Source organism: Balaenoptera ricei, chromosome 4, assembly GCF_028023285.1.
Source record: "Balaenoptera ricei isolate mBalRic1 chromosome 4, mBalRic1.hap2, whole genome shotgun sequence".
Taxonomy (NCBI): domain Eukaryota; kingdom Metazoa; phylum Chordata; class Mammalia; order Artiodactyla; family Balaenopteridae; genus Balaenoptera; species Balaenoptera ricei.
In genome coordinates, this window is record NC_082642.1 from 8,237,609 (window position 1) to 8,814,324 (window position 576,716).

The following is a 576,716-nucleotide window of genomic DNA, read 5'->3' on the forward strand; positions in this document are numbered from 1 at the left end:
ATTCTTAGAAAGTTATAACCTTCCAAGACTGAACCAGGAAGAAATATAAAATATGAACAGACCATTCACAAGTAATGAAATTGAAACTCTGATTAAAAATCTTCCAACAAACAAAACTCCAGGACCAGATGGCTTCATAGGTGAATTCTATCAAACATTTAGAGAAGAGCTAACACCCATCCTTCTCAAACTCTTCCAAAAAATTGCAGAGGAAGGAACACTCCCAAACTCATTCTATGAGGCCACCATCACCCTGATACCAAAACCAGACAAAGATACTACAAAAAAAGAAAATTACAGACCAATATCACTGATGAATATAGATGCAAATATCCTCAACAAAATACTAGCTAACAGAATCCAACAACACATTAAAAGGATCATACACCATGATCAAGTCGGATTTATCCCAGGGATGCAAGGATTCTTCAATATATGCAAATCAATCAATGTGATACACCATGTTAACAAACTGAAGAAGAAAAACCATATGATCATCTCAATAGATGCAGAAAAAGGTTTTGACAAAATTCAACACATATTTATGATAAAAACTCTCCAGAAAGTGGGCATAGAGGGAAACTACCTCAATATAATAAAGGCCATATACGACAAGTCCACAGCAAATGGCATTCTCAATGGTGAAAAACTGAAAGCATTTCCTCTAAGATCAGGAACAAGATAAGGATGCCCACTCTCGCCACTATTATTCAACATAGCTTTGAAAGTCCTAGCCACAACAATCAGAGAAGAAAAAGAAATAAAAGGAATCCAAATTGGAAAAGAAGAAGTAAAACTGTCACTGTTTGCAGATGACATGATACTATACATAGAGAATCCTAAAGATGCCACCAGAAAACTACTAGAGCTAATGAATGAATCTGGTAAAGTTGCAGGATACAAAATTAATACACAGAAATATCTTGCATTCCTATACACTAATGATGAAAAATCTGAAAGAGAAATAAAGGAAACACTCCCATTTACCATTGCAACAAAAAGAATAAAATACCTAGGAATAAACCTACCTAAGGAGAAAAAAGACCTGTATGCAGAAAACTATAAGACACTGTTGAAAGAAATTAAAGATGATACCAACAGATGGAGAGATATACCATGTTCTTGGATTGGAAGAATCAATATTGTGAAAATGACTATACTACCCAAAGCAATCTACAGATTCAATGCAATCCCTATCAAATTACCAACTGCATGTTTTACAGAACTAGAACAAAAAATTTTTAAATTTGTATGGAGACACAAAAGACCTCGAATAGCCAAAGCAGTTTTGAGAGAAGAAAAATGGAGCTGGAGGAATCAGACTCCCTGACTTCAGACTATACTACAAAGCTACAGTAATTAAGGCAATATGGTACTGGCACAAAAACAGAAATATAGATCAATGGAACAAGATAGAAAGCCCAGAGATAAACCCACGCACCTATGGTCAACTAATCTATAACAAAGGAGGCAAGGATATACAATGGAGAAAAGATAGTCTCTTCAATAAGTGGTGCTGGGAAAACTGGACAGCTACATGTAAAAGAATAAAATTAGAACTCTCACTAACACCATACACAAAAATAAACTCAAAATGGATTCAAGACCTAAATGTAAGACTGGACACTATAAAAGAGGAAAGCATAGGAAGAACACTCTTTGACATAAATCACAGCAAGATCTTTTTTGATCCACCTCCTAGAGTAATGGAAATAAAAACAAAAATAAATAAATGGGATCTAATGAAACTTAAAAGCTTTTGCACAGCAAAGGAAACCATAAACAAGATGAAAAGACAACCCTCAGAATGGGAGAAAATATTTGCAAACGAATCAACGGACAAAGGATTAATCTCCAAAATATATAAACAGCTCATGCAGCTCAATATTAAAAAAACAAACAACCCAATCCTAAAATGGGCAGAAGATCTAAATAGACATTTCTCCAAAAAGGACATATAGATAGCCAAGAAGCACATGAAAAGCTGCTCAACACCACTAATTATTAGAGAAATGCAAATCAAAACTACAATGAGGTATCACCTCCCACCAGTTAGAATGGGCATCATCAGAAAATCTACAAACAGCAAATTCTGGAGAGGGTGTGGAGAAAAGGGAACCCTCTTGCACTGTTGGTGGGAATGTCAATTGATACAGCCACTATGGAGAACAGTATGGAGGTTCCTTAAAAAACTAAAAATAGAATTACCACATGACCCAGCAATCCCACTACTGGGCCTATACCCAGAGAAAACCATAATTCAAAAAGACACATGCACCCCAATGTTCACTGCAGCACTATTTACAATAGCCAGGTCATGGAAGCAACCTAAATGCCCATCGACAGACGAATGGATAAAGAAGATGTGGTACATATATACAATGGAATATTACTCAGCCATAAAAAGTGACGAAATTGGGTCATTTGTAGAGATGTGGATGAATCTAGAGACTGTCATACAAAGTGAAGTAAGTCAGAAAGAGAAAAACAAATATCGTATATTAACACATATATGTGGAATCGTACAGATGAACAGGTTTGCAGGACAGAAATTGAGACACAGATGTAGAGAACAAACGTCTGGACACCAAGGGGTGAAAGTGGCAGGGTGGTGGTGGTGGTGGTGTGATGAATTGGGAGATTGGGATTGACCTGTATACACTGATGTGTATAAAATGGATGACTAATAAGAACCTGCTGCATAAAAAAATTAAATAAAATTCAAAAATTCAGGGGCTTCCCTGGTGGCGCAGTGGTTGAGAGTCTGCCTGCCGATGCAGGGGACGCGGGTTCGAGCCCTGGTCTGGGAGGATCCCACATGCCGCGGAGCGGCTGGGCCCGTGAGCCACAGCTGCTGAGCCTGCGCGTCTGGAGCCTGTGCTCCGCAACGGGAGGGGCTGCGACGGTGGGAGGCCCGCGCACCGCGATGAAGAGTGGCCCCCACTTGCCGCAACTAGAGAAAGCTCTCGCACAGAAACGAAGACCCAACACAGCCAAAATAAATAAATAAATAGCGTTCCCTTTAAAAAAAAAAAAAAATTCAAAAATTCAAAAAAAAATTTTTTTTGATGTATAGTTGATTTATAATATTGTATTAGTTTCAGGTGTACAGCAAAGTGATTCAGTTATACACACACACACACACTTATATATATATTCTTTCAGATTCATATATATATATTCACATATGTATATATTCTTTTTCAGATTCTGCTCCATTATAGGTTGTTACAAGGTATTGAATAATAGTTCCCTGTGCTGTACAGTAGCTCCTTGTTGTTTATTTTATATATAGTAGTATGTATTTGTTAATCCCGAACTCCTAATTTATCCCCTCCATATTTTACTATTCACTTTAAAAGTTACTTTTAAATGCAATGCATCATTGTTCAGTTTACACTTTTAGTTCTCTACTCTTCGGTATGTTTGGAGACCCAGAAACATTTCCCCTAGAAGTGAAATCTGAGCTTTATTAGAGAAAAGCAACACCAACAAAAATTTAAAGCCTCCTTTTAAAACTTTTTTGGAAGACTTTAATTAAATTAAATTTCATTGCTTGCCTTCTGGGACTGAGATCAAGAAAAATTAGATGTGTTATCTCTTTGGGGAGTGTTGTGCTAGAGTGGCTGCATTTCTCTCATATATCAGCTAATGAGATGGCCAGTGCTTTTACAGGCTGTGTCCTCTTCCTTCCCCTGGGAATTCTACAACAAACCCCTCAACTTCAAGCACAACTTTCTTGGAATGAAATGTTACACCTATGATTCAAGAATCCTCTTTGTGCATGTGGTAAATCAGAGAAAATGAGTCAAAACTCATAGGGAATTCTCTATCAGCTGGTGTGACATTTAGGAAGGGACATGAAATCCTTGAAGCCTCTAGGGCACTATTTAATGTATTACTGCAACAAAATTGGAAGAGCAATTTTCCATGATATGGTCAATTCAGTCGTTGTTACAATAGGGATGCAATAACTGTTAAAGCATTTCCTCAAGTGCTTAACTCATTATGGAAAAACAACACTGGATAAAAACCTTAGGGACCTGAGGTGCGGTAGGAAAATGGATGTTCTGGTTAGTACAGGGTTTGGTTGCACTTAACAAGGGCTGATTGTATTAGCTTAACCAACTAAGGAGTTTACGTAACAAGAGTCTGGGGTAGGCTGTGCAAAGCTGGTGAAGCACTTGAGAAAGCAGGTCCCTTCTCCCTTCCTGCTCTACCATCCTCAGCATAGGCACAAATGGCTGCCCTATCTCAACAGTGCATCATCACAGTCTGGACAAGGGGGAGGAGGACAGGTTAAAGGCAGAAAGCTTACACTGGCCGTCTTTTTTTTTTTTTTTTGATATATCAGGGGGAAAGTAGCTTGCCATGAAGTAACTTTTGGCCACCGGAGGACTAGATGCTCACCCTAGCTTTTGGAAGTATTTTAACTTCAATTGTTACACGCCCCCCTCCAAGTGCATTTATGATTCTGTTAGCAAGAAAAAACAGTTGCAACTGGTAATGTCTAGCCCATTTGATTAACTGAGTTAAGTGCCATACTTTAAATTTTGCTGTTAGACATTTTTCTAAAAATATGTTTATATTTCTATGCCTTTGAAAGCTTACCACCACACAAATCACAACTAAATTTTCTTTTATTATTTCTCAACTTACTTGATTTTTCAAAAAGAAAGGACAACTTAAGATACACCCACTTGATGAACTGCTGCACTGTCACAAAAAAGTGTCCAAATGACTAACAAACATGAAAAAGATGCTCACCGATAAAGATTTGCCATTGGAGATATACAAATTAAAGCCACAATAAATTGCCATTACATTCCCAGCAAAATGTTTAAAATTAAAAAGAGATAATACCAAATGTTGGTGAAAATGTGGAGTAACTGAAACTTTCATACATTGCCAGCACCTGGGTAAAATCTCTTCAGAAGTTTGTTTCATAGTTATCTACTGACCCTAAACCTATGAGCAATCCCGTTCCTAGGAATGTGCTCACCTCTGCTTACCAAAACACATGCACTGAAGTGTTTATATTCATAATGGCAAAAACCTAGGAACTCACCAAATATGCACCACCAGTGGAAGGAATAAACTCTGCTTTAGTCACATAATGGAATTCTATACAGCAACGAGAATGAGCAAACTACAATTACATGCAAAAATATGTATGACTCTCACAAATATTTGAGGGAAAGAAGCCAGAAAGCATCACAAAAAAGGAACTACTGTGTGAGGAGAAATTTATATAGAGTTCAAAAATAGGCAAAATTATCCTATGAATTCTAAGAAGTCAGAAAAGTAGTTAAAACCCTGAGAAGAGTAGTTGACTTAACATGGGCAAGAAGAGAACTCTTGGGCTCCTGATATCATCCTGTTTCTTGATCTGGGTGTTGGTTAACCGGGTGAGTTCACTTTGTGAAATTCATCATGGTATATATTTATGATTGGTACTCTTTTCTGTATATATCTTATACTGCAGTAAAAAAGGTGAAAAAGCGACAATTATATATACTGCTGTTAAAATGAAGTCCCATCTTTTGTCTAAGGCCAATTCTATCCAACTGCACTTTTTTTTTTTTTTTAAGACCTTAAGGCATTTATTTCATCCATGGATTTTGGGATGTAATTTATGAAGTTGAGAATCATTACAGTACAGTGTATTGGGTTGGCCAAAAAGTTTGTTCGGTTTTAAGTAAAAATAAGACATTTTTCATTTTCACGAAGAACTTTTGACTTTATTCATTAACCAAACGAACTTTTTGGCCAACCCCATACTTCTTTTATTTTTTACATTAAAAAAATTGAAGTATAATTGATTTATCATGTTGTGATATTTTCAGGTATACAGCAAAGTGATTCTGTTAGACATATATATATCTATTCTTTTCCAGATTCTTTTCCATTATAGGTTATTACACGATATTGAATATAGTTCCCTGTGCTATACAGTAGGACCTTGTTTATCTATTTTATATATAATGGTGTGTATCTGTTAATCCCAAATTCCCAATTTATCCTTCCCCTCTTCCCCCTTTGGTAACCATAAGTTTGTTTTCTATGTCTGTGTCTATTTGTCTTGTAAATAAGTCCGTTTGTATCTTTTTTTTTTTTTTTAGATTCCATATATAAGTGGTCTCATATGATATTTGAGCACCTTTCAATCCTCCTCTTATTTGACTTCTCAGCATTATTTGCTACTCTTGTCCATTCCTACCATTTAGAGAAACTCTCTTCCTTGTGCATTTATGATTTACTGGCTCCTGATTTCCCACCTGACTTCTCTGGCCACTCATTCTGTTTTCATGGTGAATGTCTCTTCCTTTACTCATTTTTGAAATGTTATCTTGAGTCCAGACCTCTCTTCTGAACTACAGAGTTCTATATCTAACTGCCAAGCAACATTTTCACTAGACATCTCACAAGTACAGAAAAGTCAACTAAGCTTAATATCTCCCTCCTTAGTGTTGTTCATCTTTCCAAATTCCTTGTCTCAGTAAATAGCACCAACCAGTACCCAACCCAGAAACCTATGTTCAATTTATAGTTATTGAATGAAACACAGAAGATGCAAAATTGTGGGTATGACTTTTGCTTCTCATCACAGTGGACTAGATACAGTGAAGGAATCATCCTGCTACAAAACTAGATCTGAATCAAAAACAGTTTTTGATGTTTTGTTTGGCTCTCAGAAATTAGAAGAATCTTCAAAGACCCTTCTTCCTACCAAATAAAGAGAAATAAGTCCTGAGCAGATATTAGAGCAGGGTTCTTCATGCATGCTGGAGAGATGGAGTTGGTCTGAGTGCAAATGCCAATAGCAGTTCTGTGTGAGGAGGTAAATCTGATACTCCTGCATTTAGGGCAGGTGTCCCCAACACCTGGGCCACAGACGGGTACTGGTCCACAGCCCGTTAGGAACTGGGCCGCACAGCAGGAGGTGAGAGGAGGGTGAGTGAGCAAAGCTTCATCTGCCGCTCCCCATCTCTCGCATTACCGCCTGAACACCACCCCCACCCCCGTCTGTGGAAAAATTGTCTTCCACGAAACCCGTCCCTAATGCCAAAAAGGTTGGGGACCGCTGATTTAGGGAACACCTGCTTTAGGGGACACCATAGAGAGGTTAAAAGTGGCCCCAGGTTGCTGGCACTCCTAGACATGCAGCAGCAGCAGATGAAAATCATCTTTGAAAGGAAGTGTCCTCAATTTAAGCCATTTGAATTCCCACTTACTTAAGATCAAGGAAATATAAATTCATAATCTAAGATCACCAAGTACACAAGGAGGCAAGACACCATGCGTGAGAGAAAAAAAACACAACTTATTTAGATATTGGGATTGTCATATACAGAGTATAGAATAACTACGTAAGAAATGTTTAAAGAAATATAGTATGGAACCACAAAGTTGGGCAAACAATGAGACTATCAGGAACAATGAAAAAGATCTATGTAACAATAAAATGGAATTTCTAAAAATAAAAAATAGATTTTTTAGGAATTAATAAAACTCAATGTAGGGGTTTACCAACAGATGAAACATAGTCAAAGAATGAACTGGAACATGTGGCTGAAGAAATTTCCCAAAATGCAGCACAGAGAGGTAAGAAGATGGAAAATATAAAACAAGCTAAGAGATATGGAGAACAGAAGAGGAAAAGGAAACATTTATTTGAACCCTAAAAGAACAGAGTAGAGAGAACTGAGGAAAAGGAATAATTGAGGAGGTGATGACTGAGAATTTTCCAGGAGTGATCATAGATATAAATCTATTTTTCCAAGTAGAAGAAAAGAAACCCAGGTATAGATACATCATAGTGGAACTGTGGAACAGCAAAGACAAAAAGATTCCAAAAGTAGAGAAAAAGAACAGATCATAAAGTACAGCAGCAATGATGAACACCAGAATGAATGAAATAATGCCATCTTCAAGGTGTCAGTCTTGCATTGTAGATCCAACCTATTTTTTTTTTTAAGAATGAAAGTGATAAAAGGACATTTTCAGATCAACAAAAAGAGAGTTTACCATCGAGAGACCTCCACTAAAAGAACTTCTAAATATTTACTTTAGGAAGAAGAAAAGGATCATAAAGTAATGGTCTGAGATATGAGAAGGAATGGTAAGTAAATAAAATAGGAAACATGTAAATACATGTATATAAATACCTGTGTAAAAAGTCTGGAGAGGCGTGACCAGACTTAAAGTGTTCTAAGGTTCTTGGATTGTCTGGTTGGAGGGTTTAAGATATTATTTAATTTAAAGCTTTGTTCTATTAAATATGCATGGTAAAATTTCCAGGGTAACACTAAAAGAATAGAAATTGAACATACAAGTTCCACATGAATAAAAAATTAAAGGAAAAACGCTACTCCCGAGCCCTCTATTTAGGAGCCAAGGCCATCCAGCTGAACAGTAATAGTGTTCAAGCTTTGCTACTTAAGGGAGCAGCACTTAGAAACATGGGCAGAGTCCAAGAAGCGATAATCCACTTTCGGGAGGCTATACGTCTTGCACCTTGTCGCTTAGATTGTTTTGAAGGTCTCATCGAATGTTACTTAGCCTCCAACAGTATTCGTGAAGCAACGGCAATGGCTAACTATGTTTACAAAACTCTAGGAGCAAACGCACAGACCCTTACCCTTTTAGCCACCATTTGTCTTGAAGACCCAGTTACACAGGAGAAAGCAAAACTTTATTAGATAAAGCCCTGACCCAAAGGCCGAACTACATTAAGGCTGTGGTGAAAAAAGCAGAGCTACTTACCAGAGAACAGAAATATGAAGATGGAATTGCTTTGCTGTGGAACACGCTAGCTAATCAGCGTGACTGTGTCCTGCCTTGGATCCTAGATTTCCTTGTAGCTGTCAGTGAGTATCAGGAAGCAATGGACCAGTATAGTACAGCACTAAGTGGTGGACTCCCTCCATCCTGCCTATGGAACTGGAGTTGGTTGGAGAGGCCAGGCATTAGCAGTTTCTCTGTGACTGGGTGGTCATTTCACTGCTGTGCCAGGGAGATGACGCATTAAGCCAGGAAGAAGCAAGGCAGAGATTCAGGCCTTTCCTTTGTTTTTTTGTCCCCTAGTTTGGACTCCAATGACCAGAAGTCTCTAGAGGGGATGCAGAAGGTGGAGAAGGAGAAGAGTCCCACGGATGCCACTCAGGAGGAAGACGTGGACGACATGGAAGGGAGTGGGGCAGAAGGGGACCTGGAGGGCTGCAACAGCGAGGCGGCCCCATGGGCTGGCCCGGAGCAGTGCTTCGGCATGCGGTGAGGCAGGCACAGCTCCGTGGCCACCCTGGCCTGCCCTGCTCCGAGCACTTCTATGGACGGAAGGAACCTGTAGGGGCCCCTCTCTGGGAGGACGATGATTCAGCATGTGACTGCAGCAGGGGTCTCTGCCCCTTGCTCAGTATTTCTAGCAGTGACTTCATTTTAAAAAACTGAACCTGACCAACCTTCCATATATCTCCATCCTCCTCTGCTCCAGCCAGGGAGGACAAAGTGAGCGCTCTGAGAGGCCCGTGGACGTGTCGGGGCTTCTGGGCCAGAGTGCTTTTTATAGAACTAACTTGCAAGCTTGAGGAACAGACAGCGTTTGGTCTGTGATGTTGTGGATGGGTTTAAAGGAGCGACCTGTTCCCCAGAGCAAGAGTGTCATCTCCCAGCAGCAGCATGGACTGGCCCTTTCAGAGGGTTTCCTGTCCCAGAAATTATTATCCTGGGTTGTCCACACTTCCCTAGTAACCTTGCTTCCTTCTGCAATGTTAGTAATGCCTTAAGCTGACAGTCGCTGTTTTGCAGAACAGTTCTCCTATTTGCTAATCTGGTAACTTGCCTGTGAGCCTGGGTCGAATCTGAGAAACAAGTGTGACCTAGAGCATGAACAGAGATGCAGTTGGGGTAATTAATAAAACTGTTTTTTGTACAGTAAAAAAAAAAAAAAATTAAAGGATAGACTGCATATTAGACAGAAAGCCAAAATCCAGCTAAGTTAAGAGACATGTAAAGTTTAAGGACAGGGAAAGTGAGAGTGAGAGAGAGACAGAGAGAGATGGAAGAGAAGGGAGGAGGGGGGAAGGAGGAGGAGGAGGGGAGGGGAAGGAGGAGGAGAAAGGGAGGGGGAAGGGGAGGGAGATGGGAAAGATATATCAGATAGATATCAACAAAAAGAGAGCTGGGATAATTACCTTAATATTTGACAAAATAGATTTTAAGACACACACACACAAAAACAACAACAACAACAAAAAACAGTACTAGTGATACAGAGGGCCACTACTTAAAAGTTAAATTTATCAGAAAGAAAAATATGACAATTTTAACTTGTTTAACTTAAATAACCTTAGGCTATAAAAATCAAAAATTCATAGTTTCAGGGTAAAATTGACAAATCCAGAATTGTAGGTACTCCTTGTTCTTTACTGTGAAAATCACAAAACAATGAGTAAATACATTTAAAAGATAACATGTTTATTGCTTGTGGCATTAAGTGTGATTTTGCTCCATTTTCTAAACTTTCTTGATTGTTGTGACAATTGCTTTTATGATTAAAACACCGTTTTTTTTTTTAAAAAAAAAATGAAGTGTGGAAGTCAAACTTTTAGTTAATTGAGGACTTGAGGTGGGCTTAGTTAAGGGTTTTACTATTTTGGGGCTAATTATATAGTTTTAGTTCTTACCCCAATGTTTATAAGGTTGAGTACATCTTAATTACAACTTCTTGTTTCTTTGTATTTTGCTAGAATGTCAAATGATTTACACACGGACTTAAATTGCTCAGGTAATCCTTGACTGATACATTAAAGAATCTAATTTACCACAGTTACTGTTTTCCTAAATAAGAATAAAAGATTTTGCAAAGAATGCATAATAATGCATTCCACATTTAAATATGCTACCACTGATTGTTATTAGCTACATCTGGATATCTGTATCAACAACAGAGCTTTGATTTTTCTCTGCTTCTGCCCAGACATCACTATTATCACTGTAGGGGATCAGTTACTCTGAAAAAAAGGAGAGAAAGATACAAATTGGTATTTTTTCTCATATTGATACTCTCTTAGACTTAACTTTCCAGTTCCTAAAACTCAGTGTTCTACTTCTACATATGCCTTTTGAAACACTTTGTGGTAAGCAATAGTTACAGGAAATAGGAACAGATCACTGTAGACAAATAGAAAATAAGGCAGCATGCTCTGAGTCTGGTTCTAAAGAAAACAGGCACAGGATTTTTTTTTTTTTTATTACAGTACTGAAAAGAGCCAGTAAATAGACTCTCTTTGAATGTATCATCTCAAAATCTAAACGGTAAAACCTAGTTAGTCTATTATACAGATTTTTTTTCATAGTTGATTAAATTTTACTGTGCAATTCTGGGAAAGAAATAACACGATGTTGGAAAAGTATAACAGTAATTTTAAAATATTGTTATATTTTGAAAGATATTTTAAAAATAGTGATAGGAATTCTAAATTCTTATGTTTTACCCAATCAACGTGCTTTAGAATCTTTTGAGATTTGAATATCCAGAATATTCAGTTAATGTAATCCTTTTGCTGTTTGAAGACAACAATAAAAAAATAAGAATGGAATGCATTATTTGCATCTCTTTGCTATTGAAGATAATAGTGTAAAAATTGAATCTTAAAAACTTCAGAGTAGATTAATAAGTCAATTTCAAACTATCATTATTTTTCTTTTTTACTGTTTATTGAATTATAACGTGTACAAACAGCACAAATCAAGAAGTGTACAGCTTGATGAATTCCTACAATGACACTTCGTGCTATCAGCACATTGTATCATTAACTTTTAAGTTGATAAACTGGTAAGAATGAAGGATTAAAACCATCAACAACTACCACAAAAAAGCAGAGTAGTAAACAAGAACCAGTAAGTGTGACTAAACCAGGTGGGAGGCACACTTGCAAAAATGAAACAAGTTTTGTCACATTTTATACCACACAGGTTTTCTGTATCATCAGAACATGAGAGAATACATTGTCTCAATCTGATAGGAGCCGGACTTCGAGTTTCTCTTACTGTGCTTTTCCTCCCTTGCCTGCAGGAGTTGTACATTTCAAAGCAAACTGCAGAAAAAACAGAAAACTTCAGAACCAATTAGATTGCTTAGCAACGTTTTTTTCTTTCCTGAGCTACTTCTGTGTAATCCTCCTATCACAAATTGTGACCTTACACAGTAACTTTAAACCTGAAAATCAACTTTTCAACGTTTTGAGACGCTCTCTTCCCTTGATTGACAGATCGTTTTGTTCACTTGAAAGTCTTGGACGTCTCCTAATTCCCGGTCTAGTCATAACGCCCAGAGGTTACTAAAGAACACTCAAGATTCACAGGGACTCTGCCCATGGTTTACCTTGTAAATACAAGCCATTCTGAGATCTGGGTCCTGAAATTATTTTACCCTTCGAGAGCAGAAATATTACCATGATCATACAGTGAACCCCTAGATTTTCAAATTCTTTATACATTCAGCGACTTCTTCGACCCACCAGTAACTTTCCCAGTTAGCAACCAATAGTTTTACATAGGTTGCTATCTGTTTTGTTCGCAATTTACGAGCAATTTAGCCACACGTAAGCAACCTTAAGGAAGGGGAAGAGGGGTTCTTCCTGTCAATGAATCCGCACAATGAGAGGCCCGTGGTACCCAAATGAAACAATAATGAAAGATCGGCAAAGCTCAGAAATGTTCCTGAAAGCCACGAACGCCAGCTCTGATTTCAGGTTGCCGGAGTGCGCCCGCTCGGTAGCCTTTATGGCCAAGAGGCAGAGGGGTCCAGGGCAGAGGGTCCCACTGGGGACGCTTAGGATGAGAGTGGGCGACCCTGCTACCAGCCCGCCCCCACCACAAAGAGGAGTAAACGCTCCGCATCCCCGTCACCAGGGCAACTCTGCAATCCGACACCTAGGCGCAAGATTCCGCATTCCGAGCCACCGGACGCAGAACACACGCGTTTCACAACCCGGACGCAGGGACTCCGAGGCTTCCCACAAGGCCGTCCCTGGGGTGCTGAGTGCGACGAGGGAGACGCCCTCTCTGCAGGCCCCGGGTCCGAAACTCAGCCACCCCCAACGACCCCGCCGCTCCCGGGTCTCGCTTCCCGCACGTGGCGGCCGTGATTGCCCCGGCCGGTATCCCTCCGCGTCCGTACCGTTCAGTCTCCCCCTCCCTCGCCGGGACCCTCCGACCCGGCGCGCCGCGGAAGGATCGCACGCACGCGCTCGCGCACGCCCCGCGGGAACGGCGGAGAGCTGAGGGAAGCGCGGTAAGGAGCAGTCGCCGCTGCAGTCGCTGGCAGAGCAGCTCCGCAGCCTCCCGCTGCTGGTTAGTCAGTCCCGCGGTTGCGGGCGGAAGGGCGGCCAGTCCGGGCGCGCTCCGCAGCTCGTCCCTCACCGCCGTCCCCACGTCCTCCCTCCGCAGCTCCTCGGGGAAGGGGGCGGTCGGTGCCTGCGCAGAGCCGCCTCCTCCCCGCCCCCGCCCCGCCTCCCCCTGCGCCGCCGCCGCCGCCGCCGCCCGCGACCGCCGCCGCCGCTGCGCCTGCTGCCTCTCGCCGTCCCCGCTGCAGTGCGAAGGGCTCGAAGATGGCCGGTTGGCAGAGCTACGTGGATAACCTGATGTGCGATGGCTGCTGCCAGGAGGCCGCCATTGTCGGCTACTGCGACGCCAAATACGTCTGGGCAGCCACAGCCGGGGGCGTCTTCCAGAGCATTACGGTGAGGACCGGCGGTGGCCTGGGGACGCGGACCCGAGCGGGGCCGGCCGTGGGGGCGCCGCCGCGCGGAGCCGGGCCACCGGGAGGGCCGCGCCGGCAGGTGTGCGGGGCGGCCGGCGCCGAGGATGCGGCTGCCGGGCGGGCGGAGAGCCGGAGGCCCGGGGACTCCCCCTCGGCGGGGCTGCGCTGACTGGCGGGGGCGGCGGCCCGGCTCCCCGGCGTTCCCAGTGCCTGTCCGGGTGAGGCTGTGGGAGGGGGTACGCGCCGGCTCAGAGGTGGGGGGCCTTTTCCCCTTGTTCGGTCCTCCTGGGTCCCCTGGAAGCCCCGAGGCTCGCTTTGTATGTCTCGGGGTGGAAGCGGAAACCGGAGGGGCCGGGCCGGGGCGCGCTGGGCCCGGGCGGGGGTCCTCCGGCGGCCGGGCCGCCCCTCGCTCCGGGGACAGCGCGCCGCCCGCGCCGCGGGCTGTGAGAGGCGGCGGCTGCCCGGCCCCCGGGATCCTCGCGGCCACTTGCCGGAGGTTTGCCGGTGTCCAGGCCTCCGAGGCTTGCGAGAAATGTACCACCGACAACGTAGGTGGATTCGTGAATCTCGACTACAGCTCAGGCTCCATAGGATTTTTTTTTTTTAATTCTCCAAGATGGCGAACTGCCATTGATTTCTCTCTTTCTCCTATGGAGATTCATCGATACACCGTTATCCCCAGTTACGCAACATAGCTCTAAAAAAGGGGGTGCTTGAAGGGGCTTTCAGTAATCTGCGAAGACCAAGGGGACACTTCAGTTCTCCAAGTCCCTCCCTCTATAGTGGTGGTAGTAAAGGCACTAATGCAGATTTATGCTTCACGCTGCCTGATTTTTCTGTGACTTGGTGGTTTGGCTCGGTTGCCGCATGTCTGGGGGATAATTGTCACTAAGCCTCCAGTGCTGCTTTATTGTTTTGCCTCTTTCTGCGCAAGGCTCATTCTAAAATTGTGACGATTATATCAAATACAGGACCATTCTCTTAATTTCTTAAGCTTCACGCCCCCTTCCTATCAGACGCCCAAATCCAGGCCTCCTATTATGGGTGCTACTAATTATTCTTGTACTGCTTAACATGGTTTAAGATCTAGCGGTGTAGAACTCAGTCCTTGATACAAGTACTTTCAGGTTTCCTGTTACCGCAGTGGACTACAGTTCTTACAGAGAATTGGCATCTGGTGATCAACTTTTTTTTCTGCGGTCCTCTTGTCTTTGTGTGTGAGTTCCCGCTGTCTGGCCGGGAAGATTGCAGGAGTGTGCTTGGAAATGGCTGGGGCCTGCTATGACTCTGCAGTTCTGATGGGGGCGACGCCTTCCTTCTTATTCATGGAATGTTAGAATGCACGTTTTCTCCTTTCCGGTTCTGGTCGCTACCTCAGTTTCTTTCCCAGTCTCCCTCCATTTTCTCTGTTCTTTACCGTTGCCTACTGCAGTGCTGCGGACAGAATCCTCTTTGCGTTTGCCCAGAAAGAAAACATTACTGAGGTGGTAGGGGAAGGGAAGTTGCAGAGAAAAAGGAGTAAGCGGCTAGAATAATAGAGAGGAGGGAAATATGAATTTGGGGACGCGCTGAAGTCTAGGGCTTGAAGTTCATACTAATACTGTGGGGGATATTTCAAGCTGTTTGAAGTGAGTAGAAGTGAACAGGTCTGCCAAGCATGGGTGTTATTTTAGGAGACTTTCAAACAACTTTAAATTTGATGCCACATGACTGTAACGTGACTGATTATGATAGATAAGCTTTTGTTGAAAGTTTTTAGGTGAATCTTTACCATTATGTAAGTACTTCAGGTACCACCTGACTTGAAACAGTTTATAAATAACTCTTAAGTTTGCAGTTTATCTAGTGTCAACTAGCAACTAGAGATTCTTTGCGTAGACTGGTCTTGGTTACCAGACTACACTCTGAACTGTGAAATCTAATTAACTGACTGATATAAAACATGTCACCATGTAGGATTAAGTAATTTTTTAGAAAAGACTGAAACTTGATTTTACATTGTTGAAACGTGGATGTCTTGTAGTGGTAGTACAAACTTGGCAGTCTTTGCTGTTATACCAAGGCAAGGAATTAACTATAACTTTTTTCTTTTCTCTCTTTTTCTTTTCTTTTTTTTTTTTGGTTGGGGGCTGCGGGGGTGGGTGGCGGGGGGACAGCCAGTAGAAATAGATATGATCGTAGGAAAAGACCGGGAAGGTTTCTTTACCAATGGTTTGACTCTTGGCGCAAAGAAGTGCTCGGTGATCAGAGATAGCCTATACGTGGATGGTGACTGCACAATGGACATCCGGACAAAGAGTCAAGGTGGAGAGCCAACATACAACGTTGCCGTCGGCAGAGCTGGGAGAGGTAAGCAAGGCACCCTTTTGGTTGAAAGTTGCATGCCACGTTACAAGTGATTAAGCAATCTCTTTAACATTTTGAATAAAGTGTTAAAAGAGTCCGTAAAGGCTCTTAAGGTGGTTTTTGTGAACTGCCCAGCACTGAAGGAGGCACTGCTGAAGATTTACTTCCTCTACAGCAGCTGCATACACAGCCTGACCTCTGAGATCCTGACTTTATTCTCAAATAGAATATTCATATCATCTTTTCAGTTTCAACTTTAGTAAACTGAACATCTAAATTTGCCTCTAATATATGGATAGCTGAATCACTTTGCTGTACAGCTGAAACTAACACAACATTGTTAATCAACTATACTACTCCAATATAAAATAAAAAGTTTAAAAAAATCAATTTGTCTCTTCAACTGTTAGTTATTCAGATTGTTAAATCATTCAAATTGGTTACTTTAGTCCCTTTGGGTCTTTGACCTTTGGATCTCTTTTCTTTTTTGCTTACATTTTAGTCATTCACTATTCAGCATAAAAAAGGAAGAGTTAATATTGGCTCATATTTCTATTAGAAACATTGCTAGGGAAGAGAGAAATAATTAGAATGAGGGTTTTGAAGTAAGTTTTCCACTTACTAAAATATTTTCAAAGACTAAGTGTGTCTGATTTATTCGAAAACTAGGAAATTATGTTTCATTTATATACTGGTCCAGAAATTCTGGTGTTTCCTGACTGTTGTCAACACTGCAGAAATTCTTACTGTACTAAATAAATCTCACTACTTTTTTGAAAGAAACTTTTAAAACTGAGGTTTATTATGACATCTAGTTGATTTACAGATACATTTAAATGTGTTAACCTGTGTAAATGTTTTGTAAATAAAGAGGGCTTGTGTAGCCTCATATAGCAGACTTGGCACATCTAATTTTGAGACCACATCTACCATGGGAAGAAACTTGAAGCTACTCTGAGCCGTAATTTACTGCAGTGGCCCTACCAACTCCCTGTGACTGTCCTAAAGGTTACTCTTGTTCTGATGTGAGTTGATGCTTATGAGTATTTCTCTATAGGAAAATTAGATGACTGTGAAATAGTAGACAAATCTCTAAAACATTACCTGAGCTCAGATAAATATATTAAAAAGAAGCATCAACCATGTGACGTAAAAATGAGAATGTTTTCATACCATACAGCACTACTGACATCTAGTGGCAGTGAATATAACATCTGACATATGTACATATGTTAATATTTTCACAATAGACCTTTGAACTGCATCATAGAAGAACCTGTTGTTGGAAATAGTAAATCTATTTTAGGATTTTAGACTCAATTAAAAACAAAGCTAACACAGAGAGGATATAGTAAGCACAGGCCTTTGGTACTTTTAATTTGTCCTTTTCTGAATGGCACTGAAAATGCTGTTTAAAATTCGGTCTTGGTTTTCCTCTGGAAATAATAGATACAGTTAGCCCCACTGGTAATACTTAATAGTTTGTACTTAATCAAGCAGTTAAATTTGGGGAGAATTTTATAAGTAAATAATTACCTAATCTTTTTTTTTAAGTTTATTTTTTGGGGACCAGTTTAATATGTATTTGTCAGACTAATCAGAAGTTTTTTGCTCTATATAAAAGATAAATGTCCATTAAAAGGAATGAAATAATGCCATTTGCAGCAACATGGATGGACCTAAAGATTATCATACTAAATGGAGTAAGAGAAAGAAAAATATATGATATCACCTATATGTGGAATCTAAAAAATATATAAAGGACTTATTTACAAAACAAGCAGACTCACAGACTTAGAAAACAAACTTATGGTTACCAAAGGGGAAAGGTGGCGGGGGCAGGGATAAATTAGGAGTTTGGGATTGAGAGATACACAATACTATATAGAAAATAAATAATCAACAAGGACTTACTGTATAGCACAAGGAACTCTACTCAGTATAATAACCTAAAAGGGAAAAGAATCTGCAAAAGAATAGGTGTAGGTATATGTATAACTGAATCATTTGCTGTACACCTGAAACTAAAAAACACTAAGTCATCTATACTCCAGTATAAAATAAAAATTAAAAAAGATAAATGATCACACTTCTTTTTCCCTAGCTCGTGTAAAGATATTTTTATAGAGCATTGCAGCTGCACTGATTGGACTTCTAAGATACAGTTAACAGTCAAAATGTTTTCAGCACATTACTAGTTTGAAAGTTCTCCTTTTTGGAGACCTGGCTGACTTCAGTGCTTCGTTGTTCATGGAAAACTAACTTAATGTTAACTTACTAATGGGGTTCTGTCTGCTAAAACTTATGGGACTCTCTTGATTAACACTTCTTTTGAAACACTTTTCTTCTTTCTCTTTCAGTCTTGGTCTTTGTAATGGGAAAAGAAGGGGTCCATGGAGGCGGATTGAATAAGAAGGCATACTCAATGGCAAAATACTTGAGAGACTCTGGGTTCTAGCTGCTAGGCAGACTGTTAAGTATTAGGGAAAAATTGCTCTTAAACTTTCCTAGCTGTAAGCTTGAGTCTTAATTCTGGAAATTTTATTAGCAATGCAGGGTGATGGGGTATGAACCTGTGTCTCCTTTGTATCCCTCTGTTGGTGGGGAAAGGTGTCTTTCTTTCTGCCCTCACCCCCCTTAAATAATTCTGTTCACTTTTGTTTTGTTTCCTTGTGTACTCCAGCATTGGTTATAGTCATGGGAAAGGAAGGTGTCCACGGAGGCACACTTAACAAGAAAGCATATGAACTCGCTTTATACCTGAGGAGGTCTGATGTGTAAGCAGCCTCTCCCCATCTACCTAGCAACTGTCTTCATCACCACCCCGATTACGGTCACAGTGCTACCAGACTATAGATGGTAGCTAATTTTTCTTTACCTATTTTCTAATGTCACGATTCCTGTTTGCCCAATGGATCATTTGTATGTTAACCACTGTATGTAACCAACCTTATCTGGCAACATAATTGCAGCACAGTAATGATTTGCATGATACCTTGAAATTTGGGGGGAGGGGGCATGCCAAGTTGGGCATCACTTTGTCTTAGCAATTAATGGGATATTGATTACTAAAATAAGTTAATATTAAGCAAGGTGCCGGTTGTACAATCTCTAATTTGATCAGTGTCTTTCAGCACTTTGAGCATTTACTTAGCTCATTTAGTCTTCCTTTTGTAGCGCATGGTTGGGAGGAAAAAGTGCATGCGTCTTTCCTTCACTCCTCTTTTCCCACCCCCTCCCTTCGCACATAGGTATTTGGTTTGCTTCCATCTTCTTTTATGCAGTGCCTGGTTTATTTAACCAATTAATATTCCTTTTGTAGATGAGCTATTGAGAGCTGCAGTAGTTTGCTTTTAGTATTGCTGTTGCACTTGAGTAAAGACAAATCTTTTTTCATAGTGTCTACAGGACATATGACAAGTGCAACTGCAAAACAAGAGCAAAGGCACTTCCTCCCATGACCTTATAGTAACCATACTGATTGAATCCCCAGGGACATTCCATCATTGCAATAGCTCACATTTTTGTTACTCTTTTTCTTTGCACACCAGCTCTACTCTTTAGTAAAATTGTAAAAGGCTGCCATTATGGACATTTGGTATCCCAACATAACCATCTGGAGTGTGTCCAGTTTGTTCTTCATAGGACCAATTTTTATTTGCAGCTTGAGTTTTTATATGAAGTTGCATTATTGTGGACTTGGCTGTCTTGTGATGAATTTTTTTCATATGTATTCTGTGCCATACAACTGTTAAAATGAACTGTTGCTATTGTGAGATGGATTTTAACCGACCTCTTAAAGGTTTCTTTCGAATGGCACTACTTTAGGGACATTCTAGTATTTGCTTCTATTGTTTGGGCCTTGTGGATAATGTACAGATTTAAGAACAAATCTTGTTGCTGATTTGTCCATTTCTTTCCCTGCACTTTGTTACATCTGGGATACAGTCTAACTCATCTGATTTAATATGCATTTAAAAAAATGCCATAACTATTAAACACCTTGTTTACAGACAGATGAAATAAATTTATTCCAACCAAATATCCTAGACTCCTGTTGTTTATATAAATTGTTAGCTTACTGTTACAGTTGATTTTTGATACAATGGGAATATACTCTGCTACAAGCATAAAATTAAAAAAAAAAATCAGCTGATGGCCTATTCCATTTCCTTTAGTATTTATCATAAAATGAGTGCCTGGGAATTTATTTTCAATAGGCTTTGCTCTATTAAAAATGGCTTGTAGTCATTTCAGGCTCATTTTCAGGCTTATGAGGCAAAAATTGACTTATCCACTAGAAATTAAATATTTTTGTCTTGTTGCTGGTCTCTTGATGTGAAATCTAATGAGCAGTAAGGGGCCCAATACCAAGAAGGGTTTCTGCATTGTGGATTCTTCTGTGTTGAACTGTCATATGACTTCTTTCAATTTGGAGGCTATGTTGGCAGGCTGAAGTCAGCCAGCTGGGACTCTCACATAAGGGAGTTCCTTAAAAAGCATAAAAGATAATTGGGATGTCTTGCAGTTTCTGGCTTTGGAGTGACATGTTAACTATGACTAGGTAATAGTTTAATCCCAGATGTCATAAGGTCCCTGAGATGTACTGAAGTTTAGTAAATATGTTTAATACTATTCAGATAAATGATTATCACGAACTGTCAAGCGGAAGCTCCAAGTTCAAAAGTTGGTGGGTCTAAGCAAAACTGGGGAGCTGGTTATAATGCAGACTCTGGGCTCTGGATTTCTACCCTGGAGATGAAGATTCCAGAAGTCCCTTTAGAAACAGTAGGTCGGTCTTGATTCATTTTAAGTGAACTGTATGCTACCCCTTTGAGAAAGGGTGGGTTTAGGGAATGGGAGTTAATCTCTTTGCCTTACTTAAAATATACTGTGCATAATTAAATTTTTTTTCTTTGACGTTGTCAATTCTGAATTTGATTGTCCATACAGGGATGTAAAGACATGGAGGATATGGATTTGGGGCTACTTTGATAGCTGGGCATACCTTAGAATTGTAAAACAACAGTAAAACTTCTTGACCTGTTAAGATCCTTGTTAGGAACAGGTGGGTCAAATGAAAATCTGGTGGTTGGGTTGTGATGATTCATGATTTTATGGTTATATATATTTATACTTTAGTTGTAAAGAACTGTTAGGGTAACTAATTAGAAAGCAGTAACCAGACTTGTGAAACCCTTACTGAATGAACCTATAGTAAGTAGGTGAGGGGACTGTGTATATGCTGGAGGTGTGGGTAGGGGAGTAGAGGATGGCAGAGGGCAACTGTATCATTAATGAATGAAACTAGTCATTGGCCCCCTTCCCACAGTCTCACTTGAAGGACACTTATGAAAATATATACATGTGTCTTTGCTTTGTGTACTTAGTTCTTAGGAATTTAACCTAAGGAAGTGGAGCTATATAAATTCGTATAGCAGAATGTCGCTACCACAGCATTACTTAGAATAACTAAACTTGGAAAACTACAAAATTTAACTTGCAGGGTTATGGGTCGAATAAATGACTATGTCCAAAAGATAAAACAGTCATTGAAGAATTACGTAAGAAAATGCTCACCAATGAATTTTATATACTAGGATAAATATATGCAGTATATAATGTATTTTACATATGTATTTCTGAAGGCAAAATATAAATTTTTCTCTCAGGTAAGTTTCCAGGTGACTATACTTCTAAAATCAGAAAAATTTTAAATTAGGAATATATATTTTAATAGAAGTGGGATTTTAATTTTATTCAACGTCTTATTAAAAAAACTGTATAGTTATACCATAGAGAAATTATAAGAGATTTCAAATGACTATTAAGAGAACTAGTAACAGTCCTAGACAGTGCTGTTAAGTATATATATTTTTAACAACTAAGAGTTTGGAGTTTCAAAAAAAAAATTTATTTTTGCCTCCGAAAAACTCGTAACTTAAATTTGAAGGAACCAAGTCCTTGATTTGAACTGTGGATTAAAGACTGAGGGAATAGAACATCTGATACACGTTACACTGACTTTTAACTTTTTCCCTCTTAAAAAAAAAATAGTATGTTTTTATTATTTAACTTCAATAATTATAAAAACTATTACTTATTTTATATTTATGTGCCGGGCACTGAGCTCAGTGTTTTGTCCTCACACCCTACTTTACTTTAGGATAAATGAAATTAACACAAATGACCAAACAGGTTTAGAAAAGTTAGGATCACACAAGTGTGTCAAATTCCATAGCTTTGGCTTAACTACCATAGTAAACTAATACTCTGTTGTTTCTCAGGCGTGTTATTTCTGTGGGGCAGGGTGGGTGTGGGAGTATGATGAAGAATTCAACTTTTGATTTTCCTAAGTGGAAATAACTCATTTTTTGTTGTTGCTTATAAGAATTAAAAAAAAAAAAAAAAGTTCAAAAAAGTGAAATTTCCCCAAATAGTGTTACATTTTTAAAAAATGTATTAAAATTTTTCTTTTTACAACAAAAGGCTAATATAACTAGTATACTTAACTATTCTCTAATATGCTTTTGTTCACAATCAATCAATCAATTTCCCATGTCAATACAGATACATCTAGATGTTTACCTTTTCGAGGCTATACAGCAGTCTACTGTAAGGGATGTATCATAATTGCAAGAAGGTACCATAATACACACTATTGTTGGAATGATTTTGGCTGCAGTTTTAACTTTTGGGGGGATTACCTAATTGCTTGTGAGCAGTTCCTTTGTAGAAAATTCTAAGGTGATGTGCATTTATCTAACCTAAATTACCTTAATCATTATACTGTTAAAAAGTGCTGTGCATATAAATACGGTTAATGTAGGTAATACTATAGCAGAACAAGTATTTGCCAGTTTTTAAAGTGGAAAACGTGTTTATTAACATTCAAACTCCCTTCATACAAGGCCATATAAAAATTCTTAACATTTTGATTATACATAAGTCTATTTTCTACATAGTTACAATAATGTATAATTTAGCTTTTCATAATACATTGTTTAAATACATCATTAGTTCTGTTAAACATAAGCAATATTTGCAAATCCAATACTTGAACAATTTCCCCTGTACATAGTTTAGCAGGGCTAATTAGCATAAGATGCTCTTTATTAAGAGGTATATGATCTGAGTATTAACAATTACTGAAGTCTGGTATTTTTATACAGCACTTTCTTTTTCCTTTGATCACAACAACACAAAATCCTTAAGGATACTGAAATTCAGTAAGTAAAGTCCAGAGACATTAGCCAATAAGTCAAGTTCATACATAACACTGTATATAGTATTAAAAACCTTAAAAAAAAAAAAAAAACCTTTTGCAATCTGCCCTAGTACAGACTGTTCCTATCAGGATAAGACTACTTGGCAATAGAAAGGAAAAGGACAGCTTTGAGTCTCTGTGGTGCTGATAGGAAGAAAAATGCTAACTTACCTTGTCGCCTCTCACTAATGATGGCAGAAATACCAGAACAAGCATATTCCAGCTCAACAACTCTAGGTAACTTTATGGAGATGGGAGTTGGCTTAGCTCATGCTAGGTGGCCACAGCACTGACCTTGTGTGTAAAAACATGAAACATTTGCATACTGTGATCTAGGTTTTAATTGTAAGCTATACCGAGGAATTTTTTTAAAAATGTTTTGGCTATATTTCATTCCAAAAGAAGAGTTGATTTGATGCTTGAGTTACAGCACCAGTCTATATTAGTTATTAGTGAAATGAAGTACACCTGCAGATAAATACCAGATCAAAAAAACCTGTTTCAGTAATCTGATTAACCTGTAGAATACTAAAAAATAAGTTATTTCTACAGAAATCTCTGAAGGGAGCAAAAAAGCTATATGCCTAAATAAACATTTTAAAGGGAAATAACCCAGTACCCTCTGGAGGTCAAACAGTGTTTGCTATGTTGTAATCCTGTTCACCATCAGGCTGCGGTTGGACCACAACACTATGTTCATTAATTTCGTTTTCTGCATCACTGCTGTCAGTATCTTCATTGTCCTCTTCCTCATAGTCTGAAGATTCTGTCATGTTCTGATGTGAGCGGGATTCCGACAAAGCCCCAAATGACTGGGTGCTGACAGAAGCCAAAGGTCTGAGTAAAGGGGTATGTTCTGACACTTCATTTTCTTCTTGACTACTATCTGTGTCAGAGTCTGAATCGCCTTGAGAAGGAACAACTTTCTGCTTGCAGACTGGACAGGTTTTTTTGGTTTTAGTTAGCCAAGGATCTACACACTTGCAATGATAAGCTGTTGAAGCAAAATATACATCTTTTAGGTAGTATACTGTAGTTGAGAACATTATTTTTAATGTTTATTCATGTTCTGATCTATATGTATCATATAGGAACAAGAGAAGAAAAGCTTGTAAATTTTTATAAACACAGCTCCATCCCTTAATGAGATCACTGATTAGTACAGGGCCTGGCTTATGGTGTGCTAATAACTATCTTCTGTCTCTCTAATACTGAACCTAAGTATAAATTACTCTCTACAGAAATTCAAAGCAGTATGTAATTATTCATACCATGGGAACACGGAAGGATTCTGAGCTTGTCTCCATCTTCATATTCATCCAAACAAATGGCACATACATCATACTCATCTCCTATGACAGAAAATAGTAAAACTAATTAAAACACGTAGAGGAGTATTCTTAACTTTTTAAACTTTTCAAGTTCTTCCTCAGTCAGTTATTTTAAATGCCTTCTGGTTTATCTTTTAAATGATACCTCTTTGTTTTCTCTAAGATCAGGGAGCTGCTTCAAGTTGAAGTTCAGGAACCTGAAGTTTTAAATAATTAACCTTTTACCTACAATAAGAAATTTAAAATGGATGTCAAATTTGTTTACCTTGATTACCTTTGCAAAAGATTTTAATGTAATAATTCATTACTGTTTTACATAACTATTCAAATGCTAGTTTTGAAATATTTTATGCCAAAGATGACAAAATTTCACTATTTAGATATCTTAAGGTCTCTGAGTCGTTTAAGTAAAAATGGAAACATGTTAGAACATACTCAAATTTTAAAAAATATATTAGTGAATAAAAATGTTTAGAATGAGATATACTGAGCTTCAAATCTCTTCCAACATTTATTAGTTTTGTGGTGCTTGGCAAGTTACTTAGCCTCTAACATACAGTTCTTTTATTGGTAGAAAGATTCCATCTACCTCGCAGAATTGTGAGGATAAAATGAGATAAAGGGCCAAGCACAGAGGTATTCACTAAATGGTGTTTGTTATTAATATCACTGCCTTTTTAATTCCTTATTGTTGAGCTGATCACCTTTATAAACAAAAGACAGTTAAAGTCATTGCCTATCCCACACTCAGGGCAACCACACTGGGAGGCTTGTCAGAAATAAAGCCATTGTCTGGATAGATAGGCTGGATGAACATAACGCAAAAAAAGAAAAGAATCGGGACTTCCCTGGTGGTGCAGTGGTTAAGAATGTGCCTGCCAATGCAGGGGACACAGGTTCCAACCCTGGTCCAAGAAGATCCCACATGCCGCGGAGCAACTAAGCCCATGCGCCACAACTACTGAGCCTGCGCTCTAGATCCTGTGAGCCACAACTACTGAGCCCACGTGCCACAACTACTGAAGCCTGTGCGCTTAGAGCCCGTGCTCTGCAACAAGAGAAGCCACCGCTAGGAGAAGCCTGCACAGCTGCTCGCCACACCTAGAGAAAGCCCATGCACGGCAACGAAGACCCAACGCAGCCAAAAATAAAATAAATAATTTTTTAAAAGAGAAAAGAATAATAGTTCTAATTGAAACAATCCCTTTAACATCCATAGTCATTTAAAATAGCACATTCAGGAGAAGTCCTAAATAGAAAGCTTTAATGAAGATTACTAATTTTTGTTCAGTATCTTGAATTTGGTTACTGTAGTATCACCTATCAAATACATTCTATAACAAATGCAGGGTTCTCTTAGAACCTCCTGTGTGGGATTTGGTGAGACTGATTATACCCATCTCAAACTATTAAAATACTAAAGGACTCCCACATATCTATAATTATCTGTAATTACACAGTTGATCCATTTACCTGGGCTTTGAGGACAGTTTTAATATATTAAGCAATTCAATCATGTTGATTTCTCACACAAATCAAACTTTCAGTCTCAGACTTTGTGAAAATGCCCATTCAAAACAGATTCTGTTAAAGTAACTGATCAGGACCAAACTCGTCCAAAGCTGTGCCACAGCTCTAAGCCTCATTTTATTAAGGTAAGAGAGGTTATCCTGCATTATCCAAGTGGGCCCAGTGTAACCACAAGGTCCTTAAAACTGTGAGGAGGAGGCAGAAAAGTTCAGAGTCGGAGATGTGGAAGGTGTCAGGAAGATACAGTGTTACTGGCTTTGAAGACAGAAGTGGGGAGTCACAAGCCAAGGAACATGGTGGCCTCTAGAAGCTGGAAAAGGCAAAGAAATGGATTATTTCCCCTAGAGCCTCCAGAAAAGAATGTTTGATTTTAGCTCAGTGAGACCTGTCGGACTTCTAACCTACAGAACTGTAAGATAAACTTGTGTTGTTTTAAGCTTCTAAGTTTGTGGTAATCAGTCACCACAGCAATAGGAAATGAATACAAGTAGTATTTGGGTTAGCCTACACATATGGAATTGATGCTTTACTATCAATCCTTTGAATTGTTTCAAGTGATAGATTTATATTGACCTCCCGCATTTTCTAGCCACAGCACTTACTTTGAAGATTTAAAGGTGTGATGTGTGATCACGGACCAGACTGGAGCCTAGTGCTCTGTAGAGAATTAACGCCCATGGCCTTGGACTTGTGATGAAACGGTAAAGCATATGTTAGAATGCCTGATCATTTTATTTATTAGCTGTGTAACCTTGTGCAAGACACCATCTTTATGTTTCAGTATTCTCAAAGGCAAAACAAAAATATTAACATATCTATGTTTTAGGAATGTTGTGGATCAAAAGAGAATCGAGTAGAGTACTTTGCATAGTGTTTGGCACATACAGTACCTCTTAGCCAGTCTCCACCTGATCAAACTGGCTCTGTAGGCATACTGGCTTATGAAGGCTGTGGCTAGGAGGCTGCTCTCTAATACCTCACGTGCTTGTTAGTGGCAAAGATCTAGTGGCAATGGTCAGTGAACCTGTTGGCTGCACTTAGGGTAATTAAGTATTCAGCAGCCCTTGAACTGTGAGTGTAAAAGACTTTCGCTTTTATCTGAAAGGTTGACAGACACTTAATAAAGCTAGTTCCCCCAACCCCTCTCCAGCCAAAATGTGATTAAATGAGGTATGGGTGAGAAATCTAAAAGACCAGACAAACTTATGTATCAATAAAAAGAATGAAAGCAGAATCAAATTTTTGTCCCATTTTAAAATACACAAAACTCAGAATGGTAGAAAGTGCATCATGTAACATGACAACTTGGAAATCCAGTCAATAGATTCATATTCAAGACAGTGGCCTAACATCAAACAATTGTAAAGTGGTTTTATATTTAAGTTAAAAACAAATTTAAGGCATTTATATATCTTTAAAAATAATTTTCAAATTTAGCAGATATTTTAAATTAACCAATTTGTCCAGTGGTTCTGGTAGCATAAGATAAAGCGGCTATAACAAGTGCTAATAGATGTTAGTTTTGTTATGATCAGCACCATGCTAGAAAGTTCTGTTGCTTATTATAAACCAGTGGTTCTCAAATGGGGAGGATTTTGCCCCCCCAGGGACATTTGGTGATATCTGGAGACATTTTTGGTTTTCACAACTGGGAGTTGGTACTGCTGGCATCTAGTAAGCCAGGGATGCTATTAAATATCTTATAATGCTCTAGACAGCCCCTCAAACAAAGAATTTTCCCATATAAAATGCCAATAGTGATTAGCTTGAGATAACCTGATATAAAAACCCCTTCCAGGCTTTCTCAAACAAAGACTTAGCTAATTCACTAGTGGACAGATGTTCAGAAGCTGCAGGAAGGGTGAGATTCATGTCTGTTATGTGCAACAATATGGAATGCTTCTATCTGGAATGTTATTCATATTATTGTTATTTGAATACTGTTTCAGAAAATTTTCATCCAGACACTTAAGTCTCATCAATCTAGGAATGTTATAATATGTAAGTGGGCAGAACTCTGATATTCCCCTGTAAACCTGCTCCTCCCTAGTTTTCCCCCCAAACCTTGGGTCATCAGACACAGCAAAGGCACTGACCCATCAGAATAGGAAGCACACAAGACTTAAGGCGGCCACTAGAGTAGCGTGAACTGATTATCAGGCCTGGGCATGTCCTTGATGCTTCTTTCACTTAGAGCTTACATTCAGCGTCACCAAGTCCTGTAAACTTTTATCTGTAAAACATCCTCAATCTGTCCCCTTTTCTCTTGTTTCCTCAATTACGCTGGTCCAGTAGCCTGGATTACTGTTAAGAGCCTCTTCTGTTCCTACCCTTCTATTCCTGCCCCATATGGTTTTTCTCCATAGCAGCCAGGGTGATTTTTTTAAAACTTCAATCACATCACATCAGTCCTACTTAAATGGTCCCCCATCTCACTTAGAATAAAATCTGAGCTCCTTGTCATGGCCTTCATATAGCTGAATATGATCTGCTACACAGATCACCCATCTCATCTCACAACACTCTTACCCCCCCCTTCACTCATGCTTCAGCCACACTGGCCTTCTTTCAGTCTTGAACAAACTAATACGAAAGTCAGGTGTGCACCTGCATTTAGCCATGTTATGACAAAAAATTTGCACATAAAAATAGGTATAGAAAGAGAAATCACTATTTCTAAAGATGACTTAAAAAAAGAACTAGACTTCAAAAATGAACAAAATGAAAAGACAACTACTGAATGGGAGAAAATATGTGCAAATGTTATGAGTGATAAGGGGTTGATATCCAAAATATATAAACAGCTCATATAACTCAGCATCAAAAAAATAAACAACACGATTAAAAAAAAATGGGCAGAAGACCTGAATAGACGTTTTTCCAAAGAAGACATACAGATGACCAACAGGCACGTGAAAAGATGCTCAATATCGCTAATCATCAGAGAAATGCAAATGAAAACCACAATTAGCTATCACTTCACACCTGTCAGCGTGGCTATCATCAAAAAGTACACAAATAACAAATGTTGGCAAGGATGTGGAGAAAAAACCCTCCTACACTGTTGGTGGGAATTTAAGTTGGTGCAGCCACTGTGAAAAACAGTACGAAAGTTTCTCAAAAAACTAAAAATAGAACTACCAAATGATCTAGCAGTTCCAGTCCTGGGTATATATCCAAAGAAAACAAAAACATTAACTCAAGAAGATATATGCACCCCAATGCTCACAGCAGCATTATTTACAATAGCCAGGATATGGAAGCAACCTAACTGTTCATCAAGAGATGAATGGATTAAGAAGATGCAGTACATATATACAATGGAATACTACTCAGTCATAAAGAATGAAATTTTGCCATTTGCAACAACACGGATGGACTTGGAGGATATTATACTTAGTGAACTAAGTCAGAGAAAGGCAAATACTGTGTGATATCACTTATATGTAGAATCTAAAAAATTAAAACAAACTAATAAATATAACAAAAAAGGAAACAGACTCATGGATATAGAGAACAAACGAGTGGTTACCAGTGGGGAGAGGGAAGGAGAGAGGGGAAGATAGGGGTAGAGGATTAAGAGGTACACACTACTAGGTATAAAATAAATAAGCTACAAGGATATATTGTACAGCACAGGGAATATAGCCAATATTTTATAGTAACTTAAATGGAGTATAACCTTTAAAAAGTGTGAGTCACTGTATTGTACACCTGAAAATTATATAATATTGTAAATCAAATATACCTCAATTAAAAAAATAAGCTAGTTCGAAATAATCTAGTAATCGTGTAAACAAATTGATGTAAAGCTTAATTGTTCCATTTTATAACAAACTAGTCTGCCTTAAGTCAACCAGAATAGGTTTCCTCAAAGTAAAAGAGAATGAACATTCAATTCAGGACTAAACACATACCATTTTCATGAGAGAAAAGGACTTAATATACATTTTAAATAATGTGCCCAGGGAAGATACAGTATTGGATTCATGAGCTTCAAATCACAAATAATTGTTCTTGTAGAGACAATGCCTTGCCACTCATTCCCCGCTTTGCCAGTAAAGAAAACAATGGCAACTCTTTCTAGCAAATTAAAATAAATCTTATCTTTTGTTTTCCCCTCCTCCATACCAGTTCCCAAGAAATCTGAACAAAAGACAACAGGATAAAATATTTTGTAAGCCAGATTTGCTTGAGAATTATTCCTGATTATTTTTAAGCCCCGAGCAAAGGAACTAATATTTACTTTTAAGGTTAAAGGCAGTTAAATGCAGTAATAAAAATTAGGCATGTCTTCATAGATAGATTTAAGAAATAAAAAATTAAATATTGCCCCATTTTTCTGCAATCTGCTGTAAAATGTTGTATTCCTTTTTTTCAGTCTCTGAAATAAAAATCTTTCTCCTTCTACACATATTATCTTGGAAAACCTCAATGATTAAGCTTTAAAAGAAAAAAGCTGGTAACTTAAAACTTCAAATATAAAACCCACTTTTTTATCATTTACATCTCAGGGATCTGGCTCCTTCACATACTAATGGGGTAGGGAGACAGCTCTCACAGAGACTACCTTAAATACTTAGTTGGGGGGACTATTAAGTGAAAACATAAGGATTTTTCATCTGCTATGAAACATGGTATGTGGTAACCAGTCCTAACGGTTATAGACTTGGAGAAATGCGTTAGCTGGTACAGGAAACTCAGGAAACCACAATTTCAACTGAAGAGCTATTTTTGAGGACCATAACGAGTAATGAAGAAATTTATAAGGAAGCTGGTGGCTTCAAAAGCAAGAAAATAACTAAAAGGCTATTACTATTTTATATGTGCTAGAAATGGCTAAATCAGTATTTAAAACATTTAAATGTTAATCAGCACAAACATTTCTGAACAAGTTGCAAAGAGGAAGATCACTAAGACGGGAAGATTTAAGATGATCATGTTCCCACAGTACGGTAAATGAGTAAGAGCGCCAGCTAACCTTTACAGATATTTCACTTGTGCCAGGGCCTCAAGTTGCTGATTTCTGTGGGTCTGATTACAGACTATGCCTATGAAAGACTTCCAAATGCCAAATTCTTTTTGGTTTGTTGGTAAATATTTCCAAAATGTTACAGATTCCCCTAACATAAACATTAACATTTCCACTATATTCTAAACCTGTAAGAATTCTTTTAGGACTTCACGGTTTGGTGCTATGACTCACTGGGAGTGATGAGTACCCACAGAAATATTCTACACTTCCCTTCATGTTTTCAATCATAGTTGTGTCTACAACTATGAAAAACTGCAATAATTAATTGGGATTTTTTTTTCTTTCTAGCATCTATGCATACTTTGTCAAAACCATTAGAGTACACTAAAATGCATAACAAATATACCTCTTTCTTTTTACTTTAGATGTCAAGTCTCACGATAACCAAAGTACTCTAAAACAAAAATACAAGTGGCTCAAATTTATGGTTACTGGGAAGAAATTTCAAGAGTAATATTTATAAAGTTACATACTTTTAAGCTGCTTCATGATTTTGGCAATCTTCTATTTTTTCGTCATAAAGAAATGTTTATGGACTAAATATTGATGGCACTAATATTTAATTTTTGATTGTTACTTAAGGGGTGGTTTTGTTTTGTATAATAATTGCTACCATTTGTCGAGCTGTTGCTATGTGCCAGGCACTATTATAAGCATATTTCACATATTGTTTCAATCTCCCCACCCACCTTATGAAGTAAGTTTTTAGTCACATTTACACGTGAAGGGATGTATGGAGAGGTTAAGTAACTTGTACTAGGTCACGCAGCCAATAAAATGGATGATCTAGAATTCCAGCCCAGGTCTGTCAGACTCTACTGCTGGTAGACCTGAACCTTTAGGAAATTAGTTTTTTCTCAAAAATGTTCTTTCTCTTTGACATAGTGAATTGAGGAGGAGAGGGTAAGTGCAGGTGGCGGTGGGGAGAGGAGGATTAGAGAAGGGGAATGGTAAGGATTAAATCTAGGAGGCAACTGATTTCATTTTGAAATGGTAGTGACTGAAGAGGAAAGACAGGGTTGGGTAGTATTTACAAGCCCAATGTTTGGAGTCAAGAGCCCTGCTACTTACCTAGCTATGCACCCTCAGGTAATTTACTTGACTTTTTTTTTTTTTTTGGTCGTGCCCCATGCATGGGATCTCAGTTCCCAAACCAGTGATCGAACCCACACCCCCTGCATTGGAAGCGCAGAGTCTTAACCAATGGACCACCAGGGAAGTCCCTACTTGACATTTCTGAGTCTCATTTTCTTTTTCTATAAAATGGTCATGACAATACTTTTCTAATTGTGCTGCTCTGAGAACTAAATGAGATCATTTATGCAAGGTGCATGGTTTGCTTTTATACTAAATAATAGGTGTGTTATATGCTTATAAGATTATCAATTTTTTTAGTTGGGTGCAATGTCCATTCCAATCCAATATAATACCGATTAATTCATTTAGTATAAATTACACTGACTTCTTCAGTGAGAAGTTAGTTAGGAGACTGAAGGTACAGTTCTCTATAGAAATCACAGCTACAGGCATATGATAAAGGTCAAGAGTGCCATGATACAAACCAACCTAAAGATCAACTCTCTCAATCCCCTTCAGTCCATCTCAAGACTACAGTGCAGACCTTGGGCATGAAATAATAAAATAGTTCATCTTCAAGTAACTCAGGAATACAGTGATATCACAGGAGCCACAGCCATAACAGTAACTTCTACCCAACTTGGACCCTCATTTTACTGCTTTGTGGCCATTATAAAAAAGTATTCCTTTAGAGGAACTGAGGATATTCCCTTTTCTGATTTGCTTTTTAAGAGTAAACTCAGAACATTTTCCCTTGAAATAGTTCAACAAAGAACAAATATCAACTACCACTGGTTGGACTGAACTCTGGTTATAGATTCTTAGTGTATGAGGAGATGGACGATGTCTTTTACTCACCATTATGTCCCCAGTATTTAATACTGTGCCCGGTACAGAGTAGGTTCCCAATAAATATAAGCGGAATAACAAATGCCGCAAAGCATCTGTTCATTTCCTGATGGAGAGTTAACAAGCAAGCACCTCTCACATGGAACCTGCCCCATGGACTCTCCCTGCTTCACTGTCAACCCCTAGTCTGCTCCCCATTCACCAGCATGAGGGATCCGTTTCCACAGTAATCTTAGCATGTCATTCTTCTGCTCAAAACCCATGCAAGTTTTACCATGGCACGATCTAGCTCCCCATGTGTCTCTCTGATCTCATCTCTAACCACTCTCCCTCTAGACCACTACATATATTCTAGTTACGTGCTCTTTTTACTGTTCCCTGAATAAATCAAACACACTGTTGCCTTCAGGCCTCTGTACTTGCGGTTCCCTTCTCTGCCTGCAGTGTTCTCCCCTCCCCCTTCCCCCCACTGTTTAGTCTCTCACTTCATTTGGATCTCTGTTCAGAGTGTCCTTCTCAGAGAGGTCTTCTTCCCGGTCTTATCTAAAACAGCATCCTGCCCCTCCCCCGTCACTCATCATTTGTTTTCCTCGTTGCACTTACTGCTGTGTGACGTTACTGCTTTCCTTGTCTGTCTGCCCCCCCAAAGCTCCACAAAGGCACGAGATCTTTTTCCGTTTTATTTACTGCTGTTTCCCTACCACCTAGAACAGTGCCTAGCACATAGTAAAAGTACTCAGTAAATATTTGTTGAAGTAATGTATGAATAACTACATAAGTTATTCCCAGGAAATCCTGACTTCTGCCTCCAACTGCTAATCAGAGGACCTAATCAGGCAGATCTAAGTACAAAAAGCTAATAATGTAGATAAAGTCTATATAGATCCTGACTGATTGAGTTAAACTGGCCTCAGTCTTCCTACTTCAATGCTGAATATTCTGACCAACTCTCAGGACAACAGAAGACCATATACAACAAAGTACTATAAGGAATATAATGTTTGCATAGTGGCAATATTCGATACTGTGTCTATTGATAATCAGAAGATATCCAAGAAGAGAAGAGTTCACTGTACCAGGAGATATTGGAGCAGAGTGCTTAGAGAAGAACTAGGATCAAGTCTTAAACTGAATTTAGAAAAACTAAGGAGGAAAAGACACTATTGGGAAAGTAAACGGTTGAAAGACTTTTGCAAAGGGGAAATAAACATGACAAAGTCAAAGTTACACAAAGCTAGAAATACAGAGCAGTGGAAAGTAAGGGAGGATGAGTTTGGTGGAGCCAAATTATGAAAAGCTTTGAATACCAAGATGCAGACTCTGATCTTGGAATAACTGATGTATGAAAACAACATCTTAGAAATTCTTCATCAGGTGCTGAAGGGACCCAGGCCTGTGATGTAGAGGTGAGCCTAGAGATGGTTAAACTGACCTAATGTTTAGCACTCCCAAAAATCAAGTAATACACTGATGTTGGCTTGCATGATAAAGTGACCACAAGAATGGAAAGAAATGATTAGATCCAATAATCATTTTGAAAGAACAACTCACTGCATTTGGAGACTAGACACTGGTAATAAAAGAGAAAGGGTGAATCAAAGATAATGCATGTAATCTTAAGTGATGGCTATTTTCATTTAACAAAAGTTTAAAAACTTTTAAGTGTTTTGCTTGACATTAAGATACAACATGTAAAAGGAGCAGGAGAGGGACTGGGAGCAAATTAACTGTATACAAGCTGCGGATTTTTTTTTTAAACTAAGAATTGGTAAGCTAATTCTAAATGTTAAAGAGATGGTTAGTGTTTTGTGACTATATTTTATCCTGAAATAATGTAACTATTACCAAAGACTGATTATAGTCTGAACAATATGTGCAGTTTATTTAGACTACAGTGTGTCAGAATGTAATATCTCTGCAAAGATGGAGTACTCTTTCTGGACCACACACTTTATTGTAATACAAGAAATACAGTACAGGTTTCCCCTGCTACCTGAAAGTAGAGTTTTATGAAAACTTTCATAAGCCAAAATGGCACAAAGAAGCAGTTACCTTAGGACACATTTTGCTAACGGATGCACGTAAGCTGAGATAAAGCGCAGAGGCTCACAGCGACAGTTCACACTGGTTTGATGCTGAGACGCTGAGTGTAGTTCCCGGGGAAGGAGCTGGGGTGCCACTCTCAGTGCTCGGAGTGCGTGCTGCCTTCTACAACAGCTCGTTGCAAAACAGAGGCTGAACACTAGTTTTGCTTTTCACCCTTTTTTTATAAAAGCGAAAATCCTCTTTGGATTTCTTTCAGTTAGCAAAAACAGGTACTAACACAGGTCTTTCAAAAAAGCAAAGTGGCATTAAGCAAACTTTCAAAAAGCGGGGTATACCTGTTTTGTGGTAGAAAGTCATACTTTCTATGGAAATACATATAAATTACATTTGCCCTATCTCCACTGGATTGGAAATTCCTTGAGAATGAGGGTCACATTTCTTTGTAAGTTTTATAAAATGTCCATTACAACAACAGGTACATATTGACATTTACTTGGCAAATACCATGAACTATACTAAGGCAGAGCTTAGAGGAAGAACTGGGACTTCAAGGTTAACAAAGCAGGGAAAGGAATTAAAACTCCAAAAAAGCTACACAGAAGTATGTGGGTGGGGGAACAGGAGGCAGCTCCTCAGGCTAGAATGTAAGACGCAAGGAAGCGAACAGAGGGTGAGGCTGGGGGTGGAAGCAGGGGCCAGACCATGAGGTCCCTAGGCCGTGCTAAAGTGTAAGTCTGACTTTATTCTTACATATAAATGAGGCTCAGAATAAACCACAGAAGTTCTCTTACTGTATATAATTATGGACAGTAAGCTGCTATCTCTTAACGCCAAGCACAATGGCTGGTCAAATACATGTTGACGAAATGCGAAAGGAAAAGCAGTTCTGGACATACTGAATTTGAAGACTGTGTATCCGGGCAGAGATGTCTATTAGTTAACTGGATATGTGGAACTGGAGCTTAGGAGAAAGGTCTAGGTGGGAGATAGGCGAGTATGCAAGCCGCCAGGAAATAGCTCACTAGGAAAAGGCAAGGGTTAAGGAGATAATAACCTGAGATAAAACCCACAGATCTGTGCCTGACACACAGAAAGCTCTCAAAAGTGTGCTATCATTTTAAGCAAGCAGTGACCCAAAGGGTAAACGGCAGCAAAGGAGATTCCTACTTCACAGAAGAAGAGGACTGAGAAGACTGGTGACTGACTGCAGCAGCGCTCCTGAGTGCCTACCCCACCCACAGGCATCCGGGGTTGGAAACACGGCGCAGAAGAAGAGGGGTTACTGAGGGCAGTGAGTTGCACGTGTCAGTTCCAGGGAGGCAGAAAGCAGAAAAAAGCTGAGACTATCTGAACCACAAAAAAGTTGAGACTATCTGAACCACAACATACCTTTTCTTTTGAGGGCAGAGACTGTAACCCAACTTTATAAAATAATTCTTTACTGCTTCTTTCAGAGCGTAGCCACCACGAAACCGTTTAATAAACATTTCTAACTTAGTAAAATAAGTCTTAGAGGATGATCAGCCTACGAAAATTTGCTAATATAATACCATTTGGGAGAAAACATCTTTAAATAAAAAATCATACAACAGGTCATGGATAAAGAAGCCAAATGAGGCAATATATGTGAAAACATTTCCCATAACACGGAGTATTAAAAAAATGTAATTTTACAGTTAGAAAAAGTATAATTCAGAGTAACTGTAAGAAATAATCCAGTAGGACACAAAGGAGACACTTATCTAACAACTTCAGATTTCTTTTTCTTCAGAAGTTAAGGCATCCTGAACATCTAAGCTGGCCGGTGAAATTGCATAGATTTTATGGCTAGCATGAGACTAAACTTGCTTAGTTTGGGTCCATAATAATTTGTATTTGAAAAGACATGATTTTGCATTACTTTCTTCTCAGATCTTAGTGAGGTACTTTCAGCAGGTATTATCAGAGAGGTAGTTTAAGTGCTCAAGTCACACATTTAATCACTAATAGAACCAGGTCTTTTGGTTCCATATCCTGTATTCTTTGCACTGTATCATTTTGCTGATCCTCTAAAAGTTAACTGCTAACTTCCTCACTGCTATGGGGTTCATAAGAACTACTTACATTACTTACATAAACCCACCCCTCCAACTAGTATAGCTTTGATACAAATTGCTAAAGTTTACCTGTGGTAGAAGGAAGCCTAGGAACCAGCTATAGGAAAGGAAATGACTTGTGATTCTAGTGGAGTTTTAGAGCTGTCTATAATTCCTAAAATGGAATGACTTCTACCGGGAGAAGAGGTAAAATAATTAACATTCCTCACTGACTTCTACTGGATTTCCCTTTGGACATAAGATCCAGTGAGAGTAAGTAGTTTCTTTCTTTCTTTACTTTTTTTAAATTAGAAAAGTTTCAAACATACACAAAAGTATAATGACATATACCATTATACCACCTCATGTACCATCACTGAGTTTCAACAGTTTTCAATATTCTACTATTTTTGTTAGATCTGATAACTTCCTCTACTTTTTTCCCTGAAGTATCAATATTTAAAGCAAATTCTGAGACATATCATTTTACCAACACATGCTTTAGTATATATCTCTAAAAGATAAGGATTTTTAGAATTTGTAATCACAATACTATTACACACCTAACAAAATGAACAGTAATTTCTTAATATCATCCAATACCCAAGGCATATTCAAATGTCCTCAGTTGTCTTAAAACTGTCCTTTTGCAGATAATTTATTCAAACTAGGATCCAAACAGGGTCCAAACATTGCATCTGGCTGATGACTTTCAGTCTCTTTTAATCTAAAACTGCCCTGCCCTCTTTGTACACCTTATTTGTTAAAGAAATGGATCATTTGTCCTGTAAATGTGTCTGCATTTGGGATTTGGGTGATTGCGTAGCAGATTGTTAAGATGGCTACAGCACTACATCAATCATCCTATGTTCACACCAAAAATTCTACTGGCTCAATGACACCCTGAAGCAAATCAGAAAAAAAGCAACACTTCCTCAAGGTACTTTATTGCTCTTTGCCCCCCAAATAATTGTTATCACAAATATAGAAATCTCTGATAACGAAGAACGAATGAAAATCTCCCAGAGTTGTGCAATGTACAACCTGTACAATCGTATGTTGCAGCCTGGATTGAGAGTTCTTGGTGAGATAACTTCCCACAAGTAAGAAAAAGTGGGTGGGATTTCTTTTGGATAAACTGGATTATTTCAGTCTTTACACTTGAAAGGCATAGAGAACATCAGTTTTCAACACTATCATTATCCTTTGACAGTGATGAACTTGACAGGCTTTTCATACTTTCAAACTGTGTATGTAGCACCAAGCATCTGGACTAAGAAAAAAAATTCAAGGTTAAGGCTTTTGGCAAAGGATTAACTTTTTAAAAAAATTTAAATGGTCTCCAATGCTATGTTCATGTGGAAACCATCTTGATTTTATACTTTTCATAATTATGACAAAACAGTTTGACTTTTTCACAGACAATAACGACTACCAAAATGTGTTTAGTCTGCCACTTCTAAAAAATTCATCCAGTGATTGGTTCTAAATTTCTCATAATTTGGCTTACAATGAAATGATCATAGGTATGCTGAGAACAAAGTTTTACACTGTCAAATCTTTTGTGCAAATTGAAAACTACTGTCAGTGGATACAAAAGAGGGCATATTAGCAAAGGTTTGGAACTCTACCAGCTGCTGGAAAGTTTAATATTTTTAGGACTAGGATAACTGAATTTAAATGGTTTGTGACTTAATTATAATTTGGAGCAAGTAGCAAATATCTGAATTCCTACTAAGTAAGTGCCGTGCTAGGTATGAATGTTTCTTAAAAGTTAAAAAATAATACAACCTATGCAAAGAAAAATATCTTCAAGATGTAGACTAATAACAAATAATTTAAAAATGTGCGACCCAACTCATTTATGTATTAGGAATTCACAAAAAGATGCATTAAGTCAAAATGTTTTCTAAACTATTAATTCAATAGTTAAAGAAACCAGTGTGAGATCTTTTGTTAAAACTTGGAATGACAGTTCCTTTTTGACTTATACTCACTACTGCATCCCCAATGTTTAGGTAGAACAGTGTGTCCAGAGCACAGCAAGTGCCCAGTATATATTTATTGAATGCATGAATAGATATTTAAATCTGGAATTTACCATACAAGTTAAGGTATAAGTTACTTAAGGGCAGTATTTCTTAAAATACTTAAAATGTATTAATACTTTAATACTTAAAAGTATTTCTTAAAAGCAGCTTTATATATCAAAAATAATATTAACAAATAATTTTGTTGGCACTAAACTAAAGGAAGACCTCATGAAAGACAGGTAGATCTCATCACGCCTAAACCTTTCTAAGAATACTGGACTGACCTGGAAATGTGTAAAGTAACAGGAATTCTCATTTACCTCTTGTAGGATGGCAAATTGGTAAAAACACTTTGGAGATTAACTTGGCACTATGCAGTAAATTTGATGATATACATACTCTATGACTCAGCTGTTTCACTCCTAGGTAAATAAATGATCTAGAAAAACACCTACAACCAAGGTGGTATGAAGCAGAAGTAGTAGTAGAACTAGAAGGGCAAAGGGGAGACTTCCAGTTTCTGGTGTCGCACCTAAGGATCTTGGAAAAAGCTCACAACAAGGAAAAAGCTAAAAAAAACTGAAAATCAACAACTCTTTTTAGATCTATTGAAGGACTAAGGTCACAGAGAAAACTGCCTCCCCCCGAATTGGACAGACAGATTAGCAGATATAGAGAATCACAACCTACTAGAGCAGAAGCCCAGGAGCAAAAGACTGTGGAAAACAGCACCAGGTAGAAAATCATAAACTGTAACTGATAAATTGCTGGAGGCTCAGTGTAGATGAGTTTGAGAGTTTAAAACTCTAGGGGAAGTTTTCTGGTCTCGCACGCACGTAAGAAGCAGAAGTCACGATTCTGCCATAACAAGTAAAAAACTGAGCAAACTGAAAAATCAATAATTCTTCTTAGCTCCATCAGAGAAATGAACTCACAGAGCAAACTGCTGCCCCCCACAATGGAGATACAGACAGGTAGATACAGAGAATCACAACTTATCAGAGCAGAAACCCCTGAGCAGAAACTTCCCCAGGAACCAGTACCAGGGTAGGAAAAACTGAACTGTAATTGATGAACTGCTAGAGGCTCAGTGTGTACAAGTCAGAGTTTAAAACTCCAGCGGAGCCTGAGCATTTTTTGTGAGTTTTATCTTGTGGCGCTCTACCAGGTTCTCACAGTGAATGGTGGAGAAAAATCCCCTTGGGCTTCTGGAAGGGGAGGGGAAAAGCAGCCACTTTAAATTATGCCAGGGCATTCTGTTCTTAACAAGCCTGCCCTCAAGGATAAACTGTCCTAACCTATTAGGGTTTTTATCAGAGTCTAACCAACATGGAGGAAGGGAAAAACCCAACTCCAACCTCTCCAGCCATCAGGTCACACTAAAGGCTGGGAAAAAACCAAGAGGCACTTGTGAAGTTCACAGCCCAAAGCCGACAGGCTCACAAAAAGATTGAGACCTACTCATAGGATTATAGAATGCTTCCTGTCCCCCACATCTCACCATCACACCACCAATGGCCTACTTAATGGAATTCCTTTCACTCAGAATATCATGTCCCACTTTTCCAACAAAAAATTACAAGGGATACTAAAAGGCAAAAAACACAGTTTGGAGAGAAAGAGCAAGCATCAGAACCAACCTCAGATTCGGCAGGGATGTCAGGATTATCAGATCATAAATTTAAAACAACTCTGATTAATACGATAAGGACTTGAATGAATAAAGCAGACAATATGCAAGAACAGATGTAGGTAATATAAACAGAGAGATGGAAAATCTAAGACAGAATTAAAAAGAAATGCTACAGATCAAAAACATAAACAGAAATGAAACATGCCTTTGATGGGCTCATTAGTAGACTGGACACAGCTGAGTAAAGAATCACTGAGCTTGAAGATATGTCAATAGAAACCTCCAAAACTGAAAAGCAAAAGACTGGAACAAAACAAAACCCAATATACCCAAGAACTGTAGAACAACTAAAAAAGAAAGGTGTAGCATGTGTGTAATGGGAATACCAGAAGGAGAAGAAAGAGAGAAAGGAACAGAAGCAATATTTGAAGAAATGATTGAGAATTTCCCCCTGTTAATGTAGGACAAAAAACCACAAATCCAGGAAGATGAGAGAGCACCAAGCAGGAAAATGCCAAAAAACACGAAACCTAAGCATATCATATTTAAACTGTAGAAAATCAAAGATTAAAAAAAAATTATCTTGAAAGAAGCCAGAGGGAAAAAAATACCTTACCTTTACAGGAACAAAGATAAGAATTACACCTGACTCTCCTCAGAAACCAGGCAAGCAAGAAGAGAGTGAAGTAAAATATTTAATGTATTGAGGGAAAAAAACCCCACCAACCTAGAATCCTGTACCCTGCAAAATTATCCTTCAAAAGTGAAGGAGAGGAGTGATGTCAGCAAGATGGCAGAACAGGAAGCCTGCCCTGGGTCTGCCTGCCACCATGGAGGCTTAACATTAACAAACAGACCAAATGCCTCTCTGAGAAATCCAGAAAACAGTTAAAAGGTTCCTGCAACAAAGGCAAGGGTGAAGCCAACAACATCAAAGCCCGCTAAGAAAATTCATTATACTGTCCACTCTCTTGCACCAGAACCTCTCTCCCCTGGGAGGAAACCCCCAACTCCTGTGTTCTACCTGGGAAGGGAAAGGTATAGAATGTATGCCCAATGTCAGAATTTTAGAAGGGCTGCCCAAGGGAGCAGTTTCTATCTTGATGTATCCAAGTACTGACAAGAATGGGGTGCCAGACTGGGGATCTCTGAGAACAAAGATGATAAACTATGCACTAGGATCTGCAGTACCACAGAAACACACTAGATAGAAGCTCCAGTATCACAATTTACTACAGCTCCAGAGAGGCTGCAGTCTTACATGCAGACACCGGGGGAGCTCCTGAGTAGACCCTATCCTCACTTGAAGACTTAACTATAAGGTTACCACAATCACAATATGGAATTGGTGAAAAACATACATATAAATGGGGCAGAATAAAAAGCCCAGAAATAGAGCCACATAAATATAGTCAACTGCTCTTTGACAACAGAGCAAGAGAGAAACGATAATCTTTTTAAAAATGGTGCCAGAACAACGAGGCATACCAAAAAATTCATCTAGATAAAAGAGAACTTTATCAGGGACTTCCCTGGTGGTGCAGTGGTTCAGAATCCACCTGCCAATGCAGGGGACACAGGTTCGATCCCTGGTCTGGGAAGATCCCACATGCTGTGGAACAACTAAGCCCATGTGCCACAACTACTGAGCCTGAGCTCTAGAGCCCATGAGCCACAACTACTAAAGCCTGTGCACCTAGAGCCCATGCTCTGCAACTAGAGAAGCCACGGCAATGAGAAGTCCGTGCACCGCAACGAAGAGTAGCCTCTGCTCGCCGCAACTAGAGAAAGCCTGCACGCAGCAACAAGGACCCAACACAGCCAAAAAAAATAAACAAACAAAATTTTAAAAATTCACCTTTAAAAAAAAAAGAGAGAACTTTATCATTGTGATAAATGGCATTTTTTTCATTTTTCTGATACTGAATATAGTTCCCTATGTTATACAGTAAATCCTTGTTGCTTATCTATTTTATGTACAGTAGTTTGTATCCAATAATCCCATACTCCTAATTCCCTCCCTCCTCTCCCTTTGGTAACCATAAGTATGCTTTTTATGTCTGTGACTCTGTTTTGTATATAGATTCATTTGTATTATTTTTTAGGTTCCACATATAAGTGATATCATATGATATTTGTCTTTCTCTGCCTTACTTCACTTAGTATGATATTCTCTAGGTCCATACATGTTGCTGCAAATGGCAATAGTTCATTGTATTTTCATGGCTGAGTAATATTCCATTGTATACATACACCACATCTTCTTTATCCATTCATCTGCTGAAGGACACTTAAGTTACTTCCATATCTTGGTTATTGTAACTAGTGCTGCTATGAACACTGAGGTACATGTACCTTTTTGAATTAGAGTCTTCGTCTTTTCTAGATGTATGCCCAGGAGTGGGATTGCTGGATCATATGGTAGCTCTATTTTTAGTTTTTTAAAGAACCTCCATACTGTTCTCCGTAGTGGCTGCACCAATTTACATTCCCACCAACAGTGTAGGAGGGTTCCTTTTTCTCCCCTGCCAGCATTTATTATTTGTAGACTTTTTGATGATAGCCATTCTGACTGGTATGAGGTGATACTCATTGTGGTTTTGATTTGCATTTCTCTAATAATCAGCGATGTTGAGCATCTTTTCATGTGCCTGTTGGTCATCTGTTATACCTTCTTTGGAGAAATGTCTATTTAGGTCTTCTGCCCATTTTTTCATTGGATAAATGGCATTTTTGAAAATCATACAACTAACATCATACTCAATGGTGAAAAACTGAAAGCTTTCCTCCTAAGATCTGGAACAAGATAAGGGTGCATGATTTCACCACTGCTATTCAACATTGCACTGGAGGTTCTACCCAGAGCAATTCACAATGAAACGAAATAAAAGGAATCCAAAATTGGAAAGGAAAAAATAAAACTATGTATATTCGCAGATGACATGATCCTATGTATAGAAAATCCCAATGAATCCACAAGAAACCTACTAGAGCTAATAAATTCAGCTAAGTTGCAGGTTACAAAATCAACATATCAGTTGGGTTTCTATACACCAGTAATATACAATCCAAAAAGAAAATTAAGAAATTAATTCCATTTGCAATAGCATCTAAAACAATAAAATATGTAGGAAAAAAATCTAATAACAAAGGAGGTGATAAGACCTGTATACTGAAAACTGTAAGACATTGATGGAAGACACTAAAGAAGACCTAAATAAATAGAAAGACATCCCATTTTCATGGATTGGAAGATGTAATATTGTTAAAGTTTCAATGCTACCCTAAGCAATCTACAAGTTCAACACAATCCCTGTCAAAATTCCTACAGCCTTTTTTGCAGAAATGGAAAACTCAAACCTCAAATTCAGATGGAATTCGCAAGGGATCCTAAATACCTAAAACAATCTTGGAAAATAAAGAACAAAGTTGGAAAACTCATACTTCCCAATTTCAAAATGTAGTGCAAATCCAGAGTAATCAAAACAGTGTGGTACTGGCATAAGGACAGACATAGAGATCAATGGAATAGACTTGAGAGTCTAGAAATAAACCCCTTCATCTATGGCCAATATCTCTGACAAGGGTAAAAGACCATTCAATGAAGAAAGAATAGTCATTTCAACAAATGGTGCTCGGACAATTGCATTTCCACATGCAAAAGAATAAAGTTGGAGCCCTACCTCACACTATATATAAAAATTAACTCAAAACTGATCAAAGACCTAGTATGGGCTACAACCATAAAACTCTTAAAAGAAAACATAGGGGTAAATCTTCATGAGCTTGGAATTGGCAATGTATTCTTTTTTTTTTTTTTTTTTTACAGCAGGTTCTTATTAGTTATTTTACGGCAATGTCTTTTTTTTTTAAACAGATCTTTACTGGAGTATAATTGCTTCACAATACTGTGTTAGTTTCTGTTGCACAACAAAGTGAATCAGCCATATGCATACACATGTCCCCATATCACCTCGCTCTTGAACCTCCCTCCCATTCTCCCTATCCCACCCCTCTAGGTCATCACACAGCACCGAGTGATCTCCCTGTGCTATGCTGCTGCTTCCCACCAGCCAACTATTTTACATTCAGTAGTGTATATATGTCGATGCTACTCTCACTTTGCCCCAGCTTTCCCCTCCCACCCCGTGTCAGGTCCATTTTCTATGTCTATCTCTTTATTCCTGCCCTGCAACTAGGTTCATCAGTACCATGTTTTTTGTTTTGTTTTTAGATTCCATGTATATGTGTTAGCATACGCTATTTGTTTTCTCTTTCTGACTTACTTCACTCTGTATGACAGACTCTAGGTCCATCCACCTCACTACAAATAACTCAATTTCGTTTCTTTTTATGGCTGAGTAATATTCCATTGTATATATGTGCCACATCTTCTTTATCCATTCATCTGCTGATGGACACTTAGGTTGCTTCCATGTCCTGGCTACTGTAAACAGTGCTGCAATGAACATTGTGGTACATGTCACTTTTTGAATTATGGTTTTCTCAGGGTATATGCCCAGTAGTGGGATTGCTGGGTCATAAGGTAGTTCTATTTTTATTTTTTTAAGGAACCTCCATACTGTTTTCCACTGTTCACAGCCACTGCACTGTTTTACATTCCCAGCAACAATGCACAAGGGTTCTTATTCTTCCACATCGTTGTCAATGTTCTTTGAAGCACAAAACCTTTTAATTATGATGAAGTCCAAATTCTCTATTCTTTTTTTTTGTTCATGCTCTTGGTGTCATAATTAAGAATACACTGTGGAACAGTATGGCAGTTTCTCAAAAAGTTAAACACAGAATTGCCATATGATCCAGCAATACCTCTCTTAGATACTTACTCAAAAACTGAATGCAGGAACTCAAATATACTTTTACACCAATTTTCAGTGTTATTCACAATGGCCAAAAGGTGGAAGTAACTCAAGTGTCCATCAGCAGATAAATGGATATACAAAATGTGGTAAATTCATACAATGGAATATTATTCAGTCATAAAAAGCAATGAAGTTCTGATACATGCTACAACATGGGTAATCCTTGAAAACATTATGCTAAATGATATAAACTAGACACAAAAGGACAAATATTGTATGATTCCACTTACAAGAAATATCTAGAATAGGCAAATTTGTAGTGACAGAAAGTAGACTAGAGGTTATCAGAGACTGGTGGGAGGTGGGAATAGGAAGTAATTGTTTCAGAGGTACAGAGTTTCCAGAATGATGAAAAAGTTTTAGAAATAGATAGTCGTGATATCTGCAAAAACATTGTGAATGTAATTAATACCATTGAATTGTACCCTTAAGATGGTTAAAATGACAAATTTTATGTTACATACATACTTTACCAGAATAACAAGAAATATTAAAAAAAAGAATCTGGGCATAGATGTTACACCATTCCCAAAAATTAACTCAAAATGGATCATAGACCTAAACGGAAAAGGCAAAACTCTAAAACTTCTAGAAGATAACATAGAAAATCTAGGTGACCTTGAATTTGACAGTGAGTTTTTAGGTACAACACCAGAAGAATGAACCATGAAAGAAAAAAGCCGATAGGAGGGACTTCATTAAAACTAAAAACTTCTTCTTTGAGAAAGACATTGTTAGAGAATGAAAAGACAAGCCACACACTGGGAAAAAATGTTTGCAAAATACATATCGGATAAAGGCTTGGTATCCAAAATATACAAATAATTCTTAAAACCCAAATAAGAAAACAACCTGTCTTAGTCCACTTGGGCTGCCATAACAGACACCATAGACTGGGTGGTTCAAACAACAAACATTTACTCCCCACAGTTCTGAAGGCTAGGAAGTCCAAGACTAAGGGGTTGGCCAATTTGGTTCCTGGTGATTGCTCTCTTCCTGATTTGCAGATGTCTGCCTTCTTGCTGTATCCTCACATGAGAGAGAGATCATCTCTCTTGTGTTTCTTCAAGTATGAAGGCACTTAATCCCATGCATGAGGGCCTCATCCTCATGACCTAATCACTTCCCAAAGGCCCTACCTCCAAATATCATCACATTGGGGATTATGGCTCTAACATATGAATCTTGGAAGAATACAAACATTCAGTCAAGTGTACAACCCAATTAAAACATGAGTAAAAGATCTCATCAAAGAAGATATACAGATGGCAAATGCAAATAAGCATATAAAAAGCTGCACAACATCATATGTATGAGATACCACTACACACCTACTAGAATGGCTACAATACAAAACACTGACCACACCATACGCTGGAGAGGGTGTGCAGCAACAGAACTCTCAGTTATTTCTGGTGGGAAAGCAAAATGGTACAGCTGCTTCGGAAGACAGTTGAGCGTTTTCTTACAAAGCCACACAGTGTCTTACCTCATGATCCAGCTATCATGTTCCTTGTTGTTGACCCAAATGTGTTGAAAACTGATGTCCACACAAAAACATGCACACAAAAGTTTATTGCAGCTTGATTCTTAACAGCCAAAACTTGGAACCAACTAAGATGTTCTTCAATAGACAATATGGATAAACATACTTTGGTACAGACATACAATGGAGTATTATTCAGCAACAGAAAGAAATAACCTATCAAGCTACAAAAAGTCATGGAGGAACCTTAAATGCATATTTGCTATTCCAACTATATGACAGTCTGCAACAGGTAAAACTATAGAGACAGTAAAAGATCAGCAGTTGCCAGTGGTTTGTGGGAAGGAAAGAGAAAGGGATGACTAGATGGAGCACAGGGGATTTTTAGAGCAGTGAAACTATTCTATATGATATGGTAGATACATGACATTACACATTTGTCAAAATGCACAGAATTGTACAATGCAAAGAGTGAACTCTCACACAAACTATGTACTTTAGTTAATAATATTTCAATATTTATTCATCATTTGTAACAAATGTACCACACAAATGAAAGATGATAATATTAGGAGTATTTTAAGAGGGGAGGGGCATATAAGAGCTCTCTATACTTTCTGCTCAATATTTCTGTAAACCTAAAACTGCTCTAAAAATAAAATCTATTAAAAAACAAAAATGTTTTTTAACAAAAGGCAGGGGTGGGGCTTCCCTGGTGGTGCAGTGGTTGAGAATCTGCCTGCCAATGCAGGGGACACAGGTTCGAGCCCTGGTCTGGGAAGATCCCACATGCCACGGAGCAACTGGGCCCGTGAGCCACAATTACTGAGCCTGTGCATCTGGAGCCTGTGCTCCGCAACAAGAGAGGCCGCGACAGTGAGAGGCCCGTGCACCGCGATGAAGAGTGGTCCCCACTTGCCACAGCTAGAGAAAAGCCCTTGCACAGAAACGAAGACCCAACACAACCAAAAAATGATAATAATAATAATAAATAAATAAATAAAATTTATTTAAAAAAAAAAAAAAAAAAAACAAAAGGCAGGGGTACTGTGTTATTCTAAATGTCAATGTCACAAAAGACAAAGGCTGAATAACAAGTCCAGATTAAAGAAACCCAAAGAAATATGATAACTACATGCAATAAGTGATACTAGATTGGATACTATACTGGAAGAAAAATTATTATAAAGGAAGGAACCTATTGGAACAAATGACAAAACTAGAAAAAGGAATGAATTAGATTAAAATAGTCCATCAACAAATTTCTTGAAGTTGGTGACTTAAATGCAGTACCACAAAAGAATCTCCTTATTCTTAAGAAATACACATGAAAATATTTAGACATAAAGGATCATGATGCATATAACTTACTCTCAAATTATTTAGATGAAAAATTTTATATACATACATACACACGTAAAGAAGGAGAGCAAAAATGATAAAGCGATAGGTTGCCTCCAAAAACTCATGTCCACTTGGAACCTGTGAATGTACCTTATTTGGATATAGGTTCCTTCCAGATGTAATCAAGTTAAGATAGGTTACAATGGATTTGGGTGTTCTTATAAGAAATGGAAATTTAGACACACATACACACACAGGGAAAAAAGCCATGTGAAGATGGAGGCAGAGATTGGAGTTATGCTGCCACAAGTCAAGGAAAGCCAAGGATTGCCAGCAACCACCAGAAACAAGGAAGAGGCAAGGAAGACTCCTTCCCTAGATTAAGAACAAAACAACCCTGCCAACACCTTGAGTTTGGAATTCTAGCTTCTAGAACTATGAGAAAATAAATTTCTATTGTCTTAAGCCACCTAGTTTGTGGTACTTTGTTACAGCAACCCTATGGAAGCTAATATAGTAAGTAATAGGTAAATCTGGGTAAAGGGTATATGGGTGTTTTTGGACAATTCATGAAAAGTTTTTTTGTCCTCTTAACAGACTCTTTCTCAGAACAAAAGCTTTTTAACTTTGAAGCAAAGTTTTTCTAAGTTTGAAATTATTTCCCAAAAGGTTAAAGACGAATACAACCAAGGACTTGAACAGACATTTCTACAAAGATAGACAAATGGCCAATAAGCACATGAAAACATGCTTAACATCACTAATCATTAGGGAGATTCAAAGCAAAACCACAATGAGATACCATGTCACATCCATTAGGGGATGACTATTATCAAAAAAAACCCGGAAAATGACAGCATTGGCAAGGATGTAGAAAAACTGGAACTCTTGTGCAGTGCTGGTGGGAACGTAAAATGATGCAGCCACTATGGAAAATGGTATGGTGTTCCTCAAAAAATTAAACAGAGAATTACCATTTAATCCAGCAATTCCACTTCTGGATATACACCCAAAAGAACTGAAAGCAGAGACTCAGACAGACATTTGTACCTCTATGTTTATAGCAGCATTATTCACAATAGCACCCAGGTATCTAGCAACACATGAATGGATAAACAGTATGTGGTATATACATAGAATATTATGAATATTACTCAGCCTTAAGGAAAGAAATTCTGACGCATACTACAACATGGATAAATTTTGAGGACACTATGCTAAGTGAAATAAGCCAATCACTTATTATTTTACTTATATGACGTACCTATAAAAGACAAATTCACAGAGATAGAAAGCAGAATGATAGTTGCCATGGGCTGGTGGGAGGGGAAAATGGAGAGTTATTGTTTACTGGGTGCAGAGTTTCAGTTTGGGAGGATGGAAAAGTTCTGGAGATGGGTGGTGGTGATGACTGCACAACGATGTGAATACAGTTAATGTCACTGAACTTTACACTTAAAGATGGTTACAGTAGTAACTTTTATGTTATGTCTATTTTACTACAACAAATACAATAGTTGTATGTATATGTTTAGAGGTAGGGTGGCCTTGACAAGCTGATTTTAAATTTACATGGAAATTCAAAGTGTCAAAAATAACTAAAAGTTGTTGAAGAGCAAGGTGGGAGGACTAACTCGATCAGATATCAAGACTTACCATAAACCTATAGTAACTGAGATAGTGTGGTATTGGTATAAGGACAAACAGTAAGACCAACAGAAGTCCAGAAACAAACTCACACACACGGACACTTGATTGTGTCAGAGGTGACCAACACTGTGAACAGTGTATTTTTCATACTTAGCTCTGGGACAACTGGATATCCTTATACAAAATATCGAATTGGAAATCACTTAAATTGGGCCCCCATTTTACATAATCAATTTAGGTAGACTAAATACCCAAACATGAAAGGCAAAACTATAAAGCTTTCAGAAGATAACATAATATCTATATGACCTTAGAGTATGGAAGAAGTTCTTTTAAAACATGCAAAAACACTACCATAAAAGAACTTCAGGGGACTTCCCTGCTCGTGCAGTGGTTAAGAATCTGCCTGCCAATGCAGGGGACACGGGTTCGATCCCTGGTCCAGGAATATCCCACATGCTGCAGAGCAACTAAGTCTGTGTGCCGTAACTACTGAGCCTACGAGCCCACGTGCCACAACTACTGAAGCCCGCACACCTAGAGCCCGTGCTCCGCAACAAGAGAAGCCACCGCAACGAGAAGCCCGCGCACAGGACGAAGAGTAGCCCCCGCTCGCCGCAGCTAGAGAAAGCCTGCACACAGCAACAAAGACCCAACACAGCCAAAAATAAATAAATAAATAAATAAATTAATTAATTAAAAAAGAACTTTAGTCCTGTGAAAACATAAGCGACAAACCAGAAGACAGTTAAGACACAAAAAATCAGTGAAGAACTGATTCACCACACACCACAACTCCAGGGTGGGGTTGTGAGAACATCTGAAGAATTCCTCCTACATGTAAAAAGCAGTGGAGGGCTTCCCTGGTGGCGCAGTGGTTGAGAATCTGCCTGCCAATGCAGGGGACACGGGTTCGAGTCCTGGTCTGGGAAGATCCCACATGCCGCGGAGCAACTAGGCCCGTGAGCCACAATTGCTGAGCCTGCATGTCTGGAGTCTGTGCTCCGCAACAAGAGAGCCCGCGATAGTGAGAGGCCCGCACACCGCGATGAAGAGTGGCCCCCACTTGCCGCAACTAGAGAAAGCCCTCGCACAGAAATGAAGACCCAACACAGCAATAAATAAATTAATTAATTAATTAATTAATTAATTAATTAATTTAAAAAAAAAAGAAGTGGAGGATAACCCAACAGAAAACGACATGAAAGGTGCTTCACAGAAGTGAAAATCTAACTAGTAAATAAAAATATAAACAGGCACTTAACCTCACTGACGAGTAGGGAAATGTAAATTAAAACCACTATGAGCTATCTTTATAAACCCATTGGATTGGCTAAAATTTAAAGGGCTGTCAGTACAAAATATTGGTACATATGTGGGACAACAGGAACTCCTATACACTATTGAGGGGAATATAAACTGGTACCATCATCACTTTGAAAAAAACTTGGTATTATCAAATAAAATTGAAGATATGTATATCCTAAGCCAGCTAATCTACTTCTAGGTATATACTCTAAAGAAATTCATGCTCATACACACCAGGATATATGTACAAGAATGTTCTTAAAAGTATGGTCTGTAATGGCCCCAAACTGGGGAAACAAAACAGAACAATGAATATCAACTATACTTCAATAAAAAATAAATAAAAAACCCAAATGTCTATTAATAGTAAAATGGATAAATAATATATTTATACAAAGAAATAAAAGTGAATGAACTACATATACATGTAATAAAGTGGGTTAATTTCACGAAAAAAATTGTTAATAAAAGAGGTAAGACCAAAAACGCAATTCAAAACTAGGAAAAATTAAATCATATTGTTTTGGAATCCATACATAGGTGACAAAACTTAAGATAAAGGCAATGAAATGACTGTCATAAGCCAGCATAGTGATTACTTCCAGTGAGGAGGAAAGGATTACAATCTAGAAGGGGCCACAGTAGTTTCTGCAATGCTAGTAATGTTCTGTTTGTTGAACTGGATGGTTCCAGAAAAATGTCTGATATACTTTTCTGTATACATGTTATACTTCACATTTTTTAAAAGATGTGACGGTATGGTAAGGATAAACACCACTCCATACAGATGAACATGGCTAGAGAAAAACACACAGTTATGCTGATTGGTTCATAACTATGAACCTGAAAGGGAGGTTCAGGCTCCCAGGCAATGTTTTATATTTCCCTAGCCCATCTTCCCATCTACTTTCCCAGAATAACATTTTATACCTTTCTGTTCTTAAACCTCCAAAATCTCCTTCCCCATCCTCATTTTTCAGTTGATGATTGTGTTTCCTACTTCATTGACAACAATGGAGGTAAAGAATATTTCCACAGCCTGACCACCATAAACACTACCAGGATTTTGCACCCACATATTCTACTTTCCCTAAGCTCAACTCTCCATGCTCCTATCTAAGGTCAATCCACCTATTTGTACACCAGATCCCATGCCTTCTTGCCTTCACAAAGACATTATTATAGCAATTCTCCCATCTATCACCTACGTCATCAATTTCCTTCAGCAATACGCTATTATTTCTTAACGAAACTTCCCCTACCAGCTACTACACTATTTCTTTGCTCCCCTTTGTAGTTAAGTTTCTTGAAAAAGTTGTCTATAGTTACTTTTCCTCTCCTTCCATTCTCAAACCCACCACAATCAGGTTTATGGACGGACCACTCTGTCAAAACTGTACATCACGATAATAACTTCTAATGGTCAATTAGTTCTCATCTTACTTATCTATCAGGAACATTTGACACAGGTTATCTATCGCTCCTTGCTCCTTAGAGATTTGCATCACTTGGTTTCTGGTAAACCACTCCTTCTGATTTTCCTCTGTATAACTCAGTCACCCCTTCTCAGTCTCCACTGCTGATTCCTCTTCTTCCTTACTCAATGTTGGGATGCCCCAATATGTCTTTAGTATTCTGTCCATCCATACTCATTCTCTTGGTAATCTCATCCAGTCTTATGATTTAAATATATCTTTTTATATCAATACTTCCAGTTCAGACCCCTCTCTTAAACTCCAGACTCATTTAAATGTCTAGTGAACATGTGAAATTCCACATGTCCAACACTGATTTCCCAAATTTCCTCCCCAAACCTGCTCCACCATCTTTATTTCTATTTAAGGCAATGCCATCCTTCCAGTCACTGAGACCAAAAAATCTGGAGTCATCCTTGTTTCCCCTCCCCATAACTAGTCCATCAATAAATCCAGTACATTCCACCTTACAAATGTATCTAGAATCTAAGATTTCTTCACCCCCTCTACTGTTGCCACTCCAGTCCAAGCCACATGCGTCTTTCACTTGGATTACTGTGACGGCCCCCATCTGGTCTCTGCTTACACCCCGACCCTCTGCATCTTATTCTTAACATAGCAGCAAGAAAGGCCCACTCAACTTTTAATTTAGATCTTTTCTCTGCTCAAAATCCTACAATGGCTACTTATCTTACTCAGAAGAAAAGCCAACTATGCATGCCCATTTTTAGCCTAGGACAATATCAACATCATTTTTTTTACTCTTTTTTCCCCCCTGGTTTTAGGAAACATAAAAATAAACACACAAAATGGAGTCTAAAAAAGTGATTCCTAAAGCCAGCCCTCAAATTGGTTTATGAATAACTTTTACTTAATCCACACTGTATGATGACAGCACACTGCATTTTTATGAATGTCATTATTTATTTTTTAACATGTGATTTTCCTATTTATTTGTTGTTACATTTTATATTTTTCATAAACTATGGTTATTATAAATGGTAGGTTTTTTAAACATTTTGTTACCTGGAAAAATAAAAAATTTGCAGAACTAATTTTTTTTTATTGAAGTATAGTTGACAGAATTAAGTTTTAATGCCTTCTCTATTTCTCCTTTCCACTCTCTATGCATTTTCTTTGCTGAATTAAAAAACAGAACATTTTTACTGGTACAGAAATTGAAAATTCTGGGGACTACTGGCCAAAAAGATTTAATAAGCATGGACCTACACTAAAAGCTCACCAAGCATAAGCAGGAGAAACTACATTGGCTAGAGTATTAGACCCATGCCCCTCCCCAGCTCTCTTAGTGCTGGCTGTGAGACATTAAATTTTTTGCCTTTCTGACCCTCTATTTCCTCATCTATAATGCCCATTACAGTACCCATTTCATAGAAATATGAAAATTAAATGAGATGATACATTTACAATATATTGACACATAATAGCTATCTACTGTGTTTAGTTAACACAACACTATAAACTATGTGTTTAGTTACTGCAATGTTAATACAGTGGTGGTGTAGGGTGGGAGAGAGAGTGGGAGGCAGACCAGTGGGAGCAGACCACCCAGGTGGAGGGAAGTATTTTACCTACTGATGTTTAGAACTTCTGGCACATGGGGATAATAAAAAGCATTTTGGTCAGTTTCATTATTGTTTTTAAATTCTCTGAAGACCATGTATCCCCTTCTTGCCTTCACCAGGAAAACCACAGCAAAAGACCATCTTCCACATTCACTCATTCATTACCAACTGAGTGTTAGGCATAGGGTATGGCAAGGACTCAGAAGATTGCATTAGAGTATAATCACCATGTATTATTAAATAAACTAAGGGTTTTTATTTAGAAAATAAAAATATTCACTTACCTTTTTTGAATTTATGTATAGGGAGTTTCTTAAGTTGATCTTTACGAAGTCTGTTTCTTCTAGCTCTATGTCTATCCTGGACAAATTTTGTGATCTAAAAATAAAAGAGAAAAAAAAAGGGAGTCAGATATTAAACATGCAAATAGAAAATGACCATTAAAATAACAAATGTCTTTTATGTTTCTAGATAGCTGCTACAAATCAATTCAATTTATTTAAACCCTAGTCATGAGACTATTAATTAAAATATCCATGATTAGTTATCATTAGTGATTAGTTAGCCCATAAATTATCCTTTGAATTTTTATTCAATGACCTAAATTATCTTTAATTTACTCTGACAAAAACATTATAAATAACATGTAACTATTTGTTTGCAAAAATATAAATGGTAGATTCCAGGTTACAAAGACTCCACTGGATCAAAAATGGGGGGGGGTTTGGACTTTCTGTAAGTTACAAACTAATAAAATTTTCAAACATAACATGCATTAAACTGCACTTTCAGTGGTTCTAGCAGCAATATGGACAGAACTAATACAGAACACCTATACTATAAATATTCAGAAATATCAGATAAAATATACAAAATATTTTAAAATATAAATTGCTATGCTTGCAAGAATAAAAAAGAAGTCCATGGGACCAGAACCAAATGCCAAAAACAAAGTCCGTAAAAGAAAATTTTGACAAATTTGACTACATCAATGTTAAGGACTTCTGTCCCCAAAAGATACTGTTTAAAGATAAAAGACAGTTCACAGACTGGCAGAAAATATCTGCAAATTGCACATCTCATAAGGGATTTCTATCCAGAATACATAAAGAATTCAAAATTCAATAATAAGAAAACAAGCAACCCAAGAGAAAAAAATGGGCAGAATATCTGAATATACACTTTGCTACTGAAGATATACAGGTGGCAAATAAGCACTTGAAGAGATGTTCAACATAATTAGCCAAGAGAAAAATGAAAATTCAAATCACAAATACCACTATATACCTATTAAAATGATTAAAATGAAAAAGACTGACTATACCAAGTGTTGGCAGGGAAGTAGAAGAACTGGCGCTCTGATACACTACTGAAAGGATTGTAAAATGGTACAACCACTTTGGAAAATAGTTTGGTGGTTTCTTATAAATTTAAACACATATTTACCAAATGACCTAATCATCCCACTCTTACTTATATCTAGCCAATAGAAATGAAAGTGTATATCCATATAACAACTTGTATACAAATGTACAAAAAAGTCTATGTCAACTTTATTTGTAATAGCCAAAAACGAGACACAACCCAAATGTTCATCAGCAGGTACGTGGATAAACAAAACTGTGGTATAGTCATACAACGGAATACAACTTGGCAATAAAAAGTAATGAATATCAATATATTCAATAATATATATGAATCTCAAAATAATTATTCTGAGAGAAAGAAGGCAGACACAAAAGAGTATGTAATTTATGATTCCCTGTATATAAAGTGGTAGAAAATGCACACTAATCTACAGTGACCAAAACCAGACCTGTGGTTGCCCAGGAATGGTGTGGGGGGAGACATGAAGGAAAAATTTGGAAGAGGTGAAAGGGAGTGATTATCACAGAGTATGAGGAAACTTTTCAAGCTGATCTGATATTTTATTGTCTTAATTGCGCCGGTGGTTTCTCAGGTATACATATGTATGTCAAAACTTACCAAACTGTACAATCTAAATGTGCAGTTTATTAATGTATTAATCAGTAGATGTTTGTTTTAAAATTTTAATAGTAACCACTAGAAAAAAACAATATAAGCTTTCAAACTAGTAGGAAAAAGGGAGAAAGGGAGAGAGAAAGAGGAAAAAAGTTGAGTAATCCAAATCTGTATAGTAGAAAAAAAAAACAGAATAAAAAGTAAACAATAGAAATTAGTCCAAATCACAAAAATGCAAATGGGGTAAATTCACCAGTTTTTTTTTAAAAGAGTATATCATATTGGATAAAGAAAAAATTCCAACCATTCACAAGACACAAGATTAAAACTTAATGACACATTAAGACAAAAGTAAAGGTAAAAAATACAGGGATAGCTAAAATTATATCATGACAATACTAAGTAAAAGTTGGCATATAAAGTAAAACAGGATATAAGACAAAAATCATCATTAGGAAATAGTTATCACAATGATAAAAAGGACACTTCACCTAAAAATTGACAAAATTATGGGAGAAATACACAAATTCACAAGCTCAGTAATTTCTAGATCAAGCAGACCAAAAAAAAAAAAAGTAAAGACCACAGACCTATGATGCCCAATATGGTAGCCATTATATACATGTAGCTACTGAGCACTTGAAATGCGGCTGGTCTCAATTGAGATTTGCTGTAAAAGTATAAAATACACACCAGTTTGCAAAGATTAGTACAAAAAGAATGTAAAACATATTTTTTAATTATTTATATTAACTGAATGTTGAAATACATTTTAGATTAAGTTAAATAAATACAGTATTTAAGTTAATCTCACCAAAATAGTTCCTTTTACCTTTTTTAATTTGGCTACCAGAAAATCTTAAATTACAATAAATGTGGCTCACAACATCGTTCTATTGCATAGCACTGCTTTAGAGAACAGAGGAGTGCAAAAAACCACAGACAACTGCAATGACTGAACAGTTCTGTGAATATACTAAAAACCACTGAACTATATGATTTAAATGGGTCAATTTTATATTATGTGAATTATATCTCAATAAAACTGTCTTTAAAATAATACAAAAGAAAGAAAGAAAGAAAGAAAAAAAGACTGGACAAGACAAATACCCAAGCTCAAACTAACGGACATATATAAAACTTTGGACTCCACAATTCTTTTCACACATATGGTGGGGAATGTTTACAAAATTTAACCACAATTACCATGTCTCTTCACCACCTGAATTCTGAATAACTTGAAAATAAGATCATGAACTGGCAGATGGAAGCAGGTGGAGCACCTAACTCGGTGAAGAAACAAATAGAACCTTCTCCTTCACCACTGAATTAGACTGCCTTACCCACCCAGATATAGACAAAGACAATCAGGAATGGAGTAGGCCTTTCCCTCACCCTCCCCTAGAACTGCAGAACCAGTCCTGGAGGAGCTGAAGGCAGGTTCACCTCAAGAGAAAGATGAAGCTGAGCCAAGCATGCCCTAATTTATTGTTCCCAAATGTACCACACAGATAAGGTACTTCATCTCTCCGAAGACCAAATGAGTAGAAGAGTAGGGAAGGACTAGGAGTATTAGTAACTGAGTTTCCCATTCACATGGATGGATACATCAAAAGTGGTAAAGAAATATCCCACATAACAGTGAAAAAAATTTTCTCAATTTAAACCAAATTAAAATAAAAATATTCCTTATCAAAAGTAATGAGTTACATACAGCAAAAGTGATTGTTAAAGAGAAATTTATAACCTAAAGGCATATACTATAAAGAAAAATGAATAAGTATTTAGCTGATCAAGCTAGAAAAAGAAAAGCAACGTATCCAAAACAAGTAGACGAAAGAAAATAATACTGCCAAGAGCAGAAATTCATGAGATAAATTAAAAAGGAGAGTAAATACATAAGTCCCACTGGAATGTAAAATACTTGACATCAGGGATTTTTACCTATTTTGTTCACTGAGGAAACTTCACACCCTAGAGCAGTGCCGAGGTTCAGAGGTGCAAAATAAATATTTGTTGAATGAAAGAAAAAAAAGAAAATCTCAAAGTCCACTTCTCTGAAAGACAAACTTTTTTTTTGAATTTTTGAATTTTATTTTATTTTATTTTTATACAGCAGTTTATTAGTCATCAATTTTATTCACATCAGTGTATACATGTCAATCCCAATTGTCCAATTCATCACACCACCATCCCCACCCCCCGGTGGCTTTCCCCCCTTGGTGTCCATACATTTGTTCTCTACATCTGTGGCTCAACCTCTACCCTGCAAACCGGTTCATCTGTACCATTTCTCTAGGTTCCACATACATGCGTTAATATACGATATTTGTTTTTCTCTTTCTGACTTTATGACAGTCTCTAGATCCACCCACATCTCTACAAATGACTCAATTTCATTACTTTTTATGGCTGAGTAATATTCCATTGTATATATGTACCACATCTTCTTTACCCATTCGTCTGTCAATGTGCATTTAGGTTGCTTCCATGACCCGGCTATTGTAAATAGTGCTGCAATAACAATTGGGGTGCATGTGTCTTTTTGAATTATGGTTTTCTCTGGGTATATGCCCAGTAGTGGGACTGCTGGATCATATGGTAATTCTATTTTCAGTTTTTTAAGAAACCTCCATACCGTTCTCCATAGTGGCTGTATCAATTTACATTCCCACCAACAGTGCAAGAGGGTTCCCTTTTCACCACACCCTCTCCAGCATTTCTTGTTTGTAGATTTTCTGATGATGCCCACTCTAACTGGTGTGAGGTGATACCTCATTGTAGTTTTGATTTGCATTTCTCTAATAATTAGTGATGTTGAGCATCTTTTCATGTGCTTCTTGGCCATCTGTATGTCTTCTTTGGAGAAATGTCTACTTAGCTCTTCTGCCCATTGTTGGATTGGGTTGTTTGCTTCTTGAATATTGAGCTGCATGAGCTGTTTAAATATTTTGGAGATTAATCCTTTGTCCGTTGATTCGTTTGCAAATATTTTCTCCCATTCTGAGGGTTGTCTTTTCGTATTGTTTATGGTTTCCTTTGCTGTGCAAAAGCTTTGAAGTTTCATTAGGTCCCATTTGTTTATCTTTGTTTTTATTTCCATTACTCTAGGAGGTGGATCAAAAAAGATCTTGCTGTGATTTATGTCAAAGAGTGTTCTTCCTATGTTTTCCTCTAAGAGTTTTAGAGTGTCTGGTCTTACATTTAGGTCTCGAATCCATTTTGAGTTTATTTTTGTGTATGGTGTTAGGGAGTGTTCTAATTTCATGCTTTTACATGTAGCTGTCCAGTTTTCCCAGCACCACTTATTGAAGAGACTGTCTTTTCTCCATTGTATACCCTTGTCTCCTCTGTCACAGATTAGTTGACCATAGGTGCGTAGGTTTATCTCTGGGCTTTCTATCTTGTTCCATTGCTCTATGTTTCTGTTTTTGTGCCAGTACCATATTGTCTTGATTACTGCAGCTTTGTAGTATAGTCTGAAGTCAGGGAGTCTGATTCCTCCAGCTCCGTTTTTTCCCTCAAGACTGCTTTGGCTATTCGGGGTCTTTTGTGTCTCCATACAAATTTTAAGATTTTTTGTTCTAGTTCGGTAAAAAATGCCATTGGTAATTTGATAGGGATTGCATTGAATCTGTAGATTGCTTTGGGTAGTATAGTCACTTTCACAATATTGATTCCTCCAATCCAAGAACATGGTATATCTCTCCATCTGTTGGTATCATCTTTAATTTCTTTCATCAGTGCCTTATAGTTTTCTGCACACAGGTCTTTTGTCTCCCTAGGTAGGTTTATCCCTAGGTATTTTATTCTTTTTGTTGCAATGGTAAATAGGAGTGTTTCCTTAATTTCTCTTTCAGATTTTTCATCATTAGGGTATAGGAATGCAAGAGATTTCTGTGCATTACTTTTGTAGCCTGCAACTTTACCAAATTCATTGATTAGCTCTAATAGTTTTCTGGTGGCATCTTTAGGATTCTCTATGTATAGTATCATGTCATCTGCAAAAAGTGACAGTTTTACTTCTTCTTTTCCAATTTGTATTCCTTTTATTTCTTTTTCTTCTCTGATTGCCGTGGCTAGGACTTCCAAAACTATGTTGAATAATAGCGGTGAGAGTGGACATCCTTGTCTTGTTCCTGATCTTACAGGAAATGATTTCAGTTTTTCACCACTGAGAATGATGTTTGCTGTGGGTTTGTCATATAAGGCCTTCATTATGTTGAGGTAGGTTCCCTCTATGCCCACTTTCTGGAGAGCTTTTATCATAAATGGGTGTTGAATTTTGTCAAAAGCTTTTTCTGCATCGATTGAGATGATCATATGGTTTTTATTCTTCAATTTGTTAATATGGTGTATCACATTGATTGATTTGCGTATATTGAAGAATCCTTGCATCCCTGGGATAAATCCCACTTGATCGTGGTGTATGATCCTTTTAATGTGCTGTTGGATTCTGATAGCTAGTATTTTGTTGGGGATTTTTGCATCTATATTCATCAGTGATATTGGTCTGTAATTTTCTTTTTTTGTAGTATCTTTGTCTGGTTTTGGTATCAGGGTGATGGTGGACTCATAGAATGAGTTTGGGAGTGTTTCTTCCTCTGCAATTTTTTGGAAGAGTTTGAGAAGGATGGGTGTTAGCTCTTCTCTAAATGTTTGATAGAATTCACCTGTGAAGCCATCTGGTCCTGGACTTTTGTTTGTTGGAAGATTTTTAATCACAGTTTCAATTTCATTACTTGTGATTGGTCTGTTCATATTTTCTATTTCTTCCTGGTTCAGTCTTGGAAGGTTATACCTTTCTAAGAATTTGTCCATTTCTTCCAGGTTGTCCATTTTACTGGCATAGAATTGCTTGTAGTAGTCTCTTAGGACGCTCTGTATTTCTGCCGTGTCTGTTGTAACTTCTCCTTTTTCATCTCTAATTTTATTGATTTAAGTCCTCTCCCTCTTGTTCTTGAGGCATCTGGCTAATGGTTTATTAACTTTATCGTCTCAAAGAACCAGCTTTTAGTTTTATTGATCTTTGCTATGGTTTTCTTTGTTTCTATTTCATTTATTTCTGCTCTGATCTTTATGATTTCTTTCCTTCTGCTAACTTTGGGTTTTGTTTGTTCTTCTTTCTCTAGTTCCTTTAGGTGTAAGGTTAGATTGTTTGAGACTTTTCTTGTTTCCTGAGGTAGGCTTGTATAGCTGTACACTTCCCTCTTAGAACTGCTTTTGCTGTGTCCCATAGGTTTTGGACTGTCGTGTTTTCACTGTCATTTGTCCCTAGGTATTTTTTCATTTCCTATTTGATTTCCTCAGTGATCTCTTGGTTATTCAGTAACATATTGTTTAGCCTCCATGTCCTTGTGTTTTTTACATTTTTTTCCCTGTAATTCATTTCTAATCTCATAGCGTTGTGGTCAGAAAAGATGCTTGATATGATTTCAATTTTCTTAAATTTACTGAGGCTTGATTTGTGACCCAACATGTGATCTATCCTGGAGAATGTTCCGTGAGCACTTGAGAAGAACGAGTAACCTGCTGTTTTTGGATGGAATGTCCTATAAATATCAATTAAATCTATCTGGTCTATTGTGTCATTTAAAGCTTCTGTTTCCTTATTTATTTTCATTTTGGATGATCTGTCCGCTGGTGTAAGTGAGGTGTTAAAGTCCCCCACTATTTTTTTTTTTTAATTTTTATTGGATTATAGTTGATTTACAATGTTGTGCTAGTTTCAGGTGTACAGCAAAGTGACTCAGTTATACAAATACACAGATCCACTCTTTATTTATTTATTGATTGATTGATTACTATGTTGGGTCTTCATTTCTGTGCGAGGGCTTTCTCTAGTTGCTGCAAGTGGGGGCCACTCTTCATCGCGGTGCGCGGGCCTCTCACTATCGCGGCCTCTCTTGTTGCGGAGCACAGGCTCCAGACGCGCAGGCTCAGTAGTTGTGGCTCACGGGCCTACTTGCTCCGCGGCATGTGGGATCTTCCCAGACCAGGGCTCGAACCCGTGTCCCCTGCATTGGCAGGCAGATTCTCAACCACTGCGCCACCAGGGAAGCCCCAAGTCCCCCACTATTACTGTGTTACTGTCGATTTCCTCTTTTAGAGCTGCTAGCAGTTGCCTTACGTATTGAGGTCCTCCTATGTTGGGTGCATATATATTTATAATTGTTATATCTTCTTCTTGGATTGATCCCTTGATCATTATGTAGTGTCCTTCCTTGTCTCTTGTAACATTCTTTAAAGTCTATTTTATCTGATATGAGTATTGCTACTCAAGCTTTCTTTTGATTTCCATTTGCATGGAATATCTTTTTCCATCCCCTCACTTTCAGTCTGTATGTGTCCCTAGGTGTGAAGTGGGTCTCTTGTAGACAGCATACAGGTGGGTCTTGTTTTTGTATCCAGTCAGCAAGCCTGTGTCTTTTGGTTGGAGCATTTAATCCATTCACGTTTAAGGTAATTATCGATATGTATGTTCCTATGACCATTTTCTTAATTATTTTTGGTTTGTTTTTGTAGGTCCTTTTCTTCTCTTGTGTTTCCCACTTAGAGAAGTTCCTTTAGCATTTGTTGTAGAGCTGGTTTGGTGGTGCTGAATTCTCTTAGCTTTTGCTTGTCTGTAATGCTTTTGAATTCTCCATCGAATCTGAATGAGACCCTTGCCGGGTAGAGTAATCTTGGTTGTAGGTTCTTCCCTTTCATCACTTTAAGTATATCATGCCACTCCCTTCTGGCTTGTAGAGTTTCTGCTGAGAAATCAGCTGTTAACCTTATGGGAGTTCCCTTGTATGTTATTTGTCATTTTTCCCTTGCTGCTTTCAATAATTTTTCTTTGCCTTTACTTTTTGCCAATTTGATTACTGTGTGTCTCAGTGTGTTTCTCCTTGGGTTTATCCTGTATGGGACTCACTGCGCTCCCTGGACTTGGGTGGCTATTTCCTTTCCCATGTTAGGGAAGTTTTCGACTATAATCTCTTCAGATATTTTCTCTGGTCCTTTCTCTCTCTCTTCTCCTTCTGGGACCCCTATAATGCGAATGTTGTTGCGTTTAATGTTGTCCCAGAGGTCTCTTAGGCTGTCTTCATTTCTTTTCATTCTTTTTTCTTTAGTCTGTTCCGCAGCAGTGAATTCCACCATTCTGTCTTCCAGGTTACTTATCTGTTCTTCTGCCTCAGTTATTCTGCTATTGATTCCTTCTAGTGTAGTTTTCATTTCAGTTATTGTACTGGTCATCTCTGTTTGTTTGTTCTTTAATTCTTCTAGGTCTTTGTTAAACATTTCTTGCATCTTCTCGATCTTTGCCTCCATTCTTTTTCCGAGGTCCTGGATCATCTTCCCTATCATTATTCTGAATTCTTTTTCTGGAAGGTTGCCTATCTCCACTTCATTTAGTTGTTTTTGTGGGGTTTTATCTTGTTCCTTCATCTGGTACATAGCCCTCTGCCTTTTCATCTTGTCTATCTTTCTGTGAATGTGGTTTTTGTTCCACAGACTGCAGGATTGTATTTCTTCTTGCTTCTGCTGTCTGCCCTCTGGTGGATGAGGTTATCTAAGAGAGAGGCTTGTGTAAGTTTACTGATGGGAGGGACTGGTGGTACATAGAGCTGAGGTTTGCTCTGGTGGGCAGAGCTCAGTAAAACTTTAATCTGCTTGACTGCTGATGGGTGGGGATGGCTTCCCTCCCTGTTGGTTGTTTGGCCTGAGGCAACCCAACACTGGAGCCTACCTGGACTCTTTAGTGGGGCTAATGACAGACTCTGGGTGGGCTCACGCCAAGGAGTACTTCCCAGAACTTCTGCTGCCAATGTCCTTGTCCCCACGGTGAGCCACAGCCACCGCCCACCTCTGCAGGCGACCCTCCAACACTAGCAGGTAGGTCTGGTTCAGTCTCCCCTGGGGTCACTGCTCCTTCCCCTGGGTCCCGATGCGCACACTACTTTGTATGTGCCCTCCAAGAGTGGATTTTCTGTTTCCCCCAGTCCTGTCGAAGTCCTGCAATCAAATCCTACTAGGCTTCAAAGTCTGATTCTCTAGGAATTCCTCCTCCCGTTGCCAGACCCCCAGGTTGGGAAGACTGACGTGGGGCTCAGAACCTTCACTCCAGTGGGTGGACTTCTGTGGTATAAGTGTTCTGCAGTCTGTGAGTCACCCACCCAGCAGTTACAGGATTTGATTTTACTGTGATTGCGCCCCTCCTACCGTCTTATTGTGGCTTCCCCTTGTCTTTGGATGTGGGGTATCTTTTCTAGTGAGTTCCAGTGTCTTCCTGTCGATGACTGTCCAGCACCTAGTTGTGATTCTGGTGTTCTCGCAAGAGGGAGAACACGTCGTTTTAGTCTGCCATCTTGGTTCCTCAAGATAAACTTCTGACCACATTGTGCAAGGCATGGATGGATATGAATAAATAAAACTCATCCCACATATAGTAGGAATTCTCTTTGTTATTTGAGTATATAAATGTTATAAATCACTTTATACAATTCTTGAAAACAGACAAAATAGACAATTCCTTAGAAATATAATTTAGTATGATGAAGTAGACAAGCATTTATACGTCCAAGTAATTATGAAAAAGATCAGCAGATCTAGATGATTTTACAGGCAACCTTCACCAAAAATTCAAGTAAACGATAATCCCAATTTTATTTTAAAAAAACCATTTTCGATAGTAGAAAATAAAAGAAAGCTTTAGTTTTTTTGTGGGGCTAGCTTTATCTTGTCTAATTATTTTAAACTGTGGTAAAATATACATAACATAAAATTTACTATTTAACCATTTTTAAGTACACAGGTATGTGTCAGTAAGGACATTCACGTCGTTGTGCTACCATCACCACCATCCATCTACCAAACTCTTTCCATGTCCCAAAACTGAAACTCTGTATGCATTAAACAGTAATTCCCCATTCTCCCCTCTCCACAGCCCCTGGCAACCACCATTCTACTTTCTGTCTCAATCTGACTACTCTAGGTACCACATATAAATAGACTCATACAGTATTTGTCCTTTTGTGACTGGTTTATTTCACTTAGCATAATGTCTTCAAGATTCATCCATGTTGTAGCATCTGTCAGAATTCCCTTCCTTTTTAAGGCTGAATAATATTCCATTGCATGTATATGCCACATTTTGTTTATCTACTCATCCATCAATGGACAATTGGGTTGCTTCTACCTTTGGCTTATTGAAAATAATGCTGTTATGAACATAAGCGTACAAATATCTGACTCCCTGCTTTCAATTCTTTTGGGTATATACCCAGAAGTGGAATTGTCAGATCATATGATAAATTTATGTTTAACTTTTTTGAAGAGTTGCTCTACTGTTTTCTATAGTGACTGCTCCATTTAACATTCCTACCAACAGTGCTCAAGGGATTGTCTAGTTTTGATGTCAAGATTATTCTAGCCCCATAAAACTAAAATTTTCCCCTTACCTGGACATTCAGATTGCTAATATTTTATTTAGGATTTTTGCACCTATGTCCAAGTGTAAAACTGGCAGATCATATTAGCAAAATTTGAATAACCCAAAATGCAAAGACAAAATTTATATATCATAATCAAAGAGAGTTTATACCCAAAATACAAGGATTTTTAGAATTTACGAAACAAATTCATGTAATCCAACATAACAATAGAGTAAAAGAAAAAACAATGATTATTACAACAGATAGAAAAAAAAGACATATAATGCAGCACCCATTCATTATTTTAAAAGAAAAAAGGCAAATAAAAATTTAGTTTATTTCTAATTCTTATAACATTTTTTCTTGTTTTACCAGAAAATATAGCACAACGTTAAACAGGAGGTACAACAGGCATCCTTTGTTGTTTGTTCCTGACTTTCATGGGAAGGCTTCTAATAATTCACTATTTAATGATGTTCATTTTAAGTTTTTAGTCATTAATCTTTATTGGTTTAAGGGTATTTACTTCTAATTTGCCAAGGGTACTTTTTGTTTGTTGTTTGTTGTTCTAACTTTCCATCCTTGCTTCTACACTGAAAACCCAGGAGAATCAACAAATTCAAATTACCAGAATAGGAGAATTCAGTAAGTTTGCAGAGATAAGATTAATATATAAAAATCAATAATGTCCAGTGTCCAAATGTTGGTCTCTAAATACTACTCTTCAATTAAAAAAAGCAGAGCTCCTTGGAGAAATATCTGATTCCAGGGCTGGGGCAGAAAAATAAACAATGAGCCTGGAGTTTCTTATAGTACCAGACACTAAAGAAGTACTTACAAGACAAAAGGATGGGTCGAATCAAAGGGACCCAAGACCCAGCCTGCAGAGCTCCCAATCGCCAAAGCTCAAACAATTCAAACAGCAAAAATAATGTAGTATTGGATTATTACCCAAAGTATAAAATAAATATACAGAGTACAAACTAATATAAATAAATGATTGAACAAATAAATGCCAAGAAGAGACAAATGTTCCTTACAAAAAATTCTAAATAATAAATGTAGATACTTCCCTACTTCCAGGAAGTGGAGCTTAATTCCTGCCCCTCCCCACTTTTAGGACAGGCTATACTTAGTGCCTCACTTCCAAAGGAAGAATAGAATAGAGAAAGAGAAAAAATATTAACTTTATAGTGGAAAAACCTGGCAAACATTACCTAAACCAAGGGATGAAGGTTATCATCATCGGTGATGTCATGCAAATATCATGTACCCCCCTGGCATGTTAGGATGAGAAGGGCACTTGACTTTGCTGATACTCTTTTTAAAAACCTATAACCAACCCAGTCTAATCATAAGAAAAATATCAGATTAAGGGACATTCTACAGGATACCTGGCCAAGACTCTTCAAGGCTGTCAAGGTCATGAAAAACAAGGATAGATTAAGAAACTGTTCAGAGATCAGAGGAGACTGGGAATACATGATAATTTAAAACAATGTGGTAACCTGGACTGGGTCCTGGAACAGAAAGAAAACATTAATGGAAAAACATAAAATCTATCCAGTCTGGAATTTAGTAATAGTAATGTTACCACTGTCAGTTTCTTAGTTTTGACAAATGTATCATGGTAAAGTAAAATGTTAACAATGGGGGCAACTAGGTAAGGAATGTAGAGGAACTCTCTTCTTTGCAATTTTTCTGTAAATCTTAACATTATTCCAAAATTAAAAGTTTATTTAAAAAAATCAACAATGTTCTTATACCCTAGTAATAACCAATTAGAAAATTAAATTCCAAAAAGGTCTAACAAAATACATGCAAAATGTTTACAGAAAAAAATTATTAAACTGATGTATATGAAAGACCAAAATAAATTAAAAGAAAGACCACAACATCATAGGAAGACTGAATATTTCAAAGACAGTGTTTAATCTTTAATCTATGAATTCAATACAATAATAAACTCACTGGATGTTAATATAAATACTCTTTATGAAAAATAAAAAGGTTAGAGACAATAATGGGATTGTTTTATATCTTTGTAAATCTCTTTTAATATCTATCTTAATAGAATACAGAGGGATTCTCATATCTGCTTCTGCATTCAATTTGTTTTGATATCACACACCATGTAGCCTCTAGAAACCTCTTCTATAAACCCTAAGAGAATCCCACTATCTACCCATCAATACATTTTTTTCTCTTTATTTTTTACAATGCATTTCAAAGTAAGCTGCAGATATCAGTATAATTCTCCTCAAATACTTCAGCATATAAACTCATTACTTAGAGTTTAGCATTTTTTTATTAGTTCCTTTTTTCTCTTTATGTAAAATTTACATACAATGATATGCACAAACTTTAAGTATGAATTTGGTGATTCAGACATTGCGCAACCCAAATGTCTCTCAAGATGCAGAACGTGACTCTCACTCCCCAGGAAATTCCCTTATACCCTTCTGAGTAAATTCCCCATTCCTCTCTAGCCCCCCAGAAGCAAACACTGTTTTGATTTTTTTTCTACCCAGATTATCTTTGCCTTTTCCAGAACCGGTCATATAAATGGACTCATACAATACGTACTCTTATGTAAGGCTTCTCTCACTCAATACAGTGTGTTTTAGAGCCATTCATACTATTTTTTAAAAAGTATTTAAAATTATTTTACCTACCATGAAAATGACTATCAAGATGAGACAGATGCCCACTATGATAAGGAAGGGGATTAAGTAGTATTCCAGAGGAAGGCTAAATTCTGGAACTAAGATAATGTGGCCCCTGGAAGAAAAGAAAAATTAATAGTTGGGAAGTATTAAAAGTTGCCAAATTATGATATTAATTGAAAACAAAAATATTTTTAAAAGGCATTTAGACATTACAATTCAATCCACTAGACGCATCTCATTTTCTAACATATGATTTCTAATAATTTAAGGGATGCGTTTTCCAATGTTAAGTCAATTTTACATACCGGCCAAAATAATTTGCCTATATAATTAAAAGAAACTTTTAGACTGGGTAGAGGAAATCAGCCAATCAATACTTACTGTGTCCATCCTGGAATCACGCATTTACTGAATTTAGTAACCTGGGTAAAAGTTAGCATATTTTACATGCAAAATCAGCATTTAAAAAATGGCAGTGCCTCGGGCAGCATGTCAACAAGAACCCCCTCCCCAAGCAAATCACTGTTCATAAATTCCTCCCATGAAAAAAATCTCTGGAGCCACTGTTGATGAAAATATACTCCCCGTTCCCTTTATGCTTCACATGAGCTTGTTGTACCAAGTACAACAGATATAACCCCTGTACTCCACATTCATCTGTGAGATATGGAATGAAAGAACCGGCAACAGAATTCACAGGAGTTGTAGCTTCTCTCTTCTCAACCTTCTCCACAGCTTGAATGAAAAAAAAAAACGCTACAAAAAAGTGTATGTTGCGCGTGGGGACAGGGGGGTAGAGAGTACCACAGGATTTATTCTCCTCTGTTACTAACCATGGTTAATACGTTATATGGTTATTAACCATACAATACTGCTATTATAAAAATTCACTGGGACTCATGAAACGGAACAGAATAAGCACACTACCTGTGTTGCGTGAGCAAATTTTACATGGCAGCAAAATCCTGCAATAGAAAATACCCTCAGTCTAGGGAAGGGTCTGTATAATGGTCAGTGAGATGACTGATTTCTCCATAATATTCCTGTGCTACTCAACTAGTATGGTGCCAGCAACACTACTTTGTTACGCACTGCTGGCTGGTTTTTTAAGTAGTGACTCCAGGTACTTCATAACACAAGGGTTAAATGCAAAACAAAAATTCTCAACATAAAAGGAAATGAAAACAGGTTGACTCCTTCCCCCACGTAGAAATGCTTAGGATGCCCTAGTACTCAAGAAAAATAACATGAAAACAAATTATTTCTATTCCCAAGCGATTTTTAAGTCTTTATGCTATTAACAATTTTATTCACATCCAAAGAGCTCTATCAGTCTTTAACAAAAAGAAGAACAAAAAAGATAATACCAGGAATTTCCCCCAATAATTTAAATATTTTCCAAAAACTGCTAAGATTGCTAAAAGTAGCTTTTTACTTCACTTTCCAGCAGAATGACAAAAGATTTATATGCATTTTTGTAACTTAATATAAAATACTGAAGTGACTGATACATCATCAGTATAAAAAAGAGAAAAGCAAGCCTGGGCTCCTCTATTTGATACCATCTCTTCCAGCATGAGGCCAGCTCTGTAAACAATGTCCCTGTTCTTGGTACAAACCCTCTGAAACTGCTCCAGGGCCACGGCTGAAATACAGTAGCAAATGGTGCCACTTTTAAGTAGAAGAGCCTTTCAATGAGATGCTGATCCTCTGCAACCTCCCTAACTACTTCCACCAAACTGCTATAAATTAACACTGTTAGGGTTTAGAAGCCAGATTAAACTATATATAGATAGCGATACGGACACTGAGCTTTTAAGATACTTAGAGCCGTCTATCAACTGTAGACCCTTTAAAGATCTTCACAATATATCTTGACAGTAAACTAAAATGGTTTGAGATATAGCAGGCTATATAAATGAGATAGCTTATAGTTTACTGCGTTTTCTTAACCAAATTGCTAATGGTGAAGGTGGTGATGGCGATGATATAGGGTGGACAACTACAACAGAGTATCAGTCCCCCAGCTTTATTTCTATTCCCTCTGCCCAGGTTCCCACAACTGAGGCTGCAGACTCATCCCTGTCCTAACCCCAGATCAATCTGTATTTGAAGGAGGAGATATTTAAACAGCTTTTAGTAAGAATCTTCCCATACTACCTCCATGTCGACCCCTCAATATAGTACTTTCCATGTGCTCTGCAGCTAAGACTCCATCATTGAAGCAGAGTCTTAAGCAACCTAGGAAATAGTGTCTCATTCTCCTTTGCATGAGTTCCCAGGCTACTTTCAAACCAGGTGTTAGGCCTAAACTCTAACTTCAATAATAATCTAACAGTAACAGTAATCTCTAATTTCCCCACCCCTCTGTTGACACAGGAAGTCTTGCCTTGTCTGTTTTGTTATCCAACCCCCATCATGAATTGGGAGATTGGGATTGACATATATACACTAATATGTATAAAATGGATAACTAATAAGAACCTGCTGTATAAAAACATAAATAAAATTCAAAAATTCAAAAAAATACTTTAAACATATATGTTCAATTATCTTTGGCAGATGCTAGAAAACCAAATCATTTTAAAAACAGTAAATAAAGGGAAAGAATCAAATGTTTATCCTATCTTTCCTAAACAGACTGTACATCAAGGTAATCAAATAATTGGTAAGGGGTGAGTCCTCTTTACAGAAGTATTTCAGCTAATAAATGAAGAAGGAATTATAAAATTAGATTACTTGCAAATCCTAAAGAACTAATGGATCTAGACAATGATCATTAATGATTGCTGCCCTCGCAAAGAGAGAACCAAATATTATGTCTCCTGATGGAAATACATAATAACACACATAAATTACTCTTGCCTCACCTATCCTCCTGGCCCTCCAAGCACACTTGAATTTGAACAAACCTCTAGGTCTAATGAGCAATTTACAGGGAAAATAAGAAACAAAGGAATACTCTAGGCAATACACCAAGGATGCAGTCAGGAAAGTCTGGACTGTGGTAAAAACTGTACAGGACAAATGACCCTGTTGCTTCAATAAATAAATGACTAGGAAAAAAAAAAGAGGCATAGCAAGTGTATGGATTAAAAATAGGGTGATCACATGCCCTGATTTGCTCAGAAACAAATCTAAAGACTGAAATATGGGTTGATATTGAATTAATGTTTACTTTAAAAAAAAAAAAAGGTAAAATAATGATAATATCATTATATTTTTTATATATAACCTATCTTCTAGTGAAATATTCTGAGATATTTACAGTTGAGATGATAGGATATATAGTACTTGCTTTAAAATAATCATGGTGTGGGGAAGAAAAGTGGCGGGTGGCGCTTCAGAGCGGACAGTCCAAACAAAATTGGCCATGAGTTGATAATTCTGAAACTGAAGGATCAGATTCATTATACTCACCTCCCTACTTTTAAACAGTAGAATAAATTAATGGGTAGGTAGGTAGGCAGGCAGGCAGACCGACCAGCCAGCCAGCCAGCAGATGGATGAGGCAAATCAGTATGTACAGGTCCACAATCCCTTAAGCACAATTCTGAAACCTAAAAAGCTTTAAAAAGTAATGTTTGCAATTCATTTGCTAGTCAACCTGAACCTAACTGACATGATAAGATACTCATACATTTATTGCAGATATATATGTAATGTGGTTATGGGATGCTGCCTCAAATCCTATTTGGATGTTACGTAACTTTTAAAAATCTGAAAATGTTACAATTCCATGTTACATCTGTCCCCAAGAGTTGGGATAAGGGATTTTGTGGCCTTGCATTAACATGGGAAGGGTCTAAATATTAAGTAAATAAAGTATGTTACAAAATACTAAGTATTGTATGGTACTATTTTACGAGCACATTATCCCTAATTAATGTCAGCATTCAAACATGTGGAAAAAAATTAAAAGCTTTTTAAAAAACAGTAGCTGTTGTTAGAGAACAGCATCATAGGGACTTTTGTTTAAATGCTTTATATTTCTGAATTTTTCCACATTTTACCAGCAGGTATGTATTACTTTTTTAATGTAAAAAGATATGACTTTACCATTAAAAACAAAAAAAGACTCTTTAAAATACATGTTAAAATATACAGACTTTTTCTAAATGAAGCAATAATACTGAGGTAAAAGCAAGTAGTAGTTCTCCACCCCCCATTAACTACATAAATATGGCTGACAAAATAGCATCTTGCCTAACTATTTTTAATACAACATCCAAAATTATATTCCCTAACTTAATAAAAATGTTCTGAGCACAGAATATGTGAACAGTATTTTAAATATCAAAACTGTATAGGGAAAATGACAAAAGTAATAAACAAAAAATCCTTCCCTCTCTTTTTTTTATTCATATCCAAACTCAAATATTCCTGGATTTTTTTCCCCCCTAAATAATTAGAATTGCATTTCACTGTGCCAGTTTCCTCTTTTGGCAAATGTAGATAGTAAGAGATAATAATAACCTCTAGAGGGTTGTTTGAGAATTATAAATGTAAAGGCCTTGTTTCATGAGTGCCTGGCACTTGCTAATTCCTCAATAAATACTACTGCTTTTATTATTAATACTGTTGTTATTGTTCCTCTTAGTTAAAAGGCTGTTCCCTGTCCACTATGTTTTGGGGAGCTGTTTCATGGAAGAAGCTCTGAAGTGTTAATTTAATTGCACTATTTCTATATAAGATAAGACAGCTGTGCCTTAAGTTAGTTTCAGTCTATTTGTTACCATGGTAATGAGATTTTGGGGAGAAATTCCATAAGAAGTTTCTAATTCCAAATCAAACTTTTTATACTTGAAAACAAACTTTCTGTGTTTGTAAAAGTTAGTCACTTAACACAGTGTTTTGGATTCTTTGTTTATAAAATAACATTTCTTTTTAATAAAATACAAACATGTCTTAATGAAAAGTATCATATAAATGTAAATCAGGGACTTCCCTGGTGGTCCAGTGGTTAACAATCTGCCTTCCAATGCAGGGGACAGACGCAGGTTCGATCCCTGGTCGGGAACTAAGATCCCACATGCTGCGGGGCAAATAAGGCCACGCGCCGCAACTACAGAGCCCACACGCCCCAATGAAAGGTCCTGCATGCTGCAGCTAAGACCCAACACAGCCGGGAAAAAAAAAAAAAAAGTAAATCACATTGCTTCTAAATACCAATGGTTTGATTAAACTATAAAAGGGAAAGTTTTTTTTATCTTTTTAGCAACATGGGTGGCTTAATCTCTCTAGCATAAATGTATTTGCAATATGCAATCATACACAGAACAAACAGTACAATACAGTAAGTCTTAAAATCATGACTTAAGAAGATATCATTTAGCCCGATAGAGTACATTCTAAAACAGAACTTTGATTACAACTAATCTTATATAATTCTACCCTAATAAAGAGAATAATTTTAAGTTACGTGATTATTTCTTACATCCATTACTTACCCTTTTTCATATGTGAATTCATCTTTCAGGGAATTAGCTGATGATTCGCCAATAAAGACAGATGGAATGTCAATTTTCTTTAGTACCTCAACTGTATAAAACAATAATAAAATTATTCTTCAAAGGCCATACTTAGTGTAAAATCAACTTAACCTTCTTCATAATAACAGCAAATACAACTGGAAATAATTACAATCAACTTGAATTGTCTATTATTTGATTTTCCATATTGCATATTTATACCACCATCAAAATGGCTGAGAAACATTATTACATTTACAATAACAAAAGCTAACATTTTGCATATAACATTACCGCACTACCTCAATAGTCCTGAGATTGAAATATAATTCTTATTTTGATTATTTCCATTTGATTTATTTGATTTATTCCTCTACAAACATAATTAACTATTAGAAAAGGAAGAAGAGGAAGAAATGTAAAGTGTTTTTTCCATTCATAACTTAATTCCTAAATGAAAAAGTGAAAAAAGCTTTTTTTTACATACCCATTCCCACGAGAGGTGTAAGCCAAAGAATGTAGGAAAAGACCACTTTACAACAGTCTGAAAAATGACACCACACATCTAAGGCTTTACAGAGTGAAGGGCTGACAGTTCAGAAAGGGCACAGGATAGGGAAGCTGGGTAAATTTCTACTTCCTCCTAAGCCTGGAGTTCATGATAAAGCACTGTGTTTTGATTCGTGTCTTACGAAAGTTTACTTTTATATCTATGCTAAAAAACCAAAATCAAATGCCAACAAAAAAAGAACTTTGCAAAAATTACCCAGTACTCAAGATGAGAAATAAAAAAAATCATCTTACTCTTCCTATAGAAAAAGCAGCCATATTTTTAACTGCGAGTTATTTTAACAGATTTGGCTTTAGAGAAAGTCCATTTGTTTTCTTTTGTTACATTTTTCACAACAACTTTGTTCTACATTTCTTTTAAAAATGTATATTTATTATTTATTTAAAAGAGGGGGGTGGATACAAGTAAAGAAGAACAGAACACAGCCATAATCCTTCCCACCCAAAGACAAGGCTTTCACTTGAAGCAGTATAAACAGTTCTTTAAGTTTCGACAAATGCATACAATTATGTGAGCACCACCACAATCAAGATAAAAAATGTTTTATCATCCCTCCAAATTCCCTCATGCCCCTTTACAGTCAACCCTCACCACAACCTCGGCAACCACTGATGTATTTTTCTTTAATTCTTATAAAGACAAGTTTTAAAATCTTGGTATCCTTAGTAGAGTACATTTTTCTTTTCGTTTTCAGATTGTTTGGATATATGCAAATAAAATCATTCATTCCGTACGTTCTCTCTCTTTCTGTCTCTCTCTCACACACACACATACACACATGCCCATATCATATAAACCCTAAGAGGGAAGAAACCAAAATGGTTAGCAGAGGAACACTTAATCACTATCTTTATATTACTAAGATCAATAAATATTTAAATTTTTGTATTAATGGGATCGTATAATAATGGGAAAAAGTATAGGCTTTTTCCACTTAATGGTATACCTCAGATATCCTGTCATGTCAATAAATAAATATCTACCTCATAATTTTTAATAGCTACAGAGGTACTGTTATATAACCATATATATTTTAGGGAGATATTTTCTGTCATGCTAAGAGATCTTTCTCTTTCACATAACAGTTTAAATTTTAATTTATTTGATAATTAAAACTTGGAATTGTATACCCTTTGTAAAATGCTTTACTCTTTCATGAAGATACTCTGATAAACTTGAGGAGGAATTTTTGGCTTGTAATTACTGGCTTAGAATTATTGGGAGCAACATAACTTCCCTGAGTTATGATATCTAATGACATGGTAAAAGTTCCTCACTTTAGTCAGAAGATTAAGAAGGGGGAAATGACGTACACAAATTTGAACAGCCATCCTGGAGACTTTGCAACATCATTTATCTACTGAAAACAAAACCAAATGTTTTAGTTCACAAAATACTTTAAAAACACGAAATCTTAATCTGATCCACAAAACAACTCTGTGAAGTATCGTGCCAAATAGTATTATCGTATCACAGACATTATAATTTAAGCAGCCAGCCCTAACCTCTCCAGACGCATACGTCCAACTGCCGGTTCAGTTTCTCCATTTGACTGCCTAGCAGATGTTTCAGCCTTAATGTTTCTCAAACGGAATCCTCAATATCTCTTTTGCCTTAATCAGTTCTACTTCTACTCTTTCTCATCTCTGTAACTAACTATTCACCTGGTTTCTCAAGTTAAACATCTTGGAGTTCTCCTTGTCTCCTCCCCTTCTTTTATTCCTTATATCAAACCCTATCAACCTCAAAACAGATCCACAATTCTATCACTTCCCATCACAGTCACCGCTAATACTCCAAACTGCCATCACCTCTTGCCTGGCTGCTGCACCGATGTTCTAACTGGCCTCTCAGTTGGCACTCTTGCCCATCTCTCACCTTCAGTCTATTCTCCAAAGAACAACCAAAGTGATCCTTTTAAAACCTGTCAGATCACCTCACGCCTCTGCTTAAAACCCATGTAAAACAAATTCCAAAGTCCTACAAGACCCAACATGATCTAGCCCCTGGCTCCCTCTCCAACTTCATCCCCTGCAGCTCTCTCTCTCCCTTGTTCACTCTACTCCAGCCACTGTGATTTTCTGCCACACCTTGAAAACACCAAGTATGCTTTATCTTTGAGCATTTGCATTTGCCTGATGTTCCCTTTCCTCGGAATATCCTCCTCCAGAAATCTGCATGGCTCAGCCTCTCACTTTAGACCTATGCTCAAATGTCAAAGCCTCATAGCAACCTTCTCTGATCACCCTATCTAAAATAGCCATCCTCCTCTCATCCCTGTCACTACGTATCCCTTTAACCTGGCATGTTTTTCTTCATAGCGCTTACCACTACTTGACATATACCATACCTCTTTGATTATGTGTTCATTTCCTCTCTCCCACCCTAGAATGCAATAATAACAATAATAATAACTGCAGCAATAATAATAGCAGCTAAATAACCATTAAATGATTACTAAGAACCAGGCAGTCTTCTAGATGTTTTATATGTCATAAGCAACAAACCAGTGAATTGAGTACTATTATCATCCCCATTTAACATATCAGAAAAGTGAGGCATAGAGATGTTAGGTAATGTTCCCAAGGTCACATAGCTGGTAAGTGGTGGAGCTGGGATTCAAACCTTGTAAGGCAATACTCAGAAACCATACTCTTTAACTACTGCATTCTGCTACCTCAATGAAAAGTATGAGCAAAGCCTTAAAACTGTATCATTTCCTGCTGTAGTCATGATGCCTAAGAGAGTGCCTGATGCAGAGTAGGCTGACAAAAAAATATTTGTTGAAGGCAGAAAGCAAGGAAAAAAGGAGAAGAAACAAACCCATACTGGTAACTTGCCCTATTTATACAGCTAGAAATTTGCACAGCCTAGACCCAAACTTGAGGCTCAGACTCCTAATGTAGGCTCTTTCCACTCTGCTATGGCATGGGTTTTCTCATATACCTTCTTTCATATGATCTTCAAAACCCTGTCAGGTCAAATAAAAATTAAAATTATTCACACTTTTACAGACGAAAATAAAGGGCCTGGAAAGGTTAGTAACTTTTCCAGCAGCACAGGTCAGTTCATATATCAACTAACTTGGAATAAACCCACATTTCCTGGTCTTGAAGTTCGTATTCTTCCCCACCACATTCTGCTGCCTCCTGAAGATGACAAATGTGATTGACTCACTGAGCTAGTCTATCATTCTATGTCCTAGATGAAATAAGAAACAGATACATTCCTGTGTGAAATGTTGGCAAGAGGCCTTTAAAACTTCCTTTTGGGTCCAGATATTAGAACCTCTGCTCTTAGGAGAACACATGTGGCTATGATCTAAGCCTAAAAAGAGCGATAGATACATGCTTCTTTTAATAAATCTGTGCTTCCTTTTCCTCTACCAAGTAACAGCAAAGATGAAAATGGTAAAGATCTTTACAACGTGTTGGATACATGAAATGTTCAAACACATACACACTCAAGGACAGAGCAAAATGTCATGGAAAGTAATCTAAGCAATGAAGTCAAGAACCAAAATTCTGAACAATCTCTGAAATATAATAACTCAGTCGGAACATTTCCATAGCAACAACAGGATTATACGGTTATGTGCTACTTCTAATATTTAGCACACTTTCCTTAGGAACTGATATGATAATCACAAAAAGGTTTTAGTACAAAGACAAAACAGGTGTTAAGGGGAACTGACACTTTCATCTTGCAAATTTTTTATTAAAAGCATGTCAAAAGAGTAAATAGTTTACAAATACTAATCATTTTATTCAACCCAGAACCCTTGAGAAGGTCTTGAGGGTTGCTAAAACCTAGGCCCAGGCCTTCAGCAAAACACACAAAGAGTAGGTAACTTGCTCAAAATTATACATTCAAAACAAGTAGGAGCACACATTTGAATTCAGGCCTATTTTTAGAGTGTGTACACTTTCCGTTTTGCCAGTAATGTATACAGGTCACAAAAGTGACTAGCCTGGGAGGTACTGTGTAGGATAATAATTTTTTTTTAATGCGAGGTGATTAAAGGAAGAGAAGACAACTGTGTCAAATCTGTAGTAAAACAGTACTAGTTTATTTGATAAGTAAAATCCCTTCATCAATTCCTCTAATTCCTAAACAGTGGTTATCAAACCTTTTGTGAAATGCTAGAACCTCTTAAGGGTACTTCATGCATTCTACAGTTATGATTTAATCAGCTAGAAGATTAAAATAATAATTTAAAATATAAAGAAATTAATTAATGAACTTATTGCTAAGTTTTACTTTTTATATATTGTAATTTTGCCCCAGATTATATTAGGGGTAAGAAGGAAAAGAGTTCAACTCACCAACAACAAAAAATACTGTCTCATGTTATAAAAAGATTTTTTTGGTCAAGGAATCCAAAATATTTCCTACTGAGGATGCAGTTATTTAAAGTCCTAAATACATTCCAATGGAGTATATCAGTCCATAGCTTTAGGTCTGCTCTTTGCTGAAAACTCTTTCTTGCATATATGACTCAATCCAACTTAATAACAAGAGGTATTATTGTTATATACTAAAAGAAAAACAAAAACAAAATATTTAATCCTGAATGTTGGCAGTGTATTTATTTAGTGTATTCTGGGTTCTGAACCCAATTGCCAATGTGTGTGGGGATCTTCCCACACCATCAAACAACTCAACTCAATTCTGACATTGTCTACCTGGAGATATAGCATCAGATTCCACAGGGTTAGGGTTCGGTCTCACAAGAATCCCCATCCCCCACTTCAGACACCAGCCGCAAGTCCAAGCTGTTACCTGTGCTTCTGACCCACCCACCAGCTACGGACTGGAGGTTCCAACAACCCTTACTCCATGGGTTCAATTAATTTGTGAGAGCAGCTCACAGAACTCAAAGAAACATTTTATCTACTAGACTACCAGTTTGTTATAAAAGGATATAATTCAGGAACAACCAGATGAAAGAGATGTATAGGGCAAGGTATATGGGAAGGGGTGCAGAGGTTCCATGGTCTCTCCAGGAGTGCAACTTTCCCAGCATCTCCACGCTTCCACCAACCCAAAAGCTCCCTGAACCTGTCCTTTCAGGTTTTTACAGAGGCTTCATTACATAGGCATGACTGATTAAAACCACTGGCCCCTGAGGTCAGGGGGTGTGACTGAAAGTTCCAACCTTCTAATCACCTGGTTAGTTCTCCTAGCAACCAGCCCCATCCTTTGGTGGAGTCCAAAAGTAGTCTCATTAACATAAAAAAGACACCTTTAACACTCTCACTAAATTAAGTGAAAGGATACAGCTTAAAAATCAGTCTGATTAAAGCCAGTTATTTCATTAAAATTGGCTCATTTTCTCTAGTAACGAATAAGGAAAGACATTCCCATTTTGAATGGAAAGCTATAGGCATGCCAATATACGTTACGGGGCTAATAATAACCAACTGGCATAAGAGAGCACAAGTACGTGGCTTTGAAATTCCACAAGAATACAGTAGCTACTTAGTATTTCTGCATATCCTAAAATTTAACGTTGTGAATCTCTAAATAAATCACAAAAATTCTCCTATGGCATCCTTAACTCAATATGCTTATCTCTATTTAAAGCTTTGGCTTTCCTTTGGTTTTTTACCATAATATCAATACATCCTCTAAAATGAAACACATAGGTTAAAAAAGCAACAGCAACAACGACAAACTGTTCAGAAAAGAACAAGTCAATTCCACTTATATTGTGAACAAAATTATCCCAAGAGGATTAAAAATTGGAAATTATCTTTCTGATGGAGAAGAAATTTTGCTTTTTGAACAGAAAATGAAAGAAAAGAAATTCTGGTAAGTTTTAGTTTCGAATGATTGGTCAAACAGGAGAGAAGAAAAGTGATACCTGTACTTACTGTCGTTGGATCCCATGCTAATGAGGTCATCAGAATCAACATTGTGAACTATGGCTGCTTTGTATCCTGCCCTCTGTGCATTTAAAACCTGCAAGTCAGAAAACAGTCATGATAGGAGGAAGAAAGTGCTTTGTCATAAGGCCCCTCAACTTCAGCAAACATAAATCAACGAGCCCATAACATACAACTAGAACTAGATTATGTATATATACAAGAACAGATCTCAAGTGTGTTCTTGAAACATAATGTGTTTTATTAATTGATTATCAAGGACTTCTTTAGATATCTTGATTTCACTCATGGTACTAAATGAAATGAGAGGCAAATAAAGGACAGAGATACAAGCTACCAAACCAAAAGGATCCAAAGCAATAAACCTGTCTGGCTCTAAAGAGGTAGAGGCTTGTGATCAAGCTCTTGAGTCATGAGCCCTTGAGAAGTCAAATCTACCTCTGCTACTGACGAGTGCATTAAACTTGGGCAAATTCTTTTTCTTCCTTAATCCTCAGTTTCCCCAACTTTAAAATGAGAATGGCAACAATATTTTTCACATATGTAAAATAATTTTTTAAATGCTTAATACCATGCCTGATACCTAGAAATGAATCAAATAAAAGCTATTCTCATTATTAGCTTGATCATCAACGATTTTCTTTAAAAATCCCTTCTAAAGCTTTGAAAAAATTAAAAATAACTCCAGCCTGAAGTTGCTTACTTTGGTTCTACTAGCTATATAATCTTTCCTAAAACTAGTCTCCAAAATAGTAAGCTTTGCACCATAAGAATATGGCTAGATGTGTGGAAGAATTTTCGTACATGAAAGATCTGAAAAGTATCCACACATGTTACCACACCTCACTTTTAAAATAACAATCTGTTTTAAATAAAAATAAACCCAGACCTAACTCCTTTGGACTGTTTGGTAAAAATGAAGGATCAGACCATTATTTGCATACTGGTTAAATAAAATGAAAATTGGGTATGCAAACATATATATATAAAATAGTTTTGAATACTTGAAATACTTTTGAATACTCTGGATATAATTCTGGATACTTAATATGGTAAGAAACTCTTGAAACACTGTTTTAGTTATCAGCATAATAATGATTCAAAATTCTACCATAATTCAATAAAGATAAGACCTGAGTCAAGCTCCAAAGAGTAAGGGAAAGCCCAAAAAGTCGGGTTCCTGAGAGTAAAAGGAATGCCCAAGTGTTCAGCAGACTGGATTTGAATGCTAAGTAAGAAAAATGAGGTTCATGTATTTAACCCCAATCAGGTAAGAGTAAAATTCTCTTCTGCATTACCACTGACTTCTCTACAACTACCTCATAAATGAAAGCTGGAATTCTGAAAGAGACAATAATGTGCATTAATCAGGATATTTTTATCCTATCATCAAAAAACCCCTGAATCTGCAGTGCCTCAAAGAGTTAATATTTTATTCATCTTTATAGTCTCTACAGAACCTACGAAATAATATCCAGACAGAACAGGCACTCATTACATATTACTAGAATGAGAAAATGTATAAAATATGTGCTTAAATTAATAGCTCATATTATAACATTACAAACACAAGAGAGAAAATAAGGCAGTTTTTTTTTTTAATGAATTAAAATAGCATAAATAGTTCACCAACATAGGACCTACTGCTCTAATGTTGGGAATAACGGCAAGAAAACCAACCAGCCAACAAAATTGTTACAAGGAATGTTTTGCAGTCATGCAAAGAAAAGTCAATAATCAAAAAAGTAAGTTTACTATTTTTTGCCTATGTGTGCATGTTTTATTTTTAGGTGGATTTTGTTTGTTATACAACTAAAATTTAAGAAAATGCCAGCCTCCACAGCCTCTTCTCCGTAGATTTTACTGCTTTCCAAGGGTAGGGGAAAAAAAAATCTCTCAAGAAGAATATAATAGCTTCTAAACTTTATTTCTTATTTATTACTTATATATTAACCTATTATTTATTCATTATATTATCATAGCAGAACAGACTTCACTTAGCTTTTACTGAAACAAAAGTATACTTGGTTGGGGTTGCTATTAGTTTATCTGATGCTTTAATGACCATTTAACTGTTCCCCAAAAAAGCTAACCAAGTAACTAAGGAGAAATGTTTCTTTCACAAATCCAGAAAACAACTGTTTCCAGAGATACAATTTAAGAAATGTAGGGCTTCCCTGGTGGCGCAGTGGTTGAGAATCTGCCTGCCAATGCAGGGGACACGGGTTCGAGCCCTGGTCTGGGAAGATCCCACATGCCGCGGAGCAACTAAGCCCGTGAGCCACAACTACTGAGCCTGTGCGTCTGGAACCTGTGCTCCGCAACAAGAGAGGCCGCGACAGTGAGAGGCCCGCGCACCGCGATGAAGAGTGGCCCCCGCTTGCCACAACTAGAGAAAGCCCTCGCACAGAAACGAAGACCCAACACAGCCATAAATAAATTAATTAATTAATTAAAAAAATATATATATATAAAAAAAAAGAAATGTAGAATTTATATCAAAAGTTGTTCTCTCCTAATATAAAACTTAAGTTTTACATTTCTTTTTAAAGCCAACTAATACACAAAGTCATTGAAATTACATGATTTAACTTGTTTCCCTGAAAAATATATATTTGTGAGCAAAGATACAACATGTTAAGATACACAGAAGGTGGTCTCAGGAGCCATGATAAAGTGTATGTAAAGAAACATAGTTCAATTCAGTAAGTGTTTGCTGAATTTACATAACAAGTAAGGTACAGTGTGCTGGGCACCATGCAGAACTCAAACGTGAATCAGAAACAATCACTATCCTCAGAGATCTGGATACTCACGAATATCCAAACAGATCGGGTGCTTTCTAGCCTATCTGCTCACGCTATCATCTCTGCTTGGAATAGGCTTTGTCTTCTGAACGCCTAATCAGCCCTTTAAATTCCATTACCTCCATGAAGCCTGCCTGTCCTGTTCCATGCCCTGTTCCACATGCTGTCCCAAGCACCCATATAACTGCTTCCTGCTTAGTATTTATATCAGTTTGTTATCTTATATAGTGCCTTATAGTTGTTAGGGGAAGCACCGACAGAAACCGCCCGCCCTGGCCAGGCAAGGTAATAGCCACTTGCATGAGTTATCTCACAACAGGAGATCCTGGTAAGGAACATGGAACTAACAAGCTACCACCAACCGGAAGAATTCGGGAAGGGTCAGAAGGAGAGAAGAGACGCCAGTCCACATGTCCTACCAACCTCCCAGAATCCTTCTTGATGGAATCCACCTTGGCTGAGTGATGCGTGTGCCACCAGGAAGGACCCTGAGTCAGAATGACTGGCCGGAGACAACCCAGAAACTAACCCCATTAACCATAAAACCCGAGACTGTGAGCCATGTGGCAGAGCAGTTCTCCTGGGTCCCCTGACCCTGCTGCTCTCCACCCAGGCGCTCCCCCCGCGAAAAAGTCTCTTGCTTTGTCAGCACGTGTCTCTTCAGACAATTCATTTCCAAGTGTTAGACAAGAGCCCACTCTTGGTCCCTGGAAGGGGTCCCCCTTCCTACAACATACTTACGCATTATATGTACCATCCCATTTACAAAACAAGCCTTCGTGGGGTCCTTAAATCTTCTTCAGTTGTCTATGTGTGAATTTTTCCGGTAAGAAGGGACAAAATAATCATCAATTTTACAAGAGGCTTTCTGAACTGCAAATTGTTAAGAATGTAAATTAATGGATTTACAACAATCTGCTATGTGTGTAACTAAATCTAGGCATTAGATTCTTAAAACTGCATTGAGCAACTGAGGAGAACGGTTTCTTTCACACATCCAAAATGCAATTGGTTCCATAAATACAATATAAAATTATATCAATCTCAAAGGCTGTTCTCTAATAAAATAATAAAATTCCTTATATAGAAAATGACTAAAATAGGAAGGAATTCTGTAAGCACAAATGTGAATTACAAAAAATAGAAACATGTTTTCAAAATTTTAAAAAGAAGGCTTCCCCAAGGTTTTTGTTGTTGTTATTGATTTTTAAAATAATGAAATTAAATCAAAGAAACACATTAACATATGGCTCAACAGGCTTATGAATACAAACAAGGAAAATATATCCATGTTATGAACTATAAAAATCATGTGTCAGTCAAATTAAATTACATTTTTAACTAAGCAGCAGCTGGTATTTTCAAAAACACATGAGGCAGAAATAAGACCTAAATCATTCAGTGTGCATGTGCAAGGTTTCACATTCATAAAATGCAACTTCAAACATGTTGTCAGATGGAGGCAAAGAACTCAAAGATACATAAATAAAAAGTGGGCACAGTTAACAAACCTAAATTCTTAAACAGCCATCAACACTGAAAATTGCATGAAAAGGCCTTCTGAATTGAACTACAAATCTGCCTTTTTAAGGAAACTGATTAGGGAGCCATTAGCTCAAATTGTGGTAAATGTACTAGTTTACATCTAATCAACAAATTAGCTGCAATTAAATTACGTAGACCAGGTAGCACCTAACCAAGAGTTTTAAAGAAATATGGGACTGCTGGCTTGTTATTATAAATAGCCAGTATGCCAGAAGATGGCAGACTGCTAATGGAAGAGGCTTCAATAAGACATGTTCTAAAAGGAACCCTGGGAATGACACAATAATTCATCTTATTTCCAGACTGGATGAATTGGTAAAACACTAATAAAAGAGGCATTGTAAGAAGAAAAAACTGATTGCACTGTCAAGATGTCCATAGTTCATTAATGACATAAATGTATACTAATCTATCCTTCTTCTCAAAAAGATAATAAAACCAAAATCCTGCTGCCTTAATGGAAATCACAATACTAGAAATCTAAATTTATGATATTTATATTTTAAAGTATTACCTTAAAAATTAACCAAAGATAATTTTTTCATGCATCTTAGTAAAAACATTAAATTATCAGAAAACTAAGCCTGACATCATTGTGAAAAAAGAGATCTGAAAAATAACATTTAGAGCATTTTGAATGCCAGACTTTATGTTCCTTAAGGAACTACCTTGTTTACTGGTATATATCTCAAGCCTAGAAGAATCTCTCTCATGTAAATACTTGTTTAATCAAACTAAATTACAACTACGATAACTATTACCCAGTCTTACCCAGAAAGATATATGCCACAAAAATGAAATTTCCTTATATTTATTGCTTAGTTCCCCCTTAAAAACATGCCAAAAATTTTACTTCAGTCATTGTGGATAAAAATTTTTCTAAAACATTTTCCATTTTCCTAGCTGTCTCAATTAAAACACACCAAATGTGATTTGACTTTTTCCAGTGACTTGGGGATTATCATGCACATGCTTTACTGGACCCTAGCGGGTTTTTCTCCTTCATGTTAAGTGTCAATGTTACTTCCTCTCTCTCTGTGCTTAGACTACCAGTAGTCATTCTAACCTTGCTCCACCCTTATATTCTTTTCTATAATAGAGAAACAAAGAAGTAAACCTGATAAGAATTCTATGCTTTAAAAAAAAAATTAAGTACATAAAAAGTTCCAAGAAAAATCATCGGGAAAAGTATATGGTTTCAAAGCTGAAATTTTGTGACATTTATTATGGTGGTACAAAGGCATGTTTCCGTCTCTTATTTTAGGTTATGTTCTGAGAGCGTTGACCTTTTGATAAACGGCATATTACAAATGTACATGTTTATTTATTATTTAGGCTTAAAGATAAGTTGTATTTATTTCATTAGAAAATTCTTGTGGTAGGGCTGGTAAAATCTGTTTGTATGCAAAGCCATACTTACCTGTTTCAAGTAGAACAGAAAACAGAAGCCAGAATCCTTGGAACTTTAAAAATTAATTAAAGATTTTATGTTATGTCCCAGTGGCAGCATTTTAAAGTCAATCTTAGTACATGGGAAAGCAATTTTTAAATATCGAGGGTATTGAAAACTGTAGGTAATAAAACAATTTAGTGGACCTGGGCGAACTTTTTTAATAAAAGGAAATTTCATTACCAGAGTATCATAGCTAATACAGGTAAGTACTGTTTCATGAAACTTCATTACAGGTCTTTGAATGTGGCTGTTTCTAATGAAGTTTTAATATTATATCTAGCACATGGTTAGTACTAAAGATTAAAACCAAAAATGATCCTTTTTTCTTAGTGACATTAAGAAAACCCAAATAAACCTTTATGTGTAGCTATTTCGAATGCTTGCTATTGATTTAAAGATGTTTTTCTTTAAAAAAAAAAAAAACTTTTACTTTTATATAATGAACTATACCAGTTAAAATAAACTATATCAGTTAAAAGCTGTCTAGAATTTTACTTCTGAGAATTGCAATTTAAATTTAACAAAGGTATCCATAAAATATTCTCTAGTTACCTATGTATTGACTATATTAAAGTGCAAATTAAAATGAAGGATCCAACCTAAGTTCATATTTTTGGATACTGATAGGATTCATATTCCAATCAAATCTTAATTATTTCTCATCCTAACACAGCAGAAGCTTCATTTTAACCCACCCACCACTGTTAATAAAGCTTTTTGGAAGAAACTGTTGTGCAACAAAAGGATACATCTAAACTTGCTATCAGCCTACTAAGAATTTCCAAGTAATGACAAGGATTCATACTGCACTTGAAAAACAACTGATGGGGCAATGAGAATGTGATGGTCAGCGCCACCCAGTGACAGATCTCTGACCATACTCCTCCCTTCGCTGCCTACTCATTTTGATGTTCTAAGCACTATACTGTAAGCTCAGCACACAGAACTGCATAAAACATAAGTCCTACTCCCAAGAAGCTGAAGTGAGAAAAGATATACCCATGGTGTTTTTTTAGGCTAGAATCAAGCGAGAGAAAGAAAATATTACAGGGCAAAAAGAAAGAATCTATAGTAAAGAAATAGGAAATGCATAGTACTGCTGGCTGGGGTTTGCCCTGGCCTCAGCAAAAAATCTTTCCTATCACAAGGTTTTCAAACACAAGACAGAAAATGAGCAGCTTTAGTTAGCGATCACTTTGTGGTACACTTAACATCACTTCATTAAAACATTTGAAATTATTGTAAAAATATTCCAAATAGGAAGCTCCTTCATGAAAATAAGATATTAATACTAGTTTAACACAATCTGTAAATGAAATAAAATCTAAAAGATTTACCTAACAAAGTCTTCAATGAAGTCTGGTTAAAGTAATTAACAACATTAACTAACATTAGTAACAGGTCTCTCTTAAGCTGAAGAGTACTCAGATATTTACTTTACTATTTAAATTGTACATACATACATTATGAATACTTTTTCTGTGAATGCTATGTTTTAAAACACAGAAGGTAAAAAGCCAAAACAAAAAAGCATAACACAGATACTGATGGTTTTGGAGCCTGGCCTCTTCTGTCCATCTTGGCTATACAGTGGGTTTCTGCACTCCCAGCAATCTGAAAACTGGAGGTTCACTTTACTGTCCAACCTCTATGGATCCTCTGCAAAAAATGTAGTATAGCTCTGCTTCTAAATCTTTCCAAATGCCAACTGAAAAAAATTCTCTGGAAAACTAATTTTCTTTTCTTTCAGAACTGGCAACAGAAAGCAACCGTAACTCAACCATCAGCCTGGGCACAAACTACCCTTTTTCCCAACTTGGATATCTAACACAGAAAAAAAGTTGTTTTCCCTATAAGGGAAAGAGATGAAGTAAAGAAATTAATGGAGGACTTAGAGAATAGAGATAATTTTCAAAACCTAGCTATGATCTTCTTTCATCTGAAGAACTAAGAAGAAATTAAGAAGTAAAATCTCTTTCTCAAATGATCAAAGCAAGGCAGATGAGAATGGAATAGTAGAGAATTCAGAGTGTGAATATAAAAACTGTTAATTCTATCTATAGGATAAAAATTCCTGGAAACATTACAGCACAGTAGGGAATAATCAGTTGTTGAAATAAGATCCAGAACTGTGGCAAGCAATCCTGCCAAGATTAAATCCAACATAATTCTTTCCTGCACGTTATTTTAGGATCACTACAGGCCATGTTGAGAAGAGCTACTCTATGGAAGACAGTATTAGACCCTAATGACGTTTTCACTCTCATTAATAGGAGTTCAATGACATAAGCCATCTTTCCCTCTTTAGATCCCATCTTTCTTCCTTAACTAGACATTCTTCATTTAATGTGTATCTGAGTAATATGAATAAATTGATTTTGAAGCAAAACAATGTGTGTGGAATCTATGACAAAGGAGGTAAGAATATACAATGGAGAAAGGACAGTCTCATAAATAAATGGTGCTGGGAAAACTGGACAGCTACATGTAAAACAATGAGATTAGAACATTCCCTCATACCATATACTAAAATAAACTCAAAACGTATTTGAGACCTAAATTTAAGAACTGAAACCATAGAACTCCTAGAAGAGCACACAAGCAGAACACTCTTTGACATAAATCAGATCAATATTTTTTGGCTCTGTCTCCTAAGGCAAAAGAAATAAAAGCAAAAATAAACAAATGGGACTGAATTAAACTTAAGGCTTTTGTACAGCAAAGGAAATCACTGATAAAACAAAACGACAACTCACTGAGAGAAAATATTTGCAAATGATATGACTGATAAGGGGTTAATATCCAAAACATATGAACAGCTCATACAACTCAATATCAAAAACAAACAACCCAATTTAAAGTGGGCAGAAGACATGAATAGACATTTTTCAAAGAAGACATACAGATGGCTAACAGGTACATGAAAAGATGCTCAACATTGCTAATTATCAGGGAAATGCAAATGAAAACCACAATGAGATATCACCGAACACCTGTCAGAATGGCTATCATCAAAAAGCCTACAAATAACAAATGTTGACAAGGATGTGGAGAAAAGGGAACCCTCCTGCACTGTTGGTGGGAATGTAAATTGGTGCAGCCACTATGGAAAACACTATTGAGGTTCCTCAAAAAACTAAAAACAGAACTACCATATGATCCAGCAATTCCACTCCTGGGAATATACCCGAAGAAAACGAAAACACTAATTTGAAAAGATACATGCATCCCGATGTTCACAGCAGCATTATTTATAATAGCCAAGGTATAGAAGCAACCTAAACATCCGTCAATAGATGAATGGTTAAAGAAGATGCGGTATATAACTGAATATTATTCAGCCATAAAAAAGGATGAAATTCTGCCATTTGCAACAACATGGATGGACCAAGAAAGTATAAAGCTTAGTGAAATAAGTCAGACAGAGAAAGACAAATACTCTATGTTATCACTTATGCATGGAATCTAAGAAAATAAAACAAATGTATATAACAAAACAGACACAGATTCACAAATATAGAGAACAAACTAGTGGTTACCACTGGGGAGAGAGAAGGGGCAAGATAGGGGTATAGGATTAAAATAGGTAAGCAACAAAGATATATTGTACAGCACAGGGAAACAAAGCCAATGTTTTATAATAACATTAAATGAAGTATAATCCTTAAAAATTTTGAATCACTATGTTGTACACCTGAAACTAATGTAATATTGTAAATCAATTATACTTCAAAAAAAAAAAAAAGAATGTGTGTTGAAGAGCTATGTAAATAAAGTTACTGGCATTACATTCTTTCATTAGGTTAGGGTAAAGTACATGTAATTTACTATTTTTCATCTTTATTATTCATTGAATGTTACTTTCTTAGTAAAAGAAGAGAATTTGCTTTGTTGTTTTAATACTGAATAAATCTGTATATAAAGGAATCTAATTATTAAAACACAGATATTTTTATCAAAGGGTGGACGAAAGGAATAAATGAATAAATTAAAGAACTAGTAGCAGAAAGCTGTTTGAACCATATACGGGTAGAAATGTTTCCATCCACCGAGTGTCATTTAATTAGTGAAAACTTTGATACAGGATTCTGAAGTAGATTAGTAAAACAAATGCTATAAGTTACTTTGTAGAAATATAGAGAAGAGTAAGAAAATTTAAACAATGATATTAGATGACTTTGAGATATTTGAGAGTTTAATTTCTACTCAAGCTCACATCTACTTGCTTAATACCACTGAAGTAAAAGTGCAATTCTGAGAATACCATGTAATGTATCAGCCTGGAGGCCTGAGACAGAATAATGAAAGGTAAGCCTAGAAAGAAAAGCTGGATGCCTATTTTGTAGGATGATAAAATTTCACTCCAAAAATTTTATTCCTTGTTATTATGATAATAAAGTCACACAAATAATCCAAAAAATGTTTATGTTAACTTTTTAATTCTCATAAAAATTGGGACCTAGAGAAAAATGTTTGTGGGATAAATGAATATCTATATTTAGAAATACTTCCAAGAGCATGAAGTGAAATGAACGTGAAGCCAATAAAAGGTTCCAATAATACTGTTTATTCCCTAATCCAGTTAAATTTAATTGTAAGCCCTTAGGATTTTCTAAATTAGTTCATTCAGCAAATATTTATTAATCATCTACCAAGGGCCATACAATGTATTAAGCATTTGAGTTGTAGAATCTAAAACACTATCTTTTCCCTCACAGAGACTGACATGGGATTAAATAAGTAATATATAAAAGAAGAAGTGATCTATTCTGCCTTGAAGAAAATCAGGGAAGGTTTCAGATAGGAGATGAAACTTCATCTTAGGCCTAAAACAAAGTCAGATTTCCCAGACAGACAAGCAGAGGGAAGATATTCCAGATGAAGGACATGGTAGAAACCAAGACAGACGGGGAGAGACTGCTCAGCACATATGGGGATTTGTAAAGTCTTGACGATTAAGGTAAGGGGGCAGGCAAAGTACAGATGTGACTTTAGACAGAGACAGAAGTCAGGTCAAGTAGGGGTGTGTACCCCAGCTAAGTTTTGTAAAAGTCACATTCCAACAGAAAATGAGTACCAACATATTCCTTATCATCTTTAATCCAAATGTAACTCCATCTAAGCACCCCCCACCCAAAAATGCAGAGGGAACAATATCTAAGTCCTTTCAGCCTCCTGCAGCTATATTTTTCAAAAATAATCACTAGAAAATGGTAACATAGAAGTAAAGAGGTCAGTTTGAAATGTTAGTGAGTCACATTGATTAAAGAAAAGGGTCAATTTGCAGATAGTCATACAAAGAGATTATAGAAATGATTACTCAACAGCACATTTACTCTAAAAAGTAATCTCACATGGGTTGAATTTTTAAGATCAGAGTATCATAATTTTGATCAAAATTTTATACCTTCGGTAACTTAGAGCCAGATTTAACATCATGTGGCTTTGTCTCTACTACCAACATGTGGAACTGTAACCAAATATATCGCTCTTTAAAAAATAACTTTCACTTGTTGATTGCAAAATACAGTTCTATAAATAAAACCCATATACATATATATATATAAATGTTAATTTTATTGCAGAAGTTTGGAGATTATAATGATAGCATTTAATTTAAGTTTGAGTCTGTGTTGGACAAATATGCACTATGCTTTTCAAATGATTGGAAAATCAGTTTTATTTGCCTCCTTTTTTGACAGTGGTTTGATTTTTTTGTTTAAGCAAAAATCACTAAACTTGTGCAATGGTAGCATGGAAATTACCTGAGGTGTCTTGTATGATTGTGCTTTGGCCAGGGTGGACGTAGCTTAAATTATAAAAACTAAAGATTAAAGAAAAAGGAAGTATAAGTTCATGTTGCCTATTTAGAAGAGAACTTTCATTCTTCATAACTATATAACATTATAATGCCACTGATTCATAAGGGGTTTAAATTAATTCTGTGGTGTAGGACACCAGCATTATTAGTGTTCATTTTATATCTCTAACGTTCTTGGTCCTATTGAAACATTTCAGTATACAAAAATACTGCAGTATTAATACCCAAGAGAAAAACTATCATAACGTGTATGCTGGTCATTACGATCAGTGTGGTACAATTTTTAAAAATAAACTATCATGCCCTTCAAAAAAAAAATCACTAGAGCATAAAGTGGTAATAAAACTCAGAAGAAGTACATGCATTGCACCATTTCTGTTTACCAAGCTTCCCTTGAGTTCAGTTAAAATAAAGTAAATTGACTATTTGAAGAAGTTGTTGACTTAGCATTAAAACCATAAGGTAGAAATATCTCGCACTGCAATGACAGATTTCTGATAACTAATGTTTATTTCGCTATAAACACAGAACTCTGTATAGTTTAGAAAAGTTCTATTTTAAGTGATTATTTTAATGTTCTTGAAATAACCAGGTATTTTTACAAAATTTTTAAAAATTTTATTTCCCACTGGGATGCCAATTCAAGTCTTCTGAGAACTCTCTGCCTCAGAATGCTATGAAGTCATTTTTCTAACTAAAAGATTTAATGAAGCCTTGATTTATTTACCAAAGATCCAGCAATGTTTTAATTTCAAATACTCACCAAACACTAACATTTCCAAACAATTATATTTTGTCACAGTGAAGAACAACTGTACAAAGATAAACAAGATAACATTGTTTTGTTTTTCCTCTAAAGCCAGAGGTCCCCAACCTTTTTGGCACCAGGGACCAGTTTCGTGGAAGACAATTTTTCCATGGCTGGGGAAAGGGCAGGTGGAGGGGGTTCAGGCGGTAATGCCAGCGATGGGGAGCGGCAGATGAAGCTTCACTCCCTCGCCCTCTCATCACCTCTTGCTGTGCGGCCCAGTTCCTAACAGGCCTCAGACCCTGTCCACGGCCCACGGGTTGGGGACCCCTGCTCTAAAGAGCTGTATTTTTCAGAAGATACAGTTTTTGTCAGTATGAGTAAAAGTAACTGTTTTCAGATTAAGCAGCTGGCATGTAATCAACAGGTTTTTTTACTGGCCTTCTGGACATTCCACATATCCAAATACTGACTCTGAGTATGAGTTTTGCTGTTATCTCTCCAAGGCAAGACAGATTAAAAGGCTCAAATGTGCTTCTCCTGACAAAAGATAAAAAAATTAAACAGTACTCTATCTTAAAATGTTACAAATGATTCAATTTCCTATCCTCCAAAAACTGTTAATTGCATTTCAGCTGTATTATTGGCTACCTTAAGTCACAAACCACTTGGGATAGTTTGTATATAGAAAATCCGCCATTTCCTTTATTGTAACACACAACTTTGACTTCATCATTTACTTCTAAGAAAGAATAAGAGGAGAAGTCTAGGTTTCTTTAATTACAGCATAATATTCGTCTTCAAAAAAATCAAAAGAATTATGAAAAGTAAACCCTGAAATGTCCATCACTATTAATCATTTGAAATATCTTGATACAATTTTATTTCTTACTTCTTTTCTCTTCTGCTATCTACAATGGAAAGAGTTCCCTTCTCCAAGGAAAGCTCTGTAAAATAGAGCCAATTCTCATTTGTCTGAGATAATCTGGGTATCACTTTGGATAGCAGGCATGACAAAAAAACAACCTTGCAACTACTCTCAACTGTAGCACACAGTATGGTGCTGAATTAAGCTTTTCTCAGTACTCAGTCCCAGGATGCTACATCAGGAATAAGAAAATGAGCTGTTTTCTTAAGTCAGTGTATTCACATAAAATTGTGGCTAAATACATGAATGAATCACTACTGATTATCTACAAAGAGCTATTTATTTGCAATTCAGAAGAGAAGTACCATACATAAATTGTAAACAATTAGGTTCTGTAACATACTTAATACAAAACTTAATCATCAATTTAGAAGCCCAAAAAATACAGTCATAGATTTCTGATCTGAAGATTATAGCTAATAAAGCTAAGAGCCAATCCACCAGTGACCACCCTTAGAAAGGAAATCTTCTTTGGGATGAGACTCCAGATGTTTCTCCAGTAATCATGATGAATTTATCCTTATCCATTCACCCTACCTTGACAGGTGATCCATAATTCTTATCCTTGTATATTTATGAAACTTATTTTTTATACATTACACACTGGCATGATTAAACTGTCCTTTATAAGCTAAATTAAAAATTTTACACCTCATCTGACATGAGTTACTATATCACAGGGTGACTTATCAGCCAATGATTTAGTTTCTGAAAGGTTAGAACTAAATTTATATGTCAATTTGACTGGGCTAAGAGATGTCCAGATAGCTGGTAAAATACTATTTGGGGGTGTGTCTGTGAGGGGGTTTTTGGAAGGGACTGGCATTTCATTCAGTAGACTGAGTAAAGAAGATCCACCCTCACCAACGTGAGTGGGCATCATCAAATTCCTTGAGGTTCCAAACAGAACAAAACGTGAAGGGAGGGCAAATTCCCTCTCTCTCTTCTTGACATCCACCTTCTCCCGCCCTTGGACATCAGAGCTCTTGGTTCTTGGGCCTCAGGACTCCAGGACTTAACACCATCAGATACCCCGGTTCTCAGGCCTTCAGACTCTAACTGAATCATACCACTGGCTTTCCTGATTCTCCAGCTTGCAGACAGTAGATTATGGGACTTCCCAGCCTAATACAGTCAGCATCTTTGCCATCTTTACCCTTATTCTATTTTACACCAGTAATGAAAAAAATCAATAAAACATTAATGGCTAATACCTACTGCCTACTTACTGTGTGCAAGGCATTGTTTGATAAGCATTTAACAGTGATAATTTCATTTGATCCTCATAACAATCCTCTGATGTAGGGAACATTTAAAATTCTATTTTACAGATAAAGAAATTGAGGCACACAGAGATAGAACAACTTGCCTAAGATCACACTGCTAATAAATGATAAAGATGGGATTCAAATGTATGCAGCCTGTTTCCAGACCTTGATTAAAACCAATATGTCTCCCTTGTAAATTAATGTCTCGTAAACGTAATATAACTGAGACAAAGACAGAAATCATTAGGAACAACATGAGTATGAAATCTTTAGCCTTAAATGGCTATAACAGACCGTGTTGTATATTTGTGAAGGAAAAATAACAAAGTTAAAGAATATGTACAGAATAGAACTTTATCCATTAAGACTACGTCTACGTGGTGAGTTATAATAAGAAAAATTTTAACATTTTCCCTTCTAAGATGAGAATCCTCAATCTAAACATTTTTACATATTTTTTACATGTACATACTTTTAAAGAATGCAATATACATGTAAGTAGAAGGCTTACTACACTACACAGTTTGATTTAACAAACCTTTATTGCTCTCCTACTATGCACTATGATACAAATTAGATATTTAAATATAATTCAAACATGAACTCTAAACACAATAAGCTTGCATATAAGTGAAATATATATAATAAAAAATAATACTGTGATAAAGAGATATAAAGGAGGTATTTACAAAGTGGAGGGTGGCACATTGAACTGGAATCATTCATTCTGCCAGAGAGAGGGTAGAAAGAAAAGTAAGGCTTCCAGAAGAGGTAACTTTCTCAGCTAGCACTTAAATGATGAAACAGTCAGAAATATAGGTGATAAAAGTCATCTTGGACAGAGGTCTTGGACAGAGAAAATAATGTGTGTAAAGGCACAAAGACACAGCAAGTTGAGAGATTTCAGTAGGTGCTACGGCTACAGCATAAAATGCAAGGCAGGAAGTGGAAAGAGATGAGCTGGAGTAATAGCTAAATCAGGAAATTCCATTAGAAGTACTCAGACTCATGATGAGGATCCACTAAAGGGATAAGAGGACAAATAAACCCTCCTATTCATTCCTGGGTTGGGTTTTCACCCTCAAAAATAAATATTCAATGACAGTATTTCCCTAAATTTTACAGTGAACCACCTCCCTTCCCCACCTAAAAGAAGAAAGTTATTATAAAAAAAAAGAGATATATTCTAGTTTCTAGTTACCGAAGACTGGACTGAGACAAAAATTACATACCTTAATGATGCAATAAACCTTGAAATCAGCAGAATTAGCTTACTTTTAGTTTCTCAGTGGCATGAAATTAATGAAATATTACAATAATATTTCATTTTTGTTGGAACAACCTGTAATTATCATAGTTTAGTTCTGGATCAAATCTTAAAATGGTTTAAATTCAAAAGACATAACAACCCTGAAGAGAAGGAAATCTAATACATTTGACTTCAAGCCCTATTTTCCCATTTAAAGGCAATTGAGAGTTTAAATTTGGAATTAATATACAATAGTAACAATACTTATTATTTACAAAGTGCTCTACATTTTCAAACCCGTTCACAGTGATTACTTTATTCATTTAATAAGTTTATTATGGAGGTGTCATTTCTTTCATGAAATGAAAGGAGCAGAGACAAAACTTCAGGCACAGCAGGAGTCAGGGCAGCCTTACTTACTTAATAGACAAATCATCTAAGATCAAGCATGGAAGGTACATGAAATAATATCCCACATCTGTTCTCTAAGATACATGAGAGACACTCAGGTTTGAGATAGTCAGGTAAAAGTAACAGGCCTCAATCTGGCTCTCTTAACAAGGCCAATCCGAAAACAGAATTGTAAAGACAGTACTAAAAGTAACAACAACAAAAAAAAACCCCAAAACTAAAACTCCATACCTTTAGAGCAGCACTGATGATAGTGAGGGAAGTTCTATGGAAAACTTTGTTCTACTATCTGAAATGCCAGCTTAACCCACTCCATGGAGACAAACTTTATACAAGTGACAGAGTCAGCTTATTACAAGAGAGAAATCCCAATATCAACAAAGATACAGATACAGATGTAGTAGTTATACTGGAAGGGTGAAGGCATGAAACTATAGATTAACATTTCCATTCCTAGGTTAGATCAAGCAAGACCACTATTAAACCACAGTTCAAGATGCCCAACCACCACATGAAAATTCTTAGAACCAATAGTAATTATTCATGTCCTAGTCAATTTATTTATTTTCAGTCTTACTAAAACTGCGAATCATAAAACTGATGGTGTCTTCCTCTTTGTACTGGCAGCTAAAAGCTTAGAGTAAATTTTATAGCAAATGAATAAGAATTAAGTAAACTCACTGCTGCCTTTCTTGCCTTCACCATCTCCTCATTTTCTTTTTGTCCTTACTGTTTATTTTTTTTAATCTGAATGAATTGTGTAAACTTTCTTAAAGGCCTTCTGAAACAAGGGAGTATTTCAACTAGCTAACAAAACAAACAGTAACAGAAAAATGAAAAAAGAAACATTACCTTTTCATCAAAATTACAATCAAGTCTTCTAATTAACACGATGAAAGTGCCAGATGAATTGTCTCTTAGTGGCGGAGGCACTATGGGTTCACAGGCATTCTCTGGTTTTGAGTTAATCAAAAAGCCCTAAAAAAAGAATGAGCAATAAGTTTTCTCTCTGTTAAACTCAAAAAAATGAATTCAACTTACTTCTATAAACACCTTTTGAATCTGTTCCATGTGTTTTGCATTATGCTAGATGAATTATCTGGCAACTACAACAGTTCCTACCCTCCAACTGCTCACAATCCCAGAACTTCTAAAGCAGTATTTGGCTTCCTAAGCATTTTGCTTTTTTTTTTTTAAGTAAGTTCCATTTTTACTATTAAAGTTAAAAAAAAAAATCACACATAAGCCCATCACCCCAGAGACAACCACTGTTAGCATGTTGGTATATTTTCCAACAATGACTGACATTTCTAAACCAAGCAAACACTTCTTAAAAATTAACTTTTAAATTTCTTTCCTCAAATAATGAAAATGCACAGCATTTCTAGGAATTTATTATATAGAAACACTAGCCTGGGTATATAAAGGTATATGTAGAAAGATGTCCCCTGCTACATCATTTTTAATAGCAAAAACTGGAAATCATGCACATCAATAAGACAGCTATTTAAAAAATTATAGTATATTCATACAATAGAAAAATAATAGAATCATTAAAAAGAATAAGATAAATCCTTACATACTAAACTGAAAAGACATCCACAAGATAACTACTAATTTAAAATGAAATAGCAAGCTGCTTTCCCAGAAATATAGGATGGTTTGACATCTGAAAATGTATTAATAGTTTAAAACAGAAAAACCAAATGACTATCTCAATAGGTGTAAAACACTGAATAAACACATAAAAAGATGATCAAAATCATTAAATTCATTTATAAGGAGGAGTGAGCAATTAAAGTTATGACCCAGTGCCCAACAATAGTCCTGTATGGCACATGAATTGGTCACACCAACCGTCTATTCCACAGGATTTGGCAATTTTGGCAAGTTGCACTGCTTGGCTTGTGATAGGGAATGCTTTTGCACATGTTTCAGGAATAAAATGCAGCATACCTTCACTTACTCAAAGAATAGCTCCCATTCTTGATTCCATAAAGTGCTTGGTTTTTACTTTGCAAGGAAATAGAACTGTGGTTATCCTTCCAATACTGAATATTTGCTTCACTCATATTAAATTTACTCCCTGCTGCCTTTTCTGTGCCTTTCTGCACACAAACTAACTTTTTGCCTTAAAGCCAAGTCACATAGTGCAGTTCTTTTCAAGACACTTATAACAGCAATTAAACTCAAGCCATGTAGTACCAACAAGGTATATAACTCAACTGAAGTGAAGACAATACGAACAGCTATGACCAAATTTCCCACGTCCGGGAGATGACAGCTCCATCGTGACTGCCACCTAGCGGATAGCTAGGGAAAGACACATCCCAATTTCAGATATGTTAAAATATGGGATAATAAAATGCATCTTAGAATCAATAAATTTATGGTATGTATAGACACAAAAAAGGGTCTACAAGTGGAACTAGAAAAAGCTTTTTGTTTTTTAATCATTTCTATATTGATGAATCTGTTATGACAAGCATGTATTATTTTTAGACATAAGAAAATTCATGAAAATTAAACACACATAAGCTAAAAGTTAAAAAAAAAAAACCAATTTGCATTAATGGAAATTGAAGCCTTAAAAAAACAGGTCTTTTTTTTTTTTTTTCCCGGCCACGCCGCACAGCTTATAGGATCTCAGTTCCCCGAGCAGGGATCAAACCCGCACCCTTGGCAGTTGAAAGCGCAGAGTCCTAACCACTGGACCGCCAGGGAATTCCCAAAAACAGGTCTTAAATTCTTAAATATTATCTTTCCTGTGGACTATGCTAAAAAGAATAACTTGATAAAACAGCCTACTAATTCCTATCCTTCCCCCAGATGTAAGTCACTTAAAACTGCAAATTTACTTTGTTTCATCCACAAAGTCTACAGGGTAGTGTAATGGGTTTTGCCAATTAATTTGGCAGAACTCTCTGGTCCCTTAAATAAGAGTGACCAAGAAGGTGCTGCCTTAAGCCAGGTCCACATGCCTCATGCCACCCTCCAGGGCCAATCCTTTTTATTAAAAAGGATTTAAAAAGGATTTTTATTAATCCTTTTTATTAAAAGGATGCTTGCTCTGCGATCACGGATCCTCCTCATCCCTATTTACTGACAGGGGCGATTTATGCCAATATGTAGGAAGCCCAAGAAAACTACCAATGTCCAGGAGACTCAGAAAGGATGCCCATCATTCTGCCCTTTGTTGTTATAATTCTCTGATGATTAAACAAGGATGCTGGGGACTTCCCTGGCGGTCCAGTGGCTCAGGCTCTGTGCTCCCAATGCAGGGGGCCTGGGTTCGACCCCTGGTCAGGGAACTAGCTCCCACATGCTGCAACTAAAGTTCCCGCTTGCTGCAACTAAGACCCGGAGTAGCCAAATAAATAAAAAAATATTAAAGTGTTTAAAAAAATAATAAATAAAATAAACATAACAGATAAATAGGGGTACTGGGAAATTAAGAAAAAAAACCAGCTCATCTAAATTAAGAATTCATCTGTGACTATTAGATTTCCACAACTGTATTCAATTATGTTCAAATCAAACTTACTAAAAACAAAACAAAACAAGGATGCTGGACAAAAATAGTGTATGCAGACTGGCACCTCAATATCATCGAATGTATAATGCAATAGGTTTGTGGTATATATATTTGGGGATTTTTTTAAAACTTTTATGACTATACATGAAGCAAAGTACACAAAATATAATTTTTCAGCTTGATGAGTTTTCCCAAACTGAACACACCTGTATCAGGAAACAGAATATTAACAGCACTGCAGGAGTTCCCTTCATCCTCCCTGCCAGTCACTACTCCCCCACCCTATCAGCAATGTCACTACATGGACTTCTAACAGCTTAAATTAGATTTTGCCTAATTTTATAACTGACATAAACAGAACCAGACATACAGCAAATTCTCTTTTAGACTTCTTTCTCTCAATACTGCATTTGTGAGAATCATTCCTACTATTCAGCAACCATACTGTGGAGATATATTTGGCAGATCTGTCATTTTCATTTTTCTATAGTATTACATTGTGTGAATATACCAAAATTTATTCTACTGTTGGTGAGCATTTGGGTAATTTCTAGTAGGCATTATTACAAATAATGCTGTTATAAACTTTCCAGTACAAGTCTTTTCATGAACATATGCACGATGTTTATGTACACAGAAGGAGACCCATAGGATATCAAGCTGGATCATAGAGTATCAAGCTTTAGTAAATACCACCAAGCAGTTTTCCAAAGTGGTCTGGGTTACCACTTTTTAACTGGAATATTCAAATAATCTAAACTTAAAAATCATACTGAATATAATTTTGCTTTAATGCTTCCAATGTATTTAGAACTGCAAAACTGCAGGGTAAACGTTATGAAAAAAATTACTCTTGTTGAAAAATTACACTAGTTAATGCAGTCATAAAGAGATAGATCATTCAATAAAGTTGGCTTTATTTAAAAGACTGTTTCAGGCTGAAAAGCCTTAGACTTTCGTCCCTTCAGTTTGAACTGAATGGCAAACTATACAATGAATAAACTTAAGAAGAGTATATGCAGTGATAATGTCAACAAAAATGCTGAAAGCAAGGCAGCAGTGCCTTTTTCCCTTTGTAAGAATATAAAAGTAAAGGCAGGGAGAGAAAAGTGGTAAGTTGTTTTGTTAGTGGATACCTGAAGTTATTAATAATTAATAACTGCAGCAACAGCAAGCAGTTAACATTTGTTGAGCCATAGCACTTAGCACTGTGTGTCAGGCACTATGCCCTTTAGATGCTCTAATTCAGTTAATCTTTGCAATCATCCTATGAGGTAACTACTATTGTTATCATCCCTATTTTAAAGAGGAGGAAACTAAATCTCAAAAGAGTTAGGTAACTTGCCTAAAGTTATATATAGCAGGCATGTAATCCCAGGAAGTCTAACTCCAGACCCTACACTCCCAACCACTATGCTACACTGCCTCTGCCAGACCAAAACACACAGGTGAAGAACAAAATGGGCAACAAGAAGAGAAATGGACATTTACAAAAATGAACAAACCAAAATGTTAGCCTAAAAGGCAGTTAAGGTTGATTCCAAAATTTGATACAAATGTTTCAGATGATAAGTTGTCAATGGAACCTGTCATAATTTTTACATTCAAACATAGACCAAAAAGAGTTACACTGATCCATCAGACTTTATCAGCTAACATTCTCCTAATGTGTGACAGATTAATTTGTTTATATCAACAACTTTCCAGGATGTTAAAAAATAGCCACTGCCCTTTTCTCTAATGCTTCGTTAGATCATTCTTCTAAAATCTACCAGTAACTTTCACATACAGGCCACATTTAATTCTTTTTTCACAAATAGTTGGAGATTACTCTCCTCTTATGCAATAAAACATCCTTACCATTCATTACTCATTATTTTAAGCTCCTTTAACATTCTGCTCTGAATACACTTGTCTCATTTCATGTGGGATCTGTTTAAGTACTAGGATGGATAGATAAGAACTGAGTCCCCACTCAAGTAATTAATATCTGGAAAGAACTAACAGATCCAATTAAGACAAGAGAAAACAAAGTAAAAACAACATGCAGTACAAATGCACAGAACAGAGAAAATTATTCTGTGTGAGGCAGTAACAGAAAAGGTGATGTTTGACTTGGTTCTTAAACTTTACTATACTTCACTATGGTGCCAAAAACTAAATATAAGTGATGTGACCAATATAACAACACAGAGAAACTATCACACTTTAACTGTTCTAGATATTTATTATATGTCTATTGATGCATGGTAAAACTAAATTAGGGGCTTCCCTGGTGGCGCAGTGGTTGAGAATCTGCCTGCCAATGCAGGGGACACGGGTTCGAGCCCTGGTCTGGGAAGATCCCACATGCCGCGGAGCAACTTGGCCCGTGAGCCACAACTACTGAGCCTGTGCGTCTGGAGCCTGTGCTCCGCAACGAGAGAGGCCGCGACAGTGAGAGGCCCGCGCACCGCGATGAAGAGTGGCCCCCGTTCGCCGCAACTAGAGGAAGCCCTCGCATAGAAAACGAAGACCCAACACAGCCAAAAATAAATAAATTAATTAATTTTTTAAAAAACCAAAAAAAAAACTAAATTAGGTTTCTAGTGAACACATTACAGTCATTTCAACAAATTTTTGACATGTTGCTACTAAGCTATATTTCTCCTCTTTCCAGTACTTATCTTTTAAGACTCGAGGACAAGGGACTTCCCTGGTGGCTCAGTGGTTAAGAATCCGCCTGCCAATGCAGGGGACACGGGTTCGAGCCCTGGTCCGGGAAGATCCCACATGCCGTGGAGCAACTAAGCCCGTGCACCAGAACTAGAGCCCGCGCACCACAGAACCCGTGCTCCGCAACAAAAGAAGCCACCGCAATGAGAAGCCTGTGTACCGCAACGAAGAGTAGCCTCCACTCGCCGCAACTAGAGAAAGCCCGCTCCCAGCAACGAAGACCCGACACAGCCAAAAATTAATTAATTAATTAATTAAAATAAAAAACAAAAAGACTCGAGGACAAAACATTAGTATATTAATCATTCCAAGCTTCAGGACATCTGCCAATTTGATAGTCAAACCTTGCATGTTTTTCTGTACATGTCTTTCTGTACATCACTGAAAGTTATATACTAATTAAAAGTTAAGGCTTTAACTGGATTAAAAGGAAACGTTTTTAAAATCCTCCTCACAAATTAGATATTACATCTATAGCATTATTCAGAGCAGTAACTAAATATCCTTCATCTCAAAGTTACATCTCACTTTGTACACTCTGCTAGAATTCTCCCCAATAACCTTTTCTGGTTATATATTTTATCAGTGACTTAGATTTTAGATTTAGTAAAATCTGATTAAAAGATGTCATAAAAATATAATAACTAAAAATGTTAAAAGAATACTTAAAAGTGCTAAGTCAGCAATGTAGTAGTTCAGACCAACTTTTTTTTTTTTTTTTTTTTGGCTGCCTTGGGTCTTAGTTGCTCCGCGCGGGCTTTCTCTAGTTGCGGTGAGCGGGGGCTACACTTCGTTGCTATGCACGGGCTTCTCATTGCGGTGGCTTTTCTCTAGGCATGCGGGCTACAGTAGTTGTGGCTCGCGGGCTACAGTAGTTGTGGTTCGCGGGCTCTAGAGCGCGGGCTCAGTAGTTGTGGTGCACGGGCTTAGTTGCTCCGCGGCATGTGGGATCTTCCCAGACCAGGGCTCGAACCCATGTCCCCTGCATTGGCAGGCAGATTCTTAACCACTGCACCACCAGGGAAGTCCCGAGACCAACTATTTTTAAAACACTATTTCTGAAAAAGCTCACAAGCATTAGAAACAAAATTTAACTCATTTTAATATTCTAAAACTGTCAAAGTTTTAATTAAAAAAAGTCCCAGACTACTATACTTGTTTATTAATTGCACTGAGATTAAAAGTGAACAAAAAAAAGAAAGCATATTTACACAATGTTGATACGTAGTTCTAAAATCACTCATCTTAATAATTTCCTCAAATGAGAAATTTTGAGTGATTTGTTTTAATGGATTTGATAATTAACCTTTATCAATTACCTACTGGATGCTAAGCTGAACTTCCACTTCCCAGCCATGATGGAATAACAAGGGCTAGTTTTAACCTCTTCCTTTAATTAACTAGAGAACCAAAAAAAAAAGATATGAAACATCAGCTTTCAAACACTGGACAACAAATAGCACAAAACAGTGATTCCTGAGAAAAGGAAACAAATGAGATGAGCCCTATAAAAACCTTAGCTCACTGCCTGGAGAGATTCCAGGCCTCAGAACAGGGCAGGGGAACCCAACAGAGTCTGGTAGTCTCAATAAGTTGAGGAGACAATTCATAACTTGGGGAGGGCAATGCAGCTAGATTCTGCGGGACACAACACTGGGGAGGAGCGAACTGCAAAGAGAGCTCCAGAGATACGTAGAGGCATCCACTCAAGTCGCTGGCTGAGTAATAATCTGCATACGTATGTGAGGGAACTACCAAAACTAAGAAAGAACCATGAGAAAGGAGCAAACAGAACAATCCCTGGAGTTCACACAGGGCTGGGAATAGTTTTACACATAGCATGAAATAGAGTCCTCAGAAGACTCCTGCCTCAGAAGTAAGCCACATTAGCCCTAAGCATTTGAAGCAAATGAAAATAAAGTTACAACTTACCAAAATTTGTGGGACACAGCTAAAATAATATTTAGAGAAAAATTTATAGATCTAAATACCTATATTAGAAAAGAGGAAAGGTTTCAAATTAATGACCTCAATGTTCATCTAAAGAAACTGGAGGGGGCTTCCCTGGTGGCGCAGTGGTTGAGAATCTGCCTGCCAATGCAGGGGACACAGGTTCGAGCCCTGGTCTGGGAAGATCCCACATGCCGCGGGGCAACTAGGCCCATGAGCCACAATTACTGAGCCTGCACGTCTGGAGCCTGTGCTCCGCAACAAGAGAGGCTGCGATAGTGAGAGGTCCGCGCACTGCAATGAAGAGTGGCCCCCGCTCGCCGCAACTAGAGAAAGTCCTCGCACAGAAACGAAGATCCAACACAACTAAAAATACATAAATAAATAAATAAATTTATTTAAAAAAAAAAAAAAGAAAGAAACTGGAAAAAATAAGAGCAAATTAAACCCAAAATAAGGAAGGAAATAATAAATAGCCACTTTCCTCACACTAGTCTACTGGATATGTACTATTACAGACAAATAGGTAGACCTAAAGAAGCTGAATAACTTGCCCAGTGATAGAACCAGAATTTGAAGTCCAGTAACTCTGACCCAAAAGTCCAGCTTCTTCCCATTTTAGTACACTGCTCATCTTCACAAAGATATGAATTAAACCAAAACTAAGTTCAAAGCTTCCCTATTCTCAGCCCAGCACTCTAATAATTTTGGCATTGTGCTAATATTATCACCACTTCTATGACAGAACTTATGTGCTTATTAAAATCATTAGCATTCTGTTTATATTTTTTTCTTCTTTTTCTTATACCTTCCTATTTTCTCCTATAATCCCAGCATCTTTTATGAGATAGTATAAAAGTCCACAAGGTGGTTTATAGACAACTGGTGTTCCAAGTTATTTGTTGCTGTTGTTAACTATCATTACTAAACTGAAGTCCCAGAATACACAGATAGCTTTATAGTTACAACTGAGGATCACAGATCACAAAGGCATTATCATTCCCATTTCAGAGAAGACACTTAAGCGTCAAAGAAGATAACATGCCCAATTAACATTCCACTGTTAATCTGAGTCAAACCTAGAGCTGACTCAAATGATGGTCCTTTTCTTCAAAACATTGTCTTTCAAATTTAATATAAACACAAAAAGAAAATGATTTTGGTGAGATTAGTGGGACTACAGATTATTCCTTAAAGTTATTATTTCCATTATGATATTTGTGCTAAACAAATACACTTGGAAAAGAAAAAAAGCTCAAACTATTTAAAGAGGAAAATACCAGGTGCCAAGAAGGGAAATGGTAGCATCGAACCATTTCGATATAACTAAAGTACTTGTTACTCTCGAGTACATCCTAGTGTAACATTCCCCTTCCTGGTTTTATATTTATCAACTTTTCAGTTTATAAATACTGAATATAACTCTTATATCTACTCATATTGGTAAAATTGTTCAGACAGGACTGAGAAAAAATACTCTCACAAAACTGCAATGATTTTGAGTGCACATACTTCCACAATATTTGATATGGTTGGTAATCACTCAATTTTTATAAGGTGAATCACATAAAGAAGGCTCAAATTAGAAATCCTCTTAACTAATGAGACCTAATCAAACTTAAAAGCTTTTGCACAGCAAAGGAAACCATAAACAAAACACAAAAACAACCTACAGAATGGGAGAAAATATTTGCAAATGATGCAACTGACAAAGGATTAATCTCCAAAATATGCAAACAGCTCATACAGCTCAATATCAAAAACAAACAACCCAATCAAAAAATGGGCAGAAGACCTATCCTAAACAGACATTTCTCCAAAGAACACATACAGATGGCCAAAAGGCACATGAAAAGATGTTCAACATTGCTAGTTATTAGAGAAATGCAAATGAAAACTACAATGAGGTATCACCTCATACCGGTCAGAATGGCCATCATCAAAAAGTCTACAAATAATAAATGCTGGAGAGGGTGTGGAGAAGAGGGAATCCTCCTACACTGTTGGTGGGAATGTAAATTGGTACAGTCAGTATGTAAACTGAAAAACAGTATGGAGGTCCCTTAAAAAACTAAAAATAGAACTACCACATGACCCAGTAATCCCACTCCTGAGCATATACCCGGAGAAAACCATAATTCGAAAAGAATTATGCATGCACCCCAATGTTCATTGTAGCACTATTTACAATAGCCAAGACATGGAAGCAACCTAAATGTCCATCAACAGAGGAATGGATAAAGAAGATGTGGTACATATATAATATACAATGGAATATTACTCAGCCATAAAAAAGAACAAAATAATGCCACTTGCAGCAAATGGATGGACCTAGAGATTGTCATACTAAGTGAAGTTAGACAGAGAAAGACAAATATCATACGATATCACTTATATGTGGAATCTAAAAAGAAGGGTACAAATGAAACTTACAAAAACAGAAACAGACTCATAGACATAGAAAACAAACATGGTTACCAAAGGGGAAAGAGGGGGAGGGATAAATTAGGAGTTTGGAATTAACAGATACACACTACTTTCTACAAAACAGATAAACAACAAGGTCCTACTGTATAGCACAGGGAACTATATTCAATATCTTGTAATAACCTATAATGGAAAAGAATCTAGAAAAGAATACACACATACATATGTATGTATCTATGTGTAACTGAATCACTTTGCTGTACACCAGAAACTAACATAACATTGTAAATCAACTATATACCTCAATTAAAAAAAAGTAAAAATACAAAATAAATTTTAAAAATAAAAAACAAAAATGTACTGGCAGTTCTTTTCAGGGCAGTGAGGGGGAAAAAAAGAAAAGGCATCCAAATTGGAAAGGAAGGAGTAAAATTATCTCTATTTGCAGATGGTATGATCTTGCACATAGAAAATCCTAAGAAATCCACTTAAGAATAATTAGAACTAATAATCAAGTTCAGCAAGGTTGCAGAATACAAGATCAATATAAAAAATCCATTTATTTGTATTTCTATATACTTACAATGAGCCATCTGAAAAGGAAACCAGGAACACAATATCATTTATAATAGTAAAAATAATAAAATATATAGTAATAAATTTAATAAAAGAAATGCAAGACCTGTATACTAAAAGCTACAAACCTTGTTAAAAGATATTAAAGAAGATCCAAATAAATGGAAAGGGTTCACAGATCAGAAGACAATATTGTTAGGATGACAATACTCCATAAATGTAGAATTTCGATACAATCTGTATCAAAATCCCAGCTGGATTTTTTTTTGCAGAAATTGACAAGGTGATCCTAAAGTTCAAGCGGAAATCCAGGGTACCCAGAAAGGCCAAAATAATCTTGAAAAGGAGAACAAATTGGAGGATCCACACTTTCCAGTTTCAAACTTACTAGTATATAGCCATGTAATCAAAACAGTATGGTGCTGGCATATAGACAGACATATAGATGAATGGAGTAGAATACAGATTCCAGAAATAAACCTTCGTATTTATGATCAACTGACTTGTTTTTTACCAGGGTGTCATGATAATTCAATGGAAAAAAATAGTTTTTTAAACAAGTGGTGGCGAGGCAACTGGATATACACATGCAAAAGAATTACATTGGGTCCCTACCCAATACTATATATAAAAATTAAATCAAAATGAATTAAAGATCTAAATCTGAGAACTAAGACAATAAAAGTCCTGGAAGAAAACATGCATAAATCTTCATGACTTTGGATTAGGCACTGGTTTTTTAGACATGATACTACCAAAAGCATAAACAGTAAGAGAAACAACAGACAAACTGAATTTAATCAAAATTTAAAACTTTTGTACTTCAAAGGACACCATCAAAAGCCACTGAAACAAACTAAATGGATGAATTTATGGTATGTGAACTATATCTCAATAAAATCGTTACTTAACAAAACATGAGGACGTGAGGCTGGTCACTGAATCAGACGGTTTTTAGCATGACTTATGATTGTACCTTAACTACTCCTGTTTTTACTATTAATGTTGTTTGTTAAATTCTTACCCAAAAAAGTAATATCTGTTGAATATATATATCACCTAATACAAGGTCATCTAGAAACACATGTCTCATGAATGCTCTTGAAGTGGACAGTTCCTTTGCACAGGCTCCAGTCCACTGTCACCAGGGATAACTACTGTTTTTGCAGATAACAAGACATTTTTATCTGATGGAGATGCATTCCTCCTTTTTCTTTTTTGTTTCCTAGATCACACTGGGTAGGTAGAAATATATTCCAAACGCTTAATTGATCACCTCTTGGTTTTAGAGTATTGGCCATCCTATCTAAATATAATTTATCTTGCTGAACATCTACTATATCTTTCCTTATATCATCAAAATAACATTAACTTGATTGCAAATAGAATTTCACATTTAATGTAAATTAACAAATATCTTCTCCCAAAGTTTACTACTTCAAACTAATCTGTAGACATAAATAATTTGCTAGTGATCTTATCGTTAAAAAGAAAAAAAGGAGACGAGGGGCAATAAATCATGGTGTCTAGGATAAAGCTAGGAACTAAGATCAACAATTCCTTTTTCACTCAAATTGATGTTGAAAGATTTAAATAAAGAGAAATCATAAGAGATCTGGTTGACAATCCTTTGGTTTTTCTATTGTCAAATTTAAATCTTAAAAATTACAACATAATTGACAAAAATTTAAAGACTGTAGCCTTGAGTTTTACTTAACATAGAAGTAGTTGTCAGGATTTTGATTTTACGATAGTCAAGCTCTATGAAGAAAAGTCCATCTGGTACATGCTTCTCGTTCAGCATATACAGATATTGCTTCACTCAGTGGATATTACCTTGACATTTTAGAAAACAAAATGCGCCCTCTGGTGGACAATACCTTTTAGTTAATATGTTACATACCGCTCCACCAGCATACCCACGGCACACCATTATCATTCTTAAGAAAAAAAAAAACAATCAAGAATTCTCACTTCAGTCTGAACCAAAAGAGTCGAAATTTAGAAGATCAAAACACTGGTATACTTGTGGGACTTGCTACATCCAACAAGATAGTATCTTTAAAAACAAGAGGAATTTTAAGTGGATTGAGCTTACGCTGTAATTACATGTCCTGTAAGATGGTCTTCTAAACTGCCATATAATCAGTACACGCCAGTAAGGAATATTTATTAGTATTTTGTATTCTGTAGTGCTTGGCAGATCCTCTAAGAACATAAAAGCTTTAAATGTGTTAATCAGTTACAGAATTCTTAACAAAACCTTTGATAACAAAAAAGTTCAGAAACAAATACAGAAAGTAAATCTGTGAAAACTTAAGAGACAGCAAAGAAATTCTCCTTCAGTTTTGCAAACAAAAGTGAAACCTGAGTAAAAGGAATTGTTTTGTAATGAAGCCAAAAACACACTGTTTTCTAAAAAAAGAAACAAAGACCTTCGATCATTCATTACTCACTATATCATCTGCTGTTTGCAATGTTATCATCATAACTCAGTCATAGTTGAGCACAATCTATTGATAGTTAACTAAAGTTGAATATAATCTGGTTATCAATCTGATTAGGGGTGTCAGGACTTAAAATTACTGATGGAAATGGTCAGATCCTAACTACAGAAATTATTTCAATATTCAGTATTCAAAGAGAATGGCAAATAGCACGAAGGAGTAGTGCAGGTAAACAGATAAAAGTAGGGAGAACAATACAAAATAATAAGTGTTGGTACTGGTATTAGTTTTTCTGTTAATTTCAAAGGTGATGATCACTGACTTATTTATTAAATGAAATAAGAAATATACTAAATGTGGGAAAAATAAATTATTTCATCACGGCAAACTCTCACTTACAGAAGAAGGAATATACTATCAAAATCTCCAAATTGGTCAGAAACTCATATACCAGCCATACACAAGTTTCCCATTTCCTTGCTAGCCACTGAAAGACTTTTTTTTTCACTAACCCGATGAGTGTGAAATGGCATTTAGTTATACTGTACACAAGGAGACATTTTTAAGGACGTTCACTGCAACACTATATAGCAAAAAACTGACATCTTACATATCTACCAACAAAAGAATAAAAAAATAAATTGTGGCATATTTATAAAATGGAGTACTATTCTTTAAAATGAATTAAGACTATATAATAACATAAATTTCAAATATAGTGTTAGATGAAAAAAGCAAGTTTAAAAGCCTGACCAAACAAAGTTTAAAAGCAGGCACAATAGTGTTTATAGATGTTTATATAAGGTAACATGTTTTATAACATTAAATGGAAAATATATACATAAATTTCAGGGTAATGATTATCTATAAGGGGGAAGATAAGGGAATGGAATTGGAAGAATAAAAATAATGTTCCAATGGAATTGGTGGCATTTTATTTCCTCTTTAAAAAATGGTAAAATATTAACATCTAAGTATCAATAGTAGGTATATTGGATGTTCTATTATTCCCTTACTCTATTCTATGTTTGCAATATTTCATAATTTTTAAAAGTTAAAAGCAATCTAAATGTCCAATGACACAGGGAATTGGTTACATTATGGTATAATTCAAGTGTTACAATAAATTGCAGAATTTCTACTGATGATATGAATACATATATTTTTACACGAAAAGATATCCATGATATTGGATATGTCATGATATTGCCAAATTTTAAGAAGTTGCAAAATAACATATATAAATGCATAAAATAAAGGCATAAATGTATCTATGAAAACTCACATAGTTGGACTATGATCTCTTGGTTGTGGAATTATTTATGATTTTCATATTCTTCTTTATACATGTCCTATATCATCTTAATTTTTATAGTGACCATATATTACTTTTATAATCAGAAAAATATTTTTTCATGGGCAAAAGAATTAAAAAATTACCTTTTTACCATATCAGATTGAGAAAGCCAGCAAGAAAATCTAATGAAAACTACGAAGTGAACAAACAACAAAAATGCCCAGTAATGAAACAGGGATGTATGCAGGGGAGCTGTGTTGATTTATGGTATCAGATACCTAAGCCTCCGCTGACTTCCAAGGTGGTAGGAGAGTAAACAGAACAAAGCGGGTAGGTCCAAGGAGGGTGGAAGAGACTAGGGACCAAACTGTGGAACAAAGGAAAAGAACCAAGGTTGGATTTGGGGAATTCCACATAAGATGGGTGGGATACGTGTAGATTTTCCCATGCATGCTTTTCAGGCCCTCCACTTTATGATCTCTCCCTGCCTCCCCACTTCTAAGTGATAAACTGTCATAATGAAATAATTCTTCATTATTTTCTACATCTCTCATAATAAATGAATGAGCAATCATCACTTTTGAAATTAACAGGAAAAGGTTTATTTTATAAGTTCAAAAGTCACTGAAGAAGCATTCTTTGAATATGATCTAAGTTTGTACATTTGAAAATGTCTTTATATTTTAGAATTCTCATTTTATGTACAGCCAGGTGGTTTTACTCCTTATTTTGATGGTGCTATTTCCTTATTTTTCCTTTGAAAAGGAGACTCTGACCTCTGACCTTCCTCTTCTACAAATAGAAGGTGACACTGCAATAGTTAATAGTTCCTAGGAGTGAGGAAGCCAAGCACATTCACCCTTAACCCAGACTTCTTCCTATCACAAAACTGTCAAGCGTTCTGGGAGGGAAAATACAGTAGCTGGTATTGAACATCTTCCCTACAAAGAACGCAAAGGAAGTCTCACAAATAAGGCATCCAAACAACCACTTTTCCTTGCAATATTTGCATTTTCCTTCATAGCAAAAAAAAAATCTCTCTTCTAATCTCAAGCCTTTGCATTAAACAAAATCATTTCTTATAAAATAATCCTAAAACTAACTAGTAAATTAACTTTCAAAGAATAATATAGTTTGTGAAAAATTAACTGGTCATGATATAGGGTATTAATTTAAGAATAATGATGAGGAAAAATGAATCATTTATCATATAAGGAAACTTTTATTTGTGCCTTTGTTCTATATATTAGGAATGATAGTCAAGGACAAATCTGCATGTCATGACCTTTATCCTCTATGCCTTCTCATCCACATGAAGAACTTAGGCTGAGTACCAGATTACAAAAACACTGTATACAATGATCATGGTAAATCTAGCCCAAAAGGTATTTTGCTGAAAACAAGATTTACCATTGATAGGAATACTCAGGAAATCTGATACTAGGCTTACTTATCAGAGATAAACTTTGGTTTGAATTTTTAATAATCATTATTATTCCCTCTACCTATCAAGGCACTTCTTAAAAGTACAGAAACAAGAAACCTAGAAAAGCTTGATCTTCCTGAGACTGGCCTTCAATGTATAACTGAATTATTCCATGATACTGATAATAAACAGAGTCTAGCAAGAAACCTTGCTAGCATTACAAATCCACATAGTAAAATCTTGACTATGCAATAATGATGCTTTAGTAGTTGGTTATTCATTTCAAAAAGGTAAAAATAGAGGCCTATTTTACACTATACCATAAAATAATTCTGGGTACATTAAAGACCTCCTAAGCATGGAGTTGGGAGCATGGGAAAAATTTACAAATTTTGGACTGAACAGAGGAAAGTATTTCAAGACCTCAGGGTAGGGAAGGATTACTTAAGATACAGAGAATGCAAAACATCAAAAAGATGTCCACATTAAAATTTAAACTTACGCATAATTTTAAAAGGCAATTTAAAGTTAAAAGGCATAGGGTTTCCCTGGTGGCGCAGTGGTTAAAAATCCGCCTAGCCAATGCAGGGGACACGGGCTCGATCCCTGGTCCGGGAAGATCCCACATGCCGCGGAGCAATGAAGCCTGTGCACCACAACTACTGAGCCTGTGCTCTAGAGCCCGTGAGCCACAACTACTGAAGCCCACGTGCCTAGAGCCCGTGCTCTGCAACAAGAGAAGCCACTGCAATGAGAAGCCTGCGCACCGTAACGAAGAGTAGCCCTGCTCGCCACAACTAAAGCCCGTGCACAGCAACGAAGACCCGACGCAGCCAAAAATAAATAAATAAATAAATAAATAAATTTATTTTTTAAAAAATACATTAACCAATTAAAAAAAAATGTGAGCTGTTATTAAAAAAAAAAAGTTAAAAGGCCCAAAGAAGAAAATATAAGGCAATATAAATAAAGGATTGGTGTCTGGTTTCCTACAAATCAGTACTTTAAAAATTAACAAACCAATACAAAAATGAGTTAACAAAAAAAAAGATAATTTAAACTAAAAGAAACCTGATTGGCCAATAATACTATAAAAAGATGCTTGATCTCACTAATAATTCAGGAAATCCCAAGTAAAAGCAGTAAGATACCACTTCATATCCATCAAGTTGGCAAACATTTAATTTTGACAATACCAAGTCTTGACAAGGGTGTGGCAAAAGAGTAACACTTACATGTAGGTTTTTCCTTTAGTGAAGGAGGAGAGGGAATGGGGTTACAACACCAAACCTAGAGGTTAAAGACCTTCTGAAGTGGACTCTCAGTAATGAACTCCTTGTGAGTATCTAACTCTGGACAATGACCACACCATACGATCATGCGACATTTCATTGCCAGGTCTCTCATAAGGTATTTAGATTTAAAGGAACATACTGATGCCATACATCTTCCCTTTTGATCTGAGCCATTCTCAAAAAAAAAAAGAAGAAAAAAGAAAAAGAAGTTTTTCTGGAAAAGGTACCTGCCAAAACAGCCAATTAAAATGTATAACTGAAAACAAAGAGCTTCCCTCAGGTAAAAATATCAAATCTTTCTTTTAAAACTTCTACAACACTAACATGCCGTATTTTAATCCTTGCAAGATTCACATTTTTACATTAAAGCTCAAATAGCTAAAATTTTCTTTGGTTACTATTAGCTTAATATTGGGGCATATGTAAATGGAATGTAAACACAGAATTTCAACTGATATGTGTTATACTATATATATCTGATCTCTGATAAATGGTGGAATCCAGTGATCCTATAAAATCTACAGAATACAGAACATAAGCCTACAAAAACTATCCCAACTAAACACTCTGGCCAAAGTTTAAAAGTTAAAATATTTCTCAGCTATATCTCTTATAACCATACAATATTTTTAAATTTACTTGGTTATATTTTTAACACAGTCATTTAATTAGTTTTATAGACATTACACTACAGTAAGGCATCCCCACTTTATCATCAAGTCCTCCTTGTAAACAATAACAAGTAGGCTAGCATTTGTGAATTCTGATTCTGGGCAATGGCAAGCCAGTCACAAAAAATATAAAAGCTACCCATAATGATCCAACAGTTTATTAGAATACTCTCTTTACTATCACTGTATTTTACCTCCTGGGCTCGCCCTATATTGTCACAGTACAAAAGCAGGCAGACATTTAACACTATTTTTTCTCAGGCAGTGAATAAATACAGTTGTCAAAATTTCTTTTAAATGTAAACTAAATTTACAATAACATAGAGGAGCAACAATAAGAATATGGTTATAAGGAGTTTATGGAACTCTTTAAAACAAGCTTACTAAGCAGAAAGGTTCTTCAGTGAAAAGGGATTGTCTGACTCCTTACGCAGAATAGAAGAAAGGATGCCAGCTCAAAATCACTGGTAATCAGAGAAATGCAAATTAAAAGAAGATAATCCTTTTTGCCCATCAGATTGGCAAAAGTTAAAAAGACTGATAATATCCAGTGTTGGCAAGGGTGTAGGGAAATGGGTATTCTCATACCCATTAGTACAGCTTTCTGGAAAAGTAATTTAGTGTATCTAAGAAAATTTTAGAAATACATACCCATGGAATCATCAATTAACACTTCCAAACCTCTATCCTAGAGAAATAACTGGACTTTGGATAAGAAACCGAAATATCTGTTAATAGAAAATGACTAATAAACTATGGTCATGCATATTACAGAATACCATGCAGTGCTCAACAGGAACATTCTTGATTTCCACAGCTGTGGAAAACTCCCTAAGACACAATGCTAATGTGGGGGGGGGGTGTCAGATACAAAGTAACGCTTGTAGTGGATACCTTCCATTCACAGCGCCCACATCTTTCCCCATGCTAGGAACCCCATCTCCCCAAAGCAGACTAAAACAACAAAAACAACAACAACAACAACAACAACTACTATGTATTGCCCACCCTCCCTCATAGCCAGGTATTTCACTAAAGTATATGGCTAACTATGGAGAACAGTATGGAGGTTCCTTAAAAAAAAAAACACCTAAAAATAGAACTACCATATGACCCAGCAACCCTACTACTGGCATATACCCTGAGAAAACCATAATTCAAAAACAGACATGTACCACAATGTTCACTGCAGCAGTATTTACAATAGCCAGGATATGGAACCAACCTAAATGTCCATGGACAGAAGAATGGATGAAAATGTGGCACATATATACAATGGAATATTACTCAGCCATAAAAAGGAACGAAATTGAGTTATTTGTAGTGAGGTGGATGGACCTAGAGTCTGTCATACAGAGTGAAGTAAGTCAGAGAAAAACAAATACTGTACGTTAACACATATATATGGAATCTAAAAAAAAAAAAAAAAAAAATTGGTTCTGAAGAACCTAGGGGCAGAAGAGGAATAAAGACCCCGAGATAGAGAATGGACTTGAGGACATGGGGAGGGGGAAGGGTAGGCTGGGACGAAGTGAGAGAGTAGCACTGACATATATACACTACCAAATGTAAAAGAGATAACTAGTGGGAAGCAGCTGCATTGCACGGGAAAATCAGCTTGGTGCTTTGTGACCTCCTAGAGGGGTGGGATGGGGAGGGTGGGAGGGAGGCTGAAGAAGGAGGGAATATGGTGATATATGTATACATATAACTGATTCACTCTGTTGTAGAACAGAAACTAACACAACATTGTAAAGAAATTATACTCCAATAAAGATATTTTAAAAAAAATGGAAGAAAGGAAGGAAGGAAGGAAGGAAGGAAGGAAGGAAGGAAGGAAGGAAGGAAGGAAGGAAGAATATGGCTAGTAACTATGTGGTCTAGAGTCTGTCAATTAGAAAAATCCAGGTGTTAGATCTGAGGAAAACAGTTTGGCAAAGGGTACCTCTTTGATTAGCTTGGGTAGCAATAGAGGCAGATTGTCTTAAGACCACAGAGGCTTCCTGATCAGAGACAAGGTGATGTGTTTTTCTCTGGGGGTCAGTGGCTGCCATCAATCTTTCATCAAGCCAGTTCTACAAGGTGCTTCTGGGTTTTATTCCTGAAACAGTTTGGAAAATGCTTCTCCAGGCTATGACACTCTGAACATCTTTATCCCTTCATAAATCCCTTTCTAGATAAATTAGCTAGAATGGGTTTCCTTATAAAAATTAAGACACCTTTCTTATTCACAAATGATAACCATTTATGAGCTTTACAAGTTCATAAATTTATGAACTAAAAAGCACTACATATTTAGAAAAGGATCTAAGAGCACATTAACACCCTGATGCTGAACTCTGAAGAGGAAGTGGCATTAATATGTATAGATGAGGAAGGGGTACAGGAAGGTTTTTTCCTTTTTCCTCTGTATACTTCTTTTCTGTTTAAATTTTTTTTTTAAATTTACTTATTTATTTATTTATTTTTGGCTGTATTGGGTCTTCGTTTCTGTGCAAGGGCTTTCTCTAGCTGTGGCAAGCGGGGGCCACTCTTCATCGCGGTGCACGGGCCTCTCACTATCGCGGCCTCTCTTGTTGCGGAGCACAGGCTCCAGACGCGCAAGCTCAGTAGTTGTGGCTCATGGGCCTAGTTGCTCCGCAGCATGTGGGATCTTCCCAGACCAGGGCTCGAACCCGTGTCCCCTGCATTAGCAGGCAGATTCTCAACCACTGCGTCACCAGGGAAGCCCCTGTTTAAATATTTTTACAGGGGACTTCCCTGGTGATCCAGTGGTTAGGGGTCTGCCTTCCAATGCAGGGGACGTGGGTTCGATCCCTGATCAGGGAACTAAGATCCCACATGCCACGGGGCAACTAAGCCCACATGCCACAACTAGAGAGAAGCCCACGCACTGCAACGAAAGATCCCACGTGCTGCATCAACTAAGACCCGACACAGCCATAAATAAATAAATAAATATTTTTAAAAACTTTACAATGACAAATAGTTATACAACGTTGGGAATTTTTTTAATAATTTAAAATGTTTAAAAAATTAAAAACTGATATGTCCCTCTTGGAGATACCTGCTATCCTGAGAGTAACACTTTTATGGTACTTAAACAAGGAATTTTAAGAAAGTTAGAACAGGAATCCATCTTGGCTGAGAGATACATGTGCCACCATGAAGGACCCTGAGTCAGACCAAATATGGGCCAAGCAAGATAATTGGCCAGAGACAACCCGAAAACTAACCCCGTTACCATAAAACCTGAGACCTCGAGCCAAGTGGCTGAGCAGTTCTCCTGGGTTCCCTTACCCTGCTACTCTCTAACTGGGCTCCCCTTCCCAATAAAGTCTTTTGCTTTGTCAGTTAAAAAAGAAAGAAAGAAAGAAAGAACAAACTGAAAACTTTCTGTGGTATATATATACACAATTTCATGTATTCTAACTTACATGACATAAAAATCTTATATTATCTTGGAATAGGGAAGGAACTTCTAAGCATGACTCCAGAGGTAGAAGGGAAAGATAACAATATTTAACTACATAAACAAAACTTCTGACACTTTAAAATTAAAAGATGAAGGACAAACTGAGAAAAACGATCTGAGGCATATATGGCAAACAACAGATTGGCACTTTTAATATATAAAGTATTGTTACAAATCAATAAGAATGGACATCTTAATTTAAAAATGGGCAAAGTGTATTAGCAAAAACTGGACAAGCTAAATATCCACTGTAAAAAAAAGTTAAACAAACCAATGTTCAAAAATACACAGTATTTCATGATATGGCAAAACCATGCAGCCACAGCAAATAAAAATGCAGATCCTTGTCTATTAGCATGAAAAGATGTTCTAGATTTACAATAAAGTAAAAAAGGCAAGTAACTAAGTGGCATATTTCTATTAGCATTAAATATAGATTCATTATATATGTATATAAATACATATGCAAATATATTTGTACCTATATATGCACACGTATATCTACAAACACACACATGGCACATATTCTAGAAAACAGGTCTGAAATATATACCAAATGTTAACAGCAGCTAGTTCAGAATAATACAATCATAGGTGATTTTTACTTTCTTCTTCATACCTTTTGAATAATCTTTACGAATGAACATGTATAAGTTTTATGATAAGTAATAGAAATATTTTCATTCTTTAAACAAAGAAAGAGAAATAAAGATCACTTTATTAAATATCCTGTACCTTTAATTATATATTACTATTTTCTTACCTTTAAACCTTCAGCTGGAAGTCTATAACCAAATCTTGCTGGAAGGTCATCAAATGTCTGAGACGCGTTTTCAAAATTATACTAAATACAAAATTAAAAACAATCAGGTTACAACCAATGTACACATAACATTAAAAACAAAAAGTCTGTCAAATCATTTAAGTTGTCACTTCCACGACTCTGATTTACTATCACAGCTTATCACAATAAAATCAACTTTGTACATGCACATCCACTAAAATAGAAAGGAATGTATACAATTTACTACATAAACAACTGCTTAAATTGGATTCTGATTTCATGTAATTATTATTAAACAGAAGCAATAATTGTATAACATTAAACCACCTACTGTTTTTCTGAGTTTTTCCCCACAGACAATTCCCTAACAAGAAATTTTCTAGACAGATTATTTTCCAGCAAGAGTTCCATTTTATTTTCTCTATAAGGGTCTGATTTAATAGAAGAGATTTACAGGATTTCTGACAATAGCTTTGAAAGATGCCTTTCCCCCAGAGAAAGAAGGAGTATCAAATCATACTTTTAAGATACTGCCATTTTTTAAGTAATCTGAACACTTTTATCCAGGGCTGAACAATGAAAGGACTAAACTCAATGAAATACATATATAGAGAGAGCTGAAGGTATTCAAGCTCTTTAACAACTTTCCCCTTCCTTATAGATACAGGTTCCTATGCTATAATATTTATCAGTCCTCTACCTGTACTGTGATTTTAGAAGATAATAATAATAATCGTGAAGTGAGCTTGCTGTATTGTTTAAGATGCTATATTCAATGTGTTTTAAAGAAAACAAGAGAAACAAGGAAGATAGATGACGAAGCAAAGAGAGTAAACAAGTAACTTTTGAAACAGGTGAAATTTGTATGATATATCAGAAGTTAAGATACTTGTCAGTAAACTATAGGCCAAAGACAGAAAAACTAGAACTCATTTGTTTTGAATATAGATTAAAAGGATGGAACAAAGCAAGAATGTTATGTATAGACAGCAAAAGATGGAAGGATGTAGCAAACCTTAAATATTCACAAAGCATGGATTAGGTCACACATCCAGATTGATAGCTATGTGGCCCTTAAATCAAACACCCACTGGTGATCCTCATTCTAGCCTCATGTGCCATCTGCCTGAGACACCCGGATAAATAGCCCTGTAGGTTAACAGGCAACTACAGCTGTGTTCAGATGTAAATACCTCAAGTCTCTCCAACAGAGCAAACAAACACTGGATCCAGACACCTCCCATCTGTCAAGTCCCCTTGCTCATCCTCAACTCAGGTCCTGGTAACCACACTGTCACCAGGGAAAACTGATGCAGCATAGAGACTAGACAAACTAAAAACAGAAAACACAGGATTCAGGTAGTGTGGCTCTTGCCTCCCATTCGCATCCTAACCTGAGTGTATTAACATACCCATCTTTTACCTATGCTTCTCACTGTATGTTTGTAATTAATTCAATAAATCGTGTGATTCCAGCATCTGAATTTGATTGCTGAAACTATCCATTCTTTTACCTCTGGGATAATCAGCCTGGTAGTATACCTGGAGGCCAGCAAATGCTTCAGAGTAATTTCCTACTTTAAAAATAATTCATATTTGCAGAGTGCTCTATGGTTTACAAAATGCTTTGGAGTCAAAAAGTGCTTTCATATTCATTATCACAATGTATCATTTAATCTCTTAATTAAAACATCTTTCTTTAATTGATTCAATTAAATTATGATCAGCTTTGAACTTGAAAAAGTCATTTAACTCCTCCAAGGCCAAAGACACCACTGTAAAATAGGTAAATAGATCTAGATCAACACAGACAAACCAAAACAAAAATACATATGTGTACAGGCAGTACTTTTTTAAAAATGTACTTTTAAAATTTGGAAATGGAGAGGACCTGCGGGTGGAAGGGGAGAGGCAGCACATCCGAAGGGGGTCCTCTGGGGTGTGGAGTTCCAGACTTTGGAAGCTGATAAAGAATTCGTATGGTCTTTGCGGAAACTTCTCCAGGTGACAAACCCAGATTGCACACAAGCAGTCAGTTTGGCTGTGGAAAACTGTGTGGCTGACAGGGTCTTGGTGCTCTGGCTGGGTGTCAGGCCTGAGCCTCTGAGGTAGGAGAGCCGAGTTCAGGACTTTGGACCGCCAGAGACCTCCCGGCCCCATGTAACATCAATCGGTGAGAGCTCTCCCAGAGATCTCTGTCTCAATGCTAAGACCCAGCTCTATGCAACGGCCAGCAAGCTCCAGTGCTGGACACCCCATGCCAAACAACTAGCAAGACAGGAACACAGCCCCATGCATTAGCAGAGAGGCTGCCTAAAATCATAATAAGTTCACAGACACCTCAAAACACACCACCAGATGCGGTCCTGCCCACCAGAAAGACAAGATCCAGCCTCATCCACCAGAACACAGGCACCAGTCCCCTCCACCAGGAAGCCTACACAACCCACTGAACCAGCCTTACCCAATGGGGGCAGACACCGAAAACAACGAGAACTGGGAACCTGCAGCTTGTGAAAAGGAAAAGGAGACCCCAAACATAGTAAGTTAAGCAAAACGAGAAGACAGAGAAATACACAGCACATGAAGGAGCAAGGTAAAAACCAACCAGACCAAACAAATGAAGAGGAAGTAGGCAGTCTACCTGAAAAAGAATTCAGAGTAATGATAGTAAATATGATCCAAAATCTTGGAAATAGAATGGAGAAAATGCAAGAAACGTTTAACAAGGACCTAGAAGAACTAAAGAGCAAACAAACCATGATGAACAAAACAATAAATGAAATTTAAAATTCTCTAGAAGGAATCAATAGCAGAATAACTGAGGCAGAAGAATGGATAACTGACCTGGAAGATAAAATAGTGGAAATAACTACTGCAGAGCAGAATAAAGAAAAAAGAATGAAAAGAATTAAGGACAGTCTCAGAGACCTCTGGGACAACATTAAATGCACCAACATTCAAATTATAGGGGTCCCAGAAGAAGAAGAGAAGAAGAAAGGGACTGAGAAAATATGTGAAGAGATTATAGTTGAAAACTTCCCTAATATGGGAAACGAAATAATCAAGTCCAGGAAGTGCAGAGAGTCCCGTACAGGATAAATCCAAGAAGAAACATGCCAAGACACATATTGATCAAAATATCAAAAATTAAATACAAAGAAAAAATATTAAAAGCAGCAAGGGAAAAGCAGCAAAAAACATATAAGGGAATCCCCATATGGTTAACAGGCGATCTTTCAGCAGAAACTCTGCAAGCCAGAAGGGAGTGGCAGGACATATTTAAAGTGATGAAAAGGAAAAACCTACAACCAAGATTACTCTACCCAGCAAGGATCTCATCCAGATTTGACGGAGAAAGTAAAACCTTTACAGACAAGCAAAAGCTAAGAGAATTAAGTACCACCAAACCAGCTTTACAACAAATGCTAAAGAAATTTCTCTAGGCAGGAAACACAAGAGAAGGAAAAGACCTACAATAACAAACCCAAAACAATTAAGAAAATGGTTACCTTAAATGTGAATGCATTAAATGCTCCAACCAAAAGACACAAACTGGCTGAATGGATACAAAAACAAGACCCGTATATATGCTGTCTACAAGAGATCCACTTCAGACCTAGGGATACATAGAAACTGAAAGTGAGTGGATAGAAAAAGATATTCCATGCAAATGGAAATCAAAAGAAAGCTGGAGTAGTAATTCTCATATCAAACAAAATAGACTTTAAAATAAAGACTATTACAAGAGACAAAGAAGGACACTACATAATGATCAAGGGATCAATACAAGAAGAAGATATAACAATTGGAAATATTTATGCACTCAACATAGGAGTACCTCAATACATAAGGCAAGTGCTAACAGCCATAAAAGGGGAAATCGACAGTAACACAATAATAGTAGGGGACTTTAACACCCCACTTTCACCAATGGACAGATCATCCAAAATGTAAATCAATAAGGAAACACAAGCTTTAAATGTCACATTAAACAAGATGGAGTTAATTGATATCTACAGAACATACCATCCCAAAACAACAGAATACACTTTCTTCTCAAGTGCTCATGGAACATTCTCCAGGATAGATCATATCCTGGGTCACATATCAAGCCTTGGTAAATTTAAGATAATTGAAATCATATTAAGTATCTTTTCCGACCACAATGCTATAAGACTAGGTATCAATTACAGGGAAAAAAACTGTAAAAAATACAAACACATGGAAGCTAAACAATATACTACTAAATAACCAAGAGATCACAGAAGAAAACAAAGAGGAAACTTAAAAAGCCCTAGAAACAAATGACAATGAAAACACGACTACCCAAAACCTATGGGATGCAGCAAAAGCAGTTCTAAGAGGGACGTTTATAGCAATACAATCCTATCTCAAGAAACAAGAAACATCTCAAAAAAACAACCTAACCTTACACCTAAAGCAATTAGAGAAAGAAGAACAAAAAAAACCCAACGTTAGCAAAAGGAAAGAAATCATAAAGATCAGATCAGAAATAAATGAAAAAGAAATGAAGGAAACAACAGCAAAGATCAATAAAACTAAAAGCTGGTTCTTTGAGAAGATAAACAAAATTGATAAACCACTAGCCAGATTCATCAAGAAAAAAAGGGAAAAGACTCAAATCAATAGAATTACAAATGAAAAAGGAGAAGTAACAACTGACACTGCAGAAATACAAACGATCATGAGAGATTACTACAAGCAACTATATGCCAATCAAATGGACAACCTGCAAGAAATGGACAAATTGTTAGAAAAACAAAACCTTCCGAGATTGAACCAGGAAGAAATAAAAAATATAAACAGACCAATCACAAGCACTGAAATAGAAACTGTGATTAAAAATCGTCCAACAAACAAAAGCCCAGGACCAGATGGCTTCATAAGCAAATTCTATCAAACATTTACAGAAGAGCTAACACCTATCCTTCTCAAGCTCTTCCAAAATATAGCAGAAGGAGGAACACTCCCAAACTCACTCTACGAGGCCACCATCACCCTGATACCAAAACCAGACAAAGATGTCACAAAAAGGGAGTTCCCTGGTGACACAGTGGTTAAGAATCCACCTGCCAATGCCGGGGACACGGATTCAAGCCTTGGTCCGAGGATCCTACATGCCGTGGAGCAACTAAGCCTGTGCGCCACAACTACTGAAGCCCGCGCACCTAGAGCCCATGCTTCGCAACAAGAGAAGCCACTGCAGTGAGAAGCCAGCGTACCACAACAAAGAGTAACCCTGCTCGCCGCAACTAGAGGAAGCCCATGCGCAGTAACAGAGACCCACTGCAGTCAAAAATAAAATATAAATAAATTAATTAATTTAAAAAAAAAGAAAACTACAGGCCAGTATCACTGATGAACATAGATGCAAAAATCCTCAACAAAATACTAGCAAACAGAATCCAACAGCACATTAAAAGGATCATACACCATTACCAAGTGGGGTTTATCCCAGGAATGCAAGTATTCTTCAATATATGCAAATCAATCAATGTGATACATGGTGTTAACAAGTTGAAGAATAAAAACCATATGATCATCTCAATAGATGCAGAAAAAGCTTTTAACAAAATTCAACACCCATTTATGATAAAAGCTCTCCAGAAAGTGGGCATAGAGGGAACCTACCTCAACATAATAAAGGCCATATATGACAAACCCACAGCCAACATCGTTCTCAGTGGTGAAAAACTGAAACCATTTCCACTAAGATCAGGAGCAAGACAATGTTGCCCACTCTCACCACTATTATTCAACATAGTTCTGGAAGTTTTAGCCACAGTAATCAGAGAAGAAAAAGAAATAAAAGGAATCCAAATCGGAAAAGAAGAAGTAAAACTGTCACTGTTTGCAGATGACATGATACTATACATAGAGAATCCTAAAGATGCTACCAGAAAACTACTAGAGTTACTCAATGAATTTGGTAAAGTAGCAGGATACAAAATTAATGCACAGAAATCTCTTGCATTCCTATACACTAATGATGCAAAATCTGAAAGAGAAATTAAGGAAACACTCTCATTTACCACTGCAACAAAAAGAACTAAATACCTAGGAATAAACCTACCTAAGGAGACAAAAGACCTGTATGCTGAAAACTATAAGACGCTGATGAAAGAAATTAAAGATGATACAAACAGATGGAGAGATATACCATGTTCTGGGATTGGAAGAATCAACATTGTGAAAATGACTATACTACCCAAAGCAATCTACAGATTCAGTGCAATCCGTATCAAACTACCAATGGCATTTTTCACAGAACTAGAACAAAATATTTCACAATTTGTACAGAAACATAAAAGACCCCAAAGAGCCAAAGCAATCTTGAGAAAGAAAAACGGAGCTGGAGGAATCAGGCTCACAGACTTCAGACTATACTACAAAGCTACAGTAATCAAGACAGTATGGTACTGGCACAAAAACAGATATATAGATCAATGGAACAGGATAGAAAGCCCAGAGATAAACCCACACACACATGGTCACCTTATCTTTGAGAAAGGAGGCAAGAATATACAATGGAGGAAAGACAGCCTCTTCAATAAGTGGTGCTGGGAAAACTGGACAGCTACACGTAAAAGAATGAAATTAGAACACTCCCTAATACCATACACAAAAATAAACTCAAAATGGATTAAAGACCAAAATGTAAGGCCAGACACTATAAAACTCTTAGAGGAAAACATAGGCAGCACACTCTATGACATAAATCACAGCAAGATCCTTTTTTGACCTACCTCCTAGAAAAATGGAAATAAAAACAAAAATAAACAAATGGGACCTAATGAAACTTAAAAGCTTTTACACATCAAAGGAAACCATAAACAAGACGAAAAGACAACCCTCAGAATGGGAGAAAATATTTGCAAACGAAGCAACTGACAAAGCATTAATCTCCAAAATATACAAGCAATTCATGTAGCTCAATATCAGAAAAACAAACAACCCAATCCAAAAATGGGGAGAAGACCTAAACAGACATCCAAAGAAGATATACAGATTGCCAACAAACACATGAAAGGATGCTCCACATCACTAATCATTCGAGAAATGCAAATCAAAACTACAATGAGGTTATCACCTCACACCAGTCATACCCAGCAATGCCACTACTGGGCATATACCCGGAGAAAACCATAATTCAAAAAGGGTCGTGTACCACAACATTCACTGCAGCACTATTTACAATAGCAAGGACATGGAAGCAACCTAAGTGTCCATCGACAGATGAATTGATAAAGAAGATGTGGCACATATCTACAATGGAATATTACTCAGCCATAAAAAGAAACAAAGTTGAGTTATTTGTAGTGAGGTGGATGGACCTAGAGTCTGTCATACAGAGTGAAGTAAGTCAGAGAAAAACAAATACTGTACGTTAACACATATATATGGAATCTAAAAAAAAAAAAAAAAAAAATTGGTTCTGAAGAACCTAGGGGCAGAAGAGGAATAAAGACCCCGAGATAGAGAATGGACTTGAGGACACAGGGAGGGGGAAGGGTAGGCTGGGACGAAGTGAGAGAGTAGCACTGACATATATACACTACCAAATGTAAAAGAGATAACTAGTGGGAAGCAGCTGCATTGCACAGGAAAATCAGCTTGGTGCTTTGTGACTTCCTAGAGGGGTGGGATAGGGAGGGTGGAAGGGAGCCGCAAGAGGGAGGGGATATGGGGATATATGTATACATATAGCTGATTCACTTTGTTATACAGCAGAAACTAACACAACATTGTAAAGAAATTATACTCCAATAAAGATGTTAAAAAAAAAGGTGTACATAATATTTTTTTTTTAATTTAAGTTTTGGTAATAAAAACTAAGAAAACTAAAAAGAGTTCTTCCCACTTTCCTTGCTTTATTGATAGAGAAAAAATTTATGGGTGCGTTTTATAAACTTATGAGCTTTAGGTCTCTTTTTGGTGATGTAACTAACTCCTTTTCCACATCGATGTTTCCCTGAGTTGCTGAATTTGACTGACTTTTTACTGCACCTGAGGATGGATCAAGGGAGGTTGTTCGGTGGGAAGGACAGCCTGTAGATCACAGGACATAGAGCAATGGTTTTAAGTGAGTCTACTAGAAACATTTCTAATTGTGTGGGGTAAAGTTATTTTTTTCATTTTGGTTTCAATGGGTTGAACGACTTTTCACACTTATTATTGATTTGAAATTAGGTCTGAGAATGTTAACTAGATTCTTATGTAGATTGCTGGTTTGGATTATATCTCGAGAATTAGTACTAACGCATTTGTTTGATTATCATGATAATTATACTCTCTTTCTCCCCATTTTCAGAAATTATTCCAGAGATGAGAGCATAATAAATTATGTTTAAGTTGAAAAGCAAAAAAATTAGGAAATGGAAAATCTACAACTGTACTAAAGTACTCTTTTATCACTTCCTATTACTTTTATTATTTCTTATTACTGAGTTCACTTTTTTGGTTAGAATTTCAGAAATAAAATATCTAGCTTGAACTACAGTACTTGTAACACTGACTTGGAATAAGTTTTGTTATTGAGTGAGACTCATTTTGAAACTGCTTTGTCTTTCCTCAGGAAAGCAATTGTTAACTTTGCTCACACTGCTTTTTACAATCACATTGTTTAAATTAAAAAAAACAAAGTTTCTATCATGAACAAGACAAACAGAAACATCTTTAATACAAAAGTGCTTTCTTTTTTAGTATGGTGGGGGGCAGGGGGAACGCTGCTGCTCATGAAATTAAAGCACACTCACTGTTAAAATTTTTGAAACAGAAAAAAAAATCATTCCTCTCTGGAATCCCACTCTCAGTGATTACCACGTTGCGACTTTACTTATTTTGAAGAGGTCTTTTCTTAACCAGTTCTCTTCTTTGACAGCAGCCTTAACAGAAGGTTTAATTCAATTCAGAAAGTAACAAATAGCTAACAATTATGGAGCATTTATGACATCATGCTAAACACCTGACAGGTATTCACTTATTTAATCCTTATGACAATCCTATAAAGTCAGCCACTATTATCATCATCCTCATTTTACAGACTGACTGACTACAGAATAAAAATACTCCGCTTGAAAATAACTTGCTCTAGTAAGTAAGAACCAGGATTCTAATCCAGGCAGTCTGGCCTCAGATCCCTGGCTCTTAACCCATTGCCCTACACTGTCTCTCCTCCAATCCCATTTTCATAAGTAAACTGAAATTTAAGAGATGTTAGGTAATTTGCCCAAGGTCATGGAGCTACGGAGTGGTAGAACTGGAATTCAACCCAGACTGTAACACCGATTTCTGGGGCTCTTAACTACCTTGCTATATAATCCAATCCATTCACACCACCAACCACTGGGTGTTTCTCTCCTAACTCTGCCCACTGACCCCCACAAACACCTACCAAGCAACGAAATCTCTAACAAATCCCTACAAGCAACGAAATCTCTAACAAATCTCTACAACAGAATCAAAAGGCAGATTGGGAGTAAACAAAAATTGGATTGTTTGACTCTAAAACTACATAAGACGGATACTACTTCTCAATAAGATCATGGCTCAGCTCAAAGCTAACAAGTCATTGTAGCCTATGGACCTCAGAATATTCAACACTGACCTGGTTATTTCTAAAGTATCATGCCCCTGCCAATTCTAAAGCTCCACGTTTCTAGATATGAACTTATATAATTAATAACTTCATATTTCCTTTAAGCGTTAAAGAAAAGAGAAACGATGAGATAAGAGATGAAAAGAGAATGAACTGCTAATTAAAAAACCCCAATAATCTAAAGTTCCAAGGAATAAATGCTATTAAAAGAAAATACGAAGGACTTCCCTGGTGGTCCAGTGGTTAAGACTCTGCACTTCCACTGCAGGGTGCACAGGTTCGATCCCTGGTCAAGGAATTAAGATCCTGCATGCCGCGAGGTGCAGCCAAAAAAAATTAAAATAAAAAAAAAAAAAAAAGAAAGAAAAAATATGAAAGAACTAAATCTCCAAGGAAAAGCTATTAATCAACTCAAATATTTATTGAATTCCTACTGTGTAACTCTTACTAGGTACCAAAAACATAAAGTTTAGTAAGACACAGTCCTGCCTCCCAGGTACCCATGATCTAAGGGGCTTACTGACTAGTCAGCAACACACTATACAGCAGCATCTCCATATCCTCTTAAAACTCACCAACCAGTTGGACAAATACCGTTGTCAGGGAATTAACAGTCAAGTGGGAGAATTCAACTGCCAAAAATAAAATCATCTGGCATACCAATAGCCTGACTGAAACTGACTTTACCTTTTCAAAAGCAACATCCTAATGCTTGTCCAAAATAGAACTAGAATCAATCTGATATCCAACATACTTAAATTTTATTATTACAAACCCAGATTTCAGGGATGTTCTTATTCAGCTAAAAGAGCTAATATTTTCTACCTCTTGAATCACTTCCTTTGAATGATTGTGTTACCACATCTAGTTCCTCTGCCTCAGTTTTTGGTTCCCCTTTTTCCCAGTTACATGACTCCACAGCCCACTTGCCACCACCTATCTCTGCATTCCTGTCAGCCTCTATTTTTAGTGTCAACATAAAGACCAGATTTAAGCAGCTCTCAGGGATAGTTCCTTCACTAGACAACAACATACATTCCACACCTACCTGCCTGAGGCACAGGGAACACTGCTGGCAGGGACTGATTGTTCTTCTATATCTTTTTGTTTTGTATCTACGTTAAAAAATACAACTTAGGCAGTCACATACACTGCTCAAGGGAGTGAGTGAAAGATGATGAGAATGTTAATTATAAAGAAGATAACAAAGATAAAACATTTACTATGTGTCAGGTACTGTTCTAAGCAGTTTACCTTATTTAATCATCACTACAACACTCCAGTTTACAAATTAAAAAACGGAGGTACTTATAGTGACTAAGAAATTTGATCCATATCACATAGCTAGTCAAGTTCCCAGAGCAGTTCACTGAAAATCATTTAACCCATTACATAGCTGAACCATAGAATAACAGTTCACTTCAGGTGAAAAAGAAAGAAGACAAGGAGTGGCAGATGTTAGCATCAACAGAGGAAAAAAGAGAGAATGAAAGAAAACAAAGGAGAAAAGAGAGGCAAGGAGAACTCCATTCCCTGTTCAGTCTATAAATCCTCTACCTCATTTCAAAAGTCATCCTAAGACTATTCCAAGGACTTCGGGGACCAATTTAGAGAAGAGGTTTGAATAGCAATGGACTCAGTCCTTTCAAGGTTCTACTTCCACTCCATCTCAAAAAGATCCAGACTATTCTAGAAAAATCTAATCAACCAGTTTCCTACTAAAGAGGGTAAGAGAGGGTGAGAAATCTCATAGGGATTAGATTTGCTATGCCTTCAAAAAGCTATGGTTTAGAAACCAGCCTGGGTCTCTCAAGTTCTACAATGATTCTAGGCCCTTCCACAAGTGCTACAGTATGAAAAAGCATGGCTGAGGACCACATTAAGCTTTGGTCAGCAACAATTCTGGCCCTTCTATTTCTCACCTAATGTCATTAAGCAAATAGCTTGCACCCAGAAAGAAAAACCAGTAAATCCTTTGCATAGTACCTCGAGTATAGGCGTACACACACACACATCACACGTACAGATACAGTTAATTCTTCTTTTCTAGCTTCACATAAATGAGAAATAGGAAATATATACACTTCCTAGTGTAGAGGACAGTAAGACAGTAGCCCAGAAAGGACTACAAAGGTTTTGAGGAGCAACCTTCTTCTCTAAAAACTCTGCTGTCCACCATCAAACATAAGGCCATTATGCTGCCTGCATCTGCCTCACAAGATCGGGTGTTGCTCCAGGACCTTGCTTCAGACATACATCATGGGAGACTTACAGAGGAATACCCGAGCCCCAACTCTCCCATCCTTTCCCCAAGTTCAGAGGACTTGGCTTAAGTACCTACTGTTAAGGATTGAATGCTTGTGTCCCCCCAAAATTCATATATTGAAGCCCTAAGGAAATGTGATCGTCCTAGGAAGTGAGGTCTTTGGGAGGTAATTAGGTTTAGGTGAGGTTCTGAGGGTGGAGTCACCATGATGGGATTTATGTCCTTATAAGAAGAGGAAGATAGACTAGAGCTTCCTGCTTCTGTCACCACGTGAGGACACAGCAGCAAGGTGGCCATCTGTAAGCCAGGAAGAGGGCTTCCACCAAGAACCAAATCTGCTGGCACCTGGATCTCAGACTTCCCAGGCTCCAGAACTGACCATATGGAGGAAATGTCTGAGAAAATGGTGAAATGAAAGAGATAATTTGTTAACTTGGCTGAAAGGCTACACAGTTGGTCTGCAAGTTTTTTCAAACTGTCACAAATCTAAAAAAAAAAAAAAATTCCAATATATCACTGGAAAAAATTTTCATGTAAGTGGACCCACGCAGTTCAAACCTGTGTTGTTCAAGGGTCGACTGTATAAAGAAAACTCCAGGCTCAAAGTGGATCGATGGCAGAAAACCAGAGTGAACAGTCTGGATGGAAGCCACGCTCTCAAGATTAAAAAGTCAAAAAAAAAAAAAAACAGTCAAGATGGAAGGAAAAACTCATCAGGTTTTTGGTGACCCTCAGCAGAATTCATCCAAATGGAAGCCTGTCCAATAAGAAGAGCAAATCCACGGGTCTGTGAGGAACCATTATACCAATTTCCATAGTGGCTGCACCATTTTATATTCACACCAACAATGCCAAGGGTTCCAGTTTCTCCACATTTGTCAATACTTATTTTCTGGTTTTTGATAACAGCCATCCTAATGGCTATGAAATGATATCTCATTGTGGTTTTGATGTGCATTTCTCTAATGATTAGTGATTTGAACATTTTTTCTTGTGCTAACTGGCCATTTGTACATCTTCTTTGGAGAACTGTCTATTCAATTTTTTTGTCCGTGTTTAAATCTAGTTGTTTATTTTTTGTTGTTGTTAAATAGTAGGAGTTCTTGGGCTTCCCTGCTGGCGCAGTGGTTGAGAATCTGCCTGCCGATGCAGGGGACACGGGTTTGAGCCCTGGTCTGGGAAGATCCCAAATGCTGCGGAGCAACTAAGCCCGTGCGCCACAACTACTGAGCCTGCGCGTCTGGAGCCTGTGCTCCGCAACAAGAGAGGCTGCGATAGTGAGAGGCCCGCGCACCGCGATGAAGAGTGGCCCCCACTCGCCGCAACTGGAGAAAGCCCTCGCACAGAAACGAAGACCCAACACAGCCAGAAATAAATAAATAAATAAATAATTTGGGGAAAAAAACAACTGCTAAAAAAAAAAAAAATAGTAGGAGTTCTTTATATATTCTAGATGTTACCCCCTAATTAGATATATGATTTGCAAATATTTTCTCCCATTCCATGGGTTTCCTCTTCACTCTCTTGATATGTTCTTTGAATGCACAAACGTTTTAAATTTTGATGTAGTCTAATTTATCTATTTTTTTCTTTTTTTCCTGTGCTTTTGGTGTTATATCCAAGAAATCATTGCCAAATCCAAACTCATAAAGCTTTTCCCATATGTTTTCTCCTAAGTGTTTTTTTAGTATTAGCTCTTATGTTTAGGTCTTTGATTTACTTTAAGTTAATCTTTTGTATATGGTGTAAGGTAAGAGCTCAACTTCATTCTTTTGCATGTGAATATTCAATTTTCCTGGCACCATTTGCTGAAAAAATATGGAACACTTTACAAATTTCCATGTCATACTTGTGCAGGGGCCATGCTCATCTTCTCTATATCATTCCAATTTTAGTTTATGTGCTGCCAAAATGAGCATTAGGTGTCTTTCAAAATTAAAATTATCTTTGGGATTTCTCAAAGAGCCCCTGGAAAATCACAATGATTTATACATTTATCTTATAAAAAGAGAGATGCCAGAAATATTTTAGGTTACTTTGATATACTTCATATTCATGAACTAGCTCATCACTATATAAGGAATTCATGAGAATTATCCAATGAAAAGATAATTTTGTACAGATTAAATGTTATTCATATAAAATTTTCTGAGATTGTACATCATGCAAAATAAACTGACAGGGTCAAGAGACCTGTTAATGTCTTCGTTGTCCATGATGTAATCTAAACCAAGGAAAAGTATTAATAAAACTCTTAAGAAAGGAAAAGAAAAGAGATAAGACCATTATGTTTCTCTCCTGACTCATTAATGTTAACTTTAGGTTGAAATTTTCTATGGACATCTTGTACAATTTTTTAAAATATCACTATCAGAGTCATTACAGATATACCAATTACCAAGAAAAACAGTAAGATTCTACATAAAACACACAGCATTTAAATATATGTGCTCATCAGCACTCAAGACAGCACACACTCTCAAGAGCAACATTTATCACACACTTATTGTACATGAGATCTTATTAAACATCAAGCAATAAAATAACGAGCAAGGTCTCCCGCTCTCAAGTAACAGCTATGCACGTGCACCTGTATGTTTGTAAACACTTTGTAAGATTCCATTATTTTGTCATTGTATAACACTCCATCATTTAGGTCTTTTTAAAAACTTTTCTTTTAAGGGATGTTTTTAGACATGAATAAATTTTACTGTTTAGATTTACTTACTGCTAAAATGTCCGCTTCTACAGGCAGTAGGTTTAGGAATGCAAAGAGCTGGACAGTCAAGATGGTATAGACTTGTGTGGCCGACAGCATGAGCATCCCGATGGAGAGCAGCATCTCGCTGTAAAATCACCTGGAAGACAAGTAGATGAGTAACAATAAGTTCTGGGGCACTGTCCCTGAAAATAAGTTATTTGATATGTTAGTTCCTGATGTCCAAAAATATCTCTTACATGCTCTTACAAAAATACCTCTTACAAACATGGATTAAGATTAAAATGAAACTTGTACTTCAAAAGCGTAATTGTTTACACAGATTTGGACATTTAGGTAAACACCCAGTGTGAGTCAATACCTACACAACTCATGGTGACTAAGTTCTATGTTTTAGTCACAAAATAAAGATCCTCCCACAGTTCTCAGTTTATAGTACAGCTTGTCTACCAACTCAATTATGGGACAAGCAAGATTTCAATCAAAATAATGATTTAAAAATGCACAAGCACCTTTGATTTAAAATTTTTTACAAAGAATTTTATAATTTGTAAATTTACTTTTTATTTATTCTTGAATATTGTACCCACATTGGAGAATACTTTTTAAAAATGGCCATTTATTACAAAGTAATACTTTTTGCCCTTTTCCTCCTAGCAATATATACACACCTTTTTGCCTCTCTACATCCCAATGGCAATAGTGCAGCTCCCTCTCCCAAGCTCATCCAATTCTCTACGTGAATCCCTATCTATCTTACAGAAAAAAGATACCATGAAAGAACTCAATGTTAACCAAATAAGTAACAAAATTCTCATTGGTAAGCCTCAACCAATTGTATAACATACTTCTTAAATGGTGAGAATGAAGTTTACAAAGACAAGGGCCTTTATAATGAATTATTTCATTAAATACCACAAATTCATGTAATAGCAATTTGGATGATGATTGCTGTTGGTAAAGCTCTGGACTTAAGAGACTACCAGAGAGACTCACACTGACTCTCTGACACACACTGAAAGAGAAATACCCTTGAATAATTTCTGAACTACCATCTTACAAAGCCATTAATAACAGAGATGAAATAAAGGTGAAAATACATTAAAAATAGATTTATTCCAGAGACAGAAAGTAAATTAGTGGTTGCCTGGGGATGGGAGTAAGAATCAGGGAGAGAGGGGGGACAAATAGAAATGGGAATGACTACTCATGGAAATGGGGTTTCTTTTCGGGATGATGAAAATGTTCTAAAATTAGATTGTGCCAATGATTGCACAACTCTATAAATAAACTAAAAATCACTACACTTTTTACTTTAAATGGGTAAATTTTATGGTGTATATCTCAATAAAGCTGTTTTTAAAATGCACAGATTTGTTGGTATTAGTTTCTTAGGTAAAATACATTTTATAATATAGCTCTGTTGAGAAAAGAGTTAACACAGAAGGCCTGAGACTGCTATCCTTAGAAAGGCCTGCTTGCAAGGTTGGCCCTTCACTGGCATCTGAGAACTTAGATTTCAGGAGGGTTCCCATCATTCTCTGATAAGAAAAGCTCATTGTGCCTAAATTCTGCAAACAATGTGGTTTATGTTGAATACCTACTTTCTTTCTGGGAGTCTGAAACTTTGGTATATGCTAGGTGGAGGGCGCCTACCTGAATAGCCCCCAATATAAACCCTGGGCACTGAATCTCTAATGAGCTCCCCTGCTAGACATTCCACATGTGTCATCATAACTCACTGCTGAGAAATTAAGCATATCCCCTGTGACTCCACTGAGAGAGACTCTTAAAAGCTCACACCTGGTTTTCTCTGGATTTTACCCCATGTGCCTTTTCCCTTTGCCGACTCTGCTTTGTATCTTTTCACTGTAATAAATCATAGTCATGAGTACAATCATATGCTGAGTCCTGTAAGTCCTTCTAGTGAATCACTGAACTTGGGGGTGGTCTTGGGGACCCCCATCATAACCACATCATACAATTTCTAGGTAGAAATCATACCATAAAAACATATAAATCCTTATAAAATAAGGTATAGTTGCTACTAAATTTTGTTAGAAAAAATAAATACACAGTATATTGACCACTGACCTGTTTGGGAAACTTAACCTGAATAAGAACTATGACTTCCCTTGTAAAGTTTTGGAATTCCCAGCTAACTCTAGGGGAGGGAGATGAACTGAGAGTTTAGAGGTGAAATAACTCTTAAGGATAGGAATGATAATAATCACAACAACTATAATTGACCACTTACTAACCAGGCATTGCTCTAAGCATGTTATTGAATTTAAGTCATCTAATCCTAACAACACCCTATAAGGTATCATTTCATAGTTGGGGAAAACTTAGGTCCTATTAAGTAACTTGTCCAAGATCAAATAATGAATAATAGCAGAGCCAGTATTCAAACCCAGGCAATCTGCCTCTGAAGTCTACATGCTAAAGCCCAAATGAAAATAGCATCAATATCCAAGGTTGATGTCTAAAAGGTAGAGTAATGGACCTATGCTTACACGGGTACTCAAGGGCTTCAAACCAATGTTCATGGCACAGCAGCCACTGGAGTATTTACTTCTTTTGCTGTGTGTGTGTGTGTGTGTGTGTGTGTGTGTGTGTGTGTGTGTACTTAATAATATGCAGTGGGTTTTGATTATGCTTTTTATTGCCTTTTTTAAAATAGCACATTCAGGACTTTTTAAAGTCTCTATTTACAAAACTAATTCTTGTTCACTGTAGAAAATGTGTGAAAAATTAAAATCACTCATAATCACCAAATAAAAGAATAACCAGTGTCCATATTTTGATGTATATAACCTCCCATTCTTTTAGTTATGTGTAAATTCAAATATATATTTAGCAAAATTGGGATACACTATACATGTTGTTTTGTTAACTATTCTCTTCACTTACTGTATTATGAATATTTTTCTAATTTATTACCAAATTTGAAAAAATTAAAACTTTAAAACCCTGTACCATAATATCCCCTCAAGAACCCTTACAGACAGCAGTCCATGAGACCCGCTAGGGCTTTCACCTCTTTCAAACACTATTTTTTAAAAAAATCTATCTCATATACTGGGTTCCCATATATGACTTTGATATACAAAATGAAAACTACTGGTCTAAAACAGGATGTATAATGACCACATGATATTTTGTATAAATGTTCTATAATGGATTTAATGGAATCCCTATTGTTGGAGATTGAATTTGCTTCTTCTTATAAACTCTGTAATAAATACTCTTATAGTTAAACCTTACAGGTACAGCCTTAATTTTTTTTAGATTAAAGTCACAGAAGTGAGTGGTAGTAGTATAACTGTGGTAAGAATTATGAGATCTAGGGCTTCTCTGGTGGCGCAGTGGTTGAGAGTCCGCCTGCCAATGCAGGGGACACGGGTTCGAGCCCTGGTCTGGGAGGATCCCACATGCCGCGGAGCAACTGGGCCCGTGAGCCACAACTACTGAGCCTGAGCGTCTGGAGCCTCTGCTCCGCAACAAGAGAGGCTGCGATAGTGAGAGGCCCGTGCACCGCGATGAAGGGTGGCCCCCACTCGCCGCAACTGGAGAAAGCTCTCACACAGAAACGAAGACCCAACACAGCCAAAAATAAAAATAATAAATAAATAATACATAAAAAATAAAAAAAAAAAAAGAATTATGAGATCTAGTATTAGACACACCTAAGTTTATATCTCAGCACTGCCACATCTAACAGTGTGATTTTGAGGCAAAATTATTAAATTGCTTCATCTGTAAAAGCAGATTATTTAGGATTTAAAAGACAACTGTGGTGAATAAATACAAAAATGCATATAAGGACTTAACACAACAGTGAAATACAGGAGGAAAAGAGTTTGGGTGGTGATGCCAGTAGATGAGAGAAAATACAGAAGGAGAACTACAGTTAGTGGAAGTGAGAGCAATTTGGGAATTTTTTCACTTAATGTTTGTAAAACATTCTAGTGGACATGTAAACAGTGATAAACAGAAGTCAGGAGCTCTACCAAGGCATAAGAGAGATTTAGGAATCATCAACAAATAGGTGATAACTAAAGTGATCTTAATGTAAAAGTAAAAATTAAAAAGAGAAGAGGGCTAAAGAAAACTCTGATTATCTAAATTTAAGTAGAAAGGGAAAGCAGAGAAAAGAGAGAAAGATTGATTTCACAAAAGCCAAGAAAAAAAAAGAACTTTAAAATGAATGTGGGGGAAGGAAGGCAGTTAGTCAACAGAAGTAAATGTTGGAGAAGATGCAAAAAGGTCTACAATTTTCACATTTTAAGAGTCTGTCCAGGGAATTCTCTCACGGTCCAGTGGTCAGGACTCCGTGCTTTCACTGCTGAGGGCCCGGGTTTGACCACTGGTCGGGGAACTAAGATCCCACATGCCGCGCAGTGTGGCAAAAAAGAAAAATTGTTTAAAAAAAGAAAAAGAGTCTGTCCAAACTAAACAATTTGAATTTCCAGTAATCGAACAGGTGCCCTTGCTCTTGCTCTGATCAACTCACTGTTTCAAGAATGCACCCTGCTGTTGCCAGCACTAAATCTTCATTCGTGTATTATCCAGAAAATAAAATATACTCTACCTACAAAGAAAAATTTAGGGAAAAACTATGAATCTTATAAAATTGCATGCAAAATTTTATGTATGTATAGATACATGCAGTTTCTTGAAAAAGGTCCATGGTTGTTAATGCAGTCTCCAAAAAAAGCACAATAGGGTTTTTTTTTGTTGTTAAATCTTCCCTCCTCCAAGAAGTTTTCTGGAAGGAAAGGTTAACAAGCTTAAATCCTTTGTTACTTTCTCCCAGCACTTAAACTACTGGGTTGGGATAAATATAGACTGTCAACTGTATCACTAGGCAACATTATTTATTGTAAAAATGACTTTCTAATTGGTGAAAACTGTAAAAATCCTTGAGAGACACCAAGCAGGTTTCTAGAGATGTATCCATTGCCACCATCTCTGATCATATCTAATTTTGCCTTCTATTTGACAAAATTCTACTACTAATTATAAACAAACATTTTATATGAAATTAGCTACTTGACTCTGTCTAAAGGGTTTTCCAACTGGCAAATTCTCATTCTACTTTCCATCATTCTATATCACCTAAGATGTATTCTTGCCAAAATTATTTTAACCCAGTTCTAACAAGCCTTTAGCTCTAACTTCAAGTTTACAAGAAATACATGGAATAGAATTAAATAAGTAAAATAAGGTGGATGTGTTACTTGAGGGCATTGCACCAATTTCTATAAAATTAAATGGAATAAACAAAACAGTATAGGGGGACAGAATGGGAGAACAGCATGAGACTGTTGTACATTAAAAGAGATAAAAAACATTACATCCAAATGCCAAACACAGGTTCAAGCAAACCAACAATAAAAATACAATTTAGGAACAAGAGGGACAATGTGAATGTAGTCTAGATATTACATAAATTTTTTTAAATAATTGTTGATTTTCTTAGGTATGATGACAGTTTTGTGGTCATACGAGAAAGTCCCTATTTCTAGAGCTGCCTACTGAAATGCTTAGGAATGAAATGTCATGATATCTGTAATTTACTTTAAAATTCTCCAGCCAAAAAAAATAAATAAACCAAAACACTAATCAACGTTAAATCTAGGAGAAGATTATATTGAGGTTCATTATACTATTTCTCTACTTTTCTAGATGTTTGATAATTTGTATAATAAGTTTTATTAATTCAGTGAAGAAATAACTGTTTTAACTCTTCAGTGACCTTTTTTTAGAAGGCCTTCAGCCTCATTTTTTTTAATATGGTATAATACACACAACATAAAATTTACCATTTTAAACATTTTTAAGTGTAAAGTTTAGGTTAGTGACATTAACTACATTCAAATTGTTGTGCAACCATCACCACCATCCATCTGCAGAACTTTCTCCTCTTCCCAAAGTGAAACTCTGTACCCATTAAATACTAATGTCCCATTCCCCCTCCCCCTAGCCTCCAAGCAACCACTATTCTACTTTCTATCTCTATGAATTTGACTACTCTATATCAGGTGACTGATATAAGTGGAATCACTTTATGTCTATTTATGTCTGGCTTATTTCACTTAGCATGTCTTTAAGATTCACCCACATTGTAGAATATGTCAGAATTTCCTTCTTTTTTCAGGCTGAATAATATTCCATTATATGTACTTACCACATTTTGTTTATCCACTTATCCATCAATGGATGCTTTGGTTGCTGCCACCTTTTGGCTACTGTGAACAATGCTGCTTTGAACATGAGTGTACAAATATCTGAGTCCCTGCTTCTTTTGGGTATATATCCAGAAGTGAAATTGCTGGATTATATGGTAATTCTATATTCAATTTATTTGAGGAATCACATACCATTTTCCACAACAGCTGCACCTTTGACATTCCCACCAGCAATACACAAGGGTTCCAATTTCTTCATATCCTCAACAGCACTTCTTATTTTCTGTTTGATAACAGCCATAGTAATGGATATAAAGTGGTATCTCATTGTGCCTTTGATTTGCACTTCTCTAATGATTAGTGATGCTGACCTCTTTTCATATGCTTATTAGCCTTTTGTATATCTTCAATGGAGAAATAATTATTCAAATCCATTGCCCATTTTTTAAATTGAAGTATAGTTGATTTACAGTGTTGTGTTAGTTTCTAGTACAGCAAAGTGATTTGGATGTGTGTGTGTGTGTGTGTATGTATATTCTTTTTTCAGATTATTTTCCATTATAGGTTATTACAAGATAGTGAATATAGTTTGCTGTATAGCCCTATACCGTATGACCTTGTTGTTTATCTATTTTATATACAGTAGTGTGTATATGTTAATCCCAAACTCTTAAGTTATCCCTCCCCCCTCTACCTTTCCCTTTTGGTAACCATAAGTTTGTTTTCTATGTCTTTGAGTCTATTTCTGTTTTGTAAATAAGTTCATTTGTATCATTTTTTTTTTAGATTCCACATATAAGTGATATCATATGATATCTGTCTTTCTCTGACTTACTTCACTTAGTATGATAATCTCTAGGTCCATCCATGTTGCTGCAAATGGCATTAATTCATTCTTTTTCTGGCTGAGTAATATTCCATTTGTGTGTGTGTGTGTATACATATACATATATATATATATATATATATATATATATACACACACACACACACACACACACACACACACACACCACATCTTCATTATCCATTCATCTGTCGATGACACTCAGGTTGCTTCCATGTCTTGTCCTTTGCCCATTTTTAATCGGGTAGTGGTTATTGTTGAGTTTTGAAAGTTCTTTATATATTCTGCATATATTTCCCTTATGATATATATGATTAAAAAATATTTTCACCAATTCCATGGGTTGTCTTTTCACTCTGCATAGTGTCCTTCGATACCCAAGTTTTTAATTTTGAGGAACCAACTCTTGATTTTGTTAATTTTCTACTGGCCTTGTGAATTTGAGAACCTTTAAACTGGGGCTGGTACATGTGGTTATCCATATGGCTTAAAGGCACAGATGCCAGTTACTCATCTAATGCTGTTCTGGTAATTGCAAAATTTAAAAACTTCCCCAAGCAGCAGAGTAAATCCTAACCTCACATTTAAGTTTGTGACAATACCATGCAACTCATCTACACAAAACTACATTTTAAACTTCATTTTACAGATGCGGATGCATTTAGTAAGTGTTTAAGACCAACATTACTTTCAGGAATTTGCCTTCCAAATAATCTTTAATTCTGAAGGTGACTCACATTCTGACATCAGCTAGTTCAGTACCAAATAACACTCATAAAACAGCTAACCATCGCCATAAGAAAGCCTCTGAATAAGCTCATATTCCATTGGTTCTCAAGCTACTTTTGTGTATCACTGGGATTTCAAAAACTTGACCAAAATGCCCCACTGCTAAAATAATGGTAATCTTTTCCTAATTTGAAAAAAGATTTAATAGGTAGTAATTTCAATTTATTTTTCTCCATAAATGTATCTTATACTACAAAACACATCAAAAAAATATGTACTATAGAAAGAAAGCATTAACAGAAAAAATACCTGAACAGCTAGTTAACTATTTTAGTGTAAAATTTATAATAGCCAAATCATATTGCATTTAATAGATGGTTTTTTTTTTTTACAAATGTGCTCATGGTCATGTATGTTTATTACATATATAGGGTACTATAAAATTTCCTCCAAAACAGTGTTCTCAATTCATACAAGTGAATATATCAATAACTTCATAGTACTCCTTAAAAAGCATCATGATTTCCAAGAGTTCAACTGAGAACTACTAATATATACTACACTTAAGTTTCCATAAAGCATAGTTTTTTTTGGTTTTTTTTTGCTTTTAAGTATTTGTTTATTTATTTATTTATGACTGTGTTGGGTCTTCGCTTCTATGTGAGGGCTTTCCCTAATTGTGGCAAGCAGGGGCCACTCTTCATCGTGGTGCGCGGGCCTCTCACTATCGCAGCCTCTCTTGTTGTGGAGCACAGGCTCCAGACGTGCAGGCTCAGTAATTGTGGCTCACGGGCCCAGCTGCTCCGCGGCACGTGGGATCTTCCCAGACCAGGGCTCGAACCCGTGTCCCCTGCATTGGCAGGCAGATTCTCAACCACTGCGCCACCAGGGAAGCCCAAGCATAGTTTTTAATGCTTTTAAAGAAACGGTTGAGAGACTGTCATGAGGAAAAGTGAAAAAAAAAAACGACAACAGGGCTTAACTTTTTAAGCAAAAATAAGATACCCAACAGTTCTTTGCAAGGAAACTGAAGGTTGCCCAGCTAATTTCTCTAACATGAAGCCATCTAAACTAAAAAAAAGCCTCATCTAAGATGTTTTACTTTTACTGTCAACCAATTTTTTTCAGATTCCACAACAATTTGATTCTTCCAACAAATGAAATAGGCAAAATTTTAATTTTACAAGGTTAGCAAACAAGTTTCTCCAAAACATCAATTCTTTCCAACCTCTGAGACTCATACAAACTATTCCCAATGTTTAGTGTGTACCCTGATCCCAAAACCAGACAAGGACAACACACACGCAAAAAAAATTATAGGCCAGTATCTCTGATGAACATAGATGCAAAATCCTCAACAAAATACTAGCAAACTGAATACAACAACACTTTAAAGGATAATCATAATCAAGTAGAATTTATTTCAGGGATGCAAGGACAGTTCAACATTCACAAATCAATGTGATACATGACATTAACAAATGAAGATAAAAACCATTTGATCATTTCAACAGATGCAGAAAAAGCATTTGACAAGATTGAACACCCATTTATGTAAAAACTCTCAATAAAATGGGTATAGAAGCAATGTACCTCAACATAATAAAGGCCATATACAACAAACCCACAACTAACATCACACTCAACAGTGAAAAACTGAAAGCTATCCCTCTAAATTGTGGAATAAGACAAGGATGCCCACTCTTGCCACTCTTATTCAACATAGTACTGGAAGTCCTAGCCAGAGCAATTAGGCAAGAAAAAGAAATAAAAGGCATCCAAATTGAAAGAAGTAAAACTGTCGCTAATTGCAGATGACATGATTTTATATATAAAAAACCCTAGGGGACTTCCCTGGCAGTCCAGTGGTTAAGACTTCACCTTCCAATGCAGGGGGTGCAGGTTCGATCCTGGTTGGGGAGCTAAGATCCCACATGCCTCGCGGCCAAAAAACCAAACCATAAAACAGAAGCCATATTGTAACAAATTCAATAAAGACTTAAACAATGGTCCACATCAAAAAAAAAAAAAATCTTAAAAAAATACCCTAAAGACTCCACCAAAAAACTATTAAAAATAATGAACTAATACATTAAAGTTGCAGAGTACAAAATCAATATGTGAAAATCTACTGCACTTCTATACACTAAAAACAAATTAGCAGAAAGAGAAATTAAGAGAACAATGCAATTTACAAACATAACAAAAAGAATAAAATACCTAGGAATAAATTTAACCAAGAAAGCGAAAGACCTGTACACTGAAAAACACTGTTGAATGAAACTGTAGACACAAAGAAATGAAAATATATTCCATGCTCATGGAGTGAAAGAATTAACACTGTTAAAAGGTTCATATTATCTAAAGCAGTCTACAGATTCAATGCAATCTCTATCAAATCCCAAGGATATTTTTCACAGAAATAGAACAAAAAAATCCTAAAATTATATGGAACCACAAAAGACTGCAAATAGCCAAAGCAATTCTGAGTAAAAGAACAAAGCTGGAGACATCACGCTCCCTAATTTCAAATTATAATACAAAGCTATAGTAACCAAACAGCATAGTACTGACAGAAAAACAGACATAGATTAATGGAACAGAGCTGAGAGCCCAAGAACAACTCCATACCTACATGGACAATTAATTTATGACAAAGGATCAGAGAACCACAATGGAGAAAAGATAGTCTCTTCAATAAATGTTGGGAAAACCAGACAGCCATATGGAAAAAAATGAAACTAGACCACTATCTCATAGCATACACAAAAATCATCTCAAAATAGATTAAAGACTTAATGTAAGACCTAAAACCATAAAACTCAACAGAAGAAAACATAGGCACTGCACTGTTTAATATCACCCTTAGCAATATCTTTCTGAGTATGTCTCCTCAGGCAAACGAAACAAACAAAAACAAATGGTACTACATCAAACTAAAAAGCTTCTGCACAGCAAAGGAAATCACCTATAAAATGAAAAGACAACCTAGTGAATGGGAAAATATATTTGCAAATCATACGTCAGATAAGGGGTTAATATATAAAATATATAAAGAACTCATAAAACTCAAAAGCAAAAAACCAAACAACCCAATGTAAAAATGAGCACAGGATCTGAAACGTCAATTTTCCAAAGAAGACACACAGATGGCCAAAAGGCACTGAAAAGATAATCAACGTCACTATTAGGGAAGTGCAAATCAAAACCACAATGAGGAGACTACGAACCAAGATGGCGGAGTAGAAGGACGTGCTCTCACTCCCTCTTGCAAGAATATCAGAATCACAACTAGCTGCTGGACAATCATCGACAGGAAGACACTGGAACTCACCAAAAAAGATACCCCACATCCAAAGACAAAGGAGAAGCCACAAGAAGAAGGTAGGAAGGGCGCAATCACAGTAAAATCAAATCCCGTAACTGCTGGGTGGGTGACTCACAGACTGCAGAACACTTATACCACAGAAGTCCACCCACTGGAGTGAAGGTTCTGAGCCCCACGTCAGGCTTCCCAACCTGGGGGTCCGGCAAAGGGAGGAGGAATTTCTAGAGAATCAGATTTTGAAGCCTAGTGGGATTTGATTGCAGGACTTCGACAGGACTGGGGGAAATAGAGACTCCACTCTTGGAGAGCACACACAAAGTAGTGTGCGCATCGGGACCCAGGGGAAGGAGCAGTGACTCCAGGGGAGACTGAACCAGACCTACCTGCTAGTGTTGGAGGGTCGCCTGCAGAGGGGGGCGGCGGCTGTGGCTCACCATGGCGACAAGGACACTGGCAGCAGAAGTTTGGGAAGTACTCCTTGGTGTGAGCCCCCCCAGAGTCTGTCATTAGCCCCACCAAAGAGCCCAGGTAGGCTCCAGTGTTGGGTTGCCTCAGGCCAAACAACCAACAGGGAAGGAAGCCAGTCCCACCCATCAGCAGTCAAGCGAATTAAAGTTTTACTGAGCTCTGCCCACCAGAGCAACAGTAAGCTCTACCCACCACCAGTCTCTCCCATCAGGAAACTGACACAAGCCTCTTAGATAGCCTCATCCACCAGAGGGAAGACAGCAGAAGAAAGAAGAACTAAAATCCTGCAGCCTGTGGAACAAAAACCACATTCACAGAAAGATAGACAAGATGAAAAGACAGAGGGTTATGTACCAGATGAAGGAACAAGATAAAACCCCACAAAAACAACTAAATGAACTGGAGATAGGCAACTTTCCAGAAAAAGAATTCAAAATAATGATGGTGAAGATGATCCAGGACCTCGAAAAAAGAATAGAGGCAAAGATCAAGAAGACGCAAGAAACGTTTAACAAAGACCTAGAAGAATTAAAGAACAAACAAACAGAGATGAACAATACAATAACTGAAATGAAAACTACACTAGAAGGAATCAATAGCAGAATAACTGAGGCAGAAAAACGGATAAGTGACCTGGAAGACAGAATGGTGGAATTCACTGCTGTGGAACAGACTAAAGAAAAAAGAATGAAAAGAAATGAAGACAACCTAAGAGACCTCTGGGACAACATTAAACGCAACAACATTCTCATTAGGGGTCCCAGAAGAAGAAGAGAGAGAGAAAGCACCCGAGAAAATATCTGAAGAGATTATAGTTGATAACTTCCCTAACATGGGAAAGGAAATAGTCACCCAAGTCCAGGAAGTGCAGCGAGTCCCATACAGGATAAACCCAAGGAGAAACACACCGAGACACACAGTAATGAAATTGGCAAAAGTTAAAGACAAAGGAAAATTATTGAAAGCAGCAAGGGAAAAATGACAAATAACACACAAGGGAATTCCCATAAGGTAAACAGCTGATTTCTCAGCAGAAACACTACAAGCCAGAAGGGAGTGGCATGATATACTTAAAGTGATGAAAGGGAAGAAACTACAACCAAGATTACTCTACCCAGCAAGGATCTCATTCAGATTCGATGGAAAAATCAGCTTTACAGACAAGCAAAAGCTAAGAAAATTCAGCACCACCAAACCAGCTCTACAACAAATGCTAATGGAACTTCTCTAAGTGGGAAACACAAGAGAAGAAAAGGACCTACAAAAACAAACCCAAAACAATTAAGAAAATGGTCATAGGAACATACATATCGATAATTACCTTAAACGTGAATGCATTAAATGCTCCAACCAAAAGACAAAGGCTCACCCAATGGATACAAAAACAAGACCCGTCTATGTACTATCTACAAGAGACCCACTTCACATCTAGGGACACATACAGACTTAAAGTGAGGGGATGGAAAAAGATATTCCATGCAAATGGAAACCAAAAGAAAGCTGGAGTAGCAACACTCATATCAGATAAAATAGACTTGAAACTAAAGAATGTTACAAGAAACAAGGAAGGACACTACATAATGATCAAGGGATCAATCCAAGAAGAAGATATAACATTTATAAATATATATGCACCCAACATAGGAGCACCTCAATACATAAGGCAACTGCTAACAGCTCTAAAAGAGGAAATCGACAGTAACACAATAATACTGGGGGACTTTCACACCTCACTTACAGCAATGGACAGATAATCCAAAATGAAAATAAATAAGGAAACAGAAGCTTTAAATGACACTATAGACCAGATAGATTTAATTGATATTTATAGGATATTCCATTCAAAAACAGCAGATTACACTTTCTTCTCAAGTGCGCATGGACCATTCTCCAGGATAGATCACATCTTGGGTCATAAATCAAGCCTCAGTAAATTTAAGAAAATTGAAATCATATCAAGCATCTTTTCTGACCACAACGCTATGAGATCAGAAATGAAATACAGGGGAAAAAAGTAAAAAACACAAACACAAGGAGGCTAAACAATACGTTACTAAATACCCAAGAGATCACTGAAGAAATCAGAGAGGAAATCAATATATACCTAGAAACAAATGGCAATGAAAACGACGATCCAAAACCTATGGGATGCAGCAAAAGCAGTTCTAAGAGGGAAGTTTACAGCAACACAAGCCTACCTCAAGAAACAAGAAAAGTCTCAAATAAACAATCTAACCTTACACCTAAAGGAACTAGAGAAAGAAGAACAAGCAAAACCCAAAGTTAGCAGAAGGAAAGAAATCATAAAGATCAGAGCAGAAATAAATGAAATAGAAACAAAGAAAACAATAGCAAAGATCAATAAAACTAAAAGCTGGTTCTTTGAGAAGATAAACAAACTTGATAAACCATTACCAGACTCATCAAGAAAAAGAGGGAGAGGACTCAAGTCAATAAAATCAGAAATGAAAAAGGAGAAGTTACAACAGACACTGCAGAAATACAAAGCATCCTAAGAGACTACTACAAGCAATTCTATGACAATAAAATGGACAACCTGGAGGAAATGGTCAAATTCTTAGAAAGGTATAACTTTCCAAGACTGAACCAGGAAGCAATAGAAAATATGAACAGACCAATCACAAGTAATGAAATTGAAACTGTGATTAAAAATCTTCCAACAAACAAAAGTCCATTACCAGATGGCTTCACAGGTGAATTCTATCAAACATTTAGAGAAGAGCTGACACCCATCCTTCTCAAACTCTTCCAAAAAATTGCAGAGGAAGGAACACTCCCAAACTCATTCTATGAGGCCACCATCACCCTGATACCAAAACCAGACAAAGACACTACAAAAAAAGAAAATTATAGACCAGTATCACTGATGACTATAGATGCAAAAATCCTCAACAAAATACTAGCAAACAGAATCCAACAACACATTAAAAGGATGATACACCATGATCAAGTGGGATTTATCCCAGGGATGCAAGGATTCTTCAATATACATAAATCAATGCGATACATCATATTAACAATTTGAAGAATAAAAACCATATGATCATCTCAATAGATGCAGAAAAAGCTTTTGACAAAATTCAACACCTACTTATGATAAAAACTCTCCAGAAAGTGGGCATAGAGGGAACCTACCTCAACATAATAAAGGCCATATACCACAAACACACAGCACACATCATTCTCAATGGTGAAAAATTGAAAGCATTTCCTCTAAGATCAGGAACAAGACAAGGATGTCCACTCTCACCGCTATTATTCAACATAGTTCTGGAAGTCCTAGCCACGGCAATCAGAGCAGAAAAAGAAATAAAAGGAATGCAAATTGGAAAAGAAGAAGTAAAACTGTCACTGTTTGCAGATGACATCATACTATACATAGAGAATCCTAAAGATACCACCAGAAAACTACTAGAGCTAATCAATGAATTTGGTAAAGTTGCAGGATACAAAATTAATGCACAGAAATCTCTTGCATTCCTATACACTAATGATGAAAAATCTGAAAGAGAAATAAAGGAAACACTCTCATTTACCATTGCAACCAAAAGAATAGAATACCTAGGAATAATCCTACTTAGGGAGACAAAAGACCTGTATGCAGAAAACTATAAGACACTGATGAAAGAAATTAAAGATGATACCAACAGATGGAGAGATATACCATGTTCTTGGATTGGAAGAATCAATATTGTGAAAATGACTATACTACCCAAAGCAATCTACAGATTCAATGCAATCCCTATCAAACTACCAATGGCATTTTTTACAGAACTAGAACAAAAAATCTTAGAACTTGTATGGAGACACAAAAGACCCCAAATAGCCAAAGCAGTCTTGAGGGAAAAAAACAGAGCTGGAGGAAACAGATGTCCTGACTTCAGACTATACTACAAAGCTGCAGTAATCAAGACAATATGGTTCTGGCACAAAAACAGAAATATAGATCAATGGAACAAGATAGAAAGCCCAGAGATAAACCAATGCACCTATGGTCAACTAATCTATGACAGAGGAGGCAAGGATATACAATGGAGAAAAGACAGTCTCTTCAATAAGTGGTGCTGGGAAAACTGGACAGCTACATGTTAAAGAATGAAATTAGCACACTCCCTAACACCATACACAAAAATAAACTTAAAATGGATTCGAGATCTAAATGTAAGACCGGACACTATAAAACTCTTAGAGGAAAACATAGGAAGAACACTCTTTGACATAAATCTCAGCAAGATCTTTTTTGATCCACCTCCTAGAGTAATGCAAATAAAAACAAAAATAAACAAATGGGACCTAAAGAAACTTCAAAGCTTTTGCACAGCAAAGGAAACCATAAACAAGACGAAAAGACAACCCTCAGAATGGGAGAAAATATTTGCAAACGAATCAATAGACAAAGGATTAATCTCCAAAATATTTAAACAGCTCATGCAGCTCAATATTAAAGAAACAAACAACCCAATCCAAAAATGGGCAGAACACCTAAATAGACATTTCTCCAAAGAAGATGTACAGATGGCCAAGAAGCACATGAAAAGCTGCTCAACATCACTAATTATTAGAGAAATGCAAATCAAAACTACAATGAGGTATCACCTCACACCAGTTAGAATGGGCATCATCAGAAAATCTACAAACAACAAATGCTGGAGAGGGTATGGAGAAAAGGGAACCCTCTTGCACTGTTGGTGGGAATGTAACTTGATATAGCCACTATGGAGAACAGTACGGAGGTTCCTTAAATAACTAAAAATAGAATTACCATATGATCCAGCAATCCCACTACTGGGCATATACCCAGAGAAAACCATAATTCAAAAAGACACATGCACCCCAATGTTCACTGCAGCACTATTTACAATAGCCAGGTCATGGAAACAACCTAAATGCACATCGACAGACAAATGGATAAAGAAGATGTGGTACATATATACAATGGAATATTACTCAGTCATAAAAAGAAACGAAATTGGGTCATTTGTTGAGACGTGGATGAATGTAGAGACTGTCATACAGAGTGAAGTAAGTCAGAAAAAGAAAAACAAATATCATATATTAACGCATGTATGTGGAACCTAGAAAAATGGTACAGATGAACCGGTATGCAGGGCAGAAGTTGAGACACAGATGTAGAGAACAAACGTATGGACACCAAGGAGGGAAAGCCGCGGGGGGTTGGGGATGGTGGCGTGATGAATTGGGCGATTGGGATTGACATGTAAACACTGATATGTATAAAATTGATGACTAATAAGAACCTGCTGTATAAAAAAATAAATAAAATTAAATTAAAAAATTAAAAAAAAACTAATACTAAACTTTCTTTGGGTTATTTGTATGGAAATATGTTAATATAAATGTTTCAGACATTACACGAAATTCCTAAAAGTCTTATATGTTCTGGTATAATGTTATAAGTCATAATTTTAGTTATTTTTTTTAAATGTATATCTCAGAAATAACTAAGTTTCCTTGTCAATTGCATTACTATGAACTTCTATCAAATCTTTAACCGTGGTCATTCTTAAGTCTTTTGTCATTTACAGACAGTTCTGGGTGTACTCTGATGCTTTTGCAAAAATGCTCCTATAAAAGGTTTTCATCTTCAAGAAGGAATTCATGGAAAAGACTCCGACAAGCACAGGTTTCTGGTAACTGACTATACTGCTGAACTGAATGAATAAGCATTTTCAGAACTCTAATGCAAAACTGATGAATTCATAAAAGTGCCAGCAAAAGATCAAGATGAAAAAAAAATTAATTACACGGGACTGAGTGAACTGATGAGGATGATTATAATTTTTGTGACTTTCTGTTTGAATAGAAAAAAAAAAAAAAAAGACTATGCAGTAGCTGGAAACCATAAAAATAGAATGCCCTGCATAAATATTTTTGCTTTACCTTAATACTGAATAAAGTATCATAAAGCATTTCATTCAGAAAAAAAAAAAAAAAACCACAATGAGGTAACAACTCACACCCATTAGAATGGCTATTATCAAAAAGGCAAGAAATACTAAGTGTTGGTGAGGATGTGGAGAAAAGTGAACCCTCAAACACTGTTACTGGGAATGTAAATTGATGCAGCCACTATGGAAAACAGTATGGAGAGGCCTCAAAAAATTAAGAAGAGAACTACCACATGATCCAGCTACTCCACTTCTGGATGTTTATCCAAAGAATATGAAAACACTAACTCAAAAAGATATATGCACCTCTATGTTCATTGCAGCATTATTTACAATAACCAAGCTATGAAACAACCTAAATGTCTATCAACAGATGGATAAAAAAGATGCGGTAAACACACAGAATGTTGCTTGGCCATAAAAAAACGATGAAATCTTGCCATTTACATGACACACATAGACTCTGAGGGTATTATGCTAAGTGAAATAAGTCAGAGAGAAAAAGACAAATACCATATGATTTCATTCATATGTGGATTATAAAAAAACTAAATAAATAAATAAAGGAACAAACCAAACCAAACAAAAACACGTAGATATGGAGAACAGATTAGTGGTTACCAGAGTGGAAGGGGGTTGAGGGAGGGCAAAATGGGTAAAGAGGTCAAATACACGGTGACAGATGGAAACCAAACTTTCAGTGGTGAGCACGCTGTAGTGTATACAGAGATCGAAACATAATGTATACATGAAACTTAAATGTTATAAACCAATGTTACCTCAATTTAAAAATACATATATCAAACATAATTGAATCAAGGATATTTCTACCGTTAAGTGGCAAAGGTCATGCCCTGTTCTTCCCCAAAATATAGCCTCCCTCGTCCTTATGCAGACATAGGCAATGAGTTACCCTTTTTGATATTAAACTTTATTGAGCATTATGCATTAAAGTAGAATTAATATATTTTTGCATGTGCATATAATGTAATTCTCTACAACAATGAAAACAAATGACAGCTATATGACCAATATAGATGAATTTCCCAAGAATAACCCTAAGCAAAAGAAGCAAGTCACAAAGAATGCAAATACTACGATTCCACACACATAAAGCTCTTTAAAAGGCAAAACAGATATTATGTAGAGATTCACAATTAAGAGGTAAAAATGTAAAGAAAAATGAGGAAGTTATCATCATAAAAATCAAGATAGTGATTACCTTGAGGGTAAGAAAGGTAAGGAAGGGGAGTGTGACCAGAGAAAAGGTGCTTCTGGGATGCCAGCAATATTCCACATCTTGACCTGAGCTGTGATGAGATGGGAGTTTGCATTATAATTGTTCTTTAAACCATACACAAATGTTTTATGCATTTTCTCCATCTATGATAGTTAACTATTTTCAAAAGGAAAAAAAAATAAGAATAAAGCAGCCTGTCACTCAAAACAAGATTTTTTTGTTTTGTTTTTCTGACTACATGGAGATATGAAAGCTAGCAAGCAGGAGCCTGCCAAGATCACACACAACACACTAAGCGAGTCAACAAATAAGCAACTGTTAAAAACCAGACTCATGTTCAACGCCAGAGTTCTATCTTCTCATTCAATGGACATGAGATGGGATCTAGCAATAGGTATTAAGTATATAGCACATACCCAGGGGCTTGCGGTAAAAATAAATGTTCCCACGTCCCTCCCCTGGAGATTCAGACAGGAAGCCTATAACTTTACTTTTTAAAAATGTCCCCTAGTCACTATGATAAAGCCAAATTTGGAAAACACTGCTCTCGACCACAGATTGGCAAATGGTATACCAAGTCATTATTCATAAACTTCTGATAAGTCAAAGAGGGGTGGGGTAGAGGGTCAAATTAGAGCAAGGAAAAAAAGAGAGGGAGAGAAATAGGAACGTTAACAAAAATACACATCATAATTCTCTCAAATACCACTGCTGTCACCAGTGCCATAGGTTGTCAACCCCAGCAAGAAGCCATGCAGCAAATAAGGAAAAGACAATTGACAATGAATTGCTTTCATAATATTAGAATCTTAAGCATCATTTAAGGAAACATGCCAGAAAATTCTGGTTTTCTAGGTTATCAAAAATATCATGCCCAGTGTACTTCAAAGTATCAATCTCCTGAACCACAATTTTTTTTATGATGCTTCACACAAAACTCAGTACCACCATCAGTACCACTATAAATAAATTGGTACAGAACTTATCAATTTGGAGCCAGGCACTCTGTTAAGCATCTGATGTGAATGTTCCTCCGTCTAATCCTCAGAACAACCTTGTCAAGTAAAACAAAAACAAACAAACAAAAAACAATGCAGGGAAAAAGTAACTTTTTCCCATGTCATTCCAGTTTTCCTATTTTAGGGGACTCAAGTTCTACATGTAAGTACCAGAATAAATGAACCAATTCCCTTACCCATTATCCCCACCCCCATCTCTTTTTCTTTAAGTTATGCATAATTTCTGAACAAAAAGCTGAGCATGCCCAATGCCCCATACACAGTTTGGGTGTTAAGCATGACATTTAGCCTACTATATTAATGGTGGAACAGTATGGGGTGCTAGATCAAGTTATGCCATTCCCACTGATGATTACAACTGTTTCTTTAAAGTATCACCCCAAGACTCTGTTCCTGGCCTCTTTTCTGTATATTAACATTAAAAATATTTCACGTATACATTAAAAAGATGCATAAATACTATGAAACAAAGCAATTTGTTAACATGTACATGTAAACTCTGGGTGGTGGACTCTCTATTTTTTTTTATATTTTCTGCATATTTCAGAATAAACAATTAAAACTTCCTAAAGTCTATTTCATTTTATATAACATATAGCAAACAAAAACCTAGAAGAAAACACACAGAAATCTTAACAGAAATCTGTTCCACCTACTCAAGTTCTCTAAGCATGCATTACTCTCATACAAAAACAAAAAACAAAAAAACAATGTTTTCTTAATGAGCAAGCCACAAGGTTTTATAATTCACAAGTCTATTCACAATCTGGAGAAGATGAAATTATTTCTTCTTAAGTGAAGTGTGCAATAAAAAACTGGTGAAAAAAAGGGCAGATCTTCAGCTATGAGTTAAATCCAAGCCAACATTTTCTCTCTTTAAGCACTCAATTACACTCAAAAGATTCCATCCTACACTACAGTCCTCATAGTTATCATTATTGCTGTAAAGGTCAGATGCAGCAGCCATGTGGGCTCCCAGGCATTTGGGTCAATTGGCAAGATATCACAATCTGTCAGAGATGATACCTTTATTAATTATGATGCCATGGATTACTAGCATCCCCCTTCCGTTGGTAAAGAACTCAGCACTGCGCTCAGGTTCAAAGGCATGACCAAAGCAATACCAAAACCTCAAATTTTTAGGTCTATTTCCTGGAACCACTCTAGGCACCAACTCTATATCAACAGTTCAATCAGGAAAGAGAAACTATAGTAAATTAAACAGAGTGTTTAACACAAACAATAATTAAACTATGATAGGATAGTAACTATAAAGATATAATGAGGGGTGGCAAGAGGCAAGAGAGAGGGATTCCAAAGGGGCATGAGGAAACCTCTGGGAGCAATAGATATGTTCATTAACTTCATTATGGTGACGGTTTCAGAGTTATATAAATATGTCAAAGCTAATAAGCATAAACTTTAAATATGTACAGTCTGGGACTTCTCTGGTGGTCCAGTGGTAAAAAATCCGCCTTCCAATGCAGGGGACACGGGTTCGAACCCTGGTCAGGGAACTAAGACCCCACACGCCACGGGGCAACTAAGCCCGCACACCACAACTACAGAGCCCACAAGCGCTGGAGCCCGCACGCCACAACCAGAGAGAGAAAACCCGTATGCCACAACTAGAGAGAAGCCCGCGTGCCTCAACGAACAGCCCACGCGCTGTAACTAAGACCCGATGCAGCCAAAAATAAATAAATATGTACAGTTTATTATATGCCAATTGTAAGTCAATAAACCTGTTTTGAATTTTTTGAAGATAAATAATTATTAAACTCTGATGGGAAAAATAAGGCTGAGGGAGAGTACCCAAAAAGGATAAACTTGGAGGAAGGGTTCCCTCCTCAAGGCTGGAGTTTCTCATTGGAGAAGCTATGGTTGCAGCACACTAGATAACAGAGAATTTCACTGGATTGTCCAAACCAGAGCAGGTCCACCGTTGCCAGACTAGCAGGAAACAATTCTCTGGAGTGCAGCTGTTGAGGCTGGTGAGCAGGTGTGCAGAGGTAGTCAGGAGACTGCTGCAGGCACAAGGCCTAGAATGCACAGTACCCACGTCAGGAGAACTGCAGGAAACAACTCCCCGGGGTACAGGCAAGCCGAGCTTGGCGGGCAGGCACGCAGAGGTCCAGTCAGGCACTGGAGGCATGAGGCCTGAGGAGCATGGTGTCCACTTCAGAAGGCCCGTGGCAAGGTGGTCACCAGGTCTAGACTGGGACTGCAGGAGCAGTGAGGGCCTGTTTACTCTGGGCACATAGCTGAGGTAGAGCACCACCAGATGTCCCCAATGTCCCTGGAAGGTGGGGGAGGGGGGAGGGGAGTGTGTGGAGGAGGGGGGACAGGACAGACACAGCTCAAGGGAACTAGAAAGGAAAAAACCCCTTCTCCTCCAGCATCCTGACCCCTTCAGCACTTAGTAAAGCTTAACATCATGCTCTTTATAAAGGAGAAATGCTTCGAGTCCAGTCCATTACTGCAGAGCAGGTATTGAAGGGTTAGTTTGGAGCAGAAAGAAAATAAATTGATAATTTACACAGTCATCTTTCTGTTCTCAACAGTATTTAAATAAGACAGTGTTTCTCTCACTTAACAATAGGGGAAAAAGGAAAGTGAATATATGGCCATCAGTGTTTATCACAACCATTAGTGCAGAATCTGAAAGAGCACCCACAGTCTCTTTAAAGTATCATTTATTTTTAATAGTCACACAAATTTCTTATTCTAGTCTAGGCTATTATCCATGTATGCTTTAAAATAAAATGTTTTAAATTAGACAATAATTGGGCTTCCCTGGTGGCGCAGTGGTCGAGAGTCTGCCTGCCAATGCAGGGGACACGGGCTCGAGCCCTGGTCTGGGAAGATCCCACATGCCGCGGAGCAACTAGGCCCGTGAGCCACAACTACTGAGCCTGCGCGTCTGGAGCCCGTGCTCCGCAACAAGAGAGGCCGCGATAGTGAGAGGCCCGCGCACCGCGATGAAGAGTGGCCCCCGCTCGCCGCAACTGGAGAAAGCCCTCGCACAGAAACGAAGACCCAACACAGCCAAAAATAAATAAATTAATTAATTAATTAATTTTTAAAAAATTAGACAATTGATTGTTATGCTTATCAGCTTCTAGGGGCTGCCCACATTCACTGGCTCACAGGCCCTTTGCTCCCTCTTCAAAGCCAGCAATGGTACATTGATTCCTTCTCACATCACATCATTCCCAACTCCTCTTCTTCCACTTTTAGGAAATCTAGTGATTACATTGGGCCTATCTGAATAACCCAGGATAATCTTCCCACTCCAAAGACCTTAACTTCATCTGCAAAGTTACTTTCGAATATAAGGAAATATATTCACAGGTTCCAGGCATTAGGATGTGGACATCTTCGGGGGTCATTATTCTGTCTACCACAGGAATTATCCCATTTCTCATCAAATTTTCAATTTATTCATTTATATTAGTATGGAATCATGGATTACTGTTTTAATCAATGGGTTATACATATTACAGTAATTATTACTTTGATGTCCAACTGTCTCTAATTTAGCTGGTCGAGGCTCACTCAAATGGGTTTCTGTGTCTTTCTGACGTGGCCCCATCATTCTTGAGCACTTCTTTGTTTCCTGGCACAAGATTTTCTAGTCCCATGCTGTACTTTTTTTGCTGTAGCCCGCAAATCAGCCATTTCTCCAAGGAGAATATCCTTGTTTGTAGGAATCTTACACTAAAGTATTTGCTGAGTACAGAACATCAGGTCAACAACTTACTCTGAAATAATTAAGGGGGGAAAAAAAGGTCCCTGTACTGTTCTGGAACCTTGTGATCATTTCAAAATTTAAAAAATTATTTTACATTAATCAATACGTCTTCCAAAGCTCAAAATAAATTATTTGAGGCTTGTCTAAATATTAGTAGTGCAGATAACTGAAAATTTACCAGCTATAAAAATCACTGGTTTCTCTCAGAACCTGACAAACTGAACTTAGCTTTTAAAGTGTAATTGCAAAGACTATAAGGAGAGCTGTAATACATGGATCAAAGTTCTAAGCCTGGTAAATCCATCATTTACTGATTTAAGTTAATGCCATTGTAATCAGGCTCTAACCCTTATACATTATTCACTATATTGTTATCTAATAAAATGTTTGATTTTTTTTCTAATATTAAAATTAATGCTCATTAGAAGGTATAAAGAAAACACTAATTACCCATAATGTTAACATTCATAGATAACATGAGTGTTTGTCCTCATGTGTTGTAGTTCGTTCTCAGAGGTTCTAACATATCCTAGCTCTCCCAACCTCACTTTCAGCTCTCCTTCCTCACTGCCACCCAGCTGACCCATAATGGCCCAGCTCACCCAACATACAAGACACAACGGCAACAGCATTGTAATATACTTCTTAACCAGCTTCCAGAACTTCTTAAAGTCTAATCCCTTATTCCATATCACCCATATCATTCAAACTGATTCTGCTTCTCTGATCCAACCACTAGTAGCAGTCTTTTTTCCGGCCATATTTTACATCATTTGTATATTTACTGTATTATGATTTGTATGCTGTTTTACTTAAAGATGTACCATTTTCCCTTGTTATTAAAACTCTTCATAAACATTTTGTTAATAGCTGCTTAATGTCACATTATATGGCTAAATCATGACTTTGTCTAACTATTCCCCTACTGTTTAATACTAAGTTGAATCCAACTATTGCAATTACAAATAATTCTATGATAAATATAAATCTCTTTCCACATTTCTGATTATTTCCTTAGTATAGATTCCTACATGTGGAAGCTCTACACCAAAGAAACAATTTAAAACTTTATACATATTGCCAAATTGCTTTCCAGAGAGAATATTCCTATTTATACTTCCAAATAAATGTGCATTTCAAGCACTGATTATCCGTTTCTCATCTTTGTTGGCGTGAGGTTAGAAGTTACATATGCTATAAATGATAAAAATAGCTAATGTTCATTGAGTGCTTACTACATTTCTGGCTAAGTACTTAATATGCATTATTTCTTTTAATCCTCACAACAGTATCCACTATCTTTCCATAAATATAGAAAACTGAGGCTTAGATCAATAGCATAAAGTGCTTATAACAGTGCCTAGGATATAGCAAGCACTTTAAAAGTATTCGCCCCTTCAAGTAACTTGCTCAATGGCACTTACCTCTTAAATAATGGAGCTAGGATTCAAATACAGGTGTATGTCATGAAATCCCAGCCCTTTCAGACCATCTGATTACTGTATAAATTTGCACTTATTTAACTACGTGTTAGATTGAAATTTTTAGTATGTCTATTCATAATGAAATTTTAAGGCTAAATATTTGAAAACTTCTTTCAAGGAAAACTAAGAAAGGTAAACTAATGTATATAAATGATAGTTTATATATTCAAATCAGCTTTCATTCCAATCTTATTTTTATTATTCATGGATCTTTGAATCAGATTGAGTGATAAATATGGTTTATCCCTAAGATTTCTCCATAACATCAGAATTAAGTTGCAAAAAAATTAACTTTTAAAGTAAATTATATATTCTCACCTTTCTTCAAGCTTAAAGAAAATGAAATATTCTATCTATATTATAATGGCCAAGTGTATGTAATATGATACCAGGAATGCAGTAGTATAAGTAGATAATCATTCAACACTATACTAAAAGGACATACCATACTATTAATATTCAGAATAATCATACATCATAGAGATCAAAATTCTTTAGTGCTCCACCTCCCACTTTCTTATTTACCTATATAATCCAGCTCATAAAGGTAAAAAAGAAAGTAAATGACCATTAAAAGTAATTAATGTTACACACAAAAATCAGTTGTGCTTCTATATGCCAGCAATGAACAGTCCAAAAATGAAATTAAGAAAATTCCATTTATACAAGTATCTGAAAGAATAAAATACCCAGGAACAAATTTAATAAGTGAAAGATCTGTACAAAGAAAACTACAAAACATTGCTGAATGAAATCAAAGACCTAAACAAATGGAAAGATATCCCATGCATTTTAAGACTAAATATTGTTGGGGAGTTCCCTGGTGGCCTAGTGGTTAGGATTCCGTGCTTTCACTGCTGTGGCCTGGGTTCAATCCCTGGTCAAGGAACTGAGATCCCACAAGCCACACAGCACAGCCAAAAAGAAAACTAAATATTGTTAAGATGGCAATACTACCCAAAGTAATCTACAGATTCAATACATTCCCTATCAAAATTTCAATAGCCTTTTATGCAGAAATGGTGAAGTCAATCCTCAAATTCATATGGAATTGCAAGGGGCCCTGAATAGTCAACACAATTTTAAAAAAGAAGAACAAAGCTGGAGGACTCACACTTCCCAATTTCAAAATCTTACTATAAAGCTACAGTAATCAAAACAATGTGGTATGGGCATAAGGACAGACATATAGGCCAAAGGAACAGAACTGAGAGTCCAAAAATAAACTTATACTTCTATGGCCAACTAATTTTCAATAAAGGTGCCAAAATCATTCAATGAGGAAATAATATTATACTTTCTTCAACAAGTGGTAATGGAACAACTGTATACCACATGCAGAACAATGAAGTTGTACCCCTAAACTCACACTATATGCAAAAATTAACTCAAAATAGTTCAATGACCTAAATATAAGAGCTAAAATGATAAAACTCTTAGAAGAAAACATAGGAATAAATCCCCATGACCTTGGATTCCACAATGGATTCTTAGATATGATACCAAAAGCATGAGCAACGAAAATAAATAAATAAATTTTTCCTTCATAATGGCAAAAGGGGAAACTACATATTAGGTTATATTTTGCTTTATTTTTTAAAATTACAACGTAGTCTTATTAGTAAATAACATCAAATAGATAACATTAATTTTGTAGACATTTTTTAAACATCTAGTTTGTTAACTAAAAGCATAAATTTAGTCTGATTATTATTCAATGGAAGCTCATGATCAGCTCTGTTTTGTCTACATTAGTAAAGTGAAACTGCAATAGACATTTTGTAAGTCTTAAAAGATATTTTTAACAGGAAAATTCCTCATTTTACAAATGAGGAAATGAACCGAGAGGTCGAGTTATTCATGCAAAGTCACACAGCTAATTATTGGGCAAGCTGGGGAACACCCAGATACCCAGATTCCCTTAATGGTGATGCTTTCAGCTTTCAGCTACAATATAACCTTATTTCCACTTCAACCTCATAGGCAAGCCACGTACTGCAATTCATAGCACACTTCTCTTTCTTCCTACCCTCAATCTAGTGAGTACATGAGCCCTTAATACTTGTTACATTTAACTGATTTCTTTATCTTTAAGATCTGGCCCTTGCCTTAACACAACGTTCTTCTCTCCATTATAAATATTTAATGAGTACCTACATTTGCTGAATACTAAATACATCTAAGTCATTTCACTGGGAAAAGGGGAAATGGGGAGACATACATGAGTCAGAATGATATACTCCCTTCCTTTAAAGTGCTCTACAAAATTAGTTACAATCTGGTATAGTACTCTTATTGTTACCTGTTTAGAACTGTGATTTTATAAATACATAGTATAAGAAAAATCTAATTACTTTCCACTATTAAAATAAACCTTGGGCTTCCCTGGTGGCGCAGTGGTTAAGAATCCGCCTGCCAATGCAGGGGACACGGGTTCAAGCCCTGGTCCGGGAAGATTCCACATGCCTTAGAGCAACTAAGCCCGTGTGCTACAACTACTGAGCCTGCGCTCTAGAACCCATGAGCCACAACCACTGAGCCCACATGCCACAACTACTGAAGCCCGCGCTCCTAGAGCCCGTGCTCCGCAACAAGAGAAGCCACCGCAGTGAGACGCCCACGCACCACAACGAAGAGTAGCTCCCACTCACCGCAACTAGAGAAAGCCCTGCGTGCAGCAACGAAGACCTAACGAAGCCAAAATTAAACAAATAAATAAATTTATTAAAAAATAAAATAAAATAAACCTTATTTCTCTCACTAGAAAATAACTCCATGAGGGCAAGGATTTTTTGTTGTTGTTCACTAATGTAGTCCGCATGCCTAGAACAGTGCCTGACATAGAAAATACTTAATAAATATTTGTTGAGTGAAGAATGCTATAGAAAAATGTGTAAGTAGTAGAACCCAAGTAACGTTTCCAACAATGGTGTGACAGATGAGAGAATATGTAAACCTTCCTTGTCCTAATGCTTGTGCCTAATGTCCAATTTTTTATTTGATTGGTCAGTTACTCGGAACTTGCATTACAGGAAACTAAAAACAGTTCGGAGATGGATAAATTACTATACTGCTAATTTAACATCATGCCCTACCCAACTGAACCAAACTCTAGAAAATCTGCCAAGAAAGGAAACCACAGGCCCTTCTCCTACTTAGACCTGAGCCCTTTTTCAAGTATAAAGGGGCTCTAGATGTTTCTCTTGCTTACAACACACCAGAACTGGTTTTAGCATCATCATCATTTCACAGAATGAGGAAACAAGCCAGAGAATGGGTGGCACAAGGATTCAGTCATAGAATCTCTATTCTTCCTACCACACTATGCAGCCTTCTCCTCTCATCCTTTGAGGTTCTTCTCCCACAGTCTCAGCTATAAGTAAAATAAAATCTATCTAGGTCGCCTCTTCATTGCTGCCCCATAACAAGCACACAGACTCCCTGATTTTAAAGGTTATCCTATTAATCAATTCAGGGTAACAAAGGGGATGACACAAATAAAAAATCTGGAGACGTTCCAACAATTCAACGTTCAACATGTGTGTTTAAATGTCTGGTACTGTATAAAAATCACAGCGTCTTTCCAAGTTCTTAATGTGAGAATCCCTAGGCTCCAATTTACTGGCTCTCTTTTGAAATAATAAATGGGAGGTTTGCTAGGTTTCCAAAATTTTCCCTCCCCACTACCTTATTCCTGTCCTCCCAGGAATATGTTACAGGGAAAAATAGTGGATATAACCTTATCAAGTAAGAAATCTGCATTTCTGAGGACTTTCTGGAGTCACATCCTTCCTGTGAAACTTTGACCCACAGAGGGATGATTGCTTTAGACCATTTCCTCACCATGTGAGTAATTGGTCTCTTACCTTTTTATGGAATACACAGAGCTCTCAGCTTCCATCTTACATTTCCAAACATCTGAACAAACTCTCTGCTCCAAAACCAAAGACTGTATCATAAATCCTTCTCCTAAATCCCCTTCCACCAACATCTGTTCTTCATCATAATATCCTCCCCAAAATAGGGCCCATACTTATGTCGGTTCGCAATGTCAATGTTAACATTTCTCAATTCTATACCCTTTACAACAATCCCACCGTCATTACTTCCTGCCTCAACCAACCTCAACTGTAATTAAACTCCACGACATTCCTACCTCCAGGCTTCCACTCCTTCACTGGACTTAGTTCCAGATTAATATCTATAAGGAGGGGTTCTTCTCAAGTAAGAATCATGTACAAAATTCTTAACCTGGTTCCTTTAAGTATTCCCGTAATCTGTATCCATCTACCTTTACCAGCCTGTTCCTTAAACATACTACCTTAGCAAATGTCCTCTGCTTTCCTATTTCTATACCTTTGCTTCGGCAGTGTCCTGAGGTTAAAATCTTCTCCCATCCTCCTCTAGTTGCTAACAAATTTTTCAAATGGCCACATCCTCGGTATGAAAGGAAAAAGGCTGAGGCATATGATTTATTGAACACATATTCTGTCTAGGGCTTTACAAATTATCCTTATCCCCACAAAAATATAATGGCTTAATACTATATTTTTGAGGAAGGAGTTGAGGAAACCAAGGGCCAAAGGAGCTTACCCAAGGTCATCCACATCAGCAAGTAAAGAATCCAAAATAACCCCACAGTATTCTGTATTTTTAAATACAACATGATACAAGACAGGCTTTATAGTCAAGATGCCTAGGTTCAAATTCCAGTTGCTCCACTAACCACCTGTGTGAACTGAAAAAGTTATGTATTTTCGATGCCTTCATTTCCCCATCTATAAAAAGAGGATTACAAGACAATATTAAGTGCTTAGAATTGTTTGGCCTATAGTAAACAATCAATGTTAGTTATTATGACTGTTATTGTTATCTATGTACTATGATATGTAAACTGACAATACCAATTATATGTTCTCATTGTTCCTAAATTAACTTTTGTGTAAAAGGATTATAAAAACTTCGTATTTTTTTATATATGCTTAGTAAATATTTGCAGAATACATGAATTTTTAAACAATGATTATCCACCATGCTCTAATTAAAAAGAAATATCTATTAATTCTGTTTTTTCTTTTGAGAAAACTAACAATGCTTACTTTCTTCCCTTTTTTATGTCATGTGAAACTACTATGTGCAATGCCAGATGGCAGTAATATGTCAAACAGTACAAAATACTATTTTGATCTGAACTCATTTTAACTTCTGCCAAATATTCCCAGATTTTAAAATGTCCAAAATCATACTTTTTACTTAAACACCAACCGTTTTCAGGTCATACCAACATGAAGTAAGCATACCACGATATTTGACCAAGCCATTTCATTTCATACATCTTTATGGCAAAAACTATAAAACATAAAATGCCTTCCTATCCAATTTAGTTCGAAAAGATAAATCTATCATACCCTTAGTCCTGCCCTTACTTAGCTAAAATTGTGCCTGAAAAACTTCTGATAAATCTACGTTATTCTGGGACGCAGAAAAATATCAAACGAAGGGTGCTGAATGCTAATAACAGTTTAGGCCCCTGCAAAATGCGTGAGAGAAATGAGCTTTAAACAAGGATAAATGAGAACTTACTCCAAATCCTTCAATATTAAACCCTGTTAATTAACATTTTTGTCCACATGATTTACTATTATACATGGAGACATGAAGCTGCTGGCTTCAAATAAAGGGAAAGGTAAAAAATATATTATTAAACCAGTTGTCATTCCTGACACAGAGAGAAATAACTGGGCTCCTAGCCAAACATTTCCAAAAATCAACAACAAAAACAACAACTACTTTGAGGCTTAACTATTTAACAGACATATTTTATTTCAATTAATTCTTACAATTCTTCCCTTATTTACAGATAATCTCACAGAATTAGTAAGTGGCAGAGCTGAAGGGTGAACCCAGCCTGACTGCCAAATTCAGGATCCAGTGTTTTGCCATAATCCACAATAATATGGTATACATTTACATCTTCCTCTTCACACCCATATATTCTTTTTAAAAACCTGAAACAAAAGCTTCATGAAATAATATTTACTCTTACTCCATAGGATATTCTCTGATATTTTTTTCTTTCTTTCTTTCTCATGTGAATGCCAATGCACTAAATTGATTCCCAAATCCCCACGGGCCCTGCACGACACTTCTTACCTCCTGTTTAAAGTTCTTTTAAACTGCTACCACAGTCCAGTTTTGCTACTCTGAAGTGGAGCTAATCTCCTCGACCCATTAAAATTTGTCCTTAAATAGATGAAATCCTTGAAAGCCCTTCCTTAAACCTTGAATTGATGTTTCTCTAACTAGAACTCTTCGGCGGCACACCCATCTTAGCTATTTATATTGTATCAAAAACTGCAGATGTTCTCCTTGGAGAACAACAGATCATTGTTGAAAGGAATGCATTAGTTTTCACTGTTCCTGCTGCATCACTGACAAGAGTTGACAAGTGTGGGGCAGCAACACAGGACCTGAGCAGCTGCCCACGGTGCTGAAACTGAAGATGAAACGATAGTTTTGGAGATATACTATTGCCAGATTAGGACAAAGTAGAGGAATTTACCAAAACGCTGGCAGAGAACACTCAGTGGCTGCCACCAAATACGCGTGAGTGCTTCTGGGATCGCTTGGCTTCGGTGTCGACCCACTCCCTCTCTGGGACAGAGTTCTTTTATCGGTGCGGGTCAACTCAATACGGGAGAGCTTCCAGCTTTAAGGGGGCAGGGACGCGGTATCTGTCCCTAAGAGAGTCACGTCCCACCTTCTATCTAGCTTCCGGGGTGGGGGTGGGGGAAGGTTAGAAAGAAAGGAGGCGCCTGCCCTCTTTTTTCCAGAAACTAAAGAGTTCCCCCAACTAAAGTCAAGCGACTTCGCCCGGGGACGCCGCGGCAAGTGCTGGACCAAGAGAAGCCCGCCGAACATCTTCCCAGGTTCCAGCCACCTCAAGAGGGGAATGTAAGAAGCAAAACGAATAACCCAACAACTTCAGATACACACAAACTCATGGGGTGGGAATGTGAGGGGAACTCGGCCCTCCGAGAGCAGGGCTTTTTATTTTACCTTTTGCAAAAAAAAAAACCTAGTTTCTTCCGCGCCCAGCCTGGAGGGGAGCAGCCAAGAGCTCAGCGGCGGAGCCGCGGCGGAGCCGCCTCGGAGCTCCAGGGCCGGAGAGGGGGTGTGTTCTCTCGGCCAGGCCCCACAGGGAACAACCCGCCGCCCGGCCGCCGCGACGCGGGAGAGCCTCTTACCTGGAAGCCTCACCCCGCAACACAAATAGGCTCGCCAGCCGCGTCGCTGCGGGAGAAGTCCCTACCGCGACTTCATGACTGAATCTCCGCACCGACCCCCACTGCCTGGAGTCGGAGCACAGACGACAACACCGAGGCGAGGCGGAAGTCCCGCCCCGCGCGCCTCATTGGTCCGCACCCGAAGGTAGAGGAAAGCCATTGGGCCACAGAGCTGCTCGCTAAGGCTCCTTCCCAGTCTCACGCCGGGTCTAGCTGCTTGCTCAGGTCCAGTTCGGAGAGATGCCCAGTCCGCGGAGTCGCGTTATTGGCCTCGTGACCGGTCCTCTCTGGAAGGGAAGGGCAGGGCAGGGCAGGGCAGGGTGGGGCGGGCTTCTGGAGCGAGGCTGAAGGATCTGCTTTTGGCGGGGAAAGGGGTATGATGGCTGAGGGGATTGGCTGTGGAATACTGCCGCCTGCCGTGTGCCCCACAGGACTGGAGGCCGTGGGGTCAGAAGGGGATCGGACCTAGCGGCTAGAGCTAGCTGGCCTAGCCCGTTCTGGCTGTTGGGCCGAAGCATCCCGAGACCCAGCTGGCGGGCTACCCCTGGGCGGGCCTGGCTTTGGCGTCGTCGCGCCTCTGTCCTGCACCGCACTCACCCGACCCTCAGAAGAGGTGAGGACGAGGCCCCATCCCTTCTGCACCGTGTCTAGGTGGAGATCGAGATGGATGGGGCCAAGGCCAACGCCTTAAAGTCCGAGTCGCGTTGTTAGAGGTGCGAGCAGCCCGAGCGCTTAACACTAGTCCCCCGACGCCTGAGTGGGAGCCGTGCTGACGTCAGCACTCTGGGCCTGACACGCGCGCGCCATCCCCTAGACTCAGCAAAAGTCAAACCGTGTGATTAAACCCTAGGTCAGCTTTTAAAACCCTTGCCTCCTTTAATGAACCAAAAAAAATCTCGTTCCCTACCGCCTTTCTGATAAGACCTCCGCACCCCAGGTATTCCAATTTCAAACCAAGCTACTTTTAAACTTAAATTACCCGGACTGGAACATCCCTACTGATTAACCAGTTACCAACTAGAAATTTTAAAGAGGTAATGTGGCTTACTGCAAAGATTACGAAGAGTTATGAACTAGAATGTCAGGAAACCTAGATTCAGGCCCTGCTTCTGCTTCAAAATAAGGCGCCTTTAAGAGCCCATTACAGGCTTCACATCCTTCAACCTCATCTTCTAGACAAAGGAGGGGCGACAGGAAGCTATCACTTAGAACACCTGTAGAACACCCTTGGCTGTAACTTGTAACCTTGATTGATCTGGGGAGACCTGAGAAATAGGAAGAAGACTCCCTATTGTGTATCTTTTTGTGCCTTTAGAATTTTAAACCTTTTGAATATTACCTACTCAAATAAAATTTAAATACAAAAAAACTTTAAATCAAATTACAATAAAATAAGTAAAGGCCATCAAAGGTACCTTCCTATTCTGTGTATCCTTTGACTATATATTCTATATATCCTTAGACTTTCATCAGTTGTAAAGACAGTCAATACTTAATACAGTCCTGCCTTTAAGAAAGTCATAAGTAAAAGTTAGAATTGGGAATATTACTATGAAGGCTAGTGTAAGCATAGTTAGAATATCTCTATAAGCATTTCTTCATTAAATTATCTCAAATTGGCTTTATATTAAATCAGAGATTTCTTGCATGACATTGAAAAAAGTAAAAAATAACATCCACATTTTACAGGTTAAAAAAAAAGTTTTGTTCATTCCTTAAATAAAGACATGTTGAGTACAGAACATTTTAATCTGACTTTATTCTGCTCTTCAGATCACAATAGGTATAGTTCTTTCAGTTACAAACAAGGTAATGTGTTATTTGTACTGCATTTAGGCAGAAGAATTGTGCTACACCCTGCAGAAGCATTTATTCTCCCCACTGTGATGAATGAAGTCAAACTGAAAGAAAACAGATTGGGAAAATGTACTAATTTTTTTTAAGTAGGTTAGACAGTAAGGTTGATAGACATCTTAATTATGGTTTTCAAGAGCATGAAGGGTTAATATGGCACATGATACTAATAGCCACTAATTATCTCCTTGGAAAGACAAAAGAAAATTAGGACTTTGTGTCTGACAGTTTTTTATTTTTTATATCCTCCTAAAAGTACAAATAGCATATAAAATTGTAGAATTTCCTACCTCCAATATATTGTAAGACAGCAACAACAACTAAAAAGACAAGATACCCAATTACCTAATTGTCTAAAATGGTTTAGAAGTAGTTTTCCCTGAATAATGAAAAGAATGCAGGCAGTTTCTTTAATCACTGAGATCAACTAGAGACATTAAAATTACTCTAGGCATTATTATATTTAGAATCAGAAAAAAGTAATTCTAGACTCAGATAAAAAGATACTTTCATTTTGAAAGGAAAAAAGTAAAATTATTACTGTGATAAAAGAAGGAATAGAATCCATAAAGAATCCATAGGAATCCATATATGTATGGAATATACACATTTGAAAAAGTACTAAACAGAACTTCTAAAAATTGTCTCAGGGAATTTTTGGCTGAAGATTAGAAAGTCTCCCATTTCTTTACCAAATTCTAAGCTAATGAATAAATTCATCTTGTAAGAAAATAAGTGAAAAGTTCAGAACACACAAAAAAAGATATCAAAAGGATTTTTCAACTAAGTTTAAGGAATTGAGAAAGGTCAGACCAAAAAAACAAACAAAAAAAAAGTTCTCTTTAAGTCTAAATGCCTTAAAAAATGACCTGGTCATTGTTTCCCTTGAGATGAGTTGCTTCCCGGTCTTATATATAAAATGACTGACATACGATTTCAACTTTTCCTTTCTTATTTGGTTCACTGAGAAGCAGTCTTACTCTATTTGCTGACAAAGTTATTACAAAATAAGCTGCAAAAATTCAGATGACATATGTAATATAAAGATGTAAGAACTCAGGAATGTGGATCAAGACAGTCATTTTGGGAAACAATTTGGCATTATCTGAAAAGGCTGGAAAATAACATTTTCTATGACATAGCAATTCCAATCCAGGAATATACCCTAAAGAAACAAAAAATAAATTTATAACTAGGTACATTGTAGTGAAATTTAAAGAAGATCAAAGAAAAACAGAAGTTCTTAAATAAACAAAGAAAAATAAAATACAAAGGCATGGCAGCTGACTTCTCAATAGCCACAAAAGAAACTAGGAGTCAATGAAATATCTTCAAATACTAAAATAAAATAATTGCAATTGTCAACCTAGAATTTGTGCCAAGTTAAGCTATCATTTAAAAGTGAAGGCAAAATGAAGACATTTTCAGAGGAAAAACAGCATTTATTCCTAAGACACTTTTATTGAAAGAACGATGTTTCTTCATTTAAAGGATGTCTTCAACAAGTTGAAAATTGAACCCAGGAATAAGGGGTGAGATGCAAGAAAGTATGGAGAGCAAAGAAGTAGAATATAATTTTCAAACAAGTAGATGTAAAAAGGGGAATGAAGAAAACATAATTATTCAATAGAAAACAGGGGAGTAAGGGTGGGAAAGGAGCAAATTAAAGGTATTGTAAATGGCAAATACAAAATGAGATAGAAGAAATCATCAATAATCTCTAAAAGAGGTAAATGGGGTAAACTTGCCAATTAAAAGATTGTCCGTTGTATTCTTTTTAACGAGACAATATAAAAACTTAAAGGACACCAAAAAGTGGTAGTAAAATGAGGGGGAAAGATATGCAAAGGGAATAACAACCAAAAGAACACTAGTGTCGCTGTATTACTATCAAGGGGGGAAAAAAAACAGACCTAAAGTCAAAAGCATTGTTAATCAGGATAAATAGAACTATAAAAGAATGATAAGTGGAAAAATTTGCAAAGAAGTTATAACCAGCTTGAACCAGTATGCATCTAGAAACATAGCCTCAAAATATTTAAAGCAAGAATTGACTAGCTTACAAAGAAAAGTTGGCAAATCACAATCAAAGTAGAATTTTATACACCATTTTAAGTACCTAATAAATCCAGCAGACAAAACATTAGTAAGAATATAGACTATTTAGACAACACACAGAACACAGAGAGAACCCTGTAAATATTCTTTTCAAGCACACATGGAATCTTTCCCAAAATAGCAGCATATTATGCTGTAATGCAAATCTCAACAAATGTAAAAGAATACATGGCATACAGCCCATGTTATACGACCAAAATATAATATTAGGTATCAACTTTTGATAGAGTATTTTTTAAAATTCTAAGAAAATACTATGAACAACTTTAAGTAATAAATATGAAAAAAAATACCCCCCCAAAATACCAAATAAACAATTTCCTAGGAAAAAAGTTTTAATTTACCTAAACACCCGAGAAGATATAAGAAACCTAGGCAGGCTAGGGAAATTGAAATAGCACTCAAAAAAAATCTACAACCCTTCCCCCCAAAAATCAACTCCAGAACGTTTTAAAGATAAGTTCACCATACCTTCAAGGAATAGATAATAAAATTTTTACAAACCATTTCACAGAATAAAAAGTGAAAACTATTCAACTAATTCCATGAGGGCAGTATACTCTTGATACTAAAGCTGAACAAAGACAATACAGGTAAGAAAAATCATAGGCCAATCTCAACTTTGAATGAATATGCAAAAATCCCAAATAAAACATTGGTAAACTAAAACTAGCAAAGCTTTAAAAAACAAACAAAAAAAACTATGACCAAACAATGCTGAATTTAAGATAACATTATAAAATTTATTAATATGATTCACCATATTTAAACTAAAAGCTTATCTTAATATATGTAGAAAAATCATTTGAGAATTAAAGGAGGGACCTATATTATACATATTGTCAAAGAAACCTTTCTGAAAAGCTGACATAAGTTGAGGCTTAAAGAAGAAGGCTTCCTGGGTTGTGAGCCACAGGAACCAACTCTAGTCAATTTAGGTTAAAAAAGGCAATTTACTTGAAGAATATGACGATACTCCCAGCATTAAAAGGATGCCAGTAGGGCTTCCCTGGTGGCGCAGTGGTTGAGAATCTGCCTGCCAATGCAGGGGACACAGGTTCGAGCCCTGGTCTGGGAGGATCCCACATGCTGCGGAGCAACTAAGCCCGTGAGCCACAATTGCTGAGCCTGCGCGTCTGGAGCCTGTGCTCCGCAACGGGAGAGGCCGCGACAGAGAGAGGCCCGCGCACCGCGATGAAGAGTGGCCCCCACTTGCCACAGCTAGAGAAAGCCCTCGCACGGAAACGAAGACCCAACACAGCCATAAATAAATAAATAAATAATTTAAAAAAAAAAAAAAAAAAAAAAAAGGATGCCAGTAGTACAGTCTTGTAAAGATCAACAGGCTCTAATTGTCCCACAGAATCAGTATTCTTATCCTGGCAGCACTACTCTGGCCATTGTCATCACTCTGCTCACAGCTCAAGTTCCAGGGAGGGAGTCTTCCACTGGCTTATCTTCTGACACATGTTCATCCCTTGATGCCTTAATTAACTGTTTCATCAGATCACACACCAAAGGAGAGAAGTAAGGAAATCAGGATGACGTCATCAAAAGAAGATAGAATAAATGCTAGTAAGGGCACCCAGAATGAATTGAACAGCATGTTCAAAGGCCCTGAGACCATAACAAGCCTAGCATAATTGAGGATAAGGAAACCAGTGGGGCTGGAATGTAGTGAGGTAAGGGAAGGGTGGTAAGAGATGAGGTTTAATTGGGCATTACTATCCAAGGTGTGGTCCTTGACTAGCCTGACCAGCCTCATCTGGGAGCTTGTTAGAAATCTCTATTCTCAGCCCAGGCAGAGAATCAGATTTTCTGGGGGTCAGGCCTAGGAGTCTGCATTTTAACTCCAAGTGATTCTTAAAAATGCATAAGTTTGGGCTTCCCTGGTGGCGCAGTGGTTGAGGGTCTGCCTGCCGGTGCAGGGGACGCGGGTTCGAGCCCTGGTCTGGGAGGGTCCTGCATGCCGCGGAGCAGCTGGGCCCGTGAGCCTCGGCTGCGCGTCTGGAGCCTGTGCTCCGCAACGGGGGAGGCCGCGATGAGGAGTGGCCCCCGCTTGCCGCAGCTGGAGGGAGCCCTCGCACGGAGACGAAGACCCAGCACAGCAAAAATAAATAAATAAATAAATTTTTTAAAAAAAGGAAAAGGTGGACTGCTAGGGACTTTGGGACGGTGATGAGGGATGAGCTTAAAAAAAAAAATGCGTAAGTTTGAGAATCACAGATGTAGAGGTTTGTAGAGCATAGTAAAGGTTCCAGTTCTTTTGCTGTTGTTTTGTTTGTTTGTGGCCACACCACATGGCTTGTGGGATCCTAGCTCCCCAACCAGGGATTGAACCCAGGCCCACGGCAGTGAAAGCGCGTAGTCCTAAACACTGGACCGCCAGAGAATTCCCGAAAGGTTCTAGTTCTATCCTATGGGCAATTAGGAATTTCAAGCTGGAAGTGACATTATCTAATTTGCACTTTAAGAGAACCATCCTGCAATTATGTAGGAAATAGACTGAAGAAAGACAGTGAAAACAAGAAAGCCAGTCAGGAGATTGTTGCGATAATCCAAGAAGAAAATAATGGCCAGGACCAAAGCCATGGCAGTAGTGATGGAAAGAAATGGTCAGAATGAAGATATATTTTGGAGTTCAAATAATGAGGATTTGATGATGGATGTGAAGGATGAGGGAAAAAGAAAGAACGATGACTGCCAGATTTCTGGTTTGAGCAGCTGGGTGACTGGTGGTATCATTTATGATGCAGAGAAAACTGGGTGATGAAGAAAGAGAAAAATCTGGAGAGGAAAAAGCACAAGTTCATTTTTGTATATGTTATGATTGAGATATCTAAATGGAGATGTCCAGGAGGCATCTGGATATAAAGAGGAGTGGTTATAACACGAGATATAAATTTAGGAATCTTTATTGTGAAAGTAGCATTAAATACACAGGAATATATGAGATCACTTACAAGCAGCCTCCTTTGTAGTATTTTAATTAAACAACTAAACTAATATTTAGAGCTAATATTTAGCATAAATCAAGCAGGTGGCCATCTACATATTATGTTCTGAGGAATCCTTAGCTCCTGCCCCCCCAGTTTTTTCCATATGGAACCCTTACAATGGTATCTTAAATTCCCACACTAATTATTTTCCTTACATTCAAAAAGAAGGGCAGATATTAGAGATTTAATTGTCAGCCACTGACACCTCATATTTCATAAATTCTCCCCTCCCCTGCCACTCTCTTGCAAATTGCAAGATCAAATACATTTTTCAGGCAGAGAAGGAAACTCTACAGAACGGAAAATACAACAGAAAAGATGAGAACCCAGAAGATCTGAGAGGGCACTGTCCTAATCTGTGGGGCTTGAATGAAAATGTAAAAGTTTTCTCCACAATTTAGACACAATACAGGAGAAAAAACAACAGCATGTGCTAGCAGAAGGGAAGAGACAAGCATGATACGTTTGATTTTACTAAATGGGGCAGCGGTTAAAGTTAGAATTTAATTTAAAAGATCCATATTCATATAAAACTTTCCAATCAACACAATGGTACTTAAACAGTACTTTAATTAGCCTACTGTTTGTTCTGTTTCAGTTAAGTTGACAATAAGCTGTGTTTTATAACTGCTATTTCCCCCACTATTGCTTGTTTTCCTAATTGTAGATTTCTTTTCTGTTCACTGCGTGTTATTTCCTGTTTCATGCATGAATTTATTCCAGCCATCAATCGCACAATTTCACTTCCTTGAAAAAGGCTTCGCATCTGGTGACGAGCTCTATAGTCTGGAAATTCTCCCGGCTTCCGACCTGATTATGGTAAAGTCTTATCTATCTTGGCAATTTAATGAAATGCCTCTGCCACTTGTTTGTTCATTTCCAAAAATAAAGATGTGGGGAAACTGCTGAATTACACTTGCATGTGTTCAGATGATAAAATTAAAGCACTAGGTTTGTCAGATAGTAATAATAACCAGTTAATGGAATAAAAGAATTGCTAGAATTGATTGCTATTTTTAGACTTTCCCATTTTTACTTACAGTCTTACTTCTCTGTCTTATCTCTCTGCTACTTCATAATTTTACTTTTTATCATTGATCTCTTTATATTCAGTGCTAAGTAAAATGTTTAATTAGGCACACTTTACTCTCAAACCTTTCCAATCTTTCCTTTCAACATTGTTATTTCCCATATCAGACTCTCTATCCCCAGGAGACCAGTGTTCTCAAAATATTCTCAGACTTTTCCTGGGTCCCCCCTGCTCTCCTCACTACTAATAATATCAATTGCAGTAGCAGCAACAACACTGTACTAAGCTCTTTTATACATTATTTTATTAATCTTCATGACAACCTTAGGTCCTACTATTGTGTTTATTTTCACAGATCAGGAAACTATGGTTCCAAGAAATTAAATAACTCATCCAAACTCACGCAGCTGGTGGGAAATGAAATAGACCTCTTGGGCTCTGGAATTGGGATTTGAATGCAAGTCCATCCATATCCAGAGCCTGAGCTTTGAACTGAGATGACAAACAATGAGTAGCCAGTATAACTAAAGAGAGGGCTCAAGTCGGAGCCAAATGACTCTCTCCTGTATTATCTGGGGCAAGTAATGCAATCTCTTGTTCCTAGATTTCACCACATTCTCTCTATGCCTGGTTGTCCTGCCTGAATTGTACCCTTTATCTGAGCCTACCCTTCGCTCTCCAACACCTAAAATTTACCTGTCTTAGATCTCCAAAGCTCTGCTTCCAGCTAACTGTCATTTAGAAAACTTTTAAGTAAATGAATACAGGAGTATTAGCCATGTAAAAGATACATGTTTTACAGAGTAGCTTTCAAAACTACAAAACCTTAAATGAAAATGAAATTTTAGATACTGAAATGAATGAGTGAAAAACTTGGTGGTCAAGAGAAGTCTTCCTAGTATCCCTCAACTATGACATCATGTAGACCAGTGCTTCTTAAACTATTATACATAGGAACACCTGGGCATTTGTTAGAGTGTAGATTCTGATTCAGTAGGCTGCGATGGAGCCTGAGATTCTATAGTTCCAGCAAGTGCCCAGGTGATACCGATGCTGCTGATCACCAGACCAAACTTCTAAATCATCCATTCCTTTTAGAGTTAAGTCCATCTTCTTTAGTCTTTGATTCTGTTCCTATTTTTCTTTGCTAAATAGCAAATATGGGAAACTGTAAGATCTGATTTTTAGTTTCCTCTTTGTTTGACCCAAGAGGATATCCCTTACTGTTTTGCAAGCTCTGCACTTATGAAGATGTATTATATTTAACTAAATATCTCTGGGTGTTTTAGGATTGCCCAAACCTGCATAATAGTTTTTCCAGTTAAAATAAAAATAGTAATAAATTACTTTCTTAAAAAAACTAAAACTGTACTTTAAAAGAATCAGGAATAATATAAGGACAGAAAGAATATTGAGAATTAAGAACTCTACTTCCTTTTTTCAAACTTGTTTTTATTCTCAAAAGGCTAGCCTATTGCAACATAAGGTCCAACCTGGCACTGCAGACAAATGCTTTCTATGAAAGCCTTTTCCAGTTAACAAGAGCTACTCAAAAGTGGTAGCAGTACAGTAAATTATCATACCTATTCATAGTCAAAACAAAGACTACTAGTTCTTAAACTTTTCAGGGGTTGAGAAATGTGAAAGAAGCTTTGTGGTCAAAATAAGCTTGCATCTTTTTTTGATAAAAAAATTATTTTTTAATAAACATGACTTTAAAAACTCATGAATTTTAAATTGAAGGTAGCTCATTTTACTTTTATTAATTTACAAATGAAAAATGCTTATTGGTATCAGTCATATCAAAATAGATTGTTTTATTTATATCTTTTGTCATATTCAAGAAAATTAAGGAATGCAAGATTGAAATCACTGTTTTGTAAGACTATTTTTAATGAACTTTTAAATAATAATTTTCTTTTGATTTTCTTTGTATTTAATTGGGAGGCCGCTGAATCAAAATACGTTTTTCTTTATAATTACTTTTTTAAAAATCTCCATATAATTTCTAGTTCCTTGCCATTTAAAGTATAGTCCAGGGAGTCTGTTAGAACTGAAAAATCTCAGGCCCACTTTAGAACTACTCAGTGAGAATCCATATATTAAGAGGATTATCAGGTGATTCAAATACACATTTATGCTTTCTTAGGTGAAAAGACTGGAACTCAGTGACAAATTTTAAAAGTAACACTCATAAAAGCATAATTGTATATTAAAAAAAGATGCTGTAAATTTTTCTCAACACATCAGCATTGAGCATTTTCAACCCAAAGCAGATACTCCTAAGGTAAAAATTATTGTAAAGGGCCACCAATCACTCAGCATTCCTTTACAGTACTATTTACCATGTGACATTAAATTCTATTTCTTGTTATTTTGTATATATCATATAACATGTATGACATGTATCAATATATCATAAATCAAAATATATTTTAAAGTCAATTCAAATATGTAATTATTTCAGAGCTTTAAAAGGAAACTAAAGGGTTAAACTGTAATAGGGAGACTACCATAACTTTAAGTACAGAAATAAGAATGAAATCACTAATTTCATCTTTGAAATATATGAGAGATCAGAGGACTAAAATATATTCGTCACTGATTGTAACATAGTTGTTTCCTTTTTACCCTAGTCCTCATCTTGTAACATTACTGTTCTCTTTCTCCCTTGGTATGTGTCACCTTTCTATTTACTTGTTTTCCCTGCATATAACCTAATTCTTTCCTACCATTATTACTAGCAAGCAATTCCTTTCCTATTTCTCTACATTTATTTTGTCTTATTTATTTTTACATGCTATCCCTACTATCTGATCATTCTCTTTAAACAAGCTTATTTATTTGTTGCTCCACCCTCAACACATGCACACATTCACACTAGACTGAAAGCTTCATGTCTTGTTCACTGCAATGGTCCAGCACAGAACAGTGCCTGGCACATGGTAGGGCTTCAGTGTATATGTACTGAATGAATAAAATTAATAAACAGTATATCTTCATTTCAGATCAAATGTCTTTTCACTTTCATATCATTTATTTTGTTTGTGCTGCTTTTCACACTTCATCTTATAGTACAGTTTCTGGCCCAGGTATTTTGGACAACTACCATCTTCCTTACTCATGGCAAATCCCTTAAGTTCACATTCATCATCAAATCTTCCAAAGACCTAGCATATCCCATTGCATGTATGAGGTACCCAGTAGGCTAACTAAATTAATTTAAAATTCCTAGAAAATGAAAAAGCGAAAAACAAAAAGAGCCTCTAGATGCTAAAGCAAGCTGTTCCTAGATTTCAACTAAGAGTATTTTTAAGTCTAATTCTTATCATTTCAAGCTTTCCCTACATTCCTAAGGGAGTTTTCAAGGCTGTTTATCATTTCACTGTTACAAGGCAATTTTTAATGATATCAATCTACAATAACCTATGTTGTTTATTCAATCACTGCAAGGCACTGAGCTATGCCACTGGGTATTCAAAGGTGATTAAGACACTGTCCCTCCATCAAAAAGCTCCTAGTCAAATGGGGAAGGCTGACACTGACATAATAAGTGGAATGCAGTATAAAAGGTTCTACAGGTAAAGAATATATGATGCAGTGGAAGAACAGATGTCAACTTTCGGGGGGAGATAAAGAAGGCTTCTTGAAAGGACTGAGTTGGGCTTTTCATTTTTGGATTTTATTTCTAATTTAATTTTTTGACTGGTTAATGCATCCACATGGTTCAAAATTTTAAAAGAATTAAAAGATAATACAAGCATTGACAACACCAAATGCTGGTTAGGAGGTGGAGCAAAATCATTGCTGGCAGAAATGCAAAATGGTACAGCCACTCTAGAGGACAATTGGCAGTTTCTTACAAAACTAAACATATTCTTACCATACCATCCAGCAATCACAATCCTTAGTATTTACCCGAATGAACTGAAAACTAATATCCACACAAAAACCTGCACATGGATGTTTATAGCAGCGTTATTCATAAGTGCCAAAACTTGGAAGCAACCAAAATGTCCTTCAGTAGGTGAATGGGTAAACAAACTGTAGTACATCCAGATAATGGAATATTATTCCCCACTAAGAAGAAATAAGCTATCAAGCCATGCAAAGACACGGGGGAACCTTAAATGCATATTACTAAATGAGAGCTTATCTGAAAAGGCTACATACTATATGATGCCAACTATATGACATTCTGGAAAAGGCAAAATTATGGAGGCAGTGAAAAGATCAGTTGTTGCCAGGGGTTGGGACAGGAAAGGATGAATAGACAGAGTAGAAAGGATTTTTAGGGCACTGAAACTATTCCATATCATAATATAATGTTGGATACATGTCATTACACATTTGTCAAAACCCATACAATGTACAACACCAAGTGTGCACCCTCATGTAAACTATGGACTTTGGGTGATAATGATGTATCAGTGTAGGCTCATTAATTGTAACAAACGTACTTCTCAGTTCAGGATTTTGATGGTGGGTAAGGCTGTCCTGTGTGGTGGCAGTAGATATGTGGGTACATGAGAACTCTACTTTCTGCTCAATTTTGCTGTGAACCTAAAAGTTCTCTAAATTAAATCTATTTTAAAAAACGATAATACAGTGAAAAGTACTGTTCTCCTCCTTGATGCCTGGCTGCTCAAGTCTCCTCTCCATAGGCACCAGGGTGCTTTCTAGTTTCCTGAGTGTATTTCCAGAGATTTTGAGGTATATGCAAACTATATCATATATCGTATCTATAGATATGATTTCCCCCTTTTTTCCTCAAATAGTAGTGTATTACATACTCTGTTTTGCACCTTACTTTTTGCCTTATTATAAAACTAACTTTTCATAGTTCTATTTTTTACATTTAAATCTTTGATGCATTTTTAATTTCTCATGATGCTAGGTAAAAAGTAGAGCTCCACTTTTTTTTTTTCAGGTAACTACTGGGTAATTCAACACTATCTTATTTCCCCACACCATCATGACTGATACAATATGCTACTTTTTTTTATATTCTTTTTTTCTTCCAGTTTTATTGAGATATAATTGACATACAGCACTGTGTAAGTTTAAGGTGTACAGCGTAATGATTTGACTTACATACATCATGAAATGATCACCATAATAAGTTCAGTGAATATCCATCATCTCATATAGATACAAAATAAAGAAAAAAATATTTTTTCCTTGTGATGAGCACTCTTAGGATTTCCTCTCTTAACAACTTTCATATATAATATACAGCAGTGTTCATTATATTAATCATGTTGTACATTTCATCTCTAGTACTTATTTATCTTATAACTGGAAGTTTGAAACTTTTGACCATCTTCATCCAATTCCCCCACCCTATGGTAACCACAAATCTGATCTCTTTTTTAAAAGGAACCCTTTTACACTGTTGGTGGGAATGTAAATTGGTACAACCACTATGGACAGCAGTATGGAGGTTCCTTAAAACACTAAAAATAGAACTACCATATGATCCTGCAATCCCACTCCTGGGCATATGTCTGGAGAAAACCATAATTCAAAAAAGATACATACACCCCAATGTTCATTGCAGCACTATTTACAATAGCCAAGACATGGAAGCAACCTAAATGTCCACTGACAGATGAATGGATAAAGAAGATATGGTATGTGTGTGTGTGTGTATATATATATATATATATATATATATATATATATATATATACACACACACACACACATATATACAATGGAATATTACTCAGCCATAAAAAAGAATGAAATAATGCTATATGCAGCAACATGGAGATTATCATACTAAGTGAATTAAGCCAGACAAAGACAAATATCATATATCACTTATATGTGGGATCTAAAAAAAAAAATGATACAAATGAGCTCATATACAAAACAGAAATGGACCCACAGACATAGAAAACAAACTTATGGTTACCAAAGGGGAAAAGCAGGGGGGGAGGGATAAATTAGGAGTTTGGGATTAACATACACACACTACTGTATATATAATAGATAACCAACAAGGATCTATTGTATAGCACAGGGAACTATACTCAATATTTAGTAATACCCTCTAAGGGAAAAGAATCTGTAAAAGAATATATATATATGTATATATATACACACACACACATATATATATAGAACTGAATCACTTTGCTGTACACCTGAATCTAACACAACATTGTAAATCAACTGTACTTCAATAAAAAAAATCTGATCTCTTTTTCTATGAGTTTGTTATTCATTTTCTGAAGTATAATTAATTGACCTACAACCACTATATTAGTTTCTGGTGCACAACATAGTGATTCAACATTTCTATATGTTTCAAAATGATCACCATGATGAGTCTAGTTACCATCTGTCACCATACAAAGATATTACACTATTACTGACTATATTTCCCATGCTGTACATTTCATTCTTGTGACTCAAACTGGAAGTTTGTACCTTTTAATTTGCAAGATGCCACTTTTATCATATACTAAATTCTTGTGAGTCCATTTTTATGCTTTCTATTTTTCCATTGATTTTTCTGACTCTTCATATGCCAGGATCACACTGTTTTAATTTTATTGTAGCATTATAATATATTTTAACATCTTGTAGGTGAGTGCTTTTCACAACTCTTCTCTTCCAGAGCTTTTCTAGCTATACTTGCTTATTTTTCTACGTTAATTTTAGAACATCTTGCCTAGTTTGGAAAAATCCTGTTGGTTAACAGTTCTGTATTGTATAATTGAAAGTTGCTAAAAGTAGATCTTAAATGTTCTCACTTCCAAAAAAAAAGGTAACTGTGTGAGGTGATGGATGTGTTAACTAATCTTATTATGGTAACCATCTCACAATGTATACATATATCATCACATTGTACACCTTAAACTTACACAGTGTATATGTCAATTATATCTCAATAAAGCTGGAAAAAGATCCTGCTGGGATTTTTTAATTTATATATTAAATTTATATACTAACTTAGGAAGTTACTTTTATATTGACTTAAGAAGAATTGATGACTTAATCGTTTTGAACCTTCCTTCCAAAGTTACAGTATGACAGTCCACTTGTTCAAGTCTTTTATGTTTTTGGTTATGTTTTTACATTTATTTTATACATTTCTTACGTTTCCTGCTAAGTTTACTCCTAACATATTATCTTTTTTCTCTTTTATAAATGGAGTATTTTCTTCCATTATATTCTATATCAGTCATTTGTTTCTAGAAAACTATTAATTTCTGTGTATTACTTATAAATACAGCCACCGAGTTGAATTATTTCATTATTTGTAGTAGTCTTAAAAATTTGATTGCCATGATTTATTGGTTTACAATTATGTCTCCTATGATAGGGATAATTTTACTTACCCTTTTCAACTTTTAATTCTCATGTCAGAACGTTTTGGCTAGATGGCCAAGATGGTAGAGTAGGAAGACCCTGAGCTCACCTCCTCTCATGGGCACACCAAAACTAGAACTGTTTACAGAGCAACTATTGATGAGAAAGACCAGAATCTAGCAGAAAAGATCTTCTACAACTAAAGATACGAAGAAGGAACCACAAGGAGATGGGTAGGAAGGCTAGAGATGCGGTATAGTCAAGACCCATACCCCTGGGTGGGCGACCGACAAATGGGAAGATTATTACAATTGCAGAGGTTCTCCCCAGGGAGCAAGGGGTTCGAGTCCCACGTCAGGTTCCCCAGCCCGGGGATCCTGCACTGAGAAGACAAGCCCCCAAAATGTTTGGCTTTGAAGGCCAGTGGGGCTTACTTTCAGGAGAGCCAGAGGGCTGTGGGAAATAGAGACTCCACTCTTAAAGGGCACACACAGAATCTCACACAGTCCAAGACCCAGAGCAGAAGCAGTAATTTGAAAGGAGGTGGGGTCAGACCCACCTGCTGATCCTGTAGAGTCTCCCAGAGAGGCAGCAGGCAACTGGAGCGCCCCCTGGTGGCAGCCATTCTGGGGCGCTCCATTAGGCCAGGAGGACACCGGTGCTGGCAAGTGCCATTTTGGAATCCTCCCACTAGCTTACCAAAACTGGGACCCAGCCCCACACACCAGCCTGTGAGCGCCAGTAGTGGGACGCCTCAGGCCACGCGGCTAGCCTAGCGGGAACACAGCCCCACCCACCAGTAGGCAGGCTGCCTTAAGGAACCCTTGAGCACCCAGCCACCCTGGGACACACCCTGTCCATCAGAGGGCTCAGGACCCAAACCCACACACAAGTGCACTGGCATTAACCCCGGGACCCCAAGGTCCCTACAGCCAGGGACCACAGGACTTGGCTCCGCCCACCAGAGGGCCAGCATCAGCCCCAGGACCAGCATCACACAACAGTGGGCATTAGCCCCAGAAACCCCTGGGCCTCAGATCTGTCCACCAGCAGGTTAACACCAGCTCCAAGACAGCTTGGACCCCTCAACCAGCTGCCCTGGGATCTAGCCCCACTCACCAGTGAGCCAGACCAGCTTTAGGACACCCCAGAACCCACAGGCAACAATTTCAGGAACTGACCCCACCCACCAGCATGCCGACACTAGATCCAGGAACCCTGGCCCTGCAACCAGTTACTCCAGAACCAGGTTCCACCCACCAGTGGGATAGCACTAGCCCTGGGACCCCCCTGGGGATCTGCAGCCGGCCACCTCAGGACCCAGCCCACCAACCAGTAGCCAGCAGCTCCATACAAGTCAGGACCTGGCAACCAAGCAGACCAGGGGCCAGCCATGCCTACAAGAGACGGGCATTTACTCCAAAAGGCAAGTCTAATGCAGAGTATAAAAATATACATGTATAAGAAAACATGCAGCTCAGGAAGCTATAAAGCACTTGGTTGTGATTTCTTAATGCCTATGAGCTTCTTTAAGATCCTCTGCCCTAGGTTGGTTTCTCTAAAAGCAGAGCCTGAGACAGGGATTGGGATGTATGCCAATTACTGAGGGAGAACTCAAGAAAAACTTAGTAAGGAAGAGAGTTAAGCAGGATTCGGAAAAAGAAAGAGCTGAAGAAGGATGTAGTCTCAGGTACAGTCCAGCTATGGCCTGCTCTACAGAGATCCTCTGCAGAATTTTCACCCCTTAATATAAGAGAGTAGGCATTTTGTAGCCCCTTTGCAGTCAATTATTGAGGAGGGGTGCATAGCTTTCCTGGCAAGGCAGCTCCCATCAGCTGAGGGCAATTCTTTGGAAAAGGGGGTGTAGCTATAAGCCTTTAGCAGTAAACAGTAAAGGCAGCTGGAGGGGGTGAGGTAGGGTGAGCAAGACATCAAAACAGCACTAACTAAGTCCTATGTTAATACTCTTTCTATCAAAATGCTGACAGCATAAGAAGATATCATTGTGTTGCAACACTTGAAAAACATGAGGCCAAAAGTATTAGCTTTGCAATGAAATCCTTTGCCTTTTTTATGTTTTCCATTTTCTCAAATTTCTTATAGTTGGAACTCAGACTGTGAATGAATAGCATCAGTTAACTGGTATAATAAGCACCTATCATGTGACTCACATTATGCTAAGTGCTGTTAAGAATAAAAAGAAATGAAAGATAGGGATTCTGTTCTAGGTCTGTCTTCAGGAAGAAGACAAGATTTACGAACACTAAAAAATGATCAGGGCTTCCTTAGTGGTGCAGTGGTTAAGAATCCGCCTGCCAATCTTCCCGAACATGGGTTCGAGCCCTGGTCCAGGAAGATCCCACATGCTGCACAGCAACTAAGCCCATGCACCACAACTACTGAGCCTGCGCTCTGGAGCCCGCGATCCACAACTACTGAAGCCCGCATGCCACAACTACTGAAGCCCGCGCGCCTAGAGCCCGTGCTCTGCAACAAGAGAAACCACCGCAGTGAGAAACCCGCATACCACAACGAAGAGTAGCCCCTGCTCGCCACAACTAGAGAAAGCCCGCACACAGCAACGAACACCCAATGCAGCCAAAAATAAATAAAATAAAATAAATTAATTTTTTAAAATGATCAGACATAATAGCATTAGAACAAGTGTATAATACTGGGGATTTCAGAGGAGAGTCTTAGAATTAAGTTCCAGTAAAATATAAGCTTGCGTAATGGTGATTAATATCTTTGCTCATTTTTTGAGGGTGGTTTGAAATATTTTCCACCAACACTAAGGGAAGTTGAAGGAAATAACAATGGTAAATTGTTCTAAATAACATAAGGGCAAGGACTAAAAGAAATACCAACTATATTGTGTTGTTATTGGGTAGATTCCATTATGCAGAGATGGAAAGGGAAAACCACAGAGTCATTTGCCTACACATTAATCTCCCTAGTGCAAGTGGATATTGTTCTGTACCCTGTGGCAGGATTAGAAATACCGCCAGGGAACAAGTACACAAAGTTGCTATGGAAACCAGAATGCTTCAGCTCAGAGTTATTTACAGAGAGCTTCCAGGATGATTACCTTCAATAAAATCAACTCAGTTTTGCTTCACTCTGTGCCAGTGCATCCCAATTCAAATATCTAGTTCTAAGGGTCCTTCCATCAGCTGTACTTGGATGAATATGGATTCAAGTATCAGTGGATGGTGGTCACATTACAAAGTAAAATTTATGTGTGGCATTTTTGTATTACATGCTTGATGCTTGTTCACACTTGCCTCAACCATTGTCAAGTTTTCTGGTTTCCGTAATAGAGGAACAGGTGGCTGTTGACTAATGCCACTGGCAGAGAAACATTTCCTCCAATGTAGCTGCTGTCAGTTTCACCAGATACTGTGGTACTGCGGGACTTCTCTCTCCATGTTCTCTCAACTCGCCTTTGAGGCTAGACAGTGACAGCTGCCTCTGGCCATCATTTTTGTCCTTAACTGTGAACTGGGATTCTCCCAGCTATCCAATAGGATCTTTGAAAACAGCTTCTTTCTTTTTTTGACAAAATGAGGATTTTCATAGCGTTTGAGGGATCTTTTGAACCATTGGATGTTTCAGCAGATGAAACTGTGGAGGCTGTCAAGCTGATGATAAAGGTACATACTTTGTCCCTGAGCCACTAAGATGTGCATTAATTTTAACTATGCAGTGAAGTTTAAACTGTATGTGGGGTAGAGATACTATTGGGTGCATTTTCAGCAAACAGGGAACTAAAACTATTTGAAAATATCATTGTTTGCTTACATAATTGTTTGTTAGAAGATATTAACTCTGGAGGTGTTAGACAGGAAAATTCTCAGGGGAAAAAATGTTTAGCTTATCTTTATGATATTTGTAGATTGTGTATTGGCCAGATAGTATTACTGAAGTTCTTCATAAAAGGAGAAAAACAAGGCACTAACTCTAGGCCAGGTAAAGTGGAGCATACCAGTTGTCAGATAGATGGCCTGTGTGGTAAGCAAGCAACTATAAAGAACCAAAGGATTTTGGAGGTGGAGAGGACTTCTGGGCTATAGCCTCATTTTGCATCCAGGGAAAACTGAAGCTCAGATAGATTGACCATTTAACCTGGGATCACAGAGCCAGAATAAAAAATAATTTGGGTACAGTACTTTTCTTACAAATTTCTTATAAATACTCACTATGAAATGGAAAATTAAGACAAATATTTAGGAACTGACCATCAAATGGTATTTAACTTGGAGATGATGTATTCCCAATTACTAAGGAGCATTTACTGAATCATAGTTACATGATATATAGTAAATTACTATGATCCCTAAAATCTATATCTTCTAACACAGAAGCTCTTAATCTTTATGTATCATGGTTCCCTTTGGCAGTCTGGTGAAGCCTATGGACTCCTCAGAATGTCTTTAAATGCATAAAATAAAATACATACCCCCAAAAAGGAAACCAGTTATACTGAAATACAATTTAAAAAAATTAAAAAACATATTGTGATATTGTGACGTGGGTTTCCTTATTAACACATTAACAAGTGTTTGCAGTGTATCTCATAACTATTACAATTTCAAAGGAGATCATTATAAATAATATTTTGAGATATCTGCAACAACAATAATGGGATATGAAAATATCCGTGATTTCTATTAGTGACAAAGTCACAGGAACAGTCAATTACTGCTACTTTAGCTTGTTGTCTATATACATAAGAAGAATCCCAATTTTATTTGGAGTTAATAAAAAACAAATGTAGTTTTTTGCCACCTAAGTTCTAACCATCAACTTTTGGGGGTGTCTAAAGACTTCAGATTAAGAACCCCTGTCTAATACTTCCTCCTTCTGTCCCAATTTTATAATACTCAGTGGAAAATGTAAAAGATAAGAGATTACATTGCTGGTCTAGTAATGTAGAGATATGCTGTTTTCATAATATGCTACTGATTTTTAAGGATTATTTCCACATTCCTCTCTCTGAAGATGAACAAGGCAGGAGGTATCTGGAGCTGATGTACGCTGGAGCAGCCCTAAAGGACAGCTGGAGTCTTACTGATGTTGGAATATCTTTTTGTTCAACTCTCAAATGCTTTGTTAAGGTATGACGGATGATCAGAATAACATTTGTCCAAGATGTCTACCTCATTTCAGATAAAGTTATGAATAATTCAACCAAAGTATTTCACAACGTAGGAAGAGGTTTTCTCTTCTTGCCTTCCCCTCTCTTCCACTTGCATAACTAGATTTAGGCACAATTTGTGCTGTAAGGGGAAATAAAGCATGGAGACTGGATAGAGCTCCCTTTGTTTATTCTTTCTCTCCCTTCCCTCCTCTATCCCCCTTGTTGCCTGCCCCAAAACAGTCATTGCAGAGCAACCCATAAACCAATATAGGATCAAGGCCAAGGGGCTGATCTGGAATACTGATATGGGAGAAAGATTAGGTCACTTCCACGGCCTTACAATGGATTAGGGGAATGAGGAAAGGGAAGAAATTCTCAGTAACAATAAGAATAAAATGGCAGTACCTACATTCAAATCCAACAGCGCAGCCATTCATGAATTACGTGTACATATAACAGAGACAGCATTTTCCATTTATACTGTCCTTAATCAGTGGTGCTTAATTTGGGGTCCATGGCTGGCTTTAAGAATAAAACCCTAAAACTGCAAAATATGCAAAATTATGTACCTGGAGACTTTCTGGGTGAAGGATCCTTAACTTTTGACAATTTCTCAAAGAGACAGGTAGCCTAAAGAGTATTAAGAGCTGCTCTCTAGGATAGAAATAGTATTCAGTACTAGTTCTCTATCCCATGTGAAAACACGAGCCTCAAGGGACTTAGTAAAGTACATATTCTCTGCTAAATGGGGCACTTATTTTCTCATAGTTAGCATTAAAAAAAGTTTATGGTAGCTAAAGCTAACTCTTTTTCTTTTCATGTATTTTACTGATTGACTAAGTGGGAAGTCTATTTTTTAAAGGAATTTTCTAAAATATTTATTATCAAGTAGTAAAGATAAGTCACAGAAAAAGAAACATTGTATGATCCCATTTATGTAAATAAAAAGGCCATATTTTATACATGTTTCAATGTCTTATAAGCATTTATTCATGTATCTATTTTTTTTTAATCTTTTTATTATGCTTTTTTAGATACATTTTTAAAGTTTACTTTTTATTGGGGTAACATTGGTTTATAACATTACATTACATATCTTTCATGTGTACAGTATTATATTTCTACTTCTTTATACTCTACAGCCTGCTCACCACTAGAAATTTAGTTTCCATCCATCTCCATACAGTTGATCCCCTTTACCCATCTCGTCCTCCTCCCACCACCCCTTCCCCTCTGCTAACCACTACTCTGTTCTCTATATCTACGTTTTGGTTTGGTTTGTTCAATTTTTTGTATTAGTTTGCTTGTTTTTTATATGCCATGTATGAATGAAATCATATGCTATTTGTCTTCCTCCGTCTAACTTATTTCACTTAGCATAAATTCCTCTAGGTCCATTATGTTGTCGCAAATGGCAAGATTTAATCATTTTTAAGGCTGAGTAGTTCCATTGTATACATATATATATATATATATATATATATATATATATATATATATATATGTTGTGTGTGTATATATACATACACATACACACCACATCTTCTTTATCCATTTGTTCATTGATGGGCATTTATGTTGTTTCCATATCTTGGCTATGGTAAATGATGCTGCAGTGAACATAGGGGTGCATATATCTTTTTGAATTACTGTTTTGCTCTGTGGAATCTTTTTAGTTGGTTGTAGTACCATTTGTTTTCCTTTTGTTTCCCTTGCCTGAGGAGACATATCTAGAAAGATATTGCTAAGACCAATGTCAAAATGCATACTGCCTATGTTCTCTTCTATTGCATTTTATGGTTTCAGGTCTTACATTTAAGTCTTTAATCTATTTTGAGTTGATTTTTGTGTATGGTATGAGATATTGATCTAGTGTCTTTCCTTTTTCTTTCTTTCTTTTTTTTTAATGTGGCTATCCAGTTTTCTCAGCAACATTTATTGAAGAGACTATCCTTTCTCCATTGTATGTTCTTTGCTCCTTTGTTGTAAATTAATTGTCCATATATGTGTGGGTTTATTTTGGAGCTCTCAATTCTGTTCCATTAATCTATACATCTGTTGTTCTGCCAATACCATGCCATTTTTATTACTATGGCTTTATAATATAGCTTGAAATCAGAGCGTGTGATACCTTCAGCTTTGTTCTTTTTTCTCAAAATTGCTTTGGCTATTCAGGGTCTTCTGTGGTTCCATATAAATTTTAGGATTTTTTTGTTCTATTTCTGTGGAAAATGTCCTTGGGATCTCGATAAGGATTGCATTGAATCTGTAGATTGTTTTTGTTATTATGGACACTTTAACAATGTTGCTTCTTACAGTCAATGAGCATGGCATATCTTTCCATTTCTTTGTGTCTTCTTCAGTTTCATTCAACAATGTCTTATAGTTTTCAGTGTACAGGTCTTTCACCTCCTTGGTTAAATTTATTCCTAGGTATTTTATTCTTTTTGTTGTGATTGTAAATGGGATTGTTTTCTTAATTTCTCTTTCTGCTAGTTCATTGTTACCATCTAGAAATGCAAAAGATTTTTGAAGGTTGATTTTGTACCCTGCAACTTTATTATTTCTAATAGTTTTTTGGTGGAGTCTTTAGGGTTTTCTCTATATAAAATCATGTCATCCATAAATAGTGACATCTTTACATCTTCCTTTCCAATTTGAATGCCTTTCCTTTCTTTTTCTTGCTTAGTTGCTCTGGCTGGAACTTCCCAATATGTCGAATAAGAGTGGCAAGTGTGGGCATCCTTGTCTTGTTCCTGATTTTAGAGGTATTATTTTTAAGTTCTTGAAAAATGTCTAGTTATCAAAAAAGGAAATAAAAACAATTCTAATTTCTTCTGATTTTCTCCCTCAGAGAAATACTCAGAAAATTGTAGTATAATACTTTTTTAAGCAGACTTAAATTCTATGTCATTTCTTAAATGTCTCATGTCTTTAAATATGTATACACATACTGTGTTTTTGTTACTGTACAGTATAAACCCTCTAAAATTTCCTGGAATTCTCCAACACCAATAATGATGTTCAAGACTTTTTTGTTGTTTGCTTACTTGGAGATAGTGGTATAGGCTCAATACTAGTATTTGAAATAGCTAGAGGAATCTAATTGAACCATAGCTCAATTGGGAGCTATGGGATGTAGATGTAGGGATGTAGACAAAATGTGTTAAGAGTATGAATAGAATACTTTTACTCAACTAAGCACTGACTTTATTTTATTATTTTAAAAAATTTTTATTTATTTTTGAGTAGGTAGTACATTCACATGGTGCTCAATTCCACTGGTACAGCAGGATACACAGTAAAAAGTCTCTCTCCTACCTCTGGCCCCCAATTTTCCTCCCCAAAGTAACCTGTGTTCATAGTTTTACTTACAAAAATATTTCATAACTTCTGCCAATTAAGCATCATCTGTCACAGTGATGCAAGCTGCCTTTGCACTGAACTCTAACCTTTCCCTGGAGTTCTAAACTGCTAATGACAAGAACAGAATGTAGAGGTAAAAGACTATTCTAGAAAGCCCAGGCAGAATATAATTATGAGTCACAGGACTGGCCAACATGAAGGGTTTAATTAAAAACTCTCGGGCTTCCCTGGTGGCGCAGTGGTTGGGAGTCCGCCTGCCAATGCAGGGGACACGGGTTCGAGCCCTGTTCTGGGAAGATCCCACATGCCGCGGAGCAACTGGGCCCGTGAGCCACAACTACTGAGCCTGCGCGTCTGGAGCCTGTGCTCCGCAACAGGAGAGGCCGCGACAGTGAGAGGCTCGCGCACCGCGATGAAGAGTGGCCCCTACTTGCCGCAACTAGAGAAAGCCCTCGCACAGAAACGAAGACCCAACACAGCCAAAGATGAATGAATAAATAAATAAATTTATAAAAAAAAAAAATTCTCAAGTTCCACAGAATTTTTACTGATCTTCATCTTCACCTTCTCTGGCAGAATCACATTTAGAGAATTTATCACTAGTTTTGGGAAGGAAAACAATATCTTGAATCTGAAGGAAGAGAATTACCTGCAAAGCCATAAATACTGGTTTCCATCCTAACTCAGTTCCTGTTAAATTAGATGATAAAACAGGCCTATTTCAGAAGTCCACACTATTCACTGTTTATGTATGATAACGCCCAAACTGGGTTTGTAACAACAAAAATACTTTATGAAAACATCCCTTGCTTCAAAGAATGAAGTCATATCAACTCTATACTGTTTGATCTATCTTAGGTAACCAAAGGCTACCTTCTAAGTCATATTATTGCTTTATTGCATAATTAGATGCACACAAACTTAAGTAGTACTTTTCCTATCTAACTATGTTACTTCATGCAATTAGTTCTATTTTCTGAGAATCTAGGAAAGCTAGAGTCTCAATTTATTTTGGTACAACTTAGAAATAGCATGATATGAACCAAAAACTTGGCAAGTAAGCAATTTTTTCTTTTTAAAAAGATGTAAGTAGATACCATGTGTCATGAAATAAATCCGGACTATTTGGTTCTTTATTGCGCTTATATTTTTGTATGGATTACAAGGTTTTGCTTGTGTGAAAAGCAGGAAAGACATTAGATAAATGGAGGTGTTCTATTCTAAATAGTCAATAGATTTTCCAGTTTCTCTGCTAATTACACTTTCTCCTTTAATGGTAATGTAGACACATTTGGAAAAGTGAATGGGGGAATGGCATAAGAACAGTGGGGAAAGAACATTGCCTTAATTTTTCTTTCTTTGGAAAGGAACTCCTATAGAAGCCATAAGAAATATTTTCTGTGGCATGTATCTCCATGTTCTATTAGCACAGGTTTCAGCCCTGCCCATTCACTGCTGATGCTGTTGCAGTGTTCCTGTAAACCACGCGTGAGGCATTGCCAAGGCCTGGGTCACTGTGTGGCATGCAGAGGTGCTATTGCCATTTACCTCCTTCATTCTAACCCACGTAATTGTGGAAACTATTGCTTGAGTTTTGTTCATTGTTGTCACCCAGTGCATAGAATAATACCTGGCACACAGTAGGCTCTCCATAAATATGTGTTGAGTAAATGAGTTGATGAAGGCTTGAGGGATAAAGTATGAAAATAAACAAGAAGGTATATGATTGTTGTGAGAAACGTCATAGGTATCGAGATGCATTTCGGCGTTTGGGTTCCCTCCCTTGCTGTGGCATCTCTCCTCCCCTTCTACCCTTGAGGTCAAGTGCTCCAGTCTTAGTGCTTTTCCCTATCCACCATCAGGGTTCTTAGGTTGCAAGCAGCAGAAAGGAACCTGGACAATTAAAGAGGAAAACAAACATATAAGAAAGGCTATTGTGTAGTTCACAGTCTTGACAGGAAGATTAGAGAATCAGGCTCAGAGATTATGCAGCCAGAAATAATTTCTAAATCATGACCCACAACTAGTCCAGGAAGGCCCCCGGGGCAGCCGCCCTCAAAGCAGGCACTGGACGCAGCTGCCAGCCCTATTGCCAGGCCGGCAGTGCTTCAGATCTGCCACTGCCAGGGAAGAGTCCCTGTGTCTGCTGCTTCTCTGCCTTCCTGGCTCTGAAGTCAAAGTGGAGGTGGATGGGGAGGCTTGACTGGGCAGCACCCTGGTCACACATCTGGGTCGCACAGCAAAGGGGACTGAGAAGCAACCATCTGGCAGTTTGTGTCTTCTAAACTGTGAGGGAGACTCATTCTCCCTAACACTCTTTTTTTTTTTTTTCGCCACACTGCACGGCTTATGGGATCTCACCGGGGATTGAACCCGGGCCACAGCAGTGAAAGCCCGGAATCCTAACCACTAAGCCACCAGGGAACTCCCTCCCTAACACTCTTTATGGCTTCCCCTGCCTCCTTCTATCACAATACTTCCACCAACGGAGGGCTGCAGTTAAAACTTAGTTAATTCTTTCTGGCATCCTTGGAAAGTTGTTTTATGGTGAAAGATTGTGTTATTTGTGGCACCATTGAGTAGATGTCTATCAGACAAATTGGAGAAGTTTGAACTATAGTAGTAGGTCTAAAATTGATTCAAAATCATATACATTTTAGCTTTCAAAAGGCACTTTTAAAACACCAAAATCTAGGGACTTCCCTGGTGGTGCAGTGGTTAAGAATCCACCTGCCAATGCAGGGGACACGGGTTTGAGCCCTGGTCTGGGAAGATCCTACATGCCGCAGAACAACGAAGGCTGTGTGCCACAACTACTGACCCTGCGCTCTAGAGCCTGTGAGCCACAACTACTGAGCCCACATGCCACAACAACTGAAGCCGGTGCACCTAGAGCCCGTGCTCTGCAACAGGAGAAGCCACTGCAATGAGAAGCCCACACACCACAATGAAGAGTAGCCCCCACTCGGCGCAACTAGAGAAAGCCTGCGCACAGCAACAAAGACCCAATGCAACCAAATAAATAAATAAATTTATTTTTTAAAAAAACCAAAATCTATGAGATGCATATGTGAATTTAGATTTTAAACACAATTTAAACACAAAAACATGTATAAACATGCTCCTTAAAATGTATAATTTACAAATAAAAACATGTTTCTAAATAAAATGGCTATTTTTTTCTAATCTTAAAGCCTTAAAGAATATTATATAAAGAATTTGGTGGGGAATTCCCTGGTAGTCCAGTGGATAGGACTCCATGCTCTTACTGCTGAGGGCCGGGGTTCAAGCCCTGGTCAGAAACTGTGGGGAGCTAAGATCCTGCAAGCCATGAAGCACAGCCGAGGGTGAAAAAAAAAGATTTTGTCGAAGAAAGTTGTTTCAATTCACTGTCCTAGACTGCAAGTATAACCTCTCCAGAGTGACTATCATAAAAAAGGAGAAGTTCATGAGGCTAAGATGTTTATGAAGACATCTCAACTTGCAGTTTAACAAAAACAAACATTATTTCCCCTTTTGGTCTACTCTGGAACACTTGGGGCATGTTTCTGCTTATTTGGTGCTGCAACCCCAAAATAGCAAAATATATTAAAAAAAAAAAAAAAAAAGGGGGAACCAACAGGCGGAGTAGAAGGACGTGCTCTCACTCCCTCTTGTGAGAACACCAGAATCACAACTAGCTTCTGGACAATCATCGACAGGAAGACACTGGAACTCACCAAAAAAGATACCCAACATCCAAAGACAAAGGAGAAGCCACAATGAGATGGTAGGTGGGGCACAATCACAGTAAAATCAAATCCCATAACTGCTGGGTGGGTGACTCACAGACTGTAGAACACTTACACCACAGAAGTCCACCCACTGGAGTGAAGGTTCTGAGCCCCATGTCAGGCTTCCCAACCTGGGGGTCCAGCAACAGGAGGAGGAATTCCTAGAGAACCAGACTTTGAAGGCTAGTGGGATTTGATTGCAGGACTTCGACAGGACTGGGGGAAACAGAGACTCCACTCTTGGAGGGCACACACAAAGTAGTGTGAGCATTGGGACCCAGGGGAAGGAGCAGTGACCCCAGGGGAGATTGAACCAGACCTACCTGCTAGTGTTGGAGGGTCTCCTGCAGAGGTGGGCAGTGGCTGTGGCTCACCGTGGGGACAAGGACACTGGCAGCAGAAGTTCTGGGAAGTACTCCTTGGCCTGAGCCCTCCCAGAGTCCGCCATTAGCCCCACCAAAGAGCCCGGGTAAGCTCCAGTGTTGGGTTGCCTCAGGACAAACAACCAACAGGGAGGGAAGCCAGCCCCACCCATCAGCAGTCAAGCAGATTAAAGTTTTACTGAGCTCTGCCTACAGAGCAACAGTCAGCTCTACCCACCACCAGTCCCTCCCATCAGGAAACTTACACAAGTCTCTTAGATAGCCTCATCCACCAGAGGGCAGACAGCAGAAGCAAGAAGAACTACAATCCTGCAGCCTGTGGAACAAAAACCACATTCACAGAAAGATGAAAAGGCAGAGGGCTATGTACCAGATGAGGAACAAGATAAAACCCCACAAAAACAACTAAATGAACTGGAGATAGGCAACCTTCCAGAAAAAGAATTCAGAATAATGATAGTGAAGGTGATCCAGGACCTCAGAAAAAGAATGGAGGCAAAGATCAAGAAGATGCAAGAAATGCTTAACAAAGACCTAGAAGAATTAAAGAACAAACAAACAGAGATAAACAATACAATAACTGAAATGAAAACTACACTAGAAGGAATCAATAGCAGAATAACTGAGGCAGAAGAACAGATAAGTAACCTGGAAGACAGAATGGTGGAATTTACTGCTGCGGAACAGAATAAAGAAAAAAGAATGGATAGAAATGAAGACAGCCTAAGAGACCTCTCGGACAACATTAAACGCAACAACATTAGCATTATCGGGGTCCCAGAAGGAGAAGAGAGAGAGAAAGGACCAGGGAAAATATTTGAAGAGATTATAGTCGAAAACTTCCCTAACATGGGAAAGGAAATAGCCACCCAAATCCAGGAAAGGCAGAGAGTCCCATATAGGATAAACCCAAGGAGAAACACGCCGAGACACATAGTAATCAAAGTGGCAAAAATTAAAGACAAAGAAAAATTATTGAAAGCAGCAAGGGAAAAACGACAAATAACATACAAGGGAACTCCCATAAGGTTAACAGCTGATTTCTCAGCAGAAACTCTACAAGCCAGAAGGGAGGGGCATGATATACTTAAAGTGATGAAAGGGAAGAACCTACAGCCAAGATTACTCTACCCAGCAAGGATCTCATTCAGATTCCATGGAGAAATCAAAAGCTTTACAGACAAGCAAAAGCTAAGAGAATTCAGCATCACCAAACCAGCTCTACAACAAATGCTAAAGGAACTTCTCTAAGTGGGAAACACAAGAGAAGAAAAGGACCTACAAAAACAAACCCAAAACAATTAAGAAAATGGTCATAGGAACATACATATCGATAATTACCTTAAACGTGAATGCATTAAATGCTCCAACCAAAAGACACAGGCTTGCTGAATGGACACAAAAACAAGACCCAGCTATATGCTGTCTACAAGAGACCCACTTCAGACGTAGGGACACTTACAGACTAAAAGTGAGGGAATGGAAAAAGATATTCCATGCAAATGGAAATCAAAAGAAAGCTGGAGTAGCAATATTCATATCAGATAAAATAGACTTGAAACTAAAGAATGTTACAAGAGACAAGGACGGACACTATATATTGACCAAGGGATCAATCCAAGAAGAAGATATAACAATTATAAATATATAGGCACTCAACATAGGAGCACCTCAATACATAAGGCAACTGTTAACAGCTCTAAAAGAGGAAATCGACAGTTACACAATAGTAGTGGGGGACTTTAACACCTCACTTACACCAATGGACAGATCATCCAAAATGAAAATAAATAAGGAAACAGAAGCCTTAAATGACACAATAGACCAGATAGATTTAATTGATATTTATAGGACATTCCATCCAAAAACAGCAGATTACACGTTCTTCTCAAGTGCACATGGAACATTCTCCAGGATAGATCACATGTTGGGTCACAAATCAAGCCTCAGTAAATTTAAGAAAATTGAAATCATATCAAGCATCTTTTCTGACCACAACGCTATGAGATTAGAAATGGATTACAGGGGAAAAAAAGTAAAAAACACAAGCACATGGAAGCTAAGCAATACGTTACTAAATAACCAAGAGATCACTGAGGAGATCAAAGAGGAAATCAAAAAATACCTGGAGACAAATGACAATGAAAACACAACGATCCAAAACCTATGGGATGCAGCAAAAGCAGTTCTCAGAGGGAGGTTTATAGCTATACAAGCCTACCTCAAGAAACAAGAAAAATCTCAAATAAACAATCTAACCTTACATCTAAAGGAACTAGAGAAGGAAGAACAAACAAAACCCAAAGTTAGCAGAAGGAAAGAAATCATAAAGATCAGAGCAGAAATAAATGAAATAGAAACAAAGAAAACAATAGCAAAGATAAATAAAACTAAAAGCTGGTTCTTTGAGAAGATAAACAAAATTGATAAACCATTAGCCAGACTCATCAAGAAAAAGACGGAGAGGACTCAAATCAATAAAATTAGAAATGAAAAAGGAGCAGTTACAACAGACACTGCAGAAATACAAAGCATCCTAAGAGACTGCTACAAGCAACTCTATGCCAATAAAATGGACAACTTGGAAGAAATGGACAAATTCTTAGAAAGGTATAAGCTTCCAAGACTGAACCAGGAAGAAATAGAAAATATGAACAGACCAGTCACAAGTAATGAAATTGAAACTGTGATTAAAAATCTTCCAACAAACAAAAATCCATGACCAGATGGCTTCACAGGTGAATTCTGTCAAACATTTAGAGAAGAGATAATACCCATCCTTCTCAAACTCTTCCAAAAAATTGCAGAGGAAGGAACACTCCCAAACTCATTCTACGAGGCCACCATCACCCTGATACCAAAACCAAAGATACTACAAAAAAAGAAAATTACAGACCAATATCTCTCATGAATATAGATGCAAAAATCTCAACAAAATACTAGCAAACAGAATCCAACAACACATTAAAAGGATCATACACCATGATCAAGTGGGATTTATCCCAGGGATGCAAGGATTCTGCAATATATGGAAATCAATCAATATGATACACCATGTTAACAAATTGAAGAATAAAAACCATACAATCATCTCAATAGATGCAGAAAAAGCTTTTGACAAAATTCAACACCCATTTATGATAAAAGCTCTCCAGAAAGTGGGCATAGAGGGAAACTACATCCACATAATAAAGGCCATATACGACAAACCCACAGCAAACATCATTCTCAATGGTGAAAAACTGAAATCATTTCCTCTAAGATCAGGAACAACACAAGGATGTCCACTTTCACCACTATTATTCAACATAGTTTTGGAAGTCCTAGCCACGGCAATCAGAGAAGAAAAATAAATAAAAGGAATACAAATTGAAAAAGAAGAAGTAAAACTGTCACTGTTTGCAGATGACATGACACTATACATAGAGAATACTAAAGATGCCACCTGAAAAGTACTAGAGCTAATCAATGAATTTGGTAAAGTAGCATGATACAAAATTAATGCACAGAAATTTCTTGCATTCCTATACACTAATGATGAAAAATCTGAAAGAGAAATTAAGGAAACACTCCCATTACCATTGCAACGAAAAGAATAAAATACCTAGGAATAAACCTACCTAGGGAGACAAAAGACCTGTATGCAGAAAACTATAAGACACTGTTGAAAGAAATTAAAGATGATACCAACAGACGGATAGATATACCATGTTCTTGGATTGGAGGAATCAATATTGTGAAAATGACTATACTACCCAAAGCAATCTACAGATTCAATGCAATCCCTATCAAATTAACAATGGCGATTTTTACAGAAGTAGAATAAAAAATCTTAAAATTTGTATGGAGACACAAAAGACCCTGAATAGCAAAAGCAGTCTTGAGGGGAAAAAACGGAGCTCGAGGAATCAGACTCCCTGACTTCAGACTATACTACAAAGCTACAGTAATCAAGACAATATGGTACTGGCACAAAAACAGAAACATAGACCAAGGGAACAAGATAGAAAGCCCAGAGATAAGCACCTATGGTCAACTCATCTATGACAAAGGAGGCAAGGATATACAATGGAGAAAAGACAGTCTCTTCAATAAATGGTGCTGTGAAAACTGGACAGCTACATGTAAAAGAATGAAATTGGAACAATCCCTAACACCATACACAAAAATAAACTCAAAATGGATTAGAGACCTAAATGTAAGACCAGACACTCTAAAACTCTTAGAAGAAAACATAGGAAGAACACTCTTTGACACAAATCACAGCAAAATCTTTTTTGATCCACCTCTTAGAGTAATGGAAATAAAAACAAAAATAAACAAATGGGACCTAATGAAACTTCAAAGCTTTTGCACAGCAAAGGAAACCACAAACAAGACGAAAAGACAACCCTCAGAATGGGAGAAAATATTTGCAAACGAATCAATAGACAAAGGATTTATCTCCAATATATATAAACAGCTCATGCAGCTCAATATTAAAAAACAAACAATCCAATCCAAAAATGGGCAGAAGACCTAAATAGACATTTCTCCAAAGAAGATATACAGATGGCCAAGAAGCATATGAAAAGCTGCTCAACATCACTAATTATTAGAGAAATGCAAATCAAATCTACAATGAGGTATCACCTCACACCAGTTAGAATGGGCATCATCAGAAAATCTACAAACAACAAATGCTGGAGAGGGTGTGGAGAAAAGGGAACCCTCTTGCACTGTTGGTGGGAATGTAAATTGATACAGCCACTATGGAGAACAGTATGGAGGTTCCTTAAAAAACTAAAAATAGAATTACCATATGATCCAGCAATCCCACTACTGGGCATATACCCAGAGAAAACCGTAATTCAAAGAGACACATGCACCCCAATGTTCATTGTAGCACTATTTACAATAGCCAGGTCATGGAGGCAACCTAAATGCCCAGTGACAGATGAATGGATAAGGAAGATGAGGTACATATATACAATGGAATATTACTCAGCCATAAAAAGGAACGAAATTGGGTCATTTGTAGAGACGTGGATGGATCTAGAGACTGTCATACAGAGTGAAGTAAGTCAGAAAGAGAAAAACAAATATCGTATATTAACACATATACGTGGAACCTAGAAAAATGGTACAGATGAACCGGTTTGCAAGGCAGAAATTGAGACACAGATGTAGAGAACAAACGTACGGACACCAAGGGGGGAAAGCGGTGGGGTGTGGGGATGGTGGTGTGATGAATTGGGAGATTGGGATTGACAGGTATACACTGATGTGTATAAAATTGATGACTAATAAGGACCTGCTGTATAAAAAAATTAAATTTAATTTAATTTAAAAAAAAAGAATTTGTGAAAGATACTGCGGTGTTCAAATCTTGCATTACCTTCTCTTTTATGTCTCCTTAACTTTTCCTATTTAATGCACATGTGTGTATTTACAGTGAGTTTGCATTTATTTTTTGTTTTGTTTGTTTTAATTAATTAGTTTATTTGGCTGCATCGGGTCTTAGTTGCAGCACACGGGATCTTCATTGTGACATGCAGGATCTTTTTAGTTGCAACATGTGGGATTTAGTTCCCACATTTGACCAGGGATCAGATCTGGGCTCCCTGCATTGGGAGTGGGGTGTCTTAGCCACTGGACCACCAGGGAAGTCCCCTGCATTTATTTTTTGAAAACAGAAGTGGAACTATTCCCATGAAATAGATCTATGTATTTTTTTTTATTGAAAAGTAAGACACTTTGTATGTACCTCCTACCATGGTGTCCTGGTTTGTTTGTAAAACAGAAAATATAATTTTACATTTGTCCAACAGTGATTTGTTTATGGAATTGCTTATTTAATAGCATCTGACTGTCTTGGGTATAACTACCAGCGTTCCCCCATTCAGAACATTTGGGGAGGGGTATCACATAGATAGATGCCTTTTTTTAAATAGATAAGGTGAGTTAGCAAGTTGCTGGTAATCAACAGCTATCTGCTCATTCTCTGTATAAGCAACAGGAAGAAGCGTCACCAACTGGTGTGCCGCACTAGAACTTAAAATGGGTTTCCCACAAAAACAAGGTTTATAAAATGGTGAATATATAGAGTTAAAATAGTACAATGAGAACTATGCTCCAGATATGTTATGAATTATTTATTCGATACATATTTATGGACAGTCTACTCTGTACCAGGTACTATTCTAGGCACTGGGTGACAACAATGAACAAAACTCAAGCAATAGTTTCCACAATAACACGGATTAGAATGAAGGAGGCAAACGTTTATTCATATTCTGAGAAGCATCTTTTAAACTTATTTTTCTAACATCAAATAGTAGTTAGTTAACTGTTAAGGGTGACTTGAGCCTTTGCTGCTTTGTTTGCGTGTTACACATTTAATTCTAAATATAAATTAGAACCTATACCAAGGGCCAACTTTAGGGAAATCAGAGTAAACATAAAAGAAATAAGGAACAACTATTACATAAAATATAATTTTTCTCTCTTCCTCACTATCTTTTTATTCACTTTTCATAGGAATTTCTTCCTGCCCATATATACCCCATGGATTAGGTCAGGCAGATACCTGCCTTAATGGAGCCATAGGAAAACATGAGCATGGTGAAAGGGAAAGGGTGAATCCTTATGTCCTTTCAATTTTTATTGAGCGGTTTTATGAGAAGCTGTTGAGAAAAACTGTCCTAAACACTTTAAATTCAGCCAGCAGCTCAGCTGGCTAATGGCTTTATGCTCAGCAGAAGACATCGGAACCTCTCCCAGTGATCTGGGACACTGAAATGGACCCCAGATCAAAGCACTGCAGCCGAAACTTTCATCAATAACACTACGTACTCCTTAAAAGCTCTTTCAAAGAGATCTGCATGTTGATAACATTCTGGCAATGTGTTATCTGGTAGGTGGGGAATGAATTTAATGTATTATAAACCTGAAGCAGGGAGGGGTCCCTGCAGAAACCCTAGACGAATTTGATGGGAGAAAAGGGGAGGGTAACGGGCGGGACAAGGGAGCAGTGACTGGCTGGAGTCCCCTTGAGGAACCTGGAGGCCAGGGATCTGCTTCTCAGTTTTGCTCAAGGTCCCACGTTACTCTTACCGGAGCCCTCGGTGGCAGCTCTCGGCACTCACATCTGCCACACCAGCAGCGCACTAAAGAAAAACATGATCGTCCTGAATCCACTAAAGAGGAAGTAAAGCCAGTTTCTTTTTTGTTGTTGTTGTTAGAAAAGTGAACATTTTAATAACCTTCCCTCCCTTCCCATTCTCCCCTTTTGCTGTGTTTTTAGTTTTAGTTTGATTGATTTAACGGTTAACAGAAGAATAAATACTTTCCCAAACTTTCCTTCTTAACTCTTTCAGATATCTCAGTTCCACCTGCTTTCTTATTTAGATTCCAAAATAAAAGGAACAAAGGAAACTTTTTTCACTTACATCTAGTACTTCCCTTTTTAAATAGTAAAAGTAAATACACATGATTAAAAAAAAAAAAAAAGTCAAACCATACAGACAAGGAAGACCATAAAATGATAAGCAAAACTCTCCTCCCACCCTGAGCTCAGTTCCACTCCCCAGAGATAACCTCATAGAAATAATTTTTTCAGTTGACTGAGGTTTAGAATCCACAGTATTTCCAAATTAAAGTGCAGCATGATGGAGGAGTTGTTTCTAAACTAACACCTCCATAAGCACAGCGTGGATATAAATTCTCACCACTCCTCTTGTGTATCTGGGTCCGTAGACTAAGAAGTAAGAAGGGACTCAAAGCCCTGCCACGTCTCCTTCACTTTTCTCAAAGGAGTACTCGTAAATTTCCTCAGGACAGAAGCGTGAGACTCAGACCAGAAGTCAGGGAACTTAACTGGCCTTTGCTTTCATCCTTAGCACCCATGTTGTGGGAGCTAGAGGCACTCAGAGCCACCTCCCAAGATGTTTGTCCCTTGTCCCAACCCCCAGACAGTGCTTATTTCTGAGTTCCCTTCTTTTCTCTTCCCTTAGGAAGAAGATAAGCCCACTCTCTGCGTGTTCAATGCTGTGACCCAAGAGACAATGCCCATAATGGAGAGCATTTCCCTTCTTGGTAAAAAGGTGTCTGATCTGAGAACACTGATAGCTCTGAGATGTGGATTCCCTGTGAGTGTCTTCTGTCTTCGGACCCCAGAGGGACTGGAGATGTACGACTGCAACACGCTCAGGGACTACCAGACAGACCTCGGTACCGCCCACTATATGTGACAGCAGCTGCTACTCAGCACCCAGGTTCTTTGATACCAGACTCACAACAGAAGGAAGAGTTGTTTCTAAACTAAAACCTCTGTAGGCGCAGTGTGGATGTAAATTATCAAAACCCCTCTTTGGTGTCTGGGTCTGTAGGCTAAGAAATAAGAATGGTCGCATAACCCCTGCCATGTCTTGTTCTCTCTGCTCAAAGCAAGAGGACTTGTTAATATCCTCAGGCTAGAAGACCAAGACTCAGATCTGTTTATATTTTTCTCTTTCAAAATATATTTCAAGCATATATAGAAGCAAGTTCTAGTAGATATTCTTTTTCCTCTTTTTAATGCAAGTGGTAGCATATGACACATATTGTTTGAACCTTGCTTTATGTGAACTCATTTTGAAATACTGTCAGTTATATTAAACAATCTTCTAATTAAACAGTATGAAGCCAATACTGTGCAGGCCGAACAGGTGCCTCAGTGAGCACCATTCATCCCTGATGGACAGATTACAACCTCTCTTTAAATACTGTACTTCAGTCATGTCTGCTGCAGCCATACATTATTAAGCCAAACTCAAAGGACTGTCAGATTTGTTTTAACCATATTGGCAAACGGTTCAAACTTTATAGAGATTCTTGCTTGAGGTGAATAAGTTTTTGCTGACAGCACATCTTTAGGTAACATTGTGCGATAACGTTTGCTGCAATGGAATTTGATTTCTCCCAACTTATAATAGGGCCTGTAGACATCCATGAATTAAGCAGTTTTGCTTTTTATAACTGCTAAATTTGCATTTATTGTTACTTTCCTGACTATTATGTTTGCTTATTCTTTCATGTTTTTGTTTTTTTTTCCTTAGATTCCGTATATATGTGTTAGCATACTGTATTTGTTTTTCTCTTTCTTACTTCACTCTGTATGACAGACTCTAACTCCATCCACCTCATTACAAATACCTCCATTTCATTTCTTTTTATGGCTGAGTAATATTCCATTGTATATATGTGCCACATCTTCTTTATCCATTCATCTGTCGATGGACACTTAGGTTGCTTCCATGTCCTGGCTATTGTAAATAGAGCTGCAATGAACATTTTGGTACATGACTCCTTTTGACCTATGGTTTTCTCAGGGTATATGCCCAGTAGTGGGATTGCTGGGTCGTATGTTACTTTTAACTGAGGCTCTCAAAACTTTGACAACAATTACCATCCCTGTTTTTGATGAGAGGAAGTGATGGTCTAGGAGTCGTCCTCAGAGTACCTTACTGTAAACACATATCTGCTCTGTGTGCTTGCTGGGGGGTCAGCCCTGCGCAGAACATGGTGGTGGTTGATTTAAGTAAGGGCACACAAGTGGCATTTGTCTTCGAGCAACTTATGACCTACTTATTTAATGAAATGCCAAAGGATAAATGAGAAAACTAAGGTGACTGTTCTGCAGGCCTGTGCTGCTCAGATCATGATGTGACATTTTAGAGCATGAAGAGAATTTAGAAATGGCTTGGCCCAACACCTAATTTTTTTTTTTGGTCGTGCTGCACACCATGTGGGATCTTAGCTCCCCCACCAGAGTGGAACCCATGCCCCCTGCAGTGGAAGTGTGGAGTCCTAAGCACTGGACCACCAGGGAAGTCCCCCAACCCCTAATTTTTACAGATATAAAGACAGCAAAAAGGTTCTGAATGGTTAAATGACTTGCTCAGGGTGTGTCAAGGATAACGCCCCTTAAAATGACCCTCTAGGAAGGAGGTTTTTCAGATGTAAGGTCAGAGGCTCCAGCATGACCTGGGTAGATGGCTTTGGCCACCATGAGAACACAGGGCATGGGAGGAGGGGCAAGGAAAGAGGGACCTCAAAGGAAAAGGAGGAAGAGCCTTTGACCTGCTTCACACCTTTGCCTAAAACACTCCTAGCAGTCTTTTTTTTTTTTAATTTAATCCTTGTAAATATTTTATTTTATTTTATTTTATTTATTTTATTTATTTATTTTATTTTTGGCTGCGGCCAGTCTTAGTTGCGGCATGCGGGATCTTTCGTTGCGGCGCGTGGGCTTCTCTCTGTTTTGGGCTTCTCTCTAGTTGTGACGCGAGGGCTCCAGAGCGCATGGGCTCTGTAGTTTGCGGCACGCAGGCTCAGTAGTTGTGGTGCATGGGCTTAGTTGCCCCGTGGCATGTGGGATCTTAGTTCCCTGACCAGGGATCGAACCCATGTCCCCTGCATTGGAAGGCAGATTCTTAACCACTGGACCACCAGGGAAGTCCCCTTAGCAGTCTTTAAGTAGCCAGCCCACCTTTTTAAACTACAGGGTAAGGGAATCTTTGATCCGCCTCTCTTCCAGATTCTCCTCTTTCCAGTCAATGAGTCATCCCCGATGCTGTCAGGAGTTGAACCTTGACCCCTTTCCAAAGGCAGTGGAAAGTCAGAAGGTTTTGGAGAAGCAGTCAAAGAAAATCAAAGATTTAAGTAGCTCAATTAGTCCCTGCACATACTAGCTCATACAGTAATATATAAAACTGCCTCTGCACTCTGGGCATTTATAGTAAAGTGGTAGAAATGAAGCATGCACATTTACTCAGTTATAATCCAATAAGCCAGCTCCTTGTAGGCTGAAGGGCTCAGGGAAGGCTTTTTGGAGAATGTTGGACTTGAGCACACAAAGATGCGAGAAATATGCATCATCTGAGAGGAGGAAGGGAAGACATTCCAGGCTTCTAGGCCAGGAGAAAAGCATGAGCCACAGATTCAAGAACATGGGCTTACATTTGCAGCAACATGGATGGACCTAGAGATTGTCATACTGAGTGAAGCAAGTCAGACAGAGAAAGACAAATATCATACGATATCACTTACATGTGGAATCTTAAAAAATGGTACAACTAAACTTATTTACAAAACAGAAATAGAGTCACAGATGTAGAAAACAAACTTATGGTTACCGGGGGGAAGTGGGGGTGGGGAGAGGGATAAATTTGGAGACGGGGACTGATATATACACACTAGTATATATAAAATAGATAACTAATAAGGACCTACTGTATAGCTCAGGGAACTCTGCTCAATACTCTGTAATGACCTCTATGGGAAAAGAATCTAAAAAAGAAGGGATATATGTTTATGTATAACTGATACACTTTGTTGTACAGTAGAAACTAACACAACATTGTAAATCAACTATACTCTAATAAAATTTTTTAAAAATCAAAAAAAAAAAAAAAGAATGTGGGCTTAATCCAGGGAGGACAGAAAGCAGGAGACTGTTCTAAAGAGTGGAGGAGCCTCGTTGAGACCAATGGGAATCACAGCTGAGGTCATATTGAGGAGGGTCTTAGAGGTGAGGCAACAGAGCACAGGTTTCATGTGCTTGCAACCACAGCCATGTACATTCTGGAACAGGAGTGTTTCAATAGAAGTTTAATCTCGTGGCAGGCAGCATGAAATATAGAAAGGAGTGAGGAGAGCCTGGAAGTAGAGTGATATGCTAACTGGAGCTTTTGATAATCCCAGTATTAACTAATTCCACTAGGAATGGAAGAGACAAATCTGAGAAATTCATGAGAGAGAGACAGAGCATCATGCTGGGTCACATCTAAGAAGAGGGAAATGCCAAGGCTCTGATGCTAGGCTAACAGCAATGGTGAAATTGGGGAAAGGAGCTTATGCTTTGGGTCTTAAACTTTAGATACAAGGAAACTCAGAGAGTACATTTTTTTTTTCCTGAAAATTACTCAGCTAGTTAGTGGCAAAGCTGTAAGTACAACTGAGTTCTTCTAATTCTCCTCCATGACAAATATGGAGCTAGGGCTTGAGTGATGGGTTGGGTTAGCAGATACTGCTATAGGCGTCCTGCCCATGGAGTTGGGGGTACAGCACTGTGAGAGGTGCTTTCCTTAGACAGTAGATACAGAGAGGGACATGTCAAGGGCCAAGGACATGTCAGTGCTCAGGACATGCTGAAGTCAGGATAAGTAGACAGAAGAGGAGTCAGAAAATGAGACACAGAAAGCTGTCAGAGTCAGGAAGAAAACACAGACTTTGCATTGTCACAGATGATGAAGAGACTGTTTGTGGGATGCTAGTAAAAGGCCAAAGACAGTGTCTGAGAAAAACCTTTTGATTTTGCTTAGAGGTCATTGGTGAGCTTAGAGAGAGAAGTTTTAATAAAGCGGATGGAGACGGAAAGGTTGTAGGGATTAAGAAGCAGATACGTAATAAGGGGATAAAAGGCTTTTTTGGTGATAGAATACTTAATAATTAACTTATCAAGAATTTATCAAAGCTAAACATCCCCTAATGTTTGTGATTTTGAAATTTTGTGACTTGAGGTTTAGTGACACATCATATAGGTCCAATATACACACAACACATGTGCGCGCATGTGTGCGTGCGCGCACACAAACACACTCGCACACCTTTTCTTGAATCAACCTATACAGGACAGAATGATGCCATTGGTACTTTTCACTGTGAATGCCTCATGGCATGTATTCATGGCCAGACTGAGAACATCACATCTGAGAGACTATTCCAGGAGAAGGGTCTTGTCAGCTCAGACCCTGAAATCTAGGCGGGCTCCAGGGTCCCCCACTACTCCTCAGGCCCCTTAGAGACCTACTGTGCCATTTTAATTCCTTTTATAAATGAGAAAACTGAGGCTCAGAGAAGTTAAGTGACTTGGTCAAGGTCATACTGGTAATAATTAGTCATCCTACACTCAGGATGGAGTTCTTTCCAACAACTTATACTGCCAACCCAGTGCATCTTTATTGATACCTATTTTTATTGATGCTCTTTAAGTACAGATCAATATCTTGTTTTGATTCCCACTAAGGGAAATCCAAACCAGACAAATGGTTTCCACATTCAGAAAGAAAAAGCCCAAATCAGATAGGCAGATATTGATCCCAGAGTATGCATGAGGAATCCAGAAACTTGGGATATGGGGACCACAGCAGGAGAGGTTGGAGACGATTCCCTAGAATAGGCACTGTTGCTTGCACCTGCTTTCCTGCACAGCTTGGGCATGGTAGGTGGATTCGTAAGTAGAGAGTGGGTGAATCCAGGTTCTGTAAATATATACAATTTGGGGAGTCCACTTTAAAAACTTAAGAATAAAGAATTAGAAAGTTCATATAGTAAGAGGCCTTGACGCTTAATTCTCATTAATTTTACTTTCATTTCAGTTATAGATTTTAGTTGTATTTTCTGGAACAACATAGCATTTTAAAAATAAGTTTCTATTTTCTAGCAGAATGCCTAAGCTTATGAAGGAATTTAATGTGTGACAAAGGAGGCATTACAAATCAATTGGAATGGAAGGATTATCCAATAGATGGTGCTGGTTAACTCACTTAGAAATTCTCTGGATATTCAAAAGTTGAGCATTAAGAGAAAAACCATCCATTGTTACCTTTGATCTTTGAGAATTAAGACTGCTTCATTGCAAAAAACTGAAATTGATAGTTATAACACCTGTAACATCTGTTCACATAAAATACAGGGCTTGTTGGAGGTGCCCTAACTGATAAGAACTTAAATCACATAGTATTCTCTAGTTTTCAGGGCTCATCAGTAGTAGACAGGTTGAGCTAGGGAGAGCTGAGACCCTGAGGCTAGGCAACCACCTAGGGAAGTGCAGATGGGCCAGGAAGACCCCACCCGTAGACATCTAGCAAAAGGAGGTTAGCCTTAAATAGGTCCTGGTGGGGGTCCTGGAACAGGCAGGTCAGTCTGCATTAGCAATTGGTACGATGGAGGAAGGCAGAGGGGGATCCAGGGAGATCCAGCAGGGACCCGGTAGGTGAACCATAGCATCAGAGCATCAAGGTAGTGAATGAATCAACGAATGAATGACATAAAAGGCGGGAAATGAGACAAGCTGGTTGCTGACACGGGAGCCTCTGTCAACATGTAACAGAAATCTAACCCCAGAGACTGGGGTTCGGAGTAGGAACTCTCTGAGTTCCAGGCTCGGAGAACAGAGATGGGGCCTCAGTTACGAAACCCAAAAGGTAGAGTAGGATACTGAGACTTGTGCTCTGAGGCACAAGGTGGGGGCTTGGTCTCTTATTCCTGGAAGAATAAGGCAAGTTACTAGAACAGGACAACACCTGAGCAGGATGAACAGGAAGAGCAACTTCCCACCAAACGTCTGAGCAGCTGGCCTGGACTCTTAACAAATCCCCTACAACTGAAATTAAGACTGTTCCGGGGGCCTAAGACTGTTCTGGTCATTCTAATGGAGGCTATGCGGCCTCGGCTGTGGAGGACCAGGGAGGCTGGAGTATAGTGCCAGGCTAAAGCTTTCCAACGCTCATCTTTGAGTGATTTTCATAATAAACTAAAAACATAGTAAGTCACTTTAGTCAGGAGATGAAACAAATGCACTTGGAGCACTGTTTAAAGTCTTTTGTTTCCAGTGCTATTCATAGAAATCAAATATTTTACAAGAAAGTTTAGGTACAACAAGAAGCTTTTTTTTTTTTTTTTTTTTTAATAAATTTATTTATTTATTTATTTTAGCTGTGTTGGGTCTTCATTTCTGTGCGAGGGCTTCCTCTAGTTGCGGCAAGCGGGGGTCACTCTTCATCGCGGTGTGCGGGCCTCTCTTGTTGCGGAGCACAGGCTCCAGACGTGCAGGCTCAGTAGTTGTGGCTCACGGGCCCAGTTGCTCCCCGGCATGTGGGATCTTCCCAGACCAGGGCTCAAACCCGTGTCCCCTGCATTGGCAGGCAGACTCTCGACCACTGCGCCACCAGGGAAGCCCAACAAGAAGCTTTAGAGAAACTAAATCTATTAGGTCATGGATGATCCATATGTTGGAAGATGTTTATCTAGGCATTTCTAGAGTGTATCTGCGGAACTGCTACTTGGTGTCTACAGAATAACTCCATAATTCTCCAGCAAAAAGAGTGAATTCTCCTAGCTGAGGCCAGACTTGTGAGGGTTAAGGTAGGTTAGGGCCTTGATGGCATTCATGCAGATCAGGCTCTGTGGGTAAACATGCACAGCAGCTAGGAATCAACCCACAAAGGACAGTGAGGCCAAGGTCAAGAAATCCCAAACCAGAGTCAAGAGTAAGGGAAGAAGAGCCCCATTTCAAGATTACAGGTTGTGGGCTTCCCTGGTGGTGCAGTGGTTGAGAGTCTGCCGGCCAATGCAGGGGACACGGGTTCGAGCCCTGGTCTGGGAAGATCCCACATGCCGCGGAGCAACTAGGCCCGTGAGCCACAATTACTGAGCCTGCGCGTCTGGAGCCTGTGCTCCGCAACAAGAGAGGCCGCGATAGCGAGAGGCCCGTGCACCGCGATGAAGAGTGGCCCCCGCTTGCCGCAACTAGAAAAAGCCCTCGCACAGAGACGAAGACCCAACACAGCCAAAAAAATAAAAATAAAAATAAATAAATTAATTAATTAATTAAAAAAAAAAGATTACAGGTTGTAACGTAGGACGTCCAAAAAGAGAGGGATCAGCAGAAAGAACATATACTTGGATGTGTGTCTGCCTGTGAAGTGGATGCAAGAAGGGCAAGAGCCAGGAAGCAGAAAGGAAAGCAAGAGAAAGGCAGGGGAAAAGAGGAGGCTTCCGAAGCATTAGAAAGAATTCTAGAGACAAAAATTCCAAGCCAAATTCTATTCCCAGCTTGCTGGGTAGGTTCAGGCAGTTCCCCATGGGCCTCAGCTTCCTAGTGTATAAAAGGAGACAATGGAGCGGGCTGGTCTTTTAGGATCTTTTTATCTTCAGCATTCTGTGACTCTAAGATTACTGCTGTTATGTTATCCTTCCTTCCTTCTCACCTGCAGGTATTTATGATGAACCTGTCTGAGCCTGAGGATATGTGTGGATAAGCCAAGTCACACACTGTCCCATCACAGCTTTGGCATGCAACTTCTGGGGCCACCATATTGATTCAAAGGCAGCCAATCCATAAGCTGTCCAGTGACACCACCTCTCCTAGCTGAGACAATTAGAGTCTTGCTTGGAGATGAGTATAACACAGAGGACAGGCACATGGGCCCAGCAGCCAGATTGTCCAGGTCCAACTCCTGGTTCCACTATTTACTGGTTATGTAGAAGCTGGGGTAGTTACTTCATCTTACAGCGCCTCAGTTTCCTCAGCTGTCAAATGGAGAAAATAATATAACCCATCACTTAGGGTTGTTGTGAATTTTAAATTATTAAATTGTTCATGTACTTAGAATAATCTAGAGCATATAGTAAGCATTCAATGAATATTAGCTATTCATATTCAATATATTACTGTTATTATTATTAATCATTAGTCTTGTGAATTCAAATTGGGAAATGTAGAGAGACAAAATTGGTTATCAGTAGGGTTGGAAAATGAAGAGTGTCAAGAAATAAGGTTGGGTCACGGCAAACGCATGTTGCATGCATGCCAAAGTTGTGATAGGACAGAAGCTGTAAGTTAAGCAGGGCAGCCTGTCAGTAGAGAAAGGGAGAAGACATACAAAGAGACCTAAAGGGCATGAGAGAGAGTGAGAGAACCTGGGGCCCATGGGAGAGATGGGCAGTGGTCCATCTTGAGAAATGTCTTGGTTCCTAATGCATGTTAGATGTGGTCATTGTCTCAGTATAATAAGCCCCATTTTCTTGAGGGTCTCCTTGCGATCCAAGAGCATAACTAAAACAGAGCCCACAGACTGGATGAGACATAATGCTTGTGCTCAAAGAGTTCTTTTAGTGTTTGTCAACTGGCAATTCCAAAGCAGAAATGTATGTTCAATAAAAAAGACTTTCAAAGTATACTTTGCAACCAGTTGAGCAGTCATTTACCCTATCTGGGGAGGTGAGAGGATGGTGTAGTCAAGGAGGGCTTCCTAGAGGAGGTGATGCCAGGACTGCATCATAAACTATTGGTAGGAGGATGGGGGAGTCAGAAGAATTCAGACAGAAGGGACAGCAAAAGAAGATGCCCCAAATCCAGAAACAGTATGGGGTACACACAGAAGTACAGGCCAGCCTGCTGGGCTACTAAGGGTTAGGAGGGCGGCACATGGCCAGAACGGGTTTGAGGAGTGGCTCAGAACTTCATTTAACACGTATTTACTGAGCACCCACTGTGAGCCAGGCACTATTGGGGAAAGCAAGCATAGAGCTGTGAGCAAGGGTAGCAAGGTCCCCACCCTCTTGAAGCTTGCATTTCAGTGGGGAAGGCAAGCATCATCCCGTAAACAGAAAAATATCGAATTTTAAATAAAATTAAGGAATATGAAGTAAAAGAAGGCAGGATAAGGGAATAGAGAGGGATGTGATGAGGTGGGGAAAGGCTATTGCAGATGGCTGGCCAGAAGAGGAGATGGCATCTGAACAGAGACATGAATAAAGACAGGGGGAGGCTGTGGGGAGCTTCTCGAGGTAGCTTTAGGTGAGAGATTATCTAGGCCTGAGAGAGGGCGGCGCTCGTTAAGATGGAGGTGAAGAAGCAGAGTTCTTCAACATTTGGGAAATAAACTTGTCAGGCCTTAGCGATTGTACAGATGTTGGGGGCATGAGAGAAAGGAAGGGATGAAGAACAACTCCCAGATTTCTAACTCAGGTAGCAAGGAAGATAGTGGTGACACAAACCGAGACACAGAATACAGGAGGAAAAGCAGGTTGGGGATGAAAGGTGACAGGTTGTCCTTCAGAACAGTGGGGCCCTAGCGTGATCCTTTAGATTGTGGTATCCCCAGCAGGGGGAATCCGGAGCTGGAGCAGAGGCCTGGCTGGAATTTGGACTCAGGAGTGACTGGCCCGTGGGTGAGTTTGTGTCGCAACTGAGGTTGACTGTCAGTCAGCCAACAAGTATGTAGTGAGCACTCAGCAAACGGCAGGCAGTGTGGCAAGTCCTGAAGGAGCGTCGTTTGTAGTGGGTCGTGAACAACAGTCTCCAAACAAGTAAAATGATTTCAAGTACTGATGATAGGGGCTATGAAGAAATTAAAATAAGGTCACGGCATAAAGAGTATTGGAGGGGAGAAGGGGGTGGTGGCAGAGATTGCTTTAGCCCTGGTGGCCAAGAAGGTCCTCTGTGCGGGCACAATGCTTGAAGGGAAAGCTGAGTAAGAGGGACACTGCCCTGTGAACTCTGGATAAAGACTCTTTGAAGCAAAAGAAATTATGTGTTTAGGTCCTCAGATGGGCGTGGCCTTGGTGTGTCTGAAGGACAGGTGAAAGGTCAGAGTGGCCGGAACAGAGTGAGTGAGGCAGGCTGGTGGGACAGAGGTCAGAGTGGGCCACATGGGGAGGAGACTGAGTTTTATCCTGAGGGAATGTGTAGAGTCAGAAGAGCAGAAGCCTGAGGAAAGATTCCTGGGAAACACCAGCCTGAAGGACGAAGGGAATGTAGTCACAAAACCAGGAGAGGGTAGGCTTTTGAGGAGCAAGTGATAAATCCTCCAGCAGCAATGTACATATCACTTTTATGTTCATAACACAGAATGGCTTCTGTTTTGTGAAGAATGGAATGAAAGGATCATTCAACTTCACCCACAGCCCACTTGTAAGCTAAAGGCCCAAGAAATGCATATGTCCTGCCACAGTTTCTTGAGTTTCTCTTCCAACATAACAGCTTTTGTCTACCTGGTGATGTGTAGATCAGCATGGAATCGATGTCCACAGAAATGTTTTAAGATAGCTGCAGAAAGTAGTTCAGCATTGTAGGCTTTCACTGTGCAGATGAGAAAATGCAAGTGCACAGAAGCTAAAAGGCTTTTCCAAGTCAATATAGGCCTAAGCTCAAGATAGCATCCCTGCCCCCCCCCCTCTCTCTCTCTCTCAGCATCACTGTCTCCTTATTCAAAGGCTACTTTTCATTTGGCACCCAGCTCATGTCTGTTGGGAGAAAGCTATCATTAGAAGTTTCTGGACCACCAAACCCCAGGGATGGGCTGGAACCATCACCACCTCTCTTCATCCACAGGCACAACACTTCGCTTGGACGTCTGGGATGGATGGAAGGAATTTCTGATGGGCTGTCTCCTCGGACAAAAACTTAAAGTCCAACGCTATTTATCAAATGAAGGACCAGTACTCAAGTACGAGATAAAGCAAATGCTAAACTAATTAAAGTAATTTTTGCTAAACTTTCATAGGAACTTGAGTCTGCAATTCACTCTTTAGCTGGGGTGCTGCTCCAAGGGAGTTCCCTTGAGACATTTTTATTGAGATATTTGCTCGAATAAGATAGCAGGGAGGAGAGATTGGGGGACTGACAGCCTTTGGTGATGTATTGTAATTCAGGTAGACTTTCATCAGGAAACACTATCTAAATGCACGACTTCAGTTTGGTTTGGATATTAGACTTTTATCGGCACTTTTTAAAGGATATCAGAATAAGTGCCTTGCCACTCTCACATTCAATTATTCTAAAAACCACTAATTGCTAATTCATTGGCTGAAAACATTGCCTACCTCTTCCTAAGCTATCATGTAACTTTTCAAATCGCATCTAATACACACATTCATACTTTTGCCATACATGAAGTGTAACACATGCTGCTGGAGCAGTGGAGGAAGGTAGGCTCAGAGAAGCAGGTGGACATTTTAACATTATCTCTGCAGCCAGCAGCTTCCCAGGTGCATAAGCTGCATTACCCTTTAGGTTTTAATTCAGTGGTATTTTAGAACAGTGCCCCCTTGTGGTGATTTAGTCATACTTTACAGAAGCACACACACTCAGCAGGAGCTCTAAGGGCTCTGTGAAGTGACAGATTGGAAAACCAGCTTCTGCAATTTTATAAAATATTTAAATATTTAAAATTAATTTCTATTTGGGGATAATTACAATTCTCTCTTTTCATGCTCTGAATCCAAAGAAATAGCTGTTGCATTGTTACTTTTAATACTGCATATTTACTGAGTACTTTGTAGCATTGTGTTATATTTATTAACTAATTTTATACTTATAACACTTTTATGAGATGGATACTATTTTATCTTATTTTACAGATAAGGAAACTGATTTAGGAAATCTGCCCAATGTCACACAGCTAGCAGGGGCACAAGTGGGTTTTAGATCCCCACAATTTAACTCTAGTGCTCATGTACTTAACTATTTCCACTTAATCTTTAAATAAAATCTAAGAGCTCAGAGAATATAAATACGATATGCATATGATCAGAGTGAAAAGCTCCTTTTATTCCTCCACCCAATCAACAATGTATGTACTATGTACTATGAAAGCAATAAACAAGATATGGTCCCTGCCTTTAGCAAATTTATAGTCCAGTAGGGGAAACAGAAAACAAGTAACCAATTCCTGGAGAAACAGAATTGCAAAATGTCTGGGAATACAAACTCCAGTGCTCATCTACCTAGGTTCAAAGCCCCACCCCCTCAGTGTTTAGTCGTGTAAACTTAAGCAAGTAGTCATCCTGTACCTCAGTTTCCTCTTCTATAAAATGGGGAAAATAATAGTACCTATCTCATAGAACTACTTTAGAGATTAAATGAACTAGTATTATAAGGAACTTAGAGGGCCACCTGGCACATGGTAAGGAGGATACAAATGTTAGGTGTCGCTGTTACCATTCAGTGTGAAAATTGTTATGACGTGGGCAGTGTGCAAGAAGATATGGGAATGTATAGTATGGACAACTGTAGGGGATCAGGTAAAGCACCCCGAGAAAGGGACTTGAAGGGCTGATACTCAGGTAAACAGTAGGGAGAATAAAAATGTTTCAAAACAGATGGAACCATGTGTACAAAGACCCAGGGGGCAAGAGAATGGATTCAAAGAACTGAAAGAAGTTAGTTCCACATGGTAGATTACAGAGTAAGATGAAGCTAGTGGCCAGAGGCTGGAAAGATAAGAAGAGGCCAGCTCATGCAGGCCCCTGTAGGAATGTGAAGGAATTTGGATTTTATCGTTTAAATGTTGGGAAGACATTGAAGGTAGAGAAAGGCCATGATGAGATCTGCATTTTAGAACATTGGCTCTGACTGCAATGTGGGGAATAGAGGCAGACAGGGAGACAGGAAAATAGTCAAAAGAAAACGGCAGCCTGAGCTAGGCTTATGACAGCAGAGGTGGGGCTAAGAGGACAGACTGTGAAAAGATCATTTAGGAGGCAGAATCAACTAGTCTTGGTAACAAGAGTGCTCTAGTTCCCACAACATGAGTGTTGAGGATGAAAGCAAAGGCCAGTTAGTCCACGCAGGAGGGCCTCTTCTCCCCAAATCAAATTCAGAGTTGCTGATCTGCACTAATGAATTTCAAACGAAATTGATATGTGAACCAAAATGCCAGCATATTAATGTATAACTCTAATTAGTTATAATCTGTCAGAGGGGCCTAGAAACCCACATGTTCTGGGCAGACCATCTCTCTTAAACAGGAAAATTACATGGGATGCCACATACACATGAAAATTATGGTGTGGTGAGCATGCAGTCAGAGACAGGAGAGTTAGTTGTATGCAGATTTTGGATGATACCAGGCTAGCTGGCCTCCATCTCTACCATGGGGTCACAGAGAGCCTTGCCCAAGTAAATCCTGGACAAAACCTGATGGAACCCTGTCTAGCTTTGCCTCCCTAATTCTTATTTCTCTGAATAGTCTTTACCCATCATTCAATTTGTGCCTGATGGGGTATTGGAAGGATAGGGATGGCAGGAAGGCCAGTGTGGCTATAGTTCAGTGAAAGAGAAGCAGAGTGGTGGGAAGTGAGGCAGGAGCTGGGGCAGGGTCCGGGTGACAGGTGCCCTGAAGGCCAAGATGAGGAGTTAGAATTTCAATTGCAGCCGGAAGCTACTAGAGGGTTTGGAAGAGAGCATAGGCCACCTCCAACGTATGGAATAAAAAGATTGCTAAGCACTGTATGAGGAAAAGCCCGTAGAGGGATAAGAGGAGGTGGGAGACCAGTTAGGAGACTGTGGCACTGGTGGTCATGCTGGTGGGGGGCACCCTAGAGGTTTCGATCAGAATAGCAGTAGAGATTTTGAGAAGCCAGAGAATAAGGACTGTTAGAAAAGACAAAGCAAACAAACATACAAAGCATTCAAATTTCTAAAATGTACTGAATCTCTTCCTATGCTTTCCCAGTGAATATAAAGCTTGATATTTATCTTGAGCATTAGATTTTCGTAAGGAAAAAACTGCTCCAAGGAAACCAATATGAATTATTTATATGTACACAATAGGACAAATGTGTATAAGCAGGACCTGTGCAGTTTAACCTGTGTATTACTATAGGCCGTTTCTGAAAATATTTTTAAAAGTTAGGAAGGTAAATGTTAGGAAGAAATAAATATTTTAACTAGAATGTTTTGTGGGTATTTAGTGTAACTACCTTCGCCTGTTTGCTGACTTAATAAACAGCCCCCCTCTCGCTTGTTTCATTCATTCAGGTATCAGAAAAGGGTTGCCCTGTACATCGCCGCCTTTTATGGGCACACTGAGCTCACTGAATGGGCCCTGAAGCAGGGTGTGTGGCCCCACGAGATGGTCGGTGTGCACCCCTACCGAGCTTGGTGCCATGAAGCCCTTCACGCAGATGTCTCTAAATGCCCCATTCATGCAGCCGCAGAAGCGGGCCAACTGTTGATTCTGAAGGCTTTTGTCAACTGCAGCGTGCTGTGCCTGGAATGCAAAAACGCAGCGGGACAAACTCCCCTTACCATTGCGTCCAAACACAAGCATAAAGACTGCGTATTATATTTACTGAGTAAAATGTGGTCCACTGTTTCTTTTCTGAAAATCTCAGTCCCCATGAGGATTTATATTAAAATAAAACAATGGGTACTCAGAGCTCAGAGTCACAACTTTAATAAAAGCCAGCTTTGCGGAGCAAGGGTCTTTGGAGCAAAAGTTGGAGACATTGTGATGGTGGATGGTTTCACCAAACCCAAAATGACCTCCAAGAGCTGGCATAAGGCTGAGAACAAGGACTCACAAGGCACTGTGGGCAAACTACCACCTCTCAGGGAGCAAACTGTAAGCAGGAAACGTGTCAATCCTTTGGCAATTTCACAGCAGGACACAAGAGAACAAACATTCAAATTTCCTCCGCTGGTAGATGCAAATACGTCCTCTGAATTACAAAAACAACAAAATCGGAAAAAAGTTACTGCCACAGCTAGGAAAAAAGAAAAGCTCATAAAAAATACATATCTCCCCCAAGTCCCCCTCCCTCCAGTTTCAAGAGTGAGCTATTCACACCCATCTTTTTACTATGCAACACCCAGTGCCAACTTTTTACTCAGATCCTCCTTTGCGTCTTTCTCAGAGCACAGTGGGAGGACTCCAAGGGAGAATGCCATCTACTACTTAGCTGTGGCCAGGTAAGGTTTTCTCTTCAAACAAACAAGGACAAACCTTTAATAGGGCAGGTCTAGGGGAGGAATGGCCCATGAAGCCATTACACTACCATGCCATGTAGTATAACACAGGTTGTTCCTGTGCATCAGTACCCAGCTTCAAGGACCTAGCCTTGTTCTAGGACAAAATGAACTGATTTTACTGGCCAATCCATGTAGTATTCTACTCGTCAAATTTTCAGGAAGAAAGGAGTTGTATCAATTAACAAAGTCCCTTGCTTTTTTTTTTTTTTTTTAAAGTAAAAGAAATTGTTAATTATAATTAAAGGGATAAGGGGGAAACTTGAAATCTGGGAGACATCAAAAGTGTCATGGAAGCCTGGATGGTAATGAAAGTGGAAGGAAAGAAAAGAACAATTTAATGACAAACTGAATCATAAAGACTTCAGTTGACTTATAGACAAGAAATACAGGCTGGGGGAGAGCTATACTGGATAGGGTGATAGAATTGATATTAATATTTAAGGTAAGTTTAAAAAGTAATCCATTATCACATTTAAAGACATAAACAAGTGTGTTGGAAGTGGATTTTTTGGGCACATTCATTTCATAAAATAAAATTTTATATATTGGTCATCAGATTTCACTGAAAACGCAACTCTGATTAGATCTCAAGATAAATACTTATGAGGTATTATTGGGTGCCAGTATTACAGTGAAAATATAGATTTATGAATGGTTTTTCCCCTTACTCGATATAATGAGAAGGAAAGAAAAAATAAGGCTAGATTGTTTTAGTTGCTTTTCTGTATTGGTCTTTATTTCAGATCTACTTTATTTCAGTTAGGTTGTTGCCACCTAGTGGTGAGAATAATTTGAGCTATAAAATGCAAACTTCAGCATACAGCATGATGAGGTTGAGAAAAGATGAAGAAACTGCTTAACAGCTTCAATCTTTGTAATTTGTGAGGTATCTCTGACTAGAATGTATAAAAAGATAATCTAAAATTATAGAAAAAGACCAGAAAATTATTAATTGAAAAAATTATATACTCCATCTTAAAATCAGCCTGTAAACATAAGGAAATACTGATCAGTTTTATCAAAAGATGCACATTAAAAATGATTTTATTTTTAAACATCCAAAAAAATGCTTATTATGGCCCAGTGCAGTGCTAGGCAGAATGGAAATGTGCATAAGTATCTGTGGTTAAGGTGGGAACGTACGTGGTTTTGGGTGAAAGGCTGCCAGTGTTTATTGTGTGTAGTGCTTTCTTGGGGAGGAACTGAGTTGTGATATATAGAGTTAAATGCATAAAAAGCACTAATCTCACATGTATGGCTTTTTGAATTTTATTTTTTAAATTTATTTATTTTTTATTTATTTGGTTGCGTCAGGTCTTAGTTGCGCAGGCTGACTCTGTAGTTGTAGCTCGCCAGCTCCGTAGTTGGGCACGTGGGCTCCTTAGTTGTGACACGTGAACTCTTAGTTGCAGCATGCACGTGAGATCTAGTTCCCGGATCTGGGATCGAACCTGGGTCACCTGCATTGGGAGCGTGGAATCTTAACCACTGCACCACCAGGGAAGTCCCTGAATTTTATATTTTTATACATCCATGTAACAACCACTCAGATCAATGGCAAAATATTTCTAGCACCCCCAGAAAGTTCCTTCATGCTCCTTGCCAGTCAATGACCCCTCCCAGGTATAACCATTATTCTGATCTCTATCAATGAGATTAGTTTTGCCCCTTCCTGACTTTTCATATAAAGGGCAGGGACCTTGTGTGTTTTGTTCACTCTTTGTTTCTTCAGCACATAGAACAGTGCCTGGTATTGTTAAAAAAAGAGACAATAGGCCCAAAATGGAGTCCCTGTGCTAAGCGCCACATCAGCAAACCAAGACTTAATACCTAACCTAATTGCAATGTCAACCTCTCTCCTAGTCTTAAAACAGTCAATCTGGAATTTCCTGGTCAGCAGTAGTAAGGTAATCTATCTGATAAAACCCTGCCATCCCCCAAAGAAAGATAAGGTAATGGCTCTTTCCTTGTCCCTGACCCCTTCTACCTATAAAAGTCTCCCATATTATTCAGCTCTTCGGAGCTCCTTTCTGTTTCCCACATGGGATGCTGGCTGACTCATGAATCGTTGAATAAAGCAAATTATATCTTCAAATTTACTCAGTTGAATTTTGTTTTTTAACAACATATAGTAAGTGCTCAATAAACAGTTTTTGATTAAACACAGAAAAGCCAGAGTTCAAATGCCAGGGAGAGAATCAAGACAAGCACTAAGCTTAGGGAGGAGCTAGATATGCAACCAGAAAGGGAGAGAGAGGACTTTAAATCAATTCGGGTGGGATATGGAGAAAGGCTAAAGGTGTCTGAGTTATTTCCTTATGGCATAGGACTTGAATATATGGACAGCGTTGATGAGTTAACCCCATTTAGAGGGCCCAAGGAGACACAGTCATTGAGGTAAAGCAAGGAGTTAATCCAGAAGATTAAAGATGAATCAGCCAGACTTGGATCTGGTTCAAATGTCTGAAACACTAAGGTACTTTTACGCAAGGTTGCTCCTAATAGATTGAGTGAAAGCCCTTTAAATCTATGAGACTTTCCACACGAAAGGGGTGGCGGTCAGAAAAAGGAGCCAGGTAAAGGTGGCTACATGGTCTGAGACACTGTTTTGTGAAAGGGTAAGAAAGAAATTTAGTTTTCAGGAAAGTAAGTGGATTTGCAAAAGGCATTTTAGGGGATAGGGAGGAACTGGCTGGAGATGAGACTGGCAAGGTAAATTACACCTACATTGAGAGGCATTTTGTGGGTCCAAGTGGACAGTTTGCTTCTTATATTTTTCCATGGGGGAGGAAGTAGGTAGGAAGATCACAGAAGTTCTTTTTTATCAAACAAATCACATAATCAGTTTTTGTTTATTTTTGAAGACAAATCTGGTGGAGATGTGTAGAAGAGTCACTGGAAATAAGTAATACTAAGGGTGTGGAAGGACTACAATAGGGTTAGGAGACTTTGCAATAAGAGAAACAAGAGGCAATAAAGACCAGGACTGGAACAGTAGTAGTTAGGGAAGAGGGGAAAGGCCAAACATGACAGATATTTCTGAGGAATAATCTACAAAATGTCATCACTCATTGGGCTTAGTGGTGGACAGAGGAGGAATGAGCTTTGTTTCTGGCTTGGAGATGGTGAGAACAGCAACATCACTGTGTTAGAACAAGGATACTGAAAGGGACAAGTTTAGGAAGAAGATAAAAGACATGGAAATTGGAAGTGTCTGTGGGATGTCCAATTATCAAATGATTTTATTTGATAATTGGAGATATTCATCTTTTCAGAAAGGTTGTGGTTTGGGAGTCATGACTATGGGAGTTGAAGCGATTAGTAAATAAAGTCTCCCGGTGAGGGTGCAGAGAGAGAGGAGGACAAAGGATAAAATCTCAGAGGACCCCAACATTCAAGGAAATGTAAAACCCCTCTGTAGTAAATCACATTCACATCCTACAAAGTAGGAGCAATCATATTCAAATTTATGTCTTTGTTAGTATACAGCTAGAGAATAACTATCACAAAACGTTGTTTCATTGCATTTCAGTTAAAGGCTATCAAAATATCTAATATCTTATCAATGAAAAAATGTATTTGTGGTGGGAAAGAAGGAGAGGGAGAATAGGTCAGTATGTATAGGGATGCCTGGGGGAATAGTTAGAAAAAGGTTTGGGAGTTCCCTGATGGCCTAGTGGTTAGGATTCTGGGCTTTCACTACCATGGTCAGGGTTCAATCCCTGGTCAGGGAACTAAGATCCCACAAGCTGTGCAGTGCAGCCAAAAAAAAAAAAAAAAGAAAAAGTTTCAACCCAGAGAATTCTATGACATTGAGTGGCTTTCTATTTCTAGCTGTGGGTGCTAAGCTTCCGGTATTGCCTTGGGAAAATATCATTCCCACTGTTTCACAAGGAACTGGTTTTAGAAAGATTCCTCTTTCCTATTTTACCTCCTCATATGACAAGATAATTAGCCACAGCTACAAAATCAACCTAAAGATTTCCATCATTTTAGCTATAAATGGGGACAAGAATGGACCTCCTTATAAATTATGTCCTGTTTTCTTACAGTGCCTTTAAAGAGAAACGATGGCTTCAGCAGTTAGGAATAGCAAGAGTCCTAGCGAAAAAGAGCATTTCTAACCTGACTACCCAAGGAGGCCTGACAGCGTGTGAAAATCCTCCGGAAATTTTGCTTTGAAAAGTCATGACAACCCCAGTTTGGGTGAAGACCTGGTCAAATAGAACTTCTAGTTCTAATACTAACATTTCTAATAACAGTTCTAATGCTGGAATTTCTAATAACAGTTCTGATGCTACACGACTATCAACAGGTTATTTAATGTTTAACACCATGTTTTCTTGGACTCCATCATGCAGAGTGAAAATTTAGGGCATTTGTTTTTGCATAAAGTGTCTGAGGAAGAATTCATAAGAAATTAAGAATGGTAGTTGCCAACAGGGTAGGGCAACTGGGAAGGTGGGAAACAAGGACATGAGCAAGAATGTTTACTTTCTCTTTTTTTGCTTTCCTGGGACTTTTTTAAAATACTTTTTGTTTTTTAAACCACATGAATGTAGTACATAGTAAAAAATTAATTTAAAAAAATTCTATATAGGGCAAGTCCCTAGGAGAGTTATAAATACCATCTAAGTCTAATACTGGCCTCAGACATCTTTTGAATTTCTGCTAAAACACTGCTTACTACTAATTTTTAAAAATTGAGGTAGAGTTTTCATACAGTAAATTGCAAAGATCTTAAATCAACGGCTTTAACAAATGTATACATTTGTGTAACTAACAGCAATCAAGATGTGAACACTTCTATTACCCCAGAAAGTTCCTTCAGGCTCCTATCTATCTTAATCCATATAGACACCTGCTATTCTAATTTCTTTTTATTTTTTTAATAAATTTATTTATTTTATTTATTTTTGGCTGCATTGGGTCTTCGTTGCTGCGCGCGGGCTTTCTCTAGTTGCGGAGAGCGGGGGCTACTCTTCGTTGTGGTGCACGGGCTTCTCATCGCGGTGCCTTCTCTTGTTGTGGAGCACAGATTTTAGGCGCGCGGGCTTCAGTAGTTGTGGCACATGAGCTCAGTAGTTGTGGCTCACCATTTCTAGAGCGCAGGCTCAGTACTTGCGGTGCACGGGCTTAGTTGCTCTGCAGCATGTGGGATCTTCCAGGACCAGGGCTTGAACCTGTGTCCCCTGTATTGGCAGGCAGATTCGTAACAACTGCGCCACCAGGAATTCCTGCTATTCTGATTTCTACCTCCATGCATAACATTTCCCAATTAAAGGAATCATATAGTTGTTTACTTTTATGTCTGGGTTATTTTGCTCAACTTAATCTTTTGAGACTCATTTACATTGTTGTATGTATTAATAGTACATTGTTTTCTCTTTTCTCTATGTAGTAATATCCCTTTTTTCATTCCTGATACTTGTATCTTTTGCCCTCTCTATTTTATTTTTGCCATGAATAGTCAGTCTTGTAATGATTTTGCTAATTTTACTAGTTTTCTACAATGAATCTTTTGTTTATTCTTTATATTGTATATTTGCTTTCTAATTTGTTAATTTCTTGACAGTTTCTACTTCTCTGATTAAATACTTTATCTGTCATCTAATGTTTTGGACATATTATTCAAGTTATTTTAGAGTCCAGGTCTAATAACTCCAATATCTGTACGTCCTCCATACAAGTCTTCCGTAGATCTTTTTTCACTATTGAGTAGTATTCCATTGTGTAGGCACACCATAATTCATTCAAATGTATGTACCTTTGGGTTGCCTCCAGTTTTGTGATATTGTGAACAAAGCTGCTTTAAACATTACTGTAAAAGTCTTTTTCTGGACATATGCTTTCCTTTCTTTTGGGCAAAAACCTAGGTGTGGAACTGTTAGGTAATAGACTAAATGTACATTTAACATTATAAGAAACTACCTAACAGTTCTCCAAAGTGGTATTACAGTTTTACACTTCCACTAACAATATACAAGTATTCTGGTTGCTTCAAAGACCCACCAAAATTTGGTGTTATTAGTACTTTTGATTTTTAGTTATTCTAGTGGGTTTGAAATGACATTTCATGGTTTTAATTTGCATTTCCTTAAGAACTAATAATATTGAATGCTTTTTGTGTGCTTATTGGCCATTTGTACATTTTCTTTTGTGAAGTGTCAACTCAAGTTTTTTGTCCGTTTAAAAAATTGTGGTGCTTTCCTGGTGGTGCAGTGGTTAAGAATCCGCCTGCCAATGCAGGGGACGCGGGTTTGAGCCCTGGTCCAGGAAGATCCCACATGCTGCGAAGCAACTAAGCCCGTGTGCCACAACTACTGAGCCCACGTGCCACAACTACTGAAGCCCACGCACCTAGAGCCCATGCTCTGCAACAAGAGAAGCCACCGCAATGAGAAGCCTGCACGCCAAAACGAAGAGTGGCCCCCACTCACCCCAACTACAGAAAGCCATGCGCAGCAAGGAAGACCCAATGCAGCCAAAAATAAATAAATAAATTTTAAAAATTGTGTTGTTTATCTTTTAATTATTGGTTTATCAGAGATTTCAATATACTCATGATACAAGTTGGTTTATTTTTGGCTGCACTTGGGCTCAGTAGTTGGGCTCTAGAGTGCAGGCTTCAGTAGTTGTGGCGCACGGGCTTAGTTGCTCCGCGGCATGTGGGACCTTCCTGGACCATGGCTCGAACCCGTGTCCCCTGCGTTGGCAGGTGGATTCTTAACCACTGCACCACCGGGGAAGTCCTGTAAGTTCTTTGTCAGATACATGTATTGCAAATATATTTTCCCAATCTGTGGCTCTCTTTTCCATTTTATTAATGGTGTCTTTTGATAATGAAAGTTTTTAACTCTAATGAAGTACAGTTTATCATTTTTTTCTTTTATGGTTCATGCTTTCTGCTTCCTCTCTAAGAAATCTCTGCATACCCCAAATTCATGAAGATATTCTTGTTTTCTTCTAGAAGTTTCACAGTTTTAGCTCTTATGTTAGGTCTATAATCCATCCTTAATTATTTTTGTGTGTGTGATGTGAGGTGAGAGTCAGAATTCTTTTCCATAAGTTTATCAAATTGTTCTAGTACAAGTTGTTGAAAGTTCCTTCCCCTCATTGAATACCTTGGTACCTTTGTCAAAAATCAATTTACAATATATGTACGGATCTATTTCCAGACTCTCTATTCCATTCCATTGGCCTATTTATTTTTCCTTACACTAAAACCACACTGTCTTAATTACTATAGCTTTTTTGTGGGCCTTGAAATCAGGTAGTATGAATAACTTTGTCCTTTTTCCTACTTTGTTTTGGCTATTCTCAGTCCTTTGAACTTCCAAGTAGATTTTTAAAATAAACCTGCCGTTCTCTATAAAAAAGCCTGTTGGGATTTTGATTGGTCACAACTGACATGTTAATAATAGTGAATATTACAGCCCATGATACATTTCTCTATCCATAGTATATGTCCCCATTTAAGTCTTCCATGATTTCTCTCATCAATGATTTTTAGTTTTTAGTGTAGAGGTCTTACAAATCACTTATTGTTTTCTTAAGTATGGCATATTTTGGATGCTATTTGCTAGGAAGATTTTTAAGATAGATTCTGTTACAATAGTCAGAAGCACCTAAAATCTAAATCTCATTAAAAAAAATAACTTTAGGTTTCTAGTTTGATATTATGGGGTTGGGGCACATAGAAGGTTAATACAAAAGAAAACACAAAGATGATACCAAAGAGATGTTGTAAGGCAGCATGTATATAGGTATTAGCTCATTGTAGAGACAGCAAGAGGGGACACAGACTGGAAGAGGGCACAGCAAAGGTCCTGGGGTACTGGTACCATTCTATTTCTTGATCTGGGTTAATAGATGTGTTCAACTGGAGAAAATTCAACAAGAAGTATTTTTTTTAAAATTTGTATCCTTTTCTGTATGCATTTTATCATCCAGTTGAAAAAGTTAACTAAAATAATGAAAAAAAATTCAGGAGCTAATTCATGCATTTGACGGCAGCCTCAGACTCATGAGAGGGCAATTCATGTGAGTGATGGGTGTCACCATGCTTCCTGCTGAATTGAACTGAGATTCCTTGCAAGAGACGATACTATTTTATGTATCATTGAAAACATCACCAAGGAGATGCCTGGTGCAAAGATTCTGGGGCAGGAGTGTCTATGAAGAAGAAAGAAATATGGTGAAATATGAAGGCAAAAAAAGGAGGTGGAGGATGATAAGGAGAAAATGTGAGAGGACAATTGATATGAAGCCTGGTTCCTTGCCAGAATCAACTGAAAAACTACAGAGTATTTATCCTTTCTTCACTTTAGCCCTAGTAAGACAGCATGAAGTGACATTAAGATCTTATTTTCCTATAATATTATACAGTTGTAAAGCATTATTATTAGCATAGACAGGATACCATGGGACATTTATTCTAAACCTGAATCTTATTTAAATTAAAGTTAAGTGTCACCTTCTCTTTGCTCCAGGTCATTTTGTTCCTTCCTCGGGTATTACCACTCATCACACTGTATTCAAACTACTTGACTGTCTCCTTTACTTTACTATCATCTCCTAGAAGGCAAGGACAGTGTTTTATTCATCTCTAAGTTGCCAAGGCATAGCATATGCTTGAGCTTTGAGTCATTGCTCTATAGATATTTGTTATATTAAATGAATGGATTTTAGGATGATCATGCTCATGGAATTCTCAATGACCTGTGCACACAAAATCTGCTCCTATAAAATATAAATGTTTCAGTTAACAAATCATTTGTTAATGCTAATTTATTGTTTAATTTGATCATCAAAATCAATTTCTTAATATGAATTTATTAATTCATCTGATCATCATAGCAGCCCTGCATGGCACAGAAGGACAGTCATCATTAAAATACCCATTTTACAAATGAAGAGGTTACATTTATAACATATAAGAATAACTTGTCGGAGGCCCTACAGGTAGTGAGTGTCAGAGCCAGATCTGGAATCTAGACTTTTGACTTTTCGCTCAGGTAATTACCTCTAAACAACTACATAACATTTGCGTGTACATTATCCTAGGAAGTTTTAACTCCCAGGCTGGTTCCTCCAGCTATAACTTGGCTTTTTGACCACCTTCCTTGACCACCCCATTCTGTTAATCCTTATTTCCTACCTTCACCCCTGCCCCGCCCCTGCCTTCACTCCCACTTCAGTCCCTGAGATCACAGGGAAGAAATACTATTTTATATTGGCATAATATTACACCTATTTGTAAATTCATTTCGGCATTCCTTATTCCCTATATATAATGGACATTTTCTCAATAATGTATGTATAAAACCTTCTTCAGAAAATGCCATTTTTGCTGATCTGCAACATAGTCTAAGTAAGAATTGGGCTCTCTCTGCAAATGCTGCTTCAAGACCTAACTGACAAGTTTAAAGACCTGCCTTTCTGTGCCCCAGTATGGGAAACAATTTCAGTTTCAGTCAGATTGTAAGGGATGAGGTAGACACAGAGAGCAGAGCTGAAAAACTTTTCCAGTTTTCGCTTCTGGTCAGGAGACTCGGAGTATAGAAAGCTTGGCGTACAGATAGCTTTCTATCTATATCCCTAGATATAACCACCATAGATGTGAAGTCTCTCTCTGTCTCTCTCTCTCTTTTCCCCCATGCTTTCCCCCACCAAGACAGTGAGATTTGAAGACTATCAATTAGCCATTCTGTAGTCTCTTATATTTGAACCAGAACAGGTGAGAAGAGCGAGTTGGTAAAGGAACCAAATTCTCACACTGCCCCCAACACAAAAATAAAGACAAGCGTGGTCGTCGTCTTCCTCCTCCTCATTGTTTTTATCCTAATTTATATCACTCACAGAACTTGTTACCAACCTTCAGCTTTCAGCCTGCTGTGCAGAATGATGGGTTTTGGAGCAGGTGATCAAGGGCTCTGAACTCCTTCCAGCTCTGTCACTGGCTTATGACATAGTCTTTGGAGCTTGCATTCTTCATCCGTACAAACGATGGCCCGCACCGTACAAACGATGTCATGGCTATTGAGCGTATTAAACGAGATAAATCAAGTAAGATAACATATACAACAGCTCCGTAAAAACTAATAGCTCTATAAAAGTTACTTTCAACTGCTTGACCTATCTCTGTTTCCTTGTCTCTAATGGGAACCATAATGGTACTTACCTCATAAGGTTCTCGTGAACTCTAAATGTTAAATGTAAGAACAGTTCCTGACATAGTGCTTAATAAATGTTAGCTATTGATATTATTAATGTAAGCTCCACGGGAGGGGGGGCGTGTCGAATTTTAAACTTCTTTTCATCTTCCTCAGAGCATAGCATTCTACACCCGGCAGGCTACAACTGACTGGCGAACTGAAGAATCTTCTCATCCCGGTCGGTCTGCGCCGCGGAAGGCATTTGAGTGTAGGACGGCGGTAAGCCGGCACCGAAAGCTCGGGACGCTGAGACGCCGGAGCCTTTTTACGCTTGGACTCAGGGCCCGGAAGTGGCGAGGACGGGGTCAGCGCTGCGGGGTGAAATCGGCCAGCCAGAGAAGATGCTGCTGGACCTGTCGGAGGAGCACAAGGAGCACCTGGCCTTCCTGCCGCAAGTGGACAGCGCGGGTGAGGGGGCCCGGCGGCGGAGGGTGGTGCTCTGCGGTCTGGGGAGGGGGTCGGTGGGAGCGCCCGGTGCTCAGGGTCTCCTGGCTTCCGTTGCAGTGGTCGCTGAGTTTGGGCGAATTGCGGTGGAGTTCCTGAGGCGTGGCTCTAACCCCAAGATCTACGAAGGCGCTGCGAGTAAGAAGGGGGGGAGGCACAGCGCTGAAAACTGCGCGGAGAAGTGCGTTCTCTGTCCCCGTGGAGGGGAAGGGGTTATTGGGACTCTAAAGGTCTTATTCCCATTGTGGCAGAATAAAAGAAGAAGGGCTCTTCAGTCAGGGCGCAAATCCTGCCCGTCCGCTAAGTATTGTGAGTTTTTAAAAGCTTGTATTAAGTCGATTTCCTGACGTGTTAATGGACAGAATACCATCTGCCAGAAAGAATACTGTGATGCTTACCCGCATCCAAGTGTGTGGAATAGCTGGGTGAACCATAAATATACAAGTGTTTGGTTATTATTCGTTGTTCAGACATCTACTTTTGATGAAGTAGTTTTACCCCGATGGACGAGGGACGGTTTCTATTATTGTCCCTTCTGCCAGGCTTGAAGTAGCGGCGCACTCAAGAGAAGGACTGTGCGCCTGGTATTGTCTCCACGGGTCTGTTTTTGTAAAGGTTACATGGTGGGAAATACTGAAAGCATTTGGCTGGGAGTGGAGAATGAACAGGAGGCTATTACCAAGTAATTATTTTTTATAATTGCATTGTTTGAAAACATGGAATAATAGATAACATTTACTCTTTAGAGTTTGAATAAAAGAATAAATACCACATAATTTATTTGCTCATTTTTCCTCTTTTTTCAGGAAAACTCAGCGTGAGTAGTGACACTGTCCAACATGGTGTGGAAGGATTAATACACCTCCTCACTGAAAGTTCAAAGCTCATGGTAAGGACTTTTGTGGACTGTTTTGTATTAGCAGGACCTTAAGGAGGTTCAGTATACTCTACATCAGTCCTAGCAGGATCTGCTCATTTCAGTAATGTTGTTACTGGTTTATAATGGATTTAGTGAAGCCATGCCTAAGCAATCTGACTATAATGTGATCTGCTGGCATGAATACCTCTTGTTAGTATAAATTAGAATTGCCTCTAATTCTGCATGTTATTAAACCATATACTATAGTATGTATCCCAAGAGGAGGGAGAATGAAATGATTTAATTTTTTGCATATTAGCAGTATATGGCTTGTTGGAGAATTGAGAAAATTTTTTCCATTTTTTTTTTTTAAGTGTTAGTTGCCCCTTCCTTAATACTAGCTGAGGGATCTTGTACCAGTATTTGTTTCTTCATGCTCCTAATAGAAAAAATATTTGAAAAATTACAGGTGGCTGCATGGGGCTTAATTTACATATTATCCATTCTACTGTGTCTCAGGTTTACCTTTTTGTAAGAATCACGTGTGACCCTTGTTAACCAGATTCCCGGTTCCTACCTCAAACCTACTGAATCAGGCTTTCCAGAGGAGGGGCTTGAGAATTAATCTTTTCCCAAAGTGCTTCAAGTGATTCTTTTTTTTTTTAATTTTTTTAAAATTAATTTATTTATTTAATTTATTTATTTATCTATGGCTGTGTTGGGTCTTTGTTTCCGTGCGAGGGCTTTCTCTAGTTGTGGCAAGCGGGGGCCACTCTTCATCGCAGTGTGCAGGCCTCTCACTATCGCGGCCTCTCTTGTTGTGGAGCACAGGCTCCAGACGCGCAGGCTCAGTAATTGTGGCTCACGGGCCCAGCTGCTCCGCAGCATGTGGGATCTTCCCAGACCAGGGCTTGAACCCGTGTCCCCTGCATTGGCAGGCAGATTCTCAACCACTGCGTCACCAGGGAAGCCCCAAGTGATTCTTAAGATCAGGCAAATTTGGGAAACTACACTAGAGGCTCAACATTTTGATAGTGAATCCTAATGCTGGAAGTGATAAAAGATGCAGTGTGGCTTACTTGAGTTGTTTTCACCCTAACAGATTATTTGAGTGGTTATGAACAACTACGTAAAAAATTTATTTTATAGATCCCTTTTGTCAGGCTTCCTAAAATATTACACTTAGAGGTGGTCCACAGCAAATGCCCTGACCCATAAATCCATGTTCCATTAATTGATATGGGGAACTCATTTTTGCTGCCCTAAGCGATCCTTTCTGGCCCTATCCAGAGCTTTCCTGGCTGCTCTCCTCCTGAGAATAGATCTCTAGCCTCTTGCTCTTCTGTGTAGTCAAACTGAGTCTTCTGACAGACCACCTGGCGTGATTGGTCAGCTAACCTAACCTGCCCGGCCCCAAGGACTATAATCTCCTCCACAAAGGCAATGAGCCTGTTTGTTTTGTTCAGCTCTGTCTTCCTAGCACAAGACCTATCCCACAGTAGGATCTCAGAAAATATTTGTTGAAGGGATAAAATACACAAGCCTATGCTATTATAAACAGAAACAAGTCTAATGACATTAACCTGAAAAAAGAAAGGGTGGCATGCAGAAATTGGAAAAGAGCAAGGAAAGTAGAGTGTTAAAGTGGCTGAGGTGAATACAATGAAAGGAAGAGGAGCAAAGAGAAAGACTGTGCTTTCTCTACCTTTTCTCTACCTTTTTATCCCCTCCTCACTTCAATCATCCAATAAGGGAGTAAAAGCAAGGCTGCTGTTGGCAGCTTCCTTTTATCCTTTTGAGGGTCACTGCCAGTGTTGGGATTGGTCCCCAGTAATGCTGAACCGTTGGACAGCAAAACTGTGCCTCCATGCCCTTCTCTCCCAGCTCCCTTTCCTGGCCAAATATATGATTTCTTTGTGTCCAGTCAGCATCTGAGTATCCCACTAGGACTTACCCAAACCAGGAGCCCTCATTCTCTCACTAAGGCTTTTTTTTTTAAAGTCTTTTGACACCATTCACCCATTTCTCCCATCCCACCTCCTACCCCCTGCCTCTGGCAACCACCAATCTGTTCTCTGTATCTATGACCTTGGTGGGTTTTTTGTTTTTGTCTTTTAAGATTTGACATGTAAGAGAGATCATACAGTATTTCTTTCTCTGTCTGACTTAATTCACTTAGCATAATGCCCTTGAGTTCCATCCATGTTGTTGCAAATGGCAAGATTTTATTCTTTCATTTTTTCTTATGGTGGATAATATTCCATTGTGTATATATTCTACAATTTCTTTATCCATTCATCCATTGATGGACAATGAGTTTGTTTCCTCATCTTAGCTATTGTAAATGGTGATGCAGTGAACATGGCGGCACATATATCTGTTCAAGTTAGTGCTTTTGTTTTCTTTGGCTAAATACCCAGAAGTAGAATTGGTGGATCATATGGCAGTTCGATCTTTAATTTTTTGAGGAACCTCCATACTGTTCTCCATGGTGGCTGCACCAATTTACATTCCCACCAGCAGTGCAAGAGGGTTCCCTTTTCTCCGCATCCTCGCCAACACTTGTTATCTCTTGTCTTTCTGATAAGAGCCATTCCAACAGGTGTGAGGTGATATCTCATTGTGATTTTGATTTGTATTTCCCTGATGATTAATGATGTTGAGCATCTTTTCATGTACCTGTTGGCCATCTGTATGTGTTCTTTGGAAAATGTGTATTCAGATCTTCTGCCCATTTTTAATCGAATTGTTTGGTTTTTTTGGCTATTGAGTTATATGAGTTCTTTATATTTTTTGGATATGAACCCTTTATCAGATATATGATTTGCAAATATTTTCTCTCATTCAGTAGGTTGTGTTTTTATTTTGCTGATGCTTTCCTTTGCCCTGCAGAAGCTTTTATTTTTTTTATTTTTATTTTTTATTATAAACTTATTTATTTATTTATTTTTGGCTGCGTTGGGTCTTTGCTGCTGCGCACGGGCTTTCTCTAGTTGTGGTGAGCGGGGCTTACTCTTCGTTGTGGTGCGTGGGCTTCTCATTGCTGTGGCTTCTCTTGTTGCGGAGCATGGGCTCTAGGCACGCAGGCTTCAGTAGTTGTGGCTCGTGGGCTCTAGAGCACAGGCTCAGTAGTTGTGACGCAGGGGCTTAGTTGCTCTGCAGCATGTGGGATCTTCCAGGACCAGGGATCAAACCTGTGTCCCCTGCATTGGCAGGCAGATTCTTATACACTGCGCCACCAGGGAAGCCCCCAGAAGCTTTTTAATTTGAAATAGTCCCACTAGTTTATTTTTGGTTTTGTTGCTTATTTTTATGTATCAGAAACTCGGAATTTGGAATAATGGGCAAGGGTTGCCTTTTACTAAGGAGTGTTATTTCTTTTACTAGACAGAAAAGAATTAAGGGATTTCATATTCTTTTGCAAATATCCAGTATTTCAGCATTTCCTAGACAAAAATAAATTTTGATGTTCTGTTAAACTCGATTCACTTACAGATTTCTGAACTGGATTTCCAAGACTCTGTTTTTGTTCTTGGATTCTCTGAGGAATTGAACAAATTGTTGCTTCAGCTTTATCTGGACAACAGAAAAGAGATCAGAACTATCCTGAGTGAATTGGCACCAGACCTTCCCAGTTACCACAGCCTTGAATGGCGACTAGATGTACAGGTATGACTATTTTTTTTAAACCTGACATAGAATATAAGATTTATTTTAGGTTTATGTCCTGAGGCTTGTTGTATTCTTTACCATCTTAACCAAACTGTGGTTTGAAACTGTAGTTTTTTAATGTTCATTTTTAGACCATTTCCCAAATAGTTCATTTTCTTATATTTTTAATGTGTTCCCATTGGTTTAATTTGTGAAGTTTATAAGAAATAGGTTATTTGGAAAAGCAGATGGCTATCCATATTTTTAAAGTGGTGCTTAGCTTTTTAAAAACTTTCTGTCTAAATAAAACACATATGAGAAAAAGTACACAGGTCAGTATACAGCCCAATGAATTATGTGGTGAAAACACCCATGAAACCAGCACTTGGCCATGACCAGCACCTCAGAAGCATCCTCCTTGCCTCCTACCAGTTACTTCCCAGTTACTTCCTTCTTTTCAAAGGTAACCAGCATCCAGACTTGTAATGCACAGATTACTTTTTCCTGCTCTTTAACCTTCCATACATGGAATGATTCAGTAAATATTCTTCTGCGTCTGCCTTCTTTTTGTGAGATTGAGTTGTTTTTAAAGCCACATAAATAAGCAAAAGGGATATTTCAGACTATCACATGAAGCCCTTTCTCAAGCAGTGACAGGTAAGTTAGTTAATAGATGCTTGCTGAATGTCATCCACTCACTAATCAGCTCTAATCAGACCTGTTCTGAATGCTTTGTGACACAAAAGAAGTGTAAGACACTTTCTCATCTGGAAAAGATGTTATCTGGTTAGGGATATTAGTGTTCTCAAAATAACTGGTAATTAAAGATAGTTGTGAAATAAGGTTCTGGAGAGGAAAAAAGAATAGAATTGTATAAATGAATGTACAGCTGAGTATTTCAAAAAAGCTTTATAGCTCAGGTAGTTCAGTGTACACTGGCATGATCCAGAAAAGCTTCAAGAAAAGGAGGTGAAATTTCAGAAAAACGAATGGTTAGAGAAAACCAGGGTAATATTCTTGACAGAGCAGACAGCATAAGTTGTAAAGGCCCACATGGATATGGGAATGAACAAATGAATATGTGGGATAACTCCCTAGTTCCCAAACTTGATTGGACGCTGGAATAACCCAGGGAACTTTAAAAATTCTGATGTCTGTGTTCTACCCTAGAGGTTCTAAATGATTTAGTGGTGCGGAGTTTGGCCTGGGCATCAGGATTTTTAAAAGCTCCCCTGTCACCCAGGTAATTCTAATGTGAATAAAGTTTGTAAACTGCTGTAATAGTGGATTCTTCCTGATTTGAATGGCCCAGATAAGTTATAGAAATTCAGTTAGAGTTTAGCAGTTACATCCCAGTGTGTTGAGTGCTTGAATATATATTAACACAGGAGAAAGTATAAACAGATTATAGGCTTCTTGACGGTAGGTGCTGTGTCTTGTTCACTACTGTGTCTCCAACACAATGCCTGACACATAATAGGCATTCAGTACTGAATGTAAATAAGGAGAGGTGGTCAGCAGCTTCTTAACCGTGTTATTTATTAAATATTTCTTGTACACCTATCATGTGCCAAGTGGTGTGGCTACAGCAAAGAACTTGACACAGTTTATGCTCTTGGAGACCTTAGAAGCAGCAACTCCTGTGGGGCTCACGTGGAGGAAGAGATCACTGTGTAATGCCTTTATGTTTAAGTCCTCTCATAATAACCAGGTGGAGGAGATTTGGGGATGGTCATGTTCATGAACTTCAGCACTAGTTTATCTTGTATCCCTCTCTTATGTGGAGATAGCTTCTGACTTTTGGGTTCCAGTAGCCCTTAGAGGTTCTTTTTTTGGCTTTATTGATTTGCTTTGAGTTTTTCCGTTATTAAGACATTTTAGAAGTTAGAAACTTAGGCAATTGAAATTTCTAAAATTAGACTCAAGAGAGTTCATTTGCCCGGTAAAATGAGTTTGAATTGCTGTGTTACTGCAAGGACTAATACAGTTTAATGTTGAGGGTATATTGAATGAATATTGCCATGTGGTGAGGTGTATTTAAGGGCTAAAAAAGCTACTCAGAGAACTAATGGATTTACTGAACTCAAGGAAGGAAGGAAGAGAAGAAGTCCTGTCAGATGAAGACCAGATAAATGGCTAGGAAACTAGTAACAGGATATAGAACCTTTCATTTTTGAGTAGCTGGCTCATCTCATGGAGACTGGTAGCGAATGGATAGTTACCAGCTAGTTATTGTGCAGTTGCTGATGGGAAATAAATGAATCATCATAGGTTAGTTTCTAATAGAAGCATTTCCCATACTTCATAAATTGCCAGCACTTGTTAAATAGCATCAGTAAATTGAATGCATCTGAGACCAGTGCAGGAGAATGTTACCTTTAGGACTGATCCTTTTAAAGTTGCTGCTGTTATTTTTACAGGGAGAAGGGCAGAATTTCATCCCCATTAAAAAAATAAGTCCATATCAAGAACTTTGTGGAAAGAAAAACTTTGTAGGCTACAGTTCTTTATCCTGTAGTACTGTCATTCAGTACCTCTGAATCACCCTCCCCAAATTACAACACCCTCCCAGCCCCCTAAGAGTAACCATTATCCTGAATTTTCTGTTAATCTTTTCTTTATAGTTTTTCTAACATATATTTTTTCACTAAACTGTATAGTTTTTAGATTTTCATGTATTCTTCTGCAACTTGCTTTTTTGATTGAACGTTTTCTTTTTAGATTTATTCATGACAATTCATGTTGCTATAGTTCACTTCTTTTTGCTGTCATTTAGTAAGCATTTCACTGTATGAATATTCTCAATTTATCCATTCTGTTAAAGAATATTTGAGATTTGTCTAGTTTTGGACTCTTGGAAGCAAATACTATTACGAATATGTGTATATGTGTAAGAGTTTAAGGTAAATACCTAGGAGTGGAATTGCTGGTAATGTATACGTTTTCCAAAGTGATTGTCATTACTCTCACCAGCAGTGGATGAGAGTTTTCATTACCATCACTTTACAGTGCTCCGTATGGACAGGTTTCTAATTCTTGCAAGTCTGATAAACAGTATCTTACGATTTTATTGGCCATTTTACTGATTTCTAATAAAGTTGAACGTATTTCCTATGTTTATCTATTTGTCTTACTTCTGCAGAGTGCTTAGATAGGTCTCTGTAAAATTTTTTCTTGGTTTTGTGGGGTTTGTATTAAATCAGAGCAGTTCTTCATACATTCTTGATACTAACTTTTTTTTTTTTTGGTTGTATGTGTTACAAAATATCTTTTCTCAGTTTGTGGCTTGTTTTTCCACCATTTTTAGGTATCCTTTGAAGAAATTTTAATGATTGTTCAATGTATCAGTTTTTTTCTTTATGGTATTTTTTTTTTATATCATGTTTAAGAAACCCTTCCATGCTGACTATACATCCTGATTGACTGTACATTCTGGTTTCTTTTTTTTCCCAAAGGTTTTTTTTTTTTTTTTTATAAATTTATTTTATTTATTTATCTTTGGCTGTGTTGGGTCTTTGTTGCTGCACGTGGGCTTTCTCTAGTTGTGGCGAGCGGGGGCTACTCTTCATTGCGGTGCATGGGCTTCTCATTGTGGTGGCTTCTCTTGCTGCAGAGCACGGGCTCTAGGCGTGCTGGCTTCAGTAGTTGTGGCGCACGGGCTTAATTGCTCCACGGCATGTGGGATCTTCCTGGACCAGGGCTCGAACCCGTGTTCCCTGCATTGGCAGACAGATTCTTAACCACTGCGTCACCAGGGAAGTCCCTCTTTCCAAAGGTTTTAAAGTTTACTTTTCTTTTTGAAGTCTGTGATTCATCTGAAATTAGATTTTTATGTATGGTATAATGTAATTATTATATGTTTAGCATGATTATTAAATAGTCCTTATGCTCTTATTCCATTTAAAATCAAGCTTGCAAGCAGAAGCCTCAGGCAACAGATGAAACCATCAGTGACTATAAAGCTACACCTTAATCAGAATGGAGATCACAACACCCAGGTTCTGCAGACAGACCCAGCCACCCTGCTCCATTTGGTTCAGCAATTGGAGCAAGCCTTGGAAGAGATGAAAACAAACCACTGTAGGAGAGTTGTGCGCAATATCAAGTAGTCCCAGCTTGTTTTCTTCCCTTAGAATCACTTGTGAATTGATGATACGCAGCAGTTACTTTTCAAAATAAATTTTTTAATTGATAGTGATAAATACATAGAGATTTCATAACATTTCTTTTCCTGTGTGAAGATACTGAGGTCGTGATCAAAGGCTAAGTAAATTTCCTTTCCTGGTGCTAAATGTGGTCAGCTTCTTGACAGTTAAGATGTATTTTGGCTCTGTCTAGCTGTGACCGGCTGAGGCGGTGCGGCGGCATAGGGACGGTAGCCTTGCCCGGCTACTGCAGCACTAGGGTGTCAGTTGGTCCCGCCCAGAACACTTCAGTTCTGCCCTGCAAGAATATATTTAATAGCTGATTGGTGTGTCCCTTTAATACAAGAAAATGGAAACTGAACAGCCAGAGGAAACCTTTCCCAACACCAAAACCAATGGCGAATTTGGTAAACGCCCTGCTGAAGATATGGAAGAGGAACAAGCTTTTAAAAGATCTAGAAACACTGATGAGATGACTGAATTACGCATTCTGCTTCAGAGCAAGAATGCTGGAGCAGTGATTGGAAAAGGAGGCAAGAATATTAAGGCTCTCCGTACAGACTACAATGCCAGTGTTTCAGTCCCAGACAGCAGTGGCCCCGAGCGCATATTGAGTATCAGTGCTGATATTGAAACAATTGGAGAAATTCTGAAGAAAATCATCCCTACCTTGGAAGAGGGCCTGCAGTTGCCATCACCCACTGCCACCAGCCAGCTCCCACTCGAATCTGATGCTGTGGAATGCTTAAATTACCAACACTATAAAGGAAGCGACTTTGACTGCGAGTTGAGACTGTTGATTCATCAGAGTCTGGCAGGAGGAATTACTGGGGTCAAAGGTGCTAAAATCACAGAACTTCGAGAGAACACTCAGACAACAATCAAGCTTTTCCAGGAATGTTGTCCTCAATCCACTGACAGAGTTGTTCTTACTGGAGGAAAACCTGATAGGGTTGTAGAGTGCATAAAGATCATCCTTGATCTTATATCAGAGTCTCCCATCAAAGGACATGCTCAGCCTTATGATCCCAATTTTTACGATGAAACCTATGATTATGGTGGTTTTACAATGATGTTTGATGACCGCCGTGGACGTCCTGTGGGATTTCCCATGCGGGGAAGAGGTGGTTTTGACAGAATGCCTCCTGGTCGGGGTGGGCATCCCATGCCTCCATCCAGAAGAGATTATGATGATATGAGCCCTCGTCGAGGACCTCCTCCACCTCCTCCTGGACAAGGTGGCCGGGGTGGTAGCAGAGCTCGGAATTTTCCTCTTCCTCCACCACCACCACCTAGAGGGGGAGATCTAATGGCCTATGACAGAAGAGGAAGACCTGGAGACCGTTATGATGGCATGGTTGGTTTCAGTGCTGATGAAACCTGGGACTCTGCAGTAGATACATGGAGCCCATCAGAGTGGCAGATGGCTTATGAACCACAGGGTGGCTCTGGATATGATTATTCCTATGCAGGGAGTCGTGGCTCATATGGTGATCTTGGTGGACCTATTATTACTACACAAGTAACTATTCCCAAAGATCTGGCTGGATCTATTATTGGCAAAGGTGGTCAGCGGATTAAACAAATCCGTCATGAGTCAGGAGCGTCGATCAAAATCGATGAGCCTTTAGAAGGCTCTGAAGACCGGATCATTACCATTACAGGAACACAGGACCAGATACAGAATGCACAGTACTTGCTGCAGAACAGTGTGAAGCAGTATGCAGATGTTGAAGGATTCTAATGCAAGATATTTTTTCTTTTTTATAGTGTGAAGCAGTATTCTGGAAAGTTTTTCTAAGACTAGTGAAGAACTGAAGGAGTCCTGCATCTTTTTTTTTTTTATCTGCTTCTGTTTAAAAAGCCAACATTCCTCTGCTTCATAGGTGTTCTGCATTTGAGGTGTAGTGAAATCTTTGCTGTTCACCAGATGTAATGTTTTAGTTCCTTACAAACAGGGGTGGGGGGTGGGGGAGGGTGTGCAAAAACTAACATTGAAATTTTGAAACAGCGGCAGAGTGAGTGAATTTTAATTTTTGTTCATTGTTGGTGGTTTAAAAAAAAAATCCCCCCATGTAATTATTGTGAACACTTTACTTTGTGATCACTGTAACATTTGGGGGGGTGGGACAGGGAGGAAAAGTAACAATAGTCCATATGTCCCTGGCATCTATTCAGAGCAGTGTGCAGAATGTAATGCTCTTTTGTAAGAAACATTTTATGATTTTTAAAATAAATTTAGTGAACCTATTTTTGGTGGTCATTTTTTTTTTAAGACGGTCATTTTTCAAATGGCTGAATTCCCCCCAACCTGCCCCCAAACTAAACACTAACTTTAATTTTCAGTCCTCTGTTGGATATAAATAAATGCATCTCTTCTTGGACTTAGGCGAAATATCTTGACACATTCAGTTCTGGTGATTTCTTAAGTGATTTGAAAGTCCATTGCTTGGGAGGAAATTCCACCACACATTCATGCTTATAATAAGCTGGGGATTTCTGTTTGTTTTTGCAAATGCTTGCCCCTACTTTGCAACGATTTTCTGTTTGTAATTGTGAAGAACCAAGGTGGGGAGCAATACAACAGATGGAGTAGTTGGTATAAGTATATACCAGAAGCCTAATGGCAGCAAGTTTTATTAATCAGAATAATACTTGGTTATGGAAGTGACTGATGCTAAATAAATTCTGATTATTTTTTATTAGATAATTTCTCACCTATAGACTAAACTGTCAGCTTGGTAGTGTCTATTAGTTAAACTTTGTAAAATATATATATATATATATATATTCTTGTTTTTCCATTGTATGCAAATTGAAAGAAAAAGATGTACCATTTCTTTCTTGTATGTTGGATTATGTAGGAAATGTTTGTGAACAATTCAAAAAAGATGAAAAAAGTTAAAACAAAAAAAAAATGTATTTTGTACTTTAAATGTGTAAATAGGATTGAATCAACTGGAAGTGAATCTATACTGTTCAAATCCTCTGTATATATAAATGACTGTACTTTTTTTGATACTTCTTCTGACTACTTAACTTTATTATTTTCCTCCTTATTGACCTAAATTTGACAATAAAGTTCACAGTGTAATGCTATTACTATTCAGAATATTCCTAGACAGTTTGTTTTTGACCTTTAAAAGCACTCCATGATGTTAACAGCCACAGAATAGTTGGAAGTGAATATAAATTTTTTTAATGCTATATTTAGGCAGTTCTTGCATTTTTCTTTGCCTGTGAATATAGTAGGTATTTACCATGTTGCTTAAGTTTAAGTTGCCATGGCTAAAAAGCTTAAATAGTACTCAAATTTATGTGAATATATTGCATTTTATTAAGGACTACTTTTTTCCCCTATTATCCAAAGCATCTAAGAGAAATACTGTCATTTACATTTATAAACAATGGATGCAGACATAGTGTAATCAATTCTTAATTATCTGGATATAAATTATAGTCACTTTTTATAATTCTGTTCGAATAAAGTATAAAGAGGGCAAAGAGAGGCCGTGTTTACTACATTCCAAGCAAATATCCCTTCTTCCTTACAAACTTGATTTTTGTTTTGGTTTGCTTTTTAGTGGGTAACTATAAGCTGTTAGCCTGAAAAATTCAGATGCTGATGTGTCAGGTCAGCCTCATAGAGTACAGGGACACAGGGAAACTTGAGACAAGGAGGCTTAAGGAGTAACAGACTTAAGGAGAAAGTCATATGGAAGGGTAGAAATGGGTTCAGTCTTAAATATCTAGCCAAGACCTTATTCTGGGAATCTCATCCCATGCAGTAACTCAGGAAGGTCTTTAGAAATGTCAGACTCTAAACTGTACTCTAAGCTCTATCAATACTTTGCCTTCTAAGAGTTAGAGATTTTCAGGTCAGAGTGACATCATGTTTCTTCTTTCTCTTAAAGGAGAGCCCAGCAGGAAACAGAGGCCAGTGGAAGAAAAGCACAATTGATATTGCCACCCATCATCCCCCTGCAGGCATCTGGGTCACCCTTTTCCCATACATATATGTTCTGCAGTTGCAAAATAACTATAATATCAGATATTAGCAAACTATAATCAGATAATTTTTAATTATAGTGATAACTTGATTAATGAAGCTTTCAGATTAACAACCTCACAAACAAAAGGAAACTTTATATATTACATGAAATAGTAGCATATGTCATCAGGTTTAAAAGCAACATGCCTGCCAAGCTTATATGATGAAAATAGCTCTGTGAGGCTTCTTATTTGTCTGCATTTGGTGGGAGATAAGCAGGGCTGACTCCAGCCAAGATTGAAATAATATCCCTGTGTCTCCTTAGGGTAACCTTTCTTCTTCCTCTGTATCCACTGTTCTTACCCCAAGCAAAACAACAAAGCACATGTTAGTCTTTTTTTATTTGTATCAAACGCCCCTGGTCTCCTTTGGCTGTACTTTGTTATTCTTTCTGATGTTCTGCCTTTTTTGCCTTTTTGGGCCAGAGTGTTGGGAGCAGTCTCCTAACTTCCTTTGGAATCTGGGACTCACCTTTTTTTTACAGACCATCTAATGAGCCTCTTCCTTTTCTTGTTTGGACACTCCACACCCTTATGCATTCCTCTGCCTTGTTTGTTTTATGGCACATTTGATTTTTTTGTAACTTGTATATGAACATATTTTCTGCAGATGCAGTCAGTATTCTACTCTCCTATGTGACCAGGTTTCTTGACTCTGGGATGTGCCTTTCCATCTGTAACTGTCTAAATGTTTGTTAAAACATTTTGGATTATGAGTATGCTGATTTTTTAGGATTTTCTGATGCATGTTTAGACAAGTGAAACAGCTTTTATGTCTCAAAGCCAGAATAGTAACATCTCGTCTCTCAGAACAGAGCTGTGAGTAGGAAATAATCAATATGTATAATCGCAAAGTCTACATATACTTCACCCATTGGAAGTCTCTTTTGTGTTTCACAAAATTCCATGAGCTTGTTTTGTTATTGATGTTTCCAAGCTTAGGTAAATATAAAGCAGCAAACTAGAAAAGTGGTGGGGATACCATAAGAAGAAAATATACTTCTTTGAAAACTGAAAAGTGAGAACCTGATACCAAGGAAAGTTTGAAAAATCATTAAGTGTGTGTAAGGGATGCATGTGTGGGAGCCCTTAAAATTTATAACAGTATGTGGCCCTTTAGTATATAATCCTATGAGAAGGTTAAGAGGTCAGTCTTTGGAACTGGACAAAAGGGTTTGAATTTTAGACTCTGTAGCTTCTTTGGGGTCCTTGATAAATTCCCAAAGCCTTGTTTTCTTCATCTTTAAAATAGGAGTAATAACACCTATCTCATTGGCTTGTAGAGACCAAGTGAGACCACGTATATAGAATGTTTAGCATAGTATTGGGCTTTAGAAAATACTTGTGTAGACTGAGGATCTCATTTTGTAGCCTTGAATTCTGTCTCATATACTCTATTTAAGAAAGAAAATGTTACCTGATTTCTATACTGAGTTTGAATAACTCATATTTAAAAAATTTTTTTGAAGTCTAAAAGAAGAAAAAAGATCAGGGAATTTAAATACATTTTTAGTAGTACCTTTATCAAAAATTTTAATTCTTAGAATGATATAACTCTCCAGAAAACTCAGCTATTCAAAACTGCCTAGTCCCCATAGGACTCAGGTAGACAAGCTGAGGGTTTTACCTATAGGCTTGGTCTAGAGTCCCTTTTTTCTGTCTTTTTTTCTCCACACCAGTGAAAGAAGCATGGGAATCTCTAGATACTAGCTAAGCCAGGTCTCTTTTTATAGGTAATATATCTAAATGGAGTTGTTTTTAATCTCCAGGAGAAAACACATAATACTTCTTTGTAGTTTCTCACAGCCTTCATGGTCAGGAAGATCTGTCAGCTGCTGTATAAAATCTTCCTGCTATAATGTATGCACTCTTCTCTGTACTTTTTTTTTTTAAATATATGTTTAAGTCTCTCTTTAGCTTACCCTTCCACAGTTTCCATAGTAATAGGTTACTGTCATCCCTTTTCCTTTCTTTCATTAATGGTAGAAAATATTTTGGTAAAAATGGTATCATACTACATTGCCTCTAGTTTAAATATATTCGTTTTTAAAACCACCATGACCATTATGTTCAAACCTAAATACTTTCCTTAAAAACAAAACAAGCAAGCCCAGCTTCACCATTAATGTGGTTACTTCAGTGAGCTTTACAAACTTCAAGAGCAATGTTTTAATTATAAAAGCAGAAGGAACCCATTATTTCTCAGCTTTGCAAAATAGTATGTACTATTTCGAGATGAGAAAACGATGTACTTTATGGCAATAAAATATATATATTTAGTGATTCAATCACCGAATACTAATGGCTCTTTGTTTTATGTTTGTATAGCTCCAGTCCTCTCTGCTCAGGAACTCAAATGACTTAATTATGTTTGGTAGCCACGAGTCCATAAGATTCTACTTACCATAATGGGGAAATATAGGAAAAGTAATTTTATTTCCTTAATGGACCTAAAGTAAAAAGGAGCATCAGGAATACAAATATCCACATTAATGTATTCTGAAACTTGTCTTCTACTCAGGTTGTTGCCGTTTTAAACCCAATGAACTTTTTATAAGATAAATTTTTTAATAATTATAGTGTAAATTATGTTATCATTAGAAATATTGCTAATTATGTGGCTATCAGAGTGGGAGGCCATGCACTTTTATTATACTTGCACCTAAGTTGATGTTTTTTAGTTGCAAAGACTGCAATTTTCATTTTCCTGTCCTGCAGTTACCATATCTTCTGCAGAACAGTCTGCCCAACCATCAGCTAAAAAGAGAGGTAACGCCAAGAAAAGGATTTTTGCCCTTTCTCACAAACCATGTGAGAGCTTTTACCTCTTTTATTCTTTTCTTACTCTTTACTCTTTCACTTTGAGCTATAATCCACCCATTTATGTATGGCATTGTGCTGATAGGAAAACAAAGCAAATTTTAAAACCTCTTCTAGCTCTTTTTTTTTTACAAAGGTACTGACTCCGCTGCATTAAATATTTATTAAATACTCAGAATGACCCATGTTGTGTGTCGAACAAAGGGTGAAGTCCTAAAGTTTAGAATGCTCTCAGGCCATTCCATCCTTGAAAATAGTTTAATTCATAAACTCATCAGGCTGCAGAAAGGAGTATCCTAAGGGGGGGGGGGCTATTCTGAAGAAGGGAAGGGAAGCTGTCTGTTGGAACCACTTTTCCTTGAAACTCCACCTTCTTCTGGAAAGCAAAACTCTTAATATGGCTAAGAGTTGGCTAGAGCTGTAGAAATGTACAGAGGAAAGGACAGATTGCTACAGAATACTGTGGAGTACTTGGACATGGTTTGGATGACAGAAATTATCTTTACCCCTTTTCCACTGAAGAGGGGTTCCCTGAGGTAACCAGAGGTGTGATGGGAAAAGCAAACTGAGTTTTTTTAATACCTGCATGCCAATGTTGTGATTGTCATAAATCCAATGAGAAGTGGATGCCTGTGGTTTTGAAGGAATGTGCTTAGTTCACAGAACGAAAAGGCTTGTCAGTTAACTCAAAGGCTAAAAACACACAGATTAAAATTCAGAGAATGAGGAAAAGAAAATCCAGGGAAGTCTTTGAGTTTCATTGGAACAAGTATAGATGGTTAGGATTTGGTTTCCTGGCATGGTCTGCAAACCATAAGCTTTTACTCCAAATAAATAAAAAGTTCTTACAAGGCTCAGGTGAGTGTAAGTGCTGCAACATAATAAAATTACTTGATTTGCAGCTAGGCTGTTGTAACAATGCATAGACTAAAAGAACTAAAAAAGGTTGTAGACGATGTTTTGAGTACCTAAAAAAAATAAATGAGCGAGTCACCATATACTTTCCAAAAAGGCGAAGATGATTTGTCTCACAATATAAGCTATGTAATTAAAAGCTTTTTTTTTTTTAATGTTTAGACCCTTAAGGGTGTAATTATGGGGTATTCTTTCCTATGCTTTTTTGTTCCACTCTTTGCTTAGACATAAAAACCAAATTCCGTGCCTTTCTTCGGCCCTTAAAACGATTTCTTTTCATGCCAAATCTCTTAAGCCTCCTCCCTCCCATTTTAAAAAAATTTTTTTGAGAAATAATTCACATAACATAAAATTCATCCTTTCAAAATGCAATTCAGTGGGTTTTAGAATATTCACAAAGTTGTGCAACTGTCACCAGTATCTGATTACAGAACGTTTCATCACTCTAGAAAGAAACCCATATCCATTAGCAGTCCCTCTCCCTTTCCTCCTCCCTCCAGCCCCTGGCAACCACTCATCTGCTTTCTGTGGATTTGCCTCTTCTGGACACTTCATATAAGTCGAATTATACAGTATATGGCTTTTTGTGTCTGGCTTCTTTCACTTAGCATAGTGTTTTCAAGGTTCATGTTGTATGTAGCATGTATCAGTACTTTATGCATTTTTTATGACTGAATAATATTTCATTGTATGCATATGCCTTTGCTTTTTCCTGTATTTGAGTCTTATTCCTGGTCTCCCTATGGAATTAATCTGTTGCATTTTATTTTATAATGTTTGTAAAAGAACCTCTGACAGATTCAGTAATGTATTTTCTACAGTGATGGCTTTTTAAAATTACCTTCCCAGGTACAAGTTAGAAAAGTCTGAGAGCATTTTCTTCCTAGCCAGTTATTAGTAGAGTTATTCTCCAGTGAACTGAGCATTTTATTTCTAGCCTAATTCAAAAGTTATACCAGGGGGCTTCCCTGGTGGCACAGTGGTTATGAATCTGCCTGCCAGTGCAGGGGACACGGGTTCGAACCCTGGTCCAGGAAGATCCCACATGCTGTGGAGGAACTCGGCCCGTGCACCACAACTACTGAGCCTGCGCTCTAGAGACTGCAAGCCACAACTATTGAGCCCGTGTGCCACAACTACTGAGCCCGCGCGCCTGGAGCCCGAGCTCCGCAACAAGAGAAGCCAACGCAATGAGAAGCCCATGCACCGCAACCAAGAGTAGCCCCCGCTCGCCGCAGCTAGAGAAATAGAGAAAGCCTGTACACAGCAACAAAGACCCAATGCAGCCATAAATAAATAAATTTTGTTTTTTTTTTTAAAGACAGTGGATTTAAAAAAAAAAAAAAAGTTATACCAGGTAGGGAGCTAGTTGGCCAAACTGTTGAAGGGACTCAGCCGAGTCAGCTCCAAAGAAAATGAGATTCGTATAATATCCTTTTTAATTTTAATTTAGAAGATTTCCTACTAAAATGAGGGATGTTCTGTGGGCATTTTACAGATTTAGAGAAGATAGGAAAGCAACTAAGGAGGATTTATGTCTTTCCATATTCATTTTGTATTTTTTTCACATTAGAAAGGTAAAACTATTAAAAATTTATAGAAGTTGTCTATAATGGAATAGAGAAAAAAGGCATTTACTTTCGCTTAAGTTCACTCCTCAGAATATTTTTTTACTAATTTTGAAATAGAGCACTGGGGGCCTCTAGGACAGCATTTTCTGGGTGATGCAGCTGCTGCAGCCACTGCCTTCTGGGCTTGTAAGCTAGTGGAGGAAAGGAAAAGGTATGTAAACAACATCGATTCAATCAGTGTGATTAGGCATAGGAGAAGATACAACAAATAAGGAGCTGTGCATACATAAATGAGGGAGGGGGTAATTCTCACTAGGGGCATCAGGAAGGCACTTTTCTCCCCTTGATCGTTTTTTGCTGTCTTGGCAATTGTGCCCCAATTTACATTTGGAGAACAATTTCTTTCCAATTGAATACAGTTCGATGGGACGGTCAGACAGGAGACCACGTGCCCTCCGCTCTTTGTGCTGAGCCCATAAATCTCTCTCCTGGGACTTTGCAGCCTGAGGACTCAGAATGGTTGGCACAAGTTCATTTTAGTGGCAGCCCCGCCAGTTGCTCGATGACTTGTTACATGGCCTCACAAAGATGCTCCTGTTCTTGTTCTTTAAGGACCTGGCCTCAGAGCTGCCCCTTGATTCTGCAGGGTGCCTAATACAATTCCAATAAATTGATTCTCTGCTTCAGTTGGCATCTTAATAATCCTAAATGTTACAGAGGATAACAATTAGATTCATTTTGTAAAATTGCATACTTTATTTCATAAAATAGATTTTTGTAAAATAGCTCTGCAAATTGTCATGCATCTAAAATGTAGGCATTATTTTAGGATATAGATTGACTGCAATATAGGATCTCACAGTCTAATTAGAGAGACAAGATTCAAAACATAAAACCATTTTCCTTCTAATACTGTAGTTTTCCTTTTATCTGCTTTCCCTATCTCCTCTATAGTGTCTATAAACTATTTCCTTAGAACTTGCAATAATCTTCTGGTTTCACTGTAATCGTTTTAGTTATTAGTATATTACAGTTTGCTTGTAGAAAATAAGATGAAAACAGGGACTTCCCTGGTGGTCCAGTGGTTAAGACTCTGTGCTCCCAAAGCAGGGGCTCGGGTTCAATCCCTGGTTGGGGAACTAAGATCCCACGTGCCACGTGGTGCCACAGTCAAAAAAAAAAAAAAAAAAAAAGATAATAACAAAACAGTAATTGTCAAATGAAGCAGTGCTTGGAATAGTACCTGGTACATCATAGTTAAACAAATTAATGAACGAATGAGTAAATAAGAGTGATGAGTGAATGGTATATACTATATTCTCTGTGGAACTTGAGGGTAGGGAAAAAACACTTCAGCCTGGAGTGGTCAGAAGAAGAATGATTCTGAGTTGTTGAGAGAAGGGCAGGATTTGAGCAGATAGACAAGCAAGGTGGGCATTCTGAGCAGGAGATGAGGATGAACAAAGGCACAAAAGCAGAAAATCAGAAGCTGCACTTTTATAAGCTGGAGCTATGGAGTGGACTGTGGCCGCTGCTTTCATGGGCCCCTGTGCAAGGTGAACCCCTGTCACTGCAACCTTAGATCTACTTCTCCCCTTAGGACCTCACTTTCCTTTTGCCTTTTCAAGTGGGGTTGGTGTTCTCTGGAGCCTTGGGTATCTTCAGGAATGGGACAGGGCAGGGGTTTGCCAGTGTCATTTACCAAATGTGTCTTTCAAACTTTCTCCTTTCACCCTTGTTTCATAGCCCTACTTCTGGGAATTCCCTGGTGGTCCAGCGGTTAGGACTCTACACTCTCACTGCCCAGGGCCTGGGTTCAATCCCTGGTCAGGGAACTAAGATGCCACAGGCTGTGTGGTGCGGAAAAAAGAAAAAAAAGAAAAAGCCCTACTTCATTAGAATTTATGCTGTTCAGCCATGCCCTCTTTATCATTATAGCTGCCTTTCATGTGCTTCCTTGATCCTTCCTCTTTTCTGTTCATCTATCCATGCAACGAGTACTTATTGAGTACCTAGTGTATTCCAGAATCTGTTAGATACTGAGAATACAGTGGGGACAAGAGAAAATCACTGCTCTCATTGAGCTTTCAGTCTAGTGAGGTGATGGATAATTAAGAAAATACATGTGTACTATAATTTCAGGTGCTAAATGCTCTGAAGAAAAATAAAAAAAGATTAAGGGTTAAGAGTGAGGGGTCAGGGCTTCCCTGGTGGCGCAGTGGTTAAGAATCCACCTGCCAATGCAGTGGACACGGGTTCAAACCCTGGTCCGGGAAGATCCCACATGCCACAGAGCAACTAAGCCTGTGCTGTACAACTACTGAGCCTGCGCTCTAGAGCCACAACTACTGAGCCCTCGTGCCACAACTACTGAAGCCCGCGTGCCTAGAGCCCGTGCTCCGCAACAACAGAAGCCACCACAATGAGAAACCCGTGCACCGCAATGAAGAGTAGCCCCCACTCGCCGCAACTAGAGAAAAAGCCCGCATGCAGTAACAAAGACCCAACGCAGCCAAAAATAAAATAAATAAAATAAATAAATTTTTTAAAAATTCTATTTTAAAAATCTATTAAAAAAAAGAGTGAGGGGTCAGAGGGATAAATTGGGAGATTGGGATTGACATACACACACTACTATATATAAAATAGATAACTAATAGGAACTTACTGTATAGCACAGGGAACTCTACTCAATACTCTGTAATGGCCTATGTGAGAAAAGAATCTAAAAAAGGAGTGGATATATGTATATGTATGGCTGATTCACTTTGCTGTACACCTGAAACTAACACAACATTGTAAATCAACTATACTCCAATAAAAGTTTAAAAAAAAAAAAGATGTCAAAGAACATCTTAACCCTCTAAGGTGATATCAAAAGGGTTACAATGTCCTGATCCATATTCCTTCAGCCAGAAAGTTGAAAAAAAGTAAAATTACTTTTCAATCAAAAAAAAAAAAAAAAGAACGAGGGGTTGAGAGCTGCTATTTTAGGTAGACTGGCCAGAGAAGGTTCTGAAGAGGTGATGTTGGAGCAGAAACCGGAATGAAATGAGGGGTGAGGATCACTAGATGTGAGGAACTGGAATCACTAGAGTGTTTGTTTATTAGAAGGTGAAATGACTTGTCCTCTTCACTGACCTGTGGGGACTGTGGTCTGGAAGTCGTCACACAAAGCTTTCTGGCATGAATCACATTTTGTGGAAGTGACTTAGGTTTGACTGTGTTTAGTAACAATAAAGAAACTGCACAGTTTTGAATAGGAAAAATATATTCTATAGATTTACAGATTGAATTTAGGGACGTTTCGGTGAATCATAGTAAAATAAGTCATCGTGATTTACAACAGCCATCAAGAACAAGTTCTTAGAAATCACTCATCTGTGATAGAAAATAATTTTACAGTATTAAATTGCTTTATTACGGTTTTAGAAGTGAACTACATTGAGGAAAAAAAATGTGGACTATTTGGAAGAAGAGTATTCAAGACAGAAGGAAAAGTATATGCAAATGCCCTGAGGTGAGAATGAGCTTGACACATCTGAGAGTGTGCAAGGAGGGTGGTGTGGCTGGAGTTAAGTAAGGATAGGAGTGATCAGAGGAGGGGGCAGTGGCAAGATTATGTGGGGCCTTTAGCTTCCAAGTGTTCTGAAGTCCTCCCACCAAACTGGGGTATGTGGATGATCCATCCAACACCTTGGCTTCTTGTTTCCTTGATCTCATTTCTTAAGACCTTCCATGTTTCTTTCAGCCACTTGCTTCCACTGCTACACTCTGGCCCTTGTCTCCACCTGAACCGTTCTATTTCTGAAATCACAATATCAAACATCCCATGCTCTGAAACTGATCCAGTTCATTGGTCAGTTACCTCCAACACCCCAGTTCTTCAGCTTCAAAGAGACCTTCAATTTTCTTACCCTAACCCTCTCTATTTAACAGCCTCTGCCTATTGGTATTTCCCTCCCTCACCAGCTTGATTCACAGCCCATCACTTCAAACAACCTATCACTGCCAATATTCTAAATCTTTTCTTTTGCACCTTCCATTGCACCTATCTTGCCCACCATATATGAATGCAGATGTCCATCTTTTTTCTTGCTAGTTCATGGCCGCTGAGACCCACAGAAGAAATATGCTGAAGTACACAGACTATCCCGGTTTTACATTAATGGTCATCAATCTCAGTGAAGCCCTTACCACTGACTGACTAGCCTACTGTTTCCCTAGTTACCTGTCTCCCATTTTCAACAACTATTTCAAAACTTCTCCACTCCCATTAAACCTCTCACCCACCCACCACCCCCTCTCATTCTCTGTTGATGACTGCCTCCTCCTTCACAGAACAAATAGAAGTGATCAGATAGGAATTCTCTCCACTTCTGGCCAACAAACCTACAATCCTTGCTGTTCTCTACACCAATACTGTTTCTCCTATTCCAACCCAAAAGGCATCCCTCACGTGTCTGGATCCCATTCCTTCCAGTATCCTGACACTTTCGTATTTTCTACTTTATCCATCTTCCTGATTTCCTTCCATTAGAAAGAAAAAAAATAGCATTTTCCAGTCTATCTCATCTTTTTTTTTAATTTATTAAATTTATTTTATTTTTGGCTGCGTTGGGTCTTCGTTGCTGCATGCAGACTTTTCTCTAGTTGTGGAGATCGGGGGCTACTCTTCATTGCGGTGCTTGGGCTTATTGCGGTGGCTTCTCTTGTTGCGAAGCACGGGCTCTCGGCGCGTGGGCTTCAGTAGTTGTGGCACGCGGACTCAGTTGCTTCGCAGCATGTGGGATCTTCCCGGACCAGGGATCAAACCTGTGTCGCCCGCATTGGCAGGCAGATTCTTAACCACTGTGCCACCAGGGAAGTCCAAGTCTATCTCATCTTAATATCCCTTGACTCACATCCCTCTCCAGTTACCATACACTCTGTCTCTTCTCCATTTCAGTAACTTCTGAAAAATTTTACTTTCCCTTCTTAAGCCACTCATGGTAACATTTCCAAGACCTTCCATGTTGCTAAATCCAATATACATACATTTTTCAGTCCTCATCTTACTAGATCTTTCATCAGCATTTGACATGGTTGACAGCATTTGATTCCCTCTTTCTAAAAAAATATACCCGGGACGTCCCTGGTGGTGCAGTGGTTAAGAATCCGTCTGCCAAGGCAGGGGACACGGGTTCGAGCCCTGGTCCAGGAAGATCCCACACGTTGTGGAGCAACTAAGCCCGTAGTCACAACTACTGAGCCTGCATTCTAGAGCCCTCAAGCCACAACTACTGAGCCTGTGCACCACAACTACTGAAGCCCACGAGCTCTAGGGTCCATGCTCCACAATAAGAGAAACCACTGCAATGAGAAGCCCGTGCACCGCAACGAAGGGTAGCCCCCCGCTCACCGCAACTAGAGAAAGCCCGCGTGCAGCAACTAAGACCCAACGCAGCCAAAAATAAACAAACAAACAAATAAATAAAATTTGGGTTCCCTGTGTTTATTGAAAAAAAAAAGAATCTGCCTTCCAATACAGGGACACAGGTTCCATCCCTGGTCAGGGAACTAGATCTCACATGCATGCCGCAACTAAGAGTTCACATGCCACAACTAAGGAACCCACCTGCCGCAACTAAGACCCAGCACAGCCAAAATAAAAAAACAGAAAATATACCCTTTTTCACCCTGTTTTTTTCAAACACTCTCCTGTTTTGCCTCCTATATCTCTATCAATGTGTTCTTGTTATTCTTTGCAAGACTCTGTCCTCCACTGTCCTCTTAGTTGTAGGTGGTCCACAGAGCTTTATCTTAAGTCATTTCTCTCTACAGACTTATACCAGGTAATTTAGTTCATTCTCTTGGCTTTATTACCATCAATTTGCTGATGGCTATCAAGTGTAGATCTCTAACTCATATTGCTCTCCTGAATTTGAAACACATGTATCAGCTGTCTGTGCTTAGATGTCTAACAGGTACTTCAAACTCAAGATGAACAAAATTCAGCTCATCTCTTACAAACTTGCTCTTTTCCAGTGTTCCTTATTCAACAAATGGCATTGCCATCCACACAGTTGCTTAAACAAGAGACATATGTCACTCTTGGCTTCTCTCTCTCCCCCTCACTCATCACACTGGTCAATTACCAAGCCCTATCAATTACACCCTCTTAAATGTCATTCAAATTAGCCCACTTCTCTCCATCCAATGGCCTCCTTGCTCTTGCCTGCCTGGGCTACTGTATCTGCCCCCAGTTAACTGGTCTCCCTGAGCCCCTCTTATTAAGTTCCCCTTTTCCCCACATGCGCCCCTCCCCTCCAATACATTTCCTACACAGCAGCCAGAATTATCTTCCAAAGAGAAATTACATCCTTTGACTGCTTAAAACCCTTCAGTTGATTTGCACTGCTTTGGGGAGGAAGTCCTGTCTCCTGCCTTTCTCTCTAGCCTCATCTCTCTTGCATTCTCCTCTGCCCCTGCTATGTTCTTTCAGTTCCTTTACTTCCGCTGTCTGGATCCTCTTCCGTCATCTACGAAGGTAACTGATATGCATTCCTCTGGTTTCAGAGTAAACATTTCCTCCAGGAGGTCAGGAGCCCCTGTTCTGTTTACATGGCGCCCTGAGCTGCCCTTATCATAGAGTCAGCAGGTTTTGTTGTAATTACTAGATTAATTACCTATTTTTCCTGGATTGTAGGAACTGTGTTTTTCCTTGTTTTCCTGTTGTCTGTCACTGTGACTGGACATGGTAAGCTCCTATTAAATGTTGAAGGGAGAAAGGGAAAGAGAAGAAAGAATATAAAATGGAGTAGGGTACAAAATTTGCATACATTTTAAAGGTAAAACAAGACTCCAAATAAATTTTGCTTTTCTGTCATACAAATATGGTTTGCATTAACCTTACAAGTTACATGTCAGCCTTTTTCTCCCCCTTTAGTGGAAAGACATATTTTGGACATTTAGTCTGCAGATACCATTAAATGGATAGAGCTAGATATTTACTTAGACTAGTGGTTCTCAGTGTAGACTGCCCTTTGGAAATCCCTTGGAGGGGTTTTAAAAATTCTGTTTCCTGAGCCCCACCTTCATAGATTTTCATTTAATCCGCCTGAGATTTTTAAAAGGTCTCTACATAATTCTGATGTACAGCAAAAGTTAAGAACATGACAGTTACTGGAGTTTTTGTCTTTGTGACTTGCTTCACTGACTGACTTTTGAGCCTATCGGAAAATAAGAAATTCAAACAATCCAGGTTCAGCAGTGCCCTGATTCACCCACTAGTGCTTTCAACTACAACTAAAAATGGTTGAAACAGTGAAAAGAATTCGTTGGTACAAGTAACTGTCAAGTCCAGAGGTAGTGTTGGTTTCAGGCAAACTTGGTCCAGTGGCCCAGTGATGTCCCCAGTCACTCCATATCTTTCTGTTTCTCTTTCCTGTCTTGGTGTGGGCTTTCTCCTAATTTAGGCCCTCCTCATGGCCAAAGATGGCTGCTAAAGGCGCCTGGAAAGTGAGCACGGGGTTTCCCTGGTGGCGCAGTGGTTGGGAGTCCGCCTGCCAATGCAGGGGACATGGGTTCGAGCCCTGGTCCGGGAAGATCCCACATGCTGGGGAGCAAGTAAGCCCGTGCGCCACAACTACTGAGCCTGCACTCTAGAGCGCACGAGCCACAACTACTGAGCCCACGTGCCACAACTACTGAAGCCCGCACGCCTAGAGCCCATGCTTGCAACAAGAGAAGCCACTGCAATGAGAAGCCCGTGCACCACAATGAGAAGAGTAGCCCCTGCTCACCACAACTAGAGAAAGCCTGCGTGCAGCAATGAAGACCCAACGCAGCCAAAAATAAATAAATTTATTAAAAAACGAAAGAAAGAAAGAAAGTGAGCCCATCTTTGTCCAAGTATCATTATTTTTACAAAAAGTTCTCAGATTCACTCTGATTGGACTGGTTTAGGTTACAAACCAATTGCTGTGTTCAAGGGGTTGGAATGTGTTAGCACAAGACTGTAGCCCTCTTCCCAGGAATTGTAGCAATCCCCAGGTGAACAGAGGGTCTTTTGGAAAGGAGGAGGGGAGAAAAATCAATGCTGAGACCATCAGAAGTCTGCTGTAACCACACAGTGGTTTGGCCTAGTGGCAGAATTTGGTCACAAAACTGTAGTAGTACTTTATAGTATTGTACTGTATGCTATACTATAAAGTACATACTACTGTATAAGTAGCATAGATACATTTCCACATTGAGTCCCACAGTTAGTGACTAATAATAAACTAAATAAGGTTACATTCAACACAAAACTCTTCAGTGAGAAAAAATTTGAGAACAGAAAATTTGATGTGGATCCCGCAAACCTAAGTTGCCTCATGTATGGCTTTTGCTTGGTGCCTCAGTGAACATATTTTCTTCCCTCATTTTGAAAAAACAAAAAATCTTAGACCCTCCAGAGAGTCTGATTTGTGGATTGCCACCCTCCAAGCTGAGTGTCATGAGCCAAGAAGATTCTGTTGAGCTTTGCCTTTTATAATTGTCATTAGGAAAGCAATAGGGTTTAAATTTCCCCCCTGAAATCTATTATTGAATTATAATATTAGTTATGCCATTTCTAATGACATATGCTAAAAAAGAGAAAACAACAACTCAGCACACACACAAGTTTCCCTAAAAGCCCCCTTCCCTTTACCCATCCCCCAAGGGAAGTTAACTCTCCCGAGTTGAAAATTCACTGTTCTAGAACTTGCTCTCCCCAAACACTCTTCTGATTATAATTTGCTTTGCATAAAAATTTTCCCATAGTAGAAAATGTGCTAACCAGCAAACATAGATTTGGGGTCTGCTCATAGCTATGTTTCCCATTGCAAGTTAAGTTACTGGCATTCATCAGCCCTTAGAGTCTCATTGTGCCTACGTGTGCTAATATTTAAGTTTCTGAGTTTATAAAACTGAGGATCACATTCCAGAACAAGGCCCCTGCCATAAACTTTACTAAGACCAGAGATGTTATCCTGTCCTGGTGGCCAGCCATTCTTTCAAGCCACCCTCACCAGACTCCTTTCCATTCACATTGTACCAGTAAAATGCATTTTTTTTAAGTGGAATAAAATAGCACAGGTAAAGTTTCTTTTACCATTTAGAAATACAGTGCCTGAATCCTTTGTCTATATACCTAGAGCGATGGCACACATCCCTAGACATGGTGAAAGGAGAACAAGACCTTCGGCTATCATCAACCTAGGGCTAATTATGAGAAGTTCCCTTGAAGGGAGTGCTTGTGATAACGAAGAACTCAGTAGCTAGAATGTGAGCATTGAGTAATTAATGGCCGTAAAATCTCTGGAATCATCTGTGGAGAGGGGAGAAGAAGCTTATTTGCAGGAGGTGGAGACTGAATTCATCTGCAGGGCTACAATTTCTGTTACACTGGAAAACAACAAAGAGAGATCTTCCAGTGATGAAATATCATGGGCAAGGGGCTTCCCTGGTGGCGCAGTGGTTAAGAATCTGCCTTCCAATGCAGGGGACATGGGTTCAAACGCTGGCCCGGGAAGATCCCACATACCGCAGAGCAGCTAAGCCCGTGCGCCACAACTACTGAGCCTGTGCTCTAGAGCCCACATGCCGCAACTACTGAGCCCGCACCACAAGTACTGAAGCCCGCACGCCTAGCGCCTGTGCTTCGCAACAAGAGAAGCCACCATAATGAGAAGCCCGCGCACCCCAATGAGGAGTAGCCCCCACTCTCCGCAACTAGAGAAAGCCAGTGCACAACAACGAAGACCCAACACAGCCAAAAGTAAAAATTAATTAATTAATTAATTAAATTTAAAAAAAAAGAAGAAGAAAGAAACATCATGGGCAAATCCTCTGCAGAGATGCTGTTATTGTTTTTAACTATAGAAGATTTCAAGCATGTACAAAAGTAGATGAATAGTACAATGGAGCCTCATGTATCCATCACTTAATTTCAATAGCAATCAATACATGGCCAATTTTGTTTCATCAAAACCCCTACCCAGGGGCTTCCCTGGTGGCGCAGTGGTTGAGAATCTGCCTGCCAATGCAGGGGACACGGTTTCGAGCCCTGGTCTGGGAAGATCCCACGTGCCGCGGAGCAACTAGACCCATGAGCCACAACTACTGAGCCTGCGCATCTGGAGCCTGTGCTCCGCAACAAGAAAGGCCGCGATAGTGAGAGGCCCGCGCACCGCAATGAAGAGTGGCCCCCGCTTGCCGCAACTAGAGAAAGCCCTCGCAAGAGAAACGAAGACCCAACACAGCCAAAAATAAATAAATAAAGTAAAGAATTATTAAAAAAAAAAAAAAAACAGAGCAATGACCAAGAGAAATTGTTAAAAAACAAAACAAAACAAAAAAACCCTACCCACTTTGTGTCACCCAGTCCCGCTCCCATGTAATTTTGAGTCAAATCTCAGATATCATTTCTGAGATGGAGATTTTTCAGTTGAGGAGCAAAGTTGTTTTGGCTGCTACTATGAAAATGATCACTGTGGTTAGAAGACATGTACTTCTTCAGATAATGATTCCCTTACAGTAATGTGTCTTTGTAAATATGGGATTAGGCTGCATTATCCTGGTAAAATTTCACTTGTACTTGGGGAAGTGTGATGTGTGCTGTTATTTAAGGGATTGTTCACAAGAAATCAAGAGCAAGACTGAGGACTCCAGGAAAGGTGCTCCGGCCAGAACTTCACCTTGAGCCTTAGGGAACTGGCCTGGGTTTGACTAGGTTTGACCCATAGTGGGCCACAGGAGACCCTTCCTGCCACACATGGCTTTGTTCCAAGACTGAAGAATTCGAGCTGTGGAAAATGTCCTGAGTTCTGACTACCTTTGGGTCAAAAGCACACTTCCCTGAGTGAAAAGGGAAAGACATTCCCTGAAGGAAGTGAACATTCCCATTTTCATTTGGAGATGGACAGTCATGGTGGGCTTTGACTGAAGTTAAGACCTATTCCTTTCTCTCATGGCCTGAGGGAATCTGGGAGCCTGGATTCCAGTTAGGAGAAACAGGCCCAAAGGCCACCTGCCAGAGGGAGGAGACTTGGCCCCTGCCTTACTATGACTGGCTGAGAGTTAGGCAGAGAGAGGCTGCCAGGCTCTGGGGCTGAACATTCTGATATAGGCCACCTCTAGTAAGAATTATAAGTGGTCTTTTGTGCTGTATTTTCCTTCTGTTATCTCTGAAACTTCAACAAAATCATGTTAGAAGTTGTAGTCTGGTTTCACCAGTCTGGTGTGAGATTAAGAAAAGAGGTTGAGCACACACGTAAGAAATCAGTACCAGGGAGAATATTAGCAACCTGCTGTGAGAGGCCAGTCCTGACATCTCAGGAAGGTCTGCACAGAGGTTTACCCCCTGGAGCCAGATGCGATTACCATGATGGTCCTATGGGACAGGAGAATGTTCCCAGGGATTCTTGGGGCTATTTGGGAGGTAAACCTGGTAAAAGACTGGACTTCCTGTTACCCTTCGGGTAGGAGGGAAGGAAAGGAAACATGTCTTTATGTTAATCTCCAAGACCTGTGAGTCCTGAGACTACCAGAGATAAATAAATATTGACATATATAAATGTTTGATGTGGATAGCAAATTTTTAGAAGTTTACATAAGAAACTGTTAACAGAATTTTCTCTGGGATTTCACTTTTATTCTTCTATACAGTTAAAAAATGTTTATAAAATATATGTATTACTTTTATAATATAAATTAATTAAAATAAGATAAATATATATATTAAAAATATATTATGTATTACCTAAAACCTATATCCCAGATGAACCAAGAAGTTTATGCTACATTAGGAATTAAATAGTGGAGAAAAACAGCATATTTTAAATATTACCCCAGAGTGGTTTATATTTGCCAAGTTCCTTCTAAATTTTCCTTCTGAAATTTTCCTGCCTTAAAAAGAAAAAAGAGAAGAAAAGACAGAAATATATCTGTTATTGAACTACAAGCTGTGGAACAACTTTAGTATTCTCCCAGGCTTCCACCACTAATAATGATGTTACTTCCTTGCACATGGCATCGCAGCAGGATTCTCATCCCAGGTTGCACACCCAGAAGCCTGACCCCAGAGTCAGTAAACCTGGAGCAGGCTGATATGAGCCCACCTCTTTTCAGGATTTAAAAAACTCTATAGTCGATTCTGATGCATGGCCACAGTTGAGGTCCAGTACTAGAAGAAGAACTGGGGAGAATGATACAGGGAATATCAACCCAACCTTCTACGCAAGGTGAGTAAGCATGAGTTCACTGGTCCACCCCAAAGATTCTCCACAAATGAGCAAAGAGCAGAGCTGAACATAAATTGAACCCTGACAAAGAAGCATAGACACCTTTGCAGCTAAAATATACTTGTTAAAAAGTTATTTTGGGGCTTCCCTGGCGACGCAGTGGTTGAGAATCTGCCTGCTAATGCAGGGGACACGGGTTCGAGCCCTGGTCTGGGAAGATCCCACATGCCGCAGAGCAACTAGGCCCGTGAGCCACAATTACTGAGCCTGCGCGTCTGGAGCCTGTGCTCCGCAACAAGAGAGGCCGCGATAATGAGAGGCCCGCACACCGCGATGAAGAGTGGCCCCCGCTTGCCACAACTAGGGAAAGCCCTCGCACAGAAACGAAGACCCAACACAGCCAAAAATTAATTAATTAATTAATTAATTAATTTTTAAAAAAGTTATTTTGAATTAATTTTTCAATTCCAATCTGGTTTCTGAGCCTGTTAGTATTTTTCCTCCTTGCATTTCATGAAAATCCAATGTCCCATGAATAAAGAGAAGGGAGGAGACGGAATGAGGTGTGCTGAAGAAGGTATTTTTAGAGTGGGTTTTAGGCCTCTTTTGGAGTTGGTATGAATCCATGTCAGAGGGGCAGGGAGGTATTCAGAGTTAGCATGAGGTTAGTGTGACAAATATTGGCAGAGCCTCTAGTTCTGTTGCTCACACTCCAGGATTTGCAACCAGCACGTTAGTTCTTTATGTCTAGTAGCCACAGTAGCACAATAAAAAGGGGGTGGAACTGAATGCTTCCCGCCTTACAGTTCTGTGTATCTGTGGAAGAGAACCACATGAGAACGGCCAGGCAAGGAAGGGGGAATCTACCTTTTAGAGTAGACAAAAACTGGGATTCTTAACCTGGGATCTTTGGAGAGCTTCAAGGTGTCCATGAACCTCCTGAAATTGTATGTAAAATGATGTGTGTGTCTTTTTTGGGGGGTTAATTATCCATGATTTTCACCAGATTTTCAAGCCATTAAGAAGGATTAAATGCTGCTCTCTTTTTCCTTTTTGTTTTTTTTAAAAGGCATCTGGGGCATAGGGGTAGAGGGTATAAAAATTAGTCAAGTTAAGAAGATAGAAAAGAGGGCTAGTTGATTTAGTCAGGTATTTAGAGGAGTCCCCTTGGTTCTAGGACCTGGAACAGAAGGCAGGTAATCACATTGTTTGAAGCCAGGCATGGGGAGAAGGACAGGGAAGAGATGGGTAAGAAACCCTTGGTGGAAATTCAAGGTGAAAGAGCCAGGTAGTTGGTAATTGTTGAAAGTTCATGGTGGTACATAGGAATTCATTGTATCATTCTCTTCACTTTTGATTAGGTTTGAAATTTTTCACAATAAAATGTTTTTAAAAATAAAGGAGAGGATTCTGAGTTGATGGGAGAGTAAGAAGTACCAGAGACCTATCTCCTCACCTACACAACAGTTACACCGGCAGAATCTGTCTGATGTAATTATTTTAGAATTCTCAAGTCGGAAGCTTGCAAATTCCAGGGAAACGGTTAGATGATAAACTGTGGTTAATTTTGGTCATTTTCAGCTTTTAGCAAGTAGCAGCTACCCATTTGTCACCCATCAGCCCTGTGGCAAGCAGTCATGTACTTGTTCCTGGATTAGCTTGCACACAATTTGTGGGAGCTAGGGTGGACATAAAGGACCCTATCCTCCAAATATCGGGGATTGTGCTCTGATTGCTGATTGCTACCTCTGATCACAGAGGTGCAGACAAAAAGGTGGCACCCATTGTTGCACCTCCCTCATGTTGCAAGCCCCTTCCCTCTGGCTGTAGTGACCTCCAGGAGATTTAAAGGGCCAGTACCTTCCCACCCCACCCTTCAGTTTTCTCTTTTCCCCCTTGTGGGAGGCAGACATTGAAGACTAGGACATTCAAAAGCAACTGCATATATGGGGAAACTAGAAAAATCACCACACATCCCCAGAGGGAGGTGCAGGCTCAGAAAAGACCTGAAAAGACCTTAAGTTTACACCTCAGGCTGACCCCCAAGGATCAGCCTATAACAGAACAAAAGAGAACAGCCACAGAGACAGCCTGCAACAAAAAACAAAAACAAAACCCAGCAAATCTTGGGGAAGGGGGAGAATCTGATTTTCAGTTACCACATTATTAGATTCAGGTGTCCAGTTTTCAACAACAACGAAACCACAAGGCTTAGAAAGAAACAGAAGAGTATGGCCCATTGAAAGGAAAAACAGAAACCAGCAGAAACTGTTCATGAAAAGGACCTGATGATGGATCTACTAGACAAAGGCTTTTAAACAACTTTTTAAAGATGCTCAACAACTAAGGGAAGATGTAGAGAAACTCAAGAAAACGATGTATGAACAAAGTGGAAATATAAAGAGATGGAAAACCTAAAAAGAAAAAAGAAATTCTGCAGAAAAGTACAATAATTAAAGTGAAAAATTCACTAGAGGGATTCAAAGGTAGATTTGAGCAGGCAGAAGAAAGAATCAGTAAACTAACTTGAAGATAGGACAATGGAATTTATAGCATATGAAGAACAGAAAGAAACAGGTATAAGAAAAGTGAACGAAGCTGAAGGGGCCTGTGGGACACCATCAGTGGACCAACATATGCATTGTCAAAGTTGCAGGAGGAGAAGAGAGAAAGAGGCAAAGAGAACATTTGAAGAAATAGTGGCCAAAACTCTCTAAGAATTTGGAAAATTCACAAATTCATGGAAATTAAACAACACATAGCTTAAACAACCAATGGATCAGAAAAGAAATTAGAAAATACATAGAAATGAATGAAAGTAAAAACATAACATACCATAACTTATGGGATACCTTGAAAGCAATGCTGTGGAAATTTATAGCTATAAATGCTTACATTAAAAAAAAAAAGTATCTCAAATCAACATCCAAACTTTACAACTTAAGGAACTAGAATGAACAAACTAAACCCAAAGCTAGCAGAAGGAAGGAAATAATAAAGATTAGAGCAGAGATAAACAAAATAGAGAACAGAAAAATAATAGGGACAGAAAGTAGAATGGCGGTTGCCAGGGCCTGGGGGCAAGGAGGAATGGGGAATTATTGTTTAGTGGGTACAGAATTTTGATTTTGCAACATGAAGAAAGAGTTCAGGAGATGGGTGGTGGTGATGGCTGCACAACAGTGTGAATATAGTTAATGTCACTAAACTGTACTCTTAAAATGGTTAAGATAATAAACTTTGTTATGTTTATTTTACCACAATAAAAAAAAAGAAAACATTTTAACATAAAGGGCCCCAGGTGAGATAGCAAGAAGACCTTGAGAACAAGTCCCTGGGAGCCATTGAGCTGGTGATGAGAGCAGAGGTGGGTGGCCCATGGTACCCTATGGCTGGTACTCTATGGCTGAGTGAGTGGTTAGTAATGATCTCTCACTTCCTGTCATCTGCTTACTTTTCTTCCTCAATTCCCTTTTTCTGATCTGCTTCCGGAGAGAACAATCCCACTTCCTTGAGATCTTAAATTCCAAGTTTGATGTGATTATGAAAAAAAAAAAAAACAGAAGGAGTGGAGAGTGTGAGGTTACTTTGGAAGCCCCTTTAATTTTCTGATAGTCACACAGACTTTTTAAAAAGTCTCTAGGGCCTGGTAACTTAGTAGTTTCAATACAGATGCATCAGACAAAAGAGCAAGCAATTTTGTGATATATTTGGGTTGATGGCCTATTTCTCCTGAGTATGCATTTCAGGGATGAAATTTTGTATAATTCCCCCATTCACTTATTTTTCAGTATAAATACAATCTTGACAATATGATAATTTCTGTTCTTTCCAAAATGAGGATAATAATGTTACTTGTTTTACTAACAGTAACATAATATGTTGGGGAGAAACATAAATGCTTAGAAAATGTCTGAATACTCACAAGTTACTAATTTTTTTCTAAACCTTAAGTGAGATCTTCCAAATATGTGAATTTTTATGTCTTTACCTCAAACTGAGAATATTCTCCTTCACTACTATCCCCTCCCCACACCTAATCAGGGAGTTAAAGTCCTTCACTGTTTTTCACATTTACAAATTGGTTACATTGGAATTGTCACCCTTGTCCTTCACCTCTTGGGCACCAGAGGGCAGACATCTAAGTCTCACTTTATCTGGGACACAAATCCTTTTTCCCTCCACAGCAGTTTTCTCCTCTGGATTTGCTCCAGCACCTTGAAGAAGCTTAAAGGAACAATTCAACTTTGCTCTTCCTGATAATTAACGTCTTCCCAACGGTTCAACACACCCACCAGAGACAAAAAGTAGTGATTACTCAGAAGGCTGCCACCCTTTATCAATCAGCACAATCAAAAGAATTGTTCTTGTAAATAGTCTTTGTAAACAATCAGTTCATAATCTTTTTTGTTGTTGTTCTTGTTAACTTTTCATTGTTTTTAGGCTAAAGACAATCTAAAATTCTATTCATTACTCTAGCCTTCAAAGCTTATAAAGTGAGATAATAGAAGTGAAACTGCTTTCAAAGGGAAAGAAACCCCATATAATTGCAAAGTAGACTTACCTCTAGGAGATAGTTAACAAGACCTGGCCATTTGCCAGACAAGTAATCAATAAACGGTCCATAATAATTGCTAGGGACACATTTTAAAATTATTTTATTTTTAAAATTTATTTCATTGAAGTATAGTTGATTTACAATGTTGTGTTAATTTCTGCTGTACGGCAAAGTGATTCGGTTATACATATATATACATTCTTTTTATATTCTTTTCCATTGTGGTTTATCACTAGATATTGTATATAGTTCCCTGTGCTATACAGTAGGACCTTGCTGTTTATTCATTCTATATATAATAGTTTGCATCTGCTAATCCCAAACTCCCAATCCATCCCTTGCCCACCTCACCTCCCCCTTGGAAACCCCAAATCTGTTCTCTATGTCTGTGAGTCTGTTTCTGTATCCTCGATAAGTTCACTGGTAGGGACACATTTTTTAAAAAGAGAAAAGTTAATATTTGGTCTTTGTGAATGTAGTTCTCATAGTTTTATTTTTTCTTATGATTTTTCTGTTGAGCTTCCTTTATGAAAAATTTTCATTTTCTAAACCAGTTAACTCTTGTGGACTTATCCTAAAAAGCACATTTAGAACCATCCAGATAGGCATCTGTACACCTTTAGGATGTTGTGGATATTAAGAAGTCTACAAATTAAAATTTAAAAATATATGTGACTTTTTTGTTTACTGTGAGAAACCTGGTCTCAACCATCAATGAGTAAATGGTCCCAAGAGAAAATGTAAATGTACAAATATGTATAAATACCTTTTTTTCCATCTAATACCAAATAAGAATATTTTTATTTTCCTTTGGGCCATCCCTCAATCACAGTATGCTTAGTTTTCCAATTTCTTAGGATTCTTTTTATCTGTCTTCTTTGTCGCTCTGACAAGCATAATTAGATTTAGCTAAAGGTGTCAGAGACTTCAGAGCACCAGAACAGTCCTGAGTGCAACACAAATAGCCTTCAGTGGTGAAGAGCTTTTATGCTCAAAATTTTGTCAACATTTTCTTTTCTTTTAAATTTATTTTATTCAAGTATAGTTCATGTACAATGTTGTGTTCATTTCTGCTGCACAGCAAAGTGATTCAGTTAAACATATATATATATATACTTTTTCATATTCTTTTCCATTATGGTTTATTACAGGATATTGAATATAGTTCCCTGTGCTCTACAGTAGGACCTTGTTGTTCATCGTCAACATTTTCTTTGTAAGCAAAGTTGGGACCAATATTCCTGGGAAGATGATGTTATAAATATTGGTGGGGCTCCCCAGCTCACTTCCACCAAAATGAAACACATTGAAACATTGTAAATACATTGTAGTTCCCTCCGGGATCCGCACCACTCTTTGCTATTGTCATTTTGACTGTTTCTGTGATTAGTGTAAGTAATGCGGAAAGAAGTTAATATTTGTAGAGCGCTTTATTCACATGCACCAAGTTGTACTTAACATCCATCTCCCAACTCCCACGTGAGATACATCCTGGAGGTACTGTTATCTCCATTTTATGGGAGGGACAGCTGCCTCTCGGAAGCTAAATAAACCGATAAGATTTTAAAATTCAAGATGCACCTCATTACAGGAGAGAATTGGTTTTTTTGTTTTATTTTTTAGAATAGGCACAGGTAGTCCTGAATTTCTAACCATTTATGGGTGGAGTTTTTTTTTTTAAGCCAAATATTTGAACTTGAAATATATTTTTATATTAATACTGAATACATGGCAAAATAGATTCTGAACTTCAATTCCCCCAGTCCCAGCCCAACCCCAGTCATAAGTTTCAGACCCCCTTCTCTTTTCCCAGTATTACCTTTCCTCTCCACCCACATACCCTGCTCACCAGGGTATTCGCTCTCATCTACAGGAAATGTCAAACCTGAAGGTTTGCTTGGGAGGCAGTGTGGGTGGAGGGAAACATGAAGCCTTGGGCATCAGACACCTCCCTCCCCCACTTATTTATAACATGACCTTGAGCAAAGGTTGTGACTTGACTGAGCCTCAGTTTCTACCTCAGCAAATAATATAATAATAATACACACCTCTTAAGAGTTATTTTGAACATTAAGTGAGAGGTCACTTGTATTGTCCTGGAGTGTGATTGGTTCCCAAATACTTCCCAAACTCTTTAGTAGTAAATTGGGTAATATCTATCAATAAATTATTTGGCCATTTCTGTTGTGGTTTAGAGTAGTGAGAACAGTGAGGAAACCTAAGCCTGTTGCTACCTTATAGGAATTAGCTTTCGGTATTAGCCTCAGGCTAACTAATGTCTACTTTCTAAAAATTTCTCGTTCGTAAGACTCAAGAATATGAAGGTGGGTTACACAGTCCTACTTGTGCAGGCCACACCTGCTTTTCCTCTTGATATAAACTTCTGTCAGCAACTAAAAACACCTTGAATGGTAAAGAAGTGGGATCATATCATAACACAGAAATTGTTGTGAATTCAGGAGAATTCAGGAACAAGAGAATGTTGGGAAAATAGTAAATCAAGGACTGAACATGAAGAAAGCCATAGCTAGAAAAAAACCTAGCCACTATCATCTCTTGCCTGGAGGACTGACATGAGTTCCTACCTCTAATCATTACCACCAGGGGTCCAGAGCAGTTCTTTCAAGCATTAAGCAGATCACTTAAGCAGATCCCCTTAAAAAGCTCCCGTATAAAATTCAAAACCTAATCACAGTCTGGAAGGATTTTCACAACATGTCCCTCCCCCGGCCCCCCCTACCGCCTCCCTCTCTGACCTGGTTTCCTACCACTCTCCCCTTCAGCCCTTCCTGTTCTGTTCCTTTCAAGAGACTAAGTTCATTCTCAACGCAAAGTCTAGACACAAAGCCTAGACATTTGCTATACTTGATGCTCTAAAAGGTCTTCTCTCAGATCTTCAAATGGCTCAGACCTCATCAGCCACGTCTCAGTGGTTGAGAAGGAGAGCAGTAGATGTCTGGGAATAGGGTGTAGAAGAAGAAATAATGTGACTTGCTAATGGATTAGATACAAAGCAGCAGGAAAAGGGAGGAATCAACCAAGACTCCCAGGGTTCTGGCCTCAGCAACTTGGAGAACGGCATTGCCATTGCTGAAATGTTAAAGATGTACACCAAGAGTTCATTTTTGGTCATATTAATTTTGAGATTCCTTTCAAATACCCAAATGCAGATGCCAAGCAGTCAGTTAAATATATGGTCTGAAGCTCAGGAGAGAGAATAGAGCTGGAAATATAATGTGACATTTGTTGGCATGGAGATTGAATCATTTATTTAAAAAATATATACTGAGTGCCTATAATGTATTAGTGGATATATTCTATACTGATGCTAGAGTAGTCAATTATGTAGTATCCTAGAAGGTGATGAATGCTATAAAAAAGAGAAGAAAGGAGAATTAGGATTGTGAGAGGTGGAATTGGCTTATGGTCTTAAATAGGGAGGTCAGGAAGGCCTTGCTGAGATTTCAAAGAAGGGAGGGAATTAGCACTGAGGACACCCAGGAGAATAGTGTTCCAGGCAGAGCCAGTGCAAACTCCCAGAGATGAGGACATACCTGGCACATAAACAGCAAGCAGTGCAGCAGGGCTGTGAGCTAGGTACTGCGGAAATCCCTGTGGGCCCTGGGGCCCTCCGTCTTTAAGAGGTCAGATAGCTGGGAAGGGAAGCTGTCAAAGAAGGCTGAGAAGAAGAGCCCGAGTGACAGGTAGAAAATGTGGTGCCACAGAAGCCAAGAGAAGAAAGAGAGACTAGTCAACTGATGCTGCTGAGAGTAGGCCTTTGGTGTCATGGGCAAAAGCAGGGTCGGGGGGGGGGTGATCTGGATGGAAGCCCAGGGGTTGAAGGTTGAGGGGAGACGTCTGCAAAGGACGGAAACCAGTGGTCAGGCTGTGTGTGCCCAGAAGCAGAGGTAGATTTTTCTCTGTAAAACAGGATAACAAGTTCCAGCGCCCCTCTCTCACAAATCACACACATCTTGCAGCTCTCTTGGGTGTAACTGCACAGCCTTTTGTGGCCCTGGGTGAAACATCTGGCCGGGCCGAACCACTTCCACTCAGAATGACCACACCACCAAATTTATCCATGAGCCCGTCTTCCTGGCAGCCTAGAGTGTAATACTAAGCTCTCTGAACAGGTCACTTATCTCGTGTAAGTTCTCCACGCGATAAGCAGGATTACTGGAAAACTTGTTAGCGGTTTCTATGACTGTTGCAAGCGTTGCCGTAAAGAAAGATAAGTACTGAATTTAAAGGCGTGATTTAGCTGTAAAATATTATTGATTGAAGGTGTTACACATCCTTCTCCGTTTTAGGCACTTATTTCTTTTAAAAGTCGTCTTCCTATAAGCCCCTAAGGAGAGAAGGGAGAGAGAATTAACTTCATAGTGAATGTCAGATGGCCGATGAGGTGAGGGGAGCCAGGATTAAACAGCGTCCCACCGCCACTTAAGGGCAACACACACACATACTCGCACACCCTCACTCCTACTAACAGACACACACCCTGGAAGAAGCTGCTGACAGTTGGCAACTCAAAAATAAAACAGAGGTGAATCTACTTGGTTTCTATCACTTTTGATGTTGTGCTAGTACTGATAATAGAATTATTTGTTTCAGTTTTACTACTGATTTCATATACTATTTTTTTTAAGTATTTATTTTACTTACTTATTTATTTATTTATTTATTTTTCGCTGCGTTGGGTCTTCATTGTGGTGCGCCGGCTTCTCATTGCCGTGGCTCCTCTTGTTGCAGAGCGTGGGCTCTAGGCACGCAGGCTTCAGTAGCTGTGGCACGTGGGCTCAGTAGTTGTGGTGCGCAGGCTTAGTTGCTCCGTGGCATGTGGGATCTTCCCGGACCAGGGCTCGAACCCGTGTCCCCTGCATTGGCAGGTGGATACTTTTTTTTTTTTTTTTTAATTTATTTTATTTTTGGCTGCATTGGGTCTTCGTTGCTGCGTGCAGGCTTTCTCTAGTTGCGGCGAGCGGGGGCTACTCTTCATTGCGGTGCATGGGCTTCTCATTGTGGTGGCTTCTCTTGTTGCAGAGCACGGACTCTAGGCACACAGGCTTCAGTAGTTGTGGCTCACGGGCTCTAGAACGCAGTCTCAGTAGCTGTGGTGCATGGGCTTAGTTGCTCCGGGCATGTGGGATCTTCCCAGACCAGGGCTCGAACCCTTGTCCCCTTCATTGGCAGGCGGATTCGTAACCACTGCGCCACCAGGGAAGTCCCTGATTTCATATATTTTTGACTGTTATAACAAGATTCTGATTTTTTTTTTCCCAGGTATGTAAGACTTCCTCCCTTTCACCTCCTCCCATCTTCCTCCCAACTGTGTCCATATAATTGAATCAATACGTAATCAACTTGGGTGGAATTCATCAAAGCTGGGGAGTGAAATCACTTTGGCACTGTGATAAAGAGAACAGACTTTGGCTATGAACCTGAATTTATATCCTGGCTCTGCTCTTTACTAGATATGTGAACTTGGGCAAGTTACTTAACTTCTTTATGCCTCAGTTTCTTCCTGTGTTAAAAGGAGATAATGATCATGTTTTGTAAGTGTTTTGCGGGTATTAATTCATTGAATCTTCACAATGACCCTGTAAGTACTATAATTAAACCTACTTTACAGATGAGGAAGCCAAAGCACAGATGTTAAGTAACCTACCCTAGGTTAAAATCTAGTAAAAATAGATTTACCATATAATCCAGCAATTCTACTTCTGACTATATATCTATAAGAATTGAAAGCAAAGTCTCAAAAGGGTATTTGTACACCCATGTTCATAGTAGCATTATTCACAGTAGCCAAAATGTGGAAGCAAGCAAAGTGTCCATCGACAGATGAGTAGAAAAACACAATGTGGTATATGCGTACAGTGGAGTCTGACACATGCTGTAACATATTAATAGATGAGCCTTGAAGACATTATACTAAGTGAAATAAGCTAGTCACAAAAGACATTGTATGATCCTACTTATATGGGGTATTTAGAGTAGTCAAACTCAGAGAGACAGAAAGTAGAATGGTGATTGTAGAAAATAGAAGGGGCTGGGGGGAGAGTGAAATGGAGAGTTGTTTAATGACTACAGAATTTCAGCTTTGCAACATGAAAAAGATTTCTGGAGACTGATTGTACAACAATGTGAATGGACTTATTTCTACTGAACTGTACATTTAAAACTGGTTAAGCTGGTAAATGTTATGCTACGTATATTTTACAACAATTAAAAAAAAAAAAAAAAAGGAAAAAAAAGAAAAAACCTACCAGCCTTGTTGAGAGCATAGTGATTCTGTACCGTTGAGAGTGACAGAGAGTTGGGAAAAGGATGCCTATTGGGTGGGGAAGACATGAACTCAGTCGTTGACAAGCCCAGGTACAGTGGTCTTTAGTGACCCAAATAGAAATATCCAGTCATTAGTTAGGGATGCAGGTCTGAGGTTGGTGATCTGTACCATGGAGATTCTAGGAAGAGAAAGCAGTAGCCCTTTACTACAAAGGTGGATTAGATGGGGGAGGCTGGAAATGAAGACAAAGGAAACATGGAAGACGACTGCCATCATTCTTGTTTAGGAGAATGGTGATGGTACTGCCATACGCCAGGAAGGGGAGGCTGGAAACTGAGCAGGTGAAGAGGCAACTGTGAGTCCAGGAATGGACGTGTGAGGTTTGGGGATATGCAAAGCTGTTCTGTTGATGGTGAGTTTGAGGTCTGAGATGGTGACTGGGGCAGAGAAGCCTCTCGTCCTGCATTTCCTCAGGTGAGCTGTAGTCCTCTGAGAAATGGTTTCCTCCAATATTCATGATGCACGTGAACATTTCAGAGATCCTGAGAGTACTTTGGGAAAGGGAATTGCTTGACTTTGTTTAACCTGGGTTTTTCTAAACTCATTTGTCTGCCCAACCTTTTTTTTTTTTTTTTTTCATAAAACATCTATTAATTAACTGAGGACTACACTTTGGGGAATTGTTCTCCGGTCTATGCAGATATTTTTCTGTTGACAAAGTAGAACAAAGGAGAAGCTAGATAGAGGGTTGATAGATCTGTGGGTACTCAGTGTGTCCCTGTTAAGTCACCAAAATAGTGAGGAGGGTTCCAGAAACCCCAGCCTGACCTGGGAACTGAGGACACTGACCCCTCTGCGTGGGCAGCGGTGAGGAAGGCTGCTGGGGTTTTGATCAAAGCCAGCTTGCTGGTTTGGCTTTCTACCTGCTCTACATGTGCCAGTAAAGCCCTGATCCAATCCCTCCCCTGGTTCTTTTTTATCCTCTACATTGGCTTCTTGTCCTTGCTTTTCCATTTGCATAACTAATGCACACAACACAGAATTCCCGCAATTTTAAAGACAGCTGGCCAGCACATCTTGGATGCTGATGTCAGGAAACATCTGGAAAAGGGCTAAAGTTACTGCAGCCCAACTGAGAACAATGGAAACACATTAATACGGAAAATTCAGTATGGGGGGGCTTGTGTACATAAAAATGGCTGCCAGGATGACTTATAAAAGCCTTGTACAAAACTCTCTTGTTAGTTTGGGCATTGATGCCACTGAGTCACTGAGTGGTAGGTCAGCTAAAACGAATATATTGCTACTCTCTTGGGGACCCTTATCTTTGAGGCTTTCCTTTTCTTACAAGGTTTCCTAGAAATCCTGCCAGCTAACCAAGACATTCTTTTCCAAAAAATCATGAACTAGGATTTTTATTTTATAATAACTTTAAGCTAATCTCCCTCTTATACTATATCTCTCACAATACAAAGATATAGAGTTCTCACATACATATTTTTGCTGTCTCTAAGGAGTCAGTGTTGGCAGAAATATTGAGCTTTATAAAAGCTGTGATTGAAATATTTGAATATAAAGATTATGTCCCAAGGCTGCATGGCATAGTGGTTAAAAGAATGGGTTTTAGAGTTTGGATTCTGGCTTCTCCTCTTAACCAACTATGTGTGGCCTTGGTAAATTACTTAATGAACATAAACTAATCTGTAAAATTCCCTTAGTTATTTTTGCCTATTTGGATTGACACGAGGAGGACACAAGCTAATGTGTGTTAGAATTGCTTAGTGAGGAGTGTGGCCCAGGTTAGCCATTATGATTGTAGTTTTGTTGATACCCAAGGATTAAGAAGGAATCCCTGCTATAATCTGTTTCTCAATTCAACTTTAAAACATTGAGCACTTGCTTCCGTTCTCTGTCCTACAGATGTATGTTTTGGAATTAGGGTTTCTCCGGCAAGCATTCCCCTAGAGTACCACCTACTGTTTCACTTTATTTTGTAGAAACTGAAGTGGTATCCTGTCTCTTGTGTGGATTAATAATTACCATCTCATACTGTTTTCCAATCTTTGGACTCCTCCTAGTCCTTTGTATGACACCCACTTTTTCCCTCTAAAAGCTGGTTGGATTTTCTCCTATCTCTAGGGTTCTGAAATTTCTCAGTGATGTGCTTTGGTTTTGGTCGGTTTTAATCCATTGTACCAGGTGTTTGTTGGACCCTATCGATCTGGCAGCTCGTGTTTCCTTGGTTTTGGAAATATTCGTGAATTGTTCATTTATTATGAGTTCCTCCCCATTCTTAATTCTCTCCTCTCTTTTTGGAACTCCTATTCATTAGAATATTGGACCTTCCAGACTGATCCTCTGATTGTCTTCTCTCCTCTTTCCTATTTTCCTTTTCTTTGTCTTTTGATTTTTTTTCTGAGAGTTCCTCAACTTTATCATCTTACACCTTCTGTTAAGTTTTAAAAATCTATTATCATATTTTAAATTTCCAGGAGTTCTTTTTTGTTTTCTAATGATTCTTTTTTTTTTCTTATAGCATCCTATTTGTGTAATATCTTTTTACTTCTCTGAGGATGTTAATAATAGCTTTGGGGGCAGGGGGAGCTTTTATTTCCCTGCATAGTCTGTTCCCTCTCTAGTTGGTTTTTTTCACCTTGTATGTTGTGTCTCTATATTCTTTGGTAGAGGCTTGCTTTCTTCAGATGTATGGTAATCGTTACCCTTCACTCATATTTTAAAGCTGATGGGAAACTCTGTGCCATGGGCAAAGCTCCTCGAATTCAGTCTCTACCCTAGGGGGAACTGCCTTTATATGAGGGGAAATGTCATTGCCCTTAGGTCTTTTTTCTCGGTCTGTTTAAGTTTTTCAGGGAGGAAACGTCTACTTTCCTGCCTAAAGGGCTTAATTATACCTGGCTGCCAGTGTTCTGAAAGTTGAATGTGAGCTGGGGAATTATAACACTTTATTATACAAATGTTTTTTCAAATCTCTCTGCTTTCAGTATAGTATTCCCAATCTTAATCATGCCTAGTGACCTGAATTCTGGCTTAGAGACCCTTATCCCCTGAAGAGGAAAACCTCAAGTCTTCTGCTGTTTTGGAGAGAGGCAGTTGACTAAGCTGCATTTGGGGCTTTGGGGTGGCCGATCCTGGGAATTGAGTTGCTTCTTGGTTTTCCTCTTTGCTAGTTTAGGATTTAGCTTTCTCAATTTGCTAACTCAGATATCAATTCTCCCATTTTTCAGCTTCTAACATTTTGTTGCTATTGTGATTTCCTCCTCTTTTTAATTTTTAAAAATCTCTTTATTTCCATTTTAATGGGGGGGTGTAAATGCATTTGTTCAGTCAGCCAACTTTAATCAGTATTTTTTTTAAAAAGATATTCTTAATGTAATGAAGTGTTCTAAACAATTAGATTTTCTGTGCCAGAATTCCAAGTCAAAGAATGCTGATGAGATCAACTAATCTAGAATAGTTTTGTAAACGTATTCATTAATTTCTACCAGTTCTTAATATTCTGGCCATTATAACTGCTGCGGGGTAAATGTTTCTATTTGTTGGCAAAACTCGCTTGGGTTGTTCATCACCTTTTATGTGGTTATAGATGTAAACAACATGTGTGCCCCAGATGGGCTCTGAAATCCAGGCTCCCACTTTGTGACAAACCTTCACAACACCAGAGGCTTCCAAACCCAAGTCCCTAAATCCACTCATTTCAGCTCACATTCTGGCAACTCGAAGAGAGAAATCTCTGAGTGACTAAAATCTCTATAGTGAGAAAACTTTTACATTCAGTATCTATTTTGGTGGGAGACTTTATATTCTACCTTCTTTCTGTAGAGTGAGGTGTGGAGGCAGATTTGGACTTAGGGCGGATGGAGGCAGGGGAAGCAACAAGATGAGTAACAGGATGAGCGAGGATTTAGGTCCATGGTAAATGTCATGTGCCAGAATGAGGATTCCTGCAGTTGATACCCTCCTGGCAGAGCTGATGTCACGGGAGGCGACCCTGGCGGTAACTTGAGTGGGCCTGGGCTGGGTGGCATGTGGCCAGTCTAACAGCAAAACAGAATCAGCAGAGCCCTTGCAATCTCAGAAATGCCATGGCCAGCCTGGTAAGCAATAGTCAAAACTGAAGTTCCTTAAACTGATTTTTGGCCTCCATAGTTAAAGGAAGCCTAATCTTCCTTGTTACTTTATTAGTCAAACAGAATGTATCCATACATTCTGTGCAGAGCTGTTGGATATTGAACTGCTTATGACACTGGGCAGAGCTCTTGGACAGAAATGCTTGTGACACTGCACAAGGCATTGTAACCTCTCTAAGTGTCAGGTTTTTTTTTTTTTTTAACATCTTTATTGGAGTATAATTGCTTTACAATGGTGTGTTAGTTTCTGCTTTATAACAAAGTGAATCAGTTATACACATACATATGTTCCCATATCTCTTCCCTCTTGCGTCTCCCTCCCTCCCACCCTTCCTATCCCACCCCTCTAGGTGGTCACAAAGCACCGAGCTGATCTCCCTGTGCTATGCGGCTGCTTCCCACTAGCTATCTATTTTACGTTTGGTAGTGTATATATGTCCATGCCACTCTCTCACTTTGTCACAGCTTACCCTTCCCCCTCCCCATATCCTCAAGTCCATTCTCTAGTAGGTCTGTGTCTTTATTCCCGTCTTACCCCTAGGTTCTTCATGACCTTTTTTTTTTTTTTTCCTTATATTCCATACATATGTGTTAGCATATGGTATTTGTTTTTCTCTTTCTGACTTGCTTCACTCTGTGTGACAGACTCTAGGTCCATCCACCTCACCACAAATAACTCAATTTCGTTTCTTTTTATGGCTGAGTAATATTCCATTGTATATATGTGTCACATCGTCTTTATCCATTCATCTGTTGATGGACATTTAGGTTGCTTCCATGTCCTGGCTACTGTAAATAGAGCTGGTTTCTCACTGGCAAAATGGAGTAAAAGATGGATCGAGCTTTTCGAGAGCAGTGACTGCATGCGTGGAGCCGCCCCAGGAGACGGAGCTGTCGTATCCCCTCCTCTTGCAAACAATAAATGTCATTGGTACTGTAGTTAAAAAAAAAAAAAAATCGGAATGGGGGTAATATAGTATCTACCTCATAAGGTCATGATCAGAATTAAAGAGAGAATTCCTGTAAAGACTTTAGTGTAACCCCCATATATACTAAACATTCAGAAAATGTCAAGGGAAAGGGAGGAGCCAAGTATGTCTTCCTGGTTGCAACCTGAGTGGTTGGTGGTGCCAGTCTCTGAGTTGAGAAGCACAGGAAGGACATATTTGGGGGAGGGTGATAAATTCAGTCTGCATTTGTCTGGTTCCAAAGCCCATATCTCTTCACTACACCAGTCTCCTTACAGACACTGCCACTTCCTAGCTGCAAGATCTGGGTAAATCACTCAACTTCCTGTGCCTTGGTTTCCTGTTCTGCAAAATGGGAATTATAATAAATGGTCCCTTCCTCAGAGGATTGTTTCAAAAATTAAGTAAATTAACACATAAGTCTGGCACATAGCACCATTATTAGCTGCTGTAATTGTGTACAAAAGTGTGGAAGTATCTAATGGTATAAAATTTTTCTTCTTTCCCTTTAATATTACATATTGAGCATCAGGCATGCCACTTCTTTTCAAATGGATTCGAAACTAAAAAAAAAAAAATTTATTTTAAAGAAGAAATAAAAGATTACGTACTGTGGTTACATCACTAGACACACACGAGGAGATGCACTCTGCTTTATCTGCACATTGGATGTCTGGTTGTGATGTCTAAATCTCTGGCAGCCACCTTATAACCGGAAGGGCAGCTGGCCTGAAGACGGATGAAGAGAAGAACAACCGCGGTTCTTCATCATGTTGTTCAGCCACCCAGCCTCCCAGTTTTTGAGCTTGTATCATCAGGAGAATAAAGGCACTGACCAGAGAAATGAGGAAGGCCAGAGGAAAGGAAGGATTTCGAGGAAGACGATGAATCTCTCAGTGTTATAAATGTTGAATGTGAAGAGTAGTGGTGTTTCTTGGTGGAAATGGCCAGCACCTAATTAGAGGCATGGAGACAGAGCTTGAGGGTGATAGTGGAGCCCCAAATGTCAATGTGAAAGTTATTTGCAAAAACTGGTATGTGCAAGGGGAAGAGGTAAAGGAGAGCATTGCCCCTGTCCTCATGTCCCATACCTAACTCCTGAAAAGTAAACAGTCTCATTCATCTTATTAAGAACTCCATATTTAATAACATTCTACTTTTTATGTTTAATGTTTATCTTAATTTGTCATATATGTGGGTTATTTTGATCAATTTTATACTGCTAATAATTATAACGATAAAAAATTTTTTTTGAGACTTTAGAGCCTGACCATGGTAGCATTGCTGAGCTGCCTCCCCAAATTTGTTCTCCCTGTTTTTTTTTTTTTTTTTTTGGCTGTGCCCTGTAGCATGCGGGATCTTAGTTTCCCGACCAGAGATCGAACCCGGGCCCCCTGCAGTGGAACACCAAGTCCTAAGCACTGGACCACTAGGGAAGTCCCCCATGTTCTCCCCTTCTTGTACGCACAGCCAGCCTACATTTCCCTGTCTCCCTTGCTGCGAGGGGTGGCTGTGTAATTGTTCTGGGCAACAGACTGTGAGTAGAAATGATGTGGGTCACTTCCAGGCCTGTCCCTAAAAACCAGTTCCTTGCACTCTTTGCTTCTCCTTCTGCAAGCTAGATATAGTCAAGAATTAAGGCTCTAGGAGAAGGTTGGCAAACTTCAGCAAAGGACCAGACAATCACTATTTTAGGCTTTGTAGGCCACACAAGGCCTCTGTCTCATATTCTGCTTTTTTTCTTAGTAGTCCTTTAAAAATGTAAATCTAAAAAAAAAAAGTAAATCTATTGTAAGCTCCAAGGACATCTAAAAATGGGCCCACAAGCTAGACCCTTGTTCTAGGGGATGGCAGAGCCATTTGATGGAAGGTACTTGGGTCCCCTAATCACTCTTTGGAGGACAGTACCTTGCTTATTTGAGCACCTCACCCAGGACTACCATGAGAGAAAGGAAGAAACTTTGATTATGCTGAGCCAAGACATTCTTGGGTCTATTTGTAACTACAGCTCAACCCAACAAAATTACAGGAATTTTACAAATTTAATTTACAAACATTTATATTAACAGAATGAATTATAAGACCGTTGAGCATCCTAATATAGTATATTAGGATAAAAGTAGATAGGGGAAGTGGGATAAAAATATGAGCTTAAGCAGACTCACACATATAGTGGTTACCAGTGGGGAGAGGGAAGGGGGGAGGGGAAACTTGGGGTGGGGAATTAAGAGGTACAAACTATTAGGTGTAAAATAAGCTACAAGGATATATTGTACAACATGGGGAATATAGCCAATATTTTACAAAAACTGTAAATGGAGTATAACCTTTAAAAATTGTGAATCACTATATTGTACACCTGTAATATACAAAATTATACATCAACTGTACTTCAATTTAAAAAATTTAAAAAGGGACTTCCCTGGTGGTGCAGTGGTTAAGAATCTGCCTGCCAATGTTGGGGACACAGGTTCGAGCCCCGGTCCGGGAAGATCCCACATGCTACAGAGCAACTAAGCCCGTGCGCCACAGCTACTGAAGCCCGCACGCCTAGAGCCGGTGCTCCACAACAAGAGAAGCCACTGCAGTGAGAAGCCCGTGCACCGCAACAAAGAGTAGCCCCTGCTCGCCTCAACTAGAGAAAGCCCACACGCAGCAACAAAGACCCAACGCAGCCAAAAATAAACACATTAATTAAATAAATTTATTTAAAAAAATAATAAATTAAAAAATTTTAAAGTATGAGCTTAAGGAGAAAGAGGAATGATGTAAAAGTTTTGACTGTTACAGAACTTGTTTATATATTTTTAAATGGATGATGGTGGGCATCACATTGCTTGGATTTTAGATTCAAGTGGATCTTTTAAAGAGAGTATTGTGATAGTTTATTTTAAAATACATATATTAAGAATATGTTAGAAATCACAACCTTTCCAATTATTCAAATAAAAGAAACATTTTAGGCATCAACTAAAAATTTTGCAAAGGGTTACATGTTTATAAAAAATTGTTTTAGGGGACAGGTCAAAAAACATCTCTTCAAAGAACCTTTAAAAACTCAGAAACAAACCTCTTATGAAAGCTTCCTTGATTCATTGGGCTGGAAGAAGGAGCAGGGGCTTTTCTGGTTCACCTCTGCCCTTTTCAAAATCCTGGGTCTAGGTCATCTTGGACAGTGTTCCAACACAGGAATGTCATTACAGGTCAGGAATCCTGCCAGCGGTATCTCTCTGCTAGGTGCGGACTTGTTTCTTCTGACCTCAGATTTCGCATTGAATCATGAGGATGAGCGCTGCTTTCTTTCTTTCCTTTCAAAAGTTTTCCTTTCTTGGTTGTTGTGAGGATTCATAAGTTAAACATTTGTTAAGTCCTTTGCAATATTTGTCTGAAAGTACAAAGTCTTATTTATTATTGTTGGATGGGTGAAAGGTATACAAGTGCAAAGTATCATTTTCTTTCCTGAGCACAGCGCATTATCATGCTTAATCCCCAGGAAATTCATGACCCCACTCTCATGCAGTGCATCCTCATTTACATAACCTGCCACAAACCGAGCTAACAAAGGACTCCTGGGAGGGGATTTGCAGTTTCTTCTGTTCTTCAGAGAGTTTCTATTTGCCTGACAGGTGTGATAACTTTTTTGTCTGGCTGGACTAACAGTCCTTACTTAGTCCTTCTTTAGCAGGAGTGAGTGGCAGGGAGGAAGACCCTGGGCAGTAAGGGAATCAGGAGGATTTGAATCAGGAGGAATTGAGCTCTTATTTTGATCTGTGCTTGTCTACTCATGTGACCCTGGACAAGCCACTTCACTTCTCTGAGGTTTATTTTCCTCATCTGAAAAATGAGGGAGTTGGAATAAGTAATTTCTATGCTTCCTTCATATGTAAAATCTCCTCTCAACATGTCAAAATGCTGAAAAACTGCCCTGAAAATTTCAGCGTATTGGTGTGTATCATTTGGTAATATGTGATACGCACCAAGAAAAGTACAAGTGAATTAAATGCATAAGAGATACTATTTTCCAAATAACTTTAGGGTGAAGTTCTTTATTTAATTCCAGTTTTCATGGTAAATGCTGTTAGATCCATGTGGCTGCTGATGGTTGTGGTAAAGGTGGTAAGTGTGGTGAGGGAGATGTGGAGGTGGTGTTGATGGTGATGGTGGTGGAGATGGTGGAGATGGTGGAGGTGGTGGTGTAAGCTTCACAGTAACCTTGAATGAAAACACATATATTAATGCTTTCGTCACAGAGTCTGTTCATCTTCATGATTCCCATATATCTTTAGCACACTGCCTTGCACTAAGCAGGTGCTCGATACCTGTTTGATGAAGAGTAGCTGGCAGATAACTACAGATGCGCCTTGTCTTAATATCTAGGGCAAAAACTAATGCTCCTGTAAAGATCTCAGATTTAATTTCACTTGATTAACAGGCTTTCTAAGAAAGCTGTGAAAATACTATCACTGAACTTATTTTAATTGATGTTGCTCATGCTTAACTCTAGGGAAGGATGAAAGCTTATGCGGATTATAGGAGGACCTTTTTTCAGAAGTAGTGGGAAGAAAGCCATTGAAGTAAATCTACTCAACAAGGGATCAAAATTTCATAGGAAGTAGTTTGACTTAGACTATATCTGAAAATGAGAACTAAAAACTATAAAAATAATTTAATCTTATATGTAACAAAATTTAGGTTACTGTAGAAACTATGGGCTGGTCCTTGAAATGTACGAAGACTGAATCAAGTATTGTGTTTTTTGTTGTTGTTTGTTTGTTTGGAGGACACGTAATTTTTTCAACAAAAGTTAACGACACAGAACACTCATAACGTAGAAATACTCAAAGAGTTTCAATGACTTTTCCCTAATGCCTTTCTTTTTAAAAAAATATTTATTTATGTATGTATGTATGTATGTATGTATGTATGTATTTATGGCTGTGTTGGGTCTTCATTGCTGGGCACGGGCTTTCTCTAGTTGCGGCAGCGGGGGCTACTCTTTGTTGCGGTGCACGGGCTTCTCATTGCGGTGGCTTCTCATGTTGCGGAGCACGGGCTCTAGGCACGTGGGCTTCAGTAGTTGTGGCACGCAGGCTTTGTTGCTCCGCGGCATGTGGGATCTTCCCAGACCAGGGCTCGAACCCGTGTCCCCTGCATTGGCAGGCAGATTCTTTTTTTTTTTTTTTTTTTTTAAATTTTATTTATTTATTTATTTATTTATTTATTTATTTTTGGCTGTGTTGGGTCTTCGTTTCTGTGCGAGGGCTTTCTCTAGTTGCGGCAAGCGGGGGCCACTCTTCATCGCGGTGCGCGGGCCTCTCACTGTCGCGGCCTCTCTTGTTGTGGAGCACAGGCTCCAGACGCGCAGGCTCAGCAACTGTGGCTCATGGGCCTAGCTGCTCCGCAGCATGTGGGATCTTCCCAGACCAGGGCTCGAACCCGTGTCCCCTGCATTGGCAGGCAGATTCTCAACCACTGCGCCACCAGGGAAGCCCGGCAGGCAGATTCTTAACCACTGTGCCACCAGGGAAGTCTCCCTAATGCCTTTCTTAATCTTTGGATTTTTAAATAGTTCCATTGACACATGATCATCTTTACTGATTTTTTTCTTCTCTAATTGTTAGCTGCTCTACCAGTTACACAAGATTCCAAATATTCTCTAAAAATAGGTGACTTGGGACTTCCCTGGTGGCACAGTGGTTAAGAATCTACCTGCCAATGCAGAGGACACAGGTTCCGTCCCTGGTCTGGGAAGATCCCACATGCCACAGAGCAACTAAGCCCAGGCACCACAACTACTGAGCCTGCACTCTAGGGCCCACGAGCCACAACTACTGAGCCCACGTGCTGCAACTACTGAGCCCACGTGCCACAACTACTGAAGCCCACACACCTAGAGCCCGTGCTCTGCCACAAGAGAAGCTACCGCAATGAGAAGCCCGCGCACCTCAATGAAGAGTAGCCCCCGCTTGCCGCAACTAGAGAAAGCCCACACCCAGCAATGAAGACCCAACGCAGCCAAGAAGAAAAAAAAGAAATAAAAATTGTTGACTTAGTGAAATCATTTCTTTTTTGCAAGACTGAACCCTTTCATTTTGCATTGTATGGGGGGATCTTTACAACTTCCAATAATCAGAGACACTGTCAGGGTTAAGAGGGAAGAGATGCTTGAGTACAGTTGGGGAATATTTTCATTATATGGTGACTTTTGCTTTCCTATAACACAATGTTTCAGTGGAGGTCCTGACATTAATATTCATATAACAAAAACAACTTGTATCCACTCAGCCAGCATCTATTCAGCATTATTGAAAGAAACTTACTGTGGCAGGTAATATTCTCCAAAGATGGCTGTAACAATATTTCTCATCCCACATGCTCATTTGACCATGTGACCTTGCTCTTCTCTGATCAATAGAGGGCATCTGTAACACTCCCATTGAACCTGGGTGGACTTTTGTGACCCTTCTGCCAACAGAACGTGGTGGAAGTGACTCTGATTTCAGAGGTTAGATCATACAGGGTGATACAGCTTTTGCCTAGCTCTCGTTCTTGGGACACTATTCTTGGGACTGAGCTACCGTAGTGTGAAGAGACCCAGGCCACGTGGAGAGGCCACCTGTAGGCGTTCCAGTTGACAGTCTCAGCTACGGCCTCAGACAACAGCCAGAATCAGTACCAGACATGTGAGTGAGGCAGCCTTTGAGATGACTCCAACCCCAGCCACCACCTGGCGCCAATTATATGAGATCCCTTGAGAGATGACCACCAAGCTGAGCTCAGTCAACTCCCAGGACCATGAGAGATATAGTAACAAACCACTTTGATCATTTTACACCACTAAGCTTGGGGTGGCTTGTTTTGCAGCAAGAGATATCTGAAACACTTACTTTAATATCATTGGCCTTTGAAATGCTTTTAATGTAAAAATGCTTTCAAATGATAACCCTGGAACCATGAGGATTCCAGAGTTCCTGGGCCCAGGTCTGCTGCCCAACCCTAAATACTCTTAGAGTGGTGGTGAGAAGGCCAAGAAGTGGGTCTTCATTTTCCTGAATATCCAGACATTCCCATGAGGCTCTAAAAATGATAGCAAGGTGACAGGAGTGTGGTTAGTGCCATTAAGGTCTGTCTCCATCTAGAGACACTTCTAAGAGGGTGGGACTGAATAGGTAAGACTGAGATGCTCTGGCTATAAGGAAGTTAAGCCCTCCATGATTTTTATCAGGAAATATTCCACTTCTCATACTCTAGCCGCTGGCTGCTGAGGGAAGCTTCCCTCCCATTTTCCAAGCCTGGCCTCTAGACACAGGCCAAGACCTTGCCTCATTAGACTTTGTTCTTGGACCCATTTTACTCCAGGTCAGGGACCTAGTAAATGTGAAGGACCACTACTAAAGAAAAGATCTATATCAGAAGGAAAGGAGCCACCATTGAAAGATCAAACAGGATGAATGGTGAAAAAAAAAGTAAACATGTTGGACAAAAGAAAACATACAGAGCAGAGGGGAGAATGGCCACCTGAGGTATAGCCATCTGTCATGTTCCTTCTGTTCCTATTAATTAGGCATGAATTTCTCCATAGTGGAGGAGTAGAGTGCAAGGATGATAAAATTCAGGGGCTGAAAATGGCTGTGTGGCGATATGCTTGTGGTTTTTTATATTAAAAAGTACTTCCTTGAATATGCAGGCCCTCATTAAAATCCTTTTGTGTCACAGAGGAACTAAAGGACCATGGTGGGCCCCGAATAGAGGAAACAGGTAAGTTTATGGCTTTTTCTAAGCTTAAGGAAAGGGGATAAAGAGGCATTTAAGCGGGTTTTTTTTGGTATGTTTTATTCTAGGTATTAGTCATCAGTTCAGTTTCAAGTAACAGAAATGGACTCAAATCAGTTCATACAATAATAGGAATTTACTGGTCCTATAACTGATAGTTGTGGATTTCAGGAATGGTTACATCCAGGAGCTCAAACAATATCTTCGGAGATCTATCTCTTGTTCTGTCCTTAATGTTCACTTGGCTCTAATTGTCTTTATTCTACACTGGCTTCTTGCATGTGGAGTACATGATTTATGCTACAGTGGCCAGACTTGTAACTTCCTTGCTTGTGGCTTCAGTGTAAAGAAGCTAAGTCTCTAGACATTGCAGGTAAAAAACACCTAGGCAGAACTCTGATTGGCCAGGCCTAAGTCATAGTCCTACTCCTAAGGCTAGAGGGCTAGGGTGGGGGTCAGTCTCACCTAATCTCCTTGGAATGGGTCCTCCTTAGGAACAGAAGTGCTCTATTTTCAGAAGGAAGGGGGAAATGCAAGACAGATGAAAACATCAGATGTCCATTAGAACTGTCCAGCTACTTTGACCAGGATTGGAAAGGGACTGAGACTAGGGTCAGATGCTGTCCCCAGGAGTAAAGGCCAAGCAGTTGGCTAGAACTTTCATATGCTGTATAATTTAGGAAGCACTCTGAAGTGGCCAGAGTGTAGGAGGCTAAGAAACCCAGGAATGCTTCTTTGACCGTATTCTGCTATGGATCGTGAAAACCCACCTAGTCAGCCTCACCCTGCTCCTAACATGCTTGAATTACTGTTCTCTACCCCAGCGGTTCTATAGGTTGGGGAAAGGGTGACTGTGATGCTTCTCAACGTTTGGGAACTACTGATTTACATTAAGAAATCCAAAAAGTTGTATTCTGAAGTTCTCCTTCGGTATCTTGTGGCTTTAAATATACATTTCGAACTTTTTGTTGAAACATGATATACTACATACAAAAAGTGCACATATCATGAGTGTACAGTTTGATTAACTTTCACAGGCTGAACATAACCATGGAACCAGTACCCAGATCAAGAAGCAAAACATTTCCAGTACCCAGAAGCACCACACTCCCTGTAATCCCTTCCAGTCACTCCTCTCCTGCCAAGGGTGATCACTATCTTGACTTCAAACAGCACGGATTTGCTTTTCCTGTTTTTATAATTTATATGAATGTAATTCTACAGTATATATTCTTGAATGTTTACCTTCTTTTGTTCAATATTATATATGTAAGATTTATCTGTGTTATGTTTGTAGTTGTAGTTGTTCAGTCTAAAATATTCTACATTCTATTGCTGCATAGTGCCTCATTGTTTATTTATTCAATCCACTCTTTAAGGATTTCTGGGTGTTTCCTAGTTGAAGTTTTCACTGCTGTGAACAATGAATATTCTAGTTCATGTCTCTGAGTGAACATACATAAACATTTCTGTTTGGGTTGTATGTAAAAGTGGAAGTTCATGGCTTTAAATATTTTGGACTATTAAGTAAGATTGCCTTTTAAATAAGTCACCTTTGACATTTAATGATAGCATTTAAGGTATTTCATAGCCTTCTTCACATTCTAGGTGTTGTCCATAACCTGAAGGGTACTGCTTAATATCTATAATCAGAATAAGACAAGAATGAAGGAGCAGGAGGCTGAGACTGTTGGCCCCCATAAAAAGTCACGATCTCTCACTCAGTTCCCGGGTCTGAGCCAATTATTAATCAGTAATCCGTTGACTGAAGAGGTAGCCACGTCTTCAGGAACCCTGGAACAAACACCATGGCAAGTAATGCTGTGAGGATTCTCAATCATTTCCAAGGGAATCTATGGCTATTTTCTTGGAGAAAGGAGAATACTCAAACACTTCAAGGATAATTGGATACAGGTTCTGAGTTGGTATTGACATTTGGAGACCTGAAGCATTGTCATGCCCCTTTTCCCACAGTTAGAATAAATAAATAAAATGGAGTTCTGGCAGTTTGACTTACAGTGGATTCCCTGGGTCTTCAGACCCATCCAATGGCCATTTCCTCTGTCTTTGAGTATATAATTGGGATTGATCCTCTTGGCAGTTGGACTAATCTTCCCATTGGCTGTTGGCCTGTGGGGTAAGAGTTATCACAGTGGGGAAGGTCAAGTACAATCCTCTGAAATGGCATCCTGAGAAACTGTCCACTCCCAGCAAGACAGCAAATCAAAACCAATATTGCATCCTGAAGGTAAGGGTGGGAGTGGAGGGTGGTAAAGATAAGTGCTGTCATTAGAGATCTAAAGGTTGCAGGGGAGTGGGTGGTCCTGATTATACTGCTGTTTAATTCACCATCTGGATCACAGAAAATGACTATTGACTACTGTGTGCTCAACCAAGTTGTAACCATGTTTGCACTTGCGGTGCCAGCCACATTATCCTTGCTACAGCAAATGAATAAGGACTCAGATACATGGTGTGAGGTGTTTGATTTGGCAAATGAGTTGTTTTGCATTCCAATCAGAAAAGAGGATCAGCAAGTGAGGTTTATCCCAGGAATGCAAGGATTCTTCAATATACACAAATCAATCAATGTGATAAACTATATTAACAAATTGATGGAGAAAAACCATATGATCATCTCAATAGATGCAGAAAAAGCTTTTGACAAAACTGAACACCATTTATGATGATAAAAACCCTCTGGAAAGTAGGCATAGAGGGAACGTACCTCAACATAATAAAGGCCATATATAATAAACCCACGGCCAACGTTGTTCTCAGTGGTGAAAAACTGAAACCATTTCCTCTAATATCAGGGATAAGACAAAGTTGTCCACTCTCACCACTATTATTCAACATAGTTCTGGAAGTTTTAGCCCCAGCAATCAGAGAAGAAAAAGAAATAAAAGGAACCCAAATCGGAAGAGAAGAAGTAAAGCTGTCACTGTTTGCAAATGACATGATACTATACATAGAGAATCCTAAAGATGCTACCAGAAAACTACTAGAGCTAATCAATGAATTTGGTAAAGTAACAGGATACAAAATTAATGCACAGAAATCTCTTGCATTCCTATACACTAATGATGAAAAATCTGAAAGAGAAATTAAGGAAACACTCCCATTTACCATTGACACAAAAAGAATAAAATACCTAGGAATAAACCTACCTAAGGAGACAAAAGACCTGTATGCAGAAAACTATAAGACACTGATGAAAGAAATTAAAGATGATACATAGAGATGGAGAGACATACCATGTCCTTGGATTGGAAGAATCAACATTGTGAAAATGACTATACTACCCAAAACAATCTACAGATTCAGTGCAAGCCCTATCAAACTACCAGTGGCATTTTTCACAGAATTAGAATAAAAAATTTCACAATTTGTATAGAAACACAAAAGACCCCGAAGAGCCAAAGCAATCTTGAGAAAGAAAAACGGAGCTGGAGGAATCAGGCTCCCTGACTTCAGACTATACTACAAAGCTACAGTAATCAAGACAGTATGGTACTGGCACAAAAACAGCAATATAGATCAATGGAACAGGATAGAAAGCCCAGAGATAAACCCATGCACATATGGTCACCTTATTTTTGATAAAGGAGGCAAGAATATGCAATGGAAAAAAGACAGCCTCTTCAATAAGTGGTGCTGGGAAAATTGGACAGCTACATGTAAAAGAATGAAATTAGAACACTCCCTAACTCCGTACACAAAAATAAACTCAAAATGGATTAAAGACCTAAATGTAAGGCCAGACACTATAAAACTCTTAGAGGAAAACATAGGCAGAACACTCTTTTACATAAATCACAGCAGGATCCTTTTAGACCCACCTCCTAGAGAAATGGAAATAAAAACAAAAATAAACAAATGGGATCTAATGAAACTTAAAAGCTTTTGCACAGCAAAGGAAACCATAAACAAGACGAAAAGACAACCCTCAGAATGGGAGAAAATATTTGCAAATGAAGCAACTGACAAAGGATTAATCTCCAAAATTTACAAGTAGCTCATGCAGCTCAATATCAACAAAACAAACAACCCAATCCAAAAATGGGCAGAAGACCTAAATAGACATTTCTCCAAAGAAGATATACAGATTGCCAACAAACACATGCAAGGTTGCTCAACATCACTAATCATTAGAGAAATGCAAATCCAAACTACAATGAGGTATCACCTCACACCAGTCAGAATGGCCATCATCAAAAAATCTACAAACAACAAGTGCTGGAGAGGGTGTGGAGAAAAGGGAACCCTCTTGCACTGTTGGTGGGAATGTAAATTGATACAGCCACTATGGAGAACAGTATGGAGGTTCCTTAAAATCTAAAAATAGAACTACCCTACGACCCAGCAATCCCACTACTGGGCATATACCCTGAGAAAACCATAATTCAAAAAGAGTCATGTACCACAATGTTCATTGCAGCTCTATTTACAATAGCCAGGACATGGAAGCAACCTAAGTGTCTATCGACAGATGAATGGGTGAAGACGATATGGCACATATATAGAATGGAATATTACTCAGCCATAAAAAGAAATGAAATTGAGTTATTTGTAATGAGGTGGATGGACCTAGAGACTGTCATACAGAGTGAAGTAAGTCAGAAAGAGAAAAATAAATACTGTATGCTAACACATATATATGGAATCCAAAAAAAAAAAAAAAAGGTTCTGAAGAACCTAGGCGCAGGACAGGAATAAAGATGCAGATGTAGAGAATGGACTTGAGGACACGGGGAGGGGGAAGGATAAGCTGGGACGAAGTGAGAGAGTGGCATGGACTTATACATACTACCAAATGTAAAATAGATAGCTAGTGGGAAACAGCCACATAGCACAGGGAGATCAGCTCTGTGCTTTGTGACCACCTAGAGGGGTGGGATAGGGAGGGTGGGAGGGAGACACAAGAGGGAAGAGATATGGGGATATATGTATATGTATAGCTGATTCACTTTGTTATACAGCAGAAACTAACACACCATTGTAAAGCAATTATACTCCAATAAAGATGTTAAAAAAACAAAACAAAACAAACTTATATGTAAATAAATAAATAAATAAAATAAACTCTAACCAGAATAAAATGTTAGGTGCATATATAGGAATAAAATCATTAAAAAAAAAAGAAAGAAGGAAAAGAGGATCAGGGCTTCCCTGGTGGCGCAGTGGTTAAGAATCCGCCTGCCAATACAGGGGACACAGGTTCGAGCCCTGGTCCTGGAAGATCCCACATGCCATGAAGCAACTAAGCCCGTGCGCCACAACTACTAGCCCGTGCCCTACAGCCTGCAAGTCACAACTACTGAGCCCTCGAGCCTAGAGCCTGTGCTCCGCAACAAGAGAAGCCACCGCAATGAGAAGCCCGTGCACCGCAATGAAGAGTAGCCCCCACTCGCCGCAACTAGAGAAACCCCACGCACAGCAATGAAGACCCAACACAGCCAAAAATAAATAAATAAATAAATTTAAAGAAAAAAAAAGTAAAGAGGATCAGAACCAGTTTGCATTCATGTGGAATAGACAACATTTATTTATAGTTTTGCCCCAGGGATATGTTAATTCTCTGCCCTCTGTTATGTGTGGTTCAGATACAGCTGGACCATCTAAACGTCCCAGAGAACATCACACTGATCCATTACATCAGTGACAGTGTGCTGATCAGGCAAATGAGCACGATGTGGCTAGGATGCTGACAGCCTTGGTAGGAGACATGTACACCTGAGGATGGGAGACAAACCTATGAAGATTCAGGGATCTGAACCTCAGTGATGTTTTTAAGGATTCAGTAGTCAAGGGTATTCTGGGACAACGTCTCCAAAGTAAAATACAAAATACTGCATCTTGCATCTCTTACTCTAAAGAAGGAACCACGATGCCTGGTGGGCTTCTTCATGTACTGGGGGCAACATATTCCATACCTAAGAATGCTATTGTAGCCCAAATCCCAGGTGACATGGAAGGCGCTATCTTTGAGTGAGGCCTAGAGCAAGAAAGGGCTCTATAGCAAGTACAGGGTGCAAGCAGCCCTGTTACTTGACCGTACTCCGTGGTAGAGCGTATAATGTTGGAAGTGGGAAATGATACAGTGTGGAATTTATAGCAAGCCTCAGTAAGAGAATCACAACACAGATGCTAAGATCTCTAGAGCTGGGCCATGCCATCTGCAGCAGAGAGTTTTACATCTTTTCAGAAATAGCTCACTGGTGTGTTACCAGGCCCTGGTAGAGATGGAGCAGCTGGCCATGGGGTAACATGTGAGCATACATTTAGAATTGTCTATTATAAACTGGGTTCTATTTGGTCTACCGAGTTATAAAGTTGGACAGACCCAAGAGCAATCCATCATAAAATGGAAATGGTACATCCAGGATTGAGCCTGAGCAGAACCAGAGGGTGTGAGCAAACTGCATTAGCAGGTATCCCAGACACCCATGTCATCCGCTATGGGTGCACCAGCTGCCTTCACTCTCTGTAGGTTCCCAACCAGTTGAAGGGGGACGAAAAATTCAAAGCTAGGGTTAGCTTTTGGATAGGTTGGCTCTGTATGTGGGTGCAAGACAAAAATGGACAGTGGATCTTAAACTTCCCAGTGGGTAGAGCTTCAAGCATTGCAAGGTCATTCACTTTGTATGGAAGGAGAGGTAACTGCTTGAGATGTGAATACATATACTTTCCTGTGCAGTGACTCTGAAAGGGAAAGCACTGGAAGATTTTGACAAAGGTCAGAAGCAGAGGCATGTAGATGGATATATGAGAGTGGGCATGAAGCATGAAGATTCTGTGTTACATATTAATGCCCACCCAAAAGTATTAACCATTGAAGAGGCACTAAAAAACCAAGTAAACAAAATGGACTTGGCCATTTGACATTAGCCATTCTTTGCCCTCAACCACCCCAGAATGGACACGATGGACAAGGGAAAGGTGTTGGAGATAGAGGCTATGGGCCCAACAGTATGGACTCCCACTTGCCAAAGCTGATCTAGTTCCTGCTGCTTCTAAATGCCCAGTGTACCAAAAACAGAGACTGAGCCTCCAATGTGGCACTGTTCCTGGAAGAGTCCGACCAGCCACTTGGCAAGTTGACTGCAGTGGGCCCCCTCCATCCAGCCTGCACAGGAATGTATACCTATTCGGGGTATGAATTTGCCTTCCCTGCCCACAGAGCCTCAGTCAGCACTGCTATCTGGAAACTTACAGAATGCCTGATTCATTGGCATAAAATCCCACACAATATAGCATCCAATCACGAAACCCACTTTGCAGCAGAGGAAGTGCAGAAATTACCCCTTAGCTATAGAATCCACTGGTTATATTACATACTTCAATATATAGAATTAACTAAACTGGTAGACAGAAGGCATAGCTAAAGCACCAGCTTGTAAGCAAGACTCTGCAGGGATAAGGTGCCATCCTACAGAGTACAATGTATACACCAAACCAGAGATGTTTATTTGATATTATGTCACTTATAGGAAGAATGCACGGGTACAAGAATGAAGGGGTGGAAACAAGAGGAGGCCCGTTTAACATCACTCCTAGTGATCCATTGGGGAATTTTGTGCTTCCCATCCTCACAACTTTGGGCTCTGTAGGGTTAGAGGTCCAGGTCCCCAAAGGGAGTGTGCTAAGTGACATAATGGTATGATTGAACTATCATCTATGAATGCCACACAGGCACTTTAGACTCCTGTGTCCAGGACCAACAGGAGTGAAGACTTGCCAGCATTCCGGGCCAGAACCAATGACCCTGAGCAGTGGGAGGAGCTAAGGCTGATATTGCACTGGGAGGGCATGGGGGAGGGAGAAATGTGCACAACCAGGTGATCTACTTGGTACCTCTGTGCATTCGTTTTCTCAGTTATAACTGCGGATGGACTTACACAACATCCTCACTCTGAGAAGGGTCCGATTCCAAGGGCTTGGGCCCTCTAGGAATGAAGGTCTGAGTTGCACTACCAGGTAAGGGAGCCATCAACTCCTGCAAAGGTGATAGCGTAGGATGTGGAGTCTTCAGAGTGGATAGTTGAGGAGAGAGACGATAAATGCCAGTTATGGCCTCAAGACCAACTGCAGCATAGGGGCTGTGGTTTGTGTCACTAAACTGCCTCTTCTAAGTTTCCCCTCAAGAGGAGAGGTCCACAGGAACTTGGGAAGAACTGTACCCTGAAAATGGATAGAGAAGTCTGTCCATGTGATGCAGTCTGTGTAGACCAGGGTGAAAACCATGCGGGTTCACTGCTTAGGACTCCCTTCAACAGAGAATCTCCTGTGAGGAGGGCAGGGAGCTGACAGCCCCAGCTGCTGCATCTGTGAAATTCACTGCTGAAGGCCATGCTCTCCTCAGCCCGCCAGTGATTGGGCTCAGCAGGGTGCTAAAGCTGGGCCCTTCCTGCCCATGTGGGCCACCTGTCAGTCAAGCATTGCCTTGAAGTTCCCCATCAGCTGGGTCAGGACCTTCTCAGGGTTGCACTACAGTCTGAAGCTCTTCACACCCAATCCTCCTTCCTTCTTTCCTCCATTCACAGGTGTCATATCTGCATTGCAATCCTGCCTGCTTTTCTTCCTTCTCCCCTCCATTCTTTAGAGGCCTCTCCTGCAGTACATCTCTTGCTCATCTAATTCCATCTTGGCATCTGCTTCCTGGTGGATCTGAACTGACTCACAAATCACACTTCTAAATAGTTCTTTTCCAAATAACCAACTGTTTTTCTGGTTTTTTTTTTTCCTTAATGAAGAGTTTAAACCTGAAGGTTAAACAGACACCTACCCTATAAATACAGGTATCTCTGTTGGCCAATTTACTGTCATTTAACTCTGCAGAGGAGTTACAGGTTACGTCAGTGTCTTCTAGAACTTGTACTAGGGAAACAGAGGTCTATTTTGTCTATTTACAGGAGGGCAAGTTCACCTCCAAACTTTCACTGGATTACTTTTATGGTTGCCTCCCTTTTCCCTGCCATTGGACTCTAGTGGTAGGATTCCTGTTTGTCTCCTTTAAACCACAGAACTGCTAATTCAGATGAAATGACATTTCCAGAAGAATAGAAATTCCTGATTTAAGTGAGGCCCTTTTGAGTTCAGATGGATTTGTGATAAATAAAAGAAAGAGCACTCTTGTTCCCAGACCAGCTACACACTGCTGCCCCAAGCTGCGGATTAATGGAACTGGCCCAGTAATAAACTTGGTTGGGATTTTCCTTGGTGAGATTTTGTGGCCACCAAAGAGGTTCCCTTGCAAGTAAATGAGTCTGGGTAGGAAAATACCTATATGTGGAGTTCTTATTGCCTCTCCTACAAAAATAAATCCCCTGGCAGTGATGAAACAGAAAAGACTGACTAAAGATAAAAACTTGGACTCTGCACAAAGGCTTTTGGTAATTTTAGGGAAAATGGGCTGGGTCTCTCCCATACCAGCAAATTGCTTTGGAGGCTGTAAAGTTTGGTCTCCGAACTCATTTGGCCAAGCTGCGCAGAAAGTCAAAGGAAGATTCATTAGTAAGGATGAAATTTACCACCAGGTTGTGTCTGTCTTTTCAACCAAACAGACTGAGACTTATTTCTTGTGATGTTCAAACATTAACACAAAATGTTTTGAAACCCCTGTGACGTTTTTTGGTGAGTAGAGTGTCTAAGGGAGTTTATGTGGAAGAATCAATATAACTATTGCTCCAGAGTTGTCAGGGAATTCACCAAAATGGCCCCTCTCTATTAGTGACTAATTTTATTCTAAGAATGGGATCCATCACATCTAATTTAAGACCTTAGCTTGTGATGTAAAGTAATGAAGCATCAGCTCTTGGACACTTCAATATAACCTATTTCCAGGGCAGATAGAAGGATAGATTTCTCACCTGAGACGTATTTGAATCAGAATCAAAGAACTTTGTCATTCCTAATTGAAAGGTACAAGTTGCCATACTTAATTGAATAAGGCAGTCTTTTTTTTTTTTTTAATATTTATTTATTTGGCTGAGCAGGGTCTTAGTTGCCCCGTGCAGGATCTTCATTGAGGCATGAGGGCCTTTTAGTTGTGGCACGTGGACTCTGTAGTTGCGGCATGCGAACTCTTAGTTGTGGCATGTGGGATCTAGTTCCCTGACCAGGGATTGAACCTGGGACCCCTGCATTGGGAACTCGGAGTCTTAGCTACTGGACCACCAGGGAAGTCCCAAGTCTTTTAACAATTGCGAGAGAAAACTAAAAATCGAGGAGTTTTTTCCCTTGAAAACCATAACCAGTTTTATTTTTACAGATATTGATACAATGTCTACTAGCCAGGCTGAATTATATTATCCTCTCTAACCTGGAGCTCCTGGCTGTACAATCAATACCAGAAAGAGCCTTAATTGGTTGTTTTTTTGTTTTTTTTAAATTTATTTATTTAACTTATTTATTTATTTTTGGCTGCGTTGGGTCTTCATTGCTGCACGCGGGCTTTCTCTTGTTGCGGTACACAGGCTTCTCATTGTGGTGGCTTCCCTTGTTGCGGAGCACAGGCTCTAGGCACGTGGGCTTCAGTAGTTGTGGCACACGGGCTTAGTTGCTCCGCAGCATGTGGGATCTTCCTGGACCAAGGCTCGAACCCGTGTCTTCTGCAGGCGGATTCTTAACCACTGTGCCACCAGGGAAGCCCCTGGTTGGCAGTTTAATAGGCAGTAGTTACAGAATTTTTTAGTAAGGTTGTGGCTACTTCTCGAGGATCTTCTCCTTCAGTTTTTTTTTTTTTTCTTTTTTTTCTTTTTGGCATTTCATCAAGGTGTTCTAAGTCCCTTTTCAAATATTTTCAGATTATTTTCTCTCCTGTGAAACACAAAAACAATGGCAGGTGGGAGGAAATTCACAGAATGAACAATAAAATGTCTCTTGCCTGAAATCTTTGCCTCCAAAATGGGAGATGATGATTCAGTAGAACTACAATGTGCAGCCACTAGGTTGGTGCCCATGTAGTCCTAAAATTGTTTGGCTGTAAGGGCATCATGTGATACCTCTAAGTATTTTGTTGGTGATTTGTTTCTAAAAGGTAAAGAGCTAAAAGATTTTTGTTCCTGATAAGAAATGCCAAGCATATGAACACAGGCAGCTATTCCATCTCTGAGTTTCTCTGCCTGGGCCTTCTTTCTGAGAGCTTCCTGCCTTCCCTTTAGAATCATGCTCGTTGTACTTACTCTTGACCTTGCTCTCCCCACCATTAAAGGTGATTAGTCCAAATGGACACCTGATTTAAGCTAAACCAATCAGACACCTTTCCCTGGGAATTTGGACTTGAGGCAAAAGTCCATTTCTCTTTCAAGAGAAACTGTATAATATGTGAAATTGTGAGGTGTAGACAACCATGTGCCATGTGGATTGAAGAGCAGAAAAAGCTGGGTGCAGAAAGAAGAATGAAGTAGATATGCAGAGAGAAGTGGAGTAGGGGAGACAGAAAGAGAGAGAGAAAGAGAGAGAGAGAGAGAGAGAGAGGGATGTGGACTTTTTCAGGTTCTATGCAGTATCCTTGTAATTGCTCACTTTTGCTTAAGTGAACATAACTTTTTACCTGCAGCCAAGAGGAGTCTTAACTTTTCCTCCCACTCCTGGCAAGTGTATGATATAGAAAATATGAATTTGCCCAACAAGGTAATCCTGGACTCACAGGAAACACTTCGATCCTGTAGGAGCCTCTCCTTGCTGCAGGAAGGAATCTGCCTGTTTTCTGAGCTCTTTCCCCACACCAGCCCTCGAAGGGTCTAGAAAGACTCAATCTGAGGATCAGGACAGACTGAGGTTTGGGGGCTCCCAAGGATTTGGGGCTGTTAGAGCCCCTAGTTACATGGCTAGGCTATAGTGCCTAGTCATCATTTGTGATGTATTTTTTCTGTAACAAAATGCATTCTGAGTTCCAAATGACCAATTTACAAAACGACTTTAGGACTACAATCCTATTAAAAAAAAAAAAAAAGCAGGGACTGCCTGTTCCATATTAATTAGTAGTGATGATTCACAACACAGAAGGGGTCCTTTAATACACACAAGCACTCTATTAATCAGGGCTTGATTGCATTTTAAGTTCCCTCCAACACATTTGACTTTTCATTTATTTAATGAGCGGGAAGAGACAATTAAACTTCAATTTTCTGTGCATTGAATGGCTATTAGGTGACAAGGCATTTGTGAAATGACACTGTAAGTCAGTGGAGGAAAAATAACTTTAAAAATATCCTCTCTCTTTTTTTTTTTTTTTTTTTTGAGGAACAGACAGAATTCTGTAATGCTCACAAAGGAAGAAGCAATTAAGACTCTGATTCAGTTAAGAAGTTATAAGAGAAGTATAATTTGAAAGCCTGGAGGCAATAGACAGTTTGAGTTCTGGCTCTTTCTTTTTTTTTTTTTTTTCAATTTGAAAGCAGTCACTGTTTACTAACTGACCAGATTACAGAAATAATCATGGTAGATACCTTAGTTCATCCTTCTAATAAGCCTGTTGATCTGGTTTTCCCTGTTGCCAGCATCTCCACCTTCAACAAAATGGGTCGTCTTTTACTTCATTCCACCTCGTGGAGAAGACAATTTGAAGGGCCACAGGAAGTTGTTTGCTTCTTTGAACGCAAACGTTTTCCAACAGTATAGATCTCATGAATCAGATCCTCCATGCAGATAACACCGTATTTGCCAAGAGATGGAGCAATCAACACGTTATCTGTCAGGGCAATTCACTTCTTGTTGATTTTGCCGTAACCACGTTTGTAGATCAATTCATTTACTGACTTCAGGTCTGGGTACCTCCAGGCAATGTACGGTTCCACGATTCTCAGCATGTTAATTGAAGCCTTGTTGAGCTTCACAAAGGTGCCATTGAAAATCTGACGGAGACGGAGAAGCTGCAACACCTTTTGAACCTGGCTCACACCATTGATACCTCTGATCCTGATGACAAACGCCAATTTGGGTTCCGCGGGTACGTGGAAGTTGCCAGCTTTTCTTGCCATCCCAGCCATGCGAATTTCAATTCTGTACATCTGCCGGTATTCCCTGTGATAGTGCTTAGCTTTTTCATAGATAAGCTTCCTCCTCGCCTTTCGAAGCATCTTTTGGGCAAATTTCTTTCTCAGGTGCTTGATCTTAAGCTCTGCGAAATTCTTTCGCTTTTTCTTAAGGGTTTCTGGCACAGCAGGAACCTTCTTTTTCTTCTCTTCCGCACCCTCCATGGTTCCAACTGGAAAGAGCTGAGTTCTGGCTCTTTTGTTACAACTCAATGACCTTCGGCAAGACACAAATTTATCTGAACCTTTGTTTTCTTATCTGTAAAATAGGAGTTCCAGTAAGGCTTGCCTGCCAATTCTTACAGAGTTACTGTGAGATTCATGTGTGACTGTACATGTGAAATTGTTTTGTAGTCTGTAAAATATTATATAAATATTATTCACTCTTATTGTGACAATTGAAATACTAATAACTTTTAATTATTTTGACTAGGGGGAAATGTCTACAGTCATATGATCAAATTTGGAGTTACTGTATGGCAGACACTACATGAGAATAAATTCACCCTCTGATCCAAGATTATATGCAAATATATATTTTTATTTTTAATTTATTTATTTTTACAAGCCAATCTTTTTATTTATTTATTTATTTGCTGAGTTGGGTCTTTGTTGCCGCGTGCGGGCTTGCGACGAGGGGGGCTACTCTTCGTTGTGGTGCACGGGCTTCTCACTGCGGTGGCTTCTCTTGTTGTGAAGCACGGGCTCTAGGCGCGTGGGCTTCAGTAGCTGTGGCACGCGGGCTCAGTAGTTGTGGCGCTCGGGCTTAGTTGCTCTGTGGCATGTGGGATCTTCCCAGACCAGGGCTCGAACCCACAACCCCAGCACTAGCAGGTGGATTCTTAACCACTGAGCCACCAGGGAAGCCCTCAAATATATATTTTTAAAGGAAACTTTTGTTGTTTTTAAGCATGTGTGAGTTGAACTCATGCCTGTAGGGTTAGCTCTCTTGTGGAGCAGCATTTGCCTCCTGGGCCCTCCCTCCACCCTGTCTTGGCGTGGCTGGTCCTCTCCTCGTCTCCTTGGCTCCAAACCACAGTTGACTTTTCTTTACCAGGCACGAAAAGTACCTCACTTGAGTCTGGACAGTTCTGAGAGAGATAACAGTAGAGCTTGTATATGCTTGGCTCTAGTCAACATGACAAATAAGACAGGGGAAGAGAGGTGGCTTGAACAGCTGGTGTAACCACATCTGGGACTTATTTGGGTAGAGGGAGGAGTTGAATGACATCGTCAACCAATAAATGTCCTATCAGGTGGTAAACTCTTCCAAGCTCGGCTTGAAAGACCACTTCTGGTGGGCACCCCAATTTTTTTTCTTTAAAAAAATTTTTTTTTCAAATTTATATGCATATATATAAAACACCTATATATATAACACATATATATATATTTCTTGAATATATGAATAATACCGAGCACCTTGAAATTTCCCCCCAAACACTGCTAATTAGTTCTTTCATCACACCCAAAATAATATTAATAATATGGTTTGGGCTTCTGAGGGTGATGATTCAATTTCTCTATCATGTGACACATTTATAGGTCTACACAGATCTAAGTACATAAAGAGAGACATTTATGTATGTATTTTATTTTTACATAGACATTTTAGTTTTTGGTATTACTTTAGCATCTTATTTTTTATTCATTTCCCACCCGCCTCCATATTTTTGAACAAAGTTGTAATTATGGTATTCATTAATACTTGCTTCTGGATTTTTTTTTCATCAAAAATTATTAAAAAAAACATTTTCACATTGATATATTGTCTTCATAAGTACTACTTCAGATAGCTACCCAAAATTCACTGGATATATTGAGCCGTCACATATACTTAACCAATCTCATGTTAAGTGTTTAAGAAACTTCTAATTTTCCCCTACTATAGATTATGCTGCAACTGGCAACTTTCCAATACAGCTTCTAGTTAACCTCCAAACCACGCTTTATGTTGTTAAGCATTTTCTTTTTCTTTCCTTTTTTTTTTGTGGGGAGGGCATGCTACACGGCTTGCGGGATCTTAGTTCCCCAACCAGAGACTGAACGAACATGTTGGCAGTGAAAGCGTGGAGCCCTAACCACTGGATCTCCAGGGAATTCCCATGTTAAGCATTTCCAAAAGTATATTTTTCTTTTCTAAAAATATATTAATTAATTAATTAATTTTTCCATTTAAAATTCTTTTCTCCAGTCCAAAAAAAAAAAAATACATATGTTTAGTAAAAATACTAAAGGATAAACAACTCGTGCACAGTTACCCAAGTAAAGACTAAATCTCAGAAATTCCTTCTTCCTCTTGTGCAACTGCATTGCTGAAGTAACAGATAACATTAGGCAGACCACAGTCCTATCCATCATCACCGTCATCATCACCTTGATCAAAATTATCTTCCTTATGATCACACCAGTGATGCATTTTTTAGGAACACCAAAGTGAAGCCTGACAGTGAGACCCGCATCTGGGGAGAGTAAATGCAAAACTGGGTGGCAGCACCGATCATTGTAAGTATTTGTAAACTTGCCATATGCTGGACACTGTGGTAGACACTTGAGGTGCAGTAAATTATGAATACACAAGTACCATGTCAAGGAACTGGTCAACTCTTAGCCTCCTGTTGAACTAATCTTCTTCAACAGTTTTCTGGACTCTTTATTATTCAAACCCTTATCTATTCAAAGTCCTTGTCTGTTTTGCTCCTCTTCAGTTGCTAATGGTGATTCTGCTCTGGGAATTTTCTCCATACTGGTTCAGCAAGTCCAGGCAGGTTCTGCCCCAAGGGCTCCTGGGCTAGAGTCCTTTAACAACTCACTCACCCCACCAAGTTTCTGACCATTCACCTGAGCTGGAATCATTCACTCAGACCAAGTCAGTGACTCAGAGCTGAGAAAAGCAGCCTGTGGCTTTCCTCAGGCAAAATGGCAGGCAACAGCCACTGGGCTAGGCTAGCGTACTGGACACTCCTGTGGAGAACACCTTGTTAGGCATGGGGAAGAGAAAAAAGAAAATGAAGTCCTCTTAGACTTGTCCTCAAAGAGCTTGCAATCCTTTTCAGGAGCTGAGTCCATAGGCAGTGCCAAAATTACAGTGAATGGCGAGAGGGTACCTTACAAACTGTTAAGAGTACACCAGTGGGTGCTGGAAGAGGAACAGGCAAAATCACGTGAGGATCATCGTTCCCTCAACAAGGAATTATGGCCTTCAGAGAAGCAATTCCATAAGGGAATGCAAGATGTGTCTAGCCCTGCAGGTATTTACAATCCAGTTGGCGAGGCAAGAGATACTGAGGTAAAAGTTAAAATATAATATAAAGCAGTGTTACGTGTGATTATGTGTCAAGGGAGTGAAAAAGACAAGAACAACCTGAATTTAAGGGAAAGGAGGGATGGCTGAAGGTTTGACAATGGAGTATGGAGGGCAGTTTTGAGCAGGGTTCAAACAAAGAGATAGGTGTAGTGAAGGACTAGTCCAAATGTGCTTGGGTCAGAGCCTAGCTGGAGTGGATGAGGGACACATCTGTGTAAAAACTAAGGTCAGAAAGCTGTGAAGATGGCAGTTTGTTGGGAGTCCTTGGGTGTTGGATTGATAGCTCTGACTTTTATTCTTGTGGGTAGTTGTTCAAAGCTTGTGAGCCAGGGAATGACATGAAAACGGGAGGCCAGAAATGAGGGACTGGAGGGAGAGAAACCAATTAGGAGGCCACTGCAAGGCTTTGAAGATAAGGTCCTGTTGTGGGAGTGGGAAAGGAAGGATGGGCTTGAGGGACATCAGAAGGAAGAATTGACAGTCCTTGCCATTGATTGGATATGGACAGAGAGGGAGGAGAGATGGATGACTCAGGGAAGCTTTCAGTAGGAAGAGTGTTGAGGGGAGGCTTTGGAGGCTGGAGATCAGCTTCCGGTGCAGTCTTTGCAAGTACAAAGATTTACATATCGGCAGGAGTGTAGTCTCAATTGATTATCTTATAAAAATTGTGGAGTTTCTTCTCTATGAGATAGGTAGGCAGTAAGTATCTCACTGATTAAAAATGACAAAACCAGGGAGCAACTCCTGGCTCAAAGGAGGGGAGAGTAGAAAAAAGCACTTCGATCTAGGATTACAAACCCTGGGCTAAGTCCCAGCTTTTTTTTCCCCCCAAGAATTCATTTCACGTATTTGGACAAAATACAGGCATACCTCGGAGATATTGCCAGTTTAGTTCCAGACCACTGCAATAAAGCGAATATTGCAATAAAGTGAGACGCTCGAATTTTTTTGGTTTCCCCGTGCATATAAAAGTTACGTTTACACTGTACTGTAGTTTGTTAAATGTGCAATCGCATTATGTTTAAAAAAAAGACAATGTATATACCTTAATTAAAAAATACTTTACTGCTAAAAAATGCTAACCATCACCTGAGCCTTCAGTGAGTTGTAAACTTTTTGCAATAGTAACATCAAAGATCCCTAATCACAGATCACCATTAGCAAATACAATAAGAAAAAAGTTTGAAATATTGTGAGAATTACCAAACTATGATGGAGACACGATCTGAGCAAATGCTGTTGGGAAAATGGAGCTGGTAGTGCTGCATGATGCAGGGTTGCCACAAACCTTCAATTTGTAAAAAAAAAAATGCAGTATCTGTGAAGTGCTACAAAGTGAGATATTCCTGTACTTTAAAACTCACTGGGCCAGTCTCCTTACCTGTAAAATATTTGTCTATTATCTATTTTATGGGTCTCAGCCCAAATCACAGCCATTATTTATTAAATACTTTAGCATGTAACAGAATTTGTGTTAAGAACTTTATTTGTAATTTCTTATTTCATCTTTAGAATGCCCATTCTGCATTTAAAAAAAAATTTCAAAATTTAGTAGCTTAAAACAATATTTATTTTATTTGTTCTACAATCTGGGCTGGGCTCGGCTGGGCTCTGGTTCTATTGGTCTTGATGCTGGTTACTGATGCCCTTGCAGTCAGCTGTTGGGCCGGCTGTGGGCTGGGCTCAGCTCTGGTGCTGGAAGGCTGGAGTTCTCCCTGTCTCCACCTATCTCAGGGCCTCTTCCTCTGCACGTGGTTTCCCCAGCAAAGTAGTTGCACTTCTTCCCTAGTGGCTCAGATCTCCCAAAAGTACAGAAGCAGAAACTTCCACACCTCCCTTGGGGTTAAAAGAGGGAACAAGCACAGATGCCGGGCTGCATTCTCCAGGCGAAGGCAAGTCACTGGTCCAGTCCAGATTTAAGTGGGAGGGACTCCATAAGGGTGTGACCAAAAGAAGGGTGGTCCACTGAAGGCCAGCAGTGTCACAGCCTACCACACTGTTATCTCCAATTTGTAAATGAATAATCTGTGATTTAAGGGAGGTTAAATTACTTGCCCAGTGTAGAGAGTAGAGCTAGGCATTTCAAAGCTTGTGTTCTAAATCAGTGGGAACAGATAAATTTGTATATAGTCGTTCCTCAGTGTCAGCAGGGGGTTGGTTCTAGGACACCCCGCCCCCCCCAACCAAAACTGAGGATGTTCAAGTCCCTTATATAAAATGGCGTAGTATTTAAATATAACCTACACACATCCTCCCATATACTTTAAATCAGCTCCACATTTCTTATAATAACTAATACAATTAAATGCTATGTAAACAGTTGTCAGTGTGCCACAAATTCAAGTTTTGCTTTATGGAACTTTCTGGAATTTTTTTTTTTTTTTTTAAATCCACAGTGGATGTGGAACCCAAGGATACAAAGGGCCGACTGTAATTTGTTTTAATCTAAAATCCTGTGAGGTGGGTACTGTTATTGTTTCTAATTTACAAAGGAGAAAACTCAGGAATAGAGAGTTTCAGTATCTTGCCTCAGGTATTTTCCTCCAGAGATTCATTATACACTTACCTGTTACACCATACTGCCTCTTATGGGCAGTACCTGATAGACACAAGGCACCTGTAAATGTTATTTAATCTGAAACTATTGTTTGAAGCACTGAAGCAAATCTCTTTGGCCATCCACTATCATATCTTATAGACTGTTTGGGAACTGGGAGTTTTCCCTTAGAGCTATCACGTGATCAGAGCAATTTCCATTTCAGGCATCTCCTTTGTCCTCCACTATCTGTGTCTTGAAGTTTGGCAAGGAATGACGGCATCCTTGCCCACCCAACCTCAATCCTGATTCTCCCTAACTGATTAATCTCATGGCTCCCTCAGCATCTTCCTCTGTGCAGCAGCCGGGAACTCTTTACAAAGCAAGACACTCCTTCCTGGGTGAGGACCTTCCTGGAGTTGGGCTGGCCTCAAGGTTCCATCTGTTCATAGTCAAGTGGCTTCTGAATTAGTAACCTTTCGGTCCCAGTCACTTCCTCTAGTTCCAGAGCTAATTTCCCCATTGTTGCAACTGTGGTGGCTTCTGACGATAGCTTGTAAAGATGCTATTTCCCATGGGGTGACCTGTAGCAGCTTCCCCTTCCCTCTGCTGGTCCTATGGGCAGAGGACTGGCTGATGGGAGATAGTTCCAGAGTCTCCTGAAGGAGCCATGCTCTGCTCACCTTTGACAGTGATCCACATGACTGTCTTTCTCTCTCAGGCAGTCTTGATTTTCCCGTCTGTGGGGAGTTTGGAATCACAGCACACCCTCAAATACAGATAATGGGGGGTGGGCTCACTTAGGTGGCCTCTGCTCTATTTTGGGCACTGACAGGGAGAAGCCATTCAGGGAATGTGCCCCGAATACTCTTACTTTTTCCAAAGCAAAACTGTGGGGTGGCTTTGTCTTTCCCATAAACTTTACTCCTTCAAAGCAACTCCAGATTTTAATTTTGACTTTGTTCCACCCTTGTAAAACTGTGAAGGCACAATACTTGCACTTGATACAATTCTATTTTATTTAACAAAGAGGTATGTAGGTAGGTATGTCTTCAAAGTGCTTTACATATATCGCCTCATATGACTTATTCCATAAACTTATGTTTGAATCAAATGGGGTCGGGTAGGGACTTTCTGAAGCCTGACTTACCTCGCAGCCACTCTCCCCTTCCCCCCAGTGGAGAAGGGACAAGGGAAAAAAGGAATTGAGCTGCTCCGGAGGACCAGGCCGCCTCCTACTTCCCGCAGCTGTCTTGCCAGTCTAGATCTAGCAGGGGGTCTCCACCCTTCGCCTAGATCCAGTCGGTGGGAGGGTGGGTGGTTTTTTCCGGGTCACTGGCGCACCCTCTCTGCTCCCAGCCACCTGTTCCGGTTCCATCCCGGCTCCAGGCTCTCTGGAGGGCGTCAGGGACATTCCAATCCTCCCACTACCCGCGCGGATGTCGCGGGAGAGGGGGGCACGATCGCTGTCCCTTTCCAGCGCCCAAGCTTTGACCAGGTTTCTTCTCAACCCCTAGTGACCTGAGTCACCCTGGAGAGGAAAACAAGTATTGATAAATGGTTTGAAGGTTGTTTACAATGAACCAGTTGGCGAAGCCGCATCCCTAGCGACAGAGGCACTTTCTGGGCACCGTCTGCGCACGAGCAGACAATTGAAAGCCAAACAGCCGAGATGCCTCCTCGCCAGACCAAATATGGTCACAAGCGCTAAGTAGCCTCCCGTGGAAAGGCTGGCCTCGCTGGTGTCTCCCCGCGCCGGGGCGCACCCGGGCCCGCCCTCAGGCAGAATCACGGATCAGTGCAGCGCTCCGGCGCTCCCGGCCTCGGCACCCGGCACTAAGGGAGGGCGCGGTGCCCAGGACCGGCCCTTACTCGGTCTGGGCCCCTCACCCGCGTGCCCTCCGCCGCCCCCAGCCTTGGTTTCGGTCCACAAGTCCTTGATTAAACAGGCTCGGGCCACTTTCCCTTTGATCCCGCCCCAAGTCCGTGGTAAACTCAAAGGAATGCAGATCCAGGGCTCCGCGGGAGAGGTCCGCGCGACCAGGAGGAGTGGGTGGAGGGCACCCGTCTCCTCTTACCCTGCAAAGTACCCAGCACGCCCAGGGTTTTCTGGAGCCGGGGGTGGGAGGAGGAGGAGGAGGAGGAGGAGGAGGAAGGGGAGGGACGAGCGGGGGCAGGCAGGCTGGGGACTTGGAGGTCATGCATAATTCAACAGCTCAACTTTCGGCCCCGCCTCTTTCCTGGGAGTGGGAGTTTGCTCCAAACTTTGTTTATGGGACAGTCCGGGAGCCGCGGCGGCCGCGCTGTCTGCTTCTCCTCTGCCTCCTCGCGGAGCGCGAGCGCCTGAGGCCAGTTCGGGGGATGTGAGAGCAGAAGCCCCTCGGCTGCCAGGCACCGAGTCGGGTCAGGATTTGCCAGCCGGGCCCCGGCTCCAGCCCTGCAAGCTCGGGACGCACCCTAGCGACCCAGGCCCGACGGCGAGTTCGGGCGGGACGGCGACCGCCGCAAGCCCAGACTCGGCTTCGCTGCGCGCCCAGGTAGTGCCCGCTGGCGCGCGCCCGCTCACCGGACACCACTCCAGGGCGCCCGGCTCCTCGGGCTTCCGGAGTTGAGATGTCTTGGAGTTGGCTCGGGTTGAGACTCTGGGGGGCTGACTGCCCTGGAAAGTTTCGACCTGTCCTTTGCCACCAGCAGTTCAGCAGCGTCTCCAGTGCAGTTAACTCCCAGCGGCCACCCCATCCCCCCTTTCCTGGTAACTTCTTGGCTTCAAGAAAGTTGCATAATTCTCGAGGCCAGGAGGGACCCCTCCCCCCATCCGGCTGGTCTTAACTGCTGGGTGTCTGGGATCCCGAGGCAGACACCTATCTGTCTCTTTTGCTTTTTCTCTCTATTCTCTCCACCCCCCCCCCCCCGTATCCCCCCTCTCCGACCCTCAATAAAAGGCTAATCTGACCTCCTTTCTTGCAGAAGATGAATCCGGCCTCGGCGCCCCCTCCGCTCCCGCCACCCGGGCAGCAAGTGATCCACGTCACTCAAGACCTAGACACGGACCTCGAAGCCCTCTTCAACTCGGTGATGAACCCCAAGCCCAGCTCGTGGCGGAAGAAGATCCTGCCCGAGTCGTTCTTCAAGGAGCCTGACTCCGGCTCGCACTCGCGTCAGTCGAGCACCGACTCGTCCGGTGGTCACCCGGGGCCCCGACTGGCCGGCGGCGCCCAGCACGTCCGCTCGCACTCGTCGCCCGCGTCTCTGCAGCTGGGCACCGGCGCGGGCGCTGCGGCCAGCCCAGCGCAGCAGCACGCGCACCTCCGACAGCAGTCCTACGACGTGACCGACGAGCTGCCGCTGCCCCCGGGCTGGGAGATGACCTTCACGGCCACTGGCCAGAGGTACTTCCTCAAGTAAGTCAGCCTGGAACTAGGGGGGACACAGAGTCACGATACCCAGGGCGTGCACGCTTGTTCTTGAGTGTGTGCGTGTGTGTGTGAGAGAGAGAGAGAAAGAAAGAGAAGGGAGAGAGAGGGAGAGAGGTGATGTGTCACCTTCCACGGTGGTTTCCCAGAGATCTGGGAGGCTGGAAGTAGGGAGTGAGTCTCTGGGTGCCGGAATTGTAAGGGATCAGAGAAACTGAGTCTGGTGAAGTTCTTCCAGGGCCCTGGAAGTCACAAGAGATTCGGGACATGGAAACTCTTAGAGGTACAAGAAAAAAAAAAAACTTTTGGGAGAATTCTCCTGAAACACATAGGTGACCATACCCTGAAGCTGGAGTACTGATACAGACTCCTGGACCCGAACTCTTACTCCCTTCCCTGCCCACTCGAAGTCAGATAACTCAGAGCCTGGTCCACTGGGATATGACACCAAGATAATGCTAGAGCAGATATGAGGCTTGGGGAGGAGAGGGACTCTTGGTAGTGTAGGTGGTCTCCAGTCTCTCCATTCTTGGGAAAAGCAGTCTAGAAAAGTGAACACTGCTTGGTAGGCCTTACTGGTGACGTGATGACCACTCAGCACCTGTGATGTAATTAGTAACTGCCTGGTGAAGTAGTTAAAGCTAGACAAATCAACTGTGTGGAAACTGGGTCGGAGTTTTATTATGTCGCCCTTGGTAACCTAAAATACCATCGAATCAGGAGCCTGCTTTGTCATTCTTCCCTTCCCTTTGTTCCAGCTTTTTGATGTAATGAAGTTTACATTTGAGTGGAATTAGACTGTATAGGAAAATATATTCATAGGCATAAAGAAGGTTGTTTCAATTGTGGTACCCTAAAATAATTATATTCTGGAGGAGAAGCCAAGCTGGAACTTGAAATGTAATTAGTGAGGTCATGGGGGGTCAGGCTATCAATGGCCTGGATTGAAGTCGTGCCAGCTGGACCACTTGGTCCAGGATTGCCTGCCCTGGCTGGCTCTTCACTGCCATGGAGGGAAACTCCTCCTCTAAGAACTTGCCTTGGAATTTATTTTAAAGCCCATATTTCTTTGATTGAGTAGCTTTAGTTTAGACGTTAAGATGTTATGTGCTATTTTAAAAAGGTAGGGCTTCCCTGGTGGCGCAGTGGTTGAGAATCTGCCTGCCAATGCAGGGGACACGGGTTCGAGCCCTGGTCTGGGAAGATCCCACATGCCGTGGAGCAACTGGGTCCATGAGCCACAATTACTGAGCCTGCGCGTCTGGAGCCTGTGCTCCGCAACAAGAGAGGCCGCGATAGTGAGAAGCCCACGCACCGCGATGAAGAGTGGCCCCCACTTGCCACAACTAGAGAAAGCCCTCGCACAGAAACGAAGACCCAACACAGCCATAAATAAATAAATAAAGAAATAAATAAATTAATTAAAAAAAAAAAAAAGGTAATCAAGCCTTTCTTTGGCACTAATATTTGATACTTTGATGGCTGTGAGAGGACCCTAATAACAAATACACAATGAGGGATGAGGCTTATAATAGCCAACTCTTTGACTCATACTGGTGGCCAATTATTCCTTTCCCATCCCAAAGCTGTTCATGTCTTGTGCAAGGAGGAGTGCTTTATTTTTTTGCTGGGGTTGATGCATTGCTGAGAAGCCCTTGTCCTAAAACAGACTTGATGGTCATTTTAGTCCACAGCTGGTCTTCTCCTGGTTTTTCAGTGATAGTGTGGACACATACTCAGTGCTTTTATTTCTTTTCTTTTTTTTTAATTAATTAATTTATTTTTGGCTGCGTTGGGTCTTCGTTGCTGCGCACAGGCTTTTCTCTAGTTGCGGCGAGCTGGGGCTACTCTTCGTTGTGGTGCGCGGGCTTCTCGTTGCAGTGGCTTGTCTTTGTTGCAGAGCACAGGCTCTAGGTGCGCGGGCTTCAGTAGTTGTAGCACATAGGCTCAGTAGTTGTGGCTCATGGGCTTAGTTGCTCCGTGGCATGTGGGATCTTACCAGACCAGGGATGGAACCTGTGTCCCCTGCATTGGCAGGAGGATTCTTAACCACTGTGCCACCAGGGAAGTCCAGTGCTTTGATTTCTAAATGGTTGGTGGAATTCAAGTATGTGATGTAATAGCATGACATTTTTCTAAGTGTGATGATATTGTTCCAAAGGATGACATTAGTTTGTATACTACATAAAGATCCAAAGTAGCATCTTGTATTGCTTTACTTAGGTAAATGCAGTTTTGAATATCTTACTGTGACTTTTATAGAAATGGACTTAGTAGTAACTACAGGTAGAAAAAGACCCAATAATTTCTAATAATTTTGGAGGTTATTTTTGGTCCCAAGTGGTTTTTGAATTGTGTTTATAAATACACACACACAAATATATATAATGTATGATTGGTATAGCTGGTTGTTAAAAATATGAAATAAGAGCTGGTCTTGCCTAATATCTGAGGAAAGCTAGGGGGAAAAGATCCATAAACAGAAATATAACAAAAGAGTTCCCTTTTATACAGGCTTTGAATGATTGGAGTAGCTCTAAAATATGTTTGTGAAACTAGGTTAAAAATGGAAGTTAGCCTTGGGTTTAGAGAAAGTTGATATGCTCCATTTGCCTCATCCCCCAACTAAAAGCCACTCCTCAGTCCAAAGCTGGCTGCATCTTCATCTCACTTTGGATAGTCAGTAAAGACAACAACTGGAAACACGTGTAAGCAGTAGGCCTGTAGGCTTGATCTGATGCTATCCCTGGAAATTTTTTGGCCAAGTAGCTAAGGGAATTGAAGAAATTAAGTCACTGTGACAAAGATAAGCAATCTGCCAAGAGTTCTCTGAATTTCTTTTGGAGCTTTGTTTAAAGTTGGAATAAGATAAATGTTATATGCCACACTTTGTTACACAGCCTCAGAAAGCAATGTATTTTGGTGGATTTAAGTAGAAGCTTGGAAAATGGTGGCAACTAACCCTGAATTAATTTTCATAAAATCTACCCATGACTTTGCCCCAACATCTGTGAAATGGGGCTAGCAGTAGAATCCTATTCTTGATTTTGTCAGGAGTTGAGGGCTTTATAAATCAGAAATCAAAGTATTTTATAATTGACAAGGTCATTTTCTGGGGGGGAAGGTTAGAAAACTGAGGCCAGGGAAGGGTATTGACGTGACTTTGGGAATGCCATTTGTGGTTATTTAATGGTGGACCCTGGACTGGCCCTCTAATCTGTTGTCATCTACTTAGGGAGCAGTTTTCCATTTTCCTCACTCCCGCCTTTATTCTCATGTCACTTCCCCAGCTGAACAATGAGCTTTATGGGATACAAAGCCTGGACATCTAAGAAGCTTTAAAAAACCTTTTTGTCATTTTTTCAGGCAAGATTGTTCCTAGGTATATGGTGTAATCACTTTCTGGTACCTGTTGCAGGGCACCTTTTCTAAGCATTCACACCTTCCCTGTGGTGTTAGGGTAGCATTTAACAATGGGGAGGATAGAATGTTAAAATGCATGGCCTCTGAAGACTGACTGCATTGTTCCTGCTGTTCTCTACAGCTCATAAATCAGGCTGGGGTGTGTAGGTGTTGGGCTTTTAGCAACTGGCACACTGACTTTGAACACTGATCACATTAAAATTAAAAAAAAATTTCTGGTTATAAATGGAATACATGTTTGGTGTACATAGACCAGAAAATAGAGAATTATAAAGAAGAAAGTGATCTGGATTCAGTAGAACTTTCCATTCTTGTAGAAAATTTTTATTTGAATAACATATTCTATAAGAAAAATTATCCCCACTCTTAAATATAATTCCAACTATAACATTTGCTGCCACTCCCAATTTTTAGTAATAATTTTAGTGTTTTGCCTTTTCTGAAATGTGTGGTAGAAAATTATTTTTGTCAAAGTGATCTATGCGGTTGGTAACAAACCCAACAGTATAAAAGGGCTTTTGTTGAAACACAATGATTTCCTTCACTTTCTTAAGGCTCACAGAGGGAACCTTTCAATTTTTTATTTTATTTTTTTAAAAATAAATAAATTTATTTATTTATTTATTTTTGTCTGCATTGGGTCTTTGTTACTGCATGCGGGCTTTCTCTAGTTGCCGCGAGTGGGGAGCTACTCTTTGTTGCGGTGTGCAGGCTTCTTACTGTGGTGGCCTCTCTTGTTGCGGAGCACGGGCTCTAGGCGTGCGGGCTCAGTAGTTGTGGCGCACGGGCTTGGTTGCTCCGCCGCGTTTGGGATCTTCCCAGACCAGGGCTCGAACCCATGTCCCCTGCACTGACAGGCGGATTCTTAACCACTGAGCCACCAGGGAAGCCCCTTTACAGTATTTCTGACTCCCCGTTTTGTAAGTCAGGGAGGTTTGGGTGGCTATCCGGTCCACAATTTGCTTTTTGTTAGTGACACCTTAATATTCCAAAGCTCTGAACCCATAACCAATAAAGGTTTTGTGCTTTGTCCCCAAATTGACTTTTTTATTCATAAATTATTCTTGAAGTTGAAAAACTGGAGGCAACATTTAATATAATTTATTGCCTTGTGTATTAACATTGGATCTTAGACTTGCACATTGTGTCTGGTGTCAGGACTCCTGGGACACTCAAAGGAGGATATATCCAGCCCCAAAGTCATAGGGATTCTTTCTTTTCACTCTTCATCAGTTGTTAAAATTTGTGTTACCTTTTAGTTTCTTCATTTTTGGATCTTGACTTTCTTAAACATTTTTTCCTATTATTTCTAATTGCCTTTTTTTTTTTTTAATTTTTATTTATTTCTTTATTTATTTTTGGCTGTGTTGGATCTTCGTTTCTGTGCGAGGGCTTTCTCCAGTTGTGGCAAGCGGGGGCCACTCTTCATCGCGGTGCGCGGGCCTCTCACTGTCGTGGCCTCTCCCGTTGTGGAGCACAGGCTCCAGACGCACAGGCTTAGTAGTTGTGGCTCACGGGCCTAGCTGCTCCACGGCATGTGGGATCTTCCCGGACCGGGGCACAAGCCTGTGTCCCCTGCATTGACAGGCGGATTCTTAACCACTGCGCCACCAGGGAAGCCCCTCTAATTACCTTTTTATATGTTTATATACTATTTGCCTTTATTATGATCTCAAAATTTTCCAGGCTCTCAATCCCCTGGGTTCTATCAGATCTCCTTTACTTAAGCTTTTATGTCCAGATTCCCTCATCTTTCTGTTCCATTCTTGTTGCTCTCTAGATCTACAACAGAGCTGTCATCCTAGGGCTTCTCTTTACTTCTTTCCATGGCTAAGAGTGCTGTTTGTTTGTCTTCCTCTTTTTTGGTTTATGCCCTCATTTTGCTGGAGTACATACTTGAGAAACTGTTTTTGTTTTTCTTTTTTAAATTAATTAATTAATTTTTGGCTGTGTTGGGTCTTCGTTGCTGCACATGGGCTTTCTCTAGTTGCGTCGAGTGGGGGCTACTCTTGGTTGTGCTATGTGGGCTTCTCATTGCGGTGGCTCCTCTTGTTGCGGAGCACAGGCTCTTGGCGCGTGGGCTTCAGTAGTTGTGGCACACGGGCTTAGTTGCTCTGAGGTATGTGGGATCTTCCCCAACCAGAGATCGAACCCGTGTCCCCTGAATTCGCAGGCGGATTCTTTTTTTTTTTTTTAAAGAGAGATTGCTTTTATTATTTATTTATTTATTAAATTTATTTATTTTTGGCTGCGTTGGGTCTTTTGTTGCTGCGGGCGTGCTTTCTCTAGTTGCGGTGAGCAGGGGCTACCCTTGGTTGCGGTGCACGGGCTTCTCATTGCAGTGGCTTCTCTCATTGTGGAGCACGGGCTCTAGGTACGCGGGCTTCAGTAGTTGTGGCACATGGGCTCAGTAGTTGTGGCTCGCAGGCTCTAGAGCAAAGGCTCAGTAGTTGTGGAGCACGGGCTTAGTTGCTCCGCGGCATGTGGGATCTTCCCAGACCAGGGACGGAATCTGTGTCCCCTGCATTGGCACGAGGATTCTTAACCACTGCACCACCAGGGAAGTCCTATTTCATGGTATTTCTAAAGATTAGATAACATATTTGAAGTATCTGGTACATAGTAGACTTTCAGTACAAGTTTGTTCTTGCTTCCACTTGCCTCCCTACATGCATATGCTGTCTACCTGGCCAAAATCAGATGCAGAGACCTTGCTAGTAGGATAAACTAATTTTTTTTTTTTTTTTTTTTTTATTTATGGCTGTGTTGGGTCTTCGTTTCTGTGCGAGGGTTTTCTCTAGTGTGGCAAGCGGGGGCCACTCTTCATCGTGGTGCGCGGGCCTCTCACTATCGCGGCCTCTCTTGTTGCGGAGCACAGGCTCCAGACGCGCAGGCTCAGTAATTGTGGCTCACGGGCCCAGTTGCTCCGCGGCATGTGGGATCTTCCCAGACCAGGGCTCGAACCCGTGTTCCCTGCATTGGCAGGCAGATTCTCAACCACTGCGCCACCAGGGAAGCCCAGGATAAACTAATTTTGACTCTTGGTTATAGTTTGGTGCTGAATGAAGCCTGTATCTGGAATTGCAAGCTGGTTTTTAAATTTGTAAATAAAGATTGAGAATCAACTTTCCTGTTAAAAAACCTAAATAGGAATGCCCACCACGGATGCCCTTTTGCTGCAGCATCTTGGGCAGAGGATATCTAACCTCTTCTGAGGAGGGTCTACTTTCTGATTTTTGGAATCTGGCTTGTAGCCACTAGTCGAGCCCCTTTTGTGTGTGGGAGGGGGAGTGAGATTGAGAAGTGGGGCGAGAGGAAGAGGGGAGGTAATTGACATTGGTTGATTACCTGCTCTATTCCAGAGGAGGCAGGGAGCTGTAAGTCAGTACTTCCTGGAGAGGCAGCACCAGAATCACCCATGGAACACACTCCTGACACGTGTGTAAGGAAACTTTATTCATAACCCTAGGTACTTTTCACACATTCTTTTAACCCTCACAGTGACCTGTGAACAGGTACATATTATTTTCTCATTTTACTGCTGAGGAAACTGAGGCACAATAAGGTTGAGTAAATGGCCCAGGGTCACATAACAGGCGAGTGGCAGAGATGGGATTAGAATTATGTGATTCTCAAACCTGTACTTCTGCCCTTGTACTGTGCTGCCTCATGTCAGTTACATGCCCATAATTAGGCCCTGTAACTAGGTATCCTTGGTGACCAGATAACTTTGGAGTGGTGGATGGAGCATTAGAATTTGCTTCTAAACTCAGTCTGGGTGATCAAATTTGGAGCTCTCAGTGCTGGAGAGAGAGAGAAATGATGAAACAAACCAGAAATGGATAGTATATGTACAATGACTATTTTTTCTTCTCATTGAGATTTTCACCATTAATAAATCCATATCATTTTACAGGGCACACAGATGTGACATGGAGGGCGGATGACCTAATTTATGTCAGGATTGGGTATGTTGCTGAGGACTTGTTGAGAGGGTTAGTTAGATGTTAGTAAAGTAGCTTACAGGAAAAAAGGTTACTTCTCATTGTCTTTATAATTGCAGAGATTGATTAGAAATAGATTGCTTAAAGGGTTGATTCAGTGTCAGTTTTTGTTTGTTGACAAATTGAGACATGTAGGAATTACACCCTTACTTATCATCTCTGCCTTTCCTGTCCTCCCTCAATGAAATATCTAACCATAGGAGAGGATGGTGGAAGTAAATGAATCCACCAATCCAGGGTATAATTTTTTTTTAAAAGGTGATTTGGAAGACTGAGGACTGAAGTAATAAACTTTTTATTGAAGGGGAAAGTCTGAGGGGATGGCCCTTCCGGTGGTCTGTGGGGGACTCTGAATGTTTTAGTGCATTGAAATATCAGCAGAACAATGTTTTCCAAAGTGTATTTCTTGGAACCCTAGTCCACTCAGATACTTTGTGAACAAAAGGTTCCTGGACCAATAGATTTGGGATATGTTGCAGGCTCTATCCCTCTCTTGGAATTTCACAATACACGTTCAAGACTCCAGAGTCACTTGTTACAAAACTAGTTTATTTTTAAGCCAATATTTCACAAGCGTATTTGACTTTTGAACATTTTTATTCCAACTATTATCTCATACTGTCCACCTAGGAATGTCCTGTGGACTTTGGGAAGCATTTTTGTGACTTCCATTGTTATTTCTCTAGTTGAGAGTTTCATGTTTAAATCAAGTTATAGTTTTTCTTTTCAGTGTGCTTTGTATAGATGTATTACGTTTTCATTTATATTTCTTGATTTAACAGTCAGTTACCAATGCTTAGAGATAAGAAATGGCCCTAAATATCAGACAAGTGGGATATAACACATAAAAACCCAATAATTATGGTACATTGTGAAAGGGTCATAATCCTGATTTTATTTTAAAAAGTATGTGTGTGTCTGTCTGATAGAGGCTTACATACCAAACTGTGTTCAATGGTCATTTGTGGGATTATGGAGATTTTTCTTGTCTACTTTTTGCCTTTCTGTATGTTCCAAATGTCGCATAATAAACATATTTCTTTCTAAATCGGGGGAAAGGGGAAGTTATAAAAACCACAGGAGAAAGCAAGCAAAGAGGCAAGGGAAGATGGAGTGGTAGATTTGGGTAGGTGTGTGGGGCATGGGAGGGATCTCGTAGCCTTAGCTCAGTAACTGAAGCCTGGAGCTTATGTTACTAAGGAGATCCTCTTTGGAAACTGCTTGTGTTTTTCTTGTTTTGGGTTCTTTTCTTTTCTTTCTTTTTTAAAAAATTTTTATTGAAGTATAGTTGAATTGCAATGTTGTGTTAATTAATGCTGTACAGCAAAGTGACTCAGTTATACATATATATATATATTCTTTTTCATGTTCTTTTCCATTAGGGTTTATCACAGGATATTGAATATAGTTCCCTGTGCTATACAGTAGGACCTTATTGTTTATGCATTCTATAGATACCAGTTTGCATCTACTAATCTGTTTTGGGTTATTTGCTTTAGAAACGAACACAGTAATTGCTAAAATCTTAACCAAAAATTCTCCAGAAAAGTCAGGATAAGAAGTAGACTTAATGGCAAATCTTCTGAATTTCTTTCAACATATTCTTTATTTGCATACACTTCCTCCTGGACTTCTAGATTTTAGTTAATGTTCCATCTAGACCCAGCAGATGGGAAAGGGAAAAACGATGTTTGCTGTTAGATGAAGCGAAATCAGGAATATATGCGAAGGAAATCAGGAATATATGCGAAGGAAATCAGGAATATATGCGAAGTGCTTTGCTCTGTGCCTGGCACAGTGAGCAGCCCTGAAAGTTTACTTACTCCTGTCTTGTTCCTGGTTGAGATGGCGATGGGGGCTGTGCTCTCCCAGGGCCTTGCCTTTGTGCCACCTTAAAGGTCTTTAGCCATTTCAGCATTTACAACAAAAAATCATTGCACTTTTCTTGTGTGCCAGCACAGTGCACTGCGCCGGGATGGGAGAAATGTGGCAGCTTTTCGGACCTCAGGCAGCTGACAGTCTAGCTGGAGAGACATGGGGAATACAGACAAAACCAGCCTAAATAGCCTCCTTCTGACCTGTGTGCAGCTGCTCTCCTGGGTTGGAAGCACTTTGAGGTGTGTCACAATAAGGCTGTCATTTCTATTATGGTTATAGGTCTGAAACTTGCAGCTGGGCTGACCGTCTTTTGGTTTCTCCCATTGGCTGTACTCCTGGCCTCAGGAACTTGGCACAAGCAGCTACCTGTGCCTGGAATATTATTTCCCTGCTTTTTGCCCGGTTAATGCCTACACTACCTTTAGGCATCACCTTAGATACCAGCCCTGCAGGGGTTTTCGCCTGACTCACAGCCCCCGCACTGGCTTAGATGCTCCTGCTAGGTTCTCCCACAGCCCTCTGTGTCTCCGCAGACATAGCACTGCTGCTATAATACTATCGTTGTGTGGGTTTTTTTGGCCGCACTGTTCGGCATGTGGGATCTTAGTTCCCTGACCAGGGATCGAACCCGCACCCCCTGCAGTGGAAGCCCAGAGTCCTAACCACTGAACTGCCAGGGAATTCCCCATATTACTGTTGATTTATTTCTCTTTCTTACTACACTGTAACCTCCATGAGGGCAAGAATGATGTTTTTCTTGCTTGTCATTGTATAACCTGAGCACAGTGCCTGGCACATAGGTAGGTGCTTGATAAGGAAGGAATCCCATAATATTTTCTTTTAAATCTTTGCAAGCTTGCACCCTGGAATTCTTCATAGGAATCTGCCGTGTTCAGGAATGTAGTTCCATCAGGTCTGTGCGCATCCTGGATTGAAAGTTTAGAATCCTAGCTCCACGTACTAAATGCAGTGGAGGGGAAGATAGATGAAGGGTGGGTGTTCAGAGAAGTCTCTGTAAAGGTGGTTGGGCATAAATGGAGTCTTGAAAAATGGGAAGAATGTGGGCAGGTGAGCAAAAGGGCCTTCCAGGAAAGAGGGGATAGGAAGAGAAGTGCAGAAGCAGAAATGCTAAGGGTCTATTTTTGAGGCCAAGAAGAACCTGGCCTGACTTAGCTTGAAGATAAGTATTGGTTGTTAGATGACCATGCATCCCATTGAGGCTTTAGAACCGCAGCTAGGATGGGTACACGGACCTTTCACTAGTAAATGCCAGCTTCCTCATCCCTTCATTGAGATCCACCAATCCTAGAGTTATCTGAATGTAGCATAAGACCCCACCATTGTCCCTTATGTTGAGGTCTTCCTAGTTCTTTAGGGAACTAAACACTTTATACTAACGTATGGGTCTGAAATGATAGTGCTTTCCTAGCAAAGCAGCCATTCCTCTGTCCATCCATAGATCCATTCATTGGTCATATATTTAATTAAGCCTGTGCAGTTCCACCATAGTGGGTGGTCTTTGCTCTCCAAGTTAGTGGGGTACGAGGCTACCCTCGACTCAGGCCCATCCCCACTGAATCTGCCATCTCTGCTTGTAAATGAATAGCTTGCAAGTCTGGTTGTTCCCAGAATACTCTTGTAGGTTTTGGATGAGGCTGGTCACCTGGGCACAGACAAAATTGAGATTCTGGAACCACAGTTAATCCACCGAAGCCCACCTAGGCCCTGAGCAGCCCGTGGCCTCCCTCTCAGGGGAATCCTTCCGAAACTCTTAGTGAAACCCACTGGGAGACTTTTCACACTCACTCATGATGCTGAATCACATGTTAATGTTTTCAGATGACTTCACATTAAAAAAAAATTTTCAAATAGGTAATAAATACATGTAAATGACAAAATTTTGAATAGTACCAAAGCATGTACTGTGAGAAGTCTCTTTTACCCTCCCTCTAGTCCTCTGGTACCCTCTCCAGCATACCAGTTTCTTTTGTCTTTCCAGAGAAACTCTATGTGAGTACAAGTATGCAAGACTATTTTCAATACAGTACAAATGGTACACACTCTTCTGTACCTTCCTTTTGTCATTTAGTATATCTTGGTGTTTATTCCTCTTCTGTACATAAATATCTGCTTTATTTCTTTAAGGACTACATAGTATTCGATTGTATGGATGTACAATGAATTTCTTAAACTGATCCCCTATTGATGGACACTTAGATTGTTTCTGATTTTGTTTTTAAATATAAAAATATTATATGCTCAGCCACTACTGGAGGGAGGAAAGTGGAAAATAGATTCTTCTGATTTTCCCTGGATCCCTATTTAGAGACAACCGTTGTTAATGCTTTATCTAGAGAATTATTTTCATAAACAGCAGAGACTCTCTGGCTCCTACTTAATTTATTATCTATCTAGCTTGTCTGTTTTCTAATTTCTCTATCATCTACTGTTCTACCTATTAACCAATATACCTACCCTTCTTATACAAGGGTGATACATGGGCTGGCAAATGCACTGGCCAGTTTGATGGATGCCCAACCAATCGGAATGAGTGGCATAGCAGTGTGAAGTAGCTGATCCTGTATCTCAGTGCTACTCAAAGTGTAGTCTGTAGACTGACACCAGTGTGCTAATGTTACGGGCCTGTGATGAGCTAGATACAGAAGTCGAGAGTGTTTAGAAACTTTTATAGCAAAATAACATTGCTGTGACATCTAAGCACATGATCAATGGGATTGCCTTGTGGAACAGGGTAGTTTGGGTGCATCAAACTTGTGTGATAAGTCACATGTGGCCTGAGCTACACACAAGCCATCTACAATAGGACCACATACTTGTCTTGACGGATTGAAAATAAAAAACACTAGTCCTTTACCACAGATAGTTCGAGAAGCACTAATCTGTTCCTCTCTCCTTAATTCTATCTATCTATCTATCTACCTATCTATCTATCATCTATCCATCCATCCATTTACCTACCTATCATTTTATTTTTCCATCCACCCTTATAACTATCTTTTAGATATCAACCAACTAATCAATCAATCACACCTTTCATTAACTTAAGAATAATCAACCAAAGACGTTGAATAACGAGTCTCAATATGGAAACAAATTCTATGGCACAAAGGTTGTATATGATTAATTTTTCAGTACATAATATATTTTATGTCTTTGTGGCCCCCTACACTAACTCTTTGTTTTAAAAATATGCTTTGACACACTTCAATTCTGAACACTGAAGATAAATTCAAATTCTGTTCTTTTTGGTGACTAATTTACCTGTAAACATGGCTAGCTATAGACTCAGTAATTAAAACATGGTCCCTAAGCCAGGGATTGTGGGTTCATGTCCTACCTGGGGTGCCAAAACAAAACAAAACAAACAAAACATGATGACTGGGGAAAAATGCATATGCTGGATTGTTTATTAAAATATATATTCCTTTGTGATGGCTTTTCTGCAAATACTGAGATATGAATATTTGTCTTTCTCCCAGTTTGTCCATAGAAAACCTTTCTTGGCTTAGGTGTTCACAGGTTGAGGAAGCACCTGTGATAGTCCATCAAAAAGTAGAAAACACAAGCAAATTATAAATATAACCAAAATGAACAGACATAACTTTTACTGACTTGATTTTATTTTTGGATTTCTTCTTAAAGATGGCTTTTTGGGAATGCCCTGGCAGTCCAGTGGTTCGGACTCCGAGCTTCCATTGCTGGGGGCCCAGATTCGATCCCTGGTTGGGGAGCTAGGATCCCGCAAGCCGCGTGGCCAAGAAAAAAAAAAAAAAGACAGCTTTTTAACAGACTCTCATCAAAAAATTTAAGCAGAGCTGAAGGATATAAAGTGAAAAAAGTACTCCACCCTCTAGTTTTATTCAGATAGAACCACTGTTCACAACTGCTTGTGTATCTTTCAGGGATTTATTATGTATACACATGACCTCATTTATACTTGCATCAGTTGGATGTTTTGGGATCTTGGGAATCACAGCTTAGGTGGTCTTTGTTTCTGGTTGACCCTCACACAGCCTCAGGACTGAGAATAGATATGGGTTAAATTCTGGAGAAATTCATGTGATGCCTGAGGGAGAGGTCTCAGGGTGAGAAACCTTGTTGGGGTAACTATAGTTCAGAGACTGGGATTTGGCTTTGTGGTTCAGAAAATTGATGCCCTTGGTGCTCCAAAACTGATCAGGGTTTCCAGGGCTGGCTGATGTGGGCTGTACTGGGATGAAATGGGGATAGACATTGTAACTGCAGTTTTGGGATTCACAAGCCGTGACTTGAATATTCTGCCACTCTGGAATGAAGGTACTCGTACGAGTGATTTTTTTTTTTTACTATCTCTTTTTTTTTTAAAGACTTTTAAGTTAGGCTCCATTCTAGATATTTTATATTGGCTCCTTCACAATCTTTTTTGGAACAAATGTGTATCATTTCATTGGTGATATGCCATCCCTGCAGATAGAGAACACGAGTGATTTAATTATGGGGAAGTTGCTTTGGTGGTGCTGGAAAAGGGAAGAAGTGAAATCAATCATTTGAGGGATAGTGAAATCATTTCAGGGATATTAAGTAAATTTGAAAGGGTTTGCTGATGGATTAGATAAGGGCAGTGAGGACAACAGGTGAAATGGAAAATTCGCAGGTTGCTGGCTATATAATGGCTTGAATGGTGGTGCTTCTAGTTGTAACAAGCATTACTGGAAGGTTTAGAAGAGGTTGAGAAGTGTTTTAACATGTTGAGTTTGAGGTGACTTTAAGATTTCCAAGAGAGATATATATATATATATTTTTTTTTTCCAGGTGACTATATCTACCTACATATATTATCTATATAACTATAACCGTATATATATTTATTATTATTCTTATTCAAATCCAGGTGTGGATGAGATTCCTTAGAGAGAGGTTACATATAGATTGAGAAGAAAGGAGAAGTTCTGTGATACTTGCTAAATGAGATGGAGAAGAAACAGCCAGAAATATATATGAGGAAATCCAGAAAGTAGTGCCCCAAATCCAGGGAAGTTCAAGAAGGAGGAAGGGTTAATTTTGTGGCATGTTTCTCAGAGGTCAAGGAAGATGAGAACTGAAAAATGTCCAGTGAATGGTTTTTCCACTGAGGCCACTTTCTTTCTCCAGGGTTGGGCCAGGTCTAGGGCCTGGGGCACTAATTCAGATAAGATAGCTTTTGAAGAGAGAAAAATGATGAAAATAAGCATCTGAATTAGATAAGGCGCATCCCACAAATTCCCACCTCCGCTGAGGTGTCCTGCTAAGGAGCAAGATGCTCTCCCTGTAGAGATCCGCTGCCCGTCTAGAAGGACCACACATTTGCTTATTTAAACATCTGGTTAAAATGAGGTCTGAGGGCTTCCCTGGTGGCGCAGTGGTTGAGAATCTGCCTGCCAATGCAGGGGACACGGGTTCGAGCCCTGGTCTGGGAGGATCCCACATGCCACGGAGCAACTAGGCCCGTGAGCCACAATTGCTGAGCCTGCGCGTCTGGAGCTTGTGCTCCGTAACAAGAGAGGCCACGATAGTGAGAGGCCCGCGCACCGCGATGAGGAGTGGCCCCCACTTGCCGCAACTGGAGAGGGCCCTCGCACAGAAACGAAGACCCAACACAGCCATAAATAAATAAAAAAAAAAAAAAAAAAAAAATGAGGTCTGAAATCAGTGTTTTATAACTAACTGAGATAAGTTATAAGACTTGGGTAAAAATATTACTCTAACTGATATGATAATCACTTGCCACGAGGAAAATTGCCATCTCCAGTCCTCGCTGTGGTCAAACCTTTGTCACAGTTTGTAGCTCACAGTACTGTCACTGCTGAGACGCGTCCTACTTAATTGCAGCCATAAAAATAGCAGATTATGTTTGGAGAGTATCAGTTAAAAATTTATGGTTCAGAATATTATGTAACTGTAGTTGCAGATAAACGTTTATCTTTCCATCTTTGTTTCTCCATTTGCCGGAACTGATTTTGATAGCTGGCAAAGGGGATTCTGAAATTAATGCAGGTAAATGCCCTGGGTCAGTTTACCCTCTCACAGTGTAAGTAAATGAAACATACTTGATTTTATCAAACTGGTTTGAGTTTGAATACATTTTATAGTTAAAGCTGGGATTGTAGTTAAAAGCCTATTCTGCTGCATTTTGCTAATATGGGAGCATCTAGTGGCCCTGTTACTGGTTTGGGACTTGTGTGAACATGTGAATTTAGTAGGAGGGATTAAGAGTCATAAAAGAAGCAGTAAACTTCAGCGCTGCTTATAAAATTACTTATGTTTTCTGTAGACGCACTCTCTAGTGCAATTGTCCCCACTTTTATGGGTCTTAGTTTTAGGTACTATGTGAAATATAAACCTTTGCATATAGGACTTTTGGCAAATATGAATTCTTGTTACATAACTATATCATCCAGAATATATTTGGCTATTTGTGCGTTTTAGCATAAAATCCAACCATAAATATGTACTGTAGTAAAAACTTGTAGGAAGGAAAGACAAGAATGGAGAAAGATCACCTACTTAAAGGTCAAGCTGTACCCAGATGTGTTTTTAAATTAATGGTCCGTTTTTTCCATACGCTTTTAAAAAAGTTTAGTTATCTTATCTATGGTCTGAAAAAAGTTAAACTTGCATTTATTGATCTGGCATTTCTGTAAGCATGAAGATGGCAAGGGCTGTGTTTGGGGCTTCGGAAAGTTCTCAAGCAAAGGTCCAAGGGCTGTAACCCATACAGGACACAGTGGAGACATTGTTCTTTCTGTTTGTCCGTTGCTTACATTTTAATAACTATTGAGTAGTCGGTGATTATTAACAGATATTTAACAGTAGGAGCAGAGGAGAGTGTAGAGTCATTATGAACAGTTTGGAGTGTCAACATTAAAGAAATGATTTTAAAGGTGAGATTCAGAATTGTTGAAACTTTTGCCTGAAACTTTGGCAGGTGGCTAGACCAACACAGCCTTTTTTAATTATTAGCCATAGTGAAATGAGTCAAGTTTTGCCACAGTGCTTTTCATTTAACCTAATAATTGGCCAGCCCTAGTTAATTGGTTGAAAACCATTACAGGACTTCGATTTTCCAGTTGCTCATGCACTGGAATGTCCAGCTTACCTCATGTGTGTGAATAAAAAATCCCACGATCTAAGTGCATTGTCCATACTCACCTTAAAGCTGAGTGTCAGTAGCACGTTAAGTTTCAAGAATTCTCAGAAGGTCCTTCTGAGGCCTGGTAAACACCTTGGTGACTGGTACATATCTCTTTGGAGTCTAGTTTTGAGAGCTGCTGAAAAAGAGTGTTATAAACTTGCAAGTGATCGTGGAGGTGTAAACTGATGCTGTGGCGTTGCTTCAACTGAAGTGAAAGATTATATTTACTGACACTACACATGGGTTTTTAAGACAATGTCTGTTTTGTACAGTGACAGTCGATTCTGCCAAGAGTAGAACAAAAAAGTTGCATTGTGGAACAAGATAAAAGAACACTGCATAATAAATAATATCTAATACCATTAAAATATAAAGTTTCCTTTCCAAAATGTAAATAGGAGCTTCTAAATGAATGTTTTACAAATCTGATTTTACTTTGATTTGTCCAGTGACTTGATGCATAAAGTGATTATGACTCAGAATATGTCCAGATCTAGACTATTACAGTAAATAATGCATCTGTATAGCATGTAAAAGATAAATAAACCTTCAATGACATTGTGTTTTAGTGATAGCACAGAAATTGTTTTTTATTAGAATAGGTCAAAAGTAGTTCATTGGCAATAAGCAAACTGTTTTCATCCACCAGTTTCTAAGACTAGAATAACATATCTGATCCAAACTCTATTGGTTCTAACCTTTATCCATAGACAACATCACTGGTCTATGAAAATCAATGAGGGAACATAGGCAAAGGGGTAAGCTATAGAAACCTTTACTAAGTCCTTTAAGAAGCAAGGGTTGGGGGGACTTCCCTGGTGAAGCAGTGGTAAAGAATCCACCTGCCAATGCAGGGGACACAGGTTCCGTCCCTGGTCTGGGAAGATCCCACATGTCGGGGAGCAACTAAGCCCGTGTGCCACAACTACCGAGCCTGCGCTCTAGAGCCTGTGAGCCACAACTACTGAAGCCTGCGCGCCTAGAGCCTGTGCTCCGCAACAAGAGAAGCCACCGCAATGAGAAGCCCGCGCGCTGCAACGAAGACCCAACACAGCCAAAAATAAATAAATAAAATAAATAAATTTATTAAAAAACAAAAAAAGAAGAAGCAAGGGTGGGGATCTTTTACACCCTCGTTGTAAAGATTGTTTGGCTCTTGCCCTGAGTGGATTTTGAACACAAGGAGAGATTGCATGGAATTAAAAATGTTTTTTGAAAAATGTCTTATCCTGGTGGAGAAGCATTTATCTGAATCCAGTGGGGAGGACCACAAATGTTGCTTAAAAGGCTTTTAAGAAGGGTAGGCACAACTCTTTCGCCAAGTGGGCTAGCTGAATAAGGGAGATCCAAAGATTCAGAGTCCTGTTAATGTCTTGTGCAGTTATAAAATCGCAAAGGTGAACTTTTGGGGAGGTGGTTTGTTGAGAGGTGGGGAAGATAATCGGATAAGTAACAAGTGTTTAGAAAGATAAGGGTTTATAAAAGACCTTCGAGATGTTTGTAGATGTCCTTTGCTATAGGACAAGGCCAGAAATGTTACCTGAGTTGTTTATGGGAAGATGGAAAATCTAACTCTAGTTTTCTCAGAATAACAAAGAAGAATGATTTATTCATTTAAAGAGTGGACTTTGGAGTCCATCACTAGGACTTTTTGGGTTGGGCTGACTTGAAAGCAGAGAAAATATAACCAAGTGGCCCTTCAAGGCAGCCCAAAGATGAAGTATCTGACTTCAAAAAAAAAAAAAAAATAGTATCTGACTTCATTTCTTCCTGGCTGGACGTGCAGAGATGCCCAGATTTCTGTTCAAGCCAGCGTTTCTGCTCTCAAGCCCGATGGTAGAGTGGCCGGCTTTGATTTGCTTCCTGCCCGAAGCTTGCTTTGGGTGAATTTAAAAACCTGTTTGTTTCACCCGTCATCCGGCTGGGCCTTACCCAGAATTCCTGCACTTTGATTATGGGGGTTATTATAGGACAAGAGCTTCTTTGTAAAAGAGCATGTTTAATACTCTGGGGTGTAGCGTGACTAACAGATATAAATTGTATGGAAGCAATTAAACTCGAAGGAAATGTCATGTGGGCTGAATTTAAACATACAGACTTGTGGCATTGATTTTTTTCTTTTTTTTTTTTTTTAACTTACACCGAGAAGGGTGGAGAGGGAAAAATAAAGGAAGAAAGGAGAGAAATAGGCCAAGAGAGTGAGGGAGACAAGAGAAAACGAATCATTTTGAACATGTGGTTAAAACTCCGAAGTTCAGAGCCAGTATTATGCTGATGCCATTGCCCTTCATATGAACTCTTTAAAAATACAAATGTCAGGGAATTATACTCTATTTGGGGGCTTGTATCCCTTTTTGCAGATGGTCGGTCCCTTTTGATTCCAGGCATGTGTGTATCTAACAGTGGAGTGACTTTTTTGGGAGTATGTTAATAAACAGGACTGAGGGTAGCCAGCCCATAATGATAGTGAGGGTGCTTATCACTCCAGTTTTCTCTCCATTTTGTGCTCATGGCCTCTGTATATTTCATACAGAGTGGCTCGTCTTTGGACTTCTGATTAAGACTAGTGTATCATTTCTCTCACTGGCCTGGAATGTTCTCCATCTCCTGCTTGGTCTAGCCAACTCCATCTCCTCTCTGACACCTTATTGGACCAACCAGCTAGAAGGATCTCCTCCTCCTCCTCCAGACTCCATAGTAATTTGATCTGTATGGGTAATTTGGCAATTGATCTTTCCTATTGTCCATTAAAATATTGCGTAAGGCTTGTTAAATGAATGGATTTATTTCACTTTCCCCAATATGTCAACACTAGGAATATGGACCTGGTGTTGTGTTGTCCTTCATGCCTAGTGCCTGTTGATATGAAGGAATATTTTTTGAGATCAAGGCTAATGCTGAACATGCTTTTGAAATGATCAAAATGTTACTGAGTGGTCAGAGGCAGAAAAGGATGCTTTTCTTTTATTTGGCTCCGCCATGCGGCATGTGGGATTTTAGTTCCTGGACCTGCACCCCTTGCAGTGAAAACGCAGAGTCTTAACCACTGGACCTCCAGGAGAGTCCCAGAAAAGGATGCTTGTAGATTCGATGTAACAGTACAATGAGTTGGATTTGAATTTGAGTGTTAGAAGTTATAGGTAAACTTGATTTTTTTGCACCAAGGGAGAGTGCTTATGCTTTATTTTCATTCTTTATATTAAGGACAGAGAACCGAATTTTACCCCATTTGTATCTCTCCAGTGCCCAGCCCAATGCCTCGCACACATGATAGGAATTCAGTTAATATTTGCTGAAAGAAATATAAATAATTAAAATTTTCTCCATTATTCAGATCATCTGGTGCTTCTTCCGTATGCAGTAAGCCAATAGATATTTATTGAGCACATACTGTGTGCAGATATGGGTACTGTGCTTATTAGCATAGTGGGTCCACATAAAGTGTACTACACTTTGGAATATATTTTATTCTTTGTATTTAATTATTAGTTTGACTATAAATTCCAATAAATCACTTCCTCAAGCAGAACAATAACGAATTAGGAGAGGCAAAATTGCTGGGAATAAATCCAGTATATTCATCTGTTCCCAGATTATTTCCACATTCCACTCCATGCTGGAAATACAGCCCCCACTCCCAACCCCCTTTCAAAGGATCCTGAGATTGTAATCCTTCCAAACAGAGCTGGAGAGGTAGTAGACTGTTTAGATTTCAAAGGACTTTTCAGGATGCAAAGTAAATAAGGGGAATTTGAGATATCAACAAAACTGTAATGAAGCAGATCAACTGTGTCAATGGTGAATACAGAGAGATGTCAGAGGAGCTAGTTAGAGTAGCAAGTATTTAAACACAGCCTCAAGTTCATCCTCAGTGGCACCATCAGCATCCACAAACAAACTTGAAAGGAAGTTTAGCCAGATAAACCCAGGAGAAATGGTTCTCCTGGGAGCATCACCTTCGAAATCATATATCTATTATTAATATCTTTATTTTAAATTTTGGCTTGGGCTCTTTTATTCCTTACAAGTCCCTTAAGGTCACACACAACCAGGATTTAATTTTATCATCTTTTCAGCTCTCCAAAGAGCAGGAATTGAACCCTCTTCTGATCAGAATAAAGGGAAGAAGAATTTAAAGTTATAAATTAGGTTTACCCATAGATGGTTGTATATTTAAATGCAACAGTATCTACTTATTTTTTATTTTTAAAAATTACCCAAGTTATACATGAATGCATTTAAAAAAAATTTATTTATTTATTTATATTATTTTTGGCTGTGTTGGGTGTTTGGTGCTGTGTGCGGGCTTTCTCTAGTTGCGGCGAGCCGGGGCTACTCTTTGTTGCGGTGTGCGGGTTTCTCATTGTCGTGGCTTCTCTTGTTGCGGAGCACGGGCTCTAGGCACGCAGGCTTCGGTAGCTGTGGCACACGGGCTCAATAGTTGTGGCTTGCGGCCTCTAGAGCGCAGGCTCAGTAGTTGCGGCACATGGGCTTAGCTGCTCCGCAGCATGTGGGATCTTCCCAGGCCAAGGCTCGAACCCATGTCCCTTGCATTGGCAGGCGGATTCCTAACCACTGTGCCACCAGGGAAGCCCCTGCATTTTGTTTTAAGAAATCCAGCCAGAGACAGTCTCTCTTGACTCCTTTGCTCCCAATTGTCCTCACCCGGAGGGTGGGCCACCTTCTCAGTTCACAGTCTGTCCAAGTGCATGTGCAAAGCTGTGATTCAGATATTTTTTTTACATGTTGTACCTTAATGTCCCATTTTTCTTTTCACGTAAAAGTATGCTTTTCCATGACAGTAGCTAGAGATCTACCTAAATATATTATTCCATCATAATATTCTATCATCATAAACTACTACAGTTTATTTACCCATTCTCCTAATAATGGGACTGTAATGTTATTTAAATCTCATCTGAAAGACCTGGTATAAATTAAATTCTTACTTCTTTTGAGTTTTTTGGGTTTTTGTTTGTTCCTCTGTTTTTTTAATCATTTTGAAGGGAGATTTTTTAGTAATTATCCAAAGATAGAAGACTCAAGTCCAATTACTAAAAATACATTGTGTTTGTATGGTAGTTTAACCTTCTTTTCAGTAGGGGCATGATACCCCAGCAGTCTTGTGAGTATGCATGATGGGGGTGGGCTGGGTGCGGGTGTGGGGAGACAGCACCGCATTATCACAACCATGTGAAGGTGAGGATAGGTCAGATTTCTGTCCTTCCCGGGCTCTTTGGTCAAGAGGCAAGGATCCCATCTCTCCTCTGTGGTCTACAAGCTCTGCTCAGAGCTCTCTGGCCAGCATCGTAGGTTCAAGGTTTGGCCTCAGAGTCTTTGATTTAAGCTGTGAGGGGACAGGCATGGTGGCGAGGTAGTGTGGCCAGGTCCGGAAGATGAGCAAATAGGAAGCAGGGCAGGGAAGAGGCTCAGTTTTTCTGGCTGGAAGGCAGTGCCTGGAAAGGGCAGCCCCGGGTGAGCAGGTGAAAGCCCCTCAGGGCTGTTTAAACAGGAGCCCCAAAGGCCTGCCTGGTCCAGGCTCTTTTCACTTGCTGCTTTGGGCTGCTCACCAAGCCTGTGGTTCAGCCATTTATTGTGCCTGGATCCTGCTGGAGAATAGTTATTGCTCTTTTTTTCTGTTCAATTTTTCCCAGAAGGCCCACCCTCAAGGGCAGGGAGCATGTTTTATTCTTCCTAGAACTTAGCACCTAGGGGTGAATGAATGGGGAAAAGAGAGTGAAAAAGGAAGCTTGATGGGAGATAATGAGGCTTTTCCTTGTTGCTGCTGTTGTCTTCAGAAAGTGAGGTCATGGAGATCTGAATACGCGTTTACATGTATTTATTGAACAAACGGTACAGAGCACTTACTCGGTGCCAGGCATTGTTTTAAGCACTGTCTGTATTTAATTCTCTCAACAACTGTTTGACAGACAGAAACACAATTTTTATCCTCACTTTACTCAGGAAACGGAGGCGCAGAGCATTTAAGTAACTTGACCAATGTCACACGGCTGGTAAGCATTTAAACCCAGGCAGTCTGGGCCCAGAGTCAGTGCCCTGGTTGTCCCTTTGTTCCCTCCCACAGGTCTTGATATGGTTGGATTTTGTTGTTTTTCTCCTCTGTGATCTCTCTTCCTTCCTTCCTTCCTCTCCATTCCTGTTGCCCCTACACTAGTACTTGATACTTCACTTGTAGACTGTAACACGCTGGCCTTGGACCTCAGTCCCTTGCACGCTGCAGACAGGCTAGACTTCTGTAAAGACAGCTCTCACCCTGTCATTTCCCGCTCAGAACTCTCCCTGGCATTCTGTCCTGTCGGGGCTGAACTCTCGCCTAGTTACCCATTCTCCTAGTAATGGGACTATAATTTTCTTTTTTTCCACCGCGACTTGTGGCTTGAGGGACCTTAGTTCCCCGACTAGGGATCGAACCCGTGCCCCCTGCATTTGGAGCGGGGAGTCTTCACCCTAGACCGCCAGGGAAGTCCCAGGACCATAATGTTGTTTAAACCTCATCTGAAAGACATGGTGCAAATTGAATACTTACTCAGCAGCGTCTGTCTCCTTTCCCAGGACTGCCCTCCCCTCTTTTCTCTGGGCCTTCATCCAGTTCATTCCTCTCGGAAAGCCCATCTCAGGCCTCACCTTCTGTCCATCTCCTCAGCTCCTATGGTCTTCCCCTCCTCTTGACCTAGTGCTACAGGCTGTTGAGTGGATTTGTTGTTTCAGGCTTGAAAAAACCCAACTACATTTAAGCTCTTTAGGGGCAGTGGTGAGGGTCTCCCATTATCCATGGCCTGGCACTGAGCCGAGTGCCCAGGAACACTGAGTAGTGGGACCGGCAAACAGAGCACACTGGGACACTGATTTAGACTCTCATACTGGGCACGTTGCTAGGGTTCCTCACCTTTAAAAACGGACTTGAATGAGATAGCCGAGGTCTCTTTCAATTTGCTTAACTGATGACACTTAATTTCTTAAACAGCGTTATCGAGATATAATTTATATGCCGTACATTTCACCCATTTAAAGTGTGCAATTCAGTGGTTTTTTAGCATATTCACAGATACATGCAACCATCGCCACAATCAATAGTAGAACAATTTCATCACTACAGAGAGAATCCCTTACTAGCTAGGTAGCTATTAGCTATCGCCCTCCCCTCGCCATAACCTCTTCCCCCCAGCCTTAAGCTACTTTATGTCTCTATAGGTTTGCCTATTCTGGACATTTCATATAAGTGGAATCATATATTATATGCTCTTTTGTGACTGGTTTCTTTCACTTGGCTTAGTGTTTTCAAGGTTCCTCCGTATTGTAGCATGTATTGGAACTTCATTCTTTTTTATGGCTGAATAATAATCCATTGTATAGATATACCACATTCTGTTTATCCATTCATCTGTCAATGGGCATTTGGGTTGTTTCCACCTTTTGGCTAATTATACTTATTTTTGAGGGGAAAATGGCCTTTCCTGTTGTGGTTTCTGCACTTGCCAAAAGTAGTTTCCCTCTGCTGCTTTAATAGAGTAGAACTCTGTGTTTGTGCAGTGGAGGTGCCCAGGGGGTTGGATACTTGGTCATCAGCAGTGGGCAGTAGTTGTAGGGAGTACTCGTGAGCTCTGAAGTCAGATATTCTGGTTTGAATCACAGCTCTGCCGTTTAATGAGCTTGCATAACTTCAGCAAGCCCTAGTTTCCTCTTCTGTAAAATGGAAACTACCCTGCTTGCTTCCTTACAGTCAGGGTCATGCTAGAAAGGGTGTGGAGCCCGGGGCAACTCAGCACAGAGAAACCGCATTACGGCTATAAAAATAAATAAGTAAATAAATAAAAATGAAGGTTATAAAAAAATAGGTGCTTAACATTGTCAATTTTAGTAAGGCTCGGTGATTCAAAGCATGGAGCCCAGGACCATCACCCCAGCTGCAGTCGCCAAGGTGGACCTGCTTAGTCTTATTGGGACAATGAAATGTCTCCTCTTGCATGTGTTAATGGTGTTGCTTGCTCTTGGGTCTAGATTTGTGCTCTGGTTACTACTCCATCAGGCCATTTGAGAAGAATGACTATGGGGGTACGACCTTTTTTCTGTCTTTGATAAAAAGATACAGAGGGAGTGAATTTCACTCTTTGTGGAAAAGGACAGGGAAGATGGAGTGTTTCCTTTGTAGGCTTTAGTCTCGGAGTGTAGCTGATACCCTGAGCTTTTTTACGGTTATTCAACATCTTTTGGCTCTTATATTTGGAGTCTGTACATGAAGACTGAAATGCCTTTTTTTGGTAAATAGGTGAAAGAGAGATGAAATGTTAATTCGATCGGACTTGGAGGGTGCGATCATAACAATATCACTGATCTGGCGAGTATTGTTATTAAGAATCGAGGAAACCTACAATTTTGGATTTTAGGCAAGGCCTGCCTCCACACCCAAAATAAAAGCATTTTTTATTGTTTAAAGTAAATAGGTTTTAGCAACATACAACTCTTACAATCGCAGGTCTTTGGAGAGAATGGAAAGTAAGTCATTGTCCTCGTGCAAACTTAGTTTCTGCCCCTGTAAACTTGGTGGGGCTACATGGATCTTCCCTCCCCTCTTCTATTCTGGCCTCAGGTGAGTGCGGACAGGTCTTCCCTGGCATCCTTCGCAGTAGTCTGAACCGAGCACAGCCACTGTGAACAGGCCAACATGTCCAGGCTGAGAGGATGACCAGATTTTGTGTGGGCGATCTCGACAAAAGAGTATTTGTTTCTGGGGGACTGACACTCATTTTTTTCCATTAAGTCTGACCTTTCCATCATTAGATTGTAGCTCTTTTCAGAATTAAATACAGCTTAGAAACAAGGAAGGAATGAGTAAAGGAGATGTAGTTTGCTGCATCCAGATACAAACTGTACAGAAACAAATGGATGGGATGAGAATAGACATTATTTCTGGGGTGACTTCAGGGCCTCGTGGTCCATACTGTGACTGTGGAAAAGGACGCGGCTTATTACCTTAAGCATCATGACTCTGCTTCCTGTTGTTGGTCCTGGGGCTTGAGGGCTCTGACTTACATGTAAACTCCTGTTTGCCAGCCCAACAAGGGCAGAAAGGCTTGGACACGTGACTAGGGCCTCATGTGAAGCCGCAAGTCTTGGCCCTGTGTTTCTGGCTCACGGCTGCCTGGAAAATATAGTGAGCTGAGCAGGCCTGAGCTGGTCTGGAGGAAGAGCAAGAAGAAATTCTGATCACCTGTCCCCAAATGGAAGTGAATCCTGCCTGTGAAGTGGCTAGAAGGGATCGTGGAGACAGTAAATGATCTCTGAAAATTTTAGATCTTTGTCTTTGTCTGTAGACTTGAGATAAGTTGCTAATTTTCTTTTGCCTGGAGATTTTCTTCTAAAAATCTCTTTCTGTTCATTGCTAGAGCCAGAGGCAGAAGCAAGATAATTTATAATGATAATTAATTTTTTTTTAAAAAAGGAAAGAAAGACCCACAGAAAATGTCATTATTATAACTTTACTTTTTTCCCATGTTCTTATATATATGCTTTTCATATTGCTATCTGCTTTCTTCTTCTTCTTCTTCTTTTTTTTTTGGTCGCGCCTCTCACCTTGTGGGATCTTGGTTCCCCACCAGTGATTGAACCCTGGCCCTCGGCAGTGAAAGTGCAGAGTCTTAACCACTGGACCGCCAGGGAATTCCCTGTTTTGTTTTGTGTTTTTCTTTTTTTGTTATCTGCTTTCATAATCAAATATTCTGGAGTAGATGGGTTGGCTGACTTGAAAGGTTTTTTTTTAAAAAAATTCCTCTATTATGTGATTTCTCCCAATTTGAAATTTATAGGGGCTTTTAATGTATTATTTAGGGTCAGTCATGTCTAAAACAAAAGATAATTATCACAGCTTATACTGTGGTGGAGAAGGATATCTTTATGGCTTTGTTTCAGACCGCACCAACACTCTGGACAACAAGTTACTGGTATTTGGAAAATAGAAGAGATGGTCTGCACGGTCATTTTTCCAAACCTCCAAAAGCTCACCTTGTGTTTCCTGTTGGCAGGGATACACACGCTCTATCATATGGAAAAAGAGACTTCCAGGGGAAGAATTAGCCCATCATAAAAAGCAATGGACAATACCAAGAACTAAGTAGTTTCAGTGGAAGCTACTTGTTGAAATAGTGTTTGCGTGTCTGGGTTTTCCTGTTGCAAAGCATGCAGCTCAGAGTACCCCAAACTGGCTTAATAATGGTAGTTTTTTATACCTTCAGAATTTAAAAAAAAATACTTCCTTAAACAAACAAAAAAAGACCCTCACCGGCTACACTATGCAAAGAAAGGGGGAAGACCCACCCTAGAGAGCTTTGTAAGTCTTCCCAATGGATAGAAAACCCTGTGGTTTCATGGGCCATGCAGCATGGATATCTCTGGCTGGTTTAGTACAAGTTTTAACCAGTTTGACTCGGGGATGCCAGCTGTAGCCGCATCACACTCTCTTCAGCTGTTACCACCTATGCCCCCTTCTTGGCTTCTCTGGCGCTTCAGAGGGGGGCAGGGAAGGTCATGGTTTAAGGCAGCTGGCATAGCTTCCTTTCTCTGAAGCCTCCTCACTTTTAGGAGAATAAAGAATAGTTTCTTCCTATCAAAATTTGCGTTCCTCCTTGAATTTCATTGCCCAGCAGATATTGAGTTGACTTACTCCTTACGACACCGCACAAAGCTGAAAATGGGGGCAGGTGTTTCCCAGGAAATTTGGCTTGTGGTTAGGAAAGCAGTGGGCATAGGTGATGGGTAGTCAACAACAGATGTTTATCCTAAGTGGGGCTGCCTGATAAAATACAGATGTCCAGTTAAATTTGAATTTCAGATAAAACAATGGATCAAGTTTTAGTATTAGTATATCCCCATTATTTCTTGAGCAAACTATACTAAACAAATTATTTGTTGTTTATCTGAAATCTAGATTTAACTGGGTATCCTCCATTTTTATTTGCTAAATCTGGCAACCTTAAGTCCCTAAGATACTTCTCAAGTCTCATTTCACATTTTTTGTTAGCCTCTAGCTTACCTGACCTCCTTTGAAGAGATGCTGGGGAGTGACACAGTGAGCAGGCTATTACACTAGTGTGAACTAAGACAGGGCGGGGCGGGACATAAATAAAGTACTGGCCAATCAGCTGCTTGGTGGCCTCAGGACAGAGTGGGTGTTCAACTACCTGTTCACCATATGCCAAGGTTGGGCAACACCTTGGTTTTTTTTTTTTTTAATTAATTAATTAATTTATTTATTTTTGGCTGTGTTGGGTCTTCGTTTCTGTGCGAGGGCTTCCTCTAGTTGCGGCAAGCGGGGGCCACCCTTCGTCGCGGTGCGCGGGCCTCTCACTGTCGCGGCCTCTCTTGTTGCGGAGCATAGGCTCCAGACGCGCAGGCTCAGTAGCTGTGGCTCACGGGCCCAGTTGCTCCGCGGCATGTGGGATCTTCCCAGACCAGGGCTCGAACCCGTGTCCCCTGCATTGGCAGGCGGACTCCCAACCACTGCACCACCAGGGAAGAACACCTTGTTTTTGATACTATTCTTGGATGCACCCCTATGTTCAATGTATTTCATAACCCCATCTGAGCACACATTCAAACATGGGCAATTATCCAGCTGATGCCCTTTTGTAGTCTTCATGGGCAAATCCCTGCAGTACCTTGTCTAGGAGTTTGGAAAAAGAGGAGTAAAATTTCATCTCTAACCAATAATACTGAGTGTGCTTTTGGGGTTTTAATGCAAATTATTTAAATAAAGTAAAAAAAAAATTATTTCATTTGTATGTTAAACATCACATTGGTTCAGGTCAATAGTATGTATGTATGTATGTATTTATTTACTTATGTATTTATTACACATTACAGAATATATATATATATATATATGTTTGTTTGCATACAAACATTCTTTTAACATTCTGGCTCAAGTAAGAGAAGTCATTAGCTTTATTTTGTATAGTGACTGATTTCAACTGAATGGATTTTAAGGGAGAAAAAAACCCATGGGAAATATGGTCACGAGTCATAAAGCACGCTTATCTAACATGGTCTGCCCCTGGATGTTGCATTACTGACTGTCTACTGGGTTTGGGGGCACCCTTTTGGAGGCTCTGTTATTAATTAGCAATGCAGTAATTACTCCAATAATGAATGCAGAGGATTGACATAGTGAGATTAATTTATTTACAATTGTTTACTACAGAAATTTTCACACGGACAATTTTCCCAATTGAAGGCCTGTCCCTTGGACCTTGGTTAGACTCAGAAAGCCACCTCTGATGTTTTTCTTCTTGGGCCCTGTAGGAAAACTCATTGTTCATGAGTGACAATTATTTTGTGGCCACTACTGTATGGTTGTAGCACATTCATCGCTTGGAATGGTTGATGCATGTCACCTTGATCTATGAGTTCAACTGGGTGTCAGACATCTAGGAAGGGAGGGACTTGGTAGGTACTTAAATGGGAAACTCAGGGTGCTGTTTGGAGGTGTATTAGTGATTAAGGAAGTGGCATTTGGTTTGAGTCAGGGCTTTTAGTGCTGTGCTTAGAACAGCTCATGTCTTCCTTATGAGAAAACACTTATTTGCATGTGGTCCTAATTTCTGCTTCATTAAATACAAACAAACCAGCCAAGTCACAGTAACTCTGTCATAGAAGGCAGGGGTAAAAAAAGGGTAGAGTTGTCTATTTCATTAATAACCAACTTTTCCTGAGAAGAGACTTCCTATGAAGGTTGAGTGATTATTATTTATTTTTCTAATTTGTAGAAGAAACGGAATGAACCAGTTCTTTCTTCTTAGTACAAGCACTGGAAGTTTAGAAAGATGCAGCTAACTGGATCTTGTATGATGCACACCTCCAAGGTGATGGGTAACCCAATTACCTGGAAGGGCTTGGATAGTAGAGATTGGACCTTTTGGCCGTGAATATAGCACAGGATGTAGATTCTTGTCTTTGGCTTGTGTGAGTGAGAGTGGACCGGTCAGGACTGTTCCAGCTGAAAGTGACAGATGGCTAACTCACACTAGCCCCAGCAAGGATATGTACCAAGTGAGGCCAAGGTTGACTCCACATCGAGGGACTGCATCAGTATCATTTGGACTCCCACGTATTTCCTTGACATCTCTCTTCCCCTTGGCCACCTTCTCTTCTCTGGTTGGCAGGAGCGTGGCCTTAGGCAGATCTGGGCTTCCTATATTCCAGGTAAGCCATGTCAAAGGGATGAGAGGGCTTCCTTCTCCCCCCAGCTTCAGTGTATGCCAGTATCTGCTCATTTGCCCTTCCCTGAGCCCAGTGAAGCAAGGTACTGAGTTGGTCACCACCCAAGAATCACCTCGTTAGAATGGAGAAAGAGCAGTTGCTCAATGGAAGTGGTCATGGTGGTCATGGTGGTGGTAGTGGTGGGGTGGGAGGTTCTGTGGTCAGAAGAGGGGAAGAGATGCAGGGCAGATAATAACCACATACCTTCGCTACAGTGGGAGACAAAGACCCAAGCTTTGACCCTGTAGGCTGACTGGAGCGCTAACATGCATACATGGGAGAGAGCATGGCATTGCCCAGACTATGTAAAAGTAATGAGGAGGTGCAGAGTTAAGTGCTATCAGCATGAGTTGAGGTCATTCAGAGAGGGTTGTGAAGTTTTAGCATTATATGCAACTTCTCATCAGGATTTCACCTCTTTTCTCTATGGACACATAGCAGATGATTAGTCCTGAAAGCAATGATATCATTTCTATTTATACAGATCTACATTTACCCATAGAAATTATTATTTCTCTCCTGTTCAAGTAAGATCAGAATGCAAGTTCATGGAAGTGATGTTATTCAATGGATATAGGCTTTAATTCATAAAAAAGAAAGAACACATTTTGCAAACTTAAATGATTTGGGATGCCTTTCATAGCTAATGGCATCACAACATGACTTTTAGTGGCTGCTCAACATTCCGTGTTATGGTTGTACGCTAACTAATTTATTCATCCAGCCCCCATGACTGATTATTTAGGTTGTTTCCTGTTTTCACACTTTAAATAAGCCATGTGATAAACATTCTTGTAAATTTTTAAGATACATCCATGATTGCTTCATTAGAATTAATTCTTAGAAATTATTGGATCCAAGGCTATTATTACCATGGAGGATGGTGGGGGAAAGGATCATGATCAACTCAGAATCATTTTGGTTGGCTATTGAATCAAGTACATCAATTCTTTATTTTCTTTTACTCTGTGGGAAAATAGAATGTGTTAGTAAATACCAAATGATTGTTATTACTATTGTGTATTATTCATATATTGTTGGTATACATTCATTATTTAATGTCCCTAATAAATTGACAATTGATTGTATTTTCATGGTTTTTGAAAAGTAAATCTATTATTCAAATAATAACAACCTTGATAGAAAACATACTGGTACTTGGGAAAATAGTAAGAACAACATCATCCACGGTGTGCTTTAATCAACCTGACTGTGACTAAAACATTGTTGTCTGGGAAACATCTCATAAAACAAGTCCCTTGCTGTTTTTTTTTTTTTTTTTAAATGAGGTAATGCATTTAATTTAATTATTTAATTATTTATTTTTGGCTGTGTTGGGTCTTCGTTTCTGTGCGAGGGCTTTCTCTAGTTGTGGCGAGCGGGGGCCACTCTTCATCGCTGTACACGGGCCTCTCACTGTCGCGGCCTCTCTTGTTGCGGAGCACGGGCTCCAGATGCGCAGGCTCAGTAGTTGTGGCTCACGGGCCTAGTTGCTCCGTGGCATGTGGGATCTTCCCAGACCAGGGCTCGAACCCGTGTCCCCTGCATTGGCAGGCAGACTCTCAACCACTGCGCCACCAGGGAAGCCCCCTTGCTGTTTTTGAGATGAACAGTTTTATATTCATGAAGAAATAGTTACTACCAATCATATCAGAAGAGGGGGGTGAGAGGCAGTGAGTAGTAACAGACACAGGTATTATTTTTGCAGGGGAAGGGTGTGGCGTATGGACTCATGATTTCTATCAAAGTAGTTTTTAGATAAAGGTGAGTGAGTGAGAGTTGAAAGAATAAAGATAAGGAAGGTGAAATGATGAAGACATTTTGGGACCGAGAGCAAACATCCTTATAGCACCAAAGAAAAACCATATACTGATTTTGAAACTGTGCCAACAACATGTTGAGATGATAGCAGAGGAATTCAGAGTTAACCATTAGGTCACTGGCCTGTTTTCCATGTAAAAGTTTTTGAGAACACCTGCAATGCGGAACATCAGACGATAGAATATGTGTAGTTCTTTAAAAATAGGTCTGAAATAAAATAAATGAATAAATAAAGGGACTTCCCTGGCAGTCCAGTGGTTAAGACTCTGCACTTCCACTGCAGGGGGGGCACAGGTTTGATCCCTGGTCGGGGAACTAAGATCCCACATGCTACGTGGTGTGGCCAGAAACAAAAAACAAACCAAAAAAAAACCCAACATAAATAAAGTAAACAAAATAGATCTGTCATATAATTGAGATAGGTACAGAATGACTCTGTCTTCTACTGAATTGAGCGTTTTACTTGAATTTCTTCCTCTCCTCCTTAGTTTTTCTTATTTTTTTTTTCTTTCTATCATTTTTAGCAAAAGATTGCCAGGGAAAGGAGTTGCACCTGGTTACTTTGGTTAGCACATCAAGAGAACTGGAAAATCCGGTTGCCAGTCTCCAAACAGTCGTGGCCACAGTGACATACAACGGGCTACTGTGGTGCAGTGGTCTCTTTCTCTGTGGGGCCTTCTTTCTTCCAGCACTTGCTCCCAGCATTAGTCACTTCTGTTTGGGCCCTGTGGTTTTCTGCTTCCTTCCAATAACATTACTTTAGTTAAAAAAAAAAATCACAGAAATATAGTTTCACAAAGACTCCTGTGATTAGCATTCCCGTCTGGAAACGTAGACAGGGAAGAAGCAAATTTAAGAAGCTTGGACAGTTTAAAAACAAGGACTGTTTCTCCATAAGGGAGGCCTAGAAGCTGTTGGGTGCATGTTTTTTGCCCTTTAAAATGCCATATCTAGTATACCTCAAAACAGTTCAAGTGAGGTGAAAGCCAAGGTAGAGAAGCATGTCATTCTGTGACATTTTCAGGACCGTAAAGTCAGAATGGCAGCAGATTTGTTTTTAGGGATCTGTGGTTCATTCAGCAAATTTAATCCCAGTATAGAATTGTTCCTACCGAGGGTGACGTGGATTCTTTTACGATGCTCCACAATTCTGCGTTCTCTCTACTTGCGTCATTTTGAGCAAATAGAGTCGTCGGAATGCTCTATAGTCAAAAGAGCTTGAGATTCTTGAGTAAAGGCTGTGGTCTCCGCAGCCTGGAGATATGGTTCAATCCTGGATGCATGTGGGGCAGAACTAGTTGTAACTTTTAGCGGTGGAAATGCTGTTAATGGAATTGGACAGATTGGATTTGAGCTGGATCTTGAGGTGTAGATAGATACGATCTAGATAAAAAAGATCTAGACATTCGTTTCGGCTCCTATAGAAACATTCTCTGTCTGGAGTAGATAAGTTACTCTGTGTTGTTTAAAAGAAGTCTTTTACAAAGGTAGATGTTAGTGGGGGTGGGGTGTGTGTGCAGGAGGGATGAAAGAGAACATGAAATTCAGTTGTGTGAGATTCAGCTCCTCAAAGGGTCTTCCTTAAGGCACTTGGAACTGAACTTGAAGGCAGCCGATCCCTGAATACTGTCCTTCATCCAGACTTGTCAGCCCAGCTGGGTTCTGCGGTCAGACTTACTATCGTCCTGGAAGGTGAATTCTGTTGCTTCAATTTGAGGACTGACCAAACAGGTTCAAAGGAGATCCAGTTACATCCTTGGGTCTCATACCACTGAGGTTAGGATGTCCACACATGACCTTGAGCCTGATTATGTTCCATGTGCCCTGCTTCCATTTGTGAGTACCTCATCTAAAGCAGAAAGAAACCAAGTTACCCTAAACCCTCTTTAGAGGAGGTGGTCTAAGGTAGGGCTTGAGAATACAGGTTCTACAGTCAAAGTGTTGGAGTCCGGTTCTCAATTCTGCCTCTCTCTGCCACATTACATAATTTCTCTGTGTCTCAGTTTCTTCACCTCTAAACAGAGATGATAAAAAAAGCACCTATTAAACAAGGCTGTTTCCAGGATTAAGAGAGTCAGTCTATATAAAGTACTTAGGTAAGTGCTTAAGAGTGTTGTACGCTAGAACCCAGGACCAAAAATAAATTTAAAAATCAAAGTGTGTAGATGTTAAGGGGAGCCAAGTCCATAATCGGGCACCTAAAAGAAGGTGCAATGGTGGAATTCTAAGTGCTTCCAAAGGACCACTGTTTGGAAAACAAAATTTAGAAACCGGTTCCCTGAGATCTTGAGAGAACCAGGACATTGGTGTAATAAGATCCCCAGATTCAGCCTGTTTTTAGGATTAACTGGCAATCCAAGTGGGCAGTATTGCGGGGCAATCCCATCTCTGGGCAATAAAGGTATATTTGTGAGCCTCCTCTTGGCAGTCAATTAAAGCCTGAAGTAAGAAGCTTGAACAAAAGTACCTTTGTTGTGCTGCAGTGAAAAGAGTGTGGAGATTGAAGAAATTGTCAACTGTATACCTGATTTCTTTTTCAATAATACAGCTGACAAACACTGCCTCATAGGAACTCCTGTCAGGTAGTGTGAAGAGTTTGAGGGGAGGCCGTGCTATTTTTCATCTTTTGAGAAGTTGCGGGAGCCCATTGGATTGCCTTCAGGAGTGTCCCTGCTCCCTGCCTCAGCACGTGGTACAGCCTCAGTTGGGTGTGACTGATGGTGAGTTTCATCTCTTCCTGAAAGGTGCCATGAAAACATAGCAGGGCTGTTCCTCTTTGCCATTGTTTCTGCCTGTCTGGCAGCCGGATGAGGTCATGACAGAATGGCAGGTTTATCTTGGATTTCCTTGTTTGGCCAGCAGCCTAAACATTAAACATCTCTGGGTTGAATGTCTCTGGGTATCATACAGATGTCAATGGCTTGGAGGTGGCGTTGGCTCCTGCGTTGCCTCTTTCTGGAGCCCAGGTGGTACCTGAGGAGGCAGGAGAAGGAGAGGGGACAGGTTTACACTTGTGATGTCACCGTCCTCTCAGTTGGCGCTGCCTCTGCCTTCCCAGCCTTCTGAAGCTCGGATAGGCAGCCTACTACAGTGCAGAGCCCAAAGACTTTAGGTCTAGACAGAACTGGGTTCAAATTTCACCTCTGCCCTTTATAAGGTTTCTCCGATCTGCATTCCCAAATGCCCCCTGTCCCTAACCCTTCACTGGTATTTCTCACACCTGACATTGCATAGCCCTCGCTTTTTTCTCCATCAGTCTGTAAGCTCCAGGTGTGTGGGGACCACATCTTTGTATTCCATTGGTTCAGAGCACTTTCTGGAGCCTGACTGACCTGGCTTCCCACCCTGGCTCTGCCATCTTCTGTCTGCATAACCTTGGGTAAGTTGTCTAGCTTCTTGCCTGCCTTGGGTGTCGTTGTGAGGATTAGAGATAAACACACGTGGGGCGTCCGGCACCGAGGCCGGCACAGATGGATGATCAGAGATGTTGGTCCGCCCACCCCTAGCTTGGTACTAGCGCCTCAGTGTCTGCCCACACCCCCCAGCCGCCCGGACATATCTGTTAGCTGCCTGACATTGTAGCACTGGCTTGTGACCAACTTGGGCAGGCAGCCTGTTGGCTCAGGGAGCCCCTCATACCATTCTTCAGTGTCCAAAAGAACATGCCTGCAGAGGGCACAGACTTATCTTTGGCATCTCTTGTTTCAGTCTATCCCTAAGAACTTGAGAGTAGCCTTTAAAAAGTAATTCTTAAAAATTATTTCAGAAGGAGATTTTTTTTTTTTAAGTATTAGCACCTTTAATTAATTAATTATTTATTTATTTATTTATTTTTTTGGCTGTGTTGGGTCTTCATTTCTGTGCGAGGGCTTCCTCTAGTTGCGGCAAGCGGGGGCCACTCTTCATCGTGGTGCACGGGCCTCTCACTATCGTGGCCTCTCTTGTTGCGGAGCACAGGCTCCAGACGCGCAGGCTCAGTAGTTGTGGCTCATGGGCCCAGTTGCTCCGCGGCATGTGGGATCTTCCCAGACCAGGGCTCGAACCCGTGTCCCCTGCATTAGCAGGCAGACTCTCAACCACTGCGCCACTAGGGAAGCCCCCAAAAGGAGATTTTTTGATGATGGCCATTCTGACTGGTGTGAGGTGATACCTCATTGTAGTTTTGATTTGCATTTCTCTAATGATTAGTAATGTTGTATCCATAGTTCTTTGTTAAATAAAATGGGGGGGGGGATCTCCCATAATTCACCATTTGAATACCCACTGTCCGCTGTGGTATCTATCTTACCAGGCTTCTCTGTGTGTGTGTACTTGAACAGTTATTTTCTTTTATCCAGTGGTATAATATTCTACATTTTAATTTTGTATTCGTGGGAGAGGTTTTCAGAGTTCATGAGTAATATTGATATGCTATATGGGATTTTAAAGGGCTCCAAATAAATCCTTTGTTAGAGTGAGGTCAGCTAGAGATAATCAAAGAAGCTAATCCTTGGAAACCCAGAAGCCTCCAGTAGCCGTGAACTTGAGGATGCACAGTGGAGTTACATTGCGTGTGATTGGATGCACCCATGTGAGCCCGGAGAGAGAGGGGGCCAGAGAGAAAGTGAAGATGGATTGCGTAATGCTCCACTCTAGCCCTGGGAGGTTATGCCCTGGAGGGAGTGTGAAATGAGATGTGAGTCTGTTTTTCCTTCTGTGCATCTGGTTCCAAGGAGACCCTCAGGGTATGACTTCAATATGACACCTAAGTGAAAACCAGTATCTCCCCAGCTGTCTGTCCTGAAGCTGGAGGGAAAACTGGGTATGCTGGTTTTATTAAGAGAGAGGATGTCTACAAATGGCACAGCAAATTTAATGTTCAGTTTGATTTTCAAGAGCAATTTTCCTGAATCGGTTTTGTCTTCACTTGGTGACTTTAGATCCTAACTCCCTTATTAGACTCATCTCTGGCCTGTACATATAAAGCAGCATTTTCCTTTCTCCCTCCTTCTTTCTTCTCCTTCCACACTGAGCTTCTACTATGTGCTGAGACTGTGGGATGTAATAATGAATGAATGGCCTTTGTGCTAAATAATCGGCAATGAGTTTTCGAGAGAAGTATGAAAATGGCTTATCATAATACACAGCGATGCAAGGAAATTTATTAAAGGAGACCACAGCCATTTTATTAGGAAAGTACAGAGAAAGAAGCACTTAGTTCCAGCTGGTGTGTGTGTGGGGGGGGGTAACATGGGGTCACAAAGGAGACTGCTCCCTGAGCTGGGTTTTTAAGGATAGGGTAATTTTGAGAGGCAGAAAAGAGGGTGGGAGAGTTCTTCTCAGTTAAGGGGGAAAATAAGACACCTTATGAAAGCTTTAAAGCTGGAGCCATTTGAGGGAATAGAGTCCATGGAATGAATCCGAGATGAGACGGGAAAAGCCTCCACAAAGCAGTCAGAATTCCGGCTGGTGAGTACAGAGTAGCTTCCACTGAACGGTGTGGATGTTTATGCTTATTTGAGCCCCGTTGGAATATTCCTGGTTTGTTTTATGAAGGGATGTCTCTCACTGAGGATATTGACTCAGGGACGTTTCCTTTTACAGTCAGGATGAACTCCATCAGACCAATATTGTTCTCGGGGCTTTTTTGTTTTGTTTTGTTATCTTGGATAAACAGAGAGGGGCTGATTCATTTTTCTAGAAAAACAGGATGCACTAAAATACTGCAAGTGACAATGAAACAGACATGCTCACGTACAATAATATTTAGAAAGGGACCAAACAATATGTGTAGCAGACACCTCCATGGTGTGGCTCTTCTCCTTCCCCCAGCTCCATCGCCTTGAGTCCTTGGCCAAGTTGTTTGTTCCTTTGGGTCTCAGTTTCTTCACATACCAAATCGGGACCAGTAACACCCACCCAGCAGGCAGGTCGTGAGGAATAGATGAGTGTAACATGCTGGGGCCAGCACTGGGCATACTCCATACTGAAGCCACTCCAGTGAAGCTTAGTAATCTTTACCCTGGGTATGAAGGATTTGATTAAAAACAAAACTAAACTAAACTTCGTATTATGGAAATGTTCAGATATACATAAAAGCAGAGAGAATAGTATAATAAATTCCCACGGGCCCATCATTACCTACTTCAACATTCATCATTGATCCATTCTCTCTTTTAAAAATGTTTTAAGGGTATTCCCTGGTGGTCCAGTGGTTAGGACGCCATGCTTTCACTGCTGAGGGCATGGGTTCAATCCCTGGTCAGGGAACTAAGATCCCCGCAAGCCACGTGATGTGGCCAAAATACCCAAAAAACCTGGGGCTAAAAATGTTTTAAAATTTGTAATGATTAATTGCTAGCTAAATTATTTTAAAGCAAATTCCACATGGCATGGAATTTTGTACACAGTTTTTCACAGTCTGAAAAATCAGTTGGCCGAAGGAGAAACTCTTTTAAAAATGGCAGAAACCAATATTTTGAGCCCAATTTTCACAGCTGAGTTTTAGGTGTTTCTGTATTAAATCGGAAGATGTTTGCAAATATTTTATTCAAGAGTAGCACTTTAAAAGTACAAAGTATTGTTTATTTTATTGAGTGAGCACTTCACATGTTGGTTTGCACGTAAATTAATACTGAGGTGCATGTGCAAAGCATTTTTTATAATGGAAGATTTCAAACATATCCCAATACTAGTAGAGTAGTATGATGAACGCCCCTGTACTCATCACTTAAGCTGTCACTCCAGAGTCACTTTTTGAAAGGTGTTCATGTTGTTCATAAAAGACTTCCAGGGTCAAAATGGCATTAATAATTTGGAAAAAGATATAGGATCAAACATTTATATTATACTAGATGGAAAGAAATCCTTAATCATCATGCCTTTGAGAAGTGTGTCAGTAATAGCTTCTCAGAGGAACTGATTTTCTTCCAGATGGAATAAAAGTAAAATCTGTTTGTTTGAAAGCAGTTCAGGAAAAGACCCCCTCAAAAGACATGTAAGCAAGAACAAGTTTGGAAGGCAATACCAAAATGTTAGCAATAGATTCCCTGGGTGGAGAAATTATGGATTTTCTTCTTTTCTTTTTTCCACCCATGCATCTTTATGTTTCATTTTTGTTTATATGTATTTTACATTTTTTTCCCACCATGAACCTAGATTATTTGCTTGTTAAAAAAGTAATAAAAGAATGTAAGTTACCAAAATAAAAGAGGGCATGCAGGGAGTAGAGATTGGCTATATTGAGGTGACTATGGCAGTGCAAGGCAGATACCTTTTCTTTCTTTTTTTTTTTTTTTGAGGAAGTTTGATTAATTTAATTATTTTTTTAACCAAAGGGATCTGTCTCCATTATTTGGCTTCAATTTGAGGACAATTTAATTGTTTCTCAGACAGGTCTGTTTTTTTTTTTTTTTTTCTTTTCTTCAGCATCCTTTTATTTTATATTATTATTTTTTTAACATTTTTTTTTATTCAAACAGAAAGTCACAAAAATTATAATCATCCTCATCAGTTCACTCAGTCCCATGTAATTAATTTTTTTTTCATCTTGATCTTTTGTTAGCACTTTTATGAATTCATCAGTTTTCCATTAGAGTTCTGAAAATGCTTATTCATTCAGTTCAGCAGTATAGGCAGTTACCAGAAACCTGTACTTGTCAGAGTCTTTTCCATGAATTCCTTGAAGATGAAACCCTTTTATAGGAACATTTTTGCAAAAGCATCAGAGTACACCCAGAACTGTCTGTAAATGACAAAAGACTTAAAAATGACCACGGTTAAAGATTTGATGAAAGGATACCTTTTCTTAACTACCAGGTTTTTACCTTTAGTCTTGCTGCTTATCTTCAGCCCTGTACTTGGTCCCTGGCTCTTGCCTCTCTTTCCCTGGTGCTGATGCTGGGGAGCGATGCTCACCTTCATGACATCATTTCATTAGGCCAGGTTGGGAGACCCATTGACCATGCTTCCTAGGCCAGGCCCCTAAGATGTATTTAGGTTTCATACTTGATTGTGTTCTGTCCTCTGCCTTTACGTGTCCTGATTTACCTTCTGAGGATGCCCTGGCTTCAAGAGGTGGGTATTGGGGAAAAAAGCTAGGAGATGATAGATGCTGGGAGGCAGGACATTGGCAGGATGACTGGGACAGGGACCTCAGAGAGCAGGTGTAGTCCCTCCGCTGATCCTGAAAACATAAAAATGCCTCTGTGCTCTGCTGCCAGCCTGCCCACCTCTACTCTGAAAGAAGAGTTATTCTATTTTTCAAAATGGTTTTCAGACCTGCTTTGGAACCATTGTCTGTTCTGAAGTTAACTATAATGAAAATAGCTTAGTTATACAGGCCTCTAGATGGGCTTATGTTAAAGGAACACAAATTAAAAATTGTGCAGGGGGACTTCCCTGGTGGTGCAGTGGATAAGACTCCGCGCTCCCAATGCAGGGGGCCCGGGTTCGATCCCTGGTCAGGGAACTAGATCCCACATGCATGCCCCAACTAAGAGTTCGCATGCCACAACTAAGGAGCCCACCTGCCGCAACAAAGACCCAGCACAACCAAATAAATAAATAAATAAATAGCAAATATCACAATAAAGCGAGTCTGACAAATCTTTAAAAAAAATAAATAAAATAAAAAATAAAAATTGTGCAGGAAGAGATGTTTTGAGGGATTAGTGGAGGTGAGATGTGAGTGGAGAGACAAGGGGAAGGGGTTGAGAAGAAACAGCTTCCATGATTAAAGAAGCCATTTATATCAACTTGGTGATTATGGAAAGTCTGACCTATGGAATGACAAATGGTGAGAGCAACTCCTGTTTTCCATGCTAATTTACTCATCATGCGAATATCCTGCTGGTGGAGAAATTCAGCGCTGAAGCCTCATGTCCTGTTGGCATGGGAAATACTTAGCGACCCAAGGTTTTAGAATCTCTTTCATGGCCCTTCCCTGAAAAGAAGATATTACTCAGTTGGCAGGCAACTGGGGTTTCTAAGGGACTCATTCAAATCCTGTTTATTGTGTACTTGCCAGTACAGAGGGACAGGGGAATTAATTATTAATGATGCCTTTCTTTTAAGGACTGTGAGTTTTCCAATGCAGAATAAAGTGATCCAACTGCCAAGATATATATTGGTAGGTGAGTTTTGTTTTCACCTCTAATGGATTCAAGTTAATCCATGTGAAGTTTGACCTAGTGCCCGTTGTAACAAAATGTGCATGTTGACAAGAGATGTTGAAGCACAGAACGAACTTACCTCCAGCTCTTGGTCTTTGGTCTAGATTTTAAGTAGCACCAAGCTCTAGCTAATGCAGGCCACAGTTTAAGTTTGGCAAGGATGTGTCCACAAAAACCATTTCTCTTTGATTATTTGGTATTTGATTATTGGAATTTCTAGTCTTGAATGTAGTCCATGTGGCAAGCCTTCCAACAGGAGTGTTTTCCTAAAGTAAGCCGTGGGATGGAATGGGGAATCCAGGGTTCCAGGCCAGTCTCTTGGCCCCTGACTCCATATGGGACATGCAGTAAGTCCAAGTTTTCCTCATTTGCCAAATGGAAGTAATAATGTCTGCCATGATTGAGGATTAAATGCAAATCTACTCAAAATTCTGTGATAACCTATATGGGAAAAGAATCTAAAAAGGAATGGATATATGTATATGTATAACTGATTCACTTTGCTGTACACCTGAAACTAATGCAACATTGGGAATCAACTATACTCCAATAAATAAAATAAAATAAAAAGGTATGAAGTCTTAAATAAAATAAAATAATCAGAAAGGCAATAATGTGTACAAATGTTTTTGAAATTAAACTCACATGCAAATTTATGATTGGATAAAATAATAATTCAGCAAACAAACATTTTTTGGAACTTCCGTAATGCACTGTGGCTTCTACTAGGTTCTGATGAGCGTTGCCATAAAAGTCAAGGAAGCTAGAGGAGAGGGGAATAACATTGCCAGTGAGTTAGCAAACGTGATGGAACTGCATTATTAGAGGTTAAACCGTGTAGTCTAGGTGAGTACCGTTGGCCATGGTGACACAACGCCCGGCTCATATTCTGTACCACGTTCAGGTTGGGTCCTTTGCTTGCTCAAGACTCGTCTCATCTTGGCTGTTCTGTCCCTCACTATATTCTTTTCCCATTTCTTTTGAAACTCTCCGTATTATTCAAGGCTCAGACCAAATACCAGCTCTTTCGTGTAGTCTCCTCTGATTACCCTCACTGGATGCCAGCTCTCTGCCTATTCAGGGTTTGGCAAACTTTTTCTGAAAAAGATCAGATAGGAAGTATTTCGACTTTGTGGGCTACCTGGTCGTCTCTGTTGCATTCACTCAGCTCTGCCGTTATAGCATCAGAACAGGCGTGGATAATAAATGAGTGGGTGTAGCCATATGCCAATAAAATTTTATTTACGAAAACAGGCTGTCAGCTGGATTGGGCCTGCAGGCTGCATTTAGCCAACCCCTGGCATATGTCACTGTCCTCCGGGTAGCTTTATCGGTTCTAGGCTATTCTCCCTTACCTGCATGTCAGTAGGCTTCTCAAGGGCAGAGTCTAGGCCTTTTTTGCCATTGAATCCCCTGGATTTTGGATAGGTAGGAGGCTCTTCAGTTGATGTTCAGCCAATGAGTGAACAGTGACGGAACGGCAGCTGGTTTCAGGTGTTGACAACTTCAGTGCCCCTCTGGGTGGCCAAGCTGTCCCAGCTTCTGATGTCCTGTGCTCACTCCTTGCCCTGCTGGAAAGGGGGTTGGGGGGAGGCCCTGCGAACTTTGTGTCCGTCTCTTGTTTCTATATTTCTCAGCCCTCTTTCCACTACTTTGAGCAACTACTATTTACAACTCAAAGAATTCTTTATTTATACAGTGTCGGAGACTGTTTACCCGTGTTGAACTAACATTAGGTTTCTTTAAATGCGCTCTTAAAATGAAGAGTGGCCATTTGTAACTTTAGGAACATAACAGCTGGGGTCATGATGCAAGTGAACACAGACACCTTTAAAGTTCTTTCCAAAGGCCCCGGGAATGGGATTTTCCGAGTTGATGTGTTTGTTACAGGCAGTACTTTGTACACTGGTAGAGGAAAGTAATATGGAACAAAATCAAACAAAAAACTTCTTGACATCTTAAAAGTCATTTTGCAACACTGAGCAGGTATGAATTCGGTACTCTGTTTTCATCTGGAAAACCGGCAAATTAAAAATTTTAGTATGGATATTATAATTTTCAATTTTTAGAAGATGGATAGTACATAAGGATAGTTTGCACATTTTGATATTAAAATAATAGCATATCAAAGGAAGAGAAAACTGCTTTCAGTTCCAGATAATAAATGTTCTTTTTTTTCCCCCGTAGGGTAAATAAATTCATTTTCACTAACCTGGCTATTTGTTGTTGTTTTTTCTGCCTGAGCTCTCCATTTTAAAAGTGAATTGTTGGAGTCTTCTGAATTCACTTGGGGAAAATGACACAGACCAACTTGTGAGTGAAGCATTGCTTTTTCATTTCACTGCAAGTGAGGCAGATGAGGACCTTGGAAAAGGAAGGTTATTATTTCCTCTGTGGAAACTTTTATCTTTGTTTTCTGAGTGACTGGTAAAAACAATAGTTTGCTGTGGAGTTTCAATAATCAAAGAAGAGGAAATAGCATGTCAGTGACTACAGCTGGTTGGCGGGGACAGGGCTGGCTCTTTCTGAAGGTGAAATTTACTGAAGTCACGTTAACTATCTCCTGGTGCGAGGGTCGCAGACATTTTCTGTAACAGGCCAGATGATAAATATTTTAGACTCTGTGGGCCCTGTGGTCTGACGCAACTATTCGGCTCTGCCACAGACAGTACCTAGACAAATGAGTGTGGCTGTGTTCCAATAAAACTTTGTGGACACAGAAATCTGAATTTTCATGTGTCACCAATATTATCGTACTTTTAGTTTGTTAAAATTGAATATTTAAAAATGTAAAAACCATGCCTAGCTTGCTGGCTGTAGAAAAACAGGTGGTGGGTGGGATTTGGCTGCAGGGCGTCATTTGCTGTCCCCTATCTATGCTAATGAATTGGCATGACAATTTCTTGAAGAGGGGAAGGGTGTGGTGGTCTTTGGTATTCAGTACCTTTTAGTAGATAATCTGATTATGATTAGTTAACACAAATTTGTGAAGAAAATCCCTAGTGGAATTTGGATGACTCTTTAGGATCTGGTACTTTTGTCCTTGCCCCATTAATAGGAAGTTGAGTGGTGCTTTGGATCTTTTTACCCATCTGGTGTATGATAAGGGTCAGACTAGATGACTTCTAAGGCTTCATGTAGCTCTTCATGTTTTAGACCCTTTATCACTTATGCGTCCGTTCTTTTTCTGATGATCATTCTTGCAATTTACCTTCCTAAAAATTATTTAGGTATTTATTGGGAGACAAATATACCCTAACTGTACAGGGCTTGGTGGTGCGGTTGTGTGTGTGAATGTGATGGTGGGGTAGTCAGAATACAGAAATGTACCTTTCAGTATTCCAAATGAAATTGTTTTCCACATTGTGAAAAACAGTCTTTCTTATAGTTATAAAAATAATATGGTAATTATACATCTAAAATATATTTGTTTAAAAAATTATATGAATAATTCAAAATTTTAAATATCAGATTTCAATATTTGCATTGTTACTGTGGTTCCTCATTTGTTTATTTATTTGTTCATCCAACACATCCAACACCTGCTATGTGCCAGGCACTTGTCTAGGCATTGAAGACCAAACTGTTTGCCCTTATAAAGCTTGTATTCGAAATGGGAATCTTTTGTTGAAGGTGATGGGTGGGTAGTTTTATTTGTACTTTTCAGAAGAGGTCTGCTTACTCACTACTTGTTTTTCACACATGTATTTTTTGTTTCAGTTATCTTTTGGCAAATCTCTGAGTAATGTCTTTGAATTATTAGAGGAAATTTTATAGTCACACAGTTCTCTGTTGACTTTCCCAGTCTCCTAAAATTGTTAATCATTGAAGATGACTCTGATTCTTCCCTGACGGAGAATGAATTCACTCTTTTTAATTATATCGGCTAATTTGGAAAGCATTTCATTCAACTCAGAGCTTTAGAGAAGGTCAGTCAAATAGGTCCTTTAGAAAATTACTATGTCAGGTTCTCAAAGGACATTTAAGTTAATTTATACTATCAGCCTTCTAAGCAATAATAGTGGATTTATATTTGCGTTACACAGTACTTCTTACAAAAATATTCCACATGCATTTATAAACGAGTACTAAAAAAATCATAGGCAAAATAAAAGCAACTGAAATACTTAACAATACCTATTAAAGCTGTCACATAGCTTTGCCTTGATGTCACAAATTTTATTTTTGTAAAAGGGTGGCGTTCTTGGCCTTTACAACTAGAAAAATACCATTATGATAATAGTTTTATAACAATGACAGTAATAAATAATCCAACAATAGTGAAAGCTGTTGTTTTTCATCACTCCCCTCCAACCAATCCCACCTCTGCGCTACTTTTATTCAGAGTGGTCACCTCACAGTTTTTCTGATAAAATAAAGTTATATCTGGCCTCAGACATTTTTAAAAAATTTTTTATTTATTTATTTATTTTTGGCTGCATTGGGTCTTCATTGCTGCTCACGGGCTTTCTCTAATGAAATGTGATGCCCTAATGTGAACCTGCGAGCCACAACTGCGAACCCACGCGCCACAACTACTGAAGGCCACGTGCCTAGAGCCCATGCTCTGCAACAAGAGAAGCCACCGCAATGAGAAGCGCGCGCACCGCAGCAAAGAGTAGCCCCCGCTCGCCGCAACTAGAGAAAGCCTGTGCTCAGCAATGGAGACCCAATGCAGCCAAAAATAAATAAATAAAATAAATTAAAAAAAATATATATATATATAGAAATATCTCATAAACAATCACAACAAATAAACTTAAAAAAAAATATTGCATTCCTGCTAGCCTCTGGACCTTCACACTGCTCTTCCCTTTGTCTGAATTACTTGTCCCTTCAATTAGTGATCATTCCTTCCTGCAGGGGCACCGGCCTGAAAGCCTTGCCATGAACGTTGACATCCTGAAATCCAGGGGGATAAGGTGACTATTGCACTTCAGTAACTCAAGCCTTCCATTGACACTTCCCCCTCTTTGCCTGGTGGGGGAAGAATGCAGAACTTATGGCTTCAGTTTCTGTGTGAGCCTTTCTCTGTGCCTGGTTTCTCCAGGCACCTGTCCTCGCACCTGCTTCCTGGCCTGCCCTCAAGTCTGATCTGGGGGCTTGGAGGAGGGTGTGAGGGTGGGTCAGGAGGAAGGGTAGTGCTTGGAGGGCCAGGAGCCTTGGACTTGCCTGACATTTGCCCCCCACGCTCCCCACACAGAAGCACTGAGCAGCTGGTCAGCATGTGGGCTGGGAGGAATGGGGCTGGGCGAGGCACCAGGGATTAAGGCAGCCCTTGTAGCAGCAACTGTGACACAGAGAGCACCTGGCCCTCCCGGAAGTCCCAGAGCTCTTTCTTTGACCTCCTTGCTTCACTTCCTGCATTTTCTGAATTACAGCTAGAAGCTGAGGAGCCAGAACCCTAGGAGTAAACCAGACCCTGCTAGCATTGATTTCCCAAGATTGGCTTCTCTTCCAGCTCCTCCTTTGGATGATGAATAGATGTCAAAGCCAACTTGGTCGCTCGGGTGCTCTCGCAAAGCCTGTGGCGACCCCTTCTCGGGTGCCTGGGACTTGCGCGCTGTGAGCTGTGATGAGGGCATTCATCCTAGGGGACTGAGTCTCAGCCATTTTTCTAGCAGCATGACTTCAGGCAAATGAGTTAGCCTTCTGTTTCTTCACCTATAAAGTAGGGATGATAATACTTCTCTTCCAGGGTTAGAGAATGAAATAAATATCAGGAGAATCAAAAGCAAAAATGCTTTGCATATTATGAAATGTGAAGATACTTTGCATAAACTACTTATTTGTAGTGTATTTCTGCTAGTAATATTATTATTGCTGCTTATAAAGTTAAAAAATTTCCCGTCCTTTGAATATATTTCATGAATTCACTGTCTTTCTAATTATCTCCATGTGTCTTGATTGCAACGTAAAATCCATGACTGTGGCAAAATACCATCGCTGACCTTGGATGTGGGAAATGTGCTCCTTATGAGATCTGTATGGCTTCACATGCTGCTTTTTCGCGTGACATTTACATAGCACCAGTTAAGCATTTTACCGTAACAGCATTTTCTTTTTCCATTGACATTCTCTCATAATCCAATCATTATTAGGAGAAAATGTCAGTTGATCTTCTGCATTACTAAGAACATGAACAAAGAAAACTGTGTAACAAAACTTTCTGTGTGGAGTAGAGAAATCTAATCACTCTCATGATTTCATCAGTGGGGCAGTTCACAGCTTTAGGGCAAGCTGATGAACTATCCCACTTCAGAGTTAACCAAAGAAGAAAGAAGAAACAGACAAGTGTAATGGGGTTGGGGAGTGTAATTAGAGAACAGAAAAAAAAAACCCTCGCGGTTCAATTATTAGGATTATTATGAAGGAACTGTCTTTTGAATTGTTTTTAAGCTAAAGAAATCATAAACCAGTATTTTTATGTGACCATTTCTCCTTGCATTGGAGGTGTATTTGCCAAAAATTCTTCATAAATCTTCATTAAGATATCAGAATTCCTTGCGAAGCCTGACTTCATTTGCATTCCCTTGTACAGTGATTAACAAAAGACCCTTTATGTCTCCACCCAGCTTGATTTCAGTCATGAACTCCATTTTCCTTTTATTATTTCATAGAATCTGGTTACTCGACTGAACTTAGAAAATCATCTCTGGAGGACTTGGTGGGAAGCCAGAGAGCGGTAGTGATGAAGGCAGTTTGTGGGCCCAGGGTGGGTGGGGACGGAGAGGGCCAGCTCGGCAGGGACACTGGCTTCTCACAGTAAGAGGAACGAGACTATTACCTCAGAGTCTCTTCTTGTCAGATTAAAAAAATTCTTACCCAAAGTTAATATTCTTTGCAGTTCGAAAATAGATTTCTACAGTTGAAGCCTAGAGTTGGATGAAGCCTGATTATTATTATTATTTGGCTTTAAAATTAGGCTTTCTCGTAAGTTATTTGAACATCAGCATGGTCAATTTAAACAATGATGAAAAGACGAGCTATTTAAGGGGTTTACCGAACGCTTAAAAGTTGGGTCACAGTAATGATCCACCACTGGAGCTTAAGCTCCTGAGGTTTTGTGCTTTGTACCTTTGACGTCTGCGAGACTGAATCAGGTTGTTCCCAAGCGCTGAGGATACTGTGACTGCTCGGATTTCAGGGCTGCTCAGGGCTCAGGGTGAAATGAAGGAAGGAGGATCGTTGCTACCAGAAACGTCTTCTCATCTCAGGTGGCCTCCATTCACATCCTTTCCTTCTTCTTTAATCCAAATCCTCAGCTCATTCCAAAATAGCTGTTAGCAAAAATAGATGCAAATTCCCATTCAAGAATATAAGAGATTTTCAAATACCCTTTTACACTGTGAGTTGGAGAATGAAAAATTCAAACTGAACTTTGCCTTGAGTTTTCTTAACATTTCTTCTGAACCCTACATAGATACATTTCTCTCCTGTGGGAAAACTTTATTGTTTCCCCATTTCCCCCCAGCACTGTTCAGTGCCTACAAAATGCATATTGATAGTTTTTCTAGTGGGGTCTGGTTTGTGGTCATTAGTGGTGAATATGAAAATTAGATGTGGTCCAAGCTCAAAAGGAGTTTAAAATCTGTTAGAAATAAGACCTACCACAACCGCTAGTGTAAATCTCTTTGAATAAATGTAACTGAAGTCTAGTGCACCTCAACTCTCATATCTTGCTTATATTGAATTTCTTTCTGTATTGGGGCAGTCATTGCATACCATATGATTACAAGGCTGATTACTTGCTCTATGGCCTTTAGGATTGTTTGCTAGGTATTATAAACATGAACAAATTTCTCAAGTAGTTTAGAGGATTCTTACAAGGTATGCAAGGAACAGGACCCTGTTTAAAAATAAATCAACAAAAAGTTTGTTTTCATATCCTAGTTCATACTGCTTTGTTTAAATGATAGTATAGAATGAGGAATCGGGGCATATATTGGTTTGCGGGTATTTGGGCCGGTTGTTAACTGGAAAAGTGTTAGATATGAACTAAGGAAATTTCTCAGGGGAGAACTGACCTTACAGTTTCAAGAAAGGGAGAAATAGTCATGCCTGGTGATTTTTTGGTTGCTTGTTTTAAAATATGCACCCATCTCTTAAAATTTATATATTTTTGAGTTCAGGAATTAATTAGAACCTCAGCATAGCTCTATGTTTTACTGAGATAATGTGATTTTTTTGGGGTGGGGGGAAGGGGAGGCTTAAAACATCAGTCATTAATTTTGCTCCCAAATCTGCAATTTGGACAGACGTGGCAGGAACAGCTTATCTTTGCTCCACAAATTGTCCATTAGAGTGGCTTGAGGGTTAGGAATCCTCTGCAAGGCAGCTCACCCTAGCAAGTTGGTTTTGGCTGTCAGCTGGGTGCATCGGTTTCTCTCCATGAGGGACTCTATTGACTGCTTGAGCTTCCTTATGACATGGAGCCTGGGTTCTAAGCATGAGCATTTCAAGAGACAGAAAGTGGAAGCTGCGAGTTTTTGAAGACTTGAGCCTGGAAACTGGCACTATATTCTATTGGTCAAGCAGTTGGTAATGTGAATTTTATTTTATTTTATTTTATTTTTTTAAACATCTTTATTGAAGTATAATTGCTTTACAATGGTGTGTTAGTTTCTGCTTTATAACAAAGTGAATCAGTTATACATATACATATGTTCCCATATCTCTTCCCTCTTGCATCTCCCTCCCTCCCACCCTCCCTATCCCACCCCTCTAGGTGGTCACAAAGCACCGAGCTGATCTCCCTGTGCTATGCGGCTGCTTCCCCCTAGCTATCTATTTTACATTTGGTAGTGTATATATGTCCATGCCAGTCTCTCACCCTGTCACATCTCACCTCTCCCCCTCCCCATATCCTCAAGTCCATTCTCTAGTAGGTCTGTGTCTTTATTCCCGTCTTGCCACTAGGTTCTTCATGACCTTTTTTTTTTCCCCTTAGATTCCATATATATGTGTTAGCATACTGTATTTGTTTTTCTCTTTCTGACTTACTTCACTCTGTATGACAGACTCTAACTCCATCCACCTCATTACAAATACCTCCATTTCATTTCTTTTTATGGCTGAGTAATATTCCATTGTATATATGTGCCACATCTTCTTTATCCATTCATCCGATGATGGACACTTAGGTTGCTTCCATGTCCTGGCTATTGTAAATAGAGCTACAATGAACATTTTGGTACATGACTCTTTTTGAATTATGGTTTTCTCAGGGTATATGCCCAGTAGTGGGATTGCTGGGTCGTATGGTAGTTCTATTTTCAGTTTTTTAAGGAACCTCCATACTGTTCTCCATAGTGGCTGTATCATTTTACATTCCCACCAACAGGTAATGTGAATTTTAAATAGGCAATTTCGTGACTTATGGAAACATTTTATTTGAACTTCATTTAACATATCAAATGGGTACCCCCAGGTTGATTCTTATCTTGGGGAAGTGGCCTCCTTCCTACCAAGGGTAAAGGAAGGTACGTGAGGTATGGTTAGTGCTTGTCTTGACATCTGTTTAACTATTTCCGTTCAGGTGAACAGTGTGTCAGGAACAGAGGACTGGATATCAGCTTGAGTTTCTTGGAGAGGTGAGGAAGGCACACTGTGTTAGGATTGGATGAGGAAGTCGTCAGGCTTCTCTTTCCCCTTTTGGCTCTGTGACTTTATTAGCTCAGCTAATACTTACATAATGCTTACGATGTACCAGGTACTTTACATCTGTTAACTCAGTTATATTTCCATAGGAGATTATGTTACAGGAAGAATCTTAGAGTACTGCTATTGACTCTGAATAATGACATTATTTTTTGAAAAGATTATTATTAATAATCCCTTGCCCTGTTTAATTACTCTGTATAATATATACTTTGTTGCTCTTTAAAGATAGCCTAGAGGTATTCGGAAAATTCTTGGAATTTCGATGTTTTTGAACACATATCTAAATCCTTCCTCGTATTATTGTAGTTTCTCTTAACACTAGAGTATAGATATTATCTTGGTATATTTTACTTTTAAGTTTAAAAAATATGTGATTTAATGAGAATCTGAGTATTTTAGTTGGGGATATTACCACACTGTCAGAGTTGGCAGGGTCTTCCCTTGATTGAGTCTTATTTCCACTCAACACCATTTAATAGTATTGAGAGTGAGTATAATGAACACCAGTGCGGGACTGTCCCTTCTTTTCAGCCGAGGTCAGTTGGCAGCCAGCATACACTGTTTCTTTATTTTGGAAAGGTTTTGCTTGGGCAAAGACTCACTCTTTTAACCAAATCCTGCTTTTCATCTGTTTTTGATGGCAGTGGACCATATTTCCCAGCCATTTGCAAACAGTGCCTGTCTGGCGGGATTTCCTGGACACAGAGCCCTTGATGACCATTACTGGCCAACTTTTTTTGAACTTCAGTGATTAACCTGGTTATTTGTTCTGCATTTTCTGCTATGGGAACCAATAAGCTTATCCTTTTGAAATTAGCAAAGGGCCTAAGAATAATCTATTTGCTAATTAGAGCCATTGTTTTACCCAGCGTACTAACTTTGATGAATCAAATCTTCCTTCCAGTATCCAGCTGTTAATCTACAAATCAGTACTTTGCAGAGTGATGTTAATTTCTGAACAAGGTTCCTGTGATAGACCTTGGTCATTGCAGTTTTAGAATCCTCACTTTATAGACTGACATAATTCAAACATGGCAGGAATGGAACATCAGTGGCATATGATTAAAAATTGGTTGGTCAAGCAAAGATAATCTTGTAGTGTAAATATCATTAAATTGCTCTTGTACACAAATAATAATTTTAAAAGTCCACATGTAATGAGTGATCCTCAATAATAAAGCAATCATTGGGACTTCCCTGGTGGTGCAGTGGTTAAGAATCTGCCTGCCAATGCAGGGGACACGGGTTCGAGTCCTGATCTGGGGAGATTTCGCATGCCTCGGAGCAACTAAGCCCGTGCACCGCAACTACCGAGCCTGCGCTCTAGAGCCTGTGAGCTACAACTGCTGAGGCCGCAAGCCACAACTACTGAAGCCCATGTGCCTAGAGCCCGTGCTCCGCAACAAGAGAAGCCACCACAGTGAGAAGCCCGCGCGCTGCAACAAAGAGTAGACCCCACTCGCTGCAACTAGGGAAAGCCCACATGCAGCAACGAAGACCCAACACAGCCAAAAATAAATAAATAAAATAAAACAATCATTTTTTCACACTGTAAAAATAAGCAGATGATAAAACTTGGTTGCTGCCACTGGTCAGTTGTTGATAGTTCCAGTCTTCGGAGTGGGGAAAAAAGCCCTCTAATAATGGAAGACTGGGGAGGTCCCCTGGGCTTGCAGCAAGAAAAAAATAATACGCCTAAGTCACATTCTCTTTCCTCTGTGAAGCGGGTTGAGATGGTCTGGGAGATGTGTGTGACTCTAGTGCTTCTTGCTGTCACTTACGAATGTGGCACAGGGAAGCAGAAGACAGATTAACAAGGAAGTTAGATTCCATGGTCTCTGAGGTTTTTTCCATTTCTTAACATCTGAGGTGTGCATGGAACTATGTGTACGTTTTTGTCTCCTAGGAGTAAGCTCTGATCATATGCAAGTGAAAGAAAAAAGGGACTCTGATTTAAAAAGATCTATTTGATCACAGCTTTTCAGAAGCACAGCCCTTCTAATAAGCGATGAATATATACGTGTTGCTGGATACTATTAGTAATAAGACCATTTATTTAGTGGGGTGAGCCTGCCTTGAAGATATCTGCCTATCTGGTCTTCTCTGTAGGCTACTTGTGGGCTTTATGTAACACAAATAGCTCGAGGAACAAAGGAGTTCTGTTGGGAAAAGTTACTTACACATTGTAGTAGATGCTGTATGATATATGGTGCTGTAATAAGTGACTAGACCATTGCTAGGGGTGGATTCTGGATGAGTATTAAAGAATCCTGGTATTTTAATTATCAGTCTACTTACTCAGGTACACAAAGTTTGATGGGAATGGGGCATGGTGATCTATATTTGGAACATCTTTGCAAGGTTCTTTTTTGAAAATGATAACACTGTGATCTGCATTTGGAAGTATAACTGTTAGTCCTTATAGAAAAGTCTGTTTAAATGTGTTTTTCTCCTAAGGGCTCAAACATAAAATATAATTTTAAATATAAAAATGCTAAGACCCCAGGCTTTGATGCTTATAAGTGTCACTAAAATAGCAAGAAACATCAAAATTTATTCATTTTTGTTTAATTTGAAAAAAATCTAAACAAGTTAGCCAACTTTTTTTAAATTGAAGTATAGTTGATTTACAATGTTGTGTTAGTTTCAGGTGTACAGTAAAGTGATTCAGTTATATATATATATAGAGAGAGATTCTTTTCCATTATAGGTTATTACAAAATATTGATTTTCAGTTCCCTGTGCTCTACAGTAGGACCCTGTTGTTTACCTATTTTATATATAGTAGTGTGTATATGTTAATCCCAAACTCCTAATTGACCCCTCCCCGCCTTTCCCTTTTGGTAACGTAAGTTTGTTTTCTACGTCTGTGAGTCTGTTTCTGTTTTGTAAATAAGTTCATTTTTATCATTTTTTTAGATTAGACATTTAAGTGATATCATATGATATTTGTGTTTCTCTGTCTGACTGACTTCACTTAGTATGATCATCTCTAGGTCCATCCATGTTGCTGCAAATGAATAAGCTACCTTCTTGAATGTAGAAAACACGGGGACAGTATAGGCAAAAAGTGTCATGAAGCTTCACCCCTTTCACCGCCTCACTGAGAGGTTGGACCTACTGCTGCAGGTTACAGTGACTAAAAACACCACCTAGATTTATTTTGCTCAAAAAAAATGCCTGAATGATGCTGCTCTTAGCAGTTTTCCCCTTTCAGTTGAGTTTTATATCTCCTTGAAGAGGTTTGGGAAGAGAGAGGTTTTATATCTCCTTGAAGAGGTTTGGGAAGCGGTTGGGAAAAAAGAGTAAAAATGTGGAAAACATAAAATTTATCTAAATGCAGCTCTGTAGCACAGAGGCAGTAGCTAAAAGCAAGTGTTAACTTTTCTTGAACTGAAGCCCAATTGCAGATGCTAGAATGGCTGTCAACTGCTTTTCTCCCCCTTGTTGCTCAGCAACGGACTCACATTCTTCAGCGAGAGGGGAGTGCTAGTTCTTACCCCCTTTCTATTTTTCTTCTCCTCCCCCACCTTCTCTGTGCCTCTCTGTCTCTGTTTCTCTTTTAATACCTCATCAACTTCCCTAGCTGTGATTGGACCTGTAAAAGTTAATCTCTGAGTTGTGTGCTGGCCCAGGGCAGCTAGTAGAAGACCAGAGACGTTGTGGCCACTTTGAACCAAGCAGGGGGCGACATGCTCGGGGTGGGACACCTAGCAGGCTCCGTTTGTTTAGAAAGTGATGCCTTGCTCTGCCCAGAGCCCATGGGGGAATTCTTGGACTCGACTGGGCTTAATTCTTTAAAATATTTATTTTCTTTTAATTTTGGATTCAGATTCTTAAGATTCTGAGTATCTTCTTTTTTCTTCCAAGGGACACTAACAAGATTACAGAAAATTTCAGGAGTGCTTGGCTTTGGTGCCAAGCAGACCGGGGTCTAAATTCCTACACTATTTATGAGCTGTGGAGCTTCAGGCAAGTCTCATATCTTAAACGTTTTGAACCTCAGTTTCCTCATTCATAATATGGGGATAATAATTTCTCTTTGTTGTATTAAATGAGATAATGATGCAAGGAAAATTCTTGAGATTCTGTAGGAGACCAACAGCTGGGTGGTAGCTAGTACTAATAGCTTCAAGAGGGTACTCTCGGTTGTATTCTTGACTTTGGCATTGTGCTGTGATTTTTGCGTTGTTAGTGCTAATCGAACATGCTGCTGAGAAGCAGATGATGCAAGGCATCTATTGGGAGAATTTGCCTTTATAGTGGGCTTTTTCTAGTCCACTATAGATCAGGTAGGGACCATCACTCTCTACCTAAGATGGACCAACACCCACCTGAAGGCACGCGCTCTCTTGAATACAGATGCTGATTATTTTTAGTTAAACAGGTACAGTAAAATCTGTATCTATAATAACTTGATAAAGGGGGCGGGAGCTTAATTCTTTAGGAAAAATAATCACTCACTTTCCAGAAAGGTTTGTAACAAAATTATTTTTCAAAAGGAGCTCTCTCTGCATTTCAAATGTGATTAAAATAAACCAAACGAAAAAGGATTTTAGCAGGAGCTTTCAGTGGCACAAAGTAAAGTACAGTTGTGTCCAGGGTTGCTTTAATTCCAAGCATCTTTCTCAGGGCAGTCTACAGTTGTTCCCATCACTTACTATTTTATCTTTTAAACTTAGCTTCAGAATACTTATGCTGATGTTCATGAGTACATCTTCAAATGCTGTTTTAGTTTTTCTGTCTCCTTCCTAGTGGATCCTTGAAGCATGGAGAATTTTAGGAAGTGGCCTGGATAGTAGTCATTTTTGTCAGCATGCAACAGAGGAAGGTCATTGAGTCTTTTTGATCCTTTGTTTCCTCATCAGCAAAATGCTAATATCGCTGTTGCTTACCTAACAGAGCTATTGTGAAGTCCAATAATAATAGCAAACCTTTTTTTCTTTCTCCAATCTGTGAATCCCCCCAAACACCTTTCCTGCCATTTATGCCTCCAGACATATAGCAAACATTTATAAACAATTATGAAGCGCTGGGCACTATGCTAAGAGCTTTAGGTGTCCTAGTAACTTTAATTTCAAGATAATGGGGTGGGTCCTTTAGTCCTGATAATAATAATGGTAGCTAATGCTTACTGATGGCTTTCTACCTGCCAGGCTTTGTTTTAAGGTCTTTTTGTGTCATAGGTATTGGTGGGAAACTGAGGTGCAGAGTGATTAAGTCATTTGCCCAAGTTTATACAAGTAATAATTGTAGGAGCTAGAAATGGAATACAGCCTGACTCCAGACCTCTTTTTTTGGTAACATTAAAAAATGTTATTGCCATGGACAATATATGAATGAATGGGTGTGGCTGGATTTAGCCTGTAGGTCGCAGTTTCTATTCTCACAATGATATCAGTCTGCGGCTTTCTTTTCTTATAATGTCTTTGTCATGATTATGTAAGAGGGATATATTGCCTCATGAAACTGATTGGAAAATATTTCCTCTTCCTCATTTTTCTGAAGAATATTGTTCATTAGATAATGTCTTCCTTAAAGTTTGAATAAGTTCAAAAGTGAAATTATCTGGGACTAGAATGTTCCTTATGAGAAAGTTTTATAATTAGAAATTTAATTACTTTAATAAATAAAAAGCTTAGCAAAAAAAAAAAAGTTTGTGGGGTGGTGGTGGGTGGAATTCCCTGGCGGTCCAGTGGTTAGAACTCTGCACTGTCACTGCCGTGGCCGGGGTTCAATCCCTGGTCGGGGAACTAAGATCCCACAAACCTTGCGGTGCAGCCAAAAAAAATTTAATTAAACATTTTTTTTCCAGTTTCATAGAGATATATTATAACTGACATATAACATTGTATAAGTTTAACATGTACAACATAATGATTTGATATATGTATATATTTCAAAATGATTAGATAACATCCATCACCCCACACAGTTTCAGATTTTTTTCTTGTGATGAGAACTTTTAAGATCTACTCTCTCAGCAACTTTCAGATATACAATACGGTTATTGTTAACTATAGTCCTGCTGTACATTACATCACCAGAACTTAATTATCTTATAACTGGAAGTTATACTTTTTGACTCCCTTCACCCATTCCCCACTTCCCCCTCCCCCCAACCTGTTAGCTACTATTTGTGATATCTCCATTGTACAGGTAAAGAAACCGAGAAATAGAGGCTGGGTAACTCCTCCAAGGTCACACAGCTAGTAAGTGGCAGATGTGGACTTCAAACCATGTTTTTTCGTACTCCACCACCCACACCCTTGCCTGTTGTGCAATATGGTCACCGGAGTCCAAGGCTAGGGGATTAGGTGCTGCTCTGAGGGCTTTTGGCCCTCTGCTGTCCTTACAGCAGAGAAAATGCACATCGGGGCCCCGTCAAAGGCCCACTGCAGCAGAGCTGTTGCCTTGTGGATTAAAAGCTACAGTTTCTTGCTCCCTGAGGTCAGAGGGCCACAGAGAAGTGGGCTCTCCTTTTCTAAGTTAATCGGTGCACGGACTTGGTGGCAGGTTACAGAGGGGTTTTGCCAGGAGAGCTGTGGTGCCAGGACTTGCTTGGGGTCCAGCAAGGGATTTAGAAGTGCCAGAGCTAATTCCCCAGTGGAGAATGGCCCAGAAGAAAAAGATGAATTCCTGAAGGCAGTTGTGTTATCAGTGGCAGCATCTGAGAGAGCAGGACAGGAATATGATGGCTTGTCTTTGGAAGATGGCCAGACAACATTTAAGTTTCAGAACAGACTGAAGTATTTCTCTTAGGACCTTTACCATCCCTTCTCCTAATTATTGTTATAACTGGAGTTGAGAGGGAAGTGTGTCGTTTGACTTTATTTACAAAGAGTCAGAATTCTAGGTACACTGAACTAATGGTGTCTCTCCAAGCTCTACCAATTTATGGAGAACTTTGAAAATTAATTGGGGAAGACTGCTACTGAAATTTATTTTGGTAACTTGAGACCAAAAAAACTTGGGAAGGATTTTATTGGTAAATAAATAAATAAATAAATATTCCTTACCTAGATTTAAGAATGGTTAACATTTGCCATATTTGTTTCATATTTTTTAATGAAAGTATAATATTTTCAAGCAAATAATAGATATGGTATTTTAACCCTAAATACTTGAATAGTTATCTCTAAAAATTAAAGACATTTTCCTTCATAACGAAATTGCCATTTTCAGACCTAACAAAATTAACAATGATTTTTAAAAAAATTTTTGAATATTTTCAAACCCAAAGAGGTACTGAAGAAGAGCGTATTCTTCCTTAGTTTGGATTCAGCAATTCTTAACATTTCAACACGTCTCTCTGTGTGTATTCTTTTCTTCTTTCACGAAACTGTTTGAAAGCAAGTTACAGGCAACATGAGATTTCACCGCTGCATACTTAAGCATGCAGCTCCTAAGAACATCCTTTTTACACAATAACAAATACCATGATTATCCAAGAAAATTAGCCTTAGTTAAATAATGTAACTGAATATACAGGCTTTATTCTCTCAGTTGTAAAATATCTTTAGCAGCCGCGTGTGTGTGTGTGTGTGTGTGTGTGTGTGTGTGTTCACATATTGCATTTTGTTTTATGTCTCTGTTTTGATTCAGAAATGTGCCCCTCTCTTACCATTTTGTTTCTTTTTCACAACATTAACTTTTTTTAAAAAAACATTTTAGACCAATATTCCACGTGTGTTTCTTATGATTAAATTAGGTCAAACATTTTGACAAAAATACAACATAGGTCATTTTGTGAATTTCTTATTGCATGACATTAAGATACAAACAGTACTTTCTTAATATCACCTAATATCCAGTGCATATCCAGACTTTCCCAACTGTCTCAGATTTTTTTTTAACATCGATTTGTCAAAGCAAATATTGTGCATCATTTAAAAAAAATTTATTTATTTTATTTTTGCCTGCGTTGGGTCTTCGTTGCTGTGCGTGGGCTTTCTCTAGTTGTGGCAAGTGGGGGCTACTCTTCGTTGCAGTACGTGGGCTTATTGCGGTGGCTTCTCTTATTGCGGAGCATGAGCTCTAGGCACGCGGGGTTCAGTAGTTGTGGTATGTGGGCTCAGTAGTTGTGGTGCACGGGCTTAGTTGCTCCGCGGCATGTGGGATCTTCCCAGACCAGGACTCGAACCTGTGTCCCCTGCATTGGCAGGCAGATTCTTAACCACTGCACTACCAGGGAAGCCCTGTGCATCGTTTTCTAAAACAAAGTAGAAAAATAGACCAGTCTTAATTCTGTTCCTCGTAAACACTTTAGAGTAATGCTTATGTTTCTGCTAGATGGCAACTACCTCCTTTTTCTTTTATAGAAATTACTTTTAATACTGAAATCATTAAAAAATTGAAATAACTTCTCTTAATTACTTTAAAAATGAACTATAATTTTTGTAGAAAAGTACACAAATCTTAAGTATGTTGCTTGATGAATTTTCACAAATTGGGCACACCATCTAAGCAGCTTTCAAGAAATAGGACCTTCCCAGCTCCAATAAGTACCCCATCTACCCCTTCTAGACCCCCGCATTCTCCAGGGTTTCCACTACGTCCGGTGTCATGGGATCATTTGCCTGCTCAAAATTACTTCTATTTCCCTAAAACAGGGATCACAAATTAGAGAAGCCATAAAAGATATGTATATTGTAGTTAGGAATTATGAAAACCCACGGTCAATCAAAGACATTTTAGATGATATACTGTATATATTTTCACACAAAATAATTCCCACAACAATGTGTTACATAATGGTTTCATTCAGTGGCTCCGCCTTCTTCCCCGAGAAATGGGATTTAATCCAAAACGCTAAAGGTTAAGTTATCAATAGAACTCAAAGGGCATTTTGTTTCCATTTGTGTAAGTCGCTTAATGTGTTTTAAGCCCGCGCATATGTTAACAGTGGAGGCCGTCAGTGACAGGCGAGCTTACCAAGGCATTCCTGGAGTTCTCCTCAGGGGTGAGCATCCCGAAGCGAATTCAGGAAAAGAGCAACTCTTTTCACTGAAGGAAAGTATTCTAATTAGTAACTCTCAAAGGATAATAAACGGTCAAATAATTCTGAAATCACTTGGCTTTGGGACAAGTCATTACAATGAGCATGCAGTTAAAAAAAGAAAGAAGACAAGGCTGGGGGCATGTATAATCAATTAAATGCAAGTAGTTACATTATGAGGTCTTCATGACAATTTTATGGTACATTAACAATGTGGAAAGGCATGCATCCTGTATTCTAGTAGGAAAGCCGACAGACAGTACAGTGTACGTGCAAGTATCTTGACCCAAGGTTCGTTTTCATGGGCTTCTAGGCTGTTGGGCTCTGCAGCTGCTAACAGGTATCCTTCTAATGGGCTGAACTGGGTAGAGAGGTGTCCAGTGAAGCCTTCTTAGATGACCCACATAAATCAGGTCAGGTGGGTCCTATATTTGCATCTGGGTCGTATTGCTGTAGGTACCTGAGTGGGACTTTGATCTGTGTGCCTGGATTTTTTTCTGGGGGGCGGGGGGGAAGAATCTACCTTCTCTGGTGTGGTTTTCAATGTGGCATGCCCTAGTGACATAAGTTCTGAAGTGACTTGCTAAAGTTAGAAAGTGAGATTGAACAGCTGGGTTGATGGCCTAGTGCTGGGTTCCCACCAGTTGTTTCAAGGGGATGGAGAGGAGCCACCCAGAGTGCTTTGAAGCAGCTGTGACCCCGGCCGAGGGAAGCTACATTTTGAAAGCACACTAAGAATAGACAGATACTTACAGGCTCCCGATTTTAAAGTAAGGAAGAAGGTTAAAAGCTTCTGGGTGCTACCATTGTAAAGCAATTATACTCCAATAAAGATGTTAAAAAAAAAAAAAAGCTTCTGGGTGCAAACAGTTCAGTTCACTCTTTTTAAAAACACACACACACACATACATGCTTATATATGCCTTTCTCTATCTCTCTTTAATCTACATGAACTCTGCTTTGAATAAACTCTGTCATTAGGATGCTTTGGAATCATGGCTTCATAGCCTCACACCCACATTTGCCCATGGGAACTGCCTATAGTTTTTTAGTTCTGGTCAGTTGGTAGCCAATAAGAAAAATATGACTACAGCAATAAAAATATTGCTATAATATCTGAAGTATATTGTGTGTTCAGACAATGCTGCTGGATTTAATCTGAAGCTATGCTTGGCATAAATACCACAAATGGTATATTCTAATTCCTAAAATGTATTCTACAGCATATTAATAAAGTGAAAAAAAGATTACACCTAAAATAAATTAGAGAAATGTTAGGTAAGCTAATTTAAACACAGAGCCTTTTATAATAATGCATATATATTGTATAAATTTTAGGGGGGAAATATAACGTTCAGTGTTTCCCAAACTTATTTGAAAACCAAACTTTTTTGGGTGCAATCTTGGGGGATTATCTTCTAGGACTAATATCCCATAGAATGTACTTGAGGTTACCCTGCCTGTAACTGCATCTCCTCACAACCAGTGTGACTGAGCCCAAAAGCTTTTGTCACCTGAGAAGTTGATTTTAGGTTGAAATGTCAGATGAGGTCCACCCACACAGTGATGCTGTTGGCAGACTCAGAAGTGTCTTTCCCCCAAATTACCTCACAGTGACTTAGTGTTAATTACCGCCCCCGGGCGCCCCCCCCCCATGCTCCCACCTTAGGGCACACTTTCATTTTCATCTTTTTGTCAAAATAGTTTTTATCAGGATTACGGCAATTTTCCAGACCAAAGCTCGATTGCCTGGCTTATCTTAACCTCTTTTTGTAGGAACATGTTGACAAAAATTTGTTCAAGGAACATTTTGGAGCAAAATAAGAAAATACAGATAGTTTATCTAGATAGTCATGTAAAGACGTGTTTCTGTCATTTTCCTCTTGATTTCATTTCCATGCAATAATAGACGTTTCTTTTCTCTCGTTAGACAACATATGATAACATGGGTACATATTCCTGTACTTTGTATTAAAATCATATTTAGTACGTGTCTGAGTATGCAAACGTGAACCTTTTCTCAAAAAGTCATTTAAAATGAACGCAAATCCTCACAGTTCTGAGCTGTTTCTTCTAATATTTTCATTTCAGAGCACTTTACAAAAATGTACTTTGTGTAAATGTTAAAAATGTAAAATATTATGAAAAGCTGAAAGCGAGTAGCTTAGGAAAATTAGAATTATCTCCAATATTTCTTTTTCTCCCCATAAAAAGAGTAAGTAGGAAAGATTCATCTACATGTTGAATTTCACTTAAGTAATTATAGTCAATTATAAAAGCCAGTAACCTCAAGTATTATAGAATGAACACATTTATGGAGCATCAACCCTATTTGAATATTTTCCCTAGTAATCGACATTAATGAAGACCAAAGACAAATCAGGCTGAAGCTGTTATTGTCAGAGTTTCTGAAGGAGCAAACTTTACAGGACGCGGGACCTTTAACAGCCCCAGCTCTGGCTTGGAGCCCTGCTCAAGGCAGGCACGCTCGGTTGCTACCTTTGCGTCTCCAAATCCATCTTCAAAGTCCTTTTACCTCTTCCTTTTAAGTGATAGCAGGGAGTCTGGCTTTGTATTTGGTTTACATTTCTAAAGTAGTACTTGTATTTCTTCCTCTCCTTCCTCCCTACCATCAACTACAGGATCACATGGAGCTAATTTGTTTTACTGTCACGGGAGTCCCTTTTCTTGACAGGATGGGCCTGATTAAAACCAGGCCAGTTAAAAGGTCAGCCTTGCAGGCAAGTGTACACACTCCGTGACTCAAGGGCTTCGGGAGGGATGAGGAGGGATGGTGGTGTGTTACAGAAGCAAGATGGGGGGCGGGGCGGGGTATCTATCTTGTGGGGTCCTTTCCTCCGAAGGACTGAGCTTGTAGTGGGACTGCTGTTCCAGGACTGAGTCAGGCTATCAGCAGCACCAGTTGTCCATACCCTCTTTTCCTTCCTTCCTAAGGGTCCAGGTTATTTGCATCAGCCTCTTTGGGTTCACAAGGCAGTATCATGTCATGGAAAAAAGCCCCAGATGCGACTCTGAGAGCAAGAGTGGGCTCTCTGCTGGGTCACATAGAACCTCAGGAAATTTATTAAGTCATTTAACTTTTCCCAACTCAGTTTCTGGATCTTAAAAATGGAAGTTAGTAAATCTGCTGTGTGAGGATCAAATTAAGATAATTTTTGAAGCTATAAAATGCTATATACATGCCAACTGTTGCTCTCAGACATTATTATTGCCATCATTATTGTGAATATTATGATGTATGACTAATAATGAATCATTATTATCATGACTGTCATTATTAATGAATATTAGTACCACTTCATTCATTCATTTGTTCACGCATTCATTCATTTGACAAACATTTATTTATTGGGAGTTCCCTGGTGGTCTAGTGGTTAGGATTCGGCGCTTTCACTGCTGTAGCCCAGGTTCAGTCCCTGGCTGGGGAGCTGAGATCCCACAAGCCACGCGGCATGGCCAAATAACAACAACAACAAAAAGCATTTATTTATTAAGTGTCTGCTATATGCCCGAGGCGGTGCACTTTCAGGGTCCATGGTGGGTGGCACTCGGTGGTGGTTCAGTTGACCACTTTGCTGAATCAAACAAGAACGAACTGATAGTGATTTCATTTGTTTTAGAGGATGTTGCAGCATACTCTAGATTTCATGTCCTTCCAGGGACCAGGAAAGAACACATTTTCCTGGCTGAGTTTTTTGAGCACTTGATACGTAAGGATATATAAGATATGCGTAAGACTCATTTGATACAGACACTGAGAAGCAAAATGATTTGTTAAAGGAAACTCATTAAATGCTTTCCTTCCTTCCTTCTTTCCTTCCTTTTTTTAGTCATTTATTCCATGAGTAGTTTTTGATTCCCTGCTGTGGGTCTTCCATACTCAATCCAATATTGGAACTACTGAGAACTTGAAAGCTTATTTAAAGTCTCCTTCAATTTCAACACCCTTTAAAAAAAGTCTCATGGAAAGGAAAAATCTAAACACATCCTGTAGAGAAAATATTCCATACCATTTCCTCTGACCATTATTACGATCTTTATCCTGCTTCATTCTTTACACAGAGTTCCTCTGCAAGTCAGTGGGAACTGCGTAGCAAGGCTGAAGGCAGGATGTGCCTCAGAGCGGGAGGAGAAAGAGCCCTGTGGTTGGTCATCAGAATAAATTTAAACCGTTATTCAGAGCGACTATATAATTAACGTGGGGTTAAAAAATGATAAATACAGCTGCAAGGGCAGGTTTATTCCTTTAATAAGAAAAGAAAAAAGTCAGGAGGGATGAGAAGAAAACAAACACAGTGACATGAGGCATGCATTCTCTTTCATAAGAAGAATCAAAGAGAGTTTCAACCTAATCTTTTGAGAGACAGTAAATGCCTCTCCCTTCTGGATTAGGCAGATGACAGAGGTAACAGCACCGCAGCTGGGAGTCTCCAAAGCTGACAGGTGCTGGATATAAGATGCCCCAGATCGTCCCGTGAAGTGTAGACAGTGCTTGGGATGACAGGCCCCGCTTGATCTGTCCGAGGACAGAGCTGCTCCGTCTGTTGACGCCTCGTTCAGGGTCCCCCCACCTCGCTCAAACAGCTGCCAGAGGCAGCCATGAAATATTGCTTAATTATAGAATTTCCCTTGATCCTCTTCATCCCTTCCTTCTACAGCTCCCCCCACCCCCTGGCCCTCTTGTGCCCCTCCGTGGTTCACAGCACCTTTAGGCTAAGCACTCAGAGGAGTATTATGGTGGTGCCTTTTCCAACTCACAGTTGAGGGACTCACAGATGTTCAAGCCTACACTCTAGCTGTGGAATTATTCTCGGAGGCTGTAATTAGCAGTTTTAGGTTCAAAAGTGGAATGCAACATTACTTTTTAAGCAGGAAGTGAGTTTACTTGGAGTGGGGGAGGATAGCTTTTCTCATTCTTTCTCTCCTTTTTTCTGATTGAGAAATAATGCTTATTGTACAAAATGGAGGAAGTATCAAGAAATCTAAAGATATGAATGAAACCTGCTTTCCCCTTATTCATATGTATGTATATTAGCCAAAATAGGATCATGTTCACTTAGCAATATATTGTGAACATCTTTCCAGTTTAACAAATATAGATCTGTGTCATTTATAATGTCTGTTCAGTCTTCCATGGTCTGGCTGAACCATGATTTATTTAACCATTCGACACATTTAAGATATAAACAAAATTGCAATGGACATCCCTGCACATACATTTTGCATACTTGTTGTACTGGTTTGGAATTATGTTTGTGATTAACAGGGATGTGAAATGAGATTATTTATTTATCTCTAATGTTAAGGTAAGGTGGTCAAGGGCTGATGTGATGGCTGCACAGGTACTTGTCTTTTTCTATTTTGTTGTTCTTAATGAGTGGCTTTCATTCCTCATGATTTAGGAGGGCTGCTGTAGCTCTGGCCATCACGTCCACATTCCAAGCTGGAAGAAAGAAGGGTGGAAAGCAGAAAAGCTTGTGTATCCCTTCCATTTAAAGAACTTCCCCAGAATTTCACACAGCACTCTGTTTGGTGTCTAGAACTTAGTCTCTTGGCCACACTTAGCACCCAGAAGAGAGGGAGAGCAGATATTCAGAAGCAGCTGGCCATCTCTGCCATATCTCTCTAACTGTTTCCTTGGTATAAGCTTCGTGGAAGTGGAGTCTCTGGTCCAAAGCTTTTTAAAGGGCTTTGTAGCGTGTTGACAAACTACTCTCCAGAAAGAGGTTACCGAGTTAAGTTTAGTAATATGCAAGAGTGACCCTTAGTGAGGCTGTGGGTTCTTGGGTGAGCATTTTTAAAGCTATTTTCCTGAAGCTGTGTTCTTTCTTTTGTTTAAATCACACATTCTGCAGAGGGTTGATGTGGCGGGTGTTGATATATTTACAGTTTTTTCTTCAAAATTGATGTCTGTACAAGTAGAGCATTCCTTCCAAATATTGGAAGGACATTTGGCTGAGAATTCAAACGCTGTTCACACGTTTCCTCCACTTCTAAGAAAACTTATTTGGAGATTGAATTAATAAACGAACCCAAGTAAGGCGGCTCCCTCCCAGTGTGAAAAATTTCCCTGCCAGTTAAGTAAAAAGGCGCAGTGAAGAAGCTGTTCAGCCCACGTCTTTTCAGATATATAGATGTTTGATTTCTGTCACACTGTGGCATGGCCATCAGTAGCTCCAAAAATAAAGGAATCTTTTGCTTGGTTTCCTCCTCTTGGGTGGGGTCTGTTTTCTCCTTCCGTGAAAGGATATTAAGGGTCATCATTATTGCCAAATTTTTATTGCTTTTGTTTAGATATTAACAAGTTTGGTGTCACTCTGTTTCTTAATTTGGTTATTCAGATACCTTAGCCTTTTTTTTCCCCATCTCTCTTTATCTTGCATAGGTTATATAATAAAATTCACCTCTCTTCAAAGTTAGAAAAGTGACCCGCCAAAGTATTACTAAGGGATCATATCAAAACAGATGATTATTCTAGTGCTAATTTTCAGTCAGAACTAACTTTGAAAAAAATATGATAGTTGGTGAATCAGTAGGTGACAGTACCTTGTATATTCTTACAAGTTTCCTAGAAGTTTAAAGTCTTATCAAAATTAAAATTACATACACATAAATAGATGTTTTTTTAATATGAAAATTAATACCAGCCACTTTAGCGAAGAACAGTGGGGTTTGGATGGGGAAATAAGTCATAAAAAATGGAAACAGATCCATATTTCTGTTCTTTGTTAAATACAAAAGATTAAAGCCATAGTATATTTTTGATTAACGTCCACCTGTGGGTACAAAGCTAACTCTCTTTGGAGTTTGCATTAACATGCTTTGTATAAAACTATAGTACTTTTTAGGCTAAATTTGTTTTTCCATTTTGTTGAGTCACAGAAACTTCAAGTCTTCTTGCGTTTCTGTACCTAATCCGTACCCCTACATTTTGGGGTGAGCTATGGGGGTGAACTCTTGTAACCCTGTAAGTGATTAAAAAACTAAATTAGTGTAAAACTTCTTGAACGTTTCTGTTAGGAAGGATGGAAAGCCATTAGATACTCTTTTTCTAGTATTCAGTCTTTTGCTTTTCACTTCAAGCTGAAATCCTTTCTACTTTATACATGAGGCTGAAAGTCTTGTGCTGACATGGGACGCTCATCACCGCTAAAAGTGCCTAATGAGGGCACTAGAGGAATCTCAGCTTTGGCCTTTTCTTACACTGGATCTGAGAGTTGTTATTGTTAGAATGCAGGCTGGGAGGAGGGGTGGTAGTGAAGGAGCCACTGCTGGTGGTTTGCTAGTTCTTTTGTGTTTTGAGAATGTTTTTGTCTCTAGATCAATTATTAACTAGCTACTCTATGTGAAATGAAATAAATCTGTAGTTTTTGCAGTGAATGGATGTGCGCTCTCATTTTCCCCCATTTTCTTGGGTTCATTGTACCCTAGTGTGTTTGCTGATTTTTTTGCATTTGAATTCCTCAGATCTTTGTAAAAAGTTGGGATACATTTTCATGAGAGAAAGAAGAAGAATTAATATTTATAGAGTGTCATGTGTGTCTGGCACTCGCGGGCGGGTGTTTTACTTTTGTTATTGAATGAAATATTCAAAACAACCTCATGAAAGGATGTTCTTATGCCTATTTTACAGTGGAGGAAACTGAGGCTTGGAGATGCTAACTAAAGTTTCAGTGGTCTCTTAACTGGTTAATTGCAGAGGCAAAGTTCAAAGCTACTGCAGTACTGCCTCATTTGGGTGATGCTTTCAACCAGAGATGCCAAGAAATACATGTAAAGAGACATTGTGGGCTGGGTTTACAGGAAACATAAGCAGTGTTGCCCGGTGATTATCTTCAAGGCCTCCAGTGTCCCTCTCCCCTCCCTGCCTGGGAATACTAACTCAACTCCCCTTCTTTTGTCTTCCATCCTCCAAACCGTTTCTTGTGAAATGAGATGCGGGCTGTGAAAAGCACCTCCAGTCTTTCTCCAGACTGGGGTTGGGGTTCGTGCCAGTCTTTTCTCTAGTTCCATGTGTCTTGTCTTTCAAACATGTGCAGAAAGTGACTGACACCCAGAGCCCAGGTGGCTCCTCCTCTTCCCAGAATTAAAAAAAAAAAACAAACCAACAGAAAGGAATTGACTCCCCCCACATGAATAGAGGAGAAACTAGACTAACCCAAAAGAATTTTTGATTTTTAGGAGGTTTTGCCCTGTTTCTTTGGGCAAGTGACATTTAGTTCATTTGGCCCCATTAGAACAAGCTGTGTGTCAATGTCCCATTTAAGAACAACTGGAAAAACAACACGTTGAAACACGTGTTGGGCACAGAAAGCCTGGAAAAACAACTTTCAAAGTATTTGAGCACTTAAAGTAGCTTGGTGGTTTAAAAAAAAATCTTTAAAATACTGATCGCGAGATTAAAGCTGCTTCCCAGATGTCAGATGCAGCTGATATGGGGAGCGTATCTAACATGCAGCTATCAAGATAGAATGTCAGGCTCTGGACCATTTATAATAACAATAAAAATAGGGGCTGTGCTCTGTTAACCTCCACACCACCTTTTATTTCATTGCCACTACCCACCTGATTGCCAGCTCCTAGGGCCCACGCTAGATCATCTTCTGTTCCGTCCATCCCGGAGGAAAGGACACTGCAGGCATTCAGGACCATATGCCTATTTAAGTGGCATGAAGTCAACTCTCCATGCCTACCAAATCCCAACATAAGTATATGGGGACAGCATCACTTCATCTGGAGTTTGGCTGTAGAAACAGTACCATGTCCTAACTCTGGAAGGATCCATCTGTGTTGGACTTATTGAAAGACCTTATAATATACACAAAGCTTAGCAGACTGTACATTATGGGCCATTTAAAGGATTTTCAGTGGTAATTTTCACCACACTCCACATTTGCCAAAACTGATTTTGGAACTGAATCCTCATGGAAGATACAGTGCCAGTGTAAATGCATCTTGTCGAACGAACTGAATGAATGGATGAGTGCCTTTTACTTCCTTTGATAATTCTAGAATTCGCCATTCACTAGGAAACTCATCTTTTCTTCACTTCTCCTCATTCCCATCCCATATTTTTGTTTGTGAAAAAGGAAAAAGTGGGAAAAGAGGTACCAAGTACCTATTTTATACTTGATACCTGGAAATAATAAAACGTGGTAAAATAAACTCTTACATTGTTGTTCGGTTTCAACACAGGAAACAACGTGATTTATAAATCTTTCAATATCATTATTGATCCTGGCATGAAAAGCGAAAAAATAGGCTAAGCGTTGATACTACAATTGCAATACAGCCGAAGTTCTTTAATCGGGTGCTTGGCCAAAGGCAAACAAGCAAACAGAAACGCAGTCCTTTTTCTTCTTGCTTTTTTTGGGAATAGGAAAAATGAGGTGAAGCAAGAGCTGGCTCAGTTTGCAGAGCCCAAGTCGGGTTTGCCCCGGTCGGGTGGCGTTGGAGACCTCCGCGGGGATGACGGAGAGCCTCACACAATAGCTCAACCTCCGAAGCGAGGTCAGTGAGTCACACCTTGGGGCTGTGTCCGTGAGTCACCCGCTTCCCAAAGAGGCTTTCTCCAAAAGTGGTGTATTCATAGTGTCCCCTACTTTCCCGCCCCAGGGACAGAACGCTGGTAAATAAACCCCTGCAGGAAGGAACTACGTAGATTACAGCCTCACGTGGGCTCACTCCGCACTTCGGGGCTGACAGCAGCTCTGCCTGACTCAGCTTCTGCCCGGACCGAGCAGGGTCAGGAATGAACTTGCAGAAAAGCTGGTGATACTCTGTGGAAAGGATTCACGTAGATAGATGCCCACAGCTGGCCGCGGCGGAAGTGCCCGCAGACCTTTCACGCTGCTGCGGCTCCTACTGCTGCTAATTTCAACAAGTAGAGACTTCTTGGCACTGCTGGGATGGAAGTCGAGGATTAGAGCCTGGTGGTTAAAAATACAATCCCTGCCATTCATTCGGAATTCCAGAGAACTCTGAAATTTTTTGAATTGGCGAGTGAATGGTAGAGACCGGAAGCGTGCACCAAAATAATACTTCTGGGCTGGTATCATCTTTTATTAGAGGATCCTAAAAAAATCCCCTACTTATATATGAATTATTAGTCCTGTGTCACAGACTGCAGCTATGTTTGATGAGCTGCCGAAGTGAAAATCTGACCGGAACCTTTTAATTCTAAATTACTTGTGGTTTCAAAGAAGGATGAGCTTTCTCAGCCAACACACTTCTGTTGTGTGAACAGTCACCTGTATTGTACGACATGAGAGAGTCAGTTTTTATAGCTTTCGGGCTTAATCTATGAATGATATGAATGTTTTGCTGATGGATGTGTCCGCTAGGTACATTTGCAGCCTGACTTTTACCTCTTTGTATCTTCTGTTCTTATGAATCGGACTAGCAAGAGGTGGTGATGTTTAGGATCTGGGCAGAACAGAATAAGAACTGTAACCAATTGTAGTGTTATGAAAGCTGCTTTGGGACAAAGAATCATCAATTGGGGTGACAGTAGGAAGGATGGCAACTTGGGAGGGAGACTGGTGGCTTTAGAAAGAAAATAAAACATTAGCTATGGATCTGTTCAGCCAGGTGGAGAGCCAGCACTTTATTTCCGATTGTCAATGTATTCAGAAGCCAAATTCCCATTAACCAGCTGGGCTGATAGGGTTAAACAGAGGGGAACAATTTACTGATGGCTACTCATCAGATCCGGTTGCCAGTTTAAACGTGGGCTTTGAGCTACCACTGCCGTGGGGCTCCCACTGTGATCAGCTCCCACTTCTCTCTGGGTTTGGTGACAGCAGAGGAACTAAGAAAGAGTGTGCCTCTGGGCCTGGGAGAATTAGTAAGTGTGTATTCCAGCTGTCTTTGTTCTTGTGGTTAAGACCCACCTCTGGTGTCAGTCGGAAGAGCCAAGTATCACTGGCAAAAAACAAAGCACAACAAAAGGCGCCACTCAGAGAAACGCAAGGTATGAGTAAGATATGATGTGTCATTTCCTAGGTCTTGAAATTTAAATCAGAACACACTGCCTACATGTTTAATGTGATTGAAACACAGGCAGCATTTATCCCTGAAATACAATAAAAAAGTAAACCAGCTTTTAGTGTCTGTATTTTAATTCTAATTGCGGAAAATTTTCAAAACTTTAATGTGAGTCTTGGGCAAGTCTTCTTGCCATCTGGTGTAGGATTAAACACTGGCATAGTATTTGTTGTCTGCTGACAGCGGTTCCAGTTTACTTGGCAAGCTCTGCCTGGGAAATTATCAACCTCATGCAAATCTCTTTCAGTTTTCATTTTTAACGCTGATGAGTTTAATTGAACTGGTTCACAACAAGCAAGCTGCAAAGCTATTTCAGTTAGCAGTTTTTAAGCACATAATCTTCAGTGTATATATACTTTTGTTAGAACATTAAGAGGGTGGTGAATTGGCCTAGAAAGTCAAAAAAAATTTTAATGTCTGATTTTTAAAAATAAGATAATTTACTTTGGCCCTCGATTGGTCTTGTGAATATTATGGGGGTTGCAGGAGTATTGTTTTTCAAGTGCCTACAATGTGCAGGACACCTTGCTCTGCCCCTAGGGTCCTATCTGTCATCAAAAGAGCTTATGGTCCATTGGAAGAGAAATATTAACACCCCCCCCAAACAAGAAAGAATGAAGGGAGAGGTTAAAGAGAAACTGGGATTGGCCAGGGGATGAAGCCAGGCAGCACTGAATGTGAACTGAGTTTTGAGCCAGTCAGCCTTGGTTTTATGACCCCAGGTTGCCTTTAAATTCCCATCTCTTTGGTGTGGTTCTCTTTAACCACCTAGCTGGGCCTGGGCGGTAGAAAAGAAGACACTGCTTCTAAGTCCTGCCCTAATAGCTCTGTTGAGTGTAGGGAGCCCTGAGTAATTTCTGACACTACCTAATGTGAAACTCTAATATATTAAGAGAGGAGGAGGAGTAAAAAGGCCAAACACTTATATTTGGAAATGAAATCTTTGCCCATAGAAATGAGCAAGCAGCTTATTATGTTGCTGCAAACTCTAAATTCTTTCAAAATTAAGCACTTATAATCATTCCTATTTTTATATCTTTGTATGCTTCCAGCAATACAAAATGTATTACATAGGCCTTCTCTATTTCAGAAAGTCTTTGTTGTGTGGCTTCCTTCCATAAAGTTAGTGTAATAGGTCATGAACTGGAGGGTAAATTCGTCCAAAAACACTAGGCCTTTTCCTGGGCTATAAGAAGTCGGTGGATTCTATTTTTACAGATAAGATTTTATCTTTGCCTTTCATGGTTCTGCTGCCAGTCAGGATTTTATATTTACAAAATGCTTTTCATTTTTATGCCTACCAAGTGCACGTGCACAATAGATACACAATCCACACTTGTTGAATAAAAACTTGAACCAAAGGTTGCCAGCCTTGGGCTGGAGGCTGGACCTGCCTTCTGTGGATTTATTTGCTGAGGAAGTGAGCAGGGGAAGCCCAGTGAACTGTTCTTGAAATTGGCAGGTGACTTTGTCGGTTACAGGTTTCCTAGAGCAGACCTTTTTCACCCTTGCAAGAAGGAACCGGAGCATTTGTTGGCTTTTTTACCCATCTCACGGATATGGGTGCTGAGACTAGGATGGGTTAAATGGCTTGTCCACGTAGGTCACACAGGGTCAGAGCTACATGAAAACTCAGGTATGTGTGACTCCAAGCCAGTGGTCTTTCCAGAGGCCATAGTGCCTCATACTGTCTCCCAGTAGGCTGTCAATGGCCAGGGGGGACTAAGGATCCTAGGGGTGACTTGGATCCCAGCTGTCCTTGGGATGAGTCTGGAGGTGGGTTAAAGAAGGGATTATAGATAGAGAGGGTGGGGAAGGGATGGAGGGCAAGAGGAAAACCTGAGAGACTGGAGGAGAAGCCTGGAGGCCATTGCCCTCATCAAGGTGAAAGGTCATTCAGGGGGCTGGAAGGGTGGAAATAGGAGCTAAATTAACAATCCCCTGGAGGCCGATGGGAGGGGCCAGGCCGATAAGAGAGGGTGGTAATGCTGCCCCCTCCCCACTGATTTCCATGACATTCTAACCCCCAACATAGAATTCTCCTAATACATAAAATGACTGTCTCAACTTGTATCTTTATTGAAGAACACATTAATTCTAGGAGGAAAAATTATTTAACACAGCACAGTTTTCCATAAGATACCATTTCCAGCCAAATATCTTCTCAGGGAAATGCTGAACTTTGTTGCCCCTGGGCAAAATGCAGGTCCTCAGAGCTGAGGCTTTTTGCCGACCTGGGCACCACAGACCCTGATGTGGTTGGAGGTTTGTCCTTTATGAGACTGTGAAGAAAGGCAGTATGGGAAGTAGTGGTCAAAGGGGCCCCCAAAGGAAGAGGAAAAGACCGCTCCGATTATCTTTCTTTCAGGTACCATTTCCACTGCACACCACCCCAGGCCTCCATGTGAAACCCTTGCAGACATTTTTTAAGTCCAGGAAAATTGTGTGTGTGTGTGTGTGTGTGTGTGTGTCAAGAAGAGTTTTTCTTTCTCTTAGAAACTGGCATTCTTTTTTCTTTATAAAAAGCATGGAGCCATGTAATTGAATCCATTTCCCTTCTTACTTTGGCCACTCAGAAATAGGAGCCAAATCTGTAGTTTATCTCCAATAACTTTTTAGTACCTATGACCTGCATATCCATGCATCATTTTCCTTTTTGTCTTTTTGCACCTTCATGAGTGTTTCTGTTTTTACTTGTTATGAAAACAATACATTATCACTGTTAAAAACTGGAAAGTACAGAAGAGTTTAGATAAGGGGGAAAAAAAAGCTCCAGTGAGCATATTACTTGCATATATCACCATAAATACTTGGTATTTATTTTCTTTTTTTGTTCCATTTTCATATGAAAACTGTATAGAATGTGTGATCATAGAATACACACTAATAGGCAGATTGAATGTACATATGTAAGTATATATAAATTTTAAAGAAAAACTAGACTTTTAAAATAGCAGAGACTTTTTCTTTCCTTCCTCCTTCCCTCCCTCCCTCCCTTCCTTCCTTCCTTCCCTCCCTCCCTCTCTCCTTCCTTCCTTTCTTTCTTTTTATCGATTTTTTTTTCTTTTTTTCCTTAGACATTTTCTTGAAGTGGACTCTTTAAGGGAGTGACATCAGGGAGGGGTGGGAGTAGTAGGGAAGTGGGGATTAATCTAGCTAAACTGTGGGTCCTGGCAAACAGTAAGGCTGCACTGAGAAATACAAGAAAGGAAGTGACTCAGTAGCTCTGAGAGAAGGAGCAGAGATGAGACAGCAGTATGAAACAGCGTGTGGTTTATCCTACGTTTGGGAATGGGGTGAGGGGAGCTAAGTGATTTGAACAATAAGAGAATTTAATTTTCAAATCAAATCATGAGCAGTGGATTAAGTTCTTGTGAGCAGTGCCCTTGCTGTTGGCATTCAGACCAGGAGCCGCCCTGGACATCACATAAACTGAGCTTTAGAGCAAAGCTGCCCTGGGGTCGACGGATGTGCAGAGGCTGGGAGCTGGAGTGGCTTTCTTCTGAGTTGTTTCAGAGCAATGAGAACTGCTCACGTATGAAAGGCTCCCTCTTGTACTCAAGTCCTTGGGGAATACAGTGAGTGACACTTTTAATTAACAAATCCACTGGGAACAAAACTCCTTTAAAAGCGTTGGCTGGGTGTGGAGTTTGAAGGGTGGGCTGCGGAGACTCCCACGGTCCTGGGGGAGTTCTGGGGCTTGAAGCCGCGGCTGAGTTGTGCATCTTTGGGGTCGGATCTATCGGGATGAGAGCCAGAGGGTCCACCCAGAAAGCCCTCACCTCTGTCCCAGGGGATGGAGGCTGGCCAGCCGTGGTGGCAGTCCTCAGGCAAGCTGGGGTCCTCTACCACTTTGGGTGCGGGCCTTTCTGCTCTCCCCAGATTTGGGAATCCCAGCCCACTTGTTCAGAATGGGAGGGGAGAGTGGGGGACTGGCATTTGGGAATGCATCATTCCGGTTCCTGTATAGTTCCGACCACTGACAGATAGCTGAGTGTCTGTACACAGCAGCGTCCTTAAATGTCTTCCACCACACGGTGTATGTCACTGCGTCTCACCGGGGCTGCGTTCATGCTGCTTCTACCACAGTATCAATATCCATGGTGCCAGAGGCTCTAAGAAAGGCTCACGAAAGAGAGAAGGATACTTCCCCTTCTGGTACCACAGTGGAAGGTATTTCTGTAGGACGTGCCGACCTTGGGAAAACATGTTTTAGTAGTAAGTGTCCTGAAGGAATAGCTAGTCAAAGCGTTTCTTAACTCTAATTACTTTGCTAAAGGGAGCTTACTTAATTTTCACAACCTCATCCATTGTTTCCTCACTTGGAAGGCCTGTGACAGACCCCCTGAGGCTGGCTATGAGTCTTCACAAGACCAAAAGTTGACAAAGGCTTTTATGCAAGCTTTGAATAGAATTACAGTTATTAAACTTGAAGGTGTAACCAAGACAGTTGTTTCTTCCTTTAGGCTTAGGTAATTGACTTTCATCTCTGTAGTTCGGCCCCCTACCCACCACCCCCCCTCCCCGCCCCATTTGTGTTTTTCTTAACAAAATCGTCTTGGTTTTTAATTTTTATTCCTCCCAGTTTATTTTTGATTATTTTTTAAAGACCACTGATGGCTCCTATAGTATGAAACTCAACAGTTAAACTTAATTTTGCCTCCTTTATGAAGGCTGACTTTTTGTTTTTTTTAATCATACTCATTTTAAAGGCCTTCTTGGGAAAACATCCAAGTTTTCACTCAAGGCAATGAATGAGCTCCCCATGGCAATGACTTCCAGTCTGGGATGAAGAAATCTGAAGAATTTTAGCAGTGGCAGTATTCAGATGTGAGGAAACAGAAGCAAAATAAAAGATAAATACAACTCCAGTGCAGGAGGTTGCACTGATTTAGGATTTAGCCTAATGATACTAATAGTGGTTTCCTACGCTAAGGATTCAAAGGAAGCCATTGTTATTTCAAAAGTAAGGTGAGTTTGAAAGGAGCAATCTCTCTCCTTTTCACGTGGATCCAGAAAGGTCTATAGTGTGTGGGGTTGACATTGCCCTTTGGTTTGGGAGAGACAACCTAGTTACAAGGCTTGGGACAAAGGACTGACATTCAGCTTCTGCTATCAAAGTTCGTTGTCTTTGATAAATACAGAAAGATCTCTGATACGGTTCATAAAACAAGAATTGTGGCACCAAATGAATATGCTTATCTTTAAAAGAAAAATGTAATAAACTCTCAAAAAAGAGTTTATGGAGTGGCACAGGGTCTTTCAGGCACCAGAAGTGACTTAAGATGTGGTCTGGAGGGAGGTAGACAAAGCTAGATGTCCCATCCATCTTTTTTTTTTTTTTTTCTTTCTTTTTGGTTGTGCCGCGAGGCATGTGGGATCTTAGTCCCCTGACCAGGGATCGAACCCGTGCCCCCTGCAGTGGAAGCGCAGAGTTGTAACCGCTGGACCACCAGGGAAGTCCCCCATCCATCTTTCTAAGGACATATTGGAAACTCTGAGTAGAAGCTGATGTCATGCTAGTTTCTCTGAGATTAAGTTGTAATAACAAACCCTGGAAGTTGTATATGACCAAAAGTCTAATCACGTCTCCTCCCTCAGAAACCTTTATGCCTCAGCATCTGGGTTTCTCCATAATCTGGCACTTCCTACACTTATTTCCTGCTACCCTGTTCTCCAGCTACACAGTTGTTACCTTGCATGGTGGAACATAAACTTCTTGAGGGTTTATGTATTACCTATGTGGACTTCACAGTGTCTTACCCTTTGTAAGAGCTCAGTAATGTGATGTTTATGAGTTTGGTTTCAAGGGCCCTGTCTTTGGCTGAGGACAGGTGGAGGCGTCCTCATTATGTCAGTTATATGAGCTGGGAGAGTGTGAGAGGGCTGGTGGGCAGGAGCGCAGGGTCCGGCTTTGGGAGAGGAGTTTGCACTGTGGTATCCCAGTGCTTGGATGGCAGTGAGCACAGGGGGTTGGAGAACGTAGGCTCCTTGGACCGTGGGGAGGAACGCTGGGGCTTGTCCATCCCTGGTAAGGCAGAAAATCCTTAAGAGGGTGTTTGCACGTAGGGGCAGCTGGTCAGCTAAGTCATGGACTTATGTTCAGAGAGCCCCCTGCAAAATCCCCAACGTGGCCCAGCTTGGATGGAGAGTAAGTGGGCAAGCCTGACCTTGGCTGAAAACAATGTGTCAACCTCTTATAAGCAGATCCTAAGGGAAGAAGAGCCAGCATCATTTAACTGTTGTGTTGTTACTGGTGATGATGATATTGATAATGCTAACAATGAAAGAGATAATTGTTTTCCTTCTTTTAGTCACATAGAAAAAATCACCACATGGCAAGACCCTAGGAAGGCGATGAATCAGCCCCTGAATCATATGAACCTCCACCCAGCTGCCACTTCCACACCAGCGCCCCAGAGGTCCATGGCCGTGTCTCAGCCGAATCTCGGTAAGCTTTGACCGGAGCTGGATAAACAAGTATTCAACCAAGGGCCTCTGGAGCTCAGAAGCAGCTCTGGTTGCCTAAGTGCCTACTCACGCACCCAGATAGTATCTTCTCCTCCCTCTTGGCTGCATTACCCTTTCACTGTCCTTGCCTTCTTTTCTTTGCCTCTTGGCTAAACAGTTCATGACACTGCTACCAGGGTTTACACTACAGCTCCAGCATCCGCTCCAGTTGCATTTATTGAAGTTCTTTGAAAACTCACTTAGGCCTCCTGTCTTCATCCAGACCAAGGCAAGAAGAGCACTTAGACCCTTTCTGTGAATTTGGTCCCTGAAGACTGCCAAAGTGTACAATTCGGCCTCAAATATCTTTGCTCTGCCCCGCCCCCCAACAATGTGTGGTTAACACCAGACTAGGTGTTTTCTTGCCTTATCTCATTCAGTCCTCACAACAACCCTACAAGAAGTGACAGTATTCCCATTTTATAGATGCAGAAACTTTCCCAAGTCCCAGCTGTGGGCTAGTAGAGCCGGAGTTGGAACTGAGGTTGGGGAATGCATTCAACCCTTACATAATCTGCGGGTGGCTTCTCCCCACACCTGCCCTAGGATAGGACGGCTCACATTTCACTTCATTTTGAATAAGTGTGATTTTAAACTTGAGATTAGTTTCTGCTAATTGCCTTTACTTCAAAAGAAATACAATTCTGCCCACTGGAGAGAGTCAGATGTGAATGAATGCACTCCTGCAGCAGAACCAATCAGCTTTTGTTGTTAGTCATTCTCTCCCACCTCCAAAGGCTAAAAATAAGAGGGCCAATTTTGAAGTTTTTAAAAAAATAGTGCCATTTTCAGGTAATGTTTCCATTTAAGATCAGATACCCAGATACTGCTTTATACACAGAACAGAATTTTAGAGAATGAAAAGAATCTCCTGTTGGATTTTCAGGAATGAACAGGATAAAAATGGAAGCAGTTTCCTGGACACCCTTCCTTTATAACTGTGGCTTAGCCATGGTGAGTATGGACTCAAGGAGACCTGAGTCAGTATATTCAAGTAAATATATTGTCCCTTCTTCCAAGAAGTCTGGATCTACCATTTTAAAGCTTGCAGATGTAAAATATATACAAAAAGCAAACGACTCAGAACAACCTCTGTTGTGTTTCGTATCTAAAGGGTAGATCAAGGAAAATGGTGTCACTGCTTCTACGAGCAGTGGTAAACCAAAGCTTTCCGTGAGTCACTTGTCCCCAGTATATAAGAGCTCAAGTAGAAAGCAGATGTGAGTGTAGCAAAGAAACCACAAATTAGGTAGCATTAGATGAGTTTCAGGGTTTCTTTAGCCATTTAATTTTTATTAAAAGTTCTAAAAGCTGTTTATTAAATTATTAATGTTAACTTTATAATCGATTATAATTGGAAAAGATCTTTCATGGACCTGGTTTAAAAAATTCAAACACTTTTTTCAAAGGGGTGTTCAAAAAGTAAGTCTTCCTCTGATACCCATGCCTCAGTCCCTTGTATGTTGCCTGGAGTCAATCAGTGTTTCCAGTTATGTGTATGTTTCTTCACATAAATGCTAGCACATTATACCCACTGTTCTGCACCTTGCCTTTTTTTTTTGTGCTCATAATATCTTTATTTATTTATTTATTAACATCTTTATTGGAGTATAATTGCTTTACAATAGTGTGTTAGTTTCTGCTGTATAACAAAGTGAATCAGCTATATGTATACATATATCCCCATATCCCCTCCCTCTTGCGTCTCCCTCCCATCCTGCACCTTGCTTTTTTCTACTTCTATATCCGTATACACAAAGCTGCCTCATTTTTTTTTTAAATTGCCCAGTAGTCCAACATGTTGATATGCTATAATTATTTAACTAGCCTCCATCTGATGGGTATTTGGGTTTAGTGTGTTGTTAGTGCACCCAGTATTGGAGTGAAGATCCTTGTTTGTGCTCTTTCATGTACTTTCCTTAATTTTACAAAATTGCACAACGAGTAGGAAGTGGACTAAATTAGAAGGACCTTGAATGCTAAAAACTTAATACTGAAGGCACATGTGAGTCTGCCCTCCCCCCATCCCCCCACGCACTAAAAGCCCAATTGCTGGTAAAGTTTATCTAAAGAAATTGTAATCTGAGTGTCTGAAACAAGTTTACCTGTGGCTGAATAAAATACCTTTTTCCAGATTTCTAATAAATCGGGGCAGTAAATTTCTCAAGACACATTCTGGGGTTTTTCCAATAATATTTGAATATTTGCCCATTACAAAATGCGTTACTAGCCTCTCAGGAATCACAGATGTGTCCCAAGTTTGGAAATATAACGGGGAATGCAAAGTAAGCTTCAAAGACTGGGGGTAATTTAGAGAGTCACAATATGGTCCTAATAATAAATGATTTACTCAGAGTATTTTGTTTTAAGCTATAGCTCTGCCTGTAGTTTCTACTCTTTATTATCAACCTTTAAAAATAGAAAGAGCAGATCTTTCTACTGTTTTTTTTTTTTTTTGAGGTTTAGTATGTGGTATTTTATTTTCATTATTTTAGAAATAATAAGTGTACATCTGTGTTTACATATATTATACCTACGTCATACATTAGCATATATACGTAAACATATATATAAAGTCAATATTTGGAATATGATTCAAAACTTCTATGTCGGTTTTACATCAACTGCATTTTTTTTCTTTTTACCTTTTAACCAGAGAAGCTCCTCCTCCTCCTCCTCCTACTTCTTCTTAAATCTAGAATTTTGTTCTTTTCAATGGCATATATCTGACAAATAAGTGAACTTAAGTGATGTGTCCCCTTCACTGATAGGTATTTATGTACAAGTGAAAATGATGTCAAAATGCAATGAACATTACTGTCAGGTGATAGAATTAGTAATAAGCTAATTTTATGTATTTCTGGAACTATGATATAATCAGTGACATAGCAAAACACATTCAGCAATAAATCTCCTTATATTGTGATTCCGTGTTTTTCTGTGTGTTAGTGATGGACTTGGGAGTCAGACTGTCAGACTTTGAATCTCAGCTCTGCCTATTGGTGACTCTGTTAAGTCACTTAATTGTGCCTCAGTTTCTCCATATGTAAAATGAGGATTATATTTATAGTGTGAGGAGGTTGTATGAGATTATAAGTAAAGTGCATAGGTCCATGCCTGGCACGTAATGAAATGTTATATCATCATTGTTCTTTGTGGAAAGAAAAGTTTTATGTTTTATTTAACTATAGAATGTTAGATTTGAAGACAATTTCATTGTTCATCTTAAAAGCTCTCAAAAAAAATATTTATTTTAGGCTGGTTAGTGTGCAAAGCGCTTTAAATTAGGAGCTCTGTATTTTTTACTTTCAGTGAGGATAGCGCCCCCTGGTGGAATTGTTTCAGTCCTCCCCGCCCCGTCCCCCCAAAGAAACTTCTTGTCAGTGGATATCTTATTTTTTCAGTAGATCTATTCCTGAAATGTGGGTTGCAAGGCAACCCATATTTTAATTGGGAGAGAAGAGATCCATCACTCAAAGGCATCCTGGAGTGAGTGACTTTGTGAAAGTCATTTTGTGAGTGACTTTGTGAGCATACTTTTGTCAGGCTGCCTCAGAATCCAGTGAAAAGGCATCTCTCTCTTGGCAGGATGGCAGATTGGTTGTGTATCTAAACTCACTCTCTTTTCAAATGCTGAAGTAAAACGAAACAGACTCTCAAGGGGTTATTTCAAATAGCCCTCTCCAGCTTGGTCTAATTTTTAACTGAAATGTTTGTTTTTGTATTTACCAAATCAGGTTGTCTGTCAGGTTTTATCCAGTTTGATTCTGTTTGAGCAGAGTGGTCCCCTTTGCATCTGAGTCCCCAGAGATACCCAGTGAATGGAAGAAGAAAGGAAGGTTTTGGAGAACTTTAGATAGTGAAGAGGAGAGATTACCACTGGGTGGAGGCCATATCACTTGGGGGCTGACAACTTGTTTGAAATCCTCACTTTTCTGTAACACAGTGAAGGGGGAAAACTACTGTATGTGTGAAAGTTGATTTTTTTCATGACACAAACCAGGTAGGATCTCATATCTTTTAAGTGGGTTGTTGGTATGATTAATTACTTTTTTTTTTTTCTAAATATTTATTTATGTATTTGGTTGTGCCAGGTCTTAGTTGTGCCAGGCAGGCTCCTTAGTTGTGGCATGTGAACTCTTAGTTGCGGCACACATGTGGGATCTAGCTCCCCGACCAGGGATCGAACCCGGGCCCCCTGCATTGGGAGCGCAGAGTCTTATCCACTGCGCCACCAGGGAATTCCCCTGATTAATTACTTTTAATAACTACTAAATTTTATTGAAGGAGGGGAAAAAATGAAACAAACAGAAAAAAAAAAAAAAGGACTCTACACAGGCCATATTATAATATATAAAACAATGGGCTTGGGGCAAATGGAACCTGCTAAGGAAATCAGTTAGGTTGTTAGGGTGGTAATGGGGGTGGTGTGGAGGGCAGGGACCTCTTTGTATAGTGGTTAATGGGAAGACTTGGAGTCAGAACTGAGTTTCTCTTGCGTTAGACATTTACTAGTACCTGGGTCTCATTTTCCTTATCTGTAATATGGTGATAATGATAGTCTCTTCCCCATAAAAGTTTTGGGTATTTAGGTATTCCATGCCTTGGTACCTGGCATAGAGAAAGCTCCCCAAGAAATATATTGTTATAACTATTATTATGGGCTGGTAGCCTGGCTTCTCCTCACTTTTCTGGCCTGTGTGAGGCCAGAGGAAAAGCCTGTGGTGTGTGCGATAGAAAGCCATCCTCTTCCTTCTCCCTCAGGAAAACCCAGCCTCAGTTGCTGCAGCTTTGATCTTTTGGACACTTTTGCTTACACGTTGCGAAAATAATCTTGAACCCCAGGCAGCGACTGTGAGAAGCTGAAGAGGCCCACGCTCGAGCCCGGGCTCGTTCATGAGCAGAGAGAGTTTGTGAAGAACCAGTTCACTTCGAGCTCCACATGGAGAACCTTCTCCCTCTGCAAGTGCGATGGCGTCAAGGTCTTCCTGTTTCTCAGCACACATGGACTGAAGTCGTACAGTGACTTAAAATCTCCCCATATTTTAAAATGTCTTTGCAGAGAGAAAGTGACAGGCAGTTTTGCCTTTCTGGTGATAATCCTAGTGATCGTCAACCATGGTGTGCTGGCCTCCTGTCACACATTAATGGACCTCCTTGTTGGAATGAGGCCCTGACCTGGGGTGCCAGTATCCTCCCAGACAGGACAGGAAAAATAAAGACTGTATAACAACTTCACCAGACTGCCAGCCCCAGCCAGTTCAGAAACCGCTGGTAAAGGGCAGCCAGGGTGTATTTTTAATGCTATAGGAATTTTTTAAATATCACACACTCACACACACACGCTCCCCCTTTGAAGATGTGCCATCCACCAGGCCAGAGTCTGTCCTCCAGGTCTATCTTGATCTGTATTTCAAATTATAAACACATGTGTGGTTTTCTTGCTTGCTTGCTTGCTTGCTTTTTTTTTTGCAGGGTATGCTTTTCAAGACAAGATGGAAAATCTAGTCTCTGCTCAGTTTGCAAAGTTGGCTCCTTTGTCCCTCTAGGAAGTGTACAAAAGCACTTGAAGACATTTTATCAAAAGCAAATAAAATAGCTAAGGGACACCGCAGCCTAGTGTTGCTGAAAGCATGTAAAGAGGTATCCTGAAAGTTTGCTGAAAGTTAGATCTGTACGTAGGCTATCTTATTTTTGTCTTTTTCCAGTAGTTTTCTTCTAATCAAATTTATGTAGTGAGTTTATGGCAGACACATCTGGCTACTGTGATTTTTCCAGCTCTGATGTTCTCACTACTTTTTGAACTTTGCGGTTTCCGCAGCATGAATTAGCCTAACGCACACAAGCACATACACACACAAACCCAAAGACAAACTGAAAAACCTCCACGCTTATGAGGGAGGGTGGCGGTGATGGGGCGCTGGTGAGAGTGCTGTGGTGGGAAGTGGGTCTTTACGGAAGGGAAGGAAGACTGGTGAGCACAGGGAGAGGGGAAGGGGTTCTGGTTACAATGTTTTTTTGTTTCTTCTTGATGAAAAAAAGAGAGCAGTTTTCTAAATGCTGTAGAAAATCAATATTATTTTCTTAGAGAGATTTGGAGGAATCCATCAATTGTCAGAATTTAGTCTGTCGGCATTATTTGAAGACCACTCTTTGGTGTTTCCTAAAGGAGATTCATTACAGTTCCTTCCTTTTAAGGCTTTTAAAGATTATGTGAAATGGGGGCCAAACACAAATAATTAAGTCAACTGATTCAATTCTTGTGCAATAAAGTGGGACGTAATAGTCGATAAAGAAATGAACCTTGTGTTTTCTTGAATCCCTCATCTATATCAGTATTCGTTCATCTGCATATGCATTAAGATTACGTGATGAAGACTTATAGATTTTATTACACAAAATTTAGAAATTTAGGTAGCAAATCTCCTCTTTGACAAGAAGTCTTAAGAGCCATGAAAAATGTTTGATGCCAAAATTTTCCTAAGAAAATATCCCCCAAGATAAAATTTCCAAGTAGTTGCTAGATGAACACTTTGGAAAACTGTACACAAAGATGCTCCCCCCCATTAAATGCCTGCAATATGAAAATAAATATATTTGTAACTATTAATAGTTATAGGACTATATGGCACGTGGAAAACTTTATTATATCAGTCTGATTTGATAAAGCAGGCAAAATTGTTTATACTATGATTATAATTTTGTTTTTTAAAAAAGACTTTGTTTAGATTTTCTTTTCCCACAAGGCGACGCTCTCCACCTGTGTATTTCTAGCCCATGGTCAAGTGCATTATGCGTCACAGGTGCACCACTTAGTAGCATGAATGTGTTGAGTAAATCAATTATGTATTTTTAGATGTTCACAGTGATTATAGTAAGGCTTTTGAATTGGGGGTGCTCCCCTTAATTTTCTCTGTAATATGGTGGTATTTTTATAATAGCCAAAAGAAAAAAAAAAAAAAGGAGAACCATTTGGTTGGTGCCTTGAGCTTTTTATGGTGGGAGAAGAGGATGGGGTGTAGGGAAGAAGTCTCCAGGCCCCATGTGCAATAGAGACAGAACCATGAATCGTCAGGCTTCTGTGTCTACCTGTGGCAAACAAGTCATCCCCTGGTCTCTAAGATCCGTGTTTCTTCAAGTGGAGGCCCAGGTCTAGCACGGGTCGGATTCCTTGGGCCATTTGTTACACATACATCTTCAGAGTCCAGTAGGAGCCTGATTGCTCCCCAAAGAACAGTCATGGGCAGCTGCTGGGAGAAATACTGCCTGGACCCCACCCCTGCGAAGTCCTGTCTCAGACCATGTAGGGTGGAGTCTAGGAATGGGCGCTGTTTTCAAGTGCTCAGATACCTCTGGTCACCAGCCAAGTGCAGGAACAGCCACGGAACTCTGTGCCTTAGCACAGAGATTGGAAACTGCCGTCAGAACAACTGGCAAAAACGCATTCAGAGATCCAGTCTTTAACTTGAGTTACCTGAAAAGAACGCCGAGTGTGCTCACCAACTTCTTTTTTTTTTTTTTTTTTTTTTTAAGATTTATTTATTTAATTGATTGATTGGTTGCTATGTTGGGTCTTCGTTTCTGTGCTAGGGCTTTCTCTAGTTGCGGCAAGCGGGGGCCACTCTTCATCGCGGTGCACGGGCCTCTCAGTATCGCGGCCTCTCTTGTTGCGGAGCACAGGCTCCAGACGCGCGGGCTTCAGTAGTTGTGGCTCACGGGCCCAGTTGCTCCGCGGCACGCGGGATCCTCCCAGACCAGGGCTCGAACCCGTGTCCCCTGCATTCGCAGGCAGACCCTCAACCACTGCGCCACCAGGGAAGCCCTCTTTTTTTTTAATTGAGGTGTAGTTGATGTATAATATTGTCTAAGTTTCAGGTGTACAACATAGTTATTCACAATTTTTAAAGATTATACTCCATTTATAGTTATTTTAAAATATTGGCTCTATTCCCTCTGTTGTACAATACGTCTTTGTTGCTTATATATTGTATACATAGTCGTTTGTACCTTTTAATCCCCTACCCCTATCTTGCCCCCACCTGCTTCCCTCTCCCCACTGTTTGTTCTCTGTATCTGTGAGTCCTGTTTCTGTTTTGTTATATACATTGATTTGTTTTATTTTGTAGATTCCACGTATAAGTGATAACATATAATATTTACCTTTCTCTGTCTGACTTATTTCACCAACTTTTAACTGTGATTTTTGCCTGAAATAGACATTTATGGTGACATTGGCATTTGTCACTTTGGCACTTGGTGTCACTGCACACATGAGCTTTGGGTATGTGAATGCTGAAGCCACTTTCCAGTGAGTTCTGACCCCAGTCATACCAAGTAAACTTCAAAAACTAGGGGAGACGTTGCAGTTTGGCATCTAGAGTTTTGAAGTGTATTGTCTAAATTCATAGGGTCAGTGTATAAGCCTTTGCTAGCTGAGAGCTGACCAAAGAGTCAGGCCTCTGCAAGCTTAAAGCCCTGAAAAGTTCTGGAGGGGCACCCCATACCCCAGAGAAGCACAGAGTCTCTTAGGAAAGAGGTAAAGGCCAGGTCAAGCTTTTCCTTAGTCCCTTCTTTGTGGGCACGACCTTCATTTACTTATTTATTTTTAATGGAGTCTAATCTCTTCACTAAGCTGTGGGCCTCTGTTTCGAGAGTTTTAAAAATAATTGGGACAGTTTTAGTACTATCTGCTGGCTGACTTCCAGTAGTTTGTCCCCAGGAACTTCCTTGCTGTGGAGAATGTTGCCCAGTTACAGTTTTAGGCAGAGGGATTCTGGGATGGTTTGTCATTCGGCCACTTGTTCCAAATTGATAAGTGTTGAGTGACATTTGGACACTTTTCTTTGATCTCCTCTTTGGGGCTCCTGGTGATGTTGTCCCCACCTGATCATCACCTCCCCCACCCTGTATCAACTGCAAGATTGATTTCTTCTTCCTTTCTGGAAGTCTAAATTTATTCCCGGGGTGTTTTGCAGTTGCTGGTGGTCAGGAACAGCTGTTCTGCCACGCTTGACTCTGGATAATTCTCTGTGATGAAGTCAGCAAAATAATACCATAAGAGAAGCCAGGAAAACAAAAGCCTTCATGGTCTTTTCTCATTAAGTGCACTGAAGAGAGGAAGATCAGCCATCTCCCTGGTTTAAAAAAAAAAAAAATGCAGGAAAAATTAAGATTCTAAAACATATTTGAGGCAGCAAGATTCAAGAATGTTATTTTCCTCCCATGTTATATAATTACTACTTGGTCCTTGTAGACAATACTGATCAGCAAAAAATGAGAAAATAAAAAACACTGTAATCTGACCATTCAGAATCACACTAACATTGTCTCATATTTGTCTTTTTTCAATACAAATGTAAACAAAGGAGGTTGGAGAATCCTCTATGTTCTTTTTTGTAGCCTGCTTTTTTCACTTAATGTATCATGAGCATCTTTCTGTTTCAATAGATATTTTTTGATTAGCTGTTTTTATTGGAAAAGTAACACAAACATGGTGAAATATTCAAACAGTTCTAAAGAGCATTCAAGAGAAGTAAAAGTCTCCTTCACACCAGGACCCCCTGCCCTTCTCTTCTCCCCAGAGAAACCACTACTACCAGCTTCCTCAGTACAGTCTTCCCTCTTCCCCCGGTAACCACGGGGGATTGGTTCCAGGACCTCCACTATACCAAAAACCGAGGATGCTCAAGTCCCTTGCATCAAATGGTGCAGTGCAGTCCGCCGTCCGTATCCGTGGTTCCTCATCTGCAGATTCAATTTCTATCCACAGTTGGTTGCATCCATGGATGTGGAACCCACAGATACAGAGGGCCATCTGTATTCCAGAAATACTCTACATACGTATGTGTGGTTGGATGTATGTGCCTTTTTAAAACTTAACATATCTTAGAGAGCTTCCTACATTAGCACTTATAGATGTATTTATTCTTTTTTAGCAGTAAATAATATTCCATTCTACTGATGAACCGTAATTATTCAACCGGTCCTCTAGGCTGGATATTTAGGTTCTTTGCTGATTGTTTGCTATTTTTAAACAATGCCACAATGTGTGTCCCTGTATGTAAATCCTTGTGCTATATGCTGTTTATGTATAGGATAATTTTGCAGAGGTGGAATTCCTGGGTCAAAGGTTATGTGCATTTAAAGTTGTAAAGTTGTTCCACTTCCCTCCAAAAAGTTACACCAATTTACACTCCTGCCAACAGTGTATTAAAGTGTTTCTTTCTCCCTACTCAGGCCAATAATGTTCATTATCAAACATTTTAGTCTTTATAATTCTGATAGGTACAAACTAGATTCTCATTGTTTAGTTTATACATGTATTTAAGTTATGAATGGACTTAGACATATTTCTTTCTATACACCATTACATCATGTTAATGACTGTACAATATGCCATTGTGTGACTCTACCATAATTTATTTAACCAGTTCTTTTATTGAGGGACATATAGATTGGTTCTATTTTTTATTATTATAAATGATATTCTTATATGTAAATTTTTGTGCCTTCCTTAATTTCCTCATTTTTTCCAGTTTCTTTGGAATGTTAATTTGTTAGGAAAGCATGAGAATTCCTTTTAAAAAAACACAGTTTTGACCTGGTTTACTTTCATCGAACTAAGTAAGTAATTGTCTGCAGGTCCACTGTGTGTGTTGGGGAGGATTTGTTTGGGCTGCTACTTTCTTTTACAAAAAAATGATTTAAGGTTGCCACAAAAAGTGTATTTTTAGCCAGGCACCTAGCTTTCCCACTAGCTCTGGTTTTCAGCTTGCATATCCATATGTTTTTGACTAAGCCATAAATGGAAGTTTCATTTGAAGTTTGCTTCCCAGTACATGTCATGCATTTCATTCCATATTATTTTCGTCCTTTTCCTTTCCAGTATTATATTTCTCAGGCACCAGTGAAGAGTGAGTTTTCAGTTTTGCCAAGAGTTAAATATTTGCAGAGATGGAAAAAACAATAAAGTAAAAAAAAAAAAGAAAAATTAATGTGGCTGATTTAGTCCTGGCTCACAAGACTTTCATATAGCTGCTTCAAAGCTCACATTTTAAATATCCAGAAAAATATTCTATTTTCACTCTTATCAATTGCCATAATGCCTGAATTAATTAGAATGGAACTATCATTTCTCCCCAAATGGAATTGGATCATCCCATCCTAGCAAAATGAATGCTCAGGGCAGCTGCAAATGGAAGTTCCTTCTCCAGCCTCCACTCTGTCCTTCTTAGCTTGTCCAGTTTTCCTTTTATCGAGAAGGCCAACATGGAACAGTTTCTTCACCTCTGATCCTGGGAAGTGAGGGCCTTTCATCCCAGGGCCTCAAGCTTTATAGTCAACTAACTCTTGGAGCCCAGGTTCTACCCAAGAAAACCTGTAATTCTTTAGTTCAGTGTCTTGTTGTTAGGTACAGTTTTCCAGAGCTGTTTCTTCTGAAAGACCAGTCCCATAGGGCACCTCTTTGTCCTGTCTTTCCAGGCTCTCTATTTTTTTAAAAATGAGATTTTTTTTTTCTCTTTTAAAAAAAATTGAGATGTAATTGACATAAACATTATATTAGTTTCAAGTGTACAGCACAGTGATTTGATATGTGTATATGTTGTGCAGTAGTCATGACAATAAATCCTTTTTTTCTTTTTTGGCCACGTCACACGACATGTGAGATCTTAGTTCCCCCACCAGGGATTGAACCCGCACCCCTTGCATTGGAAGCATGGAGTCTTAACCACTGGACCGCCAGGGAGGTCCCGCGACAGTAAATCTAATTAACATCCATCACCACACATAGTTTTTTCTTTTTCTTGTGATGTGTCGACTGAAAAAAAAATCGCACAACCTAAAAGCTGAGAATTATGTTTTATTCGGGGAACTTACTGAGGACTATAGCCCAGGAGACAGCCCCTCAGATAGCTCTGAGGCGCTCTTCTGAAGAGGTAAGGGAGGAGCCATGATATATGGGAGTTTCTGCTGCAAAAAAAAAAAAAAAAAAAAAGTCACACATCAAAAGATTACTACTAATCACAAAAAACAGACATCTCAAGTTAATGATTTTAGTGCTTTTCTGTGTATGGGAAGATGCAAGAGTCTGGACTCATTGAAATTTTTCCTTTGATTTACATGTCGATTATCTAGGGCCAGCATCCTTTTTTTCTCCATCCTGAGTGCTCCTCAGGTCGGCTGCTGGCTTGATGGCAGGCACCACTCTTTGTTTACTGAAACGGCAGCCAAAAGTTTTTTTGTCCACAAATAACAGTTGGGGTCGGGGATGGAGGTGGCGAGGCTGGGAGGAATGGTGAGTGTGAGGTATCAGGATCGTGTAGCACCTGTTACAATTAGGGTTCTCTCCCTCCAAACCCCAGTCAGTTCTCAAAACCACTGAGCAGTAGTAGTTTCCCCGAAGAGAAATAACATCACAGCACAATGGCCCGTATACTGCACAGTTTGTCTGGACTCTGCCAGGCTGAGAATTTTCAATCTCCAGGGAGTTTAGGGTGTGTTTAGGGGAAGTTTTTTCTTTGCTGTAATATGTCACCTTTTATTTTGAAATAATCTAAAACTTACACAAGAGTTTCAAATATAGTACAAGGAACTCCCACATACCCTTTGCCCAGATTTGCCTTTGTTAATTGTTTATGATTTGCCTCATTTGCTTATCTCTCTTTTTCCGTATGAAGATGTATTTTATATATATATATATATTTTTTTTTTTTTTTTTTCTGAACTCTTCAGGACTAAGTTGGAGATGTTATGCCCTTTTCCCCGTAAATACTTCAGATCATATTTTCTAAAAGGATGTGTTCTTACTTAAGCACAGTACAGGAAGACCTCATATTAACTGGGCTTCACTTTTGTGCTTCACAGATACTGCATTTTTTTAAAATTGAAGGTTTGTGGCAACCTTGCATCACACAAATCTATCAGCACCATTTTCCCAGCAGCATTTGTTCACTCAGTGTCTCTGTGTCACATTTTGGTAATTCTTGCAATATTTCAAACATTTTCATTATTATTATATTTGTTATCGTGATCTGTGATCAGTGTACTTTGATTACTAATGCAAAAAGATTGACTCACTAAAGGCTCAGATGAGGGTTAGCATTTTTTAACAATAAAGTACCTTTTAATTAAGGTATGTACTTTTTTTAGACATAATGCCATTGCATTATATATATTGTCTATGTGTGTGTGTATATATGTATATATATATAATAAACTTAATAGACTACAGTATAGTGTAAGCATAACTTTTATATGCACTGTGAAACCAAAAAATTTGTATGCCTTGCTTTTTTGCAGCGGTCTGGAACTCAACCCTCAATATCTCTGAGGTATGCCTGTATGGTATGAAAATCACGAAATTTAACATTGGTACAATACTGTTGTCTAATCCACAGTCGATATTTGAAATTTCATTTGCCACAATAATGTCCTTTTTTCCCCCCCAAATATTTATTTATTTATTTATTTGGTTGCATCAGGTCTTAGTTGCGACAGGTGGGCTCCTTAGTTGCGGCTCACCGGCTCCTTAGTTGTGGCATGCATGTGGGATCTAGTTCCCAGACCAGGGATCGAACCCAGGCCCCCTGCATTGGGAGCGCGGAGTCTTAACCACTGCACCACCAGGAAAGTCCCCTCAGTAATGTCCTTTATGGCCTTTTTGGTTTCTGGTCCAGGATCTATTGAAGGTCATGCATTGCATTTAATTGTCCTGTCTCCTTAATCTCTTTTTACCTAGAATGATTCCTCAGCCCTCGTGTTTCTGGACCTTGACATTTTTGAAGAGTATGGGCCAGTTATTTTGAAGATTGATTTTAATTTGGCTTTGTCTGGTGTTTCCTCCCGGTTTAGATTTAGGTTATACGTTTTGGGCAGGAGTACCACAGAAGTGATGCTGTATTCTTCTCCCTGCATCCTGTCAGGAGGCATGTGATGTCAGTTTGTCCCAGAATGGGTGATATGGGAGGAGTTTCTTGGGTCAGCTGGCTCCTCTCATGAGTGTGTCCCATAAAGACAGTGCAATAAGAGGAAAAACTTTCTGGTCCACCAGGACTCTGTAAGATGTGGCCTCAGGTCATGTAAACTCTTTTCCTTCCTCTGGATGATGAGCAAATGCCATATCTAGCATGCTTACTTAGGCTTCACAGAACACTATTTAATTCATAAATAATGCTATATTGGTGTAGAAACAGACTCCCAGACTTAGAGAACGAACTTATGGTTACCAGGGGGGCAGGGTAGGGGGAGGGATAGATTAGGAGTTTGGGATTGACACACTGCTGTATTTAAAATGGATAATCAATCAGGACCTACTGTATAGCACAGGGAACTCTGCTCAATATTATGTAGCAACCTAAATGGGAAAAGAATTTGAAAAAGAATAGATACATGTATATGTATAACTGACTCACTTTGCTGTACACCCGAAACTAATACAACATTGTTAATCAACTATACTCCAATATAAAATTTAAAAAATGCTATATTGGTGTAGCTGTATATACAGAGATAGGGTTTTGAAATGAAACTGTGATGCTTCCATCCATTGATTCTACTCTTGCCTCTTCCAACACACTTAATTCAGAAGTGTACATATAGGGACTTCCCTGGTGGACCAGCGGTTAAGACTCTGCGCTTCCAATGCAGGGGGTGCGGGTTTGATCCCTGGTTGGGGAACTAAGATCCCACATGCCGCGTGGTGTGGCCAAAAAAAAAAAAAAGTATACATATAAATAATTGACTTAAGTTGGGATAGAAAACAGTGGCTGAGAAAATAATAAAACCAGGGAGAAAAATGCATGCTGCAGGCCTTGTGTGGTTGCTAGAGGTGCCTGCAGTTTTGATTCTGAGACTTGGGGGGCTCGTGCTCGGAGGATGAGATACGTTCAGTTACAGGAGTCAAAGCATCCATCAGGGAAAGGCTCGCCTGGTGTGGAGGAGAAGCAAAGTTTTTCCAGGTATAGAGGCCGAAGGGGTAGTTCTGCTAATTCCCCATAAATGATCTAGACACTGCGATCTAGCAGTCCTCAAAAAGTCTCCCAACTGTGAACACCCGGAGTTCTAGAGAGAGGTTTTCTCTACCCTTCTTTGACCCTAGGTGGTGGCTTCATCTCAGAGAACCAGCCAGGAACGGCTGTAGACCACAAGGCTACCCCGCGTACCTATTTGGACTCAGACATACAATTTAGAAAATCCAGAGTTGTAGCTTTTTGTTGTTGGTGTGTGTTTTGTTTTGTTTCCGTTTTTAAGAACAGGGCCCCCTTGGCACACCCTGACAAATGAAATTTAGAGGCGTAGGTTTTTGTTTTGTTTGGCTTGGGACCGGAATCTCCTTTTGAAAGTGTTTAAGAGCAGAGCTGCTTTGGTTTCTACCTCTCCTTACCTCCACCGCAGAGCTTATTCTTTTCTTGCCCAATGATGACTCTGAACTACCTCACAGGGCTGAGAGACAACAGCCCAGAGACACAGATCCCTAACTTCTCCATCTGTTGATTTCTTCAGAATTTTTTATTTCAGCATGGTGTATGAAGTACTCTGGCAGTTTCTCATGTAGTTCGAGCAGTGGCCCGAAGGAGATTTCTATCACTTTGGAACAGAGGCTAACCGCAGTGCCTACCACAGCCACGATGCCCCATAGGCCCCGGTCCCTGCGTCTCCCCCTGTGCCCCTCAGCCACGTGGGTTAACCCTGTTTTGCTCAAGTACTCCAAGCCTACAGGTCAGGCCCCTTCCCACCTCAGGACCTTTGCACTTGTTCTCCCTCAGCCTAGTATGCCCCCCACCCTGATTTCTGCACTTCATCCAGATGTTTTTATTTTTATTTTTATTTTTTTTGTGGAAATTTCTTTTTTTTTTTTTTTTAATAAATTTATTTATTTATTTTTGGCTGTGTTGGGTCTTCGTTTCTGTGCGAGGGCTTTCTCCAGCTGTGGCGAGCAGGGGCCACTCTTCATTGCGGTGCGCGGGCCTCTCACTGTCGCGGCCTCTCTTGTTGCGGAGCACAGGCTCCAGACGTGCAGGCTCAGTAGTTGTGGCTCACGGGCTTAGTTGCTCCGTGGCATGTGGGATCTTCCCAGACCAGGGCTCGAACCCGTGTCCCCTGCATTGGCAGGCAGATTCTCAACCACTGCGCCACCAGGGAAGCCCATCCAGATGTTTTTAGATCACACATTACCTCTTCAGGCACAGAAGGAACGCCTCTCTCAAATAGTTCTGCATTTGTTTGTTCAAAGCCCTTATCATTAGAAGTATACTATATATTTGCTATTGTGTCTCCCCACTAGACTATAATCTCCTGAAGGGCCAGGGCCTTTCTGTCTTGTTCATCAGTATCTCTAGCACCTAGAAACAGGGCCTTGCACCTGCATGGGGCTCAGCAGATATTTGGTGAGTGAATATTTAAATGAAACTTGGAACACTGGAAAGAAAAAAATCATCCATAGGCTTACCATCCGAACACCACCACTATTAGTATTTTGATACATTTTCATTTCAAAGGTAATTAGCCTTTTGGGGGTCACTAGAAATCCTATAAGATCTAGGGGTACATGCATATAAGCACAAAGTCCCAAAATTTGACAAATAATTTTAGCAGATTTCTTAATCCTGCTACCCCTGGTTAAATTCTTGTTTTGTTTTGGTTTTTTTCCTGAGTACTCATGGCTGGTTGCAAAACACCCGCCATCACCTTACTGTATTATTTCTGCTAATTTGATTGCTGAAGAATGGCTCTTTAATTTGCATTTCTATGATTCCTTGTGAAGCTGATCATTTTTCCATGTTTGATTAGTAAATACATGTTCTCTTTCATAAGTCGTTCAAATCCTTTGACTTATCTCTTGGAGTGTCTGTTGTATGAGCTCTTTTAATAATAAAGATGTTTACTAAAATGGCACGTAATAAAAAGAAAACAGATTAAGAACCAGCGGCAACTTCTCGCTTCTTGTGGAACGCAGCTGTGGATTCATTTTCTGTTATTGAGCTTGGGTTGCCACACTTTGCACCTGGAGTAGTTTTAAAATCATTCAGGAAAGCTAACCAATAAAAAGCTACAATAAACTCTCTCCTGACTAATGAAAATAAATGCATGAATCAGAGTTTCCATTTCCTGCTGGGATAAAAGTATACCTATTGTCTGAAGATAATAAAACAAGAAAAGTTTTGGTTTTGCCGCTGTTGCCAGGCCATGGAATTAAATTCAAAGACACAAAGATAACTTTGTGAAGCAGCACAGTGAAGCACCCAATTTCCTCTTTTTTCCGAGTTAGGTCATTATTTGCCTAAATTCACTGCCTTCATAGATGTGCTTCCTGCCTGGCCAGTTTTGATAAATCTTGAGCTATCCCAGAAATCAGATGGAATCTGAGTAGCACGTTCGGGTGCTGCTTTAGGTGGAAGAAATATGGTTTCTTTACAGCAAAAGGACCCAGATAAATGAACATGCCAGAAAGATGTGATTTTTTTTTTTCTAGCTTGTCCTGGATCTGTCAAAACCATGAAAACTGATGTTGAAATCCTTTAAATGCCAATAAAATATACATTGTAGATGATGCATTTGCTAGGAAAACATAAAAACCTAGGTTACAGGCATTTCCGTCTTTACACCTAAGAGAGCAGAGTTGCCTGAATACTTGCACCCTGGTTTGTTGACTAGATTACTGTTTGGATGGGCAGACAGGATAGCAAGTAAGAAAATCGTTTGCTGGTGCTAAAAATTGAGGGTTTCTTGTGAAGTAAATGCAGCTTGGGTTACAAGTCTAAAACCAGACCAGCTGTGGGCATCTGGAAAACCGAAGGTCCACCTGTTCAGTTTTGGGGGCACTGGAAGTGATTTTAAGGTTTGAAGCCGAGAAAGTGTGGCTGAATGCACAGGGATCCCAGAACTCTGTGCCTTATCAACTGAGCCAGCTGAGAAATTTCCTTATAGTTATTCTCACCCAGAATTGGAATAAAGGGCTCAGTGTGAAGTTGGGATAGTGCAGCTTCTTGGTTTAATACTTTACAGATTTTTGGAACCAAATGCACCCTGAAGTGAAAAGCTGCCTTTTTTTTTTTTTTGCTGACCTTGTTGGATGGCTAATACTGTTTCTGGGAAATAAGAGAAACAAGCGACTCATTGTTGGCAGGAGCCGAGAGAGGCGCAAGAAGGGCGAGAGACGTGTCTGCAGCCCTTTTTCCCCCTTCATTGTATCGTGACTGAGTCCAGGCTGGACTGAGGCTGGGTTTTTCTTTTCTACCTCCGTAGACATGTGTTTTCCATCAGACAGGGCTGCGTGACACCTGACATTGGCCAGTTCACATGAGTTAAGCCATGTACGGCCCATAAACAGAGAGGAAAAGACCCGCAGCTGCACCCAGACACTCTTGCTGCTGAAATATTTTTGAAGCTTGGTGTGGCTGGGTCTGCATATATGTCAGATACGATTTACACCTGTATGTTTTGGCTTCTATCTGTTGCACATCATTACTTCCCCAAAGCCGCTGTGGCCAGAAGGGCTAGTATTGCCTGATGGCGGCACCTCTTCTCCTTGAAACCTTCCTGAATTATGAAATGTAACTCTTCAAAGTTATCTGATTTTGTCTTTTAAAAATTTTTTTTTTAAGGACTGAAGAAGAAAGCCCTATACCATTTTCTGTAAAACCAGATCACACAGGGTGTCATTGTAACATGTGATCCGTGTTGATTTCATCATTTTATAAGTAAATAAGTTAATTAAATTAGTCTGCCTTAGACCTTTTCATGAAATAGGGAAAAGGAAACTCCTCTTAATCCTTGTCACCAAATTTAACTCAGTAAAATTTTTTTTTTTTTAATTTTTTATAGCTACTTTTATTTTTATTTATTTATTTATTTTTGGCTGTGCTGGGTCTTCGGTTCGTGCGAGGGCTTTCTCCAGTTGCGGCAAGCGGGGGCCACTCTTCATCGCGGTGCTCGGGCCTTTCACTATCGCGGCCCCTCCCGTTGCGGGGCACAGGCTCCAGATGCGCAGGCTCAGTAGTTGTGGCTCACGGGCCCAGCTGCTCCGTGGCATGTGGGATCTTCCCAGACCAGGGCTCGAACCCGTGTCCCCTGCATTAGCAGGCAGATTCCCAACCACTGCGCCACCAGGGAAGCCCTAACTCAGTAAATATGTTTTGATTGCAGGACAGGGCAGTGCTTGGTGGTCAATGCAGGCGATACCAGCCATGCATTCCAGCATATTCCCTGGGCTTCCTAGGTTTGTCACAGTCTATGCCTGTGATTTGTGCTGAGTCACTTAACCTTCCAAGTTTCTTCATTTCAAAAATGAGTGAATTGGCTTAAGTCAGTGGTTTTAAATTGTGTCCCAAGGCCCCATGCCAGGGTTTCAGGGGCATGTGAGCAGAAGCTAAGCTTAGTTAGTATTCAGTCTCCAAGAACTGTGTCTGTTCAACATATTTTAAAACTTTGTTTAATATTTTGACACAAGAGTTGGGAAACGCCTGTAGGGAAAGCACAGTGAAAGCCAGACCAAGAAAATTTAGAGAAGAGAGTCAAAAGGGCTGCCATTTAAGCGCTCACTGGCACCGGCACAGGCCCCAGGCGTGTTGTGAATGAGCCCCTGCACATGTGGGGTGTCTCTGCCTCATGTCATATATCAGGCTCTGGAGAAAGATCCTGCTGCTAAAAAAAAGGATTGAGAACCCTGGTCGAAATGGACTAAGCCCCTTCCAGCCTGAACTTCTATGGTCATGCTTCAAAGTAGGGTAAATACATGGCCCCAGCTGTGATGAGTGTGGTGCGGTTTGTAAACCACTAATGATAAAACAGAGCAAAATGCAATGGGTCCTGAACAGGGAACTATGTTCTGGAAGGAAAGAGAAGGCAGCAACAAAAGTCTAGTATTCATTAAATATTCACTTATAAGATTAGGGGAGTAATGATTAAAATGCATCCTCAAGAGAAAGAATTGTGTCTGTGTGTGTGGTGGGGAGGGATTTCCAGTTTATTCTGAGTTTTCTTCTTTATTATGTTTCTTTTAAATTAGAAAAAAGTCTATGCTGATCATCTTCTTACAAATGAACTGATATTTTACACCAATTTCTGACCCATAAACCCTGAAGTTTAGTTCAGGGAGAATGTATTTAGTGCCTACTGTATGCATCAGCAAGTCAGGTTTGAAATGCACTCAATTATTTTTGTTCTATGTTTATAAGGAAGATCCATATCATTGGGGTTGGTTCCAAGGGGCAGGGGAAGACTTGGCTCCTTCCTAGGTCTTATTTATAAAGAGCACAAATCCAGCCCCCAGGAAAGTGAGAGTTCAAATCACAGGAAGAAAACACTTCAGTGTTTCTTAAAAGAGCTTCTGTTCTGTGTGTATAGCCCAACCCAGAATCCAACAGGAAAGATGTCCTGACTTTCAGCCTTAACCAAGTGCATGTTTACCAGTGATGCAATGCAATGTCATAAATAGTGCTTGATTTCCTTAAAAAGTTACAGAGTAAGTGCAGGAGTCATCTTCCCTCTCCAATTACCAAGTTGTATGGGTACAAGAGGACAGCCAGCTAGTTGTAACCCATGGAGGACACACTGAGAGCTAATCTGGGCAGCCTGACTGTCATTCTAAATATCCAATGGTTATTTCATACGGGCGCTGGTTCTCTTTGTAAGGAAACACATTAGCGTGGAAATAGGAAACTTGGGTTCTACTGCCATGAGTTAGCTCTGGGGACACGGACATTCACAGGCTTAGGGTGACCAACCATCCCGTTTGCCTGGGACTCTCCTGGATTTTAGCCCTGAAAGTCCTGTGTCCCAGGAAACCCGCTGGTCAAACTAGGGCAACTGGTCACTCACTGGGACAGACCCGTTTCAGCACTTGTAGAGCAGGGACAGAGAATGGAGTGACCGTCAAGCTTCCAGTTAACAGTCCGTGATGCAGGAGAGCTTGTGTTGCCCTCTCATGGGTGTTTAGGTGTCTGGGATGTGTTTCTGATGCAATTTATACAAACGTATTAGCCCAAACGTCAAACTGAATTAAACACCTGGTCCAAACGGGAGGAGGAAGTTTCCCACATCCCAAATCAAGTGTATTACCCAAGGTGTGTACAGTATTCGAATGTTGCATATTCATCTACTTTGAGGAAACTGCAACCAGATTTTTAGAACAAGTCAGCCTCTTCAAAGCTCTTCCCACACTCAAGGGATGATGTTAGAAGGGTTCTTTGGAATGCTTGATGTTTTATCATAGAAGCTTGTAAAAAAAAGAAAGAAAGAAACCCCAAAACTAAACTAAAAGGTTACTTTGAATATGTGGAACTGAAGTTCATTTAGCAAGATTCTGTTTACCACCCGTGAAAAGTGAAGTACAAATTAAACCATCTTTGAGATTTTCCTGTTAAATAACATTTGCTGATGGAGAATTTCAGCAGATATTCTGGCAGTCTCTTATAACCCTTGCTTTCCCTGCATTTTGTTTTGTTTTGTTTTTCTGTTACTTTGTATCTTGAACAACAGTGGGAAACTAGCAAAAGGTATTCCTCTTTGCCCTCCCCAGACTCACATGTGCCTCAGGGAGAAGGATTTGAAGGGAGTAAAGTAATTTCTGTGTCTTTCTAGGGCTTAGGTGTGGCTTCTAGCCATTGGCAAGCTGGTTGTCCTTTCCATAATCTGCTCAGAGCCAGCCCCATGCAGGCCCGTGACAGGTTTTGTAGTTGAGCCTAATCTTGTGGTTTTGTTTTCTTCATTTGGCATTTTGTGTGTGTGTGTGTGTGTGTGTGTGTGTGTGTGTGTGTGTGTAACCATAGCCTATTTTAAAAACAGGGGAAGCAAGCCCAGGACACAGAAAAGCAATCCACTGAACCTCTCCGAGGCCAGAAAGACATTTGTCAAACATTCCAGGAGGCCCTCTGGACAACCTGATTCCCTGGCCTCCCTCCTCGTCTGCAGCTCCTGGCCTGGGGAAGCTGCCCAAACACTTTGTCTGTGAGCTGTCGCTCTCTGTTCCTGCTGTTGCAAAAGGCAAAAGTTCAGGAGTGAAGCCTTTACCTTTTCCATGTCTGCTTCTTATACAACAAATGACTTGTAGGCTTAGAACTGAATCCAGGGACCTTCCTGGCCTCGAGCCTACTTGTGGGGCTTTGTAGACGTGACCAAGTGTGTTTGCTGGAGCAGGTCAGAGGGTGCATCAGTGTCCTTAAACAGAGAGTCCGGGTAGTCACCCCCTCTGCGCACCCCATTCCCATGTTGACCGTTTACTTCACCAAAGATACAATCATTAAATCAAAAGAGTGTTCATATCTCAGCTGCTGTGGAGTTTTGTTTTTCTTGGTGTTTTCTTTTATACTGAATAATAGCAGTGAAATGTTTCTGGTTACATATCTGCAGAGCTTGGTTACGTTTGATTGCCAAACACAGAAGAGAAAGCCAATTATCAAAGAAGAAAGAAAAAAAAAGAGGAAAAGGAGATGAAAAGAATGAAAAAGATAAATGTGGATTTCAATTTAAATTCTGACTCTCTTGGAAGGAAAAACAAAGAAGTCTCTGCTTTAGTTTTTTTTTTTTTTTTTCTGCTTTAGTTTTGATGCATTCCTGCTTCAATGGAGAAATCTTCTGTTTGGGTTATTCCTTTCTGTGGGGACTGGCAAAAGTCTAGAACTTGACTAGGTCTTTAGCCTTTTTGAGGCATTTAATGGCAGTCTGCCCTTAACTGGTTTGGCCTCAGATACTGCATTTGAGATACTCTGCTTGTTTTCTTTCTTTTTTTTTTTTTTTAAACTGAACTATTCTCTCCCTAAAATGTTATGGAATATTATCCCAAGGAGTATTTTGTTCATTGCAAGTCTAGATGTTTTCCTTCCCGTGCTCTCCTGAGGACCTCCTCTCTGTTTATCTCTGTCTTGGGCCTCTTTTGCCTCTTTGTCTTTGAGTAGCTAGAACCTCAACCATCGGTGAACTTCATGAGATTCAACCTAATAAAAGATTCAAAAGCAGTCTGAAATGAAACGTCTACAGGAAGCAGAGTGACAGGTTGAATCATGGGCACCTGGATTGAGTCAGGCAGGACATCTGGCTTCTAGGCCCTGGACCATTTTATGATCTCAACCAAATTCACTGTTTCTCTGGGTATTGTTTCCTCACCTTCACAAGGAGAAGTTGCACCAGGAAGGCTCTTAGTTTTGAGGATCTTGACTATAGTTTAAGCCTTATTTGTTGTTTTTCAAATAATTTGGGGGTTACCTCCTTTCACTCCACCAAGAAGATATTTTGCCTATTTGATGCATACATGGCCGTGCTTTTGTCTTCTGTTTTTTACTTTTACATTTTTATGTTTTACATAAATAATAAATGCACACAGAAAAACTTCAAACAGTGCAGAAGAGGAAAAGGAAGATCTCCTCCCATCCTTGACACCCAGTTTCCTCTCCAGAGGCACCCACTGTTGTGTATTTTTCTAGAGAGATTTGCTGTATATGTGTTGATATAATATGAATTCCCACTGCCTCCATTTTTCTAGTTACAAATAGTGGCATGCTCTTACATACATTTCTTTTCCTTGGATTTTTTTTCTCCCTCTTCTAAACATTGTTTCTTAGAGATTGTTCCATAGAAGGACCTACAGAGCTTCTTCATTCTTCGGAATAGTCACATAGAATTCCTCTGAATGAATGGATCATGATCTCTTATTGGTGGATACTGTTTTTGGTCTTTTGCTGTTATGGACAATACTATGGTGAATATTCTCATACAGACTTCTCCGTTGGTGGGTGTGCTTTATTTTGAAAACAAAGCCACTGGCTAAGTTCTACTCTTTTCCAGTCACTACAGTTAATAGCTGGAGATGTTTAGTCTGAGTGTAGTCTGAATGGTCAAATCTAAATTAAATGGAAGAAAGCAGCGTGTCCACCATGCCTCCCCAATGGATGGTCGCTGTAAGGGCTGGTGTTTCAAAGGCTCACAAGGGTGTGGTTTTGGAAGAGATCTTCTCCAAGTCTTAGACTCCCCCAGATAAGGATGCAGACATCAATAAAACCTGCCAAGCAGTATCTGGACAGTGTGTGGAGTGGAGTAACGGAATCCTGTGTGAGTAGACTGACTGACAATGCTGTCTTCCCAAGTTACGGCAGATAGTTCTGTTCCAATTGATTTGTCATGTCAGTAAGTCCCAGACCTGAGCCAGTTTTAATATTTTTCAAAGACTCTGAGTTATAAAAATTAATATAACCTCTGAACTGCTGACAAAAAAATTTAACATTTTTAAGCTTTTTCCTAACCTGGGGATTTCTGATATTGGAAATATTCAATTTACACATTCCTCTTATAGACACAATTGGGTTTTTTTGTTTTTTTTTTTTTTTGTCTATAGTAGTTACATCAGAAAAATAGGAGCATACTTTTTCAGAAGGTTCAGAAACGACTGTGCCTGGAGATAATCACTATTCTTCCATCTAAGCTTCCGTCTCCTGGCCTGAAAGAGGTCTTATGAATTAAACCCTTCTGGATATCTGGACTTTGTCTTACTTGAACTGGTATTTAAGAGAACTTTTCCCCAATGTCACAGTGTGTGTCCCATCCCTGACCCTCCCACCCAGGCCTTCAAATAGAGATCGTGATTATGTTCCAACAAGCTGTAGAAATTAAGTGCTTATTTCAGTTATTTTGGCACTGATCACAACTGTGCTTTTTTTCTGTTCTCAAACTAAGAACATAAGGAATGCCCAGCTGGTTTCAGTCACTCATCCCATCGTTTACTGAGTTTCCCTGTGTGCCAGGGACGGTGCCAAGAAATGAGAGTTCTTGGTGGTGGGCTTGATTCAGGAAGTGAAGCCCAAACTGTTTGGGCAGAATTCTCCAGTATCTTACTTTGCCTTGAGTGACTTCCCTGGGATTGAGCAGACCTGTGCATCTGTCCAAACCTTCCTTGAGCCCTTCCTAATTGTAACCTGAGCAACCTTTGTCCCAGGGCCCTGTTTTGAGTGCTTTGAGGGTCTGCTGTTTAAGTGGCGCTTCCTTGCCATCAACTGAAGGGAAACTGTGTGTTAGAGGGGTTGCCTCCGTTTCAGTGATCGTTCCTGGTCTTCAGTTTCAGGTGTGGCAGAGGGCGGCCAAGGACAGTTGAAAGGGCAGGTGGATGGGGTGTCGGGGGTTCGAGTGTGGCCCTGGTTCCACCTGTTTCTAAGCAGAGCACGCCCCTCACCTCCCTGGGTTTCACAAAATAAAAAGCCGGACTAGATGCTTTCCAGGAATCCTTACAAAGCCTAACATTCTAGCGCTCCACAGCCAAGCATAAAAACCCACCTCATTTCTTCATACCTTCCTTGTGAGTTCCTGTGAAGGCAGGAGCTGTTTATTCAACTACAGACCCAGTGCCCAGCACACAGTGGGAATGTGATAAAGACTTGAGTGAGTTATAAGGAAATTTCAAAAAAACTATTTTTACCCCACCTCTACTCCCATCCAGAGGAAGTTCCTGTCATGGAATTAATTCTTCCTTAAGGAAACCAGTTCTTCTACAGAAAATCTTCAGTGTTGGTATTTTCTTTTCTTTTTTAAAATTTTACTGGCGTAAAAAAAAAAAAAAAAAAAAAATTTACTGGCGTAGAGTTGATTTACAATGTTGTGTTGGTTTCAGGTGTACAGCATAGTGATTCAGTTATACATATACGTATATTCATTCTTTTTCAGATTCTTTTCCCATATAGGTTATTACAGAATACTGAGTAGAGTTCCTTGTGTTACACAGTAGGTCCTTGTTGATTCTCTATTTTATATATAGTAGTGTGTGTATGTTAATCCCAAACTCCTAATTTATCCCTCCCCCCTACGGTTCCCCTTTGGTAACCATAAATTTGTTTTCTAAGTCTGTGAGTCTGTTTCTGTTTCGTAAATAAGTTCATTTATATCATTTTTTAAAATTAGATTCCACATATGAGTGATATTATATGATATTTGTCTTTGTCTGACTTACTTCACTTAGTATGATAATCTCTAGGTCCATCCATATGGCTGCAAATGGCATTATTTCATTCTTTTTTTATGGCTGAGTAATAGTCCATTGTATATATGTACCACATCTTCTTTATCTGTTCCTCTGTCCACGGACATTTAGGTTGCTTCCCTGTCTTGGCTATTGTAGATAGTGCTGCAGTGAACATTGGCGTGCACGTATCTTTTCGAGTTATGGTTTTCTCCAGATATATGGCCAGGAGTGGGATTGCTGGATGCTATGGTAGTTCTATTTTTAGTTTTTTAAGGAACCTCCGTACTGTTCTGCATAGTGGTTATACCAATTTACATTCCTACCAACAGTGTAGGAGGGTTCCCTGGTACTTTCTTTTCAATGTGTGTGTGTGTGTGTGTGTGTGTGTGTGTGTGTGTTTTCTACACATTCATTTAATACATAGTTGATTAGGCTAATTTAAAATTCATCGAAGAAAGTTTAGTTATAAAATATGTTCCCTCGTAATATCCATAACAAACTGATGATCTGAAATATTTTACTTTGAACTTTAAGTAAAGTCTGCCAATAATTTTATCTTTTAAAGGTAGTGATACCAAATATAGCAAAAATTGAGTGTTTTTTCCCTCAGAAATGAAGTAAGTATGTAAAATTACACATTGTTGCCTTTGGCCCTGACCTAGGAGCAATAGACTGAAAAGCATGGTTTTCTTTATTGTAGGATATTACCCAGGCAGAAGTTAAGCAAATTTGACTGGTAAACTGTTTTGAGGAAAGCTAGCACTTTTTAAGATGCATTTTTTGGCGGGGGTGGGGGTGGGGGGAGACACCAATTACAGAATTTATTAAAGGATTACAATTTTTTTTTTCTAAAGTGAAGTACTGCATGCCAAAATTTTAAATGTTGGTAAATGCAGACAAATAGAAAATCCTTAAAAAGTTTCAAACACTTCTTGTGGCTTTATCCAATCACAAACGCTGTTAGCATTTTTATATAATTTCTCACAATAATTCTCACTAAATGATTCTCTAATTATTCACTAATAATTTCTCACTAAATAATTTCTTTGGGGCACCCTCTTTTAACAAAGCATGAATGGCGTCCTGCTTTTGTGTAGGTCACTGATCTAGGTACTATGTTTTACATGTCACTCGTCAATTCACTCATCCATCCTAAACATTATTATTATTTTTTTTTTTTAAAGAAAGCTGCGTTTTATAGCTACTTTATTTATTTATTTATTTATTTTTGGCTGTGTTGGGTCCTCGGTTCGTGCGAGGGCTTTCTCCAGTTGCGGCAAGCGGGGGCCACTCCCCATCGCGGTGCGGGGACCGCTCTTCATCGCGGTGCGCGGGCCCCTCACTATCGCGGCCCCTCCCGTTGCGGAGCACAGGCTCCAGACGCGCAGGCTCAGCAGTTGTGGCTCACGGGCCCAGCCACTCTGCGGCATGTGGGATCTTCCCAGACCAGGGCTCGAACCCGTGTCCCCTGCATTAGCAGGCAGATTCTCAACCCCTGCGCCACCAGGGAAGCCCCTAAACATTATTTTCTACCCACCACCTATCGATGATCACATGCCCTCCTTAGCCCTGCCATAAGCATGCAGGTTATCTGAGACCGTGCATACACACCCCCGGATGTCCTGGTGAAATTAGCTTTTATGTTGTGTCAACTTTTGTGGAATTTACTTACGACCACTATGTTCTATGGAAGGTTTAAAATGTACTCTAGAACACAGGCAAGGTGTGAAATCAGGTTTTTAACAGGGCACAAAAGCCAAGACTAGGTGAGTCAGGAGAGGGGCCGGTATCTGAGCCTCCATGAATTGGATTAAGGTAATAATTACTTCAACAGTAATGATTAACAGGAAAGTGCTTTGGAAGGAATCTCAGGAATCTATAGTGTAAAGCGCAAAGCGTTCTGATGATCTCTGTTTGATAAGGAGCTGTGGTCCCTGGTCATTAACCCGCCTGTTCGTCCCCCCTGTAGTGATGAATCACCAGCACCAGCAGCAGATGGCACCCAGCTCCCTGAGCCAGCAGAGTCTCCCTCCTCAGAACCCACCAGCAGGGCTCATGAGTATGCCCAACGCGCTGACCACGCAACAGCAGCAGCAGCAGAAACTTCGGCTTCAGAGGATCCAGATGGAGAGAGAGAGGATTAGGATGCGTCAAGAGGAGCTCATGAGGCAGGTATGGCCTTCGGTGGGACCTGATGGCGGCTCCGTGGCCTTTGGTGGCAAGGCTAGTGGGTAGGTGTCTACTTGCCATCAGAGTAAATACATCTTTCTCCAGCAGCATTAAAAGCCCAAAGCGCTGCTTCAGACTTCCAACATCTGTTTGCACTGTCTTGAGAGCCAAACTTATACAAGTACAAGGACTAGCTATATCAGCATGGCTGCCTTTGGCTTTCACTGCGAATCACTAGAAGGAGAGAAAGAATATGTTCCAGTTACTTATTACTTTGTAATGCATTATCGCAAAACTCAGTGGGTTAAAACCATAGCCATTGTATTATATCACGCCATTTCGTGGTCGGGAATTGGGGCAGGGCTCAGCTGGACTGTTCTTGTGCTGTACGTGATTTTGACTGAGGTCACTTAGCGGTGGTCGACCGGTGGGTGGGCTGGCCTGGAGGGTCCAGGGTGGGTTTACTCAAGTGTGTGGCACCATGGAAAGGGCCGCTGGAAGACTGAGCATAGCTAGGACTAAAAGCTGGAGTATTTGCCCACGGCATCTCTAGCATGGCAATCTCAGAGCAGTGGGACGTATTACGTAGCAGCTTGGGTCTCCCCAGGAGAATGTTCTGAGAAGACAGGAATTGAAAGCTGCCAGGGTCTTGGGGCCTGGCTCTGGAAACTGCCGCAGAGTCAGTTCTTCCATATTCTCTTGGACAGAGAAGTCACAGCACACCCCCCACAACCCCCAATTAGAGCAGATAGCAGAGGGGATGTTCCATGGAAGAAATGACAAAGAATCTGCAACCATCTTTGATCCACCGTGGAGCATGAGAAAAAGAAAATTTAGGGAGCATGAGAAAGGAAAATGTTTTGCATACAGACTCTGATAGAGTGCTCTGCAAAACCCCCTGGGCTTTGATCAGGCACCTTTGTGCCATTTCCTCATTCAGTCAGTCAGTCAACAGAGTGTGTGTCCTCTGTGAGTCAGGCTCAGGGCCTTGCTTCAAAAAGTAAAGGAAAGAAAATCCCTGAAGGAGCCCACAGTTTTCTCCCTGCTTCAGTGGCTTGGTCTGTGCAAGAGCAGAATTCTCTTCTGTGTTGCTAAACTAATGTAGCACATGCTTTCAGGTCTCATAAATTTTGCTGGCTGCATTTTGGGGAGGAAGGCTTCAGTTTATTGTTTTAATTCTTCAGACTTTGCTTTATGACTCACATGAAGCAAGATACATGGATAGCTTCCTTTCCATGTGGACGGAAATGAGTAGGTTTAACTGTTCCAGAATACTTTCTTACAGGGGGCTGGGGGTATTAGGGTAAACACTATTTTTTCTTTTAGTTATATCTGATACTTTCAAAAATATACGTTGACTGCCATAGGTAAATAATGTATTTCTCATCAAATAAATTCTAAAATATAAAGTATCTACACTGTGTGAAGTTTAAAAAACATGATGAATTAAAAGAATTCTTTATACATAGCCTTTGAAAATGTGGGAAATGAATATAAATTGTGCTTTGTTATTCTGTTGAACTATCCTCTAAATTTGAGGCATACAACTTTGTAATATAACCATCGTTGTGCTTTTTTTACCCTGAGGATTTATGTCTGAACTTTCACGGTTATTTCAGGGTAGCATTTGTTTATACTCTTTTTAGATATACAGTATCATGTTTCTTAGCAGGAAATGATTGTATTATGGTTTTCTGTCTTTGGATAATAATTCTATTTGGAATAATTTATCTATTTTATAATATAGAGTAAATAGAAATAGTATTATAGTAGCATTTATAAGTTTTAATGTTTTTTTTCCCCCCCACAAAGAATGACTTGTGTCTCAGTTTCTGCCTCGTTCTGTGTTTCTCTTTCTCCTACCCCACCTCCTCCTTTCCCACAGAAAGTATTTCTGAAAAGGGGTGGAGAAAAGTGCCCCAAATTGTTTCCTTTATTCCAACCGTAGGTGCCTTTGAACCAGAATGTTAGTATTGATGGTTCATATTACAGAAATACCAACCAAGTGCCTTAAATGCTGATCCCTAGAGGCTGTGGAACTTGGAGTATTTTGCTGCATGACAGTGTCGATTCCACTGTACAGGACCTCGGGGAGGGACGCTGTCCAGAGGCTCCTGTAGTTCAGCTTTGAACATGCGAGCACGCACGTGTGTGTGTGTGGTTAGAGGAGGAGAAGAAGACGGAATGGACGGTTCCGATGTCTTTTTATCTTTATTATGGATCCAGGAGAAAAGGTCTAAAGAGACTTTTTTAAGTCGTGGCAGACATTTTCCCCCATCCAGAAGCAGCCTGCCCCTCAGGGTCAAAGATATTATTTAAGGCCATACAGTAAATGGTGTCGGAGTGTTTGATGACAGTGGCATTTGCCATGATGTCTGATTGTCCAGGTGTGGATTAGTGGATTATGTGTATCACCTTTGTGGTTTTTTTTTTTTACCTCTTTCTTTTGGTGCTTTGCACTTAAGCCTCACTATTTGCACTTAAGCCAGGATGGGGCAGGGAAATGGATTGGAAGTAAAAGTGATATTTGGCTCACCTGTTTAACTGCCTTCCAGCACTGGGTAGGAAGGTAGAGGGAGGGAGGCAATGGTGGTCCTGATGAGCTCTGAAGATTGTCTGTTCCATTTGTTCCTTCTGTCCCATTCCCTGTTCTACGTAGTCAACAACTTCCTGAATATCCTTTGCTTTCTGGGCACTTTGTAATTCTCCTGGCCTCCCTCTAGTTTGCAGGAGGGCCCTAGCTGTACAGCCTGTCTTCTTGAAGTCCCTGCCCAGCAGGCAGGCCCTGACCTTCCTATCAAGGGAGAATTTCCGGGAGAGAGGCCCCTTCCTAGGCTCCATCTATATGATAGGAAAGGAGGTTGGTAAATTTTAATAAGTAGAATGAATTTGTTCCTAATTCTTGGGAAGTCATCAGTACTCTGTATATTTTTATAATTGTTAAATATATGATAAATGTGAAAGGTCCTTATAAATTATATGCCATGTAAATATTGTTTTATTTTTCCTTTTTCTTCTCCTTCTCCTTCTCCCTCTTCTTCTTTTTTCTGTTTCTGTGCCATTGTTCCTCTAGGCATGTAGTCTGATGTGCTGTGGAGAAAACAATTCCTCGGTTCTTGTTCCACAGTCTGACGTACACCTCACAATGCCAAGGGCTCAGACGTTAACTTGTCACTGAAATCATGCCAGAGATATTAACAAAATGAAGTTGAGGAAAGTCTGATTACAGATCTGAAGTGAACCTCCATTATTTCAGGATGGAAAATTATTTTTTTTTCCATTCCTTCTTTTATCTCTTCATTTGCTTATTCACCCAACATTTATGTTGTGGGAAATAATAAAAAGATAAGTGGGACATGGCTGCCTTCAGATAACTTACATTTTAGCAAAGGAGACAAAATGATGAACTCTAATCCAGATTGGTGGCCAGAAGGATAAATTCAAACCATTCCCTACTTTGTGGGGTCCCAGTGGCTGCCATCTTTCACTTTCGTAGCTGCAGCAGGGACCAGATGCACCAGAGCCCGGAGTTCTGTGAAAATGAGCATAAGGTGCTTCTTTCTTTCTTTTCCTCGTTCCCACAGGCCAACAGGTTGTGGAATAGCTACAGAACTTGGATCAAAGGGCTGGTGAGGTTTGGTATCTCCCCTGATTAGGAATCTTTTGAAGTAGGAGAGTTTTGTTAAAAATGATCCCTACAATTTAGCATTGGCTGCTGTAGCAACAGAGTTGAACTGCTTGTATCTGATTTGATGAATTATCTCAGAATGTGGCAGGTGCTCCGAGGGCAGGGGTGCCACGAGCCCAAGGGGATCCCAGCCAGGTCTGCAGTACATGTTCTTATTAGGAAAGTGGAACTTTCTCTGCTTTCAGCGTCTATCACAGACATACTGGAGAGTGAATTCTCATGAAAGACGTTCTCCATTGTCCGTGATAATGAGTTTTATTTTTGCTAAGTTTTCCAAAAAGCCATGAAGCGGTTTCAGGCTCATCTAAGAAACGGCAACCCTAGAAAAGAAAGCAATTCTCAGCTGAAGATGTACTTCCTGCTACCTTCATATTAAAAAAAAAAGTTAGAATTCAGTTTATGAAGTTTTTTTAAGTAAAAAAATAGTTTTTAACTTTTTACAATATAATTTAGTCGTTTTTTTGTTTGTTTTCTCTGATTGAGATGAGAGAAAGCATTTTACTAACTGAAAGAATCCAGACTCAAAAGACTTCATAATGGGACTTCCCTGGCGGTCCAGTGGTTACCCTCTGTGCTTCCACTGCAGGGGGCACCGGTTCGATCCCTGGTCGGGGGACTAAGATCCCGCATGCCTCGCGGTGCAGCCAAAAAGAAAAAGGAAAAGAAAAAAGACTTCACAATGTATGATTCCATTTACATGACATTCTGGAAAGGGCAAAACTATAGGGACAGAGAACAGATGAGTGGTTGGTAGAGTTAAGGATCGGGGAGGGGCTGCCTCCACAGGAGAGGCACTAGGGGGTTTGGCGGGGATGGCACAGTTCTGTGTCTTGCTTGCAGTGGCTGTTTCACAACTGTATTATGTATTTGTCAAAACTTAGAACTGTACAGTTTCACAGAGTGAATTCGACTCTAAATAAAGATAATAATAAGGTAAAAGTGTCGCACAGAAAAGACAAAACACATTCATTGTAGAAAATGTTTAAAATAATCAAAACCAAAAAAGAACGTAATCATCACTTATACTCTTACCTAAAGAGAGCAGCTATGAAGATGTTGGTGATTTCTCTCCAGTCTTTGTATGTATCCATGGGTATTTTGTTTTTAAAAACAAAACTGGTAGTGGAGAATACTACTGTTTGTTATCTCTTTTTCTTAATATATTGGGAAGTCGTTTATTTATTCTGTATCAGCCATGGAAGTTGTGCTGTGAGTTTGGACATATCTATTCTAAGCTGCCTAGAATCCTTTCTACAACGGTTCTGGACATAAATTTTAAAATACTATGAGCCACACATGCCCACAAGACTATAGACTATTCTGCTGTTACAGCTTAAAAACCAACACAATGTTTGTTCAGTATCATAAAGGGCATGTTTACAACTTTACCGGAGGAAATGGGAAATTTGAGTAACTCGTAAGAAATTGAGAAACAGGCTTCTCAGTCCCTATTTACCCTCTGAAAGAACAATTCCTTGACATAAAAGCAGACTCTTGGCTTTATCTGAGGAGAGTATTTCGTTGTATTATTCATTTAAATATGAAGCTGGGGGACCTTCTGCCTCAAAGATGATCTTAACCTCGAGGACTTCCCGTCAGCCCCCAGGGCCTGGAAGGAGTCTTAAGTGAAGAAGCCTTCGCTCCCTCTGCGTTGTTGGGAAATGGTTATTATTCCCAGGCAGACTCAGCACTGCTTTTACCTCCATCCTTCCCTTAATTGAGCCTCAGCGGACAGGAGAAAGCAGCTTGTCAAACAAAAATGCTGACTAAGCCCGGCCTCTGGTTGCCAGGGCAACAGGGACAAGGGGAGAGGGCTTGGGCAGGAGGCCTCAGAATTCTTCTGGCAGGTCTCACAGATTTTTGTTGGGCTTGACAGCCACTACCGGGTCTGGCTGGCCAGCTGGCCGGCCTCTCGCAGCCATTCCTGACCGAGGGCCCGGGGGAGGGACACACCCGGCTGTGAGCAGCACTGGTCCAGGGAAGGTTCTGAGGTCTGTTTTTTGTCATGTGAAGAATAGCTATTTAGAGACGTTAAAAAGTGTCATATCATAGCCTAAGTAGTGGCTGCTTCCTAGAGTCTTGCCTTCAGCACATGGGGCTATAATTTCCTTTTAGAAAAGCATTTCAGAGAATTAGGTTTCAGGATTGATTGCAACATCAGAGGTCATGTTGTCCCCCCAGGGCGTGGATCCCTGTAGAGTAACCTGGCTGTCTACGTTCATTCATTCATTTGTTCAACATGCTCTAGGCACTAAATGCACAGCAGTGAACCAATAGGCTTTGTCCCTACCCTCAAAGGGCTTCCATTCTAACTGCTGTCAGTGTTCTATTTGCCAACAAGTCCCAAAAATAATCCATTTTCTGAAAAATACCAATTCTTTTAAAAGGGACCTCCCCTTTTTTTTTTTTTTTTTTTGTCTGTGTTTTGGGTCTTCGTTTCTGTGCGAGGGCTTTCTCCCGTTGCGGCGAGCGGGGGCCACTCTTCATCGCGGTGCGCGGGCCTCTCACTATCGCGGCCTCTCTTGTTGCGGAGCACAGGCTCCAGACGCGCAGGCTCAGTAGTTGTGGCTCACGGGCCTAGTTGCTCCGCGGCATGTGGGATCGTCCCAGACCAGGGCTCGAACCCGTGTCCCCTGCATTGGCAGGCAGACTCTCAACCACTGCGCCACCAGGGAAGCCCAAAAGGGACCCTTTTGAAAGATATTATAAATCAAACACATTTAAAATTTTTATTTATTTATTTATTTTTAAATATTTATTTTTTATACAGTTTTAACAAATTTTTTATTGAAATACAGTTGATTTACAATGTTGTGTTAGTTTCAGGTATACAGCAAAGTGTTCAGTTATACATATATATATTCTTCTTTTTTAGATTCTTTTCTATTACAGGTTACTACAATTTTTAAATTCATTTTTAAAGGTTCTTTTCCATTTACAGTTATTACAGAATATTGGCTATATTCCCCATGTTGTACGATCCATCCTTGAGCCTATCTTATTCCCAATAGTTTGTACCTACCACTCCTCATGCCTGTATTACCCCCAACCTCTGTACTGGTAACCATTACTTTGTTCTCTATGCCTGTGAGTCTGCCTCTCTTTTGCTATATTCACTAGTTTGTTGTATTTTTTTAGATTCCACATATAAGTGATATTGTACACTATTTGTCTTTCTCTGTCTTATTTCACTTAGCATAACACCCTCCAAGTCCATCCATGCTGCTGCAAATGGCAAAATTTTGTTCTTTTTTATGGCTGAGTAGTACAAACACGTTTTTTTAAATGGAGGTTCACCAGGTTTGCACAAATGCAAAGCAGCTTCTTATTTCGGATCTTGATAAGATCAGAGGTACGAAGAAATATTCCATCTCGAAATCCATTCAGCTATTTTTCTTAAGTAAAGAGGAGACTATCTAAATTATATAATGTTTTCCTTAATTCGATTCTAAAGGATAACAGAGATTATGGAGCAACACAAGATTGCTGTATACATCCTGAATTAAAAGAGCGTCAAACAGGCCATGGATAATAATTATGGACTCAACAAATGTCTTCCCCGAAGTGTCAGAGTTTCGACAGTCTGAGTCTGGCAGCTGAGCTTGTGTGATGAGGTATTTCCAAAAGGGAGGCTCCAGGAAATGTGACAGTGAATTTCTAGAATCCCTTAGCACAGAATTAAAAAGAAATTTACATTGGGCATGGTTTTTTTTTTTCCTTATAAAGAAGGTAAATAATTCAGCATTCTGCCTCTGAAGTCCGGGGAGGTTTCGGCAGAGAGAGCAACTTCTCTGCACCAGAATAACTGTTTTAATGTTAGGATTTCAAAATATTGTCTTTTTTTTTCTCTTTCATTTGTTTCTACTCACCCCACCCTTTCTAATTAAAACAATACAATCTTCCATTTTTGTAGTATCCCTGGCCACACACACCTAAATCAAGCAGGCACCCTCAGAAGAGTTTATTGTCTTTCCTTTCTCTTTGAAGTACATTCCAGGGAGGGCCAGGGCTGGCTGGCGGGAGACGCTCCCTTAGCCCGGGATGGACAGGGCTGCAGGATGCTTTCAACTGCTGTTGACTTGCTCACCTCCTCTCTTGATTTATTCCACAGGCAGGCTGCAGGCCAGTGGGGAGCTGGAAGGAAAGGAGGTTTGAAGTTTGCTTCCAGGGACACCTTCCGCTTACAGATGGGCCTTTGTCTTTCACACCCCTCCGGCTATTTGACACACCACCCCCTCCCCCAGCCCGTAGGAGAGCGTGCTTTTAAACCCGCATGTAATTATTCGTTTTAGGGAGCTAGATGGAAGACCACAAACTCTGAAAGAGATTCTCAAGCCTTTATTTTGCAACAGTCTTTCCACCCCCAGCTTGGATGTAGAGAAAAAATAAAGTTGTGGTGGAGGAGGGTGGGGGTGAGGTTACCAGGGGCAGCTTTCCAGATCTTTCTGAAATTGGCCTTTAAAATCTGAACTTATAACTTTGCTGGATATGCTTGTGAATTCCCAGGACACTAGCTCCACCCTTATACGTTGAAAAGGATCAGAGAATATGTCCAGTTCCATCTCTTTTCCAATTCAGAGAGGGGAACTGTGTTCAGGACAGTGAAACAGGCCACTTCATTAAATCCTCTAAACTGCCCGAAGGAGGGGGGGTTGGCATTTCTGTTTTATAGCTGGGAAAACAAGCTCAGAGAAATGAAATAACGTGCCCAAGTCCCACAGCCAGTAGGTGAAAGGGCTGAAAATTTGAGGTCTGCCGACCTCCATCTTTGGCTTTCCTCTCTTTGCCGCTGTCTGTGTAGTGGCCATGACAACAGACTCTGGGGCCAGATCCTGGGAAAGTTGCTTAGTCTCTCTGTGCCTCAGTGCCCTCATCCATAAAATGGAGACAGTTGGGTTGTCATGAGGATGAAATGAGATATAGTATGTTAAAGCACTTAGGACAGTGCTTCACAAGTAGTAAGTGATACGCAAGTATTAGCTAACATCTCCACCTCCTAAAACATTTAACGCCATGAGTAAGTAGCTCATTCTAGTAACTGCCTCACTGTGCCAGGTTCTTGATAAATATGCTTTTTAATCTTTATAACAGCCCAGCAAGATAAATTTTATGTCTTTTTTTTTTTTTTCTTCAGATGAACAAACTGAAAGGTTAAAAATGTACTCCAAAATGTTATAGCTAGGGAGTAGCTCAGCTGGGATTTGAGCTTTCATCATTCTGAATCCAAGGACACTTTTTCTCCTGTGCCAAGCCCTGGTCATATCCAGTAGCATTTAACCCTCAACAACTGCTTGAAAATTCCAGTGGCCAGTAGCCCAGAGAATTGAGAAGCAGCCAGTTCTATCACTGAACGAACTACTAACTACAAAGCCCTCCATCAGATCTGTCTCCAGTCTGGGGTAGAAGGAATCTTCCTTCTTCCATGTGGCAGTCAATAATAGTTTGAGAGCCATGGTGTGCCACAAGTCTCTCTTAAACAGTCCCCTTGCTTCTTCGTAGGACATGACACTCTGAGCGCTCCCTATCCTGATTTTTCTCCTTTGGTCACTCTTTGTAAAGATCGTGACAAAGCGTAGAACAGCCTTGCACGTGGAGATTGGTAGGTCTAGAGAAGGAGTGCAGACGACTTGAGCTGGAAAGAAGGTTTGGAGCATGTAGATATCGGGGAGATGGACCCCACGAGGCTTGGCCCTTCTGCATCATTTCCTGTTGGAGTCTGTCTCCCCCTCTAGACTCCTTGAAGAGGCAGTTCACTGTCTGTATTTTTCATTGCTGTATCCCTGTTGCCGAGAACAGTACCTGGCACCTGGTAGTCTCCATAGTATTTTTAAAAAATAAATACGGGAGCAAATGAATGAATTGTTGTGGGGACTGAGGGAGACAGTTGACTGAGATTTGGAGCTGGGAGAAGGGGTGACGGCATTAGGAGAAAGCTTGACGTCAGCAGGAAGAGCTGCTTTGGGGCCGGGTGAGGAGTGTACTGTGAGACATGGAGTTTCAGACCCCAGCTGGACGCGTTATTTTGGACTTCAGGGGTGGGAAAGGGGTAGGTAGTGGTTTGCTGTGGTTATGGTTGTCAGGGAAGGCATCCTGGGAAAGGTGGTGTAACAGAACCCCTAAGGGTGGGGGGATATGTCTTGATGAAGAGGGACCCAAAGTACCGAGGACTTCAGGAAACTGAAGACTTGTTTGGGAGGATAGGGTGGGTGGGAGTGGAAGGGACACTGGGAAAGGATCTTGCTGAACTGCAGTGGCGGTGGGAGATGAGACAGACCAAGGGGCTCAGGTGTGCCTCCAGCTTAGCATTTGTTATCCTGCCTGCACTGGGGCAGCTGGGGAGGGAGCACAGGGTTAGGGCAGCTGCACTGCCAGCTCTGAGTTGGAGACCTGAGTCTTGTCCTAGACCAGCCCTGTTCAACTGTCCCCCTGTTTCCACGTCAGTTCACTTAGGCCAGTGCCCCGTCTGCAGCCTTTGCTTCCGCTTCTCCTTCAGTCTTGACTCCCTCATCTTGGTCAAACTAAAGTCAGGTGTTTGCCTTTCATTTCTGCCCGTGCAAGGGCAGCGGAGGTCACGTGGCAGCCAAAATCATACTGCGTCTGGGGCTTAATTTTATACTTAAATTTAGTTTCTTTTTTTTTTTCTTTTTTAAATAAGAATCCTCCTTTCTTTGGATGGGGACGTGTTAGTGAGGTTAGTTCTTTTATTTCCAAACCTTAGATTTTGTATTGCTATTCTTCTTCAATTTATGAACAGAAATAGGAAACTATTTTCATTCAAAAAAGGCTAGACCTTTAAAAATTCTAAATATGGGGATTTCCCTGGTGGTCCAGTGGTTAAGACTCCAAACTTCCACTGCAGGGGGTGTGGGGTCCATCCCTGGTCGGGGAAGTTCCACGTGTCACGCAGTGCGGCAAAAAATAAATAAATAATCTAAATATGGAACTATTATATTATAAAATATAATTGAGTGAAATGAAACTTCTCACCATTCTCCACTTATATTAAAAATCAATTTTATGTTATACAAAAAGGTTTACAAACCTCTCCTTGGTAAAATTTTAAAAAAGCTATATATTCTTAGCCTTGCTGACTCATGATGAAGTTCACATTTGGTGTAATCCTTCCAAGGTGAAAGTTGACCAGGAAAAGGTGTCAGACCACTCAAAGTGGATCAGTTCCATGTGGTAGTGTGACTTTTAAGATTGTTTATTTTTGTTTTTGCTTTTGTTTTGTTTTCTGGGATTGGAATACAGAACATAAGACGATAATAATACTTAGTTAACATTTATTAAGTGGTCTCGTGTGCCAGCACTCCTCTAAGTACCCTATATGTGTTACCTCATTTTATCACCACAGCTGCCCTATTGGGTGGATGCTATTATTAGCCTCACTTTACCAATGAGGAACAAAGAAATTAGATAACTGGCTGGGAGACGGCATGGCTAGGGTTCAAATCCAAGCATTTGGCCCTGGAATCCCTGCTCCTGACCACTCTGCCCTCCTGCTCATCTTCTGTGTTGGGAGCAGGAAAAACACCGTGGGATCATTTCATTAGGATGGAGTTTGAGCCTGGCTAGTTGGGATCTATACAGTAGACTGTTTTACTCATACTTGTGGTTGAAGATGAGAATTGAATGATCTTAGTTAATTTTTCCTTTTATTATTAATTATAATTTAAAATATTTCCATTTGAATTCCAGCAATATTTTTCATTTCTTCATTGAGTGAATATTTATCAAGTGTCACTGTATGCCTGGGTTGTTATACACAGTGGGGATACAGAAGTGAACATGACAAATAAGATCCCTTTCCTCTCTTTACATTCTAAAGAGAAAGACAGACAGTAAATATATAAGTTGCCATCAAGAACACTGAATGTAATCTCTGACTAGATGGCATCTGTTGAGACAGACATCAATGAGGTAGTGAACTTCAGGAAGATCTGAGGGGAGTGTTCCAAGCAGAACGAACAGTTGGAGCAGATGCCGGAAGTGGGAGGAGCAGATACCAGAAGTGGGAGGAGCAGTGGGAAGGGAGTGAAAAAGTGAGGGGGGGGTCCTGTCCGAGACAAAGGAGGAGACCTGGACAGGGCTGTCAGGCAGGCTTTGTGGGCCACCTTCCAGATGGGATAGGGAGCAGGTGGGTTTAGAGCCAGGGGCCAACATAACCTTCACGGTGGCTGCTGTGACTTAAGAATAATCTTAGAATAATCCCGAAGAAAGTGTTGCCCCCTCGGAAAACTTTCTAACTCAGACTGGCCTAATTTATATTGCAAAGTTAGTTTTCAGGTATATTCAACACCTTTTCTGTATTCTCTCTTCCAAGTTAGTCATTCGGAGGCGAAAATGATAGTGCGAGCCCCCTGCAGGCAGAACAGAGCATTGCCTCTTATGATGCCGTGGGGGTCAAGTCCTCAAAGTCGTTAGGGAAACATCGATGCTGAGGAATGGAACTTCAGTTATCTCTCATTTTAAATAGAGGGGACAGATGTGAAATGGCACCATGAAACATTTTCCCTGATATATAATAGTATAGGTTCTTCCAGCTTTGGTTATTATAAATAGTTCTTTTGAATTTCATTTATATATTTAGCCACACACAAGCATTCTTTTAAAATGCATATTGTATCTATTTGACCTATTCCGAGAGTAATTTAAATGAAGAGGAAAGCTTAAAATATCAGAAACTAGATATTTTTCTTATAATTTAAACATTTTATTTTCACATGATGTCATTAGAGATGACAAATAATTCATATATACATCGTATCTATATTTTTTTCCCCAGTGAAGTTCCAGAAATGATTCTTATTGTATTTAAATGCAGACCACCTGGAAACTGCAAATTCAACATGCAACTGCAAATTCACATGTAAAGAAATGCAGCAGTCTCTTCAAGCTGTATGTTTAAATGGGTATCCGTTTAGGGGTAAACTCCACATTTATTCAGAAAGTTTGGAGAATTGGAATATTCTAGTTACAGTTGATTTTTTTGGGTAATGAAGGTTATTGCCCAAAGGATCTTTGCATTTACAGTTTATAAAGGACTAGAAATTATATCATTGACTAGCTGTTTTCAGACTGTGGTTTGTGTGTATGAGTGTGTTTGAGAGGTTGGTGGCCTCTGTGCTCTTCACACCAGGTCCAATCCCTGTTATTCTTGTGTGTGAGGCCTCCAGGTAAGCTTTGGTTGGAAGATAAGATTTCTAATGCACACTGCCTGCCACATAAAAACAACTATAGGAAATAATTCAGTTTTTCTAGATTTAGTCAGAAGGTACTTCCAAGATTGAGATTAAAATCCCCCTTAAAAAAAGAAACCTCCAGTTTTTGGTTTGCTTTTTACAGAGTACTGAATAAAATTTGTTAGTTAAGTATTTGATTATTTGCAATCCAAATGAACAGAGGTGAACCAAGAGCCCTGTCTAGACAGGCTATTTATTTCAGTATAAGTTAACAATGCAGTTTCTTATCAATCAGGTCTTCATGGTTTATAAGAGTCATGCTACCATAACTCCTCAGAACAGTATAATGAACTCTAGTAACCGAAAGTTTTTATGGCGAATGATTTCACTAGACTTGTCTAGACAGCACTTACTCTCTAAAATCATTGTGTGTCGGGGCTGGAAGGGATCTAACACAGACACTGTAACTTAGATGGTCTAAATATTCTGTTTGCCATTGTAGCCATGGTTTTGGGGTTTGAGAGATGGTGAGACCAGTGATTCAGCCTGAGTAGTGGGAAACCGATAGGCATAAATATGGGGAGGGCCTAACTTTGGTTTTGGGTGCATGTATAAATATATAAAAGTATTATTCTCTGGAAACAGCAGCAAATTTGAAAGGAATTTGATGTCTGGTCATGTTTGTCAAAATGGGAGAGACTCCCTAGAGGTTATATCTAGAGAAAGTAATTGCAGTCAGATTTGTAACCTTTTGGATTGACTCTCCTTGGCAAAGTAATGCTAGCTTAAAAAAATGCTAGTGTTTTAATTTTTGCTGATGAAATCCATATGCTATCGAATAGTTAATCGTCAGTGGGATTTGGATTGGATCTGCATGGTTCCCCAAACTTCAGCCATTTTAGTCAACAAAATAATTAGTAAAATATAAAAACTGATTGACTAACAAGCTTTTAAACTGGTTGTTCTGCTCTCCTGGTTATTGATATAAAACTGCCAGATGTGACTTAATGCAGAGCCAGAACTCTGTAATCCCACTGCTTTACTGGCCTATAAGTGGCAAAGACCAGAAGGTACCTGCTGGTCCAGAGGAGTACAGCTGCTTTGATTGACTTAGATTTGGTCTGAGCACCTGGGGTAAAAATAGCCTTGTCTCTGAGAAAGTGTCTTGAGAGGCCCTTATATGATTTGGGTATTTTAAGCAATTGGATGGGTTAGATAGTTGCTATGTAAGTGCCTTGAGGGCAAATATTACATGAGCGTCTCATTAACTTTGTGAACGTGAGAAAGTGACTTATACCTATAAGATTTCTTCAGAAAAAGAACACTAATGATTTCCTGATGATTTTGACGTATGAGGAATAAACGTAAAGTGCTTTTGTGTTTGGTGAAAAGTTTTTATGCGAAGCATCCTTTGCCCCGATCCTTATGACAATGAATGAATCACTCTTGCCTCTCCCTCGGACTGTCATCTCTCTGTAGGAAGCCGCCCTCTGCAGACAGCTCCCCATGGAAGCCGAGACTCTAGCCACAGTTCAGGCTGCTGTCAACCCACCCGCCATGACTCCAGACATGAGATCCATCACTAATAATAGCTCGGATCCTTTCCTCAATGGGTACGTCAACATTTTAGGGCCACTTATTTTTGCTTTCTTTATTATGTGGTATACAGTATAACAGATCTTTGTTTATGTTGGGAAAAGCTGGGGAGCTTGGAGAATGGGGTTAGGATAGAGGGAGGATGTGGAGGGAGGTGGCAGAAAAAAAAAAGTGGAGGAAGAAGTCATCTACCTTTTTTTTTTTAAATCTCAAATTCAAAAATTGGTGCTATGGCATGGAGTAAACCCCTAGTCAATAATTTGAAAGTGGGGATGAACTTACGATTTCAATGGGATGGTGTTGTATAGTAATTATTTAGAAGAATCTTGTGGTTTTATGTGGCCAACAGGGGATAAAAGCATGTCATATGGCAAATAAGGGAGCAAAACAATTAAGAGGTGATGTTTGTGGCGAAATGTGAATAAGGTCTATAGTTTAGTTAATAGTAATATACATTGTCAATTCCTGGTGTTGTTCACTGTACTATGGTTGTGTACCATGTCCTTGGGGAAGCTGGGTACACGATGCACAGGAACTCTGTACTCCTTTTACATCTTCTGTGTGAGTCTAAAATTATTTCACAATTTAAAATTTTAATTGAAACAAAGAGGTGTTGTTTTAAAATATGAAATATATGAGCAGAAGGAAAAGGTGATTGAACCAGAAATATCTTCATGGGTAGAAGTAGTCAACCTTAATTGTAGCCTTTTAAACCCAAATAAAGGGCAGTTTTCTATTTCCTGTGTCTTTTCTGCCCTTGCAGAGGCTTCTGGCAAACAAGCAAATACAGTCATGAAAGTTATTAAAAATAGAGAGAGAGAGATGAAAACAAACAGTAACGGAAATAATGAAAGAAAGACGTTTTTAAATGATTGATTTAAAACTACTTCAAACGTACAGAAGAGTATGAAGAATAACTTAAGATTTACCCGTGTACCCAACTCCCACATTTTGCATATTTCCATAGATCTTATTTTGTTTTGAATAAGTATTACAATTAATATTTAAACCCTTCCCCACCACCACTGAAATCCATTTCTTTCCCGTCTTCCCTCCCTAGTGGTAGCCACTATTTGGAAATTGATGTGTATCCATTACACACATTTTTTTTTTTCTTTTTTCTTCACACATATTTTTATATTTCTTATTGCCTGTTAATGTCTGTATCCAGAAACAATATTCAACGTCGTTTTCGGTTTTAAAAAAATGTACATAAATGGTATCATTCTCTGTATGTAGAATGGTGTTCAAATTGTTATTTTGAGATGAAAAGGGAATCAATGTCAATTTACTATGAATGGCCAGATTTTTTTTGCTTACAGTTTATTAATTTCATTGACACAGGGATATATGTTTCAAAATTAAAAGGAAGTGCAAAGTCCACCTGCCTTTGTTATCTGAAGATCGGGCAGGTTGACAGAACTACACTAGTTGAGGGTCTTCATGACTTTTTTAAAATTATTATTTATTTATTTATTTATTTATGGCTGTGTTGGGTCTTCGTTTCTGTGCGAGGGCTTTCTCTAGTTGCAGCAAGCGGGGGCCACTCTTCATCGCGGTGCACGGGCCTCTCATTATCGCGGCCTCTCTTGTTGCGGAGCAGAGGCTCCAGACGCTCAGGCTCAGTCGTTGTGGCGCACGGGCTTCGTTGCTCCGCGGCATGTGGGATCTTCCCAGACCAGGGCTCGAACCCGTGTCACCTGCATTAGCAGGCAGATTCTCAACCACTGCGCCACCAGGGAAGCCCATGACTGTTTTTTAATTTTGAAATTTCCTTCCATCTTTTGCTCTGCAGGGGGCCATATCATTCGAGGGAGCAGAGCACCGACAGCGGCCTGGGGCTAGGGTGCTACAGTGTCCCAACGACTCCGGAGGACTTCCTCAGCAACGTGGATGAGATGGACACAGGTAGGAGCCAAGTCTGCGAGGCCTTGCAGTGGGTTTGCACTTTTAAATCGTCTCTTTAGTCTTCTCAATTCGTTTTTTTTTTTTTTTTTGGCTACACCGCTCAGCATGCGGGATCTTAGTTCCCTGACCAGGGATGCAGCCTGTGCCCCCTGCATTGGAAGAGTGGAGTCTTAACCACTGGACCGCCAGGGAAGTTCCCTAGTCCTCTCAATTCAAAAATCCAACCAGAGACACTTAACCTCAACAACAACATAAACTGACAGCTGAAAAGCCACTGGAACCCAGGCACTATTCATAAACTCTAGCCCCTTCCCCATAGTTTATACAAATATAGTTTTATATATGGGCACAGGATTTTAATTTCTGCTTTTTTCCTCTCCCTCCCTCCCTCCCTCCCTTCCTTCCTTTTGCTTGTCCTTGCTTCATATAGCCCTTTCCTCACAATTGCATTAACACACCACTGTCTGCTTTGCCATTCTTCCACAATGGAATATTTATGCTTTTCTAGCTTTTGGTTGTAATGTACAGGCCACCAGTATGCAAATTTTTTCATGTCATTAACTGCATTTGGGAAGTAATTGGCAGTGGGCATTTGGAAAGTTAAGCAACTCAGAGGATTCTGAAATGTCAGCTCCAAATCCTAACCTGGTAACAATGTCCTCCCTCAGCAGTTAAATTTAACATAGCTCCTGGCCTGCCCTGCCTTCAGGCTAGGCCTCAGCTGGCTTCCTGGTTACCTCCTTTTCACCATTTCTCTAGGAGCGATGCCTCCAAATTTGGTCTGGACTTAATTATCAAAGTCCTAAACTCCCAGAAGATATTCTGAAACCAAAATTAAATGACAGCTAACAACAAGGACCTACTGTATAGCACAGGGAACTATATTCAATATCTTGAAATAACCTATAATAGAAAAAAAATCTGAAAAAGAATATCTATATAAATATCTATATCTATATAAATATCTGTATCTATACCTATATCTATATCTACATCTATAGATGTACAACTGAATCACTTTGCTGCACACCTGAAACCAACACAACATTGTAAAACAACTATACTTCAATTTAAAAAAACCCCTGAAAATGGACTTAAAAAAAATTAAGTAATAGCGGATGTATCCCCTCTCTGGAGCTGTTCACGCAAGTTTCTCCTCCATCGTCACTGTTGAAAGAAAATCGTTCTGTGATGAAATGATTGCTTTCCCCAGTGCCGTTGTCCAGAGCGCCCATGTTTGTTACCCTCTGCTCCTCGATGACTGCACTTTGTGCTCTAAAACTAAACGATTGGTCAGACAAAAGTCAAACTCGGCCAGAAGGTTGGAGCAGCTGTTCCGGGCTCTCCGTGCAACCCGTCATCTACTTGTTGAGAGAATTGCACGGACTGTCTTGTGAGGAGTCACACAGGAATAGTTTGAACTGTTTGTTTTGTTATTCTTCAATTTATTACTTCAGCCTTCTCCCTCGCTTCCTGCTTCCCTCCCTCCCTCTCTTCATCCCTCTCTTTATTTTTCAGTGTGAGATTTATCTTGCCCTCTTCGGACCTGCCTGATGAAGTGGCTCCTTCCTATGTTTAATAATTATTTGCTTTCATCTTTTAAACACTGGGAAGCCAGTAAAGATAAAAAGCAAAGTTAAATAAGAAATGACTCAGGGGATCTAAATCCAAGCTTGACATTTAAAAATAAAAGAAGATGGATTCTATTCTATGGCTTTTTAAAATGACACTGAGTGGAGAAGTAGGGAATGTTTTTGAAGCCAAAATGTAGAATTAAGCAGTGTCCTGAAAAGAACATAGTCTTTGCAGTCAGGCAACCTGAGTTGGATCTTTGCTTCTCTATTTCTTAGTAATGACTTTGGGTAAGTGACATAACCTCCCAGGGGCCTCAGATTTCTCACCTATAAAGTAGGAGTAATGTGCTCACCTTGTAGAGTTGTGAGGGCTCATGAGGTCACAGAGCTTGGCACAAAGTTGTCTTCTCCTTCTAAGAAGGATGAAGTAATGTACAAGTTGGTCGTGTTAAATGTTAGGGCTCCAGGTTAACCTGGTGTAGTGAGTGTCAGCCTGTTGGGTTTAGGGTCACATCTGTGAAGCCTTTATAGCGAGTGGGCATAAACCCCCTCAAGGGGAGAAATGTAATTACTTTTTCAGGAACAAGATGAGGAAAAGCTGAGCTCAAGTGTGGCTGGCAAAGATCTAGTAGACCCACTGATCACATGCTGACCGCATGCTAAATGGGAACAAGCCAGCTGAACACTCCCTTTGCAAAATACACATGGAAACAACAGCTGGACATGGTGTGAGGATAGAATAGACGGAATAACAGGAGCAAAGGCTGGAAGTCATCCACCTTCCAGAATATTCTGCGATAATCACACCCTTTTAAGGATTGCTTGTTTTTTTTTTGGTCTGTCCCACTTTTCACTCATTCATTCATTCATTTTTATTATCTATGCAGATATGCATCCTTTATATTTTAATTGAAGTATAGTTTCCATATAATATTATATGTTACAGGTGTACAATACAGTGATTCACAATTTTTAAAGGTTATACTCCATTTATAGTTATTGTAAAATATTGGCTATATTCCCCATGTTGTACAATATGTCCCACTTTTTAAATGGATAAAACTGCAGAGACCCAAAAAATTACTACAAGGTTGCAGAGTTGCTCCAAAGAAAGAGATTTTAAGATTGTTAACCTTATTGAAGAATCTTAACTAGTCTCCTCATGCTTTCCATGCCTGAGGAGAAAGGATAAGAGGAATTCTTTAAAACAGAGAGATCTTATTTGGTTAAAAAATGAATTCTTGACTTATTAAAAAGTTAAAATGGGAAATCAGTAGAGATGAATAATTCTAACTGGAGATGAAGAAAAAAAGACATTCAGCACTTTAGATCAGCTGATTTTTCAGGGCAGATAATTTTTTTAAGCCTCATTTCCATTTGTTACACTCTAGTGGGTAGAAAAAAGTTATTTTGGATTTTCTTTTCTAAACTAATGTTGTTTTTCAAGTCAGTAACACAACAGCATTGAGGTCATGTTGAACTCGATTTAACTTTTAAAATACTGCCTTTTGCAATGAAAATCCTATAAAATAGTCCTAAGAGTCATTGATATTTTATGAGTTATAGAAAAGCCATCAAGTTTTACTATCACCAAAATGCAAGTTTGAGTATTTTTCCCTCATCACTCAGAAAAATGTAATTTTTCTCCTTGGAAAATGCATATGGTTAAAATGAGTTTTCTCCTGTTTTGCTCAGAATAGTGAAATTCCTAAGCAGGCTTTTCAGGAAGGCTACCATACTTGTAGGACACAAAAGCTAATTTAATAAGTTTCTTAAAAGTGATTCCATGGTGAAAGCTGGCCATAGTTTTCAATGCACCTCAGACATTGAGGTATATTTTATCCCTTCAGAAAATTGGTTGGGGCTCTTGGAATAAGCCAGTTGCTCTGATATTGTGTAATTCACTGTGATTGAGTTCCCAGGTTTTTCTTTCTCTCAGCACAATCAACAAGCAATGTGTTTTTGTATTTTCCTAAGTGTGTATGTATGAATGAAGCCCAGAGCCACGGGTGTGTGGCAGATATTATATGGCACCTAACTCCAATTTGTGAAGGTGCTATAATCCCAATTTCAGACAAGTGAAGTGTGTCTAAGGTCACACAGCTAAAAAGCTCCGTCTCCTGGCACAATTGTCCGTACGCTTTCTCCTATACTATCATTCATGAAGAACATGTATTCCACATGTCATATCCCAGGCACTTAACTTTCCTCTGGAACAGCATTCTCTCAACTAGGTTCTATAGACTCTAGTTCTATTAGGATATAAATTCTGCCAAAATTGCATTCGATGATAAAATGGCTTTAGGTCATAGTGGCTTAAGCAAAATATATCAGACTTCCTTATTACAAGACTTCTCAGAACCTTAATAAGCTCCCATGCATTGTGACTCATATGCATTGTGAGAAGGGTAGATATTTGTGGGGTGTATGTGTGTGTGGAGTGAGGGGGGTGAACTGCAGCACCCACTCTCTAAAATACTTTGAAAATGATCCCTAGAGCCGTCAATGAAGATAGCTTTTTAATAACGTGGTTAAAAGAAACTCCTCACTACTCTCTTTGAACATAAAGAGGGATGATATGGGCAAATTTGAGCTTACAGTTAAATCATTGGATTACAGCTCGGTGATAAGGTTTTTATGACAGGCAGGGCCTCTCTACTCAGACCAGCTCTTCATGCCATTGTCATGGGAAGTCATTGATTGTAGGTCAGATCCACAGCACCCTCGCTTGCTCCTTTCCTGTTTCCCTGGACTTACCCATTCTGGACAATGTCTACGCGGAACAATTAAAGGTTCACCTGGCATCTCTGCATCTCTTAGGAATGAGCATCACCAATTCAGTTTCAATAATGTGGTAGCTGAAATTCTGCACAGAGATGAAATATTTAAGACCTGCAGCAATAAAATCTTCTGGTGGAACATAGGCACCGTGGAAATGAAGATGAGAGTTATGTTGACACTTGAATTTGTCCCTCTTTCAAGAGCTCTAAAAAAGAATTAAAATGGTTTCATTTCATTCTGTTATAGGAGAAAATGCAGGACAGGCACCCATGAACATCAACCCTCAGCAGACCCGTTTCCCTGATTTTCTTGACTGTCTTCCGGGAACAAATGTTGATCTAGGAACTTTGGAATCTGAAGATCTGATCCCCCTCTTCAATGATGTAGAATCTGCTCTGAACAAAAGCGAGCCTTTTCTAACCTGGCTGTAATCAGTACCACTGTAGCTTGGATGCAGCCGTGACCTGACATTTCCTGGGCCTCTTGGAAAAAGCGATGGAGCAGAGCAAGTCTGCACGTGTGCCGCTTACTTACTGCCTCCGTGACGCATGCTCCCTCCTTTCCTTGTGGCCAGTTTAATCATTGCCTGGATTTGATTGACAGTAACTTAAGTTAAACATAAATAAACATTCTATTTTCATTTTCTGCAAGCCTGCCTTCCTGTGATGGGTTATGCAGAATTGTTTCAGCAGAATTGATTATGCAGAATTGCTTCTCTGCTTTCCTTTGTGCTGCCCCATGACTAAGCTTTATGGGTGTTAGTTGAAATTTATACATCAATTGATTATAAACCATGAAAAGCTGACCACAGGCAGTGACTTCTGACAGGCGGCTCGGTCCAGGAAATGTACACAAAATTCAACCTGATTTACAGTTCCAAAAACTGTGTTGATGACATTAGTACCAAATGCTTTAAAAAATATTTAACTTGAGCTTTAAAAATCATTGTACAGGTAGTAAAATTCTGCTGTTTGGAATACAATGTAGTCTGGGATCCATGCTGGTTCTGTTGGTTCTTATTACCCTGTATTCACAAAGGCACACACAGTCCTATTGTAGTTTATCCTTCAGCAGCATTAGTCACAGCTCCTACACTAAGATCTTATGAAAGAGACCAGTTTGGTACCAATTATGAACATTTATTAAACAAAGGTTTTTAAAATTACATGTTGGATTTTTTTTTTTTTAAACTGCAGCTTAGAACTCAATGTTTATTTTATGAAGCACTATCATTTTGTAGCTGATGACAAAGGGCAGTCAAATGTTTTTGATAAATCAGGACAACTGTATTTTTGTCTTTTGAAACTGTTCTGAAAACATCAGGACCACATAGCTTTCAACCTGATGGCACGCACAGTAAGCTGTTGCTTTTAAAATTCCAAAGCCTTGTCGGTTTTGCTTCTTTCAAGATTTCAAGGGTTTAAAATAATCTTATCTAGGAAACTGTTTGAAGGATGAAGCAGATCTCTGACTGACATGTAAAAAAAATGCCCCCTGAGGGTGTATGGTGGAGACATGTTTCTGAAGTCACTAATGTTGATTCCTAAGTATATTATCCTAACCTTGTTTGCTACAGTTGGTATAAAAAGGCATGAAATATGTACTCAATACCTCTTATGTAACCAAAACCGTTTTTTATTAGCTTTTAAGGACTGAGAGAGAGCATTGGGTTTGCCTGGCATGCCCCCTGCCTGCATTGCCAATGAAGTCCTCAACTGTTTAATATTTTGAACGGACATTATTTATAATCTATGAATTTAATATCTTTTTTTGAGAGACGTTAATAATGCAGGTCTCTGAGAGGAACCTTTCCATTCCCAAGGGGCTTATTTGCTGGGGATCTGAGATCCTTTTCGATCTACCAGAAGATAGATGGGCAGAATACATCTTATCTTGTTGGAAAGAAAGCAAGTGTAAAGGTCAGAGACGAAGTAGTAAAGTTGGGGAATATAGTGGAAAGGCTGTTAGGTGTGAAATGGAAATAGACAAGCTGTAGTACCCCAAAAGCAAGACGAGCAGGAGGTATGAGGTGCCCCCAAAGAGCAAAGCAACAATTTTCTCCTACAGTCTTTGTACCAAAAGACTGTTGTAGAAGAATAGAAGGCTTCGGTGCACTTTACGTGGGAGAAGGAGGGACAGGGCTAGTGTTGCCCTGTCTACGCTGATGTTAAGTGTGTAGGCGGACAAGACCATAAACCTACCATTGCTTCCAACACAATGGAGTGACTTTTTTCCCCTGAAGGACCCATGGTTTCTGTTCCTCTGATTCCTTCTCTCTCTCTCAAAGCGCTCTGAGAGAGATGGGGGTAGATGTTTCTTTTGCTACTAAATTGAAGGGAGCACTATTTCTTTTCCTCTTGTGTTAGCAATAATTGCAAAAAGCATTGTACATTCTTTCTAAGAAAAAGCAAAAAAAAAAAAAAAAAAAAAAAAGAACTCAAAAACAAGGGACCTAGTAAAACTGAGCAGTGTTACTGTATTTTTAAAAAATATTTTTATAGACTCATTTTCAGGTTATTAAACATAAAAGAAACAGATACCCCTCCCTTTTTAAAGTAGTTAAAACATCGATGATTTGTATTATCAATTTTTAGAAGTAATTTCCTAGTAAGCTTGTGGCATTAGAAAATACTAGAAGAATTTTTTTAGTGAAATTAGTCAGAACGTTTATTAATGAACATAACAATTATTTTTCCAGAATTAACTATGGACCCTGACTACGTGTTTACTAATAAATGAAGCCAGATATAACTTTTGTTGTTATTTTTAAGGCCATAAAATATGGCCTTTGTTAAAGAACACTAAAGCTAGAAATCTAAAGTAAGAACAACTTTTTAAAGGCTCTTTCCTATTATTGTAAGTGTTAAAACCCCTGCAGAATTCATGATAAGGTGCTATTTATACTATATTTCTTATTATAAAAGAACTGCCACAATATCTCATCTTTTTAGTCATAAATCAATCAATAAATTTCAACATTTCATCCAATAATTTTGCCAGAGAAAAGGCAGATTAAAAATTGAAATTGAAAAATAATTTCAGAGATCTTTCAAGGTTTTTTTTTTTCCCCTGATAAAACACATTTTCTTGAAGTAAATACATTGTCAAAACCTATTTGCAATTCTGTGAAATCAGTAATTGTTAGTGTTTCACCATAGAATTTAGGATGTGAAATGCCATTTCTTTTCACTGATTATACAATATACATGAAAACAGAGTAAAACATTTAGCTTGCTGGGGATACTGCTGACTCCAGCTTGGGAGAAAACCTCTGTAGAAGAAGGTGATCTGGAGTGAGTTTTGTTAATGACAAGTTGTGTTCTCATGGCATAATTGGAAAGTAACTACCGAGAGTGCAACTTTTATGAAAAATAAAAGCTGTTAAAAGGAAATTGTAGATTAATTTAATTGGGAAAATGGGTGATTGACAGAGACCGTTTCCCTAACACACTACATCATTTATGTGTTAGTATTTTAACTTTTTAAAAAATTATTTCTACATTTTGTAATATGATATATGTGTGTTTATTTTTAATTTAGATTGCTATACATACAGAAAGTATGCAGAAAAATCAGTCAGATCAAACCATTTTAACTGGAGTTTGGTACTGGTTTTTACTTCTCTGATTCTGTATAAGAAAAATAAATACAGTTGAATTTCCACTTGGAGCCTTTATCTCGTCATTATTTGTGTGTGTTCCTTTTACTGAGGGCTTTGGGTGGTACTGAAGAAAGGCTTATGTAACCCTCCTGGCAGACAATGAAAGAAATAAAATTTTGTAGGCAAACATGTTTTTGGCTCAAATGCCTGGTCTTCAATATTCTAAATATCCACAGAATTCTGGTTTCTACTTTATTTGAAGTAACTCACTGAGACTTTATTTGAAGTAACTCACTGAGACTTTAAAAACTATATATATATATATATATACATACATATATATATATATATATATTTTTTTTAAATCACACAGTCCTTCCAACAGCCTCACAGATTTGACTGAGACATCAGAACTATAGGATTCTTAGGCGTTCCTCTGTTATTAACAATAAGCTGTGGCTTCTCGTCAAAACTAAAAACAGCTTATCATTCATTCTGAGTGTAGGCTTGTGACAGTGTATTTTCTCTGTCTGTTGAGTCCCTTGATTCTTGCTGTGGTGATACCTTATGAGGTGAGGGCACTCTTAATAGCAGAGTGTTTTTAAGCAGAAGCATTCAGCTAAACAACAGAAAGAAGAGATCCTGGTGGAAACAACTTAGCCACAGTCCAGAGTCTAAGTCTCAAGCATCGTTTTAAAAGCTGTATTTCAAAAAATAAAAAAATAAAAAAAAATAAAAGCTGTATTTCATCATCACTTTTTTTTTAATTTATTTTTGGCTGCGTTGGGTCTTCATTGCTGTGCGCGGGCTTTCTCAAGTTGCGGCGAGCGGGGGCTACTCTTCGTTGCCGTGCGCGGGCTTCTCATTGCGGTGGCATCTCCTGTTGTGGAGCATGGGCTCTAGGCACGTGGACTTCAGTAGTTGTGGCTCCCGGGTCGAGAGCGCAGGCTCAGTAGTTGTTGCCCTGCGGCATGTGGGGTCTTCCCAGACCAGGGATCTAACCCGTGTCCCCTGCATTGGCAGGCAGATTTTTTTTTTTTGCTTTCAAAATATAATCTAATTAAATATTGAACAATACAATGTTAAAAAAGACAATTTGTTATGGAAAGAGAATCACACAAAGCATTCATTTTGTATATGTCCTTAACACTGTTGATAGTATTTCTAGCCCAGAGTCACTGAGTTTCAAATATATGTCCTGCTTCCAGTACATTTCAGTCAAATCTGAGTTTTCTTTTTTTTTTTGTAACCTCTTTATTGGAGTATAATTGCTTTACAATGGTGTGTTAGTTTCTGCTTTCATAGGCAGGCAGATTCTTAACCACTGCACCTCCAGGGAAGTCCCTCATCATCACTTGTAAGGTACCGGGAGCTCACTGTTGAAAGTGTTATAAATACCAACATGTATAAAGTAAAAAGTGAAAGTTCTCTATCTTTCAAATCTCACAGGAGATCGATGGATTTGTGTCGTGCACACAAAGACACGCTCTTTTCTTATAGCATTTTTGAGAGTTCAATACTTACAACAGACAGGAAGATGAGAAACTGATATTTTAATATGACTCTAATCCCCATAAATAATACCATTTCAACAAGCATGTTCGTTTCTACTCAACCAGAGGGCCTGATATTTCCACTATTAAGATTACAGACTGTTTGCAGAAAAAGGGCCCCCTGAAATATCTTACCTGGGCAATGATGATGTGACTAGTTAGGCTATAAATGGAGAAAATTATGGGATTAGCAGACATTAACAGTCACTAAACACCCGCACTCTAGGAGAATCCATTTGTGGAATTAGCATAGAGTAAAATAAGAGCTTCAGAGAACGAGAACAAGGGAAAGATTAATGGGGAAAGGTGAGTCCAGCACATTCCATGCAAAACTGAAGGTCCTGGGGAAGGGTGGGTGTGGGAGCTGAGGAAGGGCAGGTGTGGGCAGTCTCCTTTACAAATCTGCCCTGGGCTTCACTTCCTACAACCAGTTAAGACGGTCAGTACCATGTCGCTATGAATTAACATCCTGGCCTTAGCCAAGTTTCTAGGGTTGTGCAACTTCAGTTTCTTTACATGTAAATTGGCTATTACAGTTTAAAAAAGGGGGTTACAATGAGAGACTGGTGAAGATCAAGAGACGTGACTTATGTAGAATACTCAGTAATTCAAAAATGGTCAATAAGTGTTCACTTCCTTCTTTTCTTGGTGAGCTTTTCCCTCTCTTCTTCCCAGGCCACATTTTTCTCAACAGCATTTACCACCATCTAACAGTAAGACGTCACTGTCTCCCCCCATTAGCCTGTCAGTGCTGTGAGAGCAGAGATTTTTTTCTTTAGCATCTAGCACCTTGAACCATACCTGGTACACTGTTCAAAAATATTTTCAGAACATCTGTTGGATGAATGAATGTGTTTGTGAGAATTTGTCTTTCACACTGCAACCCTTCCTGTGGACGGCACCATCTTTGACTGACTTGTTTGCTTGCACTTCCATGTCTTGAATTAAAGAGGCTTCTGGAAAGTGTTCCTCGAAGGGGAAATATTAGAAAAAATTGGATTCTTTAGAAAGATGGCCAAACCTGCCTGCTGAGAAAGTATTTGCTGAGTGATCAGCTGGGCCGAGTTGCCATTAGAGGGCAGCAGATGGCTTTGTCATGTGTGGTGACCAACGCCAGGAGAGGCTGGGGAAGGAGTGGGACGGGAGCAGGAAATAGAAGGACATACAGAATACTGATATTTTTGTTAACCTTCTTTGCACTCACCTATATATCCCTTGCCAAGAAGAGCTATAGCTTTTGAGTGAGAATAAAGTTATTTTTAAGTACATAGGGAAAAAAAAAGGAAAAAATAAGGCATTCTCAGAGCAAGGTTTATAGTGGAGTCAATGGATCACCTGCCTCAGATTATCCTAAGATGTCAGCGTAGAATGTGACTTCCCCTGACTTCCCGAATCTGAACGAGGCTGAGGGCTGGGAATCTGCATTTATTTAGCAAACTTCCAGGTGATTCTGGTGGACTCTCAAGTTTGAGGACCACCACACCTGATGAGTAGTCTCTAAACTTTTCTATCATGGAACCCCAGGGTATGTATGTTTGCCTGCTCATTTCTCTATTTGTAAATTATATACATAGATGTTGTCCGAATGTATCTTGTACATTATAAAACATTTCACAAAAATGGAAATTTTGAAAGGTTGAAAAAACATATGTTAAATTTTATATATGAACTTCCCACGCCACATTTTGGATGAGAGGATAAGGATAATTCATGCTGATGAAATGTTGTTTATCTGATCTTCAGGCTGATTGTGATGGCACAGTATTCATTTTCTCAAGTTTATGGCCCCAACATCAACGGGCATGAGGCAACATGATTATGCATAGAGGTTTTATTTCTGCTCCAAAGAGTCACTGGGAATTCTCTCTCTCTCCTTCTCCTTCTCCCCAGAATTCACACTTGGTGCTGGGGAAAGTTGTCACGTTCACCCTCTTCCCCAACCTGATGCCCTGAGTGCAACTTCTGGGTGGGAAACTGAGTGTGGATTGGTCAGTGTGTTGGCATCATAGAGCCCAGCAATGCCCAGGTACTTACACACACACACACACACACACACACACACACACACACACACACCCCTCTGGGGCTACTTCAAGATGGAACAAGTTGCAGAATCATCTGCTATGAAACTCTGCCTACAAAAAGCTTTAAATTTGTGATTAAACTCTAAATTTGGCTCTTCACTTTCTGAGGTCAAAGGTCTCTTGGAGGATCTAATGAAACCTATGAATTTTCTCTCCAGGATTGGGGGGTAAAAATTACTCATCTGACTGCATACACCATTTCAGAGGGTGTGAAAATTTCTGGAGTTCTCGAAGTGGGGACTCTGAGCCAGCAGCAGGATCAGTGTTTTCTGGGAACTTACTAGAAATACTCCACCCTCAAAGCCTACTGAATCAGAAACTTTGCGGTAGGAATAAGCCCTCCAGGTATTTTTGGTGAATATTCAAGTTTGGAAACACTCCAGAGCAATGGTTCTCAAAACTGCCTCCTTATTAGAATCACCTGGTGAGTTTAAAAAAAAAAAAGCACCGATGCCTGGGCTTCAATCTCTTTTAATTAAATCAGTATCTCTGGAGGTGAGGCCTGGACATTGGGATTTTTTAAAATTAATTTTTATTGGAGTAGAGTTGATTTACAATGCTGTGTTAGTTTCTGCTGTACAGCAAAGTGAATCAGTTATACATGTACATATACCCACACTTTTTTAGATTCTTTTCCCATATAGCCCATTTCAGAGTACTGAGTAGCATTCCCTGTGCTATACTGTAGGTCCTTATTAGTTATCTATTTTATATACAGTAGTGTGTACATGTCAATCCAAATCTCCCAATTCATCCCTCCTCCCCCCTTCTCCCCTTGGTAACCATAAGTTTGTTTTCTACATCTGTGACTCTTATTTCTGTTTTGTAAGTAAGTTCACTGTACCATTTTTTGAGATTCTACATATAAGTGATATCATATTTGTCTTTCTCTGGTTTACTTCACTCAGTATGACAATCTCTAGACCCATCCATGTTGCTGCAAATGGTGTTATTTTGTTCTTTTTTATGACTGAGTAATATTCCATTGTATATATGTACCATTTAGGTTGCTTCCGTGTCCTAGATATTGTAAATAGTGCTGCAGCGAACATTGGGGTGCATGTGTCTTTTCAGATTATGCTTTTCTCTGGATATATGCCCAGGAGTGGGATTGCCGGATCATATGGTAGCTCTATTTCTAGTTTTTTTAAGGAACCTCCATACTGTTCTCCATAGTGTCTGCACCAACTTACATTCCCTCCAACAGTGTACGAGGGTTCCCGTCTCTCCACACCGACTCCAGCATTTATTGTTTACAGATTTTTTGGTGATGGCCATTCTGACTGGTGTGAGGGAACACTGGGATTTTAAAAAGCTCTCCAAGGAGTTAAGCTCTGTGGACCCAGATTTTAATAAGCTAGGCTATTCAGAGCAAACTAGTTCCTCCTAAAGAGGAACTTTGAATGGCCTGGCTCATCGCTCTCATTTACCGGCGAGGAAACTGAGGCCTGGAGCTTTCCCCAAGGCCACACAGGTACTGACTGTCTCAGGCAGCATCTAGCTCTCCACCGTTCCCTGTTCCAGGAGGGGCCACGCACTGAAACAGCGAACCGGTCACGTTCCTGAGGAAGCCTGGACGGGGAAGACATGCGTATTCAGCAGTAGCCGAGATCTCTGCATTTGCTGAAGCAGATCATTGGCATCAACTCCCAGATGCTTTTATTCTTTAGTCCACTGTCTGCAGTACCTGCTGCCCATTTGCACTGAACTCAGCTCCTGGCGGTTTCTTTTTTTTTTTCCTTAATAAATTTATTTATTTATTTATTTAATTTATTTATTTTTGGCTATGTTGGGTCTTCGTTGCTGTGCGCGGGCTTTCTCTAGTTGCGGAGAGCGTGGGCTACTCTTCGTTGCTGTGCGCGGGCTTCTCATTATGGTGGCTTCTCTTGCTGCGGAGCACGGGCTCTAGTTGCATGGGCTTCAGTAGTTGTGGCTCACGGGCTTGGCTGCTCTGCGGCATGTGGGATCTTCCCGGACCAGGGCTCGAACCCATGTCCCCTGCATTGGCAGGCGGATTCTCAACCACTGCGCCACCAGGGAAGTCCCCCTGGCGCTTTCTTGAGAATGAGCTTAACCTGTGCCTGGCCGGTGGAAAGCAGCGGAGCTGGAGTGCGGGGAGGGGGCGGTCTTGGTGTTGACACTTGCGGGTGCCCTGCAGGAGAGCCTGGTGGGGTCAGAGGGAGGCTCAGGCTTGGAGCCAGGTGTCCCGGGTTTAATGCAGCTCTGCCACCGCCTTGCTCTGTGACCTCGGGCCTCTTGCTCAACCTCTTCATGCCTCAGTTTCCTCACTTCTCACTTAAGGGTGATAATATTAGCATAATTAACCCCCAGGCGCAGGTTGTGATTAAATGGGTTTGACAGAGGTCAAGACTGATGTCTGCCTCACAGCGCACGCTCTGCAAGAGTCGGCTTCTCAGCTGGTGGCAGGCATGGGGGCAGATTGCTTAGGAACCTGCTTTTCTTTTCTTTCCTTTCCTTTTCTTTTCCTTTCTTTTCTCATTTCTTCTCTTCTCTTTTTTCTTTTCTTCTCCCATTTTCCCTTTTCTTTTTGCTTCTTTCCTTTTCTTTCTTCTTTTTTAACCCCAAGGGTTATAGAATTCTGCCTCGGCATTCCAGCTTATTCCACACAGAGAGAATAAAATCATTAAATAGAAATAAGTGGGAAATAAAAATTATAGGAGTGAGCAACCAGGGGACTCTGTGTGTGGGTGTCTTTATATAGGCGCTTTGAAAGATTCTGTAAAAATAATGATTTTGATTATCATGTTTTAATTGATAGTTTTCACTAATTCAGGTTAGCATGAATTAATGAACAGTATAAATTATGATATTTTAAAAAGTAACAAAATTTTGATATTTCAGTTTTACAATGGAACTTTAAGTTAGCATAAGAAAGCATCCCTTCCTAGGTGCTTTTAGAAGAATTAGGGAGGTAGGGAGTACAGGGCCGAGAGTGTGGACTTTCACCCTCAAATAGGCCGACTCTCTGGGTTTATTTTATTCTTTCTTTATTTATTTGTTGGCCGTGCCTCGAGGCATGCGGGATCTTAGTTCCCGAACCGGGGATCAAACTGTGCCCTCTGCAGTGGAAGCGCTGAGTCCTAACCACTGGACAGCCAGGGAAGTCCCTTTATTTATTTTTCACTTTTTTTTTCGACTCTCTGGGTTTATATCATGGACTTCCCACTTGCTTTTTATAAGGTCCTGGGGAATTCATTTTTTCTAAACTTCACTTTAGTCTTATACAAAATGGGCTAATCGTAGTTTCTTTATCTTAGAGTTGTATCAAATAAAAACAAACACAGGCTTAGAAAAGGGGAAACTTTATTCAAAAGGACTATTGCAACAGGAAAATCACCAATCTCAGGAACCTGCAGGCATCTCAGAAACAAATCAAAAAGGCTTTTCTTTTATGGGAGGGGTAAGCAGACCTTCGCAGCAATGGGATGTTGGGTGAGCAAGGGGGCTTGATGGCCGGGGGTCTGACAGGAACGGTGTCTCGCTGTGGTCAGCCCATTCCCCGGATAAGCTGATAAAGGGACACTTGAGTGCTTGCCCAGGCTTAGGAGCAAGCAGAGTTCAGGGTCCTGTGAGGAGGAGAGGAGGATCACTAAAGCTTGGTCAAGACAAAGAAGCAGGGAAGATATGGGCCGTTGTGGACACTTGGCTGGTTGTTTTGAGGATTAAGTGAAATTCTCCACGTATATCACTTACCAAGATTTCTGGGTATATACAATGAATGCCGAGTTATTTTTTTTTTATTACAAATGCTTGATTCTAAAATGCGTGAGAGTAGCTTTTTCTTTCCCTTGAGCAGAATAATTTATTCATGGTGCCATAACAAGGATAACAGTCTATTCAGTGAGCATTTACTATGTTCCAGGCCCAATGATGGGAAGAAGTACAAATATTGATGAGACAGAGTTTCCGAGCACAAGGAGTTCTCAGTCCAGAGGGAAAGAAGGAAGTGTTATGTGACATAACTTGCAAAGGGCAACCGTTCTGACATATACAGGATGTCATGGGAGAAAGTGGAGGGGTTGTCAATTAGCTGGCGGTACTGTGATGAAGGAAGAACAAGATGAGAAGTGAGCTGAGTCTTAAAGGAGAAGAAGGGCTTCCCTGGTGGGGCTGTGGTTAAGAATCTGCCTGCCAATGCAGGGGACACGGGTTCGAGCCCTGGTCCAGGAAAATCCCACATGCTGCGGAGGAACTAAGCCCGTGCGCCACAACTACTGAACCCGCGTGCCTAGAGCTCGTGCTCCACAACAAGAGAAGCCACTGTAACGAGAAGCCCGTGCACCGCAATGAAGAGTAGCCCCCGCTCGCCACAAATAGAGAAAGCCTGTGCTCAGCAACAAAGACTCCCCCCCCCAAAATGTTAAAAATAAAGGAGAAGAAGCAGTTACCCTAATGAATAAGAGGGAAAGAGTGTTCCCAGGCAGACAAAACAGCACATGCAAAGCCAGGATTTCAAAGAGTGTATGGGGTGCCAATGACAACAGGTAGTTACTGGATCCCTGAGTTCCAGGCAGAGCAAGGGCAGAGGCCAGTGGGGGCTGGGTGATGGAAGCCATCGAAAGGACAGGGGCATGCTAAGTTTTGTGTTTAGGACACATCTCGGCTCACTCCTGCGGTTCTAAGTCTACCTAATACAGATGATGACATTCCCTAAGACGAGGATTTCAGGACAAGCATGTATGGAGGGACTGGGGGAGTTCAGCTTAGAAATGTTGCTTTGAGATGCCAGCGAGGAATTCAAAAACAGACATTTAGCAGGCAAGGCAGTGGTCTGGGCGGGAGGTACAGACATGAGGGTCATGAACATAGTCATGAAACCACAGCAGTGAAGATCATCTGGGAGTATATTTAGACCAAGAAAAGCAGTGCTCTGAAGTCAGAACATTTAAGGAACAGAGTACCTTCTTTTCAATGTATGTATGTCACTTTGGTGATGGGCAGATATTTGTTTATGCACGTATTTGGGCATTCAACCAATTACTGAGCACTTTCTGTGTGTAAACACTGTTGGTTTCCAGGATAACGAATTATGGCTCTTCTCCTCAAGCAGTACACATTCTAGACGAGTGATTCTCAATAATGGGTGACTTTGCCCCCCGGGGGACATTTGGCAACATCTAGAGATATTTTTGGTTCTCACAACTGAGAAGGAGAGGGTGATACTAGTATCTAGTTGGTAGAAGCCAGGGACGCTGCTAGACATCCTACAGTACACTGGGCAGCTCTTCTCACACCTGACAAAGGATTACCTCACCCAGATGTCAGCTATGAGGAAGCTGAGAAGCCCTGATCTACACTAAGAAACAGGACGTGCACCCAGTCAAGAAAGTAAAAAAAACCCATTCCCTTCTCCAAACTGAGTATGGCGGCTTCGTAACATGTTGACTTGGCTAGGTCAAACTGCATTTCCCAAAGTTATGCTTCCCGTTAGGGTGCAGCACAAGAGCGATTCCTGCCAGCTCTGGAGGGCAGACAGGAAGCAGTAGCACCTTGTAACTCCTGCACATTGTCGTTGACATAAGGCAGCAGCTGGATCTACAACTGCTCGCCTTCCCCAGGATCTTCAGCTTCTCTGACCCCCGGGGCCCACACCACACCCAGTGTGTGTTTAGCTCCATGGTAAAGGGTTCTACCTTCTGCAGGACACACGTACCACTGAAGTCAGAGGCAACGAGAACTGACACGGGTTTCAATCCATCCTCCTGGTCTTCAGCTCATGCTGTGGATTCCAGTTTGTTCATGCTCTCTCGCCCTTTACAACCATCTTCCCTTGTTGGTTGCCTGCCCTGTGGCCTTCAAGCCCCAGCATCAGACACAGAGACAACAGTCTATCAGAGACTGCTTAACTAGCCCCCACAATTAGTAAGGGAAAATCCTTGTAATTTTTACACACATGGATCTTTAATCTCTGACTGAACCATGACTGATATGCTGGGCTGAGGTCAGTGTCATTCTGTTAGTATTTCTAACACAAGACAAAGTAATTTTGTAGAAAGGCAGATTTTTTCCTCCCTGGGGCCAATCTCAGTGGTCCTCTCCCATGAATTGTTCTAAACCCTGGACCTATTCTTTTCTTTTTTCTCCTTCTCCTCCTCTTCCCTCTTCTCTATTTCTTTATTTGTCCTATTTCCCCTTTTGGATGAATATACTCCATAGATTAGCACCCATAGTTATTCCATAGTTTGCTGGCTAAATAGGAATATACTTCATGTACCCTTTCCACGCGATCATCCAAAGTCATCAGTCATATCCTGTTGCTACCTGGGTCTTTGTTGATTGAAGGATTATGATGCCTGTCTTGAGATGTTCCATCTGACCATTTGTTTGTTGTTGTTGTTTTTGTCTCCATCTGGAGATCCTCCAGAGACCTTGTGTCTTCCTTAAGCTGCTCAGAGGGGAGCTGTCCTCAGTTCTTGGGCAGACTTCTCCTAGGGCTTGAACAGTGGGAGGAGAAGCTGGGTGCTACTTACATGTCATTGTTCAGCACTTCATTATAACTTCTTGCCTACAACTGTATTTGTGACTGGTGTGTTTGGGTAAAACCTGGAATTTCTTTTTCTCTCTTTTCCTCCATCACCACTAAGAGCTCAGGCTCATCAGCGTGTTATGTGTATGTAGCTGGATAACATTTTCAGAAAATAATTTAGGTTTTATTTTGCTCTTCCTAGTACCCCACTTTTCCTTTCCCCCATTCAAGTGGGTCTCTGTGCTCATGGGCCCAGTAGAATGCTGACACAGAAGGGAAAACCCCAAGAACAACCCAAGTTAAACCCTGGCTCAGCGGCACTCAGAGTCAGAAACCAAACGCAGTTATAGAAAACACAATTTTAACTTTTATGCTCATGGATCACTCCAGCCCCTTGTTCAGTTTGTAACACAGACGCCCACTTCCTACTTTTTTCTGGCTGCTCATTTTTGAAATCTTCCTACAGTTTATCTCAGGATGAGGGGCGCTACTTCACTCAGCCTGAGGGTATAGGAGAAAGAAAAATGGGCCCTGGGCACCTTCATTGACACAACAAATTTATCGATTGCCTGTTATGTGCCAGGTCCCCTGTTAGGCACTGGGGATGTAGACTTGAATCCAGATACTGTCCTTGCCTCAAAGAATTTGTAGTCCAAAGTGTAGAGATATGTCATGTACTCCAGAAAGCAACACGAGGTTGGTAACTCCCATAAAAGAAGTTTCTGCAGGGAGATGGCCAAGAAGGCAGAGTAGAAAGACCCTGAGCTCACCTCTGCCCACAGCACAGCAAAATTACAACTATTTACAGAGCAACTATCTGTGAGGAGGACGTGAAGACTAGCGAAAAGATATTCCACAACGAAAGACATAAAGAGGAATCACAACAAGACCGGTGGGAGGAGTGGAGACACGTTATAGTCAGGACCCACACCCTTGGGTTGGCAGTCCACAAACAGGAAGAATATCACAGTCATAGAGGTCCTCTTCAAGGAGTGAGGGGTCTAAGCCCCACATTGGGCTCCCCAGCCTAGGGATCCTATACTAGGAAGATGAACTCCCAGAATGTCTGGCTTTGAAAACCAGCAGGGCTTATGTTTGGGACAGCTGGGGAGTTATAGGAAGCAGAGACTCTACTCTTAAAGGGCACATGCAAAATCTCACATGCTCTGAGACCCAGTCCAGAGGTGGTAGTTTTAAAGGAGACCGAATCACACCCACTTGCTGATGTTGGAGAGCATCCTGGAGACTCAGGAGGCAACTGGGACCACCCCTACCCTCCGAGAATGGGGATGGTGGTCCTTTTGGGGAGCTCATTCATTTTTTAAAAAATATTTATTTATTTATTTGGCTGCACCAGGTCTTAGTTGTGGCACGCAGGATCTTCGTTGTGGCATGCGAGATCTAGTTCCCTGACCAGGGGTCAAACCCAACCCCCCTGCATTGGGAGCACAGAATCTTAACCGCTGGACCAGCAGGGAAGTCGGGGGAGCTCATTCTATTGGGATAACACCAGCATTGGCAAGTGCCATTTTCAAATCCTCCCTCCAGCCTATTAGCACCATGGACCTGGGAGAATTAATATTGTTAAAATGTCCATACTACCCAAAGCAATGTACAGATGTAATGCAATCCCTATCAAAATACCCATGACATTTTTCACAGAACTAGAACAAATAATCCTAAAATTTGTGTGGAACAACAAAAGACCCCAAATAGCCAAACAATCTTGAGAGAAAAAAGCAAAGCTGGAGGTATCACACTCCCTGACTTCAGACTATACTACAAAGCTACAGTAATCAAAACAGTATGGTACTGGTACATAGATCAATGAAATAGAATAGAGAGCCCAGAAATAAACCCATGCGCTTGTGGTCAATTAATCTATGACAGAGCAGCCAAGAATATACAATGGGGAAAAGATAGTCTCTTCAACAAGCAGTGCTGGGAAAACTGGACAGCTACATGTAAAAGAATGAAATTAGAACATTTTCTCACACCATATACAAAAATAAACTGAAAATGGATTAAAGACCTAAATGTAAGACTGGAAACCATAGAACTCCTAGAAGAAAACATAAGGAGAACACTTTTTGACATAAATCAGTAATATTTTTTTGGACCTGTCTCCTAAGGCAAAGGAAACAAAAGCAATAATATTGTAATAACTTTGTGTGGGGACAGATGGTTGCTAGACTTATTGTGATGATCATTTCATAATGTATGTAAATGTTGAATCACTATGTAGTACACCTGAACCTGACATAATATTGTATGTCAACTATATTTCAATAAAAACTAAATTTTCTGGACAGTTGGATGACCAACCTTGAGAGGTGTGTGTATTTATAGGAGGATGTACCAAGGGAGGGGCCCATTCATCTTTACCGTTTGTTTCCTATCTCTTCTTTTTAAGTCCTCTTATCCATGGTAAGCTATTTTCCCTAACTTCATAACAATTAGATTTGAAACCTTTTGTGTGAAAACATGTCAAAGACTTGTTTTAGTTCTTTATCTGTAAAATAATGAGACTAGAGTTGATGATGACTACAATCCCTTCATTTCTAAAGTTCTGAGTCAATGAAAACTCCTGAAAAAAGAATTGATGTGTCTTCCCCACATTCTTATTTCCTCATCAAAGAACTTTGGTAGTGAATCAGTCCCTAATGCCCTGACAACTCTGAATCTCTGGAACACCATTACCTGTGTCACCTTTAGGGTTTAGCATGTACTACATTGATTAGTATTAATCAGTAGAGTGTAAGCTCCCAATGGACTGTTATGGGGTCTGACTCGTCATTGTTGGTGCATGCCAGTCTGTGGTCTAGATCAATGGTTGCTCAAAGTGGCTGGATTTTAGCATCACCTGGTGAGCTTTCAACACTACATAAGGGAAAAAAGACAAACTTTCATGCCTCACACCTAGATTTTCAGATGCAGTAGGTCTAAGCTGGGGTTCAGGAATCATAACTTTAGAACATTTCCTTGGTGATTCTAATGATCAGCCACGTTGGAGAACCAATGGTCTAAACTGAATTGAAACACGTTGTGTGTAAGTGTGTGAGTGTATGTGTATGTACGTGTTTGTATTTATAGTTCTGCCAATGAGATCTTAATTGCCTATCTTCTTGCCTTTCTTCCTTCCACTTAAGCAAGTGCCAGACTCACTCTCTGACCTCAGAGTTCTCATTATAGTGAGGGAAGAATTACAGCATGTAACTCTTTGTGTCTTCAGTGCCCGGCCCCCAGTGGCCAGCACTATGATTAGTAATTGCTTTCTTGGTGACTGTGAGAAACCCAGTTTTTGGTGTGCCTAATTTACATAGTGCAGCCAATCAGCTTGGCAGGAGCAGAAGTGAGACTCTAGCTTGTAACACCCTCTAAGATCCTCCGTATTATACATCAGTCATATAGACAATCCCACAGGCCTCTTTGTTTCACCCTTGGGGGACTCCAAAATTTCCTGATGATTGATTGCCTTTCAGTAGTCCTTTTACAGATGGGGAAACTGAGACTTAGAAAGCAACTTTCCCAGGATCCCCAAGCTGATATGTGGGTAGGTGGGGTTTGAGCTGAAATCAACAGAATGGATTTGACTCCATATTAGTGCCTGACTCATAAAACCAAAGCTAATGTCTTAACATAACACGTAGAACTGATAACACTTATTATCTTAATCCTGGGCCATACGTAGGCTGACAAAATTATTACCCAAATCAACTATTTAAAAACATTGTTTTTTGTTTGAGCAAAGGAAGCATTTGTAGAAAAGATGAAAAGAGGGTGTTATTCATTCAATCTTTTGCCCCTACCTCCCCAAAAGCACACAATCTTTATTACCTCTGAATTCTGATTTTAATTTAATATACACAAGGAAACCCTAGCGAATGATGGCAGGTCCAGAAGATTAGTTACAAGTAATTCAAACATGTTAGCACAAAAGAAAACAAATAAAAATTATTTATGATCCATCAGTCATTCTTTTTTCCCACAGATCTTAAAAATAAAAATTGGTCTTAGCTTCTCATTTTCAATGTGCTTTCTTCCTTTGACTTCTGTAAAACTACCAAAGATATCAACACCTCTATATACAAAGAAGCAGTGTGGCAGTACATGTGACCTTATACATTTTTCACTCTTAAAGAAAAAATTATGAAATATTTGCTTTGAACTTGCCCTTCGATTCTAAGAGGAAGCTAATTTGAAAGATTCATAAATATTACTTAAGTGGCCAAACTATTTTTTATTTGAAACTAACATAAGATTCTAAGTTGAGCTGACCGGGTTGGAAAGGAGAAGGAATAACTCTGGCTTCCCTAAGCTTTGTCAGTTAGGAAGCAGATAGGAATTGGCAATCCCAAGAAGAGAAGAATAAGGTTGATGTATCTTCTCACACACCATTAAGTTAGAGCAGCTAATCATGGAGGTTTAGACTGGTCCATCTCCCTGGAAGGTAGAAAAAGTTAATTAATTACAACATCATTTTTTTTTTTTTTTTGCTTTCTCCTCCCCTCCCTTTCCCCTCCCCATCACCCCTCTTATTCCTGATTACTCCTACCCCTTATTGGTTACCTACTGAATGTTTTCTGACTCTGTTTCAGAGTTTTAATCTGTTACTTAACTTGTGCTTAGGCTATAGGTGTGGAAGCTTCATTTTATTTTCCATCATTTTATTATTAAAATTAATTTTGATAAGTGGCACATGGGGCTCAAGTGATGTATCTGAAGCCACAGTTAATAAGTAGAGGAGCCAGGAGTTCATAAGTAGAGAACCTGGGGAGGTGGAACCCAGAGACTGTGTTCCTTTCCTTGAAGCTATGCTGTCACACGGATTTCCATCCTCTTAAGGAAATAACAGTCAGTACAATGTACTGAGCCTTCTGTTATTAACATGGATGCTTTTTTTCTTGGCTGTGCTGCTTGGCATGTGGGATCTTAGTTCCCCGACCAGGGATCAAACCCGTGCACCCTGCAGTGGAAGCGCGGAGTCTTAACCACTGGACCGCCAGGGAAGTCCCCAACTCTCAAGTTCTATTTAATTTTTTTCCTCATACTTCAACCTGTGCTTTAAAATAACTTTATGTGTATGAATAATTGACTGATCTGGCTTGTTCAGTAGTTGAAATAATCACCTTGTCCTACTATCCATAGGTTTATTTTTATTTTTCATATTGTTGATAATTTACAGTCTTATTTGGAGAGTAAATCCCAAAATGATTTCATTTTATTTTTTGCACTTAAGAATGATTTTTCTCTTCTATATCTTTTCCAAGGGAAACAAAATACCCTTCAATATATTACTCGACAACTTTAACCCACTTTTAGATCTATTTAGGAAATAAAACATTTGGGGACAGACCGTGATGCGTATTCCTGACAATATGTGCCTACAACAGATGTCAACATCCTGTGGGGATCTTCATGTAAACATCATCATAAACTTCTATATGTATATGGAGTAAGGGTAAGACTGAGAACTTCGGTCAGCTTCAGCCTGGGTACGTTAGCATCACCGAGAGCAGAACTTCCCTCAGCTGCTAGAGGGGCTGCCTGGACTTTCCAGCCTGGCTCTGGTTTCCTGCAGTCACCGTCACCCTTTCCACCCCCTCATCCCATTAGCGCTGGTGGCCTGACTTGGCCTCCTGCGTGCCGAGAAGGAAGGACAAAGACCCCAACTCACCTGACAGCAGCCACAGCACTGGCAGTCTCCACACAGGGTCCCCAGGAGGCCGTTGATCACCTGGATGGCACAGATAAGTATCTGAACCGCCCCTATGATCAGCAGGATGGAGAAGAGGGTCAGATGCCAGGGAATCACGTTGTCAGGCTTTTGGCACTGGCTCCATAGGTCGCTGTCCCTGAGGTAATTCCTGTCGGGGACGTGGGGGAGAAAGGAGATGTTGGTAAAAAGTGTGCAATACCCTAGGCTAGAAAGTCACCATAACGATTCTCCTTCTGCAATACTATCTATCCAAGATATAAGCTCCCTGAGAAAAAAAAAATCCCATAATAACAACACTTTTAAAAACAATACCTAACAATTTTATTGAGTATAGACTATGGTGCCAGACCCTGTTCTGAACATTTAACACATATTCACTCCTTTATTTCTCATAGAAACTCTATGGTTCTTTTCTTCCATTTCACAAATGAGAACATTGAGGCACAGAGTTGTTAAGTGACTTACACCAGCTCACACAGCTACTGAGTGACAGAGTGATTTTTATGAGCTGACCAGGAGGATGGGTAAGTTTAATATCCATTAAGGGGCAATGAAAATGAAGACACTCCAGGAGCAGAATCTCACAAATGTTCACGGCCTTTATCCTGCTATTGTCCTTAGGGACCTTTTGGACTTCTGATAAATTATCTGTCACGTCTAGTGGCCGTGTGAAGCCATGTAAAGTACAATTGTGTCATATAGTTAAAGGGAAGAGCTTGATTCTTTTAAGGCCTGCTTCTAGCCAAATTGTGAACTGACTCAGCTATATTTTTGTGAAGATGTAGGGATTCCACCTTCAGAAAGAGTTAATTAACTAAAAGGAAGAAATAATCTGCTGCCTTAATACACATTTTATAAAAACTTTGAAATAGGAGAAACTGCAATATATTTGTAAAATATATACATTAGGAGTCCACTGCAATATCAAGGGCATTGTGCATTGAAGGAGAAATGTGAAGTGTGGTATCTTTAAGACAACAATGAGGGTAAAGTGGGTAAAATCTCTGCATATTTATATTCCTTCTCACATTCTTAAAGCCACAGATTGGTCTCTCCCTCTTCCTTTACACGTCCTCTCTCCTTTCAAGGCCTCAATAGGAAACTCTCCATCTGACTGCTAAAGTAATATCCACCTCATTGTTTTTAGATCATTTTGACGATCTGTCTCTGGTGATTTCTCCAGTGCATCAGTACACATTTATTTGAGATACATTCTGTATTAAGATTTTGAAAAATCTTTGAAATGATGGAAGATGCCCCAGAGTTTAGTAGAGCAGAAGGGGTAAAGGAAAGAATGAGACTTTTGCTCTTGATTTAAAAATAAAACGTTGGGGCTTCCCTGGTGGCGCAGTGGTTGAGAATCTACCTGCCGATTCAGGGGACACGGGTTCGAGCCCTGGTCTGGGACGATCCCACATGCCGTGGAGCGGCTGGGCCCGTGAGCCACAACTACTGAGCCTGCGCGTCTGGAGCCTGTGCTCCGTAACAAGAGAGGCCGCGACAGTGAGAGGCCCGCGCACCGCAATGAAGAGTGGCCCCCGCTTGCTGCAACTAGAGAAAGCCCTCGCACAGAAACGAAGACCTAACACAGCCAAAAATAAATAAAATAAATAAATTTACAAAAAATAAAATATAATAAAAATAAAAATAAAAATAAAACATTGTTTATCACATTGATTCACCTTCCCATGAGAATACAGGTTCTAGCAGCTCACTGGCTGGGTGACTTGTGTATCCCTCTGTAAAATGGGAATAACAATATCAAATCATAGGGTTAAATAAGGATTAAATTAAAGTGAGGACTAAATGAGTTAACACGAGTAAAGCACTTAGAACAGTGCCTAGCATATAGTAAGTTTTCAATAAACCGTAATATTGTCATTATTTTACTTAAGCTGAACAGTCTGGTCTAAAGGAAAAAGGCTGGTATTTTGGATTCAGATGGACCTGGGTTTGAATCCAAGCATTCCTCTCACTGGCTGTGTATTCCTCACACAAGTCACCTACCACCCCCCCACCCCCTGGCCTTCACATCAGTTTCTTCATCTATAAAATGGGCTGAGAACAACCTCACAATTGTGAAATTTCACTGAGATAATATACCTATGTATTGCTGTATAAAACTTCTTTTCATTATGTTACTATTATTTTTAAAATTTATTTATTTAATTTATTTATTTTTGGCTGCATTGGGTCTTCGTTGCTGCGTGCGGGCTTTCTCTAGTTGAGGCGAGTGGGGGCTACTCTTCGTTGCGGTGCGTGGGCTTCTCACTGCGGTGGCTTCTCTTGTTGCGGAGCACAGGCTCTAGGCACGTGGGCTTCAGTAGTTGTGGCACGTGGGCTCAGTAGTTGTGGCGCACGGGCTTAGTTGCTCTGTGGCATGTGGAATCTTCCCGGACCAGGGCTCCAACCCGTGTCCGGGAAGATTGGCAGGCGGATTCTCAACCACTGTGCCACGAGGGAAGCCCCCATTATGTTATTTTTAAAACACTCATTTTTCCATTCTGTTTTTTTCCATGTAGTCCTTCCTACCTTTACAATTTTTCAACTTGCTGATTATAAGAGGTTATAAAAAGACAATATTTTCCAGGCACATTTTATAAAGAAAAGATCCTAAGGTGAAGTAATTGACAGTCCCCAGTTTGGACCCTCGGCTGAAGAGTTTGTCCACTGGTGGGACGACACCGCCCCCTGGTGGTGATATTGATGAACCGCTCACGGGGGAATTTGGAAGCAAGGATTGAGTTTGGGTGCAGAAATGCTCTCAGTTTCACTCCAGCTGCTGTCTCACCACTTACAAACCCTCACGGATAGCTGTTCCACAGGCCCTTCTTCTTTCCCCCCAAACTCGCAGGTTCTGAGAGTCTCAGATCCCCGGAAATGATTGCTGTGTCCAACCCTCCAACCCCAGGTGAGAGAGGGCCCTAATTTTTCATGGATCTGCAGGCTAATCACGCTTCCACATTCTGTGACATGACGAGAGCTGAGGCAGTTTAAACCCACTGAATCTCATCACTGTGAAGGGCGGTCCCACCTGAGACGCAGTAATTCCATCAACCTCAGAGTAGAACACCATGGATTTCATACAACTCACTTCTTGCCAGCAACAAAGGCAGCTGCAGGAAGGAGCAGGGGAGCCCAAGGGCTTTGCCTGGGTAACTCAGGTGCCACCTCCTCCTCTGAGACAGACCCCTTGATGCTCCTCCTGCCCTCAGCTGGCTGTGGTACCCCTTCTGTGCTTCCCAGCCCTCTGGTTCCTTCTGGTACACAGTGCCCTGGACCCTGAGCTGTCCTCATCTGTCCACTTGTCTGTCTTCTCTTTGTGACTATACATCCACAAGGGTAGAGACCATGTCCCCCATCTCTGTCCCCAGTTCCAGCACAGGGAGTGTTCAGTAAATGAGTAGCTTTCATGTACGGGGTCCTGCCCATGTTCTGGGCGCTGGGCTAGCTGCGTTCCGTCATCCCTCCCAATCCTACGAAGAGGTGCTACTTTTCTTGAACAATGCCCCAGGAAATATTCACTGAATGAATGAACATATACACAGATTAAGAAGTTGAGGGGGGAGGGGCAACATGGGGGAGGGGATTAAGAGGTACAAACAATTAGGTATAAAATAAGCTACAGGATATATTGGACAACACAGGGAATATAGCCAATATTTTATAATAACTATAAATGGAGTATAACCTTTAAAAACTGTGAATCACTACATTGTACACCTGTAACTTATGTAATATTGTACATCAACTATACTTCAATTACAAGAAATGTACTGCTAAAAAAAAGACATTAAGTATTTAGAAAGTGTACAAAAAAAAGCTGAGGCTAGAGAATGTAAGTGCCTGGATTTGATCTTCCTTCTGTCTGACTCCAAAGCCGGTGCTCTTAATCGTTACACACATTCCCTGTATTTGAGTAATTTTATCCCTTTAGAATAATTAAAATATGATTAATTTATGAAATTTGATTTACACAACACATCTCTAATAGTGTGTATAGTTATCTCTAATAGTATGTCAATCAAAGTTTTCCTTTACCATAATAAAGAAATTATTCTCTTTGAACCTTCATGCGACTGGTTGAAAATATTGAAATTAATCACAAAATTATCATAAAAGCATAACATTTTAGAAAGTTCTAATGCATCATAATAAATTCTATTCACAGCGATGCTATATTCATAAAAATGAATCATAACATTGAATGTTTGGCAAGTGCTACGTGGCAGTAATGGTACATTATGTACATCATGTTATTTCATTCTTGCCTGAACCTGTGAGGTAGATCTTGCTGCCATCCCATTTCACAGAGAAAGAGCTGAAAGGTGAACGCATCACCCAAGATCACACCACTGGTATGTGGCAGAGGTGGAACTGGACCCTAAGTCAAGTCGGGCCAAGGGCAAAGCCGGATCTTAACATCTCTGGGGGTTTCCTGCTTCATGAAGGCTGGGAACAGGTTGCTGCCGTGCCATCTCACCCCGTCCATGTGGCTTTCAGCTCTGGGGAGTGTGCTTGCAGCAGTGTATGGGGTTTCTTGCTAATAAGCAATCATTGAAGAGCAGCTGCAGATAGTCTTAACTGAAAGTCCAGGCAGAACACTGAATGGTGTCAGTTCTGTGCTTAATGAGAGAGCCCTCTCCTCGCCCCTGAGTTCCTTCCCCAGGGAGCAGGGAGGGCTGCAGCCTGACCGGGCAGTGCTGTGTTTGGCTGTGTTGCTTGTCTCTCTCCCACTGCTGATTGTCTTTGGCCTTGCCTCCTGCATTCCCTCCCGCAGTTGTCCCCATGCCCTGTGCAAGCTGCTTCCCTTTTAGCAGCTCAGGGTCAAGGTAGAGGTAGCCAATTGTCTCAGAAAGGAAGACCTTGTTTGGGAGGAGGTCCTACTTCAAAGGAAGCCAAGAGGGTGTATCTCAAAATGTCCCAGATTTCTTTTCCCTTCTAGGATGCCTCTTTAGTATGGTTCCCATGACAGAAAAAGTTAACTGTCTTTGTTCCTTTAAAATGAGCGCCAACAAACATTTTTAAGGAAAACAGAACTAAATTCTACGGACTTGAAGAGTCCTGATTTTTGTGTCCCAAGCTGGAAACCTCAGAATCCACCTTGATAACCTTCCCTCTTTCTCCTCATACCTAATCCTGATGATTCCATCTCAGACAGTCTCTGACATTTCTCTCCTTTTGAGCCCCAATTCCGCTGCCTTGGAGATGGTCAGGATTTTATCTGGATTGTTACTCTAATCTCCGACCTTGCTCCCTCGTTCAGTTACTGAGACCTTCCATTCATCCTGCACGTCGCTACCATCATGATCGTCCTGAAACTCCCAAGTGGTCGTGGCTTGTCCTGCTTGAAGTCCTCTGCTGTTCCCCGACGTCTTGAAGCTCTACCTGCCTCTCAATCACCCGCATCCTGTGGGTCCCTCTTCACCACCCCCAACATTCACCCTGAGCTTCCGGCCACTCAGCGAACTGACACTCTCTGAGCACGTGGGCCCTTTTCGAAGTTGCCTCAGGACTTTCTCTTCTCTCTGCCTGAAACATGCTTCCCATCCTCTCTGGAAGGCACACGTCTGTGCATCTTCCAAAACCAGCCCACGTCACCTCCTCCCAGAACTTTCCCTCGCACGCCTCCATTTCCTCCTTTCAGCAAGTGAGGGTCTGTTCCCTGTCGTCACCCTAACTTACCACGTACTCACTGGGGCAGGGACCATGTCTGTCCTTCTGTGCTCCCTGTTTGGGACAGGCTTCAAAGCACAAAGTAAGGTCCTGTCAAGTGCTTTTGTTTTTTTAATTCTCCTACTAATCATTAGCTGTTAAGCCCTGGGCAAATTAACTTTTTGAACTGTATTTTTCTACTGTAGGGATAAGAAATCTTCTGAGATTTATTAGGAAGATTAGGTGAGATAATGCATGCAAAAGCACTCAGCCATTAATCATTAGAAGGAGGAGGAGGAGAAAAACGAGGAGGAGGTGGTGGAGGAGGAGGGGAAGGAGGAAGAGGAGGAGAAGGGAGAGATGCTGCCACTGCCATTTGGTGATAAGGGAAACTGTCCTGAGTCCTCTTCTTTGGTCTCATACAAGTGATTATTTCTTTTCACTCACTAAGTAGCTGTGTATGAATGTTACACTTGCAGCTACAACAACAACTCCTGTGATGCTTACACACTGGGATCTGATGGATAAGAAGAGTCCCTGTGATAGTAAAAAAGATTGGAGACAGAGGCCACTGAGCTTTTCGAGAGGGACTCTACAAAAATCAGATAGTGCAAGTCAGTATAAACTGTGCTCTAGAAAAAGCATTGTGACTTGAAGTCAGAAAACTTGGATTCGAGCTTCCATCATTAGGAACAGTATTCCTTTGGGCAAGTCAGTTCTCCTCTCCGGGCCTCAGCTGAATTACCTCTGAAGGAACGCTTTTTGTGAGGATCAGATGAAACGCTGTGGGTGAAGGCACGTTGTTAACTGAAAACACCAAGCAACACAAGATGCAAGGATTGTTGTAAGAAACTCAAGATGAGCTTCTGCAGTTGGAGGGGAGGTTTGGAGCTGGCAGTGGGAGATAAGATCATAAAGGAAGACAGGACATGGGATGTAGGGAGAATGGCAAGCTGAGGAAAGCCCGCCAGGTGACAGAGGGTGCGGTGAGACACCCTGCCTGGACCCATCCTCCTGAAAGCCCTTCCTGTAGCAGTCGTGGCCTATTTCACACCAAGAGTGGACTTGCATTTTATGTGGGATTAAATTCTAGAGTCAGGGCATGATGGGAAAGAGCACGAATAGTCAAAATCATTCTTATCTTATAAATCACCTGGAAAGTATAATATATATGATTTTGTAATAAACCCCTATGCAGCCATTTTTGATCATACTATGGTTTGAAGCCACTCTGCAGATGTCTAGGTACACAAACCTTTCCCCTTCAGATAACTATCAAAGCCCAACAGTGAACAGAGGATGGGTGGAGAATTCTGAAATGTTCCTGCTTTCCTGCACAGTTTATTCTGTGTTTGTTATTAAAGCGCTCTAATCTGATACCTGTTAATGGATGGGTTAGTTGCTGTTGTGAGGAGTAGATAAAACAACACATATGAAAGCATCTGTCACAGAGTAACGTGTGATACATGGGTCTGATGTGAATGCAAACCTGCTTCAGCAGGAGGACAGATGCAGAGGGCTTTGAAAAGTGGTTTCCTCAACCTAAATGTCCATCGATAGATGAATGGATAAAGAAGATGTGGTACATATATACAATGGAATATTAGCCATAAAAAAGAATGAAATGATGCCATTTGCAGCAACATGGATGGACCTAGAGATTATCATACTAAGCGAACTAAGTCAGAAAGAGAAAGACAAGTATCATATGATATCACTTATATGTGGAATCTAAAATATGACACAAATGAACATATCTATGAAACAGAAACAGATTCACAGATATAAAGAACGACTTGTGGTTGCCAAGGGGGGGTGGGCCGGGGGAGGGATGGATCGGGTGTTTGGGGTTAGCAGATGAAACTATTATATAGAGAAGGGGTAAATAACAAGGTCCTACTGTATAGCACAGGGAACTATATTCAATATCCTGTAATAAACCATAATGGAAAAGAATATGAAAAAGAATGTATATGTATGTATAACTGAATTGCTTTGCTGTATACCAGAAATTGATACAACATTGTAAATCAACTATACTTCAACTAAAAAAAAAAAAAAAAAAAGTGGTTTCCTGTCCTCTCCCAAGCAGGTGTGAGTGTGCCAGGGGAGGGTGTGAGGCCCTCATGTCAGAACAATATAAGACCATTGTACTGCCTTGGGGTGTTACTTGGCATGCCTTGTGTTTCTCTCTCCTTTGTTTTGGACATAGATTTATTCAAATTGGTTTTAAGTCCATCAAGGGGAGTAGCATTCACATTACAGAATAAATAGAAAACAGGTTTAATACTGCACTGACCCTGTGGATAGAAATACTAGCAGAAGGGTCCTTGAAAGGAGACACAACATGTAGCTTCACAGTCACACCCCTGGGTGGGGGAGAGGGAACCATCGGGGGAGGGACCTCAGGAGGTGGCTCAACCTTATGCTGTCTGAATGCTGTGCTCAAACAAGCCAAGCCCACAGCGGTCCTCTGTAAGAGGAGAGGGCTTTCCACAGTAAAATAAACACCCATGGCAATCACTGCATGTGATATGAGGACATTAGAGGGCTTGTACTCCTGTTTAACTACAGAGAAGCGTGGGGATGATATTTTAGATGAAACACTTGTGGGCAAACTGAGACCTGGTGTCATACAGAACCAGCCTCCTCCATCTCCTCCATCTGAAGCCTGCTCTCGAGGTTCTGTAGTCTCTCACTATACATTAATAAATAGGGGTCTGACTTAAATAATCGGTGTCAGATTTTTTTAGGCATGGCCCCATCCTCTGTGTACAGGAGGACCCGTCAACTCTAATTCCCGACCACCTAGATATGTCACTCCCTGTGCTATTGTCCATAATGATGAACAAAACAGAGATTGTCCCAGCCCCCTTGGAAGTTAGCGTCTAGTGCAGCCCTATCTAATGATGCTCAATTTTGTCCCTAATAGCCGTGTGCAGCTACGGAGTGCTTGAAATATGGCTAGTGTGATTGAGGAATTTTAAACTTTATTTCATTTACGTGAATTTAAGTTTAAGTAGACACGTATGGCAACTGTCTACTGCCTTGAGCAGTGCGGTCTAGGGGCAGAAGGATGTGTAATATAAAAAGACTAATAATACTCGAAGTTAGAAGACGTGAGTTTGCTCCCTGTCTCTGCTGCCCACTAATTGTGAGACTTGGAGCACATCACACTTATTCAGCCTGCCTCGGTGGGGAGTTACTACCTCTTAACGTTGTTGTGGAGATTAAATTATAAATTTATTTTTAAAGAAGTCCTTTATAAACTACAAAGTACTGTGAAAATATGAAGTGTTACTTGAATGAGTTCTATTAACAATAACTCTCATGAAGAACCTACAGTGTTTTCAAGGTCGTTTTCCATAAATCTGCACCTTAAGAGATTGTTTAGTTATCCATCATTTGGGGTATTAGTGAAAGCCTTTGAGCTCTGTTAATGAGTAATCATTCTCGTTTTCTATTATAAGATTTTCAATGGAAGGCACTGCTCTCTGTTTATTAATATTATTAGTTGCCTCATGTTGATGCTAATAAATATTTGAATGCAAGTGGTGACACCACCAACCTCCTTCTCTCAGGTCAACTGAGGTGCCCTCTTCCATTATTTCTCCTGGTGTCTGTCAAAAGAGCACCTAGAGGTGAGATCTTGTGTAACTTCACCCCACAACTCCAGCTCTGCCTCAAAGGAGCAACATGCCTGAGACTTGTAAACTGAAGATGGCAGACCTTGAGCGGTATCCCCCATGGGCCTTTACCTGCTGGTGCCCCCAATGGTGACATGTGAGCATTGAAGGGTGTACCTTACCCGTCCAGGAAGGGATAGCCCCACGTGCTATTATTGACCATGAGGCATTTTGGACCCTTGTTGATTGAGACAGCTGAGATGATAAATGAGTATCCGGCACCCAAGACTCCAACCACAGCAAATATTGTGGAGGTGAACATCTGAAAGAGAAGGAGAGAGACCGCCAGGTTCTTAAGGTATCCAGAGATTACACACAGCACGCCAAACTGGCCTGTCATTGAGCATGGTGAATATGGGGAAGTTATGGGATATGCAGCCAGTTTTTACTGGAAATGGGGCCTGTGGGGTATCCTAGAATGAATTTTGGTGTCTCATGTCCCTTTCTCCACCCCCATCCCCATCTTTTTCACCTACTCATTGATGACTTAAGTGCTAGTTATGGTTTGATACCTTTGAACCAGGATTTTTAAACTTGTTAAGAACAGATTGTCCTTCACAGGCCTAATATGGAAGACCAGTCTATTACAGAATCAAAGAATCTTAGAATGGGAAGTGATCTTCAGTTCTGTGGTCCAATCATCTCACTGAGGCTAAGTCACAGTGGGGCCTCATGTGGCAGGAAGGTTCTGCTTATGAGAAAGGGTAGAAGTCTAGAAATTCTCCTCATCAGTCCTAGTTACATTCCTTGAGTTCAAAAAGATTAAGTCCAACCTCTCTTCCATGAGGTAGCAACATTTAAAATATCTGAAGATATTTTATATCTTACACAAAAATATTTTCTATATGACATCTCTCCACCCCTTCCACCCTCTATACGTTTTCTCTTCTTTGGGTTACACAAGCCCAACGATTCCAGTTCTTTTAAATATTTTTATATGACAGAGATTAATTAGTGAAAAATAGATTGTACTACATCTTTTTTTTTTTAAATTATAAAATCAAGACAGAATATAGAATATAAAAGGCAGAAACAATCCTGGAGCCCATCCAGGCTAACTCCCTCTTAGAGATAAAAAAAAAAAAAAAAGGGCCTAGAGAGGCAATGTCCATTCTAAACAGTAATTAAAGACTAGTGTGGAAACATTAATAATTCTGTAAATAGAGGTGGCAAATGATCACCTCTATTGCTTTGGGACATGAAGGTGTAGTGCAAAGTACAAGAGTTTAAAAGTCAGCAGAGGGCTTCCCTGGTGGCGCAGTGGTTGAGAATCTGCCTGCCAATGCAGGGGACACGGGTTCGAGCCCTGGTCTGGGAAGATCCCACATGCCACGGAGCAACTAAGCCCGTGAGCCACAACTACTGAGCCTGCACGTCTGGAGCCTGTGCTCCGCAACAAGAGAGGCCGCGACAGTGAGAGGCCCGCGCACCGCAATGAAGAGTGGCCCCCGCTTGCTGCAACTAGAGAAAGCCCTTGCACAGAAACGAAGACCCAACACAGCCAAAAATAAATAAATTAAAAAAAAAAAAAAAAAAAAAAGTCAGCAGAACCCAGTCTCAAATCTCAGTTTTGCTACTTTTCTCTGTGTGATGACTGGCTCTTAGTTTCTCATCTATAAAATGGGCATGATAAAGCCTACCTAAATTAGATGTGATAACCCAAGTTAAATGTCAGTTACTTCCTCTTTCCCCTTCCCTGTATTACTATCAATCTTTTTACAGTATATATTTGAGGGTTTGAGGGTGGGGTTAGAGTGTAGAGAGGATCTAACTGTGCCTGGGCAACTGGAATCTGTGTAATCTATTTAGCTGGGATTCATATTCATATCATATGTCATATCATATATAAATGTGTTTTTTTGAAAATTTATTTATTTATCTATTTATTTTTGGCTACGTTGGGTCCTCGTTGCTGTGTGCGCGCTTTCTCTCTAGTTGTAGCCAGCAGGGGCTACTCTTCGTTGAGGTGCACGGGCTTCTCATTGTGGTGGCTTCTCTTTGTTGTCGAGCACGGGCTCTAGGCACATGGACTTCAGTAGTTGTGGCACGCAGGCTCAGTAGTTGTGGCACATGGGCTTAGTTGCTCCACGGCATGTGGGATCTTCCTGGACCAGGGCTCGAACCCGTGTCCCCTGCCTTGGCAGGTGGATTCTTAACCACTGTGCCACCAGGGAAGTCCCTATAAATGTATTTTTGGTGCAACTTTCCAAGACTGAGCTCTGGCTCCATGCACCGTGTCTGACTTCCCATGTAGAACTGACCATTCCCTTCTTCATATTGAAACAGAACAAGACCCTGTGGAGTTCCTGGGCATGGAAGCCTTTCCATGTCCCTGTTTCTTGTTTGTAGGGAACAGACTCTAGCCTCCATGACCTTCCCAGAATCCCAAAGAGCAGATTTGAACAGTTGCTAATCAGGGAATGGAGGGCATGCAGAGACAAGGGAGGAACAGCCAAGAAACAATAATTCAGCCTTGGGGCAGGGTCCTGGTTCCATCTCAAGGGATACACATAATAATATCTTTGAGCTCTTTATAGAACTAAAACCCCCAACAAATGGAAGATGTTAGCATTCTTCATTCCAGAGAAGGTCACAGTCTGATAACCTTGAGAAGCTCATCAGGAGACCACTTGAGACCAGATTAAAGAAGTTCAGGCCCTGCACACACCCTGATCCTTATCAGCAAAGCTGCCCTTGAACCATTGCTATAAAACTCCTCACCAAATCCTCCTGCATTGGGACACAGTTTTTCAGGGCATGAGCCTGCTGTGTTCCCCTTTGCCAGGCAAAGCAATAAAGCTATTCTTTTCTACTTCACCCAAAACTCTGTCTCAGAGATTCAATTTGGCACTGGTGTACAGAGGCCAAGTTTTCAGCATCCATATCTCTCACCTCCAGGGCTCTAGATTGTATCAACTCCCATCACAGCACAGTATATATAACGCATTACTGCATAGCTGTTTATGTCTGTCTTCCCCAACCAGAGGACAGACTCCTTGAAGCCATGGACAGTGGGTTATTTGAAGATAGTTAGGACATTGCTCCTCCCCTACCACCAACAGTTTGGTTTTCTTTTTTTTCCTCCCCAGCTTATCAAAGGCACTGGATAACTACTTATTGGATATTTTCAATGACTAAAGTTCATATACTCATTATTTAGATTTTTCCTCTTAATTTTTATGCCTAGGGTATCCTAAACCCATTCCCACCATCAAGAACATTGTGAATATAATCTAGGTCAGAAGTAAATAAAAATTTGGGTCAATTTATCATGTTAGAACAGGCAATCTCTCTTCCAAAGGATATCTTGTTGAATAATTTTAGAAATTGTTGAATTGTATAAAGTTAAATAGGTTTCATTCCTCTTGTACTTCTAAGAATCTTTGTGATATGCTAATATGTATGAAGCTCCAAGAAGGGGATATACTATGTATACTGGAATGTTAGGAAAATTATTAGCTCTCAAATTATCCCTCAGAAGTGAGGGACTTGCTTTCGAGCTGTGCCCTTATTTCATCCATCAGGTAACAGGACATTTCCTCAAATTTGAACAAACAAGTATTGTATGGGAAAGACATTAGTCAGAAACAACCCAATTACTGTTGGATGACAGAATTATTTAAACATTTCCTTCTTAACACAGATTTGCTAATTATTCTAGGAAAGTTGACCTCACAATTCCTAGTTCCAGATATTATAGTTAACAAGCCTTTCAAAGGGCATTCTAATATAAGTATGCTTAGTGTTTACAATTGTGGGGATCATTAATATATGCTTGCAAGAGGGATGTCTGAATACTGTCTTCGTCTTATCTGAATTGATATTCATGACTAACAGTGAAATTTCCGCTGACAGCATCATACATGGATACAAAAATGTCATTAAATGGAAAAAAAGGTGTGCTGTGGGAAACTTTTGATGGCTCCAATGGTGTCTTTAGTGGGAGCAAAGACATTAAGGTCAAAAAACATGAAAACAGGGCTTCCCTGGTGCCGCAGTGGTTGAGAGTCTGCCTGCCAATGCAGGGGACATGGGTTCGAGCCCTGGTCTGGGAAGATCCCACATGCCGTGGAGCAACTAGGCCCGTGAGCCACAACTACTGAGCCTGTGCGTCTGGAGTCCGCAAGCCACAACTACTGAGCCTGCGCATCTGGAGCCTGTGCTCCGCAACAAGAGAGGCCGCAGTAGTGAGAGGCCCGCGCATTGCGATGAAGAGTGGCCCCCGCTTGCCACAACTAGAGAAAGCCCTTGCACAGAAACGAAGACCCAACACAGCCAAAAATAAATAATAAATAAATAATAATAAATTAAAAATTAAAAACAAAACAAAACAAAAAAAATGAAAACATTTTAAAATAAATGAGAGGGGAGGAGTAATATTTCAAAATCAATATATTAAAATTATTTTATATTTTATACATGTGATTTAAAATATGCATATATCACAGAACGCTTATGCATATATTCACGTTAGTCAAAGAACTTTTTTTGAAACTGCTTTCTGGGAAAATAAGAGGTGGTTTCATACAAAGTTTCACCTTATATTTGGGTATGTATTGTAATTTGCAGAGTTTTCTGATCTCATAGGAGTCTATAACTTCTTCCCTTGAGCCCTTGCAACGACACACTTTGGGAGATGATGCTCCAATGTAAAGAGAGCTTATCTAGCTACTTCTCTGTCTCTGAGCTACCTCCATGCTCCAATCAACTTGCTGTTTAGTTAGACACAGCTGGTATTAATCTAGGAATGGCCAGAACGTTCCAGTAGAGCAATTGGAAGCTTACGCTCAGGTCAGTTTTTCCTAATGTTCTACCTCTTATCCTTTCAGAGTGAGGCTCTGAGTGGTCTGGAAACATTTTTGACATGTTGTCCTTGGGATGGATTGGATTGTCTCAATTAAAAAAGAAGATTACATGAAGGAAGGGTCTCTCATCTTAAAATTGCTTAAAAGTCTTCAAAAGCCAGAATTTCCACTAAATAAATGGTTAAATATTCTTATAATTATGTTTTCACAAAAATGACGATCTCAGAAACCTTCTAGTGCAATCATCTCACTTTCTAGATAATGCAAAGAGCTTCATTCTGTGACAGCCTTAGATGTATTATCTCATTTAATCTTCTCAACAAACCTGTGAGGTGGGTGTGATTATCTACATTTTCCAGACAGGAAACTGAGACTACTAGAAATTAAGATAATTGCTGTAAGTCAAACAAAGAGTAAAGTGGTGGAACTAGGATCAGTCCATGGCCACTTGTTTCCAAAACCCATGCTTTTGTGACTTTCTCAAATCACACATCTAGAAGGTGGCTGAACTAGATTAAGAACTGGGTCTCGGGGGAAGGGGCAACATAGGGTTGGAGGATAAGAGGTACGAACTATTAAGTATAAAACATGCTACAAGGATATATTGGACAACACGGGGAATATAGCCAAAATTTTATAGTAACTATAAATGGAGTATAACCTTCAAAAATTGTGAATCACTATATTGTACACCTGTAACATATAATATTGTACAGCAACTATACTTCAAAAAAACAAACAAACAAACAAAAAAGAACTGGGTCTCCCTCCCAGTCTAGTATCCTGTACCTACCACCTCTTCAAAAACACACACACACACAAAACACACTGCCACTAGCACCAGATAGTCTGTTATTTGCAAATTTCTCTGTGAATGACATTGGTTCTCTCACAGAAATAAAACGACAGATAAGGAAAATATCTTTCTGCTTATTTGACCTTCTGATCTTGAGTTCTAATTATTAGTCAGGAATCATGAAACTATTGATTATTAAGAATGGAAGAGTATCTAAAATTGCTGTAATAGAAAAGAAAGGTCACGTTTCCAGGAAGGCAGTTTGGAAGCCTGAGGAAACCAGGGTCCCGGCCTCCTGAGTCACCCAGGCCCCCGCCTCCCTGGCCTCGGCTTCTGGTGGTAAACAGAAGAAAGGGGTGGGTGGTTCTAGAAGGTCCCTTCGACTAAAACAACTCCGGATTTCATCATCCACTGGCTGGTAATGAGAGGAGAAATCTGTCTTGTGCTATTCCTGCTGTGTGAGATGAGTGGAGGATTTTAGATATCATTCCTGGAACATTTCAACAGGCAAATGTTTACAGACACAAAAAGTGAGCACAAATGCAAACAGTCCTCATTTTAGGCAAGTCTGAGTAAATGAAAAACCAGGTTAATATAAAATAGCAATGAGATAATTTTCCCCGTTATTGAAGAGTCCCCCTTGTAAGCACCTCTATCCCAACACTGTCCAACTGAAATATAATGTGAGCCATATACATAATTTAAAATTTTCTAGTAACACTTCTTAGAAGGTTTAAAAAAATGAGATTAATTTTGATAATATATTTTCTTTAACTCAGCATATCCAACATATCATTTCAACAGGTAATCAATATAAAAACCACTAATAAGATATTTTACATTCTTCTCTTGTACCAATTCTTTGAAATCTGGTATGTGTTTTATACTTATGGTACATCTCAATTTTTTTTTTTTTTTTTTGTGGCCAAGCCTCGCGGCAGGCAGGATCTTAGTTCCCCGACCAGAGATTGAACCCGCGCCCCCTGCAGTGGAAGCACAGAGTCTTAACCACTGGACCACGAGGGAAGTCCCAGGTACACCTCAACTTTTTTAAACAAAATTTATTTATTTATTTATTTATTTATAACATCTTTATTGGAGTATAATTGCTTCACAATGGTGTGCTAGTTTCTGCTTTACAAACATAGTGAATCAGCCACACACACACATATATCCCATCTCCTCTCTGTTGCGTCTCCCTCCCTCCCGCCCTCCCTATCCCACCCCTCTAGGTGGTCACAAAGCACCAGCTGATCTCCCTGTGCTATGCGGCTGCTTCCCACTAGCTATCTATTTTACATTTGGTAGTGTATATATGTCCATGCCACTCTCTCACTTCGTCCCAGCTTACCCTTCCCCCTCCCCATGTCCTCAAGTCCATTCTCTAGTAGGTCTGCACCTTTATTCCCGTCCTGCCCCTAGCTACATGTAAAAGAACGAAATTAGTACATCTCAATTTTGATTGGCCACATTCCATATGCTCAATAGCCACATGTGGATAGTGGCTCCTGTATTGGACAGTACAGTCTAGAACATTTGGAAGATTGATTTTTGGTAGTAAAAGTTAAAAAAATGGATGGTTATGGTCTGTACTGCTTCCCTGATTACAGTTACCCACAGGAGGGAGAGATGTATAACAGAGGAGGGCAAGACAGTGACCCTCAACTGAAGCAATAAGGTTTTATATCTTTACAAAACTTTCTGAAGAAAATATGGCATCAGGTTACAATTTCATAAAACTACAGGTAGTATGTTTTGTTTTTGTATTCACATTTGAAATATTTCACCTTGAAATAAAAATAAAATACTCCAAATAATTTTTCATAACTTTTCCAGAATGGATGACCTACATGAAGCAAGGTACACTTTATGTCACTTTGTTTTAAGTCATTTCGTGTTCAGAAGTCTTTAAAAAATTGCTAAATTTACTACTCTGAGATATTATCAATCTTAAAATCAGATGAAGTCCATTCCATTTATCATGGGTTTCATGATACAAAATTTTTCATGTTAAAAGAGAAGTTATTGAAATCAAGTTGAATATGTTAGGGAGCAGATGCTTCAAGTTGGTGTTTTTTAAACTAAACAGGCAAAAGGCCTGGAATATTTCTGGAAAGAGACACAATAATTGGAAACACTGGTAACCTCTGGGGAAGGGCGTTGCCAGACTTTGGAGTCAGGAATGTGTGGCTTCCGTTGTAGTTTTTGTACTATGGACATGTTTTCCCTATTCTAAATGAATAAGTAGTAAAGGGGGACACTACTGTGTAGTGTAGTGGTCAAGGGCATGGGATACAGGCAGACAGATCTGGGTTTGAGTCCTGGTTCCTTCCTCATGACCTTGGGAAGGTCATCTTTCTAAGATCTCCATTTCTTCTTCTGTAAAATAAGCCTCGATAATAACTACCTGTCTCCTAGAGATCATAATATGTAAGATAGCGAATCAAAAATAGGAAATAGGGAATCAAATGTACACATTGTCTAGCAAATCAGATAACCCCCAGGTGGGGTAGGCTCTTAGATAATGCCTGGTACTTCACCGTGGGGATACCCAGAAATCTCTTTTGCCTATTTCCAAGATTTGGATAATTTCCCATGACATTAACAAGCACTTGACAAATGTCATTATTATATTATAATGCTTTAATAATCATAGCCTCACATACTTTAACCTTCCAGAAATACAGAGAGTATAGCTCTGGGGAGAAAAATAAAAGTAAACAGGCTGACTATCTCATGGTTGCTCAGCACACATGTTCAGTTTGTATTTCTAAAGAAATGTGTGTTAATGTATATGCTGTAAATACTTCCCTTGAAATGGAAGAAGATGCTCTCGAATTCACCATGTGTCAGCTTTAAGGCCTCCCCCCTCTACTGGGCTCTGGAGGCAGACGATGTGGGACGAGATCCCACCTCTGCCCTGGTCCGTGGTGTGTACTTATGTCAGCTGAAGCGGAGGGAGGAGGGGCGGGGGGTTGAGAATGGGGGAAGGGTGGATGGTTCGGAGACATGGTATTTTGAGGCTTGGGTAGTGGCAACATGTTGGGGAAACATCTCTGGTGGGCATGAAGGTTCCTCTCAGCAAGTTTTCTAAGAGGTACATAGATATTACTTGAAGTGTTTTCTCGCTTAAACGTGAATGTCCTCCTGTATTTTCTGCCTCAGTCTTGGGAAGCCCAGAAGACAGACTGGGGCGTCGTGGGTGTGGTGGTCAGAAACTCAACTTGCAAGAGCTTCAGTTTCCTTATTTATGAAACGAGAAGTTTAACGCCTAACTCATTAGGGGCTATTGTGAGAATTGAGCCTGATAAAGTACGGAAATCACCTGAAATCCTCCCAGAGCGTTCATTTACTTCATTCATCCAACAAGCATTTATCGAGGACCTATGTGTCCTCAGTACCCCAGGCACTTGGTACTACTCTCCCCTGCCCTGCACACTAAGGCTTGCAACCTCTTCCCCCATTCTTGCAATGTCCTTACGAAAGGTAGCAACTGCCACGGTCCATTTTACAGCAGAGGATTTTGAAGCATAGAAAACCTTTACTGAAGAAATAGGGTTTCATACGTTATTTCTCCTTTTAAGATAATCTGTTATTTCAAAAGAAGTGTCTTTCTTAAATCCCCCTCAAATGGGCTGTCCTTCCAAGGGACGCAGAGGCGGCTGTCAGCACCAGTGCTCTTGGCCTCAGGAAGTACTGATGGCAGAAGTGCTTACGCAGAAAGCATCCCTAAGGGGCACTGGCGAGCCGAGCTGGTCATGGGGAGAAGTGCTGACTCTACAGTGAATAGACTGATTTATGACCTAACCAAGATCTTCCTTCAGAACAGGTCTGTCAACCATCTGGCCCTGCCTGTGGATGGGGGTGGGGGGCCTTTATCTGCCTGATATACTTTCAGGATGCTGAAATGCCAGCCTATCCCTAAATATCTCCTTTATCAGGCCCATTATTAGAGACACTCTTTTGAGTCAAGGTCAAGGTCTTCTAAAGGCTCTTATTAAAGAACATACTTACACGAAAGAGTTGATAAAATTAATCAGCTGTCCCATTGGACCCTGAGATGTCAAATTTTTTTTTTTCTTTTTAAGGATTAGAGGGCAGGAGACCCTGACCAACCACAGATCAGCAGCTAGGGCACCTCCAGTTTTGGAGAACGAGGTTGAGACCTAACCACAAACCCAGGCCAGGGTTTCCAAAGCCCACCTTGGAAGTTACCCTCCTCTCATAGCTTTTGCCCCAGGGCTCCCTTTTCTCAACTCTCATTTACCCTAATTTATTTAAAAGATTGCAGATCCCTGGGACTGGATTTCAGTCTTGCTCTGCCTCAGAGGAGAGTTTGCCTCTACTTTTTAGTTTCACTATGAAGCTATCAATTGGGTGACCTCAAGATTTTTTTTTTCCAGCTCATTGTCTTGCTTTATCTCTACAGCCATCACATCCTGCTTCCACTATTGATTCATGTGCCCTGGTTTAACTACCCAAGGGAAGGGAAGAGAATAATGCAGCTGACTTCTGGGGAATATTCCAGAAAGATGCAGCAAAGAAGAGAGGAGAGAGAGAGGCCAGGAAACAAATGATGGAGAGCAAAGCTGTGAAGACAGCCACAGGATTTAGCTCAGCAGCCCTTGGCCTAGTCTGTTCCTGCCTCACAGACCTTTCTACCCACAGGATTTCTTACACCACGTTCCTCAGAAGCCCAGTGTTCCTTAAACACCCGGAGGGGAAGGCTGTGAGCCTTTGGAAAACTAATTCAAGTCTTTAGCATTATAGTACTGATCAAATTATGCTACAGCTTTTTTTCTTTTTGTCTGACAAAATGTTTGTAAATACCTTTCTTTAGAAACTGATGATTGCTCCAGAACCTCAGGACATTAAGGAAACTTGGCTCTAAAGCAGGGGCATGAATTCAGTGGCCCTTAGGGGTGGGTGAAGAGCTCAGTCATGCCCAGTGCAGGTCGTTTTTGTGCCAAAATAGAGGCCCAGGAGTAAGAGGTTAATTTTTTGTTTTTCGAAAAAGAAGTAAGTTATCTAGATATTTTTTGTGAAATCTCTCTACTTTTAAAAGTTGGCAGCTGACTAACAAACAAATCAACCCAAAACAAGAAATCCTTCTGCTGGCCACCTAGAGTGTGGTTGCCCCTGGTACAGGGCAGCTCTGGCTGTGTCTTGGTTTCCAGCTGGCAGAGCTTGTCCTCTGACGGGCACTGCCCTTGTGGACGGTCAGCCAGTGGCTGGGAGGAGTCATCCTCAACCCACACCAAGGGCAGATGCCCCCCGTGGGGTGAGGAAACCCAATCAGACAACTTGAATTGGGCAGACCAAATGTTTCAGATGGTATTGACTCAACGGTGCTTGTAAAAATGTGACTTTTCTGCCTTCCTCTTGGACTTCACATAAATCTAATTTAAAAACACTCTTGGCACAATACTTTGAATATTGTTTCGCATCTCACTTTGGTTATGTATAAACCTAAAAACAAAAGAAATAAACAAACAAAAACCCTGGTTTTATACTGGCTAATCTTCAGACTTCTACTCAGCACCAGGGAATGAGCTGTTAGATTTCTAAGCAATTCATCCAACTTTCTTAATTGCTAATTTTTTTCAAATTCTTATTTCCAACCTATTGCCCCCAAATCCACAAGGCATAGTGGGATTACATTTCAAAGAGAAAATGAGTTACATATTTATTCCTTTACTTTATAATTAAGTATAGTAAAATATCATTATATATATCACATGTTACATAATTGTATCAAATGAATTGTGGTTGATTTTTACATCTCTTTGTAAATGATGATTTTAAACGTTGCTATAATAACCAATGCTTGATGGTGTTAAAAAGGTGAGAACATTCTCTTTGAATGATCCTCGATCTCACATGGAAAAGCATCATTGTATTTGCGGTGCACCAGCCTCAGCACTTCATATGTAGGCAATAGATATTTTTTAATTGACTGAGCAAATAGTGATGAGAAGGAAATGTTAGAGATGTTTCTGTTTCAGGACAGATCGCTACACCTTTCCCTTTAAGAGGTTAAGGTAAGAGTGTATAATTCATCATTGGGGTTCTCTTAGATGGACAATTGAATCTCGGGAAATTAGAGCAGGAGCTGGTCTTACTCATCATCCAGCCAGTAATTCCAGTTCAGCCTTCTTCATTTTTGCCACGTCAATGTACCTGAACTCAATATTTTTCTGTAAGTCAACTCTCTATTTTATTCATTTATATCACCTCTCTGAATGAAAAAGTAGAATCATTAACACACATAAACAAAATATTATTGAATTTCTAGTTAATGTTTCTTGCATTCCTAGAGCTGGAAACTTGGTAGAAAGGGAGGTTACAAAGGATTAGAAATAGTAAAGACATTTCCATCAAAATAAGAGTTTTCTTGATAGAATCGAGAGGACTGAAGGAGAATCAAAATTAACTTTCTATGTTATTGAAAGATAGAGCACATCTGTGTACTAGCAGAACTCGTCTGTACTTGGGACATTCTGATCTAGTCCAACTTCCTCATCTTATAGATGAACAGAGGAAGGCAGAGGGCACCCCAGTTGTGGAAATGGAACCCAACCCCACTCCCAGCCTTCTTCCCACTCCAGCTTGGAATGGTGAAGCCTAGTTTCTCTAGCTTGCCCACTAAAGATGGATGGCTGCAGGAAACAAGAAAGGAAACAGAAGGCCAGAGACAAAATCCAGGTAGAGGTAGGGAAGTGCTGAGCCTCTGAAGCAGTGAAGCAGGCAGCGGTGTGGATGGAGAGTTTAGGGGGCTATTGCGGAGAGGATGTTACCATCTGTTATCCTGTCCCAGCTCCCCTTTACAGGTGAGACAATGCAGAGCCAGAGAAGGGAAATGACTTGCCCAAGGTCTCAGGGCTTCGAAGTGGCAGATGGAGAGTCACAGCCCCCATCTCTGCCTTCCAAGCATGCATTCCTTATATGGCATCACTGCAATTTTCCAACTCTGATATCCCTGCCTGTTTGTAACATTTTAAATGGTACTCATACCCTATAAGTAGGAGGGCTATGGTTTTAAATGTTTATGATTATTGTTATTTTGCACCAGCAAGAATCCCACCTTCATCCCTGTACCAGCTGCCCCCAGAGTCCAGCCTGGGGCCGGTAACTCATCCCCACGATGTCCAGCGCAAGGAGGCAGTGCGCCCCAGAGCAGTTCTGGTGGCCGCCCCATCTCCCTCCCCGCCCCGAAACTCACCGCAAAGCGCTTCCCACAGCTCTCATTGCCACAGCACCTGCAGCAGTCATTGTTCTTCAGGCCCAAGAACACCAGCGCAGGGAAGATCATCTACCGGCAAAAGAAGCATCTCAGAGTGGGTCTGGTCTGGCATGTGAAGGGGGGCCCGAGCCTGCCTGCCTGCCTGTGTGAGGAACCACATCCGCAACGTGGGACTCGGTGACCAAAGAGGATGGCAAGAGCTAACGGAGCCTCGCTGGTGGGTAGACAAGTATTATGGAGTCTTTAGGTTCTATCTGGCCTAACTGCAGCTCCAAGGCAAGATGTCAAGATACGACACCCTGAGTTTCCATTTACATGGTGGGTTAGGATAGGGATAAGAAACTTGTCCTCAGTTGTCATGAAACATGAATCTCTCTCTCTCTCTCTCTAAACCAGAGGTCCCCAACTGCTATTGGAAACAAGGGGTAAAGAAATCATTAGCACAAGAGTGGAAGAGGAACCCACACACACCTCCTTCTCTTGGTGGGTTTTAGTCAATCGATTAACTAGAAAATGTGTGCTCCTTCCCCAACCTCCTCAACCCAGCACCGCAGCATTATCTCGTTAAAGATATTATGCGGCTCTCAGTTTGGTTCAGGGAAGTCAACTGACCCATGGGAGCTGCCAGCCTAAGCTTGGGGATTTCATTACTTAGTCAATTTAGTGCACATGTCTCTGGCAAGTCCCAACGGGGAAGGGAAAAGATTAAAGTGCTCACTTTTCATCATGCGATGCTTGGGCTTTCGTTAGCAACTAAATCTCTTCCTGTTCAGTAAGTACCCAATTTTAAAAGGATGGAGAGGAAAATCTCCTTTGGGGAGATTTTAAGGTTTCCTTACTCACCAAGACCCCGCTTCCTAATATTCCTCCAAAATACCAGACCTCGTCAGAAAGGTGGTCATTGTTGTCTATCACTTTTCCTCCAGGGAAAAATAGCAGGAGGTGAGCCAGGAAGCCAGACACAGCGAGGGGAATGAGGGTGCCGCCCAGGCACTTGGCACACCTCGCGGTGCACATGCCGGGGAGGTAGGATGCAGGTCTCGATACGCGCCCCCTCGATGCCTCCTTCACAGGCTCTCTTCTGAGTTATCCGCCGCAGAGGCGTAATAATTGTCCCCAGATCAATCCGAACTTTGGAGCTGAGAAGCAAAATCAGCCTGTGAACTGTGTCCTTGGAGTCGCTTCAGCTTCTCAAATATAGCAGAACCTCGATGGCGATGGACATTTATACATTCTCCCTGACCCGAAGTCTTTTTTTTTTTTTTTTCTGCACCCTCATAAATAAGATTACGTTCATTGCAATCATTTTGCCATGGAGACCAATAACCTCTGTTAATAATCCACCAGCACAGACAAGACACTCAACCTTGCTGCGATTGAACTTAGGGCTGGAACAAACAGCATCTGGGACTACTGCACCTTTAAACTGACAATGGCCCTACACAAATCAAGAAATATTTCCCCCAGGCCCTTTATAAATCACTGTAAAATTGAGTTACATCCTAGCTGAAATCATGTCTCCTGAGTACTTAATGGTCTACAGTGCGTGTCTTTGTTTTTTCCGCTGAAAGCCTAGCATGCAAAAGAGTTATTTGAAAGAGCTTCTTTTTTCCTCAATAGGAAAACAACAGTTTGATGGTCTTGTTGGGTATTGCTGAGCTCAGGCCTACAGGAATTTTTTTAAAGGATAAAATCAGAATAACTATTTATTTTATTGCCTGATTACTCTATTTCTATACTTGCTACTCTATTAAGTTCTATCTCTTTCCCAACCTGGCGTGATAGAAAGAGCAAAAACTGTTTTCCCAATCACCTTGTTCACCTATAGCTTCCATGCAGGAACAAAAAGCTCCACCTTTACAAAGGATAAGGGGAAAGGGAGGTCGGCATTGGGTGGAGGAGAAGAAAGATACTGACGAGTAGATTGGAGGCAGAGCAGTCAGGGAGTGTAAGAGGAGGTAAGATGGGACCTCTACTGGAAATTTTGCCAACTGCCCAGGGTAGGATTCGGTTACTAATTTGCTTTGTGTCACTTTAAGAAAGTCTCTGCCATGCCTAGCCCCAGCCCCACCTTATGCAATGACCCTGCTCAGTACTGGTTGCTATGTAACAGCTGAAGGACTATGGGGTGGAAACGGAGCCTGCTAGCTCTTTGTTGAGAGCCTAGAGGTTAGAATAAGACAGTAGGTAGAATTTCATAGTCAATCTGTAGCTAAATAAAAAGCAAGTCACATCATTATCATGGTGAGACCTGTCCTACAATGGAGTTGGCCACCTGTTTCCAGGGAAGCAGTGGGCAGTGTTCTGCCAGGGCTCAGGGACCCTTGACCAGGGAAGCTGTGGACAGGATTCCAGAGAAGTCAGGTAGGATGGACGCTGAGTTTCCTGCTGAAGATTCTGTGAAATGTGCATTGGTTGCTCTATAAAGATACCTTCTGAGATCTCAGGGTTGGGGCGAGAAGAAAAACAGCAAATGTTTATTGAGCATGCATAATGTACTAAGCACAAACCACGAAGATGTCATGTCCCTTCTACAGGGGAAGGCACTAGGGCTCAGAGAGGTTAAGTACATTTTGCAAGTTCATCCCAGCATAATAAGGCGAGGAGTTAAGATTTTAAAACAAGATTCTTTGTCGCCACAACCCAGGCTATTGTCTCCCTAATAGATTTTCTCTTTTAGAAATTAACAAAATATTATCTTTTCGATATAAACAATAGAATGACGCCATGTGTGAAGTATATGGGTACAGTGGGACATACTTCCTTCTGAACAACGACAAACAATTGTGATTTTTTTTTTCTTATTACAAAGTAATACGGGATTTTTTCTGTGGGGTGAGGGGTAGAAAAGTCACATAAACAGATAAGCAGAAGGAAGAAAAGGAAAACCAGCTGTATTCCTACCACCAGCCGGTAAGGACTGTTATCACTTTGCTGGAAGTTGTTTTCCAACACTCTGAGCAGGTGCAAATGAGCTTTCTTTGTAACCCACCGGCTTTGACAAGGAGTTCTGAGAATAGTGCCAGGCGGAAGACAAAAGTTCTCAGGATGTAAGTGTTGAGTTCATCTTTGTAGATGCCACCTTGGAGCTAGGCAGCTCTCCTTTGGGGACTGGGCAGTTTTTTCTTTCTTCAGAGACTTTTGCCCCTAGAAGTTACCCAAGGCATTTGAATAACACTGGGCAACACAGCCCTGATGTCCTAGACTTTTCAGACTAGTAACTGGAGTTACCAATCACTAAGTGAACAGGTGAAAGTAAAAGATACTGTGGACCACAGTTCAGTTTTCTTCCACGATTTTTGAGAAGATGTGGTACATGAGTAACTATGAGGGAGAGGCCCGAGGTCATTTATTTCCTGTGTGGAGAAAGGGAAACGCTGACTGTCACCCTTCTGGAATGCCCTGACTTCAGACAATTGGAGGGTGATTAATTCATTTATTGTTCAGCTATTCATTGTGCCTTTAGACCTGCAAGCAGGAAGCGGAACACCTAATCTGGGGGAAGGGGATGGGGAGGGGAGGGAGGCTTGGTGAAATTCACCCTCAGGAAGGGTGGGGTCATTGTTCTAGGCATTCATGAGATTCTGGCAACTGATCTTGTGACACCCATGCTTGACGTTTGCTGTTCACTCTGTTTAGCAGTGAAGCCCTTGAACCACAAGGGCTAGAGCCCCCCTTTTCAGAGACAGTGAGGAGGAGGTGGCTGGGACTGAGCCCCACTTTGGATCCTGTCCTGCAGGAAGAAGACCTCAGAAGTGAGAGCAGCTGGCAGCTCTGGAAGGGACAGAAAGGGATCCTTGCAGAAAGGAAAGGAGAAGAACATGAGTCTGGTGGCTCTCCTCTTGGACCACACCCTCTGGAAGTTTGATGGCAGGGGATTAAGCAGCAGAAAGTCCGGGGGTTCCTGGTGGTGATGCAGGCACTCCACCCCTAAGCCAACGAGCAGTGTACTTGGAGATGTTTTCCAGGTGACTCTGCCCTCCTGCGGGAGGCACAACACTTGGGTGATGCTTTCTCAGCCTGCTAAACTCTTCGCCTGGCAATAGATGAAGAATCATCAATTCAGTGCAATCAGTAAGTGTGTTTGAAGCACCCACAACGTGTCCACCAGTGTGCCAAGTGCTGTCCTAGTGAACAGAATAAATCTGACTTACTTTCTGCCCTCAACAGTATTACAATCTCTTACTTGGGACAAGAGGTAAAAAAAAAAAAAAATCACGCGCAGAGGTCAAATGAGTTAACTGCCCCTGAGCAGAAGTAGACTAGGTTCTTCTGTTTGTCTTAAAGTAGATCAGGTAATTCTTCAGCTCTACATATTGTCATTGGGGTTACTCGCTCTTGATCAGCTAGGGGCTGCATTGCACTGGTTTTTAGGGTCCAAGACGGCTTCACTCACATGCCACGTGGCTTGATGGGAAGGGTGGTAAGATTGGGCTCAGTAGGGTCCCTCTCTCCCCCCTGTAATCTTAGGGGTCCGTACATGGTCTCTGCAGTAAGGTAGTGAGATTTTACATGGTGGCTCAAGAGACAAGAAATAGAAGCTGCCAGTTTCTTAAGGCCTGAGTCAGAACTGGGACAGGGCGACTTTTATCATATCCTCTTGGTCAGGGTCATCTAAGATTCAGGAGAGGGGCATAGACCTCACCTCTGCGTGAAAAGAGTGTCAAAGTATTTGTGGCCATCTTTAACCCGCCACAGTGGTAGAGGTAGGATTCGAACCCAGGGAATCTGGCTCCAGAGGCCGAGCTCTTAACTACCACGACGTAATGCCTCAATACACCGTGCTGCGATCAACACGGGGAGGGCTGCCTGTGTGCATTTAGCTTCGCATCCAGGGCCCTTCTCAGCTACAGGCTGACTAATCTGGATAATTCTCTCCATTTTAGATGGGTGGACACTGCTTGATTAGGATTTGGACTTGGGGATTTTGCAAGCACCATCGACACCTAAACGTCAGTATCTCCAGTTGTTTTCAAAATCAGAATGAGCAAGCATACCCTGCCTCATGACTCAAAGGGGTGTGCTGTGGCCCTCCCAGGTCTCAGTACAAAAGGGCACAGCTTGACCCCTCAGAGAGGCATGAACTTTGGCTGATGAATCTCTTCTGAGAGATCTGCTCAGATATTGATTGGTTTCCGCGTCCTTTCTTTTTAGCCTTATGCTGCTATGGTTGTAGGTGGTAAGTTAGCTTTCGCTAGAAACTCAGCCACCACCCACTCTCCGTAAAGTGGAACATCACTAATTGAGGCTACTCATCCTCTTTTTAAAATTAAATATACTCACAGGTTCTAAAGTAGACTAAGTTTAGAAATTCATGTCATGGTTTTAAAAGGCAGAGAACATCATTAATCATTAGAGAAATGCAAATCAAAACTACAATGAGATATCATCTCACACCGGTCAGAATGGCCATCATCAAAAAATCTAGAAACAATAAATGCTGGAGAGGGTGTGGAGGAAAGGGAACTCTCTTGCACTGTTGGTGGGAATGTAAATTGATACAGCCACTATGGAGAACAGTATGGAGGTTCCTTAAAAAACTACAAATAGAACTACCATACGATCCAGCAATCCCACTACTGGGCATATACCCTGAGAAAACCATAGGTCAAAAAGAGTCATGTACCACAATGTTCATTGCAGCTCTATTTACAATAGCCAGGACATGGAAGCAACCTAAGTGTCCATCAACAGATGAATGGATAAAGAAGATGTGGCACATATATACAATGGAATATTACTCAGCCATAAAAAGAAATGAAATGGAGGTATTTGTAATGAGGTGGATGGAGTTAGAGTCTGTCATACAGAGTGAAGTAAGTCAGAAAGAGAAAAACAAATACAGTATGCTAACACATATATACGGAATCTAAGGGAAAAAAAAGCCATGAAGAACCTAGTGGCAAGACGGGAATAAAGACACAGACCTACTAGAGAATGGACTTGAGGATATGGGGAGGGGGTGGGGTGAGATGTGACAGGGTGAGAGAGTGTCATGGACATATATACACTACCAAATGTAAAATAGATAGCTAGTGGGAAGCAGCCGCATAGCACAGGGAGATCAGCTCGGTGCTTTGTGACCACCTAGAGGGGTGGGATGGGGAGGGTGGGAGGGAGGGAGATGCAAGAGGGAAGAGATATGGGAACATATTGTATATGTATAACTGATTAACTTTGTTATAAAGCAGAAGCTAACACACCATTGTAAGGCAATTATACTTCAATAAAGATGTTTAAAAAAATAAAAAAAATAAAAAATAAAAGGCAGAGAAATGTGAACACTGCATTTATTTTTTTATGTTTATAAAGCTGACTTTATGAAATTATATATTATTTTTTTGGTCTATGCCTCTGCACAGGTATTTCCCCAGTCATATTTACTTCCTAAAAATTCACAAATATGCTAGAAAACAGTAAAAAAAAATAAAATAAAACAAGCAAAATTCGGAAAATATTGAGGCTTCTCTGAGAAGGTAATGTACTTTTGAAATTTTATTGCCAAGAAAAAAATTTTAACAAAATTATATAGTTAATATTTATTGTATGCTTGTTACTTGCTAGGTGTGGCTTTAATGCTTTTCATTATTAGCTCATTTAATCGTGACAGTGTCCCTCTGCAGTGGGTACAGTAACTCACTCTTTCCTACATGGGAGGAAACTGAGACTCAGAGGGGTAAGGAGCTTGCTGAGGACCCTGCAGTAGAATACATCAAGTCAGCATTTGAACCCAAGCCCGCACACTGCTTGTCTTAATAAAAGGAGAAGGCAGTGCTCAGGGAGATGGGAGGGCTTACACTGGCCCGCTGCCCAAAGATACTCACACTAACTTTAAGGACTGATTCCCAGCTGCAAAAGAACTGAGCAAAGAGAGCAAAAATTATGGGTAAGACTAAATACTAGGGTGGTGAAAATATTAAACCCAAAATTTAAAAGGCAGGTCTTGTTGTAGGGAGCTGGTGTGATGAGTATTTACTTACTCTGTGGCTGACTTGGGCTGCCCTTCCACTGCTGGTGGTGGTGTTCAGAAGCCCGTGTTGAACGATAAGCATCACTCACTTGAAATCGAATGACCAGCTCCAAATCACAGAAAGTCAAAGTTAAAATAAACTGCTTTCCTTTGGAGACTGAACTATAATTGCAAAAAAAAAAAAAAAAAAAAATTCTCCCAGTAATAACTATGCTGATTAAACTTAGAGGGTATAGAATGCATCCTAGAGGTCTTTGGTGGTCTTCACAGTACCCCGTACAGCTTGAGGGACATTGCAGAGGCCCAATATTTTCCTTTGTTGAGATTAGCATTATTGTGATTACCTATATGTATATCAAAGCTTTTAACAAAGTTAAAGACCACGGTTTCTCAAACTTTAGTGTGTATATGACTCATCTACTATCTTGTTAAAAGGTAGATTCTGATTTAGAAGGTCTGGGGTGGGGCTTGAGATTTTGCATTTCTAACAAGTTTCCAGGTGATGCTGGTGGTCATGTCATATGACATACCTGTGATCCTAGGACCATGCGGTGAATATGTACACATTTATTAGTATACTTATTTTGGGCCAAATGGACACCTTCACTTTGACTTCCCACTGGATCTGCCCTGGGTGGGGTGTTTTGGACAGTTGCTACTTGCTCTAGCAAACTCTGTTCTGGAGATAGTTACTGCCAACTTGGGGATTTCAGAAGGTTCTGAGATTGCAAGAGGGCTCTCATCACTCTGGCTTACTGATTTCTGTGCGCTTTAAGGCAGTAGTTCTCAAAGTGTGGGTCCATTAAAAATTTTTGCTGATGTCCACTGGAAGGGCCTTACCACTCAGCAGTCTGTCTTCTCCCTCATACTCACTCATTCCCTACTGCATTCCATGACTGTTATTCTAGCCCTTTCCACATTCCCCAAGTCCTCCCTCCTTTCATCCCCACTCCTTTGCATCTTATAATCTCTCCTTCCACTTTGTGGAAAAGGAAGCTCAAGTTCCTTTATTCATCTTCCTTTTTTTTTTTTTTTTTTTGGCTGCATGGCATTCAAGATCTTAGTCCCCTGACCAGGGATCGCACCCGCACCCCCTGCAGTGGAAGCGTGGAGTCTTAACCACTGGACTGCCAGGGAAGTCCCTCATCTTCCTTTTAACTTTGTTATATTTTTATACCAACACTTCCTCTTCAACTCAAATTTTGTCCTTATTTTCATTGATTTTTATTATCTTTCCTATAAGAAGGTAAATTCTCTCACCTGTGCTCTTGTTTCCATTCCAACACACCTCCTCTGAGACTGTGTGATCTCATATACTTTTAGTATCCTCCCTTTACTCGTTTCTCTACCCTCTTCCCAGATGTTAGGTTCTTACCTTTCTTTTCCTAAATTTTTATTAAGGAAGTTAAAAAATATCTGCCAAGTATAACCAATATTTTATAATAACTTTAAATAGAGTATAATCTATAAAAACATCAAACCACTATGTTGTACATCTGAAACTAATACAACGTTGTAAATCAACTGTACTTCAAAAAAAAAATATTTGCCAAGTAGACAAAATTATATAATGAACTCCTTTTTACCCATTCACTAACTTCAATCATTATCAAAGTTTGCCACTTTTGAATTTTTTTCTTAGAAACATCTTCCCTCAGCCCTGCTCCTTCCCTGAGCTACCACCCTACTTCTTGGTTTCCTTTAGTGATCAAGCCCCTCTCTCCAGTTCCTGGTCCCACCTGATTTGTTAACCCCTTGTTGTCTAGTTCCTGCCCTGGGCTTACTATAGAATGAGTCACTGCAAGACTGATCCAGTGCCCATTTCTCAGGCCTCACTCTTCTCTGACCTCTGCAGCATTTCATTCTTCCCTGTAAGCCACTGGAGTCACACTGGTTATCTGTGCAATGACTTTAGAAGTCAACACTCTGCAACGTTCTCTCTTCCTGAAACTTTCAAGGCTACATCGACTTTCCAAACTTATCACCACATCAAAAACTTTCATCTTGGGCTTCCCTGGTGGCGCAGTGGTTGAGAATCTGCCTGCCAATGCAGGGGACACGGGTTCGAGCCCTGGTCTGGGAAGATCCCACATGCCGCGGAGCAGCTAGGCCCGTGAGCCACAACTACTGAGCCTGTGCTCCGCAACAAGAGAGGCCGCGACAGTGAGAGGCCCGCGCACCGCAATGAAGAGTGGCCCCCGCTCACCGCAACTAGAGAAAGCCCTCGCACAGAAACGAAGACCCAACACAAGCCATAAATAAATGAACAAATAAATAAAAATTTAAAAAAAAAAAAAAAAAAACTTTCGTCTTAACCTCTGTCCCAGAAAAGGAGATGAACCACTCCTTAAAGACAGTGACTATATCTTTTAGAAAGGTTAAGTCCTTGGCTGTACCTGGTACAGTACCGTCACTTAATTGAAGCACCATAAACTATTAACTGATAATGGTGATGATGGTGATAATGACGGCCACCTCACACAACTATAAAACCTGACTTGTGGAAACGCAAGATAGGATCATTTATTTACTTCTTGAACCCACAGTTTTGATACCCTTTTAGAATAACCATATAGTTAATTACCTAAAGTTTCCAAGGCTGGGATTTCCACGCTCTTGTGCTTCCTGTGTAATTTTGAATGCATTTTAAAATTCCACTTAACACTTAAGAGTATCCATTCATTGCTTGTTCACAACTGAATTGAGAGCTACTTAAGAGTGCATGTAACTGGCAAGGTGGGGTGAGGGGGGTATCTTAGGGGGAGGGCAGAGAGGGAGAGGAGAGATTATCCTACCTGATTGAAGCATGGTATTTTCTCCCGTTGGGGGGAACACCTGAAAAATAACATCATGTTGAACACTTTCTGGCAAACAGTTTAGACAGTTGTGGGTTTTTTTTTTTTTTTCTTTTCTTTTTTGCTGTGCTGCGTAGCGTGAGGGATCTTAGTTCCCTGACCAGGGTTTGAACCCTGGGTCATGGCAGTGAAAGCACCAAATCTTAACCACTGGACTGCCAGGAAACTCCCTAGACAGTTATGTTTTAGACAGAAGAAACATCAGCCACTTCCCTTCTCCCATGTGCAAATACTCACTGGCTATGAGTCCCCACATGGGCCACAATCTCACAGCTGCCATGATCCACAGAGTCTTACCTCTGCCTGATCCAGGACACCTCTAGTGTTTTCACTGACCATGAGTTCAGCTCCTGGTGACTTCCAGAGCTGCCTACCAGGCTCATGGTTCATCTACCACCTGCAGAGCGAGGAAAGAAAACCCCGAAGATCCCTCAAAGCTTCCTGGCTGAAGGGATTTGTCCTCAGAATTTTGTGCTTCGTTCTTGTGAAGACGCCTGACCGTCATCCCACAAGAAGTTACCTTCTCAGAGTAACTGAGGTGCCTGTGCCTTTGAGGCAGGCCCGCTATCAATTCTTTTTAGAAACCCTGATGGTATAATGGAAAGAGTCTTTAAGTCTCTACCACTTGATAACTGTGGCCCTTGAGAATTACTTAACCTCTCAGAGCCTCAGTCACTTCATCTATGAAGTGGAATAATTGGCTATCAAGGGTCAAAGGAGATGATGTAGGCAAAGGTCACGGCATAGAGAGTAGCTGCTCATTCACCAATGTCTTCAATAGACTTTATGGTCAGCATCTTCTAGGTGTAGGGACTTGGTGGTGAACAACCCTCCTCTCAGGGGCATCATATTCTAGTGGGAATTCATCACATATTAGTTCCCCTTCCTGTTGTAAGTACATCTACAATTACATCAGGTATATAATATTTTAGAAAAACTGATGCTCCAGCCAAGCATAAATCTGCCTCTCTTTGACAGAGTCAAGGCAAGTAACAAGTTTTTTTCCAAAAGAGTAGAAAATAATCTGGTTCATTAACTTACTACCTTTATTACTCTGTTAGAAAAAGGACACTAGAAAACTCATACCAGATGGTACATCATGTTACTTGTACCCAACTTACAGGACTAGAATCCCTGCACAACATTAGGTGTCACCTCCTGACGGTCTACCAGAGGGTGAGCCCAAGGTAGTAAGAACACTGAACTCCACAGAAGACAACAGAACTAACAGGAGAGATGTACATGGGCAGCTAAGAAGTTCATGGCTGTGTCTACAGAATGCTTTATACCTGCAACTGGCAGGGAGAAAGGAGTAGGGAATAAAACATGCATTGCTTTATAAGCAGAACAAAACTTTTCTTTCTTTATTTTATAAAATAAAATCTGAGTATTTGGCATCATACAGATCAAACACTGACTTTTTTTATTAGCTGAATTTCTTAAGTTGCAGCAGACATATTGAATAGCCCACACCAAACTAGGCTATGATCAGCTGAGGCTCCAGGTCCCATCGTCACATCACCCAGTGCACGTGTTTGCAAATGACTATTATTCAGCCTTCAGGGTGCGTTCATAGCATCATCTCACTCCATCCTGCCAACGAGGTGGCCACTCAGGTATCGTTACAGCCATTTTCTTTTAATGGATGAGGAACTGAGATTTGCTAAAGTTCACACAGTCAGTAAGCAGCAGAACTAGAATTAAACATCCTCTGACTTCCAGGCTAAGGCTGTGGCTGTTACCATGCAGGCAGAGACAGAGCGTCCATTCCAGAATGCCTACCAGCACCTAACCCCAACTACCGGCTCTAAACACACGTGGCCAAGCTTCTTGTTCACTCAGCCTCCTTCTTCTCTGTCACCCTGCCCCCAGGTAAAACTAAATTGAAGAAATATGTATTTATATATATATATATATATATATATATATATATATATATACACACACACACACACACACACACACATATATATAATATATATATATTAACAAGCCTAAGTACCTGCAGGAGGATAAGAGACCACCTGGAGGAGAATCCAGTTGGTCTGGATTATATACATGTGTATATATATATGTATCTATATATATATGTGTGTGTATATATATATATATGTATATATATATATACATATATATATACATATATATATATATATATATATATATAAAGGACTTAATTATCGTATGTGTTACATGTTGGTTTTGCTGGGAGTATGTTATCTAATTAGGATTAGCGATTATCCATTTTCTTCTGTATTAGTTAGTAATTGCTGTGTAACAAACCACACCAAAACCCAATGGTTTAAAGCAATAAGCACTTTTAATTATTTATAAATCTACTGTTCTTCTGCTCTTAGTTGGGCTCCCTCATGTGTTTGAGGTCAGCTTGTAGATTAGCTAGGAGCAGGCTGGTCTAGGCCTAGGCTGGGACAACTGGATTCTCCTCCAGGTGGTCTCTTATCCTCCTGTAGGTACTTAGGCTTGTTTACTTGATGACAATGGCGGAGTTTCAAGAGACACACTGGGTGTGTGCAAGATCTTATTTGCTGTATTGTATTGATCAAAGCAAGTCACAAGGTCTGCTCAGATTCAAAGGGTGGTGAAAGAGACTTCTCTAGATGAGAGGACCTTCAAAGTCAAACTGAGGCCATTAATTGGGGTCATCACTTCAATCAATCTAAGAATTCCTACCTCTGGCTACTGTGAAATGTGGGCCCAGGCTGTTACCCCTCCAGATCTTTCAAAGGTAGTTGGACATCATACAAAATATTCTAATTTGATAGTGATTGGAAACCAAATAAAAATTTCCAAAAACAGTGTGTAGGCAAACAGAGCCTTTGTATGAATCTTGGAATTAGAACCTGAAGTTCTATTGCTTATATATGTTATATTGCCCCTGGTAGCTCATTGTACTTATTTTGACCCAGTGCATAACAACCAAATGTTAAAATCAATATTCATCCAAAATTGAGCAAAAGCCAACTATTAGCTTCATAGGATAAACGTAAGGGATATAAGAATGAACCTGAAATTTTACCAATAAACTTAATTATCATTGCAATTTTATTATTTGAACTTTTTGTAGAAGTGTGACTAGCATGAGATCAATAATTACTCAGCACTATCTACTGCTTGATACTGTGTGCTAATCTAAATAGATGCTCATTTTGACTGAAGCTGGTGGAGAAACAAGGTATTTGGGGATACCTCACTATTATTTAGTGCTTTCTCTTTTTCTTCATAGCATTGCTTTTTTTTAAAGTAAAAATTGAATATATTTAAGGTGTACAGCATGATGATTTGGCATACGTATATATAGTGAAATGATTATTTCGATCAAGCTATTTAACATGTCATGTCCTCACATACTTACCTGTTTTGTTTTTTTTTTGTCATAAGGGCACTTGAAATCTACTCTCTTAGGAGATTTCCAGTACTGTATTCAATATAGTACTATTGACTACAGTCATCATGTTGTACGTTAGATCTTTATTCATCCTCCATAACTACAACTTTGTGCCCTTTGACCAAAATCTCCCCATGTCCCCCACCTACCCAGCCCCTGGTAATCACCAATCTACCCTCTGCTTCTATGTATTTGACTTCTAACATTTCACATATAAATGAGATCATGTAGTTTTTTTCTTTCTGCCTCTGGCTTATTTCACTTAGCATAATGCCCCCCAGATTCATCCATGTTGTTGCAGATGGTAGAATATCCTTTGTAAAGGCTGAATAATATTCCACTGTATATATATTCACAATAGCCTAGATATGGAATCATAACATTATTCTGTCTAGATCAAAGACAATTGATCACAGATGTCGTATAGTTTTGAAGTTTCTCCTGCTCATAACATTTTGAAGTGGTTAAAGTTATCTTTATGCTTTTAATTCATCCTCCTAATATGTAAAGAATTTCTAAATAAGACTTTTCTTTGAAAGATGTATGACCCAAATGGAGTTTAAATAATCAAAAATGAAATACAATTTTGAAAGTTTATTTTATTTAATTTTATGAAAGTTAGAACACCAATTCATTCTACAAAGGTTAGAATTATTGAACAAACTGTCAACTGATTTCCCTATTGAGCAATTTAGTAGTTCTTAACTGTTTTTGTATATCAAATAGACAGCTCTCACAATCAAAATGAATTATTTTGACATTTTACCCTTACAGATGTAAACAATTAAATTTACATTTTAGCTGTCCAATAGAATGTTAATGGAAAGAGCACGTATTAATGGAAAGAGCACGTAAGGAAAGTCTTCATTCCAGGTTATATCTGGAAAGTTTATCTATATTTGAAAGTGAACAGTCAGATAAGAGATATCTAAATGGCATGACGTGCTGTTGCAGAGTGTATATATCCCGTCCCACACACTCTTCCCACTATGTGATGAAGATGGTTCAGTTCAGGTCTATACCCCTTCCCTTTGAGACGGGGTGAAAGTGACCCTGAGGTTAGGTCATAAAAGGCAATATGACCTCTGTGTGGTTCTATCTCTAGGAATTCTTGCCCTTGGAAACCAGTTACTATGTTGTAAGGAAGGCCTCACAGGAGCACTACAGCCAACAGCTCCGTGCCGTGCTGACAACCGGCATCCACTGCCAGACGCAGGCAACCTCCATCTTCCAGCTGAGGCCCCAGACATCGTGAAGCAGAAGTGGCAGAAACTGTCCCCATATGCTCTGTCAGAGTTCCTGTCCCATAGAAAGTATGAGATATCATAAGTGATTGTTGTCACTTTAAGCCACTAAGTTTCATTACGCAGCCAGAGTAACTGGAACACATGCCTTGTAATTAAGGCTGCCAGATAAAATATAGGATGCCCAGTTAAATTAGAATTTCAGTTAAACAGTATTTTTTTTTTTTTTAGTATCAGTATGTCTCATGCAATATCTGGGACCTACTCATACTGAAAAATGACTCATTGTTCTTCCAAAATTAGAATGCAACTGGACGTCCTGTGTTTTTATTTGCTAAATTTGGCAACCTATGTGGAATCTACGTCATCATATTCACTGATCACCCATAATGTTGGAGAGGCCAGAAATGACCCTGCAGACACAGGCACTCAGACTTCCAAAAGCTGGGGCCTAAGCAGAAAAGCAGATCGTGGCTGACTGCGACGGCATTGACCCTCCCTTCATCCTGTGGCTCTCAGGTTCTCTCTGATCCCCACATCCGTTCATATGGATTGCTTCAATCAGAGCTGACGAATAATGACAGACTTTTTAAATGCAAAGAGTACTCTGGAAAAAAATTATATCTTTACCTTTTTCTTGAAAATCTGCAACTGGGCATCATGCCTCTTAAAACCACTTCTGATAAAACTGTTGTCCATTTCCTGTCACACTACTAAATGTAGACTCTTTGTCCTTAAATTTCTATATATGAGCAAATGTGACATTGTGGGGCTCTGAATTTAAAAATTGTCCTTTTTCTTCTCAGAATTTTTTTTCCAGTAGGGAATGGCAGATGAAACAAATGATGTCTGGGGATTTGGTTCAAAATAGCCATTGGCATGGGTGAGTGTAGAGACACAGCAACATTGGCCGGCGCTGGGAATTTGGTGGCTGGGAAGCTGGTGATGGCCACATGGGGGTTCATTTTACTGTTCTTTCAACTTGTATACATGTTTGAAGTTTTCCATGACAAAAGTTAGGAGGAAGGAAAAAAATATATATTAAAAATATAATATAATATATAATATATATAAATATATAACACATTAAATATATATTTATATATATATTAAAATGTATAAAGTATAACGAAAACTATTTTATGCTCTATAATTAGAACACTGAAAAGTCATTCAGCCCAGGCTTCCCTGGTGGTACAGTGGTTAAGAATCCGCCTGCCAATGCAGGGGACACTGGTTCAATCCCTGGTCCGGGAAGATCCCACATGCTGTGGAGCAACTAAGCCCGTGCGCCACAACTACTGCGCCTGCGCTCTAGAGCCCGCGAGCCACAACTACTGAAGCCCGCGCGTCCGGAGCCCGAGCTCCTCAACAAGAGAAGCCACCGCAATGAGAAGCCCATGCAACGCAACGAAGAGTAGCCCCCGCTCGCCACAACTAGAGAAAGCCCATGCAGCAACGAAGACCCAACGCAGCCAAAAATAAATAAATAAATAAGTTTATTTTTAAAAATGTCATCTAGCCCAAACAAGTATATTGTAGCTAAGATAATGGAGTCCTGGTGAGACAGTGACCATATCAAGGCCACACGAATGCAGCACTTGAACTCAAGCCTTCCGAATGTGTGCCAATGTTTCACACAGCTCACAGTATACTGTTTCTTTAATCTTTCCAGTCTCATAAATCATAATTTTACAATCATCAAAAGTTTGGAAACTCTTTTTAAACAGCTCTGTTCCCTTGCATCTCAATAGGAATGCAGACCAAGGGAAGAATATTTGATTTATTTAGGTCGTAATAGGAAAACTTATTAACGTTTAAAGTATAACGTTGTGAACAAAAACGGGCAAAATATCTAAAAAATGCATATGATTTATATATAAGGTACATACTCAGGATATATTTTTAGAATGTAATTACTTGTAACTTTCTCTAATTCTCCCCCTGCCCGTCCCCACGTTCAGTTGTTTTCTTGACTCTGAATTCAAACAGCACACATTTTTTTTCTAGCACTTATCACTTCCTACTTGGTATGTGATTTGCTTATATAGCCTATATACCTCCTTATTTATTCATTCAACGAATATTTTGTTGGGTGCCAATTCTGTGCCCAGCAGTGCTGGGTTTACAGTGGTAAATAAAACAGACTTGGTCCATGCTTTCATGGGGCTTAGTTGGGGAGAAAGTAGGCAAATGTGAAGAAAATACATAAAAATTCAGATGGACCCTACAAAGAAACCAAGCAGAATAGGAAGGTAGAGAATAATGAGGTGAGTAGGGAACACTGAGGGGATGAGAAGGAAGGACAAATATCCTTCCTTCTCGGCCAGGGAAGACCTGGCCCCAGTGTTGCTGGGACCGTGAGCTAAGGCAAAGGTGGCACTGTAGTTGGAGAGAGGGCTAGGCCAGGTCTTGTGGAACCTTGAAGCCAGGGTCAGAAGCTGAGAGTTTAGTTCAAGTTCACTGGGAGGCCACTGGGAGGTTTTAAGCAGAAGAGTGACACAGTTCTTTCTATTTTTTTTTCTTTTAAGATCACTCTGGGGACTTCCTTGGTGGTTCAGTGGGTAAGACTCCTTGCTCCCAATGCAGGGGCCCCAGGTTCGATCCCTGGTCAGGGAACTAGATCCTGCATGCATGCTGCAACTAAGAAGCCTGCGTGCCTCAACTAACAGGTCAGCATGCTGCAACTAAAAAATCCTGCATGCTGTGACTAAAAAAATAAATAAATAAAAAGATCCCACATGCCACAAAGACAATCTTGCATGCTGCAACTAAGACCTGGAGCAGCCAAATAAATAAATAAATTTTTTTTTTTAAAAAAGATCACTTTGGTTCCTGAGTGGGGAATGGATTATAGCAAGACGAAGATATGAGTCAGGAGACCAGACAGAAGGTCATGGTAGTGGCCCAAGTGAGTCTTACTGAGGTTGATGGTGGCAGAGAAGTGGCAGATTTGAGATATGATTTGGAGGGTAATCATGACAAAGTCTGGATGAGGGGGCACAGGGAAAGAGAAAAGCCAAAACTACTTCCCAGGTTTTTGACCGGAGCAACTGTGTCTATGGTAACTCCATAGATGAAGATAATTCAGGGGAGAAAAAGTTGTTTTCTTCTTTTTCCCCCTCAGGAAATGGGGGTGTAGGCAATGGACAGTCTGGCAGGAGACACCTCCTACACTAACTCATATAAATGCAGTCACACGATATTTGTCCTTTTATGTCAAGCTTATTTCACTTAACATAATGTCTTTAAGGTTTATTCATGTTGTAGCACGTGTCAGAATTTCCTTCTTTTTTAAGGTGCTCAGACTGTTTTATAGCAGCTAAAACAACTACGCTTAGCAAGAGTGATTATTTAAAATTGAAGTGTTTTCCTTAGGTGAATGGCAATGGGTAGTTAAATGTACTGGCTCAACAGTCTGCCACTGTGAAGGACGGAGCTCACTCTGGCAGGGCTGGGCAGCCCCCTGATGCTTAGTCCACTCTTGCCAGGATTCCTCTCTGGTTAGGTGTCCCCAGCAGGGCCCCACTCACCTCCAGCCTAGAAATGTCCCCTCCTTTGTTAATCTCCATCACTCTCAACCCCACGCCCAACCCAGGCTGTCCATCCTGAAGTGTTCAGCCTGGTCCTGCTACTCTGTTCTTTGGTCTCGAATCTATTGTTGGTGAATAAATGTCTTGATCTCTTTGGATCTTGATCTTCAAAGCCAAATTTATGTCTACTTTTGATGGTGAGTTTACAATCTCCATTCTGAATCTCATTTACTTTGTCTGGGTAAATTTGGGTCCTTTCTTCTTTATGGCAAATGAAAGGGCCAGGAAACAAAAAAGAATGATGTTGACAGTGACAAGGGTAGAAATGGGGAGTCAACAAGAAAAACCTAGGTTTGATACATATCTCCAAATGTCATCCCTCTATGGTCATGTCTTCCAGCTAAGCTTTTGGTAGGGCTAGAAGAGAAATCATTCTTCTTGACAAGACTGGAATGCAGTTCTTCTTTGTTGATAATTAAGGTTGGACTTGGCTTAAAATCCAGTTATGATAGTCCTGATGTATGATGGAGTTTATCTCTGCATGGGGATAGCCAAAAAGTAGTAAGAGGGAGGGCCAAGATTTCTTTCCACAAATAATTTGTCATAGTCTATGCCATTCGGCATGATTGCCATCATTTTAGGCAGGAAAGATTTTTAAATGATTTTTACAGCACCCACCATGGTTTTAAAAAACAACAGCAACATCAATATCAATGAAGAACCTATAAATATTTTACTTTGTGCAAAGTAACTTCCTAGTGCCAAGTTTGGTCTTTCAGACTGAAAGTTGAGATCTATGAGGAGGTCGTGAAATCAATTTAGAAGGTTAGTATTTAATTTTTAAATGAAATAAAGTAGAAAGTATTGGGGTATATCACTATTAGTAAGAATAAGCATTGCTTTGTAGAATTTTGAGTTTGGTAAGGTATGTGCCTGAGGTGTGTATTTTGTGGTGTACCTTTTTTTTTTTTTTTTTTAATTTTTTTTTTTTTTTTTAAACTTTGGGTTTATTTATTTATTTATTTTTATGGCTGTGTTGGGTCTTCCTTTCTGCGCGAGGGCTTTCTCCAGTTGCGGCAAGCGGGGGCCATTCTTCATCGCGGTGCGCGGGCCTCTCACTATCGCGGCCTCTCCTGTTGCGGAGCACAGGCTCCAGACGCGCAGGCTCAGTAATTGTGGCTCACGGGCCCAGTTGCTCCGAGGCATGTGGGATCTTCCCAGACCAGGGCTCGAACCCGTATCCTCTGCATTGGCAGGCAGATTCTCAACCACTGCGCCACCAGGGAAGCCCTGTGGTGTACCTTTTAGTGAGTACAATGTACTTCTTTCCAAAGGTCCCAGTGAAGGTGAAAAAGTTTGAGAAAATTGCCCAGTTAAATTGAATGCATTAATTGTAACGTAGGCCTGGTGACTGCCTTATGCACATAAAATGCTATTGAATGTCCACCCAAAACGAGTTTGATTTTGGAGTGTTTAACAATAAATAATAGATAGCTGGGCTAGTTTTACATTTTCAAACATTCATTTGAAAATGAATTCATTTTTCTTCTCCAGAAAAAGAGTTAAGAAAGTTTATAAACTGCTGAATATAGTATAATAGAACACACACACATGTAAATTATGAGTGATAAAAAATGATCTTTAAGGAGAAATAGGTTCAGAAAGTCACGCAGAACCAGGACTAAAAATAGTAGTATTCAGTGAACTCATATACCCTAAAAAGTGGTAGGATAACGAGAAAGAAAAAAAATAGCCCCTGACCTCCAGAATGGATCTGATGTTCACAGCTAGATGTCAACACTGTTACAAGCTGGTCTGGCACTCACAGTATCACTTTGTTTTCCTGTTGCACAGAAACAATCTTACAGAATATCCATAACAAACGAGGTCACTCGCAGACCACAATCAAGTGAGACAAAAACAAGGTCGCCGTGCAACACAAAATACCAAACGTTCCCCTCGTTTACTGAGTGGAGACGGTAATTTCTTTACCAACGTCAGCGTTCACCTTTCTCTAGTCCGACCTCCCACAGAGGTGACCTATTGAGATATCCATTCATAGAACTGCCTCCACTTTCTGACAACCCCCCATCCAGAGTAAGACCCTGCTTCCTTCAACTGTCCCCCGAACTACCCCACCAGCGCCCAAATCCTTTACTAGCTTCCTTCTGACCCCCTCTTATTGAGACACTCCATGGTTCCCCATGGTGTGCGTTCCCACCACTGCCACCCATGAAAAACCCAACTTGTCCAGCTACGGGTGTTCCTGGTGGTCTTTGAAGAACAGAAAAAAGTAAAGCCAATAGTCTGTTAGTGTCAGTCTTACATGGAACAGTAAAGGACGTCATCAGAAATGTGCATCTTTCTGTACTTTAGAGAGTCCGTACGTACCCGTGTTCACTTGTGGAGTGTCGTGGAGGGCAGTGTTAGAGAAGGGCTAAGTTTATGGGGCTCTGTTGTGTCAGTATCTCTCAGACTGAAGATTGGTGGTCACTGACATTTAGAGGACCCCGAGAATTTTTAGGTATGATCATTTTTTAAGCTGTGTTTTTTAAAGTACTTATCTTTTGGAGATGGATACTGAAATCCATCAGGGAAGAGGGGAAGTGGGTGGAGTTGTGGATGGAAAAAGACTGGTCGTGAGTGGATAATAATTAACGCTGGGTGATGGGCATATCAAAGTTCATTACAGTATTTTCTTTACTGTTAAAATTTTCATAATAAAAAGCAAGAATAAAAAGATTTCTAGAGTCTAATCCCTCACCCGTGTTTGCAGTTTGAGGAGTCCCGAAGTGGAATGGGGCTGTGTCTGAATACGTTGAGAATCAGGGTATTGGAATTTAATCAAGGATTCCAGAGTTATGTGTGCATGTGGGCGTGAGGCAGCGCAGGCCTTTGTAAGTTACTGTCTGAGAGGGTCAGGAAGTTCAGGGAGATTTTAAGCCAAGTGGACACTACAGCTGTAACATCCATCAGCTGGGGTTAGGTAACCAGGTATGAGGCAACTGGGAAGGAATGTGAGATGCAGGAACCAGCAAGACGGTCGGGAATGGTAAGTGGGAGTCGAAACCTAGATATATTACTGTAGTAGAGCTTAGCGTGCCGGAGGTCATATCTTCTGCTGTGGAATGGTTCTTAAGGATTACTTCGTTTGTACTGCTTCAGTCACAGAATCCAATAATTTCACTTTTCTTGAGTTGGATGTCAAGATTTCTAAGGTCTGACACTTAAACACTATATGTTTGAAATAAATTTCTAAAATTTCTTTCCATTTTAATGGGGTTGATCTTCTCTCAGCCTTAAATAGGTTGGGGAAAAAAGAAATGATGCATTCATTCAAGGAATATTATTGACCATCTAGTATGTACTAGGTACAGACCTATATGCTGGAGATAAATAGTACCTGACTATAGAGCTTCGAGTATAGTGAGGCAGATAGAAATCAATCCAACAATCTCACAAATACAGTTACAAATTAAGGTAAGTGCTTTGAAGTACAAGGAGCTATTAAAGGATGTGGCTTATTCTAACTGGAAGAATTAGCTGAGTAACTAGAGCTCATTGGAAGCTATGATTATTGGGCCAGTAGAAAGATATAAAGCAGCATCTGACTGATCAGAAGCCTTGGTTTTTACTTTAAAGACAGAACAATGAATTACAAAGTAACACGCTCACATGGAGGATGAAATTTGTGGGGGAAAAGAGTTCAAAGGTGATGAAGCCATCTTAGCCAACAGGAAAATGTCATGATCCGATGCATTCACAAATTTGTCCCTCGCTGTGGCCTCGTTTTCAGTGGTAGGAACTCAAAAGCTTGAAACATGTGGTGAATGGTGTTTACAGCACACTTGGGTGAAAAACTATCAGCTCAAAAAAGTCATACAAGTAAATATCTTGTGTTTATATCCGTGTGGAAATCATATGTTGTATCTAAAGTAAAGATGTGCACCATCAATCAATTCCTTCCCTTTGTGTACATATGCTACTCCCCCATTGAGAGGTAGAGCCTGTCCCTCTTCTTCCTTGAATCTGGGCTGGCCTGTAGTTGCTTTGTCATCGGAATCTGTCAGAAGACACTCTGGGTCCTTCCTAGGCTCAGGCTTTAAGATCATTGGCAGTTTCTGCTTCCTCTCTCTTGGAGCCTTAAGCCACCATGTAAGAAGTCTAGGCTGCTCTACTGGAGACAGGTGTCATGTAGAGGAGCACTGAGACACCAGATAAATCAGTGAAGAAGATGTCTGGGATGACCAGCCCAGACAGGCCTTCAGATGACTCAGCACTAAGTGCCATTGTGTGAGAACAAGGCAGCTAGGCTGAGTCAACCCACAGAACCACAAAGGTCAATAATACATTGTTGTTTTAAGATGCTACATTTTGGTGTGGTTTTGGCAATAGGTAACCAGTAATCATCTCTAACATCCAGGACCTATAAGGAGGTAGCTTGTGCTCCACAAATGCTTCTTAAGTCAAAATTGAATTGAACTGTCTTTTGCAGAACAAACCAGATCTCGCCAAAATTCACTGTGGTTTTTATAAGGGGCACTGGGGGAAATTTGCAGGATAGAGGGAATTGTCTTGCATGCTCCTGTTGGAAGTGTGTGACATGACAGTGATTAGGGAAGACTAATATTTATTGAGGCTCTATTGTGAGCCAGGGACAGTACCATGCACTTGACGTATGCTATCCTCCGTCATTCTCAATACTATTAAAAGGAGGTGATATAATCATCCCCAATGTATTGATGAGAAGACTGAGGCCACAGAGTTGCTGTATGGCAGGGCCCAGTTGGTAGATCTGTTTGATTTCAATGCCAGTTACCTTGCCTAGAATGTGCATGTCTATCTGGAGGAGAGTCCACAGAAGTCACCTATGGAAATTCTTGAAAAGTTCCTATGATGCGGTGGCAGATTCTTAGGAATCTGTGTCACCCAGGTCAGAGCTGCAGGAGGCTCCAGCAGCTGTCTGAAAGCTAGAACATTCCCAGATCTTGGAGGAGGCCAAGAGAAACATTCATGGGGTATGGAGAGGTGAGGAGGCCAGCAGAGAAGTGACCTGCCACATTCCTTCAGACCTCCAACCTGGCAGGAGGCTGCCTTCCTTGAATGCCACTCCCAAACCTCCCAGGGAGAGCAGGTTCCACCCTCAGCCCAGATGTTTCCCCTGGGGGGAGGTGTAGGAGCTGGGGGAGGCGGGTGAAGGCACGTGTGGTGAAAAGCTCTGGTTCCATCAATCTTCCCCTTAGCTTTAGAAGCTAAGTGCTCAGCTTTGCAACACCATGGCTTAGACTTTAGAAACCTCAGCATTCTTCAGTGCAGAATTGGCAGTTGTCATCCTAGTTTAGGGCTTGCACAGGGGGTATGTGTTGAATATGCTGAAGACATTCTTTAGGGATCTCCTGCCTCCCTGGGTGGTGTTTTCCTTTCTGAGGGCTTAGCCTCCTGCTTCCTGCTTTTAGCTGTCTTTTCTCCTCTCTCTCCACAATTAGGTCCAGGAAAGAAAAACACAGAAAGTCTCTGTCCCATCCTGTGGAGTTGGGAATCTCCTTGGGAAGAGCCTCAAAAGGAGGAACTCAATGTTTGTTGACTGAATTAAGTAATGTTACGTTGTCCATCTGGAAAGAGAAGTAAAGTTATCCTCAAAAGGACTCAAAACACCACTGCAGACCAGGGAAACTAGTATTGAGTGCCTACTGTGTCCCAAGTATTATACTAAGCATATTTGTTCAATTCTTACAAAAATTCTGCGTGGTAAGTATTACTTTATTTACATTTTACAGATTAAGAAACTGAATATCAAGAAGTTAAATAATTTCTAAGTAGCCTTTGGTAGTTTTTAATCACCTTAAGTTTATGGTATGGTCTGTTACTGTAAATACTGTCTTTTCTAGGCTCTCATATAAATGGAATCATACAGTATGTTTTCTTTTGTTTGCAGTTTGTTTTCCTGAGTTTAATGTTTTGTTTTGTTTTTGCCTGCGTTGGGTCTTCGTTGCTGCACACGGGTTTTCTCTAGTTGCGGCGAGTGGGGTTGTGGTGCGCAGGCTTCTCATTACCGTGGCTTCTCTTTTTGTGGCACACGGGCCCTAGGCGCGTGGGCTTCAGTAGTTGTGGCGCACAGGCTTAGTCGTTCCGTGTCATGTGGGATCTTCCCAGACTGGGGATTGAACCAGTGTCCCCTGCATTGGCAGACAGATTCTTAACCTTGGCGCCACCAGGGAAGTCTGAGTTTAGTGGTTTTAGTTTCATCTATATTGTTGCAGATAACAGAAGTTTGTTTCTTTTTATTGCCAAGTAGCATTCCATTGTATGAATACAGCAGTATGTTTATCATTCTCCTGCTGTTTTCAGTTTTTGACTACCATGAATATGTATTAGTTATCTATTGCTGTGTAACAAATTACCATAAAACTTAGTGACTTAAAAGGGAAACATTTAGGGGACTTCCCTGGTGGCACAGTGGATAAGACTCCCTGCTCCCAATGCAGGGGGCCTGGGTTCGATTCCTGGTCAGGGAACTAGAGCCCACATGCACACCACAACTAAATGTTTGCATGCCACAACTAAGGAGCCCATCTGCCACAACAAAGGAGCCCATGTGCTGCAACTAAGGAGCCAGCAAGCTGCAACTAAAGGAGCCCTGGAGCCACAACTAAGGAGCCCGCCTGCTGTAACTAAGACCTGGTGCAACCAAATAAATATTTTTTTAAAAAATAAAAGAAAATAAAAGGGAAACATTTATTATGTCACAGTTTCTGTGGGTCAGGAATTCGGGTCTAGCTTACCTGGGTGCTTCTGCCTCAAGGTCTCTCATGAAGTTGTAATTAAGGTGTTGGCCAGACTGCTTGTCCCCATGCTCACGGTTATTGGGAGGATTCAGTTACTTGTGGGCTGCTGGACCAAGAGCCTTAGTTCCTCCCTGGTTGTTGGCCAGAGGTGTCCTTCAGTTCCGTGACATGTGGCCTCTTCATAGGGAAGATCATACATATAACATGTACACTGGCTTCATCAGAGCAAACAGGGAAGAGAGCAAGAGAGAGTAAAGAATACCAAAATCAGTGTTTTTGTGGCCTACTCTCATCACTTTTGCCATATTCTCTCTCTTCTTTAAAAATTTTTTTCTTTATTTTTTTAAAATTGAAATATGGTTGATTTACAATATCGTGTCAGTTTCAGGTGTACAGCACGGCGATTCAGCTTTACATATATGTGTATATATATTCCTTTTCAGATTCTTTTCCCTTTTTGATTATTACAAAATATTGAGTATAGCTTCCCGTGTGATACAGCAGGTCCTTGTTGGTCATCTATTTTATATATGGTAGTGTGTGTATGTTAATCCCAAACTCCTAATTAATCCCTCCTCCCACCCCCTTTTCCCCTTTGGTAACCGTAGGTTTGCTCTCTATGTCTGTGACTATCCTTCTGTTTTAGAAATAAGTCCATTTGTATCTTTTTTTTTTTTAAAGACTCCACATATAAGCGATATCATATGATATTTGTCTTTCTCTGTCTGACTTACTTTACTTAGTGTGATAATCTAAGCCCATCCATGTTGCTGTAGCCATATTCTCTTTGTTAGAGGTAAGTCATAGGTTCAGCCCACCCTCCAGGAGACGGTATTAACAAAGGAATGAATTCTAGGAGGTGGGAATCATTGGGATCCATGTTAGAGGCTGCCTACCACAGAACATGACTGCTATGAACTTTTGTGTACATGTTTTTGTGTGGACATGTTTTCATTTCTCTTGGGTAAATACCTAGGAATGGAATTGCTAGGTCATATGGACGCTTTGGCAGAAATTGTCAAGTTATTTTCTCTAGTGGTTGTATCATGTACAACCCCACCAGCAATATATGAGAACTCCAGTGCCTCTCCAAGCTTGGCAGCACCTTGTATTGTGAGTCTTTTTAATTTCAGCCACTCTAAGGGATATAAAATGATATATCCTTGAGGTTTTAGTTTGCATTTCTCTGATAATTAATGGTGTTGAGCATTTTTAATGTGCTTATTGGCCACTTGTATATATCTTCTTTTGTGAAGTGTCTGTTCAAATCTTTTACCCATTTTCTATTCAGTTGTCTTCTTATTACTGAATTGCAAGAATTCTTTATATATTCAAGCTCCAAGTCATATATATGTATTGTGTGTATACATATATACATACATATACATATATGTACATACGTACTTGCTTTGGGAAATTTTAAAGGACAAAGTCACCACCCCCAAGGCTGGAGGACATCTCCAGGCTACGAACATGTGGTTACAGGGCTTGTTCTGTAGCCTAGCTCTTATAACTCTGAGGGCAGCCCTCTGAGCCACTCGAACATGTAGCAGAAGTTCTCAGTCTAAAGCAAGCCGAAGGTTACCATCAGGCTGCTAATCCAGGCAGGGGTCAAGTCTTAGAGGCGTTTTATTGACTCTACTGTTAACTCATGGGCATCCATCAGGCAAATCACTCCTTTATATAACAACAGTATCAAGCCCGAGGGTCTGACGCATCATTAAATTAACATATCTGAAATCATTAATTTTGAGATTGAGCAAGCTAGTTCATGTGAAGATTGACAGATAGTTAGGCTTTGTTGGTCTGATTTTTATTTCTTTTTCAGTCATCATTTAACCACAGGGCATTTTCACACAGGCCATTTTGTATTTTTACAAAATGATTGTATGTGTCTCAATCATCCTTCACTAAAACATCATTAGATAGAATAATATGGAAGGGAAGGAGGAGAAGGAAAGGGGAAGGGAGAAGAGAGAAGTGGGGAGGGGCCCCTAAGGAGCTATGTGACTTAGGTAAGTCACAGGTTAAGTCAGAACTGAAGGGGAGGGCAGACAGACCTGGAAGTTTTTGTCTCCTCGGCAGGAATACTACATGTGTCTTTCTGAATCCAGGTAACATCACCACAAGGTAACTGATTGAGAAATTCAAGTCAGGTGCTATTCAAGTCCTGTGCTTCCTTGGATGGGAGGGCGGGGAGGTTTGGAAGCTCTTCCACTTTCTTTGTCCTAGAGCTTGGCACCGGTGGTTGCATTGCTTTAAAAACAATTACATCAAATATTCATTTCAGTCTCCATTTTTCTGAGAACCTAAGTGTCTCTGACTGTTCTACTCTTTTAGAATCCTCCCCCAGCCCACAGGCCTTCTCAAACAGCGTCCTCCTGCGGTTCTCACTAAGTTAGAACCTCAATAAAGCCTAGTTAATACCTATTCTGTGGCACTTATCGGCCTCCTCCAAGTGGCAGCGTTATTTATGCATTTCAAATAGTTATTTATGTAGGTATGATCACCACAAATCTCCTCCCTTCCAAATAATATCAACCAAGATTTATTTGGTTCTTAATAAGTCTCAAGTATCGTTCTAAGTGCTTGATATGAATAACATCATTTAGTTACCATAACAACCCTATGAGGTACATGATATTATTAACCCTTTACACAGATGGAGAAAAATAGGCACAAAAACTTGTCCAAGGTCACACTTTTAGGAGGTGGTAGGCTGGGATTCAAGCCCAGGCAGTCTGATTCCAGAGTCTTTAGTCCACTGTAATATTCTACCGTCCTAAAACAGAGTGAGACCCTGTGTCATCATCACTGAGTTACATAAACATCTATGGGATTGACTTAAATGAAAATTTGTGGAAAAGAATGCAGGCTATTGAGAACCACTGTATATTTTTATCTTACAGTGACTGGGCCATGATTTCAGGAAAATACTTGCAAATGAGACATGTGGGAAAATGACTGAAGATGAGAGAGCCAAATTAATGGAAAGAACTTTGAGTTGAGAGTCTGAAATCAGCTTAAAGTCCAACCCAGGACACTTAGCAGCTTAGAGTCCTCAGATAAAGCACTTAGGCTGGTCAAGCCTCCTCTGTCAAAGAGGACTAATATTTATACCCACTTCAAAAGGTTGTTGTGAAGATTAAATGAGGTAATATATGAATGTGTGTTTTATAAACGATAAAGCATTATAAATATTTGCTTTAGTTTAAAATAAAATTACATGAGATTTTATTTATATATATATATATATATATATATATATATATATATATATATATATTTAAAACTACTAGAAACATTGAATAGAAAAAGAAAAACATGTTGTCCTCTTGGTTAAAAATATAATTTCAAGTCCAAGGATAGTGACTTTGAGAGCCTTCAGCAAGTCTTATATTTTATACATCAGATGTCTGGAACAGTTTCCAACTTAGCAATTAGACTCAGAATCAGATTTCAACAGCAGTTTTATTGCAGTGGGGTCAGCTGAAGAGGATGAGGTAGAAGCAGTTTTTCTAACTCCTTTCTAAGACAACATTTTAGTTTTAATTTATTTAATCATCCTCATGTTTAAACAAAACTATGTTCATCTAGAAAAGACCCACAGATCTGTTTGCCCATATCTATAAGAAAGTCCCCTTGAAAATACTTCATTTGGCCTCCCTTCTTGGGAAGGGAGCAACGAATAGAAAAGCCATAATGTTTAAACTGTGATCTCATCTCTATCCGAAGAATTGTTAGGACCAAAATGGCATCCTCTTTACAACAGATAATTTTTTGTTCTTCAATTTGTTTTCTCCACCTGGAAAGTAATCATTTCAGGAACTGTGAAGTCCTAAAGGGAAAGTATATTAGAACCATCATGAAGTAGAGAGACTTATTCATGGCCTGGGACATGCAATCTATATATGTCTGAGGAAGTTAAGAGATATGTAGTCCTGTAGACAGTAAAGAAGAACAGATAGCAATGGATTCTTAAGAAATGTTCTGAGATGAACAAAATGCAACCTATGTGACATGGTGCCTCCCATTCCAGCCTGGAGTAGTGATCTCCCCTAACCTATCAAGGTGGGAGACAATCTACACTTTTGTTTTTACGATTTCTCATGCCTGAAGGTCTTCCCCTGGCCACTCCCAGGCCTTACCTCCCTGTCTCTCTCACTCTCTCCCTTCTTGCCAATAACCAAATGCGATCCCACACAAAAGAGCAAATACATAGTAGAGTATGCCTTTCTCCATCAAGGCTTGAAATTAATGATAGGGACCACAGTAATCCTATCTCAGGCATCTTCCAGCAGGTCATGTACACACATATACAACCACACACGTTTGGATGTGTACACAGCAAAGTCTCAACATAAATCCTTCTTACTAAAGGGTTTCTCCTGCCTGTAGCAGATCAGAAGCCCTTTAAACTAGCGATTGCCTCAATTACAGTAATTAGGCAAAGGATGCGGTGAAGCCCAACACAATCCATGGGAAAGGTCCATGGAGAAAATGTGCAAATGATCTTAGACAAAGAAATGACCTGCTTCATTTGTAAGAAACCTCATATCCTCTGTGTTATGGGAGACTTAGGTGATTTTCAAGGTACATTTTGAAAATAAGCAACCTTCATCTAACGTGATGACTTTAGAAATCAGTCTGCCCCTTTCCATCTCAAATCTCCATCTACCTTTATGTCCTCCCCCCATGCCCTACCCCACTGTATCTTTATTAAAAAGGGAGGTAAGTATCCAAAGGGTATTTCAGAACAGGAAAAATAAACATCAAAATGCTTGCATGGGGCTTCCCTGGTGGCGCAGTGCTTGAGAATCTGCCTGCTAATGCAGGGGACACGGGTTCGAGCCCTGGTCTGGGAAGATCCCACATGCCGCGGAGCAACTAGGCCCATGAGCCACAATTGCTGAGCCTGCGCGTCTGGAGCCTGTGCTCCGCAACAAGAGAGGCCGCGATAGTGAGAGGCCCGCGCACCGCGATGAAGAGTGGCCCCCGCTCGCCGCAACTAGAGAAAGCCCTCGCACAGAAACGAAGACCCAACACAGCCATAAATAAATAAATTAATTAAAAAAATAATAATAATAATAACAAATGTTCAAGTACAATTGGTGTCTTTAAATATATATATATATATTAATTACATTAAAAAATGTAAAAAAAAAATGCTTGCACGCAGAGAGATTTTTGTGTCTTATAAAAATTGAGCCCTTCTGAGAAGGACTGCCATGTGGCCGTGCACTGTGGCAAGGTGGACACCCACACCCATGGCAGTGGCTTCCCGGTGGGAAAATCAGAACCATTTTCAAGACACGGATGGAACCTTACCATCCTCCTCAATAACACCGGCTCCATCCCGCGTCACCTCGGTGCTGTGCCTGGAGTGACAATTCCCTGGCTAAATACTGGGATGGTCTTTTCTACCTCATGCTGGTCTCGAGACCAAAACCCCCTTCCTTACATCGACTACTTACACACTGCCTTTGGTATTGCATTCTTGCTGAGGAGGAGAACAAGCTCGAGGACGTGGTGCACATCCTGCTGCAAGCCCACGGCACCCCCCGCCTGCAGATGCTCGAGAGCAACGTCAGGATCTCCCTGGAGGTGCTGTGCAGGGAGGGGGGTCAAGGTACATACACAGGACGGTGCAGCAGAGCGGCCAGTTCGTCGTCGGCTTCCCGCGATCCTTTGGGTCCAAAGCGTGCAGCGGCTACAGCGTCTGAGACCGTGCGCTTCGCCACCACCCAGTGGACCAGTTTGGGCTTCGAGACAGCCAAGGAAATGAAGCGTCGCCATAGAGCTAAGCCATTCTCTACGGAGAAGTTACCCTACAAGATCGCACAAGCGGAAGCGAAAAAGGAAAGCGGTTCCACTCTCAGTACCATCTCAGCCCTTCTGGACGAGCTCAGGGATACGGAGCTGCGGCAGCTGTTCGAGGCGGGCAGCAGCGCGGCTCCCGAGGGCAAGAAAAAGCCTCAGAAGTGGCTGCAGCTGGAGACCGCGGAGAGGAGGTGTCAGATCTGCCAGCCCTGCGCTATCTGTCCATGATCGCGCAGGAGAACGTGGTGTTCTGCCTGGAGTGCGCCCTGCGCCACGTGGAGAAGCAGAAGTCCTGCCGCGGCCTGAAGCTCATGTACCGCCAGGACAAGGAACAAATTATCAGCCTGGTCAATCGGATCTGCGGCAAGGCATCTGGTAAAAACGGCAGCATCGAGAACTGTCTCGGTAAACCCATACCACACAGAGGGCCCAGCAAGAGAGGACGGTGGCCGGGTCGCCCTTCCAACTCGCATCCTTCTCCTCGTGAAGATGCCAGCACTGCGGGCCAGGGGTGTATATATATATATATAGTTTTGTAATTATTATATTCTAGTTTGGAGTACTTTCTGTAGGATACAAACTGTCTTTGCACTGGCTCTAAAGAAGATTTTCTTCTGGTTTTAGAGACCTAATTTTGTATTAGCATTAAACTGTTGAACTTTTTTTGTACTTAGAATACCTAGGTACTGCAGTCAGATTTTTGAAACTGCCCTATATTCACTCTTTTAAAACACCTGAGGGGCTGTGTTCATTTGTATCGCCCCTTGTGGCTGACAAAAGCCTTTTGGTTTGATTTTGTTTGTGGGTTTTTTTTTTTTTTAATTGTTAGGGGAAAAGGGCTTTTTAACCCATTTTTGAAGAGGGTGAAGTTTGGAGAACAAATTTTAAAACCAGTCATGTGAGCAGCTTTTTTCTAGAGAGGAAAAGGGATAGAACACACACACACACAAAGCTTGAAAGAAATGGCTTTATTCTGGCTATCTTTTCTTCTGTCGCGTGCAAGGTGAGCTTGTGATTGTTAAAACCAGAGAATCCCCATTTTGTTTCTTTGGGCGGTTATGGCAGCTGCGGGCAAATGCTACTCCCTAACCATAGGCAAGATGGGGAGGTTGGAGTGACTAGGTTCTCTTTTCCAGCACATCACTTGGCATCTGTTTAAGGAAAAAAAGGAAAGAGAGAGAAGAAAAAGACTGCCTGCCTTGGAGGGGTCACGTGAGGGAAACCTATGCCTGGTTTCATTAGGAAATCCATTCTGTTATTTTTTGGTGCTGTTGGCTACTTTATGAAAAAACCCTTCGGTAGCATCCTTAAGAAAAAAAAAAAAAGGAAAAAAGTGACTGAAACCGTAAGTGCTTCTTTGTCATGGATGTGCGATCTTTCTAACATTCCATCTTCATCTCACTGCTTGCTGTTTTACACCTTCACAGGTCAACATTAATCTTTCTTTCTTTTCTTTTTTTTTTACATCTAAGTTAATGTCTTTAATTATAATCAAATATTCATTCATGTATAAATTTTCAGTTGTCTCATAAATGTCATTTTTTTCCTGTTTGCTTATTTGAATCAGGATGCAGATAAGGTCCATACATTGTAATTGGTTGCTATGTCTCTTACATTTCTTTTTTTTTTTTTTTAAACATCTTTATTGGAGTATAATTGCTTTACAATGGTGTGTTAGTTTCTGCTTTATAACAGAGTGAATCAGTTATACATATACATATGTTCCCATATCTCTTCCCTCTTGCGTCTCCCTCCCATGCTCCCTATCCCACCCCTCTAGGTGGTCACAAAGCACCGAGCTGATCTCCCAGTGCTATGCGGCTGTTTCCCACTAGCTCTCTATCTTATGTTTGGTAGTGTATATATGTCCATGCCACTCTCTCACTTTGTCACAGCTTACCCTTCCCCCTCCCCATATCCTCAAGTCCATTCTCTAGTAGGTCTGTGTCTTTACTCCCGTCTTGCCCCAGGTTCTTTATGACCTTTTTTTTTTTTCTTAGATTCCATATATATGTGTTAGCATATGATATTTGTTTTTCTCTTTTTGACTTACTTCACTCTGTATGACAGACTCTAGTGATCACATCTAGGGCCACTAGGAGGTCTGCCATTCTTTTTGAATGTGAAAATGCATCTGCGCTCATCTGGTCTATTTTTTCTCTTCATGTTGTAACAAAAACAAACAAACAAAAAACACGAAAAAAAAAATCCTGTCCCTTTTCTACATAAGCCTGTACATTGTTTTAAATACTTGAGCCTTTTTCTGGATGGGGGAGGGGAAGGGGTGAGAAGACGAGATGAAGAAAAGTCTTATACTTCAGTTTCTTCATCGGTTGGCTTGGATGATTACAGGGTTTTTCTTGTAACATTTATAAGTGCTGCTTACATCACTGAACAACAACAAAAATTAATAATGGAGTAGCTGTTGCCCTTCTTCAGTTGTGTTTGGAATAAAAAAGTATGTGTGGAATAAAAAAGGGAAACTTTTCAAAATAAAAAAAAAAAAATTGAGCCCTCCTAGGCTCTATGAAGGTCTTTAAAGGATGGGTATCCTAGGAACCAACCTGTTCTTCCACCCGTTTTTTTCTCCTCAGTTCTCTTCCTCAAGCCCACATATACAGCTCTTCTTCCCTTCAAGTCTCTCATTCTAATGATGCTAGAAAAACTCTACTATGTGCCACTGCTTCATCCCTCCAGTAACACCTCTGCATTTCTCTGAATGCCTGTATTGTGTTTCCAAAGGATATGGCCCCATGCTATGAATGAGGATGAATGCTGCTCTTCTTATTACAGTTCAGACTCCCCTCCCATCAAAATGTGTCCCCATGGGGCAAAGCATTACATTTCTGTAAAGGAGTTATCTGCCTTAGTAGCATGAGTTTAGTCCTTCAGGAACTATAGGCACCCCCTTCCTCACCAATGGACCGAGAGACATGGCCTTGCCTGGCATTGTCATAGGAGAAGCCACATGAGCTGTCAGTGGTCTCTTTGCCCCTCTTTCTAATTGATGCCAGCTCCCATATGTCAACTTCAATTAGACTGTTTTGATTATAAGTCCCTTAATAGAATTGATGGTGCTGTGTGTGTGTATGTGTGTGTGTGTGTGTGTGTGTCTTCTCAAAGTGGGCGTGATATTCATCTCACCTTACATAGTTCATAGAGAGACTCTGGGACCCAAGTTGGTGGCCCTAGGACCAGCCCCTGGAAGCATCTAGCCAAGCCCTCACCTGGCCCACTGGAGTCCAGTGAGATTCTGGGTGACTCCTTTGCCCACTGTGTAGGAAATCACTGCTATCTCTCCCATGGCTGATGTAGGACTCTCTTTCCTCCCTGTGAAATGCCTTACCCTCCTGCTATACAAACTCCATCTTTTCTGGGTCTTCCTGGAACTAAAGTTGTGACAATTTGGGGGACGGTGGTCTGGGTGATTTCCCCCATCTAGAGAACCAGCCATCCCATTGCCCTTCTCTACTTCAGAATGTAGGTCCCACCTACTCCTACCCTCCTTGAACCTACAGGCAGTGTCCCTCCTCAAGGCCTAATGACCAGAAAAGGGAGTCCCCTGCCACACCAGGGTTAAACAAGAGAGCTGGTCATGGCTGGAGGTTTACCCCATCATGATAGGGGATGCCTGCTAGCGGGACGACACTACCTGTTAGTCACAACTTCTCAATCATGTTTTGGGGCTTAGCATGGTAATTAAGGGCTCCACATCACACTGTGTTTGCCATAACCTTTGTTCCATTCTTGCCATTGATATCAGGCTTTCTCTTTTTCAACTCAGATAAGAACCTATGATGCATGTATTCGTAAGCAAAACTCCTTTTTGAAAAAGAGCTTGTGATGTCATCAAGTAAGAACTCAATCCACAGGCAACCAGTTTTAACTACTCAGAAGAAAGAGTTACAGCGTAACAATGTTTTCTACCTGTGTTTAAAATTTGAAGTTAGAGATTAGTGACCTTAACTGGAAGTTTAGGATCGTTGCTGTCACAGAGTTCGTAGCGCAACTGGTTATCTTCTTGTAAAGACTCAGCATCAGACAAGGCAGGAAAGACTGCAATGTTGGTCAGTGCTTGTTATTTGCACAGTAAGGTCTAGACCCAGAGCTAGAGAAGACAGTTGGGGAAGCTGACTTCATCAGACTGTATTTTTTGTTTTTTGGCTGCGAAGGATCTTCGTCGCTGCGCGCGGGCTTTCTCTAGATGCAGCGAACAGGGACGACTTTTCATTGCAGTGTGCAGGCTTCTCACTGCGGTGTCTTCTCTTGTTGCGGAGCACGGACTCTAGGCACGCGGGCTTCAATAGCTGCGGCAAGCAGGCTCAGTAATTGTGGCTCGCAGGCTCAGTAGTTGTGGCGCATGGGTTTAGTTGCTCTGAGGCATATGGGATCTTCCCAGACCAGGAATTAAACCCGCGTCCCCTGCATTGGCAGGCGGATTCTTAACCACTGCGCCACCAGGGAAGTCCCAGAGACTGTATCTTATATTCCTATCACGCAGCCTTTTGGAAGGAAAAACAAATGAACAAGCTTCATTTTTCCCCATGTGCTTCAGGTAACATTGCTGCTCTTTCTCTATACAAATCTCCATGTGGAAATTACTTTAGATACCAGTTAGGCCTGTGAATACATAGACAACGGCAATGTAGGAAGAGATGTATGTTTATTGCTGCTAAAAATAAGAAGAGTGAGCCACACCTCAAGATGACTAGAAACCATGGGGTGTAATCATCTCAGTGTTCTCTAATAAAAGCTAATTACTTCCTTCTGTTTAATGGCTTGTTTATCTTTGTAGCCTTCACTGATTACTGAAGGTTGGATGTAAAAATGTCATGTGGCTTGGGTGGCAGAATGCACCACATGCAATAAGATGGTTTGAACAGAAAAAAAACCCTTTCTAATTAAGACCTGAGAGAAAAGTGTGTCTAAATCATAGGGAGATACAATTGGCAGCTTTCAGATCGCAAAGAGTCACATAAGCTAACACTTTAGCTTATTGAGTGATTTCAATGCTTTTATAAATGCTAAAATCTTTATTTTTTGAGGGGGACGTGGCATTGTTTTAATAAGACTCTAAATTATCTTTAGTCCTCTTACTCCTGGTTGAGAAATTTGAATGTGCTCTTCAACGGAATCAAAGTAGACATATCAAAATGTTAAGATACAAGAATGTTTTTGTTGTTTGGCTTTCTATTTTTCAGTAGTGGAATCTTCTTTTCACATTTATTCTGTGTTACTTCCAAAGAAACCTCCACAGGAAATTAAAGATTTAGGGAAACCATGGTTACAATCATCAAAACAGGCACACAGAATTACCGACATATATTTTGAATACCTTCCAAAAATTTACCTTGCACGGCAGATTTCAATTATATGTAGCATAAGGCCATTTACTGTGAGCTAACCGTATAGCTGTGTGCCAACTAATATTAAATTGTAATTTCTAGAGCTGAAAATCTGGTGCCCCAGAGGCTGAACCTTGTGACTACATACTTAGCATTCTTATTTTGGAAGTGCCATGGTTTGGTTTGTAATCATGGGACTATGTATGGCGCATGCGCTGGAAAGCAGCGGGCCCTCCTATCCAGCGTGGAAATTTATTACACTTTAAAGTATGCATGCGGGACTAGGAAAGAACAAAAGGAAAAAATAAATGAGTAGACAACATCTATAAGAGAAGATGAAAGGAGTTGGGATGGAGTTAGGTTCAGAGCTGAGAAGGCTAAGTCGGAAGTTCAGTTTTATGAAGGTTCTACCATTTTGTTGTTGTCTGTATTGGGGGAGCCACTTTATCTTTGCAGAACTGTGTGCCTCCTGAAAGTCATGGCTCAGGGAGACCTCCATCTTGCTCTGTGGCATTATGGAAGAAGACTGTGACAGCTGTGCTGTATTGTGACATCAAGTACCAAGAAGGATGGGGCCTTAATGTGCAAGAGTAGATATAAAGCAATCTACTGGCTGGAGTCATGACTTTGTAGTGACTTAATGGATTTCATGTCTATGTTTAGGCTGTTTCATGTTCATTATCATAAGTATTACTGGCTGCCTACTGAGTGCATGGCATCCATGTAAATGAATGTATTAAAGGAGTATACAGGATTCCAACGTTTATTGAACGTCTTTGTTTTGCACTTTTTTATATTAACCCATGTAACCTGTGTAATTGCCTTGTGAAGTAGGTACTATTATTATTTCCATTTTAGAGATGAAAACTGTAAAGGCTAAACAGCAAAAATGATTAAATTATTTTAAAAAGCTAAATTATATTCCTAAAGTCACCTAAAGAGTAAATGGCATAATCTGGATTCAAACCCAGGCATTCTAGATCTAACTCTTGTGCTCTGGTCAGTTTTATTTATATATATATATATATATATATATATATATATATATATATATACACACACACACACACAGTTATATATATATATTTAAATTAATTAATTAATTTATTTTTGGCTCTGTTAGGTCTTCGCTGCTGCGCGCGGGCTTTCTCTAGTTGCGGTGAGCAGGGGCTACTCTTCGTTGCGGTGCGTGGGCTTCTCATTGCGGTGGCTTCTCTTGTTGCGGAGTGAGGGATCTAGGAGCGCGGGCTTCAGAAGTTGTGGCTTGCGGGCTCTAGAGCACAGGTTCAGTAGTTGTGGCACACGGTTTCAGTTGCTGTGCGGCATGTGGGATCTTCCCGGACCAGGGCTCGAACCTGTGTCCCCTGCATTGGCAGGCGGATTCTTAACCACTGCACCACCAAGGAAGTCCTATATATGTATTTTTAATGACGGAGAGAGAGTAATTTAAAAATTTGTGTACACAATTGGATAAAATTTAGGTGAACTGTAGATGACTGTTCTGAAAGCCGATATTAATAATTGGTATGAGAATAGAATCTGTGAATTATCTCCTTAATAACCAACAATTACCTATTTTTTCCCCAGAACCTTTGTGATTCTTGTTCTACTTGTGAGACATAGTCTTGATGTTTTGAAAAGAAACCCCATACCCTCTCCTCTAGTTATTTTAAAGGGCGGTAATGACTATCATTGTAAATGTCATTGAACTTTGAAGTGTCACTAGCTTGGCGGAGAAAGCTCTGGTTCTAACATAAGACCAGAGAAGGCACCTGACTTCCGGGGAAGATAAGGTCTAGAGATAAAGCCCCAGAAGAACATTTATAGATAGGAATTCAACATAGTTACAATGAATTGTGAGATAACTCAGTACCATCTGCTTTTAGAGATACTTTTCACTTCTGTACTATCACAGTCTGTGAACTTTACCCATCTTGTCTTCCTTGGGCTGTTAAAGCAGTATTAAGGGGGAAAAAAATTCAAACTATATAAAATATAAGCAGATATCCAACAAAAATAAAAGTTCACATTGTGTCATATATGTTTGTTTATTGTTTGTTTTGGAAATGAAATGAAACTTTATTAATAAAATTGCAGTCCCCTTCTTACCTTTCCCCAGTTCTAATTCCCTTCTTCCCTCTCTAGAGTAAATGCTATCACAGATCTGGTGTGTATCTTTTTTTTTTTTTTTAAAGAAATTCACGTTCTTTTATTTATTTATTTATGACTGTGTTGAGTCTTCGTTTCTGTGCGAGGGCTTTCTCTAGTTGCGGCAAGTGGGGACCACTCTTCATCGCGGTGCGCGGGCCTCTCACCATTGCGGCCTCTCTTGTTGCGGAGCACAGGCTCCAGACGCGCAGGCTCAGTAATTGTGGCTCACGGGCCCAGTTGCTCCGTGGCATGTGGGATCTTCCCAGACCAGGGCTCGAACCCGTGTCCCCTGCATTGGCAGGCAGATTCTCAACCACTGCGCCACCAGGGAAGCCCTGGTGTGTATCTTTTAAGTTTACATTTTCATATATTTTTCTGTTTGTATATGTAATGAAACAATATATATAATATTCTTCTTGTGTTTTTTAACACTTTTACATAAATATTATATTATGCATATCCTTTTGCACCTTTTTCATTTGATTAGATTAAGATCTAATCATAATGACATAGATAGAGTTCATTCATTTTAACTGTTGTATGAGATTACCATATCAACAAAACACTTATTATTAATGCATTTTCCTGACCATGGACATATAGAATGTTCCTAATTTCTGTCTTGAAAAAAATGTATTAATAAATATCTTTGCCCTGATTTTTTACCCTTATGCACTCACAAGAGAATTTTTCTAGGGTATATACCTAGAAATGGATATGCTGGGGAATAAGATATGTGCATTTTCAGTTTTACTAGAAGTTTACAAATTGTTACAATGGTTGATCTAATTTACACTTTCATCATAAGTATGTTAAAAATTTTGTCTCTCCAACAGTATTCAGATTTTTAAGATTTTGTTAATCTGATGGTATCTCAAAACCTAACTTTGTTTAAAGAGAATATAAAACCACTACATAATTAGTCTTATTATAACTATAAAGTATTATCAGGTGAGAAATTAGAATTTCAGTTCCTTCTTGCTTAGATTTTCCTATGCTTTACATTCTGATGATTTTTGGCAAACTACAAGAAAATATATTAATTTCCTGCTAAGAACATCTATAAGTGACTATTCAGCTAGAAGTAGTGCAAGTAAACAACCTAGTACAAAACAAAATTTTGTTTCAGATGAAATAAAGTAAAACATGTTCATTGTAGAAACATTAGAAAATGCAGAATGCAATAATGGAAATGGAAATCACTCAAAACCCCTCCATCAAAGACAAGCACTGAGAGATTTGTCAGGTGTCTTTTTCTATGCATATAAATACATGGAGAGGTTTTTTTTTCTTTTTCCCAAAAATAGATTTAAAAAGAACATGAGCATGAACAATGTATTGTGAGCATTTCTAAATCATTAAATACTCTTATAAAACATGGTCTTTAATGACTGTATATTTCTCCATCAGATGAAGGTAGCACATTTTATGTAATGAATTCCCTAGTGGTGGACATCTCTGATTTTTCTTTCGGAGAAGTCCCTAGAAGTGGCATTCCTGGGTTAAAGAGCAAGAATAGTTTAAAAGAGGAGCCAGCAAACTTTTTCTGTGAAGGGCCAATAAATATTTTAGGCTTTGTGGGACATATGGTCTCTGTTATAGCTATTGTAACATGAAAGCAGACATAGAAAATATGAAAATGAGTGAGCATGGCTGTTTCCAGTAAAACTTTATTATCGTCATTGAAATTTGAAATTTGTGTAATTTTCATATGTCACAAAAAGTTGTATTCTTTTGATTTTTTCAACCATTTAAAAATGTAAAAACCATCCTCATGGGCTGTACAGAAACAGCGGTGGCCATGGTTTGCCAGAGAACTTAATCTCAGATTCTAATGGAATATCAGACTGGTTGAACCCTTACAAATCAATTAGTACAACTTGTTCCTTTTAAATATTGGAAAATGAGGACTAAGTAATTGACCAATTTGTTTGCACTATTCATGTATAACACACATAGGGCATCAATAGTACTGACTCAGAAGTCAACAGTATTGACTTCTTCTGAAGACAGTTGAAAAGATATGTTTGAACTGGGTAAAGGGTATGCAGAAAAAAAAAAAAGAAAAAAAAAGGGTATACAGGATTTCTGTTATTTCTTACAATTGCATATGAATCTATAGTTACCTCAAGAAAAATTTCAATTAAAACAGATATGTTAAAAAAAAAAAAAAAAAACAGATATGTTTAAGCTAAAGAAAATCCAGTTTTTTAGATACCACATCCAGCTGTAGAAAGAAATCAGGAAACTATCTTTTCTTCTAAATAGCATTTGAAAATGTTTCATTAGCAATCACTTAATTTCTTGATATAGAAACAAATGCCTGTAAAAGTTAACCACACAGATGGCAAAATACCAAAGAGCCCCAGACAAATTCACATCTGTGTAGAAATGTGCACCATTGAACTTGCAATGACGCAAGTCATCGTCCTTTATCAAGTGTGTTACAGAGAAGTTTTACAGCTAATCTTGTCCTTAAGGATAAACCTGGTTAAGGAGGGCCACTCCCAAGGCTCTTGGCCAGCAGGGAAATCTCTGTGCTGTTTTCAGTGTTAGTAGTCAGGACAGTACTTTGCACTACAGGAAAATACCCTGGGACCATCTTTATTTTATGTGGCAAAGCTAAAGATGGAGAAGACTCCTTCATCCCTGTAGAAATGCAGCCATATCTATAGTGGGATCTACCCCAATTCCAAACCATCTGTAATAGAAATAAAATACCAGATGCCTCATCACTGTTGGTGAGTCTCTTGTAGAAGACCTAAGCCTATATTGGAGCTCCTATAGTCCCATATAGTTTGGAGTTTCAAAATAATACACCAAGGTAGCATGTACAAAAGGAGGATTTTATACATTGGTTAGAGAGTCTCACAGTTAGCTGGAGTCTAAAAATTGATTTAAGAATTGATTGAGCAATTGATTGATATATTCATCAATTGAATGATTGATTTATTCATCATTCAACATTCATTGAACATCATCCATGAACCTTGCCCTGGGCTAAGTAAATATTATACTAGATCAAGTCAGAAAACCTCATTTTAGGAAGATATGAAGTATTTGAAGTTCTGGCTCTAAATGTGGCTAGAATATATTCAACAGTGATATGATGGTATAAAGTAACCCAAGTATGTCTTAAAGTTCTCCAAAGCCTTCCAACACTGTATGCATAGTCTTCTCTGTGAGGATTTCCTGTGTGGATAGGAGGATATTTTGCATCTGTACAGAGATGCAGACTTTCTAATAAACTTAAGCTTTCAACCTTCTCTTAGGTGATCTTATAGAGTGGATGTTCTTTAACATATTTGACACTGGAGGCAAATTAGACCTAGAGACAATTAGAGACTTGCTTATACCAAGTTAGTGAGGCAACCAGTCATTTAGGCAAGCAGTATAGTATAGCAGAAGCAAAATGTGGGCTTTGGGTTCAAACTGTCCTGAGTTTGCATTTACAAACAAGGCAGCTTGGGCAAGCTCCTCAGCCTTCTTGAGCCTCAGTTTCCTTATCTTTAAATGAGAATAACACCCATCACTCTGAGTTGTTATGAGGATTAAATGAGAAAATATGTGTCAAATGCTTGGCATACAGTAGTGAATCAAGAAAAAGTTAGATTAAGTGCCCTCACTTTTTCTCCTGCTCTCCTAGAAGGAGAACACTGAAGGTACAGGTTTTCTATTATTGATCCAGAAGGATAAAATTATGCTTTGCATTGTGCCCACGGGGCATGATTTGGTGGATCAAGTGAAGGAAGAGGGCTGTGGTGTCGGGGGTTTCTTAACATCCAGTAGCACAGGCTTCACTCTGTCCCCTTCTCTCTGGTGTATGCCTCAGAGCAGTGCCCGTAGAACTTTCTACAATAATGGAAATGTCCTATATCTGTAGTCTCCAATAAGATAGTCACTAGTCACATGAGGCTGAGGCACTTGAAACGTGGCTAGTGCGACTGAGGAGCTCAATGTTTAATTTTATTTCATTTTAATTAGTTAACATTTCAATGTGATTAGCCACATTTGGCAAGTGGCTACCCTACTGGACAGCTCAGCTGTAGAGAATTAGCCTCCAGTAAGGGTAGAGTAAATTCAATTTCCTGGCTGCTTACACAGATTTGATCCCATCCTGCTAATTGCAGTCTGGCCCCTTCACCTCCACTTCCAGAGATAGCCGGTGACACCTTGTGGGAATCTTGGAGATTCTGTGGTGTAAGTTGCTTTGGGTCTCAGTGTTGTGTTGATTTGTGTCCCCCCAAATTTCATACATTGAAGTCCTATCTCCAGTATCTCAGAATGTGACCTTATTTGGAAACAGGGTCTTTGTTAAGATGAGGTCATGAGAGTGGGCCCTAATCCAAGATGATTTGTGTCCTTATTAAAAGGGGAGATTTGTACACGGAGACATGCACACAGGGAGAACACCATGTGAAGATGAAGGCAGAGACTGGGTGATGCTTCCACAAACCAAGAAACTCCAAAGATTGCCAACAAACCACCAGAAGCTAGGAGAGGTGCAGGGAATGGATTATCCTTCTCAGCCCTCAGAAAGAACCAAACCTGCCCACACCCTGATCTTGGACTTCTGGCCTCCAGAACTGTGTGAAGATAAATTTCTGTTGGTTAAGCCACCCAGTTTATGGTTATTTTGTTACAGCAGCCTTAGGAAACAAACTCACTTGGGATTCAGTTTTCTCCTGTCTGCATCCTCAGTTGCGACTTGTCCTGCTTTAGCGCTTTCTTTCTTTTGTGGCTCTTGTCTCCTCCCCTGTTCACGTCTTTGTCGCCATATGCCTAAAAACAACAACAACAACAAAACACTCTTTATTGTTGTGTAAGTGAGATTGGGGAGGGGTGAGACCAACTGTGTTCCATTTGGCACCTTTCCTGGAAGTCTGGATTTTAAAATGTTTAAAAATTTTTTTTTCCAGTTTTGGATTTTAAAGAGTCTTATTTGCAAATATGAGTCCTTCCTTGTCCCCTCAGTATTTCCTTAGAGAAACAAGATGCCCTTGTTGAGAAAACAAATTAAAATTTCTCCCAAGGGTCTAAGTGCTGCTTGGAAGAAGGAAAGCAAATCATTTTTAGGGGAAGGATGTCTCCACTAACATCTTTCTTCTGTTTAAAATAGATGAAGGGAGTTAAAACTCCAGATGTTCTGGGGTGGCAGGGAAGTGAGAGAGGGTTGAAACATTTATATATTTGCTTAGAGGAGGTGCTGTTTCTATAAATCTGATAAATGATTGCTGCAATGTCTACTTAGACAGACAGCAATTACACAAAGTTGCAAGTCAGGAAGAAAAGCAAGGATATGACAAGACATGTATTTAAAAGCCATTTGATGGAGGCAGATTCCAGGTTGAATAAGAAATAAACAATTGAGTGACTCAGATTTCATCTTGGGGATTTCAACCGTCACAGCAGGAAGGATTTTCCAGGTTGGAACTGAAGTACTGAAGTTCTTACTTTACATAATAAAAATGGAAATCTACAAAGGATTAAAGAGAATTTTCTTCATCATCCCATCCTTATTCCCATTTCCCATGCAGTCAAAAGTTTCTTATTGGTAGTTGGGTCTAAATAAATGTCATTATCCTTTATACAAGACTTCTGAATAATAGTAATAATATACTAAACGATTATATTTAATTGAGCATTAATATGTTTCAACATTTCAGTTTTTTCTGCTGAGTGGCAGAACACATCAAAATGTAGTGGCTTAAAAAAACCTAACTTATTATTTTTCACAATAATGCATGTTGAATGGGCAGTTGGTCCTGCCTAGAATTCACCATGTGGCTTCATTCAGCTGGCAGATTGCCTGGGACCAGGCTCAGCTGAGGCTCCTGTCCTGGACACCTCTGTTCTTCAGGTGGTTGACTTGTGCTGCCTCATAGCATGGCGGTCTCAAGCATTCCAAGAGGGAGCATTTTAACAGCAAAGAAGTAGAAAACTGCCGGTCCTCTTAAGACCTGGGCTTAGAAGTCCCAGAATATCCCTTCCACTGCATTCTGTCCATCGTAAGTCACACTTAAAATTTCCTCAGTTGATCTCAATCCTTGCTGACACCATCTTTATAATTAGATTTCAGTAGATTCACCATGTACAACTTTATATGTCAATATTTGTCCTGTTGTTCTCAATAGGGGAAAAAGCATTTTGAGTTCAGTGATTATGGAGATTTAGAAGTATACTTAATAAGTGTGTCAGTCAAATTAATAATTTCCACAGCAATAACCAAAAGTGCTGCTGGCATCTCACCAGAGTTTTAAATAAGGTCTTCATGTAAATTTTAGAAACTGGAGAAAAAAAACCACCAGGCTAACCCGGATTCAAGGGGAGGGGAGATAGACTGCATGGCTTGTGTGAGGAGCAGCTGTGTGTACGGGGATGGGCGGAATTATTTGGAGGCCATATATAGAAACTCTCCCAGACAGGCACTGTGCTTACTGCTGCATATGTATTATATTTAATCGTCACAACAGCCCTATCAGATAATTATTCTTTTTGCCACTTCATGGCGGCCACACCATGAGGCTTGTGGGATCTTAGCTCCCTGACCAGGAATTGAACCTGAGTCCTTGGCACTGGACTGCCAGGGAATTCCCTGCCTCTAATTCTTAACACTCAACCAAAGCCAGGCCTTCCTCCAGACCCAATAATATCTTGCCCTTTTCACTAACTCTGAAAGCAGAAGGAATTCCAGATTTAGTTAGAGAGCCGTGGATGTGAATCTGGCTCTATTACTTTCTGGGAGAGTTTCTTATCTTTCAGTCTAGAGCACTTCATCTGTGAAGTGAGAATTGTAGTGTCTTGCCTAAAAGGTTCTGGCTAGGAGTAAATTTAACAAAATATAACAAAATAAACTAAGTGTATAGAGTTGGGAAAGAGGGCCAGTGGTTTTAAACACTGGGATTAAGGAGTCAGGAATACTTTTATATGACTTTCGCTAGCATTTCTTTTAATAGATCGTACCCACTGGAAAACAGTTTATAAAAAAGACAAAAACTGAGAGTGGTTTAGAAAGCCTGCTGCATAATAAACCACCATAAATTTTCATGCCTTAAAACAATAGTTTATTATTCCTCACAGATGTGTGGATTTACTGGGTCAAGAAATCCTTCAGGATTTATTGCTGTGGTTACCTTCAGAAAATACAATCTTCCACCTTAGTTATTTTGGCAGATTCCATCATTCGTTATATCTTTGACTAGGAAAACTTTCTGAGAATCAGAAGTGGTCTGGTATCTTGATATCAGTGACCAATCTCTTTCAGATTCCCACAAACATTCATAGAAAATATTGGCTGACTGGCTAACTTCTTCAGAAGTCTGCCCCTAACTCCTTATGTGTCCTTGGGAAAATCTCTTAACCTCCCTGAACTTCAGCTTATTTCTCTGGAAAACTGGGGAAGGAGGGTTGGACTACATGATCTCTGAAGTGCTTTCCATAGTCGACATTCTACCATTAAAAAAAAAAATCACTAGGCACTATCCGAGGGGAAAATATTTCACAACCTAATTTTTGCAGAATCCTCAAAGGTTAGGAGAATATATATTGGCAACCGTACTCTAACACAGAAATATGCACAGGATATAATTTGACATCTTGGGTTTGTAGAGCATCTGAACAACTTTATAATTTGTGCTATTTAAATTTGATAGAAAATATCAAGTGTTATATATTAGGAAGTAAGATGATTTATAACGATCTCATTCTAATTCTAAAAGCTCAATTCCATGTTAAAGTTTGGCTTACATCTAGAGACATATTTTAAAGAATTTTTTTTTTTTTAATTTGGATGTGCCAGGTCTTAGTTGCACCACGCAGGATCTTTGTTGCCGCACAGGGGATCCTTTTTTAGTTGCGCATGCGAACCCTTAGTCGCGGCATGTGGGATCTAGTTCCTTGACCAGGGATCGAACCCAGGACCCCTGCACTGGGAGCACGGAGTCTTAGCCACTGGACCACCAGGGAAGTCCCTAAAGAATTTTTTAAAATGCTACATTATAATCAACTTCACAGAGCAGGAGGTCAAGAATGATAGTATTACCCCTTTTGTCCTGCAAACCATTTTGTAGATGGAGAAATAAGGAGCCAGAGAGAGACATTTTATTAGGAACGTTGAGTCTGGGTGTGTCTAGGAGAGAATGGTCAAAATAATGTGGAGCTTAGAGATGACAGTAAATGAGTGGTTGAAGGAACTGGAATGTTGGCTTGGAGAATGTAGGGAACTATAGAGTCATCAAAGATTTAAAAGGATGTCATCTGCTGAGAAAGACATTTTGGGTAACTCCATCCAAGAGAACTAGGTAGAAGTGACTAAGTTCAATATAAAGACTTCCAGTTGATGTAAGGCATTTTCTAATCATTATAGCCCATGTTTAGGGCTGATGCCCTTGAAATAGTGAAGTTTCTATTACTAGAAATGTTTAAACAGAAGCCAGGTACACCTTGGCAGAGATCTGGCAGGATCGATTCAGGCACAGTATGGAAGTATGGTGTGGACATAGGACTGGATGACTCTGGGAGGGGTTTTAACTTCAGAGTTTTTTTTTCTTTCAGTGACATTCAGTGACAGTGGTAAGAGGCTAAGCAAGCCACAAATGGGAAAAATAGTTGCCACCTCTCTAACAAACTTTCATGCAGATCTCCCAGAAAGCAACACCAAGATGCCAACTGGTGAATGTTCAAAGGCCAGGAACAGACAGTGCGCTAATGAGGAAATATAAATAATTCATAAGCTTATGAAAAAATGTTCAACCCCACTGATAAAAGAAATGCTAATTCAAATATCAATAACATTTTTCATTTATTAAATTCGTGAAGGAAAGAAAACTAATACACAATTTTGATAAAAGTGCAACGAACCGTCTCAAACATGGTTGGTGAAAATATAAATTTGTTTAGACGTTCCCAAAAGCAGTTTAATAATGTGTATCCAAAGCTTTAAATATATTTAAACCACTCTATATGGACATTTAGCCATATTAAAGAATTATTATTATTATTAGATGCAATTACTCTATTGAAGTTAAGGTAAAAAACAAAAAGCATTTTTATATTCTAGAAATACATATTTAAATATTAACAGATGAAATAATGATGTTTAGAATTTGCTTCAAAATTATCCATTGGAGGTTGGATGTGCCTGCCTGGGAGTATGGATGAAAAGTGATTGATTATATATTGATCTTTGTTGAAGCTGGGAAATGGCTATATAGGGATCCATTTTGCTATTCTCTTCATTTTTTTACTTATGTAAAATTTTCTATAATAAAATGTAAAAAAACCAGCCAAACCCCCACCCCCCCCCCCCCCCGCCTCCCCACTTTACATTCTCTGACTTAAATAATTTTCCACTACGGAAAATATTTTGATGAAGTGAGCTGATTGGCATACAAAGCTTTATGCACAAAGATAATTTCTGACTGGCTCACTATCCTGCAGTGTCACTCACCAGTGTAAACCATTCAGTGGCATCCCATTGCTGTCAGGATTAAAATCAAAAAGTTGAACCCACCTGCAAGGTCTTAGATCCATTTGACCTCTGCTTACTCAACTTGACATATGTCCCAAAGCACTCTGTGCCCCATCACTTTGGCCTTCTCTTAGGGAATACTCTCCCTTGACCACCTTCTTCAGGTCAACTCCCACTCCTATGCCAAATCCCAGGTCAATACTGCTTCTTCAGGGAGGTGTTTCTGCATTTCCCCAGATGGAGTTCGACCCTCTGTCATACGCTCTCACAGCACCACGTACCTCTCTCATTTAACCCTCTTCTCAATTCTAATCAAGTAGATAATTAGATAATTACATACTAGCTTCATAATGACTGTCCACCCCTGTCAGTGACCTCCACTCTCTTATATCTGTATCTACCAGAGTTCCCAAATATCATAGGAATTCAGTGAATACATGTTGAATTAATTAACTAGTAAAAGTAATCTAAATCCAATGCAGCCAACTAAACCCTGTGATGAACTTAACTCTCTTCCTTGGTTATATTTCTGTGTGTTAAAATGGAACGGCAGATTTTTTTTTTTAATTAATTAATTAATTAATTATGGCTGTGTTGGGTCTTCGTTTCTGTGCGAGGGCTTTCTCTAGTTGCGGCAAGCGGGGGCCACTCTTCATCGCGGTGCGCGGGCCTCTCACTCTCGCGGCCTCTCTTGTTGCGGAGCACAGGCTCCAGACGCGCAGGCTCAGTAATTGTGGCTCACGGGCCCAGCTGCTCCGCGGCATGTGGGATCTTCCCAGACCAGGGCTCGAACCCGTGTCCCCTGCATTGGCAGGCAGACTCTCAACCACTGCGCCACCAGGGAAGCCCGGAACGGCAGATTTTTAACCTTCCAAAGGCAATGGTAGGATGAGGGGCTTAAAAGGAAGAGCGCCTCCTGCTCTTTTCTCCACCTTAGACTTTTGACAGTAAATGTATCTTAGAACTAGTGGGTGCCTCCTTTGCCTTGTGAGAAAACTACATCTCACATCTTCCCAAAATGAAAATCGCCTTCACTCTATAGCTAGGACTACTTTGCACAGTGGAGCTGACAAAGAGAATAGAGAAAAAGTCCAAAATGCCCATATCTCAGGTAATGAGTGCCTGAGAGAGACGAGGTGATTAGGGGTAAAAAAGAGAGAACTATAAATTGCACAGTAGTATATCTCTGGCTTTTATTTCATTATCTCAGGAATACATGTTCTAGGGACAGCTGCTGTATTCTCTTGGCTTCTGCTCTAAGCTAATGAGGTCAACAAATTTTAATCAAGGAGAAAGATGTTCCTGTTAATTAGGTAATGAATGGGATTTGGCCATTTTCTATATTAAATTACTTTAATTTCCAGAGCAAAAGAGTCTACTTCCTGGCTAGCTCACTTTCATAATCTAGACAATGGAAATAGGAGGCAATAGAAAAAAACTGTCATCTCTAAGTTCTACTGCAATTCTCAGGGGTTCACATATACACGCTGGCTCATTTTTTAAGAATTCGGGCCAGAATGCTCCTCAGTTGCGGTTTGTCTGATTGTTCCTCACAATTAGATTCCGATGAAACTTTTTTTTTTTTTTTTTGGTGGAAATTCTATATAGACAATGGCGGGAGACCCGTGATGTCATTTTGTTCTCCACCCCCATTCCTCATCTCCCACCCCACTACACACACACACACACACACACACACACACACACACACACACACTTTAAAAGAGACAACACTCAAGCAGCTTGTAACGCTAAGCATTTGAGAATTCAAATGGGCAGCTTTTTATTTCTTTATATTCTGACTAGACCAGATACTCAAAGGTTTTGTTTGTTTCTGAATAAACAAAGATCTGGGCTCATCATTGACTTAGCTTTTTCAATCAAACCCCATAAACTTTGGCTAAAGACCCTGGACTTGCCCACCATAAAGACTCCAAGGCACTTTTTAAAGACTTCCCTGAAAAGGGAGGCTATAATTTGTTTGGAAGAATTGCCCAAGGGTTGCATGTAGGGAAACATTGGACAAGGAAAGGAAAAGACATAGACAAATAGACATTCTCAATATAGAGTAGCTTTCTTGTTTAACAGAACGATGTCATTTGCTTTCATTCATTCATTCAAATAAATAATTATTGAGCCAAGAACTATTCTAAGTGCAGGGTTATAGCCATGAATTAAACCAACAAACCATCCTTCTCCTGCTCAAACAAAAAATTTGCCTCTTCTTTTAAAAGTAAATTTTGTGGCAGACTAAAAGATGTTTCCTTTAGAAAATGCATCATTGTTCTTTCTATACTTATAGAGATAAATAAGTACATAGGAAGAAAAAAATAAAACCTCCTGGAGGGGTATGCCAGAATGTTGTTGCTAATTTTTTCCCCAGGGGAAGGCAGTGGTTTCGGCGCTCATACTTGTCTGATTGGCATTTTTCTGTGTTTTCCATGTGTTACCATGTTTCTGTGTAACCATGAACAAAACTAATGTTTTGTTACCTGAAAAATGAAAACCCCTGCTCTTGAGAGTTTTGCCCCAGGTAAGGTCTCCAAAGGCCGGGTGTGCTGGCCTGAGGCTGAGTGGTGTGGAATAAAGGAAACACACCCTATTTACAGGTCGTGGGGAACAAGAGCTGGTTTAGAAGCAAAGGCTTTCTCTGGAGGTCCTGTGAGAGAGGAGAGATAAGGAAAGGTGCAGAGAGAGACAAATATCCTTAGGCTCCGGTCCTGGTGAATACCACAAAGATGCCACTTACATTTTTATTTCAATTTGTCAATGAGCTGTTACATTTAGCCTTATCTTTGTTGACTAACCAAAGGCATGGAGGCAGCCTAGTTTAGCTCTGCATTTACTCTGAGCAAATTCTACTGTGGACTAAGGAGCGAGGATTCAACCACATTACTGCATGGGCTTCCATTTACCACCCACCGGGAACCCCATGAGAGAGAGAGTCATAGACTAAAGGAGAGCTGATAAGGGCCTGAGCTGAGCGTGCCCGGAGAAATTTCAAATACGTGTTCTCATCAAGTACAAAGGGAGCCAGCGTGCAAAGAGGAGAGTCAGTACAGAGGTACAGAGATGGCTGATTTGAACTGTTAGCTCACCTGTGAAGTTGTCTCAATCAACAGGTGTGTCTGGAAGAGATACACAGAGTTCTTGCATCATGCCTGGCCCGAGCTGGATGCTGAGGCCTGGCCCCTGTCCTCACGGAACTTCCATCCCAGGAAAGGGGACAGACGATGCATGTGCAACACAAATAATCAGTTAAGAATGTGTTAAACATTGGAACCAGGAGAAAGTGAAAGAAAACGATGGGCAAGGAACTGAACAGTCCAGAAGGCCTCTGAGATAAGACCGTTGAGGTGATATGACAGGTGAGAATAAAGGGTGAGAATAAATGGTGAGAATTAAAGGGTGAGAATAGCCAGCACTTGTATGGGAACCACCAGGAACTGCTGTACACTTTAGAGATGACTTTTGTTTCTTCACAAAGATCCGGACTTTACCTCCTATTTTTGTTTTCTAGATGTGAGCTGGCCACGAAGTAATCTCTTTTACTTTAGAAATTTGACAAGTTGAGAAAGAGGAGAATAAATATTGTTTTAAACTCTAACTAGTACCATTTTAATTCATGGAAAGAATTCAAGTCAAGCCACTAATCAGAATCTGGTGATAATAGCTGTATTTTAGGCACTCACAGTGTGCCATAAGACATCTAAATGTTGGGTTTTTACATAAGAACAAGCGCTTCTCCACCCATCAGCAATTGCTATGAGTATCCCAGACTTATTTCTTCTTGTAATATTTTATCACAGTTCCATAAAAGGATCAAAGGTAAGTCTACACAGAACAGAACTTAAGAGGGCTCATGGTTGTAAAGATTTTCTAAAGATGCTTGAAAAGCCGAATCACATTGAAACAGCACGTCATAGCATGAGGAGATAATCTCTGCAATGGCATTGCATCCAACGAACCTGAGAACGGCACCATTTATGGGGTACTTTGCCATGTGCCAGGCCTGGAACTAAACACTTTGCGTGTATCCTTCACGTAACCTCACAACCCCCCGCCCCAAGACTGCATTCCCATTTTACAGAGGAAGAAACAACAACCCAGTGAGGAAATATGGGCCATGGATACATTCCTGGCTAGTAATCAGGGCTTTCTGACTCTAAAGCCTGCAGCCACATTTAATCACTATGAAATGCTGCCTTTCCTCTCATTTCAATTCATTGAAAAAATTAGACGTTTCACAAAAGAGCAACACAGCCCATCTGCTGTTCCCATCTCAACCCTTCACATTCCATGAAGAAATCCACTGGCAGTGAAATGCCACCCAATAATCATAGTTGGAAATCTTTAACTCAAGTGGAAAATAAGAAAAAGAATACCTGGAGTAAATATTGAAGCATGAAGTAAAAATAATAATGATAATGATGATAATGCTTGCAGGCACTTAAATCATACAGTCAACGAAGGAGAACGTATATAAATATTTGCAAATATTTATCACTTTTCAATATCTGCAACATTCTATTTAGAGGTTTGCTATTCTCCCTCTAAACTTTTTTAAAATTAAAAACATGTGACTGGGACTTCCCTGGTCCAGTGGTAAAGAATCTGCCTTACAATTTAGGGGACGAGGGTTTGATCCCTGGTCAGGGAAATAAGATCCCACATGCCACGGGGCAACTAAGCCCTCGTGCCACAACTACTGAGCTCGTGTGCCTCAACTAGAGCCTGTGTGCTGCAGACTATGGAGGTCACGCACCCTGGAACCTGCACGCCACAACTAGAGAAGAGAAAACCCGCACACCACAACGAAGAACCTGTGCACCGCAACTAAGACCCGATGCAGTGAAAAATAAATTAAATAAATAAATAATAAATCTTTAAAAAACAAAACATGTGACCAAGACGGCAGGTAAATATTAATATGTTTGATATTTTTAAAATTATTTCAAATTAATAAAAGCATGATTATCATATTAAACAAAAGAACAAAGGACGTGAATATTTCAGAGTGGAAATATATATGATTAATAATGCCACCAAAATAACTAACCTTGAAGGTAATAAAGGAAATGCACATTAAAACAAACAACTCTATATACCCTATTTTCCCTATCAAATAGACAATGATGGAAAAAATTGATAACATCACAGCTTGTGAGAGTGTGGTGAAGCGGGACTGATCTATTTCTGCTGGGAAAGAGATTGATATAATTTTTCTAGAAAGTAATCTGAAAATGTTTCACTAGCCCTAAAAATGTCACATCGATATAAGGAATTATTAGGTACTAAAATATTATTTTAAAATAACATTTAATGTCATGTAAAAGGCTATACTAAGTGAGAAAGATCACGTTACAAAATGATGATCCACTTTGTAGCAAAAATGCTTTACATAAATATATGGAAACCAGACTAGAAGTAGAAGCTGAAAACGTTAGAGGGATTATCCACAGGGTGACAAAGAGATATTTTTTGTTTCCCGTAGTCTGGCTTCCTCTCTCTGCCAGGCCCCAGTTTTCTCAGCCCTATTGCATCTGAGACATCCTGATCCAACCAATTCTCCCTCCACCAGGCTCTTTCCCTTGTCCTGTGAACAGGCACCTGCAATTGGAAACCTCTCCTACCAGCCCTTCTAGCCATGACTCTGTCCTTCCTGTTCTTGAGTCCCAAAATGCCTTTATTTTCTTCTTAAATAATTTTCCTATTATTGTCAATACTTGTTTACTTTTTAAAGTTGAAGTTGAAAAAAAAATTTTTTTTTAAGACACTGAATGTATCTTTTTCATTTCCACGGTTCATCTGCCCCTGCATGAAGGTAAGACCACAGTTTATCTTTTTCTTATGTCCATCCCAGGTTACTGGAGGCAAACCTGCTTCCTACACTTTCCCCAGAACGATGCTTTCTAAAGTGCATTTTTCAGCCTGAGAGAAGAAAAAGAAATCAGGAATAAAACTGACTTAGAATCCTTCTACTTCAAGATGAGCGCAGTGAACAACATTTCGGTGGGTATCTTTCCCGTTTATTTTGTCATGGCTGAGCTTCTCTGAAAAACAAGCCTTCACTCACCATCTCTGTCTCCTCATCTCTTTACTCCTCAATCTGCGGAGGCTGGCCTTCCCCCAGCTCCGCACCTTCCTGGGCAAGGTCAAAACTTACCCCCTTTGCAAAATTCAATGGATAATTTATCTTCCTGGAGCTCTCTGCTGCTCTTAAATTTACTCTGTCTGGCAATTCAACTTGCTTAGTTTATAAAATGTTTGTCTCTCCTGGTTCTCCTTGAATCCCTCTGACCCCCAAGGCCTTTTCATCCACTGCCCATCTTTCAAAATAGAAACACAGCTCCATCTCTGGCCAAATACTCTTCTCTCTCTCCAGCCTCTCTCTGGGCAATCTAAAGCAAATTTTCATTTCAAATCATTATCTCCAGCCCTGACCTGTGATTCAACTCAGGTGTTAACTGCCCATGGTTACGTGTCCACTCAGCAGACAGTAGAACATTGTTGGAAAGAACAAAGACTTTGGGGTAAGGTGTGCCTGGGTTTAAGAGCCAGATCTGCCCTTTACTAGCTGTGTAATTAATGGAAAATTATTTATTGTCCCTACCACTCAGTTTACTCATTTACAAAATGAGTATGGCCATAGTAATTCCCTCATGCGGATGTTGTATAGATTAAATTAAATAGTGCATGTAAAGCACCAGTATAGAGTAAATGCTCAACAGATTTAGTCACTGTTGTTGTCATGTTCCAAACTCAACATAACTAAAACTGAAATCAGTGAATGCCATTACCCTTATCCAATACCCCAAGCCAGGGACCCAGAAGTCGTCTTCCTACCAGTAAGAATGATGTATAAACTGAATCACTTTGCTGTATACCTGAAACTAACACAATATTGTAAATCAACTGTACTTCAATAAAAAAATTAAAAATACTAACTATATACACACAAAAAAGAATGACATGTAGATTCCTGGATCCCACCCCAGACTTGTTAAGCCAGAACCTTCAGAAAAGAGGCTGGGAAGTGTCTTTATCAGGCTTTCCAGTTGATTCTTAGCAGAGAAGATTGGGAAACTTCTTTATACTCCTCCCTTCCTTCCTCACCCGTCACCATCTCATACCAGTTATTACTTAAGATTAATTCTTGAATCTACCCCATCCTCTTCATTGCTACCACTACTGTTCTAATTCAAGCCTTCAGCATCCCCAGGCTGGAGCTAGTCTAGGGCTAACCTTATCCCTAATAGATGTGCCAGGGAGTGTGGTTATCAAGGGTTCTCTCCCTTTCTCACTCTTACTCTCAACACAGCCACCCTTTCCAGGAATTAGTACCACTTTGAACCTCAAGCCCAGGTTGGTACCTTTCTCCCTTTCTGAGCCAGGCCCCAGTCCCCAAAACCTGTGGCTCATCAACTGGGGTTCTATAAAATAAGGATGAACATGTTAGTATCAGGCCAACTCACCCACTGACTTTCAGGTAGGCAACTGCCCCTAAATTCTATACAGTTCACTCAGGGCTGCCTGCCTGTTCAGACAGTCTCAGATCCAACCCGCATCCCAGGCTGCATTCAAGATCAGTCTCTGCAGCTTTGTGACACCCTGCCATGCCCTCTTCCCCACCAACTAGTGGACTAGCCAACCAACTGCCTCCTCCTCATTGGAAAAATTCTTTAGATATACTGTTAGTGAGAAAAATATAGACACAAATTGACATACAATAGAATTACTGTTGAGAAAAGAAAAACACCATATTTATACATATAAAAATATTAAATAAAATCCCATTGCCCTCAGTGATACATAAATATGTAATGTGATTACCTATGGGTAATGGGATTTCACAAATTTTATATATTGGGAATTTATTTATTTTGTAGTTAAAAATAAGGCATGAATAATAAAGGAAATCAGGTGATGGATTGAAGTGTTGTCTACATGCTCCCCTCCTTGGTTTTTCCTGTCTCCCATCCCTCACCCCATTTCCAGCTGAGAACTAGGCTTTGTAATTCCTGACTCAGGAATTTTGGACAAAGATATCCACCTCTGTTAACTAAAAACCCAAGGGGGTAAGATTGTGTCAGGTCAGTGCTTCTCAAACTTCTGTGCACAATGGGTTATACGGACAGCCTGTTAAAACACAAATTGCTGGATTTTAATTGGGGGGAGGGAAGAATATACATATATGTAGTTTTTTTCTATATCTGGAAACACAACAAAAATCTGTTAGCATGGATTACCCTCAGGCAATAGCCAGGAATGGCAAGAAACGGCGAGCGCGGCACCCAGGCTATTCATCATGTACCCTTTTGTATTCACACATACCAGATGAATGTATTACTTCAACAACAAAACATTTTATAATGTATGCATATAAATATGTAAATAATTGAGCAGCTTGAATCTTTAGAAAGACTGACTCCAGCCAATTTTGTCATTCAACTTTTAGTCATATAATCTTTCCCAGAAACTAGGTCTGTGACTTTGGCCAACAGCAGATTGCACAAGTAATTCCTGAACTCATGTGAAAGGTGGGCAGGGTCATGAGAAGGGAATTTTTAGCCACGAATTTGAAACAACGAACGCACACTACAAGCTTCTGGTGAGAACTTGAGTATTTAAAATGGGATCCTTATGATCCTCTGTCATGAGAATTGATCTCGTGGGACATGATAAGGGCACAAACTGTTAGAAAACTACATTTCCTTTGTAGTGGGAAAGGATTGCTAATGAAACTGATTCATAACTATTGGCATCCTCTTGAATGACAAGATTCATTATAAATTCAGATTCATGGAGAAAACACTGCTTCTTCGTCTCTCCTGTTTTTTTTTTAAATTAATTAATTAATTAATTAATTAATTTTTTATTTTTGGCTGTGTTGGGTCTTCATTTCTGTGCGAGGGCTTTCTCTAGTTGCGGCGAGCGGGGGCCACTCCTCATCGCGGTGCGCGGGCCTCTCACTATCGTGGCCTCTCTTGTTGTGGAGCACAGGCTCCAGACGCGCAGGCCCAGTAATTGTGGCTCACGGGCCCAGCTACTCCGCGGCATGCGGGATCCTCCCAGACCAGGGCTCGAACCCATGTCCCCTGCATTGGCAGGCAGATTCTCAACCACTGCACCACCAGGGAAGCCCTCTCCTGTTTTTTAATAGCTTATTGAGGTATAATGGCAAACAACAAGTTGCATATATTTAAAGTGTACAGTTCAATAAGTCTTGACACATGTATATGCCCATGGAACCACCACCACAATCAAGATAACAAACATTTCCTTTACCTCCGAAAGTCTCCTTGGGTTCCTTTGTAATTCTACCCTCTCACTCTTTCTCTACATCTCTCACCAGCAAATACTGATCTGTTTTCGGTTCCCATATTAATTTGCATTTTCTAGAATTTTATAAAAATGATTCATACTGTATGTACACTTTTTTATCTAGTTGCTTTAACTCAGGCAATGATTTTGAGATTTATCCACGTTGTACATATTAAGAGTTAGTTCCTTTCTGTTGCTGAATGGTTTTCCATCAGAGAGTAAACCACAATGTGTCTAACCATTCATCTGCTGATGGACATTGGGTTGTTTCTGAAAAACCACTGAGAGTATTTTATTTCCTCGTGACCATCTCACAAGTCATTCATTCTCCCCATTTTACAGATGAAGACTCAGAGAGGACAAGAAACGTATCCAAGGTGCACGCACAGTAGTTGGAGCACAGACCCTTAAATTGTTAGAATGTTCAAGCTGAAAGGGACATTAGGACTCCCCTCTCTCTCTTTTTTTTTAAGACTATTTGGTGTTAAGATTTGAATTGTAATCGACAAGAATTAGGTTATTTCTCTTTATTCAGGATAACGTCGGCAGATCTTACTCTGACAGCTAAATACCGATATTCCTTTATTGAAATTCATTCTTTTTTTTTTTTTTTTTTTTTTATTTATGGCTGTGTTGGGTCTTCGTTTCTGTGCGAGGGCTTTCTCTAGTTGCAGCAGGCGGGGGCCACTCTTCATCGCGGTGTGCGGACCTCTCATTATCGCGGCCTCTCCCGTTGCGGAGCACAGGCTCCAGACGCGCAGGCTCAGTAATTGTGGCTCACGGGCCCAGTTGCTCTGTGGCATGTGGGATCTTCCCAGACCAGGGCTCGAACCCATGTCCCCTGCATTGGCAGGCAGATTCTCAACCACTGCGCCACCAGGGAAGCCCCTGAAATTCATTCTTAACATGCTTCTGCCACAGGGAATTACTCTGTGATGTTCTATCAAACCTAAGGTGACCTTTTTTTCCCACAGAAGCAGCAGTGTGCTGGGCTGACTTGTACAGGCTCAAGAAACCTGAGTGTTAAACTTTCAGAAGTTAAACACTGTTATTATAAAAATTAAATAATAAAAATTTGCCTCTACCTGAGATGCATCACTGCCATAGCCCCTGCTACCCTCAGCTCCCAGCTTTCCTGACCTCCCAAGTCTGGATCAGGTGCCCTTCCCATGGGCATCCTGAATGTCCCCATCACAGCACCGCCATTGCCGGGTCATGGGAGAGGAGAAAATTTATGTTTGGTTCACAGTTGCATCTCAAGCCCTCAATACATGTTTAGGGAATGAGTGAATGAATGAATTACCTCTGAGGAAATAAGGTGAAAAAACAACCAAACTGAGTGTACTAGAGCCAGGGGGATCCTTACCTACCTTCTCTTCTTTGGTCTTCATCACAGGTCTATGAAATAGGAACTATTATTCCCATTTTACAAACTCAGGGGATTAAATGATGTTGGAACCCAATGCTGGCAGCACCAAAAAACTCTCTCCACAATATCAATCTATTCCTCCATAATATCACTCTTTTCCAATGCAGTGGCAATCATCGATTAATAATTATATACTGGGGCCAGAAACAGGTGTCTGTATCATCTTATTCAGTCTTCACTAACTGCACTAAGAAGTAGACGGTGTCACTCATTTGTGGGTAAGGAAACGAGGATGACCAGAGGGGAAATGACTTGTTAAAAAGTGCTGTAGATTTGTAAAAATGAAAAATCACTGTAAGCTGAGTAGGCTGAGAAGGCTTTATGGTGAAAGAGAGATTAGAGTAGATACTTGAAAGAAGGGTAGCATTTAGATAGAATTAAAGTCATCAGAAACAGGGCTTCCAGTTGGGCAAAGAGAGGTAGGGCATGAGTGTTTGACAGTGAGGATACGAGATGACAAGAGCGAAAGTCCACGATTAAGAGTTAGGAGAACATAAAGATGGAGAAGTTGGCTGGGCCATTAACATGGAGAGCCTGGAAAAAGAGTGTTTCAGAAGTTGTATCCTAAAGGAAATAGGAACAATTTTGTAGGAGTGACATTATGAAGGGTGTATTTGACTTTTTCTTTCCTTTTAAAATAGAATTTATTTTAAAAAATTCTAACTTTCTTGAGTATTTATCTTTAACTAATTTTTTTTCCTTGAAAGGAATCATAACTCATCTAACCTAGAGTTCCCACTTCCTGAGAGATAGAAACCTTGAGAAATGGAAAGTGCTAAGAACTTGAACTCTGCTATTTCAGGGTGGAGCAGGACATACCATTCCTCCCTGTGAAGAAGACTTTCTGCCTTTTTGTAGTTGAGAAAACACTGGAGTCCTATGTGATTAGTAGAGCAGGACCTCTGAGTAAATCAAATGGCTTATGAGGGAAATTTTGGCTCCCTTACGTCCCCTTAATCACTCTCAAACTCAGCTCAGAACTCTCAGCAAGGATCAGCAACAAGTTCCCATGGTTACTTTTTTTCCTTATATTTGGCCTTTCTTGCCAATGTTCTTGAAGTAGGGTTTCTGTGGGATTTTTGCCTGTTTTTCACTGGCATGCTTCCTCCCACTCTCTTTACTTTCCACGGGAGACTGGACCCAGGAAAGGCAGACCTGCCCACCACCTCCTCTTTATTAAAGAGGGACTCGGGGGCGTGTGACCTGCATCTACTGTAGACTAAGAGTCCAGCCTCGGAGAGACAGAGGTTGGTATTTCTCAGGCTCCTCTTGAGATAGAGCCAAGTACCAAGGGAAGATTTCAGAGGGAGGTGTTTTAAATGCAGAAGGCCTGAGAGCAAATGGGAGCTGAGCATTTGTGCTCCTGAGGCCTGACGTCCCTGGAGGGGCTCCCAGCTGGCTTGGGCATCCAGAAATTTCAGTCCCTGTGCTTAGGCTTATTCCTGCAAGGAGACACTGCGCTAACTAAGTACTATACAATTTATCATACAGACCGGGACATTTTTAAGAATAAAAGAGATTAACAAAAATAATTAAAGCAATATAGCTCTAAAAATATTTTTGAATGACAAATTATTGAATTTATAAGGTAGTTCTATTCAAAAACTATTCTCAAAAATAAAATTGCTTCCAAAAATAAAATAGCATGTTCATATGTATTAAAGTAAAATTAAAAAAAAAACTTTACAATGATTACTTGAACATAAAAAGTAACATAAGAAGAATAATTATTTTTGGTACCTAGTAACAAATTAAAGGTTTCTTAGATATAATCTGTCTCTAATAACACTTCGTAAGTGTTTTTTTCCTGAAGACTATATTCTTTTTCCATAGGATCCTTTTATTTTTAATTTTTCACAAAATTTCCTGAAACCTTTAAATTTGCATTTTATAGTTAATTAATTTGAATTGTTAACACCTTTTTTTGTATAGTTATAATCTAAATTAAAAAATTAAAAATTTTAAGGTCTGCATAATACCTGATAAGCTCAGAGCAAAGTGAGTTTCGATTCGAATTTTATTTTATTTTTTTGCATTAAAATGTATAAATACTTAAATCCAAATATTTTCGTAGGTACTCTTTTTTGCCTCTTGGACTATCAATTTTTCACCTTTGTTTGACAAATACTTTTTGAAGAAAAATATCATAAAAAATTCTCTATATTATGATTTTTTTGGGTGTATATCAAAAATATATATATATTTTTGAGTGTATATCAACAAATATACATGCTGCAAAAATATAGGCCTTTCAATTTCATTCTATTGTGGTACAGAATACAAATTTAGGCAATTAAAAATAAAAGGTTTATCAAACATTTCTTCATATGAGTCAAAATAGTCAAAAGCACAATTTTGGAATTTTAAAATTAAATCTTGTAAACCACTTAAACTCTCATTGTTTATTTTGTTCAATTCCTCCCTTGTTTTTATATGGCTTAATTTCAATGTCTTCCTGTTTGCAAGCTTTAGTTTCAACAATTGCAATTTGCCAAAATGTAAAAGCTGAAGTTTTGGGGAACTCCACTTATTGAATACTTCGAATAAACACTTCCAACTGATTTTGTACAAAATGCAGCAAACTTTAAATAACATATTTACAAAAAATGTTCAATGACATTACAGGACACTTATGTTGAGTTAGATATTTGTTCTTGAAAGATTCAAATGTTTCTAAAATCTAATTAATATTGGACAGCAAAAAGTGAATTTATACACCGCCATACCCAAGTATTTTCTTGCTTCAACAACAGTGTTGTCATGAAAATTATATAGTTCAGTTACTTTATCTGTATATTTATAAAAATATTTGTAAATGTTGATAACACAGCTTCTATTACAATTAGTAGAGTATCACAGCCTGTTTGAACACAATTATGAATCATGTGCATGGCAATCATTTCCAGTACATTTTTGTTCCATAGCTTTAATTTAGTAAGAGCATTGTTTTTTCCCATAATTCTGTACACCACCAAAGTTTGTAAACATATTGTGGCTGCAAAAACAAATAATTTAATCCTTGGTGTTGAACTTTGTAACTGAATTTACAATAGCAGTCACAATAATTTCAGGTGTTTTGCTTTCAACAAAATAAAATCCTAGACGTTTTACTCTGATGCCAAGAAAAAATTTTTGGAGGGCTTCAACTGCTGCTATACTTTACTGGATTTTTTATGACACCAGATGACAGAGATATAAAATTGGCATCATTTAATAGTTTGGCAAGTTCTTCTTATGTTAATGGAGTCAAAACATTATTGGCTATCACTTTACAAGTGTATGTACATGAAGGAGCTTGGAATTAAAACAGGACAAAATTAAAATAGAAAAAGGTCATTGGAGCTACATCAAAAGACATGATTCAAGAGGGGTTGTGCCAATATACCTTCTGAGGCTGCACCCGCTCAACTCTCGTATTCAATCCCAATCTTCTTAAGTGAACTATTAACTTTTGAAGTAGACTCTGGTGTTTTTCAGAAGATTGGTATCTCCTCATTTTCAAGAGGTCAGTGATTTCACTGTGGGTCCCATTGTGGGTCATAATGTATACATTTTGTGCAAGTTTTGCTTTCATAATTAACTTTCTTGAAAAGTGGAAGTTCTGTGCTTAAGTTTTCATTAAACTCATACTTTCATTTCCTTGAGATCATTGCTCTTGAAAGGGTTTATTGAAAAATCAAAAGGCATTGTCAAACAATAAAATAAATATTTGTGGCTTTACACCATTCAAACATGGCAAAGCCACCATAGCTTCAGGCTACACAGTGAGCTCTATGGTAGGACGGGTCGTGTTCTATTTCCTGGACATATATATATATTTACCTAACCCATAAATCTACATGTTTTCCATTGACCTGGTGCTTGGTGACTTTGTGCATTTCAGAGAATGTCACAAGCTGATACAACAAGTGGCGGGCGGGGTCAGCCCCATGGACTATTTCTCTCACCACGACCTGAAACCAAAAGTAGTTATTTGTCTCTAGCAGCTCATGACTGAGTGTACCTCATTTTATCAGGGAGGGCCCTGCATGATGGCAAGGAAGTATTAGCAATATTGCTTCTGGAAAGAGTTGGGAAAAGAAAAATGGGATATTGCTGGTTTCTTTCAGATTTTCCATATGTTGAAGTGAAAACATCGCACAAGCGTCTCATATGCTATTCAATGAGACTGTGGCAGAAGCTGGTAGTATAAAGTGGCTGTCTACCCAACCCTTTCTGGCTTGTTTTGACACAACTATTAATAAAAACACTTCTGGGACAAGTGTTACACCAAAAAGATGCTGAGAATATAGGTGTAAACTGGGACCCTTCTGAGCAAACTGAGAAATATAATCACCCTGCCCTGACCAATTTTTTTCTGGTTGCATTTGGCTACATGACACTATCTGCTTCCTGAGTTGTCATTAAATAAACCTTATCATGTCTTTATTCTTAAAGTAAAACAATTCGCTGATATTGAGTTTATTTAACTTCTGGAACTGGACCTTTAATAAAGCATGTTACGAACATTGTGCTTGGCCTCATGCTATGAAAAAAAATCCCGGTTCTGATCTGGCCCACAGGGCTTGTGGAAGAGGGTCCCCCACCCCTATCTCTTCAGCCTCGTCTTGTTCCATTTCTCCTACTTCTTGATGCTCTGCTGAGCTTGTCTCGGTTCAGTTCTTCAGACACGCCAAGTCTTATCTGTACTCATAGCCCTTGGAGGCTGGTCCCTCTGCCAGGGATGCCCTTCCTCCCATCTCCCAAGCTTGGCTCCATCTCTTCCTGGGGATGCTCTCAGCTCAAGCTTCATTTCCTTAGAGAGTTCCTCCCTGGCTGCTTACCTAGGGGAGGTTTCCCTTGGTTTTTCTCAATCTCAGCCCATATTTGTTTCCTTCCTAGAACTTATTGCTTTTTGTTGCAAATAGTTTATTTTTTGGCTTATTTATTATATTAAAAAAATAACAGTCCCTACCATGAGAATGTAAGACCCTTTTCATCCTCATATCCCCAGAACTGAAAAGGGTAGCTGGCACCAAGCACAAATAAATATTTGTTGAATGAATGAATAATATACATTTTTTGATTAAGGTGCCAAATACATATCAAAAGATTTATAAACAGTTGGGTCAAATTTAGTGTACAGGAAAATGTTGATTATAATACCAAGTTTCTAAAAAAATGTCTTATTTTAATAATGATTTCTATTTTATATTTAGTAAGTTATTCCCAAGGGCACCACTCTGCTCATTACAGAAGCACTTCCCAGATCCTCAAGACTGCAAAAAAAAAAAGGGCAGCTGCTCAGGTCCACTTGCTGAGATGGTGCTGTGAGTGTCAGAATCCCTCCAAGCACATAGGGTTTAGACACTGTGGGGAACTGGGAATTTAAGCCAAGAGCTTCCTTTCAGCTTTTTACCTTTATAAACCTGCCCTTGTATGAAACTGTGGTTTTTGAACAGATGGTTGAAATGGCTTTGTTAGATGCAAGAGTTTGTTATGTTGTTTTCATAAGCTACAAACCATTGATAACTTTCTTTGCATTATTTGATAAACATGCTCCCTTCTTCCCTGCATTTCTGCTCTGCAAATGTTCTGATTTCTGGAAAAAATTTACTCTATGAGACAGTCTGTAAAACAAAATGAACATCGCCTCATATTTTATCGTTTAAAAGAATAATCCCTCGAGTTTGGTTTTAAAGCATGCTCATTCTTTTAGTTCCAATTAATGTCATAATCATGAGCAAATAATTTGTGAAATAGTTTTAATATGCACATTTTTTAAGTTATTCTTTGGTAGTAAAAGGCTGCTTTATAATTACATATTCCATGTGTGATTTTGGCTAAGGGAGATACCTGAGGTTGTGAGAAATTAGAGAGAACTATGTTAACTGTCCATGAATAAGGGAAAGGAACTAGTACCTCAAGCCACACACAAAAACCAGTCTCAGTACTATAGTCTCTTTATGTTTTCAACTCTCAACAACAACTGCATGGCTAAATATCTAATATTAAAGCATTAATTGGATAACTTATATTATATCTATGCTCCGGAGTGCAATAAGGCATTAAACATCATGTTGTAGAAGAATATTAAATGACACAATAAGCTGTGATATAAGTGAAAAAAGTAGGAGATATAAGCATATGTACAACATGATACCACTTTTTAACTATAAAAAGGCAGAGAAATATTCATGCAGAGAAAAAAAGACTACATGGTAATATCAATACACGAAAATATTAATGATGATTTCCCCTGAGTGATGGGAATAGGAATGATCCTTCCTCCCTCCCCCCTTCCCTCCTTCCTCCCTCTCTCCCTCCCTCCCTCCCTTCTTTCCTTCTATCCTTCCTTTCTCATTAAGATTAATGAAGAAAAGAAAGTAGGATAGGGAACAGTTAGAATTAGCAAACAGTTAATTTTCTTCATTTAAAAATGTACCTAAACATAGTTCAAAAAATTGAAAAAGTGCCAGAAGAGACATGAGAGGGAGAATATAAATACCCATTCCACTCACACTTCCCTGTCCTTCAATTTTCTTTCCCAGAGACCACCTCTGTTAACACGTTTTTGTATTTAACTATATAATTTGTGTGAATAAATACACATGTGCATTTGTGTGTATATATATTTCCTTCTTTTTTACACAAATGCTAGCATAATAAATCATTTCGCACCTTTTTAAACAACTTATCCTGAAGATTTTCCATATATATCACTGTATAGACTATCTTCATTACTCTTTATAGTTGCTTAGTGTTCCATTGTCTGAATGTGCTGTAATTTATGAGCCTCCCCCTAGCGATGAGTATTTAGGTTGCTTCCAATCTTTGCTACTACTAACATTTTTGTGAGGAGCATACCTCAACATATATTTGTGTGCTCATGTGAGTATATTTGTGGGTTAAATGCTTAGAACTGGTGAATCAAAGGGCACGCACACTTAAACTCTGAAATGTTCCAGTTTATTACCCACCAAAATATACGTGAGGACCTCTTTCCCCAGAAGCTCATCCATGCTTTGAATATATGCCAATCTGCAGGTTAAAAAAAGTGATCCTGTGGTTCTAATTAATTTTTCTTATTATAAACTAATCATAACATTCTAGCTGAAATTTATTTATTTATTTATTTATTTATTTATTTATTTATTTATTTTTGGCTGCGTTGGGTCTTCGTTGATGCACATGGGCTTTCTCTAGTTGTGGCGAGCAGGGGCTACTCTTTGTTGCGGTGTGTGGGCTTCTCATTGCAGTGGCTTCTCTTGCTGCAGAGCACGGGCTCTAGGCATGTAGGCTTCAGTAGTTGTGGCACATGGGCTTCAGTAGTTGCGGCATGCGGGCTCTAGAGCGCAGGCTCAGTAGTTGCGGAGCACAGGCTTAGTTGCTCTGCGGCATGTGGGATCTTCCCAGACCAGGGCTCAAACCAGTGTCCCCTGCAATGGCAGGCAGACTCCTAACCACTGCACCACCAGGGAAGTCCCTAGCTGTAATGTTTTAAAAGATATCTAGGTTATTGTTTTCAAGTCCTCACAGTAAAGGAAGTTATTATAATGAAGAGATTTGGGGCCTGGGTAAATGAATAACCAGTGTATGGATGACAGCGGAGTTAGGGGTGGCAGACACAAAGCATGGGTACTGTTCTCCCTCTTCATGTTAATAATCCATTATGTTTTGTTTTGTTTCTGGGCATGGACGGACCCTCAGAATCCTTCTAGACAAAACTCTAGGGTGTGCTATCACTCAGTCAGAACTGACATATTAGCTTATATTCTTTGCCCTACTTGTTTTAGATAGTTTATAACTAGATGAAGGGACAAACCCCTGAGCATTGGTATCCCACATGACAACCAATTTAAAAAACCGAATTCCTCTGCCATGAATCTCTGTAGGATTCACACAGTGTCATACAGCCAGTTTGACTGTCTTTTCTTTTTTCACAGAATTATTGGAGATATAGAAAGCCCCAATAACACTCAGCGACAGCTGGCTTGCTAATGCACCTTTCACCGGCCGTTTTCTTTCCTGACTTTACTCCCCTCCTCTTTGAATACTCCCTTCACCTTCCAAATAAGCTACTTGCATCCAAATCCCTGTTTCAGGTCTCTTCTGGGAACCCAAACTTAAGACACAAACTTAAGACACAAACTATTTAATTAAATCTTATTTAATTTTCATAATGCTCTGTGAGGTTGGTGTCAAAACTCCATTTTATAGGCAAGAAAACTGAGCTAAGTAATTGAGTCAAGATAGGAAATGGCAGCAAATATTCTTATTTAGGTAGATATTTGGGTTTTTTGGTGTTTTGCTTTTAATCCCTTGTTGTAGTTCTTGCTAGGAGTAAAAACAGGCATCTAACTTGAGAGGGTGCAAACCTGGGGGCCAGGCTGACTGGAGAGCAAGGCCTGATACCAGTTGCTGGGGGGCAAACACGTAAATCAGGTAGAGGCGTCACCCTTTCCCAGGGTCTCAGGCTCCTGCTTTCACATTCCCTCCTGTTTTATCTTTTCATCATGACCTTCACAAATGTACCATTGAAGTAATTCCTTAAAGACATTAAACCTTTTAAGATGTGCAACTTTTGTTTTAAAAAACTGTTTTAAAAAATGTGCAACTTTGGGAAACTCCATGCAGGGGGCAGATACAGACCCCCTCCCACCATGCATACATCTAATCCCACTCTAAATAAAATGCCCACAACTCTCCTGCTTAAACTGACTGGCTCGTGGCTTTTCAGTTCCTCTGGGTGACCTGCCATCTATCTTCTCCCCTCACGCAGGGTTTTGAAAACTGGGAAAAGACATGTATCAGCTGAATAATGGGGACCCAGAACAAAGCATAGAGAAGCAAACTTGGCTCCAATATATTTTCCTTTCTTCCTCCTTACACATCCAAGGAACTTCTCTGAAAATCTTGCCATGGGTGAATGTAGTTTGCTGGGCAGGTTCTGTGGAGATGTCTCACCAGCCTTTTACACGCTCCCCTCTGAATCCAGCCTCACACCCACATTACACAGAGCAGAGTAACTTCTTCAGACACAGTCAATAGATAGTGGAAATAGTATTTTATTACTTTTTTTATGATAATTCAAATTTTATGACTTTTATAATCTGTTCTTCTTAAGAGCCTCAGAACATTGGACATATCTAAATATGGAGATACTATAAGATTCCCTCGCAGCCCTTTCTCCACCATCAAAGTACATTGGAGGAAATACTCATTAAAGAAAGTGCCAGAGACCTTGGGAAACTGAACAACTTTCTACAATTTCTTAAGTGTTAAATGATTCAAATATTTTGGAATGATAAACTAATTTGGGGATAATGCCACCATCATAATTAAATGGATTTAAATAATCTGAACATATATTAGGTTTCCATGCACTTAGGCCTTTGTTATCCAATATTATTCTACTATGTCTCAAAAACATTATAAATATACACACACACACACATAAAACATATACATTATATGTGTGTATATATATATATATATATAAATCTTAAAGGAAATACTTCTGAGACCAAAGAATTACAGACATGACCATATAAAATGATTTGGATATTGTCGTTATTGTAGGTTGTCCAAGAATACTCAAGTGTAGGAAATGGTGTTGTGTACTAAAGACTATAGCTAGATCTTCAGCAAGTTCTTAATTTTAAATTTTATGGAAAAGTCAAAGGAAAAGGACAAATAAAATCATTAGTACATTGAGAAGATGTCAAGGGAGGAAAGCTAGTTGATTAATCCTTCAGAGTCTTCCAGATATGTGTATTCATCTGTGGGGTCCCAGGATGAGCCCATTGATGAACATAAGTATTTCTTTTCTTTTTTAATTGGAGTATAATTGCTTTACAATGTTGTGTTAGTTCTGCTTGATGGTGTGTTTGAATTTTCAAAAACTCAGTTATTTTTATGTTAGGGGAATCAGAGTCTTACAGAACTGCCTTGTACTAACCAAATTTACAAGAGCCTGATTGATAACCAGGTTGCTGATTAAGTAATTTGAAGTGGAAAAAAAATAGAGCTATTAAGGGGTCTGGAATATTTATGTTCTCAGGTCAATATTTTCTCTCACTTGTGGGAAAGTCTGCCTCAGAAGTTGAGTAGTATGGAAAGATGCTTGGTAAAAACAAAGTCAGAATAAAGGAAGCTGGATCATCTTAATGAGAACTGTCATTATAAAGAATCAACTGAGGCTGAAATGATTTGGATAAAATGTCTGTAGTTTTTTTCAGAGGCTCAGACTGTATATTCTCAGTGAAATTTAAAAACTTGTCTTTTTAATACATTCTGGTGATAATGCTCAAGTCCCTACAGAAAAATTCACCTCTAAAATATGTTTTAAAGGCCTTTTGGCACCGATTCATTTTCTAGAGCCAACTATTTTGGTGTGAATTTTGGTGTGGCTTGAATCATTTCTTTTATAACAAAGTCCTATCAGTACAATTAAGAGAGGTTTCCCTCATAATATTTTTCTATCAGTTTCCACTTCTTTCTTTAAACACTGTTATCTACTTCCCCTGCCAACGACCTTTACCTTTATGTCATTTGAATCATTATGCCACAAACTGGATGCTTTGGAAATGTTGAAATATTGCACTTTAGTGCAATTACAATGTGTTAGTTCCATTTTGCTGGCACTTATCACTTTAACACTTCAGTAGCAAACATGTTGGGACCCAATGGATAGGATTTCTGCTTTGTGGACCCCCCACCAATTTTCTTGATTATAAGAATCAAGTTAGGGAGGAATACTGAGCAAACTGTACTTCCCACATTTTCTGTGGACAGAATTTAAGAGTTCAGTGTCATGGTTGAATCTATTAGCACTATTAGATTTATCAGGAACAAGATAGCATGTTCTTTCTTTTAATCATCATATCTTTAGCATCTATCACAGTGTCTGGTGGAGAAGAGGTGTCAGGAGACAATTCTCCATAGATTTCTCACATTTCTACACATCTTCCATGTAGAGGCATTGAATGTCTCTGCTATGTAATATTTTTCAAGGATGTTGGTGTAGCAAACTGCCTTAGAAGAGGGAGGAAGTCTCCTTCAATAGCAGTAAGCTGGCATGCTTACTATTCAGTGTAAAAGACCTGGTCTCCCTAAGCTCAGAGTTCTCTCAAATGCTGACACTGGCTACTCCTACAGCTCGAAGTGATAAAGTCCTTTGTCTCTGACCCAGGAATCTCACCACTTGTGTCGGCATCTATGAAACTGTGGCAAGCTAACTTGTGAACTTGAAAGTAGGGCAAAATCTCATACAGTTCCTGAGAGTAAGTGCTCAAAAAACAAACAAAAACAATGACAACACAAAACAAACGAACAAAACTCTGTTGAATGAATGAATTAAAAAAAATATTTAGGGGGCTTACCATTCTTCTGAATAATCAACTGTTAACCAGAGAAAGAGCCCAAGAACTTCTCTTTGCAAGGAGCTATTTCACAATACATTTTCATCAAAGTACCAGTGTGTGATAGTCAGCCTGTGTTTATTTTAGATATCAGTGTTGACTTTAAAATGTTGGCAGCAGTATGTTTGGACTTGGCTAAACATTGAGTTGTACGATGGGAACCGAGTATTTATTTAAGCACTACCTAGTCATATAGGAACTCCAGACCTTCAGTAGTTTGTACTTGCTTCTGCATCAGTAACCCTAATGGATGAGGCCATAGTTTTGGTACACCGAGCTGAAATTTTATTCTCTCTTTCTAGAAATAACAATTATTTACCTTTAGAATGATGCTTTCATTTGGAACCCAAAATACCGACTTAGGTGTTTATTTTTCCATCTGCTTCAGAGGTGGATTTGTTTTTCTCTCCATTTTAGAATGCCTGACAAATCTGAGGTTGGAAGTCCTTTACGAAGAGGAAGTGACCTAGTCTTTCCATGTGGCAGATGGCCAAGCTGCCACCTGTTCCCCTCCTGTTAATCATGATTCCAAGAGCCTGAGGAGAGTGCTGGTGCCAGGCAGCTGGGGATCCGGGGAGAAAAAAATGTTTTCCAAAGATAGACAAGTAATTTAAGGTCAATCATCATTCATAACTATCTTAGAAACGGTATGGCATGTCAGGAGGGAAAAAGTGCTAGGATCCAGGAGACATAGGTTTACTTCTAGGCTTGCCACATTTTCTGTGATCCTGGGCAAGTCATTTGAGCTCTCTGGGTCTTAGTTTTCCCAGTTGCAAAACGGTAACAATACCTGCTCTGCCTGTACTAACACTGTTTAGTGCATCAAACGAAATAGCTCAAGTCTAGTTAATAAATGTAATAATCATACAACCTTTTTCTCAACATTTTGGTTATGAATTTAGAAGGGCTTTGAAGACCATAAAGTTCTACATAAATGGAGGTATTATTAGTAAGGACTGTATCCACCGCATTCCTTTTGAGTTTTTTACTTCACTTTTTTTTGCACTGAGTGAAATATCACTCTAAGTAATCAAGCAAATACAGTTGCGAATACCATGCACACGTGATTGAAAGTTTTAGATCATGGCCAAACCGACTTGTTTTTTTGGACTCTTTTTATGTGACGAGCTGGATCAAAGCAATCAAAACCGAAGCAGAATCAAATCAGCATTTGATAAAGATATAGAAGTTATGATTTCTTTCTTATTCATTAGATGTTCTTAAAGGATTTAAAACTTGGTCAACTACCCTTGACCCAATTTGCCCCAGTAAGACCCTGAACGGGATATAGAATGCTATCTAACAGCTTGTTGATTTCTGTCATGAATCAGCTTCCTGGGTGGTGCAGAGAGACTTTTTCTTTTTTTTTTTTGATGAGGACCATTTTTAAAGTCTTTAGTGAATTTGTTACGATATTGCTTCTGTTTTATGTTTTGGCTTTTTGGCTCCTGACCAGGGATCGAACCCGCACCCCTGCATTGGAAGGAGAAGTCTTAACCACTGGACCACCAGGGAAGTCCCAGTAAGATTTTTCTTGATTCTTGGAGAAGAGGAACCGATTACATAGGGAGCTGGTCTTTGTGGTAGCAAGTCACTATTGCTATAATCAAAAGTTGTATGTTTTGACATGGAATGGGAGAAAAGAGTTAATATTCATATTTTAGATTTTCATGGAAATATGGAATTCATAAATATCAATATATATTCATAGAGATATTCATAAAAGTGACAGAAGGGATAAATATTCCTTTTTTATAACCTAAATAACATGCAGAAACTAATACATTTCATTTGGATTTTAGCAAACACTCCTAAATGTGATGTATTTGTCCTATTATAAAAATTTAATGATACTGAGGAAAATAGAGATGAAACAACCTGCAGAAGAACATTTTTTAAACTTCTTCAAATTTCATCTCTAGGATCATCTGTAAATGGGTTAATGCCATTTTATGTGTTGCCTTAATAAGCTGTAATCACCAGTTTCATGTTCTTAGGAAATAATCCTTTTAATAATGCATCTATGGCTTGGCTATAAGATAAAGTGGTGAATTATTTACGTAAAGATATATTATCTCAAATTGTGGTTCACTTGTAACTTGCTGTTGAAAGATATCTTTATAGTACTGAGGCTGCCATATGTGTTTCATGTACTAAAGATATGATGATTCCCTAAAATACTCAGTAAATAACAGTGTCTCCATTATGAATTTTAATTCTACTTTAAATATATACTATATATTTCGGGCACAGGTCCCTCAAATTGATCACCTTGTTGATCGCTCATATGTGTTTTCAGAAAAAATAGCTATTCTAAGTTTTACTATAAAAGACCAGCACATATTTGAATAGATACAACTGGTGGATATCGTCATTGGCAATCAGATCAGTCTGGCTGAAAAAGGTGCAGAGCAAAAAAATCATGTTTTATGTGTTTTCCTGCCTAAAGTAATGTTCATTGTTATTATCTGTAAAAATAATAGCACCAATATTGCTAAAACAAATTTTAAAACAAGCTAGGGTGCGTAGCAACCATCTCTCCAGATGAACTGGTAGAGTCTAAATTTTCACTAATTCACTTTATTTCCGCTTATTTAACATGAATGTGGAATACCTTGTTTTTCCTTATGTACAGGTAAAGCTTCTAAATATCTTTATAATGGAAAAATACAAACATATCCAATGGTAGAAAAAGTAGTATAATTAAACCCCACACGCCCATCATGCAACTTCAACAAATATTAACACATGGTCAATCTCACTCATCTATACTTCATATCATTTCATCCAAAAATACTTCAGTGTGTTTCTCTAAAATATATGTATAAATCTTAAAAGAATAACTGCTCACATAAAATGGCATATGGTTTCTGTATTAGTGGCGTTTGGCAGAGTATATGCTGAAGAGTTAGCCATGTGTACAGGGGCTTAACAAAATGCCCACAAATATTTGCAGGTTTAAATATTTATTTCAAAACAGAAGAGCCATTGTATTCCCTGGTGGCTCTACAATTCCAATTGGTTGGCACCTGCAAAGCCATTTCTAATACCTTTCATAACTATTTGTGGGTGGATGGATGAATACTTTGGTGGTTAAAGCAAACTTGGGAAACTTTACGTGTTCTTCTTGTGGGAGCTGGTGGAGCGGGATGGTTTTATCCAGCCACAAAGCAGCAGGGAAAGAAGCTCTGAGACACACCAGGTGCAAAGGAAACTCTCTACCTTTCTGACACTCTGTACCAGTCCCTAGCCAGGGACACTTCTTCCTTAATGCGCTGTTATTGACTTTACCTTTCTCTGGGGCCATGGTCTGTACACACAGTGAGAAAAAGACATATAGAGGAGACCCAGTCCTCTGTAAATATACAGTGGACTTCTGTAGTGTTTGCACAGCTCTTCAGAGCTTACAAATTTCATAGATGTTGCCACCTTTAAACTTCACCATAATGCTGCTAGGTAGATATTATTGTGCCTGATTTATGGTGACTGAGCCAAGGATCAAAGTCAAGGGACTTACCAAGGTGGTGCAGGAGATGAAGCTGGGGCACAAGGGTTCTCTGGCAGGTTAATGTTTGTTTTACTCTACTGTGCTGTCTCTGGGCTAAAACTTTTTTTTTTTTTTTAATAAATTTTAAAATTATAAAGGATTAGGGAAGGTGTATGGAATGAGTTTACAGTGTTTCACAGGTTGAATACAGAGTTTAGGTATACAGGCTTTAAAAGAACAATGGAAGAGTAGACCTTCCTCTTCCTTCTCCCATCTCCTAAAGGAATGAAGATGCCTCTTGCCTTCTCATGGGGGGATGGGTCTCATTAAGGTGCTCTCCACATTAACAGTAGAAATGGAGTCAATGTATTGATCCCAGACCCCTGTAAAACAAGGGTCCTTTGTCTGGGTGCAGGGACAGAATTCAGTAGTCCATGGGATTGGATGAAGAAAAAATTCCTTTAAAAATTTTTCCTGAGGAGGACCTTCAAGATGGCGGAGGAGTAAGATGTGGAGATCACCTTCCTCCCCACAAATACATCAAAAATACATCTACATGTGGAACAACTCCCACAGAACACCTACTGAACGCTGGCAGAAGACCTCAGACCTCCCAAAAGGCAAGAAACTCCCCACGTACTTGAGTAGAGCAAAAGAAAAAAGAAAGAGACAAAAGAATAGGGACAAGACCAGCACCAGTGGGAGGGAGCTGTGAAGGAGGAAAGGTTTCCACACACTAGGAAGCCCCTTTGCGGGCGGAGGGGAGTGCTTCAGAGTCATGGAGGAGAGCGCAGCAACAGGGGTGTGGAGGGCAAAGCCGAGAGATTCCTGCACAGAGGATCAGTGCCGTCCAGCACTCACCAGCCGGAGAGGCTTGTCTGCTCACCCGCTGGGGCAGGCGGGGGCTGGGAGCTGAGGCTCGGGCTTCGGAGGTCAGATGCCAGGGAGAGGACTGGGGTTGGCGGCGTGAACACAGCCTGAAGGAGGCTAGTGCACCACAGCTAGCTGGGAGGGAGTCCGAGAAAAAGTCTGGAACAGCCTAAGAGGCAAGAGACCATTGTTTTGGGTTGCACGAGGAGAGGGGATTCAGATCACCACCTAAACGACCTTCAGAGATGGGCGTGAGCCACGGCTATCACTGCGGACACCAGAGACGGGCATGAAATGCTAAGGCTGCTACTGCAGCCACCAAGACGCCTGTGTGCAAGCACAGGTCACTCTCCACACCTCCCCACCCGGGTGCCTGTGCAGCCCGCCACTACCAGGGTCCCGTGATCCAGGGACAACTTCCCTGGGAGAACACATACCATGCCCCAGGCTGTTGCAACATCACGCTGGCCTCTACCGCCACAGGCTTGCCCCGCATTCTGTACCCCTCCCTCCCCACATCCTGAGTGAGCCAGAGCCCCTTAATCAGCACTCCTTTAATCCCCTCCTGTCTGAGCGAAGAACAGATGCCCTCAGGTGACCTACACACAGAGGCAGGGCCAAATCCAAAGCTGAACCCCAGGAGCTGTGCGAACAAAGTAGAGAAAGGGAAATCTCTCCCAGCAGCCTCAGGAGCAGCAGATTAAATCTCCACAATCAACTTGATGTACCCTGCATCTGTGGAATACCTGAATAGACAACGAATCATCCCAAAATTGAGGTGGTGGACTTTGGGAGCAATTGAAGACTTGGGGGTTGCTGTATGCGACTGACCTGTTTCTCATTTTTATGTTTATCTTAGTATAGTTTTTTGCGCTTGTTATCATTGGTGGATTTGTTTATTGGTTTTGCTGCTCTCTTCTTTTCTTTTTTAATTTTTTAATTTTAATTTTTTTATTTTAATAACTTTATTTTATTTTATTTATTTATTTTTTTCTTTCATTCTTATTTTTCTCCCTTTTCTTCTGAGCCGTGTGGCTGACAGGGTCTTGGTGCTCCGGCCGGGTGTCAGGCCTGAGCCTCTGACGTGGGAGAGCTGAGTTCAGGACACTGGACCACCAGAGACCCCCCAGCCCCACGTAATATCAATTGACAAGAGCTCGCCCAGAGATCTCTGTCTCAATGCTAAGACCCAGCTCCACTCAACGACCAGCAAGCTCCAGTGCTGGACACCTCATGCCAAACAACTAGGAAGACAGGAACACAATGCCACCCATTAGCAGAGAGGCTGCCTAAAATCATAATAAGTTCACAGGCACCCAAAAACACACCACCGGATGTGGTCCTGCCACCAGAAAGACAAGATCCAGCCTCATCCACCAGAACACAGGCACCAGTCCCCTCCACCAGGAAGCCTCCACAAGCCACTGAACCAACCTTAACCAATGGGGGAAGACACCAAAAACAACAGGAACTATGAACCTGCAGCCTGCAAAAAGGAGACCCCAAACACAGTAAGTTAAGCAAAATGAGAAGACAGAGAAATGCACAGCACGTGAAGGAGCAAGGTAAAAACCCACCAGACCAAAAAAATGAAGAGGAAGTAGGCAGTCTACGTGAAAAGAACTCAGAGTAATGATAGTAAAGATGATCCAAAATCTTGGAACTAGAATGGAGAAAATACAAGAAACATTTAACAAAGACCTAGAAGAACTAAAGAGCAAACAAAAATGATGAACAACACAATAAATGAAATTAAAAATTCTCTAGAAGGAATAAATAGCAGAATACAACTGAGGCAGAAGAACGAATAAGTGACCTGGAAGATAAAATAGTGGAAATAACAACCGCAGAGCAGATTAAAGAAAAAAGAATGAAAACACTTGAGGACAGTCTCAGGGACCTCTGGGACAACATTAAATGCACCAACATTCGAATTTTAGGGGTCCCAGAAGAAGAAGAGAAAAAGAGACTGAGGAAATATTTGACGTGATTATAGTTGAAAACTTCCCTAATATGGGAAAGGAAATACTCAATCAGCTCCGGGAAGTGCAGAGAGTCCCATACAAGATAAATCCAAGAAAAAACATACCAAGACACATATTAATCAAACTATCAAAAATTAAATACAAAGAAAAAATATTAAAAGCAGCAAGGGAAAAACAAAAAATAACACACAAGAGAATCCCCATAAGGTTAACAGCTGATCTTTCAGCAGAAACTCTGCAAGCCAGAAGAGAGTGGCAGGACATATTTAAAGCGATGAAAGGGAAAAACCTACAACCAAGATTACTCTACCCAGCAAGGATCTCATTCAGATTCGATGGAGAAATTAAAACCTTTACAGACAAGCAAAAGCTAAGAGAATTCAGCACCACCAAACCAGCTTTACAACAGATGCTAAAGGAACTTCTCTAGGCAGGAAACACAAGAGAAGGAAAAGACCTACAATAACAAACCCAAAACAATTAAGAAAATGGTAATAGGGACATACATATCGATAATTACCTTAAACGTGAATGGATTAAATGCTCCAACCAAAAGACACAGGCTTGCTGAATGGATACAAAAACAAGACCCATGTGTATGCTGTCTATAAGAGACCCACTTCAGACCTAGGGACACATACAGACTGAAAGTGAGGGGATGGAAAAAGATATTCCATGCAAATGGAAATCAAAAGAAAGCTGGAGTAGCAATTCTCATATCAGACAAAATAGAATTTAAAATAAAGACTATTACAAGAGACGAAGAAGGACACTGCATAATGATCAAGGGATCACTCCAAGAAGAAGATATAACAATTGTAAATATTTATGCACCCAACATAGGAGCACCTCAGTATATAAGGTAAATGCTAACAGCCATAAAAGGGGAAATCGACAGTAACACAATCATAGTAGGGGACTTTAACACCCCACTTTCACCAATGGAAAGATCATCCAAAATGAAAATAAATAAGGAAACACAAGCTTTAAATGACATATTAAAAAAGATGGACTTAATTGATATTTATAGGACATTCCATCCAAAGACAACAGAATACACTTTCTTCTCAAGTGCTTATGGAATATTCTCCAGGATAGATCATATCTTGGGTCACAAATCAAGCCTTGGTAAATTTAAGAAAATTGAAATTGTATCAAGTACCTTTTCCAACCACAGTGCTATGAGACTAGATATCAATTACAGGAAAAAAACTAAAAAACACAAACACATGGAGGCTAACCAATATGTTACTAAATAACCAAGAGATCACTGAAGAAATCAAAGAGGAAATCAAAAAATACCTAGAAACAAACGACAATGAAAACACGATGACCAAAACCTATGGGATGCAGCAAAAGCAGTTCTAAGACGGAAGTTTATAGCAATATAATCCTACCTCAAGAAACAAGAAACATCTCAAATCAACAACCTAACCTTACACCTAAAGCAATTAGAGAAAGAAGAACAAAAAACCCCCAAAGTTAGCAGAAGGGAAGAAATCATAAAGATCAGATCAGAAATAAATGAAAAAGAAATGAAGAAAATGATAGCAAAGATCAATAAAACTAAAAGCTGGTTCTTTGATAAGATAAACAAAATTGATAAACCATTAGGCAGACTCATCAAGAAAAAAAGGGAGAAGACTCAAATCAACAGAATTAGAAATGAAAAAGGAGAAGTAACAACTGACACTGCAGAAATACAAAGGATCATGAGAGATTACTACAAGCAACTATATGCCATTAAAATAGACCTGGAAGAAATGGACAAATTCTTAGAAAAGCACAACTTTCCGAGACTGAACCAGGAAGAAATAGAAAATATAAACAAACCAACCACAAGCACTGAAATTGAAACCGTACTTAAAAATCTTCCAACACACAAAAGCCCAGGACCAGATGGCTTCACAGGCAAATTCTATCAAACATTTAGAGAAGAGCTAACACCTATCCTTCTCAAACTCTTCCAAAATATAGCAGAGGGAGGAACACTCCCAAACTCATTCTACGAGGCCACCATCACCCTGATACCAAAACCAGACAAAGATGTCACAAAGAAAGAAAACTACAGGCCAATATCACTGATGAACATAGATGCAAAAATCCTCAACAAAATACTAGCAAACAGAATCCAACAGCACATTAAAAGGATCATACACCATGATCAAGTGGGATTTATCCCAGGAATGCAAGATTCTTCAATATACGCAAATCAATCAATGTGATACACCATATTAACAAATTTAAGGAGAAAAACCATATGACCATCTCAATAGATGCAGAAAAAGCTTTTGACAATATTCAACACACATTTATGATAAAAACTCTCCAGAAAGTAGGCATAGAGGGAACTTACCTCAACATAATAAAGGCCATATATGACAAACCCACAGCCAACATCATTCTCAATGGTGAAAAACTGAAACCATTTCCACTAAGATCAGGAACAAGACAAGGTTGCCCACCCTCACCACTATTATTCAACATCGTTTTGGAAATGTTAGCCACAGCAATCAGAGTAGAAAAAGAAATAAAAGGAATCCAAATTGGAAAAGAAGAAATAAAACTGTCACTGTTTGCAGATGACATGATATTATACATAGAGAATCCTAAAGATGCTACCAGATAACTACTAGAGCTAATCAATGAATTTGGTAAAGTAGCAGGATACAAAATTAATGCACAGAAATCTCTTGCATTCCTATACACTAATGATGAAAAATCCGAGAGAGAAATTAAGGAAACACTCCATTTACCTTTGCAACAAAAAGAATAAAATACCTAGGAATGAAGCTACCTAAAGAGACAAAAGACCTATATGCAGAAAACTATAAGACACTGATGAAAAAAATTAAAGATGATACAAACAGATGGAGAGGTATACCATGTTCTTAGATTGGAAGAATCAACATTGTGAAAATGATTATACTACCCAAAGCAATTTACAGATTCAATGCATGCCCTATCAAACTACCAATGGCATTTTTCACAGAACCAGAACAAAAAATTTCACAATTTGTATGGAAACACAAAAGACCCAGAATAGCCAAAGCAATCTTGAGAAAGAAAAACAGAGCTGGAGGAATCAGGCTCCCAGACTTCAGACTATACCACAAAGCTACAGTAATCCAGACAGTATGGTACTGGCACAAAAACAGCAATATAGATCAATGGAACAGTATAGAAAGCCCAGAGATAAACCCGTGCACATATGGTCACCTTATTATTTTTTTTTAAAATTAATTAATTAATTTATTTATTTTTGGCTGTGTTGGGTCTTCGTTTCTGTGCGAGGGCTTTCTCTAGTTGTGGCAAGCGAGGGCCACTCTTCATCACGGTGCACGGGCCTCTCACTCTCGCGGCCTCTCTTGTTGCGGAGCACAGGCTCCAGACGTGCAGGCTCAGTAGTTGTGGATAATGGGCCTAGTTGCTCCGTGGCATGTGGGATCTTCCCAGACCAGGGCTCAAACCCGTGTCCCCTGCATTGGCAGGCAGATTCTCAACCACTGCACCACCAGGGAAGCCCTGGTCACCTTATTTTTGATAAAAGTGACAAGAATATACAATGGAGAAAAGACAGCCTCTTCAATAAGTGCTGCTGGGAAAACTGGACAGCTACATGTAAAAGAATGAAATTAGAACACTCCCTAACACCATACACAAAAATAAACTCAAAATGGATTTGAGACCTAAGTGTAAGGTCAGACACTCTAAAACTCTTAGAGAAAAGCATAGGCAAAAAAAAAAAAAAAAAAAAAAAGCATAGGCAGAACACTCTATGACATAAATCACAGCAAGATCCTTTTTGACCCACTCCTAGAGAAATGGAAATAAAAACAAAAATAAACAAATGAGACCTAATGAAACTTAAAATCTTTTGCACAGCAAAGGAAACCATAAACAAGATGAAAAGACAACCCTCAGAATGGGAGAAAATATTTGCAAATGAAGTGACCTACAGTAGATTAATCTCCAAAATATACAAGCAGCTCATGCAGCTCAATATCAAAAAAACAAACAACCCAGTCCAAAAATGGGCAGAAGACCTAAATAGACATTTCTCCAAAGAAGATATACAGATTGCCAACTTGAAAGGATGTCCAACAACACTAATCATTAGAGAAATGCAAATCAAAACTACAGTGAGGTATCACCTCACACCAGTCCGAAAGGCCATCATCAAAAAATCTACAAACAATAAATGCTGGAGAGGGTGTGGAGAAAAGGGAACCCTCTTGCACTGTTGGTGGGAATGTAAATTGATACAGACACTATGGAGAATATTATGGAGGTTCCTTAAGAAACTAAAGATAGAACTAACATATGACCCAGCAATCCCACTACTGGGCATATACCCTGATAAAACCATAATTCAAAAAGAGTCATGTACCACAATGTTCATTGCAGCACTATTTAAAATAGCCAGGACATGGAAGCAACCTAAGTGTCCATCGACAGATGAATGGATAAAGAAGATGTGGCACATATATACAATGGAATATTACTCAGCCATAAAAAAAAGCGAAATTGAATTATTTGTAGTGAGGTAGATGGACCTAGAGTCTGTCATACAGAGTGAAGTAAGTCAGAAAGAGAAAAACAAACATTGTATGCTAATACATATATATGGAATCTTAAAAAAAAAAAAAGTTTCTGAAGAACCTAGGGGCAGCACAGGAATAAAGACAGAGATGTAGAGAATGGACTTGAGGATACAGGGAGGGAGAAGGGTAAGCTGGGATGAAGTGAGAGAGTAGCATTGATGTATATACATTACCAAATATAAAACAGTTTTCTAGTGGGAAGCAGCAGCATAGCACAGGGAGATCAGCTTGGTGCTTTGTGACCACCTAGAGGGGTGGGATAGGGAGGGTGGGAGGGAGGGAGACACAAGAGGGAGGGGATATGGGGATATATGTATACGTATAGCTGATTCACGTTGTTATACAGCAGAAAGTAACACACCATTGTAAAGCAATTATACTCCACTAAAGATGTTAAAAAAATTTTTTTTTCCTGAACCTCTAACACTTCCTTCAATTATGAATATAGATTCCAAACCACAGTAATTGTTAACTGTTCCTGTAAGTCTGTCACCAAGAGAAATAATTCCCATCACATTACAATTGTTGTAGATATCTTGAAAATATCCTTTACGTTCATCACTACCTCAAAATATTGTAGCTACTAGATTTGGAGCTGGATCTTATTATTTAATGTGTTAATAAAGACACATATGTTATCATGAAGTTTTAAAACCAGTTTTCATCATTGTATTTTTGTATAATTATTTATTTTAATTGTAATCATATGTATTTTATTTTATGCATTTAAAAACATTACTCTTAGAAGGGGTATAAACATCAGTATGCTGTCACAGGGTCTCTGGTTCAAATAGAATTTTAAAAACTTACTCTAAAGGAACATTCACTGAAAATCTTAAATTATTCCTAAGGAACAAAAGTTTTAAAACTTTTTTTTTGTTTAAGGAAAAAACTAGGTTGAGGCAATAATTCCTTAATCTCATCATCTCTTCCATCTCTTTACTTGGTCCATTGAACTGACAAACAGCCCAAGGGCAATAAACTTTCATTGAAAATGATTCTCCTTTTTCTTCTTGGAAAAATGACCAAGCTGCTAAAAAGGCTGAGTTTGGTTCATGGGACACTTCCCAAAAGAAGAGATGGCTTAAGGTGGAGAGCAAAGTGGAAAGGGAAGGAATATTTGTGTGGAGGAATTAGCCAAGGACAAGACCTTACCTTGAAGAGGACATTCTGCATTGAGTCTGAAAACAGCATTTGTCTTTATGTGGAAAACCACACCCTTTACTCAGTTTTCTGTGTCCTCTCGACCACAGGTAATCAAATTATGCAGGAAATAACTTAATAATTTTAATTTCAGTTGACAAGCACTAAATTATATGTTAAATCTGTTCACATAAGGGAAGATATTTGTTGCAGTAACATCTGCTAATACGTGCTTTTCTCAGAAAACCATTATATTACAATTTTTAATCTACATATAGAAATGAAAGGCTCTAAGTATTTGACTAATATATTTTGATTATCCATATATATCAAGAGGAATTCAGAATTTCCATGTGATTGGTCTAATAAAACTCTCCCAATAGTCCAGCCTTCTACTTTGCTGCCAAAAATCCTTTTGCTTAGCTTGCTATTTCTTCTTACATGTATCCACACTGGGCAGAATCTTTGAGAAGTTAGTTAGATGACTGTCAAGGGGAGTATATAAAGCATAATGTTCAGAAACAGCAATAGGTAGAAAGAATATGTGGTTGTTCCTCTTACAGCCTGTATTCTTACAGTGTCAAGCTCTGTGGTTCATTGAGCAGATGATATTCTTCATGTACCCATGCATGTACCCTGGTTGATCCATCTCCCTGCAATGTTCTTCCTGTTCCCATTTACTCCCTACAACCTCAAGATCTGCTAAACCTTCATTTTCTTGCAAAAATGTAGCCTGACCCCTCCTCTCATTCCAGATGGGATTAAATGTCCCTCTGTACTGCTAAAGTCTTCTGTCCTGCTCCTTCTTCTTCTTCTTTTTTAAATATTTGTTTATTTATTTGGCTGCACCGGGTCTTAGTTGCAGCATGCAGGATCTGTAATTGCGGCATGCGAACTCTTAGTTGTGGCATGTGGGATCTAGTTCTCCAACCAGGGATCAAACCCGGGCCGCCTGCATTGGGAGCACAGACCACCGTAGCCGCTGGACCTTAGCCACTGGACACCAGGGAAGTCCCCTGTCCTCCTTCTAGGGTCATGAACTGTTCTCGCTGCCCATCCACCCAGACCCTCTCACTCTCTACTCAACATCATGCTCTGGACGGTGAACATCTCATGACTAGAACTATGCCTTTGAGTTATAGGCAGATATTAGGCCCTCAAGATTTTCTGTAGAATTAAATGAGTAAGTGAATGAAGCCAACAAATGAAAGACTAATGTGACAGGTAACATGAAGACTGAAGAATGTGTAAGGAAGGGAGGGGAAGCAAGTTGATCCCAAGCAGTCTCATTTCCAAGATGTTGACAGAAATGTGTGCGTGCGTGTGTGTGTGTGTGTGTGTGTGTGTGTGTGAGGAGTAGTACAGGGGAGGTGAACTTTATGTCTGGCTGTATATAAATATTTTCAATGTGACAAGTATGAAAGTTACTCTGCTACTTACTGGTGTCTAAATGCTACATTTCTCTAAATCAGAGAAATTGGTTCTGTACTTTTACCTACATGACTGGCAGAAAATTCAACCTCAGTCATGCTTGAGGGATTCTCTCTTATCCTCCAGGGGTTCATTCAAGAATTTCCTGGTATCTGGGTTGCCATAGCCTGCAGAGTCCTTATCAGCTACTCCATCTGCTGTGGCAGTTTTCCAAAGCACTGCTCAGGCAGTATGTTCCAGGCAGACCAGAGATGTCCCTCATGGTGGTCTACTCCTCTACCACACACAGGCCCACAGAGCCCCCCAGGGCCTCAGGGTTTCCTATGAGCCTGGAGGTAAGTGTTGAGCCTCTAATAGGCATCCTGAAATAATTCCTCTTAGGCACTTACATGCAAGGGAGCCCAAGTCCCAGGTTCCTCCAAAAATCTGCCTGGTTCCTATGCACATTTCCACTCCCAGCCTGAAGAAAACTAACCTTCCACCTCAATTAGGTAGCTTCTGTGGCTTCAACTTCAAAGCCCCAACTTCCATGTGCTCCTCTGGGGAACACAATCCAGGGAAATCTTTGTACTGGGTGTCACGGGTGGGAAAAGGAACTGGAAATACCAGTTATTCCTTTCTTAACAACTCACCTTGTTACACAGGTTTTCAGAAGTAACAGGAAACGTTACCTCCCTCCTCCCAAAGCATGTCCCCACCCCCCTTCCACTGGCAGCCCTGAATGTCCCCACAGTTCCAGCCACTATTTCGCTTTGCAGCATGGAAGAGCTCAAAGCATGGGGTCTGGGCAGCTGTCCCAGTTTTCTTCATCCTGTTTATGACTCCAAAGAAAACACATTTCTGACTCAAAAACAAGCTGGAGGTTTCTGTTGAGACCTCAACTATTTTCCCAGAGTCCACCGTAAAAACAGTAAGCTTATGTTTTAATTTAAAATGATTTGTTCAAGTTTTTGTGGCAAAACCCTGTGTAGTTTTGTTTATCATACAAAGAACCTCAAGTCTACTTCTAAGCAATATATTTTCCAAAAAATGAAACAGTCTTCTCTCTGCTGACCCAAATCTCAAGAAGAATTAACATTTTTTACCAGAAGTGCCAAACAAATAAACACAATTCTTTTGTCACTTGCATAATTTTGGCAATCATTATTCATGCTAGCATTGCTCTTCAAAACTCAGCATTAATGTTTTCTTCAAAATATTTTACTTTGGTAGTATAAATGTACCCTATATTGCCAAAGACCTATGGACAAATGTGGTCATCAGCGTATTATGCTGAAACTTGGCTTCCTTTTTGGAAACAGTAGGAAATTCATGAGAGAAGTTTTGGAAAGAAGAAATATTTTAGTGATCTAATACCATAATATTTATGTTCTCTTACAAATAGTAGCAACTAGAACTTCCTTGTAAATAACACAACTAAAAATCTGCCCCATTCTATGAGTAACACTTCACCTTAAAATAAATATATTATGAAAAGGTGAACAAATAATATTGGAGACAAAAAATGATTAACTTGTGAATATTCACATACTTCCCTTCACTGCCCATTAAGAATAATTCCACCGGTGCCAACTAGGTTTGTGAGCATTTGTGATACAATAGAAGTAGAGACAGGATGGGAATGTGTGTGCTTTGCAATGGAATAGGCTAAATTTTATTTCTGGAAGATAAAAGACTAAAGGTGGAAGGAAAGGCAAGAACCAAGGAAGTCTTAGAAAAAATTTATTGGGGGTTTGGGCTGAGTAGGGCTTTGAAATGACAGAACCTTCTGGGCTCACTGCAGGACAGGCTGAGGTTCACAGACCAGGTGGGGACTGGACTTTAAGATGTGCTGCTGTGTACAAATCCCCTCGACAGACTCTGGTAAGGACTTTTTAAATGTTAACTTTTATTTATTTTAGTTCTTTGAATAGATTGAACATTCACAGTTTCAAATTTTTAAATGTACTCTGAGGTGTATCAGGAAGAAGCCTCCCTAACAATCCAGGTCCCAGCCACCCAGCTCTCATCCTTGGAGGCCACCAGTACTACCAGTTGTTTGTCTATCTTCCAGAGGTATTTCATGCACATTACAAGCAGATAGACGTTTGTATTATATATATATTCTCCCCCCACCTCGTTTTTTATATGAGTAGTTGCATATTACACAAGGCCTTCTGCACACTGTTTTATTGTCTTTACAATATCTAGGATATTGTTTCATTTTATTAGATAAAGAGATTCCTCTTTTTTTTTTTTGCAGCTGCAGAGTATTCCATGGTAGCAATGTACTTTTGGGGCTACTTTCAATCATTTGCCATGATATACATGATGCTATGAATTATCCTATTCCTAACTTATTTTTGTGCCCATGCACCCCTTTGACAGTCTGGTGAAGCCTATAAATTTCTTCTCACCATGATGTTTTCAAGTATATAAAATAAAATCCTTAGTATCAAAAGTAAACCAATTATACTGAAATGTAATTATCAAAATATTTTTTATTTAGAAATATATGTGTTTATTAATGAATTAGATAATGAGATCTAGCAATGGGTCTAATAACTACTCTAATTTCAAAGTATGGATGAGCATAAATGATATTTCAAAATATTTACAACTGTAATATGACATAAAATATGACTTTTATTGGTAACAAAGGCACAGACTGATACTATTATGGTTTCCTGCCTAGTTTCATAATTAAAGGAAATGATAAATTTCAGTTAGAGTTTAGTGAAAACAAAAACGCAATTTTTTTTACCATTCAAGTTGATAAATTCCCTAAATTTTTCTGTGGAGCTCTTGTTAAGAAGTTCTGCCTTGCACATACACCATTTCCTAAACAGTCAAGGATATTTGTATATATTTGTAAATACCTAGAAGTGTTTTGAATTAGCAAGTGTTAATAAATTTGTAAATGAATGCATATTGTCAAACAGCCAGAAATACCGTCATTCCACCAGCATTGAATGATGATGTGCTAGTAAGCATTTTAATCTTTGCCAATCTGAGAGGTGAAAAATGGTACTTTGTTGTAGTTTTATTTTGCATATTTCTTATTAAAAGCCAACTTGAGCATTTTTTCATATATTCAAGAGCCGTTTTCTCTATGTTCTGTCCTTTGCTTATCCTCCTATTGGTTTGTTGGTAGGCGTATTGTGTGCTGCAAATTCCAGGAGGAATCAATCACGGAGTCTGTGATGTAAACAGCACCCCCTGGAGTTGGCAACACAGAAGCCCTAGTTATTGGTCCCAATAAAGATTTAAATTGCTATCCATTGCATTTTTACCTTAGATAACTCTTCCTTTGAATCATCTGAATAGAGTAAAATAGAATCTGGAATCCTTAGGACAGAAGTCTTATTTAAGTAACAATGCTGTCTAAGACAAAATCTGGAAGAATTCACAACATACTGATAACTGAAGTTATCTCTGGCAGGAAAGTGGTACCAGAAGGGTGTGAAAGAATTTTCACTTTTTGTAAAAAATGTATTTATGCCTTATTGTATGCCATAAATAACTTAAAAGAATGAATACAAATGATGAAAATTCAAATAATACAGAGGGGTGTAAAAAGAATCCCTTCATCCAACTTCCTCCAATATAGGCATTAAAAAAAAAAAATGACTGTGAATGTTTTCCTGAGCCCATACTGTGGTTTTGAAATACCTTTCCCACTACAAAGAACCAGAGCTTCTTGGAGAGATAACTGATTCCATGTCTAGGGCAGGAAATGTACAAGATGAGCCTGGTATATCTTGTTATACCAAATAGCAGGGAAGTTACCAAAGACGACTAGGGCCATGGCAAGAGGACCCAGGATTCCACTAGAAGAGGTTCCCATTGACCAGAGAGTGAACATCTTGAGTATCAGTAAAGATAATAACGCAATGGCCTGAAGTACATCATGACCTCCAGGAGTTCATCATGATATTAGACAAAATTAAATTAATTGGTCATACTGTGAGGATGATGAGGAACCCACTTATTTTGAATGTTGGTTTGCCAAATTTCTTATTGAGTCACCAAATAAGGGACAAGGGGAAAATTCTCTTTCTTAAAAGTAGGCCAGCTAATAAATGAAGATGTAACAATAGAATATACCATTTTATAACTCCTAATGAGTATTTATCTGGGCATTGATCATTAACAGCAGTGAACATCACTAAATGGGAAACAACCAGACCTTAGGTGGCTCCTAATGAAAGAATATAATCCCACCTAAAAAGCTGTCTTGCCAAAAAAAGAAAACAAAAAAGATCCCACATGTGATGGAGCCTCCAGATCCAACTACCAATTTGCAGGAAATGCCAGTGAGCACGTTAAACAATACAGGTTTACAGACTGTGGGGAACTTTACAGCTTTCTTCAACAAAGACATGGAAAGGAAGAAAATAAAATAGGTAGAGGGGAACCTTCAGAGACAGATCAACCCATCATAATATTCAGACCTTATTTGGATCTTGATTCAAATATACTAACTGTACAAATGAAGCAAAACAACTAAATCTGAACACTGAAAGGACATTTGATGATATTAAGGAATTATTGTTACTAATTTATAATATCTTACATAGTGCTTTGGTGGTTATGTATTTTAAAGAGCCACTCTCTTTAAAGATACATACTGAAAAGCTTACAGATGAAATAATTTGATGTCTGGAATATGCTTCACATAATACGGAAAAGAGGAAGTATTTGAGTTATCGATGCAGCAAGATTGGCTGTGTCTAATTATTGGAGCTGGCTGAGGGGATCTGCGGGGGCCTTATTTTATATTATTCTGCCTAATTGTGTTATGTTTAAAAGTTTTAAAGTAAACCAAATCATTAGAGATCAATTTTTCCTGAATGAGGACATTGTGGCACAGAAGGTTGAGAAATACCTCATCTCTGTTAGGTTCTGTAGCCACATTGTTTAAAAAAAGAACCTGGGGCTTCCCTGGTGGCGCAGTGGTTGAGAATCTGCCTGCCAATGCAGGGGACACGGGTTCGAGCCCTGGTCTGGGAAGATCCCACATGCCGCGGAGCAACTGGGCCCGTGAGCCACAACTACTGAGCCTGCGCGTCTGGAGCCTGTGCTCCGCAGCAAGAGAGGCCGCGATAGTGAGAGGCCCGCGCACCGCGATGAAGAGTGGCCCCCGCTTGCCGCAACTAGAGAAAGCCCTCGCACAGAAACGAAGACCCAACACAGCCAAAAATAAATAAATTAATTTAAAAAAAAATTTAAAAAAGAACCTGAATTTTAAAATTCACATTTGTTATGGATCAGAAATATTCCTATCTCCATTCCATACGAAAGAGCAGCTGTGTAGTCAGGCAGACTGTCTATGTGGTCATGAGGCAGGTCCATGGGTTTGAAGAAGGCACGTGCTGAAGATCCGCTTACCTGGAAAACCGACTTGGGATGGAGATTGCCTTGAAGAAGGTTTCTTAGGGAGGGCTCTCTGGATCATCCCCTATGAGGAGAGTGGAGGAAACAGGACTGGGCAACGGGAGAAGTTGAACTATGATGCAGCTCCTGCAGGGACCTGAGCTGCTCTCACAGAGAACCCTGGAACTAAGGTGGCCCTTCCACGTTGTCCCAGTTGAAGCAAGGAGGTTGGGCCTATTCCTCCTCATCAGTCATTAGAAGTGGCTCGCCCTCAGGAGGGACTTTACCTCAGGCGAGGCAGCTTCCTTAGGCTGGGAGCAATTCCCACAGAGAGCCTCAGCTGGGGATGGCTGACGCGCCCAGCGCACTCTCAGCCGCCAGAGAACAAGGGACTCAGCCCCAAAGGGGATCTGGGCAGTGCCCCAGAGAGTTCACTACATGGCACCACACCAACTTTCCTGCACACCAACCTAAGGACCATTGCTCCTAGGCGAATAACGTGTAAGGCTTAGTCCCAAAGGGCAAGTCTCTACGTCAAATTTCTGACAACACGCACCAAACCCATACAAGGTGACCAAAGGTTTTGTATTATTCACATTCTTTATATCTATGTGACTCTGGTAGTGAATATCTTATATGACAGTGGTCCCCAAGTCCCTTGAATTTGCCAAAGTGACATTAGGGCTTTTTGAATTGTTTCCAGTACAATTTTGAAGTGAAATCTAACATTAAATTTCTTTAAATTATTTTTATTTTGAAATAATTTCAAGTTTATGGAAAAGTTGCAAGAATAGTGCCAAACACTACTAGGTAGCCTTTATCCAGATTCACCAATTGTTTTTTTGCTATCTTCACTTTATCATTTTCTTATATAATCACCATACAATGCTTAAAAATCAAGAAATTCAATGTTCATAAGATGCTATTATCTAACCCACAGTCCATATTCAAATTTCACCAATTGTCACAATAATGTCCTTAATAACAAGGTTTTGCCCTCTGGTCCAAGATCCAATCCAAGATTATCCCTTGCATTTAGTTGCTATGTGTCCTTAGTCTCCTTCAGTCCAGTTTATTTCATCCCTCTGACACATTTGAAGATTGCAGGCATCTTTGGCAGGAATATTGTAGAAGTGACTGTACTCACTTTCTATACAGCACAATAAATTACCACAAATTTAGCAGATTAAAACAATACATATGGGACTTTCCTGGTGGCGCAGTGGTTAAGAATCTGCCTGACAATGCAGGGGACACAGGTTTGAGCCCTGGTCCAGGAAGATCCCACATGCTGTGGAGCAACCAAACCCGTGCGCCACAACTACTGAGCCCGTGCTCTAGAGCCCGCGAGCCACAACTACTGAGCCCATGTGCCACAACTACTGAAGCCTGTGCATCTAGAGTCCATGCTCTGCAGCAAGAGAAGCCACTGCAGTGAGAAGCCTGTGCACTGCAACGAAGAGTAGCTCCTGCTTGCTGCAACTAAAGAATGCCCGTGCACAGCAATGAAGATCCAATGCAGGCTAAAATAAATAAATAAATAAATAAATTTATAAGAACAAAACAAAACAATACACATTTATTATCTCACAGTTTCTGTGGGTCAGGACTCTGGGCTCAGTGTAGCTGAGTGCTCTGTGAGGCTATATCAAGGTGCAGTCAAGGGCTGAGTTCTCATCTTGTGACTCTACTGGGGAAGGACCTGCTTCCAAACTCACCCAGGTTGTTCACAGGATTTACTTCCTTTTGGTTGTAGAGCTCATGCTTCTTCAAAGTCAGCAACAAGAGCAAGACTCTAAGATGGTTCTGCTGGCAAGATAGAGGCTGATATGATGTAAGATAACAGCAGGATGACTCCCATCACCTTTGCCATATTCTATCGATTAGAAGGAAGTTGCAGATCACACCTACACTCATGATGAGGAGGTTCTACAAGGACATGAATACCAGGAGGTGGGATTATGGGGGCCACATTAAAGTCCACCACAGTGATGCTGCATCCTCCTTGCATGCTACCCAGTGGTTCACGATATCCATTAGTCTCACTACTGGTGATGTTAACTTGGAACACTTGATTAAGGTTGTGTCCACCAGGCTTCTCCAGTTACTCTTTTCCCCTTTATAAATCATAAGCATTTTGTAGGGAGATACTTTGATACAATGTCAATACTGCATTTTCATCAAACTTGTAATGAATTAATGTCTCTATAAACTTGTGAATTCCTATTGTATTCAACAAGTCATAATCTATTGCTAATGCTCAAGCTGTTCCAGATTTGGCCTGGGAAAGCTGTTTAAAACTGGCCCCTGTGCCCTTTTGACAGGGATCCATCATCCCTTAAGCACTTCCTTACTTTCTGGCTGTATTGCTTATATTTTTATTTTCTGTATATCATGATGTTTGTATATCTTAATAACATTTCTGGCTGGGGAGATACTACCCCTCCTGGGGCCAGTCAGCTCTTAGAGATAGCAAAGGCCCAGCATGCCTTTGACGTGCAAACTAATCAGTCCAGAGCCAGATAGCCCCTATCTGGCCCATGACTCCAGGAGGCAATGCTCCTCTGCCTTCATCATCCCAGGGTCAGGTGCCAGGCAACTAGGGACAATCCCTATAGCTTAGAGCCTGCTGAAATTATTCAAACTAGCCAATTCTAATTGTCTACCCTGCCTGCCTTGCTTTGCCCTTGAAATGCCACCAATGGTGGCCTAAGCTCTCCCCTCACACCTGCTCCTTCGGCCTCCTGACCACCCTAGTGTCTTTTCCATGTGGCCCTGGGTGGCATCCTGTTTCCAGGGCTGTGAGTATAATACATTTGTTTTCCAGGCTTCCACTGTGTCTCCTCTTGTGGCCACATCTAACTGACTATTACATAAAACAACACAGAACACAGAGCACAAGATATTCCAGAATCATCTTGTATTTTGCTGCTTCAGCCCTAGAATCAGCCATTTCTCCAAAGGGTCTTGGTTCCTTTTATTGGAGAATGGTATTGGGTTAGCCAAAAAGTTCATTCAGGGTTTTCCATAACATCTTAAAACCCAAACGAACTTTTTGGCCAACCCAATATTTAGAAACCGGTATCTGGGTGCTAGGTGTATTTTACTTATAATGGTATTAACATTTGTGACTATACCTGTTCTCATCTGACCAAGCCTCCTGGATTGGAGGCAATATGGTGTAGTGTTTAAGAGGGTCAGCTCTGGATCCAGACTGCCTGAACTCAAATCATGGCCACCGTGGACAAATTGCAAGGCCTTGGGAGAGTCTCTTATAATGGATCACCTATGTGATGGTGTTTATAGCAGTGCCTATCTCAAAAGGTTGCTATGAGGTGTACATGTAAAGTTCTCAGGCTCAGGCCTGGCACACAGTAGTTATTTAGTAAATATTTATGGAATGAAGGATCCTCATGTTGATCAGAAGCTCTGAAGGAAGAATGAAAATGAGGGGAAAACCTTAATCTACATCTTTTTTAGAAAATAAATAAAAAGTGAATTTGTCAGGGATCTTCATTCTTCTAATGGAAATTTTTTTTCTTTAAGAACTCCCCACAATAACTTTTAAATTGTCTTTAATATACTGTGAGAAGCTAAAAGACCTCCTGTGAAATGTCACACATGTGATTCAAGAACAAAAATGCTTTGCACTCATTTATGTTCATGTTCTTCCTTCTTCATTAAAAAAAAAAAGAAGAAAGAAAGAAAGTAACTCACACAAGCCTCTTGCCAAACCTGTGTCTGGGATTCTGATTCCTAAAAACATCAAGTCATCTCAGAAGACACCAAGACTATTGAGAAGACAGTCAGGAAATTGGAGGAGGAGGTGGTCAAGAAGGTCAAGGTCCTGTGATCATTCTCCCTGTGTTCTCATGAAGGGGAGTGAAAGCAGCCAGAACCTGCATCTGCAAAGGAAGATGCAAGGCCGAGCAGGGTTTCTACATCCTGAACCTGCTTTTAATAATATCTTCTTGACAACTGGTATCTCTAGCGCAAATTCCTGATTTAATTACTCGGAGGGACAGCTATCCTGAAGGCTCTCACTAAAGAAGCTTATTTTGTTCCCATTGGGCAAGGAACAAATGCATCAGAAATATTCTAGATGATTTTTATGTTTCAACTTGGTATTCCAGGCCCTTTGCAATTCTTGCTCAAGTATTCCTCACCTTTTAAATCTGAAAAAGTAATTTCTGAATCATTGTGAAGGCATTGTTGAGAAACCATGACTCTAAAGAATCTTTCAGTCATTTGAAACAGGCCAGGCTAACTGTTTAACTTGAAAATGGAATGAATTTCCCATCAGGGTTCCCAGAGTACGTGACTGTGTTTTTGTAACCTACGACAATGAAGGGAGTTGTCACTAGATGACTCGGCTAATTAGAATCTCAACTCCCTTTCTGGGGAGGAAATCTGAGGCATGGTGTTTGTACTAGATGCTGGGGTAGTGCTTACTTGGACTTCGGTTCTCCTGCATTGGTGCCAGGTAGAGACTATGGACAGGGAGATAGAAAGTAAGGTCAGCGTCCACCTCGGCCAGAACTGAGCCTTTGAGCCAACCCATGTCTGCCATGTTTCCTTGATGTCTGTCTGTCTGTCTGTCTGTCTCTCTCTCTCTCACACACACACACACACACACACACACACACACACACACACCCCAAGTCTCAACTACTCCACTGCTGTAATGCTGTTCTGGGTAAAATTCCCTAGGACAAAATCAACAGTAACCCAAGTTTTCTGCTCATTCATTATCAGTGGGAATTGTGCCATGCTGGAGTTTGACTGACAACCACAAAAACAGTTTGGCTGAGAAGTGGCAAGGCCACGAGGTCTAGGTGGAGGATTAACTCACCATCTTGGAATGGTTACTTGGAGAAGGTTCACATTGCCTCTTACTTATGCTTCAATCTAAATCTTGGAGAGTGTTGAAGTCATAGAAACAACTAAAAACTGTACAGCAGGAAGATTCTTTTTATTCAGAACTCAAACACACACACACCCAATCCCCTGTCACCAGGGATTCCTGGAAAGTAGTGCCTAAAAATCACCTCTGAGCCAACCACTCTCACTTCCTTATGTGATCTTCAACTGCCGGCTGGCAGAAGCTCCACTGGGCTGAATTTTAAATGACAGGAAAGCAGCAGGGGAGAGAATTCCACACTAACCTTTCTGGAAAAAAAAAAAAGGCAAGCATATTTTTTATATAAGCTCAAAGGCCAAGTGGGGAAATCCTTTTACACATTAGACTAGGGTAAAGGAAATGAAAATAGGTTTTATTATTTCTCTCCTATACCGAATCTAGAAAAAGAATAAATTACTCTTTTTTTAAACTTTTAGTGGTACACATATCTTGATTTTTGACAGTCCTATTATGCTACAATAAAGCCAAGTTCATGCAAAACTGTCCATAGGCTTAATCCTGTGCTGTCCACCAGGGTTCTGACCATTCAACCCACATTGGTGGAAAGTCTCATTTGAAAACACCAGGCTAACTTTATTTTTTAAATTTTATTTATTTTTTTTAAATTGAAGTATAATTGATTTACAATAGTGTTTTAGTTTCAGGTGTACAGCAAGGTGATTTGGTTATACGTGTATATGTATCTAACTATATTATTTAAAAAAATTATTTTCCATTATAGGTTATTACAAAATATTGACTATAGTTCCCTCTGCTATACAGTAAATCCTTGTTGTTTATCTATTTTATATATGGTAGTGTGTATCTGTTAATCCCATACTCCTAATTTTTCCCCCTCTCAGGTTAACTTGAAAATCATTTATCTAATTAAAGTAGAACCCAAATGATTAATGTCTGGGAATTAAGTTATCCAGAACTGCCAAATTAAAAGTCCTTAAATCTGGTCAACGTTTTTCACTGGAGAGGGTGTGGTGAAATAGTAGAAAAAAGCCAAACGTGTGAAGGGAAAAGCATAAGGGTCTGATTCAGAGATACCTGAGTAGGAGGAGTCCGGAACGTGTCACTCACCAGCCTCGTGACCTCAGCCTGCACGCATAACCCACATGAGCCTCAGTTTCCTCACCTGGAAACAGCCCCCCACAGGACAGCTGTAAAATTCAGTTACCACACAGGAGAACTGGCACGTGTCTATAGATTATTGTCCCTCCCTCCTTCCTCTAATGCACAGTAACTTGATAACAGTTTTTGTCATCCTCCTCAAAGGCAGCTGGGATCTGGGGAAGTAAAAGAGGGAAGCACCTGGTTGATGGGTTCAAAAAAACACAAACAGACGAATTCATCACCTTTCATTTTTTAGGGTTTGTTTTTGTTTTAATTATCTGTGGCTTTTCTTCTGAACTGAAATTAACCCTTTTGGACCTCGGTGGCCTCATTTATAAAATAACTAGAAAGCTGGGTCACCTGCATCAGTGGCTTTCAACTCTGACTGTGCATCAAATTTCTTGGGGAGCTTTCTTAAAATGCATATTCCTAGCCCCACCTCGGAGAGTCCCTCTTTCCCTTGGGCTTTGTCAGTGTGTGTGGTTTTAGAAAACCACAGGCCACTGTCCATTGAGACTCAGATCATCTTTGAAGCCCTCCACCATCTCATATGGCAGGCTCTGTTACAAAACCCGAAGAAATGATACTCAAGTCAGAAAACAAGAGTCCTTCTCTCTTAAAGTATTTGTGCGCTGGTTGTCACAGGCGTGCGTGAGGGTGGTCACCCTCAGCTCACCCATCCCACAAGGGGGCAGGCCAGCCCTTCTGAGCAGACAGCCCCCAAGAAGGGAGAGCTAGACCCACATCTGGAGCTTCAGAATATGGAGCAGGTGTCCCAGGAGGTGTCTTGTCTGAAAATGGCAATGAGGCCAGGGAGTTCCCTGGCTTGATGAGGGGGTAAAATGATGGCTGTGAAATGTTGAGCTAAAATTACCAGATGGAAGTGAGGGAACTGAGAAGTAAATGGATGAGGGGAAAAAATGGAACTCTGGTTTAATCTTGGGCCAAGAAGTTTATTTTTTTGTTTGCATTTCCATTTGTTTGTTTTATATTTTAGATTCCACATATAAGTGGTAACATAGAGTATTTGTCTTTCTCCTTCTGACTTCACTTAGTATGATCATCTCTAGGTCCACCCATGTTGCTGCAAATGGCATTATTTCATTTTTTTTATGGCTGAATAATATTCCATTGTATATATATACCACATCTTCATTATCCATTCATCTGTTGATGGACATTTAAGTTGCTTCCATATCTTGGCTATTGTAAATAATGCTGCTGTCAACATTGGGATGCACGTGTCTTTCTGAATGAATGTTTTTGTCTTCTTTGGATATATACCCAGGAGTGGAATTGCTGGATCATATGGTAGTTCCATTTTTAGTTCTTTGAGGGACCTCCATACAGTTTTCCACAGTGGCTGCACAAATTTATATTCCCATCAGTGTACAGGGTTCCCTTTTCTCCACATCCTCACCAACATCTGTTATTTGTGGTCTTTTTGAGGATGGCCATTCTGACAGGTGAGGACTGGTGACTCATTGTGAGTTTGCCAAGAAGCTTATTTTCAACCCAAGAATAAGAATAAATTGAGCTACAATCTAAAGTGAGGGGAAAGCCAGGAAGCTGTGGATAGGATGACGCACCACTGCTCCCTCTCTCCGCCTTCCTCTTACTGTGGTGGGGTACCCTGATTTCAATTTCAAGTCCAACGCTCACCTTTTCCTGAGGATGCCTGCTCCTCCATCTACAGGGTTGCAGAGATGGCTTCTTGCAGCAAGTTATTCAGGCCCCCCAGGCATGGGTACGTGTCCCAGTCTTGTCCAGTGCAACTCCCTTCCCTCAGAATCTGGGGTTGGGATGGGTCTCTTGAACAGAGAAAAATGTAAACTTGGGTATCGTCAGTAGCTGTATTCTTTCGTGTGGGAGAGAAAACGAGTTTTCATTACGAAGAATGAAGCTATGGACAGAAGAGTCAAAAATATAAGATGGAGATTGAGGAGGACATTCTGGATTTCCTACAGAGTTTGGTTCCCCTTGTCCATGATTCCCACCATCCCATCTGCATCCTTAGCTTTGGAATTCATAACTAATGTCCCTTTGGTTAAAGCAGCTGGAACTGGCTTCTGTTATTTATAATCAAAAAAGCTCTAATGAGTATGGTTATTATTTACGAATGGTTATGTTTTTCAAGTGTCAGTTGAGTGAGAAACTAGTGCTTTCCCAACAAGGAAGGCAAAATACATGTGGAAGAAAGAAACCAGGAGGCAAGAGATATGAGTTAAAATCTTCCTCTTAGAATCCCACAACCACGTAGAATCACAGACCACTGACATTAGTTCTTAAAGGTAACTGCTTTCTACTGCCCACTAGCTAGATGACATTGGGAAGAGTCTTTAATCCCTGTGGGTTTAACTATAAAATGACCATAAAGATTCTGTGAAGGGGTGGGAGCTGAACCGTTCACTCTACTGAGGCTTCTTCCAACATTACAACCTATGTTTACATTGATATTATCTTGATATTATCAAAAGGAGTTTTCCTTGGAATTATTCTTGAAGTCACATTCCACACATCAAATGGTTAGGAGAGCTCGTTATAAGAGGCACATGACAGGTGCTCATGGGCATGACAGGTAAAACTGAAATGTTTCTAATTTAAACATAACAAATGCCAATTTTGCCTAACTTTTCATAAGACATTTTGGCTTCCCTTAAGAGCAAATCATCTTCGAACTGACCATATTCAACTTCCCTATGTATTTGAACAAAATTTAGCAAATATTTATTGGGAGCCAACTAAATGCCTGACTGTGTTAGCTGTTGTGCCTTCAAAGGAGAAAAGATGATCTGCTCTCTAGGACCTCCGTGGAGCTGGGGAAGCTGATGAAGACGTGCATTAGTGCATCGTGGTCTTATTGGTGCTCGATGGGGGTGTGTTAAGGGCAAAGTGGGAGCGATGAGTCTCTGGGAGGTAGGCAGGGGTGAGATGGGAGGTGTCACGGAAGAGTGATGAGTTCGGCCTAGGGAACAAAGCTGGGGGGATGGACTGGGGCGGGGAGGAAGAACAGGGCCCTCTGGCAGTGGAGCAGCATACCCAAAACGTGCTCAGGGACATGCAGTCCTGCAGTGCAGTATAAACCACTCTTTCCAAAGCTATTCGTGAGTTGAGGTTGATTCCAGATGCAATGAGGGAGATAAAAGTGAACTTTTAATAACTGTAGGAGCTCCAGTATTTAAACGTTAGTCACAAAAAATAATAAAGGGATCCAGTGTCTATTGGAGTGATGGAATATTAGGGACGTAGATACAATGAATCGTAAATGGAGTAGAGACATCTTGCCTGGGAGAGAGTGTGTTGATGAAAATAGTAATCATAAGTAACATTTATGGAGGGATTGCTAAATGCCAGGTGCTTCACGCCTTAGACACGTTGACTCACTTCATACATCGTAACTCTGTGATGTAGGTTCTATTATTATCCTGTCTCAGAGGCCCTCTTCCTCACCCATTCCTTCTGCTTTCCTGCACTTATCACCAATACACAATGTATTTTATTTATTTAGCACTACTTTTTATTTGTCTCCTTCTGATAGAATGGACTCTTCTTAAAGGTAGGGATTTTTGTTTGTTTACTGCTGCATCCCCAGCACTTAGAAAACACAGTAGGAGCTCAGTAAACATTGGTGAACAAATGAATGATAGAAACTGAGGTACAGAATCATTGATAACTCGCCCCAAACAAATAGCCAGGCAGTGGTAGGATCAAGGAGCAGTATTGTGGACTCCAAAGCTAAGGGGGTTCTGGATGAGATTGTGGGCTCACAGAGAGGCAAAATAGAGTTGAGGGACTGGAGCACCAGCCTGCTGAGAATAGCCTTAAAAAGTCATTGATTCATTTATTTATTCATTCAATTTTCAGCAAAAATTTACGGAGCACCTACTACGCACCAGGCACTGGGGAAGCAATGGTGGACGAGGCAGAAAGCGTTCCCCAGCCAGGGGGGAGGAGAGGGGAAGACAGACAACAGAAAAGGAAACAAGTGAATACATAGAATAATTTCAGGGATGATAAGTTCTGGGATGAAAACAGAACAGGGGCATGTGATGAAGAGTAACAGGCGGGGCACAGCATCATAAGGTAGGGTCCTAGGAAAGGGCCTCTTTGAGGTGATGTATGAGTAGAATCCTACAGCTTGAAGGCCTGGAAGAAGATAAGACTCAGAACAAGGAAGACAGGAAGGTAGAGGTGGGGGAACGGCCAGCAGTGGGAGTTGGAGAGTGGAAAGAAACCCATGGCAATAAGGTCTGCACAGGAAACTGAGAGTTCACGGCCAGGAAGAAGGCCAGGGTCATCTGTTGGGCAAAGTCTGGCTAGGACCAGAGCCAAGTGGTTAAAGAAATTGTCCAGAAAACCATATCTGGTCTTAAACCAAGAGCTGAGACAGAAAAGACCCTGCTTTAGGTTATCAGCTGAGGGGTAGAAGCAGAGGGTGGGCAAGGGCAAGGGACTCCATATTACAAGAGAATTTTGTCAGCTCAAGCCTGAAAGTGCCTTATGCTGAGTTGTGACGTGTCGCCACAATTCGTGCGTGCACTGTCTTCTGGTAGAGCTGAGGCGCCATTGGAGGTGACAGTGGCCTTAGAGAACATCTAATACAAATGAGACTTAACCTGGGCTGTGGACTGGACCAGTGATCCCCAAACCTGAGTGAACATAAGACCCATTTGAAATGTTTGTAAAAAATTGCAGGTGACTGAGCCCTACCCTGATAACTTGCTATTCAGTACGTCCACCAGGGGAACAGGAATCTGTCTCTGTCATGCAAGTGGTCTCTGAACAGGCCACACCTTGAGAAACGTGGGAAAGGATCCACTAACGGGCTTCAGGGAGTCCGTGAACCCCCAGGAATGGAATGAAAAATGTGTGTGTTTGCATATATGTACATTTCTTTTTCTGGGGAAGGGGGTCCATACCATTACAAGACTCAGAAACTTAAGAACCACTGATGGAGTCCTGCCCCTTGTCTTAGAGAGTAGGAAACAGAGTCCCAGGAATGTACGTGACTTTCCTGATCCTCAAAGCTGGCAGAGAGCAGAGTTGGGCTGTCACCTCAGACTCTCTCTTTCCAAGCGCCCCCCTCCCTCTCTTCTCCCTGCACCACTGACAGTAGGGGTCGGGTAGAGAAGGAGGAAGGGGATTTAAGCACTTGGAGGCAAAGTCGTCAAAGGGTCTCTCTCCCCCTTTTTGACCTCTATCTATGGGCTAGGTCCTCAGAGGTGAGGGTTAGGATGACGATGTCTCAACAGAGGACCCAGTCGTTCACCTGCACTGCCACCCCAGACCCTGACACCAGGGGAATCCCGTTTCCAGTAGGACTTAAAGCCAGGACAGAGGGCACATGTGCCTGGTGTTTGGATGCATGGTGGTGATGGATTAATGTTCTTGTGAAGACCTGCCTCCCTATAACTGAGCAGGTGGGTGGTTTCAGGCTTCCCTGTCTGCACTCAGTTTTCCATCCATCTATTTCTTAGGCCAGTCTGGATACACATCCTTCTTAGTACACTCAGGCCATATGCTTCCTCTTGGGTCCTTTTCCCAGTCTGGATCCCACATCATTAACCCCAGCTGGCTGCTCAGTTTTGGTATGTGTCCTGCCCTCTAGATTTGATCTGAATCCTTCAGACTCTGGCCTCAGCCTGAGCTTCTAGATTCACCAGTGGGGCTCACCTTCCTCTTTTGAACTAACAACTCCTTATCTTGACCTTTTGCCTCTATTTTGTACTCACCATTTTGTCCTGGTGATGGGGTCCCTCCAGCCCTCCTGGCCTCACCTGGCCACTCAGTCCTCCCCCCCACCCAGCTGGCCGGTGCCACCTGCTATTCAAGGGCTAAAATTATTCAGAATCTGACCCCTCCTTCTGCAAGATAACCATACCAGAAAGTTAGTCTAACACCCTTTCTCTGCCTTGCCTTTTGAGCCTGCAACAGATCTGACTGGTAGACTACCGCTTGCCCCTGTGCCCTGCTCAACCATGTGTGTTTCTCCCAGTAATTCCAGACTCTCTCAATCTTGTTTCCCCACTCTGCTTGCCAAGTTTCTTTCTCTCCCGCTCCTTTCTTTTTCTTTCTTATTCTTTTTAATCCTTCTCCCAGGCTTTAGGCCTCCCTTGGATCTTCCTGGCAACCCTTTGCCTGACAGCAGTACCCAGGAATAAAAAGGTGCCTGAGCCCTTTGTGTTGACTAATGCCACCTTTGTTTTGGTGCCAGATTTGTTTTGGAGGCAGATGTCCGGGAAGGCTGGACAGTAGGTGCAGTCCTGCCGAGCACGCCAGAGGCAGAGGAAAGAAGGCAGCTCTGTAATTTTCCCGAAAGCTTCCTTAAATCCGTGGGTGATGGCTTGGACACCTTGCCTTTAACAGACAAGGAAACGAGCAGAGAGCTCAGGAGACTTGCCCCAGGTCTCGGATTAAATCAGTGCAGAGGTGAAAGTGAACACAGAGCCCTCAGACTGGAAGCTGTCCAGACAGCTGCATGGAACAAAATCACAGCCTCAACCAGAGCTGTCACTCTGTGGACGCTTGGCACTTACTGGAAAGTTATATTAGACTTTCCTGTGGATTTTTTTTTATCCTGCGAAGGAGTTACACAGTGAATTCCTTGTGGAGGATTAATCATCTTCTCTCTTGCCTATGACTGAGGCTGTTTCTCACGTCCTGCCCCTGGTTTCGCTTATCCCAAGGATTTCATTTGAAGGGCGGGACATTCCCCCACCTCCCCCGCCACCCCAACCGGAGCCTGCAGTCAGGACCAATGAAAGCCAAGTACCTCATCCACCCGGTGACTTAGAACTCAGAGTATTTAAGAGGTTGCAGGAATGGGCTGAGAATGGCTTTTGCTTTCTCCGCAGACGGGCACGCTCTCATCTGATTTGGGCCATCACCGAGCCAAGCCGCAGAGTGAAGGGGGAGAAAATAAACTCCGCCACTATGTGCTACGGGAAATGTGCGCGATGCATCGGACATTCTCTGGTGTGGCTCGCCATCCTCTGCATTGTAGCTAATATTTTGCTGTACTTTCCCAATGGGGAAACAAAGTACGCTTCTGAAGACCATCTTAGCCACTTTGTGTGGTTCTTCTCTGGCATCATAGGAGGAGGTTTGCTGGTAAGTCATTCAGAATCATTCCAGCCTTAAAAAATTCTTTCTCGTTAGACGAGATGTTTTCATAGAAAGTTTTCTATGAGGTATGTTTCCAAATCCAGGATTTTTGTTCATTCTTCTTTTGAAAGCAGATTATACGAAAGTTGAGATAGGTATAGTGTATTGATTTGATTAGATGTTGTTTTACAAAATCCCCTTTCAACGAAAAGTGAAATACTTTTTTGCTAAACTCTCTTACTTTACAGCTAGAAACAGATACTAGCTCTTAAATCCGATTTGAAAAACTGTAGTTTCTAGTCCTGGAGCAGGTAGTCATTTAACCTTTGCTCTGGGGAGCTGGGAGAAGTCCACTGGTTCTCTGTCTAAATCAACAGAGTTTTGGATCCAAATTCTCTGCTGTTTATTCTCAGGCATCAGTGACAGAGAAAAATATTGAATTGTGAGTGCATTGCTATTGGGAAAGGACTATAAATTTTCTCCTTTATGTAAGCCTGGGGTGTGGAGTTTAGGAAAAATCCTTCAGTTAGCAACAAATCAGTGTCTGAAGGTAATAGTGGAATGTGTTGTATGTTCCAAAGTTTGTTTTGAAGTAAAGTGAGAGGAATTTGCCTGCCAACCTGGGAGCTGAAAGTATTAGCTTCAACTACCGCATGGAAATAATGTGGAAAAACTTGAGTTTGCCACTTTGAAATGCTGGGATTGAGAATTTTGAAGAGAAGTTTTATGGAATTGCTAATACCATACAGAATATTTTTCTTAGTCAAGTAAAGGATACTTAGACTTAATACACTAACTATGGTATGGCAAATCTGCTTTGAATTTAAGCATTACCATCATGTTAACATAATCATTTGTCTTTTCTTTCCCCACTAGTTCTCAGGTCTGTTTTTGTTTTGTTTTGTTTTATTTTTTGAGGTACAGTTAATTTCATAATCATTTGTCTTTAAGACAACACCTTGCTTGTTTAAACTTCTTTTGATCTTGAACTCAAAGTGTTTCAAACTTATGTTCTTTTAAGAGCTTTATTGTGAAGCTACAACCATATGCAATTGTGTCTTCAAAGAAGCACTTCACCTCTATTATACAGAGCTTTCATCTCTCTTGTTTATAAAAAAGTTTCAGTTATTCTGTTGAAGATTTGTTGTTACCTTCTATGCTTTTCAAGGGAAAACAAACAAACAAACAGACTTAAAAGACAGGGCTTGATAGTTTCCGGACAGAGTTTGCCTCTGGAACTATGTTATGAACTCTTATGGATTAACACATTTATAAGTAATTATTTTACCCCTCCCATGCTACACCCTGACCCTACCTAATGTGATACATTACATGAAAACAAAGGGATATTACACTTTAGAGGGTTTTTTTTCTCCTCAGAGTTTACATTCTTTGAGATATTTTGTCAACCTAACCCAAAGACATTTCAACAGTGTCAGAAAGAAAAATATTTTACCAAAAGATGCTGCGCCTGACTGACCCTATGGACCTGGGGAAAGACAATGACTTTAATTTGCGTGTTTTCTAAACAGATGCTCCTGCCAGCATCCATCTTCATGGGGCTGGAACAGGACGACTGCTGCGGCTTCGGCGGCCACGAAAACTGCGGCAAAAGATGCGCGGTAGGTTTTCCTGCGCCGGTGGGGAAGTGGTCCCTAAGAGGTAGCTGCGACGCTCTGTGCCTCACTTCTGGTGATTCTCCTTCCCCTAGATGTTTTCTTCTGTACTGGCCGCTCTCATCGGAATTGCAGGATCTGGCTACTGCGTCATTGTGGCAGCACTGGGCTTAGCGGAAGGACCAAGATGTCTTGATGCCAGTGGCCAATGGAACTACACCTTTGCCAACACGGAGGGAGGGTAAGTGATTGACCCCCATCAGGTCGCACATTCTTATCCACCACGTGTGTATAGTGGTAAACCCATCAAACTAAAAAGGCATCAACCATTCATTCATCCATCGTCTCAACCAGGTTTATTCTCACGAACTCAGGCACAATTTAGGCAAGGGGTATCCGAGGATGAATGCCCAGTCTCTGACCCAGAGAAGCTTTTTAATGGATTCACTGACTCAGTCCTTGTGATAACGGTATGAGGTGACTTCCACTATTGCTTCCATTTTACAGATGAGGAAATGGAGGCACAGAGAGATGAAGTAACGTATCCAAAGTCACATTGCTAAGACATGGCAGTCATGGTTTGAACCCAGGCAGCCTAGCTGTCAAGTTTGTGCTTATACAGTGTGTATACTATGCCAGAGCAATTGGCTAATTTTACTATTTTCTAAGAAAATATTATGGAATCCTTACATAATATGGATGAAAACCATATGAATTTAACCAAAGCCCAGGGTCAATCATACCACCCCCCCCAAGACACACACACACACACTCACATATAACATAATAACTGTGTATAACACATCCTTTATTTAAAGTGATCAGGCTGTATAAGACAGATCTTATTCATGACTTTAACATCAGGAAAATTTAAGTGGCTCCATTGTTTTATGTTGATACTTATCTCTTATCCATTATTGAGAAAAGAACAGAAATAGCTGATAGAAACTGATGTACATAATGATAAATGAATGACATTCTGTTTTGAATTTTGAAAGGTTTAGTA

At 39.7% G+C, this 576,716-nt stretch overlaps 7 protein-coding genes, 2 long non-coding RNA genes, 1 other non-coding gene and 3 pseudogenes across 18 annotated transcripts in view; 8 read left to right on the forward strand and 5 right to left on the reverse strand.

Moving 5' to 3' along the window:
• The first annotated feature begins 8,342 nt into the window (after positions 1-8,342).
• LOC132365108 (anaphase-promoting complex subunit 7-like) lies at positions 8,343-10,048 on the forward strand (annotated as a pseudogene).
• A 3,564-nt stretch (positions 10,049-13,612) lies between these two features.
• Positions 13,613-20,153, forward strand: PFN2 (profilin 2). Of its 3 annotated transcripts, XM_059920119.1 has the most exons (4): positions 13,613-13,745; positions 15,922-16,114; positions 18,795-18,886; positions 19,690-20,153. In XM_059920119.1, exons 1-4 carry the CDS (start codon positions 13,614-13,616, stop codon positions 19,864-19,866), a joined length of 594 nt encoding a protein of 197 aa, XP_059776102.1. In that variant the 5' UTR covers position 13,613; the 3' UTR covers positions 19,867-20,153. The 3 variants fall into 3 exon arrangements, with proteins under 3 accessions (XP_059776102.1, XP_059776099.1, XP_059776101.1); XM_059920116.1 differs by lacking the exon at positions 19,690-20,153 and having other exon boundaries at positions 18,795-19,348; XM_059920118.1 differs by lacking the exons at positions 18,795-18,886; positions 19,690-20,153 and adding an exon at positions 18,472-18,788.
• A 2,843-nt stretch (positions 20,154-22,996) lies between these two features.
• On the reverse strand, positions 22,997-166,524 carry RNF13 (ring finger protein 13). 2 transcript variants are annotated; one of them, XM_059920114.1, is made up of 10 exons: positions 166,393-166,524; positions 134,162-134,291; positions 119,525-119,605; positions 97,800-97,925; positions 80,706-80,793; positions 74,238-74,328; positions 68,794-68,899; positions 55,004-55,097; positions 24,650-24,730; positions 22,997-24,372 (listed from the first exon to the last, which is right to left on the reverse strand). In XM_059920114.1, the coding sequence occupies exons 2-10, from the start codon at positions 134,273-134,275 to the stop codon at positions 24,008-24,010; spliced, it is 1,146 nt and encodes a 381-aa protein (XP_059776097.1). In that variant the 5' UTR covers positions 134,276-134,291; positions 166,393-166,524; the 3' UTR covers positions 22,997-24,007. The 2 variants fall into 2 exon arrangements, with proteins under 2 accessions (XP_059776097.1, XP_059776098.1); XM_059920115.1 differs by lacking the exons at positions 119,525-119,605; positions 134,162-134,291; positions 166,393-166,524 and having other exon boundaries at positions 80,696-80,793; positions 97,800-97,887.
• Positions 133,246-133,352, reverse strand: LOC132365667 (U6 spliceosomal RNA). The gene has a single exon (XR_009503189.1). It is a non-coding gene; the product is annotated as a U6 spliceosomal RNA (small nuclear RNA).
• An 18,794-nt stretch (positions 166,525-185,318) lies between the features above and the next one.
• Positions 185,319-222,162, forward strand: ANKUB1 (ankyrin repeat and ubiquitin domain containing 1). Its single transcript, XM_059921868.1, has 6 exons — positions 185,319-185,408; positions 186,729-186,872; positions 202,412-202,628; positions 213,559-213,673; positions 216,988-217,920; positions 222,033-222,162. The coding sequence occupies exons 1-6, from the start codon at positions 185,319-185,321 to the stop codon at positions 222,160-222,162; spliced, it is 1,629 nt and encodes a 542-aa protein (XP_059777851.1).
• LOC132365181 (uncharacterized) lies at positions 217,629-228,370 on the reverse strand. The gene is made up of 3 exons (XR_009503050.1): positions 228,164-228,370; positions 227,858-228,018; positions 217,629-217,670 (listed from the first exon to the last, which is right to left on the reverse strand). It is a non-coding gene; the product is annotated as an uncharacterized LOC132365181 (long non-coding RNA).
• An 86-nt stretch (positions 228,371-228,456) lies between these two features.
• WWTR1 (WW domain containing transcription regulator 1) lies at positions 228,457-434,394 on the forward strand. Of its 5 annotated transcripts, XM_059920120.1 has the most exons (10): positions 228,462-228,605; positions 228,702-228,779; positions 229,448-229,530; positions 232,996-233,169; positions 304,487-304,920; positions 381,696-381,832; positions 409,800-410,002; positions 424,352-424,485; positions 426,264-426,376; positions 430,978-434,394. In XM_059920120.1, the coding sequence occupies exons 1-10, from the start codon at positions 228,539-228,541 to the stop codon at positions 431,160-431,162; spliced, it is 1,608 nt and encodes a 535-aa protein (XP_059776103.1). In that variant the 5' UTR covers positions 228,462-228,538; the 3' UTR covers positions 431,163-434,394. The 5 variants fall into 5 exon arrangements, with proteins under 5 accessions (XP_059776107.1, XP_059776103.1, XP_059776104.1 ...); XM_059920121.1 differs by lacking the exon at positions 228,702-228,779; XM_059920122.1 differs by lacking the exons at positions 228,462-228,605; positions 228,702-228,779; positions 229,448-229,530; positions 232,996-233,169 and adding an exon at positions 303,769-304,056.
• Positions 237,407-239,546, forward strand: LOC132364502 (heterogeneous nuclear ribonucleoprotein K-like). The gene has a single exon (XM_059920125.1). The coding sequence runs from the start codon at positions 237,646-237,648 to the stop codon at positions 239,038-239,040; it is 1,395 nt and encodes a 464-aa protein (XP_059776108.1). The 5' UTR covers positions 237,407-237,645; the 3' UTR covers positions 239,041-239,546.
• LOC132364503 (large ribosomal subunit protein uL30-like) lies at positions 295,068-295,868 on the reverse strand (annotated as a pseudogene).
• A 14,282-nt stretch (positions 434,395-448,676) lies between the features above and the next one.
• On the reverse strand, positions 448,677-473,543 carry TM4SF4 (transmembrane 4 L six family member 4). Its single transcript, XM_059921869.1, has 5 exons — positions 473,204-473,543; positions 472,340-472,429; positions 459,639-459,778; positions 450,134-450,323; positions 448,677-448,899 (listed from the first exon to the last, which is right to left on the reverse strand). The coding sequence occupies exons 1-5, from the start codon at positions 473,375-473,377 to the stop codon at positions 448,882-448,884; spliced, it is 612 nt and encodes a 203-aa protein (XP_059777852.1). The 5' UTR covers positions 473,378-473,543; the 3' UTR covers positions 448,677-448,881.
• LOC132365183 (uncharacterized) lies at positions 472,179-473,492 on the forward strand. Its single transcript, XR_009503051.1, has 3 exons — positions 472,179-472,577; positions 472,757-472,843; positions 473,287-473,492. It is a non-coding gene; the product is annotated as an uncharacterized LOC132365183 (long non-coding RNA).
• Positions 473,544-501,782: 28,239 nt separating the features above from the next.
• On the forward strand, positions 501,783-538,671 carry LOC132365109 (protein Jumonji-like; annotated as a pseudogene).
• A 35,131-nt stretch (positions 538,672-573,802) lies between these two features.
• TM4SF1 (transmembrane 4 L six family member 1) overlaps positions 573,803-576,716 on the forward strand; it is a 7,437-nt gene continuing 4,523 nt past the window's right edge. The window contains exons 1-3 of one of the 2 annotated variants that reach the window (XM_059920127.1): positions 573,807-574,100; positions 575,627-575,716; positions 575,806-575,951. In XM_059920127.1, coding sequence (XP_059776110.1) covers positions 573,924-574,100; positions 575,627-575,716; positions 575,806-575,951 — 413 coding nt within the window. In that variant the 5' untranslated portion in view covers positions 573,807-573,923. Of the gene's footprint in view, positions 574,101-575,626; positions 575,717-575,805; positions 575,952-576,716 lie in introns of both variants that reach the window. The other variant, XM_059920128.1, reaches the window with a different exon arrangement.

Excerpts from the sequence above, each read along its gene's own strand:
- TM4SF4 (XM_059921869.1), bottom strand. The coding sequence starts at position 473,377 with ATGTGCACCGCGAGGTGTGCCAAGTGCCTGGGCGGCACCCTCATTCCC. Across the intron at positions 472,430-473,203 it reads TATTAGGAAGCGGGGTCTTG|ATGATCTTCCCTGCGCTGGT; the intron begins GTGAGTAAGGAA and ends TTTTGCCGGTAG. Across the intron at positions 450,324-459,638 it reads GGCTATCCCTTCCTGGACGG|GAATTACCTCAGGGACAGCG; the intron begins GTAAGGTACACC and ends CGTCCCCGACAG.
- RNF13 (XM_059920114.1), bottom strand. The coding sequence starts at position 134,275 with ATGCTGCTCTCCATCGGGATGCTCATGCTGTCGGCCACACAAGTCTAT. Across the intron at positions 80,794-97,799 it reads ATTGTAATTTTGATGAAAAG|GTTTTAAATGCACAGAGGGC; the intron begins GTAATGTTTCTT and ends TCTGACTTGCAG. Across the intron at positions 55,098-68,793 it reads TCTTGATAGTCATTTTCATG|ATCACAAAATTTGTCCAGGA; the intron begins GTAGGTAAAATA and ends TTTTATTTTTAG.
- PFN2 (XM_059920119.1), top strand. The coding sequence starts at position 13,614 with ATGGCCGGTTGGCAGAGCTACGTGGATAACCTGATGTGCGATGGCTGC. Across the intron at positions 13,746-15,921 it reads GCGTCTTCCAGAGCATTACG|CCAGTAGAAATAGATATGAT; the intron begins GTGAGGACCGGC and ends GCGGGGGGACAG. Across the intron at positions 18,887-19,689 it reads TATACCTGAGGAGGTCTGAT|GCTGCCATTATGGACATTTG; the intron begins GTGTAAGCAGCC and ends AAATTGTAAAAG.
- ANKUB1 (XM_059921868.1), top strand. The coding sequence starts at position 185,319 with ATGAGGATTTTCATAGCGTTTGAGGGATCTTTTGAACCATTGGATGTT. Across the intron at positions 202,629-213,558 it reads GGACTACCAGACAGACCTCG|GCACAACACTTCGCTTGGAC; the intron begins GTACCGCCCACT and ends CTTCATCCACAG. Across the intron at positions 213,674-216,987 it reads AATGAAGGACCAGTACTCAA|GTATCAGAAAAGGGTTGCCC; the intron begins GTACGAGATAAA and ends TCATTCATTCAG.
- LOC132364502 (XM_059920125.1), top strand. The coding sequence starts at position 237,646 with ATGGAAACTGAACAGCCAGAGGAAACCTTTCCCAACACCAAAACCAAT.
- WWTR1 (XM_059920120.1), top strand. The coding sequence starts at position 228,539 with ATGCTGCTGGACCTGTCGGAGGAGCACAAGGAGCACCTGGCCTTCCTG. Across the intron at positions 229,531-232,995 it reads CTGAAAGTTCAAAGCTCATG|ATTTCTGAACTGGATTTCCA; the intron begins GTAAGGACTTTT and ends ATTCACTTACAG. Across the intron at positions 304,921-381,695 it reads GGCCAGAGGTACTTCCTCAA|TCACATAGAAAAAATCACCA; the intron begins GTAAGTCAGCCT and ends TCCTTCTTTTAG.